Source organism: Carcharodon carcharias, chromosome 2 (genome assembly GCF_017639515.1).
Source record: "Carcharodon carcharias isolate sCarCar2 chromosome 2, sCarCar2.pri, whole genome shotgun sequence".
NCBI lineage: Eukaryota > Metazoa > Chordata > Chondrichthyes > Lamniformes > Lamnidae > Carcharodon > Carcharodon carcharias.
In genome coordinates, this window is record NC_054468.1 from 24,870,682 (window position 1) to 25,382,142 (window position 511,461).

The 511,461-nt window shown below is 42.8% G+C and overlaps 2 protein-coding genes across 3 annotated transcripts; one reads left to right on the forward strand and one right to left on the reverse strand.

Moving 5' to 3' along the window:
* Positions 1–16,952: 16,952 nt before the first annotated feature.
* Positions 16,953–385,159, forward strand: LOC121268984 (sodium/hydrogen exchanger 9-like). Of its 2 annotated transcripts, XM_041173300.1 has the most exons (16): positions 16,953–17,193; positions 20,728–20,930; positions 75,255–75,332; positions 76,296–76,372; positions 120,396–120,511; positions 123,548–123,653; positions 150,711–150,849; positions 162,722–162,827; positions 183,653–183,741; positions 210,356–210,469; positions 221,918–222,029; positions 231,967–232,120; positions 292,159–292,207; positions 309,804–309,886; positions 371,797–371,902; positions 381,669–385,159. In XM_041173300.1, exons 1-16 carry the CDS (start codon positions 17,013–17,015, stop codon positions 381,831–381,833), a joined length of 1,878 nt encoding a protein of 625 aa, XP_041029234.1. In that variant the 5' UTR covers positions 16,953–17,012; the 3' UTR covers positions 381,834–385,159. The 2 variants fall into 2 exon arrangements, with proteins under 2 accessions (XP_041029234.1, XP_041029244.1); XM_041173310.1 differs by lacking the exons at positions 371,797–371,902; positions 381,669–385,159 and adding an exon at positions 344,447–344,483 and having other exon boundaries at positions 309,804–309,905.
* Positions 385,160–436,603: 51,444 nt separating this feature from the next.
* chst2b (carbohydrate (N-acetylglucosamine-6-O) sulfotransferase 2b) lies at positions 436,604–441,504 on the reverse strand. The gene is made up of 2 exons (XM_041182775.1): positions 441,085–441,504; positions 436,604–440,897 (listed from the first exon to the last, which is right to left on the reverse strand). The coding sequence occupies exon 2, from the start codon at positions 440,573–440,575 to the stop codon at positions 439,310–439,312; it is 1,266 nt and encodes a 421-aa protein (XP_041038709.1). The 5' UTR covers positions 440,576–440,897; positions 441,085–441,504; the 3' UTR covers positions 436,604–439,309.
* Positions 441,505–511,461: the final 69,957 nt, after the last annotated feature.

Consider the following 511,461-nt stretch of genomic DNA (forward strand, 5'->3'; position numbering starts at 1 on the left):
TAACATGAGAGAATTTTTAAATGAACAGTACATCTTTACTGGCTTTTCCCGATTCTTCTTTCTCTTACTTTGTTTTCCTCACTTGCAGTCACAAAGTGAATTTCTCTAAACGGCAGTTGAAGTTTTACTCGGTTCCTGTACAAATTGTAAACTGAAACGCTTCTGATAACTGTAAAGATCCCAAATACAAAAGAGTCTGAAACAATCACGGGCAGAAATTTCTGCCTGTTGGATGGGTCGTGGGGGAGCAGGTCCGGACCCGATCACTGCCCACGATGGGGTCAGCGACACCATTTTGCACGGGCAGGCCAATTAAAGCCCACCCAGCGTGAAACGCGGCTCCCGCGGACGACCGGAGTGGGTGGGCGAGGGCGGGGCTGCTTTGACTGCCGGTTCCAATGGCGACCCGGCAGCCTGTTTAATAGTGCTCCTGCAGCCTTGCAAAGGCTGTCAAACATGACCGGCAGAAGGGCTTCCCAGAGCGCTGCTGGTGAGCAGGCCAGGCAGGAGGGTAGGGCAGGGGGCCACTGTGCCCCTCGTTTCTCAGACGATTGGCTTGCTGCCCTCCCCGAGGAGGTGGCAGCGCGGCAAGAGGTCCTCGTTCCGAGGAACAGGAGGAGGAGGCACCACCGCCCCCCCCCCCCCCACATGACCAAACATGCTCGAGAGGAGGTGGTGGAGGCAGTGAGCTCCCGTGATGTGGTGCGGCGCATCTGTATCCAGTGCCGCCAGCACTTTAATGACCTTTTCCACTCTGGAAGGGTGAGTACCATGTTGCCATTGGTCAGTGAATCCAGCAGGTGGGCTTTCTTCCCCTGGCCGTGCCCTCGCCAACTCTAAGTGCAGCGACTGCATTGAATCATTGAGTGTCCTTTGCTGGGTGGGCCAGCAGATATTGGCCATGCCGAGGTCACCCTGAGAGGGTGGTGATGAGATGGGTTCTGCACCCGCAGCATGTGGTACAGTGACACCCACATGACTGTTTTGGGAGCAGCCTGGAGGATCTGCCTCTTGGACCAGTGCTGCAACTGCAAAACATGCCCAAGTCAGGGTGCTGACATGCTGGGAGGGGAGCTTCTAAGTGGCAGGGCACCAATCCAGTTGCTTCCCTTTGCGTTCTATGTGCTTGCGCCTCCTTGCTTTGCAAGGTTGGACCGTGAGGTGCCAAATGTGATGTAGGCTGCATTTGGCCAAGGTGGGGGAGTGTGGACAGGCCTGGCATTTTTGTGTGAGTGTGCAGCAGCTGCGGGGTGAGGAGGCACTGGAGACCTGCAATGTACCAGTCTGGTTGGGGGTGGGACGGCAGCGAAGAGATTCCAGGTACAAGTTGCACTAATCAAAGCTCTTCTCTCCTTTTCAGGAGAAGAAGGCTCATAATGCTGCCGAGTAGTTGAAGGCTGGTGGAGGGCCGGCCCAGTTGGCCATCATTAGCAGGTTCGAGCAGGAGGCCCTCGATCTGCAGAGGTGCCATGCACTCAGGTCCACCAGTGTCGGTGAGGCTGGGGTGCCATAGGCAGCTATGTTAGCCCTGCACTAAGGTCACCTTTAGTGTCCCAGCAGCCATGGCAGTGCTGAATGTTCAGTGCTTGAAGTTTGCAACATGGCTTGACCATTGCTTATGGAAGGATGAGCGCATAATGATCTGGGGGACAGGGATCCACATTGACATTGTCTCCACGTTTACTGATCCAATGTCTTTGTTCTTCCTTTCAGCATCAGCGGATCAGGGCCGGGAGGAGGAGGCACAGAACCCTCCCCCCCTCTGACAACTGAGGGTCCTGAAGTCTCTGACCCACAGCGTCACACCAGCTCTGTCAGGCAGGCACCAATGCAGATACTAGCACCTCGGTGGGAATTAGATCATCAGCTAGTGTCCTGGGGCACAGCGGTGAGCGCACTTCACAGTCGTTGGTGGAACTGGCAGAGACAGAGAGTGCCCATGGCGCCAGCAGTCAGAGGACTGCAGGGGACCAGGCACATGCTCAGTCAGTGGCTGATGTTGTGCCTCTGGAGTTTTCCCTGAGACAGCAAACGCTAAAGGTCCAGCAGGGTGTGCGAGAGGATCTGGCAGAGATACATGAGGCTATGCTTGGCTTGGTCTCCATGGTGGAGGAATCCTTGCGGACCCTCGCCAATGCAATGAGCCTCATGGCCAAGCGCCATGCTTCCTCCATGGAGAGAGTGGCAACCAATCAGGGCTTCGTGGGGATACGCTCTCACCAGCAAGCCTTCATATCGGCATTGACCTCAGCTTATCAGTGCCAGTGTGGTAGATGGCCTGGGCACCAAATTTCCCAGCTCGGTGCACATTCATCTACGGTGAGCAGGGAGGTCCAAAGCGACCTCACGTCAGCATAGCAGCTGCCTGCCGTCTCTATGGGCTCCTCTCAGGGCACTCCAGATGACGGCAGCAACTCCTTCGCCCCTCTGCCAGTGACCATGGTATCCGATGAGGCTGTGACGACTGGGGAGATGCCAGCTGTGGAACTGGCTGCTCCCTCCCAGGCGGGGCCAGCACAGGTTCCACGGGCCAGAGGACATTTGCCAAGGTCATCAAGGCCAACAGGACAACACAATGAGCAGGCTGACTCAGATGCCATTGCCAGCAAAGGGACAGCACCTAGACGTAGCATCTGAAAGCATGAATTTAAGGCACCTTAGGCGCATCATAGGTTTCTCACTGGTGCTTTTGTGTTGCCCCACAATGAGGTCATGATTAGTTGGTGACACCTTTGTCATTTTGTTTCTTTAAGATCATTTTGTTACATCATTAAATTTAGACATGTGACCAGGCTGAGGGTGCCTCTTTTCCTCTACAGGTGGATGGTTACCCATGATGTTATGAGTGGGTTGTGTCACATTGAGCTTTATTGACTTGGCCCTTAGTTAATGTTCCTATCCAAGCAAATGTACCAGGCATCGAATATGGAGCCTGCAGCACAGGCTTTTGTTGGAGGTCCATCGTTGTGTTCTAGTGAAGGTTTGTTAGATTAAAGCCTCCCAGGTGTCCCTACCTCCCTGCAGTATGCCTGGGTCAGCATCTACCCCCTCAGCATTTCACTGTGCGTGCTCATCCTCAGACTCACTGCTGGACTCAACGTGTGCAGCCGCAGCCACTGCCTCAACATCTTCTCCATCCATAGTGTCGCCCCTTTCCAATGCAAGATTGTGGAGAGCGCAGCATGCAACCACTATCAGCGACACATGATCTGGGGGGTACTGGAGTGCGCCCTCTGAAAGGTCCAGGCATCTGAGAAGACCGATGGTTCTCTCCACCACAGCCCTTGTGGAGCCGTGGCTCCTATTGTACCTTGCTCAGCTTCTGTTCTTGGATGGCAGAGAGGCGTCATGAGCCACCTTCTGAGGGGATAGCCCTTGTCACCAAGCAGCCATCCATCAAGCTGGGCTGGAGTACTGAAGAGCCCCGGCACCTGGGAGTGTCTGAGGATGTAGACATCGTGGCAATTGCCTGGGTACCTTACACAGACTTGTAGAATCAGCATCCTGTGATCACACACTATCTGCACGTTCATGGAGTGGAAGCCCTTCCTGTTGACGAAGGCACCGAGCTCACCTGCTGGCACCTTGATGGCCACGTGTGTATAGTCTATTGTACCCTGGACACGGGGGAAGCCAGCAATCACTGTGAAGCCTCTAGCTCACTCTGTCTGTCTGGCCTGGTCCCAGCGGTAGTAGATGAACATCAATGCACGCCTGAATAGAGCGTCTGTCACGTGCTTTACACAGCTGATTGGGAGACACTGAAAAGACCACTGACCCCTGGAAGGAGCCAGAGGCATTGAAGTTGAGGGCAGCTGTGACCTTTAGAGCCACTGGCATGGGGTGCCCACCCACACAGTTAGGAGACATCTCAGGGCCAATTATCTGACAGATATAGTTGACTGTCTCCCTTGAGATATGGAGCCTCCTTTGGCACTGCACCTCAGACATATTGAGGTAGCTGCTTTGCCACCTGTACATCCTGGCAGCAGGTTAATGGCGTCTTCTGCAGCCCCTTCCACTTTGGACTTCCTGTTGGCCCTGCGTCCCTTGTGCCTGCGCCTCTCCTCCCAAAGGTGGCTCCCCTGGAGGCTGAATGTGCACTCCTGTCCTCCTCCCCTTTCTGGCCCTCCCTTCCTCCTCAGAGGAGATACCTCCAATGGAGAGCACAACTCCCATTCCCAGGCTAAGGGAAGGCTTCCTGAAATCTGCAGGCCCCAAAAAGGATCTTCACCGTAGAGTGCTGACCTGAAGGTTGCGAGTCCTGTCCAAGCAGCTGGTATGAGGTTTGAAGTATTGCTGCTCACACAGGCAAGTATCAGTAACTTTCAAAAATAAATATCTGACTGAGCACATTTGTGACCGCACTGACCCCTCTTATCCCGCCCGTGGATGAGGTTTATATAAACGTGTCCTACCCACCTGCCTGTTGTGCCTGTGCGATGACCTGAAGATCACATGGGCTCCAAAAAATCGCTGTCAATTGGTGCCTCAAGGGCCTTAAGTGGCCTCTTAATTAATGGCGGGCGCGCATCGGAGATCATCGCGCGCCTGCCCATCCGAAATATCGCGATGGTGCGCAGTGACGTCAGGACACTCGCCCGATGTCACTGCGCGTCATTTTACGCACCGGCGTGTGGGGCCCACCCCTGCAGGCTAAGGGGAAAACTCTGCCCCATAATCCCATCCTCTTAAAGCAGACAAATCACCTGACAGTTTATTACTGGGAATCCTGAGGAACAGTGGGGAATAGTCTTGAAAGAAATTTGCGCTGAAGGATTGCAGTTGGCAACTTCTCCAAAAAAAGCCAACAGAAATGAATTAGGAAATGATAAGCTAGTTCGTCTTAATGCAGTCACTGGCAAACTACCAAATATAGACTTTGACCTTTAGATGGCTGACTTGCGGATTATGCCAGATTACTGCCTGTTAAACAGTTACAGGCCTCAGCCATTCTGAAGCCTGGGCCTCATTTCTGAATGACAAGCTAAGGGTCAAGACGTGAGCAGCATTTCCAGATAGGGCTTGAGAAGAGGGGTTGGGGGGGGGAGGTGAAAACCTAACAGGGCAGGCACAACATCAGCCCACACTAATTTTGTGGAACAAGGAATAGCACTCCTGCCCCTTCTGCCCACCCCTCCCCATGAAGATAGGGAGAATCTCCTCCAAACTTCCTTCTAAGTTCGGCCAGTGCAGAGATGTGAACCCCATGAAAGCTCCTACACCCTTGCACCCCTACCCTCACTACCCTGCCAAGCACACGTTGCAACTGAAGAACCTCTGACTGCCAGGGGATCTGCTGGTGTAATTAAAAGAAAAAGAATAAATTCCCTCCTAACACTAAACATTCCAATGGAAAGTAACTAATAAACAAAACAAAATAAATCAGACATCAATCTACCCTTTCTGCCAACAGGCCTATAAAGAGAAGGGAACTAGACATTTCAATATACTGCAAGCTGTTTTAAACGAGTGGCATGAGTTTTTATTACATTCCCCTGGACATATTTCATGATTTTTCAATAGATTCGAATTGTAGCTCACACTGAATTCTGCTCGTGGCTCCATATATATCAATAAGATTGTAGATCACTCTCGGTGCTCTCGTTCTCCCTGCAGTTAAAGCTTTTGATTCACTCCCCTTGAAGTAGGCTTCTCATTTTTAAGGTGCTCTGAAATTTAAAAAAAAAAATTATCTTTTTTTAATGGCTAGCATAGTGTGGAGGTGATGGCGTAGTGGTATTTTTACTAGACTAGTAATCGAGCAGTAAAGTTCTGGGGATTGGGGTGCATATCCTGCCTTGGCAGATGGTGGAATTTGAATTCAATGAAAACCTGCAATTAAAAGTCTGATGATGACCACTGCCAATTGTTGTAAAAACCCATCTGGTTCCCTAATGTCTCTAGGGAAGGATATCGGCTGTCCTTATCTACATGTGACCCCAGACCCACAGTGATATGGTTGACTCTTAAATGCTCTCTTAACAAGGGTAACTTAGGGGATGGGCAATAAATGCTGGCCTAGCCAGTAATGCCCACATCCACATGAATAAAAAAAGTCTTGTTTCATCCCTACTAATGCAACGAAAGAGAATGGCAGTAACCAACTTAATTTAATATTTGGGGATGAAGTTTATTTGTGGCTGTGTTCACTGACTATCAGTAAGAAGTGTTACTTAATACTTATTGTTGTGGAATCCTGTATTCACAACAATTGCCTGACTTCTAAGTGATAGGCTCAGATTTCATAGCATCGCAGAGACCCAGTTATGCCAATAGACGGGACAAGCCACTTCTGTTACCTAAAAGAAATGAGAAAAATGCTGTAAAAGGCATTCGTTTTTGAAATAGACAAACAGAACATCCTGAATTTTGTGATCAGCATTGAGTAGCCAGTGCTGCACACGGGCACTTTGATGCAACGATTTACGGTAATTAGAGAGCCATTTCAGTACAGTGCACTCTGCAGGGGATCTGTTGGCCTCCCGGTCCTCAGCAATGGGCTGGGGACAGGGCAGCTGCCTGGAGAAGGCCTCCTGGCTGTAGACAGAGGGAGCCAGTGCTCTGGGAAAGCTTAGAGGCCCTCCCCACCTGCTTGGCTTCAGTTGCAGCTATGGAGGGCCAACATATGGAGGGCTTCCCTCACCCCTATCCCCCAACAATATGTGGCCAGGCCGCTGGTTCCATTTTGTACTTTAAATTTAAAAAAAGGATCTTGCTGATGCTTCAGTTACATGGTTGGTTTTGCAGAAATGGAAATCAGGTTCAGACGTGCAATGAGAAAAAAACCAGACGTAAACTCAGAATGTGACTCCCAACCAAATTAAGGTCAAGAGGTTTCAGTTTTTCACTATGGTAGCATAGCTGCAGTCTGGTATAAAGTTATAAGTAGTTAATGAGACAACAAGGGAATATCTAAAACTTCATTTGCAATACAAGAAGGCTTCCACAGGGGTCTGTTATTGCTAGGAAGAAAGCGAAAGCAGTAAGCAATATAACATGTTTATCCATAGTAAGCTCTCAGGCATGCTCCATGAAGAGTTAATGTAGCAATTCAATCACAAGGTTCTGCCAACATTCACATGCTGCTTTCCACTGAGGTAATCAGAATTCCTCCACTGAATTCTAACTTCTTAGTACATCAATTATCCTTGGTTCTCATCATTGATCTTCACCACATTCCCGCAGCTTATCCATCTTCTTCTATCTCTGATAACCCTTTCACTGGTGCACTCCCAGCCTAACCCTGGAGGTGTTATTATGGATAGAATTAAAGCAACTGTTTCGAGGTTTTCCGTTAGACCAAATAACTCGAAATTGGCCATAATCTTATGTAATTGTTAGATAATGTCCAGTGTCCTTCCTTGCCAACTGTTCCAGTATTATAATCTGTACTTGCTGGCCCTTTCTTTTCCAAGCTGTTGAAACATTCCCCTCTTCCTGATTCTATTTCCAATTTATTTTTCTACATTTGTTTGCCTTATTTTCACAGCGGATACTACACAATGATGGCGTGGATTTCCTTGGAAATCATGCTCTACTCGCCATCCTGAAGAGTGGGCTAACCATGTGGAATGCAAAAGTGAGTGCTCCAAGAGTGTTAAGATGGGATCTCAAAAGATTTGACTGAAATGTATGTCCAGTTATATCTATTCTTGGGTGTTCTGATAGATGCCCAGTTTATTGGTGGTAGGCCTGTCATTGAGAGATGCTATTCATCTTACTCAGCTCCAGATGTGCATTGTGGTCCTAGTTAAATAAGTAGCAGGAGGCTTATCCTGCTTTCTGTACTGGAATTCTGTGTAAGTTTAGCTATCTAATCTGCAGCAGTCTTCTTCTGAAGCAGTCCCTCAGGATCGAGGATCACTTCCTTTCACTCAGGTTCGACGGGTTCTGAGAGGGCTGATAAGTCCATTGTGTGACCTGCAGACTCTGCCACATGCGGGGCAGCTGGTGCTTGAAGGGTTGGGTAGATGGATTGTTTGGTGGTTTGTGTTCTCCCTCCAATGCCTTGACTTCACCTTGGCATGGTTCTGATGAAGTCTCTTAATGAGTTCCATGCCTTTCCAGAGCCTTCTCCATTGTGGTCAATCACAAGCCAGGGACTCTTGAGACTTGGCAGGGATGTTTGACCTCTTCAGGGATGCTTTGAGGACATCCCTAAAGGGTTTCCACTGTCCTCCTGGGTGTTTCCTGCTGCAACCTAGTTCCGAGTATAGCAGTTGCTTCAGGAGTCTGATGTTAGGCTTACGAACCACATGTCCAGCCCAGCAGAGCTGGTTTTGAGTGATTAGCGCCTCGACGCTGGGCAAATTGGCATGCAAGAGGATGCAGCAGTACACTTCCAATCAACAACAACAACTTGCATCTTAAAGCACCTTTAACATAGTAAAATGTTCCAAGGCTCATCGTAGGAGTGTTTACCAAGTGAAATTTGATATGAGCCACATAAGGAGAAGTCAGCGCAGAAGACCAAAAGCTCGGTCAAAGAGGTAAGTTTTTGGAAGCCTATTAAAGATGGAGAGAGAGGTAGAAAGGCAGAGGGATTTAGGGAGGTAATTCTAAAGCTAAGGGGCTCGGCCTTTAGCTCTAAAAATTGTTTGGTTGACAGATTCTTCTTCAATTGGATTAGTAAGCACACAACCACCCACCCCTCCTCAGCTAAATGATAATATTATATAATGCTCATAACATGAAAATGCTGCATGTAAAGGGTGTTTGAATATTTATTTACAGAGATTAGTGAGTTGGGTGTTCTACTTCTCACTGCAGAGCCTTGTGTAGCCCACCTCAGTGAGCCAGCCAGCAAAATCTGTGCTGCTCTTGTGGGGGTTGGCACTCCGCTCTTGCCTACTGGCTCACATCTTGCAGACCCTTGAGAAGTCTCCATGGACCCCAGTTTGAGGCAACCGAAGGCATGGCTGCCAATGGCAGAGTGATTAAAACTGGGCAAGCACAAGAGGCTAGAATTTATGGATACAAAGTCCCTGGAGGGTTGCAGGGCTGGAGGAGATTACAGAGACAGGGAGGGGAAAGGACATGGAGAGATTTGAAAACAAGGATACAGACTTTAAAATTGAGCTGCACGGGACCAGGAGCCAATATGAGTCAGTGAGTACATAGATGGTGAGTGAATGGGAGAGGGTGCAAATTAGGATAAGGGCAGCGCATTTTTGAATGAACTCAGATTTCTAGGGGGAGGAAGATGGGAGGCTGGCCAAGAGAGTTTAGGAATAGTCAAGTCTAGATGTAATGAAGGCATGGATGAGTGTTTCAGCAGCAGATGAGCTGAACCAGAGTGGAGTTTGGTAATGTTTCAGAGGTGGAAATAGGCGGGCTTAGAGATGGAGTGAATGTGTGGCTGGAAGCTCAACTTGGGTCAAATACACCCCCAAGATTGAGAACAGGCTGGTCACATACTAACATAGGAGCTGAAATAGGAGCAGAAGTAGGCCATTCAGCCCTTCGAGGCTGCTCTGTCATTCAACAAGTTCATGGATGATAAGGCTGAAGCATTTGCAACAATCTTCAGCCAAAAGTGCTGAGTGGATGATCCATCTAGGCCTCCTCCTGAGATACCTAGCATCACAGATGCCAGACTTCAGCCAATTCCATTCACTCCACATGATATCAAGAAACTGCTGAAGGCACTGGATACTGCAAAGGCTGTGGGCGCTGACAATATTGCAGAGTTAGTGCTGAAGACTTGTGCTCTAGAACTTGGCTCGTCCCTAAACAAACTGTTCCAATACAGCTACAACACTGGCATCTACCTGGCAGTGTGGAAAATTGCCCAGGTATATTCTGTACACAAAGCAGGACAAATCCAATCCGGCCGGCCAATTATACTGCCCCAACAGTCTACTCTCGATCATCAAGAAGTGAGAGAAGGGGTATCAACAGTGCTATCAAGCAGCACTTGCTTAGCAACCTGCTCACTGACACTCAGTTTAGGTTCCGCCAGGGCCACTCAGCTTTGACCTCATTACAGCCTGTTCAAACTTGGACAAAAGAGCTGAACTCCAGGGGTGAGGGAGAGTGACTGCCCTTGACATCAAGGCAGCATTTGACTGAGCATGGCATCAAGGAATCCTCGCAAAACTGAAGTCAATAGGAATCAGGAGGAAAACTCTCTGTTGGTTGGAGTCATACCTAGTACAAAGGAAGATGACTGTGGTTGTTGGAGGTCAATCATCTTAGTTCCAGGACATTGCTGCAGGAGTTCCTTAGGGTAGTGTCCTCAGCCCAACCGTATTCAGTTGCTTCATCAATGACCTGCCTTCCGTCATAACATCAGAAGTGGGGATGTTCGCTGATGATTTCACAATTTTCAGTACCACTTACGACTCCTCAGGCACTGAAGCAGTCCATGTCCAAATGCATAAGACCATAAGACATAGGAGCAAAAATTAGGCCATTTGGCCCATCGAGTCTGCTCCGCCATTCAATCATGGCTGATAAGTTTCTCAACCCCATTCTCCCGTCTTCTCCCCGTAACCTTTGATCCCCTTACCAATCAAGAACCTATCTATCTCAGTCTTAAATACACTCAATGACATGGCCTCCACAGAATTCTGTGGCAATGAATTCCATAGATTTACCACTCTCTGGAAGTTTCTACTCATCTCTGTTCTAAAAGGTCTTCCCTTTACTCTGAGGCTGTGCCCTCGGGTCCTAGTCTCTCCTACTAATGGAAACATCTTCCCCATGTCCACTCTATCCAGGCCTTTCAGTATTCTGTAAGTTTCAATCAGATTCCCCCTCATCCTTCTAAACTCCATCGAGTATAGACCCAGAGTCCTCAAACGTTCCTCATATGTTAAGCCTTTCATTCCTGGGATCATTCTCGTGAACCTCCTCTGGACCCTCTCCAGAGCCAGCACATCCTTCCTGAGATATGGGGCCCAAAATTGCACACAATATTCTAAATGTGGTCTGACCAGAGCCATATAAAATCTCAGCAGCACATCCCTGCTTTTATATTCTAGTCCTCTCGAAATAACAATATCCAGGCTCGGGCTGACAAGTGGCAAATAACATTTGTGCCACACAAGTGTCAGACAATGACCATCTCCAACAAGAGAGAATCCAACCATTGTCCCTTGATGTGCAATGAATGCCCCTCTGAATCCCCCACTATCAACATCCTGGTGGTTACCAGAAACTGAACTGGACTAGCCATATAAATACTGTGGCTACAAGAGCAGGTCAGAGGCTAGGAATTCTGTAGCGAGTAACTCGCCTCCTGACTTGTGAAAGCTGATAACTAAAAGGGACAAGTCAGGAGTGTGATGGAATACTCTCCACTTGCCTGGATGAGTGCAACTCCAACAACACTCAAGACGCTTGAAATCATCCAGGACAAAGCAGCCTGCTTGATGGCACCCTTTGCACAAACATTCACTCCCTCCACCATCGACGAACAGTAACAGCAGTGTTTAGCATTTCCCGGATGCACTGCAGAAACTCACCAAGGCACCTCACGCAGCATGTTCCAATCCCACAACCGCTACCATCTAGCAGGACAAGGGCAGCAGATACACGGGAACATCACCACCTCGAAGTTCCACTCCAAATCATTCACCATGAACTTGGAAGTAGATTGCTGTTCTTTCAATGTCGCTGGGTTAAAAACCTGGAATTCCCTCCCTAATGGTACTGTGGGTGTACCTACATCACAGGGACTGCAGCGTTCAATAAGGCAGTTCACCACTGCCTTCTCAAGGGCAATTAGGGGTAGGTAATAAATGCTGGCCTAGCCAGCAATGCCCACATCCCATAAATGAATAAAACAAAATCTTCTACCTCAAGCCATTTTCTCATACTATACCCATATCCGTTGTTATCTATAATATCCAGAAACCTATCCATCTCTTTCTTGAACATACTCAATGGCTGAGCCCGCTGAGGTAGAGAATTGCAAAGATTCACCACGCACTGCGTGAAGAAATTCCACCTCAATTCAGTCCTAAATGGCCTGCCTCTAAGACTGTGTTCTCTGGTTCTAGCCCCCTGGTCAGGAGAAACCTCCTTCCTGCATCTACCCTGTTGGTATGCTTGAATGAGATCACCTCTCGTTCTTCTAAACTCTAGAAAATACAGTTCCAGTCTCCTTCTCTTAAGACACAAACACTTGGCAGGAAGAGGGGTGAAATTGGTGGTTATGAAATGGAGCTTATGGTAGGGACCAAAGACAATGACTTTTGTCTTTCCAATATCTCTGTCCATCCAGTTCTGTATGCCGACAAGCAGTTTGATAAATTAGCAACAGTGAAGGAGTTGAGAAAATAGCTGGTGAGATAAAGTTTGATGTCATCATCATATATGCGAAACCTTGTGTATTTTTGGATGATATTGCTGAGGGGTAGCATGTAGATTAGAAATAGAAGGGGTCTACGATAGATTCTTGGGGCACCAGAGTTAATGACATGGGAATGGAAAGAAAGTTATTGCGGGTTATCCTATTGCTAAGACTGGACAGATAAGAGTAGAACAAGTTGCACCCAGTTGGAGAAGATTTGGAGGAAGCTGGTGTGGTCAATTGTGTCAAAGGCTGCTGACAGGTCAAGAAGGACAAGGAGGAAAAGTTTACATTTGTCACGGGACAAACAATGTCATCTGTTACTTTGATATGGGTCATTTTGGTACTGAGGCGGAGCGGGAAACCTTTTTTAAATTTATTCAATCATGGGATGTGGGAGTCGTTGACACAGCCAGCATTTATTGCCGATCCCTAATGCCTTTGAGAAGGTGGTGGTGATCTGCCTTCTTGAACATCTGCAGTCCATGTGGTGTAGGTACATCCAAAGTGCTGTTAGGGAGAAATTTCCAGGATTTTGACCCAGCGACAGTGAAGGAACAGTGATTTGGTTCCAAATCTGGATGGTGTATAACTTGGAGGGGAACGTGCAGGTGATGGTGTTCCTATATGTCTGCTGCTTTTGTCATTCTAGGTGGTTGAGGTTGTGGGTCTGGAAGGTGCTACTGAAGGAGCCTTGATGAGCTGCTGCAGTACACCTTGTAGATGGTACACATTGCTGCCACTGTGCATCGGTGGTGGAAGGAGCGAATTTTTAAGGTGGTGGTTGGGGTGCCACTCAAATGGGCTGTTTTGACCTGGATGGTGTCAAGCTTCTTGAGTGTTGTGGATCTACACTTATCTAGGCAAGTGGATAGAATTCCATCACAATCCTAGCTTGTTCTTTGTAGATGGTGAATAGGATTTGAAGAGTCAGGAGGTGAGTTACTCTGCAGAATTCCCAGCCTCTGACCTACTCATATAGCCACAGTATTTATATGGCTAGTCCAGTTCAGTTTCTGGTCAATGGTAATCCCCCAGGATGTGATAATGGGGGATTCAGTGATGGTAACGCCATTGAATGTCAAAGGGAGATGGCTAGGTTCTCTCTTGTTGGAGATGATCATTGTCTGGCACTTCTATGATGCAAATGTTGCTTACCCCATATCAGCCCAAGCCTGAATATTATCTCCGTTTTGCTGCATATGGACATAGGCTGCTTCAGTATATGAGGAGTCTCAAATGGTGCTGAACATTGTGCAATCATCAATGAATATCTCCACTTTAGATCTTACAATGGAGTGGAGGTAATTGATGAAGCAGCTGAAGATGGTTAGGCCTAGGACATTACCCTGAAGAACTCCTGCAGCAATGTCCCAGGACTGAGGTGAATGACCTCCAACAACCACAACAATCTTCCTTTGTGTTAGGCGTGATTCCAACTGGTGGAGAGCTTTCCCCCTGATTCACATAGGCTTCAGTTTTGCTAGGACTCTTTGCTGCCACATTCAGTCAAATTGCCTTGATGTCAATGGCAGTCACTCTTTCCCCAACTTGTGAGTTCAGCTTTTTTGTCCATGTTTGAGCCAAGGCTGTAATGAGGTGAGGAGTTAAGTGGCCCTGTTGGAACCCAAACTGAGTGTCAGTGAGCAGGTTATTGCTGAGTAAGGGCTGTTTGATAGCTCTGCTGACAACACCTTAAATCACTTTGCTGATGATCGAGAATAGACTGATGGTGCGGTAATTGGCCTGGTTGGATTTGTCCTGCTTTTTGTGTACAGGACACAGATGGGCAATTTTCCACATTGCCTGGTAGATGCCAGTGTTCAAGCTGTACTGGAACAGCTAGCCAAGATTGCAGCAAGCTCTGGAGCACAAGTCTTTAGTACTATTGCTGGAGTGTTGTCAGGGCTCATTGCCTTTGCAGTATCCAGTGCCTTCAAACATTTCTTGATATCATATGGAGTGAATTGAATTGGCTGAAGTCTGGTATCTGTGATGCTGGGGATCGCCGGAGGAGGCCAAGATGGATAATCCACTTGGCACTTCCGGCTGAAGATGGTTGCAAATACTTCAGCCTTGTCTTTTGCGCTGATGTGCTGGGCTCCCCCATCATTGAGGACGGGGATATTTGTGCAGACTCCTTCCCCTGTTAGTTGTTTAATTGTCCACCACCATTCATGACTGAAGGTGGCAGGACTGCAGAGCTTAGATCTGATCCATTGGTTGTGGAATCACTTGCTGCTTATGCTGTTTGGCATGCAAATAGCCCTGTGTTGTAGCTTCACCAGGTTGACAGCTCATTTTTAGTTATGCCTGGTGCTGCTCCTGGCATGCCATTTTGCACCCTTCATTGAACCAGGGTTGCATCCCTAGCTTGATGGTAATGGTAGACTGGGGCATAGGCCGAGCCAGGAGGTTACAGATTGTGGTGGAGTACAATTCCGCTGTTGCTAATGGCCTACAGCGCCTCATGAATGCTCAGTCTGGAGTTACTAGACCTGTTTGAAATCTATCCCATCACACGGTGATAGTGCCACCCAACACCATGGAAGGTATCTTCAATGTGAAGGTGGTACTTGTCTCCACAACAACAGTGGCCACGCCTACCAATACTGTCTTGGTCAGATGTACCTGTGACAGGTAGATTGTTGAGGTAGAAGTCAAGTAGGTTTTTCGCTTTTGCTGGTTCCCTCACCACCTGCCACAGACCCAGTCTAGTAGTTACATTCTTTAGGACTTGGCCAGTTTGGTCAGTAGTGGTGCTACCAAGTCAGCCATGAAGTCCCTCATGCATTTTGTGCCCTTGCCACCCTCGGTGCTTCCTCAACAAGAATAGTGATTCATTAACTGAGGGGGTGGCAGCACAGTTGGTGGTAATTGTTGTATAAGGGTTTGGCACATATAGTGTTAATGTGGGGTCCAGTACAGTGCCGCTCACACAGTGATGTAAGGGAACACATGACTACACCTAAGGGTCAGTCTAGTGTTAGACAGAGCCATGTGCACAAGCAAGCATGGAGACATCTGCTAGCTTGAACCCTTTACTGTATATATTTACATAGTTCTTGTAGTTAATAAATACCTATAGCTAACCTACTTAAGAGTACGAAGACTTCATTAAGACCTACCGAACGGCATCCAACATCATACAACAGTAATCAACAGGATATTTTCTTGCCTGTTTGACCTGATGCCATTAGGCTTCATCGGGTGCAGAGTCAATGCTGGGGACTCCCAGGGCAACTCCCTCCTGATTGTAGACCACTGTGCTACCACCTCTGATGGGTCTGTGCTGCCAGTCAGACAGGACGTACCCAGGGATGGTGATGGTGGTGTCTGGGACATTGTCTGTAAGGTATGATTCTGTGAGAATGACTATGTCAGGCTGTCGCTTGACTAGTCTGCGGGACATCTCTCCCAGATTTGGCATAAGCCCCCAAATGTTCGTGTGGCAGTCTTTGCAGGGTCAACTGGGCTGCGTTTGCCGTTATAATTTCAGATGCTTAGGTCAATGCTGGGTGATCCAGTTTCATTCTTTTTAGATTTCGTAGAGGTTTTATACAACTGTGTGGTTTGCTAAGCCATTTCAGAGGGCATTTAAGAATTAACCAGATTGCCTGATTGGTGTAATTCAAACATAGAGTTATAAGAAAGATGGGCACAGATTTGGATGGCGACAGCAAGTTCAAGGACTTTGGAAAGGAGGGTTGAAAAAGGGATGGTAATTTGCAAAGGCAAAGGGGTCAAGGGTGGGTTTTTGAAGGAAAGTGGTGAAGATGGCAGTTTTGAAGGGGAGGGGAATAATACCTGATGAGAGAGAAAAGTTAGCAATATGAACTAACACAGGAGCCAGGCAGTGAAGTTATGTGGGTTATAGATTGGAGGGAGGAGGAAATGGCTTTCATGCATGAGATGAAGGAGATAGATAAGAAACTAGAGAGGGATGGTGGGCCTTTTTCTGTGCTGTAGACCTCTATGTCTCTATGGATGGGGTTAGCTGGGGGCACCCCTTAAACTTGGCTCTTGCGGTGCCTTTGGGCTTAGCAAAAGGGAATGTGTCACAACAGGGAGAATGGGCACTCTATATCACTCAACTATATCACTCAAAGTCAAACAGGATTTCTCAGTAGTTTGGTTTGAAGACCTCATGCCATAGTGACATTTTTTGTGGTGTTTAGATACCCAGCTGATCCGAAAATGTGTGTAAAAACAGAAAGTGTTGGAAACAGGCAGCAGGTCTGGCAGCATCTGTGGAGCGAGAAACAAGAGTTAACGTTTGGAATCCAATATGACTCTTCTTCGGAACTGAGGAGAGGTTATGCTGTCGAGAAAAAGGTTGGAGGAAGAGGGGGCGCGTTGATTTTGCTAAATGGTCTGGTACTGAGTTTTCCTTTGGGATAAAAGAAGCGCTTGATGAAAAGGTGGGGCAAAGTTTAAGAAACAAACAGCGATTGGTTCTGCGAAAGCTGGAGCCCACAAAGCTCAGCTGAAGAGGTGGCTGGGGGGGGGGGGGGGGGGGGGGTTGCGCGGGGTGGTGTGGGAGATGTAGTCCTGGCGGCGCGGGCTTTGCTGGGGAAGGCGGGGAGCGCGGACTACAGCGCCCAGGGGGCAACGCGGCGGGCGCCTGACAGCTGGCAATGTATCTAACGGAGCGGAGCCCAGCGCAGGAGCGGAATCCTCAGGCTGTATCTCCACATTCAAATCAGGAAAGATGTCCACGCAAGCTGGGGCGGAGAGCACATCAGGCCGGCACGTTGCAGAAAGTCATCGGCAAGAGTCGGCGCAATTGCTGATCTTTAACTTCTTACTGATTCTCACTCTCTTGACAATTTGGCTGTTTAAACACCGGAGAGTCCGCTTTCTGCATGAGACTGGCGGGGCTATGTTCTATGGTGAGAGCAAAGTATAAGTTCCTGTGTTAAATATTAGCAAATTGAAATCCAAGCCCGTGTTGTTTAGCTTAAAGAAGTGGAAGGAGCAGTAAATGTGTTCAAATGTTCAGTTAAGTGCCTTTATTGCCCCACAAAGAACCGACAGGTTGACCCTTTACAGCTTCAGCAAACAAAAAAGAAACACACAGCGTCAATTCTGTCATTGGCTGGGTTACAAGAGATGAAATGACAGAAAGGAGTGGGCTGTGTGCTTTTACTTCACTGACGATGTGCCCAGGTGTCTTATTAAAACAAACACACGGCCCTGGCGCTGCTGCAGTCTTTTCAATTACTTTCCGACACGTTTCCCCTCCAACTGACTGGGACCAAATGTATCTCTCTGCACAGAGAGACGTGGCACCCACAGTTCTGTTTCATTAAAACGGGCTGTCTGCAAATGTGGGTGGAGGTGGGGGAGGTTGTTTTATCGTTTTTAAAACGGACAGTAAAAGTTTCATATTCGGCGGGGTGAGATAAGGAAAGTGCAGTAGTACACTGCTGGGAGTCTGGACTGTGGAACTGCCCAGGAACAATATTAACTATAGCTGCACTAATAGAACACGAATTCAGCGTTGACAGTCAGCAGAGGTTAACCAGTAAATGTACTGTGGGCCTCCTCTGGAGCACAAAATTGGCGAGCTCAGGATATGCAACTACTAATCTCGGGATCCGCCCAGATGTCCTTGCTCCTTCATGACCTTCTCACTGGCAATGCTAACTGCCACTGAGAACATCTCTATCAGTTCACTGTTGGGGCATGGGGGTTCATGTGACAAACCTGGGTGCTCACCACTGTGCTAACTGAAAGGATAACCTGGCACTGCCTGCTTGCAGCACAGCATATTTTTAACAGAGAAGGACAACATCATATAAAACCTAAGTAAAATGTGATGGAGGATTTATATCTCTCTAAATTGGGGGGGGGGGGGTGGGGGGGTGGGGAAGGTGGTAGAGGAGTGAAGGGGGTGAGTAACTCTGTGAAATGCTCCTTTGTGAATTGGATGTTCGAAGGCAAACTCCTTCTGTAAATTGGGAGTTAGAAGAAAATTCCCCTCTTGAATTGGGGGAGCAAGTAGGGTGAGTGTGTTCAGTACAGGCAACTGTGACTGTTCAGGTGTTTTTTGGTGAAATGATAGTCTGGCTGGTCTTTTAAATATGCATAGATTGAAATGTGGCTTTATATTTTAAGATAAAAATCACAAATTGTGGAATTTGTGAAAAGCCTTAAATAAATTAAGAGGCACCATATTTTGTGCAGAAATCCTAAATTTCACAACAGAGTACACCTCTTGGAATGCATGCAGAGACTGGTTTGGAAGGTATTTGGCAGGAGTCTGTGCAGTTCAAGATGTATTTAGCCTGGATTATGCAGTCAGCAGCCAATCATGGATGTTCACTGCTGCCCTCAATGATCTCATAATCTCTGTGGCGGGGATTTTCCCTTTCCCACCAGCAGTTTAAATTTGGCACCAATCAAGGGGAAGTCTTGGCATGCAGCAGCAGTGATGTCAGTGAGCTGGTCGGCAACCAATCATATCGTGGTACTCACACAGAGCAAACCAGGGAATTAAAATCACTTAAAACTTTCACTTCTCATGTAAATGTTCTGATAGCGAAATAAATTCTATGTCTGTATTCAGATAGAAGCTAAAACAAAGATAAGCTTAAAAAAAAATTCACATTTAAAATTTTTTTTAAATCATCATGGAAAAATTTGACAATCTGCAAACATTAAATCACTTTTTCAGGGCCAGTGGGGCTGTTCAAGAGTAACTATGAAGTTAGTACACTGTTCAAAAATCCAGTTAAACCTCATTCAACAAAGTGTAAAAACCTCCAAGGTTTTTACAGCACAAAAGTGGAAGGTTTCACCAAATCATGATTGCGAGGGAGATTGCAGTTTGTGGAAACCTCTACATTGTACCCTATGGAGCAGCATGGGCTCAGTGATAGCAACTTCTGGATTTCTGCATTATTTTGTACATGTGCAAACTCTTTGAAGTTGCTTTCGGTTTCAGGGGAGTAATGAGGGAAAATGCTTACAGTTTCTCCATCACTACCAAAGCAAAAGCCAGGCCATAACAAAGGCCTTTCCTTGAATGTAATCAAATAGCCTCAATTGACTCCTTCATCTGAACCTACCTTGTGACCACCCAAATTAAATATCCCAGCTCTTAGCTGCACCAAATTTGGGACAGTAAGTGGATAACAGTGACATTCGGTTGTTTTACTTATCTATGTTAAACTATTTATGACAAAGGTTGTTTATAAAACAGTAGGGAAGAGAGTGATATGTCCTTGGCATCAAGACAGAGGTAGAAGAAATGAGCTGAGGAGGTCCTGTACTCAATCCAAATCCTATAATGAGCTACATGGGCTTGAATAGCTTTTTACATTCTAATTGTCTTAGCTTTCACTCACATTTGGAATCATGCAGTAATAATTACTTACCTATTGCACAAGTTCCTTTTTATGTGCCCGGCTGCCCTTTCTTAGGGTGATTTCTATGTTCTTGTTGCACTCTCACCTCAATTTCCAATTGCACTGTCATGCTTCCGCTCAGAAGGAACTGTTAAAATTGGAAATATGAGCCCTTTGGATAAATGCATGAAAGTATAATTATTCCCTTGGGTCCTTGCTTGATATAAGAGCTGTATAGAATAAAATTCATAATAATAATTGATAAAATACTTCAACAAATTTCTATTCCTGTATTTTTAAGATGGTGATGCAAAACAAGTGATATTGGATAGGTTGTCCATTATACACAGTGCCTGATATCCAGTTACACTGCAGTCAATGAAATTAAATATCTGGTGCTGCATATAATTGGCAGCCAATCCGATACTACCAGGTTTGCGCAACCACCTGGGGCAAAGTTCTAAACTACAGGCTTCAAAGAATAGAATAAAAATAGTGTGGCTCAGTGCTCTCTGTTAAAATTAGTACTTCTGTGTTTTTTTGTTATTTTCTCCTCTTCAGGTTTCCCCACTCTCCTACTGAGGTGATTTATTCCTACACTTCTTTTTACGTCACTTTGGAATCAGTTATTGGGAAGTGTCACAGGAGAGACTGGCCCACCACATTGCTATTCACCCTATATGTAGGCACCTCAGCTGCATGTGTCAACCCCCAACAGCCTGCAGGAAGAGTTGAATTAGCTCACCAGCGTACTGACCAAGCTACTTGTGGTCTTATGGGCTTTTATAACTTCCTTGTTCATTCGTTCAAATGCTGAGAGTAGTAGTGTCGTTAGTTTGACAAAACCATTAAACTCTATAGTATACTAACATTTAAAATATTATCCCTAAACAAGCAATGAGGCACTATTGATGAAGTATTATGTGTGAGAGTTGCTGACGTCTGCTTACATTTATTGTAACCCATAAGCTGTTGATCAGGAAATATATTTGTTATTAAGTGTGTATTCAGTGGTAATGTTAAGATTGTGAAAAGTTGAAAATCAATTAGTTATGTATTTCTTAATCTCCTTAGGCCTTATAATGGGACTGATCCTCCGTTATGCCATTCCATCCCCTGACCCTGAAAACAGCATTGTTCATAATTGTGAGAATGTGACCAAGAGCCCTGGTACCTTGCTGCTGAATATTACAGACCGGCTGTATGAGTATGAGTATAAGCGCGAGATTGACAAACACAATGTGAATAATCGGCAGGGAAATGAAATACTTCGCAAGGTAAGGTTTCAATGAAAGACCCACCATTTAGTTGTAATGTACTGTTAAATTGCAAGTGACATTACTTGGTGCAGAGTATCAAGGATATAGAAAGGTAGTTGTCACAGAGTTCAGTTGATGTTACAACTATGAGAAAAAATCCAACTGATATCGCAATGCCCAAATTTTTAGAACGCTGCATATGTAATACATGAACCACATTGCAGTCTTTCAGTACTATATGACTCACATTGCAATGATATGGTGGATTATTACACTGTTATTGCACACCCTATATCTTTATTTATCTTATTAAAGATCTTGCATATGTGCCCCTTCTGGTCTGCACAACTTGGCTTCCTTTTGTCATATTTCTCTCAAACATTTTACCTGTTGTAAATGTATACTTATAATGAGCTTTAATGTAAATTCATTGCTGTGATTGTACAATTTGGTAACAGGATTCCTACAAAGCCTTCACAATGCTTTCAGAAATTATTTTGTTCAAAACTAACATTTCCTATGTCCAAAATAAGGGTGTAAATAAAATATTTCACAATAATATGAGATTATTCACAATTATATGATTCTTTGAATTGTCTTTTGCGTCCTTTTAATGTCCTAATTGCAGGACTATAAAGTACTTAGCTTCTCCTGAAAGCCTTGGCATTATGGCTTAGTGTGTTGAATTTGGACTCTGTTATCTAAGCATGTGCATATATCAGCACTGTTCAGTCAGGTGTGGAAATGGAATATCTTTCTTTAAATCCAAATGCATTTTTCAAACTTGTTGGAAGAGAAAATATGAATCTTAAGACATTGTTTTAAAATGTCTTTTAAAATGTTTGTGTGTTAACGAGTGAGAAAGAAAGGGTTCTGATTACACATCCATTGTACCTAATGCTTTGCGTTCTATAAATTTAACATTTAGCTGAGAGAAGAAAGTGAGACACCAGGCGCAAAGGGAGGTGAGAGAGGAGTATTTCTTATCTAACTTCAGATTTACAGTATCCACAGAGTTTTGCTTTTTTTGTCTTATCTAAAGTTAGGCAACTACTTTATCTCAAATGTATTTTGTTGACAGCTAGAAAAAGTAATCTATTTAATTTTGCTATGTCAACTGACAAAACAAAATGGCAAGCTTTGGTTGTTAGATGCTTCCATAGAGTGAGTTTCTGAAGTCTCCTAACTCTGCCATCTTGTATGCATAATTTGTATTCATCAAATGGCCACAGACAGTGCAATGCATAATTGAATAGTAGACCATATACAGAATAGTGAAGACTTGGACAGTGTCTTAAACTGAGATTGAATTCCTGCCTTCTGAAATATTCCTAGCCAGTAGCTGTTTTACGTAAAGGTAACCAAATCATGCTGACTAGTGAAATGCAAAGTATTCCTGTACAAATGTTGTGAATGCTAGCAGACACATAGATTAATTGAACTGAGAAAGCAAATATTTGTACCAGAAGGATAACTAGGAGGAAGTCTAGAATTTTCACTGCGGGCAAATGAAAAGAAAAAGATCAGCTGGACACTCGAGCATGTTCCATACTAACATGGTACAATTTATGCAAAGCATGACCATGAATTTACATAGTTCATAATCATGTCTACCACAGTCAACCCAGCCAATTCTCTTTTGCATGCTGGCAGTGAATTTGTTCTCTCTCCATATTAACCAGCAACTTAGAAACATAGAAAATAGGAGCAGGAGTAGGTCTTAGCCCTTCGAGCCTGCTCCACCATTTAATCTGATCATGGTTGATCCTCTATCTCAACGCCATACTCCATACCCTTTGCCTTTAGAGTCTAGAAATCTATCTATTTCCTTAAATATATTCAATGACTTGATCCCCACAGACGTCTGTGGTAGAGAACTCCACAGATTCACCAGCCTCTGAGTGAAGCAATTTCTCTTTATCGTAGTCCTAAATGGCCTACCCCATAACCTGAGATTGATTCCATGTTCTAGACTGCCCAACACGCAGAAACAACATTCCTGTCAGAATTTTATGTTTCAATGAGATTTCCTCTCATTCATTTATACTCAAGTGAATACAGGGCTAGTCGACCCAATCTCTCCTCATACAGCAATCCTGCCATTCCAGGAATCAGTCTGGTGAACCTTCGTTGCACTCCCTCTATGGCAAGTATATCCTTTTTTAGGTAAGGAGATCAAAACTGCACTTGGTGTGGTCTCACCAAGACCCTGTATAGCTGCAGTAAGACATCCTTGCTCTTGTACTCAAATCCTCTCACCATGAAAACCAAGATACCATTTGCCTTCTTAACCTGCATGCTTGCTTTCAGTGATTGGTGTACAAGGACAGCCAGGTCCCTTTGTACATCAACATTTTCCAACCTATCACTGTTTAAGTAATACTCTGCCATCCTGTTTTTCCTACCAAAGTGTATAACTTCACACTTCCACATTATACTGCACCTGCCATGTATCTGCCCACTCACTCAATCTGTCTACCCACTCAATCAACCTGTCTACATCGTCTTGAAGCCTCTTAATATCCTCCTCATATTCCTACCAAGTTTTGTGTCGTCAGCAAACTTGAAAACATTACATTTGGTTCCCTCATCCAAATCATTAATATATATTATGAATAGCTGGGACCCTGTAGTACCCCACTAGTCACCGTGTGCCACTCCGAAAAAGGCCCGTTTATTCCTACTCGCTGTTTCCTGCATGCTAACCAATTCTCAATTCATGCTAATATATTACCTCCAATTCCATGTGCTTTAATTTTGCATACTAACCTCACACATGTGACTTTATCAAAAGCTTTCTGAAAATCTAAATACTCCAGATCCGCTGGTGGTCCCTTATCTATTCTGCTCGTTATGGTAAAAAGAATTATGGTAAATTTGTCAAATATGATTTCGCTTGCATAAATCCATGTTGACTTTGTTTAATCCCTTTGATATTTTCTCAGTGTCCTGTTATCACATCCTTTATAATAGATTCTAGCATTTCCCTACTACTGATGTTAGGATAAATGGTCTACAATTCACTATTTTCTTCCTCTTCCTCCCCCCTTTTATAAATAGTGGGGCTACATTTGCCACCCTCCAGTCTGCTGGGACTGTTCCAGAATTTACAGAATTTTGGAAGATGACAACCAACATATCCACTATTTCCATGGCCACTTCCTTTAGTCCCTGGGGTATAGATTATTGGGCCCTGGGGATTAATCAGCTTTCAGTCCCATTAATTTCTCCAGCATTATTATTTTTTAGTATTACTAATTTCCTTCAATTCATCCTTCTCACTAGACCTCTGGTTCCCTTGCATTTTTGGGAAGTTATTTGTGTCTTCTCTGAAGACAGAACTAAAGTAGCAGTTAAATTGCTCTGCTTTTTCTTTGTTCTCTATTATAAATTCTCCCACTTTGGATTGTAAGGGCCCTATATTTGTCTCCACTAATCTTTTACTTTTTACTTATAGAAGTTTTTACAGTATGCCTTTATGTTCCTTGCAAACTTACTCTCATATTCTATTTTTCCCGTTTTTAATCTATCTTTTGATCCTCCTTTGCTGAATTCTAAACTGTTTCAATCCTCAGGCTTGCTACTTTTTCTAGCAACTTAATATGACTCCTCTTTGGATCTAATACTATCCTTAATTTATTTTGTTATCCATGGTTGGGCTGCTTTTCCTGTTGTGTTTTTGCGCCAGAAAGGAATGTATAACTGTTGCAAAGCATGCATTTGTTCCTTAAATATTAGCCATTGCCTATCCACTGTCATGCCTTTTAATGAAGTTCCCCAATCTATCTTAGCCACTCATGGCTCATATCTTCGTAGTTTCCTTTTGTGTAGATTTAGAACCCTAGTTTCAGATTGGACTACTTCACTTTCCATCCAAATGAGGAATTCTATCATATTATAGTCACTGTTCCGTAAAGGACCCCGCACAACAAGATTATTATTTAAAGCCTTCTCATTGCACAATACCAAATCTAGGACAACCTGTTACTTAGTTGGTTCCTTGACATACTGGTACACACTCCAAAAATTCACCCGCCACACTATATTGCTAATTTCGTTTGCCCAGTCTATTTGTGGATTAAAGTCATCCATGATTATTGTAGCATCCTTGTTACATGCATCTCTAATTTCCTGTTGAATGCCATCCACTACCTTACCACTGCTGTTTGGAGGCCTATAGACAACTCCCACTAATGTTTTCTGCCCCTTGTTGCTTCTTAGCGCCATCCAGACTGATTCTACATCTACATTTTCTGAGCCAATATCCTCTCTCACATTGCACAGATTTCATTCTTAACTAACGATGCCATGCCACCTCCTTCTCCATTTTGCCTGTCCTTTCTAAATGTTGAGTACCCTTGGATATTCAGTTCCCAGCCTTGGTTACTCTGCAACCGTGTCTCCTTAATCGTAATCATATTATACCTGTATACATCTATTTGCTCTGTTAATTCATCTACCTTATTGTGAATGCTCCATGCATTCAGATACAGTGCCTTTGGACTTATCTTTTTAACACTTTTACACTTTTTTTTGTACTATGGCCCCACTTGCTGCTTGCCCTTGTTTCCTCTCCCTTCCACTGTTGCTTTCTACTTTTCTGCCTTTCATTTCTATCTTTGTTTCCCTCTCTGTGTCTCCCCACTCATGTTCCTATCACATTGCCACTCTTGTTTAAATCTTGCCCTACAGTACTAGCGAATACCCTTGTGAGGATATTGGTTCTGGTCCTGCTGGGGTGCAACCCATCCAGCTTGTACATGTCCCATTTTCCCCAATACCTCAGGAATCTAAATCCCTCCTCCTACACCATCTCTGCAGCCACATGTTGATCTGGTCTATTCTCCTATTCCTGATCTCACTAACACATGGCACTGGGAGTAATCCTGAGATTACTACCTTTAAGGTCCTGCTTTTTAATTTATTTCCCAGCTCCCTATATTCTGCTTTTAGGACCTCATCCCTCTTTTTACGTATGTCATTGGTACTGATGTGGACCATGACCTCTGGCTGTTCATCTTCCCATTTCAGAATGTCCTGCAACTGCTCAGTGACATCCTTGACCCTGGCATCAGAGAGGTAACGTACCATCCTGGTGTCATGTCTGTGGCCACAGAAACGTCTGTCTGTTCCCCTGACGGTAGAATCCCCTATCACTATTGCTCTCCCATTCTATATTCAACCTCTCTTCCCCCCACCCTTGTGCAGCTGAGCCACTCATGCTGTCATGGCCTTGGCTCTTGCTGCATCCCCTTGAGAAACCATCTCCCTGTTAGCAGTATCCAAAACAGAAAATCTGTTAGAGAGGGAGATGGGCCCAGGGGACTCCTGCACTACCTGCCTAGTGCTTTTACTCTTTCTGGCAGTCACCCATCCCTTTTCTACCTGTGCACTCTTTACCTGTAGTGTGATCACATGCTATCCACGAAGATTTCATCCTTGCAGATGCTCCAGAGTGACTCCAGGTGCAGCTCCAGCTCTAAAGCGTGGATTTCGAGGAGCTGCAGCTGGAGAAACTTCCTGCAAACATGGTCGCCCTGGACACCTGACTTCCCACATCACACAGGAGGAGCATTCCACTTGGCTGAGCTGCCATGCCTTAACTTACCCTTAATTTACTCCCTTTACTTTTATTTCCTTTAGTTTAGAGAATATCAAGGACAGAAGAAATATTCATCAGGTCCCACTTACCAACGCCTCTGCTCTTCTTACTGAAGAAAGGTAGAAAATGAAAGGGTCCCTCCGTCCCTCTTCAGCAAACACCCTCTTTCACCAAACTCCAACTTAAGCACTCTAATGCAGCCCAAAACAGCATTCCAGTGCAGGCTTCGGTGTTGGTGAAACTTTTGAAACAATAATTCAAGACAAAATTATGACTCACATGGACAAATGCGGGTTAATTAAGGAAAGCCAGTACAGATTTCTTAAGGGAAAATCATGTTTAACTAACTTGCTGGAGTTTTTTGAAGAGATAACAGAGTGTTGGTGAAGGCAAACTGTTTCATAGATCAATGTTGCTGTGGGCAGAGCTGTTGATTTGTTGTACATGGACTTCCAACAGACTTATGAGCACGATTATAGCTCATGGAATAAAAAGGACAGTAGCAATGTGGATACAAAATTGGCTGAGTGACAGGAAACTGTAGTGGTTAATGTATGTTTTTCAGGCTGGAGGAAGGTTTATAGCAGAGTTCCCCAGGAGTCAATGTTAGGACCCTTGCTTTTCCTGATATATATTAATGACCTATACCTTGGTGTACTGGACACAATTTCAAAGTTAGCAGATACTAAACTTGGAAGTAGTGTGAACTGTGGGAAGGATAGTGTCGAACCTCAAAACGCATGAACAAGTTGGTGAATAGGCAGACAGGTGGTAGATGAACTTCTATGAGGAGAAATGTGAAACGATTCATTTTGGTAGGAAGAACATGGAGAGACAATATAAAATAAAGGCTATAATTCTAAATGGGGTGCAGGAGCAGAGAGACTTGGGTATATATGTGCATAAATCATTGAAGGTGGCAGGAGTAATTAATAAAGTGTGGTGAACTTGTATGGAACATTAGCTTAGCTTCGGCTTGAGTATTGCATCCAGTTCTCTGTGCCGCACTTAAGGAAGGACGTGAAGGCATTGGAGAGATTGCAGAAAAGATTCATGAGAATGGTTCCAGGGATGAGGAATTTCAGTAATGAAGATAGTTTGGGAAAGTTAGGACTGTTTTCCTTAAAGAATAGCAGCTTGAGATGAGATTTTATAGATGTATTCAAAATCATGAAGGGCCTAGACAGAGTTAATAGGGAGAAACTATTCCCACTCATGGAAAAATCGAGAATGAGTTGGGACAATTTTAAAGTCATTGGCAAAAGCGATATGAAAAAGAACTTTTTCACACAGCGAATGGTTAAAGTCTGGAGTGCGCTGCCTGAGTGTAGTGGAGGCAGGCTTGATCAAAGCATTCAAAATAGAATTGGACTGGAATCTGAAAAGCAACAATGTGCAGAGTTACAGGAGAATGCCACTAAGTGAATTGCTCAGTTGGAGAGCTGGTGCAGACATAATGGGCCAAATGGCCGCCTTATGCACTGTGACAGTTCTGTGATTCTAACATTTTCTCTGACTCGTTTCATGCTAATGATCCTATAATTTCCCATTGTGAAATGTGGATTTTTTTTTATAATCAGTTAATATTAACCTCTGTCCAGGCTTCAGGAACAATCTATGATGTCAGCAAACTGGCTCACTCAGCACAGCTTCCATTTCTTTGCACAGCTTTGGGTAAAAGCTGTCTAGATCAGCAACTCAATCTTATTTAAAACATCTATTCTCTTCCAGATCAAATGTGCATCTTCTTAAACAGTGACATATTTTCTGCAATACATGCTGCGTTAATGGTGGTGGAAAGACTTACAAATGTAAAGACTGATGCAAAGTTGCCATTTAACATTTCTAGCATTTCGTAGGGGTCAAGCCAAATTATTCAGAGACCTGATGCAGACCTTTATCAATCTCTGACTCCTAAGATAACTGGAAAAATATTTAACTGGAGAATTGAAATTAGGGCCTGTATCTACAATGGAACCATCTTTCAGTAGATATAAAAAGCACTACACATTCTGTTACTTAAAGTAGGGCCAAATGGGCCTGATTTTGTTGTCCTGATGTTGGACAAAACCACATCAGGTAATCCACCTCCACCACCCTCCCAGTCAGTGCATTCCAGACTGGTACCACCCTCTGGGTAAAAAAGTTTTCCCTCACATCCCCTCTAAACCTCCTGCCCCTCATCTTGAACTTACGTCCCCTTGTGACTGACCCTTCAACTAAGGATAACAGCTGCTCCCTATCCAATAGTTGAATCAGTATTTGCAGGGTGGACAAGTCCATATGACCCAGCATTTGTTTAGGATAATCCTAAAGTTACATTGATCCTTTTATATAGAAAGGACTGAGTTACTGATAAAACTTGTTTATTTCCATCTGATCCAGCTAAGTTTCTCGTCATTGGTAGCCCCCAGGGTGTTGGGGAATTCAGCAATGGTAATGCCATTAAACATCCAGGGAGATGTTTAGATTCTTTGCTGTTGATTGAGAATGTCCTGCTCATTGGCCAGGTTAGATTTGTTCTGCTTTTCATTGAACCTGACACACCAGGGCAATTTTCCACTTTCAGTGGGATGGTGCCAGTATTGTAGCTAAACAAGAACAGCTTGGTGAGCGACATGGCTATCACTGAAGTACAAGTCTTCATTTCTACAACTGAAATTTTGTTAGGCCTTAGCCTTTGCTATATCTACTGCATTCAGCCTTTCCTTGAAATCATGTGGGTTGAATCGAATTAGCTGAAGACTGGCTCCTGTGAAGATGGGGACCTCATGCGGATGCTGAGATGGGTTATCCCATCAGTACATTTGGCCAAAGATGGTCGCAAATGCTTCTGACTTATCTTTTTCACACCTGCTGGTCTCTCATCATTGTGGATGGGGATATTCATGGAATCTCTTCCTCCTGTTTTTTGTTTAGGTGTTCACCATCATTCACGATTGGATGTGTGAAGATTGCTAAGCTTTGATCTGATCAGTTGGTTGTGGAATTGCTTAGCTTTCTCTATAGCATGATACTGGCACTGGATATAATTAGGTTGGCACCCCATTTTCAGATGTACTTGGTGCTGCTTCTGGCATGCTTGTTGAACCAGGGCTGCTCCCTTGACTTGATTGTAATGGTAGAGTGAGGAATACGTCAGGACCAGAAGGTAACAGACTATGGTTGAATGCAATTCTGCTGCTGCTCATGCCAGATAGCACCTCATGGATGCCCAGTTTTGAACTGCTAGATCTCTTCTGAATCCATCCTATTTGGTACAGTAGTAGTTCCACCCAACACATTGGACGGTGAACACAGTGTGAAGACCTGGACTTTGTTTCCACAAGCACTATCAATACTTGCGTGGATAGATGTACCTGTGACAGGTAGATTAGTAAAGACAAGGTCAAATGGTTTTTTTCCTCTTGGTCCTCTGACCACATGTGCAGTCCAGCCTAGCAGATAGGTCCTTTTAGATTTGGCCAGCTCAGTCAGAAATGGTTCTGCGGAGCAACTCTTGGTCATTTAAGTCCCCCACCCAGAGTACATTCTGTGCCCTTGCCATCCTCAGCACTTCCTCCAAGTTATTATGCCACTGCCAATGGCTGAGTTAAAATCCCAGAGGGAAACTTGAAACAACTGTCATAGCCCATTTTTGCAATTTATGTTTCGAGATGCAGGCTTTGAATTCAGTAGTAATAAGACCATCGAGGCTCATGAGGTTTTTATAAAACTAAATTAAACATTTATTAATTAAAAGATTGTCAGCACATATATATGCCTCCAAATTACTACGATAATAACTTCTTTAAAAAAAAAATCCCCTAATTAACCTGACTTTCAGTTACATCTTAGTTAAGGCAACAGTAAATCACAGATTCAAACAGACCCAGGCAAAGCACACTTTGGACAATTGCATTCAAAATTAGTTTCTTTCAACTCTAGGTCCAGGCAGATAACGGCTTGAGACTTACAGACTGGAGGCTTTAGATCTTAGAATCCCTCTACTTTTTACCAACAGCCTCCTCTTCCTTTATACATATTTTCCTCTTTGAATGCAAATTTTCATTGTATCACTATGTCTTTTGAACTTTACCTCTTCTAATAATTAGACCCTTTCATAATACCCACTCTATTAGTAATCCTTGAAAAATAAACAAACATACTGTTCCTGAGCTTCACCTGGTTAGGTGTAGTATTTCACCCCCTCTCTTTGAATCCAAGCTAGTTTGTTTAAAGAAAAATACAAATTTCAACCATGTTTACCTAATTAACATTTCAAATCTACTCTTCTACAAATAAAAGCCTCTAGAACAGCTGGCTTTAATTCAATTAACACCCACACACACACACCACACCCACACCCCTACTAAGCTCTATTTTAAAATAATTTCCAATATCATTATCGACATTCTTATATCTTCTTGACATTCCCCTCCTTATCAAGAAGTGAACCACCATAATTCTAAAAGACAGCTTCATTTTTATGAACCCATCTTACACTATTACATTACCAGATGCCTGCATTAACATAACAATGCATACAAATCCTTGGTATCAGCAGAAATCATTCCAGTTCAGTGTCCAGGTTTTAAAATGTCCAATTTTCCCTTTAAGCTTCAAACTCTCGATAATGCAACTACAAACAGATTTTCTCTACCAGCAACATGTAGCACCTAATCTGTAGGTTAAATGACGGTAGTAATAAACCCCATCTGAATAGCTTTGCACTTTTGTCTCCATTTATCCAGAAACTTTAAAGGATTGTGGTCTGTATAAACAATTGTTTCTGCTAAATTGTTTGCCACATAGATTTCTAAGTGCTGCAATGTTAACACCAAGCCTAATGTCTCACTGCCTAATGCCTCCTTTTTAATTGTTGAATACCTTCTCTGTTGTGCATTCAATTTGCTTGAAAAATACCCTATCGGTTTTTCAATTCCAGTGTCATCTTCTCGAAATAGTATGGCCCCAGTGCCTATATTGCTTGCGCCAATGGCCAACTCACATGCTCTGTCTAATCTCTCTCTGAACATAATCGAGGAGAATAGTTTCTGAATTTTGACCCATCAGTTTTTCATGAATTAATTTCAGTTGTCCCCTTACCTCAATACCATAAACTAATTCAAAAGAGCTAAAACCAGTCGATGCATTAGGAGCGTCTCAGGGTGATAAGCTGTTGACTTAAATTGTTTTACCTCAAACCGTTCATTACTTCCATAAATAGCTGTGACATACAATCAGATCAGGGTTCAAATTTTACTTTCTTACGTAAACTGTATCTTGCAAAAAATTTTAGTTAACACTTCCACAGTCTTCTTTGTCATAATGTTTCTTAATGGTATTGCTTCAGGAAATCTGGAGGCGACATCTGTTATTGGCAGTAAATACTGATTTCCACTTTTAGTCTAAGGGAGGGGTCTTATACAATCAATCGTGATTTAGTAAAGGGTGGAATTGGAATTAAAGATGCTGGCTTAATCACTACTTGTGGTTTCCCTATCACCTAGATGTGTGACATGTTCTACAGAATGTGACTAAATCTCTATGCAATCCTGGCCAGTAAAAATGTCTTTGTACTTTTGCCTGTGCCTTTCTAATTCCTAAATGTCCCCACATTGGAGTTTCATGAGCAATCCTCAGAATCTCAATTCTATACCCAACTGGGATAACAATCTGATGTACCTCCCTCTGGTTTTCAATTGCTGAGACATGATCTGGCCCCCACTTTCTTATTAAAATATTACCCTTAGGGTAATAACATTCTGGAATATATTTTGCCTTTGTTTCTGAGTAAGCTGTCTGATATAACTCTTTTAATTGCAAATCCTTTTGCTGCAACTCAATTAACTGCCTTGAGTTAAACATCACAACTGCTTTTTCCTTTGCCGTGTCTTTCTGAACAATGTTATCAAACACAATGCCTGCTAATTGGATTTCAGTACCCTCTTCCTGCCTTTAAACTGCCTGTCCTTCTTGTTTTTCTTGTTTCAATCTATGTGCCTGTGACCTCGTTATCACAAAATCTGGAAACAATCCAGGATGCTGTCTCTGCAACATTTCTGTTGAAGACACCTCGACAGGCTGCTCAACTACCATTGGCATCACTGACATCTGTGGTCCAGCTATATCATTTCCCAGAATAAATTGAACCCCTGCAATGGGCAATTTTTACACTACTCCGACAGTCACTTCACCAATTTTCCACTTGCTCTTTAAATTTACTGCCCACAATCAAATAGGTTTAACATCTCCATGAACCCCACTTATTATCACCTGTTCCTCCTATACTCCCTCTGAACAAATATCGCTATCCCACAACACTAAGGATTGACTAGCCCCTGTGTCTGTGTCTGAATTTGAACATCTTTACTCCACCCTGCACACATGGAAAGACTTTCCCTTCACACACACAATCTCTAAACATCTCAGCAACCTGCTCCTCAGAACTCCTTTGAGTAAATTCTGAACACATTCCCACTTATTTACCTATCGCTGATTCTCCCTGTTCTACTTGAACACAAACCACTGGTCTTTCCCTGTGCCTGAACCTCAGAACCCACAGTACTCTTACTTCCAGTACTTTTCTGCACCACTATAATTCTAACAGATTTTCCCTGCAATTTCCAGCACACTGACTTTGTGTATCCTACTTTATTGCAATGAAAACACCTCAACTTTGGAGTGTCACTTCTACCTTTTATTCGGGGGGAAAAAACTTCCCGGGAATTTCCAGCTAATCCTTCTCTTCCCTGACTACGCACCTTCCTTTCACCTTCCCACTTTCTATCCTTTTCTGAATTAAAAGAGTGACGAAAGAAAGGTTTAACTCTATGAATTAACTCAATCATCAGTTATCTCTGCTGCATGTCTCTGAACCCTCTGTTCTTCAACATTAGTTCTCACTTGACTGAATCTTAAAAATTCTTCCCAAAGAATTGCTACTCTAAGAGCTGCATATGTTGTCTGTCTTTTTAATGCCTGTATCCATTGGTCAAAATTATTTTGTTTTACTCTCTCAAACTCAGTATAAGTTTGCCCAGGCTGTTTTCTCATATTCCTAAATTTCTGCCTGTATGTCTCAGGAACCAACTCATAGGCACTCAAAATAGCCTTTTTTTATCATAACGTAATTCACCGACATTTCTTCTGACAGCAAAGCATATACCTTATGTGCTCTACTCAGCAACCTGGATTGTAACAACAATGTCCAGTTTTCCTGTGGCCATTTCATATGTTTAGCTATCTTCTCAAATGAAATAAAGACTGCTTCAACATCTTTTTCCTCAAATTTTGGAAGAGCTTGTACAAATTTAAACATCTCCCCACTGGGTTTTAAGTTACAGGTTTTTTCATCATGAGAACCTGAGGTCTCTTTTCTTAACCTCCAGCTTTTTAAGCCAATGTTCTCTGTCTCTTTCCTTAATTCTCTCTTCCATTGCTAACGTTTCCCACTGGAGATCAAGTTTTCGCATTTCCATTTCTTTGTGAAACAATTTGTCTTTTTCCCTTTTTATTTTTCTGTTGCTTCTAGTTCCAGTTTTTTCATTTCCATTTCTATTTTCCTGTTTGTTTGCCTCCAATTCAAGTTTTCTCAGTTCCTTTGCTTGTTCAAATTCAAGCCTCTTCATTTCTAACTGAAGTCTCACTACCTCCAGCTGTGACTCACCAGTGTCAGGTATCACTTCCAACTTCAAATGCTGTGCTATCATTTCAACTATGTCTGCTTTCCTTGCACTTACAGGTAACTCCAATTGTAATTTATCTGTCAACTCTGTTAACTTATTCTTGGATATTTTCTGTAACCCAGTCAGTTATATCTTCTATTTCAAAAAAAAGATTTAGCCATGGATATAGCCATTTTTGCAGTCTCACCACTTCAAAATAACCTCACACCAACTCCTGAATTCAAAGTGCTCCTCGCACTCGTAACCTTAAGATTCACCAATTCCACAAAAAAAATCAAGGAATTTCCAATATGTTCACGGATGAGCCCCCAATTATTATGACACAGATGATGGTAAAAGCTGATTTGTTCAAATCCCAGAGTGATACTGGAAATAACTGTCATAGCCCATTTTTGCAATTTGTATGTTTCGAGATGCATGCTTTGGATTCAGTAGTAATAAGACCACCGAGTCTCATGAGGTTTGTATAAAACTAAATTAAACATTTATTAATACAAGAAAGGTTGTAAGCATATACATATTTCTACAAAATTACTACTATAATAACTACAAAAATCCTCTAATTAATCTGACTCTCAGTTACACCTCCGTTAAGGCAACAGTAAAACACAGATTTAAACAGACCCTTGGCAAAGCACACTTGGGACAGTGACTTTCAAAACTAGTTTCTTTGGGTCCATGCAGACAGTGGTTTAAGGCTTACAGCCTGGATGCTTTAAATCTTAGAATCCCTCTACTTTTTACCAACAGCCTCCTCTTCCTTTATACATATTTTCCTCTTTGAATGCAAATTTTCATTGTATTACTATGTCTTTTGAACTTTACCTCTTCTAATAATAAGACTCTTTCATAATACCCACTTTATTAGCAATCCTTGGGAAAACTAAACAACACGCTGGTTCTGAGCTTCACCTGGTTAAGTGTAATATTTTACTCCCTTTCTTCGAATCCAAGCTACACTAGTTTGTTTAAATAAAAATGCAAGTTGCCACCATGTTTACCTAATTAGTATTTCAAACCTACTTCTCTTCTATATATCAAAACCTCTAGACCAGCTGGCTTTAATCTAATTAAGACACACACACACACCCCTAAACTCTATTTTAAAATTATTTCTAATAATGTTATAGACATTCTTGTATCTTCTTGACACAAGTTCAACATGGAGGAGTACTGATTCACTAGCTGAGGGAGGGCAGTAGGTGTTAATCCTCAAGAGATTTCCTTGCCCATCCTTAACCTGATGCTATGAGACTCCATGGCATCTAGAGTCAATGTTAAGAACTTCCTGAGCCACTTCCTTCTAACTTTATACCACTGATGGGTCAGTCCTGCTGGTGGAATAGAACATAGCTAGGGATGGTGATGGAGGTGCCTGGGACATATGCTTGCATTTGTCTACCATTGGAACTCTTTGAATGCTCCATTCATAATTCCTAAGATAATCGATTAGTCTGTGTCAGCAGGCAGCAAACCTGGATAACATCGCATCTGGGGCTGAAAAGTGGCAACTTTTCTGTATATATCCATGCTGCACAAGACTCAGAAAATAACCATCTCCAAACAAAAAGCACCTGATCACTCCATCATTGGCGATGACATTTGTAGCTGATGGTCGCTGAAAGAAAGACACATGTCAAAGCTTTTCATCTTGGACTCATCAGGATATTAGCAAGAATACCAAATGTAAATGGAACAACAATTTCTAAGAATTTCTCATGATATTCATGAGAAGAGAGTGTTGATTCATTGGCACGTGGACTCTGATTGGTAGATGGACAATGCACCAGTTAACTGATGAATGAAAGTTAACTACCAAGCTTTGTTTAAATTCAAACCAGGCAGGTTGACTCTGGTCATGGCATTGCCCTGGGGAATGAACCAGAGAACAGCTGTCACCTATTTTGTTCAGCTGAAACAGGCACAATGTGTGCACATGTTCTTTCTGTCTGCAAAGAACAGGGCCCTGTGTGTTAAAATATGTAGCTTCTGGTCTGTGAAAGTAAGCTACACTGTGATAATAGTAAATTGGTTGTCAGTGTTCTTCTTAGCACATCAGGATTGTTTAGCAAATATTGTCCAATCACAGAATCACATCTAATACTTGACACTGTGTTTTGAGTTTTGCAAGCATGGGCTTGTTGGATATGGTCAGTACCTTGCCTGTTGCAAACAGCTGAACAGACATGCTGTTTGATACAATCTGCCAGTCCTTGGGATGTATAGCTTACGTGCTTTGCATCACACTAGCCTTGAAATTCATGTATCACATTACTCATTTGTGTGATAGGCAGAATGTCTTTTTGGCTTGATGGCTGCATCCTTTTAGTGGTGAGCAGCACTCATATTGCTACTGCACAGTGGCAGTGTGAAACAGCTAGCTTCACCTGTTGCTCAAACATGTACACACTGGGGCTCTACCAATAACATAAGAACTGCACTGGTTCAGGTAGAAGACCTACTAACACCTTCCCCAGGGCAACTAGGAATAGACAATAAATGTTGGCCTTGCCACTGATGTCCACGTCCCAAGAATGAATTTATATAAATTGTAGAAAACTACATTTTCTGCTGGAGACATGTTCACATTAACAAGGTTAGCAAATTCTTGGGTAATGAAACGTCAAGAGAATCAGCTCTTGATGTATGAATCTGCCAATTTCCTTCTCTTTGAAAAGCAGAGTTAATTGTACAAAGTAACTTCCTTTTGCCGATTGCAAATGCCGTTGCGCATTAAACAGGAAATGTTGATAAGCAATCTCCTATTCAAAAGTGTGGGTTTTTTCAGCATGCACTTGCCTTTCAGGCAAAAATCTTTTAGAATAGTTTTACAGTACAAATCTAACATAGCTCAGACCTGTATTTTGAAATCCTGAAAAGATTATTGTTAGGATTGGACATCTCACTCTTGCGTGGGTGGATGTCCTAACTTCAAATATTGGGATTCTCATGATAACATATTTCTTGTTTTGTGTACTTTGTAACAGGAAAAAGTTGAAAATTGTGTGTACATGAGCAGTGTATTCAAATTTAAAGTAATATTTACCTGTCACTCCCATCAGCTAGTGTGCAGCTCTTGTTTGTCCCAGCATCTGCTCCTGTATGTTGTGTAAAATGAGTAAGTGCTTGCTTTTTGCGCAGAGAAGCTGATATTCAATAGCACAACAAATTGTGCTGGATATTACTGTTGGTGTGAATTGGATAGGTACAGTTGGTGGATAGATTAAATGCATTATATGTAAAAAAAACACAATGAGTTTCAATCTCCTATGCAAACTTGTAAGCGTTGAAGTTGTTGTGATAAGTCTTTCCAATGGTAAGCAATGTGCTTGTGATTGTCATGAATCTTCTTGTGATCTTCTTACATCAGTGCGTCCTTTAAGTATTACTTGAAATCTAATCCTATGTTTATTGGAGAAAAACTTCTGCCATTATCTTTTGGGAAAAGATAGAATAAACCAAATTAAACTATTAATATTTTGATCCAGAGGTGAAGTAATGTAAAATGTTTTTATTGAAATGTCTCCCAACTGGCTGTCCTGTTATGACTTTTTTAAATGCATCCATGCTATTCAGCTCATGCACTTCGAGTTCCACATTCTCACCATTCCCTAAGTAAAGAACAAAGAAAAGTGCAGCACAGGAACAGGCCCTTTGGCCCTCCAAGCCTGCACCGATCATATTGCCTGTCAAACTAAAACATTTTTCACTTCCGGGGTCCGTATCCCTCTATTCCCATCCTATTCATGTATTTGTCAAGCTGCCTCTTAAACACCACTATTATACCTGTTTCCACGACCACCTCTGGCAGCGAATTCCAGAAACTCACTACCCTCTACATAAAAAAACTTGCCCCACACATCTCCTCTAAAGTTTTCTCCTCTCACCTTAAATCTATGTTCTCTAGTAATTGACTCTTCCACCCTGGGAGAAAGCTTCTGATTATCTACTCTGTCCATGCCACTCATAATTTTGTAAACTTCTATCAAGTCACCCCTCAATCTCTGTCGCTCTAGTGAGAACAATCTGAGTTTCTCCAATCTCTCCTCATAGCTAATAACCTCCAGACCAGGCAGCATTCTGGTAAACCTCCTCTGCACCCTCTCCAATGCCTCCATATCCTTCTGGTAATGTGGTGACCAGAATTGCATGCAATACTCCAAGTGTGGCCTAACCAAGTCTGCAGCATGAATTCCCAGCTTTTATACTCAATACCCCTGCCGATGAAGGCAAGCATGCCAAATGCCTTCCTGACTACCTTATCTACCTGCGTTGCCACTTTCAGTGACCTGTGGACCTGTACACCCAGATCCCTGTGCCAGTCAATGCACTTAATAGTTCTGCCATTTATTGTAAAATTCCTACCTGTATTAGACCTTCCAAAATGGATTACCTCGCATTTGTCTGGATTAAACTCCATCTGCCATTTCTCCACCCAAGTCTCCAACCAATCTATATTCTGTTGTAACCTTTGATAATCCTCTTCACTATCTGCAACTCCTCCAACCTTAGTGTCATCTGCAAACTTACTAATTAGCCTAGTTACATTTTCCTCCAAATCATTTACGTATATTACAAACAGCAAAGGTCCCAGCACTGATCCCTGAGGAACATCACTAGTCACAGCTCTCCATTCAGCAAAGCAGAAGTTTCTCCTGAATTCTTCATTGGATTTATTGGTAACCATTTTCTGTGTATGACATCTAATTTTGTTCTCCCTACAAGTGGAAACATCTTTACATCTACCATAGAAAAACCCTATCAGGTCATCTCTCATCCTTTTTGAGAGAAAAGAGGCCCAGCGTGCTCAATCTTTCCTGATAGTCGTACCTATTTAGTTCTGGTTTTGTTCTTTTAAATTTTTTCTTCTCCAATGCCTCTATATAATTTTTGTAATATAGAGGCCATAACTGTGCACGATACTTGAAGTGTGGTCTAACCGAGATCCTATATAAGTTTAACAACTTATTTGCTTTTAAATTCTATTCCTTTATAAATGCGCCCCATTGCTTGTCTTGCACTTTTTATGCCTATGCTAACTTGTGTTGCTACTGTTAATGATTTGTAAATCTGTGTCGCTCAATCCCTTTGTACCTCTGCCCCGTGACACATTTTCCAGGAGGTAGTTGACGTCCTTATCCCTCCTATCAAAATGTACCACTTGATACTTGTCTATGTTAAAACTAATTTGTCATTTACTTGCTCATTCTGAGTCTTTTAATGCCTTGTATTTTAGTTGCAGTCTTAGGCAGCATTACTATACCCTACAATTTGGTGTCATCTGCAAATATTGCTATTGGAAAAAGGAAGATTGCTCCTTTCCACCTATAGAATTATACTTCAGCATAGACCATTGCCTTCTGGAGATATGTTATGATCCCTGTAGAGACTGATTAACTTTTAAGAAGAGACATTTCCCAGCAGCTAATGGAAAGAATTGCATGATTAGATTTGATGTTTTAAAACTTATACTGTAACAAACAAGTTAAAATCAACCTCAACTAAACATTGCTTAATAGGCAACTAATGCAATAAACTACAGAAAAGGTACTTCACCCATTTACTAAATAATATAACTGAAAACCTCACGTCACATTTATACATTACGCCACACTCTCAGATGATATGTAGCCATGTTGATAAAGTCCCAAACTATTCCTGTCTATTCAATAGGCTTTCTTCTCCCTGTCATACCAGGACAAGTCTTCCAGAATCCTTTGAAAGTCCCTGCACTCAATTTCTTGAGTATCATCAAAATGACTTTTAGCAGCAGGGCACCCTCTGGTGACTCCTTGGTCTTTACTTTGAATAGCGAATCTGTTCTCACCAGCATTCTGCTTGTTGGTTAACACAAAAATAGCATAGATGCCATTGTTTTTGGTCGTCTTCTCCAGGCCTCTCCTTGACTGAGACTGCGAGTCTATGTCCAAAAAGACTGACTCCACCTCTATTCCGTCAAGGTATGAAAACTGGCACTTGCGTTTCTGAGATTTGACCTGTGCCTCCGTCCCCATGACAACCATATCAGATGGGCTGGTCTTCGGGCTGAGTTCAAAATGATCACCATCCCCCATTCCAGGACATTCTATTTTACTTTAAATTAAGTTCAAAACATAACCATTTTATAAAAGTCTTGCATTCGTAACATCAGGTAGGTGAAAAGTAAATAAATTAAACTGTAGACTCCACCAAGAAAGGATGCTGCTTTGCCTAATGCCACCTGACTGCCAACAGATCATGTCTATGTTCACTGAACCTTGTAGTCCTCACTTCGATTTTGTTGTTTTCTTCGGTAATTGATTTTAAGGAAATGTCTGGTCTCTTATACAACAACAAAAACTGGATTTGACTTTCTAATCAGCAATGTTTCTGAAGATCAGGCAAAGTCAATGAAATCTACTCCCTTGGTAGGAGCTGAGTTTTATATTCATTGAGTGCAGAAATGCAGATTCCTACAAAGAATCTGATAGAAGCTTGGAGAATAAATTACAAGCATAATCACATTCTGGTCAATGCTGCAGTGACCCAATAGGAATTAACATTATAAAGAAACAAGAACTAAATTGTAATGCTGATAATTGTCAAATTGCTGGCTTTTAGAAAAAAAAAACTATTGGGTTCAAGAAATCTGAAAATATACTGCAAATTCACAGGTATCTGATAAGAGAAAAGACAGCTTAATGGTTCAGATAGAGATCCCTTGTCAGAGTGCAGTTCCACTGTTTTTCTTTTCAGATGTTGGTGGACCTGTGTGTTCCCAGTGTTTTATTCATGTTTCAGACTCTTTTCTTTCCATCTGCATAGGAGAATGTGATGTATCAATTATATGGCCCGGATATTTTGGCCCCGGCACGGCGGGCCACGGCGGGTCCCGCCCTCGTAGATGCGGCGAGCCAGACAAAGGTCCATTGACTTAGGTGGGACCAGAAGATCCCACCAGAGGGCCGGACTGGAAGATCCCGCCCTAAGCATTGTTCAAACACTAACGTGGGGCGGAATTTTACACTGGGATTTGATGGCCAAAGCCAATGGACTTTTGAATGGCTCGCCACATTTTATGGCCCCGCCCCCATCACGATGAGGATAGTTACATTACTTTTATTTGGGTGGTAAAGAGGTTGTTGGCTGTGAAACTGACAGCACTTTTGTTGATTCTGGTGCATCTTGGGCCCATGTGTACATTTTGATTTTTTCAGCAAATTAATGCCCATAGTATAAAGAGTTAATGTTCATGTTCATTAGACATCATGGTAATGATGATGTAAGCATGACATCAGATCAGATGACCAAGGGACTCTGGAGGAGCAGGTCCCCGAGCAGCCTGTGTAGAGAAAGGAATGTCTCTTACCATATGGTCTTGGTTGTAAATAGTTTTAAGAAAAATTGAATACAGTCTATGTCCAAGTCAATCATAGTGAAAAAGAACCTCATTCAGCCCAAAACCAATGAGAAGCATGCAACAATGATCCAAATCACATAGTGGTGCGATTTTAACCTAATGATTGTACTTCAGAGTGAACAAATTACAATCTGTGCCACCAAACCTACCCAGAGGATGTCTCAGCAGCATTATCCTACTATATCAGCTTCAGCATGAGGCAAAACTTTTTTTTAACTTATATCCACATTCCCCATATTTTGTCAGCCAAAAGTACTTCACTGCCGCTTGCCAAGTTACATGTCTTCTGCAAAAGCACAGTGCACCTCTGCATTATGAATGTGTGTCCAAATACTTGGAGCACAAATCTTGAGCTTTCTGTAACTGTAACACATTGGTAAGCAACTATTTAATGCAGCAGTTATCCCAGTTGGTCCTGGGCTAATTGCTGATAAGTGCAATTCAATGTTGCCAAAGGCTATGATATGGCTAAGAGATTTCATAATGAGAAAAATATATGCCTGTGTTACTGCTCTTTCTAGAAGGGACTGTTAGGATCGATTTTTAGAAACTGGAATCCCCACATAATGTAGGCAGACACTTGGTGTAGTAGTGAGAGAGTGGTGTGCTTTTAGAGGTACCTTCTTTTGGTTGAGACATTTAGCTGTCTTCACCCTTCAGGTGACCATTTTTTAAAAATACAATATTGTTTGAGGTGGAACAGGGGAGTCGGTGCCTCAATCAAGAGTTATCCTTCAAAAAGATCATGAAAACTGGTCATTTCTTTTATTACCTCATTTGTGGGATCTTCCTTGGATTACAACAGTGACTACACTTCAAAAATAATCCATTGTCCCCGAAACACTGTGACATTCTGAGGTTGTGGAAGGTGCCACCCAAGTCCATGATTTTTTTGAGAGTGAGCATGCTTGGGTTTTGTGGAGTAGCAGACAATTAACCTAAATTCTTGAAGTAAGGGTTTGAGGTGAGGTAACTGAGTGCTTGGGCCAATGTGCTGAAGAGAGGCTACGACAGTTGTTCAAGTGATGGTGTTATGCAGTTCGCTCATGAGATGGAAGTGCAAAGCTGTCTAATGGTCAAAAAGACAGGCTGCGGGCCAAGTGGTTTGCAGTTGGGACAGATGGGGATCAATTTTCTGGGGCTGCGCACTAGCAGTCATACAGGGGTTACAGTTGAGAGTGGTAATGCAGAAGCAGCTGGTAAGCACTAGGAATCTTATGTCATCCAGGTCTCTTGTACCCTGGGGCCTTTTTCATCTGGACACCCAAGTGTTGGGAAGTACTGCATCTCAAATCATCTTGTGTTTGATGGTTTTCTCCTTGAAATTGTCAGTCTCCCAGTCCCTTTAATATAAATGCTGAATTTGCCTAATCGTGTGACTTCTGGAAGTGAAACTAAGTTCAAGAGCTATTTTTTCAGCCAGTTAATCGATATTTCTCTCAGTAACATGAATGGGATTAATGATGGATGTTCTTCTTGAGCCATTTGTGGTCTTCAGACCATCTGAGGAATGACACAACAGTGGCCAAATGGAGCTCGGTCAACATGAATGAGATTTTCCCTTTTTTAAAGAAATTTCTTCCCTCTCCTGAAAGCTTTGTTTCACTGTTGAGGCGTTTCATTCAAGTGGTCATTGATTGCTCATGGTTTGACAGTGTTATTAGCAGGTGTCTTGTCTGGAAGTATTATAGTTAATTCCAGCACTGATTGCTGGATAATGATCTTATGTAGCATTTGTGGGTGATCATTTTTCTCTCTGCCTCCTTAACTCGGGTATTCAGAGGCTCATTGTGATGCCTTTTGGCTGAGATAAGCTAACACTGTATGGATGAGGATGGAACTTGTTCCCTTCCTGGCCTGTACAGCTGCAGCACCTTACTGAACAATCAGAGAGCCAACGTTTTGAGTGATGGATACTCATACTGATGGCAATTCCTTCTTGGAATTCATTCATTCATTAGAATGAATTCATTCTAATTAAATGAGTCTAAAGAGCTTTGTCATGTACGACAGGAGTCTCAGGTACAGGTCACAATCGTTTACGCAAGCAATTGCAAGGAGAGAACCATCCCAATGCAGCTTGAGATAGCACTCTACTAAATTGCAAGTGTTCAACATATTTATACATTATTGGTCACGGACAAGAACAATTTCCAGATTCCGATCTCGTCAACATATAGGTTTACATTAAACAGACATCTCTGGTAACAGGCACGTGCATCGTATGTCCCTATTTTTCACTCAGGCAGAGACCTTCCCTCCTACCTAAACTAGGACCATTTGTTCTTCCCCTATCTGTTGAAGAGCACACTTAATCTTAGTTATTATTCCCATCCTCTGACTCCAGTCTGGCTCCCAAGGCCTTTCTGTTGTTTGCAGGCCCTAAGGCTGTGCAAGGTTCATCTGGTAACCTTTAACTGTTAATGTGCTTGATAGCACTGGCTGCCTGGAGATTTTAAGTAATTCATTCCTTTCAATAAAATTCTCCCTTACCATAAATTCTTACTTACTTTCTTCCCTCTAACAGTCACCACTTTTGGCCCTTGGCCTAGCTCAAGGTAGCCAACTATAGTGGTACTATCTGTCCCTTTACACACCGCTGCCCATTGATACTGGCCAGCTTTGGGTTGTAAAGGGTATTGTCAGACTACCTGTATCATCTGGCCATTCAATTCAGGCCTCTTGCTTCTAAAACTCCACCAGCACCACCTCTTTTGCCACCTTTTAGGTACAATGAATCTAGTATGTTAAATATATAACTAGTATCAGCTGAATCACAACCAGGGGATGGGAGGTAATCTGAATCCACAGGTGTATTTGTACATTTGAGCCCCAGTTCCACCACACCATGTGGAGGAACCTATTTGCTCGATATCCTCTTTTAAGGCTTTAACCTGTTGCTGCAGTGTATAGTAAGTTCTGTATATCTGCTGAGCCTGTCTCCGAATTGTGGTTAGGTGCTCGGGTAATAAGAGCATTTCATAGGACAACTGGTTCAAATACTGTATCAGGTTATCCTTAAGGCTTTCCTTGACCTGAATAGTAGTCGTTCCTCTCTTGTATATTTCGACCAGTTCCACTTTCCCGACCCTTGCTGGCGCCTGTGGTTGTAGGCACACTGAAGGATTATGGATGGGGCATATCCAGTTGTTCCCATGTTGGATCTTCTGCTGCCACATGGTGATACAATATCTCCCATTCCCTGTGCATGTAACATGGGTTGGTTCTTTTGCAGCCCATATAGTTTCCATTGCACAATTTGTGGCGTTAAATCAGCTTCATCTGTCTCATATATTGGGTGTGCATACTACTGCGGTGGCCTCTATCCTACACCCTTCTAATGTGTGCTAACTTCATGAAGCTATTAATGTATATAATACTTTGGAAAATATTTTTCTTTTAGAGTAGAGGTTTAGTCTGTGGGTGTGTCTTAATTGGATTAAAGCCAGCTAGTCTGGGTGCTTTGATGTGTACTAATTTTGGTAAGAGAGATGGTGTGTATTTGCATTTTTGATAGGCTTCAATTTTCACCCTACTTTTTAAATGCTCTATCTACCAAGCAATATGTTTATATTACTAATAAAATGGGTACTATGAAAGCGATTTCATTGTTAAAAGGTGAAGTTCAAAGAGGGTGGTGAAACAATGAGACTTTAAATTCAATCCGTGGTAGTAGGTATAACTTCAGTTTTTGGGTGTGCAGAGCAGAGGCAATGTAAGATCAAAAGGCAGCTGCAAGCCTCCAACTGGCTCCATAGGAACCAAGTGAACCAAGTATGTTGCCTGCCCGGTGCCAGTGTGAGGGACATCTCTGACTGGCTTGAAAGGATATTGGAGAGGGAGGGGGAGAATCCAGTTGTTGTTGTCCACGTCGGGACAAATAACATAGGTAAGACTAGGAAAGAGGACCGGTTTGGGGATTATCAGGAACTAGGAACTAAATTAAAGAACAAGTCCTCAAGGGTTATAATCTCTAGATTACTACTTGAGCCACGTGCAAATTGGCATAGGGACGCGAGAATAAGGGAAGTAAACACGTGGCTAAAGGAGTGGTGCAGGAAAGAGGGGTTCCATTTCGTGGGGCACTGGCATCAGTATTGGAACAGGAGGGATCTGTACTGTTGGGACGGTCTCCACCTGAACCAATCTGGGACCAATGTTCTAGCGAAAAGGGTAAATAGGGTGGTCAACAGGACTTTAAACTAGAAAGTGGGGGGGGGGGGGGGGGTGAGGGAGGGTAAAACTCCAAGAAGTATGACTAATGGGAAACAAAGCAGCAGTTTAGCGTGTGGGGGGTGGATTCAACTTCATGGAAAATTATGAAAAAACTGAAAAGAATGGAGAGCCCAGGAGTGGCTATTAAAGTCTTCAGAACACAAAATAGGACAGAGTGTTTGGAAAGGGCTAGGAATCTAACTTCAAGCACATCAGATAAAGAGATGACAATGAAAAAGGGGATGGGAAATACAGGACTGAAGGTGTATCTGAATGCATGCAGTATACGAAATAAGGTAAATGAGCTTGTGGTGCAGATTGAAATTGGCAGGTATGATGTGGTAGGCATTACGGAGACATGGCTGCAAGGAGATCAGGACTGGGAGCTAAATATCCAAGGATATAAATCCTATCGAAAAGATAGGCAGTTTGGCAGAGGAGGTGGGGTTGCTTTGTTAGTAAGAAATGAACTTAAATCGATAGCAAGAAATGATATAGGGTCAGATGATGTAGAATCTGTGTGGGTAGAGTTGAGGAACCGCAAAGGTAAAAAGACCATAATGTACAGGCCTCCGAACAGTAGTCAGGATGTGGGGCACAAGATACACCAGGAGATAGAAAGGGCGTGTAAGAAAGGCAAGGTTACAGTGATCATGGGGGATTTCAATATGCAGGTAGACTGGGAAAATCAGGTTGGTAGTGGATCCCAAGAAAAGGAATTTGTGGAATGTCTACGAGATGGCTTTTTGGAGCAGCTTGTGGTGGAGCCCACTAGGGAACAGGCAATTCTAGATTTAGTGATGTGTAATGAGGCAGCTAAAGGGACTTGGGAGTCCTGGTCCAGGATGCTCTTAAGCTTAACTTGCAGGTTGAGTCGGTAGTTAGGAAGGCAAATGCAATGTTGGCATTTATTTCGAGAGGACTAGAATATAAAAGCAGGGATGTGCTGCTGAGGCTTTATAAGGCTCTGGTGAGACCACATTTAGAATATTGTGAGCAATTTTGGGCCCCGTATCTCAGGAAGGATGTTCTGGCCCTGGAGAGGGTCCAGAGGAGGCTCACGAGAATGATCCCAGGGATGAAAGGCTTAACATATGAGGAACGTTTGAGGACTCTGGGTCTATACTCGATGGAGTTTAGAAGGATGAGGGGGGATCTGATTGAAACTTACAGAAAATTGAAAGGCCTGGATAGCGTGGACGTGGGGAAGATGTTTCCATTAGTAGGAGAGACTAGAATCCGAGGGCACAGCCTCAGAGTAAAGGGAAGACCTTTTAGAACAGAGATGAGGAGAAACTTCTTTGGCCAGAAAGTGGTGAATCTATGGAATTCATTGCCACAGAAGGCTGTGGAGGCCAGGTCATTGAGTATATTTAAGACCGAAATAGATAGTTTCTTGATTGGTAAGGGGATCAAAGGTTATGGGGAGAAGGTGGGAGAATGGGGTTGAGAAACTTATCAGCCATGATTGAATGGCAGAGCAGACTTGATGGGCCGATTGGCCTAATTTCTGCTCCTATGTCTTATGGTCTTATGGTTTAATCTGATATTGGATTTGTAAGGTAAAAATGCTTTGCCTGGTATTTGGTTAAGTCAATGGGTTGCTGTTGCCTCAATGGAGATTAGTTTGGGAATTTGTTAAAAGTTATGATAATAGTAATTTGTACAAACTGCATCGGTCATAACAAGCTTGAAGGCACCACATGACAATGGCCATTCACATTAATGAATGGTCATCTTCAAAGAAGTATCATTGCTGTGATATTTGCTTCTTTCCCTGTATAATTTAGGATTATGATCAAGTGACACACACTATTATAAAATGATTGACAGCATTATGTCAATACTTCGTGCAGTAAAATTAAGTTGGCTTGACTATAAACATATTTTTCTGCATCTCAAGACTAATTGGGAATAATTTATTTAGCATCAAGGAAATGCTGTTTTTGTTTTTGGAAAACAGGATCACAGTGAGTTCATGGTCCATCAAGTGTTTCCTTTGGGCAGTTTCTCTCCCCTTCTGTCTACACCACCACCCCACTTCCTGATCTGTAAACATTATAAAATGTATAAGCAGTAAATCTTTAGACAGGGAAGCTGTGATCAACACCATGATTAGAGCTGACCTGCGGACCTTATTGTGCCTCAGGCTGCCACTTCCCAGTATGAGTGGCGTTGTAACTGACCAGTAATTAGCTGAAATAGCTCCCCTTGTAACTGGGCCTTTTCCTCATGACACCTGTCGATTCTGCCTTTGTGTCTTGAACTATTTTTTCCTCTCAAGCAGGCTTGTCCAGCCTTTTTGCTCAGAGTGGGTGAGCAAATTTCAGAAAAATAAGGCTTGGCACAACATTAAACATGAATTTCAAAATAAATTGAGGTATGAAGGAAAGAAGCAATTTGCTGAGCAAAAATAAAACAAATGAATAATTAAAGAGTAATTAATAAAGATTACCATTAGAGTGTGTTATGAGAAAGCCTTTTGGTAAAGCTGAGTTACTTAGAAACCCCAGAGAGAAACTTTAAACAACTGTCATAACCTATATTTTTAAATGGTATGTTTGAGGTGCAATTCTAAATTCAGGAATCAGATCACCAGTTCTCAAGACGTTTTATATTAAACTAAATGAAATATTGTATTAATTTACACAAGTTAAATATATATACATGGCTACAAATTACTACTATCATAACTTTAACAAATTCCCAAACTAATCTCCATTAAGGCATGAAGCAACCCATAGACTTAACCAGACACCAGATAAAGCATTTTCACATTACAAATTCAAAAATGAGGTTTCTTTCACTTTGGTTCCTGTGAAGTCAGTTGGAGGCTTACAGCTGCTTTGATCTAACATTGCCTCTGCGCTCTGCACACAAACAACTGCTGAAGTTATATCTAGCATAGCTCATTGAATGTAAATTCACATTGCATCACCAACCTCTTTGAACTCTGCCTCTCTAACAATAAAACCCCTTTTCATTGTACCAACTTTATTAGTAATATAACCATATTGCTTGGTCTCTGCTAGCTAGGGGCGAGATTTCATTCGCTTTCTTGAATGCTCTATTTAAAAAATGCAAATGCACTCTACCTCTCTTACATCTCAAAACTAGTGCACATCAAAGCACCCAGACTTTAACCTAAATAAGACACACCCACAGACTAAACCTCTATTTTAAAAGAAAAACATTTTCCAATAATATTATATAGATTAATAGCTTCATGACAAGTGCAAGGGGGAGAGAGTCTGTCTGTCTGGCTCACTCTCAATCTCTTGATACCCACTCAGTGGGTGAAAGTGAGTGAGTCAGAGTGATTGTGTGGAGGTGAGGGTGAGTGGGAATCCTGAGACTGTGAGTGAGCCAGAGACACACTTCCCATGCTCCCTCACTCTCTTTCCCCCACACTCCCTCACTCTCTTCCTCCTCGCCCCTGGGCAGCAAGTTTTTTCATCACCACCATGCACTCCCCACACTCTTGCCTGCACCATTGCATCCAGCCTTTCTGGCCCAACATCTTTCCTGGACCCGGCCCAGCCCAGCCTGGAGCAGTTCTCTCCATCCCCCACCCAACCCAGCATAGGTCGAGTTTCTCCTTCGCCCACCTGACCCAGCATGGAGCGAGTCTCTCCTTCTCCTACCTAAACCGGCCGTGAGTCCCCTTCCCCCTCCCTCTCTCTCTCTCGCCTACTGGCGGCTGCCAGTGTTGGCATTCCTCCAATCACACACTGCTTCTCTCCCCACATTTGTTGCTGATAAACGTGAGTCTATCAGTAGCAAATGTGGGAGAGGAACAGCTTCTTTAAGAATCTTACACTGCAATTATCGGCAATTTGGAAACTACCCCTGGGGGCCACGTTGGTGAGCTTTGCGGGCTGCATCTGGCCCGCAGGCCAGACATTGGTCACTTGCTGTAAGCGTATTAAATACCCAAAAGCTTAGCCTTGGGCAAACTGCAATCCTTTATCTTCCCTATTCTAGTGCTATGACATAGTGCTATCCCTCTGGCTTCAGCAGAACTAGAGGCAGGTTGCTTGAATCCCTGCTCTGACTGCTTGGATGCTCTTGATCAATGTTCTCTTGGGCCCCTGTAAGGGCCCCAACAAAGGTGGCCCCACCCGCACCTATGCAGGGACAGACTTGGTCTTGAGACAGGAAACCGTGTGTAAGGATCTGAAGAAGTTTCTGAGGGCGGCTAAGGGTCAGAATTGGAAGTGCTTCCAGCAATTCTCACATTCATGTCCACTTTCTTCATCTTCTTCCTTGTGTCACACCCACAATTCCTTGTTGGCCAAGAGCCCGAGAGCACTTTGCACTCCATTCAGACACTGAATGGCCAAAGCAAGGTTTATTTTTACTTAAGGAGGCATTCTGAGTGTGCAGCCCATTGGTTAGGGCCAACGTACGCTCGTATGCCTGCCACATCTGATATTTCATGAAGGTGATGATCCTTTCTATGGACGTAGACAGAAGCACAAATGTCTGGGTCGTCTGGACACCCGTGCTAGAGGTGGAATCCTCCAATCTCTCCAGTTGTGTGCAGCTCACAATGCTGACAGAAACTTACATTTTTTGTTGCTGCTCCAGAATTATCCTCTTCGTCAACAGTCCTGTGCCCTCTTAGGACTGACCATTACTGTCCTGTCTACACCACCTGATCCAGCTCTCTTGTCATGTGTGACATATGAATTTCATCCAGGTGACAGGGGTCTTGCCCACCGGCTGGAGAGCCAACGAGAGCCCACTTTATTAAGTGGCCAGCGGCAGGCCTTCTGAGGATCAAGACCCCGAAGGCTGAAATCCCAGCCCGAAAGCTGTCAGCCAATCAGAGGCCAACATGCAGGCAGCACCACCGAGGGGGCAGTGGTGGCTGCCGGACACTCACATACCAGAAGCCCAAGATCAGCAAGGGACCCAGGCCACTGGTGAGTGAGGGCAGGAAGGGTGTTACGGCGGTGGGTCAAAGGGGCTAGGAAGCAAGATGCAGGCTTTGGCTCTGAGTTTCCCCCTCTTCCTGAAGCTGGGTCCTTTGATCAGGCACTGAGTGCCTGACAGCAGGAGCACCCTCACCGGGAGCATGCAAGCCAATAGTCTAGAGGTTGCTTTTCAGGCTACCCACATGGTGACCTGCCTGCTGCTTGCTGAATGCCAACAGTAGTGGGATGAGGCCCTTAAGTGGACATTAATGGGCCCACTTAAGGGCCTCAATTGGCGGTGGGGTGGGAAAGCTGACCATGAGCCTCCCCGTCCCAGAATTGATCGAGGCAAAGGCAGGAAGGCACTGGGGTCCCCACCTGGCACCTTGCCACCTGACTAACTGCTTCCACCTCCAAACTTGCTTCAGGGGAATGCCATTAAATTTCAGCTTGTGACAAGTCAGCAACCTGTAGTGGAGTTCCCACTGACGCGTATGGGTTTACCTGAGCTGGTGGAGAATACGCTTGTGACTTGTGATGATGCATCTTCAAGGTGACTGGCCTGTTCTGAGGAATCATCATTCTATTCCCAAACCACCCCTCGTGGGTTATTTGAAGAGTCTGTAAGAGATGAAAAACATGAAGTACAGCTGCCAAGGTGAGACGATGCCAAGTCATCATTGTGCACGTTATTGACATTTTTTTATTGCCTGCTGATGTCAAGTCAACTTGAGTGATTGTGGTGTGCCATGTGGCTCTATGATAATTAATTCCACTCCCATCTCCAAAGGCCAGGCATGCCAAGACTTGGCTTATCTCTAGAACTTCCTTTGCTGAAGTTGTCACAGTGGAAATGACTGGTTCTTTACCTCTCTGGTGTACTCTGATCTCCCCTACAATGAGAGGAAGAAGAGATCTATGAGTTTGAGAAGTAGAATGGTTTCAGAATAGAAAACAACATTTGAGGAGGCTCACTGTGACAGCTGAGTGTGACTTTGCAATAAGATGAGGCCGAATCAGGTGACAATATGAGGAGGTGCCTTGACCGAGAGAGCTGAGTGGACGTGAGAGGTGTGTTGGTATGAGGATTAATGCATTGGGAAAAGTGTGAGAAGGCAGAATGAGGGGGTTTGTACTTGAATGTGCCACACCTTTCCTGCCCTGATTAAGTAATTGAGCACCTTGTGGTGCAGTATCCAGAAGTGAGGCACAACATTCTTGCTGCTGGCCTCCTCTACCATTTCTAACCATGCCTGCTTGGTTTCACATGGAACCTTCTTCCTCCCAGCTGCAAAGAGCAAAATGTCTTTGCTGGTCCTTGCAGCTCCCATCATGTCCGAGGCTCCTCGCTGAACCCGGATGTTGCATTGCCATGTTGTCCACCTGGTGCTGCAGGTTCTGGTTCTGTCCAAGTATCTCTGCAATGCTTCAAGTCTCATTCTTGCAAATAATTGAGCTGCAGTAGACTGCCACGGGCTGTGGGGAAACCCAGAAATAAGGTGCAAACGCAGTGGCTATATTTAAAAAGCCACCGACAAACGTGCTGCTGCAACATCGAGGTTCCCATGTCTGACTTCCCCACTGCGACCGGGTTTAAAAGTTAAAATTCAGTGCAATGCTTCAGGTTGATGAGCTGAAAGAAATGTGTTTTTTTTTTTGTGGACCACTTTCAGGTTTTGGTTTTACTCCCTTTTCTCTTGTTTTTATTTCAGACACCAGCTATTCATCATTCTGCCATTCACACCTCCTCCAGATGCATCTTGTCTTTTCCTTTCTTTCTTCACACCATCTCTTTTGCCATTTAATCTCTCCTGTCGTCTGCCCTATCACAGATCTTCCCTTTTGGTCTTTTTTCACCTTCCTCCCGAACTTGCTTAAAACCTGTAACATTTCTAACTTTTCCCAGTTCTGATGAAAGGTCACAGACCTGAAACGTTAACTCAGTTTCTGTCTCCATAGATGCTGACAGACCTGCTGAGCATTCCCAGCATTTTCTGTTTTTATCTTAGAAGATTGCTTGTTAAGTTTCCAGTTCTGATGAATGGTCCGCTATCATTTTTCAGTCAATTTCAGTAACTTTGAGTCAGGTTACTCACAGGTGGAGGACTGGACATCCTTTTTAAGAATGCCTATTTTTGCTAATGACCCCATTTTCATCTGTATACAAGTGCGACAGGTTACATCAAGGAATATTTTTTAATGTAAAGACAAAAAAAAAACCATTAAGTTCTATCATGCTACTGGATTATGCATGTTCATTGAATAATTTTAGCAGAAACTTGAGCCTGTAACCCAACCAATGCAATTTCAAACATGTTTTGGGTGCAATTTCCCCATTACACCCAAAACAGAAACTCCCCCATTTGTGTTTTTGTTTTATGGGGTTCTGACTCACCAGCTGAATAATACCAGAATTTTCAGTTTTCTTTCGGTCAAATTTCCAGTATTTGAATTTCTTTTAATTTGAAATTTTCTTTCTTTAGCCACATATCTGAAAATTACTTAATGCTGTTAAATATTAGTCAAATTTTCCCTGCCACCCCTCCCCCTTGAATGTGGTACAATGCTTCCAGGATTTCCTTTCTGCCAGTTAATTTCTCTGTGCTTCCTGTTTTGGCGATCTTGCTCAGGTCCGCATTACAAAGAGAATATAATATATAAAAAAAACCTCAGGACATGTTACGAAATAAACAGCAAGTTTCAACTGAAATGCCAATATGATGATGGACAGCAGGACACCATATGCCCATTATTTGAGTTAAAATTGAATTTTTTTTACACCGTGGTTGACACCCTTGAATCTCCTTTATTCTCTCATGGGATGTGGTCGTCACTGGCAAAGTCAGCATTTGTTGCCCATCCCTAATTACCCTTCAACTGAGGGGCTTGCTAGGCCATTTCCGAGGGTAGTTCAGAGTCAACCACATGGCTATGGGTCTGGAGTCACATGTTGACCAGATAAGGATGGCAGATTTCTTTCTCCTAAAGGGCATCAGTGAACCAGATGGGTTTTTTTTTTAAACAAACAACAATGCTTTCCTGAGCTTTCAATTCCTGGTTTATTTATTGAATTTAAATTTCACCAGCTGCCATGGTGGGATTTAAACCTGTACCCCCCAGAGCATTAGCCTGGGCCTCTGAGTTACTAGTCCAGTGACATCATCACTATGTCACTATCTCAACTGGAACTTGAATGGGTTTAAATCTGTACCACTGGCAATAGATGCAGTATTGTGAATGAAATGATGTGCTGCATTTTCCTGTTGCTGTCGCTGTGACATGTTTGCATTTTAAAATAGTTACTTGTTTGGCACCTGATGCAGCCTTACCTTCCAATTTGCGTTAGGTTGTATTTCCTTCAGGCAAATGCTGGCTTGAAAAATTTGTTCTGTTCGGGTGGTTTGCCAAATTGGAAATCTGATAGACTCAACAATGCCAATTTCATGATGGATGACTCCAACCACTGCTATTAACTGGAAATATAAAACGGGGATGAGGATTAATTGTGATTCCTCCAAATAGTAGTCTGGAATCTAAAAACTTCCTTAGCTGTGCGATCATTGTGTTAAACAATATTATCTCAAACATTTTAGGAGTATATCCTTTAGAGGAAATATCAAGGTCAAGGCCCTCGAAGTTAATTAATGAAAGACAATACATAGCATGGAAACTGTATCTCTGGTGCACTTCTATGGTTAACACTACTTGCCTGAGAACCTTGGTTACCATAGAAACATGTCGCAAGAGCAGGGTGAGGCAACTAAGGCTAAAGATAGTTATGCAAAAAATATGCACCAATATCGGACCCCCTCTCAATCAATACTGACTTAAGTATTTTACCCTTAAGTGGAGAGTCGCTAACCTATAACAGGGATATGTATGTGGCTTCCCCATTCACTCCCTTACAGCACAACAAATCAATAGCATCAACCGTAAGGCACTACCTGTCCAGTTACTCAATCCATTGCACACTCAGTTTGGTATAGGATTTTACTTTATTTGGAAATTTACTTTTTGTATGGCTTTTCTATATGTTAATTATTAATTTTATTACCTTGCTTACATTTCTGGGGTTTTTTTTGCATTGGTTTCTGTGGAATTTTATTGAGAAAATATGCCTTCAGGTAAAACATTGTGTAAACACAGATATGGAGCCAACTCCAGAAAGTGTGCCCTATTGCCATCTGATTCACAGATTGCTGAAGTCAAGAAAAGAAAGTCCCATATTAAATAAAGGTCTGCTGAGATGTTAAAATGCCAATGTAAGTTTTGCTAATCTTAAAGTAGAAGCTTTTTATTCCTATTTATTGCAGGCATATTTCTCATCCAAGTTGTGTTGAGACTGGGTGAAAGTAATAATTGTAATTGTGTCCAGTAAAGGCTGATTAGGATCTTCTCCACAGATGAAATAAGCAGTTTGGGTTTGGGCAGGTTGAGAGTGTATACTGTGACCACCCAGATGTAAACTTCTGGTACGTTTGCTTCTTTGAAATCTAAAGACAAACGCCTGGTCAGGGTTTTGCTCACCAAGCAACCTGTTTGAAGAGCTCATCTGAGGCTTTGTAGTTTATATTAGGGAGTACTGTGTGCTTAGAATGAATGGATAAATCCTGATTGGAAGCTAATTATAAATGCACCCCAAGCAATTCACTTCAAATCTAACTTGATGTCAGAATTGATGCTTCGCTCTAATGCAGCAGAAGGAACTTCCTTCAATTTTACCAAATTGCAAAGAAACCCAGCCCTTCCTATAGGATTAAAAACAAAAATGGCTGGTATTTATGTGGCACCTTTCACAGCCTCAAATTATCCCCAAAGCATTTTACAACCAGTGAAGTACTTTTGAAGCATGGTCACTGTTGTAAAGTAGAAAACATATCACCCAAATTACACACTGCAAACGCCCACAGACAGCAATGAGATAATGACCAGATAATCTGTTTTTAATGATGTTGGTTAAGGGATAAAATTTGTCAGGACACCAGGGACAAAACCCTTGCTCCTCTTCATAAGAGTGTCCGTAGGATTTTTATGCTCACCTGAGAGGGTAGACATCTCAGTTTTTTGTCCGAAAGGCACCGCCTCTGACAGTGCAGCACTCCCTCAGTATTGTATTGAGATCAGCTTGGATTTTGTGCTCAACTCCCTGGAGTGGGGTTTGAACACAAGAGGTGTTTTTTTTGCCAAATACTTTCAGTGCTAATGAGCCTGTGAGGTGGCAAAGATAGGGTCTTAAACTGAAATTTAGCCTGTGTTTAGTGCAAGATGCCACCTTATACAGTAGTTGAAGCTAGTGCTAGAACAGTCACCTGGAGGCTTATCAAATGGCTGATTTCATTTAAAATACCTGAGAGTGCTTATTAAAGAGGCCATTGCTTGCCCCAATGCCCTTTCTTAACAACCAATGTCTGCTTGGCAGTAAATAGTGGTGGTGTCGATTTCAAGCACCATTTCATGTTTGTTGCTGTTGGATTTGTGGGGTCCCTTACTAAACACATTAGATTTTCTGGGACACTTTGTTAAGACTTCACCGACACTTGGACAACATTTATTCCAGAAATTCTCCGAGGACTTTGCCTAACCAGAGTAATTGCTGTGCTACTCTGCTTTATTGGAATCATCAGCACAAACGGAATGTTTGGTCATGAACCCGCGTAGGATGGACAAGGAGTTGGGGGAGGGACATAAGGCCAAGCAGAGCAGTACCAGCTGCTGCATGCTGCACGAGGGTGAGGTGGCCTCCTTATCCCCGCAGGTACAGGAAATTGCTCCTCAGGATCGCTTCCACCAGGACCTCCAGTGTTGCATCTCAGAACATGTGCTCCCTCTTCCCTCTGGCTGTGTGTAGTCAGAGCCTCTCATATCTTCCATGGAATAGGATGAGAGCAGCTCACATGTATTGCTCCACGAAAATTTTGCTGGTTTCTGGCTTAGCACCTCCAGACAAATTCAAATTATGGTAATCCACATCTGGGATCAAAATTGTGCGCTAAAACCAGATTGTCAAGCAGACTGGCCCTAATAGCACTGCACCCATTTAGCACCTGTTTTTCACCCCTAAAATAACTCCCATAACTTATGACTCAGGGGTGCAGATGCTACGAGCTGGGCTGCAGCGGTCTCATAATAAATAGATATGATAACCCCCTGCCCTTGTTCCAAATTGCCACAGACATTTCCCACCACACCATTCCCCCCAACCTCTTGCTCTCGACCCTTAAAGCAGGTCCCAGTTTGGTTATCAATAAAACAGCCAAATCTTCTCTCAGCAGCAAATAACCTTTCCTCTCACTGGAGCAGCCCTCTGAAGTTCCTACAGTGCTTGAACAGTGTTGTGGAGGCACCCGACCTTCCCAATTGATCATATGCGCTGGGAGCAGGACTGCACGCACTGTATGTACATAATCCTTGGACTTGACTTAATCCACATAGCCTTAGTAGGAAATTGCTATTTGTATTTGAAAAAACAAACAAACCATCAATGAGTTGGGTTAATTAAGACTAAAGTGCAACAGTTCAAAACCACGACTCGATCATAGAAATCCAAGCATTGTCTTCTGTTGTTTCAATTGATTTCTCCGCATTCAGTTTTCTCCCAAAACATCCTGCCTATGCCTTACATACGAACCTTTGCAACCCCATGACAAAGAAATAGCCAACAATGTAAGTAACAAAGTAAATGTGGCACCATTGAGAAATAAGAGTGCGCTGGAATTAAACTTAAAGGTAAAAAATGAAATAAAGTTAGCAACAGCATCTTCCAAAGCAGTGACCTCTACCACCTGGAAGGGCAAGGGCAGAAGATGCATGTGAACACCACCACCAAGTTCCCCTCCGAGCCTTACACTATCCTGACTTGGAACTATATCGCTGTTCCTTCACTGTGGCTGGGTCAAAATCCTGGAACTCCCTTCCTAACAGCCCCTGTCTACTTGGCCACTGTTCTCGAGTACCTAACTGCTGAGATCTGGGAGCTGGTGGGTAATGTGGCCTGGGACAACAAGAAGACCTGCATCGTCCTACACCTGCAGCTCACTATCTGCAAAGATGAGGAGCTCAACAAGCTGCTGGGAGGAGTTACCGTAGCCCAGGGCAGGGTCCTACCCATTAACCAGGCCGTACTACTACCCAAGAAAACTGGACATCCCAGCAAGATTTACATCCCCTGAAGGGGCAAGATCAGAAAAAGGTAAAAATATAAAATATATTGTGAATAAAAAAAAATGAAACAGAAAATCTACCATCTAATGCGTGGCTCAAAACCACAACTTTGAGGTTCACACCACCCACCACCCCCCTCCCAACAGTTCCAGTGCCTCCCACCCCCTGACCTGAGCTATCTAGGGTAGGAGTTTGTGGTGGGGAGAGAGAGGGAGGAGAATGGGAAAAAGGAGTGTGGGGAAAGGAGATGGGAGTGGAAAGGAAGGGCGTCAAACTGCTGCAATCTGAGAATGTGTTGCGGGTTTTGGGGGGGGGGTCGGGGTCATTGAGGATGTAGTAGTGGAGGGTGGGGGAGTTGGGGATCATTGGGAATGTAGTCAGGGGGAGTGGGGAGTTGGCGGATTCAGGGGTTGGTGTGGGGGTGGTGGGGGAGGAGGTTGTGGTCAGAGGACTCCAGTGGGATGTCAGGAGGATCAGTAGTATAGTTACCCAGGAGTTGGAAGTAGTTTTAATCCTTCTAACTTTTCCTGGGTAACTATTCTGCTAAGAGTTGGAACAACCTGAAGCCTTCAATTTAAATTGAAGTTTCAGAGTGTTCCTGGTGCAGGGTAATTGCCTAACGGAGGTTTAAACTTCCTGGGCACTTCTAGTGCAATTCCATGCAGACCTTGCCTAGTTAACTTCAGGGGTGTCTCCGAGAGCACATCTTCAGGGGTACCTCAGGGGTGCGCATCCCAATTAATTTTAAAATCTGTTAACGTGCCTTAATTCACTATACCTTTTGCATTACAGTACTGATTTTATTTAACTTCACTCTCTGGAACATAATCACCTGAAAATTACAAGCCAATTGTATTCACCCATAATAATGACTACAGTGATTGTGCACTGATGTTAAACAATCTACACACCGGGGACCCAGGAAAATCTGATATCTGTTAACTGGTGATCGTGAATACTTTCCCACAACCAAAGTTTTAAAGTGCCGGGTGAATGCCTTTCCTGATACTATGGATGTTGTTTCAGCATCATTCCATGTTTGTTGAATACCAATGATGTCAACTGAATGCTTCTCTCCACTTTGAAGGCAAATAAGTGTTTGAGCACTGCGTGATTTAATTTCAGGTCAGTGATTTCACTTGATTACTATTAGATGCCAAATAATGACTGAAAGAATGCTTCGGAATATACATCATCACAAATGAACACTGTTGCATGCAGAACGATGTCAAAATTTTTGAGTAGGGTTGACGTTCTCTTTTGCCTCCTGTAGCAGAACATGTCTGCGATCTCTCTGTCTGTTGAACTGGCACACGAGCTATTCTTTTCCCCTTGGCCTGGCTGCAGCCTAGTCGTGTCCAGTGACTGACAGGATGTAGATCCTAGACTAGATCCCCAAGTTTTTGGTAAGCTCTGGTTAGGGACCGATCACATTTTGTTTAGAGTAGACAAAGTTTGAGGTTTAAGACATTTTTAATTCCACGGGTATTGAACACCAAAAATAAACTTTACTATACAAGATCAGAAAGATAAAACAATTTGCACTATCTAGCTTATACTTTAACGTTCAGGGTAAATATGAGGTAGATGTGAAGTAACAAGGAAACGGTGGTTGAACACACCACGCTGCACACTCAATTGCAAATGCGACCAAGACAAGAATCCACAGATTTCTTAACAACCCTTCCAGACATCAGTAAACACTGTGAGTCAACCAATCTCTTGAAACTCTGTCTCCCACATGAGGGATTCCTGTCTTTGCTTCTGAAAATCTTGCTTTAGAATTCTCTCCAAGTTGCTCCAATTCAGACGGCCTCAATGACGGCCCACCTCACAGGGTTTCATTTTTGTGTCTCGAGATTCCGTTCCGCTGGAATCCCGAATATGCACTCGAGCACCAACCCACAAGCACAACTTCACAGAATTGTTATTATGGAGGCCATTTGGCCCATCGTGTCCGCACCAGCTCTCTGAGCATTTTAAATTAGTGCCAATTTCCTGCCTTTTCCCTGTAACCCTGCACATTGTTTCTGTTTAACTAATCATCCAATGCCCTCTTGAATGCTTTAATTGAACCTGCCTCCACCACACTTCCAGGCAGTGCAATCCAAACCCTAACTACTCGCTCTGTGAAAAAGTTTTTTTTCTCACTTCACGTTTGCTTTTTTTGCAAAACACTTTAAAACTGTACCCTCTGGTTCTTGATCCGTTTACGAGCGGGAACACCTTCTCCCTACCTACTTCTATCAAGTCTCCTCTTAGTATTCTCCTCTCCAAGGGAAACAGTCCCAACTTCTCCAATTTTCCCTCATAACTAAAGTGTCTCATCCCTGGGACCATTCTCATAAACCTCTTCTTCACTCTCTCCAATGCGTTCACGTCCTTCCTATAGTGTGGCACCTAGAACTGTACACAATCCTCCAGCTGAGGTCTAACCAGTGTCTTATACAAGTTCTTCATAAACTTGCTCTTGTACTCTCTGCCCCTATTGATGGAGCCTAGAATTCTGTATGCTTTAGTAACAGCCCTCTCTACTTATGTACATATACACCCAGGTCTTTCTGCTGCTGCACACCCTTTAGAATAGTATCCTTTATTTTATATTGCCTCTCCATGTTCTTCGTACCGATGTGTATCACCTCACACTTCTTTGTATTGAACTTCATTTGCCAACTATCTGCCCACTCCACCAATGTGTCATTGTCCTTTTGAAGTTCTACGCTGTCCTCCTCGCAGTTTACAATTCTCCCAAGTTTTGTGTTGTCTGCAAACTTTGAAATTGACCCCTGCGCACTAATATCTGGATCGTTTTATGTATATCGGGGCATAATGTTTGCAATTCTCCAGCCTTCCGGCACCTTCCCTGACTCCAGGGAACATTGAAAGATTATTGCCAGTACCTCTGCAATTTCCACACTCACTCCTTTCAGTATTCTTGGATGCATCTTATCTGGTCCCTGTGCCTTTTCAACTTTAAGTACCGAAAGCTTATCCAATACCTTGTCCTTATCGATTTTAAACCCTGTTAGTGACTGAATTTCCTCCTTTGTCACAATGGCCTGGGCAGCATCTGCCTCGAAGGTAAAGACAACTTCAGCTCTTCGGCCACACCGAGCAGGACACTACTGCTCCAAAGGAGCTCTCCCTGTCCCTTTGCTCTGCACCACCGAGTCACCAGCCTTCTGCTGCCTTCTTGGATCTTCAGGGCTTCTCGTGAGCCCTCTCCAGTTATAATTTGCTACCTGCAGCCCTTTTCCTGTTTGGAGCCTCTTTTTTAACTTAACTGGGACTATTTCGTGTCCCTGTTCCCTGTCTGGGACCTCTCTTCCTTTGGAACCTCTCCCTGTCCTCTCTCCCTGTTCCTTGCCTGGGACATTTCTTTTAAATGGCGCTTTGTTCCCAGTCACATGATCTGGGCTTTCACATGGTTTTCCCTTTCTGCTCTTGTGTATGCTGGGCCTGTCTGTGGCTCAAAGAACTCAAAATGCTGAACTGTGCACGTGCAGCCTGCTCCCAGTCTACATACGCGCAGAAGCTCCGAGGTGCGTCAGGACTTGTGGTTCCTGACCTCTCCTTATGACGAGAAGGTAAGTTGGCTTTCATCACAAGCCCTGAAGATATACTCAGTGCCAGCCTCTGAGCTGGTGGCTGCGAGTGTCAGATCAGGTGACTTGGCCTCTTTACCAGGGCTGTGGTGTTCCTCTCCGTCCTCCACCTGGGCTCCTGTGGCTGGGCTGGTGACAGTTCTTGGGTGTTTGAAAGCAGAAAACCAGAGGGAAAGGGTGGGGTGAGGGAAGGGGGTTAGGCTGGAAACCACGAAGTTCATGGTCACCCAGTAGCTTGCACGTGATGCCATACAGCAGGAGAGGATAAGATGGGAGTTGAGAAAGGGCATAATGCATGAACATACCTCCATCAATGTTCTCTGACTCCAGATAACATGGGTCCTGTTGCAGCTAGCACCATGATGTGGAGAATCATCTCCTCCATATGACTCGGGCGAGGCAGGTGTCCTTTTCCCCAAACAGCTCTGCTACCAGCACACAACGGGCCACCTTATCCTGTAAGAGAAAGGGAAGCAGGTCGATGGTTGTGTTGCACTATGTTTAGATGATGTGCCTGCCACAGCTAAATAGCCGGAGCTATGTAGAAGCAGTGGGAGGTAGGTGTGAGGGTGGCATTATTGGAAGGTGGGTGAGGTGGAGAGTGAGGCCTGAGTCCTTACTGCTAGGGGATGCAGGTGTGAGTGATGCAAGTGTGGTGCCCAAGCAGTGAGAGCTTTTTTAAATTCATGGGATGTGGGCATCGCTGGCTAGGCCAGCATTTATTGCCCATCCCTATTTGCCCGCTTGTCCAGAGTGCATTTAAGAGTCAACACATTGACAATATTGCTGTGGGTCTGGAGTCACACGTAGGCCAGACCAGATAAGGACAGCAGATTTCTTTCCCTAAAGGACATTAGTGAACCAGATGGGTTTTTACAACAATCAGCAATGGTTTCAGGGTCATCAATAGACCTTTAATTCCAGATTTTTATTGAGTTCAAATTCCACCGTCTGCTGTGGTGGGATTCAAACCCAGATCCCCAGAGCATTACTCTGGGTCTTTGGATTACTAGTCTAGGCAACAATACCACTATGCCATCACCTCCCTTTGGTGCTGTGGTAAGTACAAGATGTTTCTTGAAAATGCAATCACTGACCTTGATAACCCACATTAGGTCAGTGAACTAGCAGCACTGCTACCAGGTCCTCATTGACTTCCCAGACACCTGCTTCCATTCCACTTGGAGGGTGATCTTGGAGGGCCTTCTTGGCTGCTCCACAGGAATATGACTTCTCTCCTCCTTCGTCACTAAGACCTCCAGTACAGTATCTGGGGATCTAGGAGCCCTCTCGCTTCCCTGATGCCCCATTTGTGCAGCTCCTAAACGCAGAATGTCAGCACAGGTCGTCAGCAGCAGCTCCCTTCCACTGAGTGCAACTTTCCTTTAAGAGGGCCACACTGCTTTTAAGAGGAGCAGGTTGGCCGCACCATGTGATATCAGCGCTCACTGTTTGGCCTCCAGCTGAGCATTTGGACGTCCACCTGCACAAGCCCCACTCAGACCAGTGCTACAATAATGTGAATGAGCTGACAACACTAATTTTGCATGCTGTTTGCCTCAACTGGCACGGGCAGATTGTGAAGGTGCCTTAAAACTGGCTTTTAACAAGTTTTTAATCCCATATCTCCTTATTTTGGCTGCCAGCTTTACTTTAGATGCTTATAGTTCTTTTCCGCTTCTCTACCTTCCATTAATATTCAATTATTTTAGGTAAAGACAAAATCCTTATGTCAAGTTAGTGATTGAAATCTCAAACCGCATATATCCTTCAAAACACAATCAATTCAGAGAGGGAACACAATGCATCATGACAATAAAGTCTGGTGCATTGTGTGTGGGACCATTTTGACAGATTTCTCAACACCTTGTATTAATGAAACGCTTCTCTAGATAAATACAGAAGATAAAAGACACAAGAGAGCATGAAAACAGCTCAGGCTTTTTTTAATACAGTGGGTTGTTAGGATACTGCCGGAAACATTGGGGTGAATTTTTCCTGTGGCGGGCAGGCTGTTCGGGAGCAGGCGTAGGTGGGCACGGAGCTGATCGCCCGCGATTGGTTGCGTGTTGCCATTTTATGCAGGCGGGCCAATTAAGGCCCGCCCAGTGTAATGTGCTACCTGTGTGGGCGGGGGGGGGGGGGGGGTGGGGGGGGGGGGGTGGGGGGAAAGAGGGAGAGGCGGGGTATGCGTGTGGAAGAGCGCAGCAATTTCCCTGAGGCACGGAGCTGTCTCAGGGAGATTAAGTTGATAGTAATTTTTTTTTAATAATGGAGGAAAAAATTTATTTAAACATGTCCCATCATGTGGCAGTGTCAGATGAGTTGGGATATGTTCGTGAATTTCTCAAAAATTAATTAATTATTTTATAACGTCTTCAGGAAACCTCATCCCGCCAGTGGATGAGGTGATCTGAAAATGCTAAGGCTGCTTGGGCTCTTCACCTTAAGGTTGGAAGGGCAGCGTTGTTAACAACTTTAATTACTTTTTTAATGGCCTTAATAGGGTCATTGACAGTTCGGCGGGTGCACAGCTGCCTTCGCACGCCCAACATCATCCCGCGTCATTTTATGCGTCGGTGTGTTGGGCCCGCCCCTGCTTGCTGATGGCAATATTCTGCCCGTTGGGAACAAAATACATAATTGCTTTTTAAAATGGTTAAATATTTGAGAAATTTCATCCACTTTGTCCTTTTCCCCCATCCTTTTGTAAGAACACAAATAATGAGAGCAGGAATAAGCCAACACAGCTCTGGGAGCCTGCTCTGCAATTCAATAAGAGAATGGTAGATCTACTTCAGCATTTCACAACCCAATCTACGTATCTTTTGATTTTCTTAGTACTCAAGAATCTGTCGATCTCTCTCTCTCTCTCTCTTTTTCTCGCATTTACTCAGTGACTGAGGTTAGAAAATATCAAGATTTATAAACCTCTGAAGATATGGACTCTCATCTCGCGTCTAAATGGTTGACTCCTTATCTTGAGACAATGGCCACTAGTTTTAGACCATCAAAACAGGTGAAACAACCTCTCAACATCTACTCTGTCAAGCTGTAAGAATTTTATGCATTTACATTAGATCACCTCTCATTTTTCTAAACTCCAGAGAATATAGGCCCATTCTATTCAATCCCACCTTCTGGGCAGTCTCTCATCCCAGGGATCAATCGACTGTACCTTTGTTCTGCTACCTCGCCTCCCTTGGGAAAGGAGACCAAAACTGAACACACTACTTCATGTGTGTGCTTGCCAAAGTGCTGCATAATTACAACAAGGCTTCCTATTCTTATACTTGAACACCCTTACAATAAAGTCTAAATATTGTTTTCCTTTCTAGTTTCTTGCTGTATCTTCATGTTAACTTTTGTGTACAAAGATGTCCAAATACTGCTGAATATCAACATTTAACACCATCAACATCAACATGGTGTCTCGTGTTTTACAAAATACTCTGCTCCATTCTTCCTACCAAAACGGATAATTTCACACTTCTCCACATTATATTCCACCTGTTCTTTTTTTGCCACCTAACTAGACTCTTTGCAGCCTCCTTGCATCATCTTCACAGTTCACTTTCTTAACAGCTTTGTATCATCAGTAAACTTGGCTATATAATATTTGTCCTTCCTCCCCCTCATCTATGTCATTGATTGTAAATCATTGAGACCCAAATACTAATCCTTGTGGCATTGCACTAGTTACACTGTGCCATCCTGAAAATGACTTGTTTATTTGGTACTCTCCGTCTTCTGTTCATTAACTAATCCTCAATCCGTGTACCCCTAATTCCATGAGTGTTAATATTGTGTAACAATCTTTTGTGTGGCACTACATTGAATGCTTTCTAAATATCCAAATATACTACATTCACTGGTTTTCCCTGAATGACTGCTAGTTTCACCTTTGAAAAATGCTAACAGATTTGTCAAACGCAGTTTCCCTTCCGTAAAATTGTGTTAACTCTGCCTAATCAGATTGATATTTTCGAAGTGCCATGTTGCTATGATCTTAATCACTCTCATCCTTTTTAATGATTATTTTTCAGGAAGCCAGCATGTTAGGTTGAATGACCTCCTTTCTGTTCTGTACATGGTATAATTCTATAAGATCAGTCCTCATTATCCCCTAATGTTAACACTAGAGAAACTTGGGCACTCATTATACTGGTCCTCCAAGTTGGTGCTTCCACAGGGACCTCTGAATTTATTATTTGAGACATTATCAATTGCTTTATGGGGCACAGGGTTGCCTGTGCTGCTGGATGGTGGAAGAAGAGCAGACTGTCAGTGGACAGCTGGAGGGTATAGTGGAGATAGATTGAGAGGACTGCTTCAAAGTGCTTGGTTACCTCTCTGTATGGCTCAGTCACAAACCATCCAGACCACTTTTAGCAACCAGGAAGCATTAATGCATCAGTTTTCCTTATGAAGCAGTAATAAATGGATTGTACAATTCCTGTGAAAGGAGTGGATTGATGGGTCGAATAGCCTTTTCTTATTCCATCCTTTATGTCCTACCTTTTGTGTTGCCAGGGGAGCAAAGACAAGACTGAACCAGAATGATTCCCTCTGAATTATCTCTGCCAGTCAAAGTACATACCATCTGTTCAGCACTATCTCCTTGACAGCAAGACAAGATTTTGAACTTGTGGGAGGTAGCAAATGCTGTCTTATTTCCTGTTGTCTCATTACACACTGCAATAGTGGAACAGCACAGGAGACGAGATGCTGACCTAGACCATGCTAACTTTCAACATCTCGTCAATTTCCTGGTTAGTAATTTCAGTGTCATTTTTGCACAAAAACCTGCTCCAGTGCCCTTTCCGTCACCAGAGAAGCGTGTTCTCATCTAATTGTGTAATAGACGATCCTCTACAATTCAGTTTTCAAGCCATTTTCTCTCTCTTGTTAGTTCCCTCAGTGCTACTTTTTAGCTAAGAGGATAGCTAGGTGATTTCTTTCTGGCCTCTGCTTGTGTTGTTCTTGAGTGAGCAGCTGATGAATGCACAAGTGCACCTCTGCATTATCCAGTTGTTTAAATCTAAATCTTAGTGTTTTGTACAGGCCAGAGACAATGACTTACAGCTGAGTAGGCAGCTGATTTACAGCTTGAGAAAGTATAGAGAGCTCGTCACTGCGAGTTGGACTGCTCTGAAATACACAGCAAAAATGCTCTGTTAAGCCTCAGTGCTCCTCCCCCCATTCATTTACATGTGGCTCTGCCTGATGGGTGGCTTCCTGAAAAGAAAAGATTGCTTTGTGTCTTTTGGCATGATGGTACATTGGATTGTATTTTGAAATCTTTGGTTTGGTTGCTGTTGGTCTTTCAGCAAACAGTCAGGATTCACTGTTTAAATATTCATATTTTAGAAGTGTAGAGTGAAATTTTTCATTACAAGTGGGCTTAAAAAAAATAAATGAGTGACGAGCAAAAGGCAATTTTAAAATTCTGTTCTTAAACCTAATATTTCTGTGTTAACGCATCTTCATATTTATCTGACAGCTCAGACTGTTACATTGTTGTGAATTCCGTACCAGATCTGCCATGAGTTTCAGTTACACATATGGCCGGGTCTTCCATAACAGGAGTGACAATGCACTGAATTTATGGTACTGGTGTCCCTGAGGAACTCCCGACCTGTGCACATGTGCTGCCATTGCCTGCGAAGATTAAACTTCCAATGGGCAGAGTTGCGCTGCCTGGGGCCCTCCCCGAATGTCTCCTCCAATGACCTTGATGTCAGTGATTTGGGCAAGATATGCGCTACTTACCCGGATACCTACTTAAAATTGTTCCATGTTTTTATTCATTTACGGGATGTGGGCGTCGCTGGCTAGGCCAACATTTGTTGCCCTTGTTCAAAGGGCATTTAAGAGTCAACCACATTGCCGTGGGTCATATGTAGGCCAGATCAGGTAAGTACAGCAGGTTTCCTTCCCTAAAGTATGTTGGTGAACTAGATGGGTTTTTACAACAATCTACAATGGTTTCATTCGTTTAATTTAGTTCCAGATTTTTATTGAATTCAAATATCTGCTGTGGTGGGATTCGAACCCAGGTCCCCAGACCATTATCCTGGGTCTCTGGATTACTAGCTAGTGACAACACCACTATGCATGGTGTAATTCAGTGATTAACAGTGCAACCCAGTCACCACCACAACGAACCTCCAATTGCACCCCCCTGCCACAACCCAATTACCCACTCAGCAACACCCTCAACCACCACGCCCTGGATCCGACTGTCCACCCTCTCCCAACCCATCCTGATTTGCATGTGTATGCATCGAAATCCAATGCATTTTTGTATGTGTACACACTCTTTAGCAGCCTGGAACACTCTGCCTGAAAGGCTGGTAGAAGCAGAAACCCTCATCACATTTTTTTTTAAAAAACTTAAATATGTGCTTGAAGTGCCACAATCTGCAAGGCTACAAAACAAGAGTTGGAAATTGAGATTAGGCTTGATATTCCTTTTCTGCTGGCACAGGCAAAAGGGGCTGAATGGCCTCCTTCTGTGCTGTAAATTCTCTGTTTCTAGATCATATGCATATTTGAATTTGCTTTGTCCATTCACTGTGGCTTAGATTTTCATGGAGTCAGGTCAAGCCAAGAGGCCTTTAAAGATAGCAGATGGGACCTGATTCTGGGGTTCCTGTCCCCATTCCTGTTTCTGGCAATTTTTGTCAGTGTGGAATAAGGGTGCAGGTAGCAAGCCTGCAAGGAGCACTTGCCGGCTCCGTTGTGGAGTCGGGCCTGATCTGTTATTAGATGTGGTTCATGGCACTTCAGAGGAGTCGTGAACTTCAGGAGAGCCCCCAGTCTTAAGTTGGGAACCAAAAGAAAACAGACATTTGACATTTCCTTTGAAATACCTTTTCCCCATATCTTCCCATAAAACTGTCGACCAATTACAGCCATTCATAGTATCAATGACACAGTATCCACTCACACCTCTTAACCTTATATAAATAAACACACAGGCATTGAAAAAACTCTTCAAAGAAAGATCAGATTATTATGTGGTAATAAAGATGTCAATAAAACCAAGATTTCACTCTGCTCTGATGTGTAAACATTGCCTGCTGAGAGTTAAGTGCATCAGTCATTCTTGGAGCTCAGCCAAGCATTCATAATGAGTCTATCTGACAACTGAATCCACAAGGCAGTCAGAATAGATAGTCATACATCTGTTTTTCCAAATAACTAGTTTAAAATAAACATTTTAGTACTAGGGTTTAGGAAAAAGCAATTGGAAAATCCAGTCCTATACTTGTTGAGAATGGGTATGATTTTTGCCTATCCACTTTAGTGTTTAAAGATAGCAATGTCCTTTCAGTGGGGTTGGTAGTTTGTGAAGGTGTGTGGAAGAGGCAACACAACAGTTGGAATCCTTAGGCAAGCTTATCCTTACCTTATTCTGTCACAAGTGGCAAGTATTTCATGTCTAACATTCAGCTAATCCAAAATTCTGTATGTCAAGTTTGATTGATTATAAGACTGAAAAAGGAATCATTATTCCTATCACAACTGAGTTTAGTTTGTTCAATTTGTATTTAACTGACAGATTTTAAAAAATAAATGGAGTACTTAGATGTTCAGTATCCACACTGTCCCAGTGACCCTTTGCCAGGATCGAGAAAATAAATGTTCTGCTGAAATTGAAAAGTTAGTTTGAAAATCACATTAGGCTTACACTGTGATCAAAAATTAAAGGAAAATATTTATAAGTTGTTTATAGAAGATTAGCTTTGCTTTTAGAGCTGTGGTTACCTTATCTATTATTTTGCCCACTTGAGTTAGACGGTAGGATGGCAACTATATTCTGATGAGTTCTGATGAAAGGGCATCAACCGGAAATGTTAACTCTGTTTTTCACTCTTGACAAATGTTGCCAGACCCGCTGAGCATTTTCAGAATTTTCTGTTTCCATTTCAGATTCCCAGCATCCACAGTATTTTACTGCTCTTGTCAATATATTTGTTTGAACATAACATAAAATATAGGAGCAGGAGTAGGCCATTTGGCCCCTCGAGGCTGCTCTGCCTTTCAATAAGATCATGGCTGATTTGATTGTGATCTTAACTCCACTTTCTTACTTGCAACCATGCCGCTCAACCCCTGCAAATAACCTCTTGACTTCCTGGTCAATCAAAATTCTGTCTTACTCAGCTTTGAATATATTCAATGATCCAGGCTCCGTTGCTCCCTGGGGAAGAGAATTCCAAAGACTAAAAACCCTCCAAGAGAAGAAATTCCTCCTCACCTCTGCCTTAAATGGAAGGCTCCTTATTTTTAAACTGTGCCCCTTCATTCTCTATTCCCCACAAGAGACACAAGGTGTCTCAGCACCTACCCTGTCAATCCCCCTCAGAATTTTCTATATTTCAATAAGGCTACCTCTCATTCTTCTAAACTCCAATGAGGCCCAACCTGCTCAACCTTTCCTCATAAGATAAACTCCTTCACCCCAGAAATCTGTTTACATTTTATGCCGTGATATAATTTAGTAGTATTTTAAACTTAAAATGATAATGATGGTTTAATGTTTTTGAATCCACAGAGTGCTGTTATGGAACCAAGATAAATCCATTAGCCAAAAATAATGGCCAGGGCACAGTTTTGCTGCTTATTTCCCAAGTGCTTAACTGATATCTAGATCACAAGGCAAGGCTAGACACACTTGAAGGAATGGGTATAGATGGAACTCAACTGAGAGTGATCAAAGATATGAAAGGCAAAATAACCTAGAAGCATTGAAAAGATCCAAAAATGTCAACTGCAAGTTCAGGACTGATGTCAGGAAATGTTTAGTGCAAAATGTGATGAATATCTGGACTGACCATCTGGATGGAGAAGATAGAAACTGTGTAACCATTCAAGAGATAGCTAGGTACTTTGGCAGAGCTGCTGCAGGTTTATATGGCAAAATGTGGTAATTTTTCTTCTACATCTGTACTTTCTTTCTGATAGTTCACCAGGATTATAATAGCATCAGATAGCAGGAAGAAAATACATGAATGAAAAAGATCACAACCTCTTAAAGAAATTAAGTTCTAGTGTGTGTTGAGTAACATGCTACATACTGTTGTAGTTTATTCTGTAGGCTAGGAAACTGATGAGCTATGTAGTCAATAATTTCCAAGAGCCTCAGTAGGCCTTATTATTCATAGTATGACAATGGGATATGGACATTACATTAGTTTTCCTAATGGAACAGAAAATCTAATTGTTACAATGATTCTTTCTACATATGGAAAATCAAGCCATGGAGGGCACGGTACAAACCATTGCTTTCCTAACGCCAGTCTGAAGACCTCGATGTAATACAGTGGTCTGGTGTCCCGCTATATTATTCAATTGCTGTGTAGCATTTTCTTCCTTTGCCTAAATCGTAAAGTTGGCAAAAGCTTGGCCAGAGAGAGATGTTTTAAGGAACATTTTGAAGGAGGAGAGAGAGGAGGGGAAGGTTTAAAGAGGGAGTTCCAAAGCTTAGGCCTAGACTGCTGAAGGCTCGATGCCAAGATTAGGATCAAGGAAATGGGGCATGTACAAAAGGCCAGATTGGAGGAACACAGAGTTCTCCAAAGGTTGCAGGGCTAAAGGAAGCTACAGAGATTGGGAGGGGTGAAGCCATGGAGAGAGTGTTTAATATTATTGCGGAGGTCAAGTTGAGCAATCGTATTTTACCATAAATGTAGAAACTTATGGGATTTATTGTGGGATGTCACACCACGTCAAATCAATAGTCCACATGATGCCTTTGTTCTCTTGAGGGCCATTATAAAAATGTAAGGTTGAAATTGCTTTCCTGCATCTTTAACCCTAATTAGCCCAATTCCCTTTAGGTCAGCTGGAGCGATGGTTATTAACCCAAATTATCTTAAACTGGAGTGGAACACCGAACTGACTTTGGTGATTGAAGAATACAGAATAGGTGTGGAAGATTTGGAACAGAAAGCATCAATCTGCTGTTCACTCCCACAGTGAAAAGTGTTGCTTTGCATGAATAAATGAATCACAGCAGGAATTTTGACACTGGTTAAGGAATCCTGTTCCTCAAACTGACAGGAAACAAAAATTAAAAAAAAAAGACCTGAATGTAAGAGTGAGCCTGAGGGCCCCAGGAGCATATACTTTTTTCCTGCTAAAGTGGTTTCTTATAACATGAGGGTTATATGGAGTAATTTGATGCTCATGAGAGTTACAGTGAGCTAAAAGGTCATGGTGAAGGGTTTGTAAGGCATATTTAGACTTAGAGGTACCGATCAGCAAAGCTTACATAAAATAAATGGTTATTGCAAATTTATAAATAGTACACAGGGGAATGCAATTCAAGCACTTTAAATTTTGTATTGTACTTTGAAAATATACCCTAGGAAATAAATCACACATTTGGAGTCTAGACAATCTGATATTTTGACAATGATATTTGTTCCTGCTAAAGGAAGTTTTTATTATCATTTCACCTCTGAAAGGCCAAGATGTGTGTGTTTAAAGCAACCTCATTCTGCGCAGTTAGAAATCTAGCATCTGTGTTGGCATCTCTTGTTGCTGTATGTGTCAAGTATCCTTCTCATAAAAATGAATAACTTCACACTGTGCTGTCAGAACATAATAATAATTAATATGATAGGAAAATGATTGTCATGCTGTCTAGCTCTTAATGAGGTTTGGTAGACTGGAATTCAGAGCCACAGATTGGGTCTATGTTTAGGATCTTTCACAGGTTATTTTCATCTCCACCTGCCTTAGTGTTAAACTTGGCTGCTCCTCCAAGATATGGAATTCTATTCACTCATTTTGATGAAACGCCATGTTGACAACAAGTGTGTTATATTGTCAAGTGCACAAGTTTTAAACAAAGACTTTTCTGTTATGACCTTTTCCCCAAAAGATTCAGTGCCTTCCTGTGTTAACAATCTACTGAGATAATAATTATAAAGCTTAGCTGATAATTCAAATATTGGTGTGGACACGATGGGCTGAATGGCGCCCTTCTCTGCTGTAAGTTTTTCTGTTGGATGTTTTATATTGAACAAAAGTGTAAGATATTCGTTTGGTAGTACAGAACTTGACTATTGCTGAAAAAAAGAAAATCTTTTGTCAAAGCTTTTCATTTAGCACTCATCAGGACAATTCACAAGAGTACCAAATGCAAAGGGAACACCAATTTATACTGTATGAGCAGAGAGTGCTGATTGGTTGGCAAGTGGACTGTGATTGGCAGAGGCATTGCCATGAAGAATGCACCAGTTGATGGTGACTGACAGTTAACTGTCAAGTATTGTTTGAAATTTAAATCAGGCAGTTTGACTCTGGTCAAGGCATTGAGGAATGAACCAGCGAATGACTGGCACATATTTTGTTTAGCTGAACATGCCGCAATGTGTGTACATGTTTTTTCTGTCTGCAAAGAACAGGGCCCCCTGTATTAATATACATTTCTTCTAGTACATGCAAATGTGCTATACTGTGAGCCCGAATGACCATCTTAAATTATTTGTCAGCATAATCCTTAGCACACTGAGGATTATTTAGCAAAACTTGTCCAATTGCTAAATCACAGTTAATGTTCGTCACTGGGCTTTGAGTTTTGCAAGCACAGGCTGGGTATGGCCTGTACCTTGCCCATTGCGAACAGTGGAAGGGACCTATTGTTTAATGCAATCCACCAGTCTTTGGGACATGCAGCCTACATACCTAGCATTACACTGGCACTGAAATTCATATTTCACATTACTCATTTGTGTGATAGGCAGGATGTCTTTTTGGCTTGATGGCAGCATCCTGTTAGTGGCAAATAGCACTCATGTTGCTACTGCTTAGTAGCCGCGTGAAACACCATCACCATCTGAGGTAGACTGGGCACTTTTCAGGGTCAAAAGTGATGGCCTTAGGCCTGTTCATGAGTTTGTGCGATATACAGTGCAATCAGATCATTCCAGATGATTAAGGTTTTTTTGATCAGATTAACTGAGTAAATATCTGGATTAGAACCCAAAATCCCAGCTGGGGATAATGGTGCTGACACTTTTAGGTTAGGCTCATGGGTGAAACTTAGTTGCATTTGAGGAGCAAGGTCATTATAACACTAATCAGGCAGAGACTCTATAAATGTTTGGGAAATGAGACTGCTCGAAAGACCCGGTATTGGAATGACCTGGTTCTAGATGATATGAGTGATATTGACTGGGGTATGCAACTTTTTAAGGGACTAGGATTAACATTCTGCTGTCTGGTTTGAGAGGCTTGTAGAGGCTGTGATCATATTGTCAGAGAGTAGAGGCTTGTCTGAGTTGTGGAATGAGGATACATTGGCTGGGATGAAAGATTTGGAGCTAGGGACCAATACATTGTGAGAGTGTGTGTGAGAGCAGAGATAAAAATGCTGTATTGTAAAAGCATTGGTGAAGTTGCACGGAAAAATAATTGGTTGCAGTCAGCTGGCTTTGAATACACTTCAAGGGATATTAGTGAGCATGATGGCTTTTTTAATGAGAATGTTTCTACTAGCACCACAATTTGATTTGAAAGGAGTGCTATGAAAATAATCTGCAGTCAATAGATGCCATCATGTCAATGCGGAGGGCGTTGTGTGGCATATATGATGTCATTTTTTCATTATTATTACCCATCGCATATGTTTCCTCTTTGCCCCTATTTCTATTCTGTAAGTAATATTTTATTGATAGGAGCTCAGTGCTCACATAACCTCCAGATTTGTTTTCTGTAGCCAAGCTTGTGCAAATAATGGAATAATTTCAACGTTAATCAGTTTATTCCAGGAATTTAGTGATAATCTGCAAGATAAGTGTATGTGATACAGTGAAACAATGGAAGGGAATGCAAGGTCATTAAAAAAGTGAACAAAATTAAAATGCTTGTTAAAATTTTATACATTCAGAAAGTGCTCCATATTCTGAAATCTCACAGCAATGTTAACAGAGAGGAAAATGTGACTATAACAATGCCAGAACTTTGAAACCATGCTTTTCTATGTTCAGAGCTCTGATTTCTAGTTTTATAAGTTTCTCCCCTAAATAATTCCCAGAAGCATGTTTTGCAAGGATGCTTGTTTGAGTAATTCATTGTTGTAATCATACCGACTAGATTTTAAACTATATTAGCACGTACCTATATATAGAAGAGTTCTTGGTTTACCACTATAAATGTGCTCGTGATTCAAGAACAAGAGAGCACAGTTGAGAGAAGAAACAATGGAGGCATGAGAAATGTTCCGTGCAGCGTTTGGGTAGGATCTGGAACGTGCTGCCTGAGTGTGTGGTGGAGTCAGCTTCAACTGAATCATTCAAAAGGGAATTGAATTATTATCTGAAGAGGAAGAAAGTGCAGGGTTACAGAGGGAAGTTGGGGAAGAGCATTAGGTGAATTGCTCATTGGAAAAGTTAATGCAGATACAATGGGCTGAATGATCTGTGCAATTTAGTGATTCTGTGACTTACAAAAGATTTTGGAGTGAAATTAGTTATGCGTCTAACATTAATCTGGTTGGATTTAAATTTTGCACAATTTCTGCTGACTTAAAAGCTGATGGAATCTGTCTGCTATTAATTGGTAGCTTCCAAGACTGCACAAAGTAGCATATACTGAAGTATGTACAAAATGGTTGAGGAATTGGATAATATAAACCAATTGGCATCTAAAATCCAATTTCTCAGTTTGTGTGTCTGTGGTGTAAGAACGTGAATTTTCAACACAGCTTTTGCAAGGTTATAATGACATATCTAATCTTGTCTCTTATTTTTAGGTAACATTCGATTCAGAAATTTTCTTCAATGTCCTCCTCCCGCCGATAATATTTTACGCAGGTTACAGCCTGAAGAAGGTGAGAATTTTGGACTTCAGTTTCTGAAGGATACAAATGCTTAAAATTCAACGGTTTCTAGAATGACTTTTACAGTGACTAATTTTGTTAAATATTCTTTTCTCAGTTCATTTTTTCGGTCAGTGTTCTTTTAAGTCATTGTATGTTCATAGACTCTGTTTAAAAGTATCTATTTTCCTCTGCCTCAGCTGATAAAGCCAGTAGTTACATACAGACTGGATGGTCCTGGACTAGGTTCCAAGCTATGCTGAGTTGGCTGAGCTGGAGACCTAAGACTGAACTGCTTCCCCTGAGCTGGAGAGAGGAATACCAGTCACTGGGGTTCCCAATCCTGATTGCCGTCTAGTGATTCCTGCTGCAAAATGCATGTATCTCGGTATTGGGTGAGGGCAAGACTATGTCATTACATAGCTTGTTTAACCTTGCATGTGAATAGATACTGACCGAGGCACAAGGGAGTGACTAGTGCCATATGCAATAGAATTGTAGCACAAATCAAGACCTCATGGCAGAAAATTAAAGAAACAAGCCAATATATTTCCCCCCCATTTTTAGTTATTTTTTTCCTCCCCTTTTCCACCCACTCCCCCACTCTGTTGCTTTCTATCCTAGGACAGTATCAGTGGTAATCGTTAACCAGCTACTAGGAATTTCAACAAAGTTGTCAAAGGAGGTGAAGATCCAATTCTTTGCCTTGAAGCATTTGTATCCTGCTGCATGATGTCCTTTATTGATGGGGGCGTGACCAGGAACCGAGGAACATGCAATGTGGGCAACGATGACTTTGTCCCATCTAGCTAAATCCTTCAGTTCTGAATCTCTACTTAGAGCATTTATAGTTGCCAGAATGTCCTATTACCTGATTCTATTGAGAATGACATTATTAGGATGCAGTTTGAATTAGAATGCAATCTGAAACAATACGGTAATGTTACCTGCCATCTTTTGATTTTCTTTTAACAGAGACAATTCTTCCGGAATTTGGGCTCAATATTAACCTATGCTTTTATAGGCACTGCCATTTCCTGTATTGTGATTGGGTGAGTAAACTTTGATGCCATATAACGTAAGCTTGTCTCTAATTCAGAGGTTAGAATCCCAAAGTCAATGGCGAAAGTGTCTTTGGTAGTACTAATATGGGCAAGGGTCTATAAAGCAAAGAGTCTGAACTTTTATTTGGTGGTTTCAGAATATGAAAGTACTGATTTTGTAGCATTCCAATAATTGCAAAAAATAGTAGTTACTGTCTAGTGGTTATATCATAAAATGGTTTCAAAAGACCAGTGAAACTTCACCCCATGTCCTCCAGTCCCAATTATCAAGATTTGTACCCCCTTTTTAACATCACATGAAAATAGCTTTGTTTGCTAAATTTCATTTTTTTTCTTCTGCCATTATCTGCCTTAATCATGATGACAGTTGAGGTTAGAAACCTACCAGGTAAGGGATTATTGGGATGGTTTTGGTGTCCACCACTAGACCTGAACCACAGACTGCTCCCCTCTCCCTGACAAATATCTGAGGCTGAACCAGATCTTGGTGTGTAACATTTGATCCCAACTGAGTTTCCAGACAAACATCCACTCCATTGACAAATTTGAAAATGATGCAAGACTTGGAAGTATTGTGAACTGTGAGGCGGATGAGGATAGACTTCAAGAGGATACAGAGGGGCTGGTGGAATGGGCAGATGTGGTAGATTAAATTTATGGTAGAGAAGTGTGAAGTGATGCATTTTGTTCAGAAGAACGAGGAAAGGTGACATAAAATAAAGGGGACAATTCTAAAGGAAATGCAGGAGCGGAGGGACCTGGGTGTATTATGTGCAAATATCATTGATGGTGGCCAGGCAAGTTGAGAAAGCAGTTAATAAATTGTACTGAAACCTGTGTTTTATGAATAGGAGCACAGAGTACTGAAGCAAATAAGTTATGAACCTCCCTAATACACTGGTTCAACCTCAATGGGAAGGATGTGAAGGCTTTAGAAAGGGTGCAGAAAAGATTTACAAGAGTAGTTCTGAGAGTGAGAGACTTTCAGTTGTGTGGATAGATTGGCGAAGCTGGGGCTGTTCCCCTTGGAGAAGAGAAGGCTGAGAGGAGGTTTGTTAGACGTGCTCAAAATCACGAGGGTCCTGGATAGAGAAAATGAGGAGGAACTCTTCCCATCAGCAGGAGGTTGGAAATCCTGAGGTGATTGACAAAAGAACCAGAGGTGACTTGAGGGAAAACTTCATTACGCAACAAGTGGTTTGGATCTGGAATGCACTGCCTGAGCATGTGGTGGAGACAGATTAACTGTGGTTTTCAAAAGGGAACTGAATGATTATCTGAAGAGGTTTTACAGGGCTGCTGCTCCTGCCCCCTCTGCCCAGCCAGGCGCCTCCATCTCTTCTGATGAAGACTCATAAGGACTCGAAACGTTAACTGTATTCCTCTCTGCAGATGCTGTCAGACCTGCTGAGTTTTTCCAGCTATGTTTGTTTTTGCCTGCATCTCTCTCCTGTTCTCCGTCTACGCTTTCTGTAAACTATGAGACATACAGCTAGTTCACCAGGCTCCATGCTCCTGAAGTACTCCTCCTGCAGGATGATAGATGGAGACGCATGGTTCAGCTTAGATGTTCTAAGAACTTTTTATTCACAGGAAGTGGGATTCACTGACTGGGCTAGCCTTTATTGCCCATCCCTAGTTGCCCTTGAGAAGGTGGTGGTGAGCTGCCTTCTTGAACTGCTGCAGTCCATGAGATGTAGGTACACCCACAGTGCTGTTAGGAGGGGAGTTCCAGGATTTTGACCCAGCGACAGCGAAGGAACAGCGATATATTTCCAAGTCAGGATGGTGAGTGACTTGGAAGGGAACTTCTAGGTGGTGGTGTTCCCATCTATCTGCTGCCCTTGTCCTTCTAGATGGTAGTGGTCGTGGGTTTGGAAGGTGCTGCCTAAGGAGCCTTGGTGAATTCCTGCAGTGCATCTTGTAGATGGTACACACTGCTGCTACTGTGTGTCGATGGTGGGGGGAGTGAATGTTTGTGAATGTGGTGCCAATCAAGCGGGCTGCTGTGTCCTGAATGGTATCAAGCTTCTTGAGTGTTGTGGGAGCTGCACTCATCCAGGCAAGTGGGGAGTATTCCATCACACTCCTGACTTGCGCCTTGTAGATGGTGGACAGGCTTTGGGGAGTCAGGAGGTGAGTTACTCGCCGCAGGATTCCTAGTCTCTGACCTGAACTTGTTGCTACTGTATTTATATGGCTAGTCCAGTTCAGTTTCTGGTCAATGGTAACCCCCAGGATGTTAATAGTGGGGGTTTCAGTGATGGTAATGCCTTTGAACATCAAGGGGCGATGGTTGGATTCTCCCTTGTTGGAGATGGTCATTGCCTGGCACTTGTGTGGCGCAAATACTTGCCACTTGTCAACCCAAGCCTGGATATTGTCTAGGTCCTGCAGCATTTGGATATGGACTGCTTCAGCATCTGAGTAGTCGCAAGTGGTGCTGAATGTTGTGCAATCAACAGCGAACATGCCCACTTCTGACCTTATGATGGAAAGAAGGTCATTGATGAAGATGGCTGCATCTAGGACACTACCCTGAGGAACTCCTGCAGTGTTGTCCTGGAACTGAGATTGACTGAATTCCAGCAACCACACCCATCTTCCTTTGTGCTAGGTATGACCCCAACCATTGAAGAGTTTTCTCGCTGGTTAGTTGTTTAATTTTCCACCACCATTTATGACTGGATGTGACAAGACCACAGAGCTTAGGTCTGATCTGTTGGTTGTGGGATCACTTAGCTCTGTCTATCGTATGCTGCTTCTGCTATTTGACACACAAGTAGTCCTGTGTTATAGCATCATCAGATTGACACATCATTTTTAGTTTTGCCTGGTGGTGCTCTTGACATGCCCTCCTGCACTCTTCATTGAACCAGGGCTGATCCCCTGACTCAATGGTAATGGTACAGTGTAGGTTACAGATGGTGGTCGAATACAATTCTGCTGCTGTTGATGGCCCACAGCGCCTCATGGCTGCCCGGTTTTGAGTTCCTATACCTAATTGATATCTATCTCGTTTAGCATGGTGGTAGTGCCACAAAATACGATGGAAGATATCCTCAATGCGAAGACAGGACTTCTTCTCTGCTAGCTGTGCGCTAGTCACACTTGCTAATACTGTCATGGACAAATGCATCTGGGACAGCTTCATTGGTGAAGGTGAGGTCAAGTATATTCTTCCCTCTTGGTTCTGTCACCAACTACTGCAGACCCAGTCTAGCAGCTATGTCCTTTAGGACTCGGCCAGCTCCGTCAGTAGTGGTGCTACTGAGACACTGTTGCTGATGGACATTGGAGCCCCCCATCCAGCATATATCCTGTACCTCTGCCACCCTCAGTGCTTCCTCCAAGTGGTGCTCAACATGGAGGAGCACTGATTCATCAGCTGAGGAAGGGTGGCACATAATCAGCAGGGGGTTTCCTTGCCCATATTTTAACTGATGCCATGAGACTTCATGGGGTCTGGAGTCAATGTTGAGGACTCCAAGGACAACTCCCTCCTGACTGTGTACCGCTGTACCGCCACCTCTGCTGTGTCTGTCCTGCTGGTGGGACAGGACATACCCAGGGATGGTGATGGTGGTTCTGGATCATTATCTGTGAGGATGACTATGTCAGGTTGTTGCTTGACTAGTCTGAGACAGCTCTCCCAATTTTGGCATTAGCACCCAGATGTTAGTAAGGAGGACTTTGCAGGGCTGACAGGGCTGAGATTGCAGTTGTCATTTCCAGTGCCAAGGTAAATGCCAGGTGGTTCATCCAGTTTCATTCCTTTTTTGTGACTTTGTAGTGGTTTGGTACAATTGAGTGGCTTGCTAGGCCATTTCAGAGTCAACCACATTGCTGTGATTCTGGAGTCACACATAGGCCAGACCAGGTAAGGGCGGCAGCTTTCCCTCTAGGATTTCCTTCCCTAAAGGACATTAGTGAACCAGATGGATTTTTCTAAAAATCAACAATGTTTTCATGGTCATCATTAGGTTTTTAATTCTAGGTTTTTATTGATCTGCATGAACTCAGGTCCCCAGAGCATTACTCTGGGTCTCTGGATTACTAGTCTAGTGACACTACCACTATGCCATCACCCACCCAAGAACCCCTCTTAGTTAAGTCTGAAGGTCCCTTAATGCATCCTGGAGAGTGCTGGCCACCACTTGGATATCAGAGTTTAGTGCACTACATGGCTGCCTGGGACCCCACCCATCTCCGCCCCATTCCACCTGACCAATTGATTGGTGGCAGCTTCAACCACTGGACTGCATGCTGTGCTCTCATAATATATTTGGATTTCCAAAAGGCATTCAATAAGGTACCACACACAGGCTATTTAATAAGGTAAGAGCCCATGGTGTTGGGGGGTAATATATTAGCATGGATCGAGGATTGGCTAACTAATAGAAGACAGAGTTGGGATTAAGGAGGGGCACCTGTAACTAGTGGAGTGTCACAGGGATCAGTGCTGGGGCCTCAATTATTTACAATATATATTAATGACTTGGATGAGGGGAGTGAATGTACTATTGCCAAGTATGCGGATGACACAAAAGTAGGTGGGAAAGCAAATGGTGACGATGACACAGTCTACAGAGGGATATACACAGGTTAAGTGAGTGGGCAAAAACGTGGCAGATGGAATATCATGTGGGGAAATTTGAGGTTATGCACTTTGGCAGGAAGCATAGAGGAGCTGAATGTTATTTAAATGGAGAAAAGCTGAAGAAAGCTGCAACACAGAGGGATTTGGGATTCCTTTTTTCTGAATCCCGAAAAGCTAACATACAAGTTCAACAGGTAATAGGAAGGCAAAATGGAATGTTGGTCTTTATTTCAAAGGGAATGAAGTATAAAAACAGGGAAGTCTCGATAAAACTATACCAAGCACTAGTTAGACCACACCTAGAATACTGTGAACAGTTTTGGTCCCCTGGTCTAAGGAAAGATATACTGGCATTGGAGGCAGTTCACTAGGTTAATCCCGGGTATGGAGGAATTGTCTTATGAGGAGAGGTTGAGTAGATTGGGTCTGTACTCATTGGAATTTAGAGGCGACCTTATTGAAACATATAAGATTATTCAGGGGCTTAACAGGGTAGATACTAAGAGGTTGTTTCCCCTTGTGGGAGAGTCTAAGACCAGAGGGCATAATCTAAGGAAGGAGGTGCCCATTTACAACAGCGACAAGGAGGAATTTCTTCTGAGGGTAGTTAATTGTGGAATTCTTTATCGCAGAGGGCTGTAGAAGCTGGGTCGTTAAGTATATTCAAGGCTGAGATAGACTGATTTTTAATCAGTAAGGGAATCAAGGGTTATGGGGAAAAGGTAGGAAAGTGGAGTTGAAGATTATTAGATCAGCCATGATCTCATTGAATGGCAGAGCAGACCCGATGGGCCGAATGGCATATTACTGCTTCTAAGTCTTATGGTCTAATGGGGGAGACTGTTCCAAACCTGAATGATGACATTGCAAGGGGCTGTGAGCAGCTCCACCAGTGACTGCTCCACGGCCAGCTTTAGCAAGGAGATTGTACCATGCGCACAGTCATCCAACTCTTCTGCAGTCCACTAAAATTGTTAGTTTGCAGTCTGCACCTGAGAGGTGAAAAGTTAGGAGCATTTGGTGGCATTTTCATTCCTTGGTGGCATTTTCATTCCTCAGTGTTGCTTAGAGTGGGCTGACAAGCTAGAGGCCTGACCCCAAGCTTGTCATTGTGGCTGCGTCTGAACTGTCTTGGCTGCAGAGGAATGGTCACTTTATACAAGATTTCCCTAATGCTTGGCTGCTTCCCTCCCCTCCCCCTGACCCCGCAAGTGCACTACCATCAACCGCAGTGCAGCCCTTGTCCGCACCCCCCACCCCCCCACCCCTGGCCAAGTCACCTGAGCCGCAGGGCAGCCCTCACCACCCCCCCCCCCACCATTCACTAAGTTGCCTCAATTGTAGAGCAGCCCTTGTGCCCCTGCCCACCCCCTTGACACCTCAACCACAGTGCAGCCCTTGACCTGGCACCACTCTGTCAGCCAGCCAGGAAAAAGCGACTTGCCTATGCCCTCGCCTGAATGTGTGACACCTCAACCTTGAAGCCCAACTGGTGAGCTCTGCGCAACATTATTGCGCACTCACCTCCGGGTTCCCCTCAAAGTGCAGCCCGCCAGGTGCATGCCTTATATATGCTGTTGTGAAACACATCGGCAGGCTCAGATGATCCAGCGTGGGGGCTGATTCCGGTGAGCTGGTCTTATAATGAAACGCAGATATGTTACGATAATGTCCAACACCGAGAAACGCGGCCCGCTGTTGACGGGCAGAGCGGACGATTGCAAATTGGCTTCGTGACATCATGAAACCGATTTTTGGCCTTATCACCTTATCACCGCTCATGCCACCAAACGTACCCAACACCAACGGGCATGGAAAATTCCGCCCTGTCTTTCACCCATCACCCTGTGCTCATTAACATATATTGGCTCCTGGTCAGGCAACATCTCAATTTTAAAATCCTCATCCTTGTCAGGAATTGCCTTTCAACACCTTACCGCCTATTTACTTCTGCTCCCTTAAACCTACCTCTTTGACCAAGCTTTTGGTCATTTGCTCTAGTCTCCTTACGAGACTTAGCACCAAATTTTGTTTGATAACACACTTGTGAAGTTTCTTGAGATGTTTTATGATGTTAAAGGCGTTGTGTAAATTCAAGTTATTGTTGGGCAAAAACGCATATCCTTTGACTTCCTGTACTAAGTGTTGAGACATCAGTTCTCATTGTATATTGTCCAGGTTGCAAGATCCTAATCTTGGCCAGGTTGTCTAGGTGAAGGGCCTCCTCACAAGGTGTGAGGGTAACATGGTAAATTTTTCCAACCAGGTCTCATTGCCACTTAATAATGGCTGCATTAGAGTGGCATTGACCGAGGTCTAGCTAGGAGGTGGCCATTTATCTGCCTGTTTCTCTAGCCATCCCTTGTCCTGTTTCAAGATGCAGGCATGCCAGCCAAACCCTGTACCCATTGCAATGTCTGTTTGTCTCCTGGCTGTCCCCTGACTGTGTCCTGGCTACTACCATGCGTGGCTGCAAGGTGTTTGACTTGTGAAATTGGAAGTGAATTGTTTTTGGTGCTGGATAATCTTAAACAAAAGGCCCACATAGGAAGGGAACTGCCTTTCTTTCTGTCCATCTGCCTGTGATGGAAAGAAGTATTTTGCCGTGGAAGAAACAGTGAGCACAAAGCTACATTCTGTTACCCAATAGCAGCGAGTGCCTTATGATAGCAGGGAAATATCCTATGATTAAAGGTTCCAGATTTTTGGCTTGTTTTCTTTGGGAAAAAAAGAGAACTTTGGGGTGATTGAGTTGAGGTTTTCGCGCTCATGAATAAAATTGACAAGTGTAACCTAGGGAAAGCAAGTTCCATAGAATTACATGGAATGTAGAGTGGAGCAACAGATCACTTGGGCACAACTACTCTCTCCTGGTGTCCATTAAGCCTCCTTGCATTCCATCTGCCCCATCTCAGCTTTTCAGCGTATATTTCCATTCCCTTTACTCTTATACTTGCCTAGTTTCCTTTTGAGAGCGTCTAAACTATTTGCCTCAGCCACTTCCTGTGGTAGTGAGTTCTGTAGTTTAACTTTTGGAGGAAAGAAATTTCTCCTCATTTCTCCCTGATTGGATTTATCAGTAAATGTTGACTATTTATGGCTCCTGGGTTTGGATTCACCCAGAAGTGGAAACCTTTTCTTCACGTCTATTGTATTCAGCCCATTTGTCATTTTGAAGACGTATATGAGGTCACCTCTAAGTCTGCTCTATTCTAAAGGAAAAAGCCATAACCAGTACAATGTTTCTTAATAGCTGTAATCTCTCCATTCTTGTAGAACCTTTTTGCACTTTTCCAATGCTTTTACCATTTTTATAGTATGGAGACCAGAACTGTGCGCAGTACAGTACTGCCTGACCAGGGCCACATCAAGTTCAACAAAATTTACTACTTTAGAATTCTAGGCCCCTCGAAATTAATTCTAGTGCTTTGTTGCTCTCCCAACCTGTGATGCTGCTTTTAATGATTTCACCTGTAAATCAAGATCCTTTTGCTCCAAGGTGTAGGATTTGTTTCTGTTCCTTTTACTAAAGTGCATTGCCTCACATTTATCTATGCTAAAGTTCATTTGCCACTACAGCCCAGCCTGTAAGTTTTCTCAATGTCTTATTGTGTTATGTTGCACTCTTCTTAAGTGTTAGCTATACCCGCTAGTTTGGTATTATCTGTGTTTTGATGTTGAATTATTTTAGGTCCAAATCATTAATGCAAATTATCAAGAACAGTGGGCCCAGCATCAATCCCTGTGAAACAGCATTTTCTACCTTCCTCCAGTCCAAATGACTACCCTCTATCCCTATACTCTGCTTTCTGTATTTTAACCAATTTGATCTCCATTCAGCTATTTGTCCCCATGACTTCCACATATCCTAATCTTTGTTACGAGTCTACTGTGTGGTAATTTATCCAAGGCCTTTTGAAAATGCATGATTTTAGTCTACTCTTTCCATTAACTCTTCCAAGAATTCTATCAGGTTAATTAAGCACAAACCATTATTTTTCGAAAGCCATGCTGACTATGTTAAATTACGTTTTTTAGATGTTCTTCTACCACTTCTTTTTGTATAGTTTCCAGCATATTTCTTATCATTGACATTAAGGCCTGTAATTCACAGGTTTTGTTCTATCTCTTTTTATATATTGGAACAAGAATAAATTAAGGATGGAGGAAGATGAATCAAAGACTTTCTCACGCCTGGAAATAGTTGCAGGTTTGCAAGAGCCAATGCTTATAGGAACCACAGAATGTACTTTGGCGTAGAAACAGTTGAAATCCTGTAGCTTTCCATGGAAGATCACAGGTGGGTTTTCACTGCTTGTTCCTGCCACAACCACCTGACCCATTGGGACAGGATGTGAAGCCTTTTGGAACATGGTGATAACGCAGTGCAAAGCCAAAACCAACGAGATGGCTGCATATCCACGCTCAATAAAATGTGATTCCTTCCCACGCACACAAACTGAGACCCCAGACACATGTGCGTAAATATGAGCAGCTCCTTTTCTCACCTTCATTTCTTCCCCTCCTCCCAACACCGGGAAACACGGGAGATTCAGCTATCTAAATTTTCCAGACCTGGAGGCCCAAAAAAAGCTGTCCTGTGGTGGATTTTGATTAATCAGGGAACGGATTATTTTAATTCTCCAGGCTGAAGAGTTGAAATCCAAAACCGCTGAGGCTCAATTTGCCTGTAAGTCAGGAATCATTTATTCTGGACCAGCAGCCACATAAAAGCTGTGGCCTCTAGAGCAAGGGTCAGCGATTGGGAATTCTGTAGCGAGAAACCACATCTCCTGACTCCCTAATGCCTCTCCACCAACTTCGAGGTAGAAGTCAGGAGTCTGATGAAGTACTGTCCACTTAACTGGATGGATGCAGTTGCAACAACATTCAGGAAGCTCGCCACCATCCAGGACGAGGTTGCCCACTTGACATCAGCCTATCCACAATTGCAAAGGTCCACCCACCCACCACCGATGCTCATGGCTGGGTTGTGTGCTGTCCGTAGGGTGCATTGCAGCAACTCTCAGACGCTTCTTCGACAGTACCTCCCAACACCTGTTCCCCTCCACCTCTGAGGGCAAGGGCAGCGTCACCTCTAAGTTCCCCTCCAGGTCACGCAGGACCCTGATTTGAGAATAGATTGCTACTGCTGCTTCATCACTGGGTCAAAATCCGAGAACTCCCTCCCTAAACAGCACTGTGGTATCTCCACACAAAATGGACTGCGGCGATTTGTCAAGAAGGTTTGCCATCACCTTCTTGAGGGCAACTAGAGATGGGCAATAATTCTGGTCTTGCCAGTGAAGGCCATATCTTGAGAATGAAATGAAAAGTGCCTTCCATGACCTCAGGAAGTCTCCAAAGCACTTGACAGCCAATGAAGTACATGCAGTCACAGTTGTAATGTAGGAGGCACATGTTAGTTAGCCCACTGCACTGCTTTTGAGAACCGTGACTGTCCTGTTGTCTGATTGTTATTTTTTTTAAATTCATGTGACCATCCCCTCGCAATGAAATATCAGGCCTTTTTGCCTTTGAGTACTTTTCATTAACAGTGCTTACCAAACATTGAGTACTATCTATTCAGAAATTCAGATAAATGTCATTGCAACGATCACTCATTTGATTGAGAAGTTAAAGTTTTGGAAGTGTCAGTCTGATAAAAGACAGGAATGAGGATACATGGAACAAATCTAAATGAAGTTTTTCAATGGAGGATGTAGTAATTAAAGACATAGTTCATAGTGGCCAATGTTCAGTTAATGACTGTAAATAAAAGTAAATAAATTACCTGTCACCCTTATCAATCTGTTCCCTTGTTGTGATTGTGTGTATTAATTGTTAATATTTATTAAGCTGATAGCAAAGTCCAATATAAGATAGACTAGTATACGTTCCTCTAGTGGTGTATCAGCACTTGCAATTTATCCCGAGCACTCAATTCAATGAGTCCAAAAGTGCTCTTGTTACTTTTTATTGGTATGATGTCTAGGAATTGTCTCTAATTTTGATCACTGGCAAAGCCAGGTCCTGTCAGTCTTTTCCCTCACTCACCATCCACTGAAGTGAAAGAGGGGGAGACAGTGGATGACAACAACTGGAGAAAAGAAGCAGAATGAGTTTACAAAACTGGTAGAGAGAGAAAAACAGAAGTGGAGGATGTATCGATGGAGTAGAAACGTTCAAGGGTTCTAAGAAATTTAAATTAACTTGGTGATTTAATCAGACAAGGCCTAGTAAGTAGCTGTGTCACAATGATCTGTCGAACGGTTCTTTGAGTTATGTTCTTAACAAAGCAGGTAACTGACCTTGCATTCCAGCTGCTAAACTCTGACCAGCTGTTTAGTTGTACGTGATACCCAGATGCCTGCTTCCAATGTTGTTACCGATAGGTTTACGGGTGATTGATAAAGCTCCTTGCACCCCATAGGGAAGGTATGTTGCTCCTTGTGTATGCGTTGATAAGCATACAAGTAAACCATTGGGATTATGGCATATCATAGTTAATACGTCTGGGATTATAGTATTGTAGGTTGCAGGATGTTTGTCACCTGCATAGCAAATTGAGTGCTCTGCTTCTTCAGCCTGGATACAAGGATTTATTTGTGTGGTTTCAGCTAGGGATATGACAGTCAGAAAAAAGAGGAGAGGGGCAAGGGGGTAACTCTGGCTGGACCATTGTTGGATTGAAGTAGGTGATACTTAGGGTGAGGGGTGGGAGTAGAAGATTTTGAATTATTATCTTATGCTTCCGAAGCCTGTTCACTCTAGTATGGGGAGTAGGTAGGTGCACAGTACTCAGCCAAAGTCCTTTTCTAAGGATAGTAGCAGGACTGATACATTTGTGTGTGTCACCTGGTGGTGTCCACGAGAGGCACAGAGAACCTGAATTAAAAATGAAATTAGGAGAAAAGACTGAACTCATGCTGAAAATCTTTCACACATGGGATAATCACTTTGTAGAGTAAGATACCTGGGAAAGTTATTGAAGTGTGAATGGGTTCAGCAAGCAGTTTGTTATGTTTTTGAACAGCAAAGGGATTGAATAATATGAGAAATGGGTAGTCAGGTGGATTAAGGTAGTTTAAAAAGGGATGGCATTGTTGAGCCTATTAGCCCGTTTCTATAGAATAATATTGGGATAGATATTTGTCTTGGGCGGGATTGCAGAACAGGCAATATCACATCAGCTGTCCCTGTACGGTCCACCCCATATCCAGATCCATTGATGGGATGTTTGCACTTGCAGGGTATTTGAGCTTATCACTATTAGAAATTCCAGTTTGCCAGAAGTTGTGTTTACATAGGCTGCACTGTGACTCATTTGAGTTTTTGTATCCTGCAATGTCTGAGCAAAACCAGAAGACAGCATAGAAATGGCTGTCACAGTGTAGACAACATCACATGCATATTTCACAATGTCACAGTGGTTTTTTTAATGCTTTATGCTGGATTGCTCAAGGCCATCAGGCCAGCAGTAGGGATTTTCAACGAGAAGCCTGCATTTCCGACTTACTCCAGCTCCTCTGCTGAGTGTTGGGGGAAAAAAAATCAGTCTGCAGCCTAGTGCTTGAATGATGGACTCAACTCAACAGAGAGCGCAGGGTGGCTTGTTTCTTGACTCTGCTGCGCCACACACGACAATCTTTGTGCTTGATCCATGTCTGAAGAATTAATTAGCCTGAATTCCAGATGGGATTTTTTTTTATAAAAGAATACTGCAGAATTAACATAAGGTTCTGGAATCTGAAGTTCCTGCTTTTATAACGTGTAGAATTAACAAAGAACACATCTGACAGTAATTGAAAACAGCTGTTTGAACAGTGTTGCTACACGGATACAAGTTCCCTGTTTATTGAGTTCAGTCATGCAGACAGCAGGACAGGCTAAACAAAAAGCTATAAATAATTTGTTCTCATTAGGTGATTTCTTGTGATTAAACTCAATAGCAATACAAGTTAAAACGCTGGGAATATTGCAAGGTGCTAGACAGAAATTTGGTTTTGTCTTATGTTAACAGGATAATGTGTTGTGATATATATATATATATCCCGATATGTTCCTGCAGCCTGCTCGCAGCTGTGGTAGCACTGCCATCTTCTGCCAGGTCCAAAACCAGACAGAAGGCATCACGGAGACCGAATGACGGTGTGAAACTTGACATTTGTGGCAAGCTCTGATACCTCCTCGTCCTAAATCAGATTTTCCACATCTGAAGCTTGGCAGGTTAATGAGGGCAACTGTAGACTTGTCAAAGCCTAGAGGTGACAAAATCAGGGATGAGGCTTTGGCAAGTGGTGGGGATAAGGTCGGTTGGGTCAAAGATGGATGACATTATAAATTTGTGTTCAGAAAGCAGTTCAGATGCAGAAGAGTTTATTGGTTGCCAGATAAAATTGAAAGTGTGCTGTCTATCCCTTTTTTTTTTCCTCTCTTTTTTATTCTTCCCTGGGATGTGGGCATCGCAGGCAAGGTCAGTATTTGTTGCCCACCCCTAATTGCCTTTGAACGAGTGGTTTGCTGGGCCATTTCAGAGGGTTGTTAAGAGTCGGCCACATTAGCGTCAGCCTGGAGCTACATGTCGGACAAGCGGCAGATTTCTTTCCCCAAAGGACATCAGTGAACCAGAAAGGTTTTGTTGTCAATTGAAGATGATCATTACTGAACCTAGCCTTCAGTTCCAGATTGATTTAATTAAATGAATTTAAATTCCACTAGCTGCCATGGTGAGATTTTGAGCCTGCAGGTCCCCAGAGCAATTAGCTGGGCCTCTGGATTACTAGTCCAGTGACATTACCAGTACGCCACCCTCTTTCCCACCCTTTTACACAGGATGATTGAGAATAAGTTTTTGTAGTCTGCAAGGTAAATATCCTGGATGTCATGAGCTTGGTTAATTTCAATTAAGTCGTATTGCAACTAAAAATGTCAACCAGGAAAAGATAATTCTGTGCAGACCATAAACCCATGTCAACGGACCTTTCTCCTCTGTTCCCATCAGATAGATAAAGGGTGCTGGCATTGCATTTACTAAAAGCTTTGTGATCAAGTGAAACTGTAATAGTTATCACATGACTGAACTAATCGTTTATTTAAGCTAGGACGTTTCTCATGTTACAAAGTTGGGCTTGTGTCCCAGTGTTTCCTTCCTGCACAGCATTGTAATATTAGACAGCTCTGGCCTGGTTTATCCAGCAATTTTTCACTTGGCTTGCTATCCTTATTCTTTATGAAACATTGGAAGGAGGCTGGAAATGACCCAGTGCTGTAATAGCCTCAGGCGATGTGCAGTGTTAGCGCAGTGGAGATTCACACTCTCCTAGCTGGAATGCGGTGAAATAAGAAGATTCTGTTGAAAATTGCCCATAGGAACATGGCTGGGCAGGGCACACCTCCCAATTCAACAGGACAATTTAATTGCTTTCAGTTGTTGAATGATTGAAGGCGCCTGTGTTTACTTCAGGGTCCATGGCCCTTTAATCCGAGCCGTGGTTTAAATTAATACCAGACTCCTCAATGTATGTAGTTCAAGGAGGCTGGAGCTGCATTTACTTCCTGCTAACAATTTCCTTCAGTTTGTAAAGTGGAACTTAATTTTCTGTTATGTCCAGAGCAGAACTGCGTTGAACTCTTAGATCCAAGAGCATTGAAATGTAGCCTCTCGGTGTGGAAAAGTCACTTACCTTGTTTGCTGCATTGGAATCTCAGTGACTGAGGCTGGAAAAGTAACCCAATTGGTGGTACTGCTAATGAAAGAGGAGCACAGAGGACCCCTCCACTAGTGTACAGACACCACATGAAAAAAGCATCGATTTCATGGGGGTGGGGGGAAGCAATGGAGTGACATGTTCTATATCCCTCCTAAACTTAAGTTCATCCAAAACTCTCTTAACCATATCCTAACTTGGACCAAGCCCCATTCACCTGGCTGTTTGCTAAGGTACATTGGTTCCCAGTCCAGCATCACCCGATTTTTTTTTTTTAAATTTTCATCCTTGTTTTCAAAACACTCCATTGCCCCCACCGCCTCTGGCCTCTTGCACATGACAGATTTTTATCACTCCACCATTGGTGGTAGTGCCTTCAACTGCTGAAGCCCTAAGATCTGGAATTCCATCTCTCCACCTCTCTATGTCTTTTGTCCTTTTTTAAGACTTTCCTTAAAACGTACTACTACTTTGAACAGCTTTTGACCATCCGTCTAATATCTCCTTGGTTCGGTGTCAAAGTTTGTTTTATGTTCCTATGAAGTACCTTGGGACATTTTTACTGGGCTAAGGAAGTTATATTAAATGCAAGTTGTTGTTAACGTTAATCATAAACTCCTTTAAATCCAATGCCAAGTCCTGCCTGTTGTAATTATATTGAGTTGGGTATCGAGTAGCAGCAGGTTCAGGTACCGGGAATGGCTGCTGGTGTTGCCCCTGGAGAAATCAGGATCGTTTATTTTCTCTTGTCTTTGCACATGTATTCGTATGTGTAATGATTCCTGTGGCTGCAAGGATGGTCTAAAGGACAAAGGCAGCGTGCTGGATTACTGAATGGCATTGCTCTGCGCATTGGGGGATTCTTTTAACTGCAACATCTGCCAGTCAGATTTTGTTTTAGCTTCCAATTATCCTGTTCCTTCTCTGATGGATGATGATGATGGAAGTTAGTGCAGTTGTCTTGCTCTCTTACTGAATTTGCTAAATTATTGTCCCCCATCCCCCCTCACCACCACCACCACCCCCCCCCCCCCCCACCCCCTCAAAACCACCCCACAACCCCCAGCACTGAGCTTGGCTTCTAGCCAGCACGTGTCCAGATCATATACTTGTTGCATTTCATTCTGAACATCTGAAGCTTTTCTCCAATATTGTAAACTTACATTAGAAACCGGCAACCTCCCTCCACACTGAACGGTGGTTTCTTGATAGGAGTCTTCTGGGAAAATTTAGTGCCATTGTGTCCCATTGCTTTTCATGCTCCTCATGAAAAAGATAGAGGGGAAAAGGTTCAAAGAAAGGCAACAAGAAGTACGCTGAGTTAGTGAGCTACGAAGAATGCAGAGAGGATGAACTGGTTTACAATCAAAAATAAAGATTCAGATGATAAATAAAAGGTGCTGGGGTCACTGATGTGGAGAACCTTTTTTGTTGTGAATCAAGGTAAGCTAGCAAGGAAATGCAGTAGCTGGTTTTCCAGCTTTTTAAATCTCTTTACGTTAAATTTGAGATCTTTGATTTTGCCAATTCAGGCTGCTGACTAAGGAAATGTAAAATAAACATAACTTCAGTAATTATCTTTCGGCATTGCTAAACAAAATAAGTGACATCCATTCACTGGTTCATTGACCAATCAGAGTCAAGCTGACTAGTTTAAATTTCAAACAATGCTCGGCAGTTAGCTGTCAGTCACCATCCATTGGTGCATTCTCCATGGCAACACCTCTACCAATCAGAGTTCACTTGCCAACCAATCAGCACTCCCTTCTCATACACTATAAATATGTTGTTTCCCCTGACATTGGCATTTTCTTGCGAATTGTCTTGGGTGGAAGATGAATAGCTTCAACAAGAAAAAGTAATATTTTTCAGCAATACTCAAGTTCTGAGCTACCAAACGACTATTTGAATTACCTTTCAATGAAAGGAGTTAACTTATGAACCAAGCAGATGGTGAAAATGTGGGTTGACTTGAATCAATTTTAAAAACATATGGGCCATATTCCTAATTGGTTAGCAAATGGTATGGAGAAGAAAAGGGATAAAAAAAATTATTGATGAAAACCTAAATGCTAGGACTGAGCAATTCTTGTTCCTATCTTCTTGAAGTATGTTTTTACCTTTCCTCTCGCCCTCTGCCATTATCCCTGCCCACACAATCTGCCTGGGTAAGAGGCCAAACAAGTAGCTGACTTATTTTTCCCCAAGCGGCCAATAATTCTCTATAATTGATTGTCAACACACCTGAAAAGGGGGCTGAGGGATTTTCTCTTGTCTTTCCCCCTCTCCCTTTTGAAAAACTGACCATCCTCTGTTCAAGGCTTATTCACCAAGCAGGACAACAGACCCTGAACTTTAGCTGCAACATTTCGTGGCAAAGTGTGTCGAAATCCCCCGATGGGCTGGCCAACACCCCACCCCACCCCCACAACCCCCACTCCCCCACAAACCCTGATCCGTGTTCGAGTATTCTTATGCACAGGATTGCGTGAAAATTAAGTACAGATGTGTGGTAGGCAGAAAAAAAGATGAAAGGAATTCAGATCAGATAGTCTCTTAGTGAAGCAAGTGAGGCATGTGATTATCATTAGTGTGCTCACTGCTTGAGGGAGTTGGGTATTGTTCACCTCTTACTGGGTCTTATTCATACATTTATAATTAATGGAAAACAGAAGCTCCCCAGCTTGTGGCAGTGGTGAATCAAAACTTCAGTCTCTTTCTTTAAAGTAGCAGGATTTCTGAATCTGAGAGTGACTTGGAAAAACGTTACCACCTTGCTGATTTTATTTTCACTATTCCTCTTCCTATAAGACCATCTGAAAAGGAGCAGAAATTAGGCCATTCGGCCCATCGAGTTTGCTCCACCATTCAATCGTGGCTGATAAGTCTCTCAACCCCATTCTCCCGCCTTCTCCCCATAACCTTTGATCCCCTTACCCATCAAGAACCTGTCTTTCTCAGTCTTAAATACACTCGATGACCTGGCCTCCACAGCCTTCTGTGGCAATGAATTCCATTGGAATTCATATGGAAGATGTAGTGGACAAGTGACCGGGCTTCATGAGCATGGGTGGTCTGCTGCAGGTACTACAGGTGATGTTTCTTTACAGAATGGGTTTAACCGCTGGGAATACCAGAGGTGTTGACTTCTCCACACGCAGAACAGTGAGACCACCTTGCCTATTCCGCTGTGCTTAAGTGTGTAATTAACCCACAATCTGCTTTGCGTTCCTTGTTCTCTGCTGCTGAGGTAAGGTCTCCTACTCCTGTTTTTAAGAGCATTTCTTTTAATTTCGTTTTTTTTTGTGCCCGCTTAATGAAAACAAGTGACAGAGCTCTTTGCTGTCTGCTGCACATCACAGGTGGTTGATCTCAGGTTAGAGCTGCCATCTCTTGGTCATTGAAGGAACTGCATTGGGTAATTACCTAAAGAGCTAAGTACATTAATATAGACCTTTCAGGATTTCAGGACTTTTGGAAGAAGTATCTAGAAAGGGGGCCTAGATTCCCTAGTATTTCCAAGGTTCTAGTGGAATCACACATTACTAGTTCACACTGGAAAGTGTGCTGTTCTGCGAGTATTTCTGCCACATAATTGTTGTGGATGACAGCTGCACTTCACCACCACAGGGCAATGCAGCATCTTGTTGGGTGTCATCTGAAAATTTGATCAATTTGCTTTGAGTTTCAGAATCCAAGTCACTGAAGTAAGTTGGAAACAGCAATGACAACAGGCAACAGCCTGGTATACTACCTGGGTGTTAGTCTGGACAGGTCAAGGATTTCTGTGCACCTCATCTGGATGGTCATCAGAATGTCCTTTCTCAGCTAGTTATTTCCCACGTTAGACAGGTGCAGCTGGTTGGGGTCAGTCAATGGTTACCCCATTCATTTGGCTGTGGGACTTGCTCTGGCTTCAGTCGCTGGCTCGGGGTTATTAACATTCCAAGAGGGAGTGGGTTTTGGTGTGTGGGAGGATTTCTTAGCTTCTGAGGTGGCACATGCAGCATTTTCTGAAGCTTCAAGGCAGTCGTTGCCTATGCGGGTTCTGGGCTTCTGTGCACCCTTGTGCCTGCTGCTGTGAGAGAATATTGGATGGTCACTGGGCAGGCATTCTGACATCTGAGTCTATGTAAGGTTCTGGTTTAACCTAATAGGTGTTGGAAATGTTATACTTCTGGTCAGGAATGGAGAGAGACAGCTTTTATAAGAGTGAAAAAAACAACCAGTCAATGTATAGTGTTGTGATTAATTAATTAGTGCATGTTGGGAGCTTTTGTAACTTGCATATTGGGAATGAAGCCATCTGAATTGCACCTAGGTTTACCATTTTGCAGAGATTGATTTTTGTAGGCTGTAAAATGTAAACTTAATGCTTATTCCATTCATCAACTCATTCAAAAATGAAATTACTTTCACTTTTACGATGCCTTTCATGTAATGAGATGTTCCAGGACTTAGTACAGGGAAGGAGGTTAGGGCATGTGGCGTAAGGCACAGTAAGTAATGGGCCTTGCAGAGGTTTTGTGAAGGTGGAGAGAGAGGTAGCAAGTTAATGCGTTTTCAGGAGAGTGCTCCAGAGTGCAGGAATATCGTGGCTGAAAGCTCTGTCCCTGATGTTGGAGCTGAGGGATGCTCGTAGAGGAAGGTTAGACTCTGAAAAGACAGTGCAGAGTTTTTGTTGTTTGCATCAGCTGCTGAAAACCTCCCGGTGTAAATGTTTTCCTCTCCTGTGCTTTACTCTGTTTTCTTCTGTTGTTGCCTCTTTCCTTGCTTTCTGTCCCTTCTGTTGGCAGTCACCACATTTTCTAGCAACCCAGTGTTTTCTCAAAGTCATTGATAGATTCTGAGGTGGAATCCTGTAAATAAATATAACCCATTAGGAGGCCTTGATCACATTCTGTGTAGGAATTCACCTGTCATTCTCCACTTAGTTTCATTAAAAACCTTAGCATATCATACACAGCCTTTAGTGCCTTGTCATGTAAGGAAGATTATGTTTAATAGAAATATTCAGTTAATTTTGTGTGATGTTTTTTTCACTTGATAAATAAAAATCAGTTAATAGAGAAGTGATTCTACTATGTTTTTAGTTGTGGTGTACATTGTAATTTCACCAGCATTTCTTAGATGTTGGTACAGAATGGCAGCACTCCTACTGACTGAAGGTTAAATGTTCTTGACCTCTGCTGATCACACTGAAACAGTGCTGTTTGGGGAACCTGATATCCGTACTGACTCTTCTCATTCTCACCATGTGCTATGGTTCTGCTCTTTGGGCTTCTCTGTGTTGTTGAGGTCCCCACGTAGACCGATAATTTTAAGAGAGATATGAATCGCCCAATAACCAACTCAACAGGATCACACGACAAGATTTCATGTTCTAAGACTTGTACTGCAACAAAAACACTAAAATCAACATAGACTAAACATTACTTAGTCAGAAACTGATATATTAAACTACAGAAAAGGTATCCCCTAGTAACTTCTTAACACAACTTAAAACCCCATGCCGGGTTTATACAATACACCTCCGTGTCCACAAAATTGTAGTCTTATGGCTAAAGTCCAAAGCTCCTCTAGCTTAGTGGGATCTCATCTCCCTGCCTCACCAGAGAGAATCTTCCAGAGTCCTTTTAAACGGAGCCACCTTCACTCAACCCTTTGAGCATAATTGAATGGACTTCCCATTACGAGGTAACCTCTGGTGATTCCGTGATCAATAACTCTTCACAATCCTAGTTTCCACGAATGTGGGATCCGTCCCAACCAGCCCTCAGTTTGGCGATTAACCCAAAAGCAGAACTTTTCTTCTACCTGGCTTAGCAGCACCTGTTGTGGGTCATCTTCCCCAAAACTGTCAATCGGACTGCCTGAGAGTAAGTTGCAATAACAGCTCCTTTTGTGTCCAGGTGTTAAAACTGCCACCTAACTTTCAATAAGTTTTGACTTGGACACCGCCCCCCCGCCCCCCCAAAAGTCTCCACGACAACCAGGTCACGTGCTTGTTTCCAGGCAGAGTTTAGCATGATTACCAATCCCCATTCATAGAATTCTTAAATCGCCTTAAATTAAAAGAGACGTTTTAAAATATAACTGTCTTATCAAGCCAAGCGTTCACAACAGTGTGAAACTGTTCGGTGGCAGATGGTGAGTGCTGCATCATTCCATGACTGTGACCCTCCTTACTATGATGCAACACAGAAGGAGACCATTCAGCCCATTGTCCCTGTGCAAGCTCTTTGATAGAGCTAACCAATTAAATCCACTCCCTAGCTCTTTCCCCATTGTCATTGCAATAATTTTTTCTTTGAGTATTTTTCCAATTTTTTTTTTGGTGTTACCAGTGACTCTGCTTCCTCCTCCCTTTTCAGACATTCGAGATTACAACAGCTCACTGTATGTAAGAAAAAAATATATATAATGTTCTCATGTCACTTCTGGTTCTTGTGCCAATTACCATAATCTGATAAATTGTGGGGGTGGGGTGGGTATAGTTCATAATGCGGAGGCCTGTGTCAAAACACAAGATAATAAACATGCTTGCTGAGTGGGAAGATAAATGGCAAAGCGTGAGGTAATTTATTTTGTGAAGAGGAATAAGGAGGTCACTTATTCCTTTAGGAAGTAAGAAACTAAGTAGGAGAGAGGAACAAAGAGACCTGGGAGCACTGAAATATAAATTACTAAGTGTATTGCAAGTTAGTCAGAGCATAAAGAGTTGAAACAACATTTATTGCTGGAGGAACAAAATGCAAAGGTGGGAGAATTAATGGTAAATTTACGTGGAACCTTGGTTAAATCACGCTTTAGAACACCATGCACAGTTCTAGTCTCTAATTTATAAAAAAGGATATTGAAGCCCTGAATAAAGTGCAGAAAAGATATATAAGGATGTTCGCAGAATTGAGGGGATGCAATTACCAGGACAGATGAAGCAGGCTGGAATCATCTTCTCTGAATAGTAGAAAATTAAGAGGAGGCCTGATGAAGACCTCTCAAGTTATGAAAGGGTTCAATGGTTTGGAATTGGGGAAACTGTTTCCATTTACGGGTGAGTCCAGAACATAGGAACAGGAGTAGATCATTGAGTCCTCAAGCCTTTTCTGCCATTCAATGAGACTGAGTTCCATATGCTGGCCTTTGCCCCACACTCCTTAATATCTTTGATTAATAAAAATCAATTGATCTTTAACAATTAGTCCGGTATCAGTTGAAGAGAGTTCCCACCTTTGGTCGCCCTTTGTACGTTGAGTGTTTCTTAATTTCAATCCTGAAGGGTTGGGCTCTAATTTTTAGGCTATGTCCTCGAATCCTAAACTCCCCAGCCGATGTAAATAGTTTCTCTCTACATGACCTGTTCCCCTTGAAAACTTCGATCAAATCGCTCCTTAACTTGGGAATTCCAAGGCGCACAAGGTATGTGCTATTGATGCCTTCTGGAAACCCACATAAGTAATGTCCTTGAATAACTTGCTGTCCACTACTTTAGTCACCGCTTCAGGAAAACTCGGATTGCTCAGGTACGATCTATGCTTTATCAACCCATACTATTTTTCTCTGATCAGCTGAACGTTTTCCAGTTCAGTCATCTTCGCCTTATTTTTTGGGCTCTAGTAATTTCCCAACGAGTATTAGGCTAACTGGTCTATCGTTCTCTGAAATAAAAACAGAGAATGCTGGAAAAACTCAGCAGGTCTGGCAGCAACTGTGGAGAGAGAAACAGACTCAACATTTTGAGTCCCTATGACCCTTCTTCAGATCTAAAAGGTAGAAATGTGATGGATTTTAATACTGTTTAAGAGGGGACGGAGTAAAGTAGAGGGTCAGGGATTGGTAGGAGCTAAGGTGAAATTTGACAAAGGTCATGAACACAGTGTTAATGGTAGTGTTAAAGAATTGTGCTGATAGTGGCACAAAGATAAGATAACAATGTGTTAATAGCAGAACAAGGGTCAGTGCTCTGTGAAAGCAAACCATAAAAACAAGTTATAGATGGCCCTGGTGGTGGTGGTGGTGGGGTGTAGTTAGGGGAAAAAGGATAAAATAAATAAAAGTTTAAAAAAAAATAATTAGACTAAAAAAGGAACAGTACCTCATCTTCCAATTGGGCACTTTACAACCTTCCGGACTTAACACTGAGTTCAAAAACTTCAGGCCATGAACTCTCTCTCCTCCATCTTTACCCCCTTTTTAATCCATTTTAAAATTTATTTTTTTATCCCTTTTCCTCAACCACACCCCACCTACCCAACAGGGCCATCTGTTACTTGTTTTTATGTTTTGCTTTCACAGAGCTCTGACCCTTGTTCTGCTATCCTACACTTATGCTACTATCAGCACCTTCTTTAATCTTTAACGCTAACATTAACACTCCCTTTGTCCTGTGCCCATGTCATCTTTGTCAAATTTCTCCTGAGCTCCCACCCATTCCTGACCTTCTATTTCTCTCCACCTGCTCCAACCCCTCTTAAACAGTATAAAACCCATCATAGTTCTACTTCTCTTTCGCTCAAAACATTACTCTTTCCCTCCCTCCAGATTTTGCCAGACATGCTGAGTTTTTCCAGCATTTTCTATTTTTATTTTCAGATTTCCAGCATCTGCAGTATTTTGACTTTGTCTTCATGTATAATTCCCTGGTTTCCCTCTTTCACCTTTCTTGAGCATCGGAATGACATGTGCAATTTTCCAATCTAAAGGAACTTTGGAAGAGCTGGCAGCTTATTTTAAATACTGAGTCACAGTTATATTTATGAAGCCAGACCACTTATTCAGATTAATGATTGAAATTACAGTATACTGTTCATGCACCACAGGGCATATTCATGTGAGAGTTATCATGCATTTGGCTCCTGATCATAAATTGAGTTTTGAGCCCTTTGTTCACTAGGTGGTGCTGCTGCACTGTGCAGCAGGGCTTCAATAGCTTCCGCTCCTGAGAGTGTCCCTTCGTAAAGGGAGTGTGGTTGTAGTTCATTACTTTTGTATTGCTGCTGCTTTTTACTCCCCATCTCCAGTGCTGTGGATAGTTTTCTGAGTCTAGATGGGTCGCAGTGACTGAGTCTGGCATTGCGTCATTGCTGCTTTTGATCCTATCATTGGAAAGTCTTCCAGGCGCAAGTTTTTATCTCTCGTTTTTATACTCCCCCCACCCCCCTCCTGTGTATAGGAAAACGTGGGGTCCCTACACCCCCAAGCTGGGGCAAGATTAAGGGGGCTCGCAGATGAAAAGTTCGGCAGGTCAATCACCTTTCTCTCGTACGTTTTGTATTGCCAGTTTGAGTTCCATTCGTAGGGAATTGGAAGTTGGTCACCTGGTCTTTCCATTGAGGCTTGGGGGTGCTGTGGATTCAGAAGAAGGTATTGTGTCTATATGGTGGCTTGAATTACCTCAGATTGTTCTAAAGTGCTTCACAGCCTTTAGAAGTACTTCAGAAATGTAGTCATTTTTCTGATGAAGGGAAACATGGCACAGCTTGAGGTCCCACAAAAAGCAACAATACGGCTAACCTGATTATCTGTTTTAGTTGAGCGATACACATTGGTCAGGAGATCACGAGAACCCTTTTGCTGTCCTTTGAATACGGCCATGGAATCTTTTACGTCCACTTGAGAAGGCCAACGCTCCAATATTTCCCCTGAAAGACAGCGTCTCCAACAGTGTAGCACTTCCCCAGCAGTGCAGTTAAATACCAACCTAACTATGTGCTCAAGTCTCAGGGAAGGGATTTGAATCCATATCCTTATGGCTCGGGAGGAAGAACACTAGCACTGATCCAAGGCTGAAGCAACAAAAAGGTCAAATTAGGGATTTTTAAAAGGGAACACATGTAGTAACAGCAACTTCTTTTTGAAAACTCAAGGTAGATGACTGAATATTTAGCATACTTATCAATAGCCCAGCTACATGACACACAAGCAAGAATATATTAAGTCCGTAACATAGTCAGTTCGTCTTGAAATCTGTTCATATTCCACTATCATCCTGCACACTGATGGATTAAATTAGAATGCCCTAAGTCAGCTGATGCTTGTACTACGTTGTCCCTGAGTATGAGCCTTCTATTTATTCTGTTATTTTAATGGATTGGGAACCTAGCCTAATAGAATGCCGTTATGCGTTTGTATTTCGAGCAACAGGTTCACCTATTTACCATTCTCCTTGTCATGTTTTCTGAGGTACCACAAGCTAAAAGTTTGACTTAAGTCGGGATGGGCCTAGGGGTGGGGAGTTGGGAGTTGGGGAAGTCCCCTGGGCAGGGGTGGGGGAGTCCTGTGGTGGTGAGGGGGTTGGGTGGGGTATCCCATGGGGGCGGGGCAGGGGTGTGACCCCTGTAAAGGGGAGTAGTCGGGGAGGTGGGGGGGAGTACCCTGGGGGTTCAGGGGTGTGCGGGGGGTGGTGTGGTTGGTGTGATTCTGTGCAATAGTTACACAGAAACCAGAAGTAGTTTTGATTCTTCTAACTTTTTCTGGTAACTATCGATGTGATTTTAAATTGCATTTTCGAATGGTTCCCAGTGCAGGGTGATTGCCCAGGGGAAGTTTGCACTTGATTGCTGTGCAATCCTTACCTGGAAATGCCTGGGGTTGGCGGGGCTGGGTGGGGTGTCCCCAGTGCATCCTTGGGGTACCATCCCACCTCCCAGAAGTGACGCCCTGGAGCTCGGGAGTTACGGCCCAACGAATATTTTCTCAAATGTCATGCTGCACTTTTGGTGCTTTCTCAATGAGGAATATTATTTAACCTTTGTACAGTCTCTGCTCAGTATCTCATGTGTTGCTCCTACGCTGGTGTTTTTAGTGTCTTTGTCTGTAGTATACAAGCAATTTTTGTACAAGGGATACTGGAAGCATTGACACATTCCCAGGACCTTCTTAAATGCTGATCTACTCCTGGCTGCTACCTGCTCTAACCTTCAGAACATGGTACCCATGGTAATCCAGTGGTTTTGTTGCGGAAAACATTTTCTGTATAGTGTTGGTAAGTCAACCAGTAGAGAAACATGATGTCTTTGAAGACCCTTGTGGATTGTGTCAGGAACCCCTAGCTCAAAGATCCCACAAATTGAAAACTTAAGTGTAAAGCTGACTCCGTTGCCTGATGAATTCTCTGCCTGGTGCGGTAACTGCTAGGCATCCTTTCATATTGGCACCTGTGATAAAGGATCATGACATAGCAGCAATAGTCTTAAGAGCACTGGGGAGGAGAGAGACAGATGCGGTGGGAAGAGCAATTTGCCTGTGAGGTTCCATGAGTCTGAGTGTTTGTGAGCAGCAGAGTAGTAAACTACTGGAGAGGCTTGTTTTGAAGGCGAGTGAGAACTATTGAAATTGAATTGCTCTATGGGACTAAAACAGGAAATCCAAAACAAAAACAGAATTACCTGGAAAAACTCAGCACGTCTGGCAGCATCGGCGGAGAAGAAAAGAGTTGACGTTTCGAGTCCTCATGACCCTTCAACAGAACCGAGTGAATCCAAGGAAGGGGTGAAATATAAGCTGGTTTAAGGTGTGGGGTGGGGGGGGGGGGGGGGGGGGGGGGTGGGGAGAGAGAGAGAGAGAAGTGGAGGGGGTTGGTGTGGTTGTAGGGACAAACAGGAAATATTGGAAACACTCAGCAGGTCAGGCAGCATCTGTGGAGAGAGAAAAACAGAGTTAATATTTCAGGCCTGTGACTGTGACCTTTAACCAGAACTGGGTAAAGTTCGAGGTGTAACAAGGTTTTGAGCAAGTGAAAGGTGGGGGAGGTTGAGAAGATGACCAAAAAGTTAAGTCTGTGAACAAATGGCGAGCAGGAGAGACAACTCCTCCTCCCTTCTTGCCATCCAAGGCTCCAAATCTCCTCGCAAGTAAAACAGCGGGCGGGATTTTCCATTCCCGAGACTAAGTCTGGTGGCAGGACCGAAGGTCGGAAAGACTACCGTTGGAGGGCGGGGTGGCTGAGAGCACAAGCTTGCACTGTTCAGCTCATTAGTTATGCAGCTGTGAGGATCACGTCGAATCTTGTGGCCCACCCAACCCACACCTCGTAGGCTCCAGAGTCTGGGCACCATGTTTGAACGGCACCTGAACTGCCACTTACTCTTCCACTTGCCCCTTGACTCCTCCTTACCCCTCCCTCCACCCCCCCAAATCTGACCCCCTCCCCTGTGCCCAGCCTTGGTGGAGCGTGTGTGTGTGAGACAGGAGGCTGATATCTCTGTGATGGTGTGAAAGGAAAGCGAAAGCAATGTCCACTGACCTGAAAGCCCAAGAGGTCATCTACCTCGCCAGGTGCGTGCTACTTATGTACGGTCGCGAAACAAACGTTTTAAATTCCTGCTGACAGGGCACGAAATTTGGGAAGGGGGACAAGCTTCCAGTGTGTTGGCTTTTAATGACCATTCATGAGATGCAGATGGGGTTCCTGACATAGATCAGCGGGACACTGGAACTACCTTTAACTCGCCATGAAAATCGGGAGAACAAGAAGATTCCAAACTAACTTCCTGACTTTGGGAAACTGATTTTTGGCCTCTTGCCAAATCTTGCTCCCCACCCCCCCCCCCCAAAATTCCTGCCGTGGGCGAGAACGGAAAATTCCGCCCAGTCACTCAGTTGTACTACTTTCAATTTAGTGCCGTGTACTCACTGTTCACGAAGTGGTGTTGGCCGCACTGGGGAGACCAAACGTCTTCACGGAACCACCTCCGTCTGTTCAGTCAGTAAGCATGACCCCAAGGTCTTAGTTGCCTCCCATTTTAATTCTCCGCTTTACTGCCACTCTGACCTTCCTGCCCTTGGGCCTGCTATAGTTTTCAATGCAAACGCAAGGGATATCACCTCACCTTTGGACTGCGCAGTTTACTGTGCTTGCATGGAAAGGTGCCATAGAAAAAGGAGGGGATGTTTCAGGGTGTAATTGAGAAATGGACCAGGGTGTCGTGGAGGGAATAGTCCCATTGGAATGCTGAAAGAGGAGGGAAGGTGTTTTTGGTGGTGGCAGCAAGCAGGTGATGGGGAAATAATGGAACATGATGTGTTCAATGCAGAGGCTGAGGCAAAGAAACTGGGCGAATGGAATAGAATCCTTAACTGCTGAACTGGATGTCATTTGACCCCAAATATGAATAGTATGAAGAACAAAGAGATGTTGTAGGCTCACTGAAGAAGAAAGGGGGCAAGGGAAAGGAAAACAAGGAGAGTGGCTAGTTTAAATGCACTTTCAGATCTGTTCCAACAACTAAAACTAGCCTATACTTGCAAAGCTGCTGGAAATAATAGGCCAGGTACAGTGTGGTCTCCATACTGGGGATCAAACACACACTCTCACTATTTCACAGAATACCTCCATTCACTATATCTTTACAGTGTAGAAGGAGGCCACTTGGCCCATTGAGTCTGTATTGGCTCTCTGCAAGAGCATTCCACCTAGTCCCACTCCCCTGCCTTATCCCTGTAACCTTGCACATTCCCTCTTTTCTGATAGCAATCCAATTCCCTTTTGAATACCTTGATCGAACCTGCCACCACCACCCTTTCAGGAAGTTCATTCCAGACTCCAACCACCCTCTGGGTGAAATGCTCACATCACTTTTACTTCTTTTGCCAATTATTTTGAATCTGTGCCCTCTAGTTCTTGATGTTCTCCTGAGTGGGAAGTTTTTCACTATTTACCCTGGCCGTATCTCTCAGGATCTTGAATACCTCTATCAAGTCTCCTCTCAGCCTTCTTTTCTCCAAGGAAAACAGTCCCAATCTATCCACATAGCTACAGCTCTTCATCCCAGAAATCATTTTTGTGAATATCCTCTGAACTCTACCCAATGCCTTCACATCCTTCCTCAAGTATGATGCCCAGAACTGGACGCATTACTGTAGATGAGGCCTAACTAGTGTCTTGTACAAGTTTAAGATGATCTTCTTACTCTTGTACTCAATACCCCCATTAATAAAGCCTAAGATACTATATGCTTTATTAACCGCTCTCTCAACATGCCCTGCCATCTTCAATGTACATATACACTGAGGTCCCCCTGTTGCTGCACCTCCTTGAGAGGTCCTCCCTTTATTTTGTACTATCTCACCATATCTCTCCTGCCAAAACGAATCACCTCTCACTTCTCTGCATTGAAATTCATCTGCCCAATCCACCAACATGTCTATGTCCTTTTGAAATTCAAGATCATCCCCATCACAATTGACAACATTTCCAATCTTCTGCAAATTTTGAAACCATGCACTGAACACCACAGTCTAGGTTATTAATATATATCAGGAAGAGCAAGGATCACAACACTGACTGCTGAGGAACTCCAGTACAAAACTTCCTCCAATCTGAAAAACAACTATTTATCACTACTGTGTTTCCTGTCACTCAGCCAATTTCTTATACAAGTGCCTACTTTCTCTTTCATTCCATGGCCTAGAATTTTGCTGACAAGTCTGTGGCACTGTATCAAATGCCTTTTCGAAATCCATGTACAACACATCAACAGTGTTTCCTTTCTTAACTTTCTCTGTTACCTCCTCAAAAAACTCCAAGTTAGTTAAACATGATTTTCCCTTAATTAACCCACGCTGGCTTTCCTTAATTATCCTGCACTTGTCTAAGTGATTATTGATTTTATCCTCTGCTATAGTTTCCAGAAATTTCCCTACCACTGAAGTCAAACTGACTGGTCTGTAGTTGCTGGCTTTATCCTTGCAGCCCTTTTTGAACAAGGGTGTAACGTTTGCAGCTCTTCAGGCCTCTGGCACTACCCCTGTGTCTAAGGAAGACTGAAAGATTATCACTGGTGCCTCTGCAATTTCCACACACACTTCCCTCCGTGCCCTTGGGTACATCTCATCCAGTCCTGGTACCTTTATTTAAGTAAAGATCGCCTTTCCAATGCCTCCTTCCTCTCGATTGTAAGTTCTTCTAGTGTACCAGTTAACTCCTCTCTCACCTCAGCCTAGGTAGCAAGTTCTTCCTCTGTAAAGACAGATGCGATGTACTCATTCAACGCCTTCGCTATTTCTCCAATTTCAAGTCCCCTTTTTTGTCCCTAATCGGCCCTACTCTTTTACCACCCTTTTATTGTTTACGTGCTTATGGAAGACCTTGGGGTTCTCTTTTATGTTCACTGCCAGCCTCTCTTCATGCTCTCTTCTTGCTTTTCTTGTTAGTTTCTTCACTTCCCCTCTGGTCCTTCTATATTCAGCCTGATTCTCCATTGCATTTTCTACCTGACATCTGTCTTACACGCACTTCTTCCTTCTCACGTTTCCCTCTATCTCTCTCGCATCCAGGGTGCTCTGGATTTATTAGTCCTAACTTTCCCCTTCAAGGAAATATACCTTAACATTGCCTGCAATACTTTTTCTTTGAAGGTGGCCCATTGTTCAGCCATTGTCTTTTCTACCAACAGTTGACTCCAACTCAACTCGACTCAAATGCATTCTCATCCCATCGAAATTGGCTTTCCCCCAATTAATTATCCCTGCTCTGGATTGTTCTCTGTCCTTTTCCATAATTAACCTAAACCTTATGATACAATGGTCACTGTCCCCAAGAGGTTCTCTCACTGATATTTAATCCACTTGGGCTAACTCATTCCACAGAACCAAGTCCAAAAGTGCATGTCCTCTCGGACTGGAAACACTGCTGTAGAAAATTATCTTGAACATATTCCAAGAACTCTCACCCGTCTTGTTCTTTTGTACTATCTCTATCCCAATCTATATTTGGATAATTGAAGTCTCCTATTATGATTACTCAATAACTCTTGCACCTCTCTGTAATTTCTTTGCAAATTTGTTTCTACACATTCTTCCCACTAGTTGGTGGTGTATATACTACACCAATCAATGTTATTGCACCTTTCCCATTCCCTACCTTTTAGCCAGAGAGATCTGTCCTTGACACTTCTGGAACATCCTCTTTCTCCAGTACTATAATGCCATTTTTAACCAATATTGTCTCACCCCCAACTTTTTTTCTTTCCTGTCTCTCCTAAACACCTCATACCAGGAATATTTAACACCCAGTTCTGCCCTTCTTGAGCCAGGTCTCTCTTACAGCAATAATATCATAATTCCAATTGTCAACCTGTGCCTGCAGTTCATCAATTTTATTAATCACACTCCATGCATTCACAGACATGCACATTAGCCCTGATTTAGGCTTTTTTACTTTCATGCTTATTCTGACCCCATCTAATGACTTACTGTCGCCTACTCTAATTCTATCTACCTTGATGCAACTCTTCGTTATCACTTGATACTTCACTACTTCCCACTACCAGTTTTTGTCCTCTGCACTCTGAATTTCCCCCCAGGTTCCCATCCCCTGCCAATCTAGTTTAAACCCTCCCAACAGCACTAGCAAACCTCCCCACATTAGTCCCGGTCCTGTTGAGATATAACCTGTCCTTTTTGTGCAGGTCCCACCTGACCCAGAACTGGTTCCAATACCTCAGAAATGTAAAGCCCTCCCTCCCACTCCATTTCTTCAGCCATGTGTTGAACTGCTCAATCTTCTTCTTATTCTTACGTTCGCTAGCACGTGGCACTGGGAGTAATCCTGAGATTACTGCTCATGAGGTCCTGCTTTTTAATTCCCTTCCTAACTCCCTAAAATCTGCTTTCAGGGCCCCCTCATCCCTTTTCCTACCTTTGTCATTGGTCCCAATATGGACCACAACCTCTGTCTGTTCACCCTTCCCCCAAAAGAATGTCCTGTAGCTGTTCTGTGACAGCCTTGACCCTGGCACCAGGGAGGCAACATACCACCCTGGAAAAATGCCTGCCTGCTCCCCAAACTATGGAACCCCATACTACTATAGCACTTCCACTCTTCCTCCTCCCCTACTGTGCACCTGAGCCACCGGTGGTGCCACGGACTTGGCTCTTGCTACAGTCCTCTGAGGGACCATCTCGCTCACCAGCATCTAAAATGGAAAAGCGGTTAGAGAGCGAGATAGCCTCAGAGGATTCCCGCAATACCTACCCGTTTCTCTTAGATACTCTGGTGGTCACCCGTTCTCTCTCTGCCTGTGTACTTCTTGACTGTGGTGTGACCACCTCTCTAAATGTGCTATCCATGTAATCCTCAGCCTTGTGGATGTACCACAGTTACTCCAGCCGCCACTCAAACTCTGCAACTCGGAGCTCAAGTTTTTGCAGATGGTGACACTTCCTGCAGATGTAGTCATCGAGGGCACTTTGTGCCTGCACGACTTCCCACATTCTGCATGATGCGCATTCTGCATGGCCGAGCTGCACTGACATACTTTATATAAAGCGTTTACTACAGTGTTTACTAATTTATTTTAATTATCTTAATTTAGAATAATTCCAACGTATACTACAGTTTACAGTGTTTATCGCCATCTTGCCCCTTTGAGCCCTTTTAACTCTCTGACTCCACTTTGTCTCGCCCCTTCATGTGCTCTTTTAGCTCCCGACTCCACTCCATGCATGCTCCAAGCATGACCCCAAGCTTCCAATCTGGATACTTGTTTTTTTTTTTGCTCGTGGGATGTGAGCATCGCTGGCTAGGCCAGCATTTATTGCTCATCCCTAATTGTCCTTGAGAAGTTGGTGGTGAGCTGCCTCCTTGAACTGCTGCAGTCAGTGTGGTGTAGGTACACCCGCAGAGCTGTTGGGGAAGGAATTCCAGGATTTTGCCCAGCGACAGTGAGGGAACGGTGATATATTTCCAAGTCAGGATGGTGAGTGGCTTGGAGGGGAACTTTCAGATGGTGGCGTTCCCATGTGTCTGCTGCCCTTGTCCTTCCAGATGGTTGTGGTCGTGGGTTTGGAAGGTGCTGTCTGAGGAGGTTTGGTGGGTTCCTGCAGTGCATCTTGTAGATGGTGCACACTGTTGCCACTGTTCGCCAGTGGTGGAGGGAATGAATGTTTTTGGAAGGGGTGCCAATCAAGTGAACTGCTTTGTCCTGGATGGTGTCAAGATTCTTGTGTTGTTCGAGGTGCACTGACCCAGGCAATTGCAGAGTATTCCATCACTCTCCTGATCTGTCCCTTGTAGATGGTGGACAGGCTTTGGAGAGTCAGGAGATGAGTTACTCGCAACAGAAATCCCAGCCTCTGACCTTTTCTTGTAGCCACTGTATTTATATGGTTAGTCTAGTTCAGTTTCTGCTCAATGGTAACCCCCAGGATGTTGATCGTAGGGATTCAGTGATGGTAATGCCATTGAACGTCAAACGGAGATGTTTAAACCCTGTATTGTTGGAGATGGTCATTGCCTGGCATTTGTGTGGCATGAATGTTACTTGCCACTTATCAGAAACCTGAATGTTGCACAGACCTTTCTGCATCTGGACTTGGACTCCTTCAGTACCTGAGGAGTTGTGAATGGTACTGTACATTATTCAATCATCAGCGAGCATCCCCACTTCTGAGCTTGTGATGGAGTGCAGCTCACTGATGAAGCAGCTTAAGATGGTTAGGCTGAGGACACTACCCTGAGGAACTCCTGCAGTGATGTCCTGGAACTGAGATGATTGACCTCCAGCAACCACAAACATCTTCCTTTGTGCTCAGTATGACTCATTCTGTGGAGCCTCCTCCTCCGGGTTAGTTGTTTAATTGTCCAGCACCACTCACGACTAGCTGTGACAAGACTGCAGAGCTTAGATCTGATCCATGGGATCGCTTAGCTCTTTGGCATGCTGCTTCGCTATTTGGCATGCAAGTAGTCTTCTATTGTACCATCACCAGGTTGGCACCTCATTTTTAGCTATGCCCAGTGCTGCTCCTGGCATGCCCTCCCTCACTCTTCTTTAATCCAAGGTTGATACCCTGCCTTGGTGGTAACGGTGGAGTGGGGGATATGCTGGGCCATGAGTTTGCAGAATGTGGTTGAATACCATACTGCTGCTGCTGATGATGACCCACAGCATCTCATGGATGCCCAGTCTTGAGTTGCTAGACCTGTTTGAAATCTATCCCATTTAGCACATTGGTATAGTACCACACAACACGATGGAGGGTATCCTCAATGTGAAGAAGGGACTTCGTCTCCAAAGCAATGTGAGGTGGTCACTCCTGCGAATATTATCATGGAGAGATGCATCTGCAACAAGTAGATGGGTGAGGTCAAGTAGGTTTTACCATCTTTGTTCCCTCACCACCATCCGCAGACCCAGTCTAGCAGCTATGTCCTTGGGACTAGGCAGCTCAGTCAGTAGAGGTGCTACTGAGCCACTCTTGGTGATGGACATTGAAGCCCCCACCCAGTGTATACTCTGTGTCCTTGCCACTCTATCTGCTTCTTCCAGTTGGTGTTCAACATGGAGTACTGATTTATCAGCTGAGGTGGGGGTGGGGTGCTGTTGCTTGACCAGCCTTTGGGATAGCTCTCCCAATTCTAGCACAAGTCTCCAGATGTTAGTAGGGGGGAACTTTGCAGGGTTGACAGGGCTGGATGTGCCGTTGTTGTTTCCATTGCCCAGGTCAATGCTGGATGATCCGTCCAGTTTCAAACCCCTTTGACGTTTCTGTATTAGTTTGATACAACTGAGTAGCTTGCTAGAACATTTCAGGGGGCCTTTAAGAGTCAACCACAATGCTTTGGGTCTGGAGTCATGTGTAGGCCAGACCAAGTAGGGATGGCAGATTTCCTTCCCTGAAGGACAGTAGTAAACCAGATGGGTTATTACAACAGTCTGAAATTGTCTCATGGTCATCATTAATGAGACCAGCTTAATTCCAATTCTTTTCAATTAATTTGGTGGCATTTGAACCTTTGTCCCAAGGCTATTAGCTTGGGCCAATAAAAATAGAAAATGCTGGAAAAACTCAGAGGGTCTGTCAGCATCTGTGGAGTGAGAAACTGAGCAATCATTTTCCGTCCTTATGACTCTTCCTCGGAGCTGAAGAGCGGTAGAAATGTGATGGGTTTTATACTGTTAAAGAGAGAGGTTGGAGCAGGTGGAGCAAAATGGAAGGATCAGGGATGGGCAGGAGCTTGGGTGAAATTTGACAAAGATGTCATGGACACAAGACAAAAGGAGTGGTAATGATAGTGTTAAAGACTGGACCTGGGTGTAGCATGGGCCTCTGGATTGGTAGCCAAGTGACATTACCAGTAAGCCTCACCTAACCCTGCTTAGTGGTGCCTTCTTTGGAACAACCAGTCAGCTTCTCTGCAACTGAAATGAGGCCCATAATAATGTGATTGAGGACTGAGAATTGAATAATCTTTCCATTAGAATTTATTAATTCTAAAGCATACTGTAGCTGATTTCCCAAACATGACAGACTAGTACTGAATGCCTAGCCCTAAGTGTAAACCCAATGCAGAACACACACTGTTGTGGGAATTATCACTGAAATCTGAGCATGTGCTCCATGGTGAGATGTGCATTGCCCTCTAGCATTCCACTTGTTCTAAGGAGTACTATTTTCACTGAATAAACAAAGAAACACATTCAAGATTAGAAGTGACTTGGTATGCTTTAGGACATGGGCAGCACCAGCATGCCATTGAGAATCAACTTGTGTGTGGATAACCCTGCAACAAACCAAAAAGCGGGCTGCTTCCTGGCTTGAAATTCTCGTAGAATCTGCTTGTCTTTGTGAATTTTGCATTCATTAAGGTGAGGCTTGCTAGTTCTCGGGAATGAAACACCTTCTGTGTCAGAAGTCCACTGTTACCATTCGACCCTTTGCGATCAGGTGTTGATCAATTTGGTTTACAGGTAAGCTTGTTTTATTCTGTTGCACCAATATTTCGTAGCCCTGATCTTAGGAACACCCGTTACTCCAGCGGTGCAACATTTTTCCATCTGCTGTGCCCACATCTTTGCACGTGATTATCGGCAATTTTGTGCTGCAGCTCATGGCCAGTCTTGAAGTCCAGAGACTAAGTTCAGGACCTTGAGAGATGAGATTTTTGGTTCATGACTCTGAGTAGGATTTAAGCTCAGTGTCAGAGGTGAATGGTTGGTATCTAACCACTGCTCCTCCTTCGTACTATGAACAATCAGATAGTTTCTTGAGTCCAATTCTGTTATGTAGCTCTTATTAGCCATTGCTAAATAGAAGTCTTGGTTCATGTTGATATTAAATTATTCTTGTGAAGATAAGAATGTAGCTTTATCTAACATTGTACAACACTGCAGACAACCGAGTGCTTCTGAAGTGAAAGCTCTCTAATGAGATTTTATTAACTTTTTTGTGTATAGTAAACCAAAGGCAGAATTCAAGATTGATACTTTCATATTAGGCAGGCAACCCATTATTAATTTCAAAGATTACTTACTATTCAGTCAAGCAAAGCTTCTTGATCGAAGTGGTTAATGGAGTTGCATTCAGGGTATTTGTACTTTAGCTCTGTTCACCAGTTAAAAATTGTCCAGTGGGTTTGGATTTAATGCAGTGCATATTTGAGGGCCTCTATTTATTTAACCCTTCAGACTGACAGTATTTAATCTGCGGAAGTATTTTAGAAGCAATTTGGAGAGTCTCTATAGTCGAATGAGTTAGTACTTTGATGTTTCAAATCTGGGACACGATGAGGCCAACTGATGGATGAATCTACAGTCATTGGGAGCTGTCAAAATCCTAAGCGAAATGAGGTTGGATTGTCTCGACTCATCATGCCATAGGCTGTGTCTCAGTCAGAAATCCCCACAATTTGCCAGACATTTACCATGTTGATGAGAGAAACCAGAAGGATCTGGGATGAGGGGAGAGAAAAGAAAGCTCCTTTGAAGCTGGCAATAAGATAATCTGTTGCAGGAGCAGTCAAGGTAGTTTGTTTGACCTATCTGACTCAGGAAGACTGGGAGAAAGGACTTATGTTTACATTTATTTAACACTTCATTATCACAGCTCTCACAAACTTTTATTTTTACAATCAAGGAATTACTTTTGATGCATAGTCCATGTTATGTAAGCAAATACTGTAGCCAATTTTCATACCGCCAGGCCCTATAAATAGTGACTGAATGAATGACCACCTGATTTGGTTTTGGTGCTGTTGGATGAGGAAGGCTTGTTGACCAGGAGACCATGAGGACTCTTGTCTTCTACAATCATGCTATGGGATATTTCCCATTTAATACAACAGGCAGGTAGAGACTGTAAAAATATATAAAAACAAAAACAAAAACAAAAAACTGCGGATGCTGGAAATCCAAAACAAAAACAGAATTACCAGGAAAAACTCAGCAGGTCTGGCAGCATCGGTGGAGAAGAAAAGAGTTGATGTTTCGAGTCCTCATGACCCTTCAACAGAACTGGGTGAATCCAAGGAGAGGGGTGAAATATAAGCTGGTTTAAGGCGGGGGGTAGGGGTGGGGAGGTTGGGGTTGGGTGGGGGGAGAGAAGTGGAGGGGGGGTGGTGTGGTTGTAGGGACAAGCAAGCAGTGATAGGAGCAGATAATCAAAAGGTGTCACAGACAAAAGAACAAAAGAACACATAGGTGTTGAAGTTGGTGATATTATCTAAACAAACGTGCTAATTAAGAATGGATGGTAGGGCACTCAAGGTACAGCTCTAGTGGGGGTGGGGGGGATAAAAGATTTAAAAATAATGGAAATAGATGGGAAAAGAAAAATCTATATAAATTATTGGAAAAAACAAAAGGAAGGGGGAAGAAACAGAAAGGGGGTGGGGATGGAGGAGGGAGTTCAAGATCTAAAGTTGTTGAACTCAATATTCAGCCCGGAAGGCTGTAAAGTGCCTGGTCGGAAGATGAGGTGCTGTTCCTCCAGTTTGCGTTGGGCTTCACTGGAACAATGCAGCAAGCCAAGGACAGACAAGCGGGCAAGAGAGCAGGGTGGAGTGTTAAAATGGCAAGCGACAGGGAGGTTTGGGTCATTCTTGTGGACAGACCACAGGTGTTCTGCAAAGCGGTCGCCCAGTTTACCTTTGGTCTCTCCAGTGTAGAGAAGACCACATTGGGAGCAACGAGTGCAGTAGACTAAGTTGGGGGAAATGCAAGTGAAATGCTGCTTCACTTGAAATGAGTGTTTGGGCCCTTGGACGGTGAGGAGAGAGGAAGTGAAGGGGCAGGTGTTGCATCTTTTGCGTGGGCATGGGGAGGGGCCGTAGGTGGGTATTGAGGAATAGGGGGTGATGGAGGAGTGGACCAGGGTGTCCCGGAGGGAACGATCCCTACAGAATGCCGCCGGGGGGGTGAAGGGAAGATGTGTTTGGTGGTGGCATCATGCTGGAATTGGCGGAGGATGATCCTTTGAATGCGGAGGCTGGTGGAGTGATAAGTGAGGACAAGGGGGACCCTATCATGTTTCTGGGAGGGAGGAGAATGTGTGAGGGTGGATGCGTGGGAGATGGGCTGGACACGGTTGAGGGCCCTGTCAAAGACCGTGGGTGGAAAACCTCGGTTAAGGAAGAAGGAGGACATGTCAGAGGAATTGTCTTTGAAGGTAGCATCATCAGAACAGATGCGATGGAGGCAAAGGAACTGAGAGAATGGGATGGAGTCCTTCCAGGAAGCGGGGTGTGAGGAGCTATAGTCGAGGTAGCTGTGAGAGTCGGTAAGCTTGTAATGGATATTGGTAGACAGTCTATCACCAGAGATTGAGACAGAGAGGTCAAGGAAGGGAAGGGAAGTGTCAGAGATGGACCATGTGAAAATGATGGAGGAGTGGAGATTGGAAGCAAAATTAATAAATTTTTCCAAGTACCGACGAGAGCATGAAGCAGCACCGATGTAATCATCGATGTACCGGAGAAAGAGTTGTGGAAGGGGGCCGGAGTAGGACTGGAACAAGGAATGTTCCACATACCCCATAAAGAGACAGGCATAGCATGGTAGAAACTGTGTTTAACACCTCATCCAAAAGATTGATGGCATTACTGGTATGTCTTATTGATATAATTGGGTAGCAAAAATAGGAAAAATGCTGTATTCTCTATTATTAACATTACTTCCCTGGATGAATGGACACATTCACTCAAGTAAGTCATTTTTAGTGAGAAAGAGTTTGTACTTTAAAAGGAGTTGGTAAATAATGAAGGTGAAGACCTGGACTGACCATAGATTTGCACCTATGTGTAAGTTGCATGCTTGAATTTATTGCACTTAGAAAACCTGAGTGATACCTGAGCAGCAGTTAGATGCAATAAAACTGGCTGAACTGAGTGTCACTAAGGCACTGATCATGAGGGTAAACATCAGTAACACATGGAGGAGATTTGGCAGCACCATGAAGAATTGAAAACCAAGCAGTTAAGAAGGCTTTGTTGATTGTTCTAGCTAGTAACAGTAATGTGTTGGCCTTTTTGTACTACACTGCCATTCTGTGCATTTATTTAACTCTCTACAGAGTTTTTTTTTCATGTTGCACTGAATTTTCTCCTGTCCACTGAAATCACTCATTCCTCTAGGGGTGTGGCTCCAGATTCCTACAGCATGTGGATAATTTTATTTGAGTGTTTGAAAGTCACTCAGTTGGGGTGGGAAGGCACTCACATGTATGACACTGGATAGCCATTACAAATGGGAAATCTGGTTCATCTTTCTTCACTCCAATCCCGAGTGCTGAGCTGGTTGTAGCAGCTCCATTGTCGCACTGGCTAAGATCATTTAATTCAGATGAAGTTCTGATAAGTCATACGGACTTGAAACATTAACTCTGTCTTCCTCTCCACAAATGTGGTCAGACCTGCTGAGTTTTTCCAGCAATTTTTGTTTTTGTTTCAGATTTCCAGCATTTGCAGTATTTTAAATGTTATCATTTAATTCAGACCAGACCTGGGATTTAAGGTGGACCTTTCTGCCCTGTATAACTCAGTACTATGAGATGCATTTGCCTACATAACAATAGCCTTTGTACTTAGAAAAATAATTCATTAAGCAAAGCACTTGAAGTGCTGCAGTCCTATGTTAAATGATGCCATTTAAGGAATACTTAAATCTTCATTTTTCAGGTGTATCATTTCCAAGACACCATTTGTTTACTGTGTCAGCTATGGTTCATTTGGTCGCATTTTACCTCTAAGTCAGAAGGTTGTGGGTTCAAGTCTTACTCCAAAGACCTGAGCTCAGAAATCTAGGTTCACGGTCCAGAGCCACATGGCCCGTTTTTTGGCAAGACGTTAAATTAAGGCTCCTTCTTCCCTCTCAGGTGGTCAGAAAAGATCCCATGGCACTATTTGGAGAAGAGCATGTGAGATATCTCCAGTTTCCTGGCTAATATTTATCCATTAATCAACATGACAAGAAAACAGATTATCTGGCCACTATCACTTTGCTGTTTGTAGGACCTTGCTGTGTGTAAATTGGCTGTCATGTTACAACAGTGATTAGATTTCAGAAGTACTCTGTTGGTTCTAAAGCTCTTTAGGATCACAGAATCACACAGAATCACAGTGTAGAAGAGGCCCTTCGGCCCATCAAGTCTGCACTGACACGTGAGAAACACCTGATCTACCTACCTAATCCCACTTACCAGCACTTGGCCCATAGCCTTGAATGTTATGATGTGCCAAGTGCTCATCCAGGTACTTTTTAAAGGATATGAGGCAACCCGCCTCCATCACCCTCCCAGACAGTGCATTCCAGACGATCACCACCCTCTTTGTAAAAAAGTTTTTCCTCGCATTTCCCCTAAACCTCCTGCCCCTCATCTTGAACTTATGCCCCCTTGTAACTGACCCTTCAACTAAGGGGAACAGCTGTTCCCTATCCACCCTGCCCATGTCCCTCATAATCTTGTACACCTCGATCAGGTTGGTCCTCAGTCTTCTCTGCTCCAACGAAAATAACCCAAGTCTATCCAACCTCTCTTCATAACTTAAATGTTTCATCCCAGGCAACATCCTGGTGAATCTCCTCTACAACCCCTCCAGTGCAATCACATCCTTCCTATAATGTGGTGACCAGAACTGCACACAGTACTCCAGCTGTGGCCACACCAAGGTTCTATACAATTCCAACATGACCTCCCTACTTTTGTAATCTATGCCTCGATTGATAAAGGCAATGTCCCATATGCCTTTTTCACCACCCACTAATGTGCCCCTCTGTCTTCAGAGGTCTATGGACACACACGTCAAGGTCACTTTGTTCCTCAGAACTTCCTAGTGCCATGCCGTTCATTGAATACTTCCTTGTCAAATTACTCCTTCCAAAGTGTATCACCTCACACTTCTCAGGGTTAAATTCCATCTGCTACTTATCTGCCCACTTGACCATCCCGACTATATCTTCCTGTAGCCCAAGACACTCAACCTCATTGTTAACACCCAGCCAATCTTTGTGTCACCCACAAACTTACTAATTCTACCCCCCCACATAGTCAAATATGTAATTTATATAAATGACAAATAATAGGGGACCCAGCACAGATCCCTGTGGTAAGCCACTGGACACTGGCTTCCAGTCACTAAAGCATCCTTCTGTCATCATCCTCTGCCTCCTACAACTAAGCCAATTTTGAATCCACCTTATTAAATTACCCTTTACCCCTTGTGCATTTGCCTTCTTTATAAGTCTCCCATGTGGTACCTTGTCAAAGGCTTTGCTGAAATCCATGTAAACTACATCAACTACACTAAGATAAAAACAAAAAAACTGCGGATGCTGGAAATCCAAAACAAAAACAGAATTACCTGGAAAAACTCAGCAGGTCTGGCAGCATCGGCGGAGAAGAAAAGAGTTGACATTTCGAGTCCTCATGACCCTTCGACAGAACTTGCGTTCGAGTCCAAGAAAGAGTTGAAATATAAGCTGGTTTAAGGTGTGTGTGTGGGGGGCGGAGAGATAGAGAGGTGGGGGGGGGGTGGTGTGGTTGTAGGGACAAACAAGCAGTGATAGAAGCAGATCATCAAAAGATGTCAACGACAATAGTACAATAGAACACATAGGTGTTAAAATTAAAGTTGGTGATATTATCTAAACGAATGTGCTAATTAAGAATGGATGGTAGGGCACTCAAGGTATAGCTCTAGTGGGGTTTTTTTTTATATATAATGGAAATAGGTGGGAAAAGGAAAATCTTTATAATTTATTGGAAAAAAAAGGGAAGGAGGAAACAGAAATGGGGTGGGGATGGGGGAGGGAGCTTACGACCTAAAGTTGTTGAATTCAATATTCAGTCCAGAATGCTGTAAAGTCCCTAGTCGGAAGATGAGGTGTTGTTCCTCCAGTTTGCGTTGGGCTTCACTGGAACAATGCAGCAAGCCAAGGACAGACATGTGGGCAAGAGAGCAGGGTGGAGTGTTGAAATGGCAAGCGACAGGGAGGTTTGGGTCATTCTTGCGGACAGACCGCAGGTGTTCTGCAAAGCGGTCGCCCAGTTTACGTTTGGTCTCTCCAATGTAGAGGAGACCACATTGGGAGCAACGAATGCAGTAGACTAAGTTGGGGGAAATGCAAGTGAAATGCTGCTCCACTTGAAAGGAGTGTTTGGATCCTTGGACGGTGAGGAGAGAGGAAGTGAAGGGGCAGGTGTTGCATCTTTTGCGTGGGCATGGGGTGGTGCCATAGGAGGGGGTTGAGGAGTAGGGGGTGATGGAGGAGTGGACCAGGGTGTCCCGGAGGGAGCGATCCCTACGGAATGCCGATAAGGGGGGTGAAGGGAAGATGTGTTTGGTGGTGGCATCATGCTGGAGTTGGTCCTTCTTCCTTAACCGAGGTTTTCCACCCACGGTCGTTGACAGGGCCCTCAACCGTGTCCGGCCCATCTCCCGCGCATCCGCCCTCACGCCTTCTCCTCCCTCCCAGAAACATGATAGGGTCCCCCTTGTCCTCACTTATCACCCCACCAGCCTCCGCATTCAAAGGATCATCCTCCGCCATTTCCGCCAACTCCAGCATGATGCCACCACCAAACACATCTTCCCTTCACCCCCCTTATCGGCATTCCGTAGGGATCGCTCCCTCCGGGACACCCTGGTCCACTCCTCCATCACCCCCTACTCCTCAACCCCCTCCTATGGCACCACCCCATGCCCACGCAAAAGATGCAACACCTGCCCCTTCACTTCCTCTCTCCTCACCGTCCAAGGACCCAAACACTCCTTTTAAGTGAAGCAGCATTTCACTTGCATTTCCCCCAACTTAGTCTACTGCATTCGTTGCTCCCAATGTGGTCTCCTCTACATTGGAGAGACCAAACGTAAACTGGGCGACCGCTTTGCAGAACACCTGCGGTCTGTCCGCAAGAATGACCCAAACCTCCCTGTCGCTTGCCATTTCAACACTCCACCCTGCTCTCTTGCCCACATGTCTGTCCTTGGCTTGCTGCATTGTTCCAGTGAAGCCCAACGCAAACTGGAGGAACAACACCTCATCTTCCGACTAGGGACTTTACAGCCTTCCGGACTGAATATTGAATTCAACAACTTTAGGTCGTAAGCTCCCTCCCCCATCCCCACCCCCTTTCTGTTTCCTCCTTCCCTTTTTTTTCCAATAAATTATAAAGATTTTCCTTTTCCCACCTATTTCCATTATATAAAAAAAAACCCCACTAGAGCTATACCTTGAGTGCCCTACCATCCATTCTTAATTAGCACATTCGTTTAGATAATATCACCAACTTTAATTTTAACACCTATGTGTTCTATTGTACTATTGTCGTTGACATCTTTTGATGATCTGCTTCTATCACTGCTTGTTTGTCCCTACAACCACACCCCCCCCCTCCACCTCTTTGTCTCTCTATCTCTCTGCCCCCCACACACACACCTTAAACCAGCTTATATTTCAACTCTTTCTTAGACTTGAACGCAAGTTCTGTCGAAGGGTCATGAGGACTCGAAATGTCAACTCTATTCTTCTCCGCCGATGCTGCCAGACCTGCTGAGTTTTTCCAGGTAATTCTGTTTTTGTTATCAACTACACTACCCTCATCTACACACCTGGTCGTCACCTCAAAAGATTCAATCAAATTTGTTAGGCATGACCTCCCTCTGACAAAGCCATGCTGACTATCCCTGATCAAACCTTGCCTCTCCAAATGGAGATAGATGCTCTCCTTCAGAACTTTCTCCAATCCCTACCACTGATGTGAGACTCACTGGCCTGTAGTTCCCTAGCTTATCTCTACAACCCTTCCTAAATAGCGGAACCACATTAGCTGTTCTCCAGTCCTTTGGCACCTCCCCCATGGCCAGAGAGGAATTAAAAATTCGGGTCAGAGCCCCTGCGATCTCCTCCCTTGCCTCCCTCGGCAGTCGCAAATCATCCAGACCTGGAGATTTGTCCACTTTTAAGCCTCCTATACCTTGGCACTCCCTATATCAATTTGCTTAAGAACCTTGCAGTCTCTCTCCCTGAGTTCGATACGTTCATCCTCATTTTCTTGGGTGAAGACGGACGTGAATTATTCATTCAACACTCTGGCGATGTCCTCTGGTTCCACCCATAGATTGGCCCCTTGGTCCCTTATGGGTTCTACTCTTTCCCTGGTTATCCTCTTCTGAAGTTGTGAAAGGCACTATATAAATGCAGGTTTTTTTCTTCTGTTGATTCTTTTCTGCATCTTGCCAATTATTTATTTCCTTCCTATGAGAAGTACTATTTTGATAGCTGCAGGTGGGAAAGGCAACCTGTTCCGCAATATCTCTCTATAACTCTCCAGAGGTATGAGAGTGGGGATGGGGGGGTTGAATTAACTCATCTCCTGCAATTGCTTGGCTGAAACTGCCTTTAAGAAAAATTAGAAGCAGCAAAAAGACCATGGCTAGGATCCTATGTGGTTGTGCTCATACCATCTTTATTGTATTTTTCAGTGGCGTTATGTATGGCTTTGTCATGGCTATGATCAACCTTGGTCAACTAAGCAAGCATGACTTCTACTTCACTGACTGTTTATTCTTTGGAGCTCTGATTTCAGCCACTGACCCAGGTAAATATTGAAGGAAACGTTCCGTAACACACAACCACGTGTGCCAGAACACGCATATTACAGCCATTACGATTGTTGGAACTCATCACTACATCAGCATTCTAATTCCTAATTTTGATCGCTCAATCATCTGTCTTCAGATGCCTAGCCCTTAAGCCCTGCAATTCCCTCCCTCATGGTCTCTGCCCCTCCACTGCTCTTTTTCCTCCTATAAGTTGCTCCTCAAAACCTACCTCCCTAATTAAGCTTTTGTCACGTTTGTGGGTCAGTCAAATTTTGTTTGATGAATGCTCCTGTGAAGTGCCTTGGGACATTTTATTATGCTAAAGTTCTACATATGAACATATGAAATAGGAGCAGGAGCAGGTCATTTGGCCCTTTGAGCCTGCTCCTCCATTTTAATTTTGGAAAATTAAGATCAGTGCATCCACTATCTAAGTGGCCACTTCTTTTAAGACCCTAGGATGAAGCCCATCAGGACCTGGGGACTTGTCAGCCTTTAGTTCTAATAATTTTCTCAGTTCCCTTTCCCTGGTGATTGTAATTGTTTTATGTTCCTCCCTCTCTTTCACTTCTTGATTTTACAGTTATTTCTGGGATGTTATTTGTGCCTTCTCCAGTGAAGAAAGACCATATCTGTTCAATGCATCCACCATTTCCTTATTTCCCATTATTAATTCCACAGACTCACTCTCTGGAGGACCAACCCTCACTTTAGTTACTCTTTTACTTTTTAAATACCCATATAAAATTTTACTGTTTTTATATTTCTAACTAGCTTTCTATCATACTCTAATTTCTCCCTACTTAATTTTTTTAGTCTTCTTTGCTCATTTCTATATTCTGCTCAGTCTTCTGACCAGCCATGAATCTTTGCAGAATTGTATGTTTTTTTTCTTTCAATTTGATACTCTCTTTAACTTCCTTAGTTAGCTATGAATGATGCTTCCTTTCTCTAGAGTTTTTTTCTTTCTCACTGGAATGTATCTTTGCTGAGCGTTATGAAATTATTAAAATGCAAGGTATTTCCTTAAATGTCACCTTCCAATGCATCTCTACTGACCTATCCCTTAACTAGATTTCCCAGTTCACAATAGCCACCTATCGTCATACTTTTATAATTGCCTTTATATAAGGTTAAAACACTAGCCTTATACCCAGTCTTCTCTGCTTCAAACAGAATGCAAAATTCAATTATGTTATGATCACTGCTACCTAGGGGCTCCTTTACAATGATGTCATTAATTAATCCTGTCTCGTTACGCATGGCCAGATCTAGAATAGCCTGCTCTCTGATTGGATGTAGAATGTGCTGCTCTAAGAAATTGCTAAAAGCACTCTATGAATTCATCTTCCAAGCTACCTCTGCCAACCAGATTCATCCAATATTGATTAAAATTTTCCACAATTATTGCTGTATCCCTCTCACCAGCCCGCATTATTTCCTCATGTGCTATGTTAAAATGCAAGTTATTGTTAGGGTCGATTTCTTGAATGCCTGTTCCTTGGAAATCAGGCTTTTATAAGTAGCTGATTCTTAACTGGTGTTTCTCCTAGATTCTGAGATGTGGAGATGGGGTTTGGAGGTGGGGTGGGGGGGTGGAAGGAGAAGGTTGTGAGTTGTAAATTAAAAAGAGGAAGCCTCACTCAACATTTGGTGTTTAAAGCTCAGCATCAGAAAAACATAGCTGCTGCAAGTCCAACTCTTTCTGGTATATCTCCAGTCCTCCCAATTCAGCCTATACTGTAGTTGACTTGGCTGTTTTTAAAAAAAAAAGTGGAACCCTGCACACAGCAACATGTGATATACATGGAGTGCAGCCCATGTAGGAGCTATTTATCTGTAATAGTCATAAAACATGCAAGGTTTGGATACAGCTCTTCAACTCGTTGAGAATCTTGATGGAGGTAGGAGGTAAGGTTGAGTTTCCTGTCAAACCTGATACTGAAATTCAGAACCTGATATTGGAGAGGAGTGCATAATGGATTGATGTTTGAGGCCAGATGTTTGTTTTATTGTTGGTAAACTATAATAACTAAAAATAATTCACATATGACAGCTGTTTTCATTTTTCTTTATCTGGTTAACATTTAAGACATTTTTTAATAGCCCACTCTGAAACAAGAACAGGTTGGGAGGCAGACAACCTTCCAGCAGGTTCCAGGACTCATTGTTGAATGTTGAGGCCTATTGTATGGAGATGTGCTAGCTACAGAGCAGTGTGGGCATAAAGGGCCTTATACTCTAGCAGCTTCACCACGTGCATGGTTTGCCAAAGCTCCAGTTAGATTGCAAAAGGGTTCTGCGTGCAAGGTATGAGGGAGCATGGCGAGGGTACGAAAGTCTCTTGGTTGGGGGTGATGGGTGAGGTTTTGAGGGCCTGGCGTTCATCATTATAACTGGGCCGATGTCTCAGTGAGCCGAGACAGAGGTTCCAGCCTTCCGGCCATGCCATCCACCCACCTTGGTTCCTGCCTGCCCGCACCAGGCCCAACTCCATTCTGCCCCCACCTCCCTGGAACAAAAGTATGGTGGTCAGAGGGCTAATCCTTAACGGAGATGGATTAGAGAAGGCAGAATCTTTCCTGACTGCCAAAACCCATCTTCACAAAAATCTGCCCCCACCCCCAAGTCTATCCATAAAAGCAAATGGATTCCCCAATCTTGCCGCATCCCCTGCCCCACCCAGCCACCCACAATAGGAACTGTACGAGCAACCTGTGCTTATGTACTTCCTGCAGGACAATTTCTATCGAAGTGTCTCTCTGTCTATTTTGGATTGGAAGTGTCTATATTAATATTAATGACTATTGAATGCTGCTGCGAGAGTTGCCAAGCAACAGCAGCAATGTACTGATCAAAGGTTTGCAGAACCTGTGATGAAGTGACTATCACCACCCCAGGAAGCCTCAGACGGCTGCAGTTACCTGGGGCTTTGGGCCTGATTTGCAGTTCATGTTGTGTGTTGCAGCCTCCTCCTAATGTTTGAATAAAGTTTGCTCTGTTGTTTTTCTCCCCCCCTCCCCCCAACACAGTGACGGTGCTGGCCATCTTCCATGAGCTCGACGTGGACACACAACTCTATACGCTGCTGTTTGGGGAGAGTGTTCTGAATGATGCAGTCGCCATCGTCCTGACTTAGTAAGCACACGGAGGCCAAATCAAAGCTGCTTTTTAAATTGGTTGATGTCACCTGGGGTGTGTTGAGAGCAAGGTGCTGTACTTCAGAGAGAGAGAGAGAGAGAAGATTTAGACTCCCCACCCGTGACCCTTCCCCCCCACCCCCAACCACCACCACATCAAAGCCTAAAGCTATGTTTTAATAAAAGTGAATATTGCTTCTAAATTAGAAATTCTAGATATGTAGATATCGTTCCGTGTTTTCTATCATCCTAGATAACCTCCTGGTGGATGGTTGTGTAATATATTCCCCTTTTAGATTAATAAATCACCTTGCAGGAAGAACAGTTTTTCTACCTTGAATAATTATAATTTACAGCCAGCAGTCTACATTTGTATCTCATGTTTTTCTTTCTTTTGGCTGTTTGCTTTTGAACAATTTTGTCTAGTGCACAAACTGACAGAGTCGCATACACGGTAAAGATTTAGATCCAACAATTGCTGTTGCTGCTATTAGTGGGTGAATATGTGATACAATCCCTTGTCCATTATTTTAGCAGAGACATTGCCTGTTTAGCATTATAGTTATATTTGTACTAAAATAGTAGAGAGATGTACACCACACAATGGCCCGAATTTTCAGGGTTGCGGGGGCTCGGTCCCCGCCATCCGAAGAGTCAGCGGGGAACACATCTCACCGACTTCAGCAGCCCCCGTGCCATATTATGCTATAATGAGCATTGATTGACGTAAGGCATGACTTCTGCCCTTCACTCAGGAGGAAGTTCCCGCCTTGGAGAGTTGTTGTCCAATCAGATTAGCCGGCGGCTCTCCAGTCCTTCCAGTCATAGCACTGCAGTGGCTGGAAGAGGTACTGCAGGGAGCAGACTGGCGACCTGGGACTCGGTGGACAATTAAATGGCAGGGGTCCCAGGGCATGGAGGGTAAGGAACATCTTTGGTGGGGGAGGCGGTGGTGGTGGGTACGATCAGAAATTCAGGGGATAGGCCAGTGGGGAGAGAAGTCTGGAGCTCACTGGGCCTTAAGGGGAGGTGCCCCCAGTCAAAAGAGGGCTTCTGATGGAGGCAGCAGCACCACCCCCCTCCCCAAAATCCGACTATCTTTATTCCGGGCCTTCCTGCCCTCACCCCCCCACCCCTGAGCTGTCATTCGCCCACCAGCCTAAAAATTGAGGCTGGGCAGGAAACGGCACTTAATTGGTCATTAAGTGGCCACTAAGGGCCTCAATTAGATAAAGGGCAGGCTTCTCATCCGAAGGTCCTGCCCGCCCCAGCATAAAAATTACTCCAAGGCCGGGCTGCACAGGAACCCAGAGGGAATCTTTGTACATGCAATTTCACACCCTCCCCAACCCCCCCTGCCCACCCCAGCCCCCACCCACCCCCACCTCAGAACCCACCAGGGGTGGGGGCTGGAGGAGCGTAAAATTCTGGCCAATGTTTCATGTATTCACCTGATGATAGTGCATCAGTAATTTGAAAGTTTTTATCTCAAAGTTTCAAATAGCAACCACTATTTCCAAATAAAGTAGTACATGGTGATTGGGACAAGAGGGAATTAGAATTTTCCAAGGTGCAGTTACTGATGTGGAAAGCTGTTTGGCCCACCTTACATTATTCCTCCCAAAAGATCCTAAAGCCCCCTATTGTAACATTGGTTATTAAATGATTCCAGGCTTTTACTTTATTTGGAAATTCATTCCACGCATCGAGTACTCTTGTAAAATGAGGAATCTTTTCCTAATATTGAACCTAGAATAACATTTTACTAGTTTGAAACTTGTCCAACTCTCAAACTGTTATATGAACAAAGAGCAGGAGTAGGCCATTCAGCCCCTCGAGCCTGCTCCACCATTTACTAAGATCCTGGCTGATCTGATAGTAACCTCAAATCTGCATCCTACCTACTCCCAATAATGTATCACCCCCCTGCTTACCAAGAATCTATCCACCTCTGCCTCAAAAAAATATTCAGACTCTGCTTCCACAACCTTTACAGGAAGAGAATTCCAAAGACCTTCTAAGTGAAAAAATTTCACCTCATCCCTTTTAAATGGGTGACCCCTTATTTTTAAAATGACCTCTAGTTCTAGGTTTTCCCACAAGAGGAAACATCCTCTCCACATCCACCCTGTCAAGACCCCTCAAGTTCAAATATGTTATCTTAATGTTTCAGATTTATTTTTCCCATCACATAAAACTCTAAAAATTCACATCTCTGCTGTAGGCTATTCCTACCACCTGGGTTCGGAGGTTTACTCTGGATATCAATGACCCAAAACTTGAAACTTCGCCCTAAACAACTGCACTTTATTATTTTGTTTCTGTTACAGACAGTTCAATAATATTTATACCAGTGATTACTCACCCCCCTGCTTTAGTTGCTTGGATTCCCCAGGAAACACACAGGTTTGGGTGGTCAATCTGTCCTTACCCGTTCTCTGTTCAGATAGCTGACCAGACTATCCCTTTTCTACATTGGACATTGGAGAGACCAAACGCAGACTGGGTGACCGCTTTGCAGAACACACTCGGTCTGTCCGTAAGCATGACCCAGACCTCCCTGTCATTTGCCATTTCAACACTCCACCCTGCTCTCATGCCCACATGTGCGTCCTTGGCCTGCTGCATTGTTCCAGTGAAGCTCAACGCAAACTGGAGGAACAGCACCTCATCTTCCGACTAGGCACTTTACAGCCTTCCGGACTGAATATTGAGTTCAACAATTTTAGATCATGAACTTTCTCCTCCATCCCCACCCCCTTTCCTATCCCCCTTTTTTCCAATAATTTATATAGATTTTTCTTTTCCCACCTATTTCCATTATTTTTAAATGCATTTCCATCCATTGTTTTATCTTTGCCTTTTAGCCTATTTCGATCCCTTCCCCCCACCCCACCCCCACTAGGACTATCTGTAACTTTATTATCACATTCCTTAGATAATATCACCAGCTTCAACACCTCTTTGTCTTTTTGTCTGTGACATCTTTTGGTTATCTCCATCTATCACTGGCCCTCTATCCAACTCTACTTGTCCCACCCCTACTTGAACCAGCTTATATTTCACCTCTTTTCTGTTTTTCCTTAGTTCTGTTGAAGAGTCATATGGACTCGAAACATTAACTGTGTTCCTCTCCACAGACTGTCAGACTTGCTGAGTTTTTTCAGGTATTTTTGTTTTTTTTTGGATTTCCAGCATCCGCAGTTTTTTGCTTTTATCCCCTTTCTTTGGCTGCAGCGATAACCTCAAGCTTAATGGATACTCTGCTTAAATAGGCCTCTGCTTCCTGCCCTGTCATGTACACGCTTTCTGATTGGCTCCTTTCTCTGATAGCGACGGTCCATGATTGGCTCATTTTCACCCCCCCGCCCCCCCGCAGCCCTCCCTAGAACAGGAAGGTCCCGATAGCAAGTTTGGCCAGTCTTCTCCCTGATTTGCTTGCATCAGTTCCTCCCCCATCTGTCCCCGGTTCCACCAAGCAATGATTACGTAAGGGTGATTACAAACTGCCGAATTTCTACTTACTCTATCATATTCTCAACAAGCAGCAATCATCAGTTGCATTACATTAAGGCGTTACCTTTTGATCTTAATTTGTGTTTGAAGCAAGCAACTTTACACAATATCTTTAATTAAAAAGATCACAAACTGGGGGGAAAAAAAACAATTATTGCCTGGCCTTTAACAAGTCACCTTCTTAATATTAGCAGAGGGCCATAAACATAGCATAACGATTCTCTGATAACGCATTTGCAGAAGTTAACCTTACAATTACTATTTAACATTATTTATAAGCTTAGATTTTCCCTGTAACTATAAAAAGTTTCCACAATAAGCATCCTTTTATTATATTTAGAATGCAGCAGCTGCCCACATTGCCACCAACTTTCCAGGCTGAAAAAGCCCAGGTTTCACCAGTTTTCCCTCATGACTCAGATCCTTGATATAACGGTACAACCTCATGGCTTTTCTTTGCATTGCCTCCTGTGCTTGAAGATCGCTCTCTTTCTTGATGACCTGAACTGGATGCAGTACTCAAAATGTGGCCTGACCAGAAAAGTATAAACTTTGATTACTACTTCCCATTATGTATATTCTATTGGTTTGACTCTGTTCTTCAATATTTTATTGGTTTTGTCGATAACATCTCTAAGTTGGTTGGATGTGTTGAGTGTCAAGTCCATTAAGATGCCTTTATCTTCAATCTTCACCATTTCAAACACTGTTCGTGGAGTATTGGTGTCACTTACTTGTCCTTCCTATGCATGCAGTATTTTGCTTTTATCTGCAATAAATTTCACCATTTAATGTCCTGACCACCTAATTAATCCAACTCACTCTATAATTTCTGAGCTACCTCCTCCAATTCCACAGCACCTCCCAGTTTGGTGGTATTTGCAAACTTGATCCTTTTGTATTGAATTTGTGAATCCAGATCATTTCATTTAAATTAGAAATGGTTATGGTCCCAACACCAAGCCCTGAGGCACTGCAATCGATGCAGCCCTGCAGCTTGTCGTAACTCCTTCAACAAATGCCCATTGCTTTCCACCCTTTAGCCTGTTTCTTATCCATTTCCAAGATATAACACTGCATCTCCACACGCTTTGAGTTTAATTAAGAACCTTTCATGTGAAACTTGAAGTAGTTTCAAGTAGTAGTTTTGAAATTGAGGTGAGAAATGAAGAAGAAAGAACATAAGGATAGGAGCAGAAGGAGGCCAGTCTGCTCAAGCTTTCACAACCCATATGAGTTGTCACTTCCTCGGAGTAGTCAAGGAGAGGTTTTCCCTTTCTGAATCCATGCCAATGCTGTTTATGATTATACATTAAGTTTCCTATGTTAACTAGAATCTGTTACTTTACATGGAGTAGAAATATGGCCTGCTCTTTCTGGGTTTGATTGATTCATCAGCCATCACATGGGCATCACATTAACCTGTCTCCAGTTGGAATCTCCCAAGTGCCCATTGACTCCACCTTGATGATTGTTGCTGCTGATGTGGATCTGCCTGGGGACAAGGGGTGGGAAAGATGAGAGGAAAGTGGTGGGGGAAACATAAGGGCGAAGCCGAGGTCCTTTCCCCAGGGTTGATGGAGCCTACATCACAAGATGAGTCAGCCTTAGTTTGCAAGCACACCTATGTTCTAGCAGTGAGCTTGAGCAATTTTGCCAGATATATAAACATAGATTTTCACCACTTTTCTTGATATTGAGAACTAACAAATACCAAACAAATGGTTAAAAGAGTAAATTGCATTGTTTTAAAAATCTCAGTTTGTTGATATCCATGCGGAATGGGAATCTTATCTTCTGAAGTTGCTGGGAAAGGTCCCTTTCTATTTTTGTGTAAACTGTTCATATCCCAGTCAGAATGAAGGAGGAGAGCAGGCAGGCAGTTTTAATCCCCAGAAACAGAGGGGCTGGGGACAGGTCAGAATTTGAACTTCTTAAGAATCTAGAACTTGATCTCAGCCAGCCTCTAGCCTGCTCTTTCTGGGTTTAGCAGAGATGCAGCAAGGAACGAGCAGCCAACCCACTCGCAGGAGTTAAAACTCCACAGTATGAAGGAGAAACCCAGATCCAGGTTTCTGTCCAAAACTGCACACTCCTGTCAATATCAGGAATGATGTGTTTTAAACTCAGCAGTATTACAAAAAACCAAAGGCTTATTGCTGCAAGCTCCTCTTTTTTTTCTCTCTCGACTTTTTTTCTATTAGCATTTTGAGCTCCCTTGGGGTAAGGGATTTCAGTCCTGGGAAATGCAACTTGTGCTCTCTGGTTGAGTTAGTCATGGATTACAATTCTAGAAAATGAGATGCACAGATGGAAACTCCTGCGGGATTGTGGATAATTTCTCATTCAACTCTGTTGTTTGGGAAAATTATTTCAATAAGAGAAATGTGGCTCAGAATAAAGGCTGAGTTAACTGTGCAGACTGGAAACTGATGCCTGGATCATGGCGCACAGTCAGCAGGGAATTGACATCAAGCTGGAAAGGACAAAATGGGGTGACAGCTCCTTCTACTTTGCAACTACAATGGTTCTTGGTGGTACTCAGCTCTTCCTAACCTGGTATTTGGCCTGAACCCACACCATAATACTTCCACAATACCTTAGGCAGTAATGTCCCTTCACTGGTAGATTCATTTAAAAAACGTAAAGATGGCTGAGTTGGGGAACCGACAATTTCCCACTGATGCAACTGGTGCAGCTTCTGCCTTCCTGGTGAGGGTATGTTGGGGCACAGTAGATGCGACATTTACATATAAACTAACCTGTGCTCTAGGATGTGTTTGCTGCTGATCCAGGATGTGCTTGCTGCTGACACTCGGTGCTAAAAGTAGAGGTGTTACACTCGGCACTCAACTCCAGTCCTCATAATGGAGGGAGCAAAATTATTGTTGAAGGAAATTTTGCTTGTGATCTACAAGTGAACAAAATGAACAAAAAATCTCTATCCTGATGTGGATACATAAACTCTGCCAAAAGGATATATGTAAATGCCAATTAATTCCAATGCTGCCATTAATAAGTTTAATGGTCACACCAACTTGTGTTGATTTTTTTTTCCTTTGTAGATAGCAGCAACTTCTCACCACCAAAAACAAGTGTAGTAAATCTAAAAATATTATCAAATGTTCAGAAGATCTGTCCCTTCTTTAATTGTAAAATGTTTGAAGTCCTTATTTGTCTATTCCAACGTTCCTTAATTCTTGTTTGTGCTTCAAGGCAAAGATGACCATGTTCATCCTCTAGGGTGTTTGTTCGGGTTCCGGTGGGTACATAGGTGACTATTAAGGCTGATCTGCACCCGGAAGGTTCTGCTGTAAATAGGACAGGATATCGCAGATGATTAAGTTTTGGGCAAGCTGCTGACTTGGGATTTCCTCTTCATGCCTCTGATATGTATTCGATATCGAAGGAGGCATTACCATTTTTTACTGGGTTGCACCATGTGTGGCGATCAGCGGCGAGCTTCTCAAAGTCGATATCAAAACTCGGAAATGAAGGCTTCAGAGTGTCCTTTGCCTGCCATGTGAGCTCAACACAGACTCAAGCTCCCCATAGAACATTCACTTGGATAAGTGAGTGTCAGACACTCTGGCTACATGACCAGCAGCACTCAGTTGTGACTGTCTCAATACGGTGCGGATGCTTGGCAAGCCAGCTTGGGTGAGCATCTCAGTGTCTGGTATTTTGTCCTGCCACCTGGTCTTCAGAAGCTTCCTGAGGCAGCTCAAGTGCAAGCGGTTAAGCTTCTTGGAATAATGCTGGTTCACAGTCCAAGTCTTGCCTGTGAACAGCAGAGTGGGCAGGGCTCTTGCTCTATAGATTTTGAGTTTGATGGTTAGACTTGCTCCGCTTCATTCCAATACTGATAATGTTCAAAGTCTATCAAAGGCTACATTTGCTTGGGCAATTCTTGCAATTGCGCATTATCGATATAGACAACTCAAAAAACTCATCCACTGTTGACAGATTCTGGTCATGGACTTAGGCTTTCCAGGTGCAGGCTGGTACATTACTTCAGTTTTCTTCATGTTGATAGTAAGGCCGAAGTTGTCGCGTGCATTAGGGAACAAGTTCATGCTACGTTACATGTCCGGCTCTGAACCGGCAGCTGGTTCACAGTCATTGATAAACAAAAAATTGTGAAGGTTGCTCTTTGAGACTTGGTCTGTAGCTGGAGTTGCTTCAGATTGAGCAGTTTCTTGTCCATGCGATATCTGATTTTGATGCCAGGATGACCATCATGGAATGCCTCCAAAAGGAAGGTGAAGAAAAACATGCTGAAGAGGGTTGGCCCTAGCATGCCGCCCTGTTTAACTCCATTAGTGTCTGGGAATGGGTCAGAAGACTCTCAATCATCCAGGCCACATGCGAGCATGTCATCATAGAATTCTTGAACCATTGTGATGAATTTCTCAGGCAGCTGAATTTCGCCAATGCCTTCCAAAGGCCCTCACAGCTGGCTGTGTCAAAGGCCTTGGTCAGGTCAACAAACGTGTTGTAGAGGACCATGTTCTACGCATGGCAGTTCTCGTGGAGCTATCTAGCTCGAACACCATGGGCAGGAATTTTCACATGGCAGGGTTTCCCGCCCTGTCACCCGAAGAGACAGCAGGGAACACGTTCCCACCAATCACAGCAGCCCAAAGCCACTTAACACTCTGAGGGGTGTTAATTGGCTGGAGACAGGGTTCCCCCCCCACCCCCCACCCAGCTTGTATGGAAATGCCACCTCAGAGAGCTGCTATTCAGTCAGATTGTAGACCCAGCACTGCCATTGGCAGCAGTGGCCAGGACTGAGACTACAAGTAGTCTCCAGATTCTACTTCCCAAAGTTCAGGACCAGGCATATGCAGAGGATGTCACGGCAGGGAAGGGAGATGAAGTCCGGGGGTTTGGGGGAAGGTGGTGAGAGAAGGGGGTTGTGGAGGGCTTGATGAGGAATCCAGGCAGGGAGGGAGCAGACCTTGAGGGGAGGTGGTGTCCATGTGAGTCACTTGCCACCCTGCCTCAATTTTTTAGCTGGCAGGAGGAGTTCGGGGCGAGGGTGAGGATGGGGGAAGCCCGTCAAAGTCACCCTGTTTGGCTTTTGGGTGGGAAAGGGGCACCTCCCTCAAGGGCCTGCTTTCCACATTCAGCCTCCCCTCCCCTTCCAGGTCTGCTCCCTGCAGGGGCTCCCTCCCTGCCTGGATTTTCCATCAAGATCTCCACACACCTCGTCTCCCCTCCCCTCCCTGCCATGGCACCTCTCTGCCTAGTCCTAAACTTGGATGATACTAGTAGCCTCAGTCCTGGCCACTGCTGCTGATGGCACTGCTGGGTCTACAATCTGATTGGCCAGCAGCTATCAGTGAGGGAGGGTCATCAAGAGAGCAGTCAATGGCAACCTGTGGCAGTCTGTTGATTATTTCTTAATTGATGGATGAAGGCCAATTTGGGTTTTTTTTTGTGAGCCCCTGAGCAACTGCTAGCTAAAAAAAATTGAGGCAGGGTGGCAAGTGACCCTTAAGCGGCCAATAATTGGCTACTTAAGGGTCTTAATTGGGGCAAGGGTGTTGTTCCATTGGCACAGAGCATTACTGACGAACCAGTCGGCTGGGACCTATTGACAGATTTCAGAGCGGCGTAGAATCTCTTCCAGTCTGTATATGACTGAAGTTTGTCTGGTTTGTGATTCAGCTAAGTGTCTTGCATCTCCCTGAGCTTGCATTGCACAGTCTTGTGGATGATGTGCCTCCTCCAGTAGTTTCTAAATTAACTCATTGTTTTCATCGAACCAATCTTGAAGCTCACAAGAGGTAAGGCCAAGGGCCTCTAGAGCAGTGGAGTACACTATAATCCCTGAAGATCACCCAGTCATCCTCAAAGTAGTAAGTGCTCATTTTCGCTGAACATTGGTGACTCTCGAGTTTCTCAGATTACTTCATCGCTGCCTGTTTGACATTTAGGTGTTTATCGAATATGTTGTGATTGATGATAAGTTGAAGGATGTGGTGAAAAGTTGAGAGATGTGAGAAAATGAAGTGAGCAGAATGATGAGTTCGTTTTGTTCCAATTTTGATCATTAATTGATTCCTGGCACATTTGAGCCAAATCTAGACTGTCAACGCTGCATTTTATTTAAAAATAAAATCTGCATCAGATGCTCATGAGAATGCTCTGTAGTAAAAAGATGAATCTGATCATATTTATTTAAATGGAATCGGTTTTCAACGGGACTCTTGTGTTGGGTTAGTTCCCAAATACACACATATTTGGAGAAGCTATCTTTTGGTTTGGGATGTACAAGTGGTAGAGGAAACTTGCACCATGCTTATCATATTGATGTCATTTGAAGGTAACACATCAATACATTTTGGTATAATTAGTACTTTTATAAATAAACAGGGGGAAGCATATGCCAAAAGTTTTTTTTCTTGAAGGTAGAGGTCTTTTTTTAAGACTGATTTGATTGATTCATTTTACAAAGAAAATGACCAGGAGCTGAACTGAGCCCAAATAAGGGTTTGCTGGGGCGGTGTGATTAGGCCCATTTAGAGGACAAAATTTCAAATAAGTTGTCGCCCATTAATTAGACAGATTGTTCATAACGTTGTTAATTATCTTGGCAACTCCTCCACCCAAAAAGGTTTGTTTCCCATTCTAAATGATTCTCCTAGAGTCATGTCTTTTGGCTGCATTCTAATGGTAGAGGTGACCCTTTTCTGTTTGGTCAGTCTTGTCAATTGAAGAAACACACAACCAAGTATGAGTTTCTGAACAAAGCTGCTGAGAAATTCACCTAAGTGGGGGTTCTGTTTCCTTCATGGGGAGTATACAGAGACGCATACAACTTGCTTAAACCCAGGGAGCTTTGTTTCAGGTTGGCAGAGGCAAGGCTTAGGGTCCCCTGTTAATATGCAGGAATACTGTTGAAGTTCAGTCAGCCAAAGCTGCATAGAATGCCAATGCACAGCATTGAAAAGCTCCCAGCTTCTAGTCCAGTTCAGACTACTGCGTCCTTGAGACAGTGGCTATCAGAATCTACAGTTAAATGGAAAGAATCCAGCCCTCAATGATGAATCTACTTTTTCAAATCATGTTAATGAGCCAGACTCCAGGTCAGTTATCAACAGTAACCTGGAGTGTTGCAGATCTAACATGGCTCAGATATTGAATTTACTAAGTCTAATAAAGAAGGTTATCTTGGTTCTGATTTGCCATTATCAAGTGCTATTTTGGGAACCACCTTTAGCCCAAAAAGACTCTGCCTAGCTAGGGCCTCCTCTTTCTCAGAAGGATGGTTACTGGACATTTACAACTGATGGGTATGAATTTCATGGGTCAGTAACTCCACATGACCAGCATGGAAAGTACATGAATAAAATATGTAATGCATTGCCAGCATTTTTTTATATTCCTTCATGGGAGGTGGGCATCGCTGGCTGGCAAGGTCAGCATTTATTGCCCATCCCTAATTGCCCTTGAAATGAGTGGCCTGCCAGGCCATTTCAGAGGTAGTTAAGAGTCAACCACATTTCTGTGGGTCTGGAGTTACATGTAGGTCAGACCAGGTACAGATGGCAGATTTCCTCCTTTAAAGGACTTTAGTGAACCAAATGGATTTTTACAACAATCAATGATAATTTCATGGTTACCATTGCTGAGACTAACTTTATATTCCAGATTAATTAAATTCCAACAACTGCTGTAGTGGGATTTGAACCCATGTCCTTAGGGCATTAGCCTGGGCCTCTGGTTTATTAGTTCAGTGACATCACCACTACGCCATTATTCTTCATTTTAATTCTGAAGTTTTATTCTGCTGGAGTTCCTAAAACTTCTTTCTTTAATGCCCCTCTGTTCCCTCATTCCAGATTCAACCAGGGTGCTTCGAGTGAAATGATCTTCCAACAGTTATTGTGTCTTTCAAACATGCCCTCAACATTTAGATTTGTTCTATGTAACTTCTAGAAATGGAAACAGCTGACAGTGTTAAAATATATGTGTTTGTTTGATATTGCCAGGCAGGAACACATTGTAATCAAGTTTTTGCTGTTATCTGGGATCTCCTAGTTAATACCCAACATTAGCTAATCAGTCTGTCAGCTCACCATGGCTCCCTCCAAAGAAACACTAAGAAATGACAATTGCTCTTGAGTGTTTACTGAGGTTTCAGCACTTTTATTTCAACATGTGGAGCACTGACTTACAATGAATATCCCAACTCCTCTATTATGGTAGAACACTGGTACAGGCTAACTTGATCAGCAACAGTGTACTGGCTGTTGCAGTGGAAACAAATTCTGAAGCCTGTTTTATTGTAACAAAGAATTGCCATGGAAGCCATCCAAACTTCTAATTATGGTGGTGAACATAAGGGCATCTGGGATGTGTTTTTACTTTATTAACCAATGCACAAATGTGAGTGTTCTGAAACTTCTCTGCATTTTAATCGAATGAGGTGAAGTTGTTATGTTTTAATAGGCAAATGCTTAAGATTGGCTCCTTTTATTGAAATAGCTAAAGCATATCCCAGTTGCCAACTCATAGGCCCATCTTACCCTGGCTCAACAACTCCACCAATATGAGCGCTGTAGCTTTTTACACTATGAAGTGTAATGATTGAGAGATCATTGGCTGCTCTATTAATGGAAAAGTACCTTTATGTAACTCCTAGATCAGGGCAAGTGAAGTGTGTCTGATGGTTTGCATTGTCAGCAATTTTGGACAGGACAGGAACACGCACAATATATTTCTACAAATAAACAGAACAGTATGAAACATGATTAGAGAAATATTTTGTCTTAACGTTGTTTACCCTAATCCGCACCAAGTCCCGCTCACCCATCAGTCATGTGCTTACTGACCAACATTGGCTCTCAGACCTGCAATTTAAAATTCTTATCCTGGTATTCAGATCCCTTCATAATTTTACCCCTTCCTACATCTGAAAACTTCCCCAGCTCTACAATGCTTGAAGAACTCTGCATTCCTTGAAACTCAGCCTTTCATGCATCTCTCATTCCTTTTGCCTCACCATTGCTGGCCATGTCTTCAGCTGTCTAGGTGCTGGAATTTCTTCCCTAAATCTCTTCTCTTCTGTCTCATTCTTTTAAGACCCTCCTTAAAACTTACCCCTTTGACCAAGCTTTTACCTCGCCACCCACCCCTGATACCTTCTTTGGCTAGGTGTCAATTTTTGCCTGATGATACTCCTGTGCAGTGCTTTGAGACTTTTTTCTTTGTTAAAAGTGTTGCATTAGTGCTAGCTGTTATTCTGTAACTCGAACTACCTAGCTCTTGAATCAGTCTGAGATAGCCCCTGAAGGGTAGGAATGCACAACACCGATAATTCACAACAAAATGCAAAATAATCAGGGACAGTTCAAGGGCGATGTATGTGATTCAGTATGGTCTACAGATTATAAGCTTAAAAAATACTGAAGTGTTGCCTGATAGAAATTGATTTTCTAAAGAGAGACATTGGCTGCATCCATATCATTGACTGCTATTGGCAATCAGATATAAAAAGAGTTATGTAGGAGTGGGGGTGGATGGTTTATGTGGAGACATGCACACACATGATTAGGAGAGCATGACAAAACTGTTAGTAGAATTGTCTATTAGAGTTTCTGAAATTAGCTGCACTAAGCAAATATTTAGCTAATGTTGGCACATGTTAATAAACACAGTATGAACTATCTGCTGGGAGTCATTTTCACATATCTAATTGTTGAAAAAAATGCCCTACCTTGAATTTTTGCTTGAGGCTTTTTAATTTTATACTCACAACCTCGAGTTCTATGTTGACAGTCTGATTTAAATGGGCTGCTAGTACATAGCTAGTACGTTAACTATGTTGTTCAGCATTTTAAACAGCTGCCTCATGTCCACTTGCGATGTTTGTTTCACAATTTCCTTTCTGTGAATCTCTTCTTAACTTCAGCTGTTACATCCTGCAGTCATCCTTGTTGCTCTTCTCTCAATTCCTTCCATTGCATCAATGCTTTCTGAAGCTAAACCACCCAAAATATTCCTTCGTTGATTGCCTGAGAATTGAAAATCAAATTTGGGTCACATTTGGTGCAAGGCATCCTCAGGAGGCAAGTCTTTTAACTGCAGTAAATAAAACAAATTCAAAACCTGTTGTGGGGCTGCTACTACAAATTGCTGTTGAGTGAGTAATTTTAAAGGAGAATAAAATAACCCCTGCTCCTGTCAGGCACTTTCCATTGTTGCTTATTGTTACATGAGGAGAAATTGTTTCTAACCCACGTTATTTTTTCAAATGGAGAAATTGCTGAAGCACAGAACATCTGATAGACACACAAATGTTATGCACCTCACTCCAAGCGTCCTTGCTATCACAGCCTATGCATTAGACAGATGATTTTTTTTGTATTAAAGGTATTTCACTCTTTCTAGTTTAGTCTCATTGAAATCATCGGAGAAGCTGAATCCCACAATGTTGTTGAGAACTTATTTTCCTCCTCTGTAAATGGAAAGAACCCACATATCTAATGTTTGACTTTATAAAGCGACACATCCATTGAAATTCAGCGCCTGGATATTTGTCTTTTTTTTGCCTGTCTTCATTTCCCAGCAATCTGTTTCCCTAGAATTGGACGTCTGCCTATGATTTCTATCAAGATTTCTGTTTCACGTGAGCTCTGTCTAGTTTCTTATCAAAGAGTCAGAACTGGCAGCCAGGTTCCAAGGAAATTAAAACTTGACCTACTTTAAGAAAAAGGTTAAAGAAAAGGATCAGAGAAACCTAAGGGATTTTATTTAAAAAAAAAATCTAAGCTGTCAGTTCATTCTCATTGAATCCATGCACGTCTGCTTTATGTTGTCATATTGATGCATTCTTACTTGTTCATTTTGCGCAAGAAACGTGCTTGGCTTGCATGAAATTCAAGAAAAATTGTAGTTCGGTGAACCGCCTGAAATCCTCAGGGCTGGATTTCCCCCTCAGTGCATGAAGTGCGGCAGTTGGCGTGAAAAATGGAGTTTTACCCGCCGACAACAATGGCAGGTTTTCACGCCATTTTGTCGGCTTCCCAGGACTGCTCCATGGAAAATATGTTTCCCAAAGGGAAGAAGCATGCTGCTCCAAAATTCATTGACACCCCTCTGGAACACCTGCTGAACACAGTCGAGACCCAACACGATGGCCTCTACACCCCCACCCCCCCGCCGTGATGGCCAGAGGAGGTCCACTAACCTCACTACTGCAGCTTGGGAGGCAGTGGCAGTGGTGGTCAGTGCCCCAGCGCAGCACAGAAGTGGTCACTCACCCAGTGCAGAAAGAGGATGAATGATCTCATCTGTGCCATCAGGGTAAATCAGCCATCTCTTCACACTCAACTCTCTCACTCACAAGCGCATCACACATTCACAGGGATCTCGCACACTGCCAGCTCAAGGGACATCCCAGTTTACTCTCTCACACACCTTCACATCTCCTCCTGTGCTCATCTCCACGGAGCTTGCGTCCTCAACCTGTCCATGGCTCCACTCACCACCCACACGTGCCAGGCATCCTTATCTGTCCAGGCATGTGTCCTGCTCACACACTCCATCTGCCTTTTTGCAGGACAAGCTCACATGAAATCGCAGGGAGAGGTCCCAGACCGGGGGCTGGAATGCCAGAATTCAAGGTCCTCACTGTCTTCGAGAGCAGAGCCATCGTGCTGGCCAGCAAGGACGTCGACTGTGCCTGTGGCTGAGGTTGGCAGCAAACATCCATGTAAGGATCTTGCACTAGCTCATCCTCAGACAACGTTACTGAGAGTGCATTGTCCTGTTTGAGTTGCTTGCCATGCACTAATTATCTTTAAGTTCTTTCTTAGGCACCCCTGCCAAGCACCCGAGGCCCTCAACAAGCCAGGCCCTTGGCTCGAACCCTGATGACACCTCAGATGAGGAACCTGAGGGCAACACCATTGATGACCTGTCACAGCACTCCCCCACACCACTCTAGCGGTACAGGGACACACACCTTGGTGGGACCTAGTTCTAGAGCAGGCTCGGAGTCTCAAACTGGTGAGCACAACATACAATCTGGTCCACAGCAAGCGGAGGTGGAGACATCCAAGGTCGCCGGCATTTGGAGGATTGTTGGAGGCTAAGAATATGCGGAATCTGGGTCGGAAGCCGACCCTTCAGGTTCAGTCCTGAATCAGTTGGTGGAGCTGCAGCAACAATCATGGGAACATCAGGAAGGGATGTCAACTGCATTCCTCTGATTGCAACGGACGATGGAGGGAGTCCATCCACCTTCAGTCTGAGGTGATTACCAATGTGCTAAAGTCAACACTGGTAGGATGGTGTTTGCCATGGAGACCGTGGTCCAGGCCATAGTGCCTGCACTGCTGCAGGAGCAGCACTCCATCGCTGTAGCCATTGGTGGCATTCATCAGTGGCTACATGGGCGGGGGGCGGGGGGGTGCACCTTGATCTCACTCCTCAAGGAGTCAGCCACGGGCCCACATGCACCCATAGGGAGGAGGACCAGCAGCTGGACATCCAAGAGACTCCAGGACTATCCGTTACTCTTCTGTGACCCCAGCAGCTCCAGCTCCACAGGCCAAAGAGGGTGCACCTGCCCCAAAATAGGTCGGCACCCATAAGGCCCTGGCCCTCCAGAGGGCGCCCGCCAAAGGGATCACAGGCAACAGGGTGTAGTAGTCAGCAGGCTGCCTTCACCCCCACTGTGAATGTCAGGAAAGCACCCAAATATAGCGGTAGGATTAGAAAAGCTTAAAGAATTAGGAGCAGAAGGGTGACATGGGTGTTCACAACATGTAGATAATGTTCACAAATGTAAATAGAATCGTACCCATTTCACATCTCCTCTTGTGTACGCCTCCTTTTTATGATGAGATGTGTTGCTGTCAATCAGATGTGATGCCATGGTCCCTCTCTCCACATCACAGATGTTGCTATCATGGGCATCTTGTCTATGCAGTGTGTTTCCATATCACCACAGTGTGTGCCCCTTTTTCAGATCATTCTTGATGCCTTGACCTTAATGTTAAATGTGCTTGGGGAAAGAATCTCGTTTGCATGCTTTACAGGTTATGTCATATTTGTTCTTGGCTGTGTATGATTGAGGCAGAGGTATTCTCCTTTATCGTCTGCATTCTTGAAAGGTGAAGGTGTAATGTACAAAGAGAGATGTGTTAATGCATGGAGATGGGTCAAAAATTATGCAATTCCATGTGCTGTCTGTCATCTGGCAGGGTTTTCATGCTATGAACCCATACTCTGAGCTGCTGTGCGCTGCTATCTGCCAACCGTGTTTCTGACTTTTCGAGCATGCATCTGTTAAGTTCACCAATAAGTGGGAGGCCCTTGCCGCCTCAAGGTGCCGAAATTCTGCCCCTCTCAGCCATATTATTACCCTGGTGCTCGATCGTACAACCTTGATCGTTTCTCAAACAGTAATTGTCTGGGTTGCTTCACAATGTTGGGATGCAGCGCTGTGCATCCCACCATCAAAACACTCAGGAAGGCGAGTGATGCTAATTGCAAATGGTGATTTTTTTTTTGCGGTCAATAGAGCCTTTGAGCATGCTCTAAAAGTGCACATTGTAGCTTTAGATAATGTTGAGGGGGGCAATGGGATAGGAGCGAGGATGTACTGAAGCTGAAGCCTACTCTTTATTAGCAGTGACTCGTTACCTTGCTGGCCTCATGGTGTCTGAGCATTTTGGTGTTCATAAGAGCCAGGGTTGGCCATGAGGACACAATGTGTGTCTTAAAGAGGAGGCATTTTAATGCATTGCCTGCAAGTGATTGAATATTGTCATCTTCAGTTGGTCCACATGCACATTAAGATGAGGATGAAAGCAAGCTAGCATCCCTAACTGAAAGTGCTGGATGTTAATGTGTTGGATAAGAAAGTGACAGAGGATTGAGTCACTCTGATTCAATGCACACCCACGGAATGTCCTCGGCTGCCTTGGCCCAAGTGTCACCTATCAGTTTCACCATGGAGGTTATACAGAATGCGTTGTCCTGTCGCTGGAGGTGGATCTCCTTGTGGAGCTTTGTCAGATTGAAGGCATACAGCTACGACGCCACTGAGGATAGTGAAACAGCTCCTGGCTCTTATAGACTGCGGTTGCAACTGGGATGCTGGAGATAGGCTTGAAGAGACAAACCCTTCTGACATCTGATGCTGGAACTCCCTACTCCAGCTAGCACCTCATCTCAAAAAGGATACATGTTCCCAAGACAACTACATCCTTCAAAGGATCAGGACAATGTGACCCTGCTGTGTAACTATTCATCCTCATATTGAAGTGCATGGTTGAAATGAGAGGAATAGCAACACTGGAGTTCATGTTAGCCATGATGGAGGGCACTTGTCCAAGAGGATACTCGCTGCAACTCGTCATCCCCCTTGTGGAATCTGGTGGCTTTGAGGGCCTTACGCACATGCCCGCCTCATCTGGCCCGTGCTATGGCTTCTTCTCCCGCAGCCTTGGCTTCCTCCAACTCAACGCCCTTATCCCCTTCGATGTCCTCCTCATCGGAGGAGACTTGCACTGCCAGACCAACTTGGGCCCTCCCTGTGTGAGTGTGGAAATCCGTCTCATCGTCCTGGAGGTGCTTAATGTTCAGCTTTCCCTCCCTCCAAGAACCCCTCAATCGTCCCCTGTATTCCTTCATCAAATTGTGATTGCGCTGAATACCCATGAGTTTACTTGTGGTGAGGAGGCACTAGGTGAGCTGCTCGTCCATGGCCCATGTCTAACATGCCCGTTTCAACACCCCCCCCCATCTCCAACCTTCACTGGGAACTGCCTGACGTCAGGAGTAGGGAAGATGCTAGGATCTATAACGAAGGATGTGATAACTGGACATTTAGCAAATGGTGATAGGATTGAGCAGAGTCAACATGGATTTATGAAAGGGAAATCATGTTTGTCAAACTTGTTGGAGTTTTTTAAGGATGTACCATTTAGAATAGACAAGGGGCAACAAGTGATTGTGGTGTATTTGGATTTTCAGAAAGCTGCCAATAAGAGAGGTTAGTAAACAAAATTAGAGCACATGGGATTTTGGCGGGGGGTGGGGGGGTGCTGTGGGGGAGATACACTGGTGTGGATTGAGAATTGTTTAGTGCACAGAAAACGGTAGGAATAAATGGGTCATTTGAGAAACAGAGTTAATGTTTTGAGGCTGTATGACTTCTTCAGAGCTCTGGATATTTCTCATTCTAACACTGCCTGATCCACTCTAGTAACACTTCGTCTACATGGACAGTCTTTGACTGATGGAGTGTTTTCCTATTATCTGTTGATGGGAGGTGGTGGTGAAGTGGCATTCAGAGCCGTCCTTAGGGTACGGTAAATTTGGGGGGAGCCCCATGCGTCAATGTCACGGTGTCCGATGTAATACAGCCTGATTTACTGTCTCTCGCACTCTAAGCTCAAAATGGGTGTTTACTGTTGGATAAAAGCGAATAAACGGAAGCAGGCATCCCCTCTCCAAAACTCATAGAAGGGTAGAAGAGAAAGCAGATCAGTGCCACATGAACTGGGATAAATCCCTGCCAAGGTAGTGGGCTGCGTGACTGGAAGCGAGGCGCGGGTTCAGCACTGTCCTTCACCCTTGGAGAAGATGGCAGCGCTGACCTCGGCCGCAGTGGCAGAGTGCCTTTTATTCCTAATCTCATTCACCACAGAGAGGCAGGATGAACTATTCTGAACTAGTAAACGTATTTAAAGCCAGTGTCCAACCTGCAGGGTAAGTCACTCATTTGCTGTATGTTTTTTTTTCAGTCCCGGGCAATTGAAACCCTCTGCTTCTTATTTATCTTTAGTAGTGTTTGCAACCAACATTTGCTTAACATTGGAAGGTCGACAGTCTTTTTTTTAAGTCGAATTATTTACTGCATAATGTTTGTAATTTTTTTTCCCCAAAAATTGAAGTGAAAGTCCTCACTCTGACGTTTAGGCTGGAATTTTCCAGGCACCACCACCACCACCACCACCACCTCTGTGGCAGGGCCTGTGAGCTACTGAAATCTCCATTCGCCTCGGTGGGATCGGTAGATCCTGCTGGTGTGGGGGGAGGGGGGTGGTGGTGGTGCTGGAAAATTTTGGCCTTTAAAAGTTTTCTCCAGTTGGAGTGTGGGATGTGTTAGTCCAAGTGTTCTAACAGAATCCCATAGAGATCTCCTGGATTTCTCCCTAACAAAAGGAGAGCCTACGACTATGTTCAGCCTTGGAAGAAAGGTGTAGTTTTACATGTGACAGTTGTCACAGCCAGCAGTGCAGTATGTGCTTGTAACCGAGTGCTCAGTAGCTGAGACGCTGCTGGTGCTCCTTTCTCACACATGCATTCAGAGGCCCAGCCTTCAAAGGAAACTTGTATAAAAATGTTATGGGGGGTGGGGGGTGCCCACACAGTGCGAGTTGCCTCGTGCCCCGCACCCCACTTGGGAGGGCCCTGGTGGGATTATCACTGGACTACTAATCCTGAGATCCAGGGTAATGCCCTGGGGACCCGAGCTGGAATTCCATCACGGCAGATGGTGAAAGTTGAATTCAGTAAAAAATCTGGAATTAAAAGTCTAATGATGACCATGAAATCATTGTCATAAAAAACCCACCTGGTTCACGAATGTCCTTGGGGAAGGAAATTTGCTGTCCTTATCTGGTCTAGTTCACATGTGACTCCAGGCCCACAGCAATAAATCCCCTCTAAAATGGCCTAGCAAGCCACTCAGTTCTCAAGACCAATTAGGGATAGGCAATAAATACTGGCCTAGCCAATTATGCCCCCATCCCAGGAACGAATAAAAAAAATTTGCACATGTCACTGCCAGCATTAAATTTAATTTCTCCTTTTTGTTTCTTTGAATTAGTAACTCCACTTTCTGCTTAATACTCAGTGACAAGTGTTTCCTCTTGGCCCTCCTGCCAACCACAGGACATCGTGCTGGCCTCTTTGACATGATAAGGCAGTAAAGACTAGAATTACAGAGAGACACTTGTTCAAACTGTGTGGTGTCACCAGATAAAGTGGGAGCTTGACAAAGTCATATGTGTGCCAATTTCAAATTGCTACACATGGTGCCATCGTCAATCGTAGCTGGTTTTCGGGTCCGTCCAGTTTTTGGGATGCTGGGTAGGAGGCCCTGTACCTGTACTGAGTAGTAGTCTGTTACAATGAAATCCAGACTCCCTGCTCAAGTACAGCATATTCCAAATAAGTCCATATTTGCTGCATTAGGCAATGGTTTATTCCAACTTAGTCTGCTATTGCTGTTTTAAGTGCAGTTTACTATATTGCTATTCAGCATTCACAGAGCTACACATTGGTCTTTTCTGAACTGGATACTAAACTGCTTTTGTCTCCACTCAGTGAACTAGGTATTAGACTATTTCACCCAAGTTTACATTCCCTAAATTAGGTGTCAGTATTCTACACGATTGTCCATTCGCCAAGCTCGGTGGTAGCACATTCCACCTGAGCCTACATTGACTGAGTTAGTTGGTTGTCTATTCAACCTGAGTATATTCCACTTGACTCTGGTTGATGGTCAAAACTTACTAAGCTTTATTTTAACACAAATGAAAATCAAATATATTTATTGTCTTATACCATCCCCCAAAGTCAAAATTATTCACAGCCCAATGTGAAATACTGTGAAGCCTTATGAAATGAATGTTGAGATTTGTATTCATGATTTGCAATCAAATTAATTTCCATTGTGCACTATTGTCAGCCCAGCCTTTGAAGGTTGAAAAATAATTGGCCGGTCTGTTAAGTGCAGGTTTGAAATTAGTGTCGATGGAGGCTGGTCTCCTATTTCCGCCTAGCTTGATATATGATTGATGCAAAGTGAAAAATGGGCTGCTTGTTGGCCCCATAAACATGGTTTTCGCCTAATGCTCTTTCAAGAATAATGAGGGTTCAAGAATAATGTCAGTGGAGCACAATAGCAGGGAAAGTGTAAAACTGATGTCGGACTCAAACATGTTACCCACTGACCCCGCCCGCCCGACACACCAGGATGGCTTAGTTTAAAGGCAAGACTTCAATTTCTGATTAAAGACATTTCCAGAGCCTCTACAGCTTCTGTGATTAGCGTTTGATTTATTTCGTCTGTCATTTACTAAAGGCTTGATTCGCAAGATATTACATATTGCTCCCTCCTCTTGTAAAGCCAATTTGTAAAATATAAAAACTGATGAAAATGATCTCTTCTAATGAGTGGAATGCTGGTGAGTCTAAGTACTTAAATCCAAAAGGCATATGGGTTCATAAATAACCAAATGTCTTACAGGGCTTGTGACTAACGTCTACAGATTGCAGCTTTAATGGGGAAGCATGTTTGACTATGTAAAAAAAAAATTATCTTGAGCAGCTGCAAGTTATGAGGAGTCCTGGTATTTATCTCATTGCTGGATCAGCAGTGTAGAGTTGAATGACATTTGTCTGTAAATGTTTTCAGGACAGCAGTAATATTCTGCATGGTAATTATGTAGGACTGTAATTGTCCCATGTCTGTATTGTCAACAGTAAGAGGAAGGCACAAAGAAGCTACAGTTATTATTCACTGACAGCAGTTTCAGTATTTATATGTAACTTTGAGGGGAATCTAGTCTAAAATCTAGAAGATCGGGAAGAGAATAAGAAGGCAGAGCTTCTAATAATAAGATAAAGCTGCCTATTTTGTTATCATCTAGCTCAACACTTTAAAAAAGCATTTTCAAAGTGCCCCTCAATTCCTAATCTCTCCAGAAATAAGTCCAGTTGTTTCTTGATCCCATTTGTGCAGTGACCTTCCTCGGTAAACTGTCCTAAAAGTCTATTTTCTTAATTTCAGAAAAACTCCAACTGATGTTGGGAGGAGAAGGGAACTTTCAATGAATGCTGGGTAATTTGATGCAGACTAAAGTTACCCATCTCCTTTCTGAAAGTGACCTGAGAGCTGATTTGCAATTTTTAATGAGGAATATGTCTTTGAAAGGAGAAAAACATGATAGATTTGTTTTGTATTTGTCCCGGACTTCAGTAAAAGGGATTTTATTCAGTGGAAGTCTTTAAGGACGGCTTGGAATGAAGATTGTTCTTCTGAAGTAGTGGCTTAGGAACATGAGGGCAGAAGATTGGGCTCTTTTATGACATATCTGACATGGGAGTGCTAGTGGATGTGAAGTGGGAAAGTTTCCCATTTCTTTAGCAATGAAACCTCTTATGTTGATGTTTGTTGAAGAGTGTAAAGACGGAGAGGGTAGCAATCTTTAGACTACTCCCGGTGCCATCTGCTAGCCAAAGTAGAAATAGGAAGACAGGGAGAATCAATGCATGGCTTGAAGCAGGGGGGCTTCAGATTCTTGGGGCACTGGGACTAGTTTTGGGACAGAAAGTAGCTATTCAAAACAGACAGGTGCACCTCCACAGGACTGGGACTAATATCCTTGAAGGAAGATTTACTAGTGTGGTTGAGGAGGGTTTAAACTAAACTGGCAGTGGGGTGGGCACTAGCACATGGAGGTGGCAAAGGAAAATAAGGTACAAAAAGTGAAAGCATTGGACAATACTAGAGAAGGAAGTGGTGCCATATTAGATATGAGCAGACTAAGAGGAATGAAAAGACAGGATTACAATGCATGTATGTAAACACACAAATTATGGTGAAAAAAATTGGTAAGCTACAAACACAAATAGCAGTTTGGGAATATGATGTGGTGGGAATAATGGAAATGCAGCTGAAAAAGTATCAAGACTATGCACTTGACATACAAGCGCATAAGTGTTCAGAAAAGATATGGATGGGAAAAATGGGAGGTGGGTTAAGAGTAATGATTAGGGAAGACATTGTAGTTTTGGAAAGAGAGGATTTCCTTGAGGGGACAAGGACAGAATGCATTTGGTTAGCGTTGAAATGCCAAAAAGGTAAGATCACACTTCCAAATAGTAATGGAGAGAGAGAGGAACAAATCTGCATGGAAACCACGTAAATGTGCAATACCTATAGAGTGCGGCTATATTTTTTTCTTTTCCCTCCTATTTTTAAATTTATTTCGATCTACTGAGATAATTAGTATTAGAGTAAAAGCTAAGGAGGGAGAGGAATTTCTAAACTGTGTTCAAGAGAACTTTCTTGATCATTTTGTTCTCGGCCCAACTAGAAAGGAGGCATTAAGATGAAAACAAAATACTGTGGATGCTGGAAATCTAGAGCAAAAACAAAAATACCTGTAAAAACTCAGCAGGTCTGACAGCATCTGTGGAGAGGGATACAGCTGACGTTTCAAGTTTGTATGACCCTTCATCAGAACTAAGACATATAGAAATGAGATGAATATATGCTGGCAGAAGGGGATGAGACAGGAGAGCTCGATAGAGGGTCAGTGATAGGCAGAGGCCAAGAAGAGACTACCAAAGATGTCATAGACAAAAGGACAAAGGAGTGTTGATGGTGGTGATATTATCTAAAAGATTATCTAAAAGCTTGTGTTCCAGTGAAGCTCAACGCAAACTGGAGGAAGAGCACCTCATCTTCCGTCTAGGCACTTTGCAGCCTTCCAGACTTAATATTGAGTTCAACAATTTCAGATCATGAGCTCTCTCCTCCATCCCCACCCCATTACCAATCCCCCTTTTTCCAATAATTTTTTTTACACTTTTTTTCTTTTCCCTCCTATTTTTAAATTTATTTCAAACTACTGTTTCATCTTCACCTTTTAGCCCATTTAGATCCCTTCCCCCCACCCCACCCCTACTAGGGCCATCTGCCACTAGCTTGCTTCCCTTAATGTCCCCATTATCACATCTTTTAGATAATATCACCACCATCAACACCCTTTTGTTCTTTTGTCTATGACATCTTTAGCAGTCTCTTTTGGCCTCCACCTATCACTGGTCCACTATTGAGCTCTCTTGTCCTTCTACCAGCATATATTTCATCTCATTTCTATATGTCTTAGTTCTGAAGTGACATACGGACTCGAAACGTCAACTGTATCCCTCTTAGCAGGATGCTGTCAGACCTGCTGAGTTTTTACAGGTATTCTTGTTTTTGTTCTAGAAAGGAGGCATTTCTGAATTTGATGCTGGAGAATGAATTGGGCCAAGTATCTGTGGGGGAACATTTGGGTGAGAATGACCATCATATCATATGGTTTAGATTAATAATGGAGAAGAGCAATCTAATATAGAACTTCTAAGTTGGAAGAGGGCTAATTTCAATGCGAAAGAAGGGACCTAGCCAGGGTAAAATGGAACCAGAGACTGACAGGAAAAACTGTAACAGATCAATGTGTGACCTTCATTGAAGCGATGCTTCAGGTACAGGCTAGGTACATTCCAACAAGGGTGAAAGGTAAAGGAGTGAAAGGTGTGGCTCCTTGGATGATGAGGGAGATAAACAAAAAAGCAGGTTGTGTTTTGTGTATCAGGTAAGTTGTTAAGCGAAGACTAGGTTAAATAAAATGGGTTGAGAGGGGAGGTGAAGAGAAAAATAAAACTGGCAAAGAGAGAGTATGAGAATAGAATGGCAAACAACACAAAAGGAAACCCAAAAATCTTTCATCAGCTTGTAAGTAGTAAGCAAATAGCAAATGGTGGAGTGGGTCCTATTAGGGACAAAGAGGGAGGTATATGCTTAGAGGTGCAGAGCAAGGCTAGAATACTTAAGAGTTCTTTGTACTAGCCTTTACTAAGGAACAAGAATCTGACAAAGTCTTAGTAGAATCAGAGATAGTGGAGGCAATGGATAGTGTGAAAATCGAAAGGAAAGAGGGACTGGAAAGGCTGGTTATGCTTAGGGTAGATAAATCACCTGGTCAGATGGCTTGCATTCCAGGTTGCTAAAGGAAGTGGGGGTGGAGGTAATGAAGGGGCTTGCCTCAATTTTTCGAGCTTCCCTAGATATGGGTGAGGTGCCAGAGGATTGGAAAGTGGCAAATGTGACACCCTCATTCAAGAAGGATTGCAAGGTCAGTCCAAGCAATCACAGGCCAGTTATTCTAAGATCAGTGGTTGAACAGGTTCTGGAATCCTTAAGCAGGGAAAAAAATCAACAGGCACTTTGGAGAGATTTGAGTTAATTAAGGGGAGGCAGCACGGATTTGTAAAAGGTAGGTTGTGCTTGACTAACCTAATTGAATTTTTTAATGAAGCAACAAAGAAGGCTGATGAAGGAAATGTGGTGAATGTTGTCTGTGTGGACTTAAGAAAACACTTAACAAAGTGCCACATAAAAGGCTGATTAATAGAATTGAGGCTGATGGAATACGAGGGTGAGTGTGCAATTGGATAAAAAATTGGCTTGAGGACAGAAAGCAGTGAGTTGTGGTAGATGGTTGTTTTTTGGACTGGAGAGTGATAGACAGTGGTGTTCCCCAAGGCTAAATAATCGGGCCATAGCAATTTTTGCTATATATAATGACTTGGATCTTGGGACTTGGAGTAAAATTTCAAAACATGCCAATGATACTTGGAGGAATGGCAAACAGTGAGGATGATACAAGTTGCCTGAAACAGGACATAGGCTAGTACAATGGGCAGACAGGAGCCTGATGGGAGTTGAATAGAGACATGCAAGGCAAGAGATGCCAGGGGAATGTGAGGGAAAACTTCTTTACACAGTGAGTGGTAATGATCTGGAACTCGCTGCCTACGAGGGTGCTTGATGTGGAAACAATCAGTGATTTGAAAAGGAAATTGGATGTGCACTTTAAGAAAATAAACTTGCAGGGCTACGTGTACTGAGCGGGGAAATGGGACTGACTGGAATTCTCTGCAGGATGCTGGCATGGACTCGTTGGGTTGAATAGTCTCCCTCTGTGCCATAAATTACTCTGGCTCTAAAAAGCTGTTCTTTGTTGTATAGGAACAGGAGTAAGCCATTCAGCCCCTCAAGCCTCCTGTTCTACCGCCACTCAATTAGGCTGATGTGCCTCATCTTTATTGACCTGTCTTTCCCCCAGATCTCTTGACCCATGAATTTAAATTAACCCAGTATCTACAACTTGTTGGTGTGAGATTTTCTGATTGTTGACTACCTTTTGTGTATAAAAAGTACATCCTGATTTCACTGCTATGTGACCTAACTCTAATTTTAAGATTATGCTGCCTTGTTCTGGATTCACCCACAAGTAGAAATAATTTCTCTGTATCTGCCCTATTGGATATTTTAAATTTTGATTTAGGGACCCATCTACCTTCTAAGCTCAAGGCAGTAGAAGCTAAGATTTATGCAAATCGTCCTCATGATTTTTAAAGAAACTTTGAGTCAAGGTATCATTCTGGTGAACCTGCATTGTGCCCCATACAGCTTTTCTGGAGCGTTATCCAAAACGGAGCAGAGTGCTCCTGATGTTGTCCTCTATAGCAACCGAATAGCTGACGCATCACTCCCTCACTTCTGAATTCTAACCCCACTAAGATTAAAACCAACATTCCATTCTCCATTTTGATTACCTTTGTAACCTGTGTGCTAGCTTTTAGTGATTTGGTCACAAGTGAACCCTCAAAACTGTCCTGATAGTTCGACCCATGCTAATGTTTCTCCTTTTCTTTTCACCAGCTCCATATCCATATACAGCCCAAAGGACAACCCAGATACATTTGATGCTGCTGCTTTCTTCAAATCAGTTGGGAACTTTGCTTGGATTTTTGCTGGCTCATTTGCCATGGGGTCAGCATATGGCATTGTCACGGCTTTGATATCCTTTCAGTGTAAACAGTAAGAATTATGCAAAATTTATCTCCATAGTTCGCAAGTGGAGCTGATCATATTCATTTTTCATCCTTTAATTTCAAATAAAACATCTTCGCCTCAGAGCTAATCTTAGTGGATCTCCTTAATTGGTCTGATTTGCGCTGGTGATCAATTTAGATTACTTGACTTCCTAATGACCTGTTAAATCGCAGGGAAGAGGTCAGTGAGTTCAGAGAGTGTGCAGGCAGTCTACATAATTGTTGTACATCATTTGTGTGGAGAAAATACTGGTAGAAATAACATTTCCTCTGTAGCTTTTCCATCACAGCTGAGCAACGACAGCACCAGCCAAGGTGCTTGTTCAGATGAATTCTCATATTGCAAAGCTGATGTGTTTTTTATTGATCGCCTATGCTGTGACAGCTAATGAGATCCAATCATATGCTCCAGCCTTTGTAATAGACATGCAACCTCACCTCTTCTCGGCAATCTGCTCAGGCTTGCTTGTGGAGATATCTTTTCAGGACAGGAGTTGCTGTGGATTTTCTAGCTATCTACCACGTCACTGCTGACAAGTTGACCAACGTGCCGCTCCGCAGGGGAGCGGGATGCAAGTTCAAGCCCACAATTCCCCAATCTGTTGACCCTCCGTTCGGAGTGTTACTTTCAGAATGCAGTAGCAACTGGACAGCAAACCATTTCAAAAAGAAGTATAGAGAAACCTCAGTAATTGGGCCAACGCCAATGTTCCAGGTTTGACTAAGGTAAGATAAATTAGGAAATATTGAATTGATACCAATTTAGGGTCTTTAAAGCTTGAAGGTAATGGGAAAATGTGAGGATGGTTGTCAGGAGCTTCTCTATTTTGAAGTCCTGGGAAAGAATGAGTTAGAATAAGAGACTGTGTACATAATCATTTTTATATAGTAAGGAGGAGGACAACATCCTAGGAACTTGGAAGACACAAGTGAAGGAATTTAAAAGGAGGACTGATAATAATATCATTAATACAGAGAAAAAATAAGTTTGTGGCAAAAGATCAGAATAGCTTATCAAGAAAGAAATCAAACTTATGTTTTCATATGGAGCAGGAAAACGGCTGGAGGTAGAAAGGAAAAGAGTCGAGGTTCAAGGAGGTGCCCAGTTGTTTTAGAACCACAGGTTAAAGTGAGAAAATACTACTGCAGGTGATGGCTATGGGGCTGAGATACCGGAGATACTGCAACAATTTGTGATTTTTTTATGTTTTAGCTTTTACAATGTTTGTGATGTCCTTGGACAGTAAAAAGAGAGGATTAGTCGTTGTCACTGCTTGAAGTTGAAGGAGAAAGTTAGGAGATTACAAGTAGCATGTTTTCTGTCCAGGTGATGTCCTGGACTAGCTGCATGGTAGGGGTACCCAACCAGTAACAAACTGGCAGTGCAGTTTTACCAGCATTTTTATTTGATGGAACAGCTTCCCAAAGTGGATTCAGGCAATGCTGCTGAGTCATATTTGGGCATAGTAATTTCCACTGTTAACAGTGTTCATAATTCCTCAAGAAGTGATGGTACAGAGAGGGAAGGGGAGCTGAGCAGCCACAAGGATAGGATAAAAAAAATGGAGTTCAGGAGAATGATCACAAGAGTGAGATAAATGGAGAGAGAGGGTGATTTAAAAAAAAAATCTGGCAACCAGCTTAGAACATGGGAAGACTCCAGTAGGACTTAATGCCCATTAGAGATAGTGATGGTAAGGTCAATATGAACCAAGACCTACCCTCTAGTCCTTCGATGGGACAGGTAAGAATTGGGCAGGTTTTGCTCATGTACCTTTTATATGTCCAACACTTGACTAGTGTGGGTACCAATTCATCTTTAGTGCTGCAATAGCCTTTTATCTCTGGAGGAACACACACTACAGGCTGGCTTTGTTAAAGAGTGGATCTTCAGACAACTTTTCTTGGTGGAAACATTTAACTTTATTTGCAAGACAGTAGCATCAACTACCTGTGTGCATCAAACTCCATAACTAATGAAGAATTCTCCTGAAGAGGTTCTCTGTGCTGCTAACACACTGGTCTACACAGTTCATGTGATCTTACTACACAGGATTATTCTTAAAGCTACAGTCCTACATTTCCCTAAACTATAATTACTGCACTATTGCTGCAAGGTTCTCTGTGAGGCTTCATTTGAAAATTTTATGTTTGAACCAGTAGCGTCCATTTTCATATTTGTTGAAGAAAGAAGGAACAGGTGCCCTCAGGGGGCGAATTTCATCCTAGATTTTTTTCTCCTTCAGATGTCACTCTGAAAAATACCTATCCCTTTAGTTCTAACCAATAGAAAACCTGACTGCATGTGCCGTGAAGGCCTGCAACTTGTCTTTTAGGCCAGATGATGACTATGACTCTGTAGTTGCAATCAGTAAAGCAAAGTACAAAAAGGACTAGCAGGTACGAGTGCTGTCGGGCCCCCAGCTGATGTGTACAGCCAATGAAGAGCATGGTTAGCATTACCTCTCAAAGTAATCATTTGAATGAGCAGGAAGCATGGATTTGGCATGCTGCCTGCACTACATTGAATGTGCGTGGGTTGGTTATACATTGCGATCCTTGCACCTAGCTTTGAGACCTATCCAGTCAGCCTCCATAGAATCATGGAGTGTTAAAGCACAGAAGGAAGCCATTTTGTCCATCAAATCTGAGAAAGCTCTTTCGAAGAGCAATCCAGTTAGTCCTTCACTCTTCACCCATTCCTCCAATTATCCTTTGAGTATTTAATCTTATTCCCTTTTGAAAGCTATAATTGAATCTGTATTCACCACTCTATAAGGCAGTGCATTCCAAATCCTAACCACTCACTGCTTAACCTTTTCACAACATTACCTCTGGACCTTTTGCTAACCATTTTAAATCTATGCCCTCTGATACCGGTTCTACAGCTATTGAAGAAACAAATTCCAGTTTCTCCAGTCTACCCAAGTAAATGTAATCTCTCATCCCTGGAACCATTCTTATAAATCTCTTCTTTAATCTCTCCACTGCCTCCATGCCTTCAAATGACATTCCAAGTATTTTCCCTGGCTTCCATCTCACCCATTGTGTGATGGGACAAATACTAGATGAACACTGGTCTTAAATCAGGGCCCTATGCTTCTTGTAACATATTGCATCAATCTAGCATCACATATAGTCATTATGGCACAGAAGGAAGCCATTCAGTTCATTGTATTAATGCCAGTTCTCTGTAGAGTAACCCAATCAGTCCCATTTCTCCACTCTGTCCCCATAGCCCTGTAAGTTTATTTCCCTCAAGTGTGATTTAATTTCCATTTGAAATCATTCATCGTCTCTGCTTCCATCAGCCTTGTAGGCAGAGTTCCAGGTCATTGCCACAAGCTGCATTTGAAAAAAAAGCATTCTTCCTCACATCTTCCCTGCATCTCTTGCCAAAACTTACATTGACGGGGGAATACAATGTTAAAATCAGCTAATAGGAACAGCTTTTACAAACCTGAACAAAACCTATACCTTGTGCACATATCTAATCCCTCTTCAATATTCTTTACTCCAAAGAGAACAACCCTGGCTTCTTCAACCTAATCTTGCAGTTAAAATCCCTCATTCATGGAACCATTCTGGTAAACCTCCTTGGCACCCTCTCGAAGACCCTCTATATTCTTAAAGTGTGGTGACCAGAACTAGATGCATTACTCTGGCTGTATAAGCAACCTTTACAAAGGTTGAGCATAACTTCCCTGCCTTTGTCCTCAAATGCCTTGAGGCAGTGCAGTGAAGGTTCAGCAGACTGGTCCCTGGGATGGCAGGATTGTCGTATGGTGAGAGATTGGGCCAACTAGGCCTATATTCACGAGTTTAGAAGAATGAGAGGGGATCTCATTGAAACTTATAAAATTCTGACAGGGCTGGACAGACTGGATGCAGGGATGATGTTTCCTTTGGCTGGTAGGGTCTAGATCAAGGGATCACAATCTCAGGATAGGGAATAGGTCATTTAGGACTGAGATGAGGGGAAACTTCTTCACTCAGAGGGTGGTGAACCTATGGAATTCCCTATCACAGAATGCTGTGAAGGCCAAGTCACTTGAATATATTTAAGAAGGAAATAGATAGATTTCCAGACTCTAAAGGCATCAATGGGTATGGGACGAGAGCAGGAGTATGGCTTTGAGATAGAGGATCAGCCATGATCATATTGAATGGTGGAGCAGGCTCAAATGGCTGAATGACCTACTCCTGCTTCCATTTTCTATGTTTCTAAGCCCAAGATCCCATATGCTTTGCTGACTACTCTGTCAATATGTCTTGCCACATAAGATCTACGTACATGCACCCCTGGGTCCCTCTGTTACAGCACACTCTTCAGAACTGTGTCATTTAGTCTATATTGCCTTTCCCAATAAGCTTTTGCCAAACTGCATCACCATAAATTTCTCTGTATTAAATTCAATCTCACTTATTTTCCCATTCTGCTGCAATTGGTTTGTATCATCCTCACTGTCTGCCACACCTCTTAAGTTTGGCATCATAGGCAAATTTTGAAATTTTATTCTGTATTTCAATATCCAAATCAATTATAAATGTTGAAAAAAGCAGTGTTCCTGGCACTGACCCTTGGGGAAGACCACTGTCGACCATCTTCCTTAAGCCAGTCTTCCTTAAAGGCTGTTTTATCCAAACTGACAGTGACCCTGCTATTCCGTGAGCCTCAATTTTGTTATCCAGCTTTTTATGTGGTACTTTGTCAAATAGTTTCTTAAAATCCATATAGGTAGCATCCATTGCTTTCCCTTCACCAACCTTCACTATCACCTCTTCAAAACAACCAATTAAATTAGTCAAGCACAATCTACCTTTTACCAATCTGTGCTGGCTCTCTTTAATTAACTCTAACCTCTCCAAGTGCTTGTTGGTTTTTTTTCCCATGGTTATTGTTTCTAAACCTTATCCATCACTGCTATCAATCTGACTGGCCTGTAGTTACTAGGAATGTCCTTGCACCCTTTCTTCAATAAGGATGTCACATTGACCACTCTCCAATCCTCTGGCACCTCCCCTTCTAGGGAAGATTGGAAGAGTAAGGCAATCCCTCCCACTACCTCTACCCCGACTTCCTTTAGCAAGCTGGGATGCAAGCCATCCAGGCCAGGTGACTTATCCATTTGAAGCACAGCCAGCCTTTCCAATACATCCTTCCTATCAGTTATCATTCTATCCATTACCTCTACCAAATCTGCTTCTACTGATACTTTGTCAGCATCCTCTTCCGTAGTAAACTCCAATACAAAGTACTCTAAGTATTTCAGCCTTGCCTGTTTTTCTAAGAATATATCACCTTCTTTGTCCCTAATAGGCCCCTCCCACCTCTTACTACCTACATACTATTCCTGTGCTGGTAACTGTCAATTGCCATTCTATGCTTTGTATTCTCTCTTTGCCAGTTGTCATTTTCTCTTCATTTCCCCTCTCAACTTCTTGTATTTGGCCTGGTTCTTGCTTGAAGAATTCACCTGACATGCATCATCCACCCTCTTTTTTTTTGTTCACATTCTCTCTTTCCTCATCATTTAAGGAGGCCTGGCTTTGGTTCTCTTACTTTTTGCCCTTGTTGGAATGTACCTAGCCTGTACCTGAAACATCATCTCCTTAATGATCATGCATAGCTCTATTATAATCTTTCCTGTCAATCTTTGATTCCATTTTATCCTGGTGTGAGAATAGATGGGTTTTTTTTAATATTTTGTAGAATATTGTGTTATTCTGTAAAGAAGGTGGGGTGTCTGTGATCTTTTTAAAAATCTGGGCAAGAGTTTAATAGGACTCAGGTTGTCTTGAGGGTTGGAAACATGAAAAGGATGGAGGTGTTATGTTTGAGCTGCAAATAAATAGGTTAGATCTAACTTTTGCATTTTTAGCAAAGTTGAGAGCTTGTTTGACCATCAAAGGGGAGTCAGAGGTGATGAGAAACATATTTGCATCTTGCAGTAGTCTCATAGGTAACCATTAGTGGGGATATGATATTTTATTAACACAAAAGCGAATACAAGATGGAAACATGAAAGATCTTCTATTTGGGAGGGTTTGAGTTCAGAGTGGTGTGTGAGAACAATGGAACTGAGATGAAAGGGAAAAAAGTATATTAGTGTTACTGTGGATAACTGGATTTAGCTGTTGAGCTGGATAGCTGTTGGGCTAGAGATAGCTGGAGCTGTCTGAGCTGTTGAGAAATCTTGGGATGCAGCAAATAGTTTTATTCTTAAGTGAATTCCATTGCAAGGTAGAAGAAGGTAAAGGTCATGTGGTATACCTTTATTGAAGCTACAGCAGTTTGCCTTGTGTGATATTACTGGACTTTTCATATATAAACATAGGTAAGGGAGTGTGGCCTGGAGGGTGTTTACCTGTGGGTTTGACCAAATACAGAGCATGTTTGGGGAATACTTTGTAAGACTAACCTTAATTGTGTAACTGTAATCTTGCATACCTAAATTTTCTTTAATTAAAAAAAACTTTTACTTTTAATTTTTAAAAACCCAAAAGTGTTACTGGACCTCTTACTGCTGAGGTCGTGACCTCATCATCTCCTTGTCAGAATACAAAAACAAGCTTGTGGCCCGTAAGCCAAGTTTCCCTCTGGGATTTGGTTTGCGCAGCAATGAACACCGCCCCTGGTCATAACATCTGGCTATATCCCTTCTTGTCCCATTCAAACTAACTCTCTTCCAATTTCAAAGATCTAGTTTAGATTGTTCCTTGCTTTTCTCCATTGCTAATCTAAATTTTATGATATAATGATCACTGTTACCAAAGTATCCATGACACTTGGTCCACCTCATTCTCCAGCATCAGATCCCAAAATGCCTTCTTTCTAGTTGGGCTGAGAACATACAGATCCAGGAAGATCTCCTAAATACATTTCAGAAATCCCTCCCCTCCTTATCCTCTACTCTAACATATTTGTGTAGTTGAAGTCCCCCAACATCACCGCTATATAGTTCTTGAAAATCTCCTCTTTGATTTCCCTGCAGGTTTGCTCTTCTATTTCTCTCTCACTATTTGGAGGCCTATAGAATATGCCCAATAATATGATCATCCACTCTTTGCCACTCAACTCTTATGAGATGGATTCTATCCTTGCTCCCTCAAGGACATCTTTTCTTTCCAATGCTATAATGTCTTCCCTAATCAGTACTTTCACCCCACCTCCCTTTTTTTCCTTTGCTGTCTTTTCTGAACACTTTGTATCTGAGTATTAAGCACCCAGTCCTCAATATTTTAAACCCTATTCCTGTGATTGCCACTACATGGCTATTTGTGCTTGTAGCTTGCCAATCTTATTCATCACACTTTATGCATTTATATACACGCTGTGTAAACCTGACTTTATATTCCTTGTCGTCCTCCTTAGTCTGCTTCTACTTAATATGGTGCTACTTCTTTCTCTAGTGCCATCCAAAACTTTCATCCCTTTTGCACCTTATTCCTTTTCTCTCTTTCTATATTCTGGTGTCTATCTCCCCAACATCCTAAAACTTTGACGGCTTTTGTTATTGCACCTTGGCACTAGTCTTGAACTGTTAGGGATTCATGTGCTATAACACCTAGGGTTTTCTTCTGAATCAGCATACTTTAGTTTAAAATCCTGCATGTATACATGTTCCTGGCGTAAATCCAAGTCATATGCATAACACTGCATTTATCTGCATTAAGTGTCATCTGCCAGGCTCAGTCTAATCTCTCATCATATCTGGGTCAGATTAAGTCATTATTTTTTCCTTCAATGTTCTAACACTTGCACGGATCTTTGTGGTATCCGAAAACCTGTGGACTGTTCCAGCATCACGTTCATTTAAGGTGTTAATATAGATTGTGAAGGAAAATAGTCATAAGACCAAAGCTTGTAGGTATTCCACTAGTAATTAGTATTCAGGAAAACTCAACAAAAAGACTGACGTAATCAAAAAGGACATAGAAGTTAATAGTTCCTTAGAAGAATTTAATTTTTTTAAGAATAGGGGTCCTTTCAAGTGAGATTGATGCTTTAAAGTCAGTGAGCACTTCTAATTTTTGACTTCTGAGGCCCTTGGTTAAATAATTACCAGCAATAAGGTTAACCTTATGAAAAGAAAAAGGGAGAGTTGAAAATGCAGTGGAATTTTCTGGAACAGCAACATGACAGTTTCATGGAAATCAAAAACTAACCATGGCCAACCCACAGGACAGCAACATGCAGTCAGAGCTGCGTGTGGGAGAAACACACATTTGAAAAGTGTGTTCCAATTACATTGTTGTCAGTGGGAAAACGTGAAAATGAGTGACATTTAGAAATTTCAAATGCAGCCAGCAAATCATATTCTGCTTTATAATCAGCTTTAGAAATTCTCATAGAACTGTATAGAACTGTGAACATCTGTGAGTCGCAAGTGAAAGGTCATGTAGGTTTAAAAGAGAAAAAAATAATAATATTTAAGCCTGAATGAATGATTGACTTCCCCAGTGACTCTGATAAATGCACCCTGTGGTGTGGTGCTGAGTAATAAACTAGAAAGGTTGCATCTTTGGTCTTTGATGAATGATTGTCAGTGCTGCAGTGAGGAAAGTACAATTGCTGTAGGTATCACAGGGCTAAGGAGGAATGTATTAGCTATAGACCCTGTTCCTGATTATTGCCCAGTCTTTCTCTCAATTATGGTAATCTAAATTTTCTTCTCTGGTACTTTAAGCTTTAAACATGACTCGGAGGTAAAGAAAAGAGGGTATGTGGGGAGGCAGTGAAGTAGTTGTGTTGTCACTGGACTAATGATCTGAGGGACCCGGGTTTGAATCCCAGCTAGTGGAATTTGAATTTAATCAATAAAAATCGGGAATTAAAAGTCTAATGATGATCATGAAACCATTGTCAATTACTGTAATGCCCCTTGGGGAGGAAATCTGCCATCCCTACCTGGTCTGGCCTACATGTGACTCCAGATCCACAGCAATGTGGTTGACTCTTAATTACCCACTGGAATGGGCTAGTAAGCCACTCAGCTGTATCAAACAGCTAGAAAGTCTATAAGGAATGAAACCGAACGGACCAGAAATGATCCTCACTAAAATCTGGGAAGGGTGGGGTGGGGGTTCGGTGGGATTCCTCAACATTGACTCTGGACCCCATGAGGTCTCATGGCAAGAGGTCAAACATGGGCAAGGAAACCTCCTGCTGATTACCACGTGCTGCTCCCCCATGTTGTACACCATTTGGAGGAAGCACTGAGGCTGGCAAGGGTGCAGAATGTTTTCTGGGTGGGAACTTCAATGCGCACCACTACTGACTGAGCTGGTTGAGTCTTAAAGGACATAGCTTTTAGATTGGGTCTACAGCAGGTGGTGAGGGAACCAATAAGAGAGGCAAACATACTTGACCTCCTCCTCACCAGTCTGCCTGCCACAGACGCATTTGACCATGACAATATCTGTAGGAGTGACTACCACACAGTCCTTGTGGAGACAAAGACCCATCTTCACATTGAGGATACCCTCCATTGTGTTGCCTGGCACTACCACCAGGCTAAATGGGATAGTTTTCAAGCATATCTAGCAACTCAAGACTGAGCATCCTATGAGCAGTGGCAGAATTTTACTCAACCGCAATCTGTAACCTCATGGCCTGGCATATCCCCCAGTCTACCATTATCACTGAGCCAGGGGATCAACCCTGGTTCAATGAAGAGTGCAGGAAGGCATGCCAGGAGCAGCACCAGGCATAGCTAAAAATGATGTGTCAACTTTAAAGCTATAACACAGGACTACTTGAGTGCCAAACAGGAGAAGCAGCAAGTGATAGACAGAGCTAAGTGATTCCACAACCAACAGATCAGATCTAAGCTCTGCCGCCCTGCCACATCCAATCATGAATGGTGACAACTCACTGGAGGAGGAGGCTCCACAAATATCCCCATCCTCAATGATGGGGGAAGCCCAGCACATCAGTGCAAAAGATAAAGCTGAAGCATTTGCAACAGTCTTCAGCCAGAAGTGCCGAGTGGATAATCCATCTCGGCCTCCTCTGGAGGTCCCCAGCATCACAGATGCCAGTCTTCAGCCAATCAATTCACTCCATGTGATATCAAGAAATGGCTGAAGGCACTAGCTACTGCAAAGGCAATGGGCCCTGACAATATTCCAACAACAGCACTGAGGACTTGTGTTCCAGAACTTGCAACCCCCTAGCCAAGCTGTTCCAGTATAGCAACAACACTGGCATCTACCTGGCTACGTGGAAAATTGCTCAGATATGTCCTGTACACAAAAAAGCAGGACAAATCCAACCCGGCCAATTACCACCCCATCAGTCTACTCTTGATCATCAGTAAAGTAATGGAAGGGGTCATCAACAGTGCTATCAAGCGGTAACCTGCTCACTGACACTCAGTTTGGGTTCTGCCAGGATCACTCAGCTCCTGACCTCATTACAGCCTTGGTTCAAACATGGACAAAAGAACTGAACTCCCGAGGTGAGGCGAGAGTGACTGCCCTTGACATCAAGGCAGCATTTGACCGGGTTCGGCATCAAGGAGTCCTAGCAAAACTGGTGTCAGTGGGAATCAGGGAAAACTCTCCACTGGTTGGAGTCATACCTAGCACAAAGGAAGATGGTTGTGGTTGTTGGAGTTCAATCACTTCAGCCCCAGGACATCACTGCAGGAGTTCCTCTGCTTGTGTCCTAAGACCAACTATCTTCAGTTGCTTCATCATGAGGCCCTTCCTTCCATCTTGAGATCAGAAGTTGGGGTGTTCACTGATAATTGCAAAATATTCAGCACCATTCGCGACTCCACAGATACTGAAGTAGTCCATGTCCAAATGCAGCAAGACCTGGACAATATCCTGGTTTGGGCTGACAAGTGGCAAGTAACATTCATACTATACAAGTGCCAGGCGATGACCATCTCCAACAAGAGAGAATCTAACCATCACCCTTGACATTTGATGACATTACCATTGCAGAATCCCCCACCATCAACACTTTGGGGGTTACCATTGAGCAGAAACTGAACTGGTCTAGCCATATAAATACTGTGGCTACAAGAGCAGGCCAGAGATGAGGAATCCTGTGGTGAGTAACTCACCTCCTTTTAAAACATAAACTTGGCAGGATCAAATTAATCCTGTAAAAAGGGAAAGAATATTGCACTTCTGGAAATGTAAAGTAAAACTCGTAGAGGCTAGAAATTTCAAGTGTAAAGAGAACAGGTTCTCACATGCTCTCTACCCTAGTGTACCTCACTCTGCTCAAACTTGCTGGTGTCCTGCATTATATGATATGCTCTTCACCTTCATCATTTTATTTAAAAAAGACCTCTGCTGGACTGCATGTATGGATGTAGGAGTGAGCACTCTATCAATTTTAGCCTATTGGTCAGTCTGCTAACATAGCCTAGGTGTGAAGATAGAGATCTTGCTAAAGATGCCAAAGCACAGAGCCTCCCCACATATGATTCAGTGCCTTTGGGCAGGATCTCCGGTTCAATTCCTAAGCAGGAAAGGCAGTCGAAACATTAATTGCTCATAAGTGTCCCAGGTTAAGGAAGGGAAAGCCAGTCAGTGTTCCTGCTGTATATATGAATGGGTAATTGCCGTGTGAGGGCAAGATTGTCTTTGGCTGCCATGTCCTTCACAGTTGGATAGCCTACTGATATTCAAGGTCAAGCTTCAAGGTGCCTAATGGCCACTTGGGTGAGGTAGTGATGAGCAACTAGCATTCATGGAAGCTATGTCCCAAGTGAAGGAGATGGGAAGAGTGGCAGAATGGGAGAAATTTGGTGAGTAAAGGAATTGGGTTATAGTTTATGTTGTCATTTCTTTCTCCTTAACATGCGCTTTGATTACTTAACGAAATTCACCAAACTCTGTGAATTCCCGATGCTGGAGACTGGGATATTCTTCTTCTTGTCCTGGAGTGCATTTCTCTCAGCAGAAGCCAGTGGCCTTACAGGTGAGTGAGAACAATACCTGCACACATCACCCCTTTTGGGGGATTTTTAGGAAAATCAGATCAAGCGAAGAGACTAGAAACTTTATCCCATTGTCCGTTGATGCTACAATGTATCTGAATGCCTTCAGTGATGAACAAGAGTCTTTATAAATGTGCTGTTTGCTTTTCACAAAACGTTGGAAGTTCTGAATGCATTCCTATCAGGCTAATGAGACCTGAGTTCCCTTAATATTTTGCAGAGGATTTATTTTCATAAAATGCTTAATTGTTCCGCTGTTGAAATTTGCTGTATTCATTTTCTTATGAAATTAGATTATCCTCATTCTCTACCATCTGTAGCATCTTAAATTCGCTTTCACCCTGCATCACAGAAGAGGGGCTGGTGTGTTCCTCCGAATGTCACTGTTTTTCTTGGTGCAGTTAAATGTCTGTTTTTGAAGAGTTTTTTTTTTGCAGGGAGAGAAGTTTTATTCACCAAAACATTGTCACTTGGGTGATAAAGACATTCCATCAAAAAAACTCACCCATGTAACCAACCAAAATTCTGATTTTTAATATTACTTTTACTTCAAAGGAAAGAGATCCACCCATTTATGAGATTCTGTACGCTTTCCCAATATCAAAAAAACACAATCACAACAATGGGGAGGGAGCCAGTGGTGTAGTGGTGACATCACTGGCCCAGTAATCTAGAGGCTCACCTCGTGTTCTGGGTTCAGATCCCACCATGGTGGCTGGTGGAATTTAAATTCCATTAATAATCTGCAACTGTAAAGTTAGTCTCAGTAATAGTACACTATTGACTGTTGTAAATACCCATCTAGTTCACTTATGTCCTGGACCTTCTACCTGGTCTAGCCTACATGTGACTCCAGACCTTGACTCTTAATTGCCCTCTGAAATGGCCTAGCAAGCCACTCTGTTCTAGGCCAATTAAGAATAAGCACCAAATGCTGGCCTTGCCAATAATACCCACATCCCATGAAAGAGTAAAACAAAATTATTTGGTGCATCAACTACCAAAGGTTAACTAATGTTTGCAAAGATGTTACTTCCTTCATGGGTCAAATTGCAACCAGTTGTAGTTGTAGAATGAGTCTCATTATTATCTGTATTCACCGATCTTGCTAAGCAGGCCCCAAATTGTGCATTCTTCCAGCCTGCCTCTCCTCCAATTTATTTTGTATAATCTTCACAAAGCAATGTTTTTTTTTTCAGAATCACATTACTTGAATGAGTGCATTTGAAATAACTTAGAAATAACTTACAAGTGGCTGCATGTGTGTGCCTTTAAAGGTGGGGTATCTTTCATTTCTAGCGTTATCATCAGAATTGTTAATCTGATGAGGCTACAAACACCAATCTGGCAATCTGATCTGTACAAGTATATCTCTGGTGTTGGTTGCAGGTGCAGGAGTTTAGTTAACTTTACATTAATATTTCTAAGAGTCCATCTGCTACGCTGTTGCTCAGAGAATTTTTTAAAAATATAATTGAAAGCATGAAAAAGAAATCCATGACCCTGGCCCAACTTTGTTATCCAACTCTATAATGCATTGCTTACAAATTGAATTCCAGATTTAGAGGCCCTAGCCTCTGTACATTAGCATTTTGATAAATCAAGCTCCAGGCACCCCACTACAATTATTATGCCTCTTGCTATTTAGTTTCTCATAAATCAAGTTGCAAGGTTCTGCAGATCCAGACCTCTGCATGTTGATTTACTCATAATTTGAGGCCATAGTCTCTCTACATTTTCTTCTTGATGAATCAGGCTGCAGACTTGTCCAGGTATTTACGGTCTTTCTGCCATTTCATAAAAGCCTATCATAAAACGTATTAGAGTTCAGAAATTTGATATAATGAAAGCTATTCCATTATCAGTCAACTTCCTTTGAGTCAGAGCTTAGTAGAATTGTTGTGGTGGTTAAAGACATTTAAGACTGGTGCAATAACGAATCAGAAAGCAGAAAACCTGAGACTACGGTTACCGAAACAATCAGAAATCAACAAATTATAGACATAAAAAATGATCATGTATTAGTCAATCTTCCAAGGGGGTGTAGATGGGAAGCCTAGATCAAGTCTAGATCTAAACAACTCACTGGGGAATGAGGATCCACAAAGATCCCCATCCTCAATGATGGAGGAGCCCAACACATCAGTGCAAAAGATAAGAGTGAAGCATTTGCTACAATCTTAATCCAGAAGTGCCGAGTGGAAGTTCAATCTCGGACTCCTCCAGAGATCCCCAGCATCACACATGCCAGTCTTCAGCCAATTTGATCCACTCCACGTGATATAAATAAACGGCTGAAGGCACTGGACAGTGCAAAGGCTATGGGTTCTGACAGTATTCCGGCAATAGTTCTGAAGACTTATGCACCAGCACTTGATGAGCCCTTAGCCAAGCTGTTCCAGTGCAGCTACAATACTGGCAAATACCCAGCTATGTGGAAAATTGCCCAGGTATGTCCTGTACACAAAAAGCAGGATGAATCTAACACTGCCAATTACCGCCCCATCAGTCTACTCTCGATCATCAGTAAAGTAATGGAAGGGGACATCAACAGCATTTGCTTAGCAATAACTTGCTCACCAACACCCAGTTTGGGTTCCAGCAGGACCATTCAGCTCCTGATCTCATTACTGCCTTGGTTCAAACATGGACAAAAGAGCTGAACTCCTGGGGTGAGGTGAGAGTGAGTGCCTTTGACATGAAGGCTGCATTTGATCAAGTGTAGCATCAAGGAACCCCAGCAAAACAGGTGTCAATGGGAATCGGGGGGAAAACTCTCCACTGGCTGGAGTCATACCTAGCACAAAGGAAGATGGTTGTGGTTGTTGGAGGTCTGTCACCTCAGCTCAATGGCATCACTGCAGAAGTTCCCCAGGGTAGTGTCCTAGACCCAACCATCTTTAGCTGCTTCATCAATGACCTTCCTTCCAACATAAGGTCAGAAGTGAGGATGTGCGCTGATGATTGCACAATGTTCAGCACCATTCACGGCTCCTCAGATACTGAAGCAGTCCATGTCCGTGTGCAGCAAGACCTGGACAATATTCAAGCTTGGGATGACAAGTGGCAAGTAACACTCGCGCCACACAAGTGCCAGGCAAAGACCATCTCCAACAAGAGAGAATCTAACCATTGTCCCTTGGTGTTCAATGGCATTACGATTACTGAATCCCCCACTATCAAAATTTTGGGGTTTACCATTGACCAGAAACTGAACTGGACTAGCCATATAAATACTGTGGCTACAAGAGCAGGTCAGAGGCTAGGAATCTTGCAGCAAGTAACTTGCCTCCTGACTCCCTAGAGGTTGTCCACCACCTACAAGACACAAGTCAGGAGTGTGATGGAATATCCCCACTTGCCTGGATGAATGCAGCTCCCACAACACTCAAGAAGCTTGACACCATCCAGGACAAAGCAGCCAGCTTCATTGGCACCATATCCGCAAACATCCACTCCCTCCACCACCAACACACTGTAGCAGCAGTGTGTACCATCTACAAGATGCACTGCAGAAATTCACCAAGGCTCCTTCGACAACATCTTCCAAACCTACGACCACTACCATCTAGAAGGACAAGGGCAGCAGATAGATGGGAACATCACCACCTGGAATTTCCCCTCCAAGTCACTCACCATGCTGAGTTGGAAATGTATCGCCGTTCCTTCACTGTTGCTGGGTCAAACTCCTGGAATTCCCTTCCTAACAGCACTGTGGGTGTACCTACATTATATGGACTGCAGCAGTTCAAGAAGGCAGCTCACCACCACCTCAAGGGCAACTAGGGATGGGCAAAAAATGCTGGCCCAGCCAGCAAAGCCCACATCCAGTGAATGAATTAAATATAAAATGTCATCTTCTGGTAATACAGTTAAAGGGAGGAAGATAATTGGATGAAGGTGCGCAGACACAATACCATAAGATGTAGGAGCAGAAGTAAGCCATTCGGTCCATCGAGTCTGCTCTGCCTTTCAATGAGATCATGGCTGACCTGATAATCCTCAATTCCACTCTTCTGCTTTTTCCCCATAACCCATGATTCCTTTACTGATTAAAGATTTGGCTATCTCAGCCTTGAATATATTTAATGACCCAGCCTCTACAGTCCTCTGTGGTAGAAAAAAATTCCACAGATTAACTACCCTCAGAAGAAATTCCTCCTCATCTCTGTCTTAAATGGGTGACCCCTTACTCTGAGATTATGCCTTCTGGTCCTAGACTCTCCCAGAAGGGGAACCAACCTCTCAGCATCTTCCTGTCAAGCCCACTAAGAATCTTACATGTTTCAATATGGTTGCATCTCATTCTTCTAAACTCCACTGAGTACAGGCCCAATCTACACAACCTTTCCTCATAAGAAGATACCTCCATACCCTGGATCAACCCAATGAACTTTCTCTGGACTGCCTTCAATGCCAATATATCTTTCTTTAGATAAGGCGACCAAAACTGTTCACAGTATTCTAGATGTGATCTAACTAGTTCCTTTATAGTTTTAGCAAGAGTTCCCTATTTTTACTCTCCATTCCCTTTGAAATAAAGGCCAACATTCCATTTGCCTTCCCTATTACCTACTGAACTTGTGTACTAGCTTTTTGCGATTCATGCATGAAGATCCCCAAATCCCTCTGTACTGCAGCTTTCTGCAGTCTTTCTCCATTTAAATAATATTCAGCTCCTCTATTCTTCCTGCCGAAGTGCATAACCTCACATTTCCCCACATTATATTTCATCTGCCGTGTTTTTGCCCACTCACTTAAGCTGTCTATATCCCTCTGTAGAATCTTTGTGTCATCCTCAACACTGGCCCTCCCACCAATTTTGTGTCATCTGCATACTTGGCGATAGTATATTCACTTCCCTCACCCAAGTCATTAATATATATTGTAAATAATTGTGGCCCCAGCACTGATCCCTGTGGCACTCCACTAGTAACCTTACCCCAACTCTCTGTCTTCTATTAGTTGGCCAATCTTCTATCCATGAGAATAAACTACCCCCAATACCATGGGCTCTTATCTTATTAAGTAGCCTTATGTGCGGTGCCTTTTGGAAATCAAAATATATTACATCTATTGGTTTCCCTCTATCTATCCTGCCTGTTACCACCTCAAATAATTCTGATAAATTTGGCAGGCATGATTTCCCCTTCATGAAGCCATGCTGACTCTCCTTGTTTATGTTATGTATTTTTAAATTCTCTGCTGTTACATCCTTTATAATAGACTCTCTCATTTTCCCAATGATGGATGTTAAGCTAACTGCCCTATAGTTACCTGCTTTTTGTCTCCCTCTCTTTTTGAATAAGTGTGTTACATTGGTAGTTTTCCAATCCTCTGAGAATATTCCAGAATCTAAGGATTCTTGGAAGATTACTGCCAGTGCATCCACAGTCTGTGTTTTTTTTTGAAAAAAAAAGGTACTCTTTTTATTCCCTCATGGGATGTGGGTATTGCTGGTTCGTCCAGCATTTATTGCCCATTCCTCATTGCCTGTGAGAAAATGGTGGTGAGCCATCTTCTTGAACCCTGCAGTCCATGTGGTGTAGATACACCCATAGTGCTATTAGGTAGGGAGTTCCAGGATTTTGCCCCACCAACAGCAAAGGAACGACGATATAGTTCCAAGTGAAGATGGTGTGTTGCATGGAGGGGAACTTGGGGTAGTGCTGTTCCCATGCATCTGCTGCCCTTGTCCTTCTAGGCATTAGAGGTCGTGGGTTTGGAAGGTCTGATGAAGCAGCCTTGGTGAATTACTGCAGTGTGTCTTGTGGATGATATACACTGAGCATCAATGGTGGAGTGAGTGAATGTCGAAGGAGTGGATGGAGTACCAATCAAGTAGGCTGCTTTGTTCTTGATGGTGTTGTGCAGTTACACCCATCCAGGCAAGTGGAGAGTATTCCATCATACCTGACTTGTGCCTTGTGTATGGTAGACAATTGAGTTTCTGGTGAATGGTGGGAATACAGAACTTTTCACAGCTTCAGAATGCCCTAAAGCACTTTATAGCCAATGAAGTGAATTTTGAAATGTAGTCACTTTTGTAACAAGAGCAACGTGGTGGTTAATTTGCACACAAAGCAGATAATATGTTTTGCTGATGTTGGTTGAGAGATTATTATTGAAAGGACATTAGGTCTTCTTTGAAATACTGGCATGGGATCTCTAACATCTGACTGAGACCAGACAGAACCTGAGTTTCACATCTGAAAGGTGGTATCTCTGACAGTGTAGTACTCCCTCAGTACTACACTGGAATGTCAACATTCGTTCTGTGTGCAAGCCTCTGGGTTGGGATTTGAACCCACAATCTCTGACTAGATGCAAGAATACTTCCACTTGAGCCAAGGCTGGCCCCTTTTAAAGTCATATGTTCTATCCTTATTCCCGTTTTATATTATAATTTATAGTTAAGTGTCAAAACCTAGGGGCAGTTCAGAAATGGGGAATAATTGGAAAGGACCAAAAGTGAGAGTAGAGATTATGATTAACCTGTGACCATTTGTTCCAATGCATAAGCATGCAGATTCCTTGTTTCCTGCTCGTGTATGTGATCACAGTGTTCAGCCAATGCCTAGTATGCTGTTCAATGTATGCAAACTGAGTAGTGGGTGCGAAATGATGAGAATTCAAGCTAACCTTTGCTACTTAAAACAAGCCTGCACTTCTTAAAGGCAACTTGCATTTTGGCTGGAGAAGGCCCTGGAATTCATTGCACTTATGACTTTGACCTGGCAGAGATACCAGAATGGTACAACATGGCAGAGAGCAAGCTCCAAGGTTCTCAGATGTAGCACTGGTGCAGGAGATTGAATGGAGGAGAGAGGTCATCTATCTACTTCACACCTCTCCAGACGAAGTCTGAGAAGGCAATGGGAGCAGATAACCATGCAGGTCAATGTCAGCAGTGCAGCCTTGAGGATTGGAAATTTCAAGAAATTCAATGACCTCATGAGCGTGGTCAAGGTTAATGAAAGTCACATTCCAACAACTGCAGCACCAACCTCACACTGCTCAATACAGCAGACCCCCATTACTCAGCCACATCTCACAATTTATGCACACTATTTGACTGTGATAGTCATATCACCCAAACACATTGCACTACACTCACTGGCACGCTTCCTTCTCAGTCAAATGCAATGGTTGATAACCAGCAGGGCACAGGCACAGCTGTGAATCCTCACCCTCAAGGAGGAGAGAGTACTCATCATCTTTGAAGCAGCAATGACTGAGGCCATGGCCAGTGGTGGGACTGAAAAGATGGATGATGACAGTATCTCATACCTATCCTCCTCCTTAATCCCACTTCATCCTCACCCCACAATCTCTTCTGATTCTCAAGCTGCAAATAATTTAAGGATGCACCTTTTGCTTTCTAATGTTCCTCCCACCACAAAACTACCTTTGGGAATTTCTCCTTTCAGATACACCAGTACTGCCATCTGGCCAGGTAGTGGCTCTGGAGTGGAAGAGACTGATGATATTCAAACACTGTCACTTGATCTCACACTTGCAGCCCTCAACTCAGATACTGGCACTGCATGTACTTTGAGGTATCAAGGCAGGATCTGCACTTGGAGCGTCACTGAGAGCATCCAGGGCAGGGGGAAAGGGCAGCACAATGCCTGCTCACTGAGGGCAATGTTATGCACTGGTCCCACTGCAGATTACTCAGATGAGGACTTCAATGGGGTGGCATGCAGTAAAAGGCTGATGGGTTTGCACACAAAAATACATGATGCATTGGGAAGCCAACCAGAAAACCTGCAGTCAGTGTTAAGAAGCATGATGGAGTGCAGCACCTGTCTCACCTTTAATTACATCACAAGCAGAAGACGTGCTCTGACTGAATGCTGTGGAAGCTCAGACTGAGGCCATATAAACTTAATCAATCCCCATGCAAGCCCTGACCGCTGCCATCATGTCTGCGGATACCAGTGATCAAAGTACCTTGCAGGATCTCATGATGTTCCAACAATCTGCCCCCCAACAGATTACTCAATTTTCTCAGATACCATCCTGGGGACTGGTTTCTGTGGACTGTGATCCTGCGATCCATCCTAAGGAGGACAGCTATCGCTCTGCCAGTGCATTTGCTGCTCCCTGTCAGTCAGCCGCCCTGGAAAGCGCAGCACTGTGTAGGAGCACTCAGTGTGAGACTGTTGTTGAATGGAGAATTTAGGTTGTTTAATTACTACCGCATTTCGGGTGAGCTGATCAAGGACATCCCAGTTGGAAAGGGGATGTAACCGAGGTTTTCCACCCACGGTGGTTGACAGGGCCCTCAACCGCGTCCGGCCCATCTCCTGCACATCCGCCCTCACACCTTCCTCTCCCTCCCAGAAATATGATAGGGTTCCCCTTGTCCTCACTTATCACCCCACTAGCCTCCGCATTCAAAGGATCATCCTCCGCCATTTCCGCCAACTCCAGCATGATGCCATCACCAAACACATCTTCCCTTCAACCCCCTGGTGGCATTCTGCAGGGATCGCTCCCTCCGGGACACCCTGGTCCATTCCTCCATCACCCCCTACACCTCAACCCACTCCCACGGCACCTTCCCATGCAACCGCAGAAGGTGCAACACCTGCCCCTTTACTTCCCCTCTCCTCACCGTCCAAAGGCCCAGACACTCCTTTCAAGTGAAGCAGCATTTCACTTGCACTTCCCTCAATTTAGTCTGCTGCATTTGTTGCTCCCAGTGCGGTTTCCTCTACATTGGAGAGACCAAACGCAGGCTGGGTGACTGCTTTGCAGAACACCTTCGGTCTGTCCGCAAGCATTACCCAGACCTCCCTGTCACTTGCCATTTCAACACTCCACTCTGCTTTCATGCCCACATGTCCGTCCTTGGCCTGCTGCATTGTTCCAGTGAAGCTCAATGCAAACTGAAGGAACAGCATCTCATCTTCTGACTAGGCACTTTACAGCCATCCGGACTGAATATTGAGTTCAACAATTTTAGATCATGAACTCTCTCCTCCATCCCCACCCCCTTTCCGATCCCCCCCCCCCTTTTTTCCCAATATTCCACCTATTTCCATTATTTTTAAATGTATTTCCATCCATTGTTTTATCTCTGCCTTTTAGCCTATTTCGATTCCTTCACCCCACCCCAACCCCTTTAGGGCTATCTGTACTTTGCTTGTCCTGCTTTCTACCCTTAATTAGCACATTCCTTAGATAATATCACCACCTTCAACACCTCTTTGTCCTTTTGTCTGTGACATCTTTTGGTTATCTCCACCTATCACTGGCCCTCTATCCAGCTCTACCTGTCCCACCCCCGCCCCCCACCCTTAAACCAGCTTATATTTCACCTCTCTTCTATTTTTACTTAGTTCTGTTGAAGAGTCATACGGACTCAAAATGTTAACTGTGTTCCTCTCCGTAGATGCTGCCAGACCTGCTGAGCTTTTGCAGGTATTTTTATTTTTGTTTTGGAAAGGGGATGTGTTGGTTGCCTGCTCCCTCCCTATCCCCTCCCCTTCCTCAGCTGCTCGCCTTATACCTAGTGGCAAAGGCTATATCCGTGTGATAGCAAAATTGCGCAGGGTGCAGCAGACCACAACGAATGATAAGCACGCTCTGTGGTGTTCTGCAGTGCTCCTTCAGAGCGGTGCAGGCAGTAGAAATGTTACTAGAGCACCCTCCCATAGTCTATATGACTACATTTCATGCAGAAGGATGGCTTCCATTATACCTAAAGCGTGTGGTTTGGTTGTCCCCCGGAATTATGAGCCAGGTGGTCAGTGGATAGCCGTTGCAGCCCAGAAGCTACCCTCTGGTTTGATGTGGTGCCTCAAATACTGAGGGAACTGGGGATTGATGCAGTCCAAAGCCATTATAACCAAGCATTCACCTGCAGGACATGGTGTTCATGGTCACACAGCAACTACATAATGAGAAAGTGGAACCCTTTGCAGTTGGTTTTTAGATGTGGTGCCTACAAAACACCATGTGTGCAGTCAGTGGCACCCTGTACCATGGAGAACCCTGCTGTCCTGGTGAAGCTACTGGCCTGGAAGTAAAAGAATGCAATGTATTCCCCTCTCCTGGCGTTCAAAGCATCATTGATTTCCTTCATCACAGCAGTGGACGGTGAACTGGGCAATGTTAGAGATGTCCCCTGCTGCAGTCCAGAAGAATCCCGATACACAAAGGTTCATAGCCATGGTCACCCTCCCAGCCACAGGCAGTGCCATTCTTGCCCTGCTCAGAGGCTGCAGGTCCAACTGCAACAGGTGGCAGATTTCAGTGGGCACTTCCTTTGTAAAATTGAGACATCATTCACACACCTCCTTGTTGAGGTAAGAGAATTACTCTCTGAAGAGACTGGGTGGATATGGCCTCTTGCTGAGAGCATTTCTCCCCTCTTTCTCCTCCCTTTTTGTTGCCTCTGCTTCATCCTCCTGTCATGGTGTAGACCAAGGGTGATGGTAACTAGAGCATCAGTGACTGATGGTGAGTGGTCTGAGTAGCATCCTTGAAGTGCGAAACAAGGCCATCACTACGTGCCACACAACTGTGTGTACGCTTCAGCAACTGTAAATAAAAGTACAACCTGCGAAGCAATTCTACTGGCTGTTGCTGAGTTAGTAGAAATCAATCCGTAACTAACCTAAAGTAGTTTATGCTTTAAATTAAAGGATGGGGAGAGTTCCAATTGCTGAGCTTACGTTCAACTGTGCGACGTTATGAGGGTATTAGTTGTACCGTTGAGGTTAAAAGTGGCAACACTCGCACCAAATCCATGGTACACGCTAACTGACATCACTATCTGCCTAATCAGCATACTTCTGGAGCACACTCCTAACACCTGAAGACCTTACCAAAATGGCGTCCGGTGTGATCTGCACCTGATGTGTGCGTGTGGCACACACATCATTTTAGGCATTAAATGGCAATTGTTGGGGCAGGTGGCTGTTTTTGCGGTAACAGGACAGGGTTTGGAACTGAAGCCATTGATGGGCATACTCTGGCTATAATTGAATAGACATGAGTATACCCAAGTGAGGGCAAACCCACTGAGCTGGACAAGGGAAAAATTAAAACAGAAAATGCTGGAAATACTCAGCAGATTAGGCAGCATCTGTGGAGAGAGAAAAACAGTTAACATTTCAGGTCTGATGCGATGAAAAGCCATCAGCCTGTTAACCCTGTTTCTCTCTCCACAGATGCTGCCAGACCTGTTTCCCTCTCCACAGATGCTGCCAGACCTGTTTCCAGCATTCTCTGTCTTTATTTCAGATTGCCATCATCTGCAGTATTTTAATTTTGTATCAAAGATCATTGGTGTGGCTAGTAGTGTCACAGGCTGCAAAGAAATCAAGAATGACAAGGAGGTATATTGGATAAAGGGTCAGTCACCAAGTCTCTTCAGTAGGACAAAGGAAGGATTTTTGATTTCTAATTCACCTTTGTAAATGTTGTTGCATTTGTTGCCGTCTCCCACTTCCCTTGTATCCCATCTTATGCTTGGGTGTGAGTTGCAACATGACAGCCCCAGAGACCCAAAGGTTGATGTTCACCAGTCCTTGTAGGAAGTTACTGATCCCTGGAGAAGATTCCTCCTTGGGCAGCTGCCTGTGGCTGCTCATAACTGAAGTTGGGAACTGACTATTAGCCCACAGTGACTTCTAAACATTTTTGTTGTCTGCTATAAACTTCGGATGACTGTTCTCAAACAAAATTTGACAGCATGCGATATGAGATAGTAGGGCAGCTGACCAAAGGCTTAGTCAAAGTGATAGGTTTTAAAGGGGAAAAGTGAAATTTGGAGGGGAAAATTCCAGCGCTTAGAGCTTTGGCAACTGAAGGCATTGGAGAGATCATAAACTGGATATATTCTTGGCGATCTCTTATATGTCCTGCCCGATTGTCTGTCTGTTCCTTTGAAGTTGATGGATCTGAATTCTGGGTAGGGCTTATAATGGGTGCCCAACACAATACCATCCGTCTTGTGTATAGCCACCCACGATGAATTTCTACCCCAGTGTTCCATAACAGCAGTGATCGATGTGATCAGGTGCTGGTCCACAAATCAGGCTTTTCTCCATCAGAATAGAGCATGTTGCCACAAATATGGCACCTTCCATAGCATGGATAACTATTTCAGTAGTTAAATTAATTAAGTAACGACTGAAGAAGTGTTAAAGGGCCATTATTGGAGCCTAACCGTGATTAGCTGCTAGTTTATATTCCATTAACCAAATCACAGGAATTGCACATTTTGCAATTGCATGTTTCTGAAATTTTATAAATGCATCAGAAATAACTATGAAAAACAGATATTTTGCTTATTTTTCCAAAGAGATGTTATCCCTTCCTCCATGCCCTGCTGAACCTAATCAAAGAATTGCTGAGGCAAGATTGAAAATTGCAATATGCTAACATAAGCAAAAAACTATTTTAAAATATCAATCAAGATTACATATATATATTCCTGAAGTTTTTTTTTAAATATCGAAATTAAATCTTTTTATTAAGTTCAAAAAACATATCTGCCAAATACTGAGCATTGCTTTAACATATTCCATCTTTAGGTGCAAAAAACCCTTTTGCAAAACTCATGAAGAATTTTGCTCCTCATTTAACATAAATATGGAACCCATCTCTATGTTATCCCTGCACTTATTCTTTAAGTACAGAATTCCAATCACAGCCTCACAGATGAGAAGCACTTTGCTGTCATCCAGCTCGCAAATGAATTATAGAGAAATGAATGAAGGAACGAAATGACGTTTCTCCATTGCTATCACTGTTCTCCAGACCAGGCCACTTTGCTTCTGACCATGTAAGTATCTCTATTATATATTGGTGACTGCGTGTTTGGAGAGATTCTCTGCTGTCTTTGTTTCTGTGTATTTGGGGAATGTACACTCCTGACTCATACAGAAGCTAATTCAAAGACAGATGAGCCACCTGTTAGGTAGATTGCCTAATGAACGGTGCCTGCAGTGTGTACCCAGGTATCAGAAATAATTAGTATTTATCACTGAGCTATCAATCGTTTACTTCTGACCACGGGCTTTGCAATGTCCCATCACAGGGTCACTTCCTGTGGTTTTATCCTAGTAGATGAGTGAATAGCCATCTGGAGTAACAATGCTCCATTCTTAAAGCACACTGTTTTGAGCCTCTGAACTCATAGTATAATTGACAGTTCTGCTGAGTGTGACAATATCTCTTTTGATCTTTTTGGTCCCAGTTTGGGCTTCAGAACAAAGGAAGGAAATATGACTGGGTCCGTTAACATTGTTTGTTCAGGCTGCTCATTGTGCCCTGTCAGGGTAGGGGTAGAGGTTAACAAGACATTTTATGGGTGACTGAGTTTATCATAAACATTCTCTTCTAAAGTACAAGGTTTACTGTTGAGAACTGTTCGAAACCCAGGACTTAGGTTGCTTTCAACAACAGCAAGTTAGTTGAAATCTAATTTTGCTTCTGTTGGTCTTATTTCTGAATAAACTTGTTTTGTTAATTTAGTTCAAGATGTCTAATGCTGCAGAATGTTATGTATGCATCAGTTGCAAAGAAAAATGTGTATAATGAGGTCTGTAACAATGGTATAAAGGGTTCATTGTTGTCCACTGTGCCAGTTACTTTGCTGATGACCATTATGTTTTGACTCAGGCAGAATAAGAGTGAACCCCCTGGAAGCTGGAACTTAGGTGCTAACAAGATGCAACACAACTTTGGCTGCAGCAGAGTGGATCAGCTGTGTGTTATGCAGCTTATTTTCCTTTCCATTGAAGTGAATAAACTCAGCATGGTAACTGACAAGTGATTAATCCACTACCATCCATTCTGTGTCCCTGCCAAGGTTGCATTTCACTCCAAAAGTAGCGAGAGTTTGCTCCAAACATAACAGCTGGTTCAGATTGTAATGGGTGCTCAAATTTTAAAGCTAAATAAATTACCAGAATCAAATGGCTAAATGATCCAGGTCTATGAAGGGCACGATCATGAGCTTGAACGAGCATGTTGGCTTGTGAATGCTAGGAGGAGGAGTTCCTCAGGGTGGTGTCCTCAGCCCAACCATCTTCAGTTGCTTCATCAATAACCTTCCTTCCATCATAAGGTCAGAAGTGTGGATGTTTGCTGATGATTGCACAATATTCAGCACCATTCGTGACTACTCAGATACTGAAGCAGTCCATGTCTGAATGCAGCAAGACCTGGACAATATCCAGGCTTGGGCTAACAAGTGGCAAGTAACATTCGCACCACACAAGTGTCAGACAATGACCATCTCCAACAAGAGAGAATCCAACCATCGTCCCTTAATATTCAATGGCATTACCGTCACTGAATTTCCCACTTACAACATCCTGGGGGTTAGCATTGACCAGAAATTGAACTGGACTAGCCTTATAAAAACTGTGGCTACAAGAGCAGGTCCGAGGCTAGGAATGATGTGATGAGTAATGCACCACCTGACTCCCCAAAACCTGTCGGCAATCTACAAGGCACAAGTCAAGAGTGTGATGGAATACTCCCCACTTGCCTGGATGAGCGCAGCCCCCACAACACTCAAGAAGCTTGACACCATCCAGGACAAAGCAGCCCACTGATTGGCACCACATCCACAAACATTGACACCCTCGACCACCAACGCACAGTAGCAGTAGTGTGTACCACCTACAAGATGCACTGCAGGAATTCACCAAGGCTCCTTTGACAGTGCCTTCCAAACCCACAACCACTACCATCCAGAAGGACAAAGGCAGCAGATAGATGGGAACACCACCACCTGGAAGTTCCCCTCCAAGTCACTCACCATCCTGACTTGGAAATATATCGCTATTCCTTCACTGTCGTTGGGTCAAAATCCTGGAACACTCTTCCTAACAGCTCTGTGAGTGTACCTACAACATATAGACTGCAGCAGTTCAAGAAGGTGGCTCACCACCACCTTCTCAAGGGCAACTAGGGATGCATAATAAATGCTGGCCCACATCCTGTGAATGAATTAAAAGAAAGGGCTTAGGTTAGAAGCTTCAAAGCAGCAGAAGAGGTTCATGGTTGACCAGGCTGAAGAAAAGAAGCTGTCACTCTTGAACTTCCAGGGAGGCTAAATGGCAACAAGACTGATGAGCTAGGTCAGTCAAACCAACGAATAGCACTGTGCAGAAAATGTTGCTAAATCCAATCTTGTTAGCAAGGTTTAAAGAATGGAGTGCCTTGGATTGATTTTTAGGAGCTTCTAATTTGCTAGCAAACCACCGTAGTTAGAACAATAAGTTTGGTGGTATCCTCACTTTGTGATAAGATGTGCATTGTGTTGTCATATGATTCCCAATGGAGCATGTAGACCATATATTGTAAAACCATCCCTGTAGTATCTGGGAAACACAATGAGCCAGTAGTCAGCCAAAACCCCATCAGCCTACATTGATACAAATCAGAGGGCAGTTCAAGAGAATGTAAATGTTTTCGTGTAGCATGGTGGAATACAAAGTGACCATCTGTTGGCCCAGAAAATGTGGAGGGCACATTCAGGGAAATTAATTGGCACATAAAGCAATGAGATCTGAGACTGCTAGGTGTACAGGAGCCCTGAATGCAGGGAATCTGGCCCAGTTTCTAAGTCTAGTTACAGTAAATAAGTGACAAATAGACGTGTTCCATGATATGGGTACAGTCTGATACGGGTGAAACACCATCTGGTATGGACCGATCTATTTATAAATGAAAATGCATGACACACATTCAGGATTTTCTTGGGAACGTTGGACATATCCCTGGTCAAAGATTTTATAGAATCCTAGCATAGTGCAGCACAGAAGTAGGCTATTCAGCCCATTATATCTGTGCATCTCTGCAAAAGCAATTTAACTTGTTCCACTCACCATTTTCCTTGTAGCCCTGTAAATTCTATTTCTTCAGATAATTGTCCAATTCTCTTTTGAAAGCCACAATTTAATTTTCCTTCATTCTTCGAGGCAGTGCATTCCAGATCCTAACCACTCACTGCGTAAAGAAGTTTTCCCTCATGTCGTCATTGCTCCTTTTGCCAACTGCCCTAAATGTGTGCCCTCTGATTCTTGATCTTCCTGCCAATGCAAACTTCTCCTATCTACACTGTCTAGACCTTTCATATTATTGAACACCTCTATCAAATCTCTTCTCAACCTTCTCTCCTCCAAGGAGAACAGCGCCAACATCTCCGATCTATCCATATAACTGAAGTTCCTCATCCCTGGATCCATTGTTGTAAATCTTTTCTGTACCTTTTCTAATGCCTTCACATCCTTCCTAAAGTATGATGCCTAAAAAACTAGACGGACTACTCCAGTTGAGGCTAAATCAGTGTTTTATACTGCTTTATAATAACTTCCTTGGTTTTGTACTCTATTGTCCTATATATAAAGTGCAATATCCTGGACGCTTTATTCAACACATACTCAACCTGTCCTGCCACCTTCAGTGATTTGTGCACATATACCCCACCCAGGTCCCTCTGCTCCTGCACCCCGTTTGCAGGGTACTTACTTCATACTACTCTGATCCAGGGTCTGCTTCACTAACTTGCTTGAGTTTTTTGATGAGGTCACTGTGTTACCTTTTATTTTATATTTTCCACATTTTCCCTCCATCTCCTCATTTTTCCTACCAAAATGAATCACCTCTCTGGATTAAATTTCTTCTGCAATTTGAAATTGTGCCCTGTATACCCAAGTCTAGACCATTAATCTATCTCAGGAAAAGCAGGGATTCTAACACTGGGGGATCTCGCAATACCTTCCTCCAGCCCACAAAACAACCGTTCATCACTATCCCTGTTTACTGTCCCTCAGCCAATTTTGGACCCTTTAATTCTATGCGCTCTAAACTTTGCTAACAGGCCTATTATGTGGCACTGTATCCGATGCCTTTTATTAGTCCGTGTACACTAATTACTTCAGCAGTGTTACCCTCATCAACCCCCTCAGTGACCTCATCAAAAAACTCAAGCAAGTTAGTGAAGCAGACCCTGGATCAGAGTATTGCGAAGCAAGTCAGGGAGCAGCGTGAAGCAGACCAAGAGCTGGCAGAGAAGTGGAAAAATTATACAGGGCAGAATTTTGTCCTTGGCGTGCGGGCTCGGTGAGGGCTGGCAGGGGGGGGTCAGGAAACTGACCGCCGCCTGCGATCGGGCCCGGAAGGCAATTCCGTGCTGGCGGGCCAGTTAAGGCATGAAAGGTGAGCAGCAGCTCTGAGCGCTGCCTGTGTGGGCGGGCGGGAGGAGTGCGAGCCAGGGAGATGAAGATATATGAAGAATTATAATTAAAAAAAAAATAAAAATGCAATGAAATATGTCCCCGCTCATATGACTCTACCACATGAGCAGGGACGTGTCATTAATGAAAAAAATAAAGCTTTTATTTGATTTTTATTTGCTTTCGGAAACTTCATCCCGCCCATGGATGAGGTTTCCCATAAAAGCCTTTTCGCCTGCCCGCCCACCATAAGTTTCGACGGGCAGCAAAAAATTTATTTTAATTAACATTTTTAATGGCCTAAAAGGCCTTTCAGTTGTCAGTGGGCGCACTGCTGACTCCTGTGCGCACCTGCTGACTGAAATATCGCGCGAGTGCGCGATGATGTCGGGGGATGCCCGCCCATCCACTGAGCTAAAGATTTTACCCATAATTATAATGGGGGAACTTAGTTATCCTAATGTTGCTTTCCTGTAATGTGTATCTGTGTCGGTCTGCGTGAGAGAGAGCAAGAAAAAGAGTAAGTGAAGGAAAATAACATGGAAGGATTGGTCTTGAGCTTTAGGAAGGCCTCCAGCTTTACACTGGCCCACTGCATCTTTTTTTCAGATCCCTGTAGATCAAGCGTGGCCGACTTGCAATAAATGAAAGCTGTCAAATGAGGCACACTCCTATTTAGGTCTGCTCTCTCCCTTTAAGCACAATTTTTACTCTACAAAAATAGTAGTAGTGTTGAGACGTTGCATGTTTGAAGAGCATATGGGGCGGTGGTCAAAAGCCACACTGCATACAAACATACGAATTAGGGGCAGGAGTAGACTCTCGGCCCCTTGAGCCTGCTCTGCCATTCAATAAGATCATGTTGAGCTTTTGCATGAATCAATGAATATGTTTTGCTTTTTGATCTCAACGATCTTGCAGAGATGATGTGTGCCTTGCTGAAGAATGTGCACGTGTAGAAAGCTTGGAAAAAGTAATTGCTAACTCATATGCAGTGCAACAGAGGATAAGAGGAAACTCTTTGGGATATGCATAATCTGATTCGCTACTTGGTGGTGTTAAACACTGGCTAGTCTTACCTTGGCGTACTTCCTGAGGCTATTAAATTTCTTATCTACTTCCCCACCCTCTGTATGTTTGAATAGCATCTACTTTGGTAATCACCTGCCAAACAGATTGTATATTCCTTTGGGGCATATGCACTGGGATCATAAGGTTACTTCTCCTTTGCTGCACTGATTCCATTTGCACCTCCAAAGCTCCATATGAAAATGAGGATACTCTGTGCCTTTGTTCAGTCACATTTCACACTCTGCTCAGCATTGACGAAGCAACCCCGTAACATAACAGCTGCAGCTGTGTGCTATTCCCAAGCTCTAGTTGGCAGGCATAATCTGAGCTGGGCAATTGCCATGAATAGTTAATGATGCCAGCTATGGAAAATACCGCAATGTCAGCTCATCACATTGCTGCTCACTACTCTATGGTCTCACACTGGAAGCAGGAGACACAATAGTTTACGTGTGAGGATAATCAGTATCACTGCGGTGAAGGTATTCTATTTGTGAGGCAGAACTATGAATGTAGCAGTGTTTCTGAGGAAATTCTCAATTGTTTGTTGTTTTTAATTGGTCCCTTTGCTACAAGTGTCCTTAATATTAAAAAGTATTTCAATATTTTTAAAATAGATTTTTATGCTTTTTACGATGAGGAATGACAGGTACTGGAACATTTGGTGTACTTGCTGGTATTTGTAAAATAACATCAAAAGCAGATAGCAAATGATGTCACAATTACTCGCAAATTGAAATCCTAATGGTGGGACTAACTCAAAATAAAATCTACTTAGAGTATACACAAGATGCCCGATTATCACCGCCATGTTCTTGAGGGCAATTAGGGATGGTCAACAGACGCTGGTCTAGCCAGTGATGTCCAGATCCTGTGGAAAAATTAAAAAGAAACCTACAGCAGTGTGCTAAGAAAAGGTCCACGCTGTAGAGAAATGATATGGGTGTAAGGGTGTCACCATGGGTGATGATTTAAGTTATGATGATGTGATTTAATCTATAAGTTCAACAGTATAAATGGGGTATCACTGGGGTATCACTGTTGGGTTATTCCAGCAAATTTCTGCAAAGCAAGACACAGTGATATAGTGACCTTCTATGACTAAGTATGAGAACTTTTCTCAAATCCAACACCCCCTGTCATAAAATGTTGGAAATACTCAGCAGGTCTGGCACTGTGGAGAGAGAAACCAAGTTAACGTTTCAGACCAATGATATTTCGTCGGTTCAGGCATAAGGTCACCGATCTGAAACCTTAATTCTCTTTTTCTCTCTTTTTCCAGACCTGCTGAGTATTTCCAGTATGTTCCGTTTTTGGTTAAGATTTTCAGCAACTATGGTATTTTGCCTTTGTCTCCCCCATGAAGTTCCAGTTTTTATACAAAGGAAGGTGAAAATCACCCAAAATACTGTGGGATACTTGGTTAATTGAAATTTTCAAGACTGAGATCGATAGATTTTGGTTCGATAAAGGAGCAAAGGTGGACACGTGGAATTTAAGTTTAGATGAGCCATAATCAAATAGAATAGTGAACAGGTTCACGGGTTTGACTTGCCCTATTCCATGTTTTTCTGAGTGACAGCAGATAATATGTAAAGGAGATTACCTAAAATCACCCTCCAAAAAATGTTATAGACTGCTTTCATGATGCAAATAAAATGGGTAATTTGTTTAATTTTTCAGTTAATTTGTTAAAGACTCTCATGAAGGATTGACCTTCCTACCACTGCCTCCTTATTTATCCATCTTATAGCAAGTCTCCTTAATATTAAAAAAAATGTTCTGGTATTTTTTTTAAACGGACTTTTATTCTTTTTAAGATTAGAAATGACAGTACAGGAACATTTTGTGTACTCGCTAATATTTGTAAAATTGAAACCCTGATGGTGGGGCTAACTCAAAAAGTCTACTTTTACAGAGTGTGCGTAAAATGCCCAAATTATCACCATACCTTGGCATGTAATGTGTGTGAGCACAATGTGATCCATAAGAAAATAAAGTTAAGCTTATTGGCATTTGTTGAGCACCAATTCCCACACTGTCGTGTTCTAGTTTCAGGGATTCAAGGCTGATGGTGGCACCATTGTGAGTTTATGATTTGTACCAGGCAACTGCTGTTTCTGTGACAGAATATTTAAGTACATGAATTAAATTGGCTCAGTTAAAGCTCTGGCAGTCAGCAAAGCAGCTGACGAAACTGTCTGCAGCTGCATCCAACTGATTCAGGCACAGACAACAGTTGGCGATTGTACATGGGCACAGTCAGAGATAATAATGACTACTCCTGGTTAAAGCTGCAAACATTAGCCAACATCCAGTAGGCAGTATTGTTCAAGAATAACTATCCAAAGGAATTCCACTTTCAATGTAAAGCCCATTTATTAGGATGGAGCCCCAGACTTCCATAAGAGGTCCTGATGACAGACTACCCTGTCTAATGGTTAACATTGAAAGCCAAATATTTTGGAGTCATGAGAGAAAATACTTCACTAATGGAAGGAACTGTTTATTTCCCATTGTAGGAATTGTTGCTATTCTCTTCTGTGGAATCACTCAAGCTCACTACACCTACAATAACCTTTCAGATGAAGCAAAGATGAGGACAAAGCAGGTAGGAAATTGCAACAACAACTTGTGATTACATAGGGCAGAATTTTACCCTTGGTGGGCGGGTGGGCCCCACTGGCTCAGCGATGGGCGGACAGCCAACACAGGACTGAAATGAGGCCCGCTGCCATTTTAAGTGGGTGGGCCAATTAAGGGCTGCCCAGTGTGCCCAGGGGGGAGGGAACCCCAGCTGCCAAAGTGTGCGCAAAAGAGCGCACTGCTCCCTGAAACAAAATCCTGTCTCAGGGAGATTACTGACCGTCCAGAAAACTTTAAAAATAGAAAAATTAAAAAATTATTAACATGCCCCCCTCATGTGACAATAACACATGAGATGGGACATTTAATAAAATGTATTAAAGTTTTTAAAAACTTACATGAAACCTCATCCTGCCAGTGGACTTAAGCTTGGACGGGAAGGGTCTTTAATTATCTTAATTACTCTGTCAGTGGCCTCAATTGGCCATTGACAGGTCAGCGGGTGGACAGCTGATTTTGCTGTCCGCCCACCTTCCTAAACATTTAAAGGGACCGGGATGACGTCGGGGGTTCCTCCCGATGTCATCCCCATCATTTTCCTGTTGGCAAGTGGGCCTTGTCCCCAAATCGCTGACATGAAAATTCATTTTGCAAGCTGTAAAGTGCAATTTGGCATTGAGCCACAAAGTCAGTAATCAGAAGTCAAAGATCTAGAAGGGAGATGTGGATTTCCTTTTCATTAAAGAATGGTCAGAACCTAGACTCGCCTTCCTGATAAGGTGATGGAAGCTGATTCCATAAATAAGTTTGTTAGAGGCGGTTGGACAGGTACTTGAGAATGCACTGGGTGACAAGTTTAAAAAGCAGAAATGTGGGACTAAACATGACTACTCTTTCAAAAAGCCAGCACAGGCAGTATGGGCTGAATGGCGAATTCCTGTGCTGCAGGTTTCTTTAACTCTATCATGTGCAACAGTTAGGCTGTCCAAGTTTAGTGAAAACGGCCTGTTCTTTTACTGACACCAGTGATGCGAGATCGGCCTGATCCCTTGTGCTTCCTGTTGCCGCAAGAGCAATGGTGAGAGGAAGCAGCAGCACTGAGGAGGGAAACACTAAGCAAATGGATAGCGGGCAGGATTGTAGTGCATTGATGAGATTACAATCTTGAAGTCACGACCTATTTTAGAAATAAACTGTGGAGTGAGGTGGGGGCATTTCTGTCTTGGATTTATCTTTTCAATACATTGGTGTTTTTACTGATGAGCCAGAGTCCTACCCACGCATCCTGCAAGTTCAGATTGCAGATTTCCAGGCTGTATTGCATTTTATGTAATGACTTCATTTGGATCCTTTTAGGCCAATGTACATGGTTGCCATAGCAACAGGTCAGATTTATATTGTTACAGGAAATAAACTCAATTGATTACTGAAAAGAAGTCCAAACCACGGTGATATTTCCATCTTCCACTAAAAGCCTTTCAGATTGGTGTTGAATTTGTGATTTTCACTTGCATCCACTTCTAGGTCACTTGTCGCAAACTCATTTAACTTTTGGCCTATTGACTTGTCAGAGGGAAGAATTCCACCCTGTTTATCTGAGCATAGCCACAAGGGAGAGGGAACAGTGGTCCAAGTCTTTCGATCAGGAGCGGAACCCCTATATCTGACCCTGACCAGACATAATAATACCCACTTAACTACCTCTGATTTTTCTGGGCAATCTTCCGATGGATGATCCTCCTAAACTGACTCAGTGCGGAAAACCTCGGAAACATCAGCCAAGGGAATCCACGCAGAAGCCACACTCCCTTTTTATGGCACGAGCAGCCATACTCTGCTAAGTAAAGAGTTCAAATGTCCCAAAGCATGCTAAAAAGCTATGGAGAGAAGGTAAGTGGGTAAGGAGGTGGGGTGGGTGAGGTAAGATTGTAGGGTGGGTGTAGTAAGGGTCTAAGGTGGTAGGATGGGTGAGTGGGTAGTGTTGGTAAGAGGGTAGGGTGGGTGAAGGGATAGGTGGGTGAACTAAATGGATAATGGGTAGAGTTGGTAAAGTAAGTGGGTAAGGGTTAGAGTGGCAGCTCAGTAGGGTGGTGAGATCAGTTGGAGAGGAGTCGGGGATCCAGGTGGTGAGGTTGAGCCAGTGGGTGGGAAGGGATCAAGGGGCAGTTGGCCGGTGAGGCCTAGTTCAGCCAATGGAGGGGTGGGGGGTTGATGTAGGTAGTTGTGGGGGTCAGGGTTAGTCGATTGGGAGTCAGTGGAGGAGGTCAGTTTTATAGCTACCCAGGACTTAGGCTAAGATTTTTCTGTCTAACATTTCCTGGGTAACTATCCAGGTTACTAAGTCAGAACTGTCTGAAGCCTCTGACTTTAACTGAGAGTTGGAGACTTTTTTATGGAGGGCACCAGGGAGCAGGGGAATTGCCCATCGGAAGTTCAAACTTCCCAGGCAATTTCCCTGGAGCCAGTGCATCAGGACTTTGTAGCTTGTGGGGTACATCTGGTCTCTGACTATCCAGGGACTGGAAGATCTGGGCCAATGTTTGATATCTGCCATCTCTAATGCACTACTCAGCAGCCCCTGGACTGTGGTGAGACCCACCAAAGCTTTATTCCGTTGGGTCTCAACATTAAAATGGAACTGTACACCAACAATTGGTCCTTCTTGGCATTTATTGTGAATCCCTGCTCGTTGGTGGTGGTCCTTCATGCTGGTTTCCAGACATTTCTGGTGATGAAAATGAAAGACACACATTGAGGCAACACCAGCTGCACTAAGTAGTTGACAACATTAACTTCCTCCTCTTGTTCATTCCTGCAAGAGGCAAAATGCTGTCTAATCAGGCAGAATTAGACAGTGTGCTATCTGGTTTCAAAATAGCTAATGCACAAGATTGTTTCACATCTATTGCAATCATTTTGATTTTTCCTTTGGGATAAATCAGTGGAATTATAATGCTGTTTTGTTTGTACAAGTTAGCTTTCCTTTTGTTCAGCTGAAATGCCTCATAATTCACTTCTTACGGTGGAGATCTCGGGTATTTATCAGATATCACTGTGTCACTGACATCTAGAATAATAGTTCATCCATTATGAGTGTAAAAGGGCAACAGAGATCAGCTCTTCAGGGGGTTCCCAAACCTCTTGAATAAGCTCTGGTGGTCCTCGCCCCAAAGTGGAAATTTTCACTCAAGCTCTGGAATGAATTTGAACCTTGGTCACCAGGGTAGACAGGCAAATCACTGAGCCACTCATCCTCTGGAGCGGATTCATTAATTGGAACCATGAGTGCATTTTACATTTTAAAACCACTTCTGCAGTATCACCTCCTACTTGTGTGCTATGAAAATTGCTCCATTTAATGTTGTGAGCCAGATTCTGCAATAGGTTGTTTCACTTAATGTGAGTGTGTATTTTAAGGTTGCTGCTTCTGGTATTGCAATATGTGGTAACATATTTTCCAGTAGCTGGGGGAAGATCTGTATGTCTCTACTTTCAACACTTTTTATGTTGATATTGTCCTTTGAGTCAGTAGAGCCACTGGAAGTAACAGTTGAAACCACCTCGCTCAGTAGCGTGCGTCATTTCCAACAGCAATGCCGCCTCATTTACTCCGCAATTTTATAACTGGTAATGTCATTGCAGCTCCAAGTACATTTGTGCCCCCACACCTGCACCCCACCCTGCCCACTTCCCCTAAATCATTCCAGTTTCTTTGAAATTGCTGATAGTTTTGCCTCTGAGGGTCTCTCCATAAGACTAAGTGAACACCTCAGAAGCAAATTGGAAGAAGTGCATTTTATCTGCAGTGATTCTCAGCATGTGATCAGAGAGTCAGAGCATCTGCAGTGCTAATGAAATGAATGAGCGAGCAAAAAGATTTACATCTCTGTAGACAGAGGTCTTAGTATTTCAACTATGGGCGTGCTCATTCTGCTTTCTCTCCTTTTCACAATCGGTAACGCCTGTTCCCCAAACTGTGTCACTGACATCCACAGTCAGTACTCCATCTGGTGAATTGCTCAAACACTTGACATGCACAGGGAAATTGTCAATCACAGTAATGTCTGGTGTAAAGATTTCCTGTTTTCCCCCTTATGATAGTTCTTAGACCCCAGGAACTACAAGAACAAAATACATACGGCACAGAGTTTGGCTAAACCTCAGTTTCATTTGTTTATTTGACATACAAGTTCCCTCTCCAATACAAATCCTCCTGCAACTTGTCCGGAATTTACACAAAATCCACAGCCCTATACAAGGCTGACTGAAACTTACATGAAATATCATAGTTCATACCCTTCCATGATTTGACTTCAACTTGCAAAATTGCCCCAGTACAAATCCCTCTATGATTTAGCTGGAACTTACAATCGCTCACACAGTTGGCCATTACCAGTGTCGATCATAGGCCTGGATCTACAGATGACCAATCTCCACCGTCCTCCTTGTGACTGCAGTAACCACACTCTGATGTCGTCCTCCTTTTATGTTGATTCATGTCACAATATCACAAACACATCTCCTGTTGCTATCGTGCTGAATTCTCTGGTGGCTAACACCTTTTTATATATTTAGTTTATTCCACACCTTGATCTAGACGGCTTCAGGTTTGACAGATGTGTGAATGTTCCTTCCCTTCCAAGCGGGGGCTAATGGCCATTTGTTTATGATAATATTACTCAATTAAGAAATTGAGAATATTATGATGACAGTTGTCCTGTGTCATTGTTTGTGATAAGCCTCTTCCAATCTCTTAATTGCATAGAGTTTCAGCTGGCTGACCCTTCTGCAATGTTTCAATTAACCCCTTCGTATCTGTATAGCTCACCTCTCTTTTTGTTGTGTTGAGGGTTTTGCTACATATAGTTTACAGTTCAAGGTCATGTCCTTGGTTTTGTGGTTTATACCTTATGATTTTACAGTTCGGGGAGGTCATGTCCTTCACTGAGAAATAATCAAATTCAGCAGATAGAAACAAATGATAGCAGCCACTTTTTAATCATTGGACCATAATTTGCTAGCAAAGTGACAGCAAGGCTAATTGTGTGTGCTATTAATTTATGTGAAAATACTACAACTTCAGAGTATTGTTCAGACCCTTATCTTGTTTCATCTCTCCCCAGCTAAAAAGCTCCTTCAAAACTTCATCTCTCAAACTTTGCCTTCAGTTACTGCTTTCTCCTATGCTTGCTTGGATGTGTCCCTGTTGTGAAATGCCTTGAGATATTTTGCTATTTTGAAGGTTGTGTGAGAATATTTTCCATCTTGCACTAATTTTATTTTAAAGATTTACATCCCTGTAGATAGAGGTCTTAGTATTTCAACTGTGTGTGTGCTCATTCTGCTGTCTCTCTTTCACAATCGGTAACACCTGTTCCCCGAACTGTGTCACTGACTTCCACAATCAGTGCTCCATCTGTTGAATTGCTGAAACACTTGACATGCACAGGGAAATTGTCAATCACAGTGATGTCTGGTGTAAAGGTTTCCCGTTCCCCTTACAATAGCTCTTGGACCCCAGGAACTACAAGAACAAAATACATACGGCATAGCGTTTGCCTAAACCTCAGTTTCGTTCATTTATTTGACACACAAGTAACATCCGCGAATGGAGAAAAATATACCTATGACCCCCTTGAACTAGGCAGCAGCACTAGAAGATTGTACAACAGATACAGAAACACCTGAAATCTCTTTACTTTGTACCTATAACAAGTGTCGTTTTCTTCAGAATTTAATATCTTACATAGCTTTAAAAATTCTGTTTAATTGTGGCCCTCCCTGTAAATATACAAACTTACCTTATAAAGATAAAGTCTTTATCAACTTTAAGTTTTTCTCTTTGCTTGACAAGCATTTAATTTCATTAAAATTTTGCCTTACCAGCTATTTCCTTTCAATAGAAGTGTATCATCAATCACAGCAATTATTCCTCTCAGTCTTTATTGCAAGAGGATTTGAGTACATAAGTAAGGAAGTCTTGCTTCAAGTGTATTCGAGTCTTGGTGAGACCACACCTGGAGTATTGTGTATAGTTTTGGTCTGCTTATCTAAGGAAGGATATACTTGCCATAGAGGGAGTTTAATGGAGGTTCACCAGTTTGATCCCTGGTGTAAGGGTGGCAGGATTTTCCAATGAGGAGAGATTAAGGATACTGGGCCTGTATTCACTAGAGTTTAGAAGAATAAGGGGTGATTTCATTAAAACGTACAAAACTCTTACAGGGGCTCGACATGCAGAAAAGATGTTTTCCCTGGTTGGGGGCGTCTAGAACCAGGGGACACAGTCTCAGAATAAAAGGTAGGCCATTTAGGACTGATGTGAGAAGGAATTCCTTCATGCAGAAGGTGGTGAGTCTTTGGAATTCTTTCCCCCAGAGGGCTGTGGAGGCACAGTCATTGAATATGTTCAAGACAGAGATTGATAGATTTCTAGATATTATAGATAACTAGGGATATGGGGATAGTGCGGGAAAATGGGATCGAGGTAGAAGATCAGCTATGATCTAGTTGAATGGCGGAGAAGGCTTGAGGAGCCAAATTGCCAACTCCTTCCATATCCTCTTTGTTGCTAACACAGCTGGAGGAGGCCGCAGGTAGGGATCGGCCTTTCTGACAGTCAATCATTAGTTCTGCCAGAGCCAGGCTCTTCAGTTACACTGACCTAAGCAGCTGAAGGATGGTGTTTGTTAACTGGACTGTGTTGTGTTTGGACCCTGCCTTGCAAGACCATCAGCTTTCCTATCAAGAGAACAGTGCATGTGTAGCAAAGCCCATGTACTACAGAACAATAATTTTGCCAACAGTTTAAATAATGGAATCACTGTTCTTCCCACCCACCCTCTGACCACCATATATCTCTCCTGAAGATGCTGACTCCTAATGGGTGCAGAGTCACTGGTGTATGAAGACTGCAATTTGCTCCCTTGCCCAAATGCAATGGACACAATATTGTCAGATCTTTGGACAGCTGAAACTGGTTCTCTTTTCCTTCAATATCCACATTGCTGCATAATTGCTGTTAAGCTATTACAAATATGAACTCTGCCTCATTTCCCTCACCTCTTTATGCCTGGTGCATTGTGTCACCCCCTTCTATTTGATGAAAATGAGCCAACATCGCAGGTTCAGAAAATGCTAGAAAAACTCAGCAGATCCAGCAGCATCTGTGGAGAGGGAAACAGAGTGAACGTTTCAAGTGCATATGACTCTTCAGAGCTAAAGAGAAGTAAAAATGTGATGAAATTTAAACTGTTTAAGGGAGCTGAAGCAAGTGAAGCTGGATTGAAGACCGGTGGCGGCAAAGGAGAGATTGCCAAAATATGTCATTAGCGAAAGGACAAAGTGGGCGTTAATGGTAGTGGTGAAGGCTAAAGGAGGTGCTGATAGTGGCATTAAGGTCAGAAGGCAGAATGTGATAATAGCAGGACAAGCGTAAGAACTCTGAAAAGAACAACATGAACAAGTGACAGATGGCGCTTTGTGGGGGTGGGGTGGAGAGAGGGGACACTGGTGGGAGAAAAGATTGAAACTAGAGAAAAACAATGACTAAATGAATAAAAATGAAAATAAATAAAGGTAAAAATAAGTGGATAAAAGAAATTAAATTTTAAATAAAGGATTAAAAAGGGGTGAGGATAGAGGAGAGAGTTCATGGTCTGAAGTTGTTGGACTCAATGTTAAGTCCGGAAGGCTGGAAGTGCCTAATTGGAAGATGTTCCAATGTTTCTCCAGTTTGCATTGGGCTTCGTTGGAACATTGCAGCAGGCCAAGGATGGATATGTGGGCATGAGAGCAGGATGGTATCTTGAAATGTCAAGCGACAAGAAAGTCTGGGTCATGCTTGTGGACAGACTGAAGGTGTTCCGCAAAGCAGTCACCTAGTCTGTGTTTGGCTCCTCCAATATAGAGGAGACCGCATTTGGAGCAGCGAATGCAGGAAACCAAATTGAAGGAGGTGTAAGTGAAGCATTGCTTAACCTGAAAGTAGTGTTTGGGCCCTTAGACGTTGAGGAGGGAAAAGGTAAAGAGGCATGCGTTGCACCTTCTGCAATTGCATGGTAAGGTGCTGTTGGAGGGGATGAGGTGTTGGGGTGATAGAAGAGTGGACCAGGGTGTCCCAGAGGGAATGGTCCCTATGGAATGCCAACAGGGGGAGTGAGGGGAAGATGTATTTGATGGTGGAATCATGCTGGAGTTGGCAGAAATGGTGTGACCCCAAACTATGAACCACCAAACACCAAATCATTGTTTTCAGGACTGTAACTGACCTCATCTCCTCTGGAGATCTTCCCTCCACAGCTTCCAACCTCATAGTCTCCCAAACCCGGACAGCCCACTTCTACCTTCTGCCCAAAATCCTCAAACAGGACTATGCCAGTAGACCTATTGTGTCAGACTGTTCCTCCCCCACGGAGCTCATTTCTTCCTATTTTGACTCCATTCTCCCTCCCTTGTCCAGTGTTTTCCCACCTACATCATGATTCCTCTGATGCCCTACATCTTATCAACAATTTCCCGTTCCCTGGCCCTAACTGCCGCCTCTTCACTATGGACATCCAATCCCTCTGCACCTCCATCCCCCACCTGGATGGTCTGAAGGCTCTCTGCTTCTTCCTTGAACAGAGGCCCAAACAATCCCCACCACTGTCCTCCATCTGGCTGAACTTGTTCTCTCACTGAACAATTTCTCCTTAAACTTGAACAAAAACAGAATTACCTGGAAAAACTCAGCAGGTCTGGCAGCATCGGCGGAGAAGAAAAGAGTTGACGTTTTGAGTCCTCATGACCCTTCAACAGAACCTGTTGAAAGGTCATGAGGACTCGAAACATCAACTCTTTTCTTCTCCGCCGATGCTGCCAGACCTGCTGAGTTTTTCCAGGTAATTCTGTTTTTGTTTTGGATTTCCAGCATCCGCAGTTTTTTGTTTTTATCTCCTTAAACTTGTCTCACTTCCCCCAAATGAATCATGTGGCTATGGATACCCGCATGGGCCCCAGTTATGCCTGTCTCTTTATGGGGTACGTGGAACATTCCTTGTTACAGTCCTACTCGGATCCCCTCCCACAACTCTCTTATCAGTACATCGATGACTGCCTTGGTGCCACTTCATCTCTCGTCTGGATCTGGAAAAATTTATCAATTTTGCTCCCAATTTCTACCCCTCTATCACCTTCACATGGTCCATCTCCAAGACTTCCCTTCCCTTCCTTGACCCTTCTGCCTCTATTTCTGGTGATGGACTGTCCACCAATATTCATTTCAAGCCAACCGACTCCCACAGCTACCTCGACTACAGCTCCTCACATCCTGCTTTCTTTAAGAATTCCATCCCATTCTCCTAGTTCCTTCACCTCCGTTGCATCTGTTCTGATGATGCCATTTTCCAAAACGGCACTTCTGACATGTCTTCTTTCTTCCTCAACCGAGGTTTCCCACCACTGTAGTTGACAGGACCCTCAGTCGTGTCCGACCCAGCTCCCATGCCTCTGCCCTCACACCTTCCCCTCCCTCCCAGAACTATGATAGAGTCCCCCTTGTCCTCACTTTTCACCCCACCAGTTTCTGCATTCAAAGGATCATCCTCCACCATTTCTGCCAACTCCAACATGATGCCATCACCCTGGGACACCCCGATCCACTCCTCCATCACTCCCAACACCTTATCCCCCTCTCACGGCATCTTCCCATGCAATTGCAGAAGGTGCTACACCTACTCCTTTACGTCCTCCCTCCTCTCTGTCCAAGGGCCCAAACACTCCTTTCAGGTGAAATAGTGCTTCACTTGTGCCTCCTTCAATTTGGTTTACTGCATTCGCTGCTCCCAATGTGGTCTCCTCTACATTGGAGAGACCAAACACAAACTGGGTGACCGCTTTGCAGAACACCTGTGGTCTGTTCACAAGCATGACCCAGACCTTCCTGTCGCTTGCCAATTCAACACTCCACCCTGCTCTCATGCCCATATATCCATCCTGTGCCTGCTGCAATGTTCCAGTGAAGCCCAACGCAAACTGAAGGAAAAGCACCTCATCTTCCGATTAGGCACTTTACAGCCTTAACATTGAGTTCAACAACTTCAGACCATGAACTCTCTCCTCTATCCTCACCCCCTTTTTATCCTTTTTTTTCATAATTCATTTTTATTTTTATTTTTTATCCACTTATTTTTACTTCAATTTATTTTCATTTGTATTCATTTATTCATTGTTTTATCCCCACCTTTTATTCTATTTTCAATCTTTTTTCCCCACCACTGTCCCCTCTCTCCACCCCACCCCCACAAAGGCCATCTGTCACTTGTTCCTGTTCTTTTCAGAGTACTTACCCTTGTCCTGCTATTATCACGTTCTGTTTCCTTACCTTAATGCTATTGTTAGCACCTCCTTTAGCCCTCACCACTACCATTAACACCCACTTTGTCCTTTTGTTCATGACATCTTTGTCAATCTCCTTTGCCCCCACCTATCGCTGGCCTTCAATTCAGCTTCATATGCTCCACCCACCTTAAACAGTATAAATTTCATCACATTTTTACTTTTCTTTACCTCTGAAGAAGGATCATAAGGACTCGAGACGTTAACTCTATTTCTGTCTCCACAGATGCTGTTAGACTTGCTGAGATTTTCCAGTATTTTCTGTTTTTGTTTCAGATTTCCAGCATCCACAGTATTTTACTCTTAACATTTCCTGTTGTTGTTTGGACACTCAATCTTTCGAGTTTGTATGGCTCAGTTACCCAGGCGCAATGTAACTATTCTTTAAGTATAATTCTTCTGGTCTGTACGATTGGTAGTGCAATGATGCTGTCACAAATGGAAAGAGGCATCCTTTATATCTTTTTAGAAAAATTGTATTTTTGTGCAAAGAATTTGTAAAACACAAAGAATGAATGTGTTGGAAAGGAGGGAGTTCTCCGAGGTATTAATTGCTAGGTACTCTTGTTTATCTTTTCAAGCTTTTTCACTTCCCATCGAGTTCGATCACTTTGAAGGCTGTCTTAATGGAGAGGCTGATTCTTGTTACCTTGAAGGATGGTTTTTTTCCCCCCAATGTTTGGGTTCATTTCACATCTTCCTGTCTAGTGCTCAGCCTTGAGCATATTGGGTATGTGGATTGAAAATGATGCACTGTAGTATTTGTCTTGGGCTCAAATGAAGTCAGGCACGGGTAGGTGGAGTGTAAGGATAAGAGTTAACTCAGTCAGAAATGTAAGTCACAGTCAACAAACAAATGGTGGCATTAGGGCTGAAGGAAAGACTAGGCAGATCATAATATATCTTTAAGGTAGCAGAATCAGGAATGAAAGGAGAGGAATCTGAATCAGAAAGAAAATTATTTCAGCTTGAGGGAGGATAATTTTAGCTGAAAAGACACCTGGGCAGGTTAGAACCAGCATAATCAGGCCAAAGGGAGTGAAATTTTGGGTCAGAATGAATCAATTCATGACTGGAGGGAGAAATATCAAGATCAGAGAATTTAAGCTGGAATGGAATTAGAGAGAATTTCATGAGGACTGCAGAGAGTGTAAATTAAAATCAACCATTCAGAATCAAATCCACTGGAAAAGAAAGACTTGCATTTCTTTGACACTTTGTCACATTTTTCAGAAATGCCTAAAGGCATTTAATGTCGAACTTATTACTTAGTTCAGTTATTGTTAAACAAGACAAATGCACTAACCACTGTTTGTTGTCTGTAGAATCTTGTGTGCAGTGAGATGAATAACAGTCAATCTGCATTTGGTGGCAATAGGTTAAGGGAGAAATGTTAGATGTGATAATGGGAATACATCCTTCTGGAATAGTGCCATGTGATGTCTACCTGCCTAGTGAAACAGGCAAACAGGTTGTTTAACCTATTGTTCAAGGGACAGCACTACCAACAAGACAGCACTTCCTTAGCTCTGTGCTGAAGTATCAGCTCAGATCTTGTAATGCGATTTGACCCCATAACTCTCTGATCTAGTAGTGTGGATACATCTGCTAAAGGGAGCAACATCAGAGCTGGATGGTATAGATTCAGAGCTGGAGGGAGTATGATTTTAAAAGGAGGACATGGAAGAAATAACGGTCTGAGGCAGAAAAATCACCATCTAAGTTCTCTTACAGTCTGCTTGTTCTCCTGAACTGCAGTGCATTACCCTGAGGAGAAAGGGAAAATACTGAAAATTATTCTTAATTTGTCAAATGATACAAGGAGAAAGAGAGTTCCCAAGTGTGGGAGACTTCATTGTGCTCGCATAGAATTACCTGTGTCTTAGCAAATTTAACAGCGTTGGCCTTTAAATAATGAGAACAAGATTTGGGAACTAGAATCCCTTTTTCACAGAACTGTGTATTAATTGAGTTTCTCAAGATCTGTATAAAAATCAGTATGTTTTGATGTGCTTTTAAGCATCCTATCACTTAGTATTTATTGTGAGTCAGATGGGGGATTTTCACTAATGCAGACATACCTTATTCATTTCCTGCCTCCATTCTAACCACTTTAACAGAGGAAGGGTGAATTATTATTGTGTCATTACTACAGTGCCCCAGCAGCTATTCCACTCCTGTCAGAGTGGAAGGATTGTTAGTAAGCCTGACAGCACTGCCCAGTCAGTCAACCTATCAGAAAGATTTTCAATGGAATTTCTTCCTCCTCTGGAACCTTAGAGACCAAGAGAAATTTGGAAGTGGCCAGGGACAGAAGCTGTTCTCAAAAGATTTGCAACTTGCACTTGCTAAATATTGCCCCAATTTCAACATTCCCCTCCTCTAAAATCCTTAAGTTCGTCGTTGTCATCCATCTTTGTTACTATCTTTCAGACTGGTCTGATAATGCACATTGAAGGTAAAGTGGATTGTTCTTTATCTGAGGCAAGCTACCTCCCAGATTACTGTGATAACATTCAGTTCAAAGGACAGGTGCACTTACCTGTGGATGACATGTGAGAACTGTCTAGAGAGCACCCAAATCTTCGTACTCTCTTATTCATCCCTTTTTCAATTCTAGCTTCAACTTTTCCAATCTCCACTCCACATAAATTCTAAATTCAGATAAGAGACACTTGCATTTATTTAGCATTTTTCACGACTTCGGGATGTCTCATTGAGATATTTATGAAGTGTGCTCATTGTTGTAATGCAGGAAACATGACAGCCGCTTTGTACAAAGCAAGGTCCAAAAAACAGCAATGTATTAATGATCTGATAATATGTTGATTTGAGGGATACACATTGACTCGGACACCAGGGATAACTCCACTGCTCTTATTCAAAATAGTGCCATGGGATCTTTTATGTTCACCCGTGAGAGCAGACAGGTCTTGGTTCAATGCCTCATCTGAAAGACAGTACCTCCAACAGTGCAGAACTCCCTTAATGCAACACTGGTGCTCCACCTCCGCCACTTAAAATTACGTCCTATCTTGGACTTATTAGAGTGCAAACATTGCAGTCATTCAGCTGTGTATTAACTGTCAGGTTGTGCCAATCTTACTGCATTTTCATCCACACTTTGTTACATTCTTAGCGGATTCGTAAATCTTAACCCTTGAATTGGCAATCACACATAATTCAGTTGCAAATTGTCCGGATGCAAGAAACCAAAGGAGGATCACAAGTATTTTGAGATTCTGTTGGTACTATGAGTTTATTTTTAAAAATAATTTCATTTCACTTGGAGTTTTGTTTCCTCCGCTAACTTGTTTCAGGAAAGCAATTGCATTGAAATAGAATGCAAAGAAATTTTACACCCACGTTAACCAATGCATGGCAGGGGAAGAAAAATTAAATCCCCGAGTGTGACTCAGAAATGACTTCAAACTGAGCACGGGTTCCAGCATCAAAAGATCAGCCGCACAGGGCTTATTACATTGGATCTGCTCATTCAACAAATATCATTCCCAATGGGATCATAATTTCAGCATTGGTTTGCACTTTTCTTCAAGGTGCTTTCAAAATTCTAAATTGAGAATTGTTTGAATTGTAGAGGCTTTTTGCAGCGGAGGTTATGTGTGATGATGTAGGTAGCTATTGTTTTGTGTAAGCCAAAGTACTGTAGCCATAGTAACAAAGTGAAAATGTGTTGTATGTAAGGTGCTGAGTTAAAATGAGCTACAGAGGCCATTAATACAACCATTTAAATTAATCTATTTTGCATGCCCATGTAAGGCAATAATGTTGGAAAATATTGCTTCCAATACAGATTACCCAACATTACAATACAAATTATTGGGTTAATTCTATTAATATCAATTCACTAACGGCACTGCTGTACTGACTGATGGTGAGAGCTGTTATTAACACACTGTTCAGCAGGTGGTCCATGTTAAACAAAAAGGGATTGATTTTCTCATTTCTGAACAATATGAGCACATCCTGCAAGGAAATAATGAAGGTCAGATATGAATAGATGGAGGGGACAAGTATTGGTTAGTGCTGAACAAATGCATATTTTGTGGAATACAGGTCAATTTTAAAGGTACCACGAGAGATGAGCATTTATGTGGGGTGGAAAGGGTAGGAACATGTGGGTTTAGGGCTGTACTTGGCTTTAAGTCCCATATATCTATTGAAGCTGCAAACTTTTTTGTTTATCACCCGTTGTTTTTATTACTGTTGTATTTTATCTCGTGGGTAAATTTTACAACAAATGCAGGAGAAAATCAACTATTGACCCAACATTTCTGGACCTTGATGAAATGAATAATGGGCATATAGAAAATGCCACAGCGTCGCAATCAGGACAGATGAGCAAGATGTTTGGGTGGTACCCAGTTCTGTCATGATCTCCACCCCATTTTCTGGTGCTGGCAAATTCTGCGAGTGAGGGGCAATGAAGCTGTTATGAAATTCCTGCCCATTCCACACGACCACCACCCCCCCACCCACCCACCCACCTCCTTTAGCCAATGACGTAGAAATGCAGAAATGCTGTGTTCCCTCTGTGCAAATAACCCTGACCCTGGGTTTTAGAGAAGGGTTAGGCCTGCAGCAGATTGCAAGCTGGGAGTTCCATCTCATGTAGCTCCACCAGTGCAGCAGGGCCCCAAGAAATTTTGGACCCTCAGTGTTTTCCTTCAATGGATTCTATGCTCTACTGTTCTAAAAAAATAAATCATTTAAAAAAGAAAGACTTGTATTTCTATAGCACCTTTCATGACCTGCGGATGTCCCTAAGTGCTTTACAGCCAATGAAGTACTTTTAAAGTGCAGTTATTTTTGTAACATAGGTAAAGGGACCATTAGCTAATAAGCAAAAAACACAAGAATGGCACAATTTGGAAATAAAATGACTGTCTTCCAAATTTTTTTTCTCAGCATTGCTCATTGTGAATGTTGTTTTGAGACATATATCTTATTACTGTTCGGCTACGGATTCAGTGTTTGTAATGTTCAAAGTAGCTTTTAATCATAAAGAGATAAAATAATTGGAAGAAAAATAGTATATAATGCCTCACATTTGTGCACAAAATATACCTCCCACACACTTTTATAATGAAATCCTGTCTACTTCCTTGCAACTGGAGATCCATATTAGGGATTAGTCAACCAAAACATGTAGCATAAGATTAATTTTAAAAGTGATCACCAACAGGATAATGCAGCACTTTGAGAAATGTGCCTTCCATATTTGTCTTAACTGGGCATATATTTCACTTCGACCCTTTTTACCCCAAATGTGATTCTTTCCCAAATCTGTCAGTCTCAGTTGTTCCAGTACAACGTTCCCAAACCAAGAGGGAATGTAGACAATCTGCTTCCAAGGCCTAGATTTAACTCCAGATGAGTTTAGAACAGACCTGGGATGTATTAACTTGCACACCACATTGGAATTTCACCACCAGGTTTCTTGCTGATTTTGCTACTCAGGGAGAAATTTCCAGCATCTCAGCCGGAGAGTTTTGTAAAGCCGGAACCTCGTAAAAGGGGGTTTCTGTTCCTTTGTGGCTTCTTGCATCTCCCAGCTGCTGGAAGCGGAATTTTCTTGGAATTGTTGCAGGCAAGCCCGCAGGTTCTCAGAAGCCTCCCTGGAGGTGTTTGTGAAAGAGGTGAAGACACGGAAGAAAATCTTGTTCCTCACCAGTGGCTGGAGAATTGCTAAGTGGAGGTGGGGGGCGAGATCTACCCATCTGATCATGGAAAGAGAGTTCTGAGGGCATCATCTCTGGGCTATGATACACTCAAACCTGTCACATACTGTGCTCCAACAGTCCCATGTTTAGTTCTTCTGATAGCAGTCACGATTCTTTCATTCTCCGAGCGGCCTATGTTCCACTTGTATTTGACCCACCGTGGCATATCAAAAGCTAATTACAAGGGATAGTGTTTCATAATGTGCCTAATGACCCCTGTCAAGAATACATGCTGCAGTATTCAGCTGAATGGGTATCAAGGATTGTGGTAGTATTCTGCATGCGGCACAATCTGAGGGGATAGTAATGATCACCACCAATTGAGCTGAGGAATAGGAGCACAAGGAAAAGGAGAAGGAAATTCAAAAGAAAATGGGTAAAGAGGAAGGGAATGCAATGTAAACCACTCCTTGCAGCCAGGGGGCTACCTGGTCAGATTATTCATGAACAATATCAATAATTTCAACCAGATTCACCAACAATACACATTCTCCTTTATCACTGATCATCGCATCACCCCCTTTCTGACAACAAAGGAATAAAAAAAACTACCAGAAGATGCAGATTCAAGTCCAATTTTAAACATTTAAATTTGTGTAATTTAATGTTTAAAATTAACCATCCACCTATATGCATCCACTTAGTGACTGTCTTTCTTGTGCCTCTTCTTACCCTAGGGCTTCTGTGAGGTGTTTCCCGAGGCTACTGACCTTCAGTTTAGGATACTGCAGATAACATTGGAAGGTTAACTTTGAGTATCTCCAAACCGAGAATGCCTTGGTTCAAGCTGCACCAACTTGGACGTGGTTGTAGCTGGCTGACAGGCAACATCAGAGTACTGGTGGAGTGGTAGAGGTGGCAGCAAAATTACCCTGAAAGAGGAAAGCAGATTCCTGTCACTCTCCCAGGCCGAAACCTCGGCAATCCTGGAGATTTGTTGTAAAACAGAACAATAGACTGTTAGCCTCTTTGAACGGTATTCAAAGCCAGGATGGGAGCAGTTTACAATTTCCCCGCAGCAAAGTTGTGACATGGGTTACTAGACACTGCTCCCTGGTGGGTTCCAAGGTTGTTCTGGTGGAGGTGCTCCATGTTGGCTCCTAGCTTTGCGCAAAGCCCTGTGCTTAGCTGGACATGGGCTCCCCTTTTCACCTTGTGTGCAGCCTTTTTGGCAGGCTTTCCAGTGCACCAAGCATTTGGTTGTGTACACCCTGCCACCTTTTTCTGTACCCTGGGCCATCAAATTCCTCACATTTGCAGCATGTGTGACCTCACCTTCTAGCAAGCTGGCACCACCTCCTCCCCTCTGGCTCTTCAACACATGGGCATGCTTTTCAGTGTCAAACCCAACAAGAGGAATTTTGAAAGTCAATTAACAGAATGCAAGGCATGGTAACTGGAGGCCGGACCACTGATGGTAGAGATAAAAGAGGAGGATGCTCATGTAGTCCACACTCTAAAGAGATGAGTGCATGAGTTGAGGTGTTTGTGAGGGTGGAGGAATTTTTTAGACAATTGCAATTATTGCAAAGATGTTTGCTTCAACCAATCATTATTTTTCATATCCAGGAGTTGTTTGCAAAGAATACAGGAAATTGTTGTTTTTATGAAATAGACCCACAGATAAAAGCCTCAGTGAGCTTAATTTTATGTATCTGGGGCTTCAGTGTTTGTGGGAGAGGGGAGGAGAAGATCCACAACTCTCCTGACAGTCACTTTTCTTAAATCAGTTCTTTAGCCTGCATTCTCTAAAACTATTTCAGGTTTATGCAGCAAAAAACGAATTGAAAATGTTTTAAACACATCTGCTTGGGTTGTGCAGTAAGGTACCTTAGGGACATTTAAGACATCCTCAGCTTTGATTTGCTGATCTGGAAGTGCATTCAGTGACTAACCCTGTATATGTGTGAATGCAATTACGCTTAGTTTCACTTTTGTGGGTCTTTTATAATAGGTGTCAAGAGCCTGATTTAAACACATTGGTTCTCTAAGAGCCATACTAGCTAGTCACTTATCTCTTCCTTTGAATAGTGTTGTAACATATGATTCCTTCATTCTAAATAATTCCTATGTACAACCAGCGATTTTACCCATAATCAATGCAACAGTGCCAGTGCTTTAGATTTCTTGTATGTCAAGTGAGTAGAATTCCTTTTGATAAAAAGCATTGGGTATTTAAAGAGAGACCCATCTTCACAATGTCGAGGATTTTCAGCTCAGCTTGCGGGCACACGCCCAACACGCACGAGGGTGAAATAATGCACGATGAGCATCCCGACATCATCGCAAACCCGCGCAATATTTTGGTCGGCGGATGTGCGCAGGAGTTGGCAGCACCCCCGCCGACAATTAAGAGGCTGTTAAGCCCATTAATTAATTAAATAGAATTTTTCCCTGCCCATCCAACCAGGCGGGTTGAGGTTTCGACCAGTGATTTAAAAAAAAACTTTTAAAACTAATTTTTAACATGTCTGTGCTCATGTGACAGTCGTATTTTCCTTGTTTTTCAATTCTTGTAATGTTAAAAAATCTTACAGCAGTGTGCCCTCAGGGAGCTTTCACTGAACGCACACTTCAGTGCTCGTGCTTGACTAAACGCAAACTGAGTGAGCGCTTTGCGGGAACATTTGTTTAGTCACTTGCCATTTCAACACACCATCTTGCTCTCATGCCCATATGTCTGTTCTTGGCCTGCTGCAACATTCCAGTGAAGCCCAATGCAAATTGGAGGAATAGCATCTCATATTCTGATTAGGCACTTTACAGCCTTCCAGAATTAACTTTGAGTTCAACAGCTTCATACCATGAACTCTCCTCCATCTTTACCCCTTTTTAAAATCCATTTTTAAGAATATATATTTTATCTATCCTTCCCTTCTTGCCTGTGGGTCTGGAGTCACATGTAGGCCAGATTTCCTTCCCTAATGGGCATTAGTGAACCAGATGGGTTTTTGTGACAATCAGCAATGATTTCACAGATTTTCCAGATTTTTTTTTATTTTGGATTCAAATTCTACCATCTGCCATAGTGAGATTTGAACCTGGGTCCCCATAGTATTACCCCTGGATCTCTGGATTATCGGTCCAATGACAATACCACTACACCACTGCCTCTCTAACCTTTTGAGCAGCTTTAGAAATTCATGATATTTTAAGGACACATTCAGTGGACACTGACTGTAGCAGTGCTCTTTTAATGGACAAGTTCCAATTTTAATGAGCCTGTGCAGCTTCACGGTAAAGGTCACTTGCATAATTAAGATGGCTTCTCTGTAGGTGCACAAAGTGAAAAATCTGTGGGAAGGTGTGCACAAAGATGCAAAAGCTTTTTGTGAATATGGAAAGGCTACTGAATCTGTCACAATCTCTTGCATGCATTGTGATTGCTATTCAGTCCAGCAAACCATGCATTCTCGACTGCTTCAATATGTCAATGTTCTGAGGTGCTTAATTGTACTGAATAGTATTCAAAGGGCATCCTACTTGTCTTGATTCATAATGGTTTCAATGCAGCATTTATAACATACAAAGGAATTACACTTTCCTGTAATACGTGATTAGAAATGACTGGATTAAAAACCAGATCCTGATTTCAATATTCCTTCAAGTTCTACATTATAAAAATCAATGCTTCTTAAAGTGCCAATCAAAACAATCGATATTCCTTTTAGTCCTATGTCGTGCGGTATCATCAAATTTCAATGGTAATGGCACCTTGATGTTATAGTGTAAGACAACACATTGCAGAGAAAATTCACTACGCTTTTATGTTATAAACAGAAGCTGGTATTCACACTGAATTCGAAGACAATAATCCACCTTTGATTTCGAATGTATTTGAGTTTCACTCTAACACCACCTGGATTCATCAGAAGGCATTTTATTTCCTTTGTGAACAGGAATGAACAATGGTGCATTACATTTTTGACAGTGCAGTGTCGAATTGGAGAGGAAGACTCAAAATCAGCACTTTATAAAAAAAAATACCAAATTTGCAACAAGAACTTCATTAACCTTCATGTTCTCTGTTGGTGTTTAAATAATGTGCACTCAACACTTTCAGGATGGGAGAAGAAACGGATTGTGTTAGGGCGCTGAATTGACTTTAGTATATATTTATTGACTCAATATTCTTCAGTTTTTCTCTGCTGGCATTTTAACATGGTTATAGTCAAGCTTTTTAAATACCACTTCGATTTCAGTAAGCCCATGTGAAGTAAGCTGTGCTTATCAAAAATTGAATGTTTTGAATTACCTTATTTAGCAATAAGGCTGCAATTTGAAATTCATGTTGTGTTCTCACTACATCTCCTGACTCAGAAAACAGGAAGGACCACACTTGGTATCCAATTAGTACAGCCTAAATCTACTTCGGAAGGACTTGCATTTATATAATGCCTTTCACAACCCCTAGAATCATAAGTCAAACTTATTTACACATTAGGCATTCATAGACATAAAACTATTAAATAATGCAGCACAATATCTGTATATAAAAGACCTGGAATGAGTTCACAAGAGAAATAATCCACTTCGGGTAAAGCAAATGATCCTATCAGATATTACTTAAGTTGCCTGTACAGCGATATACACGGCATCCAAACAAAATGGGGGAACTGGAGGCAATCTTTAGTAAAGTTGATCGAGGAATAAATATTCACCGAGGTGCCATGGTAATTCCCCTGCTCCTCTTTGAAATAGTGTCAAGGGATTTTTTACATCCACCTGAGTGCGCAGATGGAGCCTTTGTCTAGCGCCTCATCCAAAAGCTCCAACAGTGCAGCACTTCCTCTACTGTACAGCCTCGATTTTTGTGCTCAAGTCTCTGGACTGGGGCTTGACATGCAAGAGCTTCTGACTAAGAGGCATAAGTAGGCTACCAACTGAGCCAAGTTTGACACTGGCAAAATGCTCCTAAATAAACAAACTGATTTCGGAACTGCATTCTCAACAGATATCCAGACTGAATACATAAAAGCAATAGGAAAATATTAAACATTTATACTAGGTTATCCTTTCAATAGTATGAAATGTACTCTACCTTTTTATCCATCAGATGAGTTTTTAAAAGTTCAGTTAAAGACTTTGAAACATTTACAATGTTGATCTTCTCTTTGTCAGTTTGCCAAATGGCAGAAGTAACAATCTAATCAAACACATTGTTTAAGGAGCAGTTACATTTTCCAACCACAGCACTGTCGCAACTCACCTTACTGAACACAGTTACAATTAATGCTACAGCATTTTGTGATGAACTGCAAAGGAGGCAAAAAGGCAAAACTTGCCTTTTAAATGCTTTCTGCCTCCAATCCATTATTCACGCCTCCATGCGGCTAGTATAAAAGCTGCGAGCTGCTGAAGTCCGGCTGTTTCCCTAGGGTGGGCTGTCAATAAGCCCACAGTGCCGTCATTAGCCTGCTTCACAGGAGCAGCTAGATTCCAGGGCTGCTCCCTCCCCCACCCTTATGAAAATGGCCAAAGGTGCAAACAGAGGCGGGACCTCTGGCCATACTGCTAGACTGTAATGTTTTTTTAGTCCCGCCTCCATTTAGTCCCAATTAGAACCATGAAAATCCAGCCCCTTGAGCTCCACAGCTATTAATTAAGGAAAACCATCAACGAGTTAAGCAGCCTTAAAAATCAGAGTCTAATTTTCCTCGCTCATTGTTGTGCTGTTGCTTGTTGGAATGTCTTTGTGAATTCAGTCAAGGAAACGATGGATCATATTTACTGAGCTTCCTGTAGTGCTTCATTACATTGAGATAGCGCACTGTGGACACGAGTACACATGGCAGATACAGTTCATTTAGACTCTCATGGTGCAGATAATATTATTAGAGATGTACGTTAGGTGAAGCCTTTTCATTACTGTTTCTTGCTCCACTTGAGCATGAGATTACAGAACATATCCATGAATATTGGCAATTCAGCACTATAGCATTTTGAAGAATAATTGCTTTTTCACATAAGAGTTCCTTGTGAACTATATTCCATATGGTTCCACATTGTAACAAGGATTGCTCATGCACATATGCCCCATTGTTGAAGCTAGACTAAGAAGCTGATATGTTACATTGAGTTTCTGAAACTCTGTTGTCCCAAGAGGATAAGAAAAGTGCAGGTTTTTGGGTTATAGTCTTTGAAGGTGGTTAAGAATGAGCCATTTGATGCCCTGGATCAAAGCCATCAACAGAATTTGTGGTCAAAATAACAGTAAGGCAAATGTTGTTATTTTGGGTAAATGGTGTTGCAAGTTTAGACGAGAACCCGATTCAATGGTTCATAGGTTCAGTTGCTGTCTGACATGTGCTGTTCCACAGTTTGCTTTGTGGAAACACCCTTGGCCTCCTTGCTTTTTAAGGAACTTGCTATATTTTTCCATTAGCTGCCCATTAAACTTGCCGTTGAATGTAAAATCTTGTCAGTACAAATCTAAGTACCCTTTTAGCAACATGTTGATGAATGCCAATCAACTTCTCTGATGCTGAAATTTAATCATTACAAGTGTGAATGTCATTCAGATTTCAGGTTTTAAAGCTTTTGGGCATTTTAAGGACATTGTATCATCTGTCTTTTTATTCCTTTCTGTTTCTCACTCTCACTCAATTCAATCTTTCTTTCCTGCTTTATTTATTTTCTGGCATCTGCTTTATTACTGAATTCACTACATTTATTTCACCCTCTTCTTCAGTCCTTCCTGTATTGATTTCCCAATCCTTAAATATTATTTAAGACTGTCAGTTGCCATGTTCACTCAGGTCACCAATGCTTTGCTTTCCCCATTACCAACTCCCACTTTCAGCAGCTTTATAGGTGAAAGTTTTTGCTAAAGGGTGAAGAGGCAAGTTGAGCTAATGGCAGATGTTGGATGCTCTGCTATAGCAAGGTTAGGGCCAGGATGCATTCTTCCCTTTCCTTTCTCTTTTGGCTTTTCCCATGTTACATGAGGTCATCACAACGCTAGTTGCTCATTCCTTCATATCAACCATCATTTTTGGATTTAGCAGGTGGTTTTACAACCAAATTTCCCATCTTCCACTGACCTTCCCCATTTATCTGGGCTAAGGACCGGCACCAATGCACACTGACTTGTCTGCGCCAATGGTTGGGTTACCTATCCTGGCTAGGCCCATACAGCTCTAAATCCAATGTAAATTTACACTGTTTGGTGATTCCCTGTGAGCTTTCAACTGACATTATCTCACTTTCATAGTATCCATCTTCTAAAGCATTTGCCCAGCAATTGACATACTAAACCTGGATCTGAGTTCTATCAAACTCCAACTACACGTGTTCGCAATTATGTTGTTGGGTAAACGTGATTTCATTTTAAACCAATTCTGATAGCAACAGTGTGAAATAGCCAATTCAAGTAGATTGATTTTAACCTGTTCAAGATGAATACAAATGATCCTGTGGTCATGAAAAATGCTATATAAATGTGAGCTGACATTCTCGCACAGAGGCTGTGATAAATGGGATCATGTGGAGAGAGTTGTACCATGCGTCTAACCTGTGTTTATCTAGCTTGGAACAATTCCCTGCACATGGTGGGTAAAGAAAGGTAGAAAATATTTCCATTTCCAAAAGACAGATCCTTACATTTTGATAAGCATTCAAACTCTCCTTCAAACAAACTAAATTGACAAATCTTTCTAATATGAAATATTGTAATGCCAGAACCTTGAACACCCCCCCCCCACCCCAGTCAAGCTGTAGGTTAATGTCTTAAAAGTTAAGTCAACAACAACTTGCATTTGTCTAGCCCCTTTAATGTACTAAAACATTCAAGGTGCTTCACAGGAGCAGTTCAAACAAAACTGGACACTGAGACACACAAGCAGATATTGGGACAGGTGACCAAAGGCTTGATGAAAGAAGTAGGTTTTGAGGAGCGTCCTGAAGGAGGAAAGAGAGGCACAGAAGTGGAGAGGTTTAGGGATGAAATTCCAGACCTTCGGGCCTCAGCAGCAGAAGGCATGGCCGGTTGCTGATGGTCGAGCGATTAAAAAATCAGGGGTGTGTAAGAGGCCAGCGTTGGAGGAGCACAGATAACTTGGAGGATTGTGGGCTGACTGTAGAAATAGGGAGGAGAGGCTATGAAGGGATTCGAAAACAAGGTTGAGAGTTTTAAAAGCAAGGCTTTGCACAGGCAGGAACCAACATAGGTCAGCAAGCAGAAAGGTGATGGGTAAATGCAACTTGGTACAAGTAAGGATACGGGCAGCAGAGTTTCAAACGAACTTAAATTTAGATGCGAAAATTGTGGGAATCCACTATAGGATACTCATCAAGTTAGGGGTATTTGTGATAATTTCAGTGAAGATGACAATGGGGAGAGATGTTTCCAATTCAATATTATCTGATTTATTCTATCACCCAAAATCAGAATTATCATTGGTGAGTTTTTGCTATGCTACATGTCGTCATGGGGAACTACCAATTAGAAACTTGAGGGATGGATTATCTGTGGAGTCGGGTCAACTCCAGAAACCTTTAAAAATGGTGGGCAGGACCTGATGTGGCAGTCCCACCCCCATTTCTGACAGGTCCCATTTTTGCCAGCTGGGGAAGGGGGTGGGGCGTGATTCACACAGAAGGGAAACCCAAACTCAGCAGAGCCATTTGAACTTAGCATTGAGTTAAGCACATCCCATTATTCTCAGTTCGAAGTGACCTAAACAGCAGTGTAGGAGTCACGAATTGGAGTAGCCATATAAGCTTGTGAAGAGCAGATAAAGTCTGTTTAAGTTCATGATATTAAGTATTTTAAACCCCAAGCCCTTTAAACATGAACAAAAAAGGGCTGAAACTGACAGCTAGATTTAAAAACACATTCTTTGCTCGACTGCTTTGACTGGTGTAGTTTAGGGGAAAAAACGCCATCTTTTTGTACAGCTTTAGTAGAGCTCTTTATTGACATTTCCTAAAGGCTGTTATTAAAGCTGAGTTCATTGTGAATGCTTGGCTGAGCTTCAAAATCTACAAAAGCACTTATTTCAGCAGCAGGAGCTTTGTTCACATTTCGATTGACAATTTAAAGGATTAGCTGTCTTTGATGTGGTAACTGAATAGAGCTTTGTTTTTATAACAGATTGAATACTTGAGGGAATTTAAAATCTTTGTTTCATGAATGTGAGTTCTTCCAGTGTCAAGTGTGTATGAGTGAGAGATCTGTTAGATTGATAGAAATTTATTTTTTTCATATTTTTTCATCTCAGCATGGCTCCTGAGGTCTGCCCATTGTGGATACTGCATGAAGGTGGTATGGTGATATGAGGGCATGGGGGTGGGTGGGAGGCATGAATTGGCATGGAGGGGGCATGGGGGTAAGGGGGTATGATGGGTGAGAGCTTCAGAGCCTAACAGCTTCTAAACCAACTGGGACAAAGTCCCAGAGAAGTGAGGTGGGCCTTCTCATGAGACTGCCTTGGTGCTTGCCCCCATGGCTGCCTACAGTCTGTTTCTGGGATTGGTATGCCCGACTCTATCCAGTCCCTGTCTCCTCAGAGTCAAAATTGGGTGCACTGGGGCCCTTCAAACAGAGGTATGTCTGCCGAATCGGGAAGTCTCCCAACTTGGGCTACCTCCTTCAGTAGTGAAAATCTGGCCCAAGTTCCTGCCACCAGGAGAGGATGAGCCAACTAAGAACATTCCTAGAAGCTTGCTACCCAACAAAGGTCTAGGAGCAGGAGTCACACCTGCCTTGTTCAATAAGAACTGAAGAATGGCATTGGAGAGACCTGATAAAAGGGAAACTGGAGAACAATTCAAAAAATACCCCATTCTGTCCTCCCTGAGAGAAGATAGAGGATTATGGTGGTCAAGTAAGTTGAAGACCCTCTTTAAGGAATAAATATATAAATATTTGAAGCAAGGAAAGACACAAAGCAATTGGTAGAAAGTGGGTGCAATGAAATTAATTTTAAGATTGCTCTGGCAAATCCAAAACCAGCACCAACACAATAGGCCAAATGGTATCCTTCAACGCTACAAACTTCTAACAGGGTAAGATACACAAGGATTCAATATATCTACTAAATATTTCAAAATCTGAAAAGGTTCCTTTAAGTCAAACAGCAGCATTGACCATAGCATAACACCATTATTTTTGACATATTGAATGGTTCTTTGGAATTCTCTGCCTCAAGAGGGTGGTGGAGGCTCAGTCGTTGAGTATGTTCTAGACTGAGATCGATAGATTTCTACATATTAAAAACATCAAGGGATACGGGAATAGTGCAGGAAAATGGTGTCGAAGTAGAAGATCAGCCATGATTTCATTGAATGGCAGAGTAGACTCAAAGGGATGAATGGCCTACTCCTGCTCCTATTTCTTATGTTCTTATATAGTAGCAAGCAGGGCGATTAAAAAAGGCACAGAATTAGTTGTTCAATAGGCTCAATGGTGTGTAACTGTTCCAAAAAAATTTCTCAAAAATGACTTTAAAATTGTTAGCTTTTCTGAGAAGTAACTAAAGATTAAAATAAGCATGTGTATGTGATTCTGTTTTCCAGCTCTTTGAATTCATGAATTTTATGGCTGAAAACTTCATCTTCTGCTACATGGGTGTTGCACTGTTCACCTACCAGAACCATATCTTCAATGCCCTCTTCATTTTAGGAGCCTTTGTATCCTTTTACTTGACAGCATTTTGTTCGAATCTTATGGTAACAGGAAAAAATGGTGAAGGGATTTGATTTTTCTTTTCCCATTAGTGAACTTGGAGTGCTTGAGAATCAGTTCAACAGTGAGCAGCAACAGTGTTTGCAAAGCACTTTTAACGTGGGGAACATGTCCCAAAGCACCTCAGGGAGGCGTAAGGAAAATACAAATGGAATTAGAGATATTGAATGGTAACCCAAAAGATTGATCAAAGAGCTAGGTTTAAGGGAAGCTATAAAAGAACAGAGGCAGAGGGGTTTAAGGGAGGGAATTCTCTGTGGGTGACCTATGCAGCTGAAAGTGCTGATGGTGGGGTAAAGGCAAGAGACCAGAATCAGAGGAATGTAGAGATTGGGAAGTGAGGAGGGGGCTGGTGGAGTTAGGTTTGGAGGAAGTTACAGCAATAGGAGTGGTGAGGCAATGATGGGGCTTAAAACAAGGATGAGAATTCTGAATTGGAAATTTTGGGGGACTGGGAACCAATGTAGGTTAGTGGGAACTGTAGCAATGACTGAGCATGGTTTAGTGCAGTATAGAATGTGAGTAAGAGAATTTTAGATGAACTTAGGTTTTCAGAAGTGGAGGATGGGAGCCCATTCGTGATAGCTATTGGTGACAAGGATCTGGATGAGGTTTTCAGCGGCATGGGCTGACCCAGGGACAGAGATCAGTGATGTTACAGGGGTGGCAAATAGGTGATCATTGTTACTAAGTATATATGGGGTCAAATACTTAGCTCAGGGTTGAACAGAACAGCAAGTTGCAAGCAGCCTGTTTGTTCAGTTCAATCTGAAACATTGATTGGAAGGGGTGGAATTGATGTCAAGAGTGTGGAGTTTGTAGTGGGATTTGAAGACAATAGCTTTGGTCTTAGCAATGTTTAGCTGGAGGGAATTGCTGCTTATCCAGTACTGGGTGTTTCAAAGACAGTAAAGATGTTCATGAGTTCCTCACATTTTTGTTAGAGGTGCAGGAGAAAAAGATTTAAGGAGATGGTTGATGGTGAAGAAAATATGCCAGGGGTTATCTTTGCTTTTCAAAATGACCCTGGACTAATGGATGGTGTTGGCAGAGGATAGTGATGTTTGACGTTGCTTGAGATGGTCCAGATTTGTTGATCAAAGACTAAACCGTTTGGGTATCGAATATGTTCAATCTGTACCCCTTGGACTTGAAGGATCATAGGGGGAAATGATTAGATAGGATGGGGGTAAAGCTTCTGCTCAGGACAAGGGCATCAAAGGTTAGAGATGAAGGGGTGATTGAGCAGACCAATAAATATAGAAGTACTATGGTGAATAGGCCAAAAGTTAGGAATTTGGAAGTATCCATGCAAATGATTTGGGAGACGGGGGAGGTTTTTTCCCAAGGATGGGAACAGCTGGAAGTAAGATTTTGAAGGAGTGGAGGGATGTGGATAGTGAAGGAAACTGGTGGAAATGATCGTGCAGAGCTGCCTAGTCAGTGATTGAAGCCATGGGAGTAGAAAGGCTGCAGGAGATAGAAGTTCAGCATAATGGGGGTTACCTCGAAGGGTGTTACCAAATTGTCACTCTTGGTTGCAAGCAAACATTGTTCTCTCTGTGAATTTTGTGCTTAATATGAAGCATTGAGAGTTGAAATAATCTTTCATTTCAGGCACCCAACATCAGTTTCACACCAGGCCAGGTTTGGCATGGTTAGCTGCAGAATAACTGCCTTATTTTACATGCAAAAGTGTGCCTCAACCCTAAACACAGTATTACAGCCTCTTGGAGGGGAGGGGGTTTTGGGGAGCAATGGTTTCCAAGGATGGGTGCGGGAGGTAGGGTTTGAAGTGGTGGGGGGATGTGGTCAGTGAATGATACAAAGAAGTGGTCAGAGTGCCGGTGTGGCATTTTCCATTTCCCATGCTAGGTATCTGATGAGCTCTGGCTAAGATTGCCAATTCTGTCTTTAAATTGTCGTTCCCCACGATAGATAGGTAGTTAGATTTTTGTTAGGCAAGGGAATCAAAGGTTCTCAGGGTTAGATGGGAACGTGGAAATTGAAACACAAGAATATCAGCCATGATCTTATTGAATGGCGGAACAGGCTCAAGAGGCCAAATGGTCAACTCCAGTTCCCATTTCTTATGCCCTTATGTTCTTATAACCTGGTTGACACTGCATCAATTTCACATAGGACCTTTACCACTAATAGACAGGGGCGACCTTCATATCACAACTTGAACTGTATGTAAAAGCCTTTGTTTTCTACCATTCGTCTCTCTGAAATCATGATTTTTCAGTGTGATGAATTTTTGACTTCAAATATAAATGTTGAATCAAGATCAAGCAATTCTCCTCAGGGGAGAGAATAAAGTGCCATCCAAAATCTCTATCATTCACCTCATAGCTGGCAATCACTGAGTGATACCAGTGGATGGTCGGTCTCAAACAGGGCAAGGAAAGTAACAAAGTAGAGTTTTTTTTTTAGAAAAACAAAGCCAGCTGCTGATATACCACGAGGTTCTTTGGATGCCCGACTAACTCTATTCACAATTGCATAGAGGCCATAGCTCTGACTTGATTTATGAACTTCATAGTGGCACACAGATTGTTTCTATTTTGACGCTTTTGGAATTGGACCTTCGATAACTGAAAGATAATGGTGTTTAATTTTTCAGGATCGTGTGTGTATTTGTCACAAAGCGAGGGATCTATTGTTTCAAGTACTGCTGAGTTGAGCAGTAATTAGATCAGAACTGGCATCTGACAATGACTGGCTCAATGGGCTTCTTATTATTTAAAGCAAATACTCTGGGTTGCGAGTCAAAAGGGTACTGTTTTGATTAAAAAGAATCTGCCAAGTTCCCCCAATAATTTTGTCTCTTTCTTGGCTAAATTAAGAATTTTGCAGTATGGTATATGTAGACTGAGACTGAAAGAAGCAAAAAATGCTGATATGTCGGAAAGCTGTCAGGAGCCTGTGACTTGCACATTTAAGTGGGGTGCATTTCTAACTGTGTGGGAATTACATAGAACTGGTAAGTTTGAGATTTAAATATGCAAAAAGTCAATGTAATTGACTCTTAATTGCCCTCTGAAATGGCCTAGCAAGCCACTCAAATCAAGGGTAACAGGGATGGGCAACAAATGCTGGCCTTGCCAATGACACCCACATCCCATGAAAGAATAAATTAAAAAAAATGACCAACTGGTTTCTGGCTTTGAAGCATTTGTCTATCTAAAACTCCTCCGATTTAACAAGTGAGAGGACAGCGGGGATTGATGGAGCTGAGTGATTGACAGGCTAGAAGGTCTTTCAGAACAGAGCTATGACAGCTGCATCCTTGCCCAAGTGAAAGAATCTTTCTCACAGGGCGGGTTCTAAGTATGTGCTTCCACTGCTTTGTAAGGGACTTCAGAGGCCCTTTCTGCTAACTTAAACTCTTTGTACTTTGATCTGCACTTGCCTGCTGTCAGCCTTATCAGCAGCATGGGAGCATCTTTTTCAGCTGTACCTCGGACCTCTGATGAGGAGCAAGAGAAGCAACAAAAACAAGGAGACAAACAGGAGCCGCAACACCAGCAAGAGCCATGACTGCCTTTCTCTCAGCCATTTGTCACTCCACAGGACAGAGAGGGGATGATCTCAGAGCCCCAACACCCCAACAAGGCCAAATAGGCAAAGGAGACATTTCCTGGGCATGACTTAGTAGCAGCTCCTCAGGAAGCTTAGTCTTTCACAACAGGTTGTTGCTGATATTTGTAGCTCCCTGGAACAAAACCTCCTTCCTAGTGGGACCAGGTGGGCGTGCAATGCCAGTGGTGGTTAAGGTCATCGCAGCCCTGAATTTCTCTGCTCCTTGCTCCTTCCGGGGAACTCTGGTGCCATGTGCAGCTTTTCACAGCCAGCTACGCACAAGTGCGTCTCCTAAGTTACCAATGCCACGTTTGTCAGGGCCTCCTGTATGCCCACTTTGCTATTGATGAGGCCAGTCAGAACAGGAGGGCATAAAAACAGAAAATGCTGGAAAAAACTCAACAGGTCTGACAGCATCTGTGGAGAGAGAAATGGAGTTAACATTTTGGGTCCATAATGACTCTTCTTCAGAGCTGGAGAGAGGTAGAAATGTAATGAGTTTTATGCTGTTGAAAAGGGGAGTGGAAGGGCAGGTGGTGCGAAATAGAAGATCAGGGATAAGTTAGAAGGCAGGAGAGATTAAATGACAAAGATGTCATGGAACACAAGACAAAGGGAGTGGTAACAAAAGTATTGAAGACTGAAGTTTTGGTCCACAGTAGATGTTAATAGCAGAATAAAGGTCAGCACTGTCTGAGAGCAAAATAGCAGAATGTGTTAATAGCAGAAAAGGGTCAGCACTGTCTGAAAGCAAAAACATGAGAACAGACTCATCTTCTTGTGTTTTTGCTTTCCACAGTAATTTGCTTTTATTTCAGAACAAGAGGGTGCTTGGATTTCGTGCAAAGGCTGGATTGCCAGAGGTACAGGGAATCTTAGATTGCTCCCATGTGGTATTCAAGCTACTTTCAGATCATCCAGGAGTATTCTTCAACTGAAAGGGATTCCGGTCCATCAATAATCAGCTGATATGTAACCACCGAAAGATTTATCATGCTCGTCTCTGCAAGATACCCAGAAAGCTACCATGATGTCTTCGTTCTGCACTCGTCAAGTTTCCCACAGATCATTCAAGTTCTGAGCAGAGTCGGTGGATGGCTCCTTGGAGGCAAAGGCTACGCTCTAAGGACATGGCTGATGACATCTGTGAGGGGCCCTACCATTGATACATGGGAAGGGTGCAATCGAAGCCACATGAACACAAGAGTAGTCATTGAGCAAGATATTGGGATGCTGAAGATGCGATTCGGATGCCTGGACAGATTTAGGGGTGTCCTTCCAGACAGGGTGTAAAGCATGATAGGGTCTGCTGTGCTTCAACAACAGTGCAGCACAGAGGACTGGAGTTACAGAAGGAAGGTGAGGTTAGCTTTTGACCTTTAGAGGAGGATCAGCCTGTTGTTGTCAGGGTCACTGCAACCACTCACCCTAGCTCCTGCTGGAGATACCTGGGACGGACTCGTACAGGTAGAATTCAACTACCCTGCCCCACCCTCCCCCCTCAAGACAAAGCATCTACCTATTCGATAATTCTTTCATCTCACTAGCACTCACTGCTCCTCTTCTACACTTGTTATGCTATTTTCCTTAAAGCTGATGTGCACTGGGCAGGCAAGAGGCTACACTGGAGGTGACTGGACAGTGGAGATTTGAACTGATATGTATGGTGCATAAATATTGACAATAAAAGCAACAATCTCATACATTTAAGCACCCAAGAGATTTCTCTTGTGAAATTACAAATTCTTTCTCTTTGTTTTCCCACCCGGTGCTAACCCTGTGGCTTCAGCAGACCTAGAGGCAGCTGCCCGGTTCCCCTACTTTCACTGCTCAGATGCTCCTAACCAATAACCTCAAGGCTTTGGACCCTGTGAAGGCCCTGTGAAAGACTGCCCCACTCGCATCTGTGCAGGGACAGGTTCGGCCATCAGAACAGGAGGCGGCATGCATAGGGCTCTCACTGAGGTGATGGGGTGTGGGCAAGAGGGGAGAAGATTGAATGCCTTGAGCAGAATCCCTACTTCCCTGTCTATCTCCATGTTCCCTCTCGTGGCACTTCCCTGCTGACCAACAGCTGGAGGACACTTTTTTGCAAGCACTGAATGGCTAAGGCGAGGCTTCCCTCCATATTATTTAAACTGGCAGACAGAGTGTGCAAGGCTTTGGTGATGTTCAGAATGCATCCTGTTTCCTACACCATGCAGGTGGTCACTTTTTCCATGGGGGTGGGCAGAAGCACAAAGACGTGAGACAGCATGGCACTCAATGCTAGAGAGAAATTTCTCCAGTGGCATGCAGTGCCTCTGGAAATGCTGACAGGATCTCACATTTTCTGCTCTAGAATAGTCCCCTTCATTGATGACCCATGAGGCTCAGTATCTTCATCCAGCTGAGCAGGGTTTGGAGGGTCCTGCGCTGTCTGACAGGAACACCCGACTGCTGTTCCTGTCTCCACAACCTGCACCTGCTCACTTGTGATGTGTGGCTGACCAAGTGACAAGCCAACTACCTCCTCCTAGAGGTCCCATCAGTGTGTGTATCTGAGCTGGGGTGGAGGTTGTGTGAGAGTCATGTGATGGTGCTTCCTCAGAATCTGCAGAATCTTCATTGTCCTCCTGCACCAGCTCCGGTGGTTCGCTTGAAGGACTAATGGAAGATGAAAGACATGAATTAGAACTGACAAGGTGAAATGGTTCAATGTCATAATTGTGCAGACGATCATATTTCAGTGACTGCTGACATCAAGTCAGTTTGAGTGAGTGCTGTGTGCCATGTGGCAGTATGATATCTAATTCTGTCACCAGCTAACAGCGAGACCCCATCTTTCGCCCCAAGACTCAGCCAGTGTGTCCTACTCTGCAGTGGTCAGGGTGACGATGACCAGAGAGCTACCCCCAGTTCTCTGCCCCACTTCTGCAAGGAGAGAAAGAAGACACTTATGAGTATCAGAAATGGAATGCGTTGAGAGGATGAAATGACAGCTTTGGGTGAGGGTGATTTTGAGGGATGGGCGTGAGATAGCAATAAATGAGGGCGAGCATCAGTTGTGGCTGTTCAGATGGGGATGTGAGCAGGTGCCTTGAGAGAGAGAAATGAGAGGAACCACAAGGTGTATTGGCCTGAGGAGTGCAGTGCAGGAGAAGGCTGGGAAGTGAGCATAAGGGGTTGGCACCTGCACTTGGCACTCACCTTTCCTGTCTTGATAAGGTCATTGAACCTCTTGCAGCACTGAATCCACTCCTCACCTCCTCTGCAGCCACATCTGTTTTCTTCCAAAGGTTGGCATCTTCCTCCTGTCCGTAGGGAATAGTATTTCTCTGCAGGCCCTTAGAGAACGCAGACTGGATCCATTCTGCCCCTAGCCAGGGTTTCTTTACATTCTGAGGATTAAAGGGTCAGATGCACGTCATCATCACACCTGCCGGTCTGATTGATCAAGAAACCCAGACATGAGATGCTAATTCTGTGGCTAAGTTGAAGATCCACAACAAACCTACTCCGTGATCTTTTGGGTTCCAGACATATTGTTAGCATTCCCCCACAACCACTCGCACAACTGCAAGCAGGTCCAAAAATTAAAATTCAGCCCCAAGTGAAAGGAAAAGGAATAAGACAGACTGGTGTTCAGGGGTGAGCCAAAAAAACGACTTAAAGAGAAAGGTAGTTGTTTGGATCTTGAGGATAGGGGCATGATGGCTGGGTGCGCAGCAGCCAATGATGATGTGGAAAGGAGAAGAGGAGACCAATATCACAGTGTCTTGACAGTTTATGTCCTGGAGGTCTGGAGAGAGAGGCTCGCGCATGAGCCTGACTTGAAGGCCAACATTTTAACCGCAGAGCCAGAATAACATGCACTCCTTGGCCTGAATTTTCAGCTCGGTGGGTGGGTGCAATCGGCGGGCCTGGGAATGGTCAGGAACTGACCACAGTCAGCCCCCGATCGCCATTTCACGCTGGCTGGCTAGTTAGCGGCCGGCCAGCATGAAGCATGCGCTGAAAAGCTCAGTGTTGCTGGGGTGGGGGGGGGGTTGATGACGACTGCTTCAGGGAGCTGCAGACCCCGAAACCCAGGAAATAAAGTTTTTCAAATTAGCGAAAAAAAAATGTCCAAGCGTCACAATCAGGCACCTGAACGCATGGATTATAAAAATGCCGTCCACAGATTTCTGTTATTTTATTCAATAACGGAAACCTCGTCCTGCCCTTGGACGAGGTTTGATGAAAAATGTAAAGGACGCCTGGCTGATTCGCTCGTCTGCCAACCGTAAGGTTGGACGGGCTACATAAAATGACAGACAATTGTGTCGTTAGTGGGCTTAAATGCCCTCTGAATTGTTGGCAGGCGCACTTCCAACTTTTGTGTGTGTCCGCCGACTGAAATCTCATGCAAGCGCGGGGTGACATCAGGACACTCGCCCAACGTCTTCTCGCGCAATTTAATGCCTGATCGGGTCAGGCGCACGTCTGTCCAATCAGCGTAAAATTCAGCCCCATGTTACCTAAGTGACTAAATTCCGGATTGGTGCCTGGTGACACATCATTGCCTTGCATTGACTGCAAGATAATTGTTTGTGTCTTCATGTGGTCTTTTTGAATGTAATGCCTTTTGTCTATTTTTTTTGATTTTGCTTTATAGCTGGGACAAGAAGAGGGGAAAATAACCTTTCTCGAATGCGTGTGCTAAGTACTCGACTATGTTCAATGGGGGATAAGGTGTACTGCAAAAACACCAGCTCGTGATAACGTTATTCAAGTTAAGTGCGTCCTCACAGAAAGTAAAAGTTTGAGAGCTGATATGATTGCTGTTTGTATGATTCTAAAGGGACTAGATAACAGAGACCATGGTCGGCCATTTCATCTTGTTGAGAACAGTAGAAACAAGGGACGCAGCCTGAACTTCAAACGGGTAAATTCAAAACACATCTGCAGAAACAATGGCCCCGATATTTACAGGGAGGTGGTGAAGGAACATGAGGAAGGGCATTATATTGTATGGGGGGGGATGTGCGCAGTGAATAAAGTTGACGTGGGGTGGGTGGATTGGGGGTGGCGAGGGGGGGGGGGTGGGGGCGGTGTGAATCCATTGTATGGGTCTGATTGTGTTCAGTGGGATACAGGGAAATTTGGGAGGTCTAGGAGGGAGGGACTCTTGACTCCTGGTCCACAAGCAGTGCCGGAAAAGCAGTTAACATTAGTGTTGCATCTGACTGTTCTTGGGTCTTTTCAGTAGCCGGGTTCCATGAGCCCTGGGAAATTCAGGTTGCAGGCATTAAATCTAAAACAGAGCTGAAATTTGAGACACGCAGCCACAGTAAAATATTTAAATGGCAGACCCACCCCTTGAGAGCAGGTTCGTTGCCCAACCTATTCCTGTTAAAACCAGGATGGAGGCAGGTTCAGGTCGAGTTTCCCATGTTGGACTTTTTAACCATCCCGCCCACCTGAAGGGATTGGGTTAAAATTCCCCCCAATAATTCATTGAACAGTCGTCAACCTGGGCACATAGTGCAAATAGTTAGGATTGAATTACTAAAATGCATATTAGGAAATTATCCTTCAGAACTTAACATTTGGGAATGCAGTATTTGAGTAGTTTAGGACGTGACGTGTGGTAAGTGTAACATATTTGGAAAAACGAGTGATATTAAATCTATGACTCTTAAAGCTCTCCACCATTGGTGTTTCCTTCTGATATGCCTGAGTCTGTTATAAACTAATTAATAGAGATTGATTGCCATGTGTCATCAACAACTCCATTATTGTTCAATCATGTGACTACAAGGATCGTAGAATGCAAACTAGATGGACCCTGGCCTTTTTCATCTAGTAATGACAATGTTTCTACATTCCACCAACGTACCCTGGTCTGTAAGCAAAAGCAGCCTTTGGAAATTACAAAGCCTTTTCTACTTAAGAATCAGAACTCCATTTTAACCAATTTTAATAACTGTGTAATATCTTCTTAGTAATTATGCTTTATGTGAACAGTTTCAGTCGAGCGTTTTGATGAGAATGAGAGTTTAAAATAAAAAATCTGCTAATCTGGTTGGCACCTCAGGTTGGCTTTACTAAGCCTAATTATTTTATGTTCTTCCCATCTTTTTTAAAAATTGAATCACTTCCACCTAGGCCATGACCAGGGTGAACAAGTTGATGTTCCTTATCATGGTGAGCTAGGATGATGAGAGACTTAGCTTGCAGTCAGAGTCCTATCAGTAGACTGGTATTTTCAACATCCAGCCTTCACTGTGTAGACTGCTCCTGAACTCAGAATCTATGTTCAGTATGAATTTGCAGCTGAGTTATAAATACATAACTATAAAGGATCACTTGCACATCTATGTTCATCAGTAGAAAAAGCTGAGAGAAGGGTGACTTCTGTTGAATTTCAGATACAGCTACTGTGTCAGATTTTTAAAAATTTTGACCATTAAGGTAAAGCATTTGTAGTATTCCTGATTGATTTGTGAAGCAGAGATTTGCACCAGACTGCTTTAGTTCAATTTCAAGATTTTTTTCAGAACTAATTCGGATACTTAAACTGATTACTTTCACATGTTTTCTCGTTTGGGGTAGTTCTTCTTTATCAACGGAATGATTCGTCGAGCTGAATCTCATCTGGACATCCTGTCATTTCAGTACAGACAGCCCATTTTTAAACAGGTTGTGACAATTTGTGTTTTGCTTTAAACTCAAACTAGTAAAATCTGACAAAAGTCAGAGCTGATGTAAGATCAAATGGAGGAACAACCCCTGGATATCTCCTAATTGGTCCATTGACATGAACAGCTGTGACAAGACCCTCGGGGACATCATTTTACCTTATGTTTCCTCAAATGGAGGCGAAGAACGACCTGTAATTAGGGTGTTTTAGAAAATATTTTTTCTGACCAAGGCATGCAACAAACTACCTATGTCAAATCTAAAGCCAAATGCAGTCACAACTGATGTAAGAGACACTGTGCTGAATATTTTAGGTCCTCTTTTATTTGGAATAGCACATTAGTGGAATTCGTGGCTCAGAGTTTATAACACTCTTTATTCCTAGTAACCTAGAAGCCACTTAAGTGGGAGATTTTTTTGTATCAAGTTGACCCACTGGGAACTAATTAGCTTAATGCATTGCTCTGAACCTAACTGTTGGATGGCCAAACTTTATCTGCGGGACAACTGCTGTTGAATTTGAACAAAATGTAGTGCTTATTTTAAGCACTGCTTTGCATGCTGATAGAGAAATTTCAGGTTAAGTGCTCTTTGTATGTCACAACTCTAGTTTCCATGACTACACCTATTAGTACAACAACTGTACCTGACAGCCAACTAGAATACCAGTCAGCTTTGAATATTGATGGATCAAGGAGTGTGCAAACAGAACTGACTGACAGCTGTGACGTCTCTTAGGCAGGAGGGTCAATTAATTGGACATCAGGTTTTGATTAAATAGCTTCTATTATATTGCGTATTCCTGGAGCTTATTCTTGGTGCTTCCTATTATGAATCTTCGCAATTCCTCAAATTTCCAGATTCCCAAAAGTTGCATTCCTTACACTTCCTCTAGAATTTTTTCGCTTTTAGAGTCTGATCTTCATAATGTTCTCAAGGCTGTTCTTACAGTTCAGCATTCTTGTCTCAAGAATATTAACTTCCATTTATCTGACACCTTTAATGTAAAAAAAAAGTCCAAAACATCCCTTGGTACAATGTGTAATGGTGATCTACAACACATAGAGCAACCTAAAAGGGCATACGAGGAGGTCAGTAAGCATCAACTAATAGGTTTGCTATTTTCCTTAAGGGTATATCAACAGATTGCCATCTTAGTAGCGCGAGCTTGCAACATCTATCCTTTATCCTTCCTTCTCAACCTGCGGCGTAAAAGAAAAATCCCCTGGAACTTCCAACACATGATGATGTTTGCAGGTTAGTCATTTGTACCTGGTTGGTGATGCCTTGTTTTAAATATTACCGTCTATGGGTGGAATTGTCCCAGATTTGCACAGTGTGCTAGCGGGCAGGCAAAATGTCATTTTACCCACTGGCCACAATGGCGGGTTTTCGCAGCATACCCTCCCATTCCCATCTCATTAATTATGCAGCCACAGGAAACACGCCATCTCGCTGGCGGGTGACCTCCCTTTGCCCGCAACGCTGTTACCTCACCACTTCCCGCTCTGGGGGCCATATTTAAACCAGGGCCGCGCGCACACTTCTCAATGCTTGCAGCCCAGGACTGCTCTGCTGAAGTCTTGGTCCCGAAAGGCAGGAAGAGTGCAGCTCCCCACCAGCACCCCCCGCCCTTGAGTCAGTAGTGCATCCCTGGGATGTCTCTGGACACTATGAGGGCCCATCGCAATATCCTGTACCCCCGCTCTAGCCACAGGAGGCCCATCAGTCTCACCACTCCAGCTTGAGAGACGGTGACAGAGGTGGTCAGTGCCAATGCTGCACATGAGGTCAGCTATCCAGTACAGAAAACAGATGAAAGATCTCATCCATGCCGCCAGGATAAGGCAACCATCTCATCACTCTAAACTCACACACACACTAGCCCATCACACGTTCACTGACATCTTGCTTACTGCCAGATCAAGGGACATCACCACTCACACTCTCTCACATCTCCATCTGGCCTCATCTCCTCTGGAGGCTGCCTCCTCAGCCCTCACCCTCTTGAGGCCACATGCACAGATCAACACGTACCTCCACATACAAACCCTGGGATAACCCCCTACTTCCACAGTACAGCCCTTCCCCTGCAGCCCCTTCCCTTGCCTGAGGCTACTTCTCCCCCTTTCCCAAGCAGGCCCTGGCCCTGCAGCCATTGAAAAGCCACCCCCGCCTTACGGCTGGTCTAGTAGATGGAGACCTGCCCATGAGCACCCCTAAAAATGGTGTGGTGCTGCCTGTGAAGCCTGGCGCTGATGACCATGAGTGCTGCCCAAAGCAAGGCAGGCAAACAAACCTCAAAGTCCCGAGCAAAGTGCAGGCCACCAAGTGCATGTCGCTTATGTACAATTGTGAAACACGTCGGTGGGATTGCACAGATGATCCAGTGTGGGGGGATAATTCTGGTGGGCAGGGCTTATAATGGGAGGCTAAAGCATTGAAATTAGGTTCCTGACATGTGGGAGCAAGAAACACGGCCCACCATTGACGGGTGGAGTGGACAGTCACAAACTGGCCTCACGGCAGAAGGGGGAGAAGCAGCCTCAGGCAAGGAAAGGGGCTGCAGGGCGAGGGCTGTTCTGTGGAAGAGGGGGGTATCCTAGGGTTTGTATGTGGGCACATGTTGATCTGTGCAAGTGGCCTCAAGATGGTGAGGGCTGAGGAGGCAGCCTCCAGGAGAGATGATTCTTGGCCTTCTCATGTTGTCCCCACCCTGCCCACCATGATGCTTGAGGCCAACTGAGCTGGAAAATTCCAGCCTATGTCTTGTCTGTTTATGCCTCTGTGAAGTGCCTTCGGATGTTTTACTGTGTTAAAATCGCTATATGAATGCAAGTTGCTGTTATTATCCAGCACGATAGTATCTGCTTGTATGGATCATGTGGTGGTCATGAAGATATGAAAGTCAAATCCTGGTTGCCAAAACTATAATTGGCATTGTATGCATGTCTTTGTTTAGTTTTACTGCTTTTCTCTGTTTTCTTCCTTACTTATCAAATTAATTTAATACTGTCAATTTGGTCCATTCATTTAGCTCCCAACAGGCACTATGGACAGGATGCTAATTGCCTCTGGCCTTTCCACAATGCCACCCCCCCACCCCCCCCACACACACACACACACACACACCACCACCACTGCCCCCCCCCCCCCCAATTTTCTAACCTGTATTTCATTTGCAGCCTCTAAGCATATAATGAACCCTCCCCGAAAGAGCTGTGGCTGTTGTTCTGATCTGTATTTAAGACTGTGTGTGTGTCTGTGTGTCTGTGATCAATCAATGTTTGCAAGATACCACAGTACTGTGTGTCTAGAATGGTGTGGAATGTCTTGAGTGGACATTGGCCACTGCAGTGCAGGCACCTGCCCCCTGTTTTTCCTCCCATAATATATTAGCTTACATTTCTCCACCTTAAAGTGCGTCTGCTGTGTATCAACCATTTTACTCATCAATCTATGTCTGGAATACTTCTAACTGTGATTATTCAGTAGAAAATGGAAGGATGTTTATGAAAAACCCAGGGCAGTCAGTGCCCTTACAACAAACATTAGTTACGATAAGGCAAGAAGCTTGCTTGTTGAGTACTCGAAATCTTAATTTTTCAACATTAACGGTGCAGATTCGGGCAGCATAGGATTGTATGACTGTTGTCAGAGTACCTGCTGGGGACTAGCTGAGGGAAACGATGATTGGCGACCAGATAACTGCTTATAAGTTGGGAGCTAACCTAACATGCACCTGTCACTTGGACTTGTATTTAGACAGATGCATGTGTGAATCATGGCAGATGGTAATGTATTCAGATCATCCCCTTCTGAATAGAACACAATCTGTTGTATAAGTGAGACCCGTTTGTCTCAATGAGGTACAATGGGCCATGTAATCATGGTTTTTAAGAGGTTTAGAGACTGTCATTTTCAGGTTTTGCAATCTGCCTGGAATGAACTACACTGTGGCTGGTTGTGTTGTGAAGCCTTTGGCACAAAATGGCCGTGTTTGTGGTCTGGATTTAAGAATGGAGTAGTGCATCAGTGTGTTTTTCTAAATAACTAAAGAGCACAGGTTTAAACTTTGGTGACGTGAATGTCACATCAACAGTGGGATAGCCAAATCTCCGCTTGGTACTCTAAATACAGCTGTGGTTAGCCATGGCTCAGTTGATAACTCTGAACTCTGAGTCACAAGATTGTGGGATCAATCCCACATCACAGGCTTGGCTGCATAATCCAGGTTGACAGTCCAGTGGAGTACCAAGGCAGTGCTGCACTGTTGGTGGTTGAGACACTAAGTTGAGGTTCAGTCTGACCTCCCAGGTGGACAAAAAAAATCCTGAGGCACTATTGTCCTGGCCAAAATTTATTCCTCAACCAACATCATGTTATTGGGTCGTTATCACATTGCTGTTTTTGTGACCTTGCTGCATGCAAATTGGCTGCTGCAAATTAGCCATTTACTGTCCCTATTTCCAAAGGGACACAGATCTACATCTTTATGCTTGTATATTCTGGCCTTAGCATTCTTGCCTTCCCTCCTTCCATTCTGCCAGTTATCAGAGCAGCACTCTGAACAGTGCGCAAAGTGGGCCTAGGGTGATGGGTAGAATGGAAAATGAACTGGGAACATACATCATTGTCCTCTCCTGATTGACCAGAGAGTATCAATGGCAAAAACCTACATTCACCTGTCTATCAACAACAACTTGTATGAATAGTGCACCTCTAATGTAATAAAATCTCTCAGGAAACTTCGCAAGAGCACCATCAGACAAAATTCTACATCTAGCCAGATGAGGTATTGGGGCAGACGGTGGCACAGTGGTAATGTCACTGGATCTGTAATCCAGAGGCCCAGGCTAATGCTCGGGGATGTGGATTCAGTTCAAGGGTAATTAGGGGTGGGCGACAAATCCTGGCCTTGCCAGTGACCTGTATCCCATGAAAGAATAAATTTAAAAAATGATCAAAAACCTGGTCAAAGTGGTGGGCTTTAATGAGTATCTTAAAGGAAGAAAGAGATGCGGAAAGATTTAGGGAGGGAATTCCAGCGCTTAGGTCTTGGCAGCTAAAGGCCAGACTGCCAATGTTTATTTTTTATATTTGTTCATGGAGAGTGGACGTCACTGGCGTTTATTGCCCATCCCTAATTGCCCTTGTTCAGAGGAGATTTAAGAGCCAACCACATTGCTGTGGGCCTGGGATCACATGTAGGCCAGACCAGGTAAGGACAGCAGATTTCCTTCCCTAAAGAACATTAGCGAACCAGATGGGTTTTTATAACAATCAGCAATGGTTTCGTGGTCATCAGACTTTTAATTCTAGATTTATATTGAATTCAAATGTCACCATCTGCCATGGTAGAGATTCGAACCCAGGACCCCAGAGCTTTACCCTGGGTCTCTGGAATACTAGTCCATTGATAATACGACTGTGCAATCACCTCCCCCTGAGTGATTAAAATTGGGGATATTCAAAAAACCAGAACTGGAGTGGCAGAGGTATCTCAGAGGAGATATATTCTATAGGGCTGGAGAAGATCACAGAGATAGGGAGAGATGTGGCCATGGAAGGATTTGAAAGCAAGGATGAGAATTTTAAAATTGAAGCAGTGTAGGTCAGTGAGTACGGGGGTGATGAGTGAACCTAATTTGGTTTGAGTTAGGACATGGGGAGCAGAGTTTTGATGGCCTCAGATTGCTAATTAGGGAATTGAGTTTGTGACAGAGTCTGCAACAAAGGTTGATCTTCCCAATATTTACTTGGTGAAATTTCTGTCCATCTTGTACTGATATCAGGCAAGCAGTCTGCCAATTTAGAGACAGTGGAAGAGTCAAGTGAGGTAGAACTGGCTGTTATCAGAGTTCATGTGGAAACTAATGCTGTATTTTTGGATGATGTCACTGAAGAGCAACATGTAGATGAGAAATAGCGGGGAGCTAAGGATAAATCCTTGGGGACATCAGAGGTAATGATGCTCAGTGCAGATATGTTGACTATGAAATTACAAAGGAGGGAAAACTGCATTCTTTTGTTTATTTTAACAAAGATAATAAAGATTTGGTACTCATCAAGGTGACATTTATTAGTGCTGGAAACTTTTGCCATGTTCAGCATGTTATGACCGAGCAGTTGGTAAAGCTGAGTTATTTTTTAAATCCCAGAGGGAAACTTTAAACAACTGTCATTACCTATAATTTTAAGTGTTATGTTTGGGATGTAACTCTAAATTCAGGAATCATACCACCAGTTCCCTAGAGGTTTTATATTAAGCTAAATGAAACATTTTATTAATTCATACAAGTTAAATATATACACATGGCTACAAATTACTACGATCATAACTTTTAACAAATTCCCAAACTAATCTCCATTGAGGCAACAGCAACCCATAGACTTTACCAGCCACTGGACGAAGCATTTTCACCTTCACTTTGGTTTCTGTGGAGACAGTTGGAGGCTTACAGCTGCTTTTGATCTCACATTGCCTCTGCTCTACACACATAAAACTGCTGAAGTTATTACTAGCACAGCCCATTGAATGTAAATTCTCATTCTATCACCAACCTCTGAACTAAACCTCCCTAACAATAAAAATCCCTTTCATAGTACCATTTTATTGGTATATATTGCTTGGTATCTGTGAGATAGGTGTCACTTTTCACCCCACTTCTTGAATCTCTATTCAAAAAATGCAATTGAACTCTATCTCTCTTACATATCAAAACTAGTACACATCAAAACGCCCAGACTAGCTGGCTTTAATCCAATTAAGCCACACCCACAGACTATACCTCTATTTTAAAAGAAAAATATTTTCCATTAGTATTATATACATTAATAGCTTCATGGCACAGCACCTGGTGCCAGTATCAAACACTCCTGCCTGAATTTTAGCTCTTGCATCGGGTACGCAGGGGCAAGAGAATTCCCAACTGCACACATCTGACATTCATAAAAGTGGCCCTGAATGTCGGAATTTCACTCTTGGATGTGGGTGAACGTGGGAATCATAGCAGGCAGCTCTGGATTTCGGCTGGTCCACATTTTTCACAATGACAGAGAGGCTCTCTGTCGTTGTGAAAACTCAGGCCTCCAAGTCTGCTATGATGAGGCCAAATGCAGAATAGTGCTTCCTGTACTCTGCCCCAACAGCTCAACTCTGTTTCAAGCTGTAAGTAGCCATAGCCACCCATGCTGCAGCAGAGACATTTTTTTCGGTTTCCCACACTAGCTGCCCTCAGGCTTCTGTGTTCATGTTCAAGTTAGGGACAGGTTTATATTGTAGACTGAGGCCCACTAGGAACTGGATCTAGATCACCAAAACTCATTCCACACACAGTGAATACAGGGAATTTAAGTGCTTGTGAACTGCACTGAAACTATTCAAATCGCTGATTATGTTCAAACTCAGATTTTTGTTATTTCTTTTTAATACAAAGGTGTAGAAGGCACTACTGTTGAGGGTGTGATTAACATGTTGCTTGGAGGTTATCAGCATCATCACTGAAATCCTACATTTTCTCCATGGTCTAGGATGAGCAATTCATGTGGGGGGGTGTGGAATAGTAGCATAGTGGTGATGTTACTTTTTAAAAATTCATTTATGTGATGTGGGCATCACTGGCTAGGCCAGCATTAATTGCCCTTGAGAAGGTGGTGGTGAGTTGCTGCCTTCAACCACTGAAGTCCCTGTGATATAGGTACACCCACAGTCCTGTTAGAGAGGGAGTTCCAGGATTTTGACCCAGCAACAGTGAAGGAATAGCGGTACATTTCCAAGTCACAATGGTGAGTGGCTTGGAGGGGAACTTCCATGTGGTGTTCCCATGTATCTGTTGCCCTTGTACTTCTAGATGGTAGTAATCGTGGGTTTGGAAGGTGCTGTCCAAGGAGCCTTGGTGAGTTTCTGCAGTGCATCTTGTATATAGTACAGGCTGCTGCCACTGTACATTGGTGGTGGAGGGGTGGAGTGTTTGTGGATGTAGTGCCAATCAAGCAGGCTGCTTTGTCCTGGATGGTGTCAAGCTTCTTGAATGTTGTTGGAGCTGCACCCATCCAGGCAAGTAGAGAGTATTCCATCACACTCCTGACTTGTGCCTTGTAGGCAGTGGACAGGCTTTGGGGAATCGGGAGTTGAGTTACTCACTGCAGGATTCCTGGCCTCTGACCTGCTCTTGTAGCCACAGTATTTATATGGTTAGTCCAGTTCAGTTTCTGGTCAATGGTAACCATTGATTGATGTTGATAGTGGGGGATTCAGTGATAGTATTGTCATTGACTGTCAAGGGGTTCAGGTTAGATTCTCTTGTTGGGGATGGTCATTGCCTGGCACTTATATGGCATGAATATTACTTGCTACTTGTCAGCCCAAGCTTAGATATTGCCTAGGTCTTACTGCATTTGAACATGGACTGCTTCAGTATTTGAGGAGTTGCGAATGGTGCCGAACATTGTGCAATCATCGGCAAACATCCCCACTTCTGACCTTATGATGGAAGGAAGATCATTGATGAAGCAGGTGAAGATGGTTGGGCGTAGGACAGTGGTCCAGTTAAGCTTTTGGTCAATGGTAATCCCCAGGATATTGATGGTGGGTGTTTCAACAATGGCATTACCATTGAAAGACAAGGTGAGATGTTTAGATTCGCTCTTGTTGAAGATGGTCATTGCCTGGCACTTGTGTGGCACAAATGTTAATTGCTACTTGTCAGCCCAAGCCTGAATGTTGTCCAAGTCTTGCTGCATATGGGCACTGACTGTTTCAGTATATAAGGAGTTGCGAATGGTACTGAACATTGTACAATCATCAGCGAACATCCCCACTTCTGTCCATAAGCTGGAGGAAAGTTCACTGATGAATCAACTGAAGCTGGTTGGGCTGAGGACACTACCCTGAGGAACTCTTGCAGTGATGTCCTAGAACTGAGATGATTGAGCTCCAACAACCACAGCCATCTTCCTTTCTGCTAGGTATGACTCCAACCAGTGGAGAGTCTTCCCACTGATTACTGGGCTAGTAATCCCAAGGTCTCAACTAATGCTCTGCAGCCTTGAGTTCAAAATCTACCACAGCAGATGAGGGAATTCAAATTCAATTAATTAATAAATCTGGAGTAAAATGGTATTCTCAGTAATAGTGATCATGAAACTGCCGGATTCTCATAAAAACCTATCTGGTTCACAAATGTCCTTCAGAGAGGAAACCTGCTGTCATTTTTCAGCCTGGCCTATTTGTGACTCCGCTATGTATGTCCCGTACAGTGTGCACACACTTGCTCATGAGCAGTGGTATCTTCAATATTCATTGAACTTCTACAAGCAAAACAGACCCAGAACAATGAACAAATAAGTAAAAGTCCAACCTTTCAAAAGGAAAGATTCTGACGTTTTATTTTGGTTCTCCACATTTCAATATATTATGTTATCCTTTTGGTTCCCCAATTCCCAGTTGAGAGAATATTCTGATGATTTTTTTCTTGTGTTTGTTGCGCTGTTGATGTGGAGCTGATACTTCCATGGTTTGCCCACAGGTTATCCCCTGTTCCCCATTGAGGAAGTGTCTAACCTCCCCTTGTAATGACATGGCCTGAGATTGGATAGTTGCCATGTACTCTCGGGGGAGTCAAATGGCAATTTTCTGCTGCGTGAAATTAAAAGCAGAAAACTGAAAATGCTAGAAACCTGAAACCAAAAGAGAAAATGTTGGGGATACATGTAAGGGTCGTCAGCATCTGGTTTAAAAAAAACAGGTTAATGCTTCTGGTTAATCCTTCAGTTGTGCCAAAATGCGTACTAAAATAAGGTAGTTATTTACATTCTTCATCTTCCTTCTGATACCAACAAGTAAATAGAAGTCCAGTGTGATTTTAAAATTAATCTGTGGATATTTATTCCATGTCTTCATGTATTTTTATTTTGTTTCCCCTTTGGATTCTCCATCCCCCAGATGAGTGTCATCTGGTCAAAAGTAATTGTATTTTTAATTTGCAGCAAAGGTATGAAGTGCTGCATTGATCTGCTTCTTGACCTCTCTCTGTGAATCTGTGTTCTTATTGAGGGGTGGTCTTCAAACTCTCCCTTAATAGACTGTCCTGTATCAGGTCTTCCAACTCTTCAGAGTTAAAAGGAGTGCTGATATTCGCATATTGCACCGATTGTGCCATTGTGAGTAGCAAGTCCCCTTCTTTCCAACACTGTAACTTACCCTTGATGGTGATCAGCAGCCCTTTAAGAGCTGTTGACTCATCAGATCATCCACAAATGTGCTGAAATCAAAACTTTCATATGCCAGTGGCCTGTTCAGATTAAGGAAAGGTAAGAATTTGGTTCCTTTGGCATTCTTCTTTCATTTAAACACTACTCAAATTTCAACTTTTTGAAAAATCAGCAGCCACAGTTATACACTGGCCACTGTGACTAAACTCAAGCCACCAAGAGTTGGACATATTCTCATTCTGCGCAGCAGCATGGATCCCTTTGAGTGGATCAACAGATGAGTAAAGACCCCATCAGCAAACTAACCCCAAGACAGATTACCTAGCTGCCTACTCACCATTGGATTCAAGAGTTAAGGTGCATGTCTATCATTTTCTTTCTCTCTTCTCCCCTCCCTCCCTTCCCTCTTCCATAACAGATATGACAGCCAAGGGCATGGTCAGGTTATGTATGCTTACCACGAGATGGTAAATCTCCATTTATAATCAGACTTAATATCCTTTTCCAATCATCCCTGTTGCAACAAAGCACAAATCATTGATGACCTTTATTTCTGAGACTCCAAACATAGATATCCATTTGCCAGCCACCTTTATTGGCGTATTACAATGCACATGCACGATGTTTTATTTTGCCACGTGTGTGATTAATTTGAAGGGAAATTGTGGCTATTTATTCTGAAAAGTTCTGAATTCATGCCAAATTGGGATCAATTTTGGTTCTCATGACAACTCATCACATCATCTTGATGGCTGAGCTAGATTGAGTTTTGATGGCTAAAAATCACTTGCCAGGTGTTGTTTCTTTGTCAGCAGCCAGAACAATGTGGTAATAAAAACTCGTTGGCTGTGAGCATCTGTGACTAAAAATTATACTCCACTTATTTCTAGCCATTTCCAAATTTAATTGTTTACTGCTGCCCCTGCATGTATATGTGTCTTGTGTAATAATGTAATAATTGGACCATTTGCTTCCCAAGGCCTGCGAGGTGCCATTGCGTTTGCGCTGGCAATCCGAGACACCGACTCAAAACCCAAACAGATGATGTTCACCACAACCCTGCTGATTGTGTTCTTTACCGTCTGGGTGTTTGGAGGGGGTACCACTCAGATGCTCACATGGCTTCGTATCAGGTTAGTGATCATTGGGCCTTTACAACAGAATATTTCTAGGATTTGGAAAAGCCCTAAATGAATCAAAACTTTGTTTTTGAAAGCTTTCAAGAACTAAGTACTAATTTTCTGTAATTTCAGGAAGCAGGGTTCCTTAATTACATATTACCGTTGGCATATTAAAACAGCCATATTCCTACTGCCATGCAGGCAAGTCACTTTTACCCATACAGTGCAAAGGCCATCATCTTAAACCCTGTAATCTGAACACTTATAATGGTCAACTTTCTTTCATCCTTGGTCAAAAGGCCAACACCTTGCTAAGACATCTAAGAGTTCCCTCTTGACAATGTGGATAACCAGTGAGAGGTTTGACGTTTCCCTCTGATGTTGAACAATACAATTGAAAAGCCAAGCATAGGCCAAGCTGCATGCTCAAGAGCTGTCCTACCCATTCTGATATGTAATTTGTAGCAATATAAAGAATGTAGGAGAGCCTGCTACTGGAGAAAGTCACCCTATCCTTGAACTTACGACGCTGTTGCCCGGACTGGAGAAATTTAGTTATGAGGAAAGATTGGATAGGCTAAGGTCGTAGAAACCCCCATTGCATTTAAAATATACTTGGATATGCACTTGAAGTGCCATAACCTACGTGGCTATGGGCCAAGAGCTGGGAAGTGTGATTAGGCTGGATGGCTCTTTGTTAGCCAGCGTGGATATGATAGGCCAATGGCCTCCTTCCCTGCAGTAAATGTCTATGACTGAGGCCTGACCTATTCTAATCATCCATAATCAACAAGATGAGCCAGAAATAAAACTACAATTACATTATGAGCAAGTTGTTTCAGGTGATCTAGAGGGTGTGGCCTTATTGAAAGTTGCTGGGGAAACTAAGAAAAACAAAGAATAAGTCTTTTTGTAAAATACCCTCCAGAAGGTCTGAGCACAGAGCAGACCATTGCAGATTTCCCAGCAGGAAAATCAAGCCTTTTAGTTACCATAGCGATGAGGCAATGTTGTAAAGAACAAAAAACAAAGTTCAAATTACAGCCTTAAATTCACGCTCTTGTTTATTTTAATGTAAACGTATGTTATAAAAACAATGCCTAGAACAATTAAAAGTAGGTCAAATTACACTTAGATAAAAATAAAAAAATTGCAGATGCTGGAAATCCAAAACAAAAACAGAATTATCTGGAAAAACTCAGCAGGTCTGGCAGCATCGGCGGAGAAGAAAGTAGTTGACGTTTCGAGTCCTCGAGGACTAAAAATGTCAACTCTTTTCTTCTCCGCCGATGCTGCCAGACCTGCTGAGTTTTTCCAGGTAATTCTGTTTTTGTTTCAAATTACACTTAGACTGATATCATGACTGCAGTGATTCACTGAAGAGTGTGAACAAGGAACTTTTTAAATTCTAAGACAATTAAAGAGAAAATAAGATGTGGGACAAGTGACTATAAGGAAATAATCTTACTATGTTTTATGTGACATGGACAATGAACACCAAGAACAAAGCTTGGGTGGTCTTTTCTATCTGAAATGATATGGAATAAGATAATTTTTCTCGTTAGTCTCTGCTTATTCACCCAAGCTATTATTATATTAAAGGCTAATCGATTTATATTGGACTAACTGGTGCAGTATTGTTTGCATACATACCAACATCTGTCCATTATATTGCAAAGAACATTGGAAAAGGTCGAATGAAAAGCATTTATAGAATTGTAGAATGTTATGGCTCAGAAACAGGTTATTCAGGTTGTTAAGTTTGCACTGGTGTTTATCTCCACAGAAGTCCCCCACTCTGATCCCATTCGCCTATCTGTTCTCCTCGAATATTTTTACATTTTTGCAAGAAACCATAAAATTTCATTTTAAAAGAATTTGTGGATTTTGCTCCAGTAATTGTTCAGACAGGATCTTCCACATTCTAAATATCTTCTGTATAAACACTTTGCTAACTCTCTTAATTCTTTTTGCAATTATGATTATATAAAGCCCCTTTATCACTGTTTCACTGAATACTGGGTTATATAGAAATTACAGCATAGTAGAAAGGCATTTATTCTGACCAGTCCATCTTGGTACTTACGCTCCATGTGAACAGGAATCAAGGATGTCACCCTGTTCCTTTATCACCCTTTCCTTCAACCACCTATCTCAACCATTCTTAAAAAGTTGACATGGTGAGTAGTATGTTCCACTGTCTCACAAGCAACTGTATAAAAAGAAATAAGTTTTTCCTGTTCTGTGCCTTAAATTTCTTACAACTAATCATATCTAGACCTCATTCTAGACCACTTAACTGTTGCAAATAACTAATTGGGCTGGAATTCGCTCGATCTGATTTGAATAAGAATTCTATGCGGATCTTAGCAGCATCAGCTTACACTGAAATTTCCTTGGAATCTCAGTACCATAAAAAGCTGCATTAAACAAACTCAAACAATCAGGACCCAAGGAAAGTGCAAAATATATACTATATTTCCTTATAAAATAAGAAACAGGAAATGGAATATGTCACTCAGCCCTTTGAGCATGCTTCACCATTCAACAAAATCAGATTGTGTCCCATGTGCCATGTTCTTGCTCACTCATCCAACATGTCTATATCTCTCCGAAGTCTCTTTGCATCCTCCTCAATGCTTACTTTTCCCACCTAAATTTGTATCCTCAGAAAACATAAACATATTACAATCTACATGAATGACTTATCTGAGTGTAAAGAGCTGAGAACCAAGCACTGATCCTAGCGGTACCCCATCACAGCCTGCCAACCTGAAAATGTCCTGTGTATTCTTACTCTTTGTTTCCTATCCATTAACTGACCCTCAATCCATGCTAATATATTATCCCCAGTCTCATGAGTCCTAATTTTGTGTAATACCCTCTTGTTTGGCACCTTATTGAATACTTTTTGAAAATCCAAGTACACTACATCCAGTAACAGATGTCAAACTTGTTTCCCTTTCATAAAGTCATGTTGACTATGCTAACCATATTATCGTGTTCTCAATGTTATCATGTCCCCAGTAATAGGATCTAGCTTTTGCCCACTTAAACTAACTCACCTATCATTCTCCTTTTTCTCCCCTCCTCCTTTCTTCCATTATGTTTCCTACCATTCAATTCTTGTGAACTGTTCAGGAATCTAAAGAATTCTGTAAGATTAAAACCAATCCACTCACTATTTCTGCAGCTACCTTTTTTAAAGCCCTAGGATGCAGGTCATCAGGTCCAGCAGATTTATTGCTACTTAGTTTCACTAATTTCTACAGTATTACTTCTTTACCTATACTGATTTCTTAAGTTTCTCATTCTTGCTGGACCCTTGGTTCCCTGTTATTTCTGGAATGGTTTTTGTGTCTTCTACTGTGAAGACAGCTACAAAGTATTTGTTTAATATCTCTGCTATTTCTTTATTCCACATTATAATTTCTGCCGCTAATGAGCTCACATTTACTTTCACTATTCTCCTTCTATTTACACACCTATAGAAATGTTTGCAATCTGTTTTTATATCCCTTGCTAATCTACTCAAATATTCTCTTTTCAATTTCTTGGCCCTCCTTTGCTGAATTCTAAAATCCTCCCAATCCTCAGATTTGCAATTAATTCTTTAAATGCTAGCCATTGTTTATTCACCATCATATCTTTTTAATGCAATTTCCCAATCTATCTGAGCCTCTTGCCCCTCATACCTTTGTAGTTTCCTTTGTGTAGATTTAAGGCCCCATTTTCAGACTTGACTAAATCACTTTCAATCTCAGTATAAAATTATTTCATATTGTGATCACTCTTCCCTAGAGGCTTCTTAACTACAAGGTTATTAATTAACCCTTTCTCATTGCACAGTACTAGATCCAAGATACCCAGCTCCCTATTAGTCCCTCGTCATACTGATCTAGAAAACTATCTTGTATTCTTTCCATAAAATCATCCTCCACCCTATTACTGAAAATTGAATTTGCTCAGTCCCAAAGAAGATTAAAGTCTCCTATGATTACTGTATTGCCCTATTACATGTGACTCTTATTTCCTGATTTATACCATGCTCTACATTCCAATTACTGTTAGGAGGCCTAGAAGCAATTCCCACCAATGTGCTGTGTCCCTTGCTGTTTCTCAGGTCCTGCTGTCAGGACAAACTCTTTTTTTTAAATTTTGCCTATCTGCTCTAAGAGCTAAGTATCCTGGAATATTTAGTTCCCAACCTTGGTCACTTTGCAACTAAGTCTCAATAATGGCCATTGGGTCAAAGCTATTCATCTTTACCCATGCGATGTGCTCAAAGACAGTGAAATATAGCAGAGGTGCAATGGCATAAAGAATTGATGGGGACCTCAGGTGCAGTTCTGAAGTCTGAGACAAAAAAGGACCTAACTCATGCCAAAACAATTTGAATGATGCAGCTCCTTCAGTAGTTCCATCAATGAAGTAAGGAAATTTTGTTTTTTGATTGTGCGAAAATTTCCAGCAATGTGCTTAAGTTTTGGGCACATTAAGCACACATGTAAATTAAGATATAATTCTATACAATAATGTATGGCATAAACAATACAGGGAAACGATCACTGCAAAAAGGATGGTCGTGCAGTGTTAGCACTTTTACCGAGACATTGTTTTTGGTTATTTTGGGAACTGGAGGATGTTATAATGTCAAATGTCAACTTGACCTATCCCTTTAAAGCCACTGCTCAGTTACTCTGTGGTGGAAGTGCTCTAAATAGTATCAACTGGAGACTAACTGCAAGTTAATTACTTTTGTCGGAAGTTTCTCAAGATTGGCAAATCCTTTGGTTCCTTCCTTAGAAAGACGCCAGATTTTGTCAATGTCAGAAAGTAGGAAATGACTGGCTTTATTTCCTATTGTGTATATTTTATTTAAAGGCTTTTCAGTTATGATTCATCCATTGTTTTATATGAAATATTGACATTCAAAGTGTGATGGATACTCTCAAAACTTTCTTTATTTTGTGACTATGAAATAAAGTATTCTTTCCCTGAAAATAGTCTATTTCTTGCACTAAGTTAATCCTATTATTACTCCTTTATGATGTAGCACAACAATGTAAAACAAAGTTGTTCCTCTCATATGACATGGAGCTACATTTTTGAAATTTAGTGACCTTAATACGACTTAGAAGTACAATTACCATCTTTCAGATGAGATGTTAAATTGAAGTCCCATCTTCCCCCTCAGGTGGATATAAAAGATCTTATGGCATTATTTCGAAGCAGAGCAGGAGAGCTCTACCCATTGTCCTGACCAATACTTATCCCTGACAAATGGGTGATCGTGTTACTGCAATATATATTCCCTCTGGGTCAGATAGCTGTCTCTGCGGAATTTTTTTTTTCCCTCCTTGATTTTTGGGTAGATCAATTCCATTCAAGAGTCAGTGAGGGTCAGTCCTAATTCCTTAACCTAAATCACGTAACATGACATTCAACTTTCTCTGAGTCTTGAAAGATGAAAGAGAAAATAGGATAAGTCATGCTGTTCCTCCCACATGATATTTCTGAAGGGATTAGTGTTTTTCTGATGACTTCATGTAGCTTGCTATTTATTCAGCTATAAAGAAAGTTATAAAGAGTGAGGAACCTTTTTAGATGTACAATTTTGGACAACATTGCCTTTCCTGTACACAAATTGTGCACAAATTGATATTTCAGCCTTAATAAACAATCTACACTGAAAGAAGTTGAAGAGGAAAGAAAGACTGTAACTTACATTAATATGTCAGTTGAAAATGTCCTGAAGTACTTCATGAACACTTAATTACTTTGAAGAGATTGTTGTTATTGCAGGAAGACACTGCAGCCATCTTGTGCACAGCAGGATCCCACAATGAAATAAATTACCTGTATCATCATTGCGGGAAGGATATTGAGCAGTACTTAGATCACAGCAACAGTCGTTCAGGACCGCAATGAAATGGTAGCCTAGATTATGTGCTCAAGGTCATAAATTTCCCCCCGTTGGTGGGGTTATGCGGAGGTGTGCGCAAACCCGATTGGTGCCCCCAATCAAGGCGGCACCGCCATTTTATGTGGGCAGGCCAGTTAAGGCCCGCCCAGCGAGACATGCGTCCGGAAGCACTGAGGGGGGTGGATTTCGTGAGTCAGGGTCTGCGGTCTTTCGGGCATGCGTGTGAAAGAGTGCAGAAATCTCCCTGAGGCACGGAGCTGCGTCAGGGAAATTAAGTTCGGAATGAAAGTTTTTATTAAAGACAGAGAAAAATTATTTAGACGTCCCCTCACATGACAGCGTCACATGAGCTGGGACATGTTTATCAAATATTTTAATAATTTTAATTTAATTAATAAACCCTTCATGAAACCTCATCCCACCCGTGGATGAGGTTTCATGAAAAATGTGAAGGCCGCCTGGGCTCTTCACCTGCCCCCCTGCCAACCTTAAGGTTGGGCGGGCAGCATTCTTAACTACTTTAATTACTTTGTTAATGGCCTTAATAGGCCTTTGACAGTTCGGCGGGCATGCAGCTGAGTCGGCTGTCCGCCTGCTGAACTGAAAATCTAAATGACGCCCGCTCAGTGTCACCGCGCATCATTTTACACATCAACGAGTGGGCCCGAAAATTCTTCCCAAAGTGTTGGAATAGGGCTTGAATCCACAATTTTCTGGCAGAGACAAACCTATGTAGACAGAAGGGACCTCAGTTTAACATGCCATATAAGGCGTGTACCTTGTGAGAAAGCAAAAAATAAGTAATGGACTTGTGTAGAATTAAATGATATTCCAAAATCCAGATGCAATGGATTGAGCGTTTTTATTAGATTCAGTTTTAAAACAGTTTGTCTAGCACCCCAGTGGCCCAGGGTATTACTAAGCTTAGTATGGCAACATGTTTTCTGTGTGTACTCAGTTTATTGTCAGCTGAGGGACAATTGGGGTGCTATAATTGACCTTGGTGCCCAAGAACTCAGATGGGCAAAGGTAGCCAAGGGTTCTTCCCTTGATTCTTATCCAGTGGCTTATGCTTGGGAATGTGTACATTCCTGTGTCCAAATGTTAGCGGTATATTTATTGTGTTTAATTGTTTACAGGTGGGAGGCATTAACTGGGGAATCACTTGTGCCCCTATAAATAGACACTGTAGTTGTTGGATTAGGAGTTGCATGCATGTAATGTGTAACTCTGTAAATAAATTTTTATAAAAGTGTGTAAAGATTGTCCCCAGTTCTATCTTTCTCCAACTGGCTTTTTGGAGTATACATACCTACGACAGGATCAGGCTCAGTTATGATGTCCTTCATAGTCGAATAACCAATGACTATGTCTATTCAGACTAGTCTCACTCTCTTGGCTAATGCATGAAGAATGGTTACTTGGCTAAAGCACATTGAGCTGATGCTGAGTTTTCTATGTCCTTGCTTGACAAGTACCTTACCTTTACTCCTTCCAAGAATAAAGCTGTAATTGGAAACTCAGTAAAGGGAGGTAATGATAATGAGACTGGGGTCCTACCACCTTTGTGGCACAAGATGTTACCAGTTTTTATTCCATAGACAGTGTATTTGCACAATTTTTGAGGGAAATTTTTACACCCACATTTTATCACTCTGCAGCACAATGCATCGGAGTAATTAGTTGTATCTCTTGATGGTATATATTTTTTTAAAACATTCTGAATAATCCAATCCTTCAAACAGCAGAGGGGGAGGATTGGGAACCTCTTTTAGCAACATTGCCAGAATGTGCAACATTGGAACATGTAAATTTTTTGAATACAGTTTCGTTTGGCCAGACACAATTACAGAAAAAACAACAACGTCCTCCTGATGCATTAGGGGGAATTTCAAGCCTTCAGCGGAGCTTTTTGCTGACTGTCTAAACTGTAGCAACAAGAAAAATGGGCCTTGCAAGAATCTGGCGGTCCTGTTATGGCCACTTGTACTAAAGTGGAAATTGTCTTATTTTGATTATAGATACTCATTTTTATTTGGAACTGTATTTTGCTGGTTTTTCCTTTTATCTGGAAAGTGCAAATTTGCAGCAGATTAATTGGGACAAATATGGATTTGAAATATGAAATGGACAAATTTATATCTGATAGGAACTAAAGCAGAGATGCTATGTTGGCAATCATAACAGTATTTTTTTCCATCCATCTCTAGCTTCTATTGCTGTGAAAAAGATTGGAGTCTGAAATTATATTTTTTTAAAGGCGCTGGTGGTGTTTAGTCACATTGTTATTTGCACATTTTGTGACAGTGATTAGCTGTGTTTAATGTTTGTGAAAACTTAGGTCGAGAATATTCTGGGCAAGTTCTCCCTTATTGTCTGTAGTCTATTTTGTCTGTTGTCACGTGATCTGCTATTGTCAGTGTCAGGCAGAGACTACCATTATCATATGAAGAGAGGTTGGGCCAACTAGGCCTGTGTTCACTGGAGTTTAGAAGAATGAGAGGGAATCTCATTGAAACATATAAAATTCTGACAGGGCTAGACAGACTGGATGCAGGGATGATGTTTCCTCTGGCTTGGGGGGTGGTGGGTCACAATATCAGGATACTGGGTAGGCCATTTAGGACTGAGATGAGGAGAACATTCTTCACTCAGAGGATGGCGAGCCTGTGGAATTCTCTACAACAGAGAGTTGTGGAAGCCAAGTCACTGAGCATATTTAAGAAGGAAATAGATCGATTTATAACCTCTAAAGGCATCAAGGGATATGGGGAGAGAGCGGGAATATGGCTTTAGGATAGAGGATCAGCCATGATCATATTGAATAGTGGAACAGGCTTCTATTTTCTATGTTTCTATATTGTGTGGCTTCCCCTTCTTAAGATTTTCTTCTTCCTGCTTGGGACGTGCAGTATTATCAACTCCATGCTCGATGCAGCTTAGATCAAGGACTGAGCACAGCAAGGTGCACCTTTTCATTTGTCCCATATTGTTGTACATTGAATCAACTTCACTGTGACATCCCAGCACACCTTGCATTCTAAATGGTAACAAGTGTTATATCACACCACAGTAGCTTCATTGTAGAAAGATACTTCATACCAGGTACCTCTACATTCTGGATGATGTTATTTCAAATGCCCCTTTCATGTTCTGGACTTGTTTTTTTAAAAATTTTTCACTTCCCTTGGAAAATGCAAAATTTATCAATGTGATGAAGTGATGTGTAATGGAAAAGCCTTCTACTGCAAATTCACGCTATTTGTCCATATTGACAACCTATAGGTGGTTCCCAGATATTGATGGAATTACTTTACAGACACCGTGTGAGTTCCTTCTAATGGAGACTAGCCTGCCCCTTTTATGCGTCATTCCTCATCTGCGTTATTCCCCGTCCCTTTTCTGTAGCATTCTCTCTCCCTTCTCTGCGACATTCTCCCTCCCTTCTCTGTGACATTCCCCCTCCCTTTTCGGCAGTATTCCCCACCTATTTAAGCAGCTTTCCATATATTTATACAGTGCTCTCTCTTGTCCCTTTTAGATAGCATTTCCCTCCTTTTTCTGCAGCATTTCCTCTGTTCTGGCACAATTTTCCTCACCTCTTTCACGGAGCATTCCCTTTCCCTTTTCTACAGCTTCACCATTTATGCAGCATTCTCCTTTCCATTTTGTGCAGTTTTCCATTTACTTTATGCTGTGTTCAAATTCACCCTCTTCCCAGCACTTGGCTGTCTTTTTTAATTCTGTGCTCCTTTCTGCTCTTTAAGGGGTGTTGCTGTTTGTGCAGTATTCTCCCTTTTTGTAGCAAAGCAAGTATCACATCCTTTTAGAGATCATTTGCAGACTTCGCCAAATACCACCATACAAGACTAGTTAGATCATATCAAAAATTCTAGAATCAAATTTCTTAGATATCGCCTCTTACTTTTAGAAGATTTGTAGCTGTCTAAATTGATGTGTTTGATAAGGCAGAAGGTCAGAGCATTAACTTTGTTTATTTAATGTTAATTTGTAAAGAAAAAACTTGGATTATATAATCATTCACAAATCTCAAACATCGCGAAATGCTTCATTTACGATGAATTAAACTAAAATTACGTTACCCCCTTTCCCCTTCCTCTCCATGTGTCTCTGTTGTACTCTCAGCCTGTTGCTTGCGTTCTGTCATGTTTTCTCACTTACTCATAAATGTGCACCTGCTCTCTCTCTCTCTCTCTTCTAAGACTATAAATTTGGCCAATAACGGAAGTGTAAATGGCACACACTGGCACACAAAAGGTTTCGGGCATTTATGGGCTTGAGTCGAGGAAACAGCATGTTGCACTAATCCCCTTTTATAATTGACTTTGGAGCTTTCGATTTAGGGCCCTGTTTCCTGACTGTGATGCATCCCTGCAAAGGGATCACAAAATTCATCAACTTTTTAGTGACACATTATCATAACATCCGTCCTTTAAGCAAAAATGCTAATTCGTGAAATAATTATTTGGGTGGAGCTGGCTGTATATGCCGCTCTTCATTTAGCTACAGCATGTTTAATTTAGCTTTTTGCTGTTCTGTATTTGACAGAAATAATTTTTTATTCTAACTTCTTCTGGTACTAAAATGCAGCATTTATATAGGTCAAAGCTGGCTACGCTGTTACAGAGGTAGTTTGTAACAGAAATAAATCACAAGTCAATTTAATATCATTGTTCTATCCACAAAATTCATTATCTAAAAGTAATGAGATCATTCCTTTCCACCTTGATCGTTAATCGGGGAGAGCCAGTGCAATTAATCTCAGTGATTAATTGTGGTGTATCTCTGTGAAGAAGGTAATGTGGTAGTAAGTGTTGAAGAAGGAAGGCTCAATACCAAGGCAATCCTTACGTTGCCAAATGTTTCATTGTTTGTCTAGGGGAATGCTACATGAGAAACTAAAATTGCTTTCTTTGGTGCTTATAGCCCACTCACCACTGCTGTGTGGTGAGTTGTCATTGAACCTACTCGTTTACACAGATGATCTAGTTTTTTTTTATTCTTTCATGGGATGTGGGTGTCACTGGCTAGGCCAGCATTTGTTGCCCATCTTTAATTGCCCTTGGGAAGGTTGTGGTAAACCGCCTTCCTGAACTGCTGCAGTCCGCGCGGCGTAGCTACACCCACAGTGCTGTTAGGAAGTGCATTTCAAACATCGAAAACTACACTCCAGAACCATAATAGCCAGTCTAAAGGAAAACACTATGATCTGATGTTGCTTTATTCAGGCAGCACGGTGCTAACAGATATTTGTCCATATAGCAACAATCATTGTTTTTCAAAAGCAATTGAATGTGGAAAGCATTGTGAAAATGGTTTTGCAAGCACCACATAAATGAAAGTTCTGTTACACAGCCACCTGCACAGGCAGTGGACAGAAGTGTAGATGCCAAACAGGAAGGGAAAAATGAATAGTGTTAGGGTGAAGGACTGTTGGCATGATGGAGATGAAGGATTTTGACAATCCTTTTCTACAGGGAGGAAGGAGGTGACTATGGAGTTCTAGGGGTCAGTACCACAAAAGCTGTCTGAGTGACTACCAATGGCACAGCAAAGGGAATGGAGGACAAGATTAAGACCAGTGTTAGGGAATGCATAGCATTGTAAGGGAGGGAGAGATCATTAAAACCTTTGAGCTTGAAGATAATTTTTTTCATTTACCGATTGTGGGCTTCGCTGGCTGGGCCAGCATTAATTGCACATCCTTAATTGCCCTTGAGAAGATAGTGGTGAGCTGCCTTCTTGAACCACTGCAGTCCTTGTGGTGTAGGTACATCCACACAGCGACAATGAAGAAACAGCGATATATTTCCAAGTCAGGATGGTGAGTGACTTGGAGCGGAACTTCCAAGTGGTGGCATTCCCATGTATCTGCTGCCTTTGTCCTTCTAGATGGTAGTGGTTGTGGGTTTGGAGGATGCTGTCTAAGGAGCCTTGGTGAGTTTCTGCAGTGCATCTTGTAGGTGGCACACAGTGCTGCCACTGTGCGTTGGTGGTGGAGGGAGTGAATGTTTGTGGAAGGGTTGCCATTTGTCCTAGATAGTGTCAGTGTTGAGTTTTGTTGGAGCTGCTCTCATCCAGGAAAGTGGAGAGTATTAATCACACACCTGGCTTGTGCCTTGTAGATGGTGGACAGTCTGTGGAGAGTCAGGAGCTGAGTTACTCACCGCAGGATTCCTAGGCTCTGACCTTCTCTTGTAGCCACAGTATTTATATGGCTAGTCCAGTTCAGTTTCTGGTCAATGGTATCCTCCTGGATGTTGATAATGGAGGATTTGGCAATGGTAATGCTATTGAATATCAAGGGGTGCTGGTTAGATTCCCTTTTGTTGAAGATGTTCATTGCCTGGCACTTATGTGGTGCGATTGTTACTTGCCACGTGTCAGCCCAAGCCTGGATATTGTCCAGGTCTTGCTGCATTTGCACATGGACTGCTTTGGTATCTGAGGAGTCATGAATAGTGCTGAACATTGTGCAATCATCAGCGAACATCCCCAATTCTGACCTTATAATAGAAGGAAGGTCATTGATGAAACAGCTGAAGATGATTGGGTCTAGGACACTACCCTGAGGAACTCCTGCAGTGATGTCCTAGAACTGAGATGATTGACCTCCAACAACCACAAACATCTTCCTTTGTGCTAGGCATGATTCCAACCAGCAGAGTTTTCTCCCTGATTCCCATTGACTCCAGTTTTTTGCTAGGGCTCTTTGATGCCACACTCGGTCAAATGCTGCCTTGATGTCAAGGGCAGTCACTCTCACCTCACCTCTGTAGTTGAGCTCTTTGGTCCATGTTTGAACCAAGGCTGTAATGAGGTCAGAAGGTGAGTTACCCTGACAGAACATAAACTGGACATCAGTGAGCAGGTTATTGCCAAGCAAGTGCCGCTTGATAGCACCTTTGACCCCTTTCATCACTTTACTGATGATCGAGAGTTGACTGATGGGGCGGTAATTGGCCAGGTTGGATTTGTCCTGCTTTTTGCGTACAGGACATATCTGGGCAATTTTCCACATTGCTGGGTAGATGCCAGTGTTGTAGCTGTACTAGAACTTCTTGGCTAGGGGCGCGGCAAGTTCTGAATCACAAGTCTTCAGTACTGTTGCTAGAATATTGTCATGGCCATAGCCTTTGCAGTATCCAGTGCCTTCAGCTGTTTCTGGATATCACGTGAAGTGAATCAAATTGGCTGAAGACTGGCTTCTGTGAAGCAGGGAACCTCCAGAGGAGGCTGTAATGGATCATCCACTCAGCACTTCTGGCTGAAGATTGTTGCAAATGCTTCAGCCTTAACTTTTGCACTAAGGTGCTGGGCTCCTCCAACATTGAGGATGAGGATATTTGTAGAGCCTCCTCCCCCAGTGAGTTGTTTAGTTATCCACCACCATTCATGACTGGATGTGGCAGGACTGCAGAGCTTAAATCTGATCCATTGGTTGTGGATTTGCTTAGCTTTATCACTTGCTGCTTATGCTGTTTGGCACACAAGTAATCCTGTCTTGTAACTTCACCAGGTTGACACATCACTTTTAGATATGCCTGGTATTGCTCCTGGCACGCCCTCCTGCACTCTTCATTGAACCAGGGTTGACCCCCTGGCTTGAGGGTAATGGTAGAGTGGAGGATGTGCAGGTTACACATTGTGGTTAAGTACATTTCTGCCACTGCTAATGGCTCACAGTGCCTCATGGATGCCCAGTTTGAGTTGCCAGATCTGATTAAAATATGTCCCATTTAGCACGGTGGTAGTGCCACACTACACGATGGAGCGTATCTTCTTAATGGTACATTCAAGCCAAAGGAGCTTGGAAAAGATGTCATTATGGAAGTGTTCAGCCAATTCACTGGCCAAGTAACTAAATAGAATGTCGGAATGAAAGCCCTGTTATACGTAGAAACATCAATTGCTGATCATTTTTTTTTACCTCTTTAGAAATAGAATTATTTAAGGCACAGATTAATAAAAGTGGTGCCTCAACATTTTACGCTTTGCAACAAAAAGACAAAATTTAAACAAGTCTTAGAAATTTGGGCCAAGTGGTCATCTTACATTTAGGCTGCGCAACTTTTTGATGCTGACTATTTGATTACGACTTTTAGTCACAACTTATCAGTGGTTAAATTAAATTCATTTCGTAACAAGTTATCTTTCAATTGCTTTGCAATTTCTGATCTCTCTGCTGAACCCAAGTCAGAAAATCCAAGTTTTTCGCACTTTTCATTCTCGTCCTCTGGTGCTTGACAGTTACTTCTTGAGAAGGACAGTTAAGTGCTCCTTGCATGAAGGTTTCAACTATTCATGGATAGAACATTATCCATGACTGGTTTAATATGGCATGAACAACCAAGTCAGAGTCTTTCATTAAAACAACAAGTTCTAAAATGCCCTAAGAAAGCACCATTACCGTTGTAAATGACTAGACTTGCATATTTGTGCATTGGTAATATTGCACCGTTCTGTCAATGTAATCTAAAGCCAGATTGCTTGTCATTGTAACTCTGTTTCTGAAAATCCACCTCATGCAGCTCAATACATTCAAGATGAGTTATTGAATTGCTTCTTTTAGTTTTGATGATGTGGCTATATTGTGTGCTGCTACACATGGTAATATAAGTCACTGTTTTCTTTTCAATGTGGTTATTATAGTATGGGATGGCCAGCCAGGAGAGCACAAATGTTCTTGTTTTACCATTTACAAGGGCAGTGTTGACCTCGTGTTATACTATTTAGCCTTATGCTGGGCTCTACTCAACCATTGTACAGATCTTCTTTCTCTGTCTCTACTTAACCTCTCTCCATCTCTGTGAAAGCTCTAGGACATTTCCCTTCATTTAAATTAACTGGTCTGCCACAAACTGACCATGTCTTTTGAGCTGCATGTAGCTCTTTAAACATTGTGTTTACCTGCCCTGCTTAACAGACTCAGTTCCATTGTGAGTGGTGCTGAATAATAAAGCGTACAATCCGTCACAATGGATTAGAGAGTTCCCTCCATTCTGATCTGGCTAACTTAGATATTTTGGATTAATTCCAATATGCTTGCCATTTATTGCTGTGTGTAGCAAGAATTGGTGGTATCGTCACCGAGGGAATAGTAGCAGAGTGGTCATGTTAGTCTACCAGTGTTCCAGAGGCCTGGACTAATCATCTGGAGACTTGAATTCAATTCCCACCATGGAAACTTGGGAAAATTTAAATTTAATTCAAATAAATCTGGAATAAAATGTTAGAATTTTCCTCTCCCAACTCTGAGCACACCCGCATCGAAATACCAAACTGGAGGGATATGCAGCCACCATTTTATACTTACCAAGCCATTCCCACCACCTGCCATTTTCCTTGGGTCAGGAAACAAAGCAGGCCACGACTCAACGCTTAAGTAAAATGACGCTGGTTTTGCTATTCAAATATCTGTTCTAGATACAATTTTCCTTTTGCTCACTATTTTCATGGAGGCGCGTGGGTTCCTGAAGGCTGGGGATGTATGGCAGGTAAATTAGTTCATGAACCTTGGGGGAAGCCTGTTGTGCAGTTTTGAACCTTTTGGCAGGTAAGTTTAAGTGCTCTTGCCAAATTGAACTGTCATAATTAGGGGCTATTTGATAAGTTAAGTATGTTGTTAATGCAGTGATTAATCAATGGGGTTCTGTCCTTAAAAGGTAAGAGAGTATTAAATTGACCAGCACTGTGTAAGGGTTTAGATGCATTCAAGTACTCTATCCAGTGGATAAAGTCCTCTTCTGCATTCAATATTAAGGAGAATCAAATATTAATGTATGCAGGGGACCCTGTGGTTTGGTTTTCACATTTATTTAATGTCCTTACATCCGTTGAGCCTTTGAAGTATGTTTCCAGTATCTACTAGGTATAGAACCAATGAGCCATATAATAGCACTGACAAATCTTTGAAATGCTCCTGAAATAAAATTAAACCTTTTAAAATCACCTTGAAAACAATTGCCCCTCTTACAAGCTCAGAAAACTGTCAATCAAATGTAGGCATTCACACTCCCATTGCAAAAAAACACTTTAACCCACTTAACATCTCCCAATCCTGGCCAAATAAACAAACAAGCATTGATAAACCACTTATGAGCTTAGTAGTTTTATGAGCTTGTAAAAGAGGCAGTAAGTGGATTTTGAAAGACTAATTTCTTTTTTATTTCATGAGTACTTCAAAAACTTGCCAGTGCTTTAAAAAGGCTCATTGGTCCTGTACCATTGAGTGAGTGAGCATGGAAGATGCATGGGGGCATAGGATATATGAGGGGGTATGGAGAATGCTTGAGAGATATGAGGGGAGAATGGAGAGGGCATGGGAGATATGAGAGGCCATGGGAATGAGTGGGTGTGTGAGGGGTGAGGGCTAGAGAGCATAATAACCATGAGTAGAACTAGGCTGAAGTCCCAGTGAACAGAGGCAAGCCTTCTAACCTGCTGATCTCAGCATCCGCATGCCTCCCTTGCTGTCTTGGGCCTGCATCAGGAGGTAACAGCCCTGAATGCAGTTCACACCTGACTCTTGGAGACCAAATTCCAGGTGAAAGGGCTGACTTTCCGAAGTTGAGAACGCAGTGTCAGAAAATGGCCGGACAGGCGCTTTCTGAACGGAAGATGAAAATTCAACCTTTAGTCTCAGTAATGGTGACCATGAAAGCTACCAGATGGCCGCAAAAACCCATCAGGTTCAATAAGGTTCATTTGGGAAGGAAATCTGTCATTCTTGCCTGACCTGGTCTGACCCCAAGTCCGAACAATAAAACTTGATGAACCAGCTGACTTTAACCAAAGTACTGGATATGACAAAGAAACAGCCAGCCCTGTAAAGTCCTCCTCACTAACATCTGGGAACAGCCTAAAGTGGGAGAGCTGTCTCACAGACTAGTCAAGCAACAACCTGACATGGTGATACTCACTGAATCATCTATCACCATCCCTTCGTACGTTCTGTCCCAATAGCGTAGTGAGCGGCAGTGCAAGTCCTCAATGCCTCATGGCATCAGGTCAAACGTGGGCAAGGAAACCTCCTGCTGATTATCACCTACGATGCTCTCTTAACCGATGAATCAATACTCAGTACTCCTCCATGTTGAACACATGTTTGGAAGTGACAGTGAGGAGTGAAAGGGCGCAGAGCTTCAAAGTCCACCACCAAGAATGGCTCCATGCCAGCGACACCCATAACCCACAAACAAAGAAAAAGAAAATCTGCGTGCTGACAATGAAGATAGCAACTTCAATGTCACCTTCTTGAGTGTTACCTTTTTTTTTTAAAAAAAAGCCTTATTTCTTTTAATGATGAATCTGTTTTTAGAAAATTAATTTTCTATGCTGCTGGCTCAGTCCAGTTTGTTCATGTTGGATTCAGCAGTTCTCTTGTAGAAATATAATATGATGGTTTTTAATTTAACATTTTAACATGCGTAGGGTATGCAAGGTTGGTTATAGCTAGGTAAACTCTGCTAAATGGCTGTTTTAAGTTGACTTTTCTTGAGTTAATAACGACATTTTTAATGATAATTAATGTACTGCAGTTGAATTGTAATGTTGATTAATTGAACTTGGCATTAAATTCTGCTTTCAGTGATGTGACCCAGAAAACCCAAGATTCTCCAATCTACTGATGCAATTCTGATTTTCTCCAAAGATTTTGACTGCTTTTCTGAGCTAGTCTGTTTTTCAATCTTTTTCATTTGTAAAAAATTCTCCATTTGATATAAAACAGGAACATAGTTTATGTCAACCCGATCTTAAATCAGAAAAGACTGCGTATGGAAAAATGATATAGCCAGGAAGTTCTTGTGGTGGAAATCACGGGCACTCCAATTTGCAAAACTTCATGGTTACACCAGATGGATGAAAAGTAACCCCTGATAAAACTTCAATTTTTTTGCAGGGAGGAAACAGAACTCAGATCCAAAATGCAGTCTGTGTAGCAAAAATTACCATTGACTTGTTCTTCCAACAATGTATTTGGAGATGAAGCCGTGGAGACTCCATGGACCTGTGAAAATGGTGGATAGGATGTGGATTTGGAAGTCCCATCCCAATTTTTGATTTTTGCCAGTCGGGGAAAGCAGGCAGGGCTCAGTGTTGAGTTCAAAAAGACCCCATTTTTGCTGTAGCGAGAGCCTTAACCTGCAGTGTGGGAGTTAAAAATCTATAGTTCTTGAAGGGTAGATAAGATCTGTAGAACTGTGACGTTATTTTGATCCCTTTAAAACATTTTTAAAAATAGGTTCCCTGTGTCAGTGAGAGTTGAAAAAATCTGTTCTAGCAGTTACAATAGCTGTTTGTTGACATTACCCCAAGAGTTATCATTGTCATTATTAATGTTTGACTGCTTTCCACAACATATCATTATCTCAGTAGGAGATCCTAAGTTCACTGTTTAATTGGCAGCTCAAAGAGGTTATTAAAGGATTAGCTGTCTATGATGTGGAGTTATGATTAAAGATCTGTTTGTTTTTGAGGGATTAAGCACTTGAGGAAATTTCAATGTTTTGAATGGGTTTTCATGAGTGGGAGTTTATTTTTTTTACTATAGTGAAGGCTGTAATAGATATTTAGACCTTTATTTTATTTAATCTTATCATAGCTCCTGAGGTCTGTCTATGGTGGATACTGGGTGAATTGGCATGGAGAGTTTAAGGGCAAAGGGTGGTGAGTGGAGGCATGAGTTGATATTAAGTTGACATGGGGGCAAAGAGGTGGCACGGGAGTGTGATGGTGTGTAAGGGTTGAAGGCTAGAGAACTTAAAATTTAGCTAAATAAGTGGGATAAGGTCACAGAGAACCAAGGCGGGCCTTTTAAACAGTTTACTTCAGCACTCAGCAGCCTCAGTGGCCACCTCTGATCTGCATCTGAGTTTGGCAGGCCCAACTCTATCCCACACTTAGCCTCTTCCAGAACCAAGATCCTGCCATTTGAGGGAGTTTCTCCCGAAGCTGTTGTGGTGAGCTGGGAGATTTCCCGGCTTAAGCTAACCAATTTGGGAGCGAAAATTCAGGCTAAAGACTTTTAAAAAACATGGCTGTTTGTAACAAGCCAGGAGGAGGTCAGGTAACTGGTCACATTTTTGGTTTATCAAGGTTCATTATAGTATGTTCTATTCCTCATGTTTCAATGGCAGCTGATAGCAAAAAATATTTAATTTTCCTGAGTGTCATCCAGAGATAACATTTTAAATAATTTTGATAAGTGAAAGACTTGTTTACTACAATCAGGTATAATTTGGAAATGAGCACCCACAGACTATGGTCTCATTTCTAATAGTGGAATTGTAATGAAGGAGATTGCTATGCACACTGAACACCTAAACAAATATCATTTGCTCCAGTTGCATAGGTAACAAATGGCGTATAACCATATTATTACTGTCACAGACACAAACCTATAATGGTCTTGGTTGCTAGAGCACAAAATGTGTTATTTAGAATGGAGACGTTGCCTCGGTTCATGAATTCAAGAACCATTGAACTAATTTCTTGCCCCACCCAGGGTTGGAATGGTAAGCTGTTGGTGGGGCAGGGGGACTTAAATTGGGCACCATGCCTGTTGTTGCTTGCCCCTGCGGGTAGTTTATCCATGGCTGAGGAGGCATCAGGTGGCCTGCTTACCCATGGGCCAATTGAGACCTTGGAGTGGTCCATTAATGACCACTTAAAGGCCTCTTGCTGCTGCTGGGACTTTTCCCCTGATGGAGGAGGCCCACATTAATGGCTCAGCTAAAAGGTGCAGGGGTGGGGGATGGCCTCCTGTTCGGCACCTTCAGTCCATCGAGAGGCACTCCCAAAATGTTCCTCTGTGCACAAACAATCCCGGCCCTCCCTCATCCTCCCTAATGATCCCGTCCCCCTCGCTGGGGCCTGCCAAGTCTGGCCACGGTGCGATCTCAAACTTAACCTGCAAGTCCAAGCTCCATTGGCACCTCCTCTTTGGGGCCGCCTGCTATCCCAACAGTGGCCACCACTTTCAGTAGCACTGCTGGGACAAGTGAGCATCCAGCCATTTGGTTGGCTGGTAGTCTTTGGATGCGTGATTTCCTCTCTGGTCAGGGCAGAAGGCCCATTTGAGCCAATTAAAGGCATAATGGCTTTTAAGTGGCTGCAGGGCAAGCTGGCCAAGTCCAGGTGGACTTGCCACTTACCTTTACACAAAGGGTGGGGTGGGTGGGCGTGGGGACCACACACCCACCCACCTCCAACGTAAAATTCAACCTATTATTAGTAGAGAGAAAATGAAAGCAGGCAAAGGGTTGCCTTGAAAGACGGAGAGAGAGCAAGCGTGGGTAAAGAGTGGATGAGATGGACAAGAATAGAAGATGAGAGGGAAAGAAAGTGGGCGGATAAAAGAAGGAGAAGTTAAGGCAAAATGACAGAAAGAAAGCGATGTGAGATATGAGAGAAAGTGAATAAGAGAAGTAAAAGGGAGTATAATTCAGACTTCTAATAAATTTCTCTAAACAAAGTACATTAGAAGTCATATTCACAAGCTAGGTTTCAAAATTTCGTGCACAGCATACTAGTTTTTGCCTGAGGATCATGGAAAATACAAGTGTATATTGTGTTTAAATCTTGTGGATTCATCATTTCTTTTATTCTTAAATGTAGCCAACATCAGCAAGCCAGTATTGATTTTCCAAGCTGAGGGCAGTAAGAGTCAACCTGATAATGTGAGACTGGAGCCATGCGTGGACCAGCCCAGAGAGGGGTCTCAGCATCCCTTTCCTGAAGGATATACGCAAACCAGTAAGGTTTTACATCAAAATGGCAGTTTACGCAGTCATTTTCTGGAACTAACCCACAAATTACCAGATCTTTTGACTTCAGTTTCACAGCTTGTCACAGTGGGAAAATGAACTCATTACCTCTGGCTTCAAAATGCAGTATCATAACTGCTAGGCAAACATAGCCAATCGATTATGTTTTCTGACTCTTGAGCTTTGCTAACCCTATGGTAAAGGCTCTCCCATGGCATTCTTCATAGTGAGTTAGTGGATACATTGTTTTGTAATGATAGATACGCGGTAGAACATTTCTATCATCATAAAGTTACCCCCCATCTTACTCATTGCATGCTGTACCATGGGAAATCACTGGGAAACCACTAGCATAGGAGGACCATATATTTTGTAAAGCAGTGTTCTACATAACATTGCAAAGTATGTTATAACAAGGTGAGGTTTGGAGATGTTGCTTTTGAAGAAACATACTTTTCTACCTTCAGCTCTTTCAGGTTTTTTTTTCATTATTTCTTTCTGATTGTCATTTATTCTTTCTGTTTGTGCAATAAACAAACTGCTGATAGATAGATATGACAATGTATTTTCTCACTTGTTCCATAGAACTCTCTTGACATTCCGTCTCATCTATTTTCTGTATACCTCTTGATTTCTCAGTATGACATTATACATATTCTTTTATTAACTAGAAAATTTTAATACACTACCTTTATTAAAGGCTAGAGTATGCCAGGTGTTGACATATTATGTACCATGCAGTGTGACAAATGCCTTGTACAGAGTGCCATGCTCCCCACTTAACAGCAACTTTCATGTTCATGGAAATTATAAGGATAAAGGCAAAATCTGTTCACTGGGAAAAAGGGTTTTGGTTTCTTGCAATTTCTAGAATCCTTTACATTTAATTAAGAGGGTGCTTTGAGCACAGGAAAAATTGTGTATTTTGGTAAGGTAAATCAGATTCACAAAAAATTACCTGCAGTAAACAGGTGACCAAAACATGTAACAGGCCACTTGATTAGAGTATATTCACTGGCAAACATCTGGTTCAGGTGGGCTTTCTATGCTTGTTCTATGCTTGGCATTCTTTGACCAGAAAAATTCCCCTTTTGTGTTTTATAATGTTATCTTAATTTCTCATATGAAATGGTTTTAGCATTTGCATAGTGTATGCCACTTTCTACATATAATTTACAGTGTATGTTCTCTGTATTTGCAAGTTCTTTATATCAAGTATGTAGAGTGTACCAGCCTTGTTTGGTTACACGAGACTTCTCTCTCTGGGTTTCATCACTGTCTCCCTCAGCTCAATCATGTATTTTCTCTTTCTCTCATTCTATGCTGTTGTAATTACTCTCTTGCCATGTTCCCCCTCTGTCTCAGTCTCGCACCTTGACCCTGCATGATGCACCACTATTTTTCATAAGCCCAAAGAACTCTTTCAAATGAAATGCAATGGAGTCAATAAATGGTAAGAAGTCAGGTTTAAAGAGTAAAGTTCTCCTTCATGGGAGAGCAACTAATGGCCATAAAAAATGAATTACTGAATTAATTTAATTTGGCCTAATAATTTATGTTAATTGTATTCCTACTTTGCAGTTAGGTGATGAGGATCCTTCAAGGAATGTTCTATGGAGTGAATCATGCAGGCAGTAGAGCTCTAATCACTAAACCACTAAAATTCATTTATAAATTTGGCTGGGCTCCATGTTCACAGTTTTCAAGATATATTTGCCAGCATATGCCTTGCAGCAGGCTGAAAACAAAAGGGTTCAAGACCATAATTCATTAACTATGCAGCTGTTGATTATCATGGCCAAGCTTCAACCAAATTCAATTAAAACTTAGTCTCAACAATATGCCCGAAACACAAAAGCGTAGATCTCACTTCCCTTTACAGCCATAATTGTGACAACCCCCTTGTTTCTCTCAGATAGTTGTTAAACATGTTAAAGCAAATAGGGGTTGAAATGGGCCTTAGTCAGTACCCCAAAAACGGGCAGTATTGAATCATGCCCCCATTACAAGCCCCTCACGATATTCAATTCCTTACCAGGAAATAAAATAGACAGCCAAAGCCAAGCCCTGTTTGCACTACCCAACAAGGTGAATGTCCAGCCGTGATGGTTTTTGAAGTTGAGTTGAAGGGGTAATTTTTTGAGGTTTGTGCTGTCAGTGGGTGTGGCTCCCCATCAGCTGCACAGACTTAGAAAATTAACCATCTCTTATCTTTCAAATACACTCAGTCTACACTGGGAACTATCATTGACATGCAAATTCTGTGTTGCAAGATGGATGCTCTTGTGCCTCTTCCATATTTGCAGCCTAATACATATCTGAAAAAACTGTGGCATCATGATGCAGCCTTTTAAACACTTACAATCTTCAGCCTGCCAATGAACACAGAGTATTCATCACCCATTTACTAACAATTAAACAGATAAATATCTTTTTGATTATGACTAAATCCAAATCTTTCAATAAGTTCCTCATGTAATTTAATTTAGTTTATTTGCATTTTCATTCTTAGAGAGAATTCAGGACCCTATGTTTGGACAGAGGAACATGGGAACAGGAGTGGGCTACTCAGCCCCTTGAGCCTGTTTCGCCATTCAGTTACATCATGGCTGATCTGTATCTTAATTGCATCTACCCACTTTGTGTAACCCTTAAATACTTGCCAAACAAATATCTATCAAGGTAGGGAATTCTAGAGCCTGGGGTCTTTGCAGCTGAAGGCATGGCCACCAATGGTGGAGCAATTAAAATCGGTGATGCTCAAGGGGCCAGAATTAGAGGAGCACAGATTTCTGAGAGGGTTGTGGGACTGGAGGTGATTACAGGAATAGGGTGGGACAAGACTATTCCTAATTGAGCCAGAAATGAAGTATTTGACCATTGCAGCCAAATTCAGGATAGTAGCAGTGCTGCCGCTTATCTAACTATGCCAATTGCAGGAAACTCAGATTTTCTGAACAGGAGGTAGTCCATGTGAAGGATATAGATAATATCCAGAACTGTCACCATTTCTGGAATTGGCTCAAATCCTTTAAGTAGGGAATCACATCAACAACGGCAACAGCAATTTGCATTTATATAATGTCTGAAGAAGAGCCATATGGACTGGAAACATTAACTCTGTTTCTCTCTCCACTGATGCTACCAGACCTGCTGAGCTTTCCCAGCAGTTTTTGTTTTTACTTGCTTTCATTTATATAATGTCTTTAGCATTGTAAAATGTCCCAAGGCTCTTCACAGGAAAGTAAGATAAAATAGTCTGGGCATATAGGAAATTTGAATGTGCACTGTTCATACATTGTGAGGGAATGTAAGCTGTGAGGAAGCAAAAAAGAGTTTAAGTGAGTGGGCAACAGGGTGGCAGATGGAAAATAATGTGTGAGATTATTCACTTTGGTAGGAAGAATAGAAAAGCAGTATATTTTTCAATAGGTGTGAAACTTGTCAATGTTCATAATCAGAAGGTATACTCGTACAAAGGACACAAAGTTAGCATGCAGATACAGCAAGCAAGTGGAGGGCAGATGGCATGTTGGCCTCTATTGCAATGGGAATGGATTACAAGAGTAAAGATGTCTTGCTACAGTTGCACGGGGCTTTGGTGAGACCACACCTGGAGTAGTGTGTGCAGCTTTGGACTCCATTTTTAAGGAGGTTTTACGACCACAGCTGATGTTATTTGTTGAGCAGGTCAAGTCCCAGAGGGAAACTTATCTTACCGATCATAACTTTTTTTTTGTATTTTGAAAATAAGGCCAAAACCACTGATGCCGGAAGCATAGAATCCAAGTCAAACTTCCAAGATTTTAAAATTAAAAGATTTATTAACAAGTAGAAAAAAAATAAACACACAAGATTGAAATTACACAGTTAAAACAGTCTTACAAAACATTCCCCCAAAAACCCATTTGGTCAGAACACACAAGTAAACTATTTTGCAATAGCTCCCTTATAAATTTTTATCCGTAAAACTTGAGTAATATTACCCAAGGCAAGAACTGCTGCTACTTCAATAAAGTATACAACATGACTTCTCACTCTCTACCACTTTGCTGTGGAAATCTGAAGGAAGTTCAGAAACAGACTGCTTTCTGAAAACAAAGACTTTTCTGGCATGAAACTGAAAGGCTGCTTGAAATTCACAACTTTTCTTAGCACAGAACTGGTCCCTGACATCACCACCACACGGCCACCTGAACTCAACTAAATATCTCCCTTAAATATCTTTTTTCTCTTTCATCCTAGACTCCATTGTCCTAAGTATCTCTTTGAACTCAACTTTTCCAAAATGTAAAGATTTTTCATCTTTCATTTCTATTGCCTCCACTTTCAGGTCAAATAAAATTTAATAACCTTCCCTTGTTTACTTATGAAACCTTCGTAAAGTCCCTTAAACTCTTTTTGAAATTTAGCAGCTGAAAAGTCAAGTCCTTACCTTTTGTTTTTATTCATTCATGGGATGTGGGCTTTACTGGTGGGGCCAGGATTTATTGCCTATCCCTAGTTGCCCTTGAGAAGGTGGTAGTGAGCTGCCTTCTTGAACCACTGCAGCTATCACCTAATGCAAATTTTAAAACCCAACCTATTTACTCATACATTCAACTTCACCGTAACCTTTCATTACAAATGCATTTTCACCTTTACCTTTCATCTCTCAGTTCCCACAGACAAGCTGTCTTTACTAACCTTGCCCCAGCTTAATTACCCATGACACACACACACACACACACACAGCCTTTTTTTTTACAGAAGAGCACCATATTCGCAAAAATATTTAAGAGGAATATACTGGAATTGGAGGCAGTGCAGTGATGATTCACTACATTGGTCCCTGGAATGAGATGGTTGCCCTATGATGAGAAACTGAGCCTACTGGAGTTTTGAAGAATGAGAGGTTATCTCTTTGAAGCATACATAATTCTGAACGAGCTTTACAGGATAAACACTCAGAAGTTATTTCCCCTGCCTAGGGAATCTAGAACATTAAGGCAGTGTGCTCTGGTTAAGAGGCTGTTCAATTAGGACTCATCACTCAAAAGGGTTGTGAATCTTTGGAGTACTACCTCAGAGTTGTGGATGCTCCATTCTTGAATATATTCACGAACTGAGATAGATCAATTTTTGGTCTCCCAGGGAATTGAGCGAAAGGGAGAGTGGGCAGGAAAGTGGAGCTGAGACCAAGGATCAGACCTGATCGTATTGAATGGCGGAGCAGGCTCGAGAAGCAATATGGTCTACTGTTGTTCCTATTTCTTATGTTCTTATGTGTGCCCCAGAGCTGCTCCCCCAAAATTGCAGAAACTCGCCTCTGTATTCTGAAGCAATGCCCTGAACCTTTGGTCATATTTTGTGCTGTCAAACTTGGCACTATGTTCTGAGATGGTACCCTGTGCTGTAGGGCAATGTATTCTGAAGCTCTACCTCTTGCCTTGAGGTGGAGGTTCCTGCCCTGATCCATGCAGTGTGCTCTGATGCAATCACTATGCTCAGACTACAAGTTGCATGTACTGAACTGGTATTCCCAGCCGAAAACTTGCTGACATTGTCTTTTCATAAAGACAATAACGAATACCTGCCTCTCAATTTAATCAATTTAGATCCAGCCAATGGCTTGTTTCTGCAATCAAAATTATCAGGTAGATGACAGGAAAATATATATAGAGAGACAAAAGATATTCAGTCAAATGTTACAACCTCGTGTTGGAAGATTTAGTAACCAGCTTCTCATTAGCAATTCTATTATTTTCTCCCTTCACGCTGTACCCAGATATGCTGGTTTGATTGCAAAGAGTATACTCTGCACTACCAGCTGTCAACTGTGTTTGTTATACCAGTGAGTAGCTAGGAATTAATTTGATTCTTTGTGAAAATGACCAAGGAGCTTCTGCTGATCGGAATGTGCCCATTCCAAATACAATGGGCTCTTGTCATTACAATGTCTGTTGTTGCAAATCTTTTGTAGTGAGAAAACTCATCCTGCAGAGGTCCCACTATCGTTTTTGAGGGAATTGAAACTCATGACGAAATGAACTTTTTTTGGAAAATCCTGCATCTGTCCAACTATCCACCGTGTGCTCATGGGATTTGATTCTGGCAGATAAAGTTGATCTCTCTCCCAGGCAGTAAGTGATATCTCATTGCTGTAGGCCCAGCAAAGCACCACAATAAATCTCGTGCTTACCCTTGTGAACTGCCAAGGGTGAAATTGCTGCAGGTTGACATTGGAATTGAAGCTTGGATTCTTAACTGATACAATGGTGGCCAAGGTGTGATTACGGAGAGGGGTAGAATTGAGAGGACCTGTATGTGTAGCATGAGGATCAAAGCGATATAACTTAGATTGAAAATCTTTTAACCCTGAGCTCATCTTAGTTTTTTTGGTAAAAACAAAAAATTGTGGATGCTGGAAATCCAACACAAAAACAGAATTACCTGGAAAAACTCAGCAGGTCTGGCAGCATCGGCGGAGAAGAAAAGAGTTGACGTTTCGAGTCCTCATGACCCTTCAACAGAATTGAGTGAATATTAGGAGAGGGGTGAAATATAAGCTGGTTTAAGGTGTGGGGGGGTGGGGTATGGGGGGAGAGAAGTGGAGGGGGGGTGGTGTGGTTGTAGGGACAAGCAAGCAGTAATAGGAGCAGATAATCAAAAGATGTCACAAACAAAGGAACAAAGAAGTGTTGAAGGTGGTGATATTATCTAAACGAATGTGCTAATTAAGAATGGATGGCAGGGCACTCAAGGTACAGCTCTAGTGGGGGTGGGGTGGAAAGACTAGTAGGGCATACAAGACTTAAAAATAATGGAAGTAGGTGAGAAAAGAAAAATCTATGTAAATTATTGGAAAAAACAAAAGTAAGGGGGAAGAAACGGAAAGGGGGTGGGGATGGAGGAGGGAGTTCAAGATCTAAAGTTGTTGAATTCAATATTCAGTCCGGAAGGCTGTAAAGTGCCTAGTCGGAAGATGAGGTGCTGTTCCTCCAGTTTGCGTTGTGCTTCACTGGAACAATGCAACAAGCCAAGGACAGACATGTGGGCAAGAGAGCAGGGTGGAGTGTTAAAATGGCAAGCGACAGGGAGGTTTGGGTCTTTCTTGTGGACAGACCGCAGGTGTTCTGCAAAGCGGTCGCCCAGTTTACGTTTGGCCTCTCCAATGTAGAGGAGACCACATGTCTGTCCTTGGGAGTGGGTGGGGGGTGGTTTGCAGGTGTGGGGGGCCTTGCTGTTTATTTTTTCCTGCACTTATGTGCTTTGGAAGGAACATAGTTACAGGAGCATTCGGCAACAGTGAAACAGCGTGTTTATTTTTCCCAAAGATACTTGTAAAACTTGGTGCTATGAAAGATTTTTATTATCAGAAAGATAAAGTCCAAAGACATTGTGAAACAATGGGAATTTGCATTAAAGGGGAAAATATCTATAAAGAGGCAAAGGCGGTGTGTAAGGGTAGGCATTTTTAAGATGTAACAAGTGTGAAAAGCCTTCAGCATCTATGCCTCAAGCTGCTGTTTTCATAGAACTGAAGTTTAGAAACAAAAATAGCTGAAAAAACTCAGAAGGTCTGACAGCATCTGCGGAGAGGAGCACAGTTAATATTTTGAGTCCGTATGACCCCATCAGAACGGGAAACTCACTTCGAATTTGACTGGTTCAGGGTATTGTGTCTCATCTTGTCCGGGTCTTTTTAAATCCATGTCTTATTGTTGCCTTGATGGAAGTCAGGTTAAGTAGGGGATTTAGAAGTTATCATTGTAATAATTTGTAGATCTATGTATGTGTTTAAAATCATTTCTCTTATTAATAAATGTTTAATCTAGTTTTGTAAAAACCTATAAAACGTGGTGGTCTTATTACGACTGAATTCAAGGCATGCATCTTGAAATTTATACAAATTGCAAAACGTGCTGTGGCAGTTGTATCAAGTTTCCCTTTAGGATTTAAACAACTCAACATTTACCATCAGCTGTGCCATAACAACCTGTATTTCAAAGCCATTTACCCATATCCCTCAATATCCTTAAATCTCCATAGAAGGCTAATTCCAAGAAATGCTTATTTTTCATACCCCTGATTTTTGCTCTTGCAACAAGAAGTTGGATATCAGGAGACACATTGCCTTATGTTCGTTGTAGTGTGCTAGAAGTTGGCACACTTCTGCTGTTAACATCACATCATCAATTCGAAAATAACATAAAGGGAAGAGACTCTTCCAAGCAGATCTCTCACTAATAACATCATTCACCCCCAGCTGTAGTTTGTTACACTTTTTCTTTCAGGCATTTGTTATTGAACTCAATACCATTTTTGTCTAGTCTGTTTGTATTGTTGTGTTTTTTGTTGTAGATCAGAATTTTGTATTGAGAAGCTTAATGAAAGAGGTTAGAGACTTTCACAATTTCCAGGATATTGAAACCTGAAGCCTTTGCTCCGCTTTGAGAAATGTTGGAGGTATTATGGCAGCTGCGTGGCCACATTCAATTAGACCTTTACCATTTCAAATAAAGCATAGAGGATAAATACGAGGAGCTGAAATTGCAAAGGGTAATTGAAAAGATGAGCTTACTTGATTCAGATTATGCAATGGTGTTTTTCACTATGTGCAGTATTCTCAAGGCCCCGAGAATTCTGTGGCACTCAGGGTCCATTTCTGCTGCAAACTCCCTCCTCTCACCTTCTCTATGTTCTGTGGAGTGTTGACCAATACTGTACTCTTAATCCTTACCAGCTTCTTATATTACATCCTTCAGCCAAATGCTGTCGCACCTTTAGAAAGTTCAAAAGTTGATGATTATTCAAAATTTTAAAAATGCGTTGATTTAATGAGTTTCTGCTAAGAGTAATGGTTTCCATTTGAGGGGAAAGAGGAGAATAAATGATGTATTACATAGCAATTTTAATCTGTTTATGGAAATGAATTTTTTAATACTTAGACAAGTATTGCTGAAAAAAGAGACATGTCTAAGCTATTTGTCTTATACTCAACAGGACGCTCGCAAGAATACCAATATAAGGGGAAAACAACGCTGACGACCAATTTAAGTTTGACAGTCGGGCTTGCAGTGTGGTGCATTTGCATGTACTGGAAGCTACATATATTAATACACAGGGCCCTGTTCTTTGTAGACGGAAAGAACATGTACATACATTGCACCTGCTTCAGCTAAAAAAAAAGTGACAGCCCTTTGCTGACTCATTCCTCAGGGCAATGGCAACCAATCAGGGCCAAGCTGCCTGGTTTAAATTTCAAACAATGCTTGGCAGTTAACTGTCAGTCACCATCACTGGTGCATTCTCCATGGCAAACGCTACTTGGCGACCAATCAGCACTTTTCACATACAGTATAAATTGTTGTTTTTGCCTTATATTGGTATTCCTGCGATTGTCCTGATGAGTGCAAGACAAAAAGCTTAGACATGTCTCTTTTTCAGCAATACTCAAGTTCAGTGCTACCAAACAACTATTTACACCAGGCAACGGATTTTTGTCTGGCACTTTTATTTAGTTAGAATCATAAGCAACTAGAATGATCAGCAATGAGATGTTAAACCAAAGCCCCGCCTACCCTTTCAGGTGGATGGAAGAGATCCCAGGGCACTATTTGAAAAAGAGCAGCTGAGTTTTCCCCAGTGTTGTGGCCAATATTTATGCCTCAATCAAACATAGCTAAAAACAAATTATCTGGTCATTGTTGGATTGCTGTTTGTGGGAGCTTGCTGTGTGCAAATTGGCTGCTGCGCTCCTTATGTTACTACGGTGATTGCACTTCTAAAAGTCCTTCCAGTGCTTTGGGAGATTTTGAAAGCTGCTATATCAATGCAAGTCCTTAGCTTTTATTATGTAGAATTCTCTAACTATATTGATTGACTGTTTAACCCAGTTAAAGACACACATTTGAATCAGGAAGAGTTTCATATTGCGTTTGAACACTCAATTTAATACAGAGCTCCATGCGCTGGGCTGAAATAATAAGAAGCTGAGTTGTCTGGCTGTGAGGGGTGGCATAGAACGAAAATAAAGGATGGGGAACCAAAGTTATTGAAACGCTCCAATAGAGTGTCTGCCTGGGCCCACCAGTCAAGAAAGCTGATGTATAGGAAGTGGCAAGATAGCTCTGATGTCTCTGATAATTGGTGATTATCACTGCTTCTTCTGGACAGCCTATTCCCCAGAGCTTCATTTAAAAGCAGAATTTTATATTATGCCTTACTGAGCTGACAACTTCTAATTGCTTTATTTAACCTTAGATAAGCTAAAAGATTTATTTTGAATTAAGGGCTATTAAAAGAACCTCTAACAACTTTATCACAGCTAGTGCTGTACATTTGAATTATAGTCATTACTGGAATGTAGAAAAACGTGACAGCTAATTTGTTATAGTGTTGTTAATTGAGGGATAAATGTAGGCCACGATACCAAGAAAACTCCCTTGTTCTTCTTCCATGGAATACTGCAAGATCTTTTACATTCACATGAGAAAGTAGACAGAACTCACAGTGTGATGTCTAATTGATAAGATAGCACCCCTGACAGTGCAGCAGTCCCTCAGTACTGCTCTGAAATATCAGCTTCGATCAGGTGCTTAAAACTCTGGAATGAGGCTTAAACCCCAATCTTCTGACTCCTAAGAGAGAATTACCACTGAACCATGATGAAAACCAAAGATGATACCTCTGCTGTTTGTTCAGTGGGATCAGCAGGTTGGTTGCATAAGTAATGAGCTCAGAACTATGCTGTTTTTTTTTGCACTTGGAATAGTTCAGCACTGTTTGATCTTTGGGAAGCCCTTCATTTTCAATATATAACATTCCTGCCTGCTGAAAGAGAATTTTCTTCAGCCAAATCATTTGTTTTATCGTCAACATTTTTCTCCTTTAATCACGTGGAATGCAGACTCCTTAACTCACTCTCAGGAATCTATCTGCAGTGAAACAACTATACTTATACTGTATAAAAACAAAAAAACTGCGGATGCTGGAAATCCAAAACAAAAACAGAATTACCTGGAAAAACTCAGCAGGTCTGGCAGCATCGGCGGAGAAGAAAAGATTTGACGTTTCGAGTCCTCATGACCCTTCGACAGTTCTGTCGAAGGGTCATGAGGACTCGAAACGTCAACTCTTTTCTTCTCCGCCGATGCTGCCAGACCTGCTGAGTTTTTCCAGGTAATTCTGTTTTTGTTTTATACTTATACTGTATATGGTAAGCCCCAGAGCAATTAAGCCTCTGTCACCTTCTATGTACACATGAAGAAAAGGGATCCGTTCACTCAGTGTCTTGTACGTCTTGATGTTCAATCTTGTGTGCACAGAATATAAGAAGGAGCAATTCATTGCTGTCTGTGGCAGTGTCTTTCTGTTGTCACCTCCTGTACATGTACAGTATTCACCAAGGGAACATGATATCATTCACTTCCATCTGGCACTGTGAGACTTGTGTGCGTCTCCCAATTCACTTCCATCTGGTTCTCTGCAGCTCTTGTGTCTCAAGTTGCACTCTTACATAACATTACCAGAGAATGATTTAAATGGCAATGTGTTAAATTCTGTGAGCATTATTTGCATCAACAAATATGTGGGGCACAAAATAAAATAAATAAAACAAAATAAACTGAAAATGCATCTAAGTCCTGCAGCAACTAAAAGCCAATGAGTATTACCATATCTTTCATATCCCTTCTTTCCAGGAATTGCCAATTGCCTGCAGTTAGAAAAAATTACAAAGATGAGTTGTTGGAAATGTATGATTATTCTTACTTTTGGATGGAAAGAAATTCTTCCAGATTTCCCTTCTCTCTCACAACTTCCTGATGTTTCCTGATATTCCATTTGTGTGGAATCTGTTCACCATGACCACTGTCATCACTGCTTCTCAGGTTTACAAACCGAAACTTGGTATCCCTGCTAACTGTATATCGATTGTGTTTAATTATATTTAAGTGAAGGGCATAATTTGAGGTTTCATTTGAGCAATTATAAGGGAATATTGGTCTTTATTTCAACGGGAGTGGAGTATAAAAATAGGGAAGTCTTGCTAAAACTTATAAGGCACTAGTTAGATTACACCTAGAATACTGTGAACAGTTTTGGTCCCCTTATCTAAGGAAAGATGTACTGGCACTGGAGGCAGTCCTAGTGAAGGTTCACTAGGTTGATCCTGGGTATGGAGGGATTTTACTTATCAGGAGAGGTTGAGTAGGTTGGGCCTGTACTCATTGGAGTTTAGAAGAATGAGAGGCGACCTTATTGAAAATCTAAGATTCTTAGGGGGCTTGACAGAGTAGATGCTGAGAGGTTGCTTTCCCACATGGGAGAATCTAGGACCGGAGGGCATAATCTCAGGATAAGGGCTCGCCTATTTAAGACTGAAATGAGGAGGAATTTCTTCTCTCAGTGGTTAGTGAATCTGTGGAATTCTTTACCGCAGAGGGCTGTAGAAGCTGGATCGTTAAGTATATTCAAGGCTGAGATAAACAGATTTCTAATCAGTAAGGGAATCAAGGGTAATAGGGAAAAGGCAGGTAAGTGGAGCTGAGGATTATCAGATCAGCCATGATCTCATTGAATGGCAGAGCAGACATGATGGGCTGAATGGCCTACTTCCGCTCCTACATCTTGTGGGTTTTATGAGATATTCACTAAAATATATCTATATATTATTGCAAATTTGCTGTGTGTCACAAAACATTTTTGTACTCCTAGAGAAACACAAATTACAACCGGACTAGATTGAGTTAATGTATATAAACATCTGTCAGTAGGTTGTGACATGTAAAAAAAAGATTACAGTTTACTCTGATCTCCCATGGCTTTGCTCATGGGTCATTGGCATCTGGTGCACAGCTGTGATGTCTATCTCTTTAAGGCTTTTGTACCATTTTTTTTTGTATGGGAAATGTCTAAAAAGATACATCAGGAAGTTAACTAGAGGCTAGTTGTTTGGGGAAATTTCAATAAATCCACTGATCCTGCCTTTAGATGGTTAAGTCTTGCAGGAGAATCACGAACAAACCACTGGCCTCCTTCTTTTTCCTTAATACATTTGACTCTTTGAAGTGTAAGATCTGAATTTGTGATAAGCACACTCTGCCTTTTAATATATACTAGCAGAGTTGCTGTGGCTTTGTTTATGGAGTGTCAGAAGATATGTAGATGACCACTTAAAGTTTGTGAACTATATATGACATGACATAAAGCATTTGAAGGGGGTTGTACACAGATTTAAGAGGAACAAGTGTCTGAAGGAAAAAAACAGAACTGGCTGAAGAGACATAATGTGCAGTGAAGTGAGACGGGACATGAGGAAGTAAGCATACTGGAGTGCAGAGGTCCGTAAGGTGAAGGACTGCTAAGTATACATTAACAATGTAATCGGGACGGATTGCTTGGAGACCTGAAAGGCCACGAGATGAGATAATGTCTACTTCCTGAGAGACAAAGCTAAGGGAACTAGCTGCCCTGTATGGTCGAAACTGAGGGATGAGATCCTTGAAAAACAAGCAGATGTTTGGACTGGTGAAAGGTCAATTGACTGTGGTGGACATGGCACACTTATGACGCCTGCCAGTGGTCAACAGACCAAATCATCAAGAACTGGACACTGGGGTTGACCTATCAAAGCCTGATCATGCAGGATGCATATGGAGAGCAGGGTATTAGAGAAGGTGCTCCAAAGGTGATAAGCTAGCTAGCTCGGGAATGAAGTAGTCTGACGAACTACTTGGAGATCAGAATGAAGAGGGCTAAACATCCCCTTCAATCTGATTCTCAGACCTTCCAAGCAACCAGCAATCCGACCCGCGTGGATACGTGAGTATATAATTGTATTGGAGTCATGAAGCACGAAATAAACTTGCTTGGTGTGGACAAACTTGGTAGTTTTGAGTTGTTGATACCCAGAGTAAACCTACGAATCAGAGGTAGAAACAGCCTACAGATATGTTAGCAGGGTAGCGGGGCCAATGTTTGATATTTGGAGAATGGAAAGTGGAAAATCAGACAGTTGGCAGCACTGGAGAAGAGTCTTGATGTACTCTGGTTTAATAATGGTGAGGAAGACCCTTGAAGTTTATCATCATGAATTGGACATCATCAGACTCCAAATTTTACATTTCAGTGAGCCCTTCGCTTGCCTAGGATGAAGGTCTCCATGGCTGCCCCAAACATAAACTGGGCAAGGTGAGTACTCACTGCTGATATTTTAGAGACCATATACCCCAAACATATCTCCGTTCTGTCTCTGTTTTACCTCCCTTTGTTCATAGGCAAGGAACTTTCCAATAGAATTGTTTTCCAATCGCTGACTCAGGTTAACATGTTGCTAATTATTTACAGTCTATGGGGCAACATGAAAGCTGGTCCATTAGCATCTTAAGTATCTATAATCCCTGTACTACTACTTTTGCTTGAATGACTGTGCTATGCTTTAATGCATAACATTTAACCACCCTTTTTCTGAAAGCTTTTCTGTAGAAAAATGGTCAAAAGATCATGAACAATGACAACCAGATATTTCACTTAAGTGGGGCTGGTGTGCATTGAACGTCAGGGTGGTGGAACCTCTGTTTATGTTTGGCTCTGTGCCTCCACCCAAATAGCCTGACTAAAAGTGTGCAGAGGATGGGGAAGTGAGGCTGCGGAGGCCTCCTATGGTTTCATGTTGCCAGCAGCCACTTTGATAGTTAAAAAGGTCTTTTAAACAGTAGTAATGATAATTAGCAGACAAGGCGCATAAGCCTTTAGCTGTTTGGTCCAGTTGGTTCTCAAATGGGCCACTTGCCATTATTCACAACACTGGTTGCAGTGCACGAACATGTGTGTTTTGTGTCCAGCTCCCTGCTATCGATGTAAAATGATAAAAGAAGAACATTGGGTGAAATATTTCTAACATTTGAATATCATTTCAGTACATCTATCCACATATGGAAGGTTGCTGTCAGGAACCTTGATAGACAAGGATGTAACAGCGTGTGTCCTTGGGCTGGATTTTGCATACCCCTGCCCCACGTCAGTGGGCTTGAAGGGGGGGGGGGGGGGGGCGCGCCATCAAGTTCAGTGGGCGGTCTGCCCGCCGCATATGGCTGCCGTTGCCCCCTCTGCAATTTTACCAGTGGTGGGGCTCATGTCGCGCAGTACCTACTTGCCAGTGGGCCAGCTGAAGCCCTTAAGTGGGAATTAATTGCCTACTTAAGGGCCTCATCTCACTGCTGCTGAGATTGAACCAGTCCCACACCAAGAAAGCAGCCCAGTAGGTTTCCCTGCGTGGGCTGGTGGCAGGTGAAGCAGTGGTCCCTCCTTTGAGGCCCCCACCCCCCCCCCCCCCGGCTCTCCATAAAATCCAGCCCTTGTCTTGCTTTCTGTTCCCACCTTCCCCTGCCCCAGTTCCTCCCATAAATTACAGAATGGAGGCTGCTTGATGAAAGCCACTTTACTTCATCCTGACACTGAAAGATTATCAAATACGTTTGCCAATCAATAACTCCCTCACTGAAAATTAAGAGCATTACTCACCCAAATTATTAATTTATCCTGTCGGATCCCTCATTTTGAAACAACCCATTTTATCTATGAACAAAACCAATTTTTATTTCATATGCATGAGAAAATTTAATGAACCTCATAGGGCTGTAAAGGGGTGGAGTCATTGTTGAGGGTCCTCGCACATGCACACACCTATGAAATCAGGAAACTGGCCAGTTCAGAGGTGTGTAAATTGATGCAGATCCTCATAAATGAGAAAAATCAATCAGTGGTGCACCTACTAGAATGATCCTTGAACATCTCTCAGGCAGCAACCGATGAAACCTTCATTAATCCAATTGTGGAATTTCTCAAATACAGAGAAAATGGCTGAGCGAAAAATCAGTTAAAAATCCCAGTTCCCCCAGGAATGACCGTGTCCCAGGTTGCCTTGTAAAAGGAGTAATCTTTAAACAGTCACAACTCTCTCTTGATTAAGCAGTGTACTGCTGATTCCCACAAGCCCACCTGGGGTGTCAAGTAAAAGTAATTCCATAATTCAGACACATTCAGTGGGGAGTGGACTTGCTGCTTATAAAATTATAGCTGTAAACTTGTGATTTCCCAAGATGTGCATCTGACATATGCTGTTCCCCTCGAAGAACAGATTGTAAAATCACTTTTTTTTAAGATATATGAGTGATTTTAGCCCAAAATATAAATGTGGTGGTTTTTACTGTTACATTTGGCATTCAGTGAAAATAACATTTTACAAGTTACTGTTCAGACTGCCACCCAGTCTGTGGGTGATTTTCACAAAAAGGCCAGTTCTCTCACTTCTTATCAATGGAACGTTAATCGTATGTGTGTAGTTAATGGGATGTGTCTGTTTCATGATTAAAATATTACCTACGTAATATTGAGATATGTCAAATAATATGGAATTCTCTTAATAAATTCTTGAACTCTCCAATGGTCAAGGAAACACAATAATGACGGTGTACATTTCAGGCTATACTGCAAGTTTTTCACTACGAGACAGAAATAACACGCAGAATGAAATGAACTCGGTGGGGAGGTAACAATGCAATTCCATTATAATACCTCTAATCGTTTTCTTAGGCCAAAGTTTTAGTGTTTCCATGTTCCTCTTATCCTTTATCAGAGAAGTTTCAATGTGCGCATCGTTGAGCACATTGAGCCTATATTCATATTTTGCTATTGCTTTCATACGAGATTTTAAATGTATTTGTTGTACACATACTTGTCACTGTGATGTGCAAAGGTTTATTTCTGTAAATACACTTAGATTAACTTCTTTGAAAACATGACATTAGGTTAATATTCTCTAGCATGAATTATGAAATACTTTGAGTGTTAATAAATCTAATTAGTAGATGTTGGCGATATTGAATATTCCGGAGGTTGGAAACAGGTGGAACAGTCATTACAAATTGTAGCTTCGCACTTGTCCAAAATGTGTATTTATTAGTATTAGAAGTACTTACCCAGCTCTAGATAATGTGAGATACCGATCCAGGAGAAGAGCCAAAATGTGAAGAAATTCCAATGCCTGTGGATTTCCATACATACAGGAGAAAGAAGTTGTTCACTTAAAGCTGCTCTGTACTGCATATGTACACCAATTCAAAAATGAAATGTCCCGGAGGCACTTCCCCTTCCCTCCATTCTCTCTTTGTTTCCAAGAGGAGAGGCTTTTCATTCAGGAGGTTCTTTGGAAGCCCCCATCATGTAATCATGTAGGCTTATCCTGTTTGTTTCCATCCCCACAGTGACTTTAACTCTTAAAAGGATCAGTTAACTTCAGTGAAAAGCTAATTGACCCATTTTTGTAGCGGTTGGTGCACTTCGCGAATTTAAAGTCAAATGCAGAGTCAGTTAGCATTTTTCACCAAAAATGCACTATCTTTCCTTACATTTCTTTGTATTGCTGAAATTATTGATAAGATTTCTAAAACTATGGCACCATGTTTCTTAAAATCTCCAATCTGATGCCAGAGATCAATATGAATTTCAAAGTGTGGTCTAAATTTACCACTTCGACCTGCCCACTCTCTGCCTTAAGTCGAGTGGACTTGGAAAAGGCAATTTTTCAAGTGTCTCTCTGCTGGTTCCCCACTCCTCTCACCAATTCTGAAATTCCATCCTGAAGTGATGCATCTACCTATATTTTCACCACTGTGGTTGCCATTTCATTTCTGCATTTCCAATACTGGCCATGCTGGATGCCATTTTGGTAAGAGTGTTCATACAGGTTGTGTGTGCCGGACATATGCAGCTCATGATGTTAGTCAGTTTGTAACGCTGATCTGATGCCAGTGCTGCCGTTTTCGACCACAAACCAGTTCAGCTAATACCCTCCCTTCACCGAACACAGCAGAAAGGAACCCCTCCACCTGCAATACCTTCAAAGGTATCATCAAATATTTACAGGTTAGTTGATGATTGCTTTCTAGTGGCTGTTGCTGAGTTTGTAAATGTGTTTGGATTGTCTGTTAATTAAAGTTGCTGAATTCTACAGGGAGTAGTGTGACACATGCTAAAGACTTGGTCTTGACTTCAAAGGTTCTGCTCAGACCAATTGCTCCCAGATGTGGCTGCAATAGTTTGGTATACCTCCTTAGCCTACAACATGACAGGAAGATTGAGCAGAAGTGACACAGAGAAAGACAAGCTGCTGGAAGAGGGAGGAGGAAAAGAAGTCCTCTCAAGCAGGGGACTATGTCCACTCGTGTTTCAAGAGCAACTCTCTTACCTTAACCTCATTAAGGGCACTGTGTCAGATGTCTGTACTTCACTCAGGACATCCTCACTCATATCTGCCAGTTGCTGACGTCACAACTGCAGCCTCACAGCAGTGTGAGGATAGGTGATTGTGACCAGGAATTTTTATGCACTTCGCTACTTCCAGGTTGGAGCAGGTGATATTTGCAAAATCTCCCAGTTTGTCATCCCGTGTTGCTTAAGGAAGGTCACTGAGATTCGGTGTTCCAAGAGAGGTCAATACATTTCATCCTTTCTGGTAGGAGAAAAACAGGCAGACTGAGCACATGGCTTCATCAGGTAGGCATGCTTTGACATGGTACAGGGTACCAGTGACCACGCACAGTTTGCTTTGCAGGAGTTGCATGCGAACTCTAACATGCAGCTCAGCCAGAAGAGATGGCATTTGCTCAATGTCCAGCTGGTTTGTGAACATGCTGGATGAACATGCAGGTCAGTTCCCAGTATACTGGCAGCCTTCATGATGCCTTCACTCTGAGGTAGTTTGTTCTACCTTTAGCATTCAAGCCACCACAACAAACCAGAGAGTGGCTACTGGGTGACAAAGGCCATTCACTGACCAACATGGCTCATGACCAGTGTGCAACCCAAGCAAATGTGATCAAGCAGATCACTGAAGTACTTAAACCACACTTCTGTCTGGACCGCTCTGCTAGACCCCTGCAGTATTTGGGCAGAGATCCACATTGGTCTGCTGCATCCTACCTAACCTTGCCATTATGAGGGAATAGCCTTCATCACTGGGCTGACGATGAGTAACTGAGGAAGAGAGAGAAGGGAGGAAGCAATTAGCACATCCTCTTTTTGGCTGGGCTGTCCATGATCGATTCATCTTACTGCAGTACCAGTGAACACAATCCCAATTCCCCACTCACCAACCATCTCACACCTTACCTTCCTTTCTGTTACTGACCATCACAGTGTCTCCAAGGCCACTACGCTGAAATAAAAGCTGTCACAAAACAAAATTTCCAAACTAAATATATAAAGAAATCCATTTAATATTCCATACAAAAGATAACTAATTGCCCTTTTCCATGTGGCTTTACCTGTCCTAATGCTCCTATGCAGTGCTACCCCAACAGCTGCAGCATGGCTGTTGGAAGGATGTGAGCTTTGGATGGGGGAGATTGATGATGGTCTTGTAGGACATCCTTGAGCAGTCCTGGGCCTGGAAGACCTGACTTCTTACTGCACCATCTCGGCATGGGGAGCAGCAGTCCGGGCTGACTTGCTCACAGGCAACAGCAAAGGCTGATGGAGAGGCAGTGGTGGGAGGGCAGATGCTGTCATTCTGAGATAGTGCAGCAGATTTGTGCTTCAGGGAGGCACTGTCACTCCCCTGGGATGGTGCCCCAGCATTCCTAGTAATCTATTGGAGGGCAGAATACTGGACTGCTTTGATGTCCAGCATGCCCCTTTGCAAACTGGCATCCTCTACTATGATGACAGCAGGCTGAGCTTGCATAACTTCAGGTTGATCTTCCATTGCAGCACCCAGATGGCTTCTGTTTGGCTGCAATGGAAGCTGAGACATCAGCTGTCAGATGTTGCATCATGGTTTGTTCTGCAAGTGTTCATACAGAGTTGTTCACTGCTTCTACACTGGAAAGACTGAGCTCCAAGCTCTGCACAAGTTGGAGCCCTGTACCAAGTTGGAGAGGACCTCGTCTTCCAGCGAGGTAGCACTTGCACTATCCTCATCCTCTGCCCTTGCTGAAGGTCCTCTGTCTCACCGCATGCAGATTCTGCCTATACACTACCCTCTAAATCAGATGCAGTGCCAGTATCTAAGCTGATGGCTCTGAATGTGAAATCGAGTACTAGTCTTTCTTCTTCTTCACTGCTTTCCAGCTCGTCTATTTCATGCTCTTCCACCACCACTTCCCGGCCAGGTGGCAGTTCTTAGAACCTGAATGGAGAAAGGTACAAAGGTAGGGTTTCAGTGAGAGGAGGGGATGGAAAAAAAGAGATCCTTGCTTACAGCTGTGCAACTTATAATCAGAAGAGATTGTGAAATGAGTGGAAATTGGGATGTGAGAAGGTGAATTCGGTATGAGCGTACTGTCATCTTTGGTTTCCGATGCTGACCATGGACTCAGTCATCACCACTCCAGTGATGGCAGGTCTCGCCTCCTCCATGGGAATAAGGCATGCAACCATACCTGTCCACTGTAGGTTCACCTCTGCTGTCTGAGGCTTTGTACCACCTTGTCCTGCAAGTGAGAGAGAGAAAAATGTGTCCGTGAGAGTGGTGCAATTTATTTGGGTTATATGCCAGTCTTGATTGAGTAGCCAGCAGTTTGTGCAAGTTACGAGATGAGTATGAGGCTAGCAGGAGTGCTAAGCATGTGAAGATGAGGTGAAGCAATAAATGTGAGGTAAGAATTGTAATCAATAGAGATTGTTGGTAGGCGAGTGATGGGTCTGTGGAGAATTGAGCAGTGCCTGAGGCTAGTGATTCAGTTGTAAGGATATGGCATTTGAAGATGGATTCACTGACCTTGACCATTCATGTGAAATCATTATCATTCTTGTGGTCTGTATCCAGGTCCTCAGAGCTACATTTTTGGCATTGATCACAATGGCTGTCTGATCCCATTGGTCTCACATGGATGGAGCACATCTCTCCTCCCCTCCAACTCTTGAACCACGGCCTCCAGTGCTACGCCATATGCTGCCCTGTTGTGCCATTATTCAAGTGTTTTTTCTGCTCGGAATACCCTCCCGAGACTCTTGCGGCAGCACTTTACCAGGCAGAATGCACTTCCCTTGTAAGAGATGCAGGTTGGCTTTAAGTGGTGCTAGCTTCATATGCACCTGGGCCCCCTAGTGAGGCATGCAGCCATGCAACAACACTTTTAGCACTGAACTGTACGCAGCAGTCATATAAACCAGCAGGCAGCACAAAATTGCATGCTGTCTGTGGCAGAATGAACGGATGCAAGTTAGTTGCATATTGCAACCTCTGCATCCATGTCAAATTTTGGCTCCCGCAGTCCCTCGTGGCACCATAACAATGCTGGTTGCAAAGGATGCCTTTTGTCCATTGCAGCCAACTTACTGTGGCAAAGGGAGTTGGGGAGAGAGAATTTAAAAAGATTAGCAGCCAAAATAATCACAATATACTAAACTAGTGCTTCCAAATGATCCTTTGAAGTTTGAGGAGGCAGTACAGAGGCTGCAGCAATGCAACACTTCAATAATGGCCTATCTTGGTCAGCCTCCCTCACTAAACTGCTTATTGGAGAGTTTAGACCCAATCGCCATAAAATTGTCCCAGGTCAGGGGCATATCTTGTGGCAGGTAACCTTCCCATCCTGCCAAAGAGGCACTTTGATTTCACTATATCAGAAAATCCAAACCATAATATGAATGGGTTGCATATGCTGGGTGGAACCATCCAGTCTAGAGAAAAGTTGGGAGGCAGGAGTGGAAGTGACAGTGATTTTTGCTTGGGGGTGAGATGACTGATCATGCTTGATCTCACACTGATCAGCTCATCAGATATGTATGTGCAAGGAACACAGCCAACCTTGCTTCAGGTAGAACAGGAAGTTGACGCTGCTTTCTTGTCAACCGGATCATAATAGTAGAAGTGCAGGATCGCTTGGAGCCAGCATCATATACACCTGAGCTGATCTGTGAACAAATTGCGGTGATCCATTTAGTCAGCATATTCTTTGAAGCTGCCCTTCCTACCCTGAGCATTTCAGCCAATGCAGTCCACCCTCAATGAGAATACAGGAGGGCATGCCAGGAGCAGCACCATGAGTACCTAAAAATGAGGTGTCAACCTGGTGAAGCTACAGCACAGGATGACTTGCTTGCCAAACAGCCTAATTAGCAAGAGATAGACAGAGCTAAGCGATTCCACAACCAACGGATCAGTTCTAAGCTCTGCAGTCCTGCCACATCCAGTCATGAATGATGCTGGACAATTAAATAACTCACTGGAGGAGGAGGCTCCACAAATATCCCCATTCTCAATGATGAAGGAGCCCAGCACATCAGTGCAAAAGGTAGGGCTGAAGCACTTGCAAGAACCTTCAGCCAGAAGTGCTGAGTGGATGATCCATCTTGGCCTCTTCCTGAGAATCATAGGTGCCAGACTTTAGCCAATTCGATTCACTCCATGTTAGATCAAGAAACGGTTGAAGGCACTGGATACTGCAAAGGCTATGGGTCTTGACAATATCCTGACAGTCATATTGAAGACTTATGCTGTGCCTCTAGTCAAGCTGTTCCAGTACAGTTACAACACTGGCATCTACCCAGCAATGTGGTAAATTGCCCAGGTGTGTCCTGCACTCAAAAAGCATGACAAAGTCAACTTTGCAAATTACTGCCATCAAGTCAGCAGTTGACCAAGTGTGACATCAAGAAGCACCAGCAAAACTGGAGTCAGTGGGAATCAGAAGGAGAAAACTGAGTCATACCTAGAACAAAGGAAGATGGTTGTGGCTGTTTGGGGTCAATCATCTCAGTTCCATGACATTACATGCATGAGTTCCTCAGGGTAGTGTCCCGGGTCCAAGCATCTTCAGCTGCTTCATCAATGAATTTCCTTCCATGGTAAGGTCAGAAGTGGGATGTTCGCTGATGATTGCACAATGTTCAGCACCATTCGCAACTCCTTAGATACGGGAGCAGTCTATGTCCAAATGCAGTAAGACCTGGACAATATCTAGGCTTGGGCTGACAAGTGACAAGGAACATTCGTGCCACATAATTGTCAGTCAATGACCATCTCTAACAAGAGAGAATCTAACCATCACCCTTTGACATTGAATGGCATTATTATCTCTGAATCCCCCACTATCAGCATCCTGGGGGTTACCATTGACCAGAATTGGACTAGTCATTTAAATACCATGGCTACAAGACCAGGTCAGAGGCTAGGAATTCTGACACAAGTAACTCACCCCCCAAAGCCTGTCCACCATCAAGGGTTTACAAGTTAGGAGTGTGATGGAATACTCCCCACTTGCCTGGATGCGAGCAGCTCCAACAACACTCAAGAAGTTCAACACAATCCAGGACAAAGCAATCCGCTTGATTGGTACCTCATCCACAAACATCCACTCCCTCCATCACCAATGAACAGTGGCAGCAGTTCTGCAAGGTGTACTGCATGAACTCCTTAGACAGCACCTTCCAAACCCACGACTGCTACCATCTAGAAGGACAAGGGCAGCAGACACATGGGAACGCCACCACCTGGAAGTTCCCCTCCAAGCCACACACCATCCTGGCTTGTAAAAAATATCGCCATTCCTTCACTGTCGCTGGGTCAAAATCCTGGAACTCCTTCCTTAATAGCACTGTGGGTGTACCTACACCACGTGGACTGCAGCAATTCTGGAAGGTAGCTCACCATTACCCTCTGGAGGGCAATTAGGGATGGGCAATAAATGCTGGCCTAGCAGGTAAAACCCACATCCCATGAATGAATTAAAAAAAAACCCTGGCCTTTCCTCACCCCACCATGGTGAAGCCCATTTGAGAGGGCCACAGATGAGTTTTCCACTCATAACATACATCCATGTGCATAGAGACTGCAGCATTGACCGAGATAATGAAAGCCATGTCCACGCACCCTCCCTCAAATACTATTGGGCTTCCCTCCATCATCCTCGAGACACACATTTAAAAGACACTTGCCTTGCCTTGCCACCATATGTACCATCCACTCCATTATCATCTATGACCATTTAGCTGGAACCTTCAAGGTTCTGAACCGGCACATTGTTGTCATTTCCACACAACCCCCCCCCCCCCCACTATCTTTGGACCCTGCCTCCCTCTTGCCATCCATCCCCCTTTGCCCACCCTCCACCCTGCTTTGGTCAACTTGAGTTGCTCTTTAGTGAAGATTTCACTGCAACTCCTGATCTTGCTGGGACCTTGATGTTATGAGATTCAAATCAGGGTGCAAACATGCTGCAGTATGGGCTTCGCCATAAAGAAGAGAACACACCTGAGCATGGTTCTTATGCAATTGCTTCATGATTATTAGGGTGTACCTTTAGTCAGCCAATTCTGCTCACATTTAACTCCATCCACTCGAAAAGACCCTCCTCCCACTTCGAGGATTCACACTTACGGAGCAGTTGTGTTGTGAAGAAGAGCCTTGAGAAAATGGTGCATATAACCCACCAACTTCTCCCCCAATCACCATTGACCCACCCAATATAACCATTCCTCTCCCCTCTGTTAACTTTGAGCCTATAACCCTCCCCATGCCTTCTCTCCACCCTGAGTCTATTCCCATGACTGTCCCAATGCTGCCTGTTTTATTTGTCTCTGTACACCCCCCACCACCCTACCACCCCTCCCCCACCCCCACCCCTCCCCATCAGACCATCCGCTACCCGACCATGATCTTGGACCTGTCATCCTACCACATTCTACTCTCCCCTCTCACTGTGACTGTTCCCTCCGCTGCCCAGTACCCTTAGTTCAACCCCAGGTTCCCTCCATAGACAGCACCGACACTGCCCTTTAGGACCATCACTCTCTCTCCCAACATCCCTACCTGGAACACCCCCTGCCCATTCACTGGACCCCCACACCCAATATGAAAGGCTGTTCCCTCCATCCCACATCCCTGCACCTCATCTTCTCATCCTGGCTGTGTGCCTACCCTGGATTCCTCCCTCCATTGGCCAGCCTCCCTTCCCCCATGCCCGTTAAGACTGCCATCATCCAATCATCACGCCGTTGAACAATTCTCCTCAAAGAGCAAAAAATAGTGGCTACTCAGTCCAATTCCAGCAAGCTGACTGCCTCGCCTGCTGCAGTCTTATGTACACAAGATGACAGTGAAAACATGATTCAATGAATCATTCTGTTCAATCTATTACAGAAATTTATAATAAATGAACTGATAAGTAACAGAATTCATACATCAGGATCAACAGTTTTAACTATTTCTTGGTCTGGTACTGAATTAGTCATTAGAGTTTCCATCTTCCTGTATACATCATGGTTTGGATATTGAAGTGCTAATTCAGTGATTTATTCAGGATTTATAATCTGTGCCTCAGGGAGGTTATGAAGCGCACACTCCCGCGCATGTGCTAAGGTCACGCTTGCCCCACTCGACCTCCTTCCCCACCCCCGCCTGCACAGACAGCACTGAGCACTGCCATGCACATTTCACGCTGGGCGGGCCTTAATTGGCCCACCAGTGTGAAATCACCTTCCGGCCCCAATCGCAGCCGGAGGTCAGCTTCCCAATCGCTCCAGCCCACCCGCCCCCACTAAGCCCTCCCAACAAAGGCAAGATTCTGCCCATGATTTTGGTCACCAGCCTGAATATCCCTTTCTCTGGCTCTGTGTCAGTTTTTATCTGATTATGGTCACTGAAGTGCCTTGGGATGTTTCTTATGTTAAAAGAGGGGTATAACTGCAAGTTGTTCAATTTGATTCAACATTAGCTGGGTATGTAAAGTGAAAACCTATTTTGTGATTCTCCGCTGTTTATTTAACATTGTATCATACCCTTAACTTTGAAACAATAAGAATGCATCAGAGTCCTGTGACTTTTGTGAAAACTGGATGTGAGGCCAGTCAGTCAAGGTCAAGTTGTTTTCAGGTGTTTTCATACAAATGGCCTATAGTAGAAGAGGACAAAAATGGCATTACATTTCTGATGTTATTTTAAGGGCCAGTTTCACATATCATAAATTTCCTTCTGAATTTAAAAGGTTAAGTTCCAGTGCTGAAGAGACAGCAATCTCTTCTATAGGATTGAAGATTTAATTGTGCATTAAGGAACAAATGTGCAGTTCTGATGACTAGTGTAGAACATAGCTTCAGTCAAAGTTAGCTACATTCAATTAATCATGAACTGTCGATAAAAAAAATCCATCTTGCTAAGATTTCAGTTTAATAATGACCCATGCTGCCCAATTCCAATTAATCAGTTGGGTAAAGCAAAGCAAAATATCTTTGGTCAAGATTAAAATTAAACAAAAGACTACACGCTTTAATCGCATTGAGTTTGTAACAATATTGCAACATAACACTTGTTGTTAGATCACAGCACATTTTTGTCACATGGTGCTATTGAAAGCCTGTGGGTATGGAAAGCAAACAGCAGATTTCTTAAATTAATATGGATTATAAACACAATGTATTCCAATTCATGCTCATTCTCTCTTTCTGTTTCTCTTCCTCCCATCTTTCCATTTGCTACTCCTTTGGTGTCTGCTCAACTTTGTGTGTCTGTGTGTATTCTCTTCTTGGTTTCTCTATTTGTCTAGTGTGTAATTTTATCTGTCGTGGTCTGAAATCCCTCTGCAATATTTTTAGTAGATTAATTCAAACATTTGCCTCAAGTTCCCACATGTTCTACTTGAATTATATTGAACTGTTTCATAAATTTGGAGAGACAGCAACTGATAAATTCAGCTTCTCCTGATTTAGATTTAAAAGGCAGGCACCAACTTTGTAGACTTTGCCATATGTGCCACATCTGCCCTCTGGATAAGCATTAAAAAACAAGATGGATTGCCAGCATTCAAAGGAGTGCCCACTCAATCCTTCTGCTTAATTTTCCTGGGCCTTGCAAATTAAATATGTTCACAATTATATACATTAGCACTACCCCATACCTATAAGCTCTCTCTTTCTTCTGTCCAATTTTGCTCCTGTTGCTGTGGTGAAAAGTAAGTTCTGCATGTTTCTTTTATGGTGATTTCAATTGTTGCTCCTCAGTATTGCAGAATGAATTGCTTTTCTATTTGTAGCACCTATCACTCCAAATGAAGTCCAGCATGGGTTAGATGTAGGACAGTGCTCTCTCTTCACCAAACTAATATGCAGTTTATTGTTTTATTATGGCCAGTGAACTGAATGGAAACAACTGGAAATCACTTCACATTGGACTCTTTCAGCTGACAAGAGGAGGAAGGACTTGGATTGATGTATCCCCTTAAACATCTCAAATAAACTTTTGATGTGTGGTCAATACAACACCCATTTTGCACATAACAAAATCCCAAGAATATTAATGAATTGAATGACCAATCATAACGTTTTATTGGCATTAAGCGCTTCCTCCCCTTATAGAAAGATGGAATGGTTACAACACCACAGGAGCCCATTCGGCCCATCATATCAGTACTGACTCTCAGCAAGAGCAATTGACCTAGTCCCACTCCCGCAGCCTTTCCCTGTAGTTCCCATTTTTTTCTCTTCAGGTGCTTGTCCAATTCCCTTTTGAAAGTCAAGATTGAATCTGCCTCCACCAAACTCTCAGGCAGTGCACTCCAGATCCTAGTCACAGAGCAAAAAAGGTTCTTCTCATGTCGCCTTTGGCTCGTTGGTAAATCATCTTAAATCTATGTCCTTTAGTTCTCAACCTTTCCGTTAGTGCCAACAGTTTCTCTTTATCTACACCGTCTAGACGCTTCATGATTCTGAACACCAATATCAGATCTCTTCTCAACCTTCTCTTAGGAGAACAACCCCAGTTTCTCCAATCTATCCACGTAACTGAAGTCCCTCATCCCTGGAACCATTCTCGTGAATCTTTTCTGCGCCCTCTTTGAAGCCTCCACATCCGTCTTAAAGTGCAGTGTCTAGAATTCCACACACTGCTCCAGTTGAGGCCGAAGCAATGTTTTGTAATGGTCCATAATAACCTCGTTGGTTTTATACTTGGGGTCAGATCTGCTTCTGGAAATGCAAGTCCAGCCGTTTCCCGACTTCATGATCCCGAACCCGTCACCACCTCCCACTCCCACAGAATTTCATCTAGGCGAGACATGGGCTGGCAAGGTTCGGGTCTGCTGCCTCCCTAGTCGTGAACCGGCACAATCAGGCAGTGTTTTAATGCATATTTTATTTTTAATTACGCTCTAAAAACACTCTTTGAATATTTGAACCACAATAACCAAGCAGAAACTCAGGGGTTCTTTCTGCAGTTCCAGGTTAGTGCTCAGATATTGGCACAAGTTCCTAAAAATAAGAAGGCTGCACAATCCTTTTACAATGCGAATGCTGCTGCTTATGAATAAGAAAACATTAGTAAAGGGAATGATAATGTTCCCTTAATTTATCTTATTTAATAGTATCTACAACACAGAGGCCAGTCTAAAGGGTTCCTCAGGGCACTAAAAGAGAGAACTGCAGAGATATTGGATGCACTGGTTATTGTTTTCCAAAATTCTCCAGGGTCTAGAATGGGCGTAGCGGAGTGGAAGGTAGCAAATGTAACACCGCCCACTAGTCACGCAAGGAGGGCGAGAGAAAACGGGGAACAACAGGGCTTTGGTGAGACCACACCTAGAGTAGTGTCTGGAGTTTCGGTTGCCGTATCTATAAAGAAGGATATACTTGCATTGGAGGCTGTATAGCGAAGTTGTTCTTGGGATGAGGGAGTTGTCCTATGATGTGAGTAGATTGGACCTATACTCCCTGGTGTTCAGAAAAATGTGGGGTGGTCTCATTGGAACGTGCAAAGCTCTGACGGAGCAAACACTCAGAGATTGTTTCCAATGGCTGGGGAATCTAGAACACAGGCACTGTCTCACTGTTTTAGGATTGAGATGAGGAGAAGTTTTTTCACCCACAGGGCTCTGAGTCTTCGGAATTCTCTACCTCTGGCAGTTAGAGTAGTTGAGGATGCTCCACCGTTGATTATATTTAAGGCAGGGATAGGCAGATTTTTTGCTTTCTCGGGGAATTGAGGGTTATGGGGTGCAGGCGGGATATGTGGAGCTGAGGCAGACCATATTGAGTAGCAGAACAGGCTCAAGCAGCCGTATGGTCTACTGTTGTTCCTTGTTCTTATGTTCCTACGTTCCTTCACCACAACTGACCGATACCAGTAATTATGCATCACATGATTCTTATACTACTCCTTTACCCTGCTTCCCTATTCCCTTCCCCCCACGTGCATTTGTCAAGCCTCCCTTAAATGTGTTGGGTTCTATTTGCTCCAACCATTCCATATCGCAGTAAGTTACACATTCTCACCACTATTATTATGCTCCATAATAATTAACAATCCTGTCAAATGAAGTCGTGGCTCTTCTTTCATTCATTCTGTGTTTTATTTTCTTCTCCTGTTCGAAACAATACATTTCTTCGCCTTCGCCATGGTGATCACAATGAAGAGAGTTGCATGGGACTCTCAAGATTGAATTATGTTGTGAGGGGATGTTATGTTTTGTTATTTAGCATATGTGAGGGGATTATCAGGTATACTTTTCAATCTATGAAGGGATTATCAAGCCTATTTTAGCATAAATGGGAGGATTTTCTGGTCTGATATATTCAGTTTGAGTGAGTAAATTATTTGGACTGGTTTATTCCGTGTTTTTAAAGGGATTATCTGGATTGGGTTATGCAGGCTGTATGCAGAGATTAGCAGGGTTGAATAACTCATTTTATGTGAAGGTTTATCAGGCCCTGTTTATTCAAGCTACATAAAGAGGTTAGAGGGATTTATTTACTCAGCACATGTAAGGAATTATCAGGCCCTGTTTGTTTAGGATTTGATGGGATATCAGTTATTTTGTTCAGGATGTATGGGGATATTTTCAGGATTGGTTCACTGAGGACATTTATTTATTTAGTGAGGATGTTACCAGAACTGGTTTATTTAGTCTTTGAGAGAACGCTATCAGGCCTGGTTTATTTAGGGTTTAAGTGGTAGATATTAGGGTTTTGAATCCAGTGTGTGTGGATGAAGGGGTAATGTTGGATGATCAATTGAGCGATGACACTAATCTAAGCATGATACTGTTTTTATTTTATAACTGTTAAACCCTGTAACAGTACAATGTGATCTGGCAAACGATAAAAGTAAAAATGATCCACTGCCTTCTCTAAGCATTCCTCTCACTTTAATTCCTAATTCTGGCAAGAGCCCTAATCTTTACAAAGATCCATGCTCCTACCAGCCTGTTTAAATCCATCTTTACCTTTCTCGAGTAAACATTTTACAAGACAAACAGACATTTATAACATATATACGTAGATACATAAATAGACAAGATGAACAGATTGCAATGCCTCAGGGAACCTTTGGGGAAGAAGGCTTTTATCCCTGCTTGATGACTATCCTTTGGAGGTTATCGATTGTAGCTACTCCCTGTTCTGTATTGCTTACACAAGCCCAGGTTGTTACTGTTAATAGTTAAAGCAAACCTCCATTTATGTTGTTTGTTATACAGGTCAATGAAAAGTTGTATTATCAGGTTCAGTTAGCTCTTTCACTGTCCAGTAGCCCCTTTTTCAATATAACATCATAGCAAGAAATTATATCAAGTGTGTGGACTCTTGAGGGCAGTGATTAACTGAGAAGTTTGTTGTGAGCAGAAATAGATTGTAAATGCAATAATTTAAATATTTTGATGTTAAATGGAAAGTAGAGTCAAAAAAGAAATACATTGTTAGCCTCTAGAGAATGGATAGTACCTGACAAATGATGGAGAAGTAATGGTGCTTCAGTTTGTTTTGATTTGGCGACTTAATGAGCATAGATTTTTGGTCCTGATTCAGGTCCCTGTTCCCCACATAAAGGATGCTATATCTAAAGGGTGGAATGTTTACGCTCATCACTTTACCTGGTACACCAGTGTCATTCACAAGATCACAAGATGTAGATACAAAAAGCATTTTGCTTTTCCATCTGGGCAAGAACTTGGGTCAGAATTTCATCTTGTTACACTTGGACATGAAGAATCTCCTGGCTGTAGCACATAGATGAAAATCAAGCAAGGTGGATCATAATCCACAATAAGGAATTGGATGGGCTGCATTGTACATGATTAATCTTCTCCTCTGATGTTTCCCACAGGCTGCACCCTGACAATCCTTTACACCCAAGTGCAGTAAGAGAAAAATCTGCCCCTTATGTCCCGCTTCTCAAAGGGTGCAGTAGCTTTTGAATAATTTCATGGTTTCTACTTGCCCTAACCTACCCCAACCTGATGCCCAATTAATATTGGCTCTTTCTGTGAAGAAACATTTCCATACATTGGTTCTGAGTTTGCCTTTGTCAGCTTGAGCCTGAGGCCCCATTGTGGTACTTAACTTAAAAGTTGTGTCCCTGATTTGTCTTTTCGATACTGTTTATCATATTATTTGTATATGAGATTCCCTTTGCATCAAGGATTTAAAAAAAACCCACAATTCTTAGGTTTTTTTTTTCTCCCTCCCTCACGATTAAACCTTCTCATGCTCAGGATGTGCCTAGTGACTCTTCTGGAGTTTCCAAGGCTATATTGTGTCTCTATGACTGATGTGGACATTGTACTCAAAGTATAGACCAGAGGCCTGCACAGTTTTAGTATGACTTTCTCCCAACTTCTACGCCATTGCTTTGGAAAAATTGTTCAATTCCTTTTGCAAGTAGTCCTAAAGATGATAAAAACGTGGAATTCTGTCCCCTCCTGTGGACGTTGAGACAATTGGAAGACTGAGCTTGATAGATTTTTGTAAGAGCGTGAAGGGAAATGGAGGTGAGACAGATAAATGGAGTTGAGGTACAGGTCAGCCATTTTTGACTGAATAACACAGCAGGCTGGAGGGAAGGCATGGCCGCCTCCTGTTCCTATGAGAAGCAAGACAAAGCAAATGTGCTATTTTTTTTTTCTGAAGACAAATAAAAGGAGGAAATGGAATCCCGCACCCCCTCCGCTCTCCACCCCCCCAAAAAAAAATGTCCATAATTGTGTTGCGATATTAAATTCAATCAACCTTTTTTTTTGTTCTTTTTCCTCTTTTCTTAAGCTGGTGTCAAATGCCATTGCCTGTTTAAATAATAGAGGTACCCTGCTGCACCAACAAAATTAATGCGGCTTGTTAAAGAACTGTTAGGCATTCAGATAAGCTGTTCTTTTATTCATTCACTAATGTTGGTTAGAAACTGCAGAAAAACCCACACGCTTTAATATTTTTGTCACAAGGTAATGCAGCATCAACGTGATGCGCCACAAGAGTAGCTAACCTCTAATTTACTGAACTTTTTGAACAAGTTCCCAGAAGGTTAGAGGCCACAGGTTTGAGAGTCCGCTGTTTGGAAGTGGAGATCATTATCGTGGGGAGGAAAAAGAAGCTAACAAACTATAATGATTCTAGTCAGGAAACTAAGGTGTACAAATGTGGCCCTGCCTCATATACAGTTATCTTATTTAGTTTATCTGCTCGTGATCAATCTCTATTAAAGCAAATAGCTTGTACATTTTTTTTTGTCCTCTACTTGAAATAATCAGTACCCATAACATCAATTAGAGAGTTTTCAAAGAGTGAGAAAACTCTCAAATGTCTGCAGAAATGGAATGGTTGCTGAGTAAGAAACCAGATGCAGGTATTGACTGGCCTGCCCCCCCAAAGCTTGATCGCAAAACGTCCAAGTGGGAATCGGCCAAAAGTGTTACAGCTGTCATGTTGCAGCATACCAAGAACAGACTTGGATCATTTTGTAAATGGGGCACTCCTGTCATTGAACAGCCAAGGGTTGATATTCAAGTAGAGCCATTCATGCTGGTCTGAGCTTTGGGCCTCATTAAAATGCTAGTGACGAGCTGCAGCTACAGAGGCTGCATGTTAACCCGAACAGCAGCTTGGGCCTGGGGAGAAGTTGGAGGTTATCAGGTGGGTGAGCCCCTCCTGGACCCACCAATAGAAACATTGGAAGCTTTCAGTATGCCTTTTTTTGAGCCTTTAAGAGATGCCATTTAACACCACGTGCAACTGGGCAGAACTTGTACAGCACACACACTTTACTGATCAATACATGCATGTCACAATCTAGCTCAGCATGAGACTCTGATTTTTACAATTTAAGCTGGCTGCTTCAGTCAGGGCAGGCAACTCACCTGTACCCACTTGAATATTTCTTCAGACGAGCCTTTGACATCAGCGGAGCCAATGAGGCGCTTCCCTTGATTTTCAGTTATCAGCTGCCCATTTTGCAGATTTGAAATAGGTGACCAGCAGTTGAAAATTGCACACCAATACAATAGAATTGGTTCAGCACTGCGTAGGGTGGAATTTAATGTCCTCCCCCATGACCCACTTAAGGGCCTCATCCCACTGCCACTGATATTAACCCAGTAGCAGGTGGGGAGCGTGACCTGCAAACCAATGCAAGTTTACTTGCAGGCTCGGAGGGGGTGGGTTCCTCGCTCAAAGGCACTCGGTGCCTGATTGATGGACCTGGCATCAGGAACTGTGGTGCCTGCTGAGAGCAACCTCCCTCCCCCAATCACGCAATATTGGGCCTTGGGTGGGTGGTGTTCTGGCAGCAGCCACCACCTTCCTGGTGGCACTTCTGTTCAATAGAGTAGCCAGCCTCTAATTGTCCAGCAGGTAAGACTCCTGCCCCCAGGGTCCTTGATCCTGGGGGAAAGGCCTGTGGCTGTACAATTGAGTGGCACTTAAAATGGCAGGCCTTCCTTAGAAGAGACGATGTGGGGCTCTTGCCGTCTCTCCAGCCAGCAAGTGAGACCCCTGTCACCTCCATTAAATACCACCTGTAGTGTCCAGAGGGAAAGTGCTGTCATATCAGAAAAATCCTTTTCCACATTTTCAGATCTCATCTTGGCCTTGCACACCCCCCCCCTCCACCCCGTCATCCTGCTGCTGTGATTTCTTTCGGCTGCATGTCTTTGCACACACTCCTAATTCCCTTGACACTAAATTGCTCTTTCCATTTTAGCACCATCTCCTGCTAATGTATTCCTTGCCCTCAAACTCCCTCTCTCAACAGCCTGCACCATGTCACTTTCCTTTTTTTGTTTCAAAAGCCAACAAAGACTCTTCACCTTGACATGGCTTTCAAAGTCTTTCTCTCCTGCTTTGTGCTCACTCTTTATTGTCTTCTAATGTTTGAAGAAGTGTTAGTTGTTTATATGTAGAACTGAAGGTAGGTTAACACCTGATACACAATGTGCACAAAGTAGGGAAAGCACACGCATCAAGAACAAGAGTTAGCTTTGACTTGTGGCCGTCACTTTTGCTCTGCTCAGTTGCTGATGCAGTGTCTGAATATAAAACTCCAGTAGAAATGCTGATAGCATCTTTTCTTTTCAGCTACTTCTTGTGCCTACAGTGTCAGCAGCTTTTCAGTCTGTAAATATGCTGTGGTCCTTAATTAAATTCCTCAGCAACTTGCAAATGTGTCTTGTCAGAGAAAAAATGTCGGCATCTTCCAAGCTAATTTACAAACTAGTTCAGATTTATTCATTTAGGATAAAAATAGTCTCCAAACATCCAATCGTAGCAGAAGAGAAATTGTCTTTACAATATAAAAACTCTTAGAATGCACACGTTTCATTTTAAGGCAGAGTAAATTAACCCCAATTGCTTATGGAAGAAAAGAAGTGACATTTATATAGCCTCATTCATGACTTTAAGATATTGCAAAGTGCTTTTACCACCAATGAAGTACAATTTTCTTGAGGTGTTCCCCCTGTTGTAATGTTGGAAACATGGCAGCCACTTTATGCACAGCAAGGTCCCAAAAATAGCTATGATAATAACCAGATAATCTGTTTTGGTGATTTTGGTTAAGGGGTAAATGTTGGCCAGGATACCAGCGAGTACTCGCTTGCTGCTCTTCAGAGTGGTATCATGGGATCTTTACGTCCCCCTGAGAAGGAGATGGGCCCTTGGCTTAACGTCTCATCCAAAAGGTGACACCTCCAACAGTTTGGAATGTTGTGTTGGAGTGTCAGCCCAGATTCTGTGCTCAGGTCTATACTGTGGAACTTGAACTAAACTGCTGGAAGAGAGAGGAGGAGGAGGAGTGGGAGAAAGACTCCGAGTAGGATAACATATCTGCACACGGTGTTCAGGAGATAATTCACTTCCCCGAACCTCAGCAAGGAACAATGTGAGATGTTATTTATATATTAATTGGGTGTTCGATTGCATCCATACAGTGGGCATTAACTGGGGATTCATTAATGCTCCTATACATAGGAACAGACTGAAACTATGGTTACTGGGCTTGGAGGTGTATGTTTGTAATGTGTCTCTCTGTAAATAAGAGTGTAAAGATCAGGCTCCAGTTCTATCCTTTGCTAGCTGGCTCTCTGAATTGTGACATTTGAGACACCTACTCTTACATAAAGGACATTGTCACTGAAATCTGCCACTTGCTGCAAACACATCTGGAACCTCATAGGGCAAGGACAGCATTGCTAGTGGCCATCAACGTGACTGTGGTGGTGAACCTTTATGTGTCTGGCTTCTTCCAGACTGGGGCATCTTGCAATTTGCTGTCCACTGTTGCATAAAGGAGATTACGGAGGCTCTCCATTCATTGAGAGCTAACTACTTTTCAATCACTCTTGCGAGAGAAAAGCTGGTAGAGTGAGCAGGTACTGAGTGGCTCTGCTAGTATTGCAGACTTTCCCATGGCACAGGGCACCATTAACTGCATGCACATCACTTTGAGGACACTGCATGTCAACTCTGCCATATACTGGAACCAAAAAGAATTCTACTCCTTTACTGTCCAGCCGTTGTGCAACCATGCACAGTGAATCATGCAAGTCAATGTCCAGTATCCTGGCAGCAGTCATGATGTCTTCACTCTGAAGCACTCTGCTGTGCCAGCAGTATTTGAGTCACCATGGCAAAACAAAAGGTGGTTTCTGGGTGGCAAGTTCTATCTGCTGATGACATAGCTGATCCGGTGCACAACCCGCACAATGAAAGACAAGCTGCCATATGAATTGTGCAGGGGGGAGGAGGTGGGGTGGGGTGGCGCATGCTTACACCATCTGCAGCTTGTAAATCAGAAGAGAGTGTGGGATGAGGGGGAAGTGGGATGTGACAATGGGGACTAGATACACTACCATCAACTTCAATGGTTTCAACACCTCTGCAGACCAAAGTGTCAGCAATAGGTGACCAAATAATGATGAGCACCATCTCCTCCTTGGGGGTCAGGACATGCAGGCGTGCCTCCCCTCTTGTTAGATCCTGTTGCCTCCAGTTGTACACCACCTTGTCCCATAATTTGATTGGGTGATGTGGCTGCAAAAGTGAGAGGTTGGAAGTGTGGATGTCCAAAGGAACATGGGTGTCATTGTTAATGAGTCACTAAAAACTAGCATGCAGGCACAGCAAGCGATTAGGAAGGCAAATGGTATGTTGGCCTTCATTGCAAGGGGATTTGAATGCAGGAGTCAAGATGTCCCGCTGCAATTGTATAGAGCCTTGGTGAGACCACACCTCGAGTATTGTGTACAGTTTTGGTCTCTGTATCTAAGGAAAGATGTACTTGACAAAGACTAAGTGCAACAAAGGTTCACCAGACTAATCCCTAGGATGGCAGGATTGTCCCATGATGAGAGATTGGGGAAACTGAGCCCGTATTCTCTCGAGTTTCGAGGAAGAGAGGAGATCTCATTGAAACTTACAAAATTCTTACAGGGTAAATGTGGATAGGATGTTTCCCCTGGCTGGTGAGTCTAGAACCAGGGGACACAGTCTCAGGATAAGGGGCAGGCCATTTAAGACTGAGGTAAGGAGGAATTTCTTCACTCAGAGAGTAGTAAATCCCTACCCCAAAGGTCTGTGAAAGCTCAATCATTGAGCCTGTTCAAGACAGAAATCGATAGATTTCTGGATACTAATGACATCAAGGGATATGGCAATAGTGGGGAAAAATGGCATAGAGGTAGATGACCAGCCATGATATGTTTGAAAGGGAGAGCAGGCTCAATGGGCCAAATGGCCAACTCCTGTTCCTATTTCCTATGTTCCTATGGTCCTTACAACCTGCTGATTCAGAGATGAGAGGGCTATTACTGAGCCAAACAGATACCTTTAGTTGGTAAAAGGATCTGGCCAGTCTGATAAGGAGCCATACTGACTATGAAAGGGCCAGGCTCAGTCCTTAGGCATTGAAGAAGTAGTAGTAAGAGCAAGTAGACTTATCCGTGGATAAAGAACATGGGAAAATTGGGCAGAGTGTGCAATGGGCTGCTGATTCACTGCTGTTAATTTTCAGCCCTCACTAAAGTTTTAAGTTCACCCCTTTTGTCTGCCAGAAGAGTGGAAAATATTTTTGAGCAATTTGAATCGAGCATACACACTACTAAATGCTCTCGGTACTCATGTATAGATGGTTGCCAGTGAATTAATGCAAAAGCAGTAATAGGAATTAAGGCATGAATGAGGCTCTCACCAAGACTCTGGCCTGAATTTTCCTCACAGCAGCGAAGGGGCAGTTTCGCCATTCACCTCGCATACAGCTGCCTACAGAATTTTAGCAGACTTGTCAGCGCAGGTTTCCAGTCTTCCAGTGTCGCTTTGAATTCAACGCCCTCTACAAAAGAACCATAGCAGCCGTGAGCATGGAAAGCGGTAAAGCTTTATAACCAATCAGATTAAAACATCCTCATGGACAGCAAAGTAGGAAATGAACAAAACAAGAAAAATAAATTACATTCATTTAAACGAGCAAAGCAAAAACTGTATAAAAATAGAAGTTCTTTAATTTTAATTTTATTTTCAAAATCTGAAACAATTTTCTTCTGAGAAATGAGACTTCAGCTTGTAAAATTAATTTTTCAGGGCTAAAGAGGTTGTTCAGCAGTAGGTGAACAACGCTTGTTAAAATCTCAGTTACTCCTGATTGAATAAGACTTACATTTCGATAAATCTTCAGTTGTGGTAACAGTGAGTAATTAGCTTAAGTTCATGCCGTGACACTGATCTTTTCAGATTCCATTAGCAAGGCCTGCAATATCACAACCTGTGGAGGAACAGGGTGTCACTGATAGCAACGTCTGGATTTCTGCGTTTAACCACACACATGCAGATGGCAGAAGATACAGTCAGTTTTACTCCGTAGTAAGAGTGAATTGGCAACTCAATTATTAATACAACAAAATCCTGGCCAAATGTGCTGATGCTGTCAAATAATATTACATCTCTGCAAGAAAGGTCTGTTTTCCAAAACATGAACATCTGCCATGTTTCTGAAGATGTAATGTTGTAACGCATCCCAGTGCAGCCAAGGTCCCTTATTCCTCATTTATAATAGGGACACACCTTTACTTGAAATGGTGAATACAGTGTTGTTACTTTAATGTTCAACTGGTTCACTTTGTTGAACAGAGTGCTCTTGGCAACAAAGAAATAAGATTATCCATGTATTGTTATTCAAGGATAACAGTGAAACAGTAACAAGTTTCATTAATATAGCACCTTTAACATAGAGCAAAATGTCCCAGGACTCTTCACAGGAGCATTATCAAACAAAGTTTGACACTAAGTCACATAAGGAGACATTAGCTGATTAGGTGACCAAAAGATTGGCCAGAGAGGTAGATTTTAAGGAACGTCTTAAAGGAGGAAAGAGAGGTTGAGGGCATGAATTCCAGAATCTAGAGCTTTAGCAGCTGAAGGCATGGCCACCAAAGGTGGAGCAATTGGAATCAGAGATGCTCAACTGGCCAGAATTAGAGGAGCACAGAGATCCCAGAAGGTTGTAGGATTCTGTTCTTATGATCTTTCTGCACCGTGGATGTTGCAGGTGAAAGGAAATGATTAAGTGGCAGCGCTGTTGTATAAATGCAGAATATAAGGAATGGTGTTGCTATGTTGAGGATTTTTTTATGCGGGTAAAGTTCTCAGCACGGGTTACTTCAAAAATAATCGGTCAAGGAGCATCATATTTGCTGCCACATAATTATTGATGCTTCAAACAATACTTTTATCTCAGTACAAATTTTGGTCAAGTGATTCCTATTTTACACATTGATGCTTTTCCCTGAAATAATGAGGATCAGTCCGTTTAAGGCTCCGGTATTTTCAAAGTGATTAGTCAGAAACCCAATATTTCCATGACAGCTTCATCCTTCTGCTGACAGCAAAAGACGAGGGGAAAAATGCATTTGAATTCAATGCACTATAAGCAAATGGAGCCAAATTCTTCACTCTGTAAAAGTAGTCACAAAATCACAAAAGAATTTGAAAGCTCGCACTTGGGGTCAGGTTTAAGGGATGCTGTAATGAAGGCACAGGCATAGAAGGCTGTAGATCACTAAGTGATCCCTTCACTGATTCTCGTAATTTTCTTTGTGTAACAGGGTGGGCGTAAACCCAGATGATGAGCTCAACCAGGAAAGTATACATGTGGTAAGTACAAAAATGAAACCTATGTGCATTATAAATAATATGGTGACATTCAAGCAGCCACAACATCCATTGTTACTTTATTGTTAGGTTCTCCCAACAGTCATTCAGAATTGTTTGCTTTCCTAAATCCTTAGCAGTCCCTCACATGGCAGTTTCCCAGCCACTTGCCTTGTTTTTGGTTGTTACATTGCTTCTGTCATCAGCTCTGAGTCAATCAATAAGATGTGACAAATGGCAGGTCCACGCTAAGCAAAATGGACATCAAATTCTGATCCATAGCAATGCTGGAGGCATTGGCCCTCCTAGTAGGACACGGTGTGTCTCAATATCTATGGCAGGTTTAGTTTGTATTTACTGTACAATTACAGCAACTTTAACTTTAAAAGTGGTATTGTATCCCCTATTATCCTAATCACTCTCCTTTTCCCCATGTTACATGGGATTGCCATAATATTAGTTGATGGCTCTTCTCCATTCCCATTCATATTTTTTGTATTCGATCATGGTATGTGAGACCCTTTGGTGAGGCCAGCAGTTATTGCCCATCTCTAATTGCCCTTGAGAAGGCAGTGATGAGCTGCCTTCCAGACTTTTGTGCTTAAATCCCTGGAGTAGGACCTGGACCCATGCACAACCTTCTCACTGAGACAAGAGTGCTACCCACTGAACCATAGCTCCACTCTCTGGATACCCACCCCAATGTTTAAAGAAGGGCATCTCCTAATCTGTCCACATCTTCAGCATGCTGATTCCTTGTTCGATTGTACTTCTAGAGGTGATTCACTGGTCAGATTTCAGACAGCTGTCATCGGCCAGGTTTGAATTAGGCATCCCTTGTCTCCTCGTGGCTACTGCTTAAGTGTGCTTTTCCAGGATGAAAAGAACATGGCAACTCCCCAGGAATCTTCTGCACGCCTACAAAAATATCTTTTTGTAGTTTCACACTAGCTGCATGTAAATAAAGTGGAAGCCCTTGCAGAGTTGACGAATACCCCTGGTTGATCTTGGATGCCTGGATTACCATGTGTGGGCAGTCGATAACACCCTGAACCTGTGGGAAGCCAGCCAGGGCTGCAGTCCCGAACACCCACTCATTTTGACTGACATTATCACAGGTCAGCAGATAGCAGATATTTTATTAGGTTGCAGCTGGTTGCCACAAGGTGAGATGACAAGCTGAGTCCCCTGAGTCACTGCTGCTCTGACATGTCAAGGAAATTCACCCTGTGCAGTCTGTATTTCAGATAGTGTCTCCTGCAAACTGCACCCCTCTGCTGCTCCCCTCTCTGATATGCAGTTAGAGGTTTCTGAGCAGCAGGCTGTTATTGATGCTCATGTGCTGGTCATATTGCGTTTTGCCTAGATATTAATCTAAGGCAGCCAAAGTGCCACTCATCCTGATGTGGTTCAAAACAACCTCTTGAGTCTATAAAGGAAACTCTCAGCAAAAGTACTACAAACTAACGCTTTCTCACCAGTAGTTAAGAAAGGAGCTGTAAGGACCGAAGATTTAGTGCAGCATTTCCATGAGTTTGAATCAGCCCCTCAGTCATCTTGTATTCTGACCTTGCTTTCACTGGTTACAACACATGGAAACCCATGGATGTGCCATTAAATTTGAAAGTCAGTTGAAATATCGTTCCATTTGAGCATTTAGTATATGTCAACAGTCAGCCTGCTTCTGCCAAGGGGATTGTAAACAAGAAATCTAACAGATTCCAATTAAAAACAGTAGTTGGAGCCAGATTCCCATGTGCTTCCATATTTCAAAGTTTTTACCTCACTCCTGCACATAAACCTACGCTCTACAGGTTAAAATTCCCCCTGTGCCTCTCATGACTTCTTTCAGTTTGCTACTTTTGTAACTGACCTTTTGTTCTGTCCCCTATTCCAGTCTAGATTCCCATGGTTTTTAACTTAATAAGGAGCCTTTCATGTGAGACTTTGCCAATAGTATTGACAAAGACCATATAAATTGGGCACAGCAAATTCCATCATCTGCATGAACTGTAATTTCCATAGAGAGGTCCAGGAGGTCAGACAGAATCTTCCTCTTGCAAATCCACATTGCCTCTTCCTTATAAATTTATTACAATATGGGTAACAGTTGAAGATTCTGTCCCACATTTTGTAAATCCTTGCTGGCTATTTCATATTAGATTTTTGATCCATATGTGTATCTTTTTGAAGACCTGAATCTTATGTTTAATCTTATTTTCTCCAATTAAAGCATGTTGAGTCTCACTTTGTGATATAAAACCAAAGAGTCATTCTGGACAGTCTACTCTGATTCTTTTTCAGCACATTGATCAAAGGAAGTCCAGACATATGCACAATATTGCTTCCAATGAGTTTTATACGCATTTGAAAATTATCCAAATATTTGATTAACTCTGTTAGTAATGATAACTGGATATTTTCAAAAAATGGTCAATAATCATGTCCAAATCCTATCCATTATTTATCATGGAACCCAATCATTTTGTTACACCTGCCTGGCAATGTGGAAAATTGCCCAGGAATGCCCTGTACACAAAAAGCAGGACAAATCTCACTTGCCAATTACCACCTCATCACTCTACTCTCGATCATCACTGTTATCAAATGGCACTTGCTTAGCAATAGCCTGCTCACTGATGCTCAGTTTGGGTTCCACAGGGCCAGTCAGCTCCTGACCTCATCACAGCTTTGGTTCAAACATGGACAAAAGAGCTGAACTCCAGAGGTAAGGTGAGAGTGACTGCCCTTGACATCAAGGAGCCCTAGCAAAACTGAAGTCAATGGGAATCAGGGGGAAAACCCTCCACTGGTTGGAGTCATACCTAGCACAAAGGAACATGGTTGTGGTTGCTGGAGGTCAATCATCTCAGTTCCAGGGCATCACTGCAGGAGTTCCTCAGGGCGATGTCCTCGGCCCAACCATCTTCAGCTGCTTCAGCAATGATCTTCTCTTCATCGTAAGGTCAGAAATGGGGATGTTCACTGATGATTGCATGACGTTCAATTCATTTGCGATTCCTCAGATACTGAAGTAGTCCATGTACAAATGCTGCAAGACCTGGACAATATCCAGGCTTGGGGTAACAAGTAACATTTGCACCACACAAGTGCTAGGCAATGACCATCTCCAGCAAGAGAGAATCTAACAATCACCCTTTGACGTTCAATGGCATTAACGTTGCTGAATTCCCCACTATCAACATTTTGTTGACCAGAATCTCAACTGGACTAGCCATATAAATACTGTAGCTACAAGAAAAGGTCAGAGGCTAAGAATCCTGCAGTGAGTAAATCACCTCCTGACTCCCCAAAACCTGTCTGCCATTTACAAGGCACAAGTCAGAAGTGTGATGGAATACTCCCCACTTGCCTGGATGAGCGCAATTCCAACAAAACTCAACAAGCTTGACACCATCCAGGACAAAGCAGCCCGCTTGATTGGTACCACATCCACAAACATTCATTCCCTCCACCACTAACGAACAGTGGCAGCAGTGTGTACCATCTATAAGATGCACTGCAGAAACTCACCAAGGCTCCTTAGGCAGCACCTTCCAAACGCACGACCACTACCATCTAGAAGGACAAGGGCAGCAGATACATGGAAAACCACCAATTGGAAGTTCCCCTCCAAGCCACTCACCATCCTAACTTGGAAATATATCGCTGTTCCTTTACTGTCGCTTGTTCAAAATCCTGGACCTTCCTTCCTAACAGATGTACCTACATCACAGGGACTACGATGGTTCAAAGAAACACTCACCATCACCTTCCCTAGGGCAGTTAGGGATGGGCCTAGTCAACAACATCCACATCCCATCAATCAATTTTTTAAAAACGTGTCTTATTTTTCCTGCAATATTTCACATTACAGCCAATCAAACAAGGATATCAGATTACACTTCTGTGAAGCACCTTGGGGCATTTTACTATGTTAAAGTTGTCATTGTCAATGTAGTCTCCCAGAAACTATACATACAATTCACACATCTTCAGGGGAAAGAACAACCATGTGGCTATTAAGTTAAATGTGTACAATCTACATTAATACTTAGGCTTTGTCTGTCTGGACTGTTTTGATTGTTCAGCTTAAGGAGCATGACTGTCGGTGGGTTTATTTGCGGGGGCAGTGCAAGACACACACATTACTGGAGCATATAATACACATGCAGCTCTCACTGATTGGTGCTGCAGTGGTGGCAGGGTGTGGGGATTGGTGGAGAATGAAAACAGTGCAAGGAGAGCCCAACAGCACAGTGATCCCAGCTGGAAGGACTGCTTCTCTGAGGGATGTGATTGATGAGAGGGACAAGGATGACAAGAGCAGGATAGAGATGGGTTGGGGGCGATGGATTGAATGGAAAGGATGGAATTGCATTGGATGGAGGTAGCAAGGGGAGAAGTGGCATGGGAGAGGTGGATGAGATGATGGAATTGGTTAAGTGTAGCAAAATAGCAGGGACAATTATTTGATGCAACTTGCTTTTCAAAGGTTATTCTTTGCACTAAAAATGAAAGACTATCTAGATTTGAATGGAAAGGTTTTAGAGAAGCTGCCGAGTGAATGAAAAGAATGTCAGCATTGATTTTATAGAGGAAGAAGATGATAACAGTCTGTGCTGTCCAGAGTTTCTACACAGTCTAACTCCAATGGACATACCACCATAAAGGCTGAGACTCAGAAGCAGTTTTAATGTTGCTACGAAACTTGAATCCTAAACAAGGATTTTGTCAAGATTGATTGTTAAGTGGTTTTCTTTGCTAATAGATAACGAAATTATAACAAGCAGATTTCAAGGATAATGAGTTTTTATTCCTGGAATAATATTGAACCTTTCAGACGTAAATCTGCCTTTTCAAGTTGGGGGCAAACAGTTCCCAATTCAATTCTGATTCCATGACTATAAACAAGTCAAAAGGTCAGATTCTTGACAAAATTTGTATTTATATTCCTAGAACTGTTTTTACACATGGACAGTTTTATGTAGCCTTTTCCAGAGTGAGAAGTTAAAGTCTTTGGTGAAAAATTGGAAATTGTGTATTTAAGGAACTACTCTTGCAATAAAGATACCACTTTGACAGCAAATGTTTTGCATGTCAATACTAGCAGCAAGTAAACAGATTGCAAATATGGGAAAATCACAGGGTAGTGATCAACATTAATTGTTTCTAACACATGGATTCACTGTGAGTCTTCTCTCACTTGTCGAACAATCCTGCGAGATAACTTCAATTCCACATAGCTGGGTACAGTACTCCATGCAGACATGAGAGGAGGAAATAATGTCAAAGCCATGCAATTCAAATAGTTAGAATGCACATATACCAGAATTCTGTTGGGAACATGTGTCCTCCATAAAATCTGAATTTTCCCAGAAAGGAGCAGACAAATTAAATTGGCCACCTGCCTTCCCCACGGATGTATTAAGGATACTGATTAGGACAGACCTTGAATTTGTCACGGAGTATTTCCTACAAAATTGTCTTGAGCATTTCCCCACTATTGATGTTAAATTAACTGATGTGTCATTTCAAGGTATACGCACACTCATTTTTTGAATTTTAAACTCATCCAAGTGCATGTATTTGGAACACACTATGGCTTCTACAAGAGCAGTTCTCCAAAGTTTGAATGTGTGCATTCTATATTTCTTCCATCTGAGTCTCTCATTGCTGATTTACTCCTTTCCTTATAAGTACATCCCGTGCTTCAGGCATTTTGTTTTGTTTTACTGTTCCCAATTTCTGAGGATCTTTCTTTATCTCCCTTGTTTTGAAATTCTTTAAATTTCAATGTTAATATCTGTTAACTGTTCTTCGGTTGCAAGAATGTTTAAACACCCCCACTCATCTCAGATTTGGCTTGATAAGCTTGTGACTTTATTAGTGATGGGCGTCACTGGGTTCAGTGAAACAAGAGCCTTGCTCTAGCTTTCTTTCTCTCCGTTTCACAAACCTATAGCTTCTGCCCTCTCATACCAAAATAACAACAGATGTATTTGTGTTGACAACCTGCTGAGCAAGTTGAGAAATTGAAAATGAAAAACAATGAACATTATCTGTTTCCATGGCTATGGGAGTGCAAGTGATTTATGTTAAAGCTGGCGGCCTAAAATAGATGAGTTTACCAGCATTGACATGTTTACCTTGAAGGTACGAAATTCACCAAAAAGTGCTTTGTTGGTACATTGAGACTCTGTAGTTTGTGCTGTGCTTAGAAACATGTTTAATTTGCGTAGACGTATTATCCTTTCACCACAAGTGCTTTAATTTTTGGAGTGATCATGACTGTCTGCAGCTACTTCCTGAAGTGCACATTTTTTTTTCCCATGCAGCCATTTTTCACTTGCAAACAGATTGCCTTAAGATGCATACTAATGCTTGCTTATCATTGATTAGATCCTTGTATAGTAATGAATAATCACACCCAAATCCTTTTGTTTTCATCTTAGTTTAGAGACTCGTCAGCATCATCCCTATGTTTTCAATATCCATTTGTAATGTGTACAGCCTACATTTATCTAGGTGTCAGTCCGTGTCCTGTTCCTTAGCCCATCCATTAAACCCACCCATATACCTTTCATTTTTTAATCAATTTTCATTCTATTTATTGCCTTGTCTTTTTCCCAGCAGTGAATATTACACAAGATTTAATTCCTCCAAGTAATCTGTCGATAGTAATACCAGGAAGAGCCTAAATCTGCTCTCCTTAAGAACATCCCTGCTCGGGATTTCCCCATCCTCCACAGTTTAAAGCTGTTCCATTTATCATCCCCTGTTGTTTCTTATTTCTAAGCCAATTTTCATTCCAACTGACTAACTTAATTCCTTTAAAGGTCCAAAATGTAACCTCATTAAAAAATTTCTGATATCCACCTTTTTCTATCTTGTGTTCCTTGTTCACCAATTTGGTTAGCTTCTCAAAAATGTCCAGTTGAGGTATCTGTGCTGACTTTTCCTTATGACCCTATAATCTTTATATGTGAGGGAAATATAAAATGGTACATCTTATGTGGGGAAATGAAAAGGATTATATTCTAGTAGTATGGTTCTTAAGTTGTGGTTGATGGGGTGGGTTGAGGGATCCACAGTGCAGACTAAGGTGGAGTAGTGAATGATCAACTGCAACTTCAGGATTTCTGTGTTAACCTGCTCTTGTGCTAAATCTTGAAGTTACGGTCAAATCCAGGTGTTAATAATGAATGTAAATAGTTCACTATCAAAAGGCACTCAAATTCCTGGCCATTTTTTTTCACACGTAGAGTTATTCAAAGATTAAAGCACTTTGTCATAAGTAGCTGAGGTAGAATCTGTAACATATTTTAAAAAAAGAAATTAAATATATAATTGAAAAGGAAGAAGGTTAGAGGAAAAGTTGGGAAATAGAATTAGAGTTGGGGAGCTGATTCAAGTAATGGGTCAAATGGCCTCCTTCAATGCTATAATATCTATTATTCATTGTACGTTCCTAGCTTTCTTTGCAAGGATCCAAAATCATTTTCCCTACTCGGCTAATTGATTCACATTTTAAGAATTAAAAGAGCCCTCTCTTTTCGAATATCAAAGCATTCCATCTTTAAGTTGCAGATCTTGAACTTTCTGAAAATGTTACTTTGAATCTTGCTGTAATTTCCTCACTTACTATGTGGCTATTCTGGGAAGAATACTATATGTAGCATATACCTGGTAGCTATTTTTTTTTGACTGCTGTGAAGACTTCTTTTGCAGATTTCTGAGCCAAGCTAAGTGGATCTGAACATTGATCATAGTCATAATTTCTGAAGAATTCACTCATCAGATGTAACTGTCTATTTACATCTAGCTAATGTGTCTTCTTACATTTAGCTTAAAAAAATGGATCCCTATTGCTGTTTTCTCCCATCCGTCTCTCCATTGCCGCCTTAGTCTCATTTTATTTATCCTCGGTTAACTTTTGTTTGACTCCTAGTTCTCAACATTATTTATTTGTTATGCTTATACGTAATTATTTCATCCTATTAAAGGGAAAGAGTCTAGAAGGTCAGATTAACTATATAGATAAGATTGTGTCATTTCTTGCCTCCTCATCTCCCCAACCACTTTAGCTGCCTGTCATGTAGCATCTGTCAGTTTTTAGACCAGAAATTCTTCCTCGTAGTTATGAATAGAGTAGATGGTAAATTTGCCTCACAGCCATGTAACACATTCATGTAACCCAGCCAGCAGATTGAAATGCAGACATTATCCTCGTGTGGCTATGCACTTCTAAACCGGAGCATAACAATTGCTGCTGGAAATTAGATGGTCAAAATTCTGCCCACGCATTAAGCAAAGGATGCTTTACATCAAGGTGCATTTCTTTGTTGCAACATTCTCCATCTTATTCCTTCTCTCCTGAGAATACATTTTAAGAAAAGCAAGATACTGGCCCACAGGACCTCAGGTCTGTGGAAAGGGAGGTGGCTGTTTGAAGTAAAACTTCATCTTACTTTAGTTAATTTAGCTCTGGTTAATTTTATTGATCTGAAATTAAACAAAAATGCACCCGCTGAACTGGTGGCTAAATTTACCAGTGTGTTTTGATCCTATTCTGTGCCCTGCAGCCATCATAGTTGTGCTAAGGCTGATACCAGTGATAATGCCACAGATGAGCATTTAGTGAATACAGTGGGTAATGGCAATCAGTGCAAGGCCAGAAATCTGCAGTAGGAAATTTCCAACTTTTTCATCAATGCCTGTAACTCTATAAATAGGTTGTTAAACTGTGCCTGTTACAAAGAGTTTATTTAAATTGGAGTGCTCGTATGGAACTAGATGAAAACCAGTAAAATATTAACGAGCTACAAGCAGGAAGGAATGTGTTTTTGCCCCACTGGACAGTGTGCAGAACAGCTTCCAGCAAAAGTGATTAGAATAATGTTGATTAATCCTTTCCAAAGAAGCAGACAAATGTTTGGTTAAGTTCATGATTGAAGTTTATCGACTTTAATAAAATGAGAGAAGAATCAAATACTCCAGGGAATATGATGGTTGTGTACATCTGAGAGAATAAAATTATAATTGCAAATCATCTGGTCAGGCTTCAATTAGAATGTATATTCTGCTAGCTTATTATATTTGTAGGTAATGGGTCAATTATAAATTTTGGAGTTGTTTAGCAGGAATTATGTTGAATTTCCCCTCAGGGTATTAAGTAAATGGAGCACTAAAGAAAACTGTGCCCAATCTATAGAAAGAAACATCCAAAGACAGTTTTTGGGTATTTGGAAACCATTTGGAAATATTGACAATAAATTTATTTCTCCACAATGTGGTATAATATATATAAAGTTGATGAGTTAACTATAGGCCATTAAGACACCCAATGTGATTAGCCTGTTTTCATAGCTACAGACATATATGCCAATAACAGAACCCCCCCAGTTTGAAATTAGGCTGTATGAATATTAGCTTCTGAATATTTTAATGCGTTTGTATGAAATTGCTTTACTTCCCAAACCATTCAATATAATAATTCTATCTGGATTAATACTTAGCAGCATCTGATATAATAAAATATATATATATGTATACATATCTGCCTTATATATTATGAGATTGATAAGATGTTCTCTATGTATTAGAACATAAGAACGTACCAAACATTTTTGGAATAGCGTGTAAAGGGGCTTTTCCTGTGTCTGGCCCGGGCAGACAAGTATACAGCTCATGTCAAAACGTTGATTGGTCAGAGTGTACAGTAACCCACCCAGTTTTTCTCTGCTGCTCTACAACTGTGCCGTTTCTTTGCAGGCATGCACTGTGACCTGCCTGGTTTTCCTTTATTTGTTATACTCGTGCAATGCAATTGGAAAATCAAACAGCATCAGGAAAACCTTAACTGCATCATGATGTTTGTCCACTGCTCTTTAATATTGAAGGTGATGTTGCATGTCAGATTCTAAAACCCAAGTATTCATGGGGTGGGTAGGGTGAAGCACATACTGTGGTGTGGGGCAAAGCCAGGGACACAGAGGTCCTGCTGAATTTAATGGTTGGATTTCATTGGAATGTTTTCTCTCCATTTCCTGTCTGAGCAGCCAGACAAATTGACAGGCTGGCTGGAAAACCGTGACAGGAAGTCACAGTTGGGAATCCTTGCGAATGGACCCAAGCAATCAGGGGGCGGGGGGAGCGAGAGATCAGGGGCTGGAGACAAGAGGAGGAAGAGAGAGGCTGTGGTCAGCACTGGGGAGGCCAAAAGATTACTTGTGAGAGCAGGGAGCATTTGTGCTTCTCCTGGCCCACAAGTAATGCTATAAAAGGCACCAACAGGAGGTTCCATCTCCCGGGCACTGCCGGATTTTCCAAACTCTGTGAAATCCAGGCGGCAACTGTTAATTTAAATAGGGCTCCCAAAGACGTGGTGGGGGCCTGTTACAAATGTAGGGCGGGACACTCACACTGCGCAGAACCCACCATCATAAAAGCCGCAATCGTCACATATGCAGTGGGTTAAGGACGTTTTCCACATTTATACATTTTTATCACTTCATTCCCCATCCCAACTTGGGTGACGGGACTGAAAATATGGCAGTTAAATTTGCTGATGACATAAAGATAGGTACAAAAGTTAGTGGTCAAAAGGACGTTACAAGTCTACAGAGGGACTCAGATAGATTAAGTGAGTGGGCAAAAAATTGGCAGATAGAGTATAATGTAAGAATGTGTGAACTTATTCATTTTGGCAGGAAGAGCAGAAAAGCAGCATAGGAACATAGGAAATAGGAGCAGGCGTAGGCTATTCGACCCCTTGAGCCTGCTCCACTGCTCAGTTAGGTCATGCTGATTTCTTACCTCAACGCCATTTTCTCACACTATCCCCATACTCCTTGTTATATTTAATATCTAGAAATCTATCGATTTCTGTCTTGAACATACTCAATGACTGAGCCTCCACAGCTCTCTTGGGATAGAGAATTCCAAAGATTCACCACCCTCTGAGTGAAGAAATTCCACTGCATCTCAGTCCTAAATGGCCTGCCTCTTGTTCTGAGAATGTGTCCCTTGGTTCAAGACCACCACAACCCGCCCCCCGCCCACACCCCCAAACCAGGGGAAACATCCTTCCTGCATCTACCTTGTCGAGCCCTACAAGAGTTTTGTATGTTTCAATAAGATCGCTTTTCATTCTTCTTAAGTCTAGAGAATACAGGCCCAGTCTCCTCTCTCTCTCTCTTCATAGGACAATCCCGCCATGCATGGAATCAGTCTGCTGCACTCTATCTATGGCCAGTTTATCCTTCCTTGGGTAAGGAGACCAAAACTGTACACAATGTTCCAGGTGCGGTCTCACCAAGGCTCTATACAATTGCAGAAAATCTTTACTTCTGTAATCAAATCCTCTTGCAATAAATGCCAGCATACCATTTGCTTTCCTAATTGCTTGCTGCACCTACATGTTAGGTTTCAGTGACTCATAAACAAAGACATCCAGGTCCCTTTGGACATCAACACTCCCCAATCTCTCACCATTTAAAAAATACTCTGCATTTCTGTTTTTCCTACCAAAGCGGATAACTTCACATTTTTTCACATATTCCATCTGTCACATTCTTGCCCACTCACTTAGCCTGTCTAAATCCCCCTGAAACCTCTATGCATCCTCCTCACAATTCATATTCCTACCTAGTTTTGTGTCATCAGCAAACTTGGAAATATTATACTGATCCTTCTGGTACCCCACTAGTCATAGCCTGCCAACCTGAGAATGACCTATTTATTCCCGTAGGATGCTGGTGAGTAACTCCATGGGAAAAGGAAATATCTAATGAAGAAAGGTTGAACAAGTTGGGCCTATACCCATTGGCGTTTAGAAGAATGAAAGGTGATCTGATTGAATTATATTAGATCGTGAGGGGGCTTGACAGGGTGGATGCTGGGAGGATATTTCCCCTTGTGAGGGAGTCTAGAACCAGGGGACACAGTTTAAAAATTAGGGGTATGTCATTTATAACTGAGATGAGATTTTTTTTTAGTCTGTGGAATTGTCTCCCTCAGAGGGTAGTGGAGGTTGGGGTCATTGAATATGTTCAAGGCTGAGTAGGTAGATTTTTGATCAGCAAGATAGTTAAGAGTTATGGAGGGACAGACAGGAAAGTGAGATTGAGGCCACAATCAGATCCACTAAGATCTTATTGAATGGTGGAGCAGGCTCAGGGGGCCGACTGGCCTACTTCTTGATTGGGATTGAAATGCAATCATGTACTAAAAGGTCCTACCTGGCTTGCCATAGTCATGTGACCTCTGCCGTGAGGCACAGGCTGGGGGCAGCCATGTTGTATTCAGTTCCAATAAAGACATTCTACTAGAAGCAATGTACTCTTTCAGCTCGTTACACTCATGCTCCTAGTTTTTGTGTTCTTGTGACCCTGTTACACCTGTTTTGTGGCCGTGTTTATTATCCAGACCCAAGAATCTAAAGCTTATTGCAAACAGTAATCTAGCTCAACCACATACAGTTCTATTGAGATTATTGTGATTTTGAAACCCACTAAAAGAAAAGGCTGCCGAACTTTCTCGAGAATCTGTCCCTTGAAATGTGTAGTTTGCGAACTGCTTATCAGGCTGATGTGTGACATTAAATTAAAGCCATCACTCCGTTGCCTCTTCCCTCACAGAGATCCCGAAATCATTTAACATTTATAACTGAAGTGATAATTTAACACCAAAGAGAAGGTGATGATTAGTCAATTTGTAATTATGTCAGTGCATCAGCAAAGCGCTTTCAGAGTTTCAGGTGACAAATGTGATTTTAACAGATAACTACCTCCCATCTTGTAAGACAGTTTAGTAAAAGTGGGCAGCTGGTATTTGGGTGTCTTGGCTTCCAGCATGTTAGTTGTGGCATGACATTTCCAAACAATTCAATTGTATATATAAGAAACAATTCTGCCAAATAGCTATCTTATAACACAGCAAATATTCAGATAGGTGCAGCTGGGGTTTCTTTTAGTTTGTAACAAATTAATCGTGCCAGAAAGTTTAATTTGCTGGAAGAGAAAAATAAACGAGCTTTGGCATTGGATGCTGACAGCCAATGTATTGTGCCACACAGACTTAGGGGGCAAGTTTACCTAGCGCCTCAGCGGTGGGTTTGGAGTTATGTTGGGGGGGGGGGGATGCTCGGAAAATGTTAAAATGAATGTTACAGCATGCTTGTTGCATTTTTCCCACCTCCTCACACTTTTATTGGAGATGGCTTCAGAACAATCATGGCAACCCACCCAGCCATGGTGGGAAGTCAACTAAGGTAATTATGGAAGCAGTTAATGGACATTTTTGGAAGGTTATGGAATTTTGCTCATGGCAGCAGAGCAGGAGGTCAGATGCCATGAGATTTATATGCAGTGATCACTTTAATGAACAGAATTGGTAATCGTCAGGGCATCTGCAAGCAAATGAGTGCAATTGTTTGCTTGTCACCTGTAGATGGATCTACCTGATAGTGCTGGGGATGAGGAATTAGGTGCCATCAGCAGTATGGCGCCTCCATCTTGTACTGTCCTCTCATTCTCTATTCACCTCAGCAGCATACAGCATTCACAACGAGTCTGCCAGCCACTCTTCGCTTCGGACAGCCCAGCTCTCCCACAGGATTTCCTGCTGTTCATAATTGGACAGTGCTCCCAGAGGCTGCTTTTTAATTGGCTTCCTCCAGAAAGATGGCACCCAATGTACCACCACGCATACGTCTGATTTTGCAACACAGAAATCAACATGACACAGGGCGACTTGAACAGCAAAATTCAGCCCTTGGTGATTTCAATTTCCTACATTTCAAGCTCCTAATTTCACCACTAAGGACAGGGAAAGACTACTTACAAAAGAACTTTAAGTGCTCCCCCCCAGAGATAGAGTCAACTGGATTACTCATGTCTCTCCTCCTAATGGATTTTTGTGCTTCTTGCATTTTTTCTAGAGATAACAACAGAGGCACACAAACATTGGAAATCACGGGATCTAAAAAGACTCTACAGTTCCATCTGCTCAAAAACTAATAACCCCATAATTGTTCACTTGCTCAAAGGTCTTTCCAATTTTCCTTTCTTCACATTATCTGTCTCCTTGGGCATCCAGAAAAATGAAGCTACTGTAGAGGGAAGCACTTACAATATAAGGTGGTTTATTCCTGTTTGTTGCTCAACCAGCTTTCGTTGATCTCCAAATTGACCTTTTCCCAGAAAGAAATTGCAGTCCTTCAAAAGACAAAATCTGCTTATGATAAAGTTGTGCACTGACTGAACGGATAATACACAATGGGCGTAATACTATGGAAGGATTATAGTTATTGCTGATGCATGTCAGTCAAGGGAATGCTTTTTGGTTCTATTCGTAACCTCTGGACTAAACAGAAAAAGTCAGTTAATTGTGTCTGGGTCAAGCGAGTCTATTAGAAGTCATGCTTCACTGATACAGAAGAAATACTTCCCCAGCCAATGTCCTAATTCCGGTTCTCAAAAAATCCAGCCCAGCTTTTATATTTCTGGGGAAGCCCAGTTGCAGAGGGTAGGACTGTCATATTGTCTCCATGTGCAGCTGAAGTGTATACTTTGAGGAAGACACAAAGGGATTTAGATAGGTTAACTGAGTGGCCAAAAACTTGACAGATGATGTATGATGTGGGACAATGTGAACTCGTCCAGTTTGGCAGGAAGAATAGAAAAGCAGTGATTTGTTTAAATGGAGAAAGATTGCAAAACTCTGTGGTACAGAGCGATGTGTGTGCCCTGATACATGAATCACAAAAAAGTTAGTATGCAGGTATAGCAAGTGATAAGAAAGGCAAATTTATTGTTTATTGAAAGGAAATGGAATAGAAAAGTAGGGAAATTTTGCTACAATTATATAGGGCGATGGTGAGACCACATCTGGGGTATTGTGTGCTGTTTTGATTTCCTTACTTGAGAAAATATATAATAACATAATAAGCAGTTCAGAGAAGATTCACTCAATGAAATCTTGGAATGAAGCAGTCCATGATCAAATGCAGCAAGACCTGGACAATACCCAGGCTTGGGCTGATAAGTGGCAAGTAACATTCACGCTACACAAGTGCCGGTAATGACCATCTCCAACAAGAGAGAATCTAACCATCTCCCCTTGACGTTTGATGGCATTACCATAGCTGAACCACCCACTATTAACATCCAGGGGTTACCATTGATCAGAAGCTGAACTGGACCAGCCATATAAAGCCATACAAGAGCAAGTCAGAGGCTAGGAACCCTGTGGTGAGTAACTCACCTCCTGACTCCCCAAAGCCTGTTCACCATCTACAAGGCACAAGTCAGAGTGTGATGGAATATTCTCTAGTTGCCCGGATGAGTGCAGCTCCAAAAACACTCAAGAAGCTTGACACCATCCAGGACAGAGCAACCCGCATGGTTGGCACCCCATCCACAAACATTCATTCCCTCCACCACCAACGCACAGTAGCAGCAATGTGTATCATCTACAAGATGTACTGCAGAAATTCACCAAGACTCAGACAGCACCTTCCAAACCCACATGACCACTGCCATTTAGAAGGACAAGGGCAGCAGATAGATGGGGACACCACCACCTGGAAGTTCCCCTCCAAGTCACTCACCATCCTGACTTGGAAATATATCACCGTTCCTTCACTAGTCATTGGGTCAAAGTCCTGGAACTCCCTCCCTAACAGCACTGTGGGTGTGTGCCTACACCACATGGACTGCAGCGGTTTAAGAAGGCAGCTCACCACCACCTTCTCAAGGGCAATTAAGGATGGGCAATAAATGCTGCCCTAGCCAGTGAAGCCCAAATCCCGTGAATGAATGAAAAAAAGGAAAGCTTGGACAAGGCTGGGCCTTTATCCATTGGTTTAGAAAAATGAGAGATGATCTTATTGAAACACTTAATATTCTGATGGGGAATTGATGGGCTGGATGGTGAGAGGATGGTTTCCCCTTGTGGGAGAAATTAGAACGAGGCGGGACATGGTTTAAAAATAAGGGGCCTCCCCTTTAAGACTGAGATGAGAATTTTGAGAGTGATTGGCCTGTGAAATTCTCTTCCTCAGAGAGCAGTGGAGGAAGGATCATTGAATATTTTTAAGGCTGAGTTAGATAGATTCTTGATTGACAAGGGTGTCAAATGCTATAAGGGGGTAAACAGGAGCTGAGGCCACAATCAGATCAAATGGCAGAGCAGACCTGAGGTGCAGAATGGCCTACTCCTGCTCCTAATTTGTAAGTTCATATGTTCTGGTTATCATATTACCTAACTCCTCCGATAACTTTGTGAATCACGGAAATGTAATAATAAGTTTGATTTTCAGCTTTAACTGAATTAGGTCATTGGATTAGCAATTATGTGCTTCTGCACTCTGGGCGACAGAAGGACAATTCAGCCAGAGTTCCTGCTCCTGGTTATTATCTAGCTACCTCATTGGCAACTGGTCCTTTAAGCAGTAATTGCCCACATAAGGGCTTCAATTTGTGTACAGGCAGGAAGGCCATTCACGGGCCTTCATGCCCAGGACATAATCGGGCAGAGGTGGGAAGGTGGTGGGGTCCTCGCCCTTCACCCTCTTGGCTGATTTAAATGCATCCCCTGTCTCCAAACTTGCTGATGGTGGGGGGCATTAAATTCCGCCCATAGGGATCCATTTTAACCTTGCTCGCCCTTTGAGAATGATGCGCAGAATGGGTTAAACCGAGCCAAATCCACTGATCTGTCCAAAACCCACATTGTTCCCATCCAGCGACATCTTATCTTCATGGATTTTAAAGCTGCCGCTGTGGGAGATCAAGATTCTAATTTAAAAATAAAAGTCACAGCTCAATGGTACCATCGGTGCCATGCAATGATTTTCACAGAGACTCGGGGTGGGGGAGGGGCCTGCCGATGCCAAAGACCACAGGAGAAATCTGTCAGGCCTCCCTGAAAGCTGGAAGAGGCCAAGGCAGGTTTAAAAAAAAAATGGAGGAACTTGGAGGAACGGGAAGAAATCATTGGGCCTCTCTTGGCACCATCCTCCGTCTCCCTGCCCACACTGGCATCTGTCAGGAAACAAAATAACTCCCACGTTCTTACCCCAGGGACCTGCTCCCATACGTCCCTGGAGGCACCCTCCATTCCCACTCTCAGCAACCAGTCATGTCATGGATCTGGCTGAGTGCTGACAGGACTCGGGGGAGGATTTATTTAAAATTTATTCCATGTCCCCAAATTTTGGATTCACGGGCACTCTACCCAACTCCATCCCCATCACCTTTAAAATCTGGACCATGGGCTCTAAAATCGTGTTGTGCCACCAATCCTTTATGCTTTGGTTGAAAGTAATAGGATACTCTCTTTTCGGCATATAATGGGTTTTTTAAAAAATGTCTGCTGATTTTCTGCAGGGTTCATTTCCTCTGGTTCCACAGCTGAAAACACGGCGCAGCTATGGATGTTGCAATTTACATACTAATGAGAGAGCTTATTCATCGCTACACTGTTTGGTCATATGATCCATCTTCTCCATTGCTCCTGTATGAGATAACATCCTGATCCAGTAAGGTTAAGGTAACCCATTCTAAAATGAGGATGTTTATTTTTATCTCCCCAGAGTACTGATGGCAGTCAGGGGGTAAACAGCACCAAGGCCGAAAGTGCATGGCTGTTCCGAATGTGGTACAACTTTGATCACAAGTATCTTTTTTGGTGAACCGTAAGTCATGGTGCAGTTTGTTATATATTTAGATGTTCTTGTGCAGTGGATCACCTGTATAGAATAATTCATGTAATACAATGTAACATAGTGCATTAGACACACGCACATGTGCGCATACACGCACGCGCGTACACACATACATAAATTGCAATGCTCAAATTGTAAACTGTCTAGTCTCCAGATTTACTGGACTCACAAATTCAAACGGCAGAATTTTGCCCTTGATGGGCGGGTGGACCCCACCGACTCGGCAGCAAGCGGGCAGCCAATCACCGCTGCTGAAATGGGCCCCGCCGCCATTTTAAGTGATTGGGCCAATGAAGTCCCGCCCAGCGGCCTGCCCAACGGGAAACGCAATGTGATTCCTGTGTGTGGGGAGGGAGGGATTCCCCAACTGTCCATGTGCGCTGTTTCACGCATGCGCACAAAAGAGCACACATCTACCTGAGACTAAGTGCTGCCTCAAGGAGATTGCTGACAGTGTTTGAATCTTTAAAAATAGAAAAGTAAAAAAAATTATTAACATGTCCCCCTCGTGACAATTTCACACGAGATGGGACATGTTAATAAATATCGCAAAAACTTTACTAAACTTTTTTAAAACAGACATGAAACCTTATCCCGCCGGTGGATGAGGTTTCATGTGTTTTCAGAAGCCCGCTGGGGCTCTTGGCCTGCCCGCCAGCCTTAAGGTTGGACGGGCAGGGCCTTTAATCGGTTTAACTACCCTTTCAATTGCCTCAATTGGCCATTGACAGGTTGGCAGGTGGACAGCTGATTTCACTGTCCACCCTCCTTCCTGAATATTTAAATGGGGCGGGATGACATCCGGCGTTCCCCCCCCAACGTCATCCAGTGTCATTTTCGTGTCAGCGAGCGGGCCCCGCCCCCAACTCGCCAACGGAAAAATTCTGCCCATAAGATGGGTCAGGGTTCCGAATCCCCGAATACAAAGGCAAGGTACTGCGCTGCTGGAAATCTGGAACAAGAACAGAAAATGCTGGAAATACTTAGCAGGTCAGTCAGATTCTGTGGAAAGAAGCAATTTACCGTTTCAGGCCTGTGACCTTTTGTCAGTTCTGATGAAAGGTCATTGACCTGAAGCATTAACTCCATTTCTGTCTCCAGACCTGCCTGACCTGCTGAGTATTTCCAGCGTTTTCTGATTTTATTCCTAATCCCCTACAGATCTGTCTCCAAGTGAATTAAGGGTTGATGTACAGGATGCACAGGACTCCACCAACTTTACCCATTCATGTGTGGGCCTGCTTGCAAGTGTGGAACTTCTGATTCGAGTATGTGCACAGGGTGCAGAGTTCTGAGCATTCTCGGGTAACTTTAACAGGAAATGCAATATCCTGTTTAAAAGAACAACAGACTGATCAGAAAACAGCAACTGAATGGGGAAGTGCAATGTCCATGTGAAATGTTGCTAGATGGAGTATCAAGGAGGTTAAAGCACAGAAGGAGGACATTCGGCCCGTTACATCCATGCCAGCTTTCTGGAAAAGCAGTTCAATGAGTCACATTTCCCCATCCTTTCCCCATTCTTGTGCAAATATTTTCATTTCAGGCGTTTATCCAGTTCTCTTTCAAAAGCCATGATTGAATCTGTCTTCACTACACTCTCAGATAGTTCATTCCAGATTCTAATCACTCTCTGCTAATCATAAACCAATGTCCTCTCTTGATCCTTCACCAATGGGAACAGTTTTTCTCTATCTATTCTGTCTCGAAGCTATAGCCTGGATTTTCATGCTTGAGGCAGGTAGCGGGAGTCGGGAAATTCCCAGCTCGGCCCATCCGACTCGGCAGAAAGTACCTGCAAAGGCAGAATCTTCATTGCCAGGGGACGGGTACCGTTGCAGGCTGGAGTCAGGCCAACCGACCTGGGTAGAAGTTTGGAGGCGGTCACAGGGACTGCCAGGTGCCATGGTGGAAAAAAGTCATTTCGCTGCAAGCTAATAAAAGTGTCAATCATCCAGACCCTTTAAAATATCAATAACAAAAACAACAAACCTTTGAAACCACTTAATTGTGTAGACAAACATTGTGAAATTGACAGCAGAGAGCCTGAGCTGTCGATCAAACAAATGTTTTCTCTGGGAAGAAGCTGCTTCAGCAAGAGCGATAATTGTCTAGGCTCTCAGCTAAGCCTCATTATGTATGCTTGGCTGAGAGCCCAGATATCCATGGCATGGAGGACATGAGGGGTTGGGGGGCATAACTTGGCATGGAGTGTATGAGGGGCCAAGGGGGGGTGGGTGGAGGGGCATAGCCTGGCATGGATTGAATGAGGGACAATGTGGGGCTTGGTGGAGGGTCATAACTTGACGTGAATTGGCATATTTGAGGCATGGGGAGTATATGGGGGCTGAGGGCTAGAGGCTTTTTGTTTTATTGATTTTATTGTAACTGGGACAAAGTCTCAGAGCAACGCGATGGGCCTTTTAAACAGTCTGCCCCAGCACCCGACTGCCTCCGAACTCTTTTTGGGGACGGTAGGCTCAACTCCTGTTAATAGCTGCCCCTCCGGAACGAAAATCCCGCCTTTGTAGGCACTTTCTCCCGGGCGGCGGGCTGAGCTGGGCAATTTCCTGACTCCCACTACTCACCTCTAGGATGAAAATCCAGCCCCTTTTATTTTCCAAGTAGCATTAAGGGTGATGAAGAGTCTCATAAAAGATTAACCTTTATCATTAGGCTTCATTATATAAAAAGAATTCTGTACTTGAAACATACTGCTATTTGAAAAATAGTTATGCAAGTATAATGGGTACAATTCTGTAGCAGTCATCAGACTAAAACATGACACTGTTTTTCATTACTCATGACCATAAGACCCAATTAAGCAGACCAGAGACACAGAAGGACATAAGAAAAGGTTGTTAAATCCATCTGACTTAATTTTAATATTCTATGTCTCATATCTTTTTTCTTTCTCCACTTTCTCTCCTCATTGAATCCATGCTCTGTCTCTATCACTACTCGTATCCCTATCATACACTGTCTCTTTTTTCTCTCTCACACAAACTCCATTCTGACTGGCTCACTACCTTGTACTCCCATTTTCTGCTTCAGTACATCTGTGTTTTCTCTCTCTTTCCCTCTCTCTCGCTCTCACATACATGCAATCACAAATAGTACCTGGTTCTTTGCCATGTTATAAAGCAGTGCCCTCATGAAATCATACAATGCAGAAAGAGGCCATCCAGCCCATCGTGCCTGTACCCACCCGTTGAAAGTGCTATCCAGTCAGTCCCACATCCCTACCCTTTCCTCATAGCCCTGCAATTTTATTCCTTTTAAAATATATATCCAATTGTCTATTAAAAGTTACTATTCAACCTGCTTTCACCAGTTTATCAGGCTGTTACCAAACAGATGGTAACTGTTCAATGTGTTTAAAAAAATTCCTCAACTCGCCTCTGGTTCTTTAAAACTGTGTCCTCTGATAATTGATCCACCAGCAGTGGGAACAGATCCTCTCACTAGTTTGCCTGAGCACTGGAGCAAGGGTTTTTCTTATTATGTTGTCCAATGTAAACATATGCTGTTCTAAAGGTCAGTGGTATTTGCTCATCAAACTGTACATATATTGTTTGGATTTATCCAAATCTGCTACAATTCTACGGTGCAAAATGATCCATCAGATTTTAGTGAACCTTTTTAAATTAATTCCACAACACTGTTAACTATTTTTCTTACTTGTCACAAGAAGGAATTGCCTTTGCACTGAGCAATAAAATTGCTATTCGCTCCCACAAAATTAAGGGGGGGCTGAGGTAGAAGCACTTCCAGCTCAGTGAATCCATGTAGCATGTGGATAATTTATAGAAGGTCCAGGATAAGGAGCGGGACACCAGACTTTCATATGTTTTAATTCGAGCTGTTGTCAGAAAGCTTCTTGCGGCGTGTGAAAGCTCTTTGGAATTTGAAGATCTTGTAAACAAATTTTGTAAAATTCCGGTTTAATGTGCAGATCAGCAGTTTGTAAAGGACACTGAGAGATGCCTTTTGAAGCAAGCTTCCCGAGAAATGGGATTTACTTTTATCCTTGATGCTGTGTTTGTGATCTTGAAGAATTCTGATAATTGTTTGGCGTTGTGGGAGTGCGTTAAGCTTTCATCTGAAATGTGAATGCCTTTTATGTGTATTTTTTGATGATCCTTTAAGTTTTCAGTGTCTCCTCGACTATCAACATCTGCAACATTCATTACCTTGGGGCTCATTTTAGTCAGGCTCCTCAAATCTCCAACACTGAAAAATAACATTGGTCTGGATTTTCATCACCGAGGCAGGCAGTGTGATTCTGGAAAATTCCCGCCTTTGCGTGCCTGCAAAAATGGGATCTTCATTGCTGGGAGGTCGGATGTATGCTGCAGTCAGACCACGGACTGCCGGGTGCAGAGGCGAGCTGTTTGAAAGGCTGTGAAAGGCTCCTGAAAGTTGGTGTTGTGGAACTTTGTTCCAGTTAAAAGAAAAAAAGTAAGCCATCTAGCCCTCCGCATCCCTCACACTGCCTCACCCCCCTACCCACCGTCCCCCCCCTCCCCATGGCCTCTCATGCCCCCATGCCAAGCTATGTCCCTCCACCTGTAGTATAATGGAGTATGTTAGACTGAGTCCCATAAAGGATTAACTGTAAAAGTCTGTGATGTCATAGAAGGAAGTGACATTTACTCATGTGATCTGAGAGAGTCTAAGAGAAAGCAGCATGGAAAGAAGCTAGCGGAAGGGATTGTTCTCAGAACTAAATGTATTACAATAAGGTTAATTGTTTGCAGCTAGCAGCCTTCAGAAGCTATTGAAACTGCTCCACCCCCACAATAATATGCCATCCACCCCCATGGCCCCTTATCACCCTATGCCAAGCTATGCTCCTCCAACCACTTCCCGTGGCCCCTCATGCACCCTGTGCCAACCTATGGCACTTTCATGCCCGGCGACCTACTATACACTGTATAGAACCAAAGAATCCTATAGTGACAATAGGATGTGTGAAAAAAAGATTTTAAAAAAGTCATTCATTCATTACATTACTTCCACTTTGTTTAAAAATATAAGTTCCTTTCACCAAAGCCTAGTTTTGCATTAGGGGCATGAGGAGGACCTTTTGAATTTACCTTTCAAAAGGTTCCCTCAGGGAGGCTATGGTTCACAACACCTCCTGCGGTGTCTCTTTAAAAACTTGGCCCGACTCCACAAAAATTGTGCAGCACTAAGACATGCCGATCTCCGAGATGGAGCCAGCCAGGACAGGTTGCGACCCAAGCCAGCCAGCACCCTTTAAAAGCACTCCTGAAAATCGGAAAGCCTGGGAATGGGACGGGGAATATCAGAATCTGGATCCACCCGCCATTTTTAAAGAGCTCACAAGTCATCCTGACTTGGCGAAAATCCAGACCATTATTAGAATCACAGAAATCCCCAGAAACACATAATCTTCTTAAATCGCATTAGGTTTGCAGAGTAGAACTTTATGCCCCAACCTGGGAATGGTCTGGCAGGCAGTGAGGACTGCATAAGACCAGGTACCGTGCCTGTCGCCTACCCGTTTGTGCTGGTATTTTACCAGCAGGAAGGGTCGGGCAGGCTACCTGCCCTTGGGCCAACTGAGGTCCTGATGTGGCCAATTAATAGCCACTTAAGGGCCTCTTCTTCCACCCCCCCCCCCCCCCCCCCCCCCCCCCCCCCAACGCCCTGCTTATTTTGTGGCAGCGGTGTATGGTGCACAGGCCACAGAGCAACCTGTCAGCCTTAATACAGAGTGAGTGGGGGCCCCACTGGTTCAGCCTACCTGTGCCCTATGGAGGCTGCTACCCCCACATATGAATTCCCCCCCCCCTCCCCCACCATGTATTCCTTCACAAACTCGGTCCTCCAGACCCCATGCGAATGCCCTACGGAGGCTGCTCCTCCACTCTACACACTCTCCCCCCCCTACCCCCTCCGCCTCCCCTCCCCCACCCCTTGCTAACCTGGCTGTGTGGCTCCTAGGATTTGGGGCCTGCTTGCAGTCCCAGCAATGCCCAATACTCCTTGTGGCGCAGCTGGGGCTAGAGATCTGCCAGCACCTGATTGGCTGAAAGCTCTTGGAGGCGGGATTTCCTGCAGATTGGGTGGAAGTCTCACCGTGAGCCAATTTACAGACCAACACGTGTAAAATCAACTTGGAGTGACTTGGCCAAGCGGAGGTGGACTTGGTGCTGACTTTTAAGCTGAGCCGTGGGGCAATTGCCTCAATGTAAAATCCAGTCCTTGGAGTGGTTTAACTTAATATGTATCCCAAGGTGGGTGCATAACAAAATAAAAAGAACAGAAAGATTTAGAAATTAAAAACAGAAAGTGATGGAAATAATCAGCAGATCTGGCAGCTATAACAGTGGAATCTCCCCAACAATGTGGAACATTGCGCAAGCATGTCCTGTTTACAGAAAGCAGGACAAATCCAATCCAGGCAATTATCATCCCATTCAGTCTATTCTCAATCGTCAACAATCTGATAGAAAGCGTATTGTCATTGCAATCAAATAGACTTTGCACAGCAATAACCTGCTCACCGATGCCCAATTTTGGTTCTGCCATTTCCTCTTGGCTTCTGTCTTCATTACAGCCTTGGTCCAAGCATGAACAAAAGAGCTGAATTCCAGAGGTGAGGTCAGGGTGATTGTCCTCAACATCAAGGCAGCACTTGACAGTGTGGCATTCAGGAACCCTGGCAAAAATGAAGTCAATGGGAATCAGGGGAAAAGCTCTGTATAAGTTGGAGACATATCTAGCACAAAGAAATATGATTGTGGTTGTTGAAGGCCAATCATCTCAGTCCGAGATCATAGTTGCAGGAGCTCCTCAGTGTGGTGTCTTCGGCCCAACCATCTTCAGCTGCTTCATCATTGACCTTCCCTCCAACATAAAGTCAGAAGTGGGGACATTCACTGATGGTTGCACAGTGTTCAGCACCATTCTCAACTCTTCCGATACTGAAGCAGTCCGTGCCCATATGTGGCAAGCTCTAGACAACATTCAGGCTTTAGCTGATATGTGGCAAGTAACAGTTGTGCCACACAAGTGCTAAGCAATGACATTCCCCAACAAGAGAAAATCTAATTACCTGCCCTTGATGTTCAAATGAATCTCCCATCATCAACATCCTGGGGATTACCATTGTCCAGAAACTGAACTGAACATATAAATACTATGTCTACAAGAGCAGGTCATAGACTGGGAATTCTGCAGCAAGTAACTCAGCTCCTGACTCCCCAAAGCCTGCCCACCATCTACAAGGCACAAGTCAGGAAATTGATGGAATATTCTCCACTTGCCTGGATGACTGCAGTTTCAATAACATTCAGGAAACTTGACACCGTCCAGAGCAAAGCAGCCCGCTTGATTGGAGCCCCATCTATCTATTTAAACATTCACTCCTACCACCATCACACAGGAATTTATATCATCTACAAGATGCACTGCAGCAACTTGCCAAGGCTCTTTCACAGCGCCTTCCAAATCTGTAACCTCTACCACCTAGAAGAGCAGCAGGTGCATGGGAACACCACCACCTGCATGTTTCTTTGCAAGCCACACACCATCCTAACTTAGAAGGATATCGCCAACCCTTCACTGTCGCTGGGTCAAAATCCTGGAACTTCCTCCCTATCAGCACTGTGGGTGTACCTACACCACATGCACTGCAGTGGTTCAAGAAGGCAGCTCACCCCCACCTTCTCAAGGGCAGTTAGGGATGGGCAGCAAATTGTAGGCTAGCCAACGACACTCACATCCCATGAACAAAGAAAAAAATATTTGGAGAAACTTTTCAAGTTGGGGAGTCTGGTAGCCATTTGAAAAGGATAGAAAGTTCCAGAGTGTCAGACCTAAACAACTGAAGGCATCACTATCAAAGGTGGAGGGAGGCCAGAATCTGAAAAGTGGAGGGCAGATGGAGGGTGGAAGGAGGCGCAGTGGTCAGGCGGGACAAGACCATTGAGGGATTTGTGAACAAGGACATGGATTTTGAATTCACTGGGTTAGGTTGTGAGGAGCCAGTGGAGGTTGGTGAGAAGAGGAATGAAAGCCAAGCAGGACTCAATGCATGATAGAATGCGGGTCGGAGAGATTTGGGCAAGTTGCAGTTTATGTAAGATGCAACTCGATGTCCAGCGAGAAGCCATTTCAGGAATTAAGCCAATGGGCTATAAAAGTGAAAGAAGGACTTTGCATCTATGTAACTTCTTTCACAATTACAGAATGTCACAAAGCATTGGGACGTTACAGTGATTGCAATATTACCAAGTACTTTTGAAATTCAGTCCATGTTGTAATGTAGAATAAGTGACATGGAATTCCCCTTTTTAGGTGATCATTCAAAGGAAAGCTCACACATACAGCAATGACCAAATCGTATATTTTGGTGATGCTGGTGGAGAAATAAACATTGGCCAAGGCATTGAGAAAGACCCCCTTCTCCTCTCTGAATAAGATCTTCAAATGAACTTTTTATGTCCACCTGAGAGTGCAGGTGGGCCCTCAGTTTCACATTTCAAACAAAAAGACAGCAGCTCTGAGGTAAGTTTTTAGGTTTTTACTTTCTCATGGACCTTTTTTTATTCCCCTGGTTCCCATTTTGATTTTTCTGTCTGCATGTGTCATCCTCCTATTTTGACCCATTTAATATTGCCATACTGTCATGTTTCTGTTAATACATCTTTTATCTCAATCTGTCACCGTATCATTCTCTGTTTGTGTACAGGTACACTTATCTCTAGCTTTCTGTCCATCTGACCTATTCCCCTGTGTCTTTTCCTTTTGTGTTTGTTGACTTATGTTCCTGTGGATTTCCTTTTCGTATGTGCTACACTTAGATTTCCAGAAGGTATTTGACAAGGTGCCACATCAAGGTTACTACACAAAATAAGAGCTCAAAGTGTAGGGGGTAACATATTGGCATGGATAGAGGATTGTTCTCTAACAGGAATCAGAGAGTAGGCATAAATAGGACATTTTCAGGTTGGAAAGATGTGACAAGTGGAGTGCCACAGGGATCATTGCTGGGGCCTCAGTTATTTACAATCTACATCAATGACTTGGATGAAGGGACTGAATGTGTGGGTGCTAAATTTGCAGATGACACAAAGATGGGGAGGAAAGTGACTTGTGGAAAGGACATAAGGAGTCTGCAAGGGATAAAGATAGGTTAAGTGAGTGGGCAAAAAATTGGCAGATGGTCTAATGTGTAGGAAAATGTGAACTTGTCCACTTTGGCAGGAAGATTACAAAGCAGAAAATTACTTATATGGTGAGAGATTGCAGAACTTGGTGGTACAGAGGGATCTGGGTGTCCTGGTACATAAATCAAGAAAAGTTAGTATGCAGGTACGTCAAGTGATTAAGGAGGCAAATGGAATGTTGTCATTTATTGCATGGAGAATGAAATAATAATAGTAGGGATATTTTGCTACAGTTCTACAGAACTTTGGGGAGACCACATATGGAGTACTGAGTACAGTTTTGGGCTCCTTATTTGAGAAAGGATATAAATGCATTAGAGGCAGCTCAGAGAACGTTCACTCGACTGATAGCTGAGGGGCGGTTATCTTATGAGAAAAAGTTGGACAGGCTGGGCCTGTGTCCATTTGAGTTTAGAAGAATGAGAGGTGATCTTATTGAAACATATCAGATCCTGAGGTTTCTTGACAGGGTAGATACTGAGAGGATGTTTCTCCTTGTGGGAGAGACTAGAATTAGGGGACACAGTTTAAAAAGACGGAGATAGGAGAAATTTTTTCTCTGAGGGTCATGAGACTTTGGAATTCTTCCCCAGAGAGCAGTGGAGGCAGGGTCATTGAGTATTTTAAGGCATAAATAGATAAATAGATAGATTCTTGACTAACAAGTGAATCAAAGGGTACTGAGGGAAGGCATAAATGTGAAGTTGCCACAGTCAGACCAGCCATCATCTCATTGAATGGTGGAGCAAGTTTGATGGGCCAAATTGCTCTTGCTCTTAATTTGTATGTTCAAGTGTAGGTGTTGGGCCTGCAGAGTGGCTATTGAGGTGTGAAAAACAACAGGCAGTTCTCAGATTGTGGCATATAGTAGTAGCAGCAGTAGTAATAATCTCTGTTGCATACCTATGCAGCAGACTGCCTTGAACATCAAATCTTATTCCAGATTGCCCTTCAGTCACGTTTTCTATGACACAATTGCAGCCCCAATAGGACATTCCCTTTCAGCTCTGCACTCTCTCGTTTTGTCCCCAACCCATTTTTTTAACCGGGTCCTTTGTTCGTATTGCCTTTGCTACACTTAACCATTTGTATCATACAGTTCAATTTTTAGGAGGTTGGTGAAGGTGGGATGCCACCAAGGTTAGATGCAGGTTTCAGATTCTGCATTGTTGCCATTGCGTCTTCTCATTTCCAATTGTATTTACCCCATGTTCTCTTATGTACCATTTTACCCTGTTATGTTCCCTCTATGCTGTCCTGATTGCTTTCTTCCTGTTTCCTAATGTTGTATCCAGTTTCTCTGCATTCCTATTTTGCTATTCACAGAATCACAGAATCACACAGTGCAGAAGAGGCCCTTTGGCCCATCGAGTCTGTACCGACACGTGAGAAACACCTGACCTACCCAGCTAATCCCATTTTCCAGCACTTGGCCCATAGCCTTGAATGTTATGATGTGCCAAGTGCTCATCCAGGTACTTTTTAATGGATGTGAGGCAAACTGCCTCCTCCACCCTCCCAGGCAGTGCATTCCAGACTGTAATCACCCTCTGGGTAAAAAAGTTTTTCCTCACATCCCCTCTAAACCTCCTGCCCCTCACCTTGAACTTATGCCCCCTTGTGACTGACCCTTCAACTAAGGGGAGCAGCTCCTCCTTATCCACCCTATCCATGCCCCTCATAATCTTGTACACCTCGATCAGGTCGCCCCTCAGTCTTCTCTGCTCCAACGAAAACAACCCAAGTCTATCCAACCTCTCTTCACAACTTAAATGTTTCATCCCAGGCAACATCCTGGTGAATCTCCTCTGCACCCCATCCAGTGCAATCACATCCTTCCTATAATGTGGTGACCAGAACTGCACACAGTACTCCAGCTGTGGCCTCACCAAGGTTCTATACAACTCCAACATGACCTCCCTACTTTTATAATCTATGCCTCGATTGATAAAGGCAAGTGTCCCATATGCTTTTTTCACCACCCCACTAACATGCCCCTCCACCTTCAGAGGTCTGTGGACACACGTGCCAAGGTCCCTTTGTTCCTCAGAACTTCCTAGTGCCATGCTTTTCATTGAATACTTCCTTGTCAAATTACTCCTTCCAAAGTGTATCACATCACACTTTTTAGGGTTAAATTCCATCAGCCACTTATCTGCCCATTTGACCATCCTAATCTATATCTTCCTGTAGCCCAAGACATTCAACCTCACTGTTAACCACCCGGCCAATCTTTATGTCATCTGCAAACTTACTAATCCTACCCCCTACATAGTCATCTATGTCATTTATATAAATGACAAATAATAAGGGACCGAGCACAGATCCCTGTGATAAGCCATTGGACACTGGCTTCCAGTCACTAAAGCATCCTTCTGTCATCACCCTCTGCCTCCTACAACTAAGCCAATTTTGAATCCACCTTATCAAATTACCCTGCATCCCATGTGCCTTTGCCTTCTTTATAAGTCTCCCATGTGGGACCTTGTCAAAGGCTTTGCTGAAATCCATGTAAACTACATCAACTACACTAGCCTCATCTACACACCTGGTCACCTCCCTCAAAAAATTCAATCAAATTTTTCAGGCATGACCTCCCTCTGACAGAGCCATGCTGACTATCCCTAATCAAACCTTGCCTCTCCAAGTGGAGATGGATACTCTCCTTCAGAAATTTCTCCAATAGTTTCTCTACCACTGATGTGAGACTCACTGGCCTGTAGTTCCCTGGCTTAGCTCTACAACCCTTCTTAAATAGCGGAACCTCATTAGCTGTTCTCCAGTCCTCTGGCAGCTCCCCCGTGGCCAGAGAGGAATTTAAAATTTGGGTCAGAGCTCCTGTGATCTCCTCCCTTGCCTCCCTCAGCAGTGTGGGACACATCGTCCAGACCTGGAGATTTATCCACTCTTAAGCCTGCCAACACCTCCAATACCTTGTCACTCCCTATATCAATTTGCTTAAGAACCTCGCAGTCTCTCTCCCCAAGTTCGATACTTTCATCCTCATTCTCTTGGGTGAAGACAGACATGAAGTATTCATTCAACACTCTAGCGATGTCCTCTGGCTCCACCCATAGATTGCCTCCTTGGTCCCTTATGGGCCCTACTCTTTCCCAGGTTATCCTATTCCCATTGATATACTTATTGAATATCTTGGGATTTTCCCTACTTATACCAGCCAGAGCTTTCTCATATCCCCTCTTTGCTCTCCTAATTGCTTTCTTAAGCTCCACCCTGCACTGTCTGTACTCCACTACTGCCTCTGCTGATTTGCTTCCCTTGTACCTGCTAAAAGCCTCTTTTCCTTCTCATCGTAACCTGAATATCTCTGGTCCATGTTAATATCCATGGTTCCCTGGGCTTGTTACTCCTTCCTATCACCCTAGAGGGAACATGTTGAGCCTGTACCCTCCCCATTTCCTTTTTGAACATCCCCCACTGTTCCTGTGTAGATTTCCCCACAAGTAGCTGTTCCCAGTCTACCTTGGCCAGATCCTGCCTTATTTTACTAAAATCCACTCCCCACCAATCCAAAATTTTTTTTTGCAACTTGTCGATTTCTTTGTCCATAACAAACTCAAACTGTACCATGTTGTGGTCGCTACCACTAAAATGCTCGCCCACCAGCACCTCAGCCACTTGTCCGGCTTCATTCCCCAGAATTAGGTCCAGCAATGCACCATCCTTTGTTGGACCCTCTACATATTGACCTAAAAAGTTCTCCTGTACATATTTCAAGAAATCCACTCCATCCAAGCCCTTAACACTATGTCTATTCCAATTATTGTTGGGAAAGTTGAAATCACCTAATAGCCTATTATTGTTTTTACACACCTCCACAAATTGTGCACATATTTGCTCCTCAATTTCCGGCTGGCTATCTGGGGGTCTTTAGTAAACACCTAATAATGTGGTTGCCCCTTTTTTGCTCCTGAGCTCTACCCACAAAGCTTCATTCGATGCCCCCTCCAAGATGTCATCACTCCTTACTGCAGTAACCAATAATGCAACGCCTCCTCCTCTTTTGCCCCCTCCCCTGTCTCGCCTGAAGATTCTATATCCCAGAATGTTGAGCTGTCAATCCTGCCCTTCCCTCAACCATGTCTCAGTGATGGCTACTATCTCACAATTCCACATGTCAATCCTCACCCTTAACTCATCCGTTTTACCTGCAGTACTCCTGGCATTAAAGTAGAGGCCATCTAGCCTTGCCTTACTCCCTTGACGCTTATTGCAGCTGTACTCCTTCTGACTTGATTGTTTTACTGTATTATGATGTGTCCTTATTCTGCTAACATTCTGTGTCCCTTCCCCCTGCTGAATTAGTTTAAACTCCTCCCAACAGCACTAGCAAACACGCCCACAAGGTTGTTAGTCCCACTCTGGTTCAGATGTAGACCGTCCCGCTTATACAGGATCCACCTTCCCCAGAAACTGTCCCAGTGATCCAGGAATCTAAAACCCTCCCTCCTGCACCAAGTCTTAAGCCACATATTCATCGTGCTATTCTCCTATTTCTGAGTTCGCTAGCACGTGGCACTTGGAGTAATCCAGAGATTACAACCCGAGAGGTCTTGCTTTTTAGTATACTGTCTAACTCCCTGAACACTTGATGCAAGACCTCATCCCTCTTTCTACCTATGTCATTGATACCAATATGTACCATGACCTCTGCCTCATCACCCTCCCCCTTCAGGATGCCCTGCAGCTGTTCAGTGACATCCCGGACCCTGGCACCAGGAAGGCAACATACCATCCTGGAGTCACGTTGATGGCCACAGTAGCGCCTATCTGTTCCCCTGCCTATAGAATGCCCTATTACTATTGCTCTTCCTCTCTCCCTCCCCTCCTGTACAGACAGGCTGCTTATGGTGCCAGAAGCTTAGCTCTGTCCGCACTCCCCGGAGGAACCAGCACTCTCATCAGTCTCCAAAACGGAATACCGATTTGCGAGCCTGACCCCAGGGGACTCATGAACTACCTGCCTGTTTCTCTTGAACTGCCATTCCCTTCCTTCCTCAAGTCCCTTCAGCTACGGTATGACCACCTTTCCAAATGTGCTATCCATGATACTGTTAGACTCACGGCTGCTCCACAGTGTCCCCAGCTGCCGTTCCAGCTCTGAAACCCGAGCTTCCAGGAGCTGCAGCTGGGCACACATCCTGCTATTGTTTCTTGCAACCCTCTAGTTGACATTACCATTCCTATCAATTTGCATTGTTGCGACCGCATGCATTCAAAGACCATCTTACTAGCATCAACTGTTTTTGAACTACAGCCTAACCTATATTTCTACAGCAACTTACCTGATCCTTTGCTCCTTCAATAGCTGCCCCCATATTTCACTCCAATCCAACAACTACATTACTGTGTTATTTCACTACATCATCCTCCTACCATCCCATCCTTTGTATCAACGACATCTCACTTTTTGTCTAATTCCCCATCTACTCCCACTAGACTGAACCCAAACGGTTTAGGGTTCCAGTCTTTGCCAACTGCAGTGAGGATACCTCTGGTTACCATGCAGGGCTGCAACTTACAGGAGCAGTAACATTCAGATATGGCCTCAAACTTGCATAGACCTTCTTACAGTGGTGCTGAATCTATGGGGATGCTGCAATGGAGTGACACCCTCATGGTAAGCATCTGATGCAGAACCAACTCAAACTCAGTGGGTATAAAGCAGGGGGTTAGGTATTGTATTACTTTATCACTTGTCTGCAGACTCATATCTGCACTAAAGGTTGCCTCTCCCTTCACTTTCACCAGCCATTCCTTAATTCCCTTGAACTTCTCCGTGATAAGACCTATGATTGGGCTAATGTATCCTTTGAGGCACTCAAAAGACTTTTTGAATACCTATCTCCACACTGTGTGCTCCTCTTTAACTATCCTCATCACTTGCAATTTGACTTGTATGCAATTTTCTCCCAACTCACCCCTGGTGTACTCCCTGGACCCATCTGAGTCTCCTTACGGGGTAGTCGGCATGCATATTTGAGGTTACTATCAGATGAGCCATGATCTTATTAAATGGCAGAGCAAGCTCGAGGGGCTGAATGGCCTACTCCTGCCCTGTGCCCATATGTATGCTCGTATGCTTTTGGTGCTGAAAGTCTTTACGCCAGTTTATACTAGTGAATTAAGTGCTAACGGTATCCTACCTTAAACCTTTACAGCTATCTTAAACCTGAAGATGAAAGTTTGCATCAATAATTCCAGATCTGATCTGCAGTAAAAGCAATCACTTTTAGATTTGAGTATGCAGTTATGGAGTGTTGCATGATTTCATCAGTCGTGACCTTAACAAGACCTTAATAAACAAAACACAGATTTTAATAACTCAGCTATTGTTTATTAATCCAGAGCTCTAGGAATTAGTGAGCAAAGGGAATTATGCCCATCATTACTACCTGGATGAACTAACATGGTGGTCCACCATTTTATTTCATAAGGTTTTGTTAATAAGGCCACAAACAATATTATCTGTTCAGTTTGTCGGTAAATAGGATCAGATTATTGCTGGGCTTATATTGTAGTACAATACCAAGCTGATCAAAATGTTGTCAGACTGCAGTATGTTTTTCAGCTGCCACAGTTCATCCTGTTATGCACTCCAAATTCAATGCAAAACACTGATTAAGTGTAGCCCAAGCGTCTGCAATCACAACAGTCAACTTCTAAAGATCGAAGCAAGGCCACTGATTATGAACAATAGCTCCAAAAGTGTCAGGAAGTCCTGTAGCGTTGCTAATGATATTTGAGCTAACTGCATGGTTTGTGGTATGTTAAGCAGCGCTTGTGTGTCCAAAGGACTGTGTATATGCTGATGATTTCAGGCAGACCCCCAACTTCTCCTTTCTCTAAATTAATTCTGCTGATGATACTCAGCATTGGACATTAAGTGACTAAAGGTTTCCTTCTCACCTGTGCATTGACCTTGACTATTATCAACAACAACTTGCATTTAAACAGTGCCTTTAACATAGTAAAAACTACCCAAGGCACATCACAATGCATTGTGTGACACAGTCTGGCACTGAGCCACATAAAAAGATACTATGATAGGTGACCAAAACTCAGCCAAAGGAATGGGTTTTAAGGAACATCTTAAAGGAGCGAGGTAGAGAGGCCAAGAAGTTTAGGGAGGGAACTCCAGAGCTTAGTGACTGAAGGCTTTGCAACCAACCATGGAGCAAAGAAAGGAGGAGAAAGGCTCAGGGGAGGCCATTGATAAATTTAAACGTGAGATGTGAGCAAAGCTCATTATGGCCCCAGAAAATATTTATACTAGGAGGCATCTCCATGGTATGCTTAGAATATCTGAATGACTCAGTTTGGAACTAGGAAAGGTCAATGGCACAGGGAGAATTTTCTTGATCCAGAATGGCATTTTTCAAAGTTGACTGCACACATTGGCTGAACATATGCGCTATTCACTCAAGGTCAGCTACAAGAGGAACCTCTCCCTCCATCACTAGTGCTATTTAAAGGACCAGTTATCCATCCAACTTGCAGATACAGTGATTTTGACTAACTTCGGCGATTGTAAAGTTTGTGCAAGTACTTTTGGCGATGCTGCGGTAAGTTCCTTGATTTGGCAAGGAGAGGGCAGACGATTTGGTGACCTTTCTACATGAAGCTTGCGATAGGTATGGGGGCCGCAGGTGCAGTTCCTCTGGTTTTAACAACACAAAAGGGAGATACGGCAGAGGGGTATCTCTGCACAGAGGCCAAAGCTAGAGGGAGAAGAGGTAGCCAGGATGCCTTCACCCTGCCTAGGCTTCCTGTGCGCAACAGTGCAGACTATAGTTTCCTCACGATGCCATCCCTACACTGCCATTGCTCCATTATACTTCACCTTCCCACTTAACTGTGACCACCCATCACAGCAATCTCTTGGTCAAAATCCTGCAATAAAAGCCACCAACAAAAATCTTGCCATAACATCTTCATCAAACAGCACGTCCAATTATACGAGCAAAAATGAACTATTCATCCTTGTGCTATTCCTTAGTGCCTGCTGTTCTAGTTCTCCAAAGCAGTGCTAACCCAATGGCTGCATCAGGGCTGATGGAAGGCTGCTATTCTTTATTAGGGGAGACTACAAATGACCTTGCAGGACAACCGCAAGCAGCTCTCAGCCTTGAAGGCTTGGCTTCAGACTGCACTACCTCAGGAAGGGCGGCAGCTGATTAGGTTGGCTTGCTGAGTGGCAACAGCAAGGGCACTGGTGCAGAGGATGTGCTGGCTGCTTGAATGCTGTCATCCTGAGAGCCAACAGTGGGTTCATGCTTCACAGATCCACTGCCACTCCCCTGGGACAGCTGCTCAGCAATCCTAGCAATCTGCTAGAGCACAGATTGTTGGACTGCTCCGAGAGTCCACATGGCACTTTGTGCACTGAGATCACAGCCATGATGGCAACAGTCTGAGGCTGCATGAAAGCAAGCATGGATCTTGTGAGCTCTGTCTGAACTTGCATTGCGGCACTGAAACATTGGATAGCTCAAAGCTGAAACGTCTGCTGCAAGATGTTGCATCATCAGTGGGTCTGTAAGTGCTGTCACAGAGTTGGCCAGCACTTCCATGCTGGAAAGGATGTGCTCCGAGCTCTGTGTGATGTCCTATGCCATGATCTTTGACAGTCATTAGGTTGTCTGGCAGGCCTGCCATTGCACCAAACATCCCCATGTTCATCATCAACAGCGTTCTCCTGTAGACTGCTCCATGGGAACCCCACTTGAGGCTCCTGCAGCAAATCTCATCTGCAATCTCATCCTCCACTTAGCTGGAACACGATCTATCCTTTCCTGCTGGTCTGGTTGCAGCCATTCCTATTGACTTCAGTCTTGCTGGGGCTCCTTGATGCCATACTTGGTCAAATGCTACCTTGATGTCAAAGGCCATCGCTCTAACTTCATCTCAGGAATTCGACTCTTTTGTCCATGTTTGAACCAAGTCTGTAACGAGGGCTTAAAATGAGTGGCCCTGGCAGAACCCAAGCTGAGCATCAGTAAGCAGGTTATTGTTGAGTAAGCACTGCTTACTAGCACTGTCAATGACACCTTCAATCACTTTGTCTATGGTAGCGAGTAGACTAATGGGGCAGTAATTGGCTTATTGGATTTGTCCTATTATTTTTGGACAGGACATAGCGGGACAAATTTTCACATTGTCAGGAACATGCCAGTCTTGCAGCTGTACTGGAACAGCTTGGCAAAGGACACAGCTAGTTGGGAGCATCAGCTTTCAGTGCCTTGAGTAATTCCTTTAGTGATATCACATGGAGCGAATCTAATTGACTGAAGGCTATGTTGGGGAGCGCAGGAGGAGGCCAAGATGGATCACCCACTCAGCACTTCTGGCTGAAGGTGGTTGCAAACGTTTCAGCTTTGTCTTTTGTACTGATGTTCCGGTTATGGGCCAGTTTGCCCTGGAGAATGTCAGCGATCGTTTTGTTCTGTATTTGGGTGATTTATGCCGTACTTGAATAGCTGGAGGCATGTGGATGCAGCTGAAGGTGAAAGGTGTGTGAGGCTGAGGTGGAGTGTGTGAATATTTGGGCAGAGTCTTGACCACTGGGACAGTTGATGAGTAAATGATGGGAATGTGGTGGATAACAAATGTCATGTGAGGAAGGATTCATTGACTTTGGCCATCCGCCTGAGCTCATTGAATTTCTTCCAACTGCCAGGTCTATAAAAGCAAGCTACAACATGGACCTCCCTAGCCCTTTAAAGTTCCTTGAGGTCCTCCGGGTTTCTTGATGGAAATCTGAGTATATTCCTCCACCACTAAGGCTTTGAGTGCCCCATTTAGGAGCCCTCTACATTTCCTGGTTTTCCATTTATGCAGTTTCTCTTTGCAGCCAGTGCCAATATAGGCAGTTATAACAGCAGCTCTCCTTTAAGAGGGTAGGGCTGCCTTTAAGAAGAGCAGGTTAGCTGCACCACATAGTTATTAACACAGTGCTGGGCCCCCATGGCGGCCGCCATCCTACCATTGTTGACCTCGGGTGTGTTGCAAGCCAGCATTATCACCACAGAATGAAGGTGGACAGGCTCCTCCATTATGCCATGCAATCTGAGGAGTGCAGTGGACATCCCTCCCTGTCATTCCCAAGCTTGCCTCTGCAGTTCCAGAAACTGAGCCCAGAAGCTCCTCACCTGATTCGGAGTCAGCAGATTTCTGGCTTCCAGCAGTTCTCCGAGTGCCACAACCTGGGAAGCCCTTGTCTCTGCCTGCTGTGGATCAGATGGTGTGATGTGCTCATCAGATTGTGACTCCAAGGCTACTCTAGAACTAGGTCCCACTGAGGTGTGTCTCTGCACTGGTGCAGGGTATGGGTGAGCGCTGTGAAGGGTCTGCAATTAGGGTGTCACCAGATTTTTCTTCTGAGGTGCCTTCGGGGCTTGGGTCGTGGACTTGGGTCGTGGACCCCCTTGGCTGTTTCCCAAATGTGCCTGTGAAAGCAAGGAGAGATAATTAGTGCATGGAAGGGGACTGTGGAACAGGGGAATTTATTCACAGCGTGGTTGTCTGATGGATGTTACACTGCTGGATCTTCACTAGGCTGAGCACTGCCGACCTCCCCGTCAGCATAAGAACGGCCCAGATTGTCGCCAGCCAGCTGAATGACTCTAATTTCAGAGCCTGTGAAGACCTTGATGTCAGGCATTCCTCCACCAGTCTGCACCTTCTCCCTTCTGTTGTGTGCTAGCTTGTCCTGCATGAAGACAGAAGGGGAGAGTATAAGCAGGATGCCTGCCAGGCCAGATGAGAAGGATGCCTGGCATGTGTGGGTGGTGAGTGGTGCCATGGACGAGATGACACCATATGCAGGGCAGATAAAGGTGTGTGTGAGAGAGTGAATGGTGATATCCCCTGACCTGGCAGTGAATGAGATCGCTGTGGGTGTGCGATGGGTTTGAGAGTCTGAGAGTTGAGTGATGAGAAGAGTGACTTACCCTGGCGAAATGGAGGAGATCATTCATCCTCTTTTGGCACTGGGTGGCTGTCCTCTTTTGCAGGGCATTGGCGCTGAACACCACTGCCATTGCCTCCCATGCTGGATCGGTGACCTTACTTGCTGATCTTTGCCCGGAGTGGGTGTAGAGGACTTCATGGCGGGTCTCCACTGCACCCAGTAGGCGCCCGAGGGAGGTGTCGCCAAATGTGAGGGCAGCATGTTTCCTCCCTTTGACAGCCATGACTTTCCAGCAGCTTCTGATCCCTTTGAGAATGCTAGTTCTGTGCAGGTGTGCCCTTTAAATATGACACCCAGATTACTAAAGGCCTGAGGTAACGGTGGGGCAGGTGAATCAGAGGCCAGCGATCCGGAGTGTTTCCAATGCGAGTATTATTAATGAGGCGGGACGCACCGGGAATGGGACAATATGGCGCGAAAACCTGCCATTGCGGCCGGCAGGTAAAACAACTTTTTTCACTCCCACTACCACACTTAGTGTGAATCTGGGATGATTCCGCCCTTAGACTCTCTGATGGACCAGTGAGTAGATCCACTAGATTTTGACCTCTGGTCAGTATTGAGTCAGTTGATCAGTGCTGAAGAGAAACTGGAGTAGTATAATTGGCCTCCTGTGCGAAAGGGAAAGAAAGCTCAGTCATTGTTGCTGTTGCAGATAACTGTCCAAAAACTTGTGTTCTTTTGTATGGATGTTTGGTGAGGACAGGCTTGACTTTACTCCTTGGCTCAGTAGTCTGTCAGCATAGCCTGAACATTGCCATTGGACAAGATACTGAAAGAATGAAGAAGGCCCATGTAAGCGTGGATAACGATGCTGTCATTTTCCATATACCAGTACCATGATAAATGTTGACCAACCAATGAACAGGAAGGATCCTTCAAACTATCATATACAGTTCACATGTTGTGCGGAGTTCAGAGAACCATCATTTTGAGTGGCTGTACTGTGATTATTGCTGAGGGTTTCAAATATTGTTCTCGTTCTCAATTGTAATTGCAACTAGCACAAATGTGCCATTCAAGAAACCCCAAATCTGAACCCAGCGATATACCTTGCAACAAACTTTGTTGTCAAACCACTTCCCTGAAAACCAGACTGACCACTCACTATCCCTCTCTCAGCCTCAAGTGACAATTCTCTATGCCACAAACTCCAAATGCACAGGATGGTGATGTAGACATTAATATTATCGCTTTGTGCACAGCAGTCCCTGCCACCAAACATAGGAACACATAGGCTAAAGGTAGTCAGCTCCATTTGTCAGAATATTAAAAAGATACTGTTTAGGCGGGCCAGAATGGAAGGAAGGCTGCTCAATACAGCATTGTTTCTGCATCTCTTACATAGCAACTGAATCCATTCTCCGGTGCGCAGAACCTTACCTTAGCAACAGAAAAGCTGTTCATGAAGCACCAGTTGACCACCCCAGCATAAATGGATAATGTGTTGTCCATTTATTTCTTTCTGTTCCCAAAGCTCACATAAATCAAATATGGTGACAATCTGCCACCCCCACTTAGAGCAAAAACAAGTGCCTTGCATAAATTCTGTTACCTTCAGTTAGAGAGAAAGATTGACATAAAAATTATCTCTGCCAAATTAATATGCAGTATTATTTAACTGAGTGGAAACATTTAGTAGATTTTGCCAAGGCTTTATTCAAATGTGGCAGATAATTTTTAGGTTACCCATAAATATTGATTCAATGGTGCTATCCCTTAGTTTGTTACTGTGACACAATCGTTTTTGGTTTTGGCTACTGTGACCCTAATTGTTCTTCACAGTCCCATCCTGTTAATGAAATATAATCTTAACCTTGATATTTAAAGTTGTCTGGTAAAGCGAATTCTAAGGAAAAATTAATAAATGACTGTGTAAGGATGTGATCGTTGACACTGCTACATAATAATGCTACATCCAACCTAAAAGAAGCTTCAGAACTATAATTTAAGAAGAAAGAGCTAACATCAAAAGTAGCACTTTAAAAGCACTCACTGCAGCTGAGAACTGTCAGCGAAGCACAAACTGATCTCTACCCTTCCCCCTGATGCCACCCCACACATAGATTCAAATTCAGAGCAAAGTGCTGACAATTGCCGGAAATCTGAAACTAGAAACAAAGCTGGAGGAATACAGCAGATCTGTGAGCATCTGTGTAGAGGGAACATTCGATCATTTGGGTTTGTACCCTTCTTCAGAACTGAGAGAATTCAAGAGACAAACAAACGCACTAGTAAAACAGGCATAGTTCGTCGGGTGTGGCTGGAAGGGGAAAAGACTCAAACTCGCTGCAGAAGCATCAGTAAGTCAAATGATTGTTGGGTAATGTAACAGATCATTTCAGCCAGGTAAAGGTGAAGCATTGCGTAAACACTGAAAAAGGTGTTAAAGAAGCTTGTGGAGTGTGAATAGTTAAGGCAGTGAGAATCCTAAGAAATAATAGAGATGGAAAATGTGAAGTTAAAGTTGCAACATTCAGTTGGGGGTTTTTTTTAGGAAAGGCTATTCCTGGTAGCCATAGAAGTTATTGTGGCAGGAAAATGGTACGGTACCAAAACAAAGCTGCTTTAAGGGCATTTACAGTAATCTCCATAATCCGGTGATTTGATTGGAAAAGCTGATTTTTTTAATTCTCATCAATTCATTTAGCATATTCATCATTCTGGCATCAAAGTACAGGAAATATAATGATCATCACTATTGGTCCTTGAAATTATAAAGGCTGAATCTGCAGCAGATGGAGCTGTCTAATCCAACTGGACCAGTTAAGAAAGATCAATTACTTTTTAATCTAATATGTACCTGTTTTTGAGAGACAGCATCAGTGAGAATAACTCTGGTGAGTATTCATTGAACTCTATGGTTCATGAAGGGTCTCATCAGCATCCCTTTTAAGAGTGTCACCTTCTTAAGTATGGTATTGTTATTAGAATCCCTTTTAGAGAGAGAAGGCACCATCACAGCTCTTCTTACTGTACCTGAATTTTGATACCAGAGCCCCTTGTCTTCCCAGACCACCCATACCTACCCATAAACAAAAACAAGCAAGCGAGCTCCTCCCAGTCCTCAGTCAATGCACTTGGCCCAGTGTTTTCCAGCCCCATTGGTGTCAGGTGTCATAGCAGGCGGGGGAGGGGGAGGGACCACAGAAATGGCCAGAAAATCAGCTTCACGCCGTTGAGAAACCAATTTGCGATCTGTCAGTGGTGGGCCACATTTCCCACAGCCGCAAGTTGGTTACCTAATTTCAATACTTTAGCATCTCATTATAAGCCCAGCCCAGCTCACTGGAATCAACCCCCCCACCCCGCCCCATGCTGGATCATCCGGGCACATCGGCGTGATTGCATGCCAACTCGTTTCACAACTGTATATAAGCGACACGTACCTGGCGAGCTGCATTTCGGTCAAGATATAGAGCTTTGTTTGCCTACCTTGCTTCAGGCAGCACTTGCGGTTATCAGTGCCAGGCTTCACATACAGCACCACATCACTTTTAATGGCGGAGGGGTGCTCACAGGCCTCTACCTACCAGACCAGTAGGCAGGGGTGGCTTTTCAAAGGCTGCAGGGCTGGGGCGTGCTTGGGGAAGGGGTAGAAGTGGCCTCAGGCAAGAGAAGAGGCTGCAGGGCGAGGGCTGTACTGGAGAAGAGGGGTATGTGGGGGTACGTATTGATTTGTGCAAGTGGCCTCAAGAGGGTGTGGACTGAGGAGACAACCTCCAGAGGAGATGAGGCCAGATGGAGATATGAGGGGGTGTGTGAGAGAGTGAGTGGTGATGTCTCTTGATCTGGCAGTGTGTGAGATGCCAATGAATGTGTGATGACCTTGTGAATATGTGAGTTTAGAGTGATGAGATGGTTGCCTTACCCTGGCGGCACTGATGAGATCATTTATACATTTTTTGCACTGGATGATCGACCTCTAGTGTGCAGCACTGGCACTGACCACCTCTGCCACTGCCTCCCAAGCCAGAGTGGTGAGACTGATGAGCCTCCTGCACCCATAGCGGGGTTAGAGGACATCACGGTGGGCCTCCAAAGCATCCAGAAGATGCTCTAGGAATGCGTCACTGAATCGGGGGGCTGCACTCTTCTTGGCTTTTGCGGCCTTGTCTTCACCGGAGCAGTCTTGGACTGCAAGCATTGGGAAGTGTGCACACGGGTACAGTTACAATATGGCACCTTGCATGAGGAAGTGGCAAGGTAACGCGTGGTGGGCAATTCGGAGGCCACCCACCAGCGAGACCGTGTGTTACCTGTGGCTGCATAATTAATGAGTTGGGAATGGGACAATATGGCGCAAAAACCTGCCATTGTGGCTAGTGGGTAAAATGACTTTCTTCCTGCCCGCTACCCCACACTCTGCAAATCTGGGATGATTCTGCCCTTTGTGTCAGCTACTTGGAGGCAGAGCTCTTCCATTTGCTGTGGGCTGACCAGAAGACAAATTCTCCCTAATATTGAGGGAGCCATACTTTCAAGTTTTTGTGTCACTGTTATGAAGCCTTGTTTTATGAAAAATAACTTAATGAATTTACTGGCTCGTAAACCACTAATTGAATTTATTAACAAGTCTGAAGCTGCATTCCAAGGACTTGAAATCACTGTCAAAGATGGCTGAACATTTACAGCACTCACAACCTCTGATACCCCCGAGGCCTGACCCCGTTGACCTCAGATCCCTGCTGATCTCCGATTCCCCCCAAATCTCCAATCCCCTTCCCACCCAACCTTTGTTCCTCCCACCGACCCAATCCCCAAATCCCTATCCACTTACTTTAGATACTTACCTTCTCCCTGGCCTGTCGAGCACCTTTAGATTCCGATGGACCTTTAAATTCACCTAGTTTATGGCAGCTAGTGGCGTTAAAAAAAACAGACGTGGCCTCCTTCACTTCGACTCTCCTGTACTTCGATGCTAGGCCCTGGGGAGGCCATGCATTGCCAGGATCTCACCCGGCCTGAGTCAGAAGGTCGGGCAAAATAGAATCGAAGAAAAGTTAAGGTAAGTGACAATCCGATGCTGATTGCCACTCCAAGGAAGTTCAGGCCCAATATTTTTCTTAGACCAGGTTATGAACAATAAATACCATTCTCTTTTTTAAAAGAACTCACGGAAACCTTTCTGTATCTTTTATGGCTACAGCATGTATACAGTTAAACATTCACTGAATTGGCAAGCACATCCTTAAATTAAAAAAAAATCTGTTGCGATCAAACATGGAAAATGGAGAGCCATTTGATCCTCCTCACTTGATCACCACAACCACCAAAGAGGATGTCTGAAAGTTAGTCAGTTTCCTGTCTATAGATGTATCGAGATATAACCTATCGAAGATGTAACTATTGTTGTAATCACTGTTGAAGGGCAGTATCAATGCACCAGGCGCAAAACCTTTACTGGGTGTCAAGTTTGGAAGGCACAGAGAACAGTGCCCATGTGATCAACCTGGATGTCACCTTGTGTGAATAGATTCCATTGCTGAATGCATGTGACGGCGTGGTTGTTTCTTAATGCCCTCTGAAGTTGCCTGACAAGCCACTCAGCTGCATAAACAGAGATGGTTCATTGCCACCTTCTCATGGCAATCAGGGGTGGACGATAGGCACAGTCATGTCAGTATTGCCCACAAATATAAAAATATTACAGGGAAAATTTAATGAGCTGGTGCACAACCTGTGATTCCATTAGTCATTTCCTTCAATTACCATTGGGACACAGTATGCATGGCCAAGATCCAAACCAAAAATGTGAATCACAGCACTTTGAGGAAAGTGTATCATCCAAAGTGTGGAATCAACCATTCGTTCCATTCTTGCTGGAACCGTTGAATGTAAATCTGTGGAAAATGCAAATAAGCTTGTACTGTAACATATCGATAAGTATACTTCAGAGGATATTAAGGAACAGCCGTATTGTCACATTATGGACCAAACTGGATAAGGGTGACAGATCCCCTTCATTGCTGAACCAGTTGGAGTTTGATGACAATACAGCAGTTTTCAAGGTCATTTTTTTTTTTCTGACTCTCAAATGATCAGATTTATTGAATTCAGTTTCAAAGTTTGCCACTGCAAGATTTGACCTCCTGTTTCTTGGTGGCTAGTCCGGGATTATAATAACAACACCACTGTACCAAACACCATAATGTCTGCAAAAGTGCTGCTCTTCCCAACACCATTAAACATCTTCCTCATTTGCGCTATTTCTATAGACATAGCTTACACCTTTCCTTCCACAGAGGCGTGCCCTTCTGCGTCAAAGAATGCTGCTTTCTTTTGCTTATAGCTCCTGCAGCAAGACCACAAAGTCACCCTCGGAGAATGGGTTAGTATTGCCAACAGTCCTGCATTTCCCCAAGGCATTTATACAACCTGTGGAGGAAGTAATCGTTAATTATTGCACTGACGACAGTTATTTTTGCCATATAAAAAATGCTACACCCCTTAATGGTGAGCAGCAGCCCCTTTAAGAGCTAAGCACAATAGTGTGATTTTTAAATAGCAGGAAAAGAAATAAGGTGGATGTGTAATGTCGTTTCAGACACCCAGAAAACAGCTACAAAGAAACTGAAGAGCAGTTCACTGTTTATTTTGCATTTGCAACATTCATGTCTTTATTTTTCTCTCTTTCCCTCTTTATGTTCTGCCTACACCACACATGATGCCCACCCTGGGGCACTGCCAGCTGCTATGCATATAGCATCTGGTCATAAACTCGGAGCGGGATATTTTTTGTAAATTACAAAAAGATAACACGATACCATTACTGGAAGGAGATTTAAGTTTTTACTGAAAAATTTGTATTCAATCAAAGCAGAGACCATCAATACTTCAAAAATGGCTTTAGATAGTTACTTGAGGAAGAAGTCTATTAAAGGGGGGCTGGGAGTAAGCAGGACAGGGGATTGGACTGGGCGATACTGACAAAAAGAGGGTCAATCCAGATCAAGTGGCCTGTTTCTGTGCTAAGTCATTCCCTGGTTCTGTTATATGGCAGCAAAACTGGGAAGCACATCTGATTTTGGAACTGCAAATGAAACACTATATTTGTGGAATATTATTGGTAGGAGAATAGATATGAAGTTGAGTTGGCAGTGAGATGAGATCTTCCAGATGTTGTTATTCTTCTCTTAGGCAAAGAGTATCGATGTTAATGTAAAATATTTGACCCTTTATAAGTTAAGGGCCTTAAGGAAAGCCGTACACATCTTAGTTTAGGGAAAGTGCTTGGCCAATATTTTCGCGACTGAGTTGGGCAGCTCGAGTTGGGAAATTTCCCAACTTATCACACCCACCTTGGTAGAAAGGCCCCCAAATGTTGAGATCTTCGCTCTGGCCCTGACCCTCACATCCTACCATCCCCCAACCCACTCCCCATGCCATCTGCATACCCTCATGCTAACTCAGTGCTAGCTGCAGCCCACCCCACCCACCTCAATGGCCCTAATATCTCTCATGCCAACTCATGGCCCATCCATGCCTATTCACCCGGTATATATTGGGCCACCTCCCCTGATCCAACCTGACTACCCATCTGCCTGACTATGCTCCTGACCCAACTCGACTACCCTCCTGATCATCCGACTAACCCCCAACCCGAGCACACCCCGACCAGACTACCCGCTTTACCACTTCACCCACCTACTCATTCATGCACCCCTTCATCCACTCATCTATTCTTAGTACTCAGACCAGACCTTTAAACTTAACGTACGGCAGCTAGTTCCGTAAAATGGGGGAGTGTCCTATCTTCCCCTGACTCTACTCCACTCTGACTAAGCTCCCCGATGGACGAAAGCTGAGTTCAGAAGACCTTGAAAGAAATGTGCAGCAGTGTTGAGCCTGGGGAATTTTTAAGCACAATGGCAATCCAACTAACATTGCTGCTGCTCGAAGACCTGGGCCATTATGTACAGAACCAATGACCCTTAGGGAACAATGGCATCCACGAAACTGCTGATGGAAAAAAACATCCATTCATAATTCTTTGAAAAAAAAATACTGGTTTCCTACAACCCGATAAAAGTGTCAATCAAACAGACCATTAAAGTATCAATGTCAGAAGCTTTAACACTTCTTAATTTTGTGTAAATAAACATTGAGACATTTAAAAACGAGATCACAGAAAAAGTAACTTATTATAACCACATAAAGATGTCAATCAAACAAAGTCAACAGTTCACTCCAGCTGTGCAAACAAGCTCTCACTCAAAATCCTTCTATGCGTCAGAGCCCACATCAAAGCTGCAGATATTAAGATATAAAACAAATTGCAATACTTCTGGTACCTTTAAAGTTTAAATGTTTAAATAGTACACCAAAAATAAGTGTTAACCAAGATAGTTAAAAACAAAAACAGAAACACCTGGAAAAACTCAGCAGGTCTGGCAGCATCGGCAGAGAAGAGCAAAGCTGACGTTTCGAGTCCTCATGACCCTTCAACAGAACAAGGGTCATGAGGACTCGAAACGTCAGCTTTGCTCTTCTCTGCCGATGCTGCCAGACCTGCTGAGTTTTTCCAGGTGTTTCTGTTTTTGTTTTGGATTTCCAGCATCCGCAGTTTTTTGTTTTTAACCAAGATAGTTATTTTTGTTTGTTTACTGTCCAGAGATATGCCTCATATGAATGAGCCACACAAAGGTGGCTTTAAAAAAAAACAAAATAAAATTTTGCCTCAGAGTTTTGCTCCAATAAAAATTAGGTTTACTCACTCTTTTTGGTACACATGACCAGCTAGGATTTGCTCTATTAGCATAATACTTGGCATTTTCAGCATCTTTCGACAAGGACACGGACCATTGAAAATCAACTGATCACAATCAGGGGAACCTTACTTTACTGAGTGTAGCTCCATAAATATAGAAGTGCCCTATTATTTTAATTTTTGGGACTATCATTTGAGGACTTTGTGTCAAACAATTGTGTTGGTTGCAGGAAGATTTTTCCCGGAAACAGGCAAGACATCCAAATATTAGCAATTGGCAGAACATTCAGACAGACAGCCAGCCTTGTCATCGGAGTCTTTCTCTCTTTGAACTGGCCTGCACTCTCTCAGGTACTGGTGACAGACACACACAGAACAGGTCTTTCAGTATTGAGATGTCACAGTGCAAGCACTTTGTATGCTGTGTTAAAATTGTCCTGTAGCTCATTTGCCGATTGTTTGCAGAAAAAGGGCAAAGCTCATTTGGATACTTTGCATGGTTACTTCTATGAGGTTTCTATAACTGCCAACTTTGGTTTGTACCATGCATGCTATGCCCAATATCCATAAACTATGCAAAGGTCTCAACAATAACTTTTGCACTGATCGCTCTTTTGGCCCAACTATTTCACTAAAATAAAGATAATATTTGTATCCAGATCCGGTGGATCAGGGAGACACCATTCATTTACCTCCTCTGCCTCTGTTCAAGCACCTTGAGCGTGCCAAGCTAGACAGCCTCAACCCTCCATTGATCCAGCTCCTGCACTTGAACATTCAATGGATCTTATTGAAAGAATCAGCTTTCCCACTTTGCCCTTGATGCATTGTAACTTCACCAAAATGACCCAAAAAGCAAGTCTCACACCATGTGGGAGCTAAGTCACTGCTTGCACTGCACACCTCATTCCGGAATTGCAGTACCATATTGTCTACCGTATTGTTTGAACCCTAGTGGTTAGATGTTTAAAATCAGACTGCTTATTGATTTTTTTCACCTTCCTGCTTATTAGTAACTATAAAATCTTGAGAGTTTGGCAGAGTTTGAACGGAAAGAAGTACTGCACATTTGGCAATGCAACCTCAGAATGTTATGTGTCAGAGGCGTTCCCTGAGCAGCACAATCAAATTCACACTTAACAGTTTACAACTTGTCCAGGCATAACAGCATTTTAAAATAAGTTGGTTGCTACAAGCTCCTGTGAATTACTGTCGTTTAAGCAAAAGTTGAAAATCCAAGTCTATTTTGACTAGTTCAGGCATGAAATTACAATGTGTGAGTTGATTCTTGACAGTCATATTTTTTTTGAGAATTACCCTTCAGTCCATGTAATTTGCAGGATGAGAACAGTGACACTCTTCAGTTACAGCTGGAAAGCTACAAAAATCAAAATAAGATACCTTCATTGTACTGTAGCAAAAAAACTAGCATGAGAATGACAACTCCCCTACCATCCCCCCCCCACCCCAGCCCCAACCCCCACCCCACTATTACCACCCCCAAAACAACACCCAGGAATAGTAGATAGAACCATCAATTGGTAGTGCAGAAGAACATAAACTCATACACACATAGTCACAGCTTTGACCACAGAGGCCTTTCCATTCCGATTCACAGAAGAGATCATTAATGGATTGTCAAACATCACAGAATCTTTACAGTGCAGAAGGAGGCCATTCGGCCCATCGAGTCTGCACTGGCTCACTGAAAGAGCATTCTGCCTAATCCCCTGCCTTATCCCCATAACCCTGCACATTCATTCTTTTCAAATAGAAATCCAATTCCCTTTGAATACATCAATCAAACCTGCCTCCACCACCCTTTCAGGAAGTTCATTCCAGACTCCAACCACCCTCTGATTGAAAAATCTTTTCCTCACGTCACTTCTACTCCTTTTGCGCATTATTTTTGAATCTGTGCCCTCTAGTTCTTGATGTACTCTTGCGTGGGAGCAGTTTGTCACTATTTACCCTGTCCATACCCCTCAGGAACTTGAATACCTCTATCAAGCCTCCTCTCAGCCTTCTTTTCTCCAAGGAAAACAGTTCCAACCTGTCCAATTTATCCTCATAGCAACAGTTCTTTATTCCTGGAATCATTCTTGTGAATCTCCTCTGTATTCTCTCCAAAGCATTCACATCCTTCCTCAAGTATGGCGCCCAGAACTGGACGCATTACTCTAGATGATGCCTAACTGGTGTCTTATACAAGTTTAACATGACCTTCTTACTCTTGTACTCAATGTCCCTATTAATAAAACTTAGGATACTATATCCTTTATTAACTGCTCCCTCAACAGGCCCTGCCATCTTCAATGATCTGTGTACATATGTACTAAGGTCCCTTTGTCCCTGCACCTTCTTTAGAGTTTCTACCTTTATTTAATACTGTCTCTCCACATTTTTCTTGCCAAAATGAATCACCTCACACTTTTCTGCATTGAACTTCATTTGCAATTTGTCTGCCCAACCCACCAAAATGTCTATGTCCTTCTGAAGTTCAAGACTATCCTTATCACAGTTAACAATGCTTCCAATCTTCATATCATCCACAAATTTTGAAATCATGCCCTGCACACCACAGTCTAAGTCATTAATATATATCAACAAGAGCAAGGGCCCCCTGGGGAATTCCACTACAGACCTTCCTCCAAACTGAAAAACAACCATTTATCACTACTCTCTGTTTCCTGTCACTCAGCCAATTTCTTAACCAAGTGTCTACTTTCCCTTTTATCCCATGAGCTAAAATTTTGCTCACAAGTCTGTTGTGTGGCACTGTATCAAATGCCTTTTGAAAATCCATATTCACCACATCAACGACATTGCCCTTATCAGCTTTCTTTGTTAGCTCCTCAAAAAACTCCAGCAAGTTAGTTAAACATGATTTTCCCTTAATAAATCATTGCTGACTTTCCTTAATCATCCCACCTCTGTCTAAGTGACTATTGATTTTGTCCCGAACTATAGTTTCCAGAAGTTTCCCTACCACTGAAGTCAAACTGATTGGCCTGTAGTTGCTGGTATTATCCTTGCACCCCTTTTTGAACAAGGGTGTAACATTCACAATTTCCCAGTCTTCAGGCACCTCCCCTGTGTCTAAAAAAGACTGGAAGATTATCACCAATGCCTCTGAAATTTCCGCTCTCACCTCCCTCAATATCCTCGGATGCATCTCATCCGGTCCTGATACCTCATTAATTTTAAGTAAAGATAGCCTGCTGCGTGGACATTTTTTTTTGTATTTTAAATCTTTATTCATGGCTTTTAAATTCTTCAACTCCCTGAGGCAGCTCTCTGCCTTCAGGGAGCTTTCAATCCGCACTCGCTCACGCTTATGTCAGCGCCGCCTCCTGTCCCCCACCCCGGCAGTGCTGAGTATTTCAGCGTGCCTTTCACGCTGGCTTGGCTGTTAATTGGCCAATCAGCGTGAGATCGCGGTCGGGGGCTGATTGAGGTTGGCGGTCCATTCCCGGCTGCTCCCAGGCCTGCTGATAGCACACGCCCGCAGAACTATAAATCCTGCCCGTAATTCCATTTGTCAGCCTGTGCCTGTAGTTCATCAATCTTATTAAGTACACTCCGTGCATTCACATACATGCACATTAATCCTGATTTAAGCTTTTTAACTTTCCCCCTTGCTCTGACCCCATCTAATAATTTACTATAGCCTACTCTAGTTCTCCAAGTTCAAACTCTCCAAGTATTCTATTTACCTTGGTACTACTGTCTGATATATTCTCCTTATCAGTTAGTACTTCTCGACTTCCCACTGCCAGTTTCTCTCCTCTCCCCTCTGAATTTCCCCTCAGGTTCCCATCCCCCACCAATCCAGTTTAAACCCTCCCCAACTGCAGTAGCAAACCTCCCCACCTGGACATTAGTCCCAGTCCTGTTAAGGTGTAACCTGTACTCTTGTACAGGACCCACCTGCCCCAGAAGCAGTCCCAGTGTCTCAGAAATCTAAATCCCTCCCTCCTACTCTGTTTCTCCAACCATGTATTGAACTGCTCAATCTTCCTATTCCTATGCTCACTAGCATGTGGCACTGGGAGTAATCCTGAGATCACTGCTCTTGAGGTCCTGCTTTTCAATTTCTTTCCTAACTCCCTAAAATCTGCTTTCAGGGCCTCTTCCCTTTTCCTGCCTATGTCATTGGTCCCAATGTGGACCATGATGTCTGGCTGCTCACCATTGCCCAAAAGAATGTGCTGCAGCCGCTCTGTGACATCCTTGACCCTAGCACCAGGGAGGCAACGTATCATTCTGGAGTCACATCTACAGCTGCAGAAACACCTATCTACTCCTCTAAATATGGAATCCCCTACCACTATAGCACTTCCACTGTCCCACTTGCCCTCCTATGTAGCTGTGCCACGAACTTGGCTCTTGCTACAGTCCTCTGAGGAACCATCTTGCTCACCAGTACCCAAAATGGAAAAGCTGTTAGCAAGATAACCTTAAGGAATTCCTGCACTACCTGCCTGTTTCTCTTAGATACTCTGGCGGTCACTCATTCTCTCTCTGCCTGTGTATTTCTTAGCTGCGGTATGACCACCTCTCTAAATGTGCTATCCACATAATCCTCAACCTTGCTGATGTACCAGAGTGATTCCAGCTGCTGCTCAAATTCTGCAACCCGGAGCTCAAACTTCTGCAGCTGGTGACACTTCCTGCAGATGTAGTCAGCGAGGGCACTTTGTGCCTGCATGACTTCCCACATCCTGCAGGATGCACATTCCTTTGGCAAATTTTTGTGTGTGTGCTCATCAAAATGAATGATGTAAGTGCTGGACACGTTTCCACTTTGGGAATCCATGTTGGCATCAATCACTGTGTTCTCTTCTGTTCTCTGCCCAACAATATGTCTTGACCTTATAAAAAGAAAATCTTTTTTCTGTCCTGGTGTTATTTCCATTTCCCAACTATTCTCTATCAATTTACTAGCATACTAGCACTGAATATTGTCCTTTTTTAATTCATTCTTGGGATGTGTGCATCGCTGGCATTGTCAGTATTTATTGTCTATCCCTAATTGCACTTGAGCTGCCTACAACTGAATGACTTGCTAGACTATTTCAGAAGGCAGTTAAGAGTCAACCACATTTCTGTGGATTGGAAAGGGATGTGTAGGCCAGGTCAGGTAAGGATGGCAGATTTCCTCCCCTGAAGAGCATTAGGGAATTGGACAGATTTTTCCAACAATTTAGTAGTTTCATGATCATCTTATTGAGATGAGCATTTTATTGGTCAAGCATGGTCTGAAGCTGTTGAACTCCTCAAGGCTGTAAAGTGTCTAATCGGAAGATGAGGTGGTTTTCCTCCAGTTTGCATTGGGCTCCACTGGAACATAGTAGGCTAAGGACCGACGTGGGAATGAGAGCAAGATGGTGTGTTGAAATGGAAAGCGACAGGACGATCTAGGTCATGCTTGCTGAGTGAAAGTGTTCTGCAAAGCGGTCACCCAGTCTCCCCAGTGCAGAGGAGACTGCATTGGGAGCAACAAATACAGTAGAAAAGCCTGGTACACAGCTTTGGAACAGGGCATTAAGAGGTGTCCAATTTGTCATGCAATTTTTATTCCCTCCTTTTTTGTTTTCTCTAGAGTTTTCTCCCGAAGCAACTAGCTGAACTCAGAAGATTTGTGCAACTGAACCACCAGCCACCAATTATCATTTGGTTCCTCTACTTACCAGATAAATAAGAACAAATGTTATCACATTGCAATAAGGAACTTTTGAAAGGTTCTCAGCAACAATGAAAACCTTCAGTTTTATGGCAGGTTGCTGAGAATTTCAGCATTTTTTTTTTTGCTAGTTGTCCTTACAACACTATTCAATAACTAAAGGTGATTATTTTCTTTACCTCTGTGAGTCAGTGCAGCAATGTAGCGAAAAATGGTTATTCAAAATGGTCAGATGCTTACTGTATTCCTCAGCTGTCTGTCAGGAAGGAAGGGGAGGGGGAATGGAGGGAACTGGAGAAAAGAGTGGCTTAAAATGTCACTGATAACCTATCCTACTAATAATGTGCTATTATCTATGTTAAGAACTTTGATGGATATGTTGCATTGAATTTCCAAGCAAATATCGACAGCTTATCCCTTGACTGGCCTATAGCAGTGGCATTCGAATCCCTGCGAATGTCATCACATACCCATGGTAGGTACATAATTAGCATCAGTATTGAGAACTACTGTCCCCATTCTACCCACATTGTCAATGTTAACAGGACACAGTGTATGAAGAGACACCTTGGAATCAGTTCAAACCAGTTACATAACGCTGGGGACCATATAATAATAATAAATCACTTATGGTTTGCTTTTTGGCCTGTAATATTTTGTGAATCCTAATTTCCCATCAGTCACTTTCAAATATCCATTACTTTCCATGTAAGCACTCCAAAACATCAATTATGCTCTTTCTAACCACTCCCAGGTATTAATAATCCATTATTTGTCCATCATTCATTCAATCTCCTGGGAGACACATTATTAACACAAAACAACAAAAGAAAATGAGATCGAACCCAAGTATAGGAAGCTGCTGATTTTTTATTCTTTCACAAGATATGGATGTCACTGGCAAGGCCAGCGTTTGTTGCCCATCCCTAATTGCTCTTGAACTGGTTTGAACTGTGCGTTTGAAATAATATTTCATTAACATCAAATTGAGCACTTATTCATAAAGTTTTTCTCTGTAAATAAAGAGTCTCAAATATGTCAGTAGATAGGTAACTGCAGTGGTTGGTTGCTTGTCTTTAACATGCTCTCTAAAGGTGATACAGCGTAGGCCGGGGTCAAGGTTCAGTTCCCCATAGGAGTGTGGGATTGGACTAGCCCCTTGGCCAAAGATCATACCCCACCCTGGAGTCAGGGATTGGACCCCTCTTGCTGAGGTCAGACATCTGACCCACCCCAGAATCAGACATAACCCCCCTCCCCTCTCCCCACCACACCCCCCACCCTCCATCGCACTCCCTGAGTTGTGGATCAGACCTGCCTAGTCTTGCAGTGAATATTAACAGGACAAAGTATATAAAGAGATGACTTGGAATCAGTCAACTGCTCCAGAGTTCTCCATGCCCCATTGGAAGCTAAGCCTGTCAATCAGCTGAGGGGTTGGAGCCAGAGAACATAGATTGACAAAAGAAGTGACTTCTTTATACAGTTGAGTGGTTAGGATGTGGAATGCACTGCATGATAGGGTGATGGAAACAGATTCAATAGTTACCTTACAAATAGGAATTTGATAAATAATTAAAGGAGAAAAATTTGCAGGGATATGGGGAAAGAGCCAGGGAGTGGGATTAACTGGATTGACCTTCGAAAATGCTAGTGCTGACTCAATGGGCTGAATGGCCTCCTGTACCCTACTATTCCAAGATTCCATGATCAATGCTTTCAACTGATTTTGATGAAATAAAAGGGACAGTAGCAATGCAGATGCAAAATTGACTGAGAAATAGGAAACGGTGAGTAATGGTTAATGGATATTTTTCGGACTGGAGGAAGGTTTGTCGTGGAGTTCCCCAGGGGTTGGCATTGGGACCTTTGCTTTCCCTGATATATGTTAATGATCTAGACCTTGATGTGCAGGGGACAAATTTAAAGTTTGCAGATGATACAAAACTTGGAAGCATTATAAACTGTGAGGCAGACAGTGTAGAACTTCAAAAAGACATTGACAAGGTGGTGGAGTGGGCAGATAGGTGGCAGATGAAGTTCAATGCAGAGAAGTGTGAGGCAATTCATTTTGGCAGGAAGAACATAGGCAATATAAAATAAGGGGTACAACTCTAAAGGGTGTGTAAGAACAGAGGGGCCTGGGTGTATATGTGTACAAAACATTGAAGGTGGCAGGACAGGTGGAGAGAGCAGTTAATAAAGCATACTGTATCCTGAGCTTTATTAATAGGGGTGTAGAGTACAAGAGCAAGGAGGTTATGCTGAACTTGTATAGGACCTCAGCTGGAGTATTGTGTACAGTTCTGGCCGCCACATTTAGGAAGGATGTAAACACATTGGAGGGAGTGTAGAAGCGGTTTATAAGAATAGTACCAGGGATGAGAAACTTCAGTTATGAAGTTAGATTGGAGAAGTTGGGTCTGCTCTCCTTGGAGAGGAGATTTGATAGAGGTGTTCAAAATCATGAAGGAGCTGGACAGAATAGAAAGGGAGAAACTGTTCCTGCTTGGAAAATGATCAGGAATGAGATAGCATAGATTTGAAGTGATTTGTAAAAGAAGCAAATGTGATGTGAGAAAAAACTTTTTCACACAGCGAGTAGTTTGGGTCTGGAATGCACTGCCTGGAAGTGCAGCAGAGGCAGGTTCAATCAAGGTATTCAAGAGGGCATTAGATGATTGTTTCTATTTAAATGATGTGCAAGGTTACGGGGGAAAGGCAGGAGAATGGCACTGAGTCATAATGCTCATTTGGAGAGCCGGTGCAGACACAATGGGCCAAATGGCCCCTTCTGCACTGTAACAATTCTGTGATTCTGAGAACTGCATAGAATGTACAGTGCAGAAACAGGCCATTTGGCCCAGCTGGTCCATGCCACTGTTTATGCTCCACACAAGCCACCTCCCACCCTTCTTCATCTAACCCTAATGTATTCCCTTCCGATCCTTTCTCCCTCATATCTATATCTATTTTCCTCTTAAGATGCATCGCCACTAATTGTCCCATCTGCTCCTGATGGTCGTGAGTCCAATATTCTAACTACTCTTTTCCACCGATTCCCTTCTCCAGAATATGAAAGAATCTTTCAATAATATGACTCCATCTGGTCTATTTGATTAACAATACATGGTCTCTGTAAAAATGGGTTGGAGTTATTTATCTGGTTTACTAAGTTGTGCAATATTAGTTGTCCTTCAGGGGAAAAATCTGTCAGGTGAGGTTGTTTAGCTTTGTAACATGAGTAATAGGAAGATAATGATAACCTTTAGAATATGTCTCACAACAGCTTACTCATTCACATTCTTGATCTGGATAACCATCTTTTTCTGTACAGTGAATATCTTATATTCTCAACTGACACACAAAACCACTAGTATTAGTAAATCCCTAAATATCGCATGAACCTGTTCCTATTCATTAGAAACAGTCTTTTGTACTTCATTGATACAGAGTCCGAGTACCTTAACCAGGGCTCAGCAGCGGGAGAGGCAATCTGTATTGACCCTCTGGCTCTCACACCAGCTGCTCTTTAAGTACGAGACAAATCTGGCATTGACCAATTTAATAAGTATTTGGCATAGATTCTTGGAGTCCCTGACCAATTGTGCATTTTTATAAAGGCGAGCCTAATTCCATGCAGGACTTCTCCTAATTTTTAATCCCTCCTGCTTTAAAAGCAGGTAGCCTGAGACTAGGGAATCAACCATAGAACACAGATGTTTACAAATAAATGTTCCTCATCAGCTAATCTCTTTTAAAAGCTAAATTGTTCATTGTTCATTGGTCAACAGTTCAGAATGCAATTATGGTTGAACAGAATTCCAGGTTGAGGACCAGAGGAGATACCAACCAGAGGTTTAAACTCATTTTGTATTGAAGGTTTAACCAGACTTGATGAGGTAGCACATGCATTACTACGCAGTGCATAAAATTAACCTGATTAAACATTAATGAGCCCTAAAGGTATTAAAAGTGAGGTAGTGAGAGAGGAAAATCAAACTAACAGACATTTTACTTTTTCCTACAACAGTCTTGCTGTAGAAGCAATTGCTGTGTCTTTTCTAATAGCTGAAGTCAAATCTTAACCTGTGAAGAAAATAGAAACTAGTAATGAAATGACCATTTAAAAATTCTGCAATACGAGAATATTCATAAGGTAGCAGAGCTATATGGAGTGAATCCAAAAATACTTAAGAAAATGAGAGTGGGAGTTATAGATGGAATTTTTTGCAGCTCATTAAATACAGAATGAATGTTAGAGATTGCCGTTTAAAAGAAAACCAGGTCTGTTGCATTATTCAGAGAATGTTATGCATTCACTATCTACAGCAAGAAGCAAATTGGATTCCATTATGATGGAAGCAATTCAAACAGGTTAAACAAAAGTAAAGGCAAGAATATTGACACCAGCACAGATTTATGAAAGACAGGTGATGCCTAACAAATGTGTTGAATTTATATAATGGTGCAGCAGAACTGCTGGACGATAATCATCTGCTCACTGTTCTGTGTTTTGACTTTCACAAAGCATTTTACAAGATGTGAAATTGGTAAACTCTTGTGATAAAGATGGAAATAATTTGTTGGTTTATAGCTTAGCTTAACAAACCACGTCAATAATACTAATTCAGTTATGTTGATGACAGGATAAAGCCTGTCAGGGACCTCTGTTGGTTTCAACATAATTTACACTGGTAGATCAACTGAGGTCTTCATCTTGGATCATCCAAGGCCTAGAGTGCATTTTTCCTGTTTACTGAAGTCCTGCTCAACCTAACATGACAATGGTCTACCCAGCATGTAGATTTACTGAAGGAATACACTTTTATATATCTATAAATCTATATATCACACAACAGGTGCAAAGTAAAAATATTGCATATCATACTGATGTTGAAAGATGCAGGGCCTTGCTATTGCACTACTTGTAATAATGTTCACTAAACTTCCTTAAAGCACAAATAAAGTTGGTCATTTATCTGCAAAACCTTTTATTTTCAGTCAAGAAGTATTGTACAATATGGTGAACTTGTAGGATTTAATTGATTCAAGTGGTTGTTTATTTTCATCTGTTTCACTTATTTTCAAAGCTGCCATTGGTAGCAGGCAGTGTATTCCCACAGTCAAGTCTCCAATGACTCACATTATGAATAGTTGGCCACAGGCTATGATCAAGGTGTGACTGTAATCAAAGTGCCTGCATTTAGCATCAAATCCTTCATGGGTATCTTGTTCTGGCTCTGGTGTAAACCATTCCTCAGTTTAACAAAAGCAAATGCCTCTAGTTTAAATTTTTTATTGCCCATCCCTAATTGCAGCTGGTGAGCCACCTTCTTGAACCACTGCAGTCCATGTGGTATAGGTACACCCACAGTGCTGTTAGAAAGGCTTTGTCGCAGTTTGATACAGTTGAGTGGCTTTTTACAACTATCAACAATGGCTTCATGGTCACGTTACTGAGACTCGCTTTCAGTTCCAGATTTATTAATTGCATTTAAATTCCATCAGCTGCTGTGGTGGGATTTGAACGACCATTAGCCTGGGCCTCTGGATTACTAGTCTAGTGACATTACCACTACACCACTGCCTCTCCATTTAATACTTTATACTTAAAGTGAGTAAACTATTTTGTTCATTCCTTCACCCCACCCCACCCCCACTAGGGCTATTTGTACCTGTGAAGGGTCATGAGGACACGAAATGTCAACTCTTTTCTTCTCCGCCGATGCTGCCAGACCTGCTGAGTTTTTCCAGGTAATTCTGTTTTTGTTTATCTGTACCTTGTTTGTCCTGCTTTCTATCCTTAATTAGCACATTCCTTAGATAATATCACTACCTTCAACACCTCTTTGTCCTTTTGTCTATGACATCTTTTGGCTATCTCCAAATATCACTGGCCCTCTATCCAGCTCTACCTGTCCCACCCGCCGCCTCCCCACCACCTCCCATTAAAGCAGCTTATATTTCACCTCTTTTCTATTTTTACTTAGTTCTGTTGAAGAGTCATACGGACTCAAAACGTTAACTGTGTTCCCCTCCGCAGATGCTGCTGAGTTTTTCCGGGTATTTTTGTTTTTGTTTTGGATTTCCAGCATCCGCGGTTTTTTAGCGCTTAAATTATTTTGTTTGTTTGTGTTGCTTAAGGCTGATAGTTTTAAATTAATGGTTCTGATGTGACATGGGTTGCCCTTATGCACTCCATGTACTCCTGGCCCCAGAGCAGCAGAGAGAAAACTACAATAGGGCACAGATTTAAAGTAATTTGCCAAACAAACAGAGGGGGAGGTGCAGAAAATTGTTATGCACTGCCTAAAATAGTGCTAGAAGCAAATTCAGTGGTAGCTTTCAAAAGTGAATCAGACCTATAGTTGAAAAGAAAAGAAAAACATTGTAGGACTATGAGGCAAGAGCAGAGAAGTAAGCCTCATTGGTTCGCTCGTTCAAAGAGTCAGCACAGACACAATAAGCTGATTGGCCTCCTTCTGAGCTGTTCTTGTGTAGGAAATCAAGATCAACATGGAAAGATTTTATGATTATATCAGAAGAAAAAGGGTTGCCAAAGATAAAGTGGATCATTTAAAAACAAATGTGGTAATATTGCAAATGAAAAAAGGAAATTGCAGACTTGTCAGATAATTACTTTGTGGTAGTCTTCACTGTAGAAAGGAAGGATAAACATCTTGAATTCTAGGCTAACTAATAATGAATCAAGGGCTGGAACACTCTCAATGGAACTAAAGACTGACAGATTTCCAAGAGTAAGGTTTTAAAGGAAGTAGGTGATAAAGTTATAGATATTTCAGCCACAATATTCCAAAATTCTCTTGATTCAAGAATTAGAATTTAGTTTGGAGGATTATAATTGTAACTCTATTTTTTAAGAAAGGTGAGAGAGATAAACAAGGAAATTATAGTCTTGTTATTGCAACATCTGTTATGGGAAAGTTATTGACATCTAGAATTAAGAGCACAGTGACTAAGCACTTTAATTTAATTTAAACTGATTAGAGAGAGCCAGTGTGGATTTGTAAAGGTCACGTCTAACAGAACAAATTAAATTTTTTGGAGGCATAACTAAAATACAATACTAGGGGAATATCAATGAGTGTAGTTTATATGAAGTTCCAGAAAGCATTCAGTAAGATTCCACATAAAATACTGTTAGATAGGGTCAAAGCTCATAGAGGTAAAGAGAAATTATTGACCTGGATATGAGATTGGTTAGTTTGTAAAAAGCATCAAGGAGGGATAATGGGTATATACTTGAGTTGGAAGGAAGTGACTAGTGCTGGTCTAAAAGGATCTGTGCAGAGGCTTTCAGAATCACAGAATTGTTACAGCACAGTAGGAGGCCATTCAGCCCATTGTGTCTCCACCATCCCTCAAAATGAACAATTGACTTAGTACCATTCCCCCGCCTTCTTCTTGTAACCCTGCACATTCTTCCTTTTTAGATAATAATCCAATTTTCTCTTGAATGCCTCCATTGAACCTGCCTCCACAACACTTTCAGGCAGTGCATTCCAGATCTTAACCATTTGCTGCATGAAAAGGTGTTCCCCTCATGTTGCCATTGCTTCTTTTGTTAATTACCTTAAATCTGTGCCTTCTCATTCTCGATCCTTCCACCAGTGGAAACAGTTTTTCCCTATCTACCCAGTCTAGACACCTCATGATTTTGAATACTTCTATCAAACCTCCTCTCAACCTTCTCTTCTCCAGGGAAAACAGTACCATCTTCTCCTAACTATCTATGTAACTGAAGTTCCTCATCCCTGGAAGCATTCCCATGAATCTTTTCCGCACTCTCTCTGATGCCTTCACATCCTTCCTGAAGTGTGGTGCCCAGAACTGTACACAAAACTCGTTGAACCAGATTTTGTATAGGTTTATCATAGCTTCATTTCTTTTGTATTTTTGTGCACCTATTTATAAAGCCCAGGGTGGCATATGCTTTATTATTCACCTTCTCAACCCACTCTGCCACCTTCAATGAATTGAAGGCCCCTCTGCTTCTGCACTTCCTTTAGAATAGAAACCTTTACTTTATACATCTTCTCCTTGTTCTTCCTACCAAATTAAATCACTACACACTACTTTACATTATATTTCATCTATCACTTGTCTGCCCATTCCACCAATCTATCTATACCCTCTTGAAGTTTGCCACCATCTTCCTCCTTGTTCACAATAATTCCAAATTTTGTCATTAGCAAATTTTGAAATTGTGCCTTGTACAACCAAGTCTAGGTCATTAATGTACATCAAGAAAAGCTGGGGTCCTAGCACTGACTTCTGGGGAACGCCACTATAAACCGTCTCCCAGTCTGAAAAACAACCTTTCACCACTGCTCTTTGTTTCCTGTCACTCGGTCAATTTTGTATCCATGCTGTTACTATCCCTCTTAATCACAGAGAGAAACGTTTTCCCTGGTAAGGAGTTTAGGAGGAGAAAACATAACATTAAAATCAGAGGCAGACCATTCAGGAGAAGTGTTAGGAAAACCTTTTCATGCTAAAGCTAGTGGAAATATTGATGTCCCTCTCACAAAAACCAGGAGATATTAGCTCAGTCAATAATTTTAAAACTAAGATCAATAGATTTTTGCTGGCCACAATGGATAGATGAAATTAGCATATAGATCAGCCACAATCTCATTGAATGACAGAACAGGCTTGAGGGACTGAATGGCTTAATTTTGTTCCTACATTTCTATGTATAATTCTATGAACTCCATGTGGCATTGCTGTCACACACAAAAGCATTTGTTAATAGGAGCTGCCAGTCTTCAGAATCCAAGGTTGGAATGGTCCTGCTGAGCTTTTCCAGCATTTGCTGTTTTTATCTCAGAATCCAAAGTCCTTGTGAAAAATTCCACACTTGCTTTAAAACAGAGCTTGAGTCTCAAGCCCCAGAAAGAGGAATAGATCTGTGCATCAAAACATCTTGAAGACAGGTCCAATATTAATTGACTGGTTTTCTGAGACGATCAGATCCAGAGTGAATAATTTTTAATATCTGTTACATTATTGTTACTTTTAGCTGTCCAAATTGGCTTAAGTTTGGAAGAAAGATGAAAGCCAAAATGATTGAACTGGGGACTTCATTAGTTGATTTTCAGCAGTTTTCTTATTTGTGGCTTTGGTGGGGCTTTTATTTGTTATCTATGTAAGGAAATCAATATGGTTGGCTAAACAGGTTTTTTTCCAAGTTAATCAGAAAAGTGTAACTAATAATATTTTGTTGTACATGTTACTGGCATTCATGAAGACTTGGTGTGTTACTAGCTAGATATAAGATTTTTAATGATATTGTAGATGGGAACATGAAAGTTTAAAAGTAGAATGTGATACTCGGGTGTAGACGCAAGCAAAATCATTAGACAAAAAGGATATGATTAACAGAGATCCACAAAGACTTAACAATTGGGTGAATGTGTAGCAAGTGAAGTTTCATTTTGAAGAAACAAAAAAAAACATAATAAATTGAAAAACGTATTTACAAACTAAGGATAGAATTGTAAAGAAAAATACTTTGGTGTAATAATTGATCAAACATTAATAATATTGTTCCAGCATACAGCAGCAGCTACAAAATCAAATAAAATGTTGGAACATGCAGCGAAACAAATTGCTGAGGGATGATACCCTTAAAAAGGACCATTCCTATTTCTCAAGTGGAGAGATAAGCAAGATGAATTTGAGAGATTTGTGTGTGACAGGTGACAATGAGTTGGCACTCCAAGCAGCCTGATCTAATTAACTAGCTGCCATGTTTTTAATGTTCTGCAGACATTGTACAAAGTCAAATAAGTGTGCTGGCAACTGTACTGAGATATGAGCCCCAATCTTAATCCTGCCTGCCCAGTGGGAATGGGGCAGTTTGGAAGTTAAAGTAGCCATACTTCTGATGCCCTCCCTCCCACCACCATTTCACTTATGGACTTTTCCAAGATGCATACCACAGACAGGTGACCTTACAAACATGTTGGGCCGAATCTTGCTGGAGCAGTGCATCTCTTGACATACGCTGTTAGATAGACATTTTCCTGCATCCATTAAGGGGGGCTGGGCAGAATGGTGCCCCCCCATGGCATGCCACCCAATTTTATATCACCCCCACCCTGCCCACAGGGCATAAAATTCCAGCCTATGAATTTGTATTTGTAATGCACCTCTCGTGAACAAAGGACATCCCAAAATGCTTCCTAGTCTATAAAATACTTTTGAGATAAATTACCTGGAAATATAGGAAAAATGTCAATAAAATTGTACATAGCATTTCCCATATATAGGCCAGAATTTTTCCGTTGGCAAGTTGGGGGCGGGGCCCGTTCACTGTTGCGAAAATGACACGGGATGACGTTGGTCAGAGCTCCCGACGTCATCCCACACCATTTAAATATTCAGAAGGCGGGCAGACAGCCAAATCAGCTGTCCACCCACTGACCTGTCCATGGCCAATTGAGGCCATTGACGGGATAATTAAGACAATTAAAGGCCCTGCCCGTCCAACCTTAAGACTGGTGGGCAGGCCAGGAGCCCCTGCGGGCTTCTGAAAAAACATGAAACCTCATCCACTGGCGGGATGAGGTTTCATGTCTGTTCTTAAAAAGTTTAAGTCATATTTATTTACATGTCCCATCTCGTGTGACATTGTCACATGAGGGGGACATGTTAATAATTTTTTTCACTATTCTATTTTTAAACTTTGAAGCACTGTCAGTGATCTCCCTGAGACAGCACTTGAGCGCACCCCCCCACCCCCTGCACAGGAAGCACATAGTGCTTCCCATCGGGCAACCCGCTGGGTGGCACTTAATTGGCCCGCTCACTTAAAATGGCGGTGGGGCCCACCCGCCCATCAAGGGCAAAATTCTGCCCATAGTGATGAGATAAATTACTGGATAACCTAGTTCTGGTGATGTTGCTTGAGGGATAAGTTGACCAAGGCACTGGGGAGAACTCCCCTGCTGTTCTCCTAGGTAGCACCATAGGATCTTTTACGTCCATCTGGAAATGCAGTCAGGGTCTCCGTTTAACATCTGAAAGACACACTTCCAATTGTCCAGCTCTCCCTTAGCATTCCACTGGGGCATTAGCTTGGACTATGAGCTCAGCTCTCTAAAGTGGGACTTGAAGCCACAAACTTCTGACTCAGAGTTGGGAATGCTACCAAGCTTGAAACCTTGATTAAGAATATAAAAGGAAGGGGTTTTGCCTCACTGATGGGGAAACAATGGTAAAGGTGCAGAAGTCCTCTCATTTTATTCCACACAGTTTTGTGAGTAGGGTTTATTTACACAGTTATATACCAAAGGTCTTGTGCATAGCTTATTTCCTGTACAAGTTATACTTACTTCTATAAATTTTTCTCCATCATATTTTGGTAATAACATGCCCATTGTTATAAAACCATTTGCCCTCTGACTCACCATGTGCAAGAATGGAGATCTGCTGATATGTTCTTACTTATCTACGGGGTAATCTGCTGCAGTGTACTTTTTAATCTGTCAACAGTAAGAGTGCAACAAATATTAATCCTCTGAAAACTTGGTGCACAAGATAGGTTGACCATTGCTGTCTGAGCTGACAACTGTCATGAAAACAGAACCCAACATTGAATGAATAGCCCAGTGTAAAACTGAAAGCTTAAAGGAGCAGACAACATGCTTAATTAAACGACAGATGTTTCAAGATAAAGCCTTGCTTCAAGTTAATCATATGATCAAGGAGGAGTAGGAGAGCAGCAGATGAACACCAGCAACAGGAAGTACTTGAGGGGAGCTGTAATCGTGCTCACTGTCCTATTCCAGCTTCTATAATATTCTGACCACCTCTACAAAAGACCATTGGTCCCAAGAGGTAGAGGTGATATGGGAAGGAAAGAAATTTGGTTGTTGAAGCAAGCTGCTTCCCACTGTGTGGGCCATCACTGTGACCTCAGCCAAGTTGGGTGGGAGCAAGGCAGTCGTTTATGGTGGCGAAGATTCAGTGGAAGGTATCTCTTAATAACATGCACCTTGGTACCATTTGAAAACAGGTAGTATTCAAGAGAAAAATTCAGACCTTTCATTTTAAAGTGAATTGGCTTAAAGACTGAAAATGGCCACTTGACTCACATGAATGAATTGTTTCCCATTCCTGACATGGGAAGTGGTCTTAACCGCAGACAGATGGTGGAAACGTAAACTTTCAACTTAAAGTAACTGTTAAACAGCTTGCAGGATGGAAGGACTTACTTCCAGACGGAAAAAGCCTAAATGAAAACTATTTGTGAATTGGGTCCAAAGCAGTCAGCAAAGTTTCAGAGACTTCAAGAACATGTGAAAACTACAGGAGCATACAACTGACCTACATTGAATGGGCAATTAAATAAACAGAGTTCAAAAATGTGATGACTCGATGTGCAACGCTCAGATCTGCCCACCGGAGAGAAAAGAACAAAGATCTGGACAGAGCTGAGAGTGACCCAAATATTCCATCTGGTAGAACAAAAACCTGACCCATCAGCTGACTCCACTGTTGTGGTGCATTTTACATTATCTTATGTAAAATTATCTTAAGGAGAAAGTAGATAAGTAAATGAGCAAGAAAGGGAAAGGAATAGGAAGATATATTGATAAGGTAAGATGAATTAAGATGGGTGAAGGCTTATGTGGAGCATAAATTCTGGCTTAGACCCATTGTGCATCATGTTTTGTAAATTCTAATAAGTATGAATACAACTCTAATATGTGGATATTGCATTTTCAGCTCTTACATTTTATAATAATACCGTGGACTGAAGTTCCAGAGAGATAATTAATTGGGGGTCAGTTGACAACTTTAAAAGATAGCATCTATTAACATTTGCTATCTCCTCCCAAAATCTCCCTCACTGTCCTAGCTCCCTCTAACAGTTGGACAATTTAACCATTACCATTCCTTTCCATACTGCTTTCTACTAATTTTGCACACTGGCAAACTAAACTCTTGCCATCAGTTACCTCATTGTGAACGTATACATTAACACCCAGGCATTGACTAAAACATGGCTCGTTGGGGTGGGGGAATGGGGTTAGCATCTCCTTTCCCCTTACTTAAGCCTCCTTACTAGCTATCTGTTCCACCACAAGCACAGCCCAAAGCACTGTACTGATGACTGGCCCTTACCAGCAAGTCACATTTTGGCCCCTCTCGCTGGTTCTCTGGCGCCACTTCCTCCTTTGAGCAATTTATCGTATTTCATTCCCCCTGTTCTTATTCAGCATTGTTCCCAAGTCCCACACTGACTTCCTCACTGAGATTTTCTTCTTCCTCTTGGCAGTTAGGCCATGAAATTTGAATCTGTTGTGGCGCTATGTAAGCCGAATTCAGGATGCGCCACCAGCCACTTCTGGTGCAGCTCATGTGGTATACCATGTCCACAGGGATCCCCTGCAATGCACCGGAAGCAACTGAACCAATCCTATTACGGCATTTCACGGCCCTGCTAAAATTGGTGTGATGCCCGCTTTCCAACTTTGGATCACCATCCCGCAAATTCTCTTCTCAGTCACCAAAGATCAAGCATTCGGCTGTAAGGGGTACCTGCCACCACCTTTAACAGTATTTAAAAGAGTAAAATAGTTTTGAATAACTGCTGCTGTTGCAAGGTCTCTGGAAGCACTGTGCAGTGTTTTTGGAGACATTGCGAGTTCTTGGATTTGGCAGGGAATGTTGGTCCATCCTTACAGGATTTAGTGACCTGTCCACACAAAGGATGTAATGGACACAGCACGGCGGTAGCACTTCCCCTGGATTGCAACACACGTGAGAGATAGAGCAGAGATTGTGGAAAGAGGAAGTTGTGCGCAATTTCCCCTGCCAACTTGGAGCCAGACAGGAGGCTGTCAGGCAGGCTAGCCAATGCACCCAGTGTCTGTGTGTATGCCCATCAGCATTCTCCTGTAGGCCACCCCATCAAAGTCCTCATCAGAGCTTCCTGTAGCAGAACCTGCCTGTGATCTCACCCTCCATAAGCTATTCTTTACCCCTGGCGTGGCTGCAAATACCTTGAGCCCAGATGATTCACCCTGTGCTGATCGCACTCTATACTAGCCTCCAAGGTATGTGCAGTGCAAGAATCTAGTCTGGAGGCTGCAAGTGTCAGATCAAAAGGCTACTTCAGTGCTGTGCTGTTTCTCTTTCCCCATGCTGAAGCTACCTCGACTGGGCAGGCAGCAGTTCTTGGGTGTTTGAAAATCAAATGGGGGAAGATTGGTGTGAGAGAAGGCTAGTCAAGTGGGAAGCAAGAGGTCTGTGGTCATAATATTTACAGCTTGTTCATCATGTCAAATAGCAGGATGAGTGGGTGCTCGGAGTTTAGAAGGAACATACCATCATCCGCAAAATTCTAAATGATGCAAGATGCATGGGCTATGTCACATAGTGACATAGCCCATGATGCTGACAGCTATTTCCTTCCTAGGTCTCAGAAGACTCAGGCATCCTTGTTCCCCTCCAGTTTCTGCTCTGCTGCTTCCTATTGTGTGCTACCTTAACCGACAAGAGAGAGGGCAGAATTTCAGTGGTTATGTAGCATTGTGTTTGGGTGATGTGCCTGCCCATAGTTGAATAGCTTGAGGTTTATTGAGGCAACAAGAGGTGGGGCTGAGATAAGGTATCTGGATGTTAGGCCCGAATCCTGAGTGCCACAGATTGATGCTGTGGTGAGTGCTGGATGTGTAGTGTGGTGCACTGAGCAGCATGTGAGGCTGATGGAGAGATGGGTAGGAGGTCATGTGAAGGTGCATTCACTGGCCTTGACCATCTGTGAAAAGCCATTAGGCTTCTTATGAGACTTGTTGCCAGGTCCTTGGAGCCAGATGCTGGAAATTGACCTTCCTGACCATCTGTTCCCCTTGGCTTCGGAGGGGTGTCCTTGAGTGTCTCCTGGTTGCTCGTAGAGCCATGGCACCTCTCCTCCCAACACTAAGGCCTCCAGTGCCACAGTAGTGACCCTGGAACACTCCCTCTGTCCTGGTGCTCCAGTTTCCTTGTTTACAATTGCACCAATAGCATTCAGCAGCCCCCTGTATTTCAGTGCCGCTTCCTTTAAGAGGGAAGTCTGCCTTTAAGAACAAAAAGTTGGCTGTGCAAAATAGTATTGGCACAGGTTACTTGGCCCCTTGCAGAGATCAAAGGGGGTTGACTATCTCAGCTCTCCTGCCACTGAAAAGCTTACACATGCTTTTTTTGCCTTGTGATTCAATGGACTTGATTTTCAAATTGTAGCAAGTCAGTAAGCTGCGTTCAAAACACTGGCAGAAATTCAGGCAAAAGTAGATTTCCATTTCTCAGCAGGTAGAAATTTTGCTAGCACCTCAATTCTTTTCCAAACCATGCAATAAGCTCCTGTTTCCTATTTACAAAAGAAGAATACAGCTCTTTAGAAATTTGATTTTTTTTTTGAGTACAGTTCTTTGGTTTGAAGTGTTTTGTCCTCTCTCTGCAGCTATGTGCCATCTGTAGCTGAGAGGTAGAAGCATAGAAAATTTACAGCACAGAAGGAGATCATTCAACCCATCATGTCTTTGCCAGCCAAGAGTTGTCTGGCCTAATCCTACTTTTCAACTCTTGGTCCATAGCCCTGTGGCTTACATTTTATGGCCACAGGTATGTGCACTTGTACAAAGAAATGATCTATTCCATACAAGACAGACAAATAATTCTATTTGCATGGATTTTTAAATACTAGTTGTGTCTTCGCAGCTTCATTAGCAACTGACTGAGGTTATGGATTAATTGGATGATCAAACGTGGTTAACATATTGCCTGGTTTATGGTACTTCAAGTGCACATCCAAGTAATTTCTAAAGGCGATGAGAATTTCTGCCTCTACTACCTTTTGTGACAGTGAGTTTTATTTCTCACCTTCTACAAATTATCCTTTAAATTTATGTCCTCTGGTCATCGACCTCTGCTGAGGAAAATAGGTTCCTTTCAACTCACTCTGTCTAGACCAGTGATAATTTTACACACCTCAATTAAAATCTCCCCTCAGCCTCCTCTATTCCAAAGAAAGCAACATATCAAAACTTTCCTTGTAGTTAAAGTTCTCCATATCTAGCAACATCCTAGTAAATCTGCTCTGCATCCTGTTACGACAGTGGAGTAGTGGTACCTACAAGCAATCTAAATTGTTCAAGGATGACCTGTGTTTTTTTTTGGAAGAAATACAAGTAAAGACACTGAGCAAAAGATGGCTGGTAATGTAAAGTGACCATTTTCTGGAAAATTCCTGTGTGGATTATACTTGACCAACTGGTTCTGAGAGGACATGGAATATCGCACCTGAAGGGTGTCATGGCTTTCTTCAAACAGAGGCACTCGGAAGGGAGATAGGAAAGATGCAAAACACAACTTTAATCTCCTGTGGTTGTGGAGTTAAAAGACTGATTTGCACATCTCAGCCGACATCCGAAATCCATCTCCTGTTGATTTCTATTTCAGAATGTGTAAATAGTCTGAGATAGAAAGATCATGGACTCTGTGTGCAAATCATAGTTTTTCCCTTTGCAGAATACAGTTAAAAAGCTGGTGCGCTTGTGTGTGACAGCACCATGCCTGTATCTGAAGAGGATTTAAAAATTATGGTCAGGGCTGTTTTCTCTCTCACTTCTGTTAGCAGCCTGGGATACATTTAAGCAGGGTTGGCAACAGTTTTACTTTCAAAGATGCTGAACCCATTAATATTTCCTTGCTCGCTATGTTTATCCAAAATTTCACACTACTCCTCAACTACAATGTCTGCACCGCTTCCCACTGGTGTGAAGACAGATGCAGAGTATTCATTAAGAATTGTGCTCACTTCCGCCTCCACACACACATTCCCTTTTTTAGGTTTTTGATTAAAATCAACACCAATCTTACAGATTGAAAATACAGCCACTCAATTAATAGAATGGATTCTACGGAGATCAGTGCAAGGAAAAATCAAGTGGAGTGCATAAGATCATAAGAGCAGGAGTAGGCCATTCGGCCCCTCGAGCCTGCTCCGCCATTCAATAAGATCATGGCTGATCTGTTTGTGGTCTTGACTCCATTTCTTGCCTGCTGCCCCTTCCCCACCCCAACCCCACATAACCCTTGACTCCCTTGTCAATCATAAATCTGTCTAACTCAGCCTTGAATATACTCAATGACCCAGCCTCCACTGCTGTCCAAACGCTAACCAGCCTCAGAGAAGAAATTCCTCCTCTTTGTCGTAAATGGGAAACCCCTATATTTAAACTGTGTGCCCTAGTTCTATATTACCCCACAAAATGAAACATCCTCACAGCATAGATCTTCCTCTTTCCTCTTTGTCAGTGGGTGCATGGGCACAGCTTAGTAATGAACTTGCTTCCGCTTTTGCCTGCCTTTTGTGGAGGGAAGAGTGGGGGAAGTTTCCAGCTTCACTCAGCCATTCAGCACAGTGTTGTGGCCAAGATCAGGGCCATGCATTAAGGTTTTAGTGGGTCAAGCTACTGTATCACATTTTTTAATGTAATCCTACCACCCTATTATTGGGCTAGGAAGTTTGCCTCTCATTTCTTCTCCAACAAAATTAAGGTTCCTTTAAAAACAGATCTCATTTTTAAATTTACAGACAATTCATTAACTTAAATGTCAAATCTAATAATTTTAAATAGTATAATCTCCTTAATTTTATTTTAAGTTAGGATCTTATTTCTCAATTCAGCCATGAGACATTAATCTTATTTCATTCTTTGCCTCATTAAATGCATTTTTGATATAAATACAAATGCAGTTTTCAAATCTCATTTGTTATATTTTTGCTCTCTTGCCTTCTTTCATTGTCACACTCGTACTCCTTATGGTAATGATACATGTGGAAGCAGAGAGATCAGAGTGGGATTGGTATCTCGGTTCTTGCAGCTGGGCTCAGTAACTGTTGTAAGGTTGGGCACGGAGGAGCATAGCGTCCTAATGGGGCAACCTGGATACTCCTTATCTGTTACCTGAATTTATGCCCATTTAAACTAATCTGATGCACTCCTCCCCACCCAGTTTTTCTTTATGTGCTCAGATCAAATGATCAGAGAGCTTCAGGTTCAGAAACAGAGACATGTGCCCATGTGTCTCCACTTCCACCTGAGCACTTTAGGACAATTAGAGAAGTTGGGAAAATGTGTGAAGTATTATCAATTTATTTTATATGAAGTCTTAGTTTCCTCGGGAATTCCATTAGAATGATAATTTGGCCTAGGATTAAGTCCATAAACCAGATTGGCTTCCAGTTCTACATTAAAGCCTGATGATGTGAGAGTGTGAAACAGCCAGCTGCATTTCCATTCAATCACAAGAGTTTAATGTGCTCAGGAATCAGTGCAGCAAAATTGGTAAAACATGAGCTTGCTATTAGAATTCCCCATGGGACAAATTGTTAATCTCGCCAGTGCTGCCTTGGCAATACTGAGCATTTCTTTACAAAGAAGAAGAAAAGAAATCAAAGAGCCTGTCACCTTGGGACTCTCTCAATGCACCTCTTGCTATACAGCTGCATTAACAGTGGCTTAAGTGGGCTTCTATTTCCTGCAGCCTTGCACATGGTGATTCAAATTGAGACCAACATGGCAATATATTTTCATAAAATACTCATTAAACTATTAAATGGCATTATTGTGGCCAATTTGTTTTAATTTTGAAAATTTCTGAGTAAAAACTTCCTTCCGCTTTTGCCCTGGGGTGAAAAATGCTGGAGGCTCCGAGCTTCACTCAACCATTCAACACAGTGTCGTGGCCATGGAAAAGAATTTTGACTGAAGAGAACTGACTGGTATGATTCGAGCACTATAGTTTCAGCTCTTGGACCAGCTAGGCTAATGGATGAAACATTCCTCCTTTTACAGGCTTTTAGGGTCTTGACAAGTCTCAACCCAACATCTAACATCTCCAAACAGAAGGGTCCATTCAGGCTTCTCTTGCATTCATCCTAGCAGCTGTTACAAAGTGGCTTTGCCAGAGGTTTGGGAATGGTTTGTTGTCCTGCTTTCTGCATTGGTGTAGTGTTAATCATCTAAAGAGGGGAAGCAGGGAGAGGAAAGAAAAAAGGCTTCAAAAATAAACTGGAAGCATTCAATAATATTTGTGTAACTGTGGAAGCCAAATAGTACTGTCACCCTTGGAACTTCCCTTTTGATCAGAGTTACAAGTGATTACAAAACTGGGTAGATCACTGACCTAATTTTACTGCCCAGAGATCACAGTGATTCAGTGGTCTCCTTACAGATTATGCTGATCATGCTGAACAGGTCTCATTATCTCTTTGACGCTTTTGTGATGCTGTACAAATGAGGCAATTTCCTACTTTCTGTATAGTTTATATTTTGCAATTGCATGTTGCTGCTGACTATGATTCTTGAAAATTGACTGTAAATAGATTACTTGTTTGGGCTTTATAATTAAATACTAGAAAGTGGTTGTGGCTCAGGGAATTACAGGGCGCTTCAGATAGGCTTTCTTTTCTCTCCAAGCTGATCAGCCTTGTGTTTCATCGACTGCCTTTGCATTATCAGTATCTCAGAAGCTGCCTTTTTCTGTTTGTGAAAAAAAATCCATTTATTAAATTAGAAAAGATTAAAGTTGTAATGAAATAGAAAGATGACATTAAATAAAAAGAAGATTGATTACTGTGCTGAAATCTGCTAGGTTCTGACAGATAGTGAAAAATGAGTATGTTCTATCAGTATGCTCAGGAGCCCTCCGCACCATCAGATCTCTGCTTTTTCAATACGTTTATGGACAAAGTATTATTGACAAGCCTGTTCTTTAATGGCATCAGATTAACATTTAACTTCTGGGAAACTTTTGAAAGATGAATTTCAGTTTTAACTTCCTGATATTTCCTGAGGTTAACTGAAATTGTTTTTAAGAGTCAACTTTATTTTAGTAATGATAGAGAAAGAAGATGTGTTTGAACTGAAGTGTTTGACATGTCTGAAAACACTCATGTTCTGTAGAATAGTTGAACATTTCAGTTTACCTAGAATTTACAGCACAGAAACAGGCCGTTCGGCCCCATTGGTCTATGCCAATGTTTATGTTCCACATGAGCCTCCTGCTGCCCCTATTCACCCAATCCTATCAGCATAACTTTTTATTCACTTCTCCGTCAGGTATTTATCTAGCTTTCCCTTAAATGCACCTCTGCTGTTAGCCTCAACTATTCCTTCTGTTAATATGTTCCACAAGCTTATATCTCTCTGGGTAAAGATGTTTGCTGTTCTCAGAGAGTTCTAGAGATGTGGCTTTTCTAACAGCAATTCCAGAAAAGGTTTTACTTCTCATTGGCTTTTTTGAAACAAGTTTCAATGTTTTTCCAACCTTGACAATGTTCTCTCCTCTCCTCCTGCAAATGTTGACTTGTCTTGGTGCACTATTCTACGGCACCATTAAGATACTTTCGTCGGCTGTTGTCTCTGGTAATGGTCTCACTGCAACTCCCGTTAAGTGAACGTCAAAACCCTTCTGGACCAGAAGCTGCTGTGCTGTCACTTTGGGTGATCTCAGTCCAGTTTCTATTGGGTACCATTATGATCTCCCATCATGTGGAGATTGATCCTAACTTGACAAACTCACTGAGAATCCATTGAGATCCTCAGTGTGGAAAATGTTGACTGATGAAGCGAGACTAAGATACTGGAATAAAAGCAGAAAATGAAAGAAATACTCCGCAGGTCAGTCAGCATCTGTGGAGAGAGAAAAATGGCTCATTAACGTTTCAGATTTGTCTCCCTCTGTTACATGTTGTGTCTGACCTATGAGTGTTTTATATTAATGTGAAATATAAAATGAGAAATGTTCCCCTTGTTAGATCTAACATTTTTCACCTTGATGTGGAATGGAAGCTTGTAACTTTCAAGAGGACTGTCCCAACTTCATAGTGAGAAATATATGGGAGTCCCTGAAAAAATGGCACAGATGAGCATGTACAGATGTTTACCTTGAGTCATCTGCCAAACTGACACCAAGCCGTCTGGTTAAAACCCCACAGAATTTCAGAGATGTATTTTTTTCTTAAAAATAAAGGAGCCAATTTATTTAATTGACTGCAATTTCTCAGGTAGGTGGAAGACAGTGAAAATTTTTATATCTGTAAACCTAGTTACATTAGAAATCAGATTTGTGTGGGGACGAGCACTAATTTGGGTTAGTAGAGATAATAGAGTTAATTCCACAAACTCAGACAATCAGTGGCAATGACGAACAAAGCAGTCATGGTTGGAAATAGGTTTACAACTCTATAGATTCTCTAACTCGCACTACCTGACAGCATGGCATCCCACCCGGAGAACTGGAAATGCAAATTTGCCCTAAACCAACTTTTCCCAAGATCCTCTTGGGGCAGGGTCTGCCAGTCGGCGAGCGGTGGTGGGGCACGTTCACCGACACATAAAATGACGCGGGATGACGTCTGGTGGAACTCCCGACGTCACCCCACGTCATTTCCATTTTCAGGTCGGCAGGGGCACAGCCAAGTCAGTTGCGCACCCACCGACCTGTCAGTGGCCTATTGAGGCCATTGAGAAACTAATTAAAATCATTAATGGACCTACCCATCCAACCTTAAGGTTGGCGGGCAGGCCAGAAGCCTGTCGGGCTTCAGAAAAAGCATGAAACCTCATCCACAGGTGGGATGAGGTTTCATGATGGTATTTAAATTTTTAATAAGTGTTTCAGTTAAAGTTATGGACATGTCTCAACTCATGTGACGTGTCTCATGAGGGGACATGTCAAGGAAATTTTTCTATCATTTATATTGCAAAATTTAATTCAGAGCCAATTTCCCTGAGGCAGCAGTTAGCCTCAGGGAGATCAGTGCGCTCTTTCACGCACATGTGCGAAAGAGTGCACTCCCAGCTGAGGAAACCCCCTCCCCCCCCCCCCCCCCCCCCGGCCTGCACAGGGAGTGCATAGCCTTAATTGGCCCACTCACGTAAAATGGCAGTGCGTCCCCAATTGGGGGTGCCGATCGGAGGCGCACCCACTCCCGCACTCCCCTACCCCCCCTCCCTGCCCCACCCCAAAAGGGGGGGGGATTTTTCCCTTGGTTACAATTGCAATGAATGCATTTTAATCAACTTTCCTTACACTGTGCACAGTTTTGGTCCCCTTGAGGAAGGATGTAGTTGCAATGGGGGCGGTTCGGAGGAGGTTCACTAGATTGATTCCAGAGATGTGGAGCTTGCCTTATGAGGAGAGATTGAGCAGTTTAGGCCTATACTCGCTAGAGTTTAGAAGGATGAGAGGAGATCTAATTGAGGTATATAAGATGCTAAAGGGGATAGACAAAGTAAACGTGGAGTGGATGTTTCCCCTTCTGGGGCATTCTAGAATGAGAGGCCATAGTTTTAGGCTAAGGGACGGTAGATTTAAATCAGAGATGAGGAAATTACTTTTCTCAAAGGGTCCTGAATCTGTGGAATTCACTACCTCAGACTGCAGTGGATGCCGGGACGCTGAATAAATTTAAGGAAGAGATAGACAGATTTTTAATTATTAACAGTTGAAAGATTATGGGGAGAGGGCAGGAAATTGGAGTTGAGGCCGAAATGAGATCAGCCATGATCATAATGAATGGCGGGGCAGGCTCGAGGGGCTGAATTGCCTATTCCTGCTCCTAGTTCTTATGTTCTTGTGTTCTTATGAGGCATTCTTGTGGCCTTTTATTTAATTGTATTTCAACTTCAACTGAAACATAACAAATAATTGAAGTCGAACATACAGGGATGTGGTTTCACCTCATCCTCACCTCTGCCTTTTGCCTGGATTGTAACTAATAAGCTCATTAAAATACACATTTTGTGTCAATGCACAATGGTTTTGGTTCCCCATTGACTCAAAAAGTCATCAAATTGGAAACACGATACTTTAGCAGACAGTATGAGAACACTTTGAGTGGAGATAATCTCTCTCACTGCTTCAGCTTCTCAACTGCACCCATAACTGCAAACATTGCAAAACAACAGGTTTTTTTAAGCCCTCAGTGATTGTCTTAAGCTTTGTTTCTAACCCTTTAAAAAAAATTGGCACAAATTCTTCTTGTATGTTCTTCATTAGCATTATTTAGTTGCTGAAGAAACTCAACAAGTAAGCACTGTTTCCCCTGAATAGTGAAGCAAAACTTTCATGTATCTTAGATTTGCTAGCTTCAATGCCCTGCAGTGTAACTATGCCCTAGAAAGAGTTCCACTTCCTTTGAAATTACAATTGCTGCTCCAAGGCACATTTTGCTATGATTTACAGACATTGGCACTGCCAATGTTTCTTTTATGCTCAAGTGTCTTCAGTGCCCATCCTCCCAGCAACATTGAGTCCATATTTTATTTACATGCCTTAAGAGTTGGAGCACCTGTCTTGGTTCATCAACTGTCCCTCTACAGGGCATTGCAAACTGAGTCCCCTCACCGAGTTAAAGGTTCAGAGTATGAAGTGAAAACCCTCCTGAAAACACGAGGCCAATTTTAATTTGGTCCATCAGCAGGAAGGAACTAAATTCAAAGGGCTGCTCTAACTGCCCTATTCCAGCTCTGATTCCTCATGCTGCCATTTTTCCCATGGCCTTTATAGCACAGGTGCCTGCCTCAATTAGTTGTCACCTCATTAAATTATAGGCAAATTGTGATCCTCTGACATACATATGATTGCAATTTCAAGGCACAAATGGCCAGATCATCACAAAATGCACCAGTGCTTCTCTTGAGCCCAGCAAATTGGTCAGGGCTGTTGTCAGTCCTTGCAAGCCCCTCCCTGCACCAGAATGGCTTATTTCTCTTCCCCTCCCTCCAGGAAAGACTGTTGCCCTATCAGCATGAAATATGGACCATTTTCCACCCACCCAGAACAGCCAAGCCACATCGGTGCACTTGTTTTGAACTTGTAGCTCTTTTTTTAAAACTCAGTCATTGGGTGTGGGTGTCACTAGCTAGGCCAACATTTATTGCCAGTCCCTAATTGCCCTTGTTCAGAGGGCATTTAAGAGTCAAACACATTGTTGTGGGTCTGGAGTCACATGGAGGCCAGACCCCGTAAGGACTGCAGATTTCCTTCCCTAAAGGGCATCAGTGAACCAGATGGGTTATTACGACAATCGGCAATGGTTTCGTGATCGTCATCAGACTTTTAAACCCAGGTTGTGTCAAATGCAAATTTCACCATCTGCTGTGGTGGGATTTGAACCTGGGTCCCCAGAGCTTTAGCCTGAGTCTGTGGAATATTAGTCCAGTGACAATACCACTATGCCACCGCCATATGGCAAAACGAGAATGAAGTGCTAGTCTCTAACTGGCTCGTGGCTCCCACTGGCAGGACTACAGACAGGCGGTAGGTGCACTCAACCCCAAGCCCACCCATTCCCCACGGAGTTAAAATCAGTCCTTACAGCTCAAGAGATAACAATTATTTCATTCAGACTGCAACAAGAAAAGAAAGCTTAACCACAATCAGCCAACAACATAAAATATACGGCACACACTTTATCCATTTATAGGCCCACTCGAGAATTGCACCAGATGGGCTTTGGGCATCAATGGTTTAGGGGCACCTGGATTTTTAATCGCTGGCCACCCATATTTCAGGCAAGAAATGAGGCAGTTCAAAATCACACCTCTTGTATCTTAGAACTGTCACAATGCAGTCAAAATTTGATTCCTGGACGGTAGACACATTCAATTTTCAAAGAATGAAGCAATCTGAAGAAAAAAAGCTTTTCAGGGGTTGCTGCTCTTTGCCGAATGAACCAAAATCTGGTAATTTTCCAATGCACCATTTTGTTTGTATAATGCTCTGCCTTTACTAAATAAAACTGAACATTAACTTTTCTAGCCCTGGGACTTCTCTTGTATTCACAAATCAATTTTGTGTTTAGGTTAAACCCCTCTCAAATCAAGAAAAGTTTTAATTAGAGACGCTATTGATCCCAGTTGTATTCTGTTTATAATGCCTATGGGAGGACAGGGTAAACTATACACCGTCTTTTAATAAGTGTCACGTATGGTTCAGTTTTATGATCGAGCTAATTTCCAGTCCATACGGTGTTATTTGTAAATGATTAGCAAATGCCATACAAAATAGCAACAGAATTGAGGCATGAAATGTAGTATTTTAACTTCCCGTGCGCATGTGACAGAATGTATTGAAATTCATTGGTTTTCGCAACTGCACAGGGTAGATGTGTGCATGTGAAAATCTAGATTAATATGCCTTTCTGCCTCTGTGCCAGCCAAGTCTGGTGTAGGAAGGCTTATAGACAGCCTTCCCACCCCACTGCCAATTGAGGCCCTTAAGTGGGCAATTAATGCCCACTTAAAGGCTTCAACCCACCGCCGCTGGTATGCACCCAGTAGCAGGCGGGAATTTGCCATGCAGAAAACTCAAAAAGCAAATCCTATCAGGATTGCGGGCTTCCAGGTTGGGGTGTTGGCGGGGTTGGGGATGTTCCCCTCATTCAAAGGCCCTCAGTGCCTGATCAAGGGACTGGCATTGAATGGGGGGAGAGCGTGGGGGGTTGACTAGCTGCCCACTGCCCTTCCCCGCACCCTTCATCATGTCATCACTCACTTGTGGCCTGGGTCCGTTGGCTATCCTGGTCCTCGGCTGGATGCATTACCAGCAGTGCCCACTACTCCCCTGGTGGTGATGCTAAACAGTGCATAGTTGCTGGCCTCTGACTGGCAGCTCTCATGGACGCAGGAGTCCTTGATCCCAGGGAAGGCCCCACCGTTGCCCAGTTAAGTGCCTAAAAGGCATTTTGTGAAGGAATCCAGCTATTGAATACAGAGTTATAAGATAAAAATAGGGATTCTCCTATGAACCAGATTTAAAAAGTAAAAGCAGAGTTCATCTGCTGGATAAAGTTTAAAGGTTAATAAATATGCCTGGGCATAATTGTGTGCTCAAAGACAACAACATGCTGTAGTATAGGACATAGTATATTCTCTAAAACAAGGCAGTTCTGAAAAAACAGGAACTGATCTCTACATCAGCTCAGCAAGGCATTAATAAATTGTAAGATACTGTAATCTAGCAATAGATAACATTAAGGATGTCCCTAAGTAACTTATCAACTGAATCCTGGAAACTGAATGTAATGACCACTATCTGCATTTCTCAGTATCCTGTTTGCTTGAAGGATGTTGACCAAAACAAAGAATGTTGTCCAGCATTTGTGCTCAACATGCTTCTTGCTGGTTCAGTTCTTTTATGGTATAAATATCGGAACCACAGAATAGGATTTTTAGATTCGTTGGAATCCAGTGTCTCTCAAGGTAGAGGCATAGCTGCTGTGGTGTAGTGATGATAGTTCTCCCTTAATAGGGATAAGACGCATCTTGCTAGATTCTGTAGCCTTCTATTTGGAGATTTAAGATAAATACTACTTTAAATATTGATGAATATCTTAAATATTTCTCTGTAACGTTAAAAAATATGGATTCTCTGATAGAAACACGATCAGACGTACTTTTCCTTGAACTATCAATGTTGCAATTACCATCAAAAGTGAGTTGTATTTATGTATAAGTTGTATTTATTTATGTGTTTATGGTTATTTAATAAGCTTTTATATAATTTAGAAAATGTATTTTCTCATATAGTCTTCTGTATCCAAACTTAAAAACCCATCTCTGTACTCTCTTCGATGGAGAAGTACATTGTTGAGGAGAGATGCTCAACCCTTACAATATCCGGGTTTTATAATCTAACTAAAATATGATGTGTTTAAAAGGTTATCCGGAGGACAGTAATATTCTCTGGTAGTTCTTTTCCTTTGGGGAGAGTTAGATCAGTTCTTCAGACCCATTGAAATGTCTATGGGGCCTGTATTTCTTAACCATAAGTGAGGGTGATCATCCAAAGAGGACGCCTGATCTGGAATAGTCCCAAAAAGGGGCAAGGATTATAATCCACCTCAATTTAATTCCCCAGGCTTTTCCAGAAGAGGTGACGTGGGTCTCTCGCCAGTTCTCCAGCCGGTGGATGAAGCTCCCGTCACCTCTATTAAATACTGCCCCCAAATCTTTTCCACAGAGTGTAGGCTTTTGTCTAGCAATGATGCAGGCTTTCCCTCTGTCCCACAGAGAAAGCACTTAACTGCTGCTCGCCATCATTTCCTAACGTCACAATGAATTTCAGAAATTTGTCATATGAAGAACCAAATACGTTTGCAGTATTTGCTGTTACATGTATAACATATTCTTGTGACAGTTAAATTGCATAATATTTCTTAACTAAGCCACAAGATACTTGAAGCCAGTTTTGACACATTCTGGTCCACCACTCACAACAACACTGCCAGCCTGGTGTGGTCCTGTTGCTAAACTACTGACCAGCCCTCAAGCATATCAGGTAAAGATTTTACTTTCTTGTTCTGGATTTGACAGTTAGAATTATGGATTTTATTATTCAATTTTGAAATGCACAGCTGTGCAAGATATCTCTACCTGCTGCTGTTATCATTGTTTTTTTTTGCAATAGTAGTGAAGATTGCCAAGGCACAAGTCATTTTCTGTCATTTTGCATTGATTGCTCCATTGTGCTTACATGATCTGGCTCTATTTGACTCAGCTTTTCCACCATCAGTCTCTGCCTAGTATCAACAAGTAAAGTTCCAAGAAAGTGTGAAATAACTAAGCTGGGCCCCAAGGTTTCAACCACAATGTGAACTGATACACTGTTAAACCCCGAAGAGAACAAAGTAGCCTGCAGTAGTCCATGGTATAATGTGAAGCAAGTGAATTACCAGCTAGATCCTGTAGTTATCTGTTCAAAACATTTTGTCCCTAAAAGCATGTTCTGTATTCTATTTGAACCTGGAAGAAGAGTTATGTCAAACATAAAAGCTAAGCTGACATAAACCCATAAAATCCCTATGTTGTGAACATGCAATTTAGCAGCCTGGTCTTTGACTAGAAAGAGTTCCTTAGTAGATCACAGTAGTAGAGTTTCTATCAACTGGCAAAAGGATGACATTGGATTTCAGAATAAATTGAATCTGAAGAGCAAAGCAAAGGTCTCTAATGATGCAAAGATATCTGAACTATTATGTTGAGTGGGGATTGAGACAGTAAGGGATATGGCCTCTGCAATTTTTCTTTGCAAAGAGTGCCGCCTTTCCATCACATCTAATCTGTAAATGTACTGTTGCTGTGATAAAGAAGACAAATGTTAAATAACTCAATGAAATGCTGTTGAAGAATCACTGTGACTGTTAGATCAAAGCAGATAAGACGAGTTTGAAATCTTGGAAGAAATCTACAGACACAACAGCAGTAATGGTAGGCTAAAATCAGATGAGATGTAAGATATCTAAATCTCAACCTCCAATCTAATCCATCTCGAACTTGCAGTTTTAACTGAGGCAGGAAGGGGGCAAGCAACCATTCCACTCCCAGGAGGCAGCTCATTTTATATTCTGATGCGGCTGCGTGCCTGAGATTTTTACCCCCTTTCTTCCAGCTATATTTCCAGAGCCATGGAAAACGCAACAGCTAAAGGGAGGCATGGGCTGCTGCATGGAATAAGTACCTTTCCAACATTGCTGGTGGGACCCTGAATTAACCTGTTTCCCTCTCCATGACCATACCCCTGCCCGCACCTTGCGATTGGAACTTCCCTACCATACCAACACCCCCTCTCGTGATCATCGATACCCACAATTGGACCCTTCATCCATCACCAATAGCCCTGTCACACTCTCACATCTCAGCACCCGATCCATCCCTGATCACACTCTGTGACTGCCCCCAGCCCTACAAATCACTCTTTAAACACTCCATACCTGCACAATCTTTTCCCAACACTCTCCCTTTCTTGCAATCACCAAATCCCCGACCTCAAACCCCCCTTTCTAATCACTCCTGATCCTACCTACTGCTCTCTCCCCACTAGGGTTGACAACCCTCCCAGAATGGCCATGAATCTCCAGGAATCAGCATCAATCTCCTGGTGGCCAAAGAAAGCCTTCCAGGAGATTTTAAAACAATTTCATTGATGCCATTGAGTGAGTTGGGCCAGTTTGGTCCACACACATCATTACCCCCGAACAAGGAAGGAGGGCTCCATGGTGCTAGCTGGGAAATGTAGTGTCTCTCTATCCCTCCGTGGTGGAGAATGGGGAGCTGGGTGGACAGCAGACTACAATTCCCAGGGGCCACTGTGGCCAGGGGCAGTGGGGTGAGGGGTGACATGACTTGTTAAGTGAAACGCCGGAAGTTGAGGTAAAGAGTAAGAGGAGTGGCTGGATGTAGCTGTGACAGAGCTCAATTGAGATTGAGATTTTCTTGTTGCTGATATTTCCAGTATCGCACCCTGCTGACCCCGCCAATTATTGTGCATCGACAGCAGTAAGAGGAGGTGGAGCAGGATTTGTATTCATGTATCTCTGTTTGTACAGCCAACTCATGAACCTAGAACCTGCTTGCACCATGCCATCAGCTTGCCATGATGTCACCTCTGCCGTGTCTCCCAGAATATGTGCAGCCAGAGTTGACAACCCTACTACCTAAGCCCTAACAACCACCCCCCCCCCACCCCCCCCCCCCCCCCCCCCCCCCCCCCACCCCACCAACCCACCAACCCACCACCACCACCACCACCACAATCTCTGTCCCCAACAACCACAAATTCTAGCTGCCTCTGGGCTGAGGCCTTTCCTGGAGCCTTCCTCACCCAACATGCAGCCAAGCCTGCCAATCAGCCTGTCATAAAGCCTGGCATCTGGACGGGGAATCTGTTTGAAAAAACACCGCACCCCATGAAGCTAAAACTCTGTTGCTTTCAGGGAAACCCAGCCTACTAGGTTTCCCAACCGTAACTCCTCCCCCAATCCCACTCTGAGACTGAACTTCAGCAAAAGTTAGGGACTTTTCTTTGCTGTGGCAGAAAAGGAATTAATATTGCATTTAAAACTAATGGACTAAAACTAAATAACTGTAGACTACAGAGGAAAAAGTTAGCTTGCAGAAACAACAATAGATCCCAACTTGGTTGATGCAGCAAGCCTCTTAAAGATACATGTTTCTTAATGATCACCTAGCATTGCATCTTATGTCAAAAGGTTTTATATGGATAGTAACTATACAACAATCAGCTGTGCTCAGTGTTACTTCTGGTGTTACTTTCTGACTCAAAGTCAGCCTTCAGCGGCAATTGAGAATTTTATTCAAGAAACAGGGAGCAAGTACTCTGAGGTTATGTTCCCCACAGACTTCTGCTAGCTTAATTGGAGCAAGATATTGAAGTAAGTTTGTTGACTTGTGTGCTGAAATCATTACATGTTTCAAGATTAATGGATCTTATATTTGTTGTAAACGTGTCTATTCTGATGGATTTGACAATTCACCTCTATGAAATAGATCTTAAACATCAGGGGAGAACACAGAAGCTGCAGATCGTTTATTTGTGTGACAGCTTTTGAAGCAAAGCTAAAACTGTCTGAGAAGCAACTGCGTGAGAGAGGGTAGCTTTCTCTTAATTTGAAGGAAGTCACAGAGCAACAAATATGCAAAGGGGTCACTAATTGGCAAGGTTCAGTGAAGAATTTCTAAGAGAGCCATTGTCTAAGCAAATACTGCTTTACAAAGCTTTGACAGCAAATCCTGACAGCATTGATAATTACTTGCCATTAGAATTAATTAAACTTCTAAATAGCTTTATCCACAAGGATCAGATGCAGAGGCAACTTGCTGCATGACTTCTGTAGGTTCCTTTGGCCTGAAATCTCATGTTTACTGCCTACTGGGGAGCTCATGTACAGGTGTAGGTAAGTGAGAATGGCCATTCTCTTAACTTAAACACTGTACATGACAGCTAGATGAAAAATCACTGCTCTTCCTTAAGTGTAGCCGTTTACAACAGGAATCTCAACATAGGCACTATATCTTGGCTGCAAAATTCATTCACAGCGCACCTGTATTTTCAGCACTACAGGTTCTGTTCCAGGTCCAAAGTAGCTTCCATATGCAAGTACACTTCTTGTATAAGCAGTACCAGATGGCATGAGGTCAGTAATGCAGGTGCTGGGAGTGTGCACCAGAACATGTAGAGGAAGCAGGGTGTGATTTCAGTCAGTGTGTAGCGCTGATTTAATGTAGCACTGCCATTTTTGACCTCAGCATTCCAGCTGAGGCTCTTGCATAGCCGTTCATGCCTTCAGGAGCAGAAAGGATCCCTCCACCAGTGCTACTTTAAGGGATGGTTAACTACTTTTGAGGTTAGTTACTGATTGATTCCTATTGACTGATGCTAAGTTATTGGAAGTGTTTCCTGGTTTGTACTGTTATTTATAGTTATACTATGTTATTTACAGTGAAGTCCACAGGGAGTGTTTCTCAGTAAAAGGATTTGGCTTAGAGCTCTTGCTCATAGTCATGGGTGCTGTAGTTTCTATTCCCCCTTGGCCTGTAATATGACAGGGAGAATTAACAGAGACAAAACAGAGGACACGCTGCTAGAATAGGGATGTGGAGGAGGGGAGAAGAACTCTCAACAGAAGGCCATATCCACCCAGAGTCTTCAGGGAGAAATTCTCCCACCTCAGACTAAGCCAAGAACAATGTCTGTGACATCTTTGGAGATGCTGAACAGAAATCTGCCAACTCTTTCAGGCACACCCGCAGCCTCGGAGCAGGGCCAGAATAGCATTGCCAGTCCCTGTAAAGGTGACTGTGGCTATTAACATATCCATGCCAGGCTACTTCCAGGCTGGAGCAGGGGACATCTCCCAACACATTGCATGTTGCCATACCCCCTCCTATAAGGGAGGTGACTGGTGCATTGAATGCAAAGAGAGATGAATACATTGTCTTCTCTCAGAGAGAAGCAGATGGAGCGTGCAAGTGGCTTTACCAGGATAATGGGTCTTCCCATGCTGCAGGGTGTCAATGGCTGTATACACATTGCTTTGCAGATGCCACATCTAAATTCAGAGATGCACCATAGCCACAAGGGTTCCACTTCCTCAATGCACAGCTAGTGTGCAACCATACTTAGCACATCATGCACCTGCTGCCTTTGATGCCATAGTTCCCTTTAAAACCATTACTCTCTCTCTCTCTCTCTCATCCTGGTACAGCCCTCATCTCTGCTCCCTTAAGTTTAAGTGACACAGACCTGAATGGATCTGGCAGACAACTGGTTTAACCATTCGCTACCAGATCTGTTCGGACCACAAAAAGGGTTATCAGGTCCTAGTCTTACCTGCCAAAGCTGCTCACCCAGTCCTGGATGATCCTGGAATGCAAAGATAACTCCAGCTTCTTTTCTTAACTGCAAACCATCTTCTTAAATGCCTCAGTCTTGTCTCCCCCACCCTTATCTCCAACAATAAGTGCAAGGAGCTCATGAACTTCTTTGTCACTAAGATAAAGGCAATCCCGATCAGCTCCCTCTGCTATGTTACTCCCTTTCACTAGTCCACGGGGCCAAACTTGCGCTAACCCTGAACTCGTATCATTCTCTAGTTTCTCTCCTATTTCCCCTCATGCCTTCTCAAAGCCCATCGTGTTCATGAGTCCCCTACTCTCTCAGCCCTGCTTCCACTAATCTGCTGAGCACTCAGCTTCCCTCCCTGGCTCCCATGTTAGCTGATATTGTTAATGGTTCTATCCCTTCAGGTACTGTCCCCCTGTTTTTCAAATCTGCCTTCGTCACCCATCTCCTGAAAGAACAACCCTTGCAAGTTGCCGTCGTATCTTCAACCTCCCTTCCCCCTCCAAGTCTTGCACTTTTCTTGAAGCCTGTGTGGATGATCAAGAGCAGGGACTGCAGCAAGGATGACCACAGCACTGTGATACAGGGAGCCATTCAAGTTGGGAGAGTAAAAAGGAATGTAGTAGCAGTAGGGACAGTATAGCTAGCGGGATAGATATGAGAACGCGAGTCCAAAAGGCTGTGTTGTCTGCCCAGTGCCAGAATTAAGGGCATCTCCTCAGGGCTGAAGGGGAACTTGGAGTGAGAGGGGAAGGATCCAGTTTTCATGGTCTACATGGGTACCTAAGACATAGGTAGTATGAGCGGCTAGGGGCTAAGCTAAAAAACAGAACCACAAAGGTAATAATCACTGAATTAATACTTGAGCCAAGAGCAAATTGGCGCAAGGTAAATAAGATCAGAGAGTTGAATGTGTGGCTCAAAGATTGGTGTGGAAGAAATGAGTTTCAATTCATGGGGCACCTGGCACCAGTACTAGGGAAAGAATACTGTTCCACTGGGACTGTCTTCACTTGAACTTCAAGCTAGAAGCCATTTCTTTGGTGCCATGACAAACTCCATTCCCAAGCTACTGACTCCGTCCCTCTCCCTGGCAACTGTGTGTGGTTGAATCAGACTATTTGCAACCTTGGTGCCATATTTGGCTCTAAGATGAGTTTCTCACCATTTCATCACCCAGGCTGCTTACTTTCGCTTCTGTAATATCACACAACTCCACTCCTGCCTCAGCTCATCTACTTTATTACTTTTAGACTTGATTATTCCAACACATTCCTGCCTGGTCTCCCACATTTTACCTAACGTAAACTTGAGGTCATCCAAAACTCTGCTGCCCATGTCCTAAATTGCACCACGTCCCATTCACCTATCACCCCTGTGCTTACTAACGTACTTACTGGCTCCCAGTCAAGCAAAGTCTTGATTCTAAAATTCTCATCCTTGCTTTCAAATCCCTCCACGGCCCTTCCCTATCTGTGCAATCTCCTCTAACCCCACAACCCTCCAAGACATTGCCACTCCATCAGTTGGGGCTTCTTGAACACCCTGATTTTAATCACTCCACCATCAGTGGCTGTGCCTTCTGTTGCCTGGGCCCTAAACTCTGAAATTCCCTCCCTAAATCTCTCTCCCTCTACAACCCTTTAACCAAGATTTTGGTCATCAGCCCTAATATCTCCTTATATGACTAGGTTGCAAATCTAGCTTTGTAACAGTCCTATGAAGAGCTTGAGACATTTTATTACATTAATGACACTATATAAAATATTTGTTGTTGTTGAGGCCTATGCCCAATGGGCAGCATGCATTTATCAAGCACCGTGCTGCCACTGAAATGATACCAAGCAAACTAATGGAGTGCTTTAGCAACACTTCCAATGCCTGGACTTCTCTGGCAGAACCCTGCATTACTCTCCAGGGTGTATCCATGGCTGGCTGCATCCGACACAACCTCGCCATCATGAGAGCACAACCCTTGCTCCCGGGTATATGGCAAACAGCTAAGAGGAATAGAAGGAAGGGGGAAGGAAGCCAACACATCCCCTCTCTGTCCAGGTTGGCTGCATGGGATCAGTTCATCCGACTGTAGTTTCAGTGAATGCAACCCCAATTCCCCATTCCCCATTCACCATCAGCCCAACACTTTCCTTCCCTCTCTTACTGGCCATCACAGTGTGGGCCACAATCCTGAAATAACAGCCACCAGAAAACAGGATCCCAAAGTCCAAACCAACCCTCCAGCATTCCAACAAAAGTAAGGTTTTCCCTTGTGCCTTCCCTTAGTGTCTGTGTTTTGTGTACTTTTCCTTGGCCTACTGCTCCTCTGCAGTGATACCTCAGAAAGTGCAGCATGGCAGCTGGAAGGCTGCTGGTTTCAATGTGAGACAGCCTTGCAGAATGACCACGGGCAGCTCTGATTCTTGAAGTTCCAGCTACAGGTCAGTTCTGCGCCGAGCCCGTGCTCCCCTCTAAAGTACATGCAGTTTCAATATCTAAGCTGGTGGCTGCTAGTGTCCGGGTGAGTGGCTTCTTCCTTTATCACTTCTTGCTCCTGAACCACTGCCTGACCAAGGTTCAGCTCTTTGGTATCTGAAAGGAGAAAGGTAAAAGTGTAGGGTTGTGAGGGGAGGGGTGAAAGCAAGAGGTGCATCCATAAACCATCTGCAGCTTGTAAATCAAAAGAAATAGTAGTAAGTAGGAAGCAGGATGGGTCCTATAGATATAAAGGATGGTCTATGCTTAAAGGTGCAGGGCAAGGCTAGAATACTTAATGATTAACCAAGGTGTTTACTAAGAGTAGGCTGACAAAATATTGGTAAAGATAAGGGATGGATAGAGATGATAGAGATAAAGGCAGGCTATACTGGAAAGACAGGCCATGCTTGCATCTATTGCATTCCCTTCATCAAGCTTCTCGGTTACTCAATCAAAAAATTCAATTACATTAGTCAAGCATGGCCTACCTTTACAAAACCATGAAGACTCTCCTTAATTAACTCAAAGCTCTCCAAGTTTCTGGTGATTTCTTCCGTGATTATTGTTTCTAAAGCCTTACCCACCAGTGATGTTAAACTAACTGGCCTGTTGTTACTTGGACTGTTCTTACACCCTTTCTTGAATAAGGGTGTCACTTTTGACACTCTCCACTTCTCTGGAACCTGCCCCCACCCTGTGTTTAGGGAACATTGAAAGATTAAGGCAAGCCCTTCTGCTATTGCCACCCCCAGTTCCTTTAGCAACCTGGAGGCAGCCATTATGGTCTGGCAACAGACCCATTCTATACATAGCCTGTCATTCCAGTACGTCCTGCCTATCAATTTTCACCTCATACTTTAGTTAGAACACAACTAGAGTATTGTGTCCAGTTCAGGTCACCACACTTTGGGAAGAATGTGAGGGTCTTTGAGAGAATGCAAGGCAGATTTAGCAGAATGGTTCTAAGAATGAGGGATTTTAGCTACATGGTTAGGTTAGAATGTTTAAAGATATTTTAAAGATGTTTATAGATGTTTAACTATAAAAATCCAGTAATATTACCCAAGACAAACTGCTGCAGTTCTAATAAAGGCATACCACATGACCTGTAACTCTCTTCCACTCTGCTGTGGAAACCCAAACTTCAGAATAAAACTTCTTTTCACAGCCCAAGGCTTTTCTGGCTTAACTGGATGGCTGATTCAAACCTGCATCTTCTCCCAGCTCAGAACTCCAGCTATAGCTGCAGCTGCTATATCTCTCAGCTCCAGCTCTACAGCCACCGCAGTTCAAGCCGCCACCTTAAGCTTTCCATGGTAACTCTAGAGTACCTTTTTTCCCTTTTCATCTCAGGTTCCATTGTTTTCACTCCTGTTTGAAACTCAAATCCTTCCAAAAAAAGATCTTTCTTTTTTCCATCTTGCCTTTGCTTTCCGGTTAATAAAGTATAATATCCCCACTTCTGTTTACCTATGGAACTCTTCTATGATGCGAACATGTTTCATATTGCCTCTGACTTCCCTTTGATATTCAAACAAACTCTCAACTTAACTGAAAATGCAAATGTGAGATCTAATAGTACCTCAAACCGAACACCCCTATTCTTTTCGTGTTTTAAACCCCCAGACAACCTGTCTCCTATTAATCTTTGCTCAGTTTAATTAAATCTATTTCTCTCTCTCTCTCTCTCACACACACACACACACACACACACACACACACACACACAGACACACCCTTCTTCACAGAATAACACAATATTCCCCAAAATATTGTAAAAATAACATCCATTTCTCACAACTATCAGAATGAGTAGGTTGTTTAAGATGGAGAGGAATGACAGCATTATCATCACTTTTTAAGTGATTTTCCTTGAGTTTCCAATAAAATAGCACTTTTTAAGTATTTGTAATTGGCACTAGTAAATAATCTAAACGCAAAGGGCAAAACATAGAAGGTGATTAGGCTTCTAGACCAATCGATTTGCTGTACTCGACATGCACAGAGCTTTTGATACTTGTTTTTTTTTAATGGATAGTTGGATATTGGTATAAATTGTTCTGCATGGATCAGGATTATATATTTGATTTACCATTTGATCAGCAATTATACATAGTACACAGGAAGATTGTTGCTCAGTTGGAAACTTGAGGGTATTTAACAGCTGTCCATGTCACCAGGACCATTTTTTTCTCTGGAACTGCTCGTTTATTATTTTGGATAGAATATGACTGGAGCTTTAAATTAATTCTGCCATATATAAATATTTGACATTACTGTACTTCTTTGTTCTAAATACTGAAAACATATGTTGGGTGAGAATTAACTGGGCACTAATTTCAATAGTATTATTGCTGTCTGAATAATAATGGTGGTGTTTTGTCAGTACCTAAAAGAATAAAATAACTCCTATTGTTTTTAAACTCAGGACCATCAGAAGGAAGATGACACAGATTACATCATCAGCAATGATGAGCTGTCAGTGTACTATGAAGACAGAACAGTGTCTGATTCCTGCTCTGGTGATGAACTAGGAAAGAATATACCTAAACAAGAGCAACCAGTGGCCAAGGATAACTTCCATGAAGGATAAATTCAGCTAACTGTGGGCCCTGCCTCAAATAGATTCCGAGTGGCCCTACTGAACAAAGCCCTTTTTGGCACATATCTGGTGAGAACAAAATGGACGGGGAGATGAATTAGCTTCCAAATGCTTGTACCAATTCAATTACCCCAGTTCTTAAACTCTTAAAGTTGCACGTTTTCCTGCTTAGCAGGCATCAAGTTCAGTACTAAAATCAAAACAAACAACTAGAACAACTGGACCAGTACTTACACAGTGAGTTCATGAATCCTTAATGGTAAGACACATGAGACCAAAAGGCTAACTGATGACATTTTTAGAAAAATGTGATTTTAATTCTGTCCAGAGCTTCAAGAATTTGCCTTTGCAACCAGATTAAAGTAACTGCACTGGCTCAATTTTTTTTTTCCTATGTAAGGCTCTTGGATGTCATATTAAACTTTGCTCTATTCTGCCTCTGAGCTAGAATAACCCTTGCTTGGGCCTCAGCGTACTGATGCAGAAATGATTCAGATGCAGACTTTGCTCTGCTGCTGCTGAAGAAGTATCATTGTGCTGTTGTGCAAACTTTTGAAAGCTTATCAGTGTAAATGTAATAGTACCATTCTGCATTTCTTATAACTCTGACTGGCATTAGAATGGTCAACGGTTTCACATTCCACCTAATACACCTTTTCTCACAATGTTATGTTACATTCCACTGATCTGATGGTATCATGGCTTGAATTTCAGTCATGCTCTTCATATTCTCTGTTCAGTCACCTGACAATGTTGACTATGACAGACCACCTACAAAAAAAAAGGACATGGAATTGTTATCCCAATGTCTCAGTGAATAAATACACTTTGAAGTCTTCTGGTATTTTGTGCCTTACATTCTGCTGCGGCATTAAGACATAAAGAGCAGATGATCTCAAAAACAGTCCTGGATAGGAGTCAAGATGCAACAATTACACTCCAGAGCTAGGAAGTGGAATAAAGTCATCTAAGGTTTAAGTTTCGAATTGCTACCCAGTAGCCCCTGCTGGAAAGTGTGCATTTGTAAGTGTTACCCAGTTACCCAGTAGCTCCTGCTGGAAAGTGTGCATTTGTAAGTGTTACCCAGTTACCCAGTAGCTCCTGCTGGAAAGTGTGCATTTGTAAGTGTTACCCAGTTACCCAGTAGCTCCTGCTGGAAAGTGTGCATTTGTAAGTGTTAGATAAGGAGAGGACTGGGGGCTCTGCCTTGATGCTTTCAGCGCCAAATAGCTTGTCAACACTCACTGTCACAACTCACACACGAAGCTGAGGTACTGGGGGGCTGTTGATGTTCTTTAAGCTGTAAGAGTCTGTGCTCTCGGGAGAAGTGGGAAGTTGATTTGGGAGGGTTGGGGATTACAAAAAGGGCAGTTTGACCTAAAAACCCATTGCTTCCGATGCACCATATCAAGAAAGAGAGAAGATTTTAGCAGTAAGGTTTAAGATTAGAGATCGGAATTTGACTTTTTGTTCATTGGATTTTAATAAAGGGCCTCCTAAAAGCTGTTTGAAGCTGAACATCTCAAAACTGATACTGATAGATTTTTGTTAGGAAAGGATAACAAGATTTAAAGAACCAAAGCAGCTGGATTGAGTTAAGATACAGATCAGCCACGGTCTAACTGAATAGCGAAACAGGCTATGGAAGACCTTTTCATATATTCTACTTAATCAGAATGTAAACAGTATGTTGCATTGGGATTTAAAGATGTTGCTTCATCAAATTTAAGATATACCTCCAGGAAAAAAAATGGGAAGAACATGTTTCTACATCTGAGTTAAACTGTATAAAAAATTTACTGTCAATGTCCAGTTGAATTATTGCTGTGAAATAGCTAATTAGATACTCAAATTCTTTTTGACATACATTAATTTTTAGCCCACCTAATGCTGTACATATTTTAATCAGCAGGCTACGCTTAGCCCATGTAATCATCTTGACTTTTTCTGGGTATGCAATGTAAAAGTTTTATTTGAATATGAAAATCTGTTTCTCCAGAATTTTAAGTTTTCTGGAACTTTGTACCTTACTTTAGCAGATTCACTTTAATTTATAGAAAGCTTTTTTCATGCAGTCTCGTTCTTGGCAGATAAAAGCCTTATCAGGCTGAAAATATATTAATTGAATCAAGCCTTTCTGCTAAGTTTATGATAGACACAATTGAGTAACTTTACATGGGCTGTGCAGCTTGTGAACAAGAATGCCATCTCTTCTATGTATATGGTGAAGTCCAAGAAACAAATATTTAAGAGCAGAGTGAGGCACCATATACCTTATGTCTGTGGAGAAGCCATATAAAACGGTGTTTGTACAACATGTGTGATGCACAGATATAAAGCACACAGTCACCTTTGCTTTGTCATGCACATTGAAAACATCAGGTACTCAAATGCTTCAGTTATCAAGCAAGATGTTTTTAGTCAGTTCCAAGCTAGTTTACTTGGCGTACTGCATGATAATACAAGGCAGAAATAGAAGTGGTGGAAAATAACTGGAGTTAAAAACAAAATCAGAAGTCTTCATTTATTTTCAAGAAGGAGATGGTCACAAATAGGATGTGTAAACTATAAATCAAAAATAATAATTGATTAAAATATCAAGTGAGAAGCAGTGGTTGCATAGTTAAGGGAGCTAGTGTGAGAGTTGTTCCATGCTGAAAGATTGGTTTAGCTGTATCTCTCAGGGATAGTCCCATTTTGGGTGGCGGGGTCGTGGTTACACAATCCTTAGGACATTGTATCCGACACAAAATCAAAAAGAATGGTAAAACTCCCAAAAATTGCTGGAGAAGCTATGGCAACAACTTGCTGACCCCCAATCTAACATATTACCCCCTTTAAGCATCATAGAGCTAAATGATCTTGCAGACATCAAATAAGAGAAGATGGCATGTGGATGACCCTCCAACACACCCCCATCCTCTGTTGTTTTGAGTCAAATCACTGTGGAAAGAGGTGCACACACTGCTTCTTATTTGATGCTTCTGTACTCTCTACGATTATGTACTTTTTAGGATCAAACCAAATGTAGTCCCTGATCCTGGCCTGCTACCAAAAATAAACACTCGCATAAACAAAATATCCCTCACAAGACAAACATTGCACATCCACCAAAGAAAATAGTTGGGATTAAGCAAAAGAGCAAGGATAATTAAAGGTAGCAAACTACCCACATAGAATCTTTTCTTCCTGTTCACAAGCTGGCTTTAAATGAACTTGTCTTTCATGTATTATTTACCAACAATGTAACGTGCCTTCTCATATTATAATACAGTGCACCTTAAGAATTGAAATAAAATGGAATGCAATGAAAACAATTTCAAATTAATGGATGTGACTTTTACTATACAATGTGTAAACATGCTGCGTATTTTCAGCTGCTGGAGTACTGGCAAAACCCACGCTACCACTGATAACACTGGGGTGGGAATTGTCACTTTAGGGGGTGAGTTAACATATTTTTTCCCCAATCAATCCTTGTTACTATGAGGTCTACCTACATTAAAGCAACCATGAAGGAAAACGCTATCTGCTGAGGCTCCAGAAGACCCCTTACACCAGTAGGCTGCAAGAGAGACAGATAAAATTTCTACAATTTACTTTAAGATACATCTCTACCCAGTGAAATCCTATTGTAACAGATGTGGATCTTTTCCCTATTTGCTGAATGTGTCTTAATGAACAGCCTCAAGGCTATTGCACCTGTAATCCAATTCCCCTCGACAGTCTTTTACATTCCTCAGAGAAGACCAATCTTCATCCTGGGGTTAATTCACCAACTGATCCTCTTTTGTATGCCCCTTACCACCAAAGTTGCCAGTTAGGGCAGATATTGCAACTGCTTAGGCAACCTGGAAAAAGCCCAATCTAAGAAAATCATGTAGGGCTGAATTCCATATATATAAACGCTTGGCCAGCTCACCCCACAGCTATTTAATGGCCATTGGGTTGTTTCTTGCCTTGAGGCGGGCCTTCCCCAGCCCCCAACCATTGGGGAGGAAGTCCCGCCTCAGAGAGCTGCCAGCCAACCAAATGACTAGCAACCCTCTGGCCCCAGCAACGGGACCACAGATGCAGTGGCCACAGCTGAGACTGTAGCAGTCCTGGATCTGCAATGGAGCCGGACTCCGAGGTAAGTCAGGGGTTTCACTGGTGCCAGCCTGGCAGGCTGGGTGGGGGGGGCTGGGAGGACAGCGCAGGTGGCAAATATTCTTGGGCGGACCTCCAATGGCGAAAAGAGGGTCCAAAAAGGATGCACTCCTTCCCTTGCCTTGTCACCGCCACGCCAAGTGAAACATGGCAAGCTACACAATTGATACTAGATTTCTACCCACTGGGGGTAAAATCCCAGCCATTAATTGGCTACTTAAGGGTCTCAATTGGCCCACAGGCGGTTGGATCAAGCAATGCCTCCACAGCTGCTGGTAAAATTGCTGCAGGGACAGGTGAGGTAGGCTCCAGGAACCCAATTGTATGGCCTGCTCCTCCTGCCACAAAGGATCATGAAATGTAACCCATAATGCCCATGTCTGCACCAAGAGAAAGTTATAGAGAAGCACTAAAAATGCTGGAAATCTGAAAGGAAAACAGGAAATGCTGGAAACACTCAACAGGTCGAGCTGCCTCTCTGAAGGGAGGAATGGTTACATTTCAGGTTAAACACTAGTTCTGAAATGATGAGTTCTGATGAAAGGTCACCTAAGTGAAATGTTAACCCGTTTCTTGGGTAACTGAAAGGAGAAAGACCAAATGGTAGGGTTGCAGTGAGAGGAGGGGACAAAAACAAGAGGTTGATGTTTGCACCATGTGTAAACTTGGGAATCAGAAAAGGTTGTGGGATGGGTGGAAGTGGGATCTGAGAAGGAAGATTAGGAACCAGCATAACATCTTCAATTCTGTCAGCCCCACTACTGGCTCATGGCATCAGTAACTGTCTCCTTCATGGGGACAAGGAATTGCAACCATGCCTGACCCCAACTGATTAGCTGCTGCTGCCTTTGATTGTGTGCAGCTTGCCATGTAAGACAGGGGAAGTATGTCAGTAACTGGTGCAATCTGTTTGGGCGATGTGTCGATCATGGTTGAATAGCTGGGAGTGTTGGCAGTTTGTGACATTTTTTCTTCATTTACGAGATGCGGGTGTCGTTGGCTAGGCCAGCACTTATTGCCCATCCCTAATTGCACTTGAGAAGGTGGCGGTGAGCTGCCTTCTTGAACTGCTGCAGTCCCTGTGGTGTAGGTACATCCACAGTGCTGTTAGGGAGGGAGTTCCAGGATTTTGACCCAGCGAAAGTAAAGGAGCAGCAATATATTTCCAAGTCAGGATGATGAGTGGCTTGGAGGGGAACTTCCAGCTGGTGGTGTTCCTATCTATCTGCCCTTGTCCTTCTACATTGCAGCCATTGTGGGTTTGGAAGGTGCTGCCAAAAGAGCCTTGGTGAGTTTCTGCAGTGCATCTTATAGATAGTACATATTGCTACCACTGTTCTTTGGTAGTGGAGGGAGCGAATGGTTGTGGATGGGGTGCCAATCAAGTGGACTGCTTTGTCCTGGATAGTGCCAAGTTTCTTGAGTGTCGTTGCAGCTGCAACAACATCTATGCAAGTAGAGAATATTCCTGGCTTGTGCCTTGGAGATGGTGGACAGGTTTTGGGGAGACAGGAGGTGAGTTACCTACTCACTTCTGACCTGCTCTTGTAGCCACAGTATTTATATGGCTAGTCCAGTTCAGTTTCTGGTAACCCCAGGATGTTGATAGTGGGGGATTCAGCAATGGTAATGCCATTGGACATACAAACATATGTCAAGGGGTGACGGTTAGATTTTCTCTTTTTGGAAATGGCCACTGCCTGGCACTTATAGGGCGTGAATATCACTTGCCACTTGTCCATAAGACATAGGAGCAGAAGTAGGCCATTCAGCCTATCGAGTCTGCTCCGCTATTCAATGAGATCATGGTTGATCTGATAATCCTCAGCTCCACTTTCCTGCCTATTCCCCATGACCCTTGGTTCCCTTACTGATTAAAAATCTGTCTATCTCAGCCTTGAATAAACTTAACAACCCAGACTCTACAGCCCTCTGCGGTAAAGAATTCCACAGATAAACTATCCTCTGCGAGAAGAAATTCCTCCTCATCTTTGTTTTAAGTGGGCGCCCCATTACTCTGAGATTATGCCCTCTGGTCCTAGACTCTCCCACAAGGTGAAACACCCTCTCAGCATCTACCCAGTCAAGCCCCCTAAGAATCTTATATGTTTCAATAAGGTCGCCTCTCATTCTTCTAAACTCCAATGAGTACAGGCCCAAACTACACAACCTCTCCTTATAAGAAAATCCCCCCATACCCAGAATCAACCTAGTCAACCTTCTATGGACTGCCTCCCATGCCAGTATATCTTTCCTTAGATAAGGAGGCCAAAACTGTTCACAGTATTCTAGGTGTGGTCTAACTAGTGCCTTGTATAGTTTTAGCAAGACTTCCCTATGTTTATACTCCATTCCCTTTGAAATAAAGACCAACATTCCATTCATCTTCCTTATTACCTGTTGAACTTATATGTTAGCTTTTTGGAATTCATGCACAAGGAATCCCAAATCCCTCTGCTGTAGCCGTCTGTAGTCTTTCTGCATTTAAATAATATTCAGCTCTTCACATAACCTCACGTTTTCCCACATTATATTCCATCCGCCACTTTTTTGCCCTCTCACTTAACCTGTCTATATCCCTCTGTAGACTCCTTGTGTCGTCCTCATCATTTGCCTTCCCACCTATTTTTGTATCATCCGCAAATTTGGCAATAGTACATTCACTTCCCTCATCTAAATCATTAATTTATATTGTAAATAATTGAGGCCCCAGCACTGATTCCTGTGACACTCCACAGGTTGCCATCCTGAAAGTGACCCCCTTATCCCAACTCTCTGTCATCTATTAGTTAGTCAATCCTCTATCCATGCTAATATACTACCCTCAACACCATGGACTCCTATCTTATTAAGTAGCCTTACATATGGGACCTTACCGAACGTCTTTTGGAAAGCCAAATATATTACATCTACTGGCTCCCATTTATCTATCCTGCTAATTACCTCCTCAACGAATTCTAATAAATTTGTCAGGCATGATTTCCCCTTCATGAAGCCATGTTGACTCTGCTTGATTAGATTGTAGAATTCTAAATGCTCTGCTATTACATCCTTTAGAATAGACTCTCACATTTTCACAATGATAGATGTTAAGCTAAGTGGGCTATAGTTATAAAAACAAAAAAACTGCGGATGCTGGAAATCCAAAACAAAAACAGAATTACCTGGAAAAACTCAGCAGGTCTGGCCCTTCGAAGGGTCATGAGGACTCGAAACGTCAACTCTTTTCTTCTCCGCCGATGCTGCCAGACCTGCTGAGTTTTTCCAGGTAATTCTGTTTTTGTTTTGGCCTATAGTTACTTGTTTATTGTCTCCCTCCTTTTTGAATAAGGGCAGTTCTCCAATCCTCTGGGACTTTTCTAGAATCTAAGGATTCTTGGAAGATTACTGCCAGTGCATCCACTATCTCTGTAGCTACTTCCTTCAATATACTAGGATGCAATCCATCAGGTCCAGGGGACTTATTGGCCTTTAGGCCCATTAGTTTCCATAGTACTTTTTCTCTAGTGATAGTTATTGCATCTATTTCCTTCCCCTCTTTTGCCCCTTGATTATTTAGCATTGGAATGCTATCAGTTTCCTTTACCTTGAAGACTGAAGCAAAGTATTTATTCAACTCCTCTGCCATTTCCTGGTTGCCCATTATAATTTCCCCAGCCTCATTCTGTAAGGGGCCTATGTTCACTTTGGTCCCTCTCTTCCTTTTTATATATTTAGAGATCTTACTGTCCATTTTTATATTACTTGCTAGTTTACCCTCAAAGTTTATTTTCTCCCTCTTTATTATTTTCTGGTCATCTTTTGCTGGTTTTTCAAACTTTCCCAATCCTCTGGCTTACCACTAATTTTTGCCACATTGTATGTACTTTCTTTTAATTTAATACTACCCTTGGTTAACTACGGTTGGTTTATCCCCTTCCTTGAATCCTTCTTCCTCACTGGGATATATCTTTGCTGTGAGTCATGAACTATTTTCTTCAACGTCTGCCATTGTTCATCAACCATTTTTTCTGCTAAAAGCCTAAAGTCCACTCCAGCCAACTCTGCCCTCATTCCTTTGTAATTATCCTTATTTAAGTTGAGTACATTTGTTTCCGACCCAAGTTTCTAACTCTCAAACTGAATGCTAAATTCTACCATATTATGGTCACTGTTTCCTAGGGTACCTTTTACTCTGAGATCATTTATTAAACTTGCCTCATTACACATTAACAGATCCAAAATAGCCTGATCTCTGGTTGGATCCACAACATATTGTTCTAGGAAACTGTTCCGAATGCACTCTATGGATAAAATATTCCCCAGTCGGGGGGGGGGGGGGGAGTGCGGGAGCAGGCGTGGGTGGGCAGCCTCCGATCAGCGCTCCCGATTGGGGGCGCGCTGCTGTTTTTCATGGATGGGCCAATTAAGGCCCGCCCAGCATGATGTCAGCACGGAAGCGCTGTGATGGAACTGTACCGCTGTGTGGGTGGGGGGGAATGGCAAATGCAGAAGAGCGTTCCTTCAAGCATGTGCGCAAAGAAGCACTCCGATCTCCCTGAGATGAAGTGCTGCCTCAGGGAGATCGGTTCCCAAAGGGAAAAAGTTTTTGTTTTGAAAATTTCATTTGCCATCCATGTCCCCTCATGTGACAATATCACATGAGTTGGGACATGGACATGACTTCATGTAAAAGTGAATGTTAATTTTTTAATTCATTCATGAACCCTCATCCCGCCTTTGGCTGCGCCGCTGCCAATCTGAAAATGCAAATGACACGGGATGACATCCATAGTTCCGCCCGATGTCATTCCACATCATTTTATGCGTCAGCCAGTGGGCCCTGCCCCCGCTTGCCAATGGAAAAATCTTTCCCTATGAATTCTTGCTTGTGGCTACCTCTGCCAATTTGATTTTCCCAATCTACATGAAGATTAAAGTCACCCATGATTAATGTACTGCCTTTTTTACATGCCCTCATTATCTCCCGATTTACTCTCTGTCCTACAGGTGCATAGCTATTGTTCGGAGACATATAGACTACTCCCACCAGTGTCTTCTTCCACCTGTTATTTCTTATCTCCACTCATATGGATTCTGCATCTTCCGATTCAAGATCTTTTGCTACCATGCTCATTCCATCTCGTACTAACAAAGCTACCCCACCACCCTTTCCTTCCTGCCTGTCCTTTCGAAAGTCACATACCCCTGAATATATAGTTCCCAACTTTGATCTCCTTGTAACCACGATCATACCCATTAACCTCTATTTGTGCCGTTAATTCATTTATTTTGTTCAGAATACGATGTGCATTTAAGTAAAGAGCCACTACTTTTGCCTTTTTACCATTTTTCTCCTTTTGACCATATTTGCTGCTTTTTAAAATGTTTTTGTGCACTCTCTCTTCCTGTCACACTCTGGGTATCATCAACTAAATTAAAGCAAAATACTGTAGATGCTGGAAACCTGAAACAAAATCAAAAAATGCTGGAAAAACTCAGCAGATCTGGCAGCATCTGTGGAGAGAGAAACAGAGTTAGCGTTTTGAGTCCGCATGACCCTATCATTTTACCCAAATAGCTGCCCTGCCAGGCTGCCATATCGTTTTGTTTTGTAAGCCTACGTATTCCCTTTCCAGAACCCTCACCCCCTCTATTTAGTTTAAAGCCCTCTCTACAGCCCTAGTTATTCGATTCACCAGGACACTAGTCCCAGCATGGTTCAAGTGAAGCCCAACCCACCAGAACAGCTCTCTTCTACCCCTGTACTGGTGCCAGTGCCCCATGAACTGAAACCCATTCCTCCCACACCAATCTTTGAGCCACACACATAACTCCTTGACTTTATTTACCCAAGCCAGTTTGCCCATGGCTCTGGCAGTAATCCTGAGATTATTACCTTGGAGGTTCTGCTTTTTAATTTAGCTCCTAACTGTTCAAATTCTTTCAGCAGAACCTCCTTTCTAGTCTTATCAATGTCGTTGGTACTAACGCGGACGATGACAACTGGATCCCTCCCCTCCCACTCCAAGTTCCTCTCTAGCCCTAAGGAGATGTCCTGGCACTGGGCAGACAACACAGCCTTCAGGACTCACGCTCACAGCTGCAGAGAACAGTATCTATCCCCCTAATTATACTGTCCCCTACCACAACTACGTTCCCATTTCCTCCCCTGCTTGAATGGCTCCCTGTGCCTTGGTCAGTTCATTCAGCCTCTCTGCAGTCCCGGCACTCATCCACACAGCTTGCAAGAACCTCAAAACTGTTGGACAGTTGAAGAGACTGAGTCTCCTTGAACACTACCCCTGGGACCCCATACCTGCTTCACCTGCAGCCATACCCTCCTGTTCCTGATCACAGACCAAATTAGTATTACCTAATCTGAGGGGTGTGACCGCCTCCTGGAACAGTGTCTAGGTAACTTTCCCCCTCCCTGATGTGATGCAATGTCTGCAGCTCAGACTCCAGCTGCTTAACTTGGATCCAAAGTTCCCCAAGCTGCGAACACCTAGTACAGATGTGTTCGCTCTGGATCACCTTGGTATCCAGCAGTTCCCACAGCAGCAACACATCACCCACCTTGTCATCGCTACTGTATTTTATTCAAATTATTAATTAATTACTCTAGTATCCCCATTCTTTACACTTTATTATAATTATTTTTCATATACACCAGTATCAATCTTATACTTAAGAAGCTATCTATAAGAAAAAGATTTGAGACCTAAACACGAACCAAAGACTTTAGTTTTACTTTAAAGACTAGAAATACTCACCGATCCTACTCACCAATCAGCTGCTCTCTGCGTCTTTTCCCCGCGCGCTCTTTAATAGTCTCTCACTCTTTCCACACTCTCGCAATGTTAAAGGTCACACTCCTCTAGCACCCTCTCACTGTTAAAGGTCATTCTCCTCCCAGTCTCACTGTTAAAGGCCCCACTGCTCCTCTCACTCTCTCTCGCTGTAAATGGGCCCACTGCTCCTCACACTATCTCTCCTTGTAAATGGCCCCCCTGATTTTCACAAGCGCTCTAGCTGTAAATGGCCTGGATACTGTCTAGGCCTTGCAGCATTTGGACATGAACTGCTTCAGTATCTGAGAAATCGTGAATGGTGCTGAATATTGTGCAATCATCAGTGAACATACCCACTTTTAATCTTATGATGGAAGGAAGGTCATTGATGAAGCAGCTTTAGATGATTGGGCCGAGGACACTACCCTGAGGAACTCCTGCAGTGATGTCCTGGAATTGAGATGATTGACCCCCAACAACCACAACCATCTTTCTTTTTGCTAGGTATGACTCCAACCACAGAGAGTTTTTCCCCCTGATTCCCATTGACTCCAGTTTTGCTTGATACCACACTCAGTCAATGCTGCCTTGGTGTCAAGGGCAGTCACTCTCACCTCACCCCTGGAGTTCTGCTCTTTTGTCCATGTTTGAACCAAGGCTGTAATGAGGTCAGAAGCTGGGTGACCCTCGCAGCACCCAAACTGAGCATCTGTGAGCAGGTTATTGCTAAGCAAGTGCCATTTAACAGCATTGTTGATGACCCCTTCCATCACTTTACTGATGATCGAGAGTAGACTGATTCTCCTAGCGCCAGCTGATCAGCACACCATCTTCTGTGGTAATGTGATTGTATTTGTTGTACTTTTAATTTTAATTGGCCAGGTTGGATTTGTCCTGCTTTTTGTGTACAGGACATACCTGTGCAATTTTCCACATTGCCAGGTAGATGCCAGTGTTGTAACCATACTGGAACAGCTTGGCTAGGGGCGCAGCAAGTTCTAGAGCACAAGTCTTCAATACTATTGCCAGAATATTGTCTGGGCCATAGCCTTTGCAGTATCCAGTGCATTCAGCCATTTCTTGATATCATGGGGAGAGAATTGAATTGTCTGAAGACAGACATCTGGCCGAAGATTGTTGTGAATGCTTCAGCTTTATCTTTTACACTGATGTGCTGGGCTCCTCCATCATTGAGGATGGAGATATTTGTGGAACCTCCTCCTCCAGTGAGTTCTTTAATTGTCCACCACCATCCATGACTGGATGTGGCAGGACCGCAGAGCTTAGATCTGATCCATTGCTTGTAGAATCACTTAGCCCTGTCTATCACTTGCTGCTTATGCTGGTTGGCATGCAAGTAGTCCTGTGTTGTAACTTAACCGGGTTGACACCTCACTATTAGCTATGCCTGGTGCTGCTCCCGCCCTTCTGCACTCTTCATTGAACCATGGTTGATCCCCTGGCTTGATGGTAATGGTAGAGTGGGGCGTATGCCAGGCCATGAGGTTACAGATTGCATTTGAATACAATTCTGCAGCTGCTGATGGCCCATAGCACCTCATGGTTGCCCAATCTTGAGTTGCTAGATCTGTTCGAAATCAATCCCATTTAGCATGATGGTAGTGCCATACAATATGATGGAGGGTACCCTCAATGTGAAGACAGGACTTCGTCTCCACAAGGGCTCTCCTACCGATACTGTCATGGACAGATGCATCTGTAGCAGGCAGTTTGGTGAGTATGATGTCTAGTATGTTTCTCCCTCTTGTCGGTTCCCTCACCACCTGCAGCAGACCCAGTTTAGCAACTATGTCCTTTAGGACTCCTCCAGCTCTGTCTGTGGTGGTGCTACCGAGCCACTCTTGGTGGTGGACATTCAAGTCCCCCACCCAGTGTACATTCTGCACTGATTCATCAGCTGAGGGGACATTGGCAGTACGTGGTAATCAGTAGGAGGTTTCCTTGCCCATGTTTGACTTGATACCATGAGACGTCATGAGGGCCGGAGTTGATGTTGAGAACTCCCAGGGTAACTTCCTTCCAACTGTTTACCACTGTGCCATCACCTCTGCTGAGTCTGTCCGGCCAGTGGGATAGGACATACCCAGGGATAGTGATGGTGGTGTCTGGGACATTATCTGTAAGGTATGATTCTGTGAGTATGACTATGTCTGGCTGTTGCTTGACTAGCCTGTGAAACAGCTCTCAATTTTGGCAGAAGCCCCCAGATGTTAATAAAGAGCATTTTGCAGGGTCGACAGGTGTCATTGTTGTTTCCGGTGCCTTGGTCAATACCAGGTGGTCTATCCAGTTTCATTCCTTTTTATTGACTTTTTAGCAGTTTGATACAACTGAGGAGCTTGCTAGGCCATTTCAAAGGGCATTTAAGAATGAACCACTTTACTGTGGATCTGGAATTACATGTAGGCCAGGCCAGGTGAGGATGGTAGATTTCCTTCCTAAATAACACTAGTGAACCAGATAATTGTTTCATGGTCATCATTAGACTTTTAATCCCACATTCTTATCGAATTGAAATTCCACCATCTGTCATGGTGGGAATCAAACCCGGAGTCCTCAGAGCATTACCCTAGGTCTCTGGAATAGCTGTCCAGTGACAATACCACTATAACACTGCCTCCCCCAAATGTGGGTGGGAGACTTGCGGCAGTGCTAACATGAGAGTGTAAGGTGGACCTTTGAATTTTTGTGGGAATTGTGATTGATGGCGAATATTGGTGGGTGAGAGATGGGGGTTGGTGAATTGAGCAGTGTGTGAGGTTCATGGTGCAATTGGTAGGATGTGGCATTTGAAGATGCAATCACTAACCTTGACTACTCACGTGAGATCATTGAACTTCATCTGGCACTGCATTCAGGTCCTCAAAGCTAGACTGCTGGAATTTGTCAGGAGGACCTCCTGTGGGTAGAGGATCTTTACCTTCCTTTTGACCTTATGTCCTAAGACTGCCAGTGCTGCATTGGAAAACCTTGGAGGCTGCTCTCTGCCATGTTGTACCATTCACTTCCTAAGTCAAAGTCACTTCTGTAATGAAGTCCATCATCTCCTCCAGCCAAAATGCAGCTTCCTTTTAAGAAATGCAGGCTTGCTTTTAAGTAGGGCATCGCTTGAATTAGTGTTAGCGCTCACGATTTTGCACCCTCCACATCATGTGAACATCAACTTCTTGTTTTCTCCCCTTCCTCTCACTGCAACTATGCTGTTGTGCCCTTTTCCTTTCACATACCCAAGTAACAGAGATAACATTTCATTTAGATGACCTTGATGCAGCCACTCAACAGAATGTTCAGCGCTGCACATGCTGCAGTCATGTAAATGAGCAGGCAGCACAAAGTTTGCTTGTTGCCTGAATCAGAAGGAAGAAACATGGGTTAATTGTGCATTACAATCCCTGCATCCATTTTCGGGTCTTATCCTATGGCACGAGGAGGAGCACACCTGCTCCCAATGTCACATCAGAGGGCCCCTGAGGTATTCCCACACCTGTTCTCTCTCCCCCATGCTGCTGTGTCCATCCTGGCCCCAACCAGCTGGTCCACACACACCCACATCCTCCCCTACCCCAAACTCCACCCTCTCAACAAGGCCTGTCAGTCTGGCCCCGATGATAGACCCACCCCCACTTATCTTCACATCCAGCTCCATCGACAATCAACACTGGGGACTGGCTGCAGCTCCAGCAATGGCCACTGATCCCAGCAGTGACAACTCTTTTAATTAAACCAAGTAAGCTAAATTAAGAAAACGAGGGACAAATTAAAAGGCAGCCCCTTAAAGGAATACTGCAAAAAGAAAAGCAAAATCTTAAAGGCAGCTTATCAACATCAATTCAAAACATGATTAAAAGGGCCAATAAAGCACCCCAGTCCCCATGGTGCCCATGGATCATGGAAGGCCTTGATTGTCCCAGCGGACTCCATGTGCTCCTTCTCCAGGGACATCCGGCAGTGACTGTAGCTGCGGAAGAGGGGCAGACAGTCGGGCCAGATGATCCCCTCGATCGCCCGCTGTCTGGCCCTTTTAATGGCCAACTTGGCCAGGCCCAGGAGCAAGTTCATGATCAGGTCCTCCTCCCTCCCTGCCCCTCTCCCCATTGGGTGCCGGAAGAGCAGGAGCATGGGACTGAAATGCAGAGAAAACAACAGTAAAAGGTTTTTCAATTAACTAAGAAGGGAGTGCAGCCTACAACGACTAACATATGCATGGTTCACAGACTCCACAAGGCCGCAAAACACGCAGGCATCCTGGAGGTCTGTGAACCAACATATCCTACATTTATATGGGACTGCTGCATACCCATCCTCCACCCAAGGTCCTCGATGGTAAGGGAGAGAACTCCCGAGTACAGAGCCCTCCATTGGGGACCTCTGCCACCAGATGGCAACAGGGCATACCAGGGCGTGTCTGGATGGCGTGTGAGGGTAAGGACATGAAGGGTGTGCAGCAGCAGCCCATATAGGAAACCCTTCCATGCCGAACTAAAGGGCGTGGAGGGCATTTCCACAAGGCAGCTCAGGTTGCAGGGCTCCAGCTCCCAAGGCAGAGCTCGGGGTTTGGGGCCAATGTGGAATTCCGTCCAAGCAGCCTTGCACCTGCGCCTCCTCGAGACCCAGTACGGCATTGGGGTCGAGCATGACCATTCTAAGGTCATGGATGGCATTGGCCGTGAGCTGGATGCCCACCGACAGACGATGCGCCAACTCCTGTGGTATCATCCAGCCCACACCTCCAACATACAGCACGTCCCCAATTTGTGGTGCCACCACAGTGCTCCCCTCTGCCAGCCACCTGAACAGGTGGAGGTGCGGATTCCTGAGCAATGGCTCTCTAACGATAGTCACTACTCCTGATGGTGGAGGGCTGCGGTGCGAGGTGACCATGCTCCAGACTTTGACCGGGTTCTAGTAAAAGACGGGCAACACCTGCCACGAAGGCCCCTCAATTCTATGAACAGGAGCTGCGCGTCATAATTTGGGCCATGCACCTGACGAAGAAGTATGTCGCCAGGGCTCCCAGCAGCGATGCTCCAGACATTTAATTGGCTGGCAGCTCTGAAAGGTGGGACCTCACCCCAGCTGGGGGTGGAAGTCTCACCTCAAGCCTATTAATAGCCCAGCTGGCCACAGAGGCAAACTGGCCAAATGGGGTGGGCTGTCCCCCAAACTGTTATGCCAGTGAGTGGGGCCCCTGACACCCCCAGCCACCTGTAAAAACACAGCCCTAAGTTTCTAGCATCTTACTGTTGGGCAAGTAACCTGGGAAATTTTAACTACCCAGCTTCTGCCTTGTAAATAGGGAAAAAAATCATTTCAATTGTCAAAGCGTTCTGCACAATTGCGGATTTTTTTTTGGAGTCATGTAGGTGAATATGTAGAATAGTAAATAACTGTCAAGGAGCTCCAGGTTCTCAAATTCATTCAATCATAAGTTTGCTGTCATAAAGTGTGAAATTAGAAATTTAAGCAGATTGGTGTTTACATACAGCATTATAGCTGTTGTTTATTACATATAATAATATATGTTCTTTCTCAATTACCTTAACTTTAACAAGGTGAAGGGAAGCCAAACTATTACTAACATAGGGCTTGGAGGCACATGACGTTGTGCGATAGATATTAAAGTATCATCTTTTTGGCAGAGGATTTCCAGTGATTAAACTATTATGTGTCTGTTATAGTGATTTACTCTTTGTGCATCCTTACAAATAAACTAGTTTGGCAATAAACAGTCTGGATCAGGATCTTGATAACCCAGTAAAAGTTGCCAATTTTTAAACCTTTGTTCCATAGCCCATTTAGTGTTTTTAGAAATTCAATCTAAGCACAATGAGATGGAAACATTATCCATACAAAAGATTTTGCAATGGCCTGTAGTCCCTCACTGAGTTTGCCAATAGATCAACTTCAGCACTAAATTTGGATAATCAGGAAACATTTCAATGTTGCAGCAGGGTTTTGTTTGGTGTTCACATGTTTCAGGAATTCCATCAAAAGTGCATCAGTTCATTAAAACCCTATGCCTGGGCTGGATAGTACTTGGCTCAGTTACGTTTTAATATGGAGCCAACTGCATAGCAAATAAACTCAGACTTTAGTCATCAGTGAAAAAACATAAAACAGAAAGGAAGAGTCAAGAAATTCTCACCCAAATATTGGTATGCACTATTGAGGAAGGGTAAAGAAGAGAGAACTGCCTCTGATTTTTTTAAATGTGTAAGGAAAAACTGTAACACTAAACTAAGTTTCCCTTTGAATCATCACTAGGTCTGCTGATGACTCTAAATTTACACATTGTAAGTTCCTGAATTTTAAAAAAACCTTGACGTCTCTTTGATATGGACTATAGCTACAATAGCACCAGCTAGTAATGAGACAGACATTGTCACCTATCTATATCTAATCTAGTTTTATGTGATTGGCCCTGTACAAATTGTAACATAATATTTCTGTTCCAATTAGGACCAACTTTTCTAGTTTACCTATCAGGAACCATATGTAGGACATTGCTATAACACAGCATATTAGAGAATGTGGATCTAGGCTGGCCTCATTTTGACTATGTGTAGGAAGTAGGGGCATTTGATATTCCTGTTCATTCACCCAGTGTTACTGTAGAGTAGTTACACCAAGCAAGACTTACACAGATTGCTTACTAGGAGACTCAACAGTGACACTGGCCAGGACCTTAACAGTAAATTGGTAGACTGGCCTCTCTCACTGACAGACAAGTGTTTAGCATGGATGAGAGCTGGAGAAAAGGGAGAAAACAGGTGTAAAGGTATCTAAAAGAATAAAGGTTTAGAAATGGTGCAAAACATGCTCAACATGGGGGTATATCTTACCTGCTCAAACAAACCAGGGTTTTCCAGAGTTTATTCTTTGGCATATAAGGCTACACACATTTGATCTCATGTGCACTCTTTCATTTGTTTCCTTGTGTCAAGCTTTTATATTCCCTCCAGTCCTCTTTACATAAAATGTATCTCTGATTGTGATGTATGAGAAGTGTATGTGTGTTTATTCAGGGGAATTAAAATTCTGTTGTTTTATTTGTATTAATTCTTTTGAGATAAATTTCCTCTTAAAAATAGTGCACAGATATATTTTACGTTAGAATGCTAACCAGGGCATTAAAAATATAACTCAGATGAATTTCAACACTAAAGAGATTTTTCAAGAATCAATTCAGATCCCTCTGTAAAGAAAATAATCAAATATGAAATTCATTGCAAACTGTTTAATTGTACCCCTGGTGTATGGATTATTTATTCAGGTTGATTTTCAAGTCAAGTGCATTGTGAGTGGAATTCAAATGCTTGCATATTGAATGATCACCAACCCTGAATTCATTTTACCGGGTCTTTGTTAAATTCGAAAGGTAGCGACCTTGACTCATTGTTAGCACAATCTCTTCTAAGTCAGAACGTCATGGGTTCATAAAGCCACAGCAGAGGCTTGAGCACATAAACTGTCTGATTCCTCAGTATCGTACTGAGACACAGCTACACTGTCGGAGTTGTGGTCCTTCAGATGACACCTTAAACCAAGGCCTTGGTCTGTCCTCGCGCGTGGATGTGAAAAATCCCACGATACCATTTGAAGGGCAGGGGGGTTCTGGCAAATAATTATCCCTCAACTAACATTGCTGAAGTAGATTGGTCTTTAACTCCTTGCTCTTATGTGGGACTTTGCTGTGTGCAAATTGGCTGCCATTTTTCACGTTGAGGTTAGAGGGTGGGAGATAATTTACCATAGTTTATGCTGCTTTCCAACATTTCCAATCAAAAACTCACTCAGAAAGTCTTGATCTTGATGTACTTCCTCAAGTTGACAAGTGCAATTAAAACAACCTCAATAATTTAGTACCATAAGCATTTCATCACAGAAAGCCTTTCAGCTTATTGTAACTCTGCTGGTGCTCATTTAACATCTCATCCCATTTTTCTGTTCTCTCTGCGCACCATTTATCATTTTTCTTATTCAAGTGCTTATATTTTTCTTAAATATGTTATTTGACTCAGCTTCAATAGCCACTTGTGGTAATGCATTCCATATTCTTATAGTCTTACTTCTAACCTCCCCTGTTGTGCTTATCGTACTAATCATACTTAGAGGGGTTGGAAGAGGCGACTTGATTGAAACCTTTAAGATCCTTCTCGAAGTACAGCTCTAGTTTCCCAAAACTTTCACCAAAACTGTGCCCTTTAATCTCACCCTGGTGAAACTAAATTGTACCTCCTCCATGATTCCAATATCCTTTCTATAAAGGGGTGCCAGCACATGGTATTCCAACTATCGCTGATGAATGACACATAAAAAAGGCTTGCATTTATATAGAGTCTTTCATGACCTCAGGACATGACCAAAGCGCTTCACAATCAAGGAAGTACTTTTGAAGTGCTGTAATGTAGGAAGCATGGCTGCCAATTTGCACACAGCTAGATCCCACAAACAACAATGAAATAAATTAGCAGGTCATCTGTTTTAGAGATGCTGAACGTTCAGTGCTCAGCAAAGGACTTAGTTTCATACCCTTACGCCCTCACCTCAATGAATTTCGGGCTCGGCATGATACTGAACTCTTCTTCCGCCGTCTTCGTCTCCGGGCTCACTTCTTTGGGCAGGAGTCCTCTCCCAGTTCAACGGATCCTTTTACCCATCTTCAATATTCTCCCTCCAACTGGACCCCTCCCTCTGGATTCTTACCTTCTCTCGATCTTTTCATTGAGAACTGTCGGCGCGACATTAGTCGTCTCAATTTCTCTGCTCCTCTCACCCATTCTAACCTGTCTCTCTCTGAACTTACTGCACTCCATTCTCTCAGGTCCAACCCTGACATTGTCATCAAACCCGCTGACAAGGGTGGTGCTGTTGTTGTCTGGCGCACTGACCTCTACCACGCGGAGGCTGAGCGTCAACTCGCAGACACTTCCTCCTACCTCTCCCTGGACCATGACCCCACCACTGAACATCAAGCCATTGTTTCCAGGACTGTCACTGACCTCATCTCCTCTGGGGATCTCCCTCCCACAGCTTCCAACCTGATAGTTGCCCAACCTCGGACGGCCCGCTTCTATCTCCTACCCAAAATCCACAAACAGAACTGCCCCGGTAGACCGATCGTCTCAGCTTGCTCCTGCCCCACAGAACTCATTTCTCGTTATCTTGACTCCCTTCTCTCTCCCCTTGTCCAGTCCCTTCCCACCTACATCCGTGATTCCTCTGACACCTTACGTCACATCAACAATTTCCAGTTCCCTGGCCCCTACCGCTTCCTCTTCACCATGGACGTCCAATCCCTCTACACCTCCATCCCCCACCAGGATGGTCTGAGGGCCCTTAGCTTCTTCCTCGAACAGAGGCCCGAACAATCCCCATCCACCACTACTCTCCTCCGTCTGGCTGAACTTGTTCTCACGCTGAACAATTTCTCCTTCAACTCCTCTCACTTCCTCCAAATAAAAGGTGTGGCTATGGGTACCCGCATGGGCCCCAGCTATGCCTGTCTCTTTATGGGGTATGTGGAACATTCCTTGTTGCAGTCCTACTCCGGCCCCCTTCCACAACTCTTTCTCCGGTACATCGATGATTATTTCGGTGCTGCTTCATGCTCTCGTCAGGACTTGGAAAAATTTATTAATTTTGCTTCCAATCTCCACCCCTCCATCATTTTCACGTGGTCCATCTCTGACACTTCCCTTCCCTTCCTTGACCTCTCTGTCTCAATCTCTGGTGATAGACTGTCCACCAATATCCATTACAAACCCACCGACACCCACAGCTATCTCGACTACAGCTCCTCACACCCCACTTCCTGTAAGGACTCCATCCCATTCTCTCAGTTCCTTCGCCTCCGTCGCATCTGTTCCGATGATGCTACATTCAAAAACAGTTCCTCTGACATGTCCTCCTTCTTCCTTAACCGAGGTTTTCCACCCACGGTCGTTGACAGGGCCCTCAACCGTGTCCGGCCCATCTCCCGCGCATCCGCCCTCACTCCTTCTCCTCCCTCCCAGAAACATGATAGGGTCCCCCTTGTCCTCACTTATCACCCCACCAGCCTCCGCATTCAAAGGATCATCCTCCGCCATTTCCGCCAACTCCAGCATGATGCCACTACCAAACACATCTTCCCTTCACCCCCCTTATCGGCATTCCGTAGGGATCGCTCCCTCCGGGACACCCTGGTCCACTCCTCCATCACCCCCTACTCCTCAACCCCCTCCTATGGCACAACCCCTTGCCCACGCAAAAGATGCAACACCTGCCCCTTCACTTCCTCTCTCCTCACCGTCCAAGGACCCAAACACTCCTTTCAAGTGAAGCAGCATTTCACTTGCATTTCCCCCAACTTAGTCTACTGCATTCGTTGCTCCCAATGTGGTCTCCTCTACATTGGAGAGACCAAACGTAAACTGGGCGACCGCTTTGCAGAACACCTGCGGTCTGTCCGCAAGAATGACCCAAACCTCCCTGTCGCTTGCCATTTTAACACTCCACCCTGCTCTCTTGCCCACATGTCTGTCCTTGGCTTGCTGCATTGTTCCAGTGAAGCCCAACGCAAACTGGAGGAACAACACCTCATCTTCCGACTAGGGACTTTACAGCCTTCCGGACTGAATATTGAATTCAACAACTTTAGGTCGTGAGTCCCCTCCCCCATCCCCACCCCCTTTCTGTTTCCCCCTTCTCTTTTTTTTTTCCCAATAAATTATAAAGATTTTCCTTTTCCCACCTATTTCCATTATATAAAATAAAAAAAAAACCCACTAGAGCTATACCTTGAGTGCCCTACCATCCATTCTTAATTAGCACATTCGTTTAGATAATATCACCAACTTTATCTTTAACACCTATGTGTTCTATTGTACTATTGTTGTTGACATCTTTTGATATTCTGCTTCTATCACTGCTTGTTTGTCGCTACAACCACACCAACCCCCTCCACCTCTCTGTCTCTCTATCTCTCCGCCCCCCACACACACACCTTAAACCAGCTTATATTTCAGCTCTTTCCTGGACTCGAACTCAAGTTCTGTCGAAGGGTCATGAGGACTCGAAACGTCAACTCTTTTCTTCTCCGCCGATGCTGCCAGACCTGCTGAGTTTTTCCAGGTAATTCTGTTTTTGTTTTGGATTTCCAGCATCCACAGTTTTTTTGTTTTTATCTCTGTGTTTAATTGACTGCCACTGCTCTTCAAGAAATGCCTACCTCCTTGAAGAAGTTCTGTTCCTCTCTGCGACAAGATTTCCGGATTTCTCTGTTGCCTTGTTCACCTTCATTGCTTTCCATTTCTCTCCTAGTGTTTGACAAGGTGTTTACTAAAACCCGCTTTCACAGCCATATCTCCTTTCTCAGTGACTGTCTCCGTCTCCGACTTACCCCACATGGATTTCAACTGAAATTCCACCCCTCATGTTTCGAACCCACCCAGGATTACAGGTATCTCCGGGACATAAAACGTTTCTCGGACTGCTGTTCCCGTCACATTCTGAAATCCACTCTCAGTGCCATGCGCCGCCATATGAACACACTCGACCTCTCCCTCCAGCAGCACCGCCGTACCCTTTTTCAAAGCTGCGCGTGCCCCCAGTTTCATTTTATCCTTCGGCTCATCCGACGCCTCAACAAGAAACTTTTTCTCTTTCTCTCAAGTGCTAAGTGCAAGCTCCAACAACTCATCGACACCAACACCCATCTAGGACCCTCCACCCCTGCCTGTCCCTCCGTCCCCACCCCATCTTCCAATCCCAACCCCAGCCGTGTATTCACTTATACCCTCTGACCTTCCCCTCTCCGATGCTGAACGTTCAGTGCTCAGCAAAGGACTTAGTTTCATACCCTTACGCCCTCACCTCAATGAATTTCGGGCTCGGCATGATACTGAACTCTTCTTCCGCCGTCTTCGTCTCCGGGCTCACTTCTTTGGGCAGGAGTCCTCTCCCAGTTCAACGGATCCTTTTACCCATCTTCAATATTCTCCCTCCACCTGGACCCCTCCCTCTGGATTCTTACCTTCTCTCGATCTTTTCATTGAGAACTGTCGGCGCGACATTAGTCGTCTCAATTTCTCTGCTCCTCTCACCCATTCTAACCTGTCTCTCTCTGAACTTACTGCACTCCATTCTCTCAGGTCCAACCCTGACATTGTCATCAAACCCGCTGACAAGGGTGGTGCTGTTGTTGTCTGGCGCACTGACCTCTACCACGCGGAGGCTGAGCGTCAACTCGCAGACACTTCCTCCTACCTCTCCCTGGACCATGACCCCACCACTGAACATCAAGCCATTGTTTCCAGGACTGTCACTGACCTCATCTCCTCTGGGGATCTCCCTCCCACAGCTTCCAACCTGATAGTTGCCCAACCTCGGACGGCCCGCTTCTATCTCCTACCCAAAATCCACAAACAGAACTGCCCCGGTAGACCGATCGTCTCAGCTTGCTCCTGCCCCACAGAACTCATTTCTCGTTATCTTGACTCCCTTCTCTCTCCCCTTGTCCAGTCCCTTCCCACCTACATCCGTGATTCCTCTGACACCTTACGTCACATCAACAATTTCCAGTTCCCTGGCCCCTACCGCTTCCTCTTCACCATGGACGTCCAATCCCTCTACACCTCCATCCCCCACCAGGATGGTCTGAGGGCCCTTAGCTTCTTCCTCGAACAGAGGCCCGAACAATCCCCATCCACCACTACTCTCCTCCGTCTGGCTGAACTTGTTCTCACGCTGAACAATTTCTCCTTCAACTCCTCTCACTTCCTCCAAATAAAAGGTGTGGCTATGGGTACCCGCATGGGCCCCAGCTATGCCTGTCTCTTTATGGGGTATGTGGAACATTCCTTGTTGCAGTCCTACTCCGGCCCCCTTCCACAACTCTTTCTCCGGTACATCGATGATTATTTCGGTGCTGCTTCATGCTCTCGTCAGGACTTGGAAAAATTTATTAATTTTGCTTCCAATCTCCACCCCTCCATCATTTTCACGTGGTCCATCTCTGACACTTCCCTTCCCTTCCTTGACCTCTCTGTCTCAATCTCTGGTGATAGACTGTCCACCAATATCCATTACAAACCCACCGACACCCACAGCTATCTCGACTACAGCTCCTCACACCCCACTTCCTGTAAGGACTCCATCCCATTCTCTCAGTTCCTTCGCCTCCGTCGCATCTGTTCCGATGATGCTACATTCAAAAACAGTTCCTCTGACATGTCCTCCTTCTTCCTTAACCGAGGTTTTCCACCCACGGTCGTTGACAGGGCCCTCAACCGTGTCCGGCCCATCTCCCGCGCATCCGCCCTCACTCCTTCTCCTCCCTCCCAGAAACATGATAGGGTCCCCCTTGTCCTCACTTATCACCCCACCAGCCTCCGCATTCAAAGGATCATCCTCCGCCATTTCCGCCAACTCCAGCATGATGCCACTACCAAACACATCTTCCCTTCACCCCCCTTATCGGCATTCCGTAGGGATCGCTCCCTCCGGGACACCCTGGTCCACTCCTCCATCACCCCCTACTCCTCAACCCCCTCCTATGGCACAACCCCTTGCCCACGCAAAAGATGCAACACCTGCCCCTTCACTTCCTCTCTCCTCACCGTCCAAGGACCCAAACACTCCTTTCAAGTGAAGCAGCATTTCACTTGCATTTCCCCCAACTTAGTCTACTGCATTCGTTGCTCCCAATGTGGTCTCCTCTACATTGGAGAGACCAAACGTAAACTGGGCGACCGCTTTGCAGAACACCTGCGGTCTGTCCGCAAGAATGACCCAAACCTCCCTGTCGCTTGCCATTTTAACACTCCACCCTGCTCTCTTGCCCACATGTCTGTCCTTGGCTTGCTGCATTGTTCCAGTGAAGCCCAACGCAAACTGGAGGAACAACACCTCATCTTCCGACTAGGGACTTTACAGCCTTCCGGACTGAATATTGAATTCAACAACTTTAGGTCGTGAGTCCCCTCCCCCATCCCCACCCCCTTTCTGTTTCCCCCTTCTCTTTTTTTTCCCAATAAATTATAAAGATTTTCCTTTTCCCACCTATTTCCATTATATAAAATAAAAAAAAACCCACTAGAGCTATACCTTGAGTGCCCTACCATCCATTCTTAATTAGCACATTCGTTTAGATAATATCACCAACTTTATCTTTAACACCTATGTGTTCTATTGTACTATTGTTGTTGACATCTTTTGATATTCTGCTTCTATCACTGCTTGTTTGTCGCTACAACCACACCAACCCCCTCCACCTCTCTGTCTCTCTATCTCTCCGCCCCCCACACACACACCTTAAACCAGCTTATATTTCAGCTCTTTCCTGGACTCGAACTCAAGTTCTGTCGAAGGGTCATGAGGACTCGAAACGTCAACTCTTTTCTTCTCCGCCGATGCTGCCAGACCTGCTGAGTTTTTCCAGGTAATTCTGCATCTGTTTTAGATGTTGGTTGAGGGATAAATGTTGGCCAGAACACCAGGATGACTCACCCTTGATATTTTCTGAATAATGCCATGGGATCTTTTATGTTCACCTGAGAGGGCAAATGGTTTAACATCTCACCTGAAAGACAGCACTTCCAATGGTGAATTCCCCCAAGCACGGCACTGAACTGGTTTATATGCCCACCTTTAATAAAAATCAACCAGCCACCACACAACAGATAGGTCACCAGCCCATGTGCTATAGAAAATTCACAAATGTATAACAACATACCAATGCCATGTATGGTTCCTTCTTCCACGTACTATGTATGTTGAACCATAAATGCTGCATACTTTGCCGACAATGAATGCATATGTGATGACAAACTGTAACAGAGAACTATTGAAATAGAAAAATACCTTAAGACCTGATTATTCAGCATCTCCTTCATTATGTTAAAAGAATTGTCAAACTTGCCATTCTCCACTCATTTTCTCAGGGATAGCATTTTTTTTTATTCATTTAGAAGATGTGGGCATGGCTGACTAGGCCAGCGTTTATTGCCCATCAATAATTGCCCTTAAGAAGGTTGTGGTGAGCTTCTTTCTTTAACCACTGCAGTCCCTGTGGTGTAGGTACACCCACAGTGCTATTAGAGATGGAGTTCCAAGGTTTTGACCCAGCGACAGTGAAGGAACGGTAATCTATTTCCAAGTCAGTATAGTGAGGGCTTGGAGGGGATCTTCCATTTGGTGTTCCCATGTATCTGCTGCCTTTGTCCTTCTAGATGGTAGCAGTTGTGAGTTTGGAAGGTGTTGTCTAAGGAGGCTTAGTGAGTTCCTGCAATGCATCTTGTAGATGGTACACTCTGCTGACACTGTTCGTTGGTGGTGGAGGAAGTGATTGTTTGTTGAAGGGATGCCAATAAAGCGGGCTGCTTTGTTCTGAATGGTGTCAAGCTTCTTGAGTGTTATGGGAGCTGCACTCACCCAGGCAAGTGAAGAATATTCCATCACACTCCTGATGTGTGCCTTGTAGATGGTGAACAGGCTTTGGGGAGTCAGGGGGTGAGTTCCTCACCACAGGATTCCAAGCCTCTTACCTGCTTTTGTAGCCACAGTATTTATATGGCTAGTCCAGTTCAGTTTTTGGTCAATGGTAACCCCCAGGATGATGTTAGTGGGGGATTCAGTGATGGTGATGACATTGAATGTCAAGGGGTGATGGTTAGATTCTCTCTTGCTGGCGATAGTCATTGTCTGACACTTGTGTGGCATGAATATTACTTGCCACTTGTCAGCCCAAGCCTGGATATTGTCCAGGTCTTGCTGTGTTTGATCATGAACTGCTTCAGTATCTGAGGAGTCGTGAATGGCGCTGAACATTGTGCAATCATCAGTGAACATTCTGACCTTATGATGGAAGGAATGTCATTGATGAAGCAGCTAAAGATGGTTGGGCTGAGGACACTACCTTAAGGAACACCTGTAGTGTGTCCTAGAACTTAGGTGATTGACCTCCAATAACTACAACTATCTTCCTTTGTGCTAGGTATGACTCGACCAGTGGAGAGTTTGTCCCTGATTCCCAATGACTCCACTCAGAGCTGAGTGAGGGTCATTAGGACTCGAAACGTCAACTCTTTTCTTCTCCGCCGATGCTGCCAGACCTGCTGAGTTTTTCCAGGTAATTCTGTTTTTGATTTGGATTTCCAGCATCCGCAGTTTTTTGTTTTTATGTTGTAGAATTCACTTTTCCAGCAGTGTTGACTTTACAAGATGAGAGAGACATGCAGAGATAAATCAGTCTTGTAGGTGATAGCACAGAACTTCCAACAGAAACAGTGTAGATGGGGCCAGGTATTCAACCTGGCAGACCTCCCTTTTCTGTGTGGCAACTAGTCAGATGTTAAACAGAAGACTGAGATATGCAGTTCAGCAAGGCAATATTATTTGTTCCACCAGCCAGCGGTTTATGTCACATGGCCTCCTACCTCTCCATCTGGCCTTTAACGTCTGGTTTCGAAGACTGTTAATTACCTCAGTCATTAGGAATTGAAAGGAAGGTTGCGGGGCCTTTGCCTTAGCAGACAATCCATCTCCTTCGGGCCAGGCTGGGTGATTAAATGCAGATGGCCTTTGCATAATTCTCTTTGAAGTTGGGCTGGACAGTCCACAGGGGGTCATCAGTAGCTCCTCAGAGATAACTAGGTGTGGGTTTTCCTAAAACTGCCAGGTAGCTTCTTTTGTTCAGGGGTCACAGACAGACATAGTTTCAGCCAATTTAATGGTCTTTGCTCAATTTTAGAATTTTAGAAATATCAATGAGCATATCTATGTATATTTTATAAAAACATAAAGTGTGGGGTCTTAGTTGCTATTAATCTGGTTGGTGTTTTCAGGTCAACCAAGCAGTTTTTACATTCCTGATAATATTTTTGATCTGCCTCACACTAATGCCCAGTAGTTGTTGATTTTCTTGGGAGGTGATAGGGTGGGGAAGGGAACCAACCTTTTATAAGAATGCATATGGTTCTTTCTTTATCAAATGTATTTTGTTCTATAGTTTTAAAACTAAATACAACATTTTTCGCAAACCTACTTTAACCTGAACCTCAGCACAGCATCACCTATAACACCAGTAGGGCATTTTCCATTTCGGCATCAGCCTCCCTGTGGCCCTTGTGTGATAACAGCCCAGATCCAGAGCAGCAACTGTAAGATAGATTTTTTTCTTGGCCGTTAGGTTTTTCAATATTTTGGGTAGCAACTTGCTGTAAGAGTGAGCTGATAATGTCACAGCGATGGACCAAGGAATCTGGGTCCTGAATGAACACGGTGAGCAACTTGTGTCTCTTTAACCAATGATATTGAAGGACTGTGAAATTAACAGTGCAAAGACTGAGAAGGACGATACCAATTAGAGTAGATAAATTCAATGTCAAATCAGGTATAGAAGGGAATAAAGAGAGGGGAAGAAAGATTGGATCAAGAGAGACAGAAGAAAGGGATGGAAAGGAAATGTAATGGCAGAATACCACAACTCGGTGAGTAACTTTTGATTTTTGAATTCAAACATGCATTGACCCCTCACCTAATAAATAAGATCTAAGTAACAGCATGTGTCATTAGCCTCTCAGTTATTTTGACAGCAAAATCTGGCCATTGTAGGTTCGGTGTCAAATTAGGGTCTGTTTATTCTGTGGGCACCCATGCTCTAGAAATTGGGATCTTTAAAGCCAATAAATAAAAGAGACTTTCATGTCATAAATCTCAATTAACTTTGAGCCCAGGTCCCTGAAATGAAAAGATCAGCTCCATAATTTCATCTAACATCGCATAGTTTGGCTTTAGCACCAGCACCAACTATCATAAGTATACAGAAAATACTGTTCTTATGGCTCAATGTTTAGAATTCATCATTTACCCATATTACTACAAAAACTACTTAATCATGCATGCACAGGATGATGCTGGATTCTCTTAGTCTTTTACTCTTACAGGATATTTATTTAATAAAGAGTTTTATTTTTGTACTGAACATACTAGTTAAACTCAAAACCTTGTTTAAAATGTATTCCTGTCAAAGAAACTCAACACAGTGCAGAAGATAGAATGGATCAAAACTTAAATCAATGTGGTAAACTCTTTTAACACTTCAAACAGCTTATTTCTATGCTGCTGTCATTTTCTAATAACGTCTTTGAGAAGCAGCATCCCAAGGATAGATGAGTATATGCAGCAGTTTCTTACAAGAATTCATTATCAAATCAATGTTAGCTTTTTTCACTCCCAAAAGTCATGTTCGCTGTCGTGAATAATAACTGATTCACTCGCTTCATGTCTGTTATTTGCATTTTTCTGTATTATTGTCTCAACTCATGGGAAATCACCTGTCAGGTTCCTTTCACTCATGCACATCAATGTTAATTCTTTCAAACCACCAGAAGCAGTTTAGGAGGAATGTCTGTTTCATGTTTAGGCATGCTATGCCTATCCATTTGATTTTACCTGTCCATCTATCTGCCTGTCAATGAACACCAGCTAGCCACAGTGTCTTAAAAATATTTAGAACACAAGACTAAGAGCATAACCAGTTTCAATATGTAGTCCATGTCCAAATGCAGCAAGACCTGGACAAATCCAGGCTTGGGCTGACAAGTGGCAGGTAACATTCGCGCCATGCAAGTGTTGGTCAATGACCAACTTCAACAACAGAGAATCCAAGCATCGCCTCTTGATGTTCAATGGCATTACCATCACTGAATCCCCCACTATCAACAACCTGGGGGTTACCATTGACCAGAAACTGAACTGGACTAGCCATATAAATACTGTGGCTACAAGAGCACATCAGAGGCTAGGAATCATGTGACGAGTAACCCACCTCCTGACTCCCCAAAGCCTGAACACTAGGCACAAGTCAGGAGTGTGATAGAATACTCCCTACATGCCTGGATGAGTGCAGCTTCCACAACACTCAGGAAGCTTGACACCGTCCAGGACAAAGCAGCCCACTTAATTGGCACTACATCCACAAACATTTACTCCCTCCATCACCAATGCACAATAGCAACAGTGTGTACCATCTACAAGATGCACTGATTGAATTCACCAAGGCTCCTTCAACAAAATCTTCCAAACCCACGACCACTACTATCTAGAAGGACAAGTGCAGCAGATAGATGGGATTACTACCACCTGGAAGTTCCCCTCCAAGCCACACACCATCCTGACTTGGAAATATATCACCGTTCCTACACTGTCACTGGAACTCCCTCACTAATAGCGCTGTGGGTGTATCTATACCACATGGACTGCAGTGGTTCAAGAAGGCAGCTCATCACCACCTTCTCAAGGGCAATTAAGGATGGGAAATAAATGCTGGCCTAGCCAGCAATGCCCATATCCCATGAATGAATTAAAAAAAAAATGTGAACAAAAAAAAAGTGGTTAAACCCAATAAGCCTATTTCTTTTTCAGAAATTTACCCCATCTTCTCACTGCCTCAACCCATTCTTCAGATAAACATCCAATTGCCTATTCATTGTTTCGATGGTCTTCCCTGTCAACTTATTCCAAAACTTTTATTTTATTACCCTTTGGGTGAAAACATTCCACCTGGCTTCTCTTCTTACTCCTAACTTTTCAAAATTTAACTTGTATCCTTGGGCATTTGCTGCACACTGTAAAATTTGCCTTGGATCAATTCGAGCAACATTGGCAAGTTTTAATATTGAAACTTTCAATTAGATGAACTATTAGTAGTTTCCCAAGAATAATCCCAAATTCACAATGCTCTTCGGACCATTTGATCTAATCCTTCCAAGAGCCCACAGTTTTCCCATAATGGTATCTAGTTATATATTGATGAATCAATGCATTGCAAAGCAATGCAACTAATCTTGGGTGGAACCATCCCAGATTTGCACTAAGTGCGGTAGCAGGCGGGAGAAAGAACCATTTTACGCACCAGCCACAATGACGGTTTTTCACGCCACATCATCCCAATCCCACCTCATTAATCATGTATTCCTGGGAAACACGCCATTTCGCTGGCAGGCAGCCTCCAATTCACTCGCCACGCCATCCCCTCACCGCTTACTCACGCCGGGCACCAGATTTAAAGTGCAGCTGCGCATGCACCTCTCAGTGCTTCCAGCCTAGCACTGCTGCATGGAAGTCATGGCCCTGAAAGGCAAGAAAGTAGCAGCCCCCGGATTCAGGATTCAGTGATGGATCCCTGGGATGCCTTCTGGACACCAATGGTGCCTGTTGCAATGTCCCCTGCCCCTGCTCTGGCTGCAGGAAGTCCAGCCATCTCATCACTCCAACTTGGGAGGTGGTGGCAGTGATGGTCAGTGCCAACACTAGCTATCCAGTACAGAAAGAGGATGACTGATCTCATCCGTGCCACCAGGGTAAGGCAACCATCTCATCACTCTAAACTCACAGATTCACAAGCCCATCAGGCATTCACTAGCATCTCTCTCACTGCCAGCTCAATTGACATCAACACTCAGTCTCTCACCCACACCCTCACATCTCCACGTGGCCTCATCTCCTCTGGAGACTGCCTCCTCAGCCCTCACCATCTTGAGGCCACTTGCACATGTCAACATGTGCCACCACACAAACTCTGGGATACCCCCCTTCCCCAGTACAGCCCTCACCCTGCAACCTCTTCCCTTGACTGAGGCCATTTCTCCCCCTTCACCAAGCAAGCCCTAGCCCTGCAGCCGTTGAAAAGCCACCTCCGCCTTGCAGCTGGTTTGGCAGATAGAGACTGCCCGTGAGCCCCTCTAAAAGTGATGTGATGCTGTTTGTGAAGCCTGGGGCTGATGACCATGAGTGCTGCCCGAACCCAGGTAGGCAAGCAAACCTTGAAGTTCTGAGCCAAGTGCAGACCACCAGGTGCACATCACTTCTGTATAGTTGTGAAATACATCGGCATGCAATCACGCTAACGTGCTGGGATGATCCAGAGTAGGGGGGATGATTCCAGTGAGCTGGGCTTATAATGATATGCAGATGTATTACAATAAAATTCTCGATGTGTGGTGATGGAAAACACAACCTGCTGTTGACAGGTGGAGCAGACGAATGTAAACTGGCTTCACAATATCGTGAAACTGATTTTTGGCCTTCCCACCGTATTGACTGCTCATGCCTGCCATGACGCCCAACATCAGTGGGCATGGAAAATTCCACCCCTTCTTTCTTACTCGATCCAGCTCATAATCATCCTCCATACAAAAAATACTACCCGATATTAATCCTTTACAACCTTGAAATCAGCTGCCCTGATTTAAACATCTAAACATATTCTTTCAAGTTAACTTTCTCTATCCATGGAGTATCTTATAAGCTAGAATGAGGTCCCCTCTATGATGACCGACTCCAGCTTATCAAATCATTCTTCATAGCTCTTTCCCCTGACACCAGGTAAGACCTCTTCAATCCTTTGGGGCTTGGATTGCTCACTAACATTCTGGTGATCAGAACGGGATGCAGTACAGGTACAGCCTGACTAGGACAGCTTCAGCAAGGCCTCTAGGGACATGAACTCACGTGATAACCCAGCACTGTATTTGTTTTGGTTATTGCTGCCTTACACCACTTAAGCAACCAGACAACCAACACACCCAGCTTTCATTCAGGAGCAAATGCACAAGCATATTTCTATTTTTTATATTCTATTCTACTGCCTTCAAGTAGGCAAGTGCCTGTACTGATTTTTCCGTACAATTTTTCATTTGACTATTGATTGACTTGAATGAATGCTATTGAACTCTGTGAGATCTTGCCTGAAAGACTAAGGGGGACGCTATTCAATACCTGCTTCCACTGTGATTAGCTGCCTCCATTTGACTGATTCCATTTATAAATATGCTCTGCTTGTGTTTTTAACCAGATATTGATCCAGTGACCATACCTTATGAAAGGAGTTTCTCAAGCAATGCTTCACCAAGATAAATACCGAGAAGGGAGGCTATTTCTGTCCATGTACTTCATTATTCCTATTTTTTCACCATTATAGCTGGCTGCCAAATAATTCTAGCATTTCTTAAAGGCCTTTTGGAAGTCTCGTTCAGTGCAATAGCTTCCTCCTCTTATCACCTCAAAATATTTTATGAAGTTGAACCTTTCCAAAGCCAGTCATTTTTTAGATAATTTTCATATAGGTAACCTTGAGAACAACAATTCCATAATTTAAGCTCCTGGCAAATGACATCATATTTGTTGTTCATCCATTTCTCAAGGCAACAATATCCTTCTAATGATTATGTGACCTGAACTATACACAGTACTTCAGATGGGGGACTAACCATGCCTTATGTAGCAGCTATGGAACCTCTAGATTTACACCCTATTCTGTCAATGCAACCCTGTATTTGATTTATCTTTTTTACTTTAGATATTAAGGTATTATTTATTTTATCAAGGATATTCTCGATCCATGGCACCAGGATTAACTTTCACTTTCTCCCTTACTTGCTCATCTTGTGGGTGGTATGGAACACTCCATTATTCACTGTAATGCAGATCACAGCCCTCAAGGATAATGGAAAAAATATACTTTCTCTATTTTGCTCTTTTCATCTATGGCACAGCAAAATCCTTGGTGTGCAAATTATGATAAATACAGGTAACAAAAACATTTTAGGTAACTGCAACATCTCAAACAAATTCTGGCAGATAATCAAAAATGTGGATAACTAGATGACAGATATTGGGATGGGATTTTACAGACCCACGCTGGGGGTGGAATTTTATGGCTCTGTCGCTGCAGGGGTGGGGCCATAAAATGTAGCGAGCCGTTCAAAGGTCCATTGGCTTCGGTGGAACCATATAATCCTGCTGTTGTAAAATTCTGCCCTGGGAATCTATTCAGTGGGGAGAGGGGCTAGCCCACCTCCTTCCCGCCCACCCCCAACTCATTCCCCATAGGTGTAGGCGGCACCCACCCATCACTTTTAAAAATATAATAAGTGGGCAATTGAGTTTGTTAATAAGCCAATTGACCTGAATATTATGCTGCCAACATCATAATACAGTTGGCATGGGCAGGCAGATTGGAGTGGGTAGACCTTTCTTTTAACAGACTGGTTAAAGGGCAGGAATGAAGAGAGGGGGTAAGTCCTTCGAGGGGTGCCCTTTGTGCATCCGGGACAGCCCCCATAAGGTGCTATCCCCCCCTCCCCGCTTTTCACTTTCTGCTTGACCACCAGAACCTGTTCCCACACACCCTCCCTAAGCTCCCCAACACTCCACATCTGGACTTACCTGGGCCCAGCCACCATGGCTGCCTTCATCCCAGGGCCTAGTTGCAGTTCCAACAGGGCTAACTACTGAACTCTGGTATTGCTGGGGACTGCTAGATATCAAGGGTGGGACTTCCTCCCACTGAGGAGTGGAAGCCCCACTCTCACCTACTTGAGGTTGCCCGCAGCATGGGTCAGCTGGCATCCGACATTTCTTCTGGCAAGGGTGAGCAGTATGCCCACCCCCACCCCCATAAAATTCAGCTGTGGAAGTTTCGGGTTGAATTGGTTCCTGAGAGGAACAGTCAAGCTTTGAGGTTTTAATCCTTTTGGGGGAATTCCAGGATTGACATGACTTGATATCTACGTTTCTGTTCATCTTCCTGTGATCAGATCTCCTGATTGCCTAAAATTACCTTTTACTAGTTTGAATGAACATCGCCTTGTTCTACTCTCACAATTTAACTTGAGGTATTCCATATTCCATTCCATTTGTGATTTTATATATCTCTATCAAACGCAAAATAACAAAGCTGAGTTTTCTTTACTTCACTCATCAATGGACACTTACAAATGAGAAAGACATTACAATCCTTTAATTCATCCACTCAGAATGATCCTACACTCCCCATATTGATTTATCTATTTGTTTCTTAAGTGATTTCAGGGTTTTCACCTCCATCACTCTTCTTGGTTGTCTATTCCTATTGCTGCCACTCTCTTTTTGAAGCTCTGTCCAATATAACTATGTCAAGAAGCAGAACTGGCTAATCTGTCCAGGATAACATTTACGACCAATTTTGACAGTGCAGTACTTTACTATGTGATTTTCACATCACAGCTCATGACATGATGCAAATTCATCCCAACGGGTGAGCATGATACTGAAGGGTTGCAGTGTGCTTCCTGTGCTCAGTGTTATTTTCTGTCTTGTGAATAAGACTGTGATGCGCTCCCTGGAAAAAGGTTACAGCATTTACACACTGTACAAATAGAGGAGCATTATAACCCTCTCAATTCATTAAGATCAAATATTGTGCTGCCTGAACTTCTGTCACCAACCTTAAATAGAAAATTTTAAACCATATTTAGAATATATTTATTTTTCATTCTATAATAATCTTTTCTGCATTATGGCTTAGCAGCAATTCCAATAGTGTGCAAAGCTGGATTTGTTTGACAGTGTGACAATGGAGGGATGTAAGTACTTATTTTGAAAAATGTTCTATACTAAAATAGGTAGCTTTGTGAATTTTCCACCCTATAATTAAAATGCTACCAGCTAAACCAGCCATGAGAATGAGTGGCTTTGAAATCTAAAGCTTCTCTGGATGTGATTTCATTAGCAGGAGTAAAATGCACAACCACCTATTGTTTTTTCATCAGAAAAATGTAATCCTTTAGAAATTTTTAGTCATATAATGGCTTAACAGACTTGCATCATTCTGTAAACCAGTGTCCAGCCGCTAGACTGGCAGGGTCAAAGGCCCCAAAAAACTGTGGCTCTTCCAGTGCACTTCTGCCATAACTTTGGGTCTGGGACCCAGACATGCTAGATCCCAGCCTAAAGTCAAGGATTCCCTTGGCCTATTGAGGACATAGTGTCTGCCTGCTCCAAAACGGGTCATTGGTGTAAAAAAGGTAGAGATTCCTTATTTTGGGAGTGGTCGCTTTCTTGGTTTTCAGTGAGACCTGACATAGCTTGCTGAAGAATATCTTGAGTGTGGACTATCTAGTGTATGTTCATGCCATAGGCCCCAATGATTGCAAGGGATTAATTTTGCTTTAAGACTTTAAAACAGCTCCATTACAGAGGGTGCTGATTTGGCAGCTTCTTTCTTGAGGGGAATCTGGTCATCTCCTAAAATAAGTACTCCAAGATTTTCCAGTCTTCCTGTTAAGGCAGAAAATAGTATAGTGGCATGAGTGCCTATCATTGGGTGGGCAAGATAGGGACCAGCCCTCCTGGATCTCAATGTGTGTCAGTGTCAGCAATGGAAGATCCAGTGTACGCATCTGGGCACTTACAGTGAGATGATCCTAACCATGGACTTTCAGGGTCAATGTCTTTTTCAGCTAGCTTTAAGAGTCTGACAAGGAGTAGGTTCAAATGGTTTAATTTCTCTCTGTGAATCCATAACAAAGTAAACTATCCATGATCAGTGATAATTTGCAAGGTCACCCATTCAGAGAGGCCAAACTGCAGCATGGTTGACGCAGACAGAGGAAATACTGTACCAGTGAAGAAATGATATAGTTCCTCCCTGTGAGCGAAGGGCACATTTCCAGGTGAGGCTGCATGCTTAAGAGCTTTGCCTGCATCCATATGATGGACATATTCTGTGATGCCACTAATGTTATGATGTGACAGATGATATGTGCCAGGCGAATCAAATCCACAAGGGGAACCTAGCCACGCTATCACAACGGTTTTGCAATTTGTATTTATTACAAGAAGATTTGTGCACTGAATTCAGAATTGTGAGTCTACCAACAACTTTAAAGATTTTAAAAATTGAATTAAAATGTTTATTAGCAAAAGAAAAGAATTCAAACACAGACATAAGATTACAGTTACTTGATATTATAACAAACCCCCAAATCTCTAATTAACATGACTCCCAACTGCACACTCTCTTTAAGGCAACAGTGCAAACTAGATTTTAAATTCAAATAAGCAATCCAGCAATGTTACCACAGCACCCACTCGACAGTGGAATTCCAAAGACATTTAACACAACTTTAGTTACAGGATGCAGCAGACTTCTGCAAAATTGGTTGCAGGCTTTTCCCGAAGGCTGCTTTACATGGTGTACTTTTCAAAGTTCTACATGGCCACACCCCCATAGCCTTCCATCCTTCTTTATATATGTTTCTCTCTCTTTGATGTGTAAAATCCCATTGTTGTATTGTTCTACATGTCATTGGAAATTTACTTTTCCCAGAGTATGAAAATCTTTTATGTTGCCAATATGGTCAGTACCTTGGGGAAAAATAAACATACTGCTTGGCCTTGCTTGCCCTATCGGTTGTAAACATGCTACCATCCCTTTGAAAATCAAACAACCTCTTCACATATCTAAAAATGTAAATTTCATTCGCCCCTTATCTGTGGAACCCTTATCCTAGCTTATCCACCTCCATTTCAAAAGTCTGCTTTACACCTAATTCTTTTAATAATTTCAATCTTACAGTCTATCTGACTCTAATTCAATTAAATCAGTTACACAGACAGAACCATCTACACTCACACCCATAAGCCCACAATAATATTCTGAAAAATATGATGGTTTCATGCACAATAAGTGGTAACATTTCCCAGAACAAACCTTGCTTATCTTGATGAGCACAGAAAAAAAAGGAACAGAAAATAGAAACAAAGATGCAATCAGGAATAAAATGGGAATTGCTGGAAGTAACTCAGTAAGTAAGGGTTGGGATTTTCCAGGTCTGTTATGTTGGGACCCGCCGATGGAGATTCAGCAGCCTGACGAAAAGCCCATTGACTTTTGGTGGGACAGGACAATCCTGACGGTGGGCGAGGCCAGAAAATCCTGCCTAACATCTGTAGAGAGAGGAAGGCAGAGTTGGTGTTTCAGATGGATGAACTTTAGTCCGAACTCTCTCAATCAACACTGGCTTATGGAACCAAATTATCATTCAGTAACTTCAGGATGTCTCAGCATTTAACATTTTGACTCCTTCATATTTCCAAGCTCAGAACTCCTCCAAGCTATTCCACCAAATTTTGGCGACTGTCTTAACAAAACTATGACTTTTCAGTTTCTTTCAGGTGAGATATTAAATTAAGGACATGCCCGGCCTCTCATATAAAAGACCCCATGCCACTTTTTCAAAGAGAGTAGGGGACGTATAGTCGGCATCCTTGTCAATATTAATCCCTCAATCAACATCACTACAACAGGTTATCTGATCATTATCTCACTGCTGTTTGTGGGGCCTTGCTGTGTGCAACTTGACAATCATGTTCGCTACCTTACGGCACTGACTAAACTTCAAAGTTAGCTGCAAAGTGCTTTGGGCTGTCCTGAGGAAGTGAAAGTGAATGGAAATGCAAATCTTTCTATCTGCTTTCCTCCTTGTTCAATGAGTGGTACTGTCTTTTAGTATATGGTATAATAAGTATAAACTCAATGAACATATATTTGAGTTTATTAACAGAAATATTGTATTAAAGGAATTGCAATTTGTGAGCAGAATAATATTATCCTTAACATTATTAATGACATTCTTTCCATAAGGAAAATCGTGGTATTGAGGCAGGACATGCTTATATATCGATTAGATTTACATTACTACTTCTGACAGCTTCAGAACAAATTGATAACATTTTAACATGAATAAAGTGAGCTTATACTTTTTTCATCTATTCTTTGTCTTCGCAACTGGTTCCAAGATTTTTATATTTATTCAAGTAGTACCTGTAATTCAGGTCATCAGCAACTTCAAAGCATAATTTGTTCCAGATTTCCAATTCCAAAACAAAACATAATAGTCAATGAAACATCAACTAAAATTCATGTCAGACAGCAACGCAAAAAGATCCTTCCCTTCATGAAGGATTTCGGAAGTTCCTTGGTATACTTCAAGTTTGAGATAAAAGCATTGAAGCACTGAATGACCTCCTCATATTCTAATTCAGGTTGCCATGAGCTATCTCTGATTAGAATGCAAATTAGATCAATTTCTTTCAGAAAATAACATTTTGGTATACAGCATATGAATAATTTGAGACATGGCATCTCTAGGAGGGACAAGTAAACTTTGGAATGAAAACAGAAAATGCTAGAAATACTCAGCAGGTCAGAGTTAATGCTTAATTTGGTGACCTTTCACCAGAACTGGGAAAAGTTAGACATGTAATAGGAAGGGGGGAAGGTGGAAAAAGAACAGAAGGGAAGTTCTGTGATAGTGTGAAAGACAGGAGGGATTTAATGACAAATGAGTAGGCGGTGCAGAATCAAAGGGAGTAGTAATGAGACAAGTAAAGAAACAAAAGATGTGCCCAGAGAAGGTGCAAATGGCAGAATGATTGAACAGCTGCTGTTGGAAAGCAAAAACAAAAGAAAAAAATGACAGTAATACCAAAACAAGCAAAGATAAGGGAAACAAAATGGGAGAAGAGATCACAGTATGAAATTGTTCTCACACCTTCTACCTTTTCCCAGTTCTGATGAAAAATTATTGTTCTGAAACTTTAACTCCACTCTCTACACAGATCCTGCTCAATGTACTGAATATTTCCAGCATTTTCTGTTTTTATTTCAGATTTCCAGTATCTGCAGTATTTTATTTTTGTATTAAGTAACCTTGAAATTATGGTTCCCAAAGATCTCCAAAGCTGGAGTTTTCCTTGCAACATGTCTAGGTCTGTTCTAAACTAATTGATAGACATTGATTGTTATGATTAATCAACAGCTCCATTATCATTGTACTTTTTGACCAGGGGGATATTGGAATGCAAGCTGGATGTTTTTTTATGTCTAGAAATTCCGATGTTCCCATAACGTCAAGTCTTATTGATCCATCAAGTCGGTTTTAAACAACAATTAATGGTAAGCTGATTGGTTGGCAATCAGATAATACATTCTGTAAGTCCATATTCAAAAAGTTAACTGGTATTTCTAAAGTTATATCACATAAAGGGGTCAATGTGCCAAAATAGCTGCATTAACTAATGGGGAAAGGGGCTTCTAACTAATTAAAATCACTTCCTTTTCAACAAGCTATTAATCTCTTATTTCAGCATAGAATATTTATAATCTGGTAATTTGACCTGATGTATACATAATGTAGTGTAAGCGATTAATGTTAAATGTGTGAATAGACAGTCATCAGTGATGCAAGATCACATGACAGTGATGTAAGAACCTGAGGGATGACTTTGTGTGAAGCCTCGTGCTAAGCCTTGTCCTGTATATAGTTAGAAGAATGTTTAATAAAACATTCCTGAACAAGAGGACAAATTTTATAGAAGATATGGAGTCCTATACTTCACTGACAACAACATTTTTGCCAGCAACAACACAGAGGCTAAATGAATTTCAAAAGGCACAAAACACAGATGAAGAATGTGCTCAAATTCAGGAATGCGACTTAAAAAGGATGGGCAGAATACATTCCAAATAATCTCATCCTGAAGCAATTCTTCGAGCAACAAAGATATCTCAAGTGTCGTGGATGATTTGCTAATTTATGTTGACAGATTAGTCATATCTAGAGTGCTCAGACACGAGATCTTTAAGAGAACAGAACCAGGGACACCTGGGCTTGACAAAGTGCCATGCATGAGCATGAAATTCTGTTTGGTGGCCAAGGATCTCAAAGTCATTAGAAGAAATTATTTCAATCTGCATCACCTGTGCAAATCCATCACCAGGAGCAAAGAGAACCACTGATGGTATCTTCATTTCCATCCAGGCCATGGAAACTCCTCAAAATGAATTTTTTTGCACTCAAAAGGAAGACATTCCTCATAGTTGCTGAGTATTACTCCAGATAGATTGAGGACAAGCATCTGCATGGTCTCACCTTGGAAGCTGTCATTACATTACTAAAAGAATTTTTTTGCCACGCGTGGCCTTCCAGGCCTAGTCATTTCAGCAATGGCCCACGGTTTGCCCACAAATGGTTTAAGCAGTTCACAGAAGCCTATAGATTTATGGATTCACATGACTAGCTCACCCAGATACCAACAAGCTAATAGGGAGGCCATAAGGGGAGTAAGGACGGTGAAGGCTTTGTTGAAGAAAAATGACGATATCAACTTAGGACTGTTGAGCTACCATTCCACAATGCTCCAGAATGGTCTGGTTCCATGCAGACATATAATCAGAAGGTGGATGCAGACTCAAATTCCTGCTGTCCCGCACTCACTTACGCCATGTCTCAAAGCAGATATAGAGAGACTAAGGGAGAAGAAGGAGAAACTACAATCAACGCCATAGAGTACATGACTTACCAAAACTCCAGGAAAGGGAGTCAGTATGGATTCATGATCAAAATCGCAAACGCCAAATTTTGGAAAAAAACACTACATCTGTGATTTTATAGTGAGAAGAAGAAGAGATGCTCTCGCACCTGGAAGAAAAGGAACTGAATGGAATGGACCAGTTACCCAGAAAATCAGGACAGCAACTTGAGCAGTGAGCTGGTATTCTCTGGGTAATTCACACACTACTCTAAGGAGTATGAGAGAGAACACAGAGAACTTGAATCCTATACATCTTCCGAGAGAGCTGAAAACAAGGTCAGGGAGGTTAGTGAAACCACCACAATGGTTATCTCTGTGAACCAGGGGTAAAGGCAGATGCTTCAGTGGGAGATGCAGGATAATATAAATAATGCATTCAATAGAGTCAGAGGCTTGTTTTGAGATGTAGTGTAAAGGGTTAATGTTAAATGTGTAGATAGACAGTCTACATCATCAGTGATGTAAGATCACATGACAATAGAGCCTACAGAGGGATGGTTTTGTGTGAAGCCTCATGCTAAGTCTTGTTCTGTATAAAGTTATAAGGATGTTTAATAAAAGGTAAAGATTACCAACAGCCTTGCCTCCAGCAGTCTCTATCAATCCTAAACAAGGTCAACCTAAGTTAAGACCCACAATGATAATAACAGACTAAGAATGTTCCCCAATCCCTTTTTAACAATTAGTGAACTCTCGGCGTGGGAAATGTAAAATAGATTTCAATACTATAAGGCTTCTTTGTCTCTTATGAGTTTACACTTAAGTACTGATCAATTATCTACCAAAGAGTTGAAAATCGATTTCTTTAGGCAATACTGTTAAAGTAATTCTCTGAAAACTAGACGAGATGATTGTCTGGCCCCTGGGTTATTACAAAATACCACAATGCTCTCAATTTTTAATGTTCAAAAGAATTGATTAAGAATTAATTGATTGGGTTAAGGATTACATTATTTGAATGGATCAGGGTGACAGTTGTTTGTTTGGCTAGATTGAGAATAGAGCTGTTCATTTAAATTTGGTAGAATCATTCAGTGGATTCAAGTGGAAAATTATTTAGTTGGAATAGGCTGAGCTCTCCCAACCCAGGATCCCAAGATGGTTTGAGATGATTAAATTGCAAAACTTAATTTTGATGTATTCATCCAAAGTTGTTGTTTTTCCCTTTGGCACCGCTCATTATTCCTTAGACAGCACCTTCCAAACCTACGGCCTCTACTATCTAGAAGGACAAGGGCAGCAGATAGATGGGAACATCACCACCTGGAACCTCCCCTCCAAGTCACTCACCATCCTGACTTGGAAATATATCGCTGTTCCTTCACTGTCGCTGGGTCAAAATCCTGGAACTCCCTTCCTAACAGCACTGTGGGTGTACCTACACCACATGGACTGCAGTGGTTCAAGAAGGCAGCTCACCACCACCTTCTCAAGGACAATTAGGAATGGGCAATAAATGTTAGCCCAGCCAGTGAAACCCACATTCCATGAATGAATTAAAAAAATTATTAATTGCGTGTGCCCTCTTTTTCCTTTTTTACCCCTCGCCCTGTTCTTTATTTTCAATCCTACCACACCCATTAGTCCTATGAAGGAAATTTGTCCCTCTCCCTCCATCTTGTTCCAGGAAATATTTTGGTTTCTCTCACAGCCACAAAGACTATTTGTTTCACCTAACTAATTGGAGGTTACCTTCAGAAATGTTGTTAACTTATTTAGTCTGGAGAAGACTTAATCCTTTATATTGTTTTCCCTCATCGCAACAGTTATTTCTGAAGGACAGTAAGTTTGACATTGTTCCAGTCAGGGTCAGGAGAGGAGACTTTGCCTTTATGTCTAACTTGTAGGGGACACTATAATAAAATTGAAATTTTCTGCTTTCAGCCAGCTAACCTAAAATTTGTAGTGTGTTTTTGGTCAACAGAAGGACCTTCAACAAAATGGAACCTTTTGATAGGCCCACCAAAATAAGCACTTGGTTTCTTTACATAGTATAGTTAATATAGCATATTGTAGAGTCAGAGTTTGCCTCCTTTATGTAATGTGAAATTTCTCAGAGTTCCTGCCACACGCCTGGAAAGTAATGATGGCTTATCAGGAGCAGCTGTGAGGAATTTCCAGGACATGTAAGTGATATTTCCCTTTATGATTCTGGCCACATAAAAATGCACAAATCTCAATAATGACCAACCCAGGAATTAGCTTCCTTCCCAATGACCTTCTGATGCTCTACTCTAATGATGTAAACAAGATTAGGATACGATTACAAATACAAACTGGCATCGTACTATTCCAAAGCAAGACACATTAACAGCAAGATGCTGTGTATGGTGAAAACCTTTTTAAACAACCATGTGCATGAGCTTAAGAAAAGATAAAACTTTTGTTGTCCTTATTACATGCCAAATATCAGGTATAAATTGTTCTGAAATCCTTCTTGCTATTGACATAACTTTTCCACCTAAACTCTTGAAAAACTACAAAGTGGAAGTATAGGTTTCAGCAGTTTGCATCATCTTTTAACAACCGTCCAAAATACTACTCCTTTTGTGTTGGCAAATTGTGAACGAAAGCAATTAAACATTTTTCCTGCATATTCTCAGTGAAGTATCGAGTATTTGCAAAGGCAGTATTTTAGTGGTCAAAGAACAAAGAATTTAGTGTTGAATTCTGAAAAGTTCAAATTTTTTTTCATGTTCCTACATTTCTACAGGGTCCTAATGACACTAATTTATTGCAGCTGTTTCTGTACACTGGGCCTTTTCTGCTGTAAGCCTACATGACTGTGTTACCTTCTGTTTTATACCTTCTAAATTTCAACAATTTAAGTTACTTTGTGTTATTGTTTATTATTACTTTAAACTTCATTTTCAGTGGCAAAACAGAAAGGCTGTTAAGTATTTTTAGCAGATCATTTTGACGTATGAAGGGAAGGATAACAGTGTAAGTAATGCAACTGGAGGCTGTCACTTGTTTAAACAAACATGTAAAAGATAATTGTTTTGCAACTCCAAGAAGCATGATTAGGACTGTAGTAGAATGAATGTTGTGTAAAGCCTGTCAGCCAAGGCTGCCCTCGTACTCTAATATTCTGTGGCATTTGTCATATGCCACGTCAACAGCTATCCTTGCAAACAAAAGGCACTTTCAGGCAATGGTTAGATCTCCAGCAGCTCTGGCAGCATCTGTGGAAGGGAGCACAGTTAACGTTTCGAGTCTGCATGACTCTTCAACAGAACTAAGGAAAAATAGAAAAGGGGTGAAATATAAGCTGGTTTAAGGGGGTGGGGTGGTTGGGACAAGAGAGCTGGATAGAGGGCCAGTGATAGGTGGAGATAACCAAAAGATGTCACAGACAAAAGGACAAAGAGGTGTTGAAGGCGGTGATATTATCCAAAGGAATGTGCTAATTAAGGGTAGAAAGCAGGACAAGCAAGGTACAGATAGCCCTAGTGGGGGTGGGATGGGGTGAAGGAATCGAAAAAGGCTAAAAGTTAGAGATAAAACAATGGATGGAAATACATTTAAAAATAATGGAAATAGGTGGGAGAAGAAAAATCTATATAAATTATTGGAAAAAACAAAAAGGAGGGGGAAAAACCAGAGAGGGGGTGGGGATGGAGGAGAGAGTTCATGATCTAAAATTGTTGAACTCAATATTCAGTCCAAAAGGCTGTAAAGTGCCTAGTCGGAAGATGAGGTGCTGTTCCTCCAGTTTGCGTTGAGCTTCACTGGAACAATGCAGCAGGCCAAGGACGGACATGTGGGCAAAAGAACAGGGTGGAGTGTTGAAATGGCAAGCAACAGGGAGGTTTGGGTAATGCTTGCGGACAGAACGAAGGTGTTCTGCAAAGTGGTCACCCAGTCTGCGTTTGGTCTCTCCAATGTAGAGGAAACCACATTGGGAGCAACGAATGCAATAGACTAAGTTGAGGGAAGTGCAGGTGAAATGCTGCTTCACTTGAAATGATTGTTTGGGCCCTTGAATGGTGAGGAGAAGGGAAGTAAAGGGGCAGGTATTGCATCTTCTGCAGTTGCGTGGGAGGTGGTTGAAGTGTAGGGGGTGATGGAGGAGTGGACAAGGGTGTCATGGAGGGAACGATCACTACAGAATGCCACCGGGGGGGTGAAGGGAAGATGTGTTTGGTGGTGGCATCATGCTGGAGTTGGCGGAAATGGCGGAGGATGATCCTTTGAATGCGGAGGCTGGTGGAGTGTTAAGTGATGACAAGGGGGACCCTATCATGTTTCTGGGAGGGAGAAGGTGTGAGGGCGGAGGCACGGGAGATGGGTTGGACATGGTTGACAGCCCTGTCAACCACCGTGGGTGGAAAACCTCGGTTAAGGAAGAAGGAGGACATGTCAGAGGAATTGTTTTTGAAAGTGGCATCATCAGAACAGATGCGACGGAGGCGAAGGAACTGAGAGAATGGGATGGAGTCCTTACAGGAAGCGGGGTGTGAGGAACTGTAGTCGAGGTACCTGTGGGAGGTGGTAGGCTTGTAATGGATATTGGTGGACAGTCTGTCACCAGAAATTGAGACAGAAAGGTCAAGGAAGGGAAGGGAAGTGTCAGAGATGGACCTTGTGAAAATGATGGAGCGGTGGAAATTGGAAGCAAAATTAATAAATTTTTCCAAGTCCAGATGAGAGCATGAAGCAGCACCGAAGTAATCATCAATGTACTGGAGAAAGAGTTGTGGGGGGGCTGGAGTAGGACTGGAACAAGGAATGTTCCACATACCCCATAAAGAGACAGGCATAGCTGGGGCCCATGTGGGTACCCATAGCCACACCTTTTATTTGGAGGAAGTGAGAGAAGTTTAAGAAGAAATTGTTCCGTGTGAGAACAAGTTCAGCCAGACGGAGGAGAGTAGTGGTGGATAGGGATTGTTCGGGCCTCTGTTCGAGGAAGAAGCGACGAACCATCAGACCATCCCGGTGGGGGATGGAGGTGTAGAGGGATTGGGCGTCCATGGTGAAGAGGATGCGGTTGGGGCCAGGGAACTGGAAATTGTTGATATGATGTAGGGTGTCAGAGGAATCACGGATGTAGGTGGGAAGGGACTGGACAAGGGGAGAGAGAATGGAGTCAAGATAGTGAGAAATGAGTTCCGTGGGGCAGGAACAGGATAACACAATCGGTCTGCCGGGACAGTCCTGTTTTGGATTTTGGGTAGGAGGTAGAAGCGGGCCATCCGAGGTTGGGAGACTATCAGGTTGGAAGCTGTGGAAGGAAGATCTCCAGAGGAGATGAGGTCAGTAACAGTCCTGGAAACAATGGCTTGATGTTCAATAGTGGGGTCATGGTCCAGGGTGAGGTAGGAGGAAGTGTCTGCGAGTTGACGCTCAGTCTCTGCGAGGTAGAGGTCAGTGCACCAGACAACAACAGCACCACCCTTGTCAGCGGGTTTGATGACAATGTCAGAGTTGGACCTGAGAGAACGGAGTGCAGCAAGTTCAGAGAGAGACAGGTTAGAGTGGGTGAGAGGAGCAGAGAAATTGAGACGGCGTGACATCAGTCGTCTCAATTTCTCTGCTCCTCTCACCCACTCTAACCTGTCTCTCTCTGAACTTGCTGCACTCCGTTCTCTCAGGTCCAACTCTGACATTGTCATCAAACCCGCTGACAAGGGTGGTGCTGTTGTTGTCTGGTGCACTGACCTCTACCTCGCAGAGACTGAGCGTCAACTCGCAGACACTTCCTCCTACCTCACCCTGGACCATGACCCCACTATAGAACATCAAGCCATTGTTTCCAGGACTGTTACTGACCTCATCTCCTCTGGAGATCTTCCTTCCACAGCTTCCAACCTGATAGTCTTCCAACCTCGGATGGCCCGCTTCTACCTCCCACCCAAAATCCAAAACAGGACTGTCCCGGCAGACCGATTGTGTTATCCTGTTCCTGCCCCACGGAACTCATTTCTCACTATCTTGACTCCATTCTCTCTCCCCTTGTCCAGTCCCTTCCCACCTACATCCGTGATTCCTCTGACACCCTACATCATATCAACAATTTCCAGTTCCCTGGCCCCAACTGCCTCCTCTTCACCATGGACGTCCAATCCCTCCACACCTCCATCCCCCACCGGGATGGTCTGATGGCTCTCCGCTTCTTCCTTGAACAGAGGCCCGAACAATCCCTGTCCACCGCTACTCTCCTCCGTCTGGCTGAACTTGTTCTCACACTGAACAATTTCTCCTTAAACTTCTCTCACTGCCTCCAAATAAAAGGTGTGGCTATGGATACCTCATGGGTCCCAGCTATGCCTGTCTCTTTAGGAGTATGTGGAACATTCTTTGTTCCAGTCCTACTCCGGCCCCCTCCCACAACTCTTTCTCCGGTACATCGATGATTACTTCAGTGCTGCTTCATGCTCTCGTCTGGACCTGGAAAATTTTATTAATTTTGCTTCCAATTTCCACCCCTCCATCATTTTCACATGGTCTATCTCTGCCACTTTCCTTCCCTTCCTTGACCTCTCTGTCTCAATTTCTGGTGATAGACTGTCCACCAATGTCCAAGCCTACCACCTCCCACAGGTACCTTGACTACAGCTCCTCACACCCTGCTTCCTGTAAGGACTCCATCCCATTCTCTCAGTTCCTTCGCCTCCGTTGCATCTGTTCTGATGATGCCACTTTCAAAAACAGTTCCTCTGACATATCCTCCTTCCTTAACCGTGGTTTTCCACCCCCGGTGGTTGACAGGGCCCCCAACCGTGTCCGGCCCATCTCCCGCGCATCCGCCCTCATACCTTCTCCTCCCTCCCAGAAACATGATAGGGTCCCCCTTGTCCTCATTTATCACCCCACCAGCCTCCGCATTCAAAGGATCATTGTCCACCATTTCCGCCAACTCCAGCATGATGACACCACCAAACACATGTTCCCTTTACCCCCCCCACCGGTGGCATTCCGTAGTGATTGTTCTCTCCATGACACCCTGGTCCACTCCTCCATCACCGCCTACACCTCAACCCCCTCCCACAGCACCTTCCCATGCAACTGCAGAAGATGCAACACCTGCACCTTTACTTCCCTTCTCCTCACCGTCCAAGGGCCCAAACACTCATTTCAAGTGAAGCAGCATTTCACCTGCACTTCCCTCAACTTAGTCTATTGCATTCATTGCTCCCAATGTGGTTTCCTCTACATTGGAGAGACCAAACGCAGACTGGGTGACTGCTTTGCAGAACACCTTCATTCCGTCCACAAGCATTACCCAGACCTCCCTGTCACTTGCCATTTCAACACTCCACCCTGCTCTCATGCCCACATGTCCGTCCTTGGCCTGCTGCATTGCTCCAGTGAAGCTAAATGCAAACTGGAGGAACAGCACCTCATCTTCCGACTAGGCACTTTACAGCCTTCCAGACTGAATATTCAGTTCAACAACTTTAGATCATGAACTCTCTCCTCCATCCCCACCTCTTTTCTGATTTTTCCCCCTCCTTTTTGTTTTTCCAATAATTCATATAGATTTTTCTTCTCCCACCTATTTCCATTATTTTTAAATGTATTTCCATCCATTGTTTTATCTCTACCTTTTAGCCCTTTTCGATTCCTTCACCCCACCCCACCCCCACTAGGGCTATCTGTACCTTGCTTGTCCTGCTTTCTACCCTTACTTAGCACATTCCTTTAGATAATATTACCACCTTCAACACCTCTTTGCCCTTTTGTCTGTGACATCTTTTGGCTATCTCTACCTATCACTGGCCCTCTATCCAGCTCCCTTGTCCCAACCACCCCCCCACCCCTTAAACCAACTTATATTTCACCCCTTTTCTATTTTTCCTTAGTTCTGTTGAAGAGTCATGCAGACTCGAAACGTTAACTGTGCTCCCTTCCACAGATGCTGCCAGACCTGCTGAGTTTTTTGAGGTATTTTTGTTTTTGTTTTCGATTTCCAGCATCCGCAGGTTTTTGCTTTTATCTTAACGGTTAGATCTTTCTGTTCTAGTGACAAGAGCAAATTTGGTCATCTTAGCTCCGTGGTTCATTGGCACAAATTGCACTAGGGGCCAAGTCAGTCCTGTGACTTTACTTACTCTATCAATATTGTTGTCAAGATTGTAGTATATGGGTTTGACATAGAAAGGGTTAATGTGGGACTGGCTACAGTACTACCTACACTGTGATGTAAAGGAACACATGACCTAACTCTAGAGTGCAGTCTTGTATGAGATAGAGGCGTGTATAGAGTCAAGAATGGAGATAGCTTAGACTGTGTACATGTATATAGTTACTAGTAGTTAACCCTAGTAGTTAAACTATACAAGACTCAGAACCTCTTTGTGAGGCCTACTGAACTTTACACATCTTACAACAATGATGACAGCCAGCCGCATCTGGAGGGAGACAACTTCTATCACACACAATGGCGAATATTAAAACTCCTGCTGTGATTGTATCACAATATATTAATAATTAAACTATTTTTCATTTAAGCTATTTTCACCCTTACTTCTGAAACAGAATTAGCGACTAGGAGGACTATCTCATTCATGGAGAAGAGAACACTTTTAAATTTAGTTATGAGTATTAAAGCCTTTCTCACATTTTCCGTGTCTACTGGCGTTGGTCATGTTTGGTGGCATGAGCAGACAATATGGCACAATCAGTTTTATGACGGTGTAAAACCAGTTTGCAATTGTTCACTCAGACCGCCGATGGCGAGCGCATTTCTCACCATCGGACATCGGGAACCTCATTGTGATACATCTGCATATCATTATTAGGCCAGCCTGCCAGAATCATGACCCCAAGATGGAATATCGCCCACGTCAACAGGAAAACATGCCAATGTCTTTCACAACAGCATATATGAGGCGTGCACTTGGCGGTCTGCACTTGGCTCAGGACTTCAAAGTTTGTTTGCCTACTTTGCTTCGGTCAGCACTCGCAGTCACAAAGGACAGGCTTCACAGACAGCACCACATAATTTTTAAGGGAGCTTACAGGCGGGTCTCTACCTACCAGATCAGCCATATATGGGTAGCTTTCAATGGCTTGCTTGGGGAAGGGGGAGAAGTGGCCTCCGGCAAGGGAAGAGGCTGCAGGACAAAGGCTGTACTGCGGAAGGAGTGTATCCCAGGGTGTGTGTGGGGTACGTGTTGATCTGTGCAAGTGGCTGCAAAATGGTGAGGACTGAGGAGATGAGGCCAGATGGACATGTGATGAGATGTGTGTGAGGATGGGTGGTGATGTCCCCTGAGCTGTCAGTATGAGATGCCAATGAATGTGTGATGGGCTTGAGTGCGTGAGTTTAGAGTAATGAGATGGTTGCCATACCCTGGCTGCACAGATGAGATCATTCATACTCTATCTTCATTGGATGGTCAACCTCTTCTGTGCAGCATTGGCACTGATCACCGCTGCCATCGCCTGCTAGGCCCGAGTGGTAATGTTGCTGCCCCTCCTGCGGCCAGAGCGGGGCTGAAGGACATCACAGCAGGCCTCCATGGTGTCCAAAAGGCGCTCGAGGGCTGCAGGCTTCTTGCCTTTGGGGGCCATGTCTTCCTTGCAGCTGTCCTGAGCTGGAAGCACTGAGCGCGTTTGTACTTTAAATGTGATGCCTGGTGTGATGAAGCAGCAAGACGATGGCGAGGCAGGCAAATTGGAGCCCAACCGTCATGGAAACGGCATGTATCCTGGGAATGCATAATTAATATGGCAGGGTTGGGACAATACGGCATGAAAAGCCCCATTGTGGTTGGTGAGTAAAGCATCATTTTTCTCACCCACAACTGCACTTAATGCAAATCTGGGACGATTCCCCCCCTTGGAATTTTACTATCTTCTGTTGTGGATTCTATGAACAATGTGCAAGGGGTACAAAATGAATTGAGGTTCCAACATCACAAACCACAAAAATTTGCTGATGTAAGAACTTTACCCCATTTTTCTTAAAGTAATATTTTAATATTGTTATCTAAGCCTTCTTCCGCCAAGTTTCCAAATTAATCGCTCTTTAATCATTTCAGTTAAAATGCCTCATGTCACCAGTAGGATATAATCATCAGTAATAAAAGTACAATTGAAAAAGTACATAGCTATGTGAAAAATGCTAAACATTGTAAAAAGTTAAATGCCTATTTTGCAGTAGAATACTAATGATTCTCAATGCAGTACCTGCAATTTGCAATCTGTGTTGTGGAAATAATGGGTGTTTATAACATACAGCAATGAGACAGAGTGCACTGCTGTTGACACTGAGCACTGTGAGGAGACCTTTATTAACAGTTGGTAAATGTATATATATAGTGCCAGTAACAGATTGCAATCTACTCCAAGCAGAATAACACCACAGGATGGAATAAGGTGGTTATGTTAACAGTGTTTTTTACAAGCTGATGCAATTTACAGTTGCAGGATTTGTTGTGAGCCAGTTATCAATTTCTAGAACATTCTGTTTGTGATGATATAGGTTGGCTTCCTTAGCTCTGATCTATACATTAGGGAGTGCTTTCCTTTAGAACCATCGGCACCACAATTTTTAAAATCAGTTATTTTGCAAAACTGAGTATTAAACTTAAAAACAAAGCACAAATTTTCTTTACTGACTGGATGACTCAGCAGGTAAATGCACCAACTGCGTAACAAAGACAAGGAAGGCACCTGATCTGAAAATCCTGTCTATATGGAGACAACTGGCCTCAGTCATGGGTTCACTGAAGGAGCTACACCTGCCCTCAGTGACCTGTGAAAGGGATGAAGGGGATCAGTGAAGATTGTCTCTGTTGATCATTATCCAGAAATACTCACTGGAAGTTACGAGTACAAAAGGTAGATAATGACAGTCAAAACTTAGTTGCAATCAAATATATATTCACACTCACTGCTAAGGTTCCTGTATCACAATGGTGCTTAAGTGGGGGAGTGGAAAATCACTGATATCCATCAAACAGTCCTCCAGCATGTTTTTTCTTCAGGAGAGGGAGGAAAATCAAAAGAAACGCTCACCAAAGAAGCTAACAGTCTAAATCAATTAGTGGCTCAAAACACAGATAAACAAAAAGCATAACTGATCGTCTTTTAACTGTTAAGAAATATTGTGAAGAGCTACAAAAGTTCAGAGATTTAATTTTGAAGAATGAAAAGATATTAAATATTACAAAATGAATAAGTATTAAATAATGAGATAATTCAGATGACTTGAACTGGAAAAAAAACATTCAACTGCTTACCACCAAAACATACATTGGTCTTTGACATGCATGATCAATATTTATCAGGCTTCTTATATAATTTAGCATCAGCCAAACGTATTGTTCACTTTGCCCATTGATGGTTCTAATTTCTTTATTCCTTCACAGCATGTGGACAACATTGGTAAGTCCAGCATCTATTGCCCATCCCTAATTGCTCAAGAAGGTTGTGGTGAGCCACCTTCTTGAACCACTGCAGTAGGTGCACTCAGTTCTGATTTGGAGGGAGTTCCAGGTTCTTGACCAGGCAATGATGAAAGAATGGCAATATTTTTCCAAGTCAGGATGGTGTGTGACTTGGAGAGGAATGTGCAGTTGGTGGCTTTCCCATGTGCCTGCACTCCTGTCCTTCAAGGTTCACAGGTCTGGGCAATGCTGTACGTGGTGAGTTGGGGAGTTACTGCAGTGTATCTTGTAGATGATACATGTACAGCCACATTGCACTGCTTGTGAAGGGAGTGAATGCTTAAGGTGGTGGATTGGATGTCAATCAAGGAGACAGCTTTGTACTGGATGGTGTCGAACTTCTTGAATGTTGCTGGAGCTGCACTTATCCATGAAAGTGGAGAGCCATCATACACCTAAATTGTGCCATGTAGATGGTGGAAAGGCTTTGGGGAGTCAAAGGTGTGTCACTCGCTGTAGAGTACCCAACTTCTGACCTGCTTGTGTGGCTAGTTCAGTTAAGTTCTGGTCAATGACCAGGTTATTGATGGTGGGGGTTCAGTGATGGTAATGCCATTGAATGTCAAAGGAGGTGTGTGAGAGGTGGCAAGACTTTCTTTTGTTGGAAACAGTCATTACCTGGCACGCGTATAAAGTGAATGTTACTTGACAATTATTTGAATATTTTCCAGGTCTTGTTGCACAAACTGCTTCATTGTCTGAGGAATTGCAAATGAGAACTTAACACTGTGCAATCATCAACAAACATAAGCACATAGAACAAATCTTAGCTATCAATTAGCTTTGGATTTGAATCTGGAAAAAAGAGGAATAGCAAAGTCGACGTGACAAACAGGTTCTAGTATCATGGATTATTATGCACCTGACAGCTTCTATATGTAATCTCTTGCATCCTACATTAAATACATTATGTCCCAAGTAGTTTCAATAAACATTCTTCTTGTTTCTGCTGAGTGATTTTTTGTTATCATCAGCAAAATACCTTTCTCGAAATATGCGTATTCCAACCATATTTCAGGGGTATCAGGAGATGAGGCTTAATTTGTGATAAGATAAATTATACAGTCAGAGGCACGCATATTGTTTTTAAATATATTAACATCATCAGTAGGTTCTACCCTTTCGCAAAGTCTGTTTTAAATTGCAATGTTTCAACTCTTCCCAAATGTACTTCTGGGCAACCCTGTCATGAAAATAAGACATGAATCTTTCCACTAAACAGCCTCGTGGCACAAAACTTTAGAGGGGGATTCTTTTTTAAGAGTTTACTCAGTAAAACTCGAACCTACAAACTTTGAAAGAAATAAAACATTCAACAGCCTCTTCAAATTATTTATTTTGTTATAATCTGTCCATTCTTGACATGTGTATGTCAAATTCCATCCTTGTTACATAAAATATACTGCATTGGCAGAAATACATGGACAATGTTTTGAAGAGTTGCAAATTTTGACGGATTTATTGTTAAATAATTCTACAACTGATAGTTTGCAACATTTCTCTTAATATTGTTACAAAACATGGTGCAATAAATACATGTTTGAACAGGTAATCTGTATTATTACATAAAATTTTTATTTCCTGTATCAGCAAAATAAATCCCAATATCACTGCTCATCGATTCACATTGCACGATATCACTGCATACAATCAATGTAGACTGCCATCCATTGCTTTCCCCCCATAAAACCTTTGCCAGCAAAAATGAAAAGTGGCATGAACTTAAGTTTGTATACATGCACAATAAACAACATACTCAAAAGCAGTAGTATATGGGCTGAGGGCCATTTGCGGCCTGCCACCTGTGCCCCTCAGCTGATGTGCTGCTCTATCAGCTCCCATTGACAACCTGTTTAGCTCTACAATGTCGCCTGCACTGAATTTCATAGCTGATGTCTCGTTTTTTCTGCACTGCAGCGAAAGAAGGCAAATTAAAGTTTAGGGGCAGAAAATGAAAGGTTCCTATCAAAAAAAGGATTATTGGTCCCATGGATTTTTTCCCCTCCTGTAGAGGTGTTAGCTAGCCTCTACTTTACAACTTCCTACAGTGGTGTCATTGAAGTCAGCAGCTCATTATATTAGCTTTTCAGGTCTGCATCCTATTACTCTGTGCTGTGTCACATTATCTTCCTCAACAGTGGACCCTGGATTAAACTTACTGATTAACCTCCCCTGTAAAATTTCACCGCCCCCCCCCCCACCCCCCCGCCCCCCACCCCTCCACTACCCCCAACTAAATGTACAACAAGGCAGTATTGGAATTCAGATGATGATGTAAACCTCTGTGCTGTTTAGCAGCCTCCCAACAGTGTTATTCCTTATTCTGAATATAGGTTTTCTTACACTGAGTCTACTGATTTCACCTTGGTTGTGGTGAGTGAGGAGCTAAAGTTACACTGCTCACTCATTTCGCTGTGGAACAGGAGCTGCTAGAGATCCATGCAAATGCTGAAATGTATACAATGACCAGTGCTTAGTTATCTCTGATTGCTGGTGCGTTTCTCTAGCTGATAAAAAGGACCAACTATCTTAGCTGTTTTAACCAGTAAAAATAGTACGCTGGTGCAGCAGCTGATTTGCTTGTACTCATTTTTAATAAGTCATTAAAGGTTAAAGAAATGCACACCCCTTGCCACTACTGCATCCATTTCAGGTCTCCTTCACTCCTTATTCAGTATGTAACATTAGTTTGGCCCACAGCAGCACCAACCACTGCAGTGATGACTAGCTCAATCTGGGAGATGTAATCCAGAGAAACCCAGTACCAGACAGCTGACTCAGGGACAGCAATCAACTTGCAGTGTATTTTTCGGAGTGGGCAGGATCCACGGGCAGTCCAAAGTACCAGCTCCCATTCAGTATCCGGAGCTTCTCCCTGTAACATACTTTACAGAGCAGCTAAGGAGAGAAGGAGACATCAACTGGTATATCCCTGTGTGACCACTGTGACTTTCTGATAGCTGCTAAATAGATACTAACTTTAATCTGAGGTGTGAGGGCGTTTTCAACATAACTTACTGTTACTGAAACCAAAGCATTTTGAAGGCATTTTTACCTTGAGAAAATGTCAACAACAGTAGGTGCACAGTTCTCCTGCCAGCAGCAGGAGGCAATATCCAGGGTTCCAATGACTTCAGGAGGACCCACATTTTCTTTATGTTTGCCATCTCTTATTCTGGCCACCTGAATGCACAGGTATCTCCACAATTCTGTTATGAAGCAAGCATGCAGGCACACAAAATCAGCTACACATTGATCCTCAGGCTTTGAAATTTATATCATGTGACTCCAAATTGGCTATTCGGATTTTAAAATTATTTAAAGTTATTTTACAACTATTCTAACCCTGGGATAGAGCAGTGTCAACCCTCCCATGTTCACATGTGTACAAACCACAAGTCTACATTAAAAATAGGCCTTGGCTTTGAAGTGCTAACTAATTAGGCTAAACAGTGGAGATCAGCAACTGAAGACATGTCTCTATTTTAGTGGTGCTCTCCCAGGACCTCAACTTCACTGTAAAAGTGCCTGTGACCACCTCTTAGAAAGAACTTTGCAGTATACTTCTGGTACTGCTGCCATTCAAAGGCATCATCTGCTCTACATTAAGTTCATCCTGTATTAATAATCTGCTGCTGTCTTCTACGAAAATAACCGAGGCTGACTTGAAGGCATTTAAAAATAAAATTATTGAAACAATTTATATACAGAGTTCATGCACTGGAGGACTGTGTACTATATCACTGGCATTAGTGATATAACAATAATAGAAGGCCCCTTCAAGAACGTGGTTTTGCATTGTTTTGGCTTGGCCTCTAATTAAAGCAGAAAGTTTGTCTCTGGTTATGCAGTTGCTCAATGTATCTCCTCGCCTCATAAATACTGTATATTGTAACGTTTGTCAGTAGCCTCACAGAGACTCCAGATGAAATACAATAATTCATTAAACATGATGTCTTGCAGCAAATAATGTGTTATGTCAGGTACAATCTTGGCAAGGTTTCAGTTATTGTTCTAAAATTAAATGTTATTTTTGTAGCCTTATACTTTTCCGAATTCATTTTCAGCGATGACATAACAAAAAGAATGAAAATATGGATAGAAAAGGCTTATTTTTTCAAAGAACTCCTTTGTTTGGTTTGCACAATCTAAGATGAAGTAACATGAACTGGCATGAGCAATCGAGCAACAAACATGATAGAAAGGATCCTGACGAGATGTACTTTGGCAGTAAAGCACTGGACTCACAATTCTACCGCCGCATGCCATCAATATAATAGAATATTTTTTTTAAATGATAAATTATCAATTTACTCATTCAACCAGACAACAAAAATAACAATATATATATATTCATAGAGCAATGTATATAACAACTTTAAACCCAAATGATCAAGTATTTCTGATGGCCAACTCAACACTTTAGTCAAACCTTTGTCAACAGCTGACGAGGAAAAGTTCCCTTAAAATCACTAAGTGGTTCATGGCCAGCCAGTTTTTCAGTGTTATTAGTTATGTGTGTGAGTTAGTGAGAGGATGTGTGTGAACGTCTATTTGAGCACATATGCCTGTGTGAGGGCTGCGTCTGTGTTACTGTGTGTGTGGGTGTGAATCCGTGTGTCAGTACATATGTCTGTCTGATTGTGTGAGAGAGTGTGTGTGGGCATCTCTGTGTGAGTGTCTGCGTGTCAGTGGATACGTTTGTGTGAGGATGTGTCTATGTGAGGCTTTATCTGTTTGTGAGCATATGTGGATGCGGGTATGGGTGTACCTGTGCGCTCCACACAATATAAAAACCCTCTCGAACACTTGTCCTTTTTTTTCCCCAGACCTGGATCCAAGTATATTCATAAACTAAACAGGCTGGGATCCGCCCTGGCCTCTCTCCTCGATATGGGTTTTGATGGAATGAATTACTGGAGTACTTCTCTATTTTTGTTTAAAGCCGGATTTTGGTTACAAATGACTTGCTGAAATCCTTGACTTCTTCTGGGGTTTGGACTTTCTCATAGCCCAGCCAATCCATGGCCTGTTGACAGTATTCCTCCACTTGTTTGATCTGGGAGTACGTCATTTGGGTCCTCCACGCATTGGCAGCCTGGGTAGCATTCCGGGAAGAAACACTAAAGGGCTTTTTGGAGGAGTAACTGGACCCCATGGTCATGTTGAGCACAAACCTCTCAATGTCCTCACTGACTGACAAGTTAGCAAAGTGGTACATGTCCTTTAGATACCTTATGGGGTCTTCCACCAGATCTTCATAGCGCACTACCCTATAATTGTCCTTCAACCAGTCCGGTGGTTCTCTGGCCATCTGAACAGTCCTGACCATGCTAGTACAGATCACTTCCAGGGCATTGAGGGCATGGTAGTCCACCGCATCCCGCCTGGTCCTCTGATACCCATCGTACACCTTCAAGCGACGACCTTTGGGATCTTTACTCCTCATCACCTGCAGGCTTTCCCGGATCAGGCCATTCCTCGACTTGATCCGTGAGCTGGCCACGGCCCTTGGGTCCCTGACCAGGTGAATCACCTTGAGATCGATGAAAGGGTCTTTCATTAAAGGGGCCAACACATTCAGGTCAAAAATGCGGACACCCTTGATGACGATGGTGCTGTACTTGTGGCACTCAGCTTCCAGGGAGTCCAGGTGCTGGGGCGGGCACTCGTTCTTGCACACGTGTTCGTCAATGAGGCCCACCCGCTCTTTCCTGTACGCCTTGCACAGCGGGTAAGAGCAGACCACCTTGTTGCGCGGTGCCCCGAAGATGCCCATGCTGGTGACATTGTTGCCCCCATTGTAGAGCTGGAAGATGGAGAGGTCGCAGCGGTACAGGAAGCCCAGCATGTCGCGGGCTGCCCCCTGCAGCGTGAGCGCGTCGCCCGGGTACAACTTCTGCCAGATGTGCCACATGGGCTCGTAGAGGAAGAAGACGTCGGGGTTTTGATTGAAGAGCTCGCCCACGAAGGACGAGCCCGATCGCCATGTTGTGAACACGTAGACATGCTGCCGCTTGCTGGAGCTGTTGTGGGGCGGCGAGGCTCGCTGGTGCTCCACCGTGTACCGAAGCGGGTACGGCACATACTTCACCTGGGTGCATTCCTTGGCCCCTTTATAATCGGCAAAATGTAGCATGGTCAACACCAAGAGCAGGATATAACCCAGGACCAGCAGAGCCGCCTTCCTGCGCAGCACTTTCATCTTTCAGACCCTTGGCTTCTAATAACAACAGTAACAGGAATAATTCACATCAGATGCTAAGCCTGGCTCTTTGCATCTTGCAAACCCGCCTTTCAACCACCTCCTCCTCCTCTCCTCCTCCTCCTTGTTTATTGAAGGCAGATGGTTTTGCCTCTCTCCCTGGCCATGGGAAGGTAAAAGGGCAGCAGTTCCTCCGGCTGTGCTCTGAACTGGAATCCACGTCCCCTGTCAAAAATTTCTCCTCCGACCGTCTCCTTCACATCGCAAAGCCGGACCCGCACCGCCAAGTTTTCTCTCCTTTTTGTTTCCCCCCTCGTCCTCTCTGTTTTCAAGTCCAAAAAAGGGGAAATATTAGCATTTGGAGTGCGTTACTGCAATGCACAGACTTCTTTCTTCACAAATGAGCTCAGCCCAGGCTGGGTCCTTAGCCGCTTTCTGCACTCAATAGATTATTTTTTTTATATATATATATGTGTTATATAGTTTCTGATTCCTTCATCAACTCTTACCTCGATTTTTTTCTCTCTCTCTATTTTTGATGGATCTTCCCCGATCCTCCCTAACTCCAGCCTCTTGTCTGTCTCTCCAGTCACTAAAAGGAGCAGAGCCGCCACCTTCAGCTTCAGCTGCAGCCTCTCTCTCTCTCTCCCCCTCTCGCTTCTCCTCTGATGCCAGCGTTCGAGGCTTTAACGCCGGGAGTCTCGTGGTGAATCATCCTCCTCACTTTCGCCTTTTCACTCTCGGTGGAGCAGCATCCTTCCTAAAGACAGGACAAAAAGCCTCGCACACGGTTGACCTCCCTCCCCCTTTCCTGGGGGTAGGGAGAGAGGGTAAAAGTGGGCTTTCCCACCCCCCCAACTCATCTACCACCCCTGTCTTTGCCCTCCAATCCAGGCTACACACACACACACACACACACACACAAAGCTTCTTCCCGGCTCTTGCCTCTCGCCGAGATGTTTAAATCCCGCCCTCCGGGGTAACTCCGATTGGGCCCAGGGTGAACAGCATTATTTGCTGGTTAACTGGCGGATGATGTTGTCAGTCAGCGGCACCCACATCCCCCCTACCCGCCCGGCCCCTCTCGGTGTGGGGAGGACAGCTGGAGCTGGGAGAAGCAGCCGGGCTCAATAATGCGCCTGTTTTAAGCGGGAGGGCAGATGTGCTTCAGAACAGGCATCCCGGTCCCGTTCCCCGTTACATTCAAGAAGGAGGCGTCTCAGGTCCCCTCCACTTCTTACATCTTACACATTCGTATTTCATTCCAGTGGAAAATATTACGCCGACGTTTTGTTTTTTTTAAAAGAAAAGGCTGCGCTCCGGATGGAGCTCTCTGTTCTCAGCGTGAGCAGCGCGGTTCTCTGAGCTTGCAGAGTGAGGAGAGCCGCCTCCTCTCAGCTCTCTTTACTCCAGGTGATGTGTAGGCATTTGGAACCAAATGCGCCAGCGATGGACAAGACAAACCATTACATGCACCCCCCCCCCCCAACACACCCCCCAAGACACACACACACCCATATATCTTTGGGGAGAAGGCATACTATACGTTGAAAGGCTTTAAATTGTATTCTTTTGGGATAATGTCCTGATAGTATTTTGTGTGCATTTTTTTTTAAATTCTTGCTCTTATTTACCACCTTTCAGGACCTCAGGACTTCCCAAAGCTCTTTACAGCCACTGAAGTACTTTTGAAGCATCAGAACACATGCAGCCAATTTGTACACAGTACGCTCCCACAGACAGCTATGTGATAATAACCAGATCATGTGTTTGAGTATTGTTGACTGAGGAATAAACATTGACCGGGACACTGGGGAGAACTCCTGTACTCTTTTTCGAAGTGGTGCCATGGGATCTTGTATGTCCACCTGAGGGAGCAGTTTTAACTTCTCAGCCAAAACACTGTACTTTCAACACTCGCTCGCTATCACACACAGCCTAGACTTTTGTGCTAAGTTCGTAGATTGAGAACTTGAACCGCAACCTTCAAACCACAGAGGGAAGAGTCACAGGATCACAGGATTTTAACAGCACAGAAGGAGGCCATTCGGCCCATCGTGTCTGCACTGGCTCTCTAAGTGAGCATTATGACCTGGTACCATTGTCCTGCCTATTCCCCATAACCCTGCACATTGTTTCTGTTCAAATAATCATCTAATGCCCTCTTGAATGCCTCAATTGAACCTGCCTCCACCACACTTCCAGGCAATGCATTCCAGACCCGAACCATTCGTTGTGTGAAGAAGTTTTGTCAGCTGAGGCACAGCAGGCTCCTACTATAGTACAAGCAACATCAATGCTGAGAATGGAGGGCATTTCAATATTTGATACCCAGTGGCAGCATGATCAAGCAATAAAATAAAACAAACACAAGTTCATTTCTAAAGCGATATAATTGAAAAACAGAGAATTTATGTCAAACTTGTATCAAATCTTGGTTAGACCACACTGGGAGTACTGTGAAATCTTTCAGTTTCATATCATAAAAAAAATGTAGGAGCTGGTTAACCAAATTGAGGCTCATGGAATTGGAGGGTCACTATCAGCTTAGACATTTTTAAAAATATTTTTTATCGACAGAAATCAATTATTTGCACAATGCTGAATGGCAGGATAGATGATTGATCAGAACATAAAGAACAGCAGCGAAAGACTGAAAGGTTAATCAGGAGAAAGAAATTAGAGTATGAGAGGAAACTGGCTAGAAATGTAAAAAAAAGATAGCAACAGTTTCCAACAAGTATTTAAAAAGGAAAAGAATAAGTAAAGTCTTGGTCTCTAGGAAGTGACAATGGGGAGTTAATAATAAATAATAAGGAAATGATGGATGAAATGAACAAATTTTTGCTTCTGTCTTCATTATAGAGGAAAATTTTACAAAAATATTCCAGTAATAACTGTAAATCAGGAAGTGAAAGGGAGAGAGGAACTTGGTGAAATTACAATCATTAGGGAAGCAGTACTGAGCAAACTGTTGAAGAGTCATACGGACTCAAAAACGTTAACTGTGTTCCTCTCCACCGATGCTGCCAGACCTACTGAGTTTTTCCAGGCATTTTTATTTTTGTTGTGGTGGAGCTGTCAGCTGACAAATCTCTGGGTCCTGGTGGACTTCATCTGAGGGTCTTAAAAAAGGTGGCTAATGAGGTTGTAGATGCGTTGGTGTTAATTTTACAAGATTCACTGGATTCTGGAAAGGTTCCATCAGACTGGAAAGTAGCAAATATAACCTCTCTATTTAAAAAGGGAAGGAGGCAGAAAACAGGGAACTATAGGCCAGCTAGCTTGACGTCTGTCATGGAGAAGGTGTTGGAATCGATCATTAATGAGGTTACACTGGGCACTTGGAGAAACTCAAGTTAATCAGGAAGAGTTAGCATGGTTTTGTGAAAGGTAAATCATGTTTAACCAATTCATTGAAGTTCTTTGAAGGATTAACATGCACTGTGCCTGTAGACATACGGTACTTGGATTTCCAGGAGGCATTTGATAAGGTCCCACATCAAAGGTCTTTGCGGAAAATAAAAGCTCATGGCGTAGGGGGTAACATATTAGCATGGATAGAAGATTGGCTAGGTGGGAGAAAACAGAGAGTATGCATAACTGGGTCTTTTTTCTGATTGGCAGAATGTGGAGTACCACAGGGATCTGTGCTGGGGCTTCAATATTTTACAATTTATATCAATGATTTATATGAGGAGAGTAAGGCATGGTAGCTAAATTTGCAGATGACATAACGATAGGTAGGAAAGTAGGTTGTGAAGAGGCTAGGTTGAGTGAGTGGGCAAACAGCTGACAGATGGAGTATATTGTGGGAAAATGTGAAGTTGTTCACTTTGGCAGGAAGATTAAAAAAGCAAAGTATTCCTTAAATGGAGAACAACTGCAGAATTCTGAGCTGCAGAGCGATCTAGGCGTTTTAGTGTACGAGTCACTAAAAGTTACTATGTGGGTATAGCAAGTAATTAAGGAGGCTAATGGAATGCCATCCTTTATTACAAGAGGAATTGAACATTATGCTTCAGTTATGCAGGGCATTGGTGAGACCACATCTTAAATACTGTGTGCAGTTTTGGTCTCCTTATTTAAGGAAGGATGTAAATGTGTTGGAAGATGTTCAGAGGGGGTTTACCAGATTGATATTTGAAATGAGTGGGTTGTCTTATGAGGAAAGGTTGGACAGATTGGGCTTGTTTCCACTGGAGTTTAGAAGTGAGGGTGACTTGACTGAAGTAAGATCCTGAACAGACTCGACAAGGTGGACATGGAAAGAATGAGTCCAGAGCTAGGAGGCATTGCTTTAGAATTAGCAGTAGCCCTTTTAGGAGAATTTTTTTCTCTCAGAGGGCTGTGTGCCATTGGAACTCTTTCCCTCAGAAGCCAGTGAAGGTAGAGTCATTGAATATTTGTAAGGCGGAGGTAGATTGATTCCCTTGCCTAAGAAGAAGCAAAGGTTATTGGGGGTAAATGGGAATGTGGAATTTGAAACACGAACAGATCAGCCGTAATCTTATTGAATGGCAGAACAGGCTTGAAGGGCCAAATGGCCTCCTTCTGCTCCTCTGTTCTGTCTGGAGGATGGTAGATGGTGTTCCCCAAGAGTCAGTGCTAGGAACACTGCTTTTTTGATAAATAAATTATGTGGATATTGGAATACAAATAAAATTTCAAAATTTTCCCATGATACCAAACTTGGAGGTGTGGCAAACAGTGAGGATAATACCAATCAACTGCAACAGGACATATATAGATTAGCAGAATGGGAAGGCAAGTGGTTGATGGAAGTTAATACAGAGAAGTGTGAGGTGATACATCTTGTCAGTGAGCTATGGAGAGGCTTAATTATAGACTTAATGACACAGTTCTAAAGTGTGTCTGGGGACAGAGCAGGTTCATATGCTTAGATCTTTGAAGGTGGCAGGACATTTTGAGAGAATAACTACCAAAACATATAGAATCTTGGGCTTCGTAATTAGAAGTATTGAGTACTTTTGAACCATTATGAAGCTTTGGCTGGCCACACTAGAGTATTTGTCCAGTTTAGGTCACCACAGTATAGGAAGATTGTGAAGATCTTTGAGAAGATGCAAAGGAGATTTAGCAGAATCATTCCAGGAATGAGGGATTTTAATTACATGGGTAGGATGGAAAAACTGGGGTTGCTCTCTCTGGAGATTAGGCAATTGTGCAGAGATTTGATAGTGGTGTACAAGATTATGACAGGTGTGGATAAGGCAAAGAAAAGCTGTTCTCATTAGCTTATGGTACAAGGACTGGGGGACGCAGCTTTAAGATTTTTGGACAAGAGAGACAGGAGGGATGTGAGGAAGAAGTTTTTCATGCAGTGAGTTGTGATGACTTGGAACTCACTGCCTATGAAGGTGGTGAAAACAGACACAATCAATGATTTCAAAAGGAAATTGGAATGAAAATTGAGGGAAATAAATTTGCAGGACTGCATGCATAGAGCAGTGAATGGGGCTGACTGGATTGTTGTACAGAGAGCTGGCATGGATTTGATGGGCCTACTGGCCTCCTTCTGTGCCTTTATGAATCGATGGGCTGGATTTACTGGCCGTGCCGGTGGGCCCATCCACCAGCTGGAGGAACCAGTGGCAGTCCTGCCACTGCCATTTCTGGGAGCTCCAAGGCAACTTAAATCAAATCAGGCAGTCTACTGCTTGCCTCTGGGTTCCCAGGGCCTTCAGGATAAGGATCCAGCCTGCAAGGGCTGCTGGCCCATCAGAGGTCGGCAGCTCTCAGACCAGGCAGTGCCAACAGGAGAAGTGGTCACTGCCAGTACTGAAGGAGGCCCAGGAGGAGGAGCATCGCTGTAGGCCCCAGAACACGGATAAGTGGGGGACCAATCTAGAGGGCCCCGACAAGGAGGGGGGTCAGCTTAAAGGCCTGGTGTGGGGACGGGGTGGGGGGGGGGGGGGGTATCCCTACAGGGGCAGCTGTAGCTGCCAATGGGGCCCTCCATTGGGCACAGAGCGCTCAAGCAGGAGGGTGCTTCTGCAGGCTCCTAACTGGCCTGCGAGGATGTAGCTGGTGACTTGTCCACATGACATGTGTTCCTCCCCCCACCCCCACCCCAACTCCCCCCAATGCTGGTAAAAGATCTGGCTGAGGCCCTTCATTGGCCAATTAAGAGCTTTATTGGCCTAGTGGCGGGAAGGCTGTCCTCAAACTTCACCCTAATTTAAGATGGGCGGGGTGGGCAGGGGTCAGGAAGGCAATGAGTTTGCTCTCCCCCCACCCCTTGCCTCCTAGTCTGCTCCTGGAAGGAGGGCATTAAATTCCTCTCATGACTCTGAAATGTTTCCACTTGTGGGGAGACCATAACCAGGGCATAAATATAAGATGGCCACCAATAATTCCCATTGGAAATTCTGGAAAACCTTCTTTATCAGAGTGGTAAGAATACGGAACTTGCTACCACTGGGAGTAGTTGAAGTGAGTAGCATAGATGCATTTAAAGGGAAGCTAGATAAAGCCATGAGAAAGGAACAGGATACGTCTTTATGGTTAGATCGAGGAGTGAGAGATGATTCTTGTGGAGCATTATTATTGGCACACACCAGTTAGGCTGGCTGGTCTGTTTCTAGTGCTCTACATTCTGTGTAATTCTATGAAAAGCTAAATATGGATTAGTGAACTGACTGAGCAATGCTTTTTAGTTGCTTCTAATAGATCTTAAATGCAAACCTTGCTTTCCAAAGAGAGCTGATACAGTCACTGATGAGATTTATTGGAATCATTAATCAGATACCAGCTTTAAGCAATAGGTGGGGATAAATCAACTGACGCATTGGAATTCAATTCTTATGATGCTTTTTATAGTTATCTATATTAATTATAAGTATAAGTTTATTAAGGGAGAAACCTTAAATTTGCAGAAGTATATATATGTGGCAACTAAGCAAGGAATGTTATGGGTGGTGGAGGTAAGAATGTAGGTTATAGACAGAATGGATTGATAATCTTTTTCAATTCTGCCTCTGTTAAGTGCTTTGGAGGGGTTTTCTGCAGTGAAGACACTATAAAAATCCAAGTTGCTGTTGAATGATCATTAACCATGGTGCATATAAGTATACAGAAAATATGCAGGGGTCAGTGGGCCCTACAGGACTAAACAGAAGCTATGCCTTGGTAATAAGAATACATACAATTTACCATTCTATTTCAGTCCTTATGTTATCCTCCCAAAAATGAAAGTGGGTGTAGGCAGTACATGCTATACTACCTAAGAACATAGTAATGAAAATAAATTATGCTGCACTATATTTTAATCCCAAACAGTTCCTTGCATTTCTTTTTGAATCACCAAATTGTTACAGTGCAGAAGGAGGCCATTTGGCCCATCATATCTGCACCGGCTCTCCGAATGAGTAACTCACCTAGTATCTTTCCCCGCTTTCTCCCCATAACCCTGCACATTCTTCCTTCTCAGATAACAGTCGAATTCCCTTTTGAATGCTTCAATTGAAGCTGCCTCCACCACACTCTCAGGCCATACATTCCAAACACTAGCCACTCACAGCATAAAAAAGTTTCTCCTAAAAATCACTTCTGCTTCTTTTACTAATTATTTTAAATCTGAGCCCTCCCATTATCAATCCATTTACTAGTGAAGACAATTTTCCCTATCTACTCTGTTCACACCCATCAAGATTTTGAACACCTCTATCAAATCTCTTCTCAACCTTCTTTTCTCTAAGGAATATGGTGTTAATTTCTTTAATCTATCTTCATAACTAAAGTTCCTCATCCGTGGAACTATTCTCGTGAATCTTTTCTGCACCCTCTCTAATGCCTCCACGTCCTTCCTAAAGTGCAACGCCCAGAACAAGATACTCTAGCTGAGGCTGAATTAGTGACTTTTACAAATTCAGCATAACCTCCTTGCTCTTATAATCTATGCCCCTATTAATAAAGCACAGGATATGTATGCTTTATTAATTGCTGTCTCAATCTGTCATACTACCTTCAATGTTTTATACACTTACACACCCAGGTCCCTCTGCTCCTGCACCCCCTTTAGAGTTCTACCCTTCATTTTATATTGTCTCTCCATGTTCCTCTTACCAAAATGAATCACTTCACATTTCTCTGCTTTGAACATCATCTGCCACCTGTCCGCCCATTCCACCAACTTGTCTATTTCCCTTTCTACACTAGTTCTACACCATCCTCCCAGTTCACAATGCTTCCAAGTTTCGCATCATCTGCAAACTTTGAAATTGTGCTCTGCATACCAAGGTTTAGGTCATTAATATATGTCAGGAAAAGCAAGAGGCCCAACACTGACCCCTGGAGAACTCCACTACAAACCTTCCTCCAGCACAAAAATATTCATTAACCACTACTTTCTGTTTCCTCTAAGCAACAGGAAGTTCCGTAACCATGTTGCTATGGTCCCTTTTATTCCATAAGCTACAACTTTGCACACAGGTTTGTTGTGCGGCACTGGATCAAGCACCTTTTGGAGGTCCATGTACACCAAATAAAATTACCATATCAACCCTGTTACCTCTTCAAAAAAATCCCAGCAAGTTAGTTAAACATAATTTTTCCTTAAGAAATCCATGCTGGCTTTAAGTAACCTGCATTTGTCCATGTGACTATTAATTTTGTCCAAATTATTGTTTTAAGATGTTTCCCCACCACCAAAGTTGAACTGACTGCCCTGTAGTTGCTGGGCTTATCTTTACACCCTTTTTTGAACAAGGGTGTAATATTTGCAATTCTCCAGTCCTCCAGGACCACCTCTAAATGTAAAGAAGACTGAAAAATAATGGCCAGTGCCCCTGCAATTTCCACTCTCACTTCTCTCGGTATCCTTGGATGAATCTCATCCGGTCCCGGTGCCTTACCAACTTCAAGTAAAGATAACCTATCCAATATCACCTCCTTTTCAATTTTAAACCCATCTAGTGTCTGAAATACCCCATCTTTTACCATGGCCTTCATAAAGACGGATGTTAATTTAGTACCTCATGCCCCTGTGTGTAAATTCCTTTTTTGGTTCCTAATCAGCCCTACTCCTTTTAAAATTTATATGCATATAGACTTTGGGATTCCCTTTTATGCTGACTGCCAATCTCTTTTCATACTCCCTCTTTGCTACACTTATTTACTTCTCCACTGCTCCTCTGAATCTTGTATATTCAGCTTGGTTTTCAATTGTATTTTCTACCTGACACCTATCATAAGCACACTTTTTCTCCTTTATCTTAATTTCTGTCTCCTTTGATCAGCCAGGGAATTCTGGATTTGTTTGCCTTACATTTTTCTTTGAGGGAATATACCTTGACCGTGTTCGAATCATCTCTTCTTTGAAGGTAGCCCATTGATCAGCTACTGTTTTTCCTGCCAACCTTTGACTCCAATTTATTTGACCCAGACGCATTCGTACCCCATTGAAGTTGGCTTTTCCCCATTCTGAACTGTTCTTTAACCTTTTCCATAGTCAGCCTAAAACATAGGACACAATGATCATTGTCCCCTAAATGTTCACCTACTGACACTTGATCCTCTTGACCCACCTCATTTCCAAGCACCAAGGCTAGCAGTGCCTCTTTCCACATTGGATTGGAAACATACTGAAGAAAATTTTCCCAAACACACTCCAGGAACGCCCCTCTCTGCCTTTTACAATACTACTATCCCTGTCTATATTTGGATAATTAAAGTCCCCCATTATAAGTACTCTATTGTCTTTGCATCTCTCTGTAATCCCTTTGCAAATTTGTTCCTCTATGTCTTTCCCACTAGTTGGTGGCCTATAGACTGCACTGAACAACATACTTGGCATCTTTTTTGTTCCTGAATTCTAGCCAAATAGATTCTGTCCTTGATCCCTCTGGGACATTCTCTTTCTCCAGGACTGCAATGCTCTCCTTTATCAACACTGCCACCCTTACACCTTTTCTTCCTATTTTTCCTAAACACCTTGTACCCAGGGATATTTAACACTTAGTCCTGCCCTTCATCGAGCCAAGTCTCTGCATATAGCCACAACATCATATTTCCACTTGGCAATCGTGCCCTGTAATTCACCAATCTTGTTTACCACACTCCATGCATTCACATACATGCACGGTAACTCTGATTTAGACTCTCTTACTTTCTCTTTTACTCTGGTCCCATCTATTAATTTACCATTTCCTACTCCAGTGCTATTTATCTCTCCCAGTATTCTGTGCACCTTGGTACTTACTCCTCTCTAATATTACCTCCTGGTTCCCACACCCCTGCCGAGTTAGTTTAAAACCTCCCCAAGAGCACTTATGGTGAAATTATGGTAAAGTCATTATTTCAAGTTTGTTAAATCAAAGCATGACTATCTGTAAAAATGTTACAGTTGTTAAAAGATCATTTTAATGCCGGAAGAGAAACATTTTGCCTTCAACATCGAGAGAGAGAGAGACTTAAGTGCTGGTGTGCAAGCATCATGCAAACTAAATGAGGTAAATTGATTGAAACTGAGACTTTTGACTTTGCAGTCATGAAATTATTTATCATAACCAACATACAGTAAAAGAAACTTGGACAGTTCTTCATCAAACTTAAATGCCTGGCTACTGAATTAGAATTTGATTGCAATGATGTGTTTGTTTATTGATGTTGTAGCTCCTTTTCAGCATATGTTCTTTCTACTAAGATAACAGAAGGACAAAGTGGAAATAATCCATTCAGCCAATACATTTCATTCCACATGGGATTCTTTCAGGATGAGCTTTGAATCAGAACTCAATCAACATTATTTTGACTGTTTTGAGACTCCCTGTATTTGGCAGAATTCGGATCAATTTAACTTTGGCCAAGGCTTTTGTAAGTTATACATGCATCCGTCCAACAAATGTACTTTCCCTTGTTAACCAACCAGACTTAGTGACTCAGTGTAAGTTTCCCTCCATGGTGTCAATGCTGGAGGCACATTTTATTAGACAAGCAGTGCTGTCTTGCTGATTGAGTGGCAGGATAAGGCTGTAAATAAGTGGGAATACATAGCCACATGTGTAAATGTGCACACACCCAAGTCAAGTGAGTTTTTATGCAATTTCTAAGGAAGTGGTTCATACTTAGTTAAAAAAAATATTAACGTAAGACATAGTCTGTTTCTGGACAATGTGTACATTGTTAAAGGTGAGGTGTTCACAATCACAATTGCCATTTCCTGGCCTAGATATAGAGAGGAACTGATCTTTATCTGGTTGGAAATAAAGTTTAAAATAACCTTTTTACAAACAAAACAAATACCCTCGAGATGAAATTGAGGATATTAAACTTAAAATAAATATTGCAGGTCACGTAATGTCTACTGAGAATATATTATAAAAGTTCAAGCTTATGGCAAATACTGGAGATAAAAGTTTTCAAAACCTAGAAAGAGAATGTGATGGCGGGAGGTGTGGCAGAGATTCAGGGGTGGTGGGGGTGGTGGTGGGTGATAAGGTAACAAGAATAGAATCTGGCTAACGAGAGACACTCATGCAGACAGTATGCTAGAAGTCAAAACTTGCTTCAAAAGCTCAAGTAAAATCTGATCCGAGCAGCAAGGCTGAAAATCTGGTTTTATTCTATCAGAATACCTTTCCCTTAACAGAATACCTTTCTTTGTCAGGAGTGTGTTTTTCAAACATTGGGTTCAACAAGCAGCTGTAATCAGCACACTTCTGGCAGGCCTAGCATTCTGAATGAGCTGAAGTGCTATAGAACTGGTTTGGCTCCAGTTATATAAATAAGATCCAACCATTAAATATGAAACAGGCCATTTTGGAAAATTATCAAAGGCATGAATCTTTCCACTTTTACTAAACTATGGCAGGAACTCACTGGGATGCCAATTAGAGCATTATTTGTTGTTTTTCCTTTAAAGCTTTTCAGACTCATTCTTAAGGCAAATTCATAAATAGGCATTATAAGTTTTTCTTACATTTGACCCTTTTAAAGACATTTACACAGATTGTTTACAAGAATACTCATGAGTCTGTTGCTGTTTGTGCAACATAACCTATCCTGCCGATATCAGATTAAAAGTATCTACTCTCTTTAATCAATAAATCCTGAGGGGAAAACTATAAGCTTACTGTGAAAGGTTTGTTTTTAGTTTTACAGACATGGTTAAGCTGACAACCTGATAACTGAAGTCTATTGCCATGTTATCCAATCCATGAAAAACTGGTATTCATTATTTATTGTTAAACAAAGATTTATTTACAACAATTGACGGAGAGAATTGTTTAATTAAATAATCTATCCAAGTAAAATAGTACTTTCACAAACCATTTGTTTCTAACTCTCTTCATGCTTTTTCCAGGTCAGGTATAGTGACAAATCTTTGAGTCTTTATTGCATTTGTCTCATTAACATTGCACTTCAGAGGGATAGGATCAGACTAGATGGGTGGAAGCAGCCAGTTACAGTTCCCTCAGGCCATATCAGGCACAGTCTATTAAAATCTCCCTCCTCGCGATAGAAATTAAGAAGCCTGCACGGGTGGGAAATGTGGCATGCGGGGTGACTTCACGATAATGTCATCAGCGCACAAGAATCTCGTAGCCCCCAGTTCACATTAATTTAAAGATGGCGTGAAATGGTCAGTTTTGAGCAGTTGTGTCCGATGTCGGCAGTTTCCCTTGTTGAACTCTGCGGCACAAGGGAGGGGAGCAGGAGAATGGCAGCTGGCATGGAGGCTTGTTACCGGCAAGGGTGAGTCAGTGGCGACAAGGAATGTGGAGCGGGGCTGGGGGCATGGAGGAGTGGAAGAGGGATCCAAGGGAGGGCAGAAGTTGGGTTGGGACATGGAGGATTGAAGTGGGAAGGGCCTGCATCCTGTGTGTGGTGAGGAGTGGTGGGAACAGTCAAGCTAGGAAAATGACAGGCTTAAAAAGCAATATCAGCACTGTCCACATGTGTCCATCTCGGAGTGTTGGCTGGCAGAATCCTTGAGTCCTTACAGGGCTTTGAGTTCACCTACAGCATTTCAATTACCCCCACAGAGTGATCTTGGATAATGTCCTTTACAATGCACAGAAGGGAGGACCAGCTGAGCAACACTGGACATGAACGTGAACATTCAACAAAGATTGAATGCAAAAACACAATATATTTCCACAATAAAGAAATGTCCCTAACTCCCCTGTAACAATAAATGCATGCCAACTATGTGACGTGCCGGTATGTTTAGCTCCCTGACTAAACTAGTCTCGACAAGTAACGATGATGCACACGAGTAAAGTGAAACCAATATAATGTAAAATATTTACAAGTGAAACTTAAGTTTGGAAAATACCCTTGCTTCCTTCATGCTTTCAAGTCTTATGTTGAGTTGGGCAAGAAAGTTGTGGCTGTGATGCAGAGCCTCCATGTTTATTCAGGTAGCTCTTTTGTAGCTCACCCATAGTTGCTGCATTGTCAACTGATGGTGAGTTTCACCACTGAAAAGCTTCCCTACCCCCTGAAAGCAATCACACGTGTCTCCCATGCACAACACAAGTATTTTAAATTTTAATTGTAATTGTGTGGGATCTAGCGAAAAGCAAGAGTGCGGAGGGGCACCCACTTCCTGTCCGGCCCTTGGGAACAGCACGCCACGATTAAGATCCCGCCCAATGTTTCAATGAAAGAGTTTTTAAAAAGAAAAGGTGTTCTTAGAATCATAGAAAGCTGCAGAGCAGAAGGAGGCCACTCAACCCAGCATGCAGCTGCCAGCTCTTTGAAAGACCTATCCAATTATTCCCACTCCTCTGCTCTTTCCCCATACCCCTGCAAAATTCCCTTTTCAAATATTTATGCTTTCTGGTCTTACAAGGCATTCATCCATGATTCATTTGAACTCCATTTACCTTCCTTCTTATATATCTTCCTTCCATCAAAGTGACATCTAATTGCCTCCTGAATCCTTCTACTCCATCCCCTTCAATCCACTTCCTTTGTAACTTATTCTACAAGTTTATTACTCTTTATATAAAAACATTTGATTGAATTTCCATCTTATTCCTGACTTATTCTTCTTTACTTTGTATCACTGGAACTTGAATCTTCTGCATCAGTGAACAATTCAGCCGGAACAATTTTGTCAGCCATTCAGAGAATCACCTACAATGGCTTCCTTTCCTGCTCCGGCACTTCTGGTGTCCCACATGGATCTCTTCTTGGCCCCCTATTTGTCATCTACATGTTGCCCCTTGGCGACATCATCCAAAAACATAGCATCAGTCCCCACACTTATGCTGACGACACACAGCTCTACCTCACCACCACCTCTCTAGTCCCGTTTGTTGTCTTTAAATTGTTACACTTCTTTTTTGACATCCAGTACTGGATGAGAAGTTTCCTTCCATTAAATATGGAGAAGACTGAAGCTGTTGTCCTCAGTCCATGCCATGAGTTTCATTCAAAAGCCGTCGACTCCATCTCTCTCCCTGCCGCCTGTCTGAGACTGAACCAGACTGCTCATAACCTTGGTAACATGTTTGACCCCAAGATGAGATTCCAACCACATATCCATGCCAATATGAAGACCACCCATTTCCACCCCCAAAGCATCACCTGACAGTGACCCTGCTTCGGCTCATCTGCTGCTAAAACCCTCAGTCATGCCTTTGTTACCACTAGACTTGATTTATTCCAAGAAGTGCCAGAGCAGGAAGGAATGCCATTGTCTGTGTTTCTCTGAATGACTGACAAAATTGTTCTGGCTGAATTGTTTGCTGATGCAGAGGATTCAAACAACAGGAATACAAGGTAAAGTAGAGCAAGTCAGAAATAAGACGGAAATTCAAACAAATCTTTTTATACAAAGAGTAATAAACTTGTAGACTTAGTCACGAAGGATTTGGATTGAAGAGGATGGATTCAGGAAGTAATTAGATGCACTGTTGGCTGGCCTCCCACATTCTACCCTGGATACACATTATGTCATCCAAAACTCTTCTGTGTCCTAACTTGCACCAAACGCTACTCACCCATCATGTGTTAGCAACCTACATTGGTTAACAGGGAGTCAATGTCTTGATTTTGAAATTTTGTTCCTCAAACTCTGGTCTCTTGAGCATCCAAATTTTAATCACTCCACCATTGATGGGTGTACCGTCAGCTGCCATATGGCCCTGAGCTCTGGAATTCCTTCCCTAAATCTTGCTGTCTCTCTTTCCTTCTTTAAGACTCTACTTAAGACCTACTTCTTTGACCAAGATTTTGATCATCTGCTCGAATATCTCCTTATGTGGCTTGGCGTCGGATTCAGTTTGTTAGTACTCCTGTGGAGCACCTTAGAATGCTTTAGGCACTAAAGGCACTATATAAATACAAACTGTGTTGTTGCTCTAGTTTTGAAATTGAATCTGGTAACTTTGAAGGCAAAACCTGGAGAACTACACCAGGGCTAGGATTTTTAGGATGGCACGGTTTCCCTTCCTGCCATCCGGAAAGTCGGGAGGGAACGCATCCTCACTGACACCATCTGCACCGCAGCGATTTCACGCTCCAACGATTGTTAATCGGCTGCAGGCAGGACTTTCGCCCCTCACTCAGGAGGAAGTTCTGCCTTGGAGAGCTGCCGGCCAATCTGATTGACTGACAGCTCACTAGACCCTGCAGCGCCAGAAGCTGCACTGGATAGGACTGGGGCAGTCCCCAGAACCTAACTGCCAGGATTTCAGGAAGAGGCAAGTATTGGAAGTCTCAGGCCAGGAAGGGTAGGGGCGGCCTAGGGGATGAAGGTTGGGGGGGGGCAGATGGAGGAGGAGGCCGGGTAGAATTGGGGGAGGGGGTTACTATGGTTACCGGACCTTATGGGCAGAGGGTGCCACGCTAACCCCCCAACCCGAGACCTGAACCCAAATACTTTCAGGCTTCCCCTATAAGCTGGAACTCCTCCTGTCAGCCTAAAAATTGAGGCTGCTTTATTTGGTTGACTCCAAAATTGAGGCTGGGCAGGAAATGGCCTTTAAGTGGTCAATAAATGGCCACTTAGTGGCCTCAATTGGGGCAAGGGCAATGGGCCATCTGATGCCTTGCCCACCCCAGCATAAAATTGCAGAGAGGTTGGGGCAGCCGGGAACCTAGCGGGCAGCCCATCCAAGGAATTTTACGCTCATCCCTGCCTACAGCCTGCCATTGGGGTAGCATAAAATTCAGGCTCATGAGTGGATTTTAACTGACCAATATTGATTCAATAAGTTAGATGCAAACACACAAATTAGAAGCAGGAGTCGGCCACTCAGCCCTTTGAGTCCGTACTGCCATTCAATAAGGTCATGGCTGATCTGAGTGTAGCCTCTACTCTACATTCCCATCTACCCCTGATAACCTTTCACCCCCTTATCAGGAATTTATGTACCTATGCCTTAAAAATATTCAAAGATTCTGCTTCCATTGCCTTTTTAAGGAAAAGATTTCCAAAGACTCTCAACCATCTGAGAGAAAACATTTCTCCTCAACAGTCTTAAATGGACAACTTCTTATTTTTAAACAGTCACCCCCAGTTCTAGATTCTCCTACAAGAGGAATCATCGTCTCCACATCCATCCTGTCAAGACCCCTCAGGATCTTAAAGGCTTAGTTCTAGTCGCCTCTTACTCTTCTAAGCTCCAATGGATACAAGATCTTAGGATTGAATTAATAGCTTTTAAGGAGTGCTAATAGCAGTACAAATGGCACATGGTCATTGGAAGAAATGGATTTCGTGATCTGAATGGTCTTTTATGGTTCCAGATTGACTTTTTAAAAAAAGTATAAGTAAAATAAATGTCTAAGTCTTCAGTTATTAAATCACCCCATTTTCAGTCAAACAGATTCGGCCATCTTTGCCACGTGTGGATAAACTGCTCCAAGACCACTGATGATGCCATCTGTAGCTTCCTGCTAGGAGGTACCAGGGACCTGACTGTCAGGATCACCTGACTGTCTCAGCCAACTTTCTCTCCACTCTGCAAAAATATTCTGTAATCACCCTGTGCAATGCAGTGCAATCAGGAACTTTGAGGAGCAAGAAGAAAGCCTACATTTGTACTTCACTCAATGGCTTTTAATTTCAATAACACGCAGCACCATTGCACTTACCCTTTAAATACTCTAAATGCCTCAGTATCTATCTGACCTCAGTTGTGCATGGCAGATCGGTTCAGTTGTGATGTCTGCCATGCCCAAACAGAAAGTAATTCCTTCTCAAAATGCTTTGCAATATAATGACCCCGAGTTGTTATAGCATTGTCTGTTCATGGGTGCTGTGGTGAAGACACTTATGAGACTTTATTGGTCCTGCTCCTTACTCTGCTAAGAGCTAACTAAAGCTCATATTATGGGGATTGTTATATTGATGTAGCACTCCATCCTGAACATGACTTAATGAAGGATATTTCCAATGAGAATTCTTCCCCAAGCTCTTCATAGGGTGATATGCAAAATCTGTCAAAAGGCTAAAACGTATATTGTTTTATATTGAAATCTGATTAGGATATTGTTATATCATTTCAGATATTCACAGTTGTACATTTACAAATCAGATTTTGCACTGATTTATAGTCACATTTTAACACTGACCAACACAACTGCATTTAGATATTCCTTCTGAATATTTATGTTTTAACTCTTCATATATAATTGGAATAAAAGATGTGCATCAACACTACTTTAGCCACTGCCCTTTCTCATAGCTATGATGGTCTTTTCAGTCCCTTTAAATCCAGTAACTGTACATAAGCAATGTTTTAAAAAATTAAAAGCCAGATCCCTATACTATACTTGATTATTATGGCACAGCCGATGGTAAATGCCGAGTTGTTTAAATCCCAAAGGGCAACTTGAAACAACTGCCACTGCACATTTTGCAATTTGTATAAATTTTCAGATGCATGCCTTGAACTCAGTCATAATAAAACCAGCAAATCTTATAGGTTTTTATAACACTAGATTAGATATTTATTAATAAGAGAAATGATTTTAAACACATACATAGATCTACAAATTACTACTATGATAATTTCTAAATCCCCTAATTAATTTGACTCCCAGTTACACTTTCGTTAAGGCAACACAGATTCAAAAAGACCCGGACAAGATGAGACACAAAACCCTGAACCAGTCAAATTCAAAGTGAATTTTCTTAACTTCAGCTCTTTGAAAAGAACAGCTTGAGGTATAGATGCTGAAGGCTTTTCACACTTGTTAGGTCTTAAAAATGTTTGCCCTTACACACAACCTTCACTCCTTTATACATATTTTCCCCTTTGAATGCAAATTCCCATTGTTTCACTCTGTCTTTGGACTTTATCTTTCCGATAATAAAAATCTCCCATGGCACTAAGTTTTGTCAGTAATCTTTGGGGAAAATAAACATACTGTTTCTAAAGTTCTCCTGGCTAGGTGACACATTTCACCCCTCCTTTGAAAACAATTTAGTCTGGTTTATTTCAAAATGCAAATGTCCTTTTACACCTTACATTCTAAACTTCCCCCATGTTTACATCAAAGGCTTCAGACCAGCTGCCTTTAAGTCTCTCCCACACACACACACACATATAGACACAGATACCAATATTTTACAATAAATTCCAATTAAATTGAGAATTATTATAACTTCCTGACATGATTTCATACAATGTTGTAAATTTCATCAGTTACAGTTTTCAGAGATAAATAATTCAAACAGCAGTGTGTGTTTGGTTCAGCTGGTATTTGAGTGACAGTTCCTTTCAGAAACAAAAATAGAAAATGCTGGAAACACAGTAAATCATTTGGTATCTGTAGAGAGAAAAAATATGTTAAAATTTAAGATGTAGCCCCTTTGTTAGAACCGTTCCTTACTGAATTTGAGCTATGGTATAAATGCAAACCTCTGGAGGCCATATTTACCATAGGTACAAACCTTCCTAAGAACATTTTGGAATTTTCTTTTAACATGTAATGAAATTATATAATAGCAATCACACATTTGGCACAAAGTAATGTATGCAAGAATTCTAAGTTTTCTGTAATAAATATTTGAAATGAAAATGTGCAACCAATTTTATTTACCTATTGTGTACAGTTCTGGGCACCACACTATAGAAAGGATGTGAACACATAGGAGAGAGTGCAGAAGAGGTTTACAAGAATGGTTCCAGGGGTGAGAAGCCTCAGTTATGAAGACAGATTGGACAGGTTGGGACTGTTCTCTTTGGAGGAGATTTGATAGAGGTGTTCAAAATCATGAGGAAGCTGGATACAGTAGATAGAGAGAACTGTTCCTGCTCATAAAACAATCGCGAACAAGGGGGCACAGACTTAAAGTGATTTTCAGAAGAAGCAAATGTGATGTGAGAAAAAGCTTTTTCACATAGCGAGTGGTTCATGTTTGGAATGCCTGGAAGTGGTGGAGGCAGGTTCAATCGGGGCACTCAAGAGGATTATTTGAATAGAAACAATGTGCAAGGGTACGGGAAAAAGGCAGGAGAATGGCACTAAGTTATAACGCTCATTCGGAGAGCTGGTGCAGACATGATGGGCTGAATGGCTTCCTTTTGCACCATAACAATTCTGTGGTTAGAAATGTCACACATTTTGGAGAGGAAGATTTCTTCTGTTTTTCATTGTAGGCAGTGTAGTTTTGAAAGTTCTCAATTACTAGGCTTAAATTACATATCTCACGGAAAGCTTTAGTCATAGTGGACAATTCGCCCACTTCCATCTTTTATTGCACTCCCAAATTGGTGAAATTGGGGGATTTCATCTCTGCACAGGTGGACAATTGGACCAGCAAAATCTTAGGGAAAACCTCTTCTTCTGAACGTCTTCCAATTTGTCTGTATTCCTAGGAGATTGCACCCCCACTACGCGCTCCCCCCCCCTCAACCACTCCCCCATATTCAAAATCCACAACAAGATGTCCACCAATTTGCAAAAGATTAGCTGTGGCTTTCTTAGTGATGATGATATCAGAGAATTGGCTATTTGGGATCCCCTGTTGACCGCCACCACCACCCCTCACATGTAATGCAATGAGTCTCACTTGCATACACAATGAAAGTAGTAGGCCATGAAGGGACTGAATGTATGGTAGCTAAATTTGCTGATGACACCAAGGTAGGTAGGAAATTAAGTTGTCAAGAGGATGTAGAGAGTCTAAAAAGGGATATAGATAAGTTAAGTGAGTGGGCAAATATTTGGCAGATGGAGTGTAACATGGGAAAATGTGAACTTGTTCACTTTGGCAAGAAGAATAGAAAAGCTGTAAGCTCTTTAAATAGAAAAAAAAATGCAGAACTCGGTGGTACAGAGGGATCTGGGTGTCCTGATACATGAATCACAAAGTTAGCATGCAGGTACAGCAAGTGATTAGGATGGCAAATTGAATTTTGGTGTTTATTGTAAGAGGAATGGAATATAAAAGTTGGGAAGTTTCACTTCAGATGTACATACAGGGCTTTGGTGAGACCAAATCTAGAGTAATGTGTGTTTTGGTCTCCTTATTTGAACATTGTTAGAAGCAGTTCGGATAAGATTCACTTGACACTTCCCTGGGATGAAGGGATTGTCTTATGAAGAAAGGTTGAACAGGTTAGGCCTCTATCTATTGGAGTTTAGAAGAATGAGAGGTGATTTTATTGAAACATCTAAGATCCTGAGGGGACTTGATAGGGTGGATGCCTGGAGGATGTGTCCTCTTGTGGCAGAGACTAAAAGTAGGGGACATAGTTTAAAAATAAGAGGACTTGCTTTTAAGGCAGAGATGAGGATTTTTCTTTTCTCCTCAAGGGTCACTGGTGTGTGGAATTCTCTTCCCCAGAAAGCAGTGGAGGCTGGGTCATTGAATTGATTCAAGGCAGAGTTAGACTTTTGCTAGGCAAGGGAGTCAAAAGACGGACAGGAAAGTGGAGCTGAGGCAACAACCAGATCAAACATGATCTTATTGAATTGTGGAGCAGGCTCAAAGGGCCAAATGGCCTACTTCTGCTCCTATGTTCCAGTCAATATCAGGAAATGCTGGAAATGCTCAGCTGGTCTGGAGAGAGAAAAACAGCTTAACATTTCAGAGCGATGAAATTCATCAGATCATTGATCTGAAGTATTAACTCTGTTTCTCTCCAGCTAATAGCAGGAACATTGACAACATTGGTGACTGAGGCTTGATCAATGCAATATGACACTTTGATGAAATGAGTGGCATTATCCTTTGAGATTATGTATAAAGAATTTAATCGTAATATGCTGACTTTATTATGCTGAATCTCATTTCCTACTTGACACGAAATCTGGTAGGTAAGGCTGTCATCAACATCCATGTACTTTAAATTACAAAAAGTGGAATATGTTAGATTTTATGATATTTTAATCATACAGGCTCTTGGTTATGTGGATATATTGAAAGGAATGGAATTCATTTTGTGAAAATTAGAACCATGTTAACATTCGTTCAGAGAAGGTTTACCTGACTAATACCTGGAATGGGTGGGTTATGAGGAATGGGTCTTATGAGGAAAGGTTGGACAGGCCAGGCTTGTATCCACTGGACTTTAGAAGAGAAAGAGGTGACTTGATTGAACCTTAAAAGAGCCTGAGGGGTCTTGACAGGGAGGACGTGAAGAAGATGCATTCTCTTGTGGGAGAATCTAGAACTAGGGGTCACTGTTTAAAATTAAGAGGTCTCTCATTTAAAACAGAGATGAGGCGACAATTTTTTCTCTCAGAGGGTCGTGAGTCTTTGGAACTCTCATCCTGACAAGACGGTGGAAGCAGAGTCTTTGAATATTTTTAAGGCAGAGGTCAATAGATTCTTGGTAAGCAAGATAGGTTATTGGGGGTAGGTGGGATGCAGATTTGAGGTTACTGTCAGATCAGCCATGGTCTTATTAAAATGACAGAGCAGGCTTGAGGGCCTGAACGGCCTACTCCTGCTCCTTGTGCATATGCTCATTAGTGAGATCCATGCTAAACATAAGTCTTACATAACGCAAAGTGCTTTAAAAGCTTTTAGAGGACGAAAGCGATCCGAGTCAAAAAAATAGAACAGGGAACTAATTTCTCATTTTTGTTGCAGAGATGCATTTAGAGATACCTCTACCTGTTGGTGAAAATACCCAATTTATACATTGTTAGGGGGAAAAAAAACCCCAAAAATGATGTTTCCAGGCTAGTTAGCAGTTCTAAAGCATACTCTCAGGATAAAATACAAAAGGATGTTTACCTGTAAAAATTATGATTAAGAAATCATAGCAGGAATGTTTCCTGGAGCCTCCTTAAGGAGCCAACATGAGTAACCATGTATACATTAATGAAGAATGAGTTTCTACTAAATTACCCCATAATCATAAATTTAACAGTGTTAGCTGTCCTGACACATCATGCTCCTGCATTTTGGCTGGACTTTTCCTACATCGTGTACTTTTCTTTGTATTTTTCCCTCCCTTCCTCTGTGCCAATCATCAAAGGAAAAGGCTGCAATACAATGAAATTGTGTCAACTGCCTTGTTTTGCATTTTCATACGTCCTGTATATCAAAATTTATTTTTAAAAGCCAGGTTTATAGTAGCATTTATAAATTACTGATTACCTTGTTTTTTTTTCATTTGTTTCTGCTTGTCGTTTCTTTTTCCCGAGCCTACTCAATTGTTACTGCGGTATGCTTTCTTTATGCTGTTTCTGTGTTTCTTTTCCATTATCTCTCTTCCTTTCATTTTGCTACATTCTGCAACAGGGAGATACTTCCAGCTCCATCTCTTGTGACTAGCATTCAGTCTCTCTCTACCCCCCCCACCCCGGTATGACTAAAGGACACAAACAAGTGTATGTATGATTTAATTTCAAAGAGGTTGCTTCATCGCGCTTTTCAGTGGCTATCAATTCACATGACTTTGATTCTGTGGATCCCAGCACCAGATCTTTCCATCACAAACCAAGCTGAAAAGCTGTTAAATACATATTTCTGAGTAATTTGCCACCATTTTCAAAATAAATCTGTTGTTTTTATTCTAAAGCAATTTTACTATCAAAAGGCAGGTCACGTTTGTGTAATAATCAATTGATATGAATTTGTCTTTGCAGATTTTCTCCCTCTTGTGTTTAAGATGTGTATCTTTCAAAATAATTACTTTTGAAACATGCAGCAGCCATGTTGTGCATTATGTCTAAGAAGCTGTTGAAAAGTATCATGAATTGTGCTCAGTTAGTTATCTCTAGGAGGTGTTGATGTGCTCTGAATGGTTATCCAATCGACGTGAGGGAAAGCAACTGCAAGGAGAATGCAGTTTGGTTATTCCCAGGAGTCATTTAAAGGTTGTGTCTTTATTTAGAAAAGTTTATTTAATTTGGAGGCACTGTTGTGACATGGTTTCAGCAAAGGACCATAACCTGTATTGCTTCATGTTAAAAAGCATCATGCCACTGTGAAGAAACTATTGTATTAAGCCAATTAAGCCTTTGTTTTTAACATTTGCCACGGAATTTTCTAACTGATGATACCTGCAGTCTCTACCATAAAAATACCAATTACATAAAATTAAAAGACAGTCAGGAAATGACAGTTCTGTATTCATTTGTGCCCTGCAATTTTAAATTTTAGGTAAGTGCAACCATATTATTATTAGTACTAATTCAAGAGCTTCTCTACTGTAGCTATGAGTTAACCATTAAGATATGAAGATCCCATTTAGTGTTAAAAACCACAATCACAATTGATTTGTTATTTTTCTGTCCACTTACATATTTTGTCATTTGGTAGTACAGAACTCGATTACTGAAAAAAAGACATGTCGAAGCTTTTCGTCTTGCACTCATCAGGACACTTTGCAAGAATACCAATATAAGGGGGAAAACAACAATTTATACTGTATGAGCAGTGAGTCCCGATTGGTTGGCAAGTGCCTCTACCAGAGTCCACTTGCCAACCAATCAGCACTTGCTTCTCATACAGTATGTATCGCTGTTTCTCCCTTATGTTGGTATTCTTGCAGTGTCCTGATGAGTGCAAGACGAAAAGCTTCAACATGTCTCTTTTTTCAGCAATATATATTTTGTCCAACTCTATAATTTTTGAGCAGCCTCCTCAAATTCCATAGGCCTGTCAAATTTCATGTGACTAGTGAGTTATGTGACTCCAGTCCCACACCAATGTGATTGGCCTCAAATACCCTTTGGAGAGGTCCAGCAAAACACTCAGAGAGCCCACCACCACCAACTCAGATCAACTAGGGCTGGGCAATAAAAGGAATAACCACATACCAAGAATTCAATTTTTAAAAATTGCAGCTGCAGTATTGTGCATGATTATGAGCTCCACAGTATAGGAAAGATGTTGAGGTGGTAGGTTGTCTTCTTGGCTTGGAGGGAGGTATAAAGTGAGGTTCCCCAGGAATCAGTACTAGGACCACTGCATTTCCTGGTCCATATTAATATGTACAAGGTACAATTTCAAAATTTGAAGATGAAACAAAACAACTTGGAAGTATTATGAACTGTAAGGTGCGGATAGTGATAAACCCCAAGATGACAGACAGAGAAGTGATACACGTTGGTAGGAAGAACAAGGAGACACAATATAAAACAAAGGATACAATTCTAAACAGGGTGCAGGAGCAGAAGGACCCAGGGGTATAAGTGCTCAAATCATTGAAGGTGGCAGGGCACGTTGAGAAAATGGTCAATAAATCCTATGGGGTTCTGGGATTTATAAATGGAGGAAAAGAGTTCAAAAGCAAGGAAGTTATCGTGAACCTTTATAAAACAACTGAAGCATTATGTCCAATTTTGGGCATCACACTGTAGAATGGATACAAAGGCAATGGAAAGGGAGTAGAAAAGAGAACAATTTCAGAGATAAGGGACAAAAACAAAAAATGCTGGAAAAACTCAGCAGGTCTGACAGCATCTGTGGAGAGAAAGACATAATTAATGTCTCAGGTCTGTATGACTCTTCTTCAGAGCTGAAAAGAAGTTGAAATGTGGTGAAATATATACTGTTTGAGGGGGGCGAAACAGGTGAAGTGGGTAGAAGGCCAGCGATAACCTATCACTGGCCTTCTATCCAGCTTCACCTGATCCGAGCTGTCCTGGACTTAATTTTAGGGAATGAAGCCAGGCAGGTGGTAGAGGTATCAGTGGAGGAGCAATTTTCAGATAGTGATCATAACTCCGTTAAATTCAAGGTTGTTATGGAAAATGATGGACAAGGATGGGCCAGAAATCAGAGTTCTAAATTGAGGGAAGGCTGATTTTAATAAGATCAGATATGATTTGGCTAGGGTGGACTGGGAGCAGCTACTTTTAGGTAAATCTGCATCAGAGCAGTGGGACTCATTCAAGAAGGAAATAGGGAGAGTACAAGGCCAACATATTCCAGTAAAGACAAAGGGTGGGATCAACAAATCCAGGGAACCCTAGATGTCAAGGGATATACAGGATTGGATAAAGAGAAAAAGGAAGGCTTATGGCAAGGGCTCAAAACCGCGGAAGCCCTAGAGGAGCATAGAATGTGATGGGGAGAACTTAAAAAGGAAGTTAGGAGAGCAAAAAGGGGGCATGAGAAAACATTGGCAGGTAAAATAAAGGAAAATCCAAAGTTATTTTACAAATACATTAAGAGTAAGAGGATACCTAGGAAAAGAGTAGGGTCCATTAAGGACCATAGTGGTAATCTGTGTGTGGAGCCGGAAGACAGAGGCAGGGTTCTAAATGAATACTTTGTGTCAGTGTTCACAAGTGAGAAGGATGACGTGGGTATGGAAATAGGCAGAAGGACTGTGATATAATTAAATAAATTAGCATAGAAAGGAAGGAGGTTCTAAGTGGTCTGGCAGGCTTAAAAGTAAATAAATCTCCAGGCCCAGATGAAATGTATCCCAAACTGTTGAGTGAGGCAAGGGAAGAGATAGCAGGGGTGCTGGCAATAATTTTCAATACCCCTCTGGACACAGGAGAGGTGCCAGAGGACTGGAGGACAGCCAGTGTGGTATCATTATTCAAGAAGGGAGGGAGGGATAAACCAGGGAACGACAGGCCAGTCAGTCTAACCTCAGTGGTGGGGAACTGTTGCAAGCAATTCTGAGAGACAGAATTAATCTACACTTGGAGAGGCAGGGATTAATCAGGGACAGTCAGCATTGTTTTGTTAAGGGGAAGTCATGTCTGACCAATTTGATTGAATTTTTCGAAGAGGTAACCAGGTGTGTAGATGAGGGCAATGCATTTAATCTAGTCTACTTGGACTTCAGAAAGGCTTTTGATAGGTTCCCACATGGGAGAGTGATAACGAATGTAAGAGCCCATGGGATCCAAGCAATTTGGCAATTTGGATCCAGAATTGGCTGAGTTGCATGAAGCAGAGGGTGATGATCGGGGGGTGTTTTTGTGACTGGATGCCTGTGTCTAGTGGGGTTCCATACGGATCGGTGTTGGGTCCCTTGCTGTTTGTGGTATATATAAACGATTTAAACTTGAATGTGGAAGGGTTGATCAGCAAGTTCGCGGATGACACGAAAATTGGCAGGGTGTAAAGAGCCTTAGATTACAGGAGGATATAGATGGGCTGGTCAGATGGGCTGATCAGTGGCAAATGGAATTTAATCTAGATAGGTGTGAGGTGATGCACTTGGGTAGGACAAACAATGCACAGGAATACATGATGAATGGTAGGATCCTGGGAAGTATCTAGGATCAAAGGGACTGTGGTGTGCTTGTCCACTGATCCCTTAAGGTAGTAGGACAGGTAGATAAGGTACTTAAGAAGGCATATGGGATACTTGCCTTTATTAGCCATGGCATAGAATATAAGAGCAGGGAGTTTATGCTGGAACTGTGTAAAACACTGATTAGGCCACAGCCGGAGTATTGTATGCAGTTCTGGAATCCGCATTATAGGAAGGATGTGATTGCACTAGAAAGAGTGCAGAGGAGATTTACCAGGATGTTGCCTGGGCTGGAGAGTTTTAGTTATGAGGATAGATTGGATAGACTGGGGTTATTTTCCCTGGAGCAGAGGAGATTGAGGGGGGACATGATTGAGGTGTAGAAAATTATGAGGGGCATCGAAAGGAAGGAACTTTTCCCCTTGGTGGAGGGAGCAATAACAAGGGGGCATAGGTTTAAGGTAAGGGGCAGGAAGTTTAGAGGGGATGTGGGGAAGAATTTTTTCACCTAGAGGGTGGTGGGAATCCAGAATTCACTGCCTGAAAGGGTGGTAGAGGCAGAAGCCCTCATAACATTTAAGAAATATTTGGATGTGCGCTTGCGATGCCATGGCATACAATGCTATGGGCCTAGCGCTGGAAAATGAGATTAGAATAGTTAGGTACTTGTTTGATCGGCGCAGACTCGATGGGCCAAAGGGCCTTTTTTCTGTGCTGTGGACCTCTATGACTCTATGAATATGGGAAAATGGGACAAAGACCATTGATCATGTATTGGATAAACATCGACAAGACTAGTTTTGCCAAATACCCAGTTTCAGTGCTGAAATTTGAATTCTATGTGATACCCCAATCTCCACATCGAGTGGAGCTGCATGATTGAATTGGTGGGGAGGTTCCTTTGAAATTGACTCATATAAGAGGGAGTACACGGTGTCCACTGGCACCATCGAGGCCTTCCGTGCTTGGTGGACACCGCGAGGACTGGGGTGTCTTATTGACCCCTCTATTCACATTTTGATTTGATGTTGTAAGTTTCCTTTGTGATTCCACTTCTATTTCATGGGTGCGATATTGCCTTGCAGCAATTCTGAATGAGACAACCGATTTCTGGGCAGGTTTATACTCTGGATTCACTCTAGTTAGTAACAGATACTACCATTTTAATTTAGGATTTTTACTGTTAACAGGGAGAGGAAGATTTACCCTGAATCACCTGGATCAAATAGGAGTTCAGGTCCCAGAGACGAAGTGGTCCTGTTCTTAATTATTGGACCACCCAGAGCCCCTCGATCATTTTTAAAGGTTTTGTACCATTAAACCCTACTCTAAATGTGCCATCAAGAAACATGTGGTAATATAGGACATAATTGGGGAGATGATGAGTAGTGATAATGTCAATGAACTAGTAATCCATTGGCCCAGACTAATGCTCTGGCAACATGGGTTCAAATCCCACCATGGCAGCTGGTGGAATTTAAATTCAATTAATAAATCTAGTCTCGGTAATGGTGACCATCATTGATTGTCGTAAAAACCCATCTAATACACTAATATCCTTCAGGGAAGGAAATCTGCTGTCCTTACCTGGTCTGGCCTACATGTGACTCCAGACTCACAGCAATGTGGTTGACTCTTAACTGCCCTTTTTGAAATGGCCCAGCTAGCTACTCAGTTCAAGGGAAAATAGGGATGAACAATAAATGCTGGCATTGCCAGCGATGCCCCCATCTCGTGAGGGAATAAAAAATGTTAATGTGGTTTCAGTAGCACTCTGGGATCTTCAGATGCAGTCCCACTCTTAAAATGGTAACGTAAAGACTTTGCTTAGGTTCATTACCAATTTGGTAGAGGGAGCACAGAAAAGTTGAAAAAAAATCCAGTGTCCACAAACCATAGGTTCATGTGTTATTTCGCAAGTAACATCTCTCCATAAAACATACACATGCACCCTGTAAGGGCACCTAGCAACTGATGCAAGATGCTGTTCCCAGAGGCTTTAACAGGTTGGAATGTCATTAATGCAGGATTGCAGATGTAGGTTTAGCATGAGAATATAACAGTGTTTACAATACTGTTTAAAATGCCATCACAATTTGCATTGCTAATAGCAGCTGGTATCTGTACTCACTTGTTTTTTTTAAAAAAAGAGCCTTGAGTTGAAACGACTCCAAATAATGTCTTAATTCTGCTTTCATCTTCAGTCAAGCCCGTCAATGGTTTTATATTCCCAAGGTGAATGCTGAGATAAAAGGAGATGTCTCTCACTCCAGATGGGGGAACCAGGTGCTTTATTCACAGCTTCAAAGCAAATCAAAGTGCCCAGCACCGGTCACCATGGGCCATGTTTGTCCTCTCAAACTTCTTCTACGATCTAACGTTGCTGAGCTATGCAGATTTTCACCCAAAAGCAGCCAAGATCCTGTCCCAGAACAGTCAAGTAGCACAATTATTGGAGCATAGCCCCTGGTTTCTGATCTTGCCCCATGGTATACACAGACTCATTTAGAAGTACTGATAGTGCCATCATATCGCAGAATAACTTGCAGTCATGTAATATAACAGGGATCCTGTAAAATGCCACTTATGAGCAGCTAATTGATAAAGGATAAGGCAATTTACCGTAAAATGGTGAGCCATATGTGAGCCACAATGGAAAGTCACTGCACCCTCTTAAACACATCAATGACATTTTGGGAGTCACTGGGATAGCAAGGTACGTTATCACAGCTTATTGAAGCATTATCTCAGCATGTTGGATAGCTGGAAAGCTGACTGCCCTCAGTTGCAAATACATACATCTTAATAATGTTATAAACAATGAATCGTTTGCTTCTGGCCAATTTTCACAGACAAATACTAATGAAGATTCCAGTAGTTAGTCTTTCCTAAGCAATAGGGCAGGGGAGGCGATGGTGCAATGGTATTGTTGCTGGTCTAATAATGCGGAGACCCAGAGTAATGCTCGGGTTTGAATCCCGCTATGGCAGATGGTGGAATTTGAATTCAATAATAGAAAATCTGGAATTAAAAGTCTAATGGTGACCATGAGACCATTGTCAATTGTTGTAAAACCCCACCTCCCTTTAGGGAAGGAAATCTGCTGTACTTACCTGGTCTGGCCTACATGTGACTCCGGACCTACAGCAATGTGGTTGATTCTTAAATGGCCTAGCAAGCCACTCAGTCGTATCAAACAAGGAATGAAACTGGACGGACCACTTGGCATCAAACTCAGCCCTCCTTATTAACATCTGGAGGCCAGTGCCAAAAATTGGGAGAGCTGTTTCACAGACTAGTCAAGCAACAGCCTGACATAGTCATCCTCACAGAATCATATCTTACAGATAATGTCCCAGGCACCACCATCACCATCCATTGATATATCCTGTCCCACTGGCAGGACAGACCCAGCAGAGATGCTGGCACAGTGGTATACAGTTGGGAGGGAGTTGCCCTTGGAGTTCTCAACAGAGACTCTGGACCCCATAAAGTCTCATGGCATCAGGTCAAACATACGCAAGGAAACCTGCTGATTACATACTGCCCTCCTTCAGCTGATGAATCCATGCTCCTCCATGTTGTACACCACTTGGAGGAAGCACTGCGCATGGCAAGGGCACAGGATGTACTCTGCGTGGGGGACTTCAACGTCCATCACCAAGAGTGGCTCTGTAGCACCACTACTGACTGAGCTGACCGAGTCCAAAAGGGCATAGCTGCTCGAATCAGCCTGTGGCAGGTGGTGAGGGAACCAACAAGAGGCTAAAAAATACTTGACCCCATCCTTGCCAACCTGCCCCCTGCAGATGCATGACAGTATCTATAAGAATGACCACCGCATAGTCATTGTGCAGACGAAGTCCCGCCTTCACATTGAGGATACCGTCCAGCATGTTGTGTAGCGCTACCACTGTGCTAATTGGGATAGACTTCGAACAGGTCTAGCAACTCAAGACTGGGCATCCATGAGGCGCTGTGGGCCATCATCAGCAGCAGAATTGTATTCAACCACAATCTGTAATCTCTTGGCCCGGCATATTCCCCCACTCTACCATTACCATCAACCCTGGTTCAATGAAGAGTGCAGGAAAGCATGCCAGGAGCAGGACGAGGCATTCCTAAAAATGAGGTGTCAACCTGGTGAAGCTATAACACAGGACTACTTGTATGCCAAGCGGCATAAGCAGCAAGTGATAGACAGGAACAAAAACAGAAAATGCTGGAAAAACTCAGCAGATCTAACAGCATCTGCGGAGAGAAAAAAGAATTAATGTTTCAAGTCCTTATGACTCTTCTTCAGAGCATAGGACTCTGTGTGACAGACATGGCTAAGCAATCCCATAACCAACGGATGAGGTCTGAGCTCTGCAGTCCTGCCACATCCAGTCATGAATGGTGGTGGACAATTAAACAACTCACTGGAGGAGGAGGCTCCTCAAATATCCCCATCCTTGATGGCAGGGAGCCCAGCACATCAGTGCAAAAGATAAGGCTGAAGTATTTGCTGCAATCTGCAGCCCAAAGTGTCGAGTGGATGATCCATCTTGGCCTCCTCTGGACGTTCTCAGTATCACATATTCCAGTCTTCAGCCAATTCAATTCACTCCACATGACATCAAGAAACAGCTGAAGGCGCTGGATAGTGCAAAGGCTATGGGGCCTGACAATATTCCAGCAATATTACTGAAGGCTTGTGCTCCAGAACTTGCTGCGCCCCTAGCCAAGCTGTTCCAGTGCAGCTACGACACTGGCTTATACCTGGCTATGTGGGAAATTGCCCAGGTATGTCCTGTACACAGAAAGCAGAATAAATTAAACCCGGACAATTACTGCCCTATCAGTCTACTCTCGATCATCAGTAAAGTAACAGAAGGAGGCATCAACAGTGATATCAAGCGGCACTTGCTTTACAATAACCTGCTTACTGATGCCCAGTTTGGGTTCCACCAGGGCCACTCAGCTCCTGACCTCATTACAGTCTTTCTTCTAACATGGACAAAAGAGCTGAACTCCTGAGGTGAGACAAGAGTGACTGCCCTTGACAGCAAGGCCGCATTTGACCGTGTGTGGCATCAAGAAGCCCTAGCAAAACTGGAGTTAATGGGAATCAGGGATAAACAATCCACTGGTTGGAGTCATACCTAGCGCAAAGGAAGATGGTTGTGGTTGTTGGAGGTCAGTCTCGACTCCGGGACATCCCTGCAGGAGATCCTCAGGGTAGAATCCTCGGCCCAACCATTTTCAGCTGCTTCATCAATGGCCTTCCTTCCATCATAAGGTCAAAAGTGGGGGATGTTCACTGATGATTGCACAATGTTCAGCATCATTCGCAATTCCTCAGATACCGGAGCAGTCCATGTCCAAATGCAGCGAGACCTGGACAATATCCAAGCTTGGGCTGACAAGCGGCAAGTAACATTCACACCACACAAGTACCAGGCAATGGCCATCTCCAACAAGAAAGGTTCCAACCATCACTCCGTGATGTTCAATGGCATTACCATCACTGAATCTCCTACTATCAACATCCTGGGGGTTACCATTGACCAGAAACTGAACTGGACTAGCCATATAAATACTGTGGCTACAAGAGCACATCTGAGGCTAGGAATCCTGTGATGAGTAACCCACCTCCTGACTCCCCAAAGCCTGTCCACCATCTACAAGGCACAAGTCATGAGTGTGATGGAACACTCCCCACTTGCCTGGATGAGTGCAGCTGCCACAACATTCAAGAAGTCTGACACGATCCAGGATGCACAGTAGCAGCAGTATGTACCATCTGCAAGATGCACTGCAGGAATTCAACAAGGCTCCTTAAACAGCACTTCCCAAACCCTTGACCACTACCATCTAGAAGGACAAGGGCTACAGATAGATGGGAACACCATCACCTGGAAGTACCCCTCCAAGTCACACACCATTCTGACTTGGAAATATATCGCCATTCCTTCACTGTGATTGGGTCAAAATCCTGGAACTCCCTTCCTAACAGCACTGTGGATGTACCTACAGCACATGGACTGAAGCAGTTCAAGAAGGCAGCTCACCACCACCACCTCAAGGGAAATTAGGTTTGGGCAAAAAATGCTTGCGCAGCCAGCAAAACCCACGTCTTGTGAATGAATAATAAAACAAAGTAGAGGCGACATCTAATGAGTAATTAAACCGTTAGACTAGGAAGATCCTAGATTCAATCCTCACTCTATATTGAGTTCTTTGATCTCATTTGGGTGATAGTATGTGTGTTACAATTGCATTCGGCAGCATCCCTGGATTTGGTAGGGGGAGAAAGAGCAAGTGTTATGTTAACGACCTGATTGAGCTTTGCTCTGATAGATGCAGCAAAGGTGTTTCCATTTTTGGTGGAAACCCAAACTAGGAGCCATAAAGAAACAATGGTCATGAATAAATCCAATAGGGAATTCTCAAAAAAAACCTCTTTGCTCAGAGAATGGTGAGAATGTGGAACTCACTACCACAAGGAGTAGGCGAATGGCACGGATGCATTTAAGGGGAATCTAGAAAAACAAATGATGTGGGAATGTATAGAACGTTATACTAAAAGGGTTGGATTAAATGGGGTGGGAGGAGGCTCATAAATACCAACATGGACTACTTGGGCTGAATGGCCTGTTTCTGTGCTGCAAATTCTATGTAACTATATGTAGCTCTGTGATCAAATAGCTTCCTAAGATTCACTGTCTAGACTCATGCATGAATGATTTAATTCTACCATCCATTGTACTGTCAATCACTATCCGTTTGAACCAGATGACTTTGTGGACATCAGGTGGCAGCAAGATTGAATTTGACAGTGATCACCCCTATTCTGGAATAGTGTGCCAACAATCTTTGTTCCTGCTTATAAGTGCAGATTGGGCAGTTGGCAAGGTATCAGAGTGTGACTGTTGCTGATGGAGCTATTTCCTTAGACTGGACACATTAAGGTGAAGAGGAAGAAATAATCATGAAAAATAAAAAATACACAACCAAACAATGGCTTTGTAAAAGCAAAAAACTGTGGATGCTGGAAATCCAAAACAAAAACAAAAATACCTAGAAAAACTCAGCAGGTCTGGCAGCATCTGCGGAGAGGAACACAGTTAATGTTTTGAGTCCGAATGACCCTTCAACAGAACTAAGTAAAAATAGGTGAAATATAAGCTGGTTTAAGGGGTCCCAAACCCCCTTAAACCAGCTTTTTTTTAACCCATCTTCTATTTTTACTTAGTTCGGTTGAAGGGTCATTCGGACTCAAAACGTTAATGGCTTTGTCATTTCCTGCACAAAAATGTCTATATATATTATATTTATATAATTTAGACAAAAATTATCCAACACTTTAACCTGTCTTTATTACCAAGATATTCTAATTCTCTGATTCTTTCCTAACTAGTCGCCCCACTTCTACCCAGGCACAAGTTGAAATTCATTCGGAATACCACTGCCTGTGACCTGGCCCGATGAAAGCATGAAATCAGCACTCACCTCCACTGGCTTCTCACGCTCCTATAAGTCAATTTTAAGATTGTTGTCCTCGTTTTCTAATGCCTCTAAGATCTTTGCCATTTACATCCATCCACCCTTTCTCCCTGTTCACACAACTCGCTCCATTGGCACTAGTCTGCTCAGTATTCCCCTACCATCTTCCTCGTGCCTTTGGTGTGTCAGGAACAAAGTATAATTTTTAATCTGAATATATATTTGTGTGTTAAGAAAGGTAAAATTGTTTCAGTTTCATTTATGATTGTTTATGAGCCTTAGTGCCTACAAGTCTGGATGGACCTATGGCTGAAAGGTCAGTCTTTTACATTTTTAATGAGGTTTAACAACCCCTGAAGTTAAATAAATGAGTTAAAAAGGAATTAGAGGTTTAATTATTTTGGAGGAAAAAAACAAAGTAGAAAAAACTGGCTGATGCCTAGCAACAGTGGTCAAATGACAGAAAGAGAGGGAAGGGTTCAATCAAGGATTTTTCAACCCCATGAGAAGAGAAAAGTACAAGGCTCATGGGACAGTGATTAACTGAATAGTCAGTTATAGGACTCAGTTATGTGATCAGTTTAGTGGTATTGCTACTGAAAGTGAGTTTAACTTAGTTATTTTTGGGTGTCTCGGGGAGGGATACGAATCGGGTGAGAAGCATCAAGTGAATGCTCAAGAATTCACCAGAAGAAAACAATTTGCATGTGTGCCCATCCCAAGCAAGGAGCCTGTGTGTCAAGCGAGTGGTAACTCTTCACTGGCTTATGGGTCTGTAAAATATTGCTGGGTAAAGTAACATTGGGAAATTGAATCATCTTCGTGTGTTTGTATTGAGATCTTTCCAACCTTTCTGGCTGGTGTAATATAGTTCATTTTTCTTGTTTTAATAAATATTTTATTTGTTGTTTAAAAGTTCATCAGCACACTCCTGTGAATTTGTTCAGTAACTTTCCTCCAGGGTTTCTAAAATGCAAGTTAGGATCTATAAAGCCAGGTTTCTCTCTGGGATCTGATTTGTCCCAGTATTAACATCAGCTGGGTTTGTAACAGGTGGCTTCTCTTTAAATGACTATATCCTTAACATCTGGAACTCTCTCCCAAGATCCCTCCATCTTGGTTCCTCTCTCTGTTCTTCTATTCTTTCAAAAACATACTGCAGACTTTTTAACCAGTTGACCTGCTATGTAATTCCATTTCATTTATTATTTACCTGGAGATAACTCAAAATAGCTCAATTCCTCCAACTTTGGGAGTCTACAATTTTAAATTCTATTTAGAAGACCTGTAGTTCTTTGAGGAAATAACAAGTAGCATGGATAAAGGAGAACCTGTAGATGCGGTGTACTTGGATTTCTAAACAGCATTTGATAATCAAAAGTTATTACACAAAATAAGAACTGAGTAGGGGGTAACATATTAACATGGACAGAGGATTGTTTAGATAACAGGAAGCATAAGTTATTTTCAGGTTGCAAGCTGTAACTAGTGGAATACCACAGGGGTTACATAGAAACTAGAAGGAGTAGGCAATTCGGCCCTTTGAGCCTGCTCCGCCATTCATTATGATCATGGCGATCATCCAACTCAATAGCCTGCTCCCGCTTTCTCCCCATACCCTTTGATCCCTTTCGCCCCAAAAGCTATATTTAATTCCTTCTTGAAAACATACAATGTTTTGGTCTCAACTACTTTCTGTGGTAACGAATTCCACAGGCTCACCACTCTCTGGGTGCAGAAAATTCTCATCTCAGTTCTAAATGGTCTACCCCAGATCCTCAGACTGTGACCCCTGGTTCTGGACTCCCCCATCATCAGGAACATCCTTCCTGCATCTACCCTGTCTAGCCCAGTTGGAATTTTATAGGTTTCTATGAGATCCCCCTTCATTCTTCTGAACTCCAGCAAATATAATCCTAATCGGCTTAATCTCTCCTCATATGTCAGTCCCGCCATCCCAGGAATCAGTCAGGTTAACCTTTGCTGCACTCCCTCTATAGCAAGAACATCCTTCCTCAGATAAGGAGACCAAAACTGCACACAATATTTCAGGTGTGGTCTCACCAAGGCCCTTTACAATTGTAGCAAGACACCCCTGTTCTTGTACTCGAATCCTCTGGCTATGAAGGCCAACATACCATTTACCTTCTTTACCGCCTGTTGCACTTGCATGCTTACCTTCAGTGACTAATATACAAGGACACCCAGGTCTCGTTGCACATTCCCCTTTCTTAATTTATAGACATTCAGATAATGATCTGCCTTCCAGTTTTTGCTACCAAAATGGATAACCTCACATTTATCCACATTATACTGCATCTGCCATGCGTTTGCCCATTCACTCTGCTTGTCCAAATCACAATGAAGCATCTCTGCATCCTCCTCACAGCTCACTATCCCACCTAGCTTTGTGTCATCTACAAATTTGGAGATATTACATTTAATTCCCTCATCTAAATCATTAATATATATTGTGAATAACTGGGGTCTCAGCACCAATCCCTGCGGTACCCCACTAGTCACAGCCTGCCATTCGGAAAAAGACCCGTTTATTCCTACTCTTTGTTTCCTGTCTGCCAACCAGTTTTCTATCCATCTCAATACACTACCCCCAATCCCATGCGCTTTAATTTTACATGCCAATCTCTTATGTGGGACTTTGTCAAAAGCCTTCTGAAAGTCCAAATAAACCACATCCACTGGCTCCCCCTCATGAGCTCTACTAGTTACATCCTCGAAAAGTTCCAGTAGATTGTCAAGCATGATTTCCCTTTCATAAATCCATGCTGACTTTGTCCAATTCTTCCACTGTTTTCCAAGTGCTCAGCTATTAAATCTTTTATAATGGATTCCAGAAAATTCCCCACTACAGACATCAGGCTGATTGGTCTATAATTCCCTGTTTTCTCTCTGCCTCCCTTTTTAAATAGTGGGGTTACATTAGCTACCCTCAAATCTGTAGGAACTATTCTAGAGTCTATAGAATCTCGGAATATGACCACCAATGCATCCACTATTTCTAGGACCACTTCCTTAAGTACTCTGGGATGTAGATTATTAGACCCCTGGGATTTATCGGCCTTCAATCCCATCAATTTCCCTACTAATACTGATTTCTTTCAGTTCCTCTACCTCACTAAACCCTGTGTTCCCCAACATTTCTGGTATGTTATTAGTGTCCTCCTTTGTGAAGACAGAACCAAAGTATTTATTTAGATGGTCAGCCAGTTCTTTGTTCCCCTTTATAAATTCCCGTTTCTGACTGTAAGGGACCTACATTTGTCTTCACCAATCTTTTTCTCTTCACATACCTATAGAAATTTTACAGTCAGTTTTTATGTTCCCTGCAAGCTTACTCTCGTACTCTATTTTCCCCTTCTTAACCAATCCCTTGGTCCTCCTTTGCTGAATTCTAAACTGCTCCCAATCCTCACGCCTGTTGTTTTTTTCTGGCCAATTTGTATGCCTCTTCCTTGCATCTAATACTATCTCTAATTTCCCTTGTAAGCCATGGTTTGGCCACCTTTCCTGTTTTACTTTTGTGCCAGGCAAAAATAAACAATTGTTGCAGTTCACCCATGTGCTCTTTTGAATGTTTGCCATTGCCTATTCACCGTCATCCCTTTAAGTAACGTTTCCCAATCCATCATAGCCAACTCGCGCCTCATACCATCATAGTTTCCTTTATTAAGATTCAGGACCCAAGTCTCAGAATCAACTACATCACTCTCCATCTTGATGAAGAATTCTATTATATTATGGTTGCTCATCCCGATTGTCAACTATTCCTTTCTCGTTACACAATACCCAGTCGAGGATGGCCTGTTCTCTCATTGGTTCCTCAATGTATTGGTCTAGAAAAATATCCTGTATACACTCCAGGAATTCCTCCTCTATGGTATTGCTACTAATTTGATTTGCCCAATCTATATGCATCTTAAAGTCACCCATAATTACAGATGTTAGTGCTGGGGCTTCAGCCATTTGCGGTCTGTATCAATGAATTGCACGAAGACACAAAGTATGGAGGCTAAATTTGCTGCTGATGCAAAGATAGGTAGGAAAGTGAGTTGTCAAGAGGACGTAATGAGTCTTCAAAGGGGTATAGATAGATAAAGTGAGTGGGCAAAAATTTGGCAGATGGTGTATATTTTGGGAAAATGTGAATTTGCCTACTTTAGCAGGAAGAATAGAAATGCAGCACATAATTTAAATTGAGAGAGACTGTAGATCTTCACAGCACAGAGGGATCTGGGTGTTCTATACACGAATCACAAAAAGTTTGCACGCAGATACAGTGAGTGATTAGGAAGGCAAATAGAACATAGTTATTTATTGCAAGGGGAATAGGATAAAAATGCAGGGGAGTTTTGCTACAGTTGTACAGGGCATTGGTTAGACCACTACGGGGGTACGTGTGCACAGTTTGGTCTCCTTACTTAAGAAAGGGTATAATTGCTTTAGAAGCAGTTCAGAGAAGATTCATTCCACTGATTCCTGGGATGAAGGGGTTATCACATGAAGAAAGGTTAAGCAGGTTGACCCTATACTCATTAGAGTTTAGAGGAATGACAGGTGATCTTATTGAAACTTACAAAATCCTGAGGGGACCTGACCGGGTGGATGCTGAAAGGATGTTTCCCCTTATAGAAGAGAATAGAACTAGGGGGCATAGTTTAAAAATAAGGGGTCTCCCATTTAGGATGGAGATGGAAAGAATTTTTTTTGTCCCAGAGGATCATTAGTCTGTGGAATTCTCTTCCCCAGAAAGGAGTGGAGACAGTCATCGAATATTTTTAAGGCGGAGTTAGATAGATTTTTGATTGACAAGGGTGTCAAAGGCTATAAGGGGTAGACAGGAAAATTAAGTTGAGGTCACAATCAGGTCAATCATGAACTTATCATCAGATGGCTCAGCAGGATTGAGGGGCCAAATGACCTACTCCTGCTTGTTAGGAACGAGAGATAGCTCATGGAAATTATACTTGTATTTGAGTGTTGTATTTGACTCTGGAATCGGGCTTGTCCAGGGGTAACCCCAGCTGGGATCATTACACTGTTCCTAATTCGTATGTACGTTCGTATATTCATAATTTGGTACTAACACGCACCTACTTAACAGGGTTATTCCAATGGCCCACAAAATATGTTCCATCTGAGGTGGCAAGGGTAAAAAACTTCTTGGAGTTCTCAAAGAACATCTCAAAGTTTTCTTGGAGAAAACTTTCCACTGGTTGGAGTTATACCTAGCACAAAGGAAGATAGTTGTGGTTGTTGGATGCCAGGAGTCAAACATTTCAATCGCAGGACATCACTGCAGGAGTTTTTCAGGGTAGTGTCCTAGGTCCAACCATCTTCAGCTGCTTCATCAATGACCTTCCCTCCATCATAAGATCAGAATTGGGGATGTTTGCTCATGATTGCAAGATGTTCAGTTCCATTTGTGACTCCTCAGATACAGAAGCAGTCCATGTACCAATGCTGCAAGACCTGGAAAACATTCAGGCTTGGGCTGGTAAGTGGCAAGTAACATTCACACCACACAAGTGTCAGGAAATGACCATCTGCTTGATTTCAATGGCATTTCCAGAGTTGAAAGCCCCACTCACAACATCCTGAGGGTAACCACTGACCAGAAACCCTAACTGGACTAATAATTTAAATACTGACATTACAAGGATACATCAGAGGCTGGGAAATCTGCAGAGGGTAACTCACTTCCTGACTTCTCGACGACTGTCCACCCTCTACAAGGCACAAATCACAAGTGTGATGGAATACTCTCCACTTGCCTGGATTAGTGCAGCTCTATCAACACTCAAGAAGCTCAGCACCATCCAGGACAAAGCAGCACATTTGATTGGCACCCCATCTATTATCTTAAACATTCACTTCCTCTACCATGTACGCACCATTGCCAGCACTGCATACCATCTAAAAGATGCACTTCCACAACATGTCAAGCCTCTTGCGACAATACCTTCCAAACTCACAGGCACTATCATCTAGAAGGACAAGGGCAGCTAATACATGGGAACACCACCACTTGCAAGCTGCTCTCCAAGTCAAACCATCTCGACTTGGAACTATATTGTTGTTCCTTCACTGTTGCTGGGTCAAAATCCTGAAACTCCCTCCCTAATGGAACTGTGGGTATACCTACATCTCATGGACTGCAGGGGTTCACAAGTGTGGCTCACCACCACTTCTCAAGAGCAGTTAAAGATTGGCAACAAATGCTGATCTTGCCAGCGACAGCCACAAATAATTTTTTAAAATATAAAACATAGCTAAAACACATTGCTTGCATAATAGGAACTTAACCCTAGGTCCTGCAATGATAACTTAATTATGCTGAGACTAGGAGTAAAATGTTAAAAATGTTCAATTCCTAACAAGAACAAGGTGAGCATCACAAAGTAGACACATTAAACCTTTTGAAACCATCCTTCTAGTAATGATTATTTCATTGTATATCCAAGATTGTTAGTTCAAATTGTGACAATGTCAAGAGTAATCTTCACCATTCTATACTAAAGTGAGTGCTCAGTAGATTCTAAACAATAGATTAGTGCTTGATATGTTTCTACTTTTGACAACCTGAACTATTAATATTCTGTATAAATATCATTAGGGATCAAAAACAAGAAATGCACTGACATTTCACATATACATTGGCAGCTATTGTCACTTACCAGCACAAATCCATTTTGTACTTTCACAGCAAGATTCAGATTCTTTAGACTTTTCAGAATGCTCTGGATGATAAAAAGGCTTCGGACTGTATGCCTTCACCTCTGGAACCTGAGTTATAGGGTGAAAAATTGCTTTCTGGGATGGCTTTGACCTTTATTGAACGGCGTTCCATTGCATTAATTCAATTCCTCGTCCACAGAATAAAGTTCACAGTTTGCCACTAATAAGCAATAAGACTAAAACGGGTTACAAAAAATCAATAGTGTAGTGTAGTTCAGGTAAAGCCATAAATAACAGCAATCTGTAACTAACTGAAAGAACACTGTCCTCCTGATAAATTCTGTTCCGTCTTCATTAAGTTTATTAAAGAGAACAACAATTAAATGGAAGCTGATTTTCAACACAAAACACAACTCCTAATCTTCAAATTTTCAAAAATTCGACTTGCATCTCCTTCATTCCAAAAAAGCTTGGATACAGTAAAATCCTGCTGAAAAGGTGGTTACGTTCTTGTGAAACCTCACAAACAGCAAAATCATGAACAATGAACATGCTTTTCAATGGGAGTCAATTAGATAGGTTCCAGCAATGCGAGGGCAGCATTGGTTTGTGCAATTACTGTACAGCAAATTATGGTATTATACCTATATATGACAAGCCAGGGGAACCGCTAAGCAACACAAGACGTGTGTTGAAAATTTTAAAAAAAAAAATCTCAAATCAAAATGAACATTTCATAATTGAACAGAGCCATCATTGCAGCTCTGGACCAAGAGATTTGGACATTTCCAGGTCAATCTCTCCATTCGGGCTGACTTCAGCTGCAACCATTCCAGGCACCGCTTCTCACCCAAGGTGCTTAAAAAAAGAGAATTAAATGTCCACGGCCATGACAAATGGAGGAATCAGCTTCCAGAAACTTCAACACCATCTCCCCATTAAAATGTGCTGAGGTCTCTGCTCCATCATGGCTGCCATCTCCTCAGGGGAAGAGGAGAGAGGGGAAAGAAATCGGGGATAATTGAACAATGCTCACGCGACGGGCTATGCAGTATGCAAAAACTTTAGCATGGGTAAGCAAATACATGAGCAAGGAATTCACGAAAGCATGCAAAGTGAATGCAAAGTTCAAAGTTATCTACTGGATGTAATCCAAGGTAATTCTCTTACCTATTATAGACAAAATTGCATCAGAAAATATTAGTTAACTGAGTCATGTGAAAAAATGCTATTAAAAAAAATTAGTTGAGTTTACTGCAGAGGGCACACTTCCAGCATATGTATTTGCACTGCCTGTGATGTCAAAGCAAGCGACTGAAGAGCACTGATTATGAATATACAGCAGATCTGCAGACAAGCTGATGATCATTTGTGGAATTCTTTCTGATTTAGAGTGCCATGTTAACCCCAGTGCTGCAACAGAACCTTCCAAGCACAGATGGACCTTAGCAGTCACCTATGTACCCACCAGAACTCTACCAAACACCAAAGATGAAGAACATGGTCATCTTTGTCTAGAAGGGCAAACAAGAAGGTAGCCCCAGTAGAAAAAACCAAAATGGCTGTCAGTAAACTCAGCTTACAATGTTACATTTTGCTGTACATTATTTCCCAGGCTGAAAACATGTCCACATGTGCTAATGCTATCAAATTTCCTGCATTAGAATTGTGCAAAAGCTGGCTGTAGTGTGAAAAAATTAGGATTGCCATGCATGTTGTGAGATGTGTAAAGGAAGTATCTTTTAAGCAATAGTACTGTGGGATAGTGAAGCATTTTGTGAGGGCTGAATGCATGTGAATGTGTGAGTGTGTGTGTGTTTGTGGCTAATTTAGTTAGACTGAAGGCTGTCAGACTGCAAGGTTTGAATCAAAGGGATTAAGGGTAAAAGCAGGCATTTTGAAATGGAAATGGGTGAGCTAAGACAGACAGGTAAATAGGTTAAAGCTAACATTTGTAGATAAGTTGAGAGCTGTTTGAGTTTCAAAGAGGCACGACAGGATGTTTTACAACTGACAAAATTGTAGATAAATAAGTTATTACGTTTATTTTTCCTGTCCATAAGGACAAGAAGAAAGATTTTTATATTCTGGGAAAAGTAACTTCCAAAGCAAAGCTGAAACAATGGGATTTCGAGATCAAAAGGGAGAAATATATTTAAGGAAAGATTAAAAGTTGTATGGGGGTGGCCATGAGAGATCTTGAAAGGTGGACTGTGTGAAGACAGACTTGTGAAAAGCAGTCTCTAGCCACCCCAGAGAAGTGTTTGCTTGTTCCAGAGAGCAAGGTTTTGTTTAAAAACTTGGATTTCTATTGTCGAGTGAGAGGCAGCAAGAAGCTGTGAACTACTTCACTTATGGGTGCTTTGTCGTAATATTACTGGATGTTTTATAGATTAAGAATCTATTTGAACTGTTGCCTGGAAAGGGTGTTTATTTGGGAGTTTAGTTAAGTATAAATCTTTAGGGAAATGTTGTAAGACTATATTTAACTGTGTAACAGTTAATCTTGTGTGTTTAAGTTTTCTTTTCTTTTGTTAATAAATGTTTTAATTTAATCTTTAAAATCTCTAAAAGTAGCATTGAACTCTTTACTTCTGACTTCAGTGCACATACCTACTTGTAATAAAAATACAAATTGCAAATAGTTGTGATAGCTAGTTTCTCTTTGGAATTTGGTCAGCCTGGCAATTGCCACCTGCCATATCATAACAGATGCAGTGTTATTTTTGCACCAAAATAATTGATCATCATCACTGTCAGATACACTGCAGCTCTCAAATGCCAGAGATGAGAACACGCCACTCAATGAGAACTTGGGGGAGGGCCAGCAAGAGCTTGGGTGGATGCTAGTGAGAGCTCAGAGCGGCAGAGGGAGAGGGCCAGCGGGGAACAGGGCACACAGGTGAGAACGAGCGATGGTGCAGATGCAACTCAGTACTGGCACCTGTCACCATTTGTCGGGCACACATCAATGACATCAATCATGGCAGAAACTGTGCATGTGCCAGTGGATACACTCCAAGCTGAGTGTTGCATGCATAACTGTTCCTGGTGCCTGGTTAATCAACATCAGAAGTTAGTGAAAAATATCCCTCTTGAAATGTAGACTATCTATTTCAAGAGCAATTTTTTTTATAGTGAAGCCATTTACCTGTACAGTATCCTTGTGCTTTAACATCTAGCACTGATCTATTGAGATGCTATCTCCCTGCAATCAAATAGATCCTGAGCTCTAATGTGCCAATATGGCACACTTCTCTACATAAGGAGACCATTAATAAACAACAAAATTATTGCAATGAATTAACTGTATTCTTTTTACTTATTCCCAACCCTTAAAAAATTGAGGCTATTTTCTCCTGTAAATTAAACAGTTCTTCCTGGGCTTTGGGCAGGTGATTGATGAAATTCTAAAAGGTTTCTTCTTCTTTCCAAGTGTTCATACTAACCATAAATGACGCCAATGAAAATACTTCTTTTTCTGCCTGGTATTATAACATTTAAGCATGACACCCGTGTTGCTCAGCTGGATATCAATTATAAGGATTAATAGTAATAACAGATTTAAGAGGTCCATCCTATTTCACATTATAAAAATCTCTATCTTATATATATTTATATTATATTGTAATTTAAGCTAGGCCAATATTATAACTATTTTAGTTGCATTCTAAAAGAGAATGTGCATCCCTGTCTCATATGTAACACACATTTTTGAAATTCATTTTTGGGTTGTGGGCATTGCTGGTTAGGCCAACATTTATTGCTCATCCCTAATTGCCCTGGAGAAGGCAGTGGTGAGTTGCCTTCTTGAACCGCTGCAGTCCATGGGGTGTAGGTACACCCATAATGCTGTTAGGGAGGAAGTTCAGGATTTTGACCCACCAACAGTGACATATTTCCAAGTCAGGATGGCGAGTGGCTTGGAGGGGAACTTGAAGGTGCTGGTGCTCCCATGTGTTTGCTGCTCTTGTCCTTCTAGAAAGTGGAGGTTGTGGGTTTGGAAGGTGCTGTCTAAAGGAGCCTTGCTGAGTTCCCACAGTGCATCTTGTAGATGGTACACACTGCTGACACTGTGTGTCAGTGGCATGGGGAGTGAATATTTGTAGATGGGGTGTTAATCAAATGGGTTGCTTTGTCCTGGAGGTGTCAAGCTTCTTGAGTGTTGTTGGAACAGCACGCATCCAGGCAAAGTGGGGAGTATTCCATCACACTTCTGGCTTGTAGATGGTGAACAGGCTTTGTGGAGTCAGTAGGTGAGTTACTCATCACAGGACTTCTAGCCTCTGACTCCTAGCTCTTGTAGCTGCAGTACTTATGTGGTTAGTCCAGTTCAGTTTCTGGTCAATGGCAAACCCCAAGATGTTGATAGTGTGGGATTCAGTAATGGTAATGTCATTGAATGTCAAGGGATGATGGTGAGATTCGGTCTTGTTGAAGATGATCATTGCCTGGCACTTGTGTGGCATGAATATTACTTGCCACTTGTCAGCCCAAGCCTGGATATTGTCCAGGCCTTACTGCATTTGGACACGGACTGCTTCAATATCAGAGGAATCTCGAATGGTGCTGAATGTTATGCAATCATCAGTGAACATCCTTACTTCTGACCTTATGATGGATGGAAGATAATTGATGAAGCACCTGAAGATGGTTGGGCCAAGGACACTACCCTGAGGAACTCCTGCAATGATGTCCTTGAGCTGATTGACCTCCAACAGCCACAACCATCTTCCTTTGAGCTAAGTATGACTCCATCCAGCATAGAGTTATCCCCCCGATACACATTGACTCCAGTTTTGTTAGGGCTCCTTCATACCTCACTTGGTGAAATGCTGCCTTGATGTCAAGCCCTCACCTCACCTCTGGAGTTCAGCTCTTTTGAATCAAGGCTGTAATGAGGTCAGGAGTTGAGTGGCCCTGGCAAACCCATATGGGGCACCAGTGAGCAGGTTATTGCTTAAGCAAATGCCACTTGATGGCACTGTCGATGACCCCTTCTATCACTTTACTGATGATCGAGAGTAGACTGATGGGGTGGTGATTGGCTGAATTGGATTTGTCCTGCTTTTTCTGTACAGGATTGCCAGGTTGAAGCCAGTATTGCAGCTGTACTGAGACAGCTTGGCTAGGTGTGTGGAAAGTTCTGGAGCACACGTCTTCAGTACTATTGCCAGGATATTGTCAGGTCCCATAGCCTTTGCAGCATCCAGTGCCTTCAGCCATTTCTTGATATCAAGTGGAGTGAATCGATTTGGCTGAAGACTGGGATATGTGATGCTGGGGACCTCCAGAGGGGGCAGAGATGGATCATCCACTTAGCATTTCTGGCTGAAGATTGTTGCAAATGCTTCAGTCTTATCTTTTGCACTGATGTGCTGGGCTCCCTCATCATTGAGGATGGGGATATTTGTGGAGCCTCCTCCAGCGAGTTGTCACTATTCATGACTGGATGTGGCAGGGCTGCAGAGTTTAGATCTGATCCATTGGTTGTGGCTTCACTTAGCTCTGTCTATCACTTGCTATTTCACACATAAGTAGTCCTGTTTTGTAACTTCACCAGGTTGACACCCCATTTTTAGGTATGCCTGATGCTGCTCCTGGCATGCCCTCCTGCACTCTTCGTTGAACCAGAGTTGATCCCCTGGCTTGGTGGTAATGGTAGAGTGGGAGATATGCCAGGCCATGAGGTTACAGATTGTGGTTGAGTACAATGCTGCTGCTGATGGCCCACAGCGTCTCTTGGATACCCAGTCTTGAGTTGCTAGATCAGTTTGAAATCTATCCCATTTAACACAGTGGTAGTATCAAACAGCACGATGAAGGATATCCTCAAAATGAAGGTGAGACTTCATCTCCGCAAGGACTATGCATTGATCACTACTACCAATACCACCATGGATAGATGTATCTGTGGCAGGCAGGTTGGTGAGGATGAGGTCAAGCATGTTTTTCCTCCTTGTTGGTTCCTTCCTGCCACAGAACTAGTCTAGCAACTATGTCCTTTAGGACTCGGCCAGCTTGGTCTGTGGTGGTGCTACCAATCCACTCTTGGTGATGGGCATTGAAGTCTCCCACCCAGAGTACATTCTGTGCCCTTGCCAGCCTCAGTGCTTTCGCCAGGTGGTGTTCAACATGGAGGAGTACTGATGCGTCAGCTGAGGGAGGATGGGACGTGGTAAGTAAGAAGGCGAATGGAATGCTATCCTTTATTATGAGATGGATTGAACATAAAAGTAAGGATGTTATAGTTCAGTTGTACAGGGCATTGGTGAGACCGCACCTCAAATACTATGAGCAGTTTTGGTCTCTTTATTTAAGGAAGGATGTAAATGCATTGGAGGCGGTTCAGAGGAGGTTTACTAGATTGATGCCTAGATACCTTTACGAGAGTGGGTTATCTTATGAGGCAAGGTTAGACAGACTGGGATTGTTTCCACTGGAGTTTAGAAGAGTGGGTGGTGGTTTGATTGAAGTATACAAGATGTTGAATGGCATCGACAAGGTGGATATTGAAAGAACGTTTCCTCCTGTGGGCAAGGCCAGAACTAGTGGGCATTGTTTCAAAATTTGGTGTTGCCCTTTTAGGACAGAGATGAGGAGAATTTTTTTCTCTCAGTGGGTTGAGACACTTTTGAACTCTTTGCCTCAGAAGATAGTGGAGGAAGGTTCTTTGAATATTTTTAAGGCAAAGGTAGATTGATTCCCTTGCCTAACAAGAATCTAAGGTTACCGAGGTTAGATGGGAATGTGGAAGTCAAAACACAAGATGATCAGCCATGATCTTCTTGAATGGCGGAGCAGGCTCGAGAGGCGAAATGGTCTAGTCTTGTTCTTATTTCTTATGGTAATCTTGCCCATGTTTGACATGACACCGTGAGACTTCATGGGATCCAGAGCTGATGTTGAGGACTACCAGGGAAATTCCCTCCTGACTGTATACCACTGTAACACCACCTCTGCTGGGTTTGTTCTGCCGATGGGACAGGACACACCCAGGGATGATGATGGTGGTGTCTGGGACATTATCTGTAAGGAATGCTTCAGACACACTGCCTCATTCTCAAATTTACCAATACTACTAACCTCAAACCTACCTCTCACTACCTCCACATACCTCCAGCTGTTCCTGTGGCAGGCACATCAAAACACAGAACTGTACCATTGTTTCTGCCCTCTCTCTTACAGGACAAGATGGCTCACAATAAAAGATAAATCAGAACAGGCAGCAGACTAGGATGGCTGCATTCTATGGAGGAGATAGCTCTCTACATCATGGTGCTGACAATGACAGCACCGGCGAGAACATTGTTCCTGTCTCATCCCCCTCTCAACTCCCCGTGCACCCTCATCCTGCTGTCTGGCAGCATGATGTGTAAACTGTTGATGGTGTGACTATGGACTTCTTGCTTCCCAACCATCCCCCTGCCCTCACTCCAACCTTCTCCTTCTGAGTTCCTGCTTTCAGATACGCAAAAACGACTGCCGCCCCAACCACCGCAGCGCAAGGATGAAGAGAGAGCACATCACAGCCTTAATGAAGCAGCCCTGTCATCAAATCCAACAACCACAGCCAGCAGCGCAAATACTGGCACTGTTCGGGTAGCAGCAAAGAGTTGGGGTCAGCATGCGGAGAGTCATGAGTGGGTTGCAGCTGGGCAAAGCTTAAAGGATGATTCACTGTCCAGCTCCTCAGAGGGTGAGGTTGCCACTGAGTTCTGCTGCAGAAGAATCGATTAAGACTTCAATGGGGCGGCACACAGAAGAACGTTAATGGGCATGCACACCAAGACGCTTGGTGCACTGGCTCACCTGACAGGCACCTTCCCGTCATTGTCAAGCAGCATGGAGGAGTCCAGCTCCAACTAGGCACAAGACATGGGGTAGAGCTCCTCCCTCCACAGCCTTTTCTCCAATTCCCTATGCTGTAGACCCAGAGTCACTGCCAATGCTGCCCCCATATTTTTTGCAGCTTTTGAATGGCAAGGTCACCAAATCCTCTGCCATCCCTGCAGGAACTTACCACAGCACCTCAGAAAACAATCTGGAGTATTTCTAATGCAGTAATTTGCAATAGCAAGTTCTTAAAAATAACCTTACCTTCAATTTGGGTGCCTGACCCTTTAAGGAGTGCTAGTGCAGGGCCCACCTTGCATCTTGGCACCTGTTATTTTCAGAGTGATGTACGAATATGTTTCCTGGACCTACATGATCCAAACTTTGACATCCTGGCATCACATCAGATGGTTAGATAGCCCTCATCTGCATGCAGGGGAGAACCCTATGTGCTCCCTATCACGATCAAATGCCAGTGTTGGCTGCACAGGAAGTGGCCAGCAGTCCAGAGTTTCCTAGCTGGGCCTCCCTAGCTCTATCTCTAGCAGCATTACAGCAATGACTTATGCAACTTTAAAGTTCAAAATTTGAAATTTTTAAAATCTCTAGCAACAATTTATTGCATGCAGGAATGAGACTCAGTTTAAATAGTTCCCTCGTTGCACAAAGGATATGAGCTGTAACTTTCTGCAGTGAATTTAACAAGCAATTAATGGATAAATCCAGAAAATTCTTAAAAATAACAAGCAAGTTGAGGGTGAGGTGCTACTTGTGCCAAGGCAAACAGCAGAATGGAGCAAATTACCCAGCAAGTTCTGATGATTAGCAATTCACGCCAAATGTCTTTTTTTGCCTGAATTTTCTGGCTACTTTGGTTTTTACTAACGGCATGCAGCATGAGCTTGCCATTATTTTTCTAGCAACAGGTTTGAGACAACATCTAATTGTAGCCCAGAAACTGTCGGTATAAGACGTCAGGGATGCTTTGCGGCAGAATGGGAAGGCCCAAGGTGCACCCCATATTGATTTTCAGACAGCTCAACAATTCAGGGTTTCAGTGTGGGCTGGATCCTGGAACAGGGGAGCAGGAAATGATCGGGACAGGAGAGGAAACCATGAAATTGGCTGGGGGAGGTTGTGGGGGGTGGGGGGGAACGGCGGTGGAATGCAGAGCAGAGGTTGTCTAGAAGAACAGTCTGTTTGTAACAGGGTTAAACATTGAACTATTTGGTAGGACTCTCGAAATCAAACACCACTGACATTATAAAGCTTTCCATCTTTAAACACAATCTCACCAGGCACCATGATCTCAATGCGAACTTGAATCCTGCCCATTTAATAGTTTACAATAACATCAAACAAAGTAAAGTTGAAGAACTGAACGGTGGAATGCAGATGGGGAGCCCAATAGTATTCCCATTCCTGTTGTGTCACATCAGATAACTAGGAGGGCCTTTTTAATATTGTGCATATATTTGTGTGACAGTAAGACACAAAGGCTTTATATATGACGTAATCAAAAACCAGTTAGCCCCACTGAAGCAGATAGCAAATTTTTCTCTTTTTAGAATTTACCAATATTATGCTTCCAAACATTTACATGGATTTCAATCAGATGCCTAAACTTAGAATCCACTTCCAGTTGCCTTAGCACAATACTAGCCAGTTAATCACAGACAATACTGCTGCAAGTTCATGCATTCATCTCACCTCAGTGCTTGACAACCATAATCGTTCGCAACAATTTTAAAATTGGCTAACCAGGCAGGTACATCAAAAAATTCCAGTCCCCTGTTAAAATTTTGATTCAAGCATTGGAGAAAGCTGTTAATTAGTGTTGCTTGACTAAGGGGACATTTCAGATTGTGCACAGCTTGCATCCTTGACTGATTTAAAACCAATGCCTAATTATCACCAGATAATCAATATTTTTATTTCCTTCAGTACAACAATTCCCTTAATATGGATCTAAGGATCACTTCCCCATATTTATCAGGTCTGGCCCATTAGCATCAGTGTCGATTTGCCTCAAGACTGTAAGTATTCCTACTGGAATTGTAAATTGTTAAGCGTTAGTACAGAGACTATGCTTAGAATTAAGGACTTCTGGGGAGGACTTTGAAAACCTTAATGCCAGTATCTTGAAAATCAATATAAATAAGAGGTAGTAAAAATAAGGCTCAGAAAAATGCAAAAAAAATCCAAGTTATAAGTGAGAAATAAAAATAAACACTATTTATAAAAATATAAAGTCCACTTAGTATATTCTTCCAAAATATCACAGTTGGGTTTATATTACAGCACTGGATTAAATAGAAGAGGCTTTGTAATCAATGTGCCTACTGTTGCTATGGAGACAGGTCATTTGTACTGTGGAGTAGATCAATCAACAACAGAACGTATGAGAAGCATCAACAATAAAAATATTGGTGCATATATAATAGCTCAAAAGCTATGATTCAATTCCTGGCTGTAGGATCTTCTTTGCTCCTTAAGGAAGGTCCAACTGCATTGCCTGCCAGCACTGGGAAGATGAACATTCAACCTGCCAGCATCTAAAAGGTAAGGGCTCTTCTATATTTTTGCATTTGTAAGATAAAACACTGATCCTGTACACACAACACCAGAAACATGCATCTGCATAGCACCTTCAGCATAGTAAAAGGTCACAAGGCACATCATGGAAGTATTTTCTGACATTTGACGCTAAGGCGCCCAAGGAGGTATTAGGTCAGGTGACCAAAAGCTTGGTCAACGGAGGAGGTTTTAAGAAGCATCTTAAAGGAGGAGAGAATGATGGAGTGGTTAAAGAAGGGAATCCCAGAAGTTAAGGCCTAGACAGCTGAGGGTGCCGGATGAAATAAAGCCCAGTGTAATAGAAGCAACTGTACAATTGTGAGATAGATATCAAACTTGATGGCTTTGAAATCTAATGAAGGTTACCTGGTTTCCTGTTATAACTTTGGTAGGGGACCAGCAGAACTCTTGAGAAATAATAAATCATTTTAGCTTTTTCTCTGGGGGGCTGTGGTGTGTGCATGAGGGTGTGCACTGGTGGTGGGTTTCTGCTAGTTTTCTCCTGAAAGCAGGAAACAACTCCTCCTAAGAAGTTAAGGGTTGGACATAAATGATGCGCTATTGGCAAGTACTAGGAGCACAGATGCAAAAGTTTTTACTCTGTAGAGGCACTGGGGACAACAACCTCCCTGGGTCAATTTTGGAATCAATGTCATTGTTGTATAAGGGTCTGGCGTATATAGGGCTAATAGAGTCATAGAGGTCTACAGCACAGAAAAAGGCCCTTCGGCCCATCGAGTCTGCGCCAGTCAAACAGGTGCCTAACTATTCTAATCCCATTTTCTAGCACTACGCCCATAGCCTTGTATGGACTGACTACAGTGCCACCCACAAAGTGATGGAAGAGGGCACGTGACCCACACCTGGGGTCAGTCAAGTGTTGGGCAGAGCTGTATGTACCTGCAAGTGTAGAGACAGCTCCTAGTTTGTACCCTTTACTGCATATTTATGAATAGTTCCAGGAGTCAAAAAAGACTTATGTACGACTACGAAGACTCCTTCAGACCTACCGAACTGTAACCAACACCCTACAACACTGTGACAACTTGTGGAAAAACCCAAAATCTAGCAGAAAATGCAGAGAAACTAAAATGCTGAAAGACCGAGAAAAAAATTCAGCAAAGCAGTCTGACCTGAAAAGAAGGCCCAGAAGCCCGAAGAAAAAATTGCCAGAAAAAAATCTCCAAATAAAGGCTTGGAAGCTGAAGGCAGAGATTTAAAATTCCTTACTGCAGCTGAAGACTTCACTGAATCTTCTTTGGAAGTCCAGCTTCAAATCCCAGAGCACAGAGTCAGCAATGGTGGGCTCAATTCTTTAAAATCCCAGGTTACAGCAAGTCCCAAGAAATCTTTGAAAATTTCAGGGTCAGAAATGCAGTTTGAAAAACGCCAACGTTAAAAACCTGACCTCCAAGTCGGCAACTTAACACCTCCCTTACAAAAACAAAAATTATGAATAATGAATTGAATACTCTGGGAAATCGCAGTTTTTTAAACCCAGCAAAAGGCAAGCAAAAGCCAGGATTCGATGAATTCACGACTTTAAACATAAATGCTGAGCAAGAGAACTCTGCAGGCAGGCAGGTAGGTAGCATTGTTGAGAATTTTTTTCCAAGCTGAGTTTGATCACCATTGCGACAGAGCCCACTAGAACCAGCAAGCGTGGGAAATGCCTTTGTCTCAAAGTGAACAGTGACACCATCTTGAAATTCAGAAAGCCCTCAAAGCAAAACCTACACTTTTCAAAATTTAACAACGGATCAGAGTTCCACACTTCCAAATCAATTTGGACTAATCCAAGGCACAGATCAATCACATAATTGGGGACTTTGGGGGAAAGGATTCTTAAGGTACAGCATCGCTTCAAGTTTAGACAAAAAGTCAGAAACAGAACACGTTAACATACTACTCGGTAGGCCCAACAATGGGTGGCATTATTACAAGACAGGGAATCAATGAATCATTTGCTAAATTGAAGTAGCACTGAAATCTTTTGATGGTTATTTGAACCTAAGCAGCAATAAAATGCTCAAAGAGCTAAATTTAACAAGCGAATCCAGCAATCAGGAGAACCTGTCGGTTCATTCATCAATGAACTGTACAGGACAGCAGAAGGTTGCAAATATGGAGACTGAAAACCTGGACTCAACAGAGACAGAATAGTGATAGGAATAGTGGACGCGCACTCTCTGACCTCATGCAAACAAAGATGATCTAACCCTGGAAAAGGCAATCCAGATACTTAAGCAATCAGAACACTGTGAGCAGCACAGAACCATTTTAGGGGGAGAAAATAAACCAAGGTGCTGGGCCAACCCACAGTTCAGTTAGCTAAGCAACAAAGACACAGGGGCACACTCCAGGCCAGTGAAAGCAATACTTGAACCAGCCAGCAGCATGACCAAGCCAAAACTGTGGGGCAAAGCGCCCTACAGGTAAGATCAATGCCCTGCAATTTCAGCTCAATGCTTTCAGTGCAACAGGATTGGACACTACAGCAAACTGCGCAGGGAAAAATCTCAAACACACTGAACGCCCAAAGATTACCCATGAGATCGAGACAGGCAAGCCAGGAAAACACATTGCCATGCTTCTTGGGTGAGGTCAAAGATCTTGGTTTCTCATTTTGGAATGTGCACATTTTTTTTTTGTTATGCATTCCTAGGATGTGGGTGTTGCTGGCTAGGCCAGTGTTTATTGCCCATCCCAACTTGCCCTTGAGAAGGTGATGGCGGGCTGCCTTCTTGAACCGCTGCAGTCCATGTCTTCTGGGTACACCCACAGTGCTGTTAGGGAGGGAGTTCCAGGATTTTGACCAAGTGACAGTGAAGGAATGGCACTATATTCCAAGTCAAGAATGGTGAGTGGCTTGGAGGGGAACATCCAGGTAGTGGTGTTCCCATTTGTCTGCTGCCCTTATCCTCCTAGATGGTAGTGGTCATGGGTTTGGAAGGTGCTGTCTAAGGAGCCAGCATAACAGTCCTGGTGGACAAAGAACCATGGCTAAAAGACCTCTGGCTTCTAACAACAGACACCCCACTCTATACGCCCAGAGGAACTCGACTTCCAAGCTTAGGCATGATTCTGGAATCACTAAGGTATTGTGGCAAACAAATCTTTAAGTTGATGTACGTCATCCATAACCAGCCTTTTTCTCTCTTGAGCAGAGACACTATGTAGCCCTGGATTTCCTCAAAACAGATGATGATGTCAGGGCAACCACTGTCATTAATAATACAGAATTGTAAGTTCCCGAGCACTCTAGCAAAAAAAATTTCTGCTGGTTTTCCCCTGAAGTTATTGTGGGAGAGCAGGAAACACCCCCTCCCTAAGAATTTAAGGGCTGATAGACATAATTGATGGGTTATTGGCAAGTGCTAGGAGCACAGATGCAAATGTTTTTACCCTATACAGGCACTGGGGACAACCGCCTCCTTGAGTCGATTTTGGAATTGATGTCCTGGTAGTATAAGGGTCTGGCACATATAGGGTTAGCACTACCACCCACACAGTGATGTAAAAGGGCACATGACCCACAACCAGGGTCAGTCAAGTGTTGGCCAAAGCCGTGTACACCAACAAACATGGAGACAGCTCCTCGCTTGTACCCTCCACTGTATATTTGTAAATAGTTCTAAGAGTTAATAATGAGTTACAGTTAACCTCCGTATGGCTACAAAAACTTCATCAGATCTACTGAAATGTAATCAACATTCTACAACAGCCATTGTCTTATTTACCTTTAGCTTCCAAAGTCAGGGCTATCACTGGAAACAGTTCTCTATCATAATTGCAACCTCAATGTAATTTAAATCCTGCCCATTAACACAGTTGTGTCTAATTATTATATAAAAATTGAGTTCAAGTCTGAAAACTTAGGTTAGAGTGAAAATACGTAAAAGGATTTAAAGCCACCACTCTAAATTTAGGAGTGTACCTTATGCACCTCATGTAATAAGTTTAACTTATGATGGCAAGTGCAGATAGAAGTTGTCACATGAGATTTTGACATGGTTACACTAAAAGAGACATGGGTCAAACAAAACCAGGAATAAATTATTTATATTCCTGGTTACCAAGTGTTCTGGAATGAGAGAGAGAGAAAAAGAGGAGGTGGCATGACAGTGTTGACTAAGGGTAATGTTAATAGTTAATAATATTAGGAGACTTTAATTACTAATGTAGACTGGGAGAAATATAATACCAAGAGTAAGGAAGGAGAGGAAATTCTGATGTGTACAGGAGAATTTAATCAAAATGTCTCCAGTTAAATAGAAAAAAGAAGCTTCTGACAAATGTCACGAGCAAGATTCTGTTAAGATGTGTGAAGATTATGGAAAGTACAGAAGCATAATTGAAAAGTAAATATGGGAGGCAAAGAGTGGTGATGAAAAAAGATTAGCAGGCAACATTAAAGTGAACCCTAAAACATTTTATAACATGTAAAGCATAGGAGGTTAGCGAGGAGAAAGGTTGGCTGCGTTAGGACTCCAAGAGGGCTCTATATATCAAGATAATGGGCATGGCTAAAATATTAAAAGAGTATTTTACATCTGTCTTTACAAAGGAAGCATATGGTATAAACTTTATGTTGAAAAAGAGAAGTTATGGCCAGGTTTGTAATAAATAGAGAAGATATACTAAAAAGGTTAGAATCACTGAAAGTAGGTAAGTCACCTTGTCCATTAATAGTTTTCATTGGAATGCATTCTAGGTTGCTGAAAGAAGCAAAGATACAAATAGCAGAGGCATTAGTGGCAACCTTTCAATACTCATTGAACCGCAACCAAAGTTCTGAAGTTGCACTCCCATCAACACTTGCAGATGAAAGGATGCCAACAACTTTGGTCGGGCAAGTTGATTAAGTGGTTAAAAAGCATATGGATTACTTGGGTTTATAAATAGTGACGAAGGCAAAAAACAGAGAGACCATGCTAGAACTTTTAGCTGGAGTACTGTGGACAATTCTGGGCACCACACTTCAGAAAAGATGTAAAGGCCTTAGAAAGGGGACAGAGGAGATTTACCAGCAAGTTACTAGAGTTGAGGGACTTCAGCGATAAGGAGGTTGGAACAATTGGGATTGTTCTCGTTGGAACAGAAAATATTAAGTGGTGAATTAATAACATTTTTCATGATGATGAAGATTTGATAGACTAGAGAGAGGGGAAAACTTTTCCCTCTTGCATGGGTCAACAACAGATTTAGGGTTAGGGTTAGGGTTAGATTTAAAATCCTTGGCAGAAATCTGGAGGGGAGATGAAGAGAATTTTGTTTTCACTCAAGGTTGTCAGGATCTGAAATGTACCATCAGAAAAGGTGGTGGAAGCTGATTTCACAAATAATTTTAAAAGAGAGATGAAATGGTATTTGAGGATGAGGAATTTACAGGATTACAGATTAAAAAGCAGTGAAGGACTAAACATGACTACCCTTTCAAAAAGCCAGGACAGGCATAATGGGCCAAATTACCTCCTCCTGTGCTGTAAAATGATAAGTTTCTAAGAAAGGTGGCTTAAAGCTCTGTGACCCTTCCAAGCTTTTTCTCCCTTCCTCACCAGATTTCTTTTTGAATTTAGTTCATTTTGAAGGTTTTAAAATGATACCATTTTATTCCTGATTAACAGCCGTTTGCTATAAGACAGCTGATTGGAAACATGCACATTTTTGTGCTGAGGTTAGATGTCATTCTAGTTAGTGTTAACACATGGGGATAAAATTGGTTATGGTCCTCTTTTGGGTGGGAGGAGTCATGGTTTGCAACCTCTCAGTGTGATTTGCCTCGTTTACCTGATTATAGCATCGGTCTTAGCGGGGCTTGCACTGCTGGCTGCCTAAGCATTGAGCAAGGGGTTCTGAACCACACATGTGCTGTTCTCATATGGTGCAGCCAGCGTGCCTCTCTAAAAGGGAAGATGCACTAGGTGCTTCTGCTGGCTGCTTCTACAGACACTGGCTGTATGGCAGGAGCTACACAAATGGTGCACCAGGGAAGAGAGAGAGCTCCTAGGTTCATGGGTGTATCTCGAGGCCTGAGTGGAGATGGACAGGAGAAGAAAGGCCAAATTTCTGTAGGGGGTGGGGCGGTGAGGGCCACGATGCCATCAAGGAATGCCCTCTGTAGGGAATGGGAGCAGGTGGCCAGGGAGGTGATGGAAGGAGGATCTGGCAGCAATGCAACAAGAAGTTTAATGACCTCACTTAGATGGTCAAGGTCAGTGAATGCATTTTCACATAATATCTCCTACCCACCACTCCACCAACCTCTCACGGCTCAATTCATTACTCCCCCACCACTCATTCATTAGCGGTCTTTGGCACTCAGGGCTCATACCTAACATCCACCTCACCCTTACACATATTCCAATACTGCCAGCCACACATCTGCCTCTCGCTGCTTCCACATAGCTCCAGCTATTCAGTTATGGCAGGCTGATCACCTAAACACAGTGCACCCCAATCACTTCCCGCTGCAGGACCAAGTCACACACAAAAGAAGGGAGCAGAGCAGAGCTTGTGGGGGACACGAACATCTGCATCTCACTGAACTCTACGGAGGTGGTCCGCTACACCATGGGGCTGAATGCGACTGAGCCTGTGGCATCAGAAAGCACTCAGAACATTGAGGATGGCAATATGTTCCTGCCTTCTGCCCCTTCTCAACTACCAACTCACCCTCATCCTAATAATTGGCATGTGCAAGCTAGTGATGGTGTGACCATGAACCTCTTGCATTCCACCTCACTCACCCTTCCAGATTTCCTATATTCAGACACCAAAGATCTGTCACCTGCCCAGCTACAGCACACCTAGGAGGAAGAGAGAGCACACCACCACTGCATTGCTGAAGAAGTCTTATCATTTGATCTATCACTTGCAGTCTTCAGTTCAGATATTGGCACTGCAGCCAACCTACAGTCTAGTATAGTTTGCTGATATGCACATGGTGTGTCACTGGGCAAAATGGGATGTAGCCAGGCTAGGATGATTCATTTGCCAGCTTCATAGAGGGTGAGGTTGCAAATGAGTACTGGTACACCAGGCACAGATGAGGTGTCAATTGGATGGCATACAGGAGAACATTAACAGGTATGCACATTGAGATATAAGGTGCACCGACTGGCCTGATAAACAGCCTCTGTCACTGTCAAGGAACATGGAGGAGTCCAGGTCGAACTTGGCAAGGGTTAGAACATACCCTCTCTGCAGCCTCTGCTCCAGCTCCCTGTTGTTGCAGATGCATTACAACTTCAGCCCCTATATCTGCTGCAGACTTGTGGGGCCAGGTCACCAAATCCTTTTCCCTTCTTGTGGAGATGCAGCTAAATTCATCACAAAAGCACCCAAAAACTCTCCCAAGTACTTCTAGCGATGTTGCAATAGCAGAAGTTAGTATAAATCACTTTACCTGCAAGTTTAAATAACACTAGTGCTAGGTCCCTCTTGCAGGTGCATGACAAGTGGATACAGTGAATGGACCAGCATGTCACACATAAGCACCCTTCCCAGTATAGGGTGGCTTGCAGATAGCAGTCAGAGGTTCTGAATGTCCAACAACCCATTCAGAGAACCTTTGGCTATTGGTCTGAATTTTGCACCTTTGATCTTCTCAATTAGTTCCATTACCTAATTTAGAATTTCTTCTCCATAAATACAAATCAAAAAAGTCATGACCAAAACATTGAAAGGACTACACTTTTATCAGCAGCCAATGTTTACTCAAAGTTAATTTTCTCTTCTTGAAGTGAAGGTCTCTTTTCAGGGACTTCTCTCTCTTGGGTTACTCGCCAATAGCTCTTTGTCAGGCCATACATTGTGAGCGAGGCTTTGGTAATGCTGCTTTTGGCTGACTGCTGGGCTGTCTGTCTGAGATGACAAGAAAAGATTTACATCCAAATTTGTTAGACTCGGCAGGAGAGCACTTGGCCTTTGCATGGTGTCTGGCTGCAGCAAGCAAAAGCAAATGCAATGAAGTTGTTGGCATAATTCAATGCTTTTGCATTTATCACCATGTACAATCCTGTTAATCTCAATGTTTTTCTGAAGAATGTCCAACTAACCCTCATTAATACAGAAAATGCAATCAATTTCTTACATACAGTGTGGTCTCCAATGGCAGGACAATTTCTAGTTCAGCTATTTGCAAAATTGTGCTATAGACACTTATAGGAATTACAGGGCAACAAATGGACTCCACCTACCACACTGAAACATAGGAACAGAAGGCCATTCCACACCTTGGGCACGTTCCCACCATTCAATTAGATCATGACTGATCTAAATCTTACCTCGAAATATCCACCTTTGTTCCATAACCCTTAGCGCTCTTACCTAAGAAAAAAATCAATCTAATTTTTGAATGATCAGTTCACCTAGCCTTAAGACCATAAGACATAGGAGTAGGAGTAGCTCATTCGGACCATCGAGCCTGCTCCGCCATTCAATGAGACCATGGCTGATCTGATAATCCTCAGCTCCATTTTTCTACCTTTTCCCCATAACCCTTGATTCCCCTACTGATTAAAAATCTGTCTATCTCAGCCTTGAATAAACTTAATGACCCAGCCTCTACAGCCCTCTGTGGTAAAGAATTCCACAGATTAACAACCCTCAGAGAGAAGAAATTCCTCCTCATCTCTGTTTTAAATGGACGACCCCTCACTCTGAGATTACGTCCTCTGGTCCTAGACTCTCCCACAAGGGGAATAACCTCTCAGCATCTACCCTTTCAAGCCCTTAAGAATTTTATATGTTTCAATAAGGTCACCTCTCATTCTTCTAAACTCCAATGAGTACAGGCCCAACCTACTCAACCTCTCCTCCTAAGAAAATCCCTCCATACCCGGAATCAACCTAGTGAACCTTTTCTGGACTGCCTCCAATGACAGTATATCTTTCCTTAGGTAAGGGGACCAAAACTGTTCACAGTATTCTAAGTGTGGTCTAACTAGTGCCTTGTATAGTTTTAGCAGGACTTCCCTATTTTTATACTACATTCCCTTGAAATAAAGGCCAACATTCCATTTGCCTTCCCTATTATCTGCTGAACTTGTATGCTAGCTTTTTGGGATTCATGCACGAGGACCCCCAAATCCCTTTTTGCTGCAGCTTTCTTCATTCTTTCTCCATTTAAGTAATATTCAGCTCCTCTATTTTTCCTGCCAAAGTGCACAACCTCATGTTTTCCCACATTATATTCCAACTACCACGTTTTTGCCCACTCACTTAACCCGTCTATATCCCTCCGTATACTCTGTGCTATCCTCACGACTTGCCTGCCCACCTATTTTTGTGTCATCTGTAAACTTGGCGATAGTACATTCACTTCCCTCATCTAAGTCATGAACATATATTGTAAATAATTGTGGCCCCAGCACTGATCCCTGTGGCACTCCACTAGTTACAAGCTGTCATCCTGAAAACGCCCCCCCGTAACCCAACTCAGTCTTCCATTAGTTGATTAGTCCTGTATCCATACTAATATTCTGCCCTCATTTCTTTGTAATTACCCTTATTTAAGTTTAGCACAGCTGTTTTTGAACTAAGTTTCTCACCCTCAAACTGAATGCTAAATTCCACCATGTTATTGTCACTGTTTCCTAGGGGATCTTTTACTCTGAAATCATTTATTAAATCTGCCTCATTACACATTACCAGATCCAAAATAGCCTGATCCCTGGTTGGACCAACAACATATTGTTCTAGAAACTATCCCAAAAGACACATGCTATGAATTCTTGCTCAAGGCTACCTCTGCCAATTTGATTTTCCCAATCTACATGAAGATTAAAATCACCCATGATTAATAGACTGGCTTTTTTACATGCCCTCATTATCTCCTGACTTATTCTCTGCCCTACAGCATAACTCCTGATAGGAGGCCTATAGACTACTCCCACCAGTGTCATCTTCCCCTTGTTATTTCTTACCTCCACCCATATGGATTCCACATCTTCTGATCCAAGGTCATTTCTTGCTATCGTACTTATTCCATCTCATACTAACAAAACTACCCTTTCCTTCTTGCCTGTCCTTTCAAAAAGCCACATATACCCGAGTAAGGAGCCATTAATTTTGCCTTTTTACCATTTTTTCCCGCTTTGACCCTTTTTGCTGCTGTTTTTTTATGTTTGTACACTGTGCCTTCCTGTCCCTGCCATCATTACCTAAGTAGGTGCCCTATAAAGCTGCCATATCCTTTTGCTTTGTAAATCTACTTACCCCCAATCCAGAACTGCACCCCCACCCGCCTGACTATTTAGTTTAAAGCCCTCTCTACAGCCCTAGTTATTTGGTTCGCCAGGACACTGGTCCCAGCACAGTTCAAGTGGAGCCATTCCCACTGGAACAGCTCCCTTCTACCCCAATATTAATGCCAGTGCACCCCATGAGCTGAAACCCATTCCCTCCCATACCAATCTTTAAGCCACGCATTTAACTCCTTGACTTTATTTACCCTATGATCAGGTAGTAATCCTGAGATTATTACCTTGGAGGTTCTGCTTTTTAATTTACTTAACTGTTCAAATTCTTTCAGCAGAATCTCCTTTCTAGTCCTATTGACATCGTTAGTATCAATGTGGATGATGACAATTGGATCCCTCCCTTCCCACTCCAAGTTCCTCTCCAGCCCTGAGGAGATGTCCTTAAGCCTGGCACTGGGCAGACAACACAGCCTTCGGGACTTATGCTCACAGCTGCAGAGAACAGTATCTATCCCCCTAATTATACTGTCCCCTACCACTACTACATTCCTATTTCCTACCCCCACTTGAACGGCTCCCTGTAACACGTTGCAGTGGTCAGTGTGCTCATCCTCCCTGCAGTCCCTACTCGTCCACAGGGCTTGCAGGAACCTCCTAACTGTTGGACAATTGCAGGGGCTGAGGCTCCTTGAACATTACCCCCTGGGTCCCCATATCTGTCTCACCTGCAGTCACACCCTCCTGTCCCTGATCACAGACCAAATTCAAATTATCTAACCTGTGGGGTGTGACCGTCTCCAGGTTTCCACTACCCTTTGTGTGAATAAGTGCTTTCTCAACAGCCTAGCTGTAATTTCAGGGTTATGCACATCGTTCTGGCATTCTCCACCAAAGCAAATAGTTTCACTAATACCTGGGCAAGTGCTTGCTCTAGTGCCTCAGACCACTTCCAATGCAGTACAGGGTGATTATTAAATGCTTTTTCTTAAAACTTGTTCACACCATTGGCATCAAATTTCCCACCAACTTCTCTGCTGGGTTACAGTCCCATGGGTGCTGATCACCCTTCTTCACCCAGGTGGCCATCCTTTGTGTGAATCCAGCTAGCAAATGTTGGCAGACCAATTGCCAGCTACACACCTATATTTACAAACCTACTTTCCACCAGGCATCACTGGATAGAAATTTGAAAATCACTGGACAGGCATCGAGTACAGGGAACCTGCTCAATTTCTCCCCTGGATCCAGATGTGCTGGTCTGGATGCTGCAGTTGGCCTATGTGCCAGCTGAGATCAGCTAGTTCAGCGAAGGACAAAAAGTGAAATTGACACCTTTCTAAGAATGTGATAACAGGGCACTTAGAAAATATCAATAGGATTAGACAATATCAATATGGATTTATGAAAGGGAAATCATGTCTGAAGAACCTACTGGAGTCTTTTTTTGAGGACGTCACTAGCAGAATAGATAAGGGAGAACCAGTGGATGTGTGCATTTGGATTTTCAGAAAGCTTTTGATTAAGTCCCACATAAGAGGTTAGCGTGCAAAATTAATGGACATGGGATTGGGGGTAATATACTGGCACGGATTGAGAATTAGTTAGCAGACAGGAAACAGAGAGTAGGAATAAATTGGTCCTTTTTGGAGTGGCAGGCAGTGACTAGTCGGGTACCGCAGGAGTCAGCGCCCAACTATTCATAATATATATATCAATGATTTGGATGAGGGAATCAAATGTAATATTTCCAATTTTGCTGGCGACACGAAACTTGGTGGGAATGTGAGTGGTGAGGAAGGTGTTAAGAGGATTCATGGAGACTTAGGCAGGTTGAGTGAGTGGCAAATACATGGCAGATGCAGTATAATGTGGATAAGTGTTAAGCTATCCATTTCAGTAGGAAAAACAGAATGGCAGAGTATTATTTAAATGATGATAGATTGGGAAATGTTGATGTACAAATGGAGCTGGGTGTTCTTGTACTTCAATCACTGAAAGCAAGCATGCAGGTGCAGCAAGCAATTAAGAAGGCAAATGATATGTTGGTCTTCATTGCGAGATGATTTGAGTACAGGAGCAAGGATGTCTTAATGCAGCTGTACAGGGCCTTGGTGAGACCACACCTGGGGTAGTGTGTGCAGTTTTGGACTTCTTACCTAAGAAAGGGTATACTTACCATAGAGGGAATACAATGAAGGTTCACCAGGCTGATTCCTGGGATGGCAGGATTGTCATATGAGGAGAGATTGGTTTGACTATGCCTGTATTCACTGGAGTTTAGAAGAATGAGAGATCTCATTGAAACGTATACATTTTTGATAGGGCTGGACAGATTGGATGAGGGTGTGATGTTTCCTCTGGGGTGGGGGGGGGGGGGGGGGGCGGCGATGTCTGGAACAAGAGGTCACAGTCTCAGGATACAGGTAGGCCACTTAGGACTGAGATGAAGAGGAACATCTTCACTTAGGGGCTGGTGAATCTGTGGAGTTCTCTACCACAGGAGGCTGTGGAGGCCAAGTCACTGAATATACTTAAGAAGGAAATAGATAGATTTCTGGACTCTAAAGGCATCAAGTGGTATGGGGAGAAAGCGGGAGTATGGCATTGAGATAGAAGATCAGCTATGATCATATTGAATGGCGGAGCAAGATCAAAGGACTGAATTTCCTACTTCTGGTCCTATTTTCTATGTTTATATACATATGGCTCAATACAACACTCACCAGTGGAAAAGGGAGATATGGCCATTCAACTTATTGCGATCTAGTTCCCATTTCATGACCAAATCTGTTCCCCCATCCTTCTTGTCACTTTTCATGCCTTTAACATACTTGCACCAATTTTTCATTCACCAACAGGAGACCCAAGCTTCCCATCAACCCTGACACCCAAGCTTCCCATCAACCCTGACTAAGCTGCTCATTATTTACAGTTGGTAATTTTGTTTTCAATGACTGTACCTACTAGCTGAATTATGTGAACTACATCTTGCAAATTGCTTCATACCCTACAAAAAAGGACTGGGTACTTCATACAAAAAGATAGTAATTCAGTACAAATGTACAAACCTCCTAGCATGTTTTCATTGGGTTTCTTTCCACCTTTCTGTAAAATACTTGGTCGCTTAAACAATTCGACAACAGTCTTCCATTCAGGCTGATCACTCCAAGATTCACTGATTTGAAATTCACATCAGTTTTCCATCCACCTGTCCTATATTGCTAAACCAATAAGCATTAATGTTACTTAAATGCTGAAACTCCACATTCACTCTAGGATTTCCTTCCACTTAAGGTGAACCAGTACACTTCCCTTCATACCATGATTTTATTGAATAGTGGAGCATTAAGGTCGAATGGTCCACTCCTACACCTATTTCTTATAATCTCCAATGTTATATTCTCACAGCTGTACATTGTTTAGGATAATAGATGCCTAATAATATCCCAAAAACAAACTGTATTAAGGCTTGTGCAATTTATTAAGATCCTCTGAACTCCAATATATCACTGCCCTGTAACATTCCTAAGTATACATCTATATATTATTGAAAGGCTTGAGTATGGCAATTTGCACACTAATTTTTATGTTTCTTCCACAGCTTTTGAATAAAACATTAATAAAGGAAATTCACCATGTGAAACCTTAACAATGAGGATTCTAACAAACATTTAAAATGGGAAAACTTTCCACAGACATGTAAACGTATCACAGTCACATGTGGTTGATGAACCCAATAAATTATTCAAAATGATTTTGGGGAAATAAAAAGCCTATCCCCCCCACCCCTTAATTGAAAATTCTAATGTCCGAAATAAGGTTTAAAATAAAAAAATACATGCTCCACAACCAATTACATTTATTGAACCACCTTGTCTTTTAACGCATTTCAAGTATTTTTACTTGAACGCCTCAACCTCTCCCAAAAGTGTTAATGTTGACAAAGGGAGGGAGAGAATGAGACACAGATTCCATATCTGTTAGTTTTTGTTGGCTTTGAATTATTCATTTCAGAAAGTGCATTAAGAGGAATGTCTTTCATTATAGAAATTTAAGCTTAAAGCAAGCTCATTTTGAAAAGCAGATTTTAATTAGTGCCTTGTTAATAAACGTACACACTAACTTTAAACAGTTGTGTGCACGCACGCTCAAGAATGAAATGACAAAACACTAAATTTAATGTTTCACTATATCTCAAAGTCTCAAACCCCTGCAGAAAATGATTGGGCTGTCAGAGATGGAAACCCCAATCCACTGTTGTCGGGTCCATGCCCTTCCCTCACTGCTGAAGACATCAAGAATCCACCAATAAGCCAAATCCTACAATCCAAGCCCCATGCTAATAAATCTCAGTAACCCCATCAGTAGAAACATACTCCAGGTTCATTTCTCAGCACTATTGGAAGTCTAAGACCATCACAGTCAATTGCTACTTCAACTACTGCTGAATGCCACATATCTAATATCAAGGATATACCTTATGTATTTTCAGGTTTTAAAGGGCAAAGGATAAAAATTATACACATTAAAAGGAATATTTTATAAATTCAACTTACAACTATACCATCTTTAATACAAGTGAAAGTCCCAGGATGTTTCAACAAAAGAGTAATCCGGCAAAATGCTTCTCAAACTAAATAAGATTATTAGGAGGGGTGACCAAAAGCTTTGTCATGGCATTGGATTTAAATGAAGATCTGAAATGAGATGTTTAAAGAGGGAATACCAGAACTTGGGACAAAGAGAGCTACCGAAGGTGGGGTGAGGAGAGTGGGACCTACACAAAAGGTTAGAATTAGAGGTGCATAAAGTTCTGAAATGGTTATGGGGCTGAAGGAGGTCAGAGTTAGGAAGGAGCAAGGCAATGTGATTCAGACATGACGATGACAATTTAAAAAATACTTTGGGAGCCAATCAGGGTCATCAAGCAAAAGGGTGATGCATGGGCAAGACAAGATACAGGCAGCAGAGATTTGGATAAACTGAAGCATAATAAGGGGTTGAAAATGGTAGGCTGGGGTCAAGAGAGTTCTAGAATAGTTGCGGCTAAGGGTCTCAACAAGAGATTAGCTGAAGTGGGCGATGTTACAGATGTACCAGTAGACAGTTTTCATTGTTGGAGTGGCTTTGGGGTCAGATACTCTGCTGTAGATCAAACAATTTAAAAAGGCCACTCATTTAAGGTTTTGATAAAAAAGCAGAATTTGACTTACTTCAGTAAATCAGTGATTCTGATGATATCCTCTATGTGGCATATCGTTAAAAGTAGCAAATCTTCAAATTCAGTGACAGTCCCTCTGAAAAATATTTTTTAAAACCTTCAATTGCTGCAAGTTTACTTGTGTAATCATACTCAGCTAAATTCCTATAAATAGCTTGTCAATGCACACTATTAGGTGTCAAAGGTTAACAATGCAGATGGAACTTAACCCCAGTAAAAAGCAAAATTTCCAAAATCTAACTGGGTTGTGGGACAAATGAACAGGATAGGACACAACAGACACTCAATCAAACAATGTTTTTGACCAAGTGAAACTAGGCAATAGTTCCCACACAACCATTTTCACAACAATAGCATTGGTTAACAGCATGTGAAAGGTACTCCCATCATTGCTGACTGCATACTATAACATTAAAAAGTAAACTCCAAAGTATGATTTTCATAAGTTCCAAAAGTAGCCGCTGGAGGCAAGGAAGAATTATGTAGGCTTTCCAACTGGGGCTGACATCATACAGTAGTGCTGGGTCTCTACTTGAGGACCACCTTCTCAACCTTATCAAGATAAATGTACAGGAGGTAAAAATTCTGCAACAGAAGCAGCTAACTTTTCTCCATAAGTAATGGTTCTTAAACAAACTGCATTCTCATAAGTTACACATTTCAAAGCCAGACATGGGAAAAAACTCAGTCTCTCTGTTCATTAAGATAACTTCCACTCCCATAGCAATGCACCTCCGGTCAGAAATACAGCAACACTATGTTATTTAAATAGTGACTGAAAGCATTTTCTAAGGTCAAATACTTTAACTCTGAAGGAGAAAAACAACATAATACAGATTTACATCAGTGAAACAGAATATTAAGGACATCAGAAATAGGAGGAGTATGGCAGTTGGCCCCTCAAGCCTACTCCGCCATTCAATTAAGATCATGGCTGATCTTTTACCTCAATGCCATTTTCCTGCACTATCCACATATCCCTTTACTATCTAGAAATCTATTGATCTCCGTGTTAAACATGCTCAATGACTGAGCCTCCACAGCCCTCTAGGGTAGATAATTCCAAAGATTTACCATCCTGAGAGTGAAGAAATTCCTCATCTCAGCCTGTGTCTGGAATTTGCTGCCAGAGGTGGTGGTGGAAGCAGGTACGATAGTGGTGTTTAAGAGGCAGCTTGACAAATACATGAATGGGATGGGAATAGAGGGATACGGACCCCGGAAGTGCAAAATGTTTTAGTTGACAGGCAATATGATTGGCACAGGCTTGGAGGGCCAAAGGGCCTGTTCCTGTGCTGTACTTTTCTTTGTTCTGTGTTCTAAATGGCTTATCTCTTATTCTGGAACTGTCTCCTCTGGTTCTAGACCACTCCACCACCCACTGCCCCAGCCGAGGGAAACATCTTTGCTGCATCTACCTCATCAAGTCCTGTAAGAATTTTGTATGTTTTAATTAGATTGCCTCTTATTCTTCTAAACTCTAGAGAATTCAGGGCAGGTCTTCTCAAATTCTCTTCAAAGGACAATCCCGCCATCCCAGGAATCAGACTGGTGAACCTTCATTGCACTCTCCCTATGGCAAGTATATCCTTCCTTGGGTAAGGAGACCAAAACTGTACACAATTTCCAAGTGCCATCACACCAAAGCTCTATACAATTGCAGCAAGATATCTATACTCCTGTACTCAAATCCTCTTGCAATAAAGGCCAATTTGCCTTCCTAACTGCTCGGTTCACCTGCATGCTAGGTTTCAGTGACTCATGAACAAGGATAGCCAAATCCCTTTGACATCAACACTTCCCGAGCTCTCATCATTTAAGAAATACTCTGCATTTCTGTTTTTCCTACCAAAGTGGATAACTTCACATTTTTTCATGTTATATTCCATCTGCCATGTTTTGCCCACTCACTTAGCCTGGCTAAATCCCTTTGAAACCTCTTTGCATCGTCCTCACAATTCACGTTCCTACTCAGTTTTGTGTCATCAGCAAACTTGGAAATATTACATTTGGTTCCCACACCCAAATCATTGAAATAGATTGTAAATAGCTGGGGCCCAAGTACTGGTCCTTGTGGTGCCCCTACTAGTCACAGCCTGCAAACCTGAGAACGACCCAGTTATTCCCATAGCTTGCTCGTGAGTAACTACAAATTTCCACATAGTTAGTTGATCTGAGCTATGCCAGGAGAGAAGTGCCAAAGGTTTCTAAACTATTGCAGAATACATTCACGTGCCTCCTAGTAGTCGGTGAAAAGAATTGCATTGAAAAGTCTAGGAACAGGTCACCCATTTTCCACTGGCATGTAGACATAAATAAATTCTTGGAAACAACCCTTAAATTTGGAGGTCATCTACCACAAACTTTTCTCAATTGCAGACAAACTTGGAGCAGATAGGTTAAACGGCGAATGACTAAACAACAATAGAACTGATTATGCTGTGGCAATTTTATTGCCTGTGCATGTTTCCCATTACTTGGGTGCTATATATTTGCAAGGCCACCGGAATTCTGTTCTTCAGCACTACGAAAGGGGTCAGTGTGGTATTGGAAGTTGGCAACAGTGAAAACACAAAATATCAGCAGGTATAAACTGAAGTTGAAATTTAAATACATGGGATCACCACCACAAATATCAGATGTATTGGGCTGGATCCAATTAAATCATTGCATTCAGAATACGTTGCCCACTCTTCAGTCACAGCAATTACAAACAACTAATTCACTGTGCAAAATGCTTTGAATAGATTTTGACATAAAATGTTACATTCACACAAGCATCATAATTCCCCATCTAGTTCTTGATTTGCAAAGAAATGGATTTAATTAAGATAAATTTGCATATTTTACATAGGTCTAATCTAAATAAATTAAAAAGCTCTGGTGCTGCTGAAGTTTATATGTTAATTTTTAAACAAGAAAATTAATTATAAAAGAGAACAGCACATTGCCTAAAATGATATAAAATAGCCAAAATTAATTTAAAATCTTTGTTACAATAAAACAAACCTAGAAATACAATTTTGTCAGCATCACAAAAGGGTAAAGAATCTGTGTCAGAGCTGTTCAGATGTTGATGGTCTTTCAGTGCACTTCCTATGGTTTCTGCTTTGGACTTCCAGCATTGTCTTTTTTTCCCACTCCTAAGGTTTTGGGGTCTTTTGCCACACTGCTCAACCACAGCTTCAGAAGCTGCATGAATGCTTACACACTAGGTCGTTCTTTCTTTTCGTATGGCTGGGGAAGCAGCTATAGTTTGATGTTGAGGTTAACAATCCATCCTATGGCTTCAGCTCATGCAGTAAAAATGGTTGTGATGCCACCAAGAATGGATCTCTCAGGGCAGAAGTTCCGTATATGGACGATGACTTGGATGGCCACAGTCACAATGAACTGTTCCTCACCTGTGGAGCAAATGGCCACACTTTTCTGGCTCACCCTCAAGCCTGTCCAGATTTTCCATGGAAGATTGAAGCCTGGGACTTCACCACTCCGGTCAGTTACCAGGTCACAGTTGTCGATGTTTGCAGTCAACCACAAGATACATCGAGAGGCAGGTTGTAGGGTGTGGACTGTGTTCCAGTAGGGGCTAAGGACTTTCAGACAAGTGCATAGGTTTTTTTTTAAATTGAGGTCCTGTGTCTGTGGGAGTGCTTCATTAAGCTGTCAACCAGTAGTGTTGTTTCAGGATGATGATTTCCCTGTGGAAATCAGGAGATTCAATATGAGTTAGCACAGGAGGCCACTCTAGCTGCATTGGTCTCAAAATAATCTTCATGGCTTCTGAGAAGTGGATATCTACATTTGAGAGGCAGCTTCTGAGCCACATTGAGCAGCAGTACTCTGCTGTTGGGTAGACCAGGTAAGTGAAGCAGCCTGCATTGCAGGTGGTACCTGTCAGTTTCCATATGCGATTCACTCATCTTGACCTTGGTTCGTGTACTGGTGGTGTTGCTGGTAAGTCAACGTACAGTTAAGCATGATGCTAAGGTATTTTAGCATTGGGTTCTGGGCGAGTGGTCAGCCACAGAACTGGACATGAAGTTCTTGCTGGCCTTCGAGTTGTTCAGATGAAGGCTGAAATAAGTCTTGGCAGTGTTTGGTTGAAATCTCCGTTTTTCTAAGTAAGCTTCCAGAGAATATAGATCTTCAGTGTTTTCTCAATGTCCTGAAGTCCTTTAGCCTGGAAAGCCAGGGCCAAGTCATTAGCATACGTGGAGTTTATGGGAGGGAGGTCAGAGAGCTGGTCTGAGG

Bases quoted from the DNA above. Each gene is read 5' to 3' on its own strand.
- LOC121268984 (XM_041173300.1), top strand. From the start codon at position 17,013: ATGTCCACGCAAGCTGGGGCGGAGAGCACATCAGGCCGGCACGTTGCA. The intron at 120,512-123,547 runs GTAAATATTGAA...CCCCCAACACAG, and splicing joins GATTTCAGCCACTGACCCAG to TGACGGTGCTGGCCATCTTC. The intron at 183,742-210,355 runs GTAGGAAATTGC...TCTGTTTTCCAG, and splicing joins CAAAGATGAGGACAAAGCAG to CTCTTTGAATTCATGAATTT.
- chst2b (XM_041182775.1), bottom strand. From the start codon at position 440,575: ATGAAAGTGCTGCGCAGGAAGGCGGCTCTGCTGGTCCTGGGTTATATC.